Genomic DNA, 576,716 nt, shown 5'->3' on the forward strand with positions numbered 1-576,716 from the left:
GCCAAGCTCCTGCAGTATCATGAGGTTAAATGTTTATGCCTCAGGGGAAGAAGAAAATTATGACTAAAGAAGTATTGAATCCATTAGGAATGGTCATTAGGAATAGCTTTTCTGTGCAGTATATTATTTGATAATCTTTAAGTCATATATTACATGGGGGTAAGAAAAGCTGTAGTCCACTGGATAACAATAATTCCCAGCTTTTGTGTGGTAGTCTGTTGTTTCTAACCCTCCATAGGTCACCGGGAAGCCAAATTTGTGTCTCTTGCCTGTTTTGAGCTATGGGCAATACAGCTGGGGGAACAAATGAAAAAAATTATACGTTTTATACATATAAAAAAGTGTACTTTTTCTTTAAACATCACCCTCTCATCATTTGATCAAATCTTTTAGCTTTTCTCAATTTCGCTCATTTTTTATTTTGGTTTCCTCCATGATTTGTTTTATTCCCCGCTTTTTTTTTTTTTTTCTTTCCTCATGCTTTTTGCTGCCTATCCCCCCTAGCGTATTGGTAGGGGTTTACCTTGTAGAAGGGCCCTAATTAACGGGTGAATCTTGTCTGAACAGAATAAAGGGAAACACATTACATGTTTTTCCCCGTAATTAATTCATTAATTGCCTGCTGGAGTTCTTCAAGACATGTAAGTTGTGGTTGCAGAAGGGGGTCAGTGAGGAGTGAGCAGGCAAGAGGATTAAGAAATACGTGAAATACACGTGTCACTGCTCTGCAGAGTAGAGCGTATGCTTGTTCTAGGTACTCCCTCTGTCTCTGTTTTACTCTGTTTAGATAGGGGCGTGTCTGTTAATACACTGCAATCGCACCTCTCTGACAAAGCCAGATCTATCACCAGACGTTTAACTATTACGTTGTATAGAAAAGGAACTGGAAATGAGTAAACCAAACTTTTCTTATGCTGCTTCTTTCCGTTGATACCGGCATTGCCATCAATGTTTCCCAGCCTTTTTGCATAGCATTTGATATATGGTATTCTTTATATGAAAACTCTGATAGGGTTGGAATTATTTTAATGCTATCAGATGTGCGAGCACATACATACTTTTCTGGGAGTAAAATATAGGATAAGGAGGCTGTTCTGTAAAAATGTCACGAGTTTAACGTCATGCTGATGGAGTGCTCGGTTATTATCACAGCTTTAAGTAATGGAGTCGTTTCATAGGTGCTAAACCGCCGTAAGGAAAGCGTTCTCCCCTCCGAAGCCGCTTCACAGCGCTGGGCGAGCAAACTTCAGGCGCTCAGTCCCGTTTGGTATCGGTGGAGTTAAGGGAGTTAAGCTTACCGCCAGTTAGCCGCTCGCACCAGGAATGCAATTGGTGTTTACCTATATAAGGAAAACCTGTTAGACTTAAACGAGCTCAGCAGGGCTGCGGGCCGCCTGACGGAGGAGCGAGCCCGCACCGGGGCGGTCTGTCCGTCCGTCCGTCGGCAGCGCGCGGAGGCTGGACAGAGCGCAGCCCCCCCCCCCCCCAACCCCGCGACTCCCCGCCGCCACAGGCAGCGCCGCGCCCGCACGGGAAGGACCGTGCCTCCTCCGCCTCCTCTTCTTCAACTTGAGGAGAAAAACTGTCAAAGGGGGGGAAAAATGGAGAAGCAGGTATGTGAGGCGGCTCCTCGCGGGTGGCGGTGTTAGAGCGGGGAAGAGGCTCGGAGCGGGACTTGGTGTTAACAACTGCGGTTCCCTCCTAACAAGGCTTGCGTGTTTTACGAGGGCGGCAGGGCAAAAAAAACCTTGTCGTGCCGCTTGTGTGCGGCAGCATCTGCGTGAACAATTACTCTTAACTTCTCTGACGTTCCACGTGCTTCTAATTCGGATGCGCCTTCTATTTTATGGGAGAGGTTCTCAAACTTTTCTTAGCCCTGATGGAACACAGGGGTGAGCTGAGCCTGGAAATAAGGCTGAGATGCTTTGGTTAGCTGGCTGAAGCTCTGCAAACCCACAATGCCACGATCCTAACCTATCTGGGAAAAGAAGTCCTTATTGTTGGTTTTTTTTTTACCTTAAAATGCACACTTTGTAAAAGGTGTACTCCTTTAGCTTTCCCAGGGTTATGGGGTACTTTGTTTTGATGTGTATGAATGCAGCTCAGTCAGCGTAGCTGGAATGTATTTGCTGGAATACAGGGAGTTCCTCTGGTAATACAGATTTTTTTCAGTGAGTTAAAAAAAACAAGCTGCAGGTACTGTTCTAGGCAACGTAAGCAAAACTTGTTCTTCTACAATAGGGATTACCCCAGTTCAAAACAAGTATATGTGTTTCTTAGGAAGTAGCTGCATATTCTGATAACCTTTACAACAGGCTCTGGGTAAAACCCTCAGAGAGAGAGATTTTTCCTTGAAGACTTTGGTCATAATGAAAAATAAAGTTGGAAACTTAATTCGAACAGCTTTCTAGTTGGAAGAATACTGCTGTACAGACCTTTGGGACAGTTACTGTTCAGTATTAGCGTGACAATTGTGGAAGTTCATTCAAGTTTTATGCAGTTATGGTGTAAAAGATAGGAATGGAAAAGTACTTTTGGCTGGTTTCTCTGAGTACCTTCTAAGAAAAAAATGCAGTGCAGAGAAATAGTCAGAAATGGGTGAAGTTCATTTTCAGAATGCCTTTGCTTTTCTGATCTTATCAACTGATAGTCATATGACTGCTTTTTACTCATTTTCATAGTTAATTACATTTATGTGTGCTCATGCGTGTGAATGCACTAGTTACGGGAGTTGTGGCTACATCTTTCCTAGGAGTCAAAGTGGGAAAGTAGACTACATTCCTGTGTCGAAGTGTTTAGAAGCTTACAATGAAAATGATTATTATTTGAAAACCCCCTTCCTTCTAAATACTTCTAATTTCTATGAATGAATATCTGCTTGAAATTTGTAATATGACATTACCTGGTTAAAATTAATTCGGAATAAGGAACTGTCAGAATTAAAATGCACTTGTGTTGATACAGATTCTCATTCACTTCTATGTAAGACACTTCTAAACTCCTGACTTTGAATGTTTAGTGAGGGATTAATGGGAATGACACAGAATAGCTGTAGGAGTCTCAATAGAGAATTTTATAGGAGGACCAACATTGCAAAGAAAGTAGATAGCAAGTTCCCAAACACTGCTTCAGTGTTGAAGCTAACGGGTTCCTTGTCATGAAACATCTTTAGTCTTGGTGGAAGTCACCACAGCAAAGAAAGTAGGACTGGTGGACCAGAACCATATGTTTCACTTGTCTTGCTTCTCATCCTGGTGGTTTTGCAGATAACCTTTATTACTGTGACTTGAGTAGGAGCACAGAAGAAAGACTTTTAGCAGCAGTGTTGGTAATCAAAGTGTGAATTTAAAGGGCAGAAGACTCCAGGGAAACATGCTTTTAAATCACCTTTTTTTGAGTCTGTCTTGTACATTCCATTGCCCCCATCAGTTTAGTATCTAGCTATGCCGTGCTCATTAATGGTCTTTTTGATTTCCCAGTCCGAAGCAAGGTAGAAACCTGGTTCGAAGCCTGCACGGTATATTCTGTGTTGACATGAGGATGCGAGCAGCCATCTGCGTGGCCAGGCTAGTGCAGGGCTGGTCCTGGCTGCAGCCTGCCCCTGGGTGAGCTCTGTGGCTGTGACTCTTCCAGGGAGACGGGGGGCTGTGTGAGGTCTCATCCCTTTCAGCCACAGTATGTGCCTTGCACCCTCCTCTGCCACCCACAGCACCTGTAATGGTGTGGCTGCAGAGAGTGCAGCGTCGCGGTGGGACCTGCCTCTGCCCTGGGTTTTTATTACCTCAGCTTCGTGCTGTGTCTGTGGTGTTGCATGAGTTTCCATTAGCCTGGATGCACAAAAAGCTAATTCTTTTCTGACCAGGATATGTGGCTGGCAGATAAGGAAATTTTAAAGGAAATTTTATCCTTGTTTTCAGTGAGAAAATAATTGCAAACTGGACAAAGCAATTTAAAGTACGGGGTAGACCTTGTGTATTATCTGAAATCCCAAGAAAATCCAGTAGCTATGGCTGAGTTATACAGTGACCCGTCTCCTTCCTGAGCTCCTGCAAAGCAGCCTCCTACCCTACGCGCTGGTCTCCAGCCCGTGTTAATAGGTGACGTCTCTCATTCACCGATTAAAAAAGAGCTAGTATTCATTGTGACTCTGTTTAAAGATTAATTTTTCATTCATTCAAGAATTCTTTCATCAATTTCACTAACAAACAGAGCTGTGTTCAGGGTGCAGTAACGGTGTTGTGTTGGATTGTATATTTTGGAAATGAGTGTGCTGAACCCAGGCAAAGGCACTGAGCGCAGCAAGCCTGTGCATACGCCTGTGGTACCATCTTTAGTTGTGTAACTGAGACAAGACTGAAGTGAAACAGAAATACTTGAATTTGACGGTCTGGAGTTTAATGCTTGTCTGAATTTAATTTTTGGTTTGTTTGTCAGAGATGAGAAGCACCAAATTATTTACAAGTATGACAAAAGCTTTGATTGCTTGAACCAAAACTATCTTTTGCCTTGCTGTTGCATTACTAATGGGTTAAATTCATGACAACTGTTGCTCGTTTGTCACTTTTAAAACAGAGAGGGCTTGATGCAGTTAGCATATAGTATCATAAAATTTTTGTTTAGAAATGAAAGAACATACGAAATGTCTTCCGTGCTTTTCCCATTTAGTAACCCGTTCATCCTACAGACAAAGCTTTTTGTATGTTTGCTTGACTTACAGCCATCGCCTCATACTTGCTTTAATTTTCTGATTTGCATATAATTTGAAGCTGAGTGCTCTTACACACTGTCAAGAGGCAGTTGGGCACATCATGGTGTTTTTTCTGATATCTCTTCACTTGTTCTGGGAAAAAAAAAAAGAAAAAGGCTGGGCTTTCAAAGGTGTAACTGGAGAGCTTGAAATAATAAAAGAACATGCTGTATTAGTTGCGTGCTCCCTTTAGGGTTTTGTTAAAGGCTTTACCATTCCATTATGCTATCATTTTGTAGTGTAAGCATTTTATATGGCATGTGTGATTTCATTGCCCTTAAGTGACCTTGGTAAATTCCTTATTTCCCCTGAAGCACATGCCTAATTGAAAATTGCCATCTGCAGTTGCAGAGCTCTAAGCAAGAATTCTAAGAATAATGCAAGAGGGCGATGGATGTCCAGAGAGTGGGGCAAGAGCACTACACTGTATTGCATGAAGTTAAAGCTTTGAGTTGAAGACAAATGGTAAGGAATTACAGGAAAGGCATCTTAATCTGTCTGCCCAGTTCATCTGCCTAATGCTGCTATCCAGAGATCATGTGATCCCCCGAAAGTGTGTGTTGCTTGATTATTTTTTTTTATTTTAAATTTTCTTTTTTTTAACTTATGTGTCCTCCTTGCTCCACCCTTGGGTAAATATATCTGGAGTTTAAAGTTAAAAATATCATTCCAAATCTGAGCCGTGCTTTCTAGTCCAGCTGCTGTCCTCATTCCACAGTGCCTCGCTTGGCTCCGCTCTGCGCCGCTGGGTTTGAGGATATAGTTATGAGGAGCGCGGTCTGCAGCCACAACCTAAAAATGAGACCTTGTGTTTCTCGCTAGAAGTATCTAGCCTGGCATTGCCTTACAGCTCCTGTAAGCGTATGCACTTAAGACCCATGCGAATGAAGGAGGCAAAAAGCTGGACAGTGTGAAGCTGAGGAGTAGTTTAGGAAGGCCCTTTCTCAGATCAGAGGGCATTCAACTGTGTCCTGGATTAGAAAATAAAGTCTACTACATCTGTATATTTATTCATGAATGTGTAAGGTAATTGTTTAGGACAGGAAAAAAGGCAAGTATTTTAATTAAAAAGGGTTGAGAAACGCAAAGCGTGAAAAGTCGGTGATGAAGATGTGAAACTGCAGTTTTATCATATCCTCTTGTACTTTATCCAGTCTGAAAAGTTCAGAAAACTACTGGGCTGAAAATTAAGCCCCCAAAACTCTCTAGTTTGGTGTTATCTTGCAAGTAATTTTATTTATGAAAGCTTATTAGAATTTTTCTGTTTCTGTGTTAATTACAAGTTATATTTCAAAACTATTTATCAGAGTTTTGGAATACACACCATGTTGAGAGTCATACAGGAAGGTATTGAAAATATGCAACATGTGTTAGGATCTCAGTTTACCAGCTGCTTAGGATATATTTCCCTGCTGGTTCGGTGGTTTTTTCTTTCTTTCATTAAAAGTATTAATATTAAATCTAGTTTTTGATGGTGTAGCAAGCAATTAAGGGAATGCATAAATGCTTTTTGGCAAAATTTTTGTAGTTCCGTATTTTAATTTTTTTTCATGTTAAACGTACTATATGTTTGGCAAGATATTTAAGAACCTGCTTGAGGATGGAAGTCTGTACGTAAACAGCTGCATGTTTCCCAATGTATCTATATCTGGGATTGTAACACATGTTCCATTTCATATGTGCTTAAATTCTCTGCTGACTTTCTTTAATTAAAAAGTTACTATTCTCCTGTGATTGTGTGCACAGAGGCTGAAACAACTGGTATTTTCCTTTAGGTAAATCAGTTACACTTATAGGATTTTCCTTGAACAAATTGACATCTTCCTTTTACAGGTTTTTGTAAAACTCCTTTGAGGGGTGGCTGTTAAGTTGCACTTCTTATTTTTCCTTTGATAGGTTCACTTAATGGTCATTTTGATATTAGTCCTCTGGATGTCAGGTTTAGGGAGATGGCATTAAAAAAAAAGTTACTTTTGTTAGATTTCATTAGGCTAAGTTTGGCTTCATTTAGGATTTGGTGACGTTCAGTGGTATGAACGAAATGACGTTTTTGACACCTCGTGCATAGTTCCAGTCATGCCGACAGGCTGAGAGCACTCTTGTTGGTAACGCACTGGACTACAGAGTGCTCAGGGTATTGGCTTGGAAGTGCCCCAGCTTGTCTGCCATGCTGCTCCAGTGATGCATGTGCTCCCGCTGCTGAATTTCTAATGCTTCTGTTTTGTAGCTGCCTAGCCTGGAAAATTCCATATAAAACCTCAGATCAGGCCTCCTGAGGTGGAATTTTGGGAACACGTTTAGTTTCACTACGTACCAAACAAGGGTAGTGTTCCTGCTATGTTAATTCTGCAAAATAAGCAGTAGTCTTACTACTGCTCATACCTTTGTTTCCTTCACAAGAAATTCCACCCCATCTTAGCTGAGGAGTTTTGGTGTTAGCAGTTAATTATGAATTCTTACCTGAAGTATGGCATCGTGCCCCAGGGTGGTTTGGGATACCCCATCGGCTGTGGGTTCAAAGTTACGCAGCTGTGCTTAACACTCCAGTCGGCAATTCTGGCTATGTTGCGTTTTGCCTTTGATACGGTGCCATAGCAGCACCATTAGCACAGTGCTTAGACTGCAAACATCTGTTTGCTTTTATTGCACATGTGTTGCTTAAGATGTTCTGCTTTTACATCATGTAAATCACCGGACTCAACCGGCATGTATGATTCGTTTACCAAATAAACCTTAAATTGTGTCAGTAAAATGTATGGCCTAAGACATGACGTGTATGACACATACAGAAGAGAAAACTGACAAATTCCTGTCTGGAGTCACCAATATGTCATATTTTAGTGGGCTTTTTAACTGCTTGAAGGGGCTCATATAGATGTCAGTACAGAAGAAAAGATTGCAATGAAACTGGCGTGCATCCGTATGTCAGACAAGGATGATGGGAACAGAGGAGTGCACTTGATGTTAGAAAACAAAATGATGAAATCTCTATATCCTTCATTCTAGAATCTCACCGTATTCATGGCATGAACTGGAAGAAACACTTATGAGGAAAAAAAAAAAGATACATTTGGATATCACGGTATATAGCCCACAGTGCTCTCCTGAATGGGAAAGTTACCTGGATTTTGAAATAAGTTTAGATGTTGATCTGATTAACAGCAATACCCTGTAGGTGCACTGATGTTTCGGAGACCTAACATCTTGGTTCTAATGTCTACCATTTCACATTGCTGGAATGCACAACAGGATTGTTTTGGTTTAAAGTAATGAAAATAAACTCAGTGAAATGACTTACAGTTGTTAGCTTGCATTTTAATTTTGGAGGTTAACCTAATGTGCCTTGAAGGTTTTAGTTCGTATGTTTCTGTTCCATGAAGACTTCAATTTGAACATTTTGTCTATGTCACATGAGAACTAACGAAACAACACATGAGGAGAAAATGGAAGATTACAGTCAAGCAGAACCATCAGCTGAACAGGCCCTTACTCACCCACAAACACTTTAAAGTTTTGGGGTATGAAGAATTGCTGTAATACAATAAAAGTTAAAATACAAAGCTCTCTCTAGAAAGGGCTTACCGACTCCATCAATTAAACTTTTCATGAAGTTTTGTATCATCTGCCAAGTTTCCAGTACATCACCCAGGCTGGGTGAGTAGAACTAAATTTGAAAGTAGTTTGACTAGCTGGCAAGCTGGCCTGAAATCAGGAAGATATAAGTGAACCAAAAGAAGCACGAGTCCCTACAGTCAGGGAGGAAAATATAATTTATCTATGGAAAATGGGGAATAATTCAGCCAGCAGGAGAATCTGTGGGCTACTGCAAATTAGAAAACGAACGCGAGTCACCGATGTGACAAAATGTTAAAATGCGAAAGTCGTTCTGGGACTCATTACTGAAGGTATTGTACGCGAGAGGATGAGAGGTAATTACTTTGCCCTGTTCCACCGTGATAAGCCCCCAGCCTGAATTCTTCATTCGGTTTTATACATGATACTTTAAGAAATATACAAACAAACTGGAGAAAGACTAATGGAAAGCAAACAAGAAAACATGAAATAGATTGCAGGACCTGAGTTTATTGAAAACCTGGATTCCCAGAGTGTCCTGTACAAGGACTTTTATGAACTAATATTCTGTCCAGCTGCTGCCTTCACCCAGAGGACCAAGGAGAAGCTGAGCTCTCCCTGCTGCCTTCATAGGAGAGCAAAAGGCGAAGCTGGAAGCGTGTGCCTGGGAACCAGCTGGAGCTGGGGATGGCTGCTACAGCTGGGCAACTCACTGGTTTCGCTGTCAAAGTGCTACTTGCCCAAACTCAGCTTGGTGAATTACTGTCTAGAAAAGAGAATAAACTGTGCTGTAATACACAGACGTGGTTATAAACATGACAGCAATTAATTGTTCTTCATATCCGCTGAGGGTGGAACAAAAGGCAATTTGTAGCATTTGTTAGATTTTAGTAAGAATTTTACAATTACAATGGTATTTAGGCACTGGAGTGGGCTACCCAAAGAAACTGTCAGATCTGCCTTCAGAGGTTTTTCACAAACTGAGCAAATACCTGTTTTGCGTGATCTGGGTACAGTTGATCCTCCCTGGCAGCAGGGAAATGACCCCAAATAGACCCTCTCAGACCTACATTTCTGTGATTGCTTTGTGAGACTTTGGCTGTGTCCCTAGCATGGAATCTGGAAACGTTTCCCAATTTGAGAGCCCATGTCCCAGTGCCGTAGCAGTGCCAAAGTTGGGCCTGCATCTGCCCTTTATCTCCACCTTATGCCCCCAGCTCCCATACTAGGTGCTGGTAGATCATCTGGGTGAGACTCTCTGGTGCCTCACAGGTGGCCTGTATCTGTGGAGAAGAACAGGCTCAGCCTCAGACTGGTAAGATGTCTACAGTGTACAAGAGAGTGGAGCATTCTGCTGCCCTCTTCACTCATTCTCATACTAAAGACTCACTGCTTGGAAATTTGGGAACTTTGGCTACTTTTCTTTTAGCTTCTACCTGGTTAAGAGTCTCAAGAGTTATAGCCAAGTCTCCCATTTTAACGTTAGCATTTAGTAACAACAAATACAGATTTGACGTGAATGAACACAAAACCTAATAAAATCATGGCGAAAATAAGTGGGAAAAGTTACACGTGTGAAACTATTGCCATTAATTCTACAAAATGCGTACCTTTTCCTCTAATTGTATAGATTATGTGACGTAGTAATAAAAATCAGGGAAACATCTCTGTAGATATAAAGCAAGCAAGAATGTAACTACTGCAAATAAATGTGGGGAAGTTAAAACCCCATTGTGTTAATGCAGGAGAGGAGATTGTTCTCCCAAGCGCTGTTTCTAAGTAGAAGATAGATTGGAGAGTCACACGATAAGGCTCTCCTTGGAGACCAAAGTGTAGTGTTTGCTTTGTTGTGTAAAATGTGTTATTGATGTGCTATGGGCAACAAATTAGTAAACTCCCACGGTTACGTAGCAGTGCTGAGTCATTGATTGCTGTTGATCAATGCTGTACAGCATAGCGCTGTATCCATTAAGCTCACTATGAGAATACAAGGCATAGCATTCGATCCATTAGGTCCCAAATTAAAGCCAATGGTCCAAGAGAAGGAGAATGTAAATATAGAAAAAGAACAGTGGGGAAATGGAAGTGTGATTAACTTCTTCTGCTTGATACTTCCCATAACCTCATTCTCATGAGTCAGCATTTCTGAGGTCAGTTATTTCGTGAGATTGGGTAAACTGAATTGCCAAATGATGGGTGACTTAATTGTTAGTGCCTAGGTCATAAAACGGCAAACACTGAACTGCTGACCTTCCTAAAATTAGTTCATATTATCAATTTTAAAAGACGGGTGGATATTTGTATTAGCAGAAAACCTTTTGCTGTCACAAGCATCCGCTTGAACCTGTCCATCTATTCACTTGTGTGTGAGTAGGTTGCTTTGCTCTATCTAATAGGGAGGGTGCAAAGGGGTTGCAGCGGGGATATTTGTTAGCAGAACAAGCTGCTTTCTGTCATGCTGTTCAAAGTTCTCTCTCAATGGCAGGGCCTGAATATGCTTCCCTCCTTACCAGTCAGAGGGCTGTTCCTCCAAGCTGCTTTTCAGCCTAAGTGGTGAGACAGCCACTGTGAATTTCACAGCTTTCTGGCTAAGGCCATGTGGTTGATGACTGGGGACTCCATCTTGCTAGAGGGATCTCATAACACATTCTGCTCATTCCTGTTGGAAAGCTATTGTCTTCCAGAGTGGTCTCTGACTTAATCCAGTCCTTATTCTGAGCACACAAGAAGGGAACGTTGTCTCAGGCAACCAATGTGTGACTGTTGGAAAATACTTGTTTTATGATTGCAATCATTACTGTGACTTTCTATTACTGTCTTTTGGGACAGAAGCATATTACATTCTATATTCATAAGCAACATCACTATCTGACTCTCATTTCTGAGGTTTAGAAGTTCTGCATCTAAAAATATTTTGCAAAAATTAAATTGAACCAGGCTACTAAAATATTCAGTAATTGTAGGCAACTGTATAGCCATGTGTCTACTCAAAAACAGCTTTTAACATTTTGCCTAGAGGCAAAACCTCTTTAAAATGCTTGGACAAGCTAAAGCTAAAACTTCTTTGAAAGATTAGCAAGGTTCAATAATTCTCCTAGATCAGGACCATGTCAGTGTTTTTTCATGGTTTTATATTCTGAAGGTAGATGTCAAAGTAAAAATCTAAGGAAACATGTGACAAGAATCTCTTGTCCAGTAACGTGCAAATATGGTACAACTATTAAATAAAAGGCAACCTGTTATTTCTAAAGAGCTGGGGCTCAGTATTTTTTTCCCCCACTGAAGTCATTAAACACTAGATTGAGAAAGATGTGTGTGTTATAAATTAGGTTTTGCTCAACTTCTAGGTGTGTGAAGTGTGATCTTAAGCTTTGACTGCTGTGCCTTTCATAATCAGTACCTTAGAACAAGACCTACAGTACAGGGGGTGATGGGCTGCTCTCTTCTGGACTTCGGGGGGCGCTTTCTTTAGTGCTGGTGGATAGTGTCATCTGTCTGGGAATTTATTCCAAATGCAATTACTAATAACTGTTCTCCCAAGAGCTGAGCAGAGCTTACTGTATTTTAAGCATAACTAGAGATGCTTTTGTTTTGGTCTACCTTTTATAAGACTAGCCCAGGAAACGCAAGGTGCATCCTGGTGATCTTTCCCTGACTAAGGGGTCTCTAGTCGGTGTTCAGTATCTCCCAGAAAGGCAGTGCTGTAGCCACAAGGTGGCATATCTGTGTGAACATAAACTTTTTATTCCCTCCCGTAGCGTCTGTGCCACTGGGAGAAAGATGGTGCAAGAATCCAGACTTTGTGGTCATCTGGTGAAAGCTGTCACCAAAGGAAGGAGATACCCTGGCTTGTGGGACTTACTAATGTAGTTCTTCATATGTTTTACGTTATGCAGATGTTGACCAAAAAAAAAAATCCTAAAGCACTGGATCAAGGACTTTTTCCTCCCGCAAATGCCTGGGAGATGAGACAGAGGGTGAGAACTAAGACTAAATCAAAATAGGCTTTTGATAGCCTTAAAAACTCCATGTGAAGTTAGGCACCTCTGTAGGCTCCTGGCACTTGGCATTCATTTGGGCCTCCTGAATTACGAATAGGTGGAGACAGCAGCTAGGTACTGAGATGTTTGTACAAGCACTGAATCAAATTTATGGTTACCTCGCACTTTTAAAAAACAAAGTTTAATCCAAATTAATCAGTCTTTTACCGTAATAGTTTGGTATGGCCAGGCTCTGAAGAAGTCAGTTTTATCATTTACAGCTGATTCCTCGGTCTCATGTTCAAGCCGGTCTGTTCTTTTGTATAGGGTGAACTGGGTTGTATCTGTTGAACGCGGTGCTAGGAAGGTGGTGGTGTTACGCTTTCCCACCCAGGAGAGACTGTTCTCAAGGCTTTTTCTTTGGTGCCCATGAAATCATGTGGTGTAATTCCCTTGGAGTATTCTTTGTGGTGATACATCAGGCGTGGCTATGGCTTCCTTTCTCTGAATGATCAGCATTTTCAAAGCAGTGATATTATTCTGCCTGCAGTTCTATGGACGAAATGGATAATTTATGAACTATTGGAAGCAGAGAGCCCTGCGTTCATGGGACCACAAGGTTTCAAGGCTCTGAACACATGAATTAATAAGTTAGTCCATGGGAAGTGAAATGGTCCTCATTTTTAAAAGTTGCAAGTACACAATGAAATGTCTCTACACGTTATCAAAAATCACCAACAGTAACAAATACATTTAAGAGCTGGGTGCAGGTTTTTTTATTGTTTCCTTTGTTCACTTTTTAATACCTGTGACTGCTTTCTTGTGCTCTCAGATAGGCAGAAGTTGCTTGTTCATGTGCTGTTTCCACTGTAGGCTGTGTTTGAGCATTTATGCCTGAAGCATGACCTCTCTCTTCTCAATTGCACTGATTTAGTTTCTTTTATGTTTTTGTGAAACTGTAGGGAGAAAGAGGCTTTTAAGATACTGCAAAAAGAGAAAGGGTCTTGACTTTTTATGTCATGCCTTGTTAAGAAGCCCACACTTGGTTTTGGACAAAGGATTCCAGACAGTTGGCCTCTCTCCAAAGTGACTTATGGCTTTACTTTTAAAGGAAGACATCCCAGGTGCAGGAGACTTAAATGACAGGGGATTTAATGTTAAGGATGTCATTTTTTTCTAAATCATGTTTCCTTTTCCCCCCCCCTTACATAAGATTGGTATAGTTCCAATCAAATAAACAGTTGCAATCATAAATACACTTTCCTTCTGACTCTTCAGGTAACAAATACTGTTGTGCTGAACCCCACTGTTCATGCGTCTTGCAGAACGCAAGATCATTCATTCTTCTGTCTTCCCACAAAAAAAAGACAAAACATCTCTTTCTGGTTCAAGAGATATTCTTCACCATATATGTTGCTCTGAAATTGAGTTGCAAGCTAATAAACTGAAACAATAGAATCAAGACTTCCTTTTTCAGTATGGTGTGGCTTTTGCAGTGCAGTGTTTATCTGCCTCACATTCAAAATGGTGGCTATAAGGAATACAGCTGCCTGAAAAAATTTCAAAGGCACAAAGAGGAGAAATGGTTTACAGCGTTTCATCCCAGCATGTGTAACAAAGGATGTTGAATGAGTATTACAGAAGCACTCAAACTGCACTGATCAACATACAGAAATTAATATATGGTGTGTGACAATTTTTGGGGGAGATCTGCATCCAATTATAAATTCCTCTTTGGTTTATGAGTAACATTCATGTGGAAGAGTCTTCCAAGGGAAGTGGTGAAGCACTGTGTACTAAACTGTTGGCAAATGAACTGTACAAAGTGTTTGAAGGCTCTTCAGAAAGCAGATCTGAGAAGAGCGGCAGTGTGGACGTGATGACATAGTGGACTTCCTGTGTCTCAGTTCTGACTTGCATTTTGACAGTTGTGCAAGCCAGAAAGTGCTGTCTCAGAAGCATCAGGATGTGCCAAATTTACAGGATTCAGAGCAGAACAACCTCCTCAGTCCCCGTTATTAGAGAATTTTCTGTTTGAGCAGGTTTTTTATTTGTAAATAAGTACGCACTGAAGGTTCAAGAGAAGTGTGTGCCAGTTTAAATAAGGATGTAGCCTCTGTACAAAGCACAAGAAGTAACAAATTCTGAAACAGCAAATATCCCACCAGTTAGATCACCAGTCTGGGTTCTGAGGAAGAGAGACCCATGTCTATCGCCTTTTTTCTGTTTCACGGGCTGACATTAGAAGCCGCTGTGGACTTCGTAGCTCATGTGTAAAGAACACCTCAGCCACTTACTCAGAAATGCAAATAGCCACGTTTCACGTTTGCTGAAGCTGCCTTTAAGATGTGCAGCATACCTCTGCATGTGGTACAGGCAAATCTTGGCTAATACCTATGAGCATGGCACTCAGTGTGGTATTCTGAAAGTAGCTTAATTATACTTAAGTAGCAAAGGAAAATGAGTTATTTAGATATTTCTGGTTGATGTTTTATTTATGAATTTTTTCATTAATTGTTTTTGATGGAAATAAGTTGGTCAAAACACACTTTTCTTGCAGGACTGATTAATTTTGACTACACTTCCATTATAAAAAGGCTCTTCAGTCTTAAGAGTTGCCAGTAAAATGGGGGATGTGGAGGAGAAATGTAGAAGCTAGCTTCAAAAGTGCAGATACAGGCTCTCGCAGAGTCACGTCAGGTTGTTGACAGAATGGGATCTTAACCCTGAATCTGTCGTGTCTTGGATGGGTGACCCAGATCCTGGCTGCTTTGGGCTGCTCCCAGTAGCTCCTAGTGTACCGTTTTGTACAATAACAGTTTTATTTCTTTTTTCAGAATGGCTCGGAGCACACGCCTTGGGTGAGTGTTGTAGGCATTTTATGATAGTCTGAAATGACTGTCTTCCTTTCTGTTGTGTTTACTGTTTCAGACTACCATAAACTCGTTTAGGTGTAGAATGAAGCATTGAAGCATTTCTAAAATGAAAACTTTTTTTTTGCCTAGTTCTAACTTTGCCTATATAAAGTAATTTATTTCCATAGTATTTCTTTCTGTGCTTGCTTCCTTTGTAGTAACTTTTAAAAAACCTAGTCTGTTGGGATTACCGCATGATGAAGCAGGCAAGTATGGTCCTATAAGGAAAATGGTTCTGCTTCTGCAGTGACTGCTCTATAAGGGAAGTTGAAGGGACCTTGTTTTATGTCAGACCGGTGCAGCTGGCAGCTTCTTAAACAACGCTGTCTGTTCTTGGAAACAGGTTCAAATGGCTTTTAGTGTGGGGGCATTTAACCATGTGAGTTACCAGCTTCATAGAATCATAGAATGTGTTGGGCTGGAAGGGACCTTTAAAGGTCATCTAGTCCAACCCCCAATGGTTCACTCCTGTGATGCACCATTCAAATGCCACTGGGTTAATAACAGGGCAACGAAGCCTCCTGCGAGGCCTCTCTTCTGAAGAGGATGGATATCCTGATTCAGCCACAGCTTCGTCAGCCTGTCTGCTTGTCCAGGTGCCTGAGCATTTGTCCCCACTGCTGCAGATGTCCTTCTTGCTCAGCCTTTGATACCCCTTTCCCAGAAACACGATCACTCTTTGCTGAAAGCCTGTTTGTTTTGCAGCCCATTAGAAACAAGGATCCTTGAATCTAACAGCTTTACCTAGTGTTTTTCAACTGCTTGCAGGTATGGTCGCACTGAGAAAAATAGTATGTCGCTCCCTGGAGTAAGCATGCCTGTACTGGCTACATAAACTACCTGTGGTGAATTCATCTCACTGGCTAGCTCTACAGCATTAAATGACATAAGATTTAATTAAATGGTGCAAATAAATTACACATCTCACACACAAAGTTTCAACACTTAAACAATTAAAAAGGGTTAATGAAAGCATAGCAGATTTGCGTAGAGTTTGAAAAAGAACTGAACCATCATTCCCATGGGAAACGGGACAAATGGAAGTAGAAGGAATCATATTTATTGTAGATATTACTTGCTATGTTAGGTCATGTGGACCAGAACAGGGATCTAAGGCCCTGAACCTGCAAACACTTACACACTTGCTTAACTTTACTACATACTGTAGTCCATGTAAGTTAGTAGGTCTGCTCAGGGCAATAAAACTAAACATGTAAGAAAATATTCTTGGGACTGAAGCTTCATATTTGATTCTCAGTGCATCAGAAAACCAGTGAAGGGTTTTGTAGAATGGCTTAATAGACCATACTGGTAGCTAGATGATTTTTTCAGCTGAATTTTGAACAGATGGCAAGGAGCCTATACCTTGTAAACTGAAAATGTCAGTAATACCTCCCTGTAAGTGTAGCAGTGAGTGAAGTATCTCTGTAAGGATGCAGAAAGAGTGGAGTATGAAATATTTTACAGATGCTACCTTTTCCTTTTGCTCTTCCCACAGTTCTTCTGAGATTGGCCCCAAAATATTTTGACAATGTTAAAAGCTATTCCCCTCCCTTTACCTATCACAGTTTGCTAACCAGCATTTTCATGCAAGATTTGAAGTGGAATGTTGTAAAGTTATATGCTTTTAGTCTGTAAAACTCTGGACTCTCTCCAGCAGACCGTTTTTACACGGCCTGGATCCTTTTCAGACAAACAGGATCTGTACTAGGGTGCAAAATTTCAGACAACTGATGCATTCTTTAGAATAACTACAGTTTGGCTCGCTGCCTCTTATAGGAGTCTGTTAAGACTCCCCCACTGCCCCCTAGGAATATTTGTGGAGACAGGAATTGTGAGTGCCAACAAAGTAACAAATTTAAAGGTAACCTTTCTTTCCTCTGGCACTCCGAGAATTTGTCTGTAACTTATTAGCCATCTAAGCAAGATGGGAAGGTCACTTAACACTTCGGATCAACATGTCTGTAATCTCAGGGAATAAATATTTTATGATTTATAAAAGGCAAATATGTCACAAGAGGTTGTTGGTTTGTTTTTTTTCTTTTTCCTCTTTAGTGATAGACTAACTTCCCCAATCCATGATGTTATTCTCAGCAGAAATTTGTTCCTTGATGTGCTGAAAAGTATTTCAATTCAAGCCTCCCCCAGAAATGCTGCTGTGGGTAGCAACTCCTGTGAACCCATGTGGGGAAAACCCTACTCCATCTCCTTGCAAGGATTTATTAGTTGGATTATATCCCTGCTCCTTCGCACTTCTGGCCTGTATTTTTAAGCCCATAACTTCCGGATCTTCAGTATTCTCTGTCCCTTTTGCCTGATAGGATAATCTCTAACTCCCTTGTATGAAGTATCTGTTCCTCACCATAACTGTGGTGGTAGCAGCTGAAATGTTTAATCTATCTCCACTGTTGGATTCAGCTAGGAAATGCTTCATCAAAGGAGAAAAGTATCAGTCCTGGCAGTAGGATGGGCAAAAGAGTGCTCTGTGTGTGTGTTCTCCAAGGTAAGTGATCAGGTCTGACGTAGCTGTTGGTTAGAAGGGGAAAGGTTTGTAGGGAAGGGTCTTCTACAGGAGAAGAGAACGATAAGTGACAACCACTTTTCCCTTGACCAGTTAGTAAGGAAACATGGCTCCAGATTATCTCATATTAACACATTTTTTTAGACTTTAGATGAGAAATTTGCCAGCAGCCCTACAATTATAGCTGCTTCTCTATGAAGCAGCAGTTTGGCTTACTCTCCTTAATCCTTCTTGCTAGACAGCAATCCCAGAGATGCTAGCAGACACTGAGTAAATGTCCTCTATGTGTCAGCTATGTTGAATATGAGTAACTATGGCTAGAAAGTCTGTCACATTTAAGCTCAAGCCAATCTTTAATTCCAAACTTGCCTCACAAGTGAATTGTGTGAACACATGCAGATTTTTGTCCTGACGTTGGCAGGGAAAAGATTGGAGTCTTTAGTGCTGTTAGTGCTACAAGTGCGCTGCCTACTACTACTGTGAATGGGCTGTGGCTGTTACAAAGTCATAAAATTACATCCCAAATGTGCAGGCATATGTCTTACCAAGTCTTTTCACAACTAAGAAAAGTTGTGTCAGACTAAGCCCTCTTTGAGTTCTTTGTGATGTGCGCCATGGCTCTAGAAAGACACGTGAGCTCAGGTTGCCTTTAAAACCTTCGGGGAATGGTGTAGCCAAGCCGAACTTTTGTAAAGTCGGTTAGATGCCTTGGTCCCTCTGAATTCACAGAGAAAGCTACAGTTCACTGCCAAAAAACCTAAAAAACATAACAGCCCAGCTGCCTGCCAGTGTTTGTTATGCCTTAGGAGACATTCTTCTTTGTTCCTTTCCTTCTGAATATAACCTGGGTTTGATCACAGTAATTATACCTTTGCACTGGGCCTGGCTGGGATAGAGTAAGATTTTTTCATAGCAGCTCATGTGGTGCCGTGTTTTAGAATTTTGGCTGAAATCGAAGTGATAACACACCAATATTCTAGCTTTTGCTGAGTAGTGTTTGTACAGCATCAAGGTCTTCTCTGTTTCTCCCTCTGCCACCCCAGTGAATAGATTGAGGGTGGGGGGACATAACTGGGCAGTTGACCTGACCTAACCAAAGAGACATTCCATACCAATTAATGCCATGTTGAGCAATAAAAGGAAAAAGGAGGGGCCTTTAGGGAATTAGCCATATTTTGCTCTGAAGCTGGCTGGGCATTGATCTACTCATGGGAGGTGGTGAGTGATTGCATTCACATTATTTGTTTTGTTTTCTTTCCTTTTCTTCCACTTATCATTCACTTACTAAACAATTATTTAATTTTGTTTGTTTTATCTTGACCCTCAAGTTTTCTTGTTTCTTATTCTTTCTTTCTTCTTCCCCCATCACGCTGAGAGTAGTGAGAGAGGAGTGACTGACCAGCTGTGTGGTGCTTATCGTCCTACTGGACTTAACCCGCAACAACCAGGCTTTGCGGGATTGAGCTGCGCATCCTCAGAAGATTCTGTGTGATTGTTTTAGTGCATCCAAGTCTTCCCTGATTTACACTCTTTAAAGAAAAAAAAAAGTGAGCAAACGTGAATTTGCAGGTTTGTGTATGCAACGGTGAAAGAGAGGGAAACCAGCTGCTGAAGTAGAGCCCAACTGAACGATCTTTTAGTATTAGCAGTTGTTTTCCATTCCTAAGCATTTTGATGACTGTCGCAAACAAAGGGAAAAACACCTGTAGAGGCTTATTTTAAAGTGATTTAGGCAGTTGGACCAGATGACCATTGTAGGTCCCTTCTGACTGATATAGTCTCTTCTATTTATTGAACTAACTTTGGACTCCTTAAAGTCCAAAGCTGGCTTACGCACTACTGACTCCCTTCCTCCCTTTCACGGAATCACGGAATCTTCAGAGTTGGAAGGGACCTCTAGAGATCATCTAGTCCAACTCCCCTGCTAGAGCAGGATTACCTAGAGCACATCCCTCAGGGCTGCATCCAGGCAGGTCTTGAAAATCTCCAGAGAAGGGGACTCCACAACCTCCCTGGGCAGCCTGTTCCAGTGCTCTGTCACCCTCACCGTAAAGAAGTTTTTCCATGTATTTGAACGGAACTTCCTATGTTCCAGCTTGTGCCCGTTGCCCCTTGTCCTGTCGCTGGGAACCATTGAAAAGAGCCTGGCTCCGTCCTCCTTAAACCCACCCTTTAGATACTTGTAAACATTAATCAGGTCCCCCCTCAGCCTTCTCTTCTCCAGGCTAAAGAGTCCCAGCTCTTTCAGCCTTTCCTCATAAGGGAGATGCTCCAGTCCCATAATCATCTTGGTTGCCCTACGCTGGACTCGCTCCAGTAGTTCCCTGTCCCTCTTGAACTGGGGAGCCCAAAACTGGACACAGTACTCCAGTTGTGGCCTCACCAGTGCAGAGTAGAGGGGGAGAATGACCTTCCTCGACCTACTGGCCACAGTCTTCCCTATGCAGCCCAGGATGCCATTGGCCTTCTTGGCGACAAGGGCACACTGCTGGTTCATGGATAATTTGCTGTCTACCAGGACCCCCAGGTCCTTCTCCTCAGAGCTGCTTGCCAGCATGTCCGCCCCTAACATATACTGGTGTTTGGCATTCTTCCTTCCCAGGTGCAGGACCCTACACTTTCTAATTGTTATCTATTATTTTTGAAAAGTAGATAGATATTGGTTCTATCTATATTGTTTAAGCGAGATCAATCAACTTAAGAGGGCTAAATGTAACAGCTTTTATGGATGAGAACTAGGTAAGCAGATTGAGGAGGAATATTTGTTGCTGAGTAGGCATATTTGGGTTTAGCCTTTTTGCAGTGGAACCATAAGAAAGACAACAAGGAGAGAGAGTCCGAAAGCATTTTCTTTGGAGTTGCAATATTAGTTGTCTTGTGAGCACTCTTTCTGAGCACTGTCAAGTCAATGACAGTCAAAGCCTGAAAACCAAACTTGACAATTCTTTTCATGGTTTATAGAGTTGTAGAGGAAAAATATGCTTTGAATTATGTTTGAATAAGATCTTAGAATAGTTAAATGGGGGTGTGACTTGGCCCTCAGTTCCACTGAGTATAAAGAGAAGCTGTGCATGTGCAATGAAATACAGAATTTGACTCTACAGATTCTACTTAATGAAGGAAACAAATGAAATTTTCTGCTTTTTTTTGTGGTCTTTTCCAAGGTCTGTATAATTATCATTACAGGAAGGGCTTTAAATTTCTATAGGCTGTGAAGATGACTGTCAAAAACTAAAATGGGACTGAATCAATATGAAAATCCTTTATTAATCAATTTGACGAGTTTGTTTGTTAACTTTGTTATTGAAGTAACCCCTCCAAACTGTAGAAAGTGCTGGTTTTAATTTAAATATTAAGAAGAGAAACATAATAAGTGGTAAAAAGGAATTTCTGTCAAAAAGTAAAAATCCGTATCTCTTTTTTTTATAATTTTTTTTCTTTCCTGAGAATTAGCCACCATATTAAGCAAGCAAAATGTAGGAACGTTTCTTGCAGTGTTTCGGCAGGAAATATGTAGCTTTGGCTGCATAAAATGACAGTGCTCAGGAAGGTAAATGTATTGAATTACTCCATTAATAGAAAGGAGACGGCGGTACAGTAGTTTTCCCCCAGGCACTGTTTCACAGGTGCTGTAATCATGGTGGGCTACAATGATAGTACTGTAAATGCAAAAATAACAATTTGCAATTAGATGCGTTTTTGTGTGAAATGTGATAAATCAAAGGGTGGAATTTGTCAGGTATCAATTCCGTAACGGCGAGAATGTTTATCTAAAATACAAAAACCTCACAGCTGAAATCACTATTTCCTCTTGTTTTCACTCAGTTCACAAGAGAAATATTAAAACACAGTTCCTAGAAAGAAGCTTTTTTGGTTTCTTTTTGCATTCATTAGAAAGCATTTTTTATGTAGGCATATTTTTGGCAATATCCATACATTTATCTGGATGCTTTCTAAAAACTAGCAACTTGTCATGGGGGAGGGTGCACTATATTGGTGCTGCCTGTCACTTACCCCCTGATTTGGGAGGGGTGGAGTTGACAGATAATTAAGGGAGCTCTTGCAAAGTATTCTGCACACCCATCACTCTTGGTCAGTGAGAAGTGTTTTCTTCCTCTAAGAGAGGATGCTGGATTTAACTGCAGCGTACTAGCTAGGTGTCACTGAATTTCCTTTGATAATGCTAAGGAATGTGTTGTTGAAAAACATGTAACTGAGAAACTGTAACTCTGCAGTGATTAAAAAAGTTATATTGGAAATCACAGCTTTCCTGGGAATCGCACTTTCTTTCTTAATTTAAATATTGCAGTTCTTGGGTTGTTTGCTGTAGAGAGAGGTGGTGTTTTCAAATATCGAAGTAAAATTACTGAGTGATGCTTGTACAGAAATGTGGTGTGAAAGACCTGCTCCAGCTTCCCTAGGGAAGCAAGGTCCTGGCCTTAAGGAGCTGCCCTGGAAGCATCGCCGAAGCGGAAGGGGAGAGCTGCAGCCATGCTGTGACGAGGCAGCTTCTTCTGTCACACGGCTTTGCGAGACCCTTCCTGTGCCCACGTTGATGGTACTGGCAATGACATGACCCCTCTGCTCTGGGGCTGAAGCGTACCCGTCCTCTCTTTGGGTGGATATAGGCTCAAAGTCTGAATGGTGCAAGCACTGAGCCTGTTGGAGCCTATCTGCTTAGCACCTTTTCTGGGCTGACTGAAATCTTTCAAGGTGTAACTCCTCCCCAGCTTTCTGTGCAGTATTTATCCAGTGGGATGTCAGCTGGACATGACCACTGGGGTGACAAGAGAGTCCATAAGTACAGACAATGCACGCTGATTAGTAACAGGAATATTTTTTGTTTTGCAGCACTAGCGCTCTTTAGAGATTGCCACATTTTTGTCACGTATGTGCTAAAAAGATCGCCTTTTTTTTCCTCTTTTTGTTTCTCTTTGTTTTAGCTTGGTTCCCACTGAAAAGTGAACGATTAGACTGCTGTGGAAATTCTCCCTGTCAAAACACCAGACAGGGCCTCTTTCATTTTCTTTTTCTCTTTGTGGAAGTGTGTGAGTCATCCACCTACACAGCACTAATTTTTCTTATCCTGGTGAGGACTCTGTGGATTCAGGCTTGAAGTATAGGGTACGTTCAAAGCTTGGGGTTATGTCTTCTCTTCCTCGTGGCCCACCCAGGGAGCCTGGGCCATGGAGGACAAGATGATGCAGCTCCCCAAAGGCTGCACGATGCCAGGAGTGGGGAAGCAGAGTTCGAGTCCAGGTCTAACTAAATACAGTGCTCCTGGGTTATTTGCCCCAAGGATCTGTGAGGTGTGGGACCAACCCCATGGTCCGTCTCGTAGGCGAGTTCAGAGAAGTGAGATCCCAGGGACAAGCAGTTCGCTTCCCAGAGACCTGGCTGTAGGAGTGGTTGACCTCAAGCCAAGGTTTACTCCTCTGTGTGTTCCCGTTGCCTGAAAGTGGTTTGGTTTACTGGAAAGCAATAAAAAATGCTAGTGCTTGAACATAAAGTGTAGGTGAAGCAGCATGGTTAATGTGTGAAGTGTTAACCAGAGTCAGGCAACAAATGGCCGTGGTGGGTGCAGGAGTCTCCTGCCAGCCCCTGCGATGGAAATAAGTTTCCATTCAGTGTGGCTCTGAGTGACAGCCAGGACACAGAAAGAAAACAAACAGTAACTATTATCTTCCTGCTGAAGCAGCTCCAAAGTGAATATAAACACTGATTGTTTAGAGACCATCAATTAAGCTAAGAAGTATTTAGAGCAGGTGCAGGAGAGATAATGAATGAAAAGAGGACTTTATAGTCTTGTATGTTTGAAACAGTTTGGCTTTTTGATGTTGCGTTTACTGGGAAAAGTACTGAATTGATAGTTGGAACCTGTGATTCATTTATGAACAGTTTTTAGTTTAATAAACACACTTGCAAACATCAAGAGGGAAGGTCTAAATGATGGGAACTTTAATGCTGGAGGATGTTTTATTTATGACTGCAGTAATATTGAAGGAACATTTGAACTTGTGGATAGAAGTTTATGGACTTCCTTGTTAACCTCTGATTTATTAAAGTGTAGTTATGCAACCTCTCATATACTTAACTCCCTAGTGGTGTCTAGAGGCATTGCTAAGAATGGGGCTTTCTCACGTTAGTCACTTTGTATGGATGTGCTTCCTGGGAACCTGAGAAGCCATTTCAGACAAAAGGTAAGGGAAAAGGAAACATTCATTATCTTCGCTTTACAGAGGAGAATCTGAGAAATAGAGGAGCAAGGGACAGAGATTTTACAAAGAGGCATGCTGCTTCTACGGAAAGGAAATTTAATTGGCTTTTTATAAAAGAATTCTGCAGATGAAACAGGAAGCTGAACCCTCATCTCCCAGTAGTAATTGAGGATAAATGTGGATCAATGTAGCTTTTTCATCTCTAATGTTGGCAAGGTCTTATCTGTCCCTTCCTAAAATAGGTAACAGTATCAATTTATCTTTTTGTTTGTTTTTAACAACTCTTGTTAAAGAAGAACCCTTGTTCTTCCAAGATTTAACTGTTAGTACTCTGCACTTTCATGCTCTCCACGCTTTGTTCTCTCACTGAAATTTGAAGCAGCTTATAATTGGTTTCTTAGCTTCTTTGGTTTTCTGTTCTGGAAAGGCAGCTTTACTATTCAGGGCTAAAGGTGTCGGAAAGAAACACTTTGGGTGTTAATCAGAAGCACAGCCCTGGTTTACTGAACAGCCTAGGGAAAACTGCTTGATCCTTTTGGCCAGCTTAGTCATTAAACTGGTAAATAGAAACATGTCTTCCCTGACTGCTAGACCCTCCACCCAAGCCGACCATCCCCTTGGTAAATATATTACCCTGTTAAAACAAGCTACTGCTACCAGAGGTGAAGTGACCCTATAAGCAAGGAGTTTGTGAGATACTGTGGCATGCCGAGAGCACACCTGCCTTATAGGAGGACAATACTGAATTCAGCGAGTGCTCTGCACCCCTGGGCCCATGCAAGGCAGAGGAGTGATGGTGCCTCCGAGGCAGCGTGTGGCACTGGGGTGCGAGGGCACTGCCCTGCAAGGTAACGCCGATGCTTCCGCACCTCCTCCCTGTCCCATACAACTCTGCTTGATGGCTGGGCCGTACAGCGGAGAGGTCTGGCAAAGATGTTGCGTGGTGCATCCTATTTCATACATCTCTTGTCTTGTGAAAGCTCACTCCGATAAGTCCAGCTGATCTGCCCGGAGGGACTAGAACATGGCATCATTCCCTATGGGAGAGAGAGGTGGAGGTGAGACAGGGAGGCTAATGCTATGAAGCTTGAGGTCACCGCATTTTTTATTTCTCATCCCTCCATTGACGGTCTCCCAACAAGATACTGTCTAATCCGAATTATTGAGAAGGAGGACTTTCTGATACTGGGAAGGATTTCAAAGAAATCAACTGCTAATACCAGCAATGAGGCAAATGTTCCCAGTGACTTCATCCCACGTCTCAGTGGGAAGAAAATAAATCCTTCGTAGAGGCAGCGAGGTTACCTGAGAGCCCCTGTGTTAACCAAGTGGGAAGGATAATGTGAGGATGAGTCTTTGTGTAAACAGAAGCTGAAGCCTCATGGGCTGGTTAAATTACTTAAACATCACCTTATCTGTAACACAAACAGGCATGCCTGAAGACACATGGGAACATACAGTTTTTTGCCATGGTTGAACACGTGCCTTTATTAATGTAAAAAAGACAGAGTGCTATTTCAGTCAAGCATAATATATTTTGCTGTTAAATTCACAGTTACGCTGAACATGTATTTGTACATTTGGTTTTAGTTTATCTCAAACTGCCTTGCCATTTGTTTTTAGTTGATCTCAAACTGTCTTTCCATTTTTAGGCCTTAAATATTTACAAAATCTATAGAGTTCCCCTTTTTTCTTTTTTTTTAACCAACCAAATGATTCAGTGATGCTTATCTAGTATATTTTTATAAAAACCATAAAATATTTTGCATAAAAATAACTCCACACTCTCTCTCAGCTAAATCCTGCTAATGAAGAACCCTGTAAAAAAAAAAAAAAAAAAAAAAAAAACCAAACCACACAAAACCAAAAAAAACCAACCAAACAAAACAACACCCCCCCCCAGTTTTTCCATAGGAAGCAAAAAAGGAAGAAACAAACAGGAGTCAAACGTTTAGGTTTGTACTTTCAGTGTATTATAAACAAGAGATGTGAAACCACACAAGCAAGATGATGTTTTATGTATACTGGTAGTTGCTTTGAGTTTGCTTTTGGATGTAAATATGAAATTAATTAGCCCTTGAATAAAATGTAGTGCATAAATACCCTATCATTGCACACCAAGGTTCCCTTTGAAATAAAAAGGGATTTCTTCTTAGAATTTCTAGAAGGAGATGCCAGCCTAGTTGTGGATTACAAATTAGTCATATATGCTAATATAACTATATATATCTTGCCATATGAATTTACAAAATACTCTGCTAACTGCCACGAAGCTATTATTCACTTTTAAAATTCAAGCATTAATTCTTTTGCTTTCCAAAGTGCCAAATTATTTTTCCCCATGCAGATCTACTTTAAGTCCTCAAACACTAAAACAATTAGCGAATTAAAGCTAAGATTAAAATTGTCTCAAAATTAGTTTCCTGGCATGATTTTAATTAAATTATAGAGGAATTTTTAATGAATCTTCCATTGAGAAAAGTTTATGGCTCATGCTTTTTTGTATGTCTGTCATATAACAGTTCAGCATTCTTTTAATTTACATAATTAACTTAGATTTGTATTGCCTTCTCAAGATATTTTTCTAAGCCTTGAGGATTTTGGAATACAAATACCATTTTAATTTGTTTAATCTCTTAAAAATGTAGGCATTCTTTCTTTTTTCTCTTCTCCTCCCTCCCCTTTTATTTTTTAACCAACCATGGTTTAAAAATAACTGTGTAACTGTGATGTTCCCCACCCCAGCCCTCCTCCAAAAATATGACATTATCTGGTTCAGACTTGAAAAGCCATCGTGTAAGGGCTTTTCATTATCATTTCATCCCCATAACTTATATTTATAGAAGGGAAAACAGTTTTTTCCTGATGTAGCGTTATGGTGGGTGGTATTACGGGTATTACAGGAGCCTGTGAGATCCCTGAGTGGAGGCAGCCCATGGTGGGTGCCATGTGTTACCACTGCCTTGCAGGAGGGCTGATTTTGGGGTGGGGGAAGCAACCATGAAGCTTAACGTCCTTCCTCTACCTTTCTGTAGGTCAGGGCACATGTTCTTTTTGGACTGAGTCTGGTGGTGGTGCGCTTTCAGCTGGTACCCAGCCATCATGCACCCTGGAAGAGAAGAATGACACTTTTGTCACCTTGTTGGTTTTTTTGCGTGTGTGGTTTGGTTTTTTTTTCCCAGTAATCCATGCAGCCTGATTATTTCCAAAATGCCTAAACTTAGAGGATAGACTCTTCTTGGCAGGAATTGCCTTCTATTTGTTGAAAAACTTCTGGTGTGCTTGTGGCTCGACATAGATACTATACGGACTTCTCGTTTTCTCACTGTTTGGATGCTTAAATTACACAAGGTGGTTCCTCCGTTAGATGGCACTGCTTGTTTCAGTGGTGCCGTTGGTCACTCCTGCTGTGTTAAATTGTAAATAATTAACTTTTAGGAGGTGTACTTGCTATAAAAAGCAGTCTCTCTATGTGGGCGTTAGTTCTTTGTTCTTAACAAACTGAGGAAAACTGTCCTGCTTTCTTTTTTTTGTTTTGTTTTGTTCTTTCTCCTTGTTTGAATAGCAGTACTGGAAATGCAGAGCGGTAGAAAGTCTGTTCAGGTGAGAACAAAATCTGTATACAGCGCGCTCTGCTCACTCTGAAATCAAAAGGTGTTTTACCTTCATATAGGTGATTTTATTTGGGTCCCTGTGACTTGAGACACCAAACATCTGGACAAAGTTATTCATTATTAATGGCCGTGTGACAGAAGAAAAACCCCTTCTTTCCTTAACTTTGGAAGCACGAGAAATTATAGAACTGGCTGTGGCTCCCAGACCTATGAAAGAGGTGTGGATAAATACCTGCTTTCTTTGTGTCTGAGCAGGAACCAAGCTATTACACTGACGCAGCTGCTATTCGATTCATCTGCGGGGTTAAAAGAGAGAGATCAAGGGAAATGGTCTTTCTTTAGCTTGGACAGAAATTCACCTCTGAATAAGGGGCCAGCAGGAGGCCAGGGCAGGTCCCTGCTAATGGGGAGGGTCCCTGGGTGCTGGGCCATGAATGGGACAGTCCAGGCATGATATCGGCCTGGCAAACCAGCACTGTCTTGCCTGTTCCCAGGCATGATTTGGGCACCAGGATGAGACAGTGATAACCCCTGTAATAAGGGGTTTTGCCTGTGGCCACCCTGTTTTGAAGGGGAGGAGAATTTAACAGCGTGAATGTGAGTTATTCCATGCCTCTTGGCCTCAGTGCCGGAGAACAGTCCCAGGCTCGTTTAATTGACTCATATAATTGTAGGCACTGTGTCCCAACAAAACGTTAAGCAAACAGAGGAATTTATCCTTTCTGGATTTTTCAGCCCTCGCGAGGCAATGAATAGCAGCGGCGTACCTGGTGAATATTTTACTATACAGGTTTTTGAAAGTACCACTGCTTTTGGCCGCACGTACAGCGCTTGTCTTATAAGAAGCTGCAAAAGCTACCTTAATGAAGAAAAATAAAAGCAAGTGGGATTGGAGCTCCATGTTGTGTTTAACTGAGAAGACCTGCAGGCTGGACAAGGGTGAGGGAAATGCGGGTCACTACCTGGCTGCATTATTGACTCTCTGGGTGACTTTGAGCCAACTATTTCATCTCCAGTTTTCAGAAGTGAGTAATGAGTCTTCCTGCTAGCTGGACGCACTTCTTCATGTGTCATAATTCAGGCCCTAAAATGGTGGCTTTCCATGTACTTGAAGCTGTATGTTTTTCAGATTTGAATCTATAACATGGGACAGACGATAATGGCACTTTCCCCCATCCTTTTTCTGTCTGATTTAACGTACAGTAAGTTTCTTGTAAGCAGAACTGCTTCTTACTCTGTGTACCTGGAAGACAGTAATGATCCAAAATATCATTTTGCAGTCACTCTTGCATCACATTTTGGCTAACAGAATATACTTCTGATCCTTAAAATAGTAGTCATGTTATTTATATGAACTATATCATATATTTATATAACCTATGCATATAAAACAACATACAAATAACTTTAAAAAGTTTAAATCTGTAAAACAGACTTCATAGGGAAAGAAAAAAACAAACGAATGTTTTAATAATACTTTTTACACAACAATAAACTGTTAACAGCTCAGCTTTTATAAAGGTTTAGAAAGGAATTCAAGCAGGTGTGGTAAATTATAGGTTGAAAGAAAAAAACCCTATAAAAATACAGACTCCTTATTGTTTAATTTCTACTGAATTTCTAAAACTTGAGTTAAGGCTCAATTTACATTTTCATTACAAGCAATTTCTCCAGATCTTATTAAATAACTTCAGGCTGTAAGTTAGCGAGTAAGCTATATGCAGATACGATTTTAATTTTGTAAATCTGCTTTAAATTACAAACTTCAAGCTGGTAAAATTCTTAGTAAAACAACGACAGTGATAACCTTTTAAACAGCTTGAGGATTAAAATTTTTGTTAGGCTTTTCATTAGTAAAAGGGATTTTTTGAGAATTTTGACTAGAAGGCCGGTGTGGCTGTGCACTGTTGTTACCTGTAGCGACTGCCAGACATCACGCGCGTGTGAGAACCCTGTGCGGTACCCAGAGCCTAAGAGGCAGATGGGTGGCGGTAAGCTCCTCAGTAGCTTGGAAATGCTAGCTCGTTACTTGCAACACTAAACGCCTAGTTTGGTGAAGCTTCAAAATAGTGCATCTATTTTAGTTTTCCCTAGTGCGATGCTTATTATTTTTGCAAGTGTTTAAAATCGTAATGACTTGTTGTATTGGCTTGCTTAGGTGGAAAGGTAGGTCAGCCAGAGAACTGGTCTACTCTTCTGTAGCTCTTGGTGATAAAACTGCATTGCCTGTTACGGGCCTGGATGCAATGCGGTTGGTCTAATTAAAACGATCTTTGCAAATACAGTTTCTCACACTCCCATATTTGGAGCCTGATCTTACATTACTAGTCTACCCTGTCTTAAGTTAAATTCATTGAAAATACTAACTACGCGAAGAATAGAAAATGGAACATTTTGAGAGCAGTGGTTCCTTAACAGCAGCAAAACGCGTTCCGTGCTCTCTTTTCCATATGATGTTTCTCTGCTCATGGAAAAACGAAATCTGAGAGATTCTCATGCTAGACCTCACCTATAAGATAGCAGTTACAGTGCTTAGTTACATTTAATTGGAAAACATAGTATTTGTGGAACATCATCACAGTTTTCTCAAGTTAATTTAATGTAGATTTGCTGGCTTCATTATCATGCTAAGCGTTCTTCCTAAATAACACTTATTTTGCCCAGGGAAGTTGTGGATGCCCCATCCCTGGAAGTGTTCAAGGCCAGGCTGGATGGGGCTTTGAGCAACCTGGTCTGGTGGGAGGTGTCCCTGCCCATGGCCTGGGGGTTGGAACGAGATGATCTTTAAGGTCTGAAATTAAGAGTGATGTAGCTGGACATATCTCTATAGTTAAGAAGAAGTGTGGGCTGTTCTGACACCTTATGGTGTATAAACATAAAATACTAAAAGTTTTTCCTGAAATAATTTAAATCATGCTGTTTATGGCTTAGTTGCTTGGGGGAGAGATATCTATCTTTCTTCAAAAAGCCAAATGTCATGTCACTTTTATTTACCAAGAATACAGGGCAAACACTAAATTTGTGCTCTTGAGCAGTGTGTGTCTACAGGACGTCTTTCACTGGTAGATTCCTATGGGGAAGTCCCATGTCCACATCTAACACTTTCTGCAAACACAAATAAGATCTACGCAAGCATGTAAAAAACAGCAAGTTTTTTTCCCCCTCTTCCCTGCTTTCAGTAGGGGACTGTTTTCTCCAAGACTGTGGGTTGAAAAAGAGCATAATCAGAGGGGAGATCTGTGGAACTCTAAATCCCTTGTTTTCCATCACAGCGCTATGGCTGCTGTTTGGGGATCTCTTGCTGGAGTGCCCTGTAAGCCTAACTGGAGAAGTAGCTTATTGCTGGGGGAAGGGACAGTGGTCTGGCTCTGCATGTTCAAGCCAGTGAGGCTGCCACAGGATTTGCACAGCCTACCCTCAGCTTAAGGACATTAGAGATGGTACATTACAGGTTAGAGGCAGGTAAATGCTAACGGAATGATCTGAAGGAAACCATGAGAGGATATTCAAGAGGATTTAGGTTTTTTAAATTTTTTTTTTTAAATCATCTCAATATAACATCTATTTATCATAAAACACTTACTTTTGACAGGTCTGAAAATATTATTATTTTAAGAGGGTGACTAGACTTACTGTTGGCTTGGGGTGTCATTTCCTTTTTATTATTGCAAAGATATTTCTCTGCCTTTCTTTATTAAAGTAGCTTAATTGAGAACCCATATAGCACCCTTGAGACAAGCAGAGGGGCTGATGGCAGCTGCATATTAGAGTCAAAATCATCCTGTTATCAAAAATAAATCATGGTCTTTCTCATTCACAGGGTTTCTTTCCAGTGTTTTCTCTTATTTATTATGACTTTTCTTTTGTATGAAGACTTGACAACTGATAATGAAAATCATTTATAGTTCAGATTGCCTGGAGAACGAGAGGGAGACAAAGCTGGCTGCATTTTAGGAATTCAGTGTTTGGGGAGGTATCATGATCAAATGCCTGTATCAAATGCATACTGCACAAAAAGGTGATTTCTTTCTTTTAGAGGAAAGAAACAGGAAACTTTTAAGGACCTTTTATTGCAGGTTATGTGTAACGTGCAAAAGGCAGTGCCAGCTCAGTACAGCTTTTGTATAAAATAACTCTTCACTACTCATGTGATCAGTAGAAATACTGAAACATTCATAAAAAGTCAAATGTCACCAGGAAGCTCAACTTCTGCCTTTCAAAGCAGGACGAACTGATCTTACAAAAAATATTCTCTTTCAATGAAGTCTCTTAAGTGGCAGTGTTGTGGTGTGAGGTGTGAAAATGACTCTTGAAGATAATTTATTGCCAAAATGAAGTGGGAGGTTTTTTCCTGCTCAAACTGTTCGCTACAAGTAGTATTATGAGTCTCATTTCTACTGTACTAGGCAATGCTTAGTTTTGTAAATGAAAATAAAAATGGGCCAACATCAAGACCAGCATGATAAATGTGGAAAATTTATTTTCTGTCTGTGTAAGGACTGCAAATAATAATTACAGTTATTAGGCCAAATATTGCTGTTCTCTGTGCCGTACAACAGAGAGGAAAGCTGCTCAAGAGGACAAAACAGTAGGTGGGAGGAGAGGTCCATGGGGTCAGTGTGTCTCTGTAGTTGGCATTACCCAACAGCAGTCTTACCTTCAACTACTCGTTTCTCAGTGGAAGAGTATTCTGTCCTAACTGCATGGAGTTACCCTCCTGAAGAGTCTATACACTTCTGGGGGATGTATGTGGGTATACCTGCTGTCCATCCACCAGTCATCACATGTAGAGCAGCTCTGAGATGCTGCAGAGAAGAGGGGAGGCTGAGCAGTGCTACGTGGAAGGATGTTTGCACTCTGGATGACATGGGATTCGGGGAGCTGGAATCAGTTTCCTCGCACAGGCTTCTGGTGTCTGTGCTCCCTCTCGCTCCTTCATGTGGCTGCTGCCTTCCTCCTCTCTTCTTACTGGATCGGGATGAAACAGAACGGGATTCTGCTTTATTTCTCCTCCATCTGCCCCGCCACACCCCCTCGTTAGATGTGGGACTTCCCACTAGCATCACTTTATCCCACCCTGCAGTTGTTTTCAAGGGGTGGAGAAAATGTGTCAGTTGCTGAGATACTGGTTGCGGAGAAGTGGGGAGCCTTCTGTGTCCCTCAGTGAGACAGCCACTTTCTGGAATGTATGTCCTCTCACATGGGAGTCCTTGAAAGGGTTTGATTATCCCCGCTTCAAGCAGGAGGTTGGCCCAGATGACCTTCCTGCCTAAATCCATCTGTGGTCTGTAATTCCATGGTGGCTGTCGGGAGGAAAAGAGGCGGGGGTGGGCGGGGTGGGGGGAAAACCCACCTAAAAACCCCACCAAACCCACGAAACAACAAGATAAAGATACATGAAAGATAAGGACACATAATTTGCAGCTGTTAAATATTAGTATGATGAGGCAGGATTATTGTCGCAGTACTTTCCTGGGGAATGAAAACATAGCAGTCCTGGGTGAAGGCTGTGGTGGGAAGCATTCCCAGCATGTCACACAATACTCCTGAGACATTGATGATTTGACTATTCTCACAACTTCAGCCACACCGCGTTGCTTAATTAAATAATGTAAACAGACACATGCCATATCTGTACTCGCCATTTGGGAAGGCTTTTTCAAAGCGGGTGGTGCTTGAAGCGGGAGTTTTGTCAGTGCGAATTCTAAACATGAACTGGGAAAAAGGTTACATTTTTGAAACATCTGTAATCATTTGTGTGTCACATAAGTTAATTAGCTGTGTATGGATTTTAAGCAGTTGACTCCTTTTCTGTTACGTTGAGACATATTGCGTGTTTTGCATTCTTGAAACCTTTACAGTTTTTCTAAAGTTTGTAGAAACAAAACCTGAAAGCCACCTAAATGATGTGCACGATTCAATAACATAGCTATTAGCATAGCTAATATCTGCCTGCTTTTTTTGCCTCTTTTTTTTTTTTTACGTATGTCTGTGGTGAAAAGAGAAAGAAGAGTATCAATATAGGTTAAGACCTAACTGTACGGCTTTTAGGTAATGTTAGAAAAACGCAGAAGAAAAGTAGTGGAAAAGCATCCTTCGTTTTCTCTGCATGGGAAACAAAGCTGTGCATAGAAGGTGATAAAATATGTAGTCCAGCCAAAAAAGGTAAAGCATCTATTCTTACTACAAAATATAAAGTGGCTCTACAACTTGAGGTCAAAGTAAGCAAAATAATGACCTTGTGGTACTAAACCAAGAGTGTGTACAAAAGGGGTTTTCCATGCCTAAACTCAAATTAATTTAGAAATAATTTGCATCAAAATTACAAACTTTTGGTAAATGAGAACAGTATCTGTGCAGGTAAGTAAAGACTTTTTTTTTCTTTTAATCCTTTCTGTTGGTTTATGGTCACTAGTAATAAACAATTTTTTTTTTTTTTTGCTTTCCAGGGGTTAAAATACTTTCTTATTCCTCACTCCAGTTCCTTTCTCCTGCTGGTTTTCTTTTTTTTCTGCCTATAATCCTGTGCTGGCTTCAGTGAAAGATGATGTCTTCAGCTGTGCCACTTCAATTTTCTTAAATCCTTCTTTCCCTTGAGCAGCAAGGTGATTGATTCCTTCTCTTTAAATCTAAACCTCCCAGCTTTCCTTGTCTCAATTTAAGTATATCTACAGTCATTTTAAATAGAATAAAATGTGTCCTACCTTAACTCAGTGTGGCTCTCCCTCCTGGATCTCTTCTTCTATTTGTGTTTTAATTGGTAGTAATCTGAAACTAAACAGTCACTTATGTATAGTGGGGTATGGGATCATATGCACATGGGCTTATGGAGTCTGGGAACTTGATTGTATTCAACACCGAACTCTAAGATACCGAGAGGGAAAAAATAACCTGGACAGCTATGTACCTCATACGAAGTCAAGAAGCAAAGCCCTTCATTGTAGGTTTTCCAGTTCCTATCAAAGTAGATTGACAACACTAATAAACGTATTCCTGTTTAGTGGCTCACGTGCATTATGTAGTTATGAGCATTTTGCACCGTTGTTGTTGCCCCTGGCAAGCTCTCCAGAAGGCCAAGGGTGTTCTGGAAATGAGAAGGCAATGAGCCGAGGCGCTCATCCTCAGCTGGGTCTAAGGCATGGTAGCTGCAAGGTATTAGGGGGCCTGTGCTGCCGCTCATCAGACCAGGCGCCTTGAAAGGAAAATTAAATTCACTATACTGGGTCTCTGGCCTCTTTGCTGGGAGCTTCCAGGTAGGCTCTTGAACTCATTTTTAGAACAAATTAGAAAAAAGCACCTTTTTTTTTTTTTTTTTGAAGTGTCGAACATCAGTTAGTTTCGCAGGCATTCTCAGGGAATGGCAAACTGATTCAATAGCTCTTCACTGCATGAGTCTGAGCTAACTTTTGGTTAGGCCCGTGTTTGGGGGCCTCCCATCAGTTTCTGTTCTGTATGATATCAGCTTCTGACACTCGGAATAGGAGTGTATTTGTCAATTATGTTTTTTTATTGTGATCTTTCTTGAACCTTTTCAGTTATTTTGTTGGGGTTTTGTTAATGAACTTTTCAATGCATTATATGTAAGGGTGATGATTAGCTGAAATCCTAATATGCTCGAAGTCCCGTCTGCTGGTGAATAGCTGAAATTATGAGCAGCTGAGCTAGGTCGTCTTGCTGCCTGGTAATTGATCCGGAATATCATATCTGTCACTGAATGTTTGTATTCTCTGTAGAGGCTGATGACTTCGTGTCTGGTAATAGGACAAAACCAACCATCCAAAACATTTCAAACTATCAGCTAGAATTAGTGATTAGCCTCTGCAAGAACACAGCAATAAATCTGCTCTATTCCTCTTTGGTCTTTGTGACAGCTAGTGGCAGAGAGACCCTAAATGTAATTATTATGACTAGTGTGTGCCCATGCCTTTCCTCCCTGCTATTTGTTCATTAAAGATTAGTGCTTTCTCTCACTGAGATTGGTTAAATGCTGCTGCTTTCAGTATCTTACTGTTTGTCTTTCTCATGCTAGTACTTAAAAACTTTTACACTCTGTTCCAGTTATTAGCTCCCCTTAGAGTGTATTCTCAGATAATCCTTGGAATGCCTCCCTGAATCAATATTACTTTCAGTTTCAATATTGAAGTTAGAGATTAGGAAACCAAAATGTAGGAGTAAGCAGTGTCTGAGTTTGCTCTGGAGTTTCAAATAAATGGCCATCAGCAAGAACTGGAAATCATTTCTCAGTTCTCCGTCCTGTCTGGTGCTTATTCTCGGATGTTGTAGCTCATAGATCTCTGCAAGAACGTAGGCGTCAAAGCATTAACATTTACTTGCTGGCTTTTCATTACTGGTCATATTTCTTAATTTTCACTCATATTTGACTCAAATGATGAGTCACCAGTAAAATCAGTGGCCTGTGCCACCCCCTCTGCACTGGAGGCTGAGCTGCTGCTCACATGCTGCTCGTTGGTCCTGCACGTGCGTGAGGATCATCTTCTGCTGAAGTGTGGGTTTTACCTCTTGTGCCCTGTGTGGAACGTGCCTCTGGGGTGCCTGGGCTGAGAGAGGTCAGCCCTTTGTGTCTTTATGCCCGTAGCTGTAAAATGTGAAGGCCAATGGAAATGCCTTCCTTTGGGAAATACCCCGAGAGCTGTGGAGGAAACATTGGGAAGTCCATAGTGAGGCTTTCACGGGCCTGACTGAGCGCTGCTTCAGGGCCTCCTGGGGCTTCTCTTTCCACCAGTGGGATTTACTGGGGTTTTATAGATTCTGTTCTTGGGAGCAAGGAGAGTGATAAAGCTATGGGTTTTCTTGTGCTTTAAATGACGTAATTGTTATCATTAACTCACGTAGGATGGATGAAACACATTGTTAACGTTTTTCTAAAGCATGAAGCCCTACCAAATACATACATATCTCCATGAGCACTTCTTGCTGAAAGCAACAATTTTGGAAAAGAAAATACTTATCAAATGTTTTATAAAATATTAATGAAATTTATTAATTGCCTATTTTTATAATTGGTCTTTCAAAAATGACATGACACTGAGGTAAGTGAGAGAATTTTTTCTGGAGTTTAGACTGATTACAGAGATTAGATGCATTGGTAGAAAACAACTCTTAGCTCTCAGAGGTCGAAATTAATCATGTCTGTTGGTCTGTAGTATATCTCCTAGGCAAAATGAAGGGGCAAATGATAACACATTGAAAATAGATTTTATTTGTTTCAGTTTTTAAGCTGTTTAGCAACTGATGTAAGAATTCCAGGACAGAAAAGTTGTATTTATACTATATTAATAATGGAACTTTGTTTGTTATGAAGAACTATTATATAAACTGATGGAAAGACAGAAAAATGTTTTCATTCTATGGTATAGGAATACAAGCCAAATCTTTTGGTAGGAAGCCTGCAGCTCAATAGCATCCTGTGCAGATTCTATTAGTTTTCTCAGATGTCTGGATTATTGCATTAGAAGTATTCTTTGGTGTCAAATTGTGCAAAATAAAAAGTCAAGGCCACAAGTCAAAGAACCTCTATCAAATTGAGTTTCCAGAGCCAGAAACTTTGAGCAACTTCTACTTTTTCATTGGAACAGGTGTTGGCCCCCAGCTTCCTTGCAAAGCCTTACGCTTGCAATCCATCACAAGAGAGTTCAAAGTGGCTTCAGTTTTAGGGATTTGTAACCTGCTCAGGAAAGGTTTTACCTGCTTATTTGGAATATAGATCTTTACTGCAAAGAATGCATGTTATGTGTGTAATGTGGTTGTGTATAATGTGCTCAATTCTCAAAGGTGTGTTTTTGCTTGGGCTACACTACTTAAGCAGTCCCTTACAATCTCAACCTCTATAGGAAGGTTAAGAAAATCCGGCTCCTCTCCTTCACCCAAAAAAAACCCAAACGAACCCCAAACCTTAGGCCAGGCGCTTGCTTCTGTTGGAACAAACATGCAGTTTTCTCATAATTTAGATGATTACTGAAACGCAAAATAACAGATGCTTTCTATAGTATATCTCTTTAGCGCTATGGAAAACATTATCAGAAGACAGATAACCTGGGGGTAGTTCCTCACAATAGTGAAATGTAATTTATGGAGCTTATTTAATGCATGGCGATGATCTGCCCTTTTCAGAAGCGGTAACCGTTTTGTGACAGAAATAGAAGCTTTAGTCATAGGCTCTTGTTTCAGTACCTGTAGTTACAGTGGGCTTATTCTTATGTATATCTAAGAATATACTTTTAAATATATTTACGTTTAGTACCCTCGGAAGAGAGATGGACCTTTTAAAAGCAAATGGAGGTTTTGGAATGACTACAGTGAAGTCAGAACTACGATTATTGCTCTTACAAAGATCATTTTTGGAGGACTATAATTCATAATGATTTTACTCACAGATAAAACCAGTTCTGTTTAAAGTGCACAGACGCATAAACACACATGCACATGCTGATTTTGTTGGTTATATACAAGTATTTGTAGGTTTAATGAAGAACTTCTATTGACTTATTAAATCACTTAAAGACTTTATGGACATAAGGCAGATGTGGATTTTAGCAGCATCTTATTATCATAATGCAGTTTAATATTCTGATTGAATATTCTTAAAATGAAATACATGGTTCATTGCCTTTTTCATTATGAGTTTGGTGTTAGACCGGAGAAGGTGTCTGCCTTTGCATCTCTTTTCTATCTTGATTGTGGATGCTGATCTGAATTACAGGCATATGTTTTATAATGGCGTTTATTTGTTTGTTTTCTGAAAATTTAGTTAGGCTTTTTGGGCGAGCAAAAAAGATATTAGAATTGAACAGGTTGAAAATTGCTTTTTCTATTTCTGAACTTTCAAAGGAAATTTTGCAATTAAATTAATGCCTTCAGGAATTCATGGAGGGGAAAAAAATCTCATCTAATTTGTGTGACTACACAGAATTTTTCTTTAGTTCACATCTAGAACTCCCATTCTTTTTATCAGTAATTAAACACACGCACTAAGAGAAGAATGTCACAATGTTTTGTTTCTTTGAGAATTTTGGCATGAGAATAGAGTGCACATTCATGACAGCTGGATATGCGACTGACCACAATAGTTGCAAAGGAACAATTACACTTTATTAGTTCAATAATTTTGCTAAGAAGCAAATATCCATTGTAGCTCCACGGATGAATAACATATACCAGATTCACGGCTTCAGGGGAGCATCATGATTCACATCAGCTAACGTCCAGGAACAAGAGCTTCACTCTCCTTCTGGCCACTCTATTCTGGAAAACCACACTGGCATGGGGTAGAGCACTGCTGGGGAAAGACTGTCTGCAAAGGCAGTGTGGAAGACAGCTTTAAAGCTACCTTTCTAGTGTGACGTTGCAAGGGAAAACAGTGGAAGTAGCATGTTTAGTTCTTATTCTGTAAGCAACCTACCTGTTTTTGCTGGAGTTAAGTTGCATAAATTTGTAAATAAATAAATTTAAGTAACAGCATGTACATCTGTGTACTGGATTTGGGTAACCCTATGTGTTACCTGATCCAGATTTGATAGGACAAGGGATAATAGTTTTAAAGTAAAAGAGGGTAGATTTAGACAAGATATAAGAAGGAATTTTTTTACACTGAGGGTGGTGAAACACTGGAGTGGGTTGCCCAGAGAGGTGGTAGCTGCCCCATCCTTGGAAACATTCAAGGTCAGGTTGGATGAGGCTCTGAGCAACCTGATCTAGTTGAAGAAGTCCCTGCTTATTGCAGGGGTGGTGGACCAGATGACCTTTAAAGGTCCTTTCCAACCTAAACTATTCTATGATTATGAAAGTACGAGTGCAATGAATTTTAGCGAATTGTAGCCACGTACAACTTCGTGACTGATTTCAGCTAGTCATGTAGTGGCCTTTCGTAGCCAGAGGATAGAGAAATACTTTCAGAGGATGCTGAATCTAGTTACAAACGCTGTAGGAAGAACAAAGAGAGGAGGGAAAGAGAAGGAATACTTAAGGAAAAATGTATTTGAAACATTTTAGAGCAAAGGAGCTGCAGGAGCAGTGCCACCTATTCTCCTTGTAATATTCTGGAGATACCTGTAGTAGTTTGGTGAAACTTCTAAGTGCAATGAGTAGAATAAATACGGGAAACAGAGTTCTAAATGGAAGTTTATTTTTTACAATTTCTTGGGTTTTGCAATCTGAATCTGGTAAATGTTGAAATAGCTTGCCTTTTTGATGCTTCCAACATTAAGTGTTGCCTTGTGTTCAGGGTGAAGCCCAAAGCTGGCCTCTTCTAACAAGGACCCTGCCAGTTAAAAGCTTGTTGTAGACAAGAGTGGTATTCTGTCATCCAAACATCACATACAACCCTTTTAGTTCTGGAATTATCAAGCTGGTTTTCTTCCACATGCTTCAGTGTCATGGAAGTTTATATCGCTGATCATAAGATAAGGATTAATAACAGAAAATTAGTAACAGAGATGTGACTTACATAAGCAAACTCATCATTTGGTAACGTAAAAGCATATGGAGAACTAATAAATGCGAGGGATTTTAGTCCTCAGGCCTTTTTTTTTTTTTTTATTTAGGCATTTGTACGTTTTAACTTACAATGAGGGGCCTCCTCTACTATTATTATGGTGTTTTACCCTCAGTAAGTGACAGACGTTATTGGTACGTAGAGATACATTACACGTTCGCTCACTGGAAAGCCTTCGTTGCATGCCATTAGATAACAGCATGTGCTCAGTAGCTGTCGTCTCTTAGCAACTAACTCTGTCTCTTTCTTTTGAATTCTCCTTTTGTGACCCAGAGGCAGGTCTTAGACATAAACCTCAGCCCACTTTTCTGCTCCAAGACAGTGAAAACTGAAATGTGTTGGGGTCTTACACAAAGTCCACATAGTGCAAGAACATGTCCTTCTGAATCTATTGCATGTATTGAAAATGGAGATAACTTTGAATTTCTTAATTTAATAATAAATATATTATTCAAATACTGCCAGCTTATACTATTGTTGGTAGTGACATGCCAATATATTTTAATATGAAATTTGGCTTTAAGAAAATACATAATTAAAATCTGCAGATTTGGCAGTATTACGCTTATGTAGAAAATGTGTAACCCCTTTCACTGATGTAGATTTTAATGTATACGCTTTGCGGGGGGTGGTTTGTTGGTTTTGGGGTTTTTTTTGTCACATATCTGTATTTGAAACAAGGATGGACAAAGAGGAGCATTCCTTCTAGGCAGGAGATTAGGGGCTATGCTTTCAAAACAATTAGAGGTTTAAATTCGGATTCTTGTGTGTATGTTCCGAAAGCTATCATTGGATGTTTTTCTTATTGGAGATTTTGCTTGCTTTTCAGAGGCAATGCATACTGGAAAACCCTTTCATTCCTAAGGAAAACCGCAGGATCAAGAAATATTTTATTAAACAAAATCTTATATTCATTCAATTAAGGAACATAAAAGAGTTACTCTGGTGTGGTGGTGAATTGGTGTAATGAATCATGGACCTTCTAAATTCCAGATACATTTTTATGTCTAGACGAGTTTGCTGTGAGGAACATGTGATTATAACAGAATATGTCAGAATGCACCAAAAAGATTTTTCATAATAAGCTCTTTTTTCTTTTTTTTCTCTCCCCCCGCCCCGCCCCCCCCCCCCCCCCCCCCCCCCCCGGCTAGAAAACAAGGAATCAAGGCATGTATAGTGTTTAGAAATCTTTCTGAAGTGATGATTCCGGTCGACTCTTCTATGTTAAGCTGATTAACTGTTTCTGACCTTTCAAAGTATGTCGTATATAATCCTAGAAGACCACCAGAGTTGAAACTATTCTGTTAGTTTTGACATTCCCATCAGGCTTTCTGTCTGCATCACAAGTGATCCTAATTCACTTGTTTTTAGTTAATTTAACAGGTCATTGTTAACATCATTACTAATAGCAAACTGCTACAACTTACACATGTTTTGATAAGTGGGGTCTTCAAGACATGGCAATACCAGTTAATTAGAATAGAAGGAAAGTGCTTATTTCTTTTGCACATGAACTGGGTATCATCTTAATATTTCGGGAGTAAAGGGGAAAGCAAGCATGTTTATTCAGGAACAAACTTATTTCTGGCTCGCTGAAACCAAGCAAGAACGGAGATGGAAACTGTCCTGACACTGTCATGCACATCATTGCGTTTAGAAAGTTTCTCTTTCTGGTAGGTATTTGTCAAGTAGATTTTGAGTGAATCATGACTCCTCTAATTAGAGTTGCTGCTACTTTATCTAACATATTATGACCAATGTTTTTTTTCCTGTATGTGTAACCAGTTTTATTGTCGAATGAGAAATAAGAGCTCGTCTGCTGAGCTCTTTCCCTTCCTTAGAGGCAAAAAGTTGAGAAGATATAGATTCTTGCCCAGTGAATGCAACGTAGCTCAAATGTGAGCTTTTTAAGAGAGAGATCCGAAGACCATCCCTGAAAAGTCTGTCAGGTGAAGCACGGCTTAAGGAGTCATTTGAGTGAATAAATGTTTCATGGCTGAGGGAGACTGACATTCATAAACAATATAGAAAGATAAGAGGGTGGGATTATATGTGGATCAAGTGGAAGCAAATTTCAACATGGAAGAGGAAATACAGCACAGCATTTTTGGAGAGAAGCTTGTGCATAGATCTCTTCCTATGTCTATTCATCAACCAAGGAAGCATGCAAATGCTAGACTGGTCTGAAGTCTTACAGTGCAGTATCTGATCAGTGAAAATGATCCTCTCCTGCTTTGAATTTCTCATTTTGGTTTAAAACTTACAAACTATACACGAAGAATAATTTGGCTTTAAAACAAGAACAGAGCAAATCTTCAGGAAGAACAAACTTACAGTTTGGAACTATACTTGAAATAAATATCTATATGAGTCAGTCTTAAAGTGTCTTTATACAAGGCACTGAGTCAAAGGCACATCCCATAAGATATTCATCCATTCCTTGTTAGACCAAAGCATTTGAAGAAGTTTTGTGTGACTGTAGCCTCTTTCTGTCACTGCAATGATCAGGCCCCGAGGCTGTACTTTAAGGTCTGACTTGTGGTTCTCAACCCCCAGTCGTGTAGGCCAAGGAAGCACATAGCAGCTCACTCCATCCCTTTGTGCCTGGCTTGCTTTCCACTAGAAATATCTAAATGTGCAGGGAAGAGAACCAGTGTCTTTAATCCTACGAGCTACAGACAAAACCACATACCACTTTTCTGTTTATCAGAAGTAATTTACACCAATGCCAAGAGATGGATCCTGTGCCTGAACCACGGTGCCTGTAGGAACTTGGTGGAAATAGGGATCCTGCCACAAGTGTGGTGACGGGGCTGGTGTGGAAAGCACCTGGGAGGGGAATTGGAGGCAGTGGGTGCTGACATATCTACCTACAGCGATTAAACCAATTGCGCTGACCTTGGTTCTCTCTGTCCTGGGAAGAGAAAGAGCAAGCATCTTGTGTTGCAGCTGCTTCATTTGAAAAGTTTGGTAACAAAACTTTTGTGGAGAATGCTTTCAGACAGTAGGAAAAAAAAAAAAAAGCAAGCTGGTGGTTTCAAAACTATGCGATTCCATTCTTTGAACTGCAAGAAAATGATCCTTCTAAATCATTCATGGGATGGATAATAATAGGGGTTTACTTTATTATGTGCTAGGCCATGTCTTTTCCCTGCCATGAGGTAGAGTGAGCTCTAGCTTATTCTGTTCTCCTTTCCTTTCCCAAGCTTGCTTTTGCTGCAATATGATTGCTTTCTAGTCTCTTGCGTCTTAATGTCTTCATATGTCTGATGCTTAATTATGTTACTACCTATTATATAGGTATATGTTATATGCCTATTAAAATTATATAGGTATATACCTACTATAATGTTACCCTATAATATTTTTCTTTTTAAAAGGAGAAAATGAGGAAATTGGGGTAATGGTAGAGCGATTAAGAAGGCGGACAAACTTGAACGGTAGCCTAGGCCCAGAGAGTGTGCTGTCATTTGGTATTTAAAGAAAAGAATGACTCTGAAGTTGCTTTCTTGAGGTAGTAAAGAAAATGCCAGTGCAGCAATTTCTCTAATCGCAAGGATCGACATTTACATTGAGATTGAGCCTGCCTGTTTGTTAATTAGCATGGTGGAGTCACATTGCACTCAGCCCTGCATCTCAGCAGGCCCCGACTGCAAGATTTACATTTCACAGAGAGAAACAGTCTTGATAATGAAATGATGCTTTGCAGAGATATGTGCAGAGAAGCACAGCTGGATTATGTAAATGTGATTTATCCAAAGCTGTAGCATGTGGGTCCTGTTACTCAGACGCTGATCTATAACTCACTGATGGCTCTTGTGATTTCACATATACGTGCTCAGTGATTGGTATTAACTTTTAAGATCATTTATTTTTATGTATGCCATAAAAGGCTTACATCAAAATTAATATGTATCCCCTACACCTCCCCTGACAGCGTTTTGTGATGTTTATCATCTCCAGCTTTGTCATCAGTCATGGTGACATTTTCAAAAGAGGAAGATTCCTATTGAATGCATCCCACTTAGCACCAAAATTAAGTGAGAGATGCTGAGGAACCGAAATGTAACATGCAGTACCTGTTTGCTCCATTACAGTGTCAGTGTTCTCCTTTCTGCTGGGAGAATTTCTTGTGGCTTTCTCGTTATCTGGAAAAAAGCATGAGGGTGGGAAGAGGAGTTTTGCAGAACGCTTTATTTGGTGTACCACTGCTGTAGCAGGAGTTTCTGAGCAGGCTGAGAAGCACCAGAGAGCCCTCGCCTTTGTTGGGATTTGCTCCTGACTCATTTGACCCGTGTTGCATTCCTTGTGCTTCAGTTACCCGTGAAAATGAGGACTCCGGGCTTTGTGCTTGCCAAAGCCAGGGCAAGGGCTTGGCCTTCCGTAGTTTTTCCTCTTTCTCCCCTTTCATTCTTGTGAGGATCAGAGCAGGTTTTTAGCCTGGTTTCCTCATTAGACATTGTGTGCCTGATCGTGCTCTTTGCCATTTTCCCTGCAGTAGCTTCAAAACCCGACGGCCTGCTTCAGCCAGGCTTGGCAGGACGGTGCAGCCCCCTGAGGGGATTCATTTCGATGGGGTTTGTGAGGAGAGTGCCCTGGGCGGAGCGGAGGGACCCGAACCTCTGCCCCGGCAAAGGACAGAGAGGCTGCTGCCGGCGCCTGCCCCTGCAGCTCCCGATGGGCTCCGGGCCGGGGATCCCTTCCCTGCCTGGGGCGGCAGCGGGGGGATCTGCGGGGCTGGGATGGGGTTAATGTGTGCACCTCGCTGTGTGGAGGGGCAAGGAGGGGACAAACCAAAATCCCTGAGAAATCATCTTCAGCGACCAGCTTTTTAATTGCTGGCAATACACAATGTTCTTCCAAGAAAACCCTGCCTGCTCTTACCCTGAAAATTAACGTATTAGGGCAAATAACGTTTCTGCTCCATTAAAGTGATCTGTAAGCAAGAAACAAAAGAATAAAGCTCCCGATTTTCAGCTCGTCACTTCAGGGAATTTCCTGATTGAATCGCTAAGTTCAAACAGAGAGAAAAACATGCTGACAGCATGTTGCTCTTTTATTCTGCTTTGTGCAAGTAAGAAGATTTGAGTATCTAAAATCCCCATTGTATTTTAGGAATGCAAGATAGGGTCAGGAATTGCAGAAAACAGAAGTTACCATTGTTGGTTGTTGACCTGGGAGCCTGTTCTGCTGATTTTTGAACAAGTGGGCAGGCACTGACAAGTCATTGAAAGGAGAAATTTGCAAATGGTTTGAAAACTGTGGCCAGAGGTAGAGAAAGCGGAGAGCTAATGAGGCTTGTAAATATGTGAAGAACTCCAGAATGTAAATACATATTTAACTGATACATGTATGTGTATTTCTGGTTGAAAAACTATAGTCCGTATGGAGTAATTTTAAAGAAAATGGTTTATAAACAGTATAAGATCTGGTCTCTACCTTGTTTAAAAAGTATAATAAAGCAGGATGGGATTTCAGCTTCTTCCAAACATCCAAAATGTAAAAATCTTCAGGTTTTAATATTCACCTCCCATAGGAAAAAATGCATTTCAGAGTGGCAGTTGTGAGCATAACAGGGCTATAGAAATATATTAAAAAAGACTCAGACCAGCTCCAAATCTCATAAATCTGACTTCACAACTGGTGAGAGGAAGGATAGGCATAGGTTTGGTAGTATCTGTGCTGTTCTTAGAGGGGTAGAGGCCCCAGACGTCCTCAGGGCATCTAAGTAGTTACAGGCTGATTCTCTGGGGAATCCCTGTTTGTGTAGTTCGAAAAGTACTTCTAAGTAGAAAAATTAAGTGTTTCTCATTTTTCTTTGAACTTGAAACATCTTTCAGTTTGAAATTCTTTCCTTTGAGAAAAACCTCAACTCGGTAAGTAGTTCAGTGGTTGGCTCCTCAAATAAAAATGCCAACAGGGCTAAACTGCAATGATGTTTTGGTGGATTGAAGGGCTGGACTCACAAGGGAAGGCTTATGCTACTGTAAATTCCACTTTAGTCTCAAAGAAAATTGCTTATACTGCTTATTGACTACAGGATAACAGAAAGACATTCTGCTTTGCCTTCTTTCTCCTTACATCTGAGTATTGAACAGCTTTTGCAGTTCAGCCTCTTTGGTTTCTGGGAGATTATGAAAGTGCTGCTGGGCCAAGGACTTCTTGCTATGTTTTTCGTGTACTTTTACGGAGGATCAGCTGCACTTATGCATAACTATTCACAGGTTTTCTCGTTCTTCCCTACTTGCTTTCCTCCTGGAAGAGCAAGGTAACTGAAAAATTAGATGTAAATGTCTATCCTTGCCCAACAGCAAAGGTCTCCACTTGAAAGTCTGTACCTTTTTCTTTGAATGGAGCAATGCAGAATTCAACCAAACTGCTTTTCATTTGCTGCTCCTGATGCTGTTGTTCTCCCCATGCTACTGAAAGGCTGATATTTCACAGATGGTGCCAATGACAGCAACTGTCACCTCTCTCTCCTTCAGTACATTTGTCCGCTGTTTTCCTGTATTTAATTTTCTGGTTTTACTTCTTGCTAGCAGCTTATATAGCTGACAGTAGTAGATACCAACTGATAAGTATACATTAATATGTAAAGATTAATGAAATTTGAAGTTATTAATGAATTATTCATTGATAATTTCCGTCATTCCATCAGTGGATGCTTGGAGGTTGCTACAGCACAGTGTGGTGCTGAAAATTAAGCTTGGTATTTTTCTCTTACACAGATATGTTTATCTTGAGGCTTTTGCTTTGTCAATGCACAAAAGCACACGTGAATACTGTAATAGTATCTGCAGGGTATCAGTTGGGCAGATCCTCGGGTGTTTTCATTGCTGTATCTCCATTGAAATGATGCCCCCACCGCGCCTTGTGTTTGCACAAGGTATAGACTGTGACACTGGACTAAAGCAAATTGTCTAATGCCACACTGACAGTCTGTGGTTAGAGGGAGGAACTGATCCAAAACATATGCTGTTACTATTGAACTATAATTTTTCTGGTTTCTTACTAATCTTATTATGTATATGCTTTCAAAATAATGCAACGTTATGAATAATCTAAAAAGAAACGAATCTGAAACATACACTTAATTGGCCTTGGCACTACTTAAAGAAAGCCATTAGTGTGCATATCACAGGCTCCATCCAGCTGCCACCAAATTTTCTATTAAGACTTCCATTACTTCATTATGACCTGGAGCAGGCTTCAGGACTAAAAGTGTATCCCGTCCATTTGAAGTAGCATTGCAGTTTAACTAAAGCAGCTAGATGTACAGCTTTTAAACAATGGAAGAAAGAAAATAAAGCAAAATAATTACAAGAGACAATTCTTTAACTAGTTCTCCACTGGTGTTTAATTTACAATGAGGAAACAAAGCTATTGGCTCAGGATATCAGTAAATAACATGTAAAGCCTCAGGAGAGGCACAGATGTTTAAAAAGAAAAAAAAAAAATCAATCTTCTTTCCATTTTATGTTTGTATTTCCAGCAGAGCAAAACCAAAAATATTAAATAACGTGTGTAGGATCTTCCACAAGAAAGAATTCAGATGAGCAAAAGTGCATGAAATTTTAGAGATTTTTAACATCTATGACAGTTTGTTCTGTGCTTTGGAATAGAAAGCAATACTAAACAAGAAACATCTAGTTGACACACATGTTCCTCAAGTCACTAGGATTTCAGCTAAGCTGAAGCCTGGAATCCAGATGTCAAAACTTGACAGATAAGATGTCTTACAACCCTGTCTGGTTTTGCCCAGTTCCTAGTCTTATTTTTGATTCCAGGAAAATGAATGATAAAACTCTTGTTCCTGTCACTGAGAGACAGCTGGGCCCTGCTACGAAGTTGTCATCTGAAATTCTACCAGGAATATATGGGCAACACTTCTTGTCATGAAAGAATTTAGGATAAATTGAAATGTAATGATTTTTCTTTGCATCTACCTTACGAAAAACCAAAAGTGTCCATACAACTGATTTGTAGAAGTTGCTCAAAACCGTGATGCTTCTATTTGGCATGGCTGGTGTGCTGAAACATTGAGTATTGTGTTGCTCTGTGATTACAGCTGGGAAGCCATCAGGCACCTCAAACCATATTTCTACATTGTTGGGTTTTTTTAGAAGATAGTAAAAAGTATATAGAAAGAAAAAAAAAAAAAAACAAAACAAAACCCAAAACCAAAACTGTTAGGCAGTGATGTTACTTGCTTTTACATTGCTATAGTGACCAGGTGGTAAAGTATAAGACCACCTTGCATGACTGGCCAAACTACTTCTGCGTGTTGTCTGCTTTAAACTGCTTAGCCCCATGTTCTTGCTGTAGATTTGCAAGAGCTGAAATCCAGCTTTCTGCAGGCAGCCTTAATGATCTCAGAAATGTTGCTAAAATGAATTTGCTTCTATTCTTTATGCATGCTTTGTTGTGAATATTTTCTCCAAATATTCTTAAGAACCGTTTATTAACTGACAGCATAAAGAAAACATTTCTGGAGAACGATCCAGGGAGTTAGAGAGGAAAAGCTCCTCTTCAAACTGTGTTTAAACTTGAAATAGTGAGCATTAAGTGGCCATAGATCTTCTACTAGCTCTGGGAGCTACAGTTGGTTTCATTCTGAAAAGGAAGTACTCAGGCTGGAAATGGTTTTCAGAACTGTAGGCATCCAACATACTGCCTGAACAACAGCCAAGAGCAAAGTTGTCGGTCACAGTAATACAATAATAGCATTTGAATTCATTAGTATCAGTTATCAGCTCACTGCTAATAATCAGAAGAGATCGGCAGAAATGGTTTAGTGATTAGGTTTGGGAATTGCATACAGTTGCACCGTCTTGTTGTTCTTCCTCAGTATTTTTGAACAAAAAGTAAAATTTGAGGAATCCTTTGTTCCGTGCACGGTATCACGTGGCTTCCATTTTTCAGATAAAATGTGCACAGACACTATAATGCTCATAAATCAGGATCAGTTCTGTCAGACGTATATCCCCCCTTGCTTGATTTAAAGGGAAATGATGATCTGACAGTGAACTCGCCTTTTTCATGTTTCAGTAAGCTTGGCTCTTTGAAGCATAAGAGACATAGGCTTTGACCAACGTGATGCTTTGGTCACTCATGGCTGTTTCAGAGGCACGTATCTTCATTCGAGACTTTTACAGAGAATAAAATACTTTCCTTTCTTTTCGCCTAACTCTTTCCTTGAGAATTTTATGGGGTTATTATAATTCTTGCTTTAATTAGATCATCTCAGAGCAGTGCACATTCTGAATAATAACAGTCCATGTGACAGAAGACATCACTGGAAATTTTGGCATTACAGCAGCTTTTTTCTTCTCATTAAGCATGGCATTGTATCTGCAGATATTTATGCCTTTTTTTGAAGGAAAATCAACCGCTTTACGTACTTTTTACTTTTGATTGTTTTCTCCTGGCCAAAGGAATCTTTCCCAGCAGGCATCTCTTTAACCCACCACAAAAGATGTTCATTCTACCTAATTTTCAAAGTCTAATAAACTATAACATCACAGACCCTTCCTGTTTATCTTCAGACGAGGGGTGTTTCGCTCATAGCTGTGTACTGGCCTTACAATGAAGCTGAACAACTCATTCAAACACAGTCCTGAAAATCAAGGATTACTTGTGCATATTTCATTTTAGTACAGGCAGGGCTGACATTTTCGCTGCAATTGTTTGATCTCTAAAATGGAGAATATTTATTAATTAATTTTACTGAAACCCAAGCTCATAAATGCTGTTGAATGCGTTCCTTTGCAGAATCTTTTTTCCAAAGCGGTTACAAAAGCAGCTTTGGTTCTTGAATAAGATATTCAACTGTATCTTGAATAAGATACAGTACTTACCCCTGTAATCCTAAACTTATTGTCCTGACAGCTGGGGAGCTGGAGAGGAGCAGCATTCTCTTTCTTTGTCTTTCTCTCTTTGGCAGCTCTTACTGGTGCATGGTGGAAACACTGAAAAGAATACATCTTCCAAATGAGACTCTCAGCTCAGCCAAAAATAAGAGAGAAAGGAAATTCAGTAGATTAAAGGAAGAGACTATTTATCATAACTGCAAATGATTCCATTAGAATTTTTGCAAAGTTTAGTTTTTTAAAGGCTCAAGAAATGAAAGTTAATAACTTCCAGCACTGCTTTGAAAATTAGAAAGATTTCTAAGACTAAGTGAATAAGAGGTCATCTAGCAGATGAGTGAAAGCTTTAGAAGATTTACTTCCACACTGGGGGCCTGACATCACATTTGGCACTAAGCATTTTATATTTTCTCCACAAGATGCAGATTCATGCAAGCGTGTGCTAACTCATTTAGTACTTAAAAAAATTTAGAACAAATTTCGTTTGTAGTTAGCTTTGACTCTCCAGGAGTTCAGGTCTCACCTCATACCTGTTGGCAGCTGAGGCTTTTTTGAAGAGAGAGGTATTTTCAGTGGTAAATGCCTACTGGTGAACCTATAACTTGCGAAAATGTATTAGTTTAACAAAAGTTTTAATTTGGAAAAAGCAAGGCTGAAACAGGATTCCTGGTCATAAACCAGAGCGCCGTCTTTCCCACAGTAGCTAGTCTCACACCTGGGTTGTGGCGGATAGTCTGGAGTCATTGCTATGTCTGATTTACACAGATGTGTAAAATCGGATTACATCCAACCTTAGAGATGATGAGAGATGAACAATTTTACTTACAATTTCAAGTACCTACTGTGCTTGCTAGCTTTTTCTCCATGTGTCTCTGTGCATAGTTACACACTCCTTATACCTGTGTTTTTGGGGTACCTGCTAAATGTATAGGGGCTTGTGGCACAAAGCCAGCAAGTTCAGATGCCATGCATTAGGTGACAGTAACATGAAAAGCCATGACTGCCAGGAAATAAACTATTTTAACTGACTATCCACAATGGCATTTGAAGTACCAAAGAATTTAGATTAACATAACCCATTTTTAATTTTTTTTTTTATAATTTGTTTCTGCATTTACAACTTCAGAAAGGCATTTTTGAGAGAGGCAAGGAGTCTGTGGCAGTTCTGGGAATAAATTCCGATTTCCTGGCTGCAAATCATGTCGCTTGACCACAAAACTTTTTCCTTCTCAGAAAATCCAATTTTGTTCTGGCGTGTACCCTTGATTATTGCTTTTTTTTTTTTCTTTTAAAGAATCTGCAGATTTTGGTTTGGTTTGCATGGTGTCACATGACATTTCAGAGTAATGTCTCAGATGAACAATGTTTGAATATTAAGAGACATTATTTTAACTTTCTTCAGTTTTGGGGGTGGTTTTGTTTTGGTTTTTTTTTTTAGCAATGACTACAGTTTTATTTCACTGTTGTCTATCCAGGATGTGTCTGATCCCATGACTGCTGTTTCATTTTAATAGTCATAAGTATGTGCATTTTTAAAAGGTGTGGAGGTATTTAAGTATGATAAGAGGTCCTTCAGATACCAGCTACCATTTAGATTTTTAATGAATCCTTGCTGTGTAAGCAATGAAAGCTGTGGAAGAGAGCTCAATAGGCCAAGTAGACTTTCATTTTTAATTGAGTTGGTTTTTTATGTTCTTTCCTTTTTTTTTTTTTTAGAGGAACTACTTTTGGGCTATTAGAGTTATCTTATTAAAGGTATTGTCTTCCACCTCTCTCAGTGAAATAATAGAAGGAAAGTGCTTCAATACTGTCATCTTTCTAGATACGAACAGGTGGTTTTCTGTTGAAGTTCTTAAAGTCCTGAACTACGTGAAATATTTTTAGTAACTACGTGAAATATTTTTAGTACATAAATACTATCAAAATCTTCAGATGCATTTTTAGAGTCTGGTCTCACTGTATAGTTCATCTGTGGAAGGATAATTAGGCAGTTAGCGGAGTTGATAGCGTCTTCCTTTGCAGTTAAGCATTTAAGTACTCAGGGCGGGGTTTAAGAAATATGCAGGTGTCCCTTAGTTCTTCATTTCAGCACTGTTTTCAGCTCTTGCCTCTTCTTTTTCTGGGGTGCCTTGCTCCATAAATACCTGGAATTTGCTATAAAATTGGAGCAATAATAACGGTGCTTTGCTGTTCTGCAATGTTTTGTCGTCTTAGTGCCTACCGAATGCTGTTCTGACAAGTACAGCAGTGAACACAGTGTCAGCAAACTAGGGAATATTATAGGTAGGATCCCAATCAAGACTGCCAAATATCTACTTTGAATTTCATGATCAGAGATATGGTCCTGCTTTTTCTGAGCTGCTATTATGTAAAACATATTTTTCCTCTCATTTCTAGAAGGTCATTTACGTTCGTATGCCAAAAGCTTGCCTTGAAACCTGAACTTTAAAGGACTGCAGTCTTTCATACGTGAGCGCGTTTGAGTGCCTGGCTGCATTTGTGAACGGGGTGGAGATACAGATGCTTAACACTTGTAATGCAGCCACTAAATAGTATATTTGAAATTACGTGTTACAAAAATTTAGTAGAGACTCACTGTTGTCCCAGCTCCCAGGAAGTAAATGAAATATCACTAGTGTGTTGGGCTAGAGGGAGATAATTGACACTTTGTACTAATAAAGGCATCTTAATCCCTTAATCTGCTTAGAAAAATTACACTTCTCTTCATTTTTCATCTCTTGTTTATCTTATTTTTCAACTGTAATGTTACCATGTGGGGCAGGAACTCTGCAAAAGATTCAGCAAAATGGTGCTTCTGTTTTCACTGGAACTTTTAGACATGAGTTCAGCATATTTTTAAGTCATTAGTATTGAGTATATAATCACAGCTTTTTCTGCGGTATGCTTACTGCTTAAGGCAGGTATTCTGTAGTAATTAAGAGAGTGGGAGGGCCTGCAGACTTCATACCCAGGGCAGAGTAGCATGCACGTACTTCTAGCCTCATATTCTCGGGAGAACAATAAATTGGTTAATTGTTTTCTGTGATGTATGTCCGACCTCTAAATTCACATGAAAATGCTGTCTGAAGTAAGGAGTTGTATGCAAACCATCAGATGTAATTTGTTACCATGGTCAAATAAATGTGATAGAAATAATTCTTCTTAGATTATACATGGTGGATGTGAGATGTGGAAAATACACTAAATGTGCTTGTGAAGAAATTACTTCCATAATTGATTTGAACTACACCTTTCACCCATTATAAGCAAATTTGTCAGAGAGATAATTCTGTATCGCCAGATCTCCAGCATATCTCTGGCACATCCTCCTAACTCTCACTTTTTTTTTTGGTTGTTTTTCTCTTTATCTAGCAAAAGGAAGGACAAAGAAGCAGAAAAGCAAAATATGTTTCGGATAAGGTATAGATGCAAAGTATAGGGCCCATGATGAGGATTGGAGAAGAATGTAAATTGTGCAGGACAGGAGTTCAATAGAGGCTCTGTGCCTGCTTGTCTTGTTTATGTTTTATTTAACTTCTGTTTATTTTAACAAAAGCTGCTGTCATGATAGCATCACGTTGTTTTATTACACACACACACACACAAGGATCAAATGAGGGCTGATATGACTCTGTTAGCAATTTTTAATTCTTTGGTTTTTGTCATACTTCATATTTTAGCTGAGCGTAGGGGAGAAACTCTGAGAAGATAAGCTCACATAAAGGAGCTGGAAGAAGCCTCCCTGATTGAAACATCCCGTTTCTGCTTTTTCAGTGCCATGTACAGGAAAGCCTCTTCAGAAAGCTTTCTAGCATAACACTTGCAGACAAAAAGCTACTGCGTCTTAGCTTCAGTCTTCGTTAAACTCCTTTAGATAGACTTGGATTATTCAAACAGGAAACTATTATTTCATAATTATAAAGCCTTTCCTCATTCAGCGGAAAGGTTTTGTGGTTATTGTTAAATTAGTTTATTAATTCCTATTCGTAGACATTAATTTTCCACCTTTAAATGAAAACAGACCAGCCTAGTTCAATCATACAAAATCCTGCCTACACTTAAAAATATCTGTTCTGGAAGTCACTTTGGGTCCAGACCTGCAGTAACGTGTCCTGCTCACACACCCCCCAGTTTACAAATGGGTTTCTACCCCTGCTCTGATTATACTGGTTTTTTTAAAAAAAAAAAAAAAAAAAAAAAAAAAAATTGGGGTCGCTGTGTGGTCTTTTGCTGTGGCAGAAGGGGTGGCTGTGGAGAGGCTGTTGTAATAATCCCTGTGGAGCTCACTATCAGCACACCAAGCTCCTGCTGCTTGGGGGAATTTGCCCAGTTATCTGGGAGCTGCAGCACTGAAGACTGCTGTAGGGCCAGCGTTACGTTTTGGTGGTGTTGAAATTACTCTGCATTTTTCTTTTTTCAAATTGCATATAACCCTAGTAGTCAAACTACTAGTTTATTCTTTTCAGAGGCTTTAAACTTAATCTGTTCGTAGGATCCATAGGGCAGTTCAGGTTGGAAGGAACTTTTGAAGATAATCTAGACCAACCCCTTGCTTAGTTATAAGCTACTGACCTACAGGAAAAGGCAGTTCTTTAAGGTGGTTTTTTTTTTTATTATTTTAAAGTACATATTTTTGTTGGATCCTAACTGATGATATAAAGCACTTTATTTGAGGAAGCTTACAAAACCCCTCCAGCTAACATAACTTTTCCCATGTCTATAAAAATTCAATTTATGTGTGTGTGTGTGATTTAGCAAAGCTGACAATTACAAAGATTTGTTATATGTTTATTTTTTAAGTTTCATCCACTTCTTGATGTTTTGTTCAAGCTGGAATCTTTTGTGTCTGATAACACCATCAGGGAAAAAATAATAAAATATGACTTTGAAAATATTGTTCTGTTAAATGATGATGTGAAAACACTTATCCTAACCATTAACTTCAGTAATGTGGTGGGACGTACATAAATTATACTTAAAGTAATGGATTTTAGAAGGCAAGGTGACTGCAGGGTAGAAATACATTTCTTTTCAGGTTGAATGTGGAAGTCTTTTTTTTTTTTTTTTTTTTTTTTTTTTAGAAAATGTGTTTTCTTTTACATGTAATGATTTTCCACTGAATTGTGCTGCTAGTGAAACGAGTTAAGTAATGCTCCTCCTAAAAATAGCTTTACAGTAGAAACACGTATTTGTATTTTCAGAAAGGTGTGACAGTGTCCTTTGTCTTATTTTTTGTCATGTACCACTATCTCAGTAGGACAGTTGGAGGTTCTGCTGTGTCTTCCTGTATCTGAATATTTATCTCTAAAGACAGCGAAGCACAGATCGTTACACAGCTATGTTAATTACAGTGTGATTAATTCATCTGTCTGTTAATTGGGTGTGTGATGTGCCATGTTCCCTGATAGTCTCATAATTCCGTTAGTGCCAGATGTCTGTCCTGGAGTCTGGAATAACTCTCTTTACTGGTGCTTAAAGTATCTGGTGCATCCACAACCACATTTCATGCGCTACATGCACTACTAAGTGCAGTGATTGAATCCAGCTGTTTGCGTTCTGTGTCTTGCTATTATTTGCCAGCCACTCACCATGAGAGTTGGGCAGGAAACAATTTTCCCATCCCATTAAAATTTTCAGGGATAAAAAAAAAAAAAAAGGAGGAGTATTTTAAGGCTGTTCCCCAGAAGGGGAAAAAACCCACAAGATTCACCCCCAAAATAGCTTGTCCTTATAACAGTCACTTCAGATGAGGAGATTCAGATTCAAAACTCCAAGCTGGATATCTTAATTAAAAGTTTCTTTTTGAATAAATCTTTTGAAATGATGATTTCCTGATGAAAAGCATTTAATGTCCCAAATTCCTGACTCTTTCTATGCATCGGAGCCACTATTTGAACACAGATGATCTGTCCTAGTTGCAAAGGGTAATTATTTATTTTTTCCATTTGAGAGGCTGACAAGGCTGTGGGAAAAGTGGACGTTGCACACTGATTTCCCTCTCACCACTCCACATCAACCATGCTTCGCGCAGTATCATTTAATATATCTGCTGAGAGTATGGACAGAATTTACTGCCTCTTTTTCCGTTGTAGTCACTGTCAGAGACACAAAACCAATAGGAGTCGTAGGTACATGCCTGTTCTCATAGTGCTTTTTTGCAAAAGGGGAGGATGTACCTCTTTCTGTTACCCACTTAAATGTCAATTTTGGCTTTAACTTGAGTGCTTCATTTTATTAGTCATAGTATTATACTGCATTATATGCTATTATATTTCTATTATATTGTACTAGAAAAGTACATTATTTTAGGCACTGTACCAGCATAGTAGATGACTCTCTCGCAGCCTAAAACTGAGGATTTAAGTATTTACAGTCCTACTGTATTTAACCCAAATCCCTGCTGCAGTGTATAACTTAAAAGGTCTACTCACTGGAAATTTTGACCTGACACATACTCTATGGCTGTGGAGGTGCTAGCTTTTAAGAGAGAATGGGAAAGGGGAACAAAGGGAAAAGTAGTCTACTTTCTTGTTTGTTTTGTTTTCTCACCAAAGCTGGGTATGTGTTAGGGGCTGAAGGCTGAGAAGCTCTAGAGCTAATTGGTGTATGTACTCGTACAGCAGGTAACTGCGAGCCCGGCAGATTTTCACAGCGCAGATCAACAACTGGTTGAACACTAGGACCGCTGCAACCAACTATCTAATGCTGCTTTGGGATGTCCGTGTGTGCAGGAGCAGCTTTGGTGAATGCAGCCTATGCCTACTTTGGCACAGAATGTGATGCTGTCCCCACTGAATGCAAAACTAAGGCTTCCAGATGTTTTTCCCATAGCTGAGATTTTACCTGTTGGCTCTCAGGCATGTGCTTAGAGTGTGTGTCTGTTCACTCCTCCTAGACTTTTCTTTGTAGGACTACAAAGGGTGCCTGATGTTTGTCAAGAAGCTGCCAGTACAGGGCTGGTCTAGGTGAAGAAATGTACTGGCACATCTGGCTCTTGGGCGTCTGGCACATTGCAAAGGATTGGGCAATACTGGTTTACTCTGCCAGCGCAGCTCTTGGGTGTTCAACGCATCACCTTTCTCTCTCTTACTGGAGACAGTATGATTTATTGAATGGGATTTGAGTGTCTTATTAAATTGTAAGCGAATCCTTTAAAAATTAAATTCTGTATAGGCAAAATGACTAGATAATTTCTACATACTATAAATCTCTTTTCTGATTTATGGTTATTTCTGTTTGTTTTTTGAAAAGAGCAGTAAAAGGAACACAGCAATGAACAGCTTTTTTTGATACTTTCCTTGACTAGTGGTGTATAAATAACTTCTGAAAGATACTATTAACTTCCCTGGTGGGACAATAAAAATGCTAAATAATTCTAAAGGCTGCAAACAGCTCTACCCACCAATTTATTTCTTATAATACCAATAATAGGGCCTGGTAGCTTCATGATTATTTTTTTCAAGTAATTCAAAAACAACAACAAAAATACCAAGGTATAAGTGTGAGCTATAGACGTGCAGGGTAACCTTTTCTCATATATATCTTTTATTTATAGACTGAAAGGCTTTTTTATGGTACTCCTCCACAGCATAGCTGGGTATCTCATAAAGTTTAATGGCTTTTTCCTAACAACGCTTATCTTTTGAGGGAACAATATCTCCATTATAAGGACAGGTAAGGAAAGAACAGTGAGCTCAGGGTTACCCAAGGTCTACAGTGGAAGCACACAATGGCAATAGAGGTGGAGTGCGAACTTCAAAATGGTGTATTAATACCTAGTCTCTCTCTCTATGATATCCTTTCCTCTGCCACACGCTGCTTATTTATAAGGAGCATCATGACATATTGTGAGATTCAGTGTTTGTGTTAATGGCAAGGTGCCTACAACTGTTTCTCTTCTTCCGATGCTCTTTGAGAATGTGTTCATCAGTACCCCAAAATGTCGCCTGCGAGCCATTCTTTTTGTCACAGTCGCTATTCACAGAACAGAAACGTGCAGGAAAAAAAGGGTTCGCCTGTATGAAAGCATCCCCGGGATGGAAAGTGACCTCCAGCTGTCAGACGCGTCGGGCTGTGGTTCGCTGCGTGATCCAGCATAAGCAGGGCTGACTTCCAGCCCCTGAGCACAAAGCGTGGTGTTGTGGGGTCACCCTCCGGCTCCCCTGCTCCCAGGCCACCGGGCTGACCTCCTCCCCCAGGGAGCGTGACCCCTGCCAGCTTGGCCCAAATGGGCTCTGCGGACTCCCAGTCGGAGTGGGGAGGCTCAGAGCACGGGCTTTCGGCAACAGAAATGGTAATGCGAGAAAACATTTGTCTTCGGAGGCACCGCTACCGCCAAAGAGCATATTCAGCTCCATTCTTATTTAAATAGGGTGCATATTCAAGACTTTGCTGGTTTTAAAAGCTCTGTGAGATCTCTGAGGAGAGAAAAATAGAAGCATGCTGTCAAGCTTCTCTGGCAATTAAAAAAAAAAAATAAAGGGACGCTTATTCTGCTGTGATTTAGAGTATGCAATTTCAGCTATGTGTATGCACGTACATATATATGTGTGAATATATACGTGTGCATAATAAGTCCACATGTGCGGAGAAAAAAACACATGTCACTGCACTGTAGTTCATCATCAGCAAAAAAGTGGGATGTCTGAATTATTTGATAAAGGTAATCTGTGGAATTAGAAAGTTTCTTGTGTGATTAATCTAGGTTCACTCAAGTAACCTTGTTGAATTCAGTGGAGCTATTTGTATGAAGGAGAGGTGCTGCATCTTGTCCTTGAGTTAGTCCCACCAAGTGGTTACTGTGTGGGTTGAAACGACACACAACTGAAAACCAACACATTTTGCATATTTTATATATATCTTGCTTCAAGCACTTCCAATATTGTTTCCGTTACCTCATCATGTGGAAGAAAGAGAAGTCAATTAGCTGCATTATAGAAAATTGGACTTTTCCAGGCTACAATACTTCAAAAGTTGTTACTTCTGTTATGGTATGCATGATGCTTATGGTTCCAACTGAATTTCACTCGGAGGGGATTTACAGTCTGAGGAGTAGATTAGCTTGCCCTCAACATCCTTGAATAACAGCGGGAAGAAGGACCAAAAGGCCTTGAAATCTGGTACAGTTTACTTCTGGACATGAAGGCTTCTATTCAGCCAGTTACTTCTCGGAGTTGTTGTGACCCTGGCCTGTGTAATAGCTCTGTGTAACTTTTCCCATCTCTTCTTCAACCTTCATTCACACGCACACACAGGAGAATCTCTTTGTTTGTCAAGATGAAAAAAAGAAGCACCTTAGAAGAGAGGTAAGGAAAATGGTCAAAGAGATGAGGAAGAGGTTTATAAGTGAATATTTTTGTATCGGGGACTAGTGCAATTGGCTAGACTTATGTATTTATCTTATTCTTTATTTTAATAAAATAGTAGCTTACACGGCGCCTTGAAGAAGAATGCATTTTTAAATAATTTAACAGAGCAATGGCAGAGTAAATGGATGGAGACGGTATGCAAAACTGTTTTACATGCTACATGTGAAATATGAGGTGCCTTGGCTGCTGATGGCGATTACTTTTTAAAGCCCATTCCTCTCAAGGATTTTGTGATTTATTTTTTATGTTCTTTAAGGCTCCACTCTTGTTGTGACGATTCCCATAACATATTTGCTTATGTGTAAATAAATGTACCTAAAGCTATGAAATCATGAGGGCTTCTTAGGTGTTTCAGTTTCTCTTTTTTTGTTTCTTACTCATAGAACCACAGGATAGCTGAGGTTGGAAGGGACCTGTGGAGGTCATCTGGTCCAACCCCCCCCCCCCCCCATGCTCAAGCAGGGCAACCTAGAGACAGTTGCCCAGGACTGTGTTCAGCCAGCTTTTGAATATCTCTAAAGATGGAGGCTCCACAGCCCCTCTGGGCAACCTGGACCAGTGCCCAGGCACCCTCACAGTGAAAAAGTGTTTCCTTATGTTCCACAGGGAACCTCCTGTGTTTCAGTTCGTTGGCTGTTGCCTCTGGTCCTGGTACTGGGCACCACTGAGAAGAGCCTGGCTCCATCCTTTTTGCACCCTCCCTTTGGGTATTTATATGTATTAACCAGATTCCCCTGAGCCTTCTCTTCTCCAGGCTGAACAGCCCCAGCTCTCTCAGCCTTTCCCCGTAGGAGAGATGCTCCTGTCTCTTAATCATCTTCCTTGCCCTTCGCTGAACTCTGTCTCTCTTGAACTGGGGAGCTCAGAACCGGACCCGCTGTTCCAGCTGTGGCCTCACCAGTAGCGACTAGAGGTGGAACGCTCATTCTGTTGTAACTGGGGCTTGTTCAAGTTTGCCTGAAAACTTGCAGTGGTCCTGACTGGAGGGTCTGCCCCGATGTCCCAACTGGTTTTATAGTGCTCTGCCACCATTCTCAAACAGGCCAATTTTTGAGACAGTGGTGGGCTGAGATAATGACAACTGATTAAAAGCCAGTTGAAATTACATGCACATTAGGTGCTTTTAGTAAGCTTTCTCTTCACATGCCAGCCTGGGGCCAGGTCCAGTACCAGCTGACCAGAAAACGTGCTGGTGACCCAGGGAAGACGAGGACTGGCCCTTAAGCCACCCAGTCACCGTTCGACGTGGTTGGCATGGAAGTCAGTACGTGTCATCCTGTTGGCTTCAGGGGGAGTTGGAACAGACCCTTAATGCCCTCAGAAAACCTAACGATTGTTGGCATGTCAAAACTCAAATCAAATATGAAGTTTTGTTGCAGATGAATATTTATATGAAAATTAAAGCTGTCCTTTTTGTTTTTCATAAAAGCTGTGATTGTTTAAACTATCTGTGAAAAGCTGGTATGTAGGACAAACAGGCTTTCTTACCGCATCATCAGGGTTGACTTTTATATCCCCCTTTTCACTAATCTAAGATGCCTCGGAGAACTGCATATACATCGGGCTACATTTTATTGTAGAGCTTAATTGCTGCAAAGGATGATCTATCTGCTAGAATTTTTGTTCCCATTAATAAACTCTCTTGGTAGTTATATAAACATTTACTGTAGTCCATTAATGAAAAGTATGCTGGTGCAGGTGTTGAGTGTACCACAATAAAATTTTAGCAGTCAAGAGGTTGTTTATTGTACCCAGTCACATATTCTCTTGTACTCCCAGGTATTGAGACTGAAATGGAACAAATGAAAAACCAAGATAAGAGCCTCTTAAAATAGGAAATAAGTTAAAGGAAAACATTTTTAGCCACTGTGCCTTTTTTCAGTTGCGAAACAATACATGATTAATTTAGAGGAAATAATATTATTTCTCTAAGCAGACTCTCCATGATTTTTTTTTTTTTTTTTTTACATAATAAATACTGTTGCTGTAAAAACAATGGAAACCAAGAACTCTTGACAACTCATTTTAGGTCTGGTAGGCTCGAATGTAAACTGAGCTGCCCAGAGAGAGTTGGTGAAAGAGTTTACTTGCTGTAATTGTAATAAAGGAAATTTAAAAACCACAATCTGTTTCAAGTCAAAAACGAACAACTGAATATTGTCTTAAACATTTTTTTTCCCCTATTCTTGGCATGCCTGTGCTCTTTAGGCAAGTGGCATTATGGGACTCCGGATACACATGCTATTTCTTTTAGATAAGTAAGACTGTGTTGTTTCTGAACCCTTCAGTTCATTAATTCAAAGCTTGTAGTTTCAGAGTCTTCGCTTTACAGTGTAAGAAAATAAAACATAAAAGCTAGGAATAAGTCATAAGTAGGGATCAAATCATATAATCTATTTGTTTCTGATGTTACACTTGATTTGGCAAACTTTACGTGGCTAATGGGTTCAATGCGATGTTAAATGCATTTGGATATTTTAGACAGTGTATCTTCATTATTTTTCTCTATCTAATATTTATTCCAGAAAGGTGCCCCTTCTCTGACCGGCATGCCATTTTAGCTATTACAATATTACAAAAGCGTAACAAAACATTTTTAAAAGAATGTCTGGAGGGAGGTGTGGACATTTGTGGCTGGCATTAAGCTTTCATTTGAAAACTGAGAATAACACTATTGTTGTTATTATATGATATTTTCATTATAATGTCATTTTTTATGCAAGCAAAATACGGATTTATGGCCCAGCTTCTAGATGTCTTGCATATGTAATAGCGAGTTTTTTATAGTTTTCTTTCTTAAGGCGGCGTGCTGGCTGGTACATCTACCCAGTGACTTTATGTCTGAAGGATCCACGTTCATGATGGTGCTCCCAGTTTTACACGGTTTAGCCATAGGGGGGAGCCTCTCCTCTTTCAAAGTTAAACGGGAAGATGCAGTCCTGAGCCTTTGGAGGTATCTTCCTACCGGTTTGCACTTGGAAGTGTAAATACGTATTGGTTTGTTGTTTTTTTTCCTATGAGCCTGATCCACTGCAGTTTCACAGGCAGGTATACTTACTTGGGAGTCAAACCTGCTAGTTCCAGAAAGTGTTATGCAGAAATTACCAAACTCATCTCCCAGTGGATTGTAAGAGTGTGATCATACTCAAACAGGAACGGGATTCAGTCTTTGTTAGAAAATATCTGGGCTGTACAAATATCTGCCAGCATGACTACAGGTGCCGCAGGAAACGAGTGCTTGTTTAGCTGATGCTGCCTACGTTGTACTCTCGCCTTTTCCATGGCATCTCTGTCTTCATTACAGACAATCGTTATTGGACAGGTAAACGTTTTGGTGGTTGTCCTTTTACTACTACCAGGTTAGCTTCGGCCTTAGCAACAAGTTTACACAGTTCAAAGAAAAAATTGTGGTTTAGTGGAGTTGATTAAGTGGAAGGAAACCTGTGTGTGAGTATATTTAAATACGGTTGTGACTACATTGATTACATTAAGTTGGATCAATAAGCTGATATAAGAGAGGAAAATTAATCTGTTGAATTAAAAACTATGAAATAAATGTAGACGGGAAACATATCATTAGAAAGGAAAAAATAGAGAATGGCTAGAGAAGCTTGAGCAAAAGAATGACTTAAAATGACTGATTATTAAAGCTTAATACTGAAATTAAATTAAATTTTAGGTAATTTCATTTTTTTAATCTATATAGAGGAGATCTAAAAGAAGCTACCCTTAAAGTTTTTGTGGTCAGAAATTATTTCCCAGATTACTTGTGCTTGGTGATTGAGCTTGGGTTTCCCCTTCGTGGTGAGCAGAGGTTTCTCCCATGCTTTGACCATCAGGCCTGCCCTCCCCTTCCTCATTTTACCAGTCTGAGCTGGGGCACTGGAGCTGAAGTGGCCTCAATGAGAGATAGTGATTGTTGCCAAGATGACATAGAGCGACCCAGTGCTTTTGGTTCCTGGAGTGAGAGCTCACAGTAGACTCAAACAGGAAAGTGGGGTCTCACTTAGACTGACCTGTTTCTCCAGCCTTGTGAAGTTGGTTTCCAAGTTTCTCCCCTCATTACTCCAGTTCTGGGCCATATTATTGCTTTCTGAATCCTCTGCCCACTCAATGTATACTCTGAAATCTGTCCTGGATAGCAACAGGTTTATCTTACGTTATTCTGAACAAATAAAAAGAATCCCACATTTTCTCACAGCTAGAGCAGTGCATGGTATTAACTCAGGCGTTTATCACACCTAATATTCTACTACTTTCCTTGCGTATGTTATTGGATCATGTCCAGATAAAGTCATATGTTATTTTTTCTTGTCATGTGAATGTGATGATAACTCCTAGGAGGAATCTTTAATGAGGGGGTAAATCTGCAACAGTGCTTATGTTACAGCTCAGTACTACAATTTCTTGTTCATATAAGTAGATTTCTTGTACGGAGTCTGATTAACTGTAAGATATTGATGATGCCTCTGTTTTCAGTAGTTTGCAGGGCGGTTTCCCGTAAGCTACTTATACCGTATGTTAGTATGCCACTTCATTCCTTGCTTCTCCTCCCTCTTCCTAAATACACCCACGTTAACTATATTAATTTTTCGTTGTTTTTGAAAAATGCGCAATAATACCACTCTGTAAATCATTGTGTATATGTTTTCACTGTAGTAATGTCCAAAAGTTGGAATTCCAACTGTGCTGCAAACCTCTAAACTGCAGGGAAAATATATGTGTCTCCTCCAAAGAACTTAACAGCCTGAAGCTTCAAGTCTAGGAATTTTTTATACAGATGTTTGTCTTTAAATACTGAAGGGGTTACAAAAATCTTGATGGTTGGGCTTTCAAAGGCTTTTCAGGCTTCTCAATGCCCAAGTCTGTGCGCCTGCTCCTATCAGTCTGTTTGTAGCACAATTATGATGACAATATCAATTAAAAAAAATTCAGGGAATTTTGTAGCATGGGTGTCTCCTAATCCCAGGCTGTTTGCTCATCCCCAGGCTGGTGCACAGGGCTCCAGCTGGATTATGGGTGTTTTTCCTGGCTGCCCAGGAGCAGTACCTCACTGTCCAAAATGACAGTGTAGGCTCATTTCTGGCCAGTCCTTCTCTGACCAGCATGCCATGTATGCCAAAGCCTCTGAAAAGGTACTTAGAATGTTTCTGCCCAATTCATAAAGAGCAAGATGCGTCTTGCTCCATACAGCTTATGGATCGAGGCGGGCTGAAGAGCTAACCTTTTACAAGCCACAGGCTGTTCTTTCCATTTGCTGTTTTAATTTTAGTCTTCTATCAAACTTTAGGAAGACTTGACACATTTGCTGAAGTTCTCAGGCTAGATGCACCAGCATCAGCTGACATGCTTTGAAGCTCCGAGCCAGATATCCTCAGATTCACACACACACTCCTAATGTAAACCCAGCTGCACTGCTGAATCCTTGCTTTCATCCAACTCAGACACAAAAGCAAAGAGAGAGTGGGTTTAGACTGAGCCCGTGGAGACCAAGCCTAAAGGATATGGTATCAGAAACCCCTGTCAAAGTGAAACATGGACTTGAGTAACATTCTTGCTGGAGTGACTCTCTCTATTAATATGAATTTCTTATTTCTTTTCCTTTTACCTGACTATCTTTTTCCACTGTGTTCTTCCCTCATTACTACTACTCACCCTTCCTTTCCACACCAGGTCCCACCTCTTCCAGTTTGCAGAATTGCCACTACGTTGCTTACTCAGAAGACACATCCTGTGACACACCTAAAGAATAGCCCCGAAATTCAACATAAGTATGTTATAGGCTGGCTGAGCATAGACCATTCAACAGCCTTATCTTTGAATAGTAAACTTCTGAAATAAATTGACTGTGTGAAAGAGGTGGTTAAAAGGTGTGCTTTCTAGGGCACCTACTGACTATTTATGGAATTTAAGCTTCTTGATCAAATGCTCAAAAGTCAGATGATGTGTGGACGCCCAAGATGCGCATTTCCTTCTGTTTATAAAGATATACTGCCTCCTTTTTCTACACTGCCTTTAAGAATTACTGGGAGTTTCTTTCTAAGAGAGGGTAAGCAAACAAAATCAAAGAACTGCAGTGGATTGCACTAATCAGTCACACCAGCAATTCTCAAAGAGATTAGCAACCTTTAAAGTTTAGTTTTGTTGGAGCCTTTTCCAGTGCAATTGCCTGCACCACTCTGCTTGCAGAAAAGATTACTTGAAATGCACTTACGATTCCTATTAAAAATGCAGGGCTATTATCCGAATGACCTTACCTTATGCTTTTTGTTAATCCAAGAAACACAGAAAGGAGAAAAGACTATGCAGAAAAGGTGTTTTTGACAGATGATACAGATAAAAGAGGACATAATTGTGAGCAAATAGAGGAAAAACTATGTAGCAAAGTGTGTAAACCTGCTGATATTTCCTAAATCTCAGACTTCCTTCAGGCATTTGTCATGAGTTAGTCTGACAGTTACGTTTTGCTACAAGAATGAGAAAAATGAGCTCTTCCAATTTTTTAGTGCCTGTTGCTTTCAGTAATATGGCCTATTGTGATATATTTTTTCCCCTATGCAAACTCATTTTAACAGGCTTCCAAGTACAGGGGTGGCTACGCTTTTCAAGCTTCACGCTTCCTTTTGACGAGGAGAGCTCTTCTGGTTTGTCTGCATCGTAGTTACCTACACACTGGATGGTATGAAAGTTGTTATTTAGAGGTTAGTTTTTCATATAAGGTCTGTGAAGAGGTCTTATTCTTTCGAAAACATTTAATGTACTTACCTGTTTACAATGGGAATGCTCTCTGAGTGTTAGAGAGAGACAAAGAAACGATGACAGCAGTTCAGAAGCTGTAATTGGGCTATAAATGGTTCACAAGTACATCTCTTAGAACTCCTTTTTAAGGGGTGAAATTCACACCACTGACTTTCACCGTGCTAGAGTCCCCACCTAAACCCCTGAGTGGGGTCACCTGAAGCAAGTGTGTAGTTTTAAGGTGGTTCTCAGAAAGGAAAATAAGAAAAAAAATTGGAGTTGAATTGATGAAACAAGATAGCTACAGATATTCCTGTGTATAAATCCCTTGGATTTTGCTTTTTTTGGGTATAAATCAATTTCTGGCTGCTTTTTGATTGTCTTTCGGTATTATCATGAGTTGGGTACCACCTCACAGATATTCTACAGAAAGAAAAACATTCATAAATATGAAAGCACATAAATACCATCATCTGAAACAAAGTCAGTCTCTTTGGAAAGAATGAATTGGATTCGCATATATTTATGATAAATTTTTGCTACTGGAGAGACTTCGTGTATATTTTTAGACAGAATTATGAGTATCGAATCCCAAACTAGAAACAATAACAACATAATCTGTGTGAAAACAAATACAAAATATATCAGAACTTGATCTCAAACATAGAGTAGACTAGACCTTGTTTTCATAAATCATCTTTCACCGCTCGAGGGTCACTGGAGATGGGGAGCAGTAGCGTGGAACAGCAGAGACTCGGGTTCCGGCCTGAGACATCCGTGAGCCAGGTCATTTGGCCTCAGTATCCACCCGTAAAATCAGAGATTTGACACCCTCCAGTATGATCATAATGAACCCATCTGATTAGATGAACAAGCAGAAGCAAAGACATAAAGATATTAGCAACCTGTGCTCCTCTCGAAGGAAATTAGAGGCTGACTTCACATGTTAATGAGCTCAAGCCTACGGAGGCAGAGCCTCACATTTCAGCGAGTTCATTCACCATCTTTCTTTTTTCAACTTTTTCATGGAAAGGCAATTTCTTCACAGACACTTCTGTGAAATCTGGCAACCTTAAATTAAATATGTTAATCTTATAAAAAGATTTCTGAACTCATTTTAGCAGAGAATCTGCATTCAAATACTGAATTTGCAGACACCAATTTTAATATAGATGAATCCTCTGATATTTTATGACAATTTTTAGGTAATAAATAAAGGACTTCACACTGCAATTGTTTGCCTCAGGTTACTGCAGGGAGGCCTTTGCCCAGTAAAAAATTGTCCAAGATTTCCGGTTAAGTAATTAAATTAACATAGTGAAGAGACAGTTCGCAAAATTCACAGTCCAAGTGTTCTTTGGTCATAAATGAAACAAACAGAATTCCTTTTTTCCTTCTTTCCTTCCTTCCTTCCTTTGTTCTCTGCTGATGTTGCCATTTTCTTAAACTAAAATACGATTTGGAGTAAACCATTGGGATTAGTTAGTCCCCTGGGAGCCTCTTCCGTGTCCCCTTACACCCTACCCCAACAGAAGTGGAAAGAGATTCCCCCAACTTCCCAATTTTGAGGTAGGAAAAAGGTGTTCCGGGCATTTATTGCACACGTTTGGTTCATTTTCACTGTTAAAATGGCTCTGTATGGTGGAAGATCCTCCTCTGCTCCTGTCTCCTCCTTCAGCTAGGCAATAATGGGGAGACAGAGCCGTGAAGTCACAGCCCATATTGTGAAAAAAGATCTCATCCATCAAACTGTCACCTCAGTTTTCTGTCCAGGGTCACAGAGGAACAAAGTCAGCTTGTGTCAGGTTGAAATAGCATTGGTAAGTGTTAGTGTGTGTGAAGCTGGTGGTTTGAAGTCTATTTATTTTGTTTGAAAGGCTCAAACAGCATGCTGCCGAGCAGAGGAACAAGCAGGAGGGAGTCTCCTTATAAATTATTACTGGAAGGCTCACAGCCATCATTTAAGATGTGAAATTATGCCATCTGCTTTTCTAAGTCTTTGATTTACTTTGCGACAGCTGTCTGTTTCTGAGTTCCTGCATCTCACAGAGAGGTAAAACTTGTGTTAAAAAATAATATGACAACAGCATTGCTTTAACAAGGATTTGATGCTTTCTTGAATACCAGAGAATATTCAGGGGATGTTATCTCAATAGCTATGGCAGGCTTTCAAGACAAATGATATGAAAAAAATGCTGTCTCTTTTTACATGAACTGGGAATATTCACGTAAAGTAATGTAAGTAAAGACAGAAATCTTTTTTGTTATGAAAAATCTAATTGTTCTGATTTTAGCTCTCAAAAGCATTCCAGGGACGCACCAGTGTTTTCTTTTTATATTGCTTTTAATCTGATGATTCCTGAAGTTATTAATTTATTGTCTGTGGGGGCCTTCTTTATACTTTTTATTATTGATTTTCTGGGGGACCATCTTTGTTGTTATTTTGCTGTTTGAAATATTTAAGGTTTATTTACATGTTCTTTGTTAAAAAGAAAAATCTGAGGCCCAACGACGGTTTTAGGAAGTCACGTAGTTAATTTTAAAAGAACAACGACCAAAAAAAAAAAAAAGGCTAGGTACTTCAGTGCGGGCTGATGCGACATGCACGTGGGGAACTCTTGCAAGTACCCAGGGGTGTGCTCATCTCAGAAACGAGCAGCTCAGAGGGTGATGAATGGAAATGTGCACTTTTCTGTACCTCTTCCTGATGTGCCGGCTGTGTTTGGGGTGCCTGGCGAGCTTGTTTGGATACCCTCCCAGAGGACGGCTGTGTGGCGGGGAGCAGGCGGGGGGGAGCTGAGTGGCAGCAGCATCTCTTCCCCCACCCCCCGGGAGAATCGCTTCTGCTGAAGTCATTTGGTGTGTGCTGCTTTTTCCTGTGCGAGGATTAGGGAGTAGGAGAATGGCTTTGTGAAGGAGGCTCGGAGAGAGGGAGCTGAAGAGAGGCTGAACAGAGGGGCCGAAAGACTTTAGCCTTTCATAGTTCTTTCAGTCAATTCATTCTGTGAGACCAATTGCATGCGATACGGCAGCTGGGGGTTTTGTTTTCCTTTCAGCTATATACTGTAGGAGAAGCTGGTAAGGTTATTTTTTTTTTTTTTCCTCCTTGTTCTACTGTTCCATGATGCTATTGTAATTGCTTTATCGAAGTGACTGTTTGGTGAAGAAGGGAAGTTGGTTAATGATGCTGAGGGTCCCCTGCATTGTCTCTGCTTTGTGCAGCTGCACAGTTTGGGGAGAGGCACTGTTTACAGTAGAGGGGCTGGTTTCCGTTGAACAACTTTGCTGTTATTTTTCCAAAGTTGTTTCAGGCTTTCTTTTGGTGAAGCTAGGAAAATAAGCAAATAAACGGACTTGGCTGTTTGGAAATGGGTAAATTTATAGAGGCTGCAATTTGTTGAAAAAGCTGCTCTGCCGAAATCCCAGTTTCAGATGTTCTGCCTTTGATGTTATCAGATTTGTCACTCTGCTGGATCAACTCCAAAACTGGGTTTTACGTGAGAACCTTCTCTCACAAATCTTTTCTTCGCATTTCCAGCAGGGACAAGATAGGTCACTTGAACTGATAGCCAAAGAAAACAAAATAAAATGTATCTGTGGAAAGTAGAAATATTTGGGGAAAGGGAAAATCCTAGGGGAACTCCGGAATTAAAAAATAAATGAAAGAGAATTAATTCTTGGCACTAATTTTTAGCAGAATGCGCCTGATCAGTGTAATAGGAAGCATGTGGTTAGGCACAGAATATAAATACGCTTTCACAAGATTCAAGATGCACAGGTGCACATCCTGTCTAACTGCACCCTTCCGAAGAGGGAGTTATCAGATTTATCCCCTTTGAGAGCAGGGAGAAGAAAAAAAAAAGAAAAGGAAAAGAAACCCAGAAGATCCTGGCTATCCTGTCCCTTTCCCCTCTTCTTGTTATTTTTAGAATAGTGACTTGTGTTTGTCAGAGTCTTTTATTTCCTTTCATATTATCGTGGGAAACTTTAGCTTGAATTGGTTGGACATACGTGAGCGCAGCTTGGGGCATACCATGTCTATTCCACAGGCAGGCTATGAAAATCCTGCCTGTGACTCAGACGAATTGTAAAGACCATAATTACCAACAAAAGTTTCTTTTGTGGCCATTCAAAAATCCCAAACAAGGTAAGGGGGAATGATTGACAACAGTTACGCTACTGATTGACAGAGAACCAAAAACTTGGTCCATGACTTAGTATGTTAGTTTTTCAAGAAGTGTTTGACCGTTTTCACTGTTATTCTGTTCTTTCTGGTGGACTATTCCCAACTCCCCTATTGAGGCTAGAATGTCTATCTAAAATGTGTCTTTGTAATTACTGCCTGTAGTCTGTACGTCTCTTTACAATGATATGCTTATTTGTTGATGCTGAAACAAAATTGAGAGATGCATTGCAATCAGACCTCCATGAAAGAATGTGTATCTTTTATATGCCTCACATGCTTAACTATTGATTTCAGCTACAGATTTCACTCTTACGAAGTAATGAAGTGCCACATCCAAATCCTGCAAACTTATACTCACAGTTCTAGCTTTTGATAATGGAAGGCCTGAGGATATCAATGTGGTTACTCATGTGAGTAAAGATTTAGAGACTCATTTCCCATTCATGAATGGAATGGTTTAGGAAGTGCACAGTTACTATGGTTCTCTTTTGGCTTAAAAGCAAAAATCTCCATTAAAACAACCACTAATGACATTTCTTAGAGGGGCCCAAGGACAGACAAATTCATTGATTTAATATAAGAATGTGGTAGACTCTTGACAGCGGTATTTCAAGAACAATGATAAAAATGTTCTCTCTCTTCAGCTTATTAACAGTTTTAAAAACACAGGAAACATAATTCATCTCTCTGTGCTGCACCGCAAGATATGGCCATGACCCTTGAAATACCACCACAGCTATGAATTACTCCTCCCTTTGAGAATAAAAGTTAATTTAGTGTGCTCTTTATCACACACTCCCCTCTTCTCCAGAACTGTCAATTCTGGCAAATGACAACAAACTGATATTTCAGGTTAGGCTTCTCCTGGTTTTCTGTTGACAAAGGTAGTATCTCCAGCTTGCAGTGTTTATTACTTTCACATCCTTGGTTTCATTACAAGCAAACAGGACAGGATGTGTTCCCTGGTTATTGATACACCAGTTAAGGCTCCTTAGTTCTGTAATGGAGAAATTACTTTGGTTCAGTGTTTCTAAACTGTTCAACAGCATCCTTTAGTTTACAGAGAGATATATTTGCTGCTACTTCTTTCCTAGTTTTCATGAATTAAATATTTCCAAGTGTGATTCTTAAAGAAAAAATGGGCATCTAACTTAAAAGAACTCCCAACTGATATTATATCTATGCATGTGGATGGTAAAGGGACTACACTAAAGTTATTGTGCAAGAGAACCCTAAAATTAACTGCCTGAAACAGAAAAGTGACTATCCTATCTTTCTTATAAAGGAGAAACACATATACTTTTATATGGCCATTACTGTTTGAAAAAGGACCTCTAATTGTAAATGAAAGATCAGCACCAACATCACATTTACGCATGAAGAAGTAAATCTTGCCTATAAATGTCTGTTATTAAGTTCAAGCAGAACAAAACTAATTCCAAAGGTGGAGAGAAACACATATAAATAAACTTAACATCCATTTACTCATAAAATTAGAGCAATCTAAACATATTCCAGCAGTCATTAGCTACCAGCTATTTATCACAACTAGAAGCTTTAGGCAGATTAAAACTGTAATATTGCCTCTTGAAACACATACACAATTCTGTAAAAGAAATTGTGAGGTTGGAGCCAACATACTGGTGCTGTGCTACAATTTGGTGCATTTTTTGCGAGCTTTTCACATCTCATAGTCCAGATGTCACATAAAGACCTTTTAGAAAAAAAAAAAAAATAGTAGTGTGTTTTCTATACTATATACATACATAGTTATATATGCATGTATAAGCATTAGTGACAATTTATTAAAACGCAGTTGGTGCACTGCAAATTGTTTTCAAGCTGGTTTTGTTAGTATTCTCTTCCTTATACTCTTGCTGGCATCACTGTAAGAGTTGTTGTTTGAACAACATGTAAAGATACATGTTGGGGTCTGGAGACCGAGTCATATGAGGAGAGGCTGAGGGAGCTGGGCATGTTTAGCTTGGAGGAGAGGAGGCTGAGGGGAGACCTCATTGCCCTCTACAACTACCTGAAAGGCGGTTGGAGAGAGGTGGGTGTTGACCTCTTCTCCCAGGTGAATAATGACAGGACCAGAGGAAATGGTCTGAAGTTGTGGCAGGGGAGGTTTAGATTAGATATTAGGAAGAATTACTTTACTGAAAGAGTGGTCAGGCACTGGAACAGCCTGCCCAGGGAGGTGGTTGAGTCACCATCCCTAGAGGTGTTTAAGAAATGCCTAGATGTGGCACTTGAGGGCATGCTCTGAAGGGCAGAGATAGTAGGTTGTTTGGTTGGATTCGATGACCTCAAAGGTCCTTTCCAACCATGAAGATTCTATGATTCTATGATACACGCTAACATCATGCATCTTCTATGTTAACTAAACACTTTTTATGTTCATCATCGCACACAGGATTCACAAAGCCTATGCTAAGAGCTCATGGCTACCCATCTTCCTAGAAATAACTACCTGAAGCAAATGTCACCGTAAGTCATGCTAAACACAGTGTGAAAGAGTTGTGTTTTCTTCTTTTCTTCCAGTTAAGGATAAGAAAAGTAGATCTGCGCTCTCAGAGGAAGCTGCGATTTTACAAAGAGTAAGCAGCAGGAGGTCCAGTCTGTTGGAACAGGATAGGAATTAGAGAATATAGTTCCTACTTGACACAAAGCAGGAGATTTTGAATGTTGCTTCAAAATCATCTTCATTTATTTATTTTTTTTTAAATTGCTGTGAAAGTAGTTAGATGTTAGCGCTGTCATTTTTACTCATGAAGTAACAGAATACAGAACAGGCTGAGTATTTTTGTCATATATATTTAAATGATACTTCTAGTTTCTAAATACATCTATGCAATTTTCAAAACCTTTTGATGAAATTCTGCAGGATTGCTGATGCATCTTTATTGTGCACACCCTCCAGCACCTTAGAAGCGCAGCATGTTCCATAGCTTGGGATTTGCTTGGTTTTTAAATCCAGTGTAAACAGAGATAAATTTAACTGCTGAGTAGGAGATCATCTGCAGGACCATTGGAGCACAAGAACGGTGGTAGATTCTAATGATAGATGGCTGAGGTTTGCAAAGTTCACAAGCATCCCACTATCTTCCCAGAATGTGTTTCAATGATGTATGTCCATACCCCTTCATCTTTGAAAAGCTGTAACATTTTCAAGCATGTTGTCCCCTCTGGTTGGGTGTTGTAGGTATCTTTCATCTTAAAAATCTTAGTCTTTTAGAAAAGCAGTATCCATTTCCATGATAAACTTCCAGGGTTTAAGAGATTGACTTGTGGTTCATTATAAGTTAAAATTCAGCCCACATGGTGTGGCAGACTGGGCGGGATACTGTCTGTCAAGGTCTCATAGTCGATGCAGAATGAAATTATTGAGACGTGTGGTCTTATCCAATTAAAACTCTGACTGAAATGTTAATGTTTTTTTGGCTGACACTTTGGGAAAGACCACCAGTGATTTCCTAAGGGGAAAGAACTATTAGCTTCCAAACGTACCTGCGTCTGTCCAAGCTCAGTACATTATTAGCTGACATCTATGTAGATTTGTAAGGGCTTTTGAAGTTTTCTGGATTACGTGCAGACAGAAAGAGATGGATTATTTTTACTTTCATGAACCAGAGTATCATACTTCAGTGCTAAATAAAGGAAGCTAAGGGTCAACCTGTCAGTCAAAACTCATCTACATTGGAAAAATGTGTGAAGGTTTTTTTTTTTCTTCACTGGTCCTTCTTATCCAGTACGACCAGCTGTAGAAGTGGTGTAAACTGAGACTTTGGCACTCCATGGGCTTTCAGCTTATTCTCAGGTGGCAAATGAAGGAACAATGAATTTTGACTGCACCTCTCCCAGAGCAGTTCCAGTAGGCGCGTTGGTGGGGACGGAGCTTATGTTAGGACATGGATCACAGTTTTAATTTCTGTTTTTCTCTGTTGAGTTTAACTGGATCAGATTTCAGCAACTACTGATTGTGCTTTGTGACCTATTTTCTTCGAGGTTTTGGAAGAGATGAACGTACCCTGTTGATACTAGCATAGCATCCTACAAAGAGACATCGCTTGTCTTTTAGAAGTTCTGTCAATGACTTTTTTGCTTCTTGCAGGTTCAAGGCCATATTATAGACTTTGTGCTGGGTGCTATTCCCTTTAATAAGACTATTTCTGTAGTCCACTCCTTTCCACTCCAGTCTAAGTTAATAAATTGCCTGGAAAGATGGTTTTGAAACGTCAATAGATGTTGAGAGAACGATATAGTGAAAGCTGGGGAGCCACCCACGTTGGGTGGGATTCAGTTTCAGATAGACTCTAAAACTTGGGCTTCTATGTGCAAATGTCCACGCGTGATTCGGCTCAAATGACAGTTGACACCTATGGTTCAATTCAGTTGCCCACACACAGGCATTTGATGCCATTACTGATGCATTAAGGTACCTTAAACATCCACATGGGACTGAGAATGACACAGGACATGTGGACACATTGTCTTTCTGGAGAAGTGGCTCTGCCAGGGCATCTGCAATGATGCTAGGCAACTACTTATGGGCCCCTGAAGAGGGAGGCCATCTTAGCTGGCCAGCTCAACAGCTCTTCAGGTTCCACTGCTCACATTGACTGGCTGCAGTGACACCTTGCACAGTTAGCCTGTCTGCAGACTCCTACCCACAATTTGAATAACTGCTGATTTGTTTACATCTTTTTATTATGTTACTAATCTTGAAGAAAAAGAGACGAGTTATTTATGGACCAAAATTAAAGTGTTCCTGTCATTATGGTAATAGGGGGAAGAAGGAAAGCAGGAAGGAAAGGGAAAAGTGTGTTTATTCTATCTTCTGAAGGCATCTACTTTGAATGCTGAAGTTTGGACACTGGGTTGCTTTCTAATCAAGAGAAAGCACGATAGACCATATCTGAATTATTCTAATTCTGGATAAATCCCTCGCCAAGGGGAGGCAAAGTCTCCTTGGGCTGATTCAGGTGGCCTTGGTAAGATGCTGAGCTGGTCACATCTAGGACCAGTCAATAGGAACATCAGGCACACTCATTATAGCTTAGGTCATCTGTGAATATGACATACTTTCCTAAGGTTATTCTAAGCTCTGTTAATATGTGTTCAGACTAAAAGAGATTGTACCCAACAACTCTTTTCAAGACATCTATTATCCTGTTCTATCTATCTAATTTGGCATAACTGCTATCTTACATGATTTGAACTGACTTATAAATGAACCTGCCTCTCTCCTTCAACTGCATAGCACTATTGCCTCACAAAAAATAATCTGAGGGAAGAAACGCTTTCCTTTTGTTATGTACCGCTTAACGTTAAGTTCTTTTGCTGAGATATCTTTAAACTTCCATGTCGTTTATGCGTATCTGTAGTGTGTGTCTAATGCATTCGTGTGTATTTTGAAAAACTATACATATGCACTCCACCTCACAATTCTTTCATGCGTGCCGGAACATAATTTCCCCAGCTGAACAATCTAAATTACAAGTCCAGTTATTGTCTGTTTTGAGGCCCATAATTAGAGCTCAGATGGTAGGGCAATTGCAGAAGACAGTTTACCAATTTACATGTTAATCAAACATAATCTGATGGACCATGATTAAGGTTAGGCTCAGTCAACATCTTAATTAGCCAGAAGCACATCATAAGGCATTGGTGCCAGTCTTCCCACCCCTGAGATTTTTTTCCAAGCAAGTACAGGTTCCTCGGTAGCTGTTTTCCGTAGCATTGTTAAAGCTAAGACCTTAGTAATTGCTCTAATGAGAGAAGTTAAAAACTGTTTAGGCTTGTGTAGAACACCTGAGGTAGCATAGCATCTTCATTAGAGGGGCAGAGCCCAGCCAATTTGTAACCTGTATCAGGTATGATATTAAATAACAGATTTGTGCCAAAATCACATTGAGCACAGAATATGTTTTTTAAGAAGTGTGGATGGCTTTATCTGATTGATTAGTTCCACATGTCCACAGCCCCAGGAATCTCTCCACAGGAGCCCACATGGAATCAGGATAAGCACAATTTAAGTATGCCTTTGTAGTTGAGTAACCTGCTGAGCAGGACTTCATCTCTCCTAACAATGTGTCTCCTGATATTTTGTTTAAAGGCTTGCTGGTCTGCAGATAATTTATTTTATAAGTAAAAATCAACTTTCTCCATACAGATATGTTTTAAAATTCCTTAAATGCTATCAAATATTGTTTTCAAAAGCTAGCCTGTCTGAGGACCAATTCCCAGTGAGACTAGGAGATGTTTAGAATTTTTGTCTATTTGATTCCTTGCTGTACATCTTTCACTGCTGCACGCAGTGATATTTAGATGGAAATATTCCCTGTGTATTTGTTTTTATTTTTAAAAGGAAAATCCTGTTATGAAACGTTTGATTGTAGTTGGAAGAAGTTCTTTTATTGATGAAACCTGAAACTCTACTTCTCTGGCATTGTATGTTCCCGCTATCACAAGAATGCAGAATAAAAGTGCAATTAACATGTACACCATGTGCCATTTCTGTCCTTGCTGTCGCGATAGCTGGTGTAAGAGCTGCTGGTGGTGACAAGGAGAAAAACGTCTGTTGTGTCTTTTGGACTTGACTGCTGAGCAGAACAGGGAGCAATTTATGACCTTATATTTTCTATTATCTTCGAGCATAACATTGTGATTTTCTGCTTGGTTTCTGAGGAGAGGTAGGAACTGTGTTTGGGGCCAGGAGCAGTTGCTGCACGAGTGTCAGATGCTACCCTGGCCTTCCACCCAGGGGACTAGTATCACAGCCTCTCATATAGGAAGTCTCCCCTCATTACAGAAATAAAGATTCCCTGAGATCAAAACCACTTACAAATTACAGATATCTCTTGCCAAAACAGAGAAAATTTATTAGTGGAAAAGACCCAGGAAGCTTCCTTGGTCTATTTGCCTGCCAATGCCTTGTTATTTCTTACATCCTCTCAAGGGCTTCATTATGTTCAATCCATCCTTGTAGACTTTTGTGGCAGTCTGGTCTCTTATTTAGAGGATTATTTTCTTGGTATTAAATGTTCACTTAACTTCATGCTTCTGTTTGTAGTGCAAATCATCTTGCTCCCTTCAACTCAGGTCACTCAACAAAGGAAGTACTCTGTACATAATTATAAAAACATTTTTATTATATTTCTGAATATACTGTAAGTTTCAGATGAATGGTAAGAATTTGTGTTGAATCTGTTTGTGAAAAGCTAACCTTTAAGGTTATTTAAACCCTAATGTTTACCATCATAAAATGAGAATTTCATGCCTTGAAATACGGAATTTGGAAATTGCCTTGACACACAGTACTTGAAATATCTTAGGCTAAAAATGAGTAATTTTAATCTTCATGGAGCCAAATATTAAAAAAAAAAAATTCAGTGGCTATCTGCAGTTGCATTAATGTGGATGCCAACTATATTTCTTAACCTAAGTACAAAGAAAGTGATGGCTTCCATCTTTTTTAGCCTAAACACATACTGACAGAGCTGCCGCTGAAGTTACTGCAGTCTACAGATGTCATGTGCTAACTGAAAATGGCTGTTTGGATGAGTAACATGACTACATCTAGGAAAACGCAGGTTTTTAATGGCTGAAAAACATAACAGAAAGCAGCTTATAAATGACACTTGTAAACATTGATTCTTGAGGTGGTTTTGGTATTTGAAGTTTGGATATTTTATTTTTATTTTAGCTATGGATAATAGCTCTGGGAACTCTGTTCTCTCTAAATCCAGAAGGAACCTTTTCCAAGAGCAGGTTGTAATTTCAGCCTTACCTACTCTGGAACATCAGTGGAGGTAACTGTGCCTGGTCTCTGTTCCGTCTTTTGGTAGATTTGTACTATTAGTATGTTTTGTATTATTCCTCATTAGCTTTCCTTGTGATATCCATCCTGGATAACTAAGGAAAATGAGGATTTATCATTTTATGCTAACCTCCATGAATCAAAATGCTAGATAGTTTCATAGTTATTCCTAAAGAATAAGTCTTTTCATCCATGCCTTCTGGAGCTTTGTGTCTTTCTCCATTATAGCAGAAGCTCATGTATTTGGATTTAACCCTCAACTGCAACATTTAAAATGCAAGTGAGATAAATCTCTCCTTTAATGATGTAAATTTGGTATCATTATAACATTAAAGTCTGAAGACCTGTCTTGACATTTAAAGAACATAAAATACCACCCCTACACAAATAGAGTGCAAAAGTTTTTGAAGAGAAACATCCAAAAGATTTAATCACTGCTTGAAATAACAGTTAACAGCAAAAAATGTTTACTAGTGTATAACCTGTTTTTCTCTGTAAAGATCTAATTGCACTGCCTATTTTTAACAGTTCTAGAACATTATTTTTCTAAGGTGTTTTTTTGAGTTCTTAGATCAAATACTGAATTCAAGTGAATGCAATCAAGAAGCAAAGCAAAATATTAAAATATGGTGAAGTGGCAGAGTTTTCTTAAGATGCTTAGTTTGCAAGTCTTAAGAGTGAACAACTGTTTTCTACAGTACTACGATTTTCTGTTTAAGTGCTTACAATGTAAAAACCTAAAAATATCTAGTGTCACACACAGAATTCATGGTGTTGATGTATCCCTATAATCAGTCATCCTCCCAGAAGTATTCAAGTAATAAGACTATAATTAACTTGCATTTACACAGGGTCTGTCAGTATAAGGAAATCTGTACAAAGCGCTCCCATTTTACAGAAAGGAAAAGAAAGACCAAGGTTCAGTGTTTTGATCATGATTCTGGTATTTCTGAGCCAAGAAGGTCTCTAGTGTTTGTGACCAGAGCACTGGGCATCTTTCACAAATGATCCTCTCTCCCCGATGTGAAGATGTTCTCCTGGAATCAGTCCCAGAGAGACATATTGGAGGAGCAGGTGGGGATTTGTTGAAAAGACGACACGGCTATTTGAACACTATTGTAGTCATTAACAATGCAAGCCATTAAGCTGAACATACACAGAAAGTAAATATTTATATGACTGGTGATATGGCTGGAAAACGTGGAAAATGGGACAAAAATGCCTGTGTTTTAATTTTGTTTTAGTTAGGTGTCAGAGTCTTTGTGTTATGCTATTTCTGTGCTGTCATTTCTCTATAGAGCTGTAGGCTTGGGAAATGCTAGATAAAATTGAGAAAGGTAAAAGTAAAAAAAAAAATAAAAATATCTGTTGAGAAAAAGCAGGCCAAGAAAAAAAACCAGCTGTAGTCAATACTGTTCAGTGTGAAAAACGTGATGTTAATTCTATTTTTTTTTCTGTAGAAGATCATTATAGGGCTTTATGGTCTTTCCAGATCAGTACAAAAGACATTCTATATCTTGATGTGTCTCTATGAATTTGAAAGATGTGACCTCCGTAGGGGATACTACTGTTGGTTTTACATCATTAATGTTTCCCTTCATTTATTTCTGCAGAATACCTGCACTGCCTTTTAAAGTAGGAATTGCCTGGGGTGACAAATTGAATCCTGAATCTTTGCACCTGACGCCATGCGAGACTATAAATTAGTTATGGGCTAGGAAGATAGAGTCCTAAATGTTTCTATTTCTCATAGAAAAAATGACCCTTGGGGTCACTAACCAAAGAATGAAAAACCTGGACTTGTTAACAAGAAAGCAATTAATTATTTACACACATGTGGGTATTTGCCATTAGCATCTTTAGAATTAGAAGTCCTTGTTCTGCTAGATTTACTTCTGCCCTTGAGACTCTAGTTGTTAAAAATGGGGCTCAGTCTGGAAATATGTACAATGGAAACTATGAGCTAAAGCAGGGCTATGTGTGTCCCCATTGCTTTTGGTCTTTCAAAGGCACCAAAGATTAAGCTATCTTATTTCAAAGCTATGATATTGTAGAATCACCAGTAGTAACTGTACCATCACCCACCTGGAGGTTTATTATTCCAGCACATTCATGGCTGGATTGAAGCAAATAAATTATTGAGTACTGTGGGTGATTTCATTTATTTATTTATGTATGTATGTATGTCATTGTTAGAGCAAACAGTAGAGAAAAATCTTGCATCCTAATATGACTCCCATGGGGAAATCTTAATGCCATTCAGCCAGGTGGAGCTTCTATGTGTTTTTTTTTTCCATTCGCTGCCATCCGTCCATCCATCATAATGCCCTGAGCACTTTTCATCCATGAAAACTCCTTGCTATAGCAATATGTAGGCTTTGTAAATAAAGTCTGGCACCCCTAAGGGGAACGATATAGACTTCTAGGAATTCTCATATATTTAATCTGGTTTAAGGCCTGAAAAGTATATTTCTGTAATAAAATATTTTAAGACCTTTTTGTCCTGGGAAATTTCTTTTCCATGGCAGGTGACCTTTACAGGTCCTCTCTGGCTATGTAAGTGCTACGGATATGAATATTTAGGGGTTTCAAATGGATACAGTATGATGCAGGTATTTTTTACAGATTACTCCAAGGCTAAAGCACTCTTCCCCCTCCCGCAATATTTGAGCGGTTTGAAAGCATCAAGGCCACATTATCCCTGCAGATACATGCACAAAACTCCCAATGGCTACAGCCAAACCTGCACGTGTGCATCCAAGGGCAGTACTTTGGCTCTGAAAGTTAACTAGGATATAAGAGAATAGAACTGCGGTCTGTATAGCCCCTTTCACACTTGTTATGGCTCAAATCATATTAGAAGGAAATAAATTAGATACTACTAGCACAGGGATCATGTGGGAAGGTTGAAAAGACATTAGGTGCTTAGTAGAAGATCACACAGTGTTTGGAAAAGCCGAGCTTCGTTTATTAAGAAAAGTAATAGTGTCCAGAAATAATAATTTTTTTTTTCCTTCTTCCCCCTCCTTCTGACTCTTACACCCACAAAAGATGCCACTGAATTTTTAACGTTAGATTTTTTTAACCCACTATCTTAAAACTATTGACTTTTTCTTTTCCCTTGGCCTTTTCTTCTGAGCGTCCAGCAAGACCTGGGTGTTAGGTCTGAAAAACAAAATGCCTTCTCAAGCTCAGCCAGACAGTGTCAAATGCTTTAGTCTGGTCGCGCTGACTCCATGTGCATAGCTGTGTAGTACAATAAGTGCAGCTGTTTGGAGAAGACACTCCTAAGCAGCTAAGCAAGGTAGGCAGAGTTTTCCAGTAGCTTCTTTAGGGCAACCTGTGCTGCTAGGGCAGAGACATCTGGGCTGGCTCTGTCTCTGCTCAGTCAGGACACGGGGATATGCAGTGCAACACAGCACCTGAGCTGACAAATCACGTGGGAGCTTAAATTCAGGAGCCAATATTGTCTCATTTAGCATGAGCAAAGCACAGGCTAGGGGGTGCTTCCAAGGTATTGGACTGCTCCCATGTAGCTTCTTGCCGTGACCTGGGTGAATCTTCACTGTGCTACCCTAATTCAAGTCTCTGGCAGCTTAGATAGCAAGCTACGTGTATCAAGCTTCACAGTGCAAGGAAGACCTGCCATACAGACCCCAGTCATATGGGAAATGCTGAGCCAGCAGATTCCTCTACAAAGCTCATTGCAAGCTTTGGGCTAGCTGCGATGATGCAAGAGTTGATGAGCCACCCAAGCCCAAATACTGTTAAATTTTGAAAGGGAAAGAGTGAGTCAGTCCCAGATACAATGTGTTTAGCCTGGTGTTCCCAACACCACCAACGGAACGATTTTTAGAATTTGCAGCTCCTCATTATCTGTTTCTGCTGCAACGGGAGAGTCGTATGTGCCTGTAATTTCCCCTCTAAATCCCTCTGTGAGCATGCGCTCTTGCGGCGACTGCATAGCTCTCACTGCTTGGAACAGTTTGAATCCATTTTACTAACATCAGGGTTGGATTTATCTGATGATACTCCCTTAATTGTTTAATTTGTTAAAGCATTTAATAGAGCATTTCTGGAAAGATGTGCTCAGTATTTTCACCATAAAAATGAGCAGCAACATGTGTATCTGTCTGCTACTGCGTTTGAAGTGGTAGGATTTGGTCTTGGGCAGTGCCAGGAACTTGCTGCTTTTGTAGTTTGGGTGGAATAATTTGGATGCGATCACAGATTTTCTTGCTGACTATTCTCTGCCTTACAGTAAGCAGGATTATGAGAGGTGCCCTTAAGAAATGACTGTAATAATGGGATATTATATACCTACCAGCATCCATACGCACATGCATGTGCTACATTTACACTTTTTATATCCGATTTTTTAGCAGCTCTACAGTAACTTCTTAGTTGAAATATACCCCCCTTTGTTTATATATATACACATAGATCTGTTAAAATAGCCTTCTTGCTATTCCCTTTTTTTATGCGGAGGTGAGGGCTTTTAGTGACTGGGGCCCATTTTGCCTCCTTAACTCAGACGAAGCTCCCTATTATAGAATCACAGAATTAATATAGATCCTGTTAATCTGTAGCTTTGCATTTTGGTGTTGCACTGGAAGCCGAAGAAGAAAAAATAATATGAAGAAGTATGATAAGAAGACTAAAGCTTCTAAACTATAGTGTTTAGCTAGAGTTAAGGGAACATTTCCCTTCCTTTTCAGATCATGCCAGCAAAGTCACAGGCAAAAGTCATCTCAAAGGACAAAGTGGAGCCAGGGTCAGGGTGCTCATCCCCAGGGAAGCGCTGGGAGAAAGGGAAAAGCTGGAAAGGAGAGCCAAGGCAAGACCTCTGGGAAAAGGGTCTTGTGGCTGCTCCAGCTGCTGAGGGAAGGAAGGGACATGAAGGGCTGAGATGCAGGAGCCTGCCAACAAGGAGCAGCCTCCCCCCGGGGTGCAGTCACCCCTCTCTGCCTCCTGTGGGACACCCACCGCCACCCACCGCCTCTTGGCAAAGCAGGCAGCAAGGTCGCTGCTGCTTTCCTGCCCCCAGCAGCCGGCTGCTTCCCTTACCTGCACCTGGAGCTGGCTGGTGTGGCTGGAACACCTCTCTTATGAAGAAAGGCTGAGGCACTTGGGTCTTTTCAGTCTGGAAAAAAGATGACTGAGAAGGGGATCTTATCAATGCTTATAAATTCTTAAAGGGTGGGTCTCAGGAGGATGGGGCCAGGCTCTTTTCAGTGGTGCCCAGTGACAGGACAAGAGGTAACGGGCACAAACATGACCATAGGAAGTTCCATCTCAACATGAGGAGGAACTTCTTTACTTTGAGGGTGGCAGAGCACTGGCACAGGCTGCCCAGAGAGGTGGTGGAGTCTCCAACTCTGGAGACATTCCAAACCCGCCTGGACGCGTTCCTGTGCAACCTGCTCTGGGTGACCCTGCTCTGGCAAGGGGGGTTGGACTGGATGATCTCCAGAGGTCCCTGCCAACCCCTACCATTCTGTGATTCTGTATGGCCTGTGCAATACTGGTGAAAGAGGGAAAAACAGAAACCCCAGAGCTGTACACACGTGTACAGAAGCATTTGCCAGTGCCTGGCTGCAAGGGAAGTCAGGACGGCAAGTAATGAATGTCTTAATGAAAGTGCTGGTAATGTTGCCTGTACAATTAACCTTTTTTTTTTTTAAAGTTAATGTATAGGAAATCCACGTGGTAAGTGCCTTATTGATACCTGCCCTTCCAAACAGCAAACAGGTGTGGGAAATGGGATAGTATGTGGGTTGTCTTCAGAAACAAAGATTTCTGTAGTCGCTTTCACTTCAAGAGATTGCAAAGCCTGAGCTAAAGCTGATGAATGACATAGAATCAGAAGGCTGTTTAAAGCAACAGGTATTTAACCTGAAAGTCAGTGTGTTTTACACAACCTCCTCCGCATCTGCTCTGCAGAGGAAGGGAGCTTGCAGCAGCCCTTCTTGCTGTAGCAGGACACGTTTTCCCCTCCAGGAGCTCCCTGCCTAGGCTGCCGTGAGCACGAGGGGAGGTCTTTTCTTACCTGCAGAGGATGGTCAGCTTTCAAAAAGCATTAACCTCCTACCAGGCTCCACCTCTTTCACAATCATAATATTTTAGCTTAGAAATCATAACATGTTAAAGACAATTCTGCATTCCTTTTCTCTAGCCTCTGGCTTTGAAATCGTGGGGTTATATTCAGGTCAGACTGTCAGCTCTCTCTCTGCAACAGTCTAAAGGCTAAATCCCTTTTAAAAAAGAAAATAAATCTTCAGTTCTCACATAATGACTTGATATCTGGAGCTGAGGCTTCACAGAAAAGATCAAATAGCCTGAGCCTTGTGACAGAACTGTAAGAAAAGGCAACTCCTCATTATCCCATAGAGTAAGGCCTCGGTTATGGCATTAAAATGGACCAAAAGGACCCCTTTGGTCTTTGAATGGTCCCAGAGACAGATGACCGAGGATACAGTCCCTGTGACAGGAGCTGGTACAGCTTCCACGCTGCGTGTGTTGGTGATTGTCACTTGTGTTCCGGAGTCTTATGTTGCTGTAGCTGCTTACTCAAGCGTTATAAGGGCTTAAATTGGATGGTTGTGGCATGCAAAGTGGTAACGAGATGTGGGATACTGTGGAAAAGTTAACAACTCATGGGCACAGATGGGGGCCAAAAGTGGTTATGAGCAGCTGCCTGACATTAAACCCCTAGAACCTTTGAGAAGAACAGAGGTGAAGGGACTATGCAGACAGCAGCTCATTCTCCTTTAACGATCTTTCCTTAAAAAGGGAGCGGGATCCTTGTCCCATTCGGACCCAACCATGAGCTCGTCTCAGCCTGCACACCCTTCTGCAACAGCTGCAGCTGTCTTCCAGCAGCCTCTGTGCCTGTGCTAACGGGATAAAAGCATTTCCATGTGCTCTTTTCATTCAGAGAGCGTACATCCCTTCCCACAGCCTCCAGCGTATCCTCATTCCCTTGAAATGGATTCAAATATTAAAGCCTGTTAAGTTTAATTATTGCTAAAAGTCTGGGAGGAAACAAAATCTTATGGCTACTTTAAGCTGTTTCAAAACAGGTATATATAAATCACAAACGTGCGATCACTGAGGGGAAATTCAGAAGCCAGAATAAAGCAGTAATATGCACCAAAGAGAGCGATCATAAAACTTACACGGTCTGCGTGGTTACATGACCGTGTGTGTAGGGTTTTGCAGTTCCTGACCTGGTGAATATTGTTCCTTAGTGAGGGCCCCTCACGGTCAGGAACTCCACAGGACAAACTCATCGCCACGAGGTGTGACGTGGTGACATGCCAGAGGTACCACCTGCCTTTCCAGGCTTTCATAAACAAGCCCATGAACAGGTAGATTGCTGCTGGGATAACTTTGTGCTTTATCCTGAAAATTGCTAAATCCCCGTAATTTCAAATAAAGTCAAGGGGGAGAGCTTGTCTTCAGCTCTTTTACCAACCACGTGCAAAACAAAATTCTATTTGGAGAGATTTTTTTTGCTTGTGAGGGTGTAGAATGAGACACACATGTGAAAATTTTCCCCATTTTATATATATATACATATATATATGTATATATATGTATGTTATACCCCTGCTATATCCCTCTGCTATGCTTCTCCCAACACAGGGATTTCTGATTTTGGGGAAACATTGCATTATGCATGGATCAGACAGTGAACATCTACTCTTTGATTTGAATGGAGCTTTGTGTATATAAATATATACACATATATATACACACACATTTAACAAGAGTGCATCTACTCTTCCCCTCTCTGCCTCCTTTTTCTAATACAAATACAAAATACAATTTTCTAAGACAAATACTGTTGCTTTCATTAAGTTATGCTGTAGCAAAACCAGCACCGTAGCAAAAAGTAAATCATTCAGGCTACCTTGAGGGGCTGTGCAAAGAAAAGAGTACTTGTGGGTAGCTGCTCTTATGGAGGGGCTGAAGAAAGAAGTATATTTCCTTCTTCTGTCGTGGGGCTGACTTCAAATCAAAGTTCACAGGAAATCTCAGTTTACAATTTAGCATCGTTCTTTCTTCTCCCATTAGAGTATCCATGATGACATCTGGCAGCTGCAGTAGCAGGCAAGCTCTGCTATACTTTTTTTTTTTTAAACGTTTTTGTATGTTTGTTGAGAAGTAACCACCCCATCAAAATAGAAACAGTGGCTTACTTTCAGTTTTGCACATGTGCTATATGCTTCGTAACATTGTCATTTTTATTAATGAACTATTTCAGTTTTCTTCTGATGCATAATCACATTACTTTTTTATGTTTAAAGCCTCATGTTTCTGCTGGAAAGGCCTCCTGTCTTTCTGTTTCTAAAGACCTTTTTTTTTTTTTATCTTTAACTTCATGCCACACAGGAAAAAAAGAAAAAAAGCCATTACTAACAGATCGGGGAGGTACTATAAAACGTTTCTTGGAAGGGGATGTAAAAATGCATATATCATGTTTTGTGGAGGATGCTGCACCTAATATTGTGGTTGGAAGAGCTGAATTACTTCTTTTTCACATAGAGATGGGACTGTTCAGTAATGCCTGTTGACAATGTGCGTTGATGAGGCTTGTCCTCTAGGCTGAGCTCTAGCAAATGCTGATAAATTCCAGACTCTAATCAAACATCTTCCAGAAACATTAACGTTTGCTAAATAAACATCTCTTCCTCTTTTCTGTTGCATTTAATGGATGTTTTTAACATTGTTTGCCAGTCTTTCTACAAAGCATAACAGATGGCCATTGCTTCTAATGAAATAATTATATTACCTAAGCATTTCCTTGGCAAAGAAAAAGTTCGGGCTTGATTTTTCACTCTCTTACCTTTTGATCTCTCTGAATTGTCTTGCATCTGTCACTGGTATTTTCTATTATGACCCTGATGACAGAGATAAGAAGAAAATTTTTGGTTGAAAAATCTATTGCCTGTTTTAAATGAAAGAACAGCTCCTTCTCTTGGTATTGCTTTTTAGTTTGGTCACCCTCTCTGTTCATAAACTGTAAAAGGGAAAGCTCAATCCAAAAGTCTATGAAGAAGAGCAGAGCTGTTAAGACCCAACTACGGGAGTGATGTGGTAGATCCATACTGCTCTCAGAGACAGATCTTGGGAGCGCTCAGAAACACCCTCTTCTCCTTGATCTACCCATAACCTATTAACACAATTGCTTAAAGGATTTTGTGTTGATACCCTCTGGGGGTATCTTCTTTGTGTGTTTTTAGAACCATAGAATTGCCTAGGTTGGAAGGGACCTTTCAGATCATCTAGTCCAACCATCAACCTAACACTGACAAAACTCATCACTAAACCACATCTCTAAGCACTATGTCTACCCATCTTTTAAATACCTCCAGGGATTGTGACTCAACCACTTCCCTGGGCAGCCTGTTCCAGTGCTTAATAACCCTTCCAGTGTAAAAATTTTTCCTAATACGAAGTCTAAACCTCCCCTGGCACAACTTGAGGCTGTTTCCTCTTGTCTTATCGCCTGTCACTTGGAAGAAGAGACCGACCCCCACGTCACTACAGCCTCCTTTCAGGTAGTTGTAGAGTTGGTGACATCATTAAGTTGGTGACGCGCTAAGCCAGTTGGCTGAGTATTATTGAGGTACTAAACTGGCAGATACGCTTATGCACGCAAGGAGCCACATGCGGTGGAAACTGGCCTCTTAAAAATAGGTTGGGTTCAAGCTCCCAGGTCCAGCATTTGTACAGAAAGATGCAGCCTTGAGAACTGCCCGCTGGCGAGGTTAGTCTGCTCTCTGAAGCACAGGTTTGTCCCGCTGAGAACCTGAGTGCCCTGTCAAAACGGCCGCGCTGGGAGCGCTCAGGAGCGCACTGGCAAGAGGTGGTCTTTGTGCAGCAGGCTCCCGCCTGCGCCTGTGAATGGCAGAGTCAGAACAGAGACTCCTCAGATTCAGCATACACTTGATTCCTAAACATTTCAAGAAACTATTTGGCCTTTGACACTGATGACATACCATAGATTGGTAATAATAGCACGCCTGAACTTTTGTTAGAAAAATAAGCACATGCCTCAGTAATTCCCACACTCCTAAGTTAAATCACCACAATATCGTATTAATGCCAGGGCTGATGAAATACAGAGAAATGGTAAAACCTCAGCTGAATAAAACTTGTTCTCCTTTGAGGGGTCTTTTTTATGAGACTGAAAATAAGAACAATAAGATGTCAGCTAGTCATTTGTCAGCATTGCTGCTCTTGGACACAGCTGAGAGTGACAGGATGCTCTTGCTGTCCCACCCTCTTCACAAGCGTCGAGATCTTGCACAAAGCTGCTGATGTTTTGCTGAATTATTATGGCAAATGCAGTTTCATTAACTACCCTTAAAAATAGAGGAAGCATGAGTAAGAGGAAGAATTCACTGAGTTAAGATAGAGGAATTCCTGGAAGGAAATACTATGAATAGACGAGCTTAGAAAGGAAGCTCAGTCTGAAGGTTATGTTGTATTGCTTTTGTTTGGTGTTTCTATGATGAACAAAATCTATCTCCAGAGGCATTCAAGCTTGGATGTTAATTCTAGGTCTGCATATTTTCTGAGCACAGAGGTAAGGACTCAGCCTGTTCACACCCACAAATAGTATGAAACTGATTATTCACAAAGGGGGAAATAGTGGGATTTATGCCAAAATTCCCCTAGTATTTACTATTCACGCATCTAGGAAGAAATGACTAACAGAAATCCGTGAGTGCAGAGAGGGATAAAAGTTCATCTGATTATGAGGAGATGTGTGTTTTGTGTGAATCTTGGAGGACGTAGTAATTAACAGAATAACATTGTTTCCACAGAGCCATTCTATAAAAGACAGCTGCCCTGGTATTGAACTAATTTCTCACCTGCCTGGACATGACATTCTAAACCGCATTGCTTGTCTGATACAAAAGTTCAGTGTTTGGGTTTGCCGGATACCCCTTCTGAAGGCAAGCAAAGAGTATGTGTTAAATCAGGAAAAGACAGAAGGAATATGAAAATGAACAAGATGGATTGAGATCCACATACTTTAAGTGGAATGGCTTGAGTTATCCTGAGGTTTACGTGCTGGTGTTTTTACCCCCTTTACGCTGACTATCAGGATATCCTGTTGCTATAGGCTAATGTGGAATGCACTCTGCTTTAACGGTCAGAGTTCAGTGGTTTTGTCGTATTTTCACAAGCAGAAAGCTGGTCCTTAACAAAAATTTTTTTGTCCCAAGGGCCCAGGCATATCCTGGGAAAAAAATGTATCACAAATTTCAAGTATGCAAACTCCCGTGGGCTTTTAAGACTGTAACTTCAGAAAAATTACAGCATGGAGACTGCATGGTGGCAGTTGTGCTGGGGCATAAAGTGGAATATAGTGTACTCCTGGTACACACCAATAGCGTACTTCCTTTACAATCATTCAAAGAAAGAAAAATAGTTGCCATTTTGAACCTATGCCGTCTTCTTTTTTGCATGTAGAAATCAGCTTTATGCATTAGAAAGGTTTAGAAGCAGAGTTCGTGTCACACCTCAGGAACAAGAGGAAGGTATCTTACAATGTTATAGATGGCATTATCAGCAAGAATCAATAGAACTGCCTGCTTTATACGTTTGTAAACATTTATTTTAGCGTTGCTAAATTTGGACCTGAAGCCCAGCTGAGAAGCAACTGAAACTGCGAACTTGAGCTTTTCCCTGCAAATAGAATGGGGGCTTTTTTTTTTTTGCAGTTCCTACAAAGAAACCGGGGTCCCGGCTGCCTCGAAGGGAGCCCGCCGAGCGTTCCCGTTTCTTTCCGAGCCGCTGGGCATCGCGGCTGGCAAGTTGTCCTTAGTTACCGGGCCGGGAGGGAGGGGAGCGGGGCGACCGCGGCGGCGGCCGGCAGGGGCTGCTGTGGGCTCGGCCACGGGGGCGACTGGGCCGGCTGGTCCCTCCGCTCCAGGCTCCCCTGCCAGCCTCTGCTCTCCGGTTGGTTCTGTCTGCTGTCAATTAAATGGAATTGATTACATCGATAAATAACCCTTGAAAAGTCAATCCCAAACTAACTCGTGGCTACTGCAGACTTCCCGCCCCCCCCCCTTAGTTGTATATGAGGGAAGTTTGCTCCTGAAAAGTGTCTTTCTGATCCTCTGATGGCTTTTTCAGTTTTTGTGTACTCATGAGTTTGTTTCTCTTTTTTAACAAAGATGTGTATATTTGCATGGAAAACTTACAGTTCTGTCTTTTCCCACTTCTCTGTCTCATCATTTATCACCCCATCCGCTTTTTCATCCTCATTCCTCCAGCCATCACTTACTCTCCAAGTGCCGTAAGTACCTAAATACTGAGAGCAGCGACAGAATCATTTTGATAGATGATAGCTGTCTTGGTATACAGAGGGATAGCTCTAGGTTTGGGAAGAGATTTCCTTAAAATTGCTAAGCCTTCATGCGACTGACTTCACCATCACCTTCAAACTTTGCAAGTCAGGTTGGTGTGTGCTGAGGAACAAGGAGGCAACAAAAAACAGTCTTACATTTCAGAAAGGAACCCAAATGCAGAGTGCGTACGGATGGGTTATTTTGTGGATAACAAACGTGGCGACTGTAGAACAAACATGACAATTTTACCTCTGCTAACTACGGCACAAAAATGCTTCTTGCTGAATGCTTATTATTGTATTTGCAGATCGACTTCATATGTACCACATGTGCTTATTGTTGTTGGGTTGTGATTTCAAGCTTTTATGAAGTGATAAGCCACATATTAATAGTTTTAACAGAAGGTGCTCTAGTTGTTAACATGGTAACACCTTGCAAGAACAATATGTTATGTCCATTTTTGGTTCTAGAAATATGCAACATTCTACACTTCAAAATACATAAAGTAAGGGCCTAGTTAGTACTTAGATCTGCTTAATGTATTATCTTCCACAAATTCCTACCCTGTTGCTCAGTGCTGCTATAAAAATTTGCTGCCTCGGACTGCAAAATATTAATTCATTTCCCAGGAATCTCTTTGGGTACAAGCTGTAAAAGCGGATCTGGAAGTTGCAAGCACATTTGCTCTTGCTTAGTCTTACTCAAAACTGAACTGATTATTAAGACTAGTGTAGTAACAGGTGTTCAAATATATCCAAGTAAGTTATTACCCTAGCTTGGAGGAATCTTTTTTTTTTTTTTCCTGATCACAGTCAGGTAATCAGTGGCATATGGACGAAATCCTAGTCACATTCACCTCAGTAAAAATTGTGCCGTTACTGCTGTAAATGGGTTTTATAGGAGCAGGATTCCACCCTATGTCTGCAGCTGATGTCAATGAAAATTTTCAAAATAAAGTACCAGGTACATAATGCTCACAGTGCTTTATTGAGCTTTATTTTTTGCTTACATTCTGGATATCTTAAGGTAAAATTAAAAGAAGTTGGAGTGTTAAAACTTTCCTTTAGTTGCATCACAAAGGGGACAGACAAGGATAAAAATACCAAATTTGATGTCTTTACAGTAACTCCTTTCAACCTGCCCTTCTGAGTAGGCAGTGCATGAAAGCATTTGCCCATGAGTAATATCTTATTAAACTGTCATGACTTGATGTGACACATTTTTCTCCCAATTTGCATAGCTGATAATAGACTTCCTAAATAGCACCTTGAGGTCCACTGGCAGAAAAGTAACTGAAAGAAATGTTGGATCAAATGTTGGTGATGGGACAATCTCAGGGCCGTGTCTGAATGTGAGACAAATTGTTCAGGCCATTAAAAGCTATATGGTCTATTGCCATGCGGATGTTGAGTTCTTTGTGTAGTGTGGGCTTGTTGCCTCGTAAACATGTTTCCATGACTCATTAAATCCTCTGAAATAAAAGCTCTCACAATTCTAGTACAGTGGAGCAGTCATTTTTCGTTTTAATGATAAACAGGCTCGATAATGAGCTACCTAACTTGTCCCCTTTTCTGAAGGAGGAGAATGGTTAGTGACCTCTCCTTTCTCTGAAGAGTACCAAAATCCACTTTATTTGAAAGATGAAGGAGAGAAAAGTCCTTGACAAAATAAAAGGGATGTATAAGCAAATGCCAGCTGGGGTGACTAATGTTTTACCTAACAAGCCAGAATATATTTTTTGTGAACCTATTTAGTATTCAGCTTAAGAGAATACAGTAACCATGGCAACTCCTTATCACCTGTTTGAGACACTGAAACATCTTAATGAAACGTGCACCAAGTGCCCTGATAATGTTTGTAAAACGCTGATGATATTATCTCTTGGAGACAACTACACTGAAAGATAAATGTGTAAAAATGCTTGCGATTCACAACTCCTCTGTCTGCTATCTGCTTTCTCCTTGCCATTCTACTTTGCTTACGTATATCAGTTTTATTTATTAAAAGCAAAAGATTTAACAGGTAGAAGGAGTCACTAGAGGGAGCGGGGTGGTGGACATGCATCACTCTTCACCCACAGCATGTCCATAATAACCACCCTCAGCGAGGTGTTCTGAAGGCTTGAGTGGTTTGTGGTGGCCAAAGAGAGGCAACCTAAAGGGAACGGTTTCCCCACAGGGTTGAACATGGGAACTCACAGGGAGGCACCCAAAATAACGAGGTAAGTGCAGATCCCTCTCTTGAAGCAGTTATTAATTTACAAAGACAGCGGTGCCATTTACTTTATTTGCAGGCTTCTGAATCACATAAAGCTGTAACAATAATGACCTTTCTGGCTGTAGTGACAGCTTCTGCCATTTTAGACTTTGCATTTCAGGTGGTCTCCCTTCTTTTTCAACCTCCAAGCTGCAAGTGGTCAGAGCTTTATGCTTCTGAAGTCTAAAACGTGGGTATGGCAAGTGAATTTTTCGTGCAGTGATTTTCTGCAGAATTTTTCCACAGCCCTAAAGCTAAGGACACTGGGACGGCTTGCAGAGCTCCCCTGCTGAAGTGTCGTCACCTTTTTCCCAAAGGACTCTTGTGCTTTGTCCTTTTTTTGTGGTGGACTTTATTTTCCCAGTCTATAAACTACTTAGAAAGGCTGGTGCTCATCAGTTATCCAAAGATCCCAGTGAATTCAGAGTTCCTTTGATAAATGATATATGGAAACAATGTTTGAATCCTGAATTAATTCTTTCCTTTTGAATTATCAGTATTCTTTCTCTCTCACTTCAGTCTGAAGTGCGGTATACTGTTTATATACGCCTTCTACTCCTGAGTGCACATGTAGAAGGCATGTAGAGGAAAAATCAACGGTAACTGAGTGATTTGGTAATCGAGCAACGTGGCTGCACAATCTAGCCCATTCCTCTGTACGCGCTGAGGCATCTTCATGTCTGTTTTTGGTCTGCAGCAGCATGGAGTACCAAGCCTTTCGCTCTTAATTGCAGGTGGTAGATGGGAAACTGAGAGCACTGAAAGCATGGGTGGCTGGAGCTGACAGGGTTATCAGGACATCACTCCCCATTCACATAAAGGACCTTCTTGGTGCCCAAGAGGTGTGAAAAAGGACTCTATGACATGGGAATCAGGGCCTTCACGTATCATTGCAGTTTCATAGTGTGTTACAGCAAAATACAAGCTAAGGAAGGTGTTGGAACAAGAGGGAGAAGAGAGTATGAGCATATGTGACAACGTGTGGCCCTGGGGATCAAAAGCTACATGAAATAGCTCAGAAGGCAGGCATTAACCTTCACTGGTGGGGTAATGTGCAGTAGCAGCTACTTCTGTACTGTTTTTTCCTGCTGTTTGTGCAAAATAATGATGTCAGAGAATGTATTGCGGGCAAGGGTAAGAATGGTTGGGTCTCCCTGTAAAAAAAACCCTGTACTCATGAATATCTGCGATACCCGTGAATTTCAGCATTGAAGTGACGAATGCAAACTAATAATGAACTGGAAGTGAGATGCAAAAATGGAAGCGTAGCGATGAGCGTTTTATTTCCGTGCTGGCCTTCACATTCCACAAGTCTTACCCAAATCAACTTTTCTGAGTTACTGGATCTTCATGAAAAAGTTTAACACCAACTATGAAAATATAATTTTCATGGACCAGTCTGTTTTTTTATTTTAGTATTTTTTATAAGCGTCCCTTATAAATGAGAATCGAAGGATTGGATTATAAAACCAGTTTGCCTGGAACCCGGAGAAGCACATTATCTTTGCAGTCAATGTCTTTTATTGCCAGTGCCATTTAACAAAAAGGGGGGCCTGAAGAGAGGACACATCTGGAAATGTGAGCTAAATAAAGTAAAAATTCTTTTGGAAACTGGTAAACCTACACTATATATGTCTGTAATTAAAAGGAACGAGGTACAGTGGCTCATAAAAGTACCATCTGAAAACAGTTTAAAGGTTAAAAAAGGGCTACTTGGCACCGATAGAAGGGTGAGACCTGACCAGACCAGTCCTCCCAGGGCAGTCCTCCCAATGGGCCAATTTGTAAGCGTAGTGTTTCAAACCCCTCCTTAGCTGCTGTACATATAAATAATTTTAAGCAGTGCTCCTGGTGAGGAAAAGCATTAATGCGATAGGGAAGACTCTCTGAAACTGTCTCTTATTTTACTGCTGTGACTAATGCTTTGTGGTATCTGCCCACATCCTTGAATTACTTAATTTAAAATTCTCTGGTAAGAAGGTTCTTTTGATTTCCTTCTAAATTCTTTGCCTGTTTTTCTCATTTGAAATTAGAAGAACATGATGTTTTTGATTTTTTTTTATTTCCCACATAAATATATTACATGTTCAGTACCAAGGGCCTTGCTGAAGCAGTGGGAAGGGACAGTAATTTGATATTTCATAGGTAATCTGACCTTGACAGTAACCCCAGTGAACTCCAGAAGTTTATGAGTCAAATCATGAGTCACATATGTTAGCAAATTCTCAGTTGTATAACGAGGTTTTCCTGGGCAGAGTCTAAGGACTTCAGGTTTGGGTTTAGGCTTTTTGTTGTCATTCCCCAGCCCACCCCCCGCAGACCTCATCTCACCACAAACATTGCAATCCGTTGGTACCCTGGCAAGGGAAATATTTATCTCGGAAAAGGAATATTGTGCTAGGGAAGACCGCCTTTTAACGGAAAAAGTCCAAGAATATACATTTATTTTTACTTGAAGAATTTGAATATATTTCTCTCACACATTCAAGTGCACACACACAATTTTCTAGAAATAATTTTAGTAGTCTGCTTGCGTTGTCTGTTTAATACTGTCTTTCCCACTCTGGCTTCTAATGTTTAGCCCAGAAACTTGTCACATCTACAAAGATTAGTCTTTTGGTGTCTTTTGTTCCCGCTTATGGAAGAGCTTATGTGCTGCCCTGATTACTATAATGTGTAAAAGATGTTTTAGTTTTCACAGATTTACTCTCTCCTTTATTATCCTCAGGAAAATAAAGGCAGCTTCAATACGTAGCTTGAGAATTCAGACAGGGGAGATGAAATGCCTCGCCCATGGACGCACAAGCAGTTTACAGGTCACAGTTTGTATTCCTATTGTTTAAGATGCAATCCTGAGTCACATCACTTCACAAGGTTTCCACGTGACCCTGTGGCTGTAGAGCCGACAGACAGGTGACTTTCACATCTCCTGTCCCAAGAAGTTGCCTCTCTCACAGAAGCCCTTTTTCCATGTGGCAGGCAGCTGGCACGGGTAGCTGGGGCACTGGAGAGAGGAGATAAATGAGAATTCCCTGTGGGAATATTCTTGGGGAGGTTCAACTGCAAAAAGTAATTTTCTCATGAAATTAGGTTTCATGAGAAAATGCAGATTGTTGACAGATTTTTCTGCCTAGAGAAACGAAACAAAAGATTTTAGTCTGGCGTGAACTTTTAGACAACTTCGGCTCTGTTGATCTGAGCTGAAACATCTGATTTCAAGTCAGTGAAATATTGGTTGGTTGTACCTCCAGTGGCAGTTTGCTTTATGGGATTTGTAAAGAGATGAGCTCCTTTTTTAGCTCAGCGTGACCCAAGCTCTGTAGTGTCATTCCAGGGAAGCACAGCAGAACTTTGAAATATCAAATGTTTTCTGAGAACAAGAAATGTGGAGAAGAAGAAATGATGCAGAAATACTTCAGCTTTTCATCTTAGTGCCTTGCCTCAGCGGGGGGGTTGAAAAGATATTAAAATGCCAGCATTTCTTGTCTCTCGGAAAGTTTTGCAACACAGAGGAGAGATCTCTGTAATTCCTTCTGGACATGGCATAGTCCTGACAGCGCTTAGAGTTTCTCACGCCTGGTGCAGACATCTGCGTGGCATAGGATACGTCTAAACTGCTGCATGCAGGTTTAAGAAAACCGCTCTTTTAGAACAGAATGTCTTAACTGTGAGAATGTTACACGTTTTGCGGTAAACCTGTGGTTAGGGGGTTTCATTTGTAAAGGAAGGATTTGCGTGGTTTGGTGGTCTCAGCTAACAGGCAGATAATGGGAGTTTCAGTAGGTACCTGCGTGCTTCAGGTGACAATTTATCAGCTTAGGTTTTAACTTGTTTCAGTGAAATTGTGGCCAGATGACTCTTCATCAGATCTGTGTGATCATATATTTGGATATAACTCCTGGAATAGCAGAACAGTATTGGTTTTGACAGCTACTATTTGGTGTTTGGCTATAAAAGGCATATATCATACAACTTTTGCTACTTGCCTGAATCTTTATTTGCTTACCTTGAGTCATTACATGACTATGTTATTACATGACCACGTCATTACTATGCTATGAGGACAGGCTGAGAGAGTTGGGGTTGTTCTGCCTGGAGAAGAGAAGGCTCCAGGGAGACCTTATAGTGGCCTTCCAGTACCTAAAGGGGGCCTACAGGAAGGATGGGGAGGGACTCTTTATCAGGGAGTGGAGTGATAGGATGAGGGGTAACGGTTTCAAACTGAAGGAGGGTAGATTTAGATTGGATATCAGGAAGAAATTCTTTATTGTGATGGTAGTGAGGCACTGGAAGAGGTTGCCCAGGGAAGTTGTGGATGCCCCATCCCTGGAAGTGTTCAAGGCCAGGCTGGATGGGGCTTTGAGCAGCCTGGTCTGGTGGGAGGTGTCCCTGCCCATGCAGGGGGGTTGGAACTAGGTGATCTTTAAGGTCCCTTCCAACCCGAACCATTCTGTGATTCTATGACTGATTTTTGCAATCAGTCACTAAATAAGCAGCTGGTACAGAATGCAACGAAAGAAAGTTACTCTTTTTTTCTATGCTAATAGGGGTTACAGAGGCGATTCTTGTCTTCTTACTTTATCATTCTTGTTTTCATGGAGGCTTCTTAAGACTGGAATATTAAAAAGCTGGTGTCATTTAACTATTATCTATTACTTTTAAGAGTAATAAGGTATTATCACTGAAGTATCAAACAATTGTAGAACCCTAGGAAATAAAATGGAGAAACAACGCTATACTAATAATTATTTCCATTTAATTCTGCATGCACTACAGAACAGATGTTTTAGAAACTATGAACCCTTATAGTATCCTTCTTTGTCAGTCTTTTTAACTTACCCTACTTCCATATAATTTTGGAATAGACTATCAGAGTCTTCTTACCACTAATTTATTACACATGAATGTGCACCAACTTGTTCAGCCTAGCAGATCAAGTATCTGCCTCATAGCAGATGTGGTAAAATGAAATCCAGCAGATATTGTTCTTTTGATTAAAATACCTTAATCAAAAAGTCTAGTCACTGTTGTCATTAAGGCAAGTGCAGATGGATCATTTTTTACCACCTTTCTGTCTGAACTGTGGATTACTCAGATAGCGTAAGTGATGGAGGAAGAAGTTGTCCTGAAGACATCTTCACTATCTCTTGCCTGCGGCTGGTGCAGGCCCAAGTGAGATGAGAGCAGTTTGAGAGATAACTAAGCGAGGGTGAATGGTCATCTAAGGACCACTCCACCAAGAGGACTGCAGGATCTCTGTTCTTTCTCATCTCTGTCCGTTTCAGTGATACCCTGCCAGAAGGCTGAGTCATCTTGCTTGAAAGGCAATGAATTTCCCAAAGGTCTGCCTTAAGGATGCTTTTATGTGCTGTGGCTTTCAGTGTGCATTTGGAAATTTAAGGATGTCTGACATTGCTGGTCTTATTTTTAAACTTCTGTTGGAAAACGCGTGTGTGTTTAAATACCCATGAGTCAGAAACTCTGCCGGGGTAATTAGTTTATCTTCATTGCATTCACTGCAGCGATGTTGATAAAAGCAGTTGAGTACTGCTTTGTGAGATCCAGCTCTGCACATTCTTATATCTACAAATATTAACTATATATTTTAAAGTCATTGTGTGACACTCACAGCTTGAGAACGGTTTTTCATACTAACGCTATTTCAGATTTTTTTCATTTTTTTATACTGTCTTCTCAGAAATTTGTCTTCATCTTACAACCTCGTATTTTGTACCAGTTCTTCTGGCAGTTATTTTTACATTCCCGTGTTGCCTTGAGTTATATACTCTAGTGTTATCTGGCGTTATTAAATAGTATTTTGTATTCTGGACATCCTGCTCTTCCTGCAGGTGCCAATTTGAAACTGCCAAGGGAAGAACTATAAAAACCATTAGAAATTAATTTCAACACCAGTAGTTTGAGTGGGAATATTACCTTTTCCTCGCAAAGTGCAACAGTTTACCTGCTTGTTTAATTTTAAAAAAGCATGTCTTCATTTTTATCAGTTGCCCATATTGCAAATTAAAAGCAATCTATTTGTGATTGACTTCATACCTGAAGATGTTGATTTTCAAGCCAGGTTTGAAAAGCTAGGTTGTTTCTTTCTAACCTGTGTGCTGGGTTGTATTTTTCCCTGCTGCAACTCTTTCACTCCTACCATATAATCAGATCCTGGGGTCTGGTCTGTCTCTATTTGGGACAACTCTGTAAGGAGATGGAGTGGTTCTTCTGTCTTTAGCGTATATCAAATTCTCTGGGCCCAGAAGGATTTCCACAGCAGCTGGAATTCAGCTAATGAAAGAAAGTCCTTTTGTCCACTTCCCGTTCTGCGTTCTCCCTGCAGCCGGTGCAGACCGAGCTTGGTCTGGACTACATAAAATGGTACTACACCAAAAAACCTCCAGTGACCGAGTAATTCTACATTAGGTTCAAATGTTCCTATGTTTCGCAATTAGGTTCAAAAATGTTCCTATGTTTCGCAATTTATTGGAAAGAATGAAGCTAATTGAGGAAGGTTTAATTAACAAATCAGAATGAGCAAAAGTTTCAGATGTTGAAACAGTGCAAAATTTTTGGTATCAAGATTGTTGTCCTTGCCTTCTCACAATTTAAAACCTACAAACTCGTCCACTGCATTGATGAGCACTGAACTGAGCCTCATCCCACTAAACTCAGCTGAACTTTTCCAGAACGAGAGTTGACGTGCTGACAAAGAACACACAGTCATTTACTATGTTTTAGTAAAAATACATTATATTTGTACATAATGTACACTTTTTACCTGGTATTACACGATGGTGGGTTTTGATGCATGTTTATAGGAACTACCAAAGCTTTTTGGCTATTTAAGTCGGCTCAGGACACATGCTAAAATTACCTCTTTATCTTAAGTAGCAATAGGAGGCAGGATTGCGAGTTAGCACCCGAGACACTGAGCTCTCACAAGTACCTGGTAGCTACTTTTGCCAGGTCAGGAGCAGAACAGCATGGACCACACTGAAATTCTTGCTGGGTCAGTCTGCTGGTAACGGAAGCCCAGCTAAAGTTATCCCCCCTTACCTCTGCTTTAGTGAATGGGGCAACACGGTGCTTGAGACATGAGGCTGGGTGGAGGGCTTGCGTGTCTGCCCTTTTTGCCTGAGAGGTGCTTGATGTGTGATAAGGAGTGTGGCAGACACCTGCAATGAGCAGCAAGGTCAGAGCTACTTTTGTACTTCTATGTCTGCTGGAGTCACTCAGAACTCCCAGGGCAGGTTAAACTGAGGTTTGATAAGGGGGATCTGACCATTACTGCTGATAACCAGAGTTCACAGAATGTAAAACTGCCAATGGTTTGGTGTACTTGTGGCCGTTTGTCTTTTAACTTGAATTAATCTCTTAAGAATCCTCTAAAACTATCGGCCTCCCAGCCATGACTTTTGTGTCGCTTGCACAGATCTCTGTGCCCACCGATGCCTGAACTCACACCTGGCACCACCTCCTCTGGCTGCCCTTCCCTCTGTGGGTCCCCACTGGGCAGACTACAAAAGGTGTCCTCCTTCAGGGGCAGAAGCTTCTTTCACTTCCCCAAAGCTCGTATGACTTTCTCATGCATGCATACACATGTGGGTTATAGATATGAAAAAGGATGTTCAGAGGAAGGTGTGAAAAACAGCGCCTGCCTTTTCTCGCATCCCAAGTGGCAATTCCTCTTCCTCACATCTAGCTGCACCATTGTGTCTTCGGACGCTGACTGCCCTCAAAACCAATTCAGATGTGGACCCTCTCTCTTCCTCTCATGCCACTCAAAAGATCTTGAGAAGTTAAGTGCAGAACCTAGTTTTCGGAATCTACCGCTGTACTGCTGCCGTGCGGGTTGATCACAAAGCGTGTTCCTCAAAGGTGGAAAGTGAATGGCAGAATTAGAACGGGGGCTGCCTATGACACTTGGTTATTTCAATTAAAAAAATAGTCTGCACCCTCTCCCCCCGAACGTGTGTCACTGCCAATTTTTTTTATTTTAATGATTTTATCTTTCTCATCCTATAGAACTAGCTCATTTTTTGATGACACATTCTGCAGAGTTTTCAGAAAAATGCAATTCCCATCCCATCCTGTAAGCAGTGCATGTTGTATGTGAAAAGGAGTGCAACTGTTTTATCTTTATAATGTTGGAGTTCTTCCTGAGTCTTTTGTTATGTTTCCACGTGAAACTGTGAAACAGTCCTCAGAATCCCCATCTTAAAGTCCTGAAACAAAATACCAGGTTTTGGGGTGAATCCTTTATAATCCTTATTAATTTTGTAAGTTTTGCACCTTTTGCTAAGTCACTTTCACCAGGGAAGTTTATCCCTAAGGCTGTAATTACCTCAGAAAAGAATTTTTATGCTTCCTTTGAATGCACCCTGGGGAGGATTCTCCTAGTTTTAACCACAGTAAAAGGTCTTTGCATACCACATACTCATTTCAAGTGACACGTGGCCACCAAGCTATGTTTGGGGAGCAGAGGACAAGCATTCCTGTTAAGTGCTCTTAACGTACCCGGCTCTGTGCATTGCAGCTGCTTGGGGCCGTTGGGCAAGTGTGCAGGACTAGACCGTCACTGGAGGATCGCTAAGCTGTCTCCACGTGGGCTAGTGTAAATGGCTGGTCTTGCCCTTACGCAAAGTGCCGTGTTGATCCCTGGAGACAGCTGGTTTCTGTGGAACGTTAAAGCGTATAACTGGATCCTTCCACCTGAGGACATGGACCAGGCAAGAGCACAGTTGGCCCTGGATGAGGTGCAATCGCGCTTTAAATCACATTTTCCCTCCATCCATGCCTTGCTTCTGAGCTGGTCAGTGCTAATACTGTGCAAACTACTTTCTTGGTTGCACTTACGAGAAAAATCATTGTTGTCTTTAAATGGGAAAGCAAATGAATAAATACTTCAGACTTTTTCTTTCTTTACCTGTGACATACCCGGTGCTGGAGCTTATCATAAGTTAAAAGGAAATATATTTTAGGAAGCCTTTAATTAAAATCCTGGCAGCACATCATTGTAACATTCTTTTTCTGCAGCTCAATTAAGTAAGATTTCTTGTACTGATAGGAATTTTTCGGGATAGTGACTACTTTTTGCCTTGGTAGATAAAGCTCTTGCAGAAGCGAATCCACGATACTGGGGCTTTTCTTCAGATTTGCCTGATTGTCCCCTGAGATCAAAAGACAGATTTCCATTTAGAGTGGAACAGAGAGACTGACAGGCTTCTGAACTGATACTAAGTTAGATTCAAAGAATTTGGAGAAGAGTGGGTGGTATGAATGTGCAGGTTTGTATTTCTCTGGGGTTTTTTTGTTGTGTTTTCTTTTTCTTTTTTTTTTTACCCAAGAAAGGTGTAACTCAAGCAGCAATGGCACTTCAGATTCGGAGGAGTTTTTTTGCCTTTTGTTTGTTTATTTTAATGAAAGCCACCAAGGCGCAGCAGATAGAAGCTGATCTCATTGTTAAAATCTAAAAAAAAAAAAAAAATAAAACATCTACTATTATTATTTTCTTTGAAGTTGCATTTGGGGTCCAGTGTTATCTTGCATGAGGAACTAAGCTTCAGGAATGAGGAAACCGCCCTCCCTAAAGAAGGGAAAGCAGATAGCACACAAAAGCTAAGGCTAATTAAGCATTTGCCACTGAGACAAATAAAGCTTTGCAGCAAAACATTTCCGAAGCCTATGGATGCACAGGCATCCTTCTGTTCCTTCCGGCAGACAGGCATTTGCTCTTGATGTAGATGGCAGACTGTATTTTACTACTTCCTCCTCATGTCATTATGTAATTTACTTTTTAATCTGACATGAGGAAATTGGTGCTTCTGGAGCGCATGTGGCTCCGACTACTAGGGAATATTGCCACTTTACCGGGCGGCTGTTAAGTGTTTCTGCGTCACTCAGATGTTTTGGTAGTTTCGCTGGACATTTACATTTTCTCGCTGAAGTCCTGGGAGCCGGTCAAGCTCCAAGCAGACCCAGAGCAGTGAGACGAGAATGGGAATAATCTCTTACACCGCAAATTGACTTCCCTCTTTGTAGCCCTAGACACTGTTTCCAGCTGCTTTCAGTCTTTTAAATCCTTGAAAGCTTTCCTAATCCTCGTGTAGGCAGCCTTTATGTGCTCTACCTCCCTCCCCTTCCTCCTGATTGGCGAGGCTATTTCATGGCCCAATTCAGCCAACTACTACATCCCTGGGCTGCGGTTTGAAATAAGAGCCAGGCGGACAGTTGCCTCCCCGCTCCCGACTTTTAATAGGCTGGGGAAGGAAGGTTGGGAAACTTGACATTGTCTTAAGAATGAGTCCCCCCAGCAAAGGATAAAAAGGGGGGAAGAAAAAAAAAAAAAAATAGGGAGGAGGAAGAGGGAGGGGGTGGTGGTGGGGACTTGCTTACATAGAATCGTTTAGGTTGGAAAAGACCTTGGAGATCCTCAAGTCCAACCGTTAACCCAGCGCTGCCAAGTCCACCAAATTACGGTGGGAAACTTGATGGATTTCTGCCCGGCCGACAGAAGCGCGGTGTGAGCAGCCCCTTGCCGGCTGGATGGATGATGGGAATCTCACCATGAGGCAGGTAAGGAGACGCTGCCTGTTGGGGCCGGTGAGGCGAGGAGAGCCCCGACAGCCCCCGTCCGGGGGCTGTCGGGGCTCTCCTCGCCTCACCGGCCCCGGGTGGTATCGGTACCAACCCCTACGGAGCTGCATCTGCCTTCCCCCCCCCTTCCCCCTTCTTGTTTCTTAACCTTGTCAAAAGTAAGTTTCCAGGGTGAAGAAAAAAAAAAAAAAAGGGTAAAAAAAAATTAACTGATTTGAAGGTTTTTGCTTAATCCTCCCGGTAGGCAGTGATGCCATGCAGGTCATTGTGCGTTTCGGGGTTGTACGGGGCATGAAAGCGGGTTGCGAAGGATGTAAATCAATTCCAGTTTGCCATGGTTTAAGTGCATTGTGTAGGCTGTCTCGCAGCCCTGTTTGTGACATGCGAGAGGGAAAGAACTTGCTGTGTTATAAGCCTAAATATGCCAATAATTCAGCCCAGGGATAATTTATTAAACAGCTCTGCATGAGTTCCTTGCCTGCCAGTGCTTTAATCTTCTGATTGTTTTAAAATGTAGTAGTTTCAAGCTGTCTTACAGCTTCACAAAAGTACTTTAAGATGGGTTTTCTAGGGATTTTTTTTTTTTCTAAGATTATTCAAATGAGGAAGGCTTTTTTTTAAGACTTCTATTCACCTGAGGAGACAAAAGGAGCTTTTATTCTCGTTCTCGCAGTTAAAAGGCACAGTGGCAAAATGTTTTTGATTCTCGCTGTTCATAGTTTTACAACAACAATGTGCAGTTAGAAGAGCCTTGTGGGAGCAAGGAAAACTGGCTGGGCTGTATCTTAAGACTGAATCAGAGATCTGTCCCAGTTTAAAAAGCCTTGCTAGTCCACTTCCGAAACTTGCACTTAATATGTTATTTTCTAGGTAGGCAATGGGTAAATACGAGGAAATGAGAGAAGTTTTCTAGGTTCTTTTCTGTGTGGACGTTATTCATTCAGCTCTCAGTGGGACTTTTATAGTTCACGTCCAGGGAATGCATGTGTGAGGATTTTGCACCTGTAGTGCAAATGGAGCATTTGTTTTCCGCTCGGTTTCTGGAACCAGGGTGGGAAATCTCAGCCCCCTTACACCAGTTTTCTATAAGTTACAGGAGGTGGGGAAGGGTGAAGAAAGAGAGGCTACAGGTGATGGGGGGAGGAAAGGTGTTTCTTTCTCCCACTAGCCCAAAAAATTACCTTTATAGCTCTTTAAAAGAGAGAGGGGAATTCTTGTCCTTGGGAAGCAAAATGAAGGGCATTTCATATACTGCGTAGCTGAAGTTGGTCAGTTGGATGCACGTAGTCATCAGAAATCATTATCACCACAAGAGGGTACTTTGGCACAGGGGGTTGCCAACGAGGAACTGAGAAAGCGGCAGAAGCGGCCGTTCCAGCCTGGCAACACCAGAGAGTAAATCACGCTCTGTGAAACACGCACTTTCCCCTCCTGAAATATTTCTACCTGAAGCCTGGGCGATGAAGGTTCAGAGGCGGTGGGTTAAAAGAGCAGGGTAAGTCAGAGTGGGTGGCGGGGGTGGGAGTGTGTGCGTGCGTGTGTGTTAACGCACACACGAACCCTCCCTCCTCTTCCTCTTTTGGAGGGGGAGGGAGGGAGACATTCCAGCCTAAGAAGAGGTGCAGGCACAGGCGGGCTCGTTCTTGCAGAGCCCGGCCCTTCCCCGTAGGTGTCTTCTTCCTTCCCCCCCTCCCTCCTCTCCCCGCCGGAGCCATGCGGGGCTGGGGGGACGCGCGTTCCCGAGGCGGGACGGACCCGCGCCCCCCCCCCCACCTCCTGTGTCGTTCCCCCCCCGGCCCCGCCGTGCCTCCCCCCGGGGGGGCGAGTGGGGAGCGGCCGCTGAAGCGCTGCCAGAGTTTGTTTAAACACCTGCCCACGAGTGCGGTTCCTCCCCCCCGCCCGCCAAGTGAAGGATTCAGGAGTATTTCTCCGGGTTTGGGTGGTTTGTTGGGTGCGAATATTTTCAGTTTGCCGGGGGTGTGGGGGGGGTGTTAGTCTGTGCGCGCTGCTAGGGCCTGAGGGACAAAATCCTGGGAGCTGGAGGTCAAGGGGGGTGAACAGAGCCACGGGGAGCAGCGACCCCCCCACCCCCTGCAGCAGACCTCTCGTTTTAGTGGGAACTGAAGGTCGTGATGAGCTACGAACTAACCGTACAAAATGTTTAGGAAATCCATTCCAGCAGCCACTTAGGAGCAGGAAAGGCATGTACAGCTGGAGCCCTCGCTCCCGCTTCTGGTTTGAAATTGTTATGGGAAAGAGGAATATGAAGGAGGTGATTTTTTTGTTGGCTCTTTTATGGCCCTGCTGTTCAGAGTAACAGAGAGCTTTTTTTACCTGCTCTTCCGCCTCCAGATCCTCTCTCCCTACCTCTCCTGGTGCTTTCCCTGCCCTTCCCTGGTGCTCCCTTCCCCATCCTTACACCAGCTGGCTGTAAGGCAGTAGGGGAGTGGGTTAACTCCTTCCTCTTCTCAGGCTCTGGGAGCGAGTGCTCTCCCACTTTGAGAGGCTCTTGGTGGGAGCTATCGCTTAATTTGGGGGCGCGGAGTTAAACCACCAAGCAGACAGCGTGTTGCGGGTGTTGGAATGAAACCGTGTATTATGCCGATGACTCTTCTGGCCCAAAGGCAGCCCACAGGTACTGAGCAACAGCATGCAGCAAGACAAATGCGCTAATTTCCCCAACAAAAGTGCAGGAACTGCTGTAGAAATGTAATATGCAGCCTGTCGAGTTGATGAGATCCGACCTGCTTTACCACTGTGCCAGGCTGATAGTCTCCAGCAGGTAACAGGGGCTGGTGTAAATGTTGTGTTGAGATTTGTAAATGAGACGGTATGAAGAAGCAGTGAGTTTTAGGTGGTAATTGTGAAAACCTCAGCAAGAGGTGTCTCTTTGCTGTCTGATAGAATGACCTCACATACAAGCTCCAGTAGCCAAAATGGGACAATGTCTATCTTATTGCTTTGCATGTGACGTCTGTGAAAGTGCACTGGTCACCATGTACCTGTAAAAGTTTAAGCATCCACAGGAAATACACCCATTTGGGTGTGCTAGCGTGCTATAAGACTAGTGTTAGGAAGCAGAAATGCAATTTTTTTTAAAGGTATCTAACATGGTTGAAGGCACAAAACCCAACTAACCTGACAAAAAAGCGCCTTTGCAGGTAACATTTTCTGCTTTGCAGACTACTCGGCTCAGTTTATTACTTTAAAAGAAATTCCTAAGTAAGGAATCTTGCAAGTGATGCAAACTCCTGAGAAGATGCTCAGCCTTCATGTAGTTGAGCAGTGGTTTCATGTGGCTGGACACAGTTACCTGGCTGGATTCCCCGAATTTGCTGCAGAACTGGAGAGGGCACTGTGGGCTCTGTTTTAAGTTGGCTAAGCATACTTCACAGGAAATCAAATGTTTGACGAATTTTAATACTTTTGCCTACAACATATCCCTGAAGTGCAGCTCGTGGGAGTATCATTGACAACAAATGCAACTCCTTATTTTGGTGTCTTTCTGTTGAAGTCCCATTGACTTTGATCGAGGCAGACTTGAGCCCTTTGTCACATTAAGAGGTTCAACAAAACGACTGTTAACTGACAGGCCACCTAAAAATGAAAAACTGTGTTTCCAAGGCACATAAAGCCATTACAATTACTTGTCATGACTGCAGTCATACAGCTTTTAGCGTGCATATAATTCACCAAGTGAATAAATGCTGCATACAATTTCAGTGCAAAACACATGCAAAATTCAAAATCATGCCCTTTCCTTGCAGCTGTTTAAGTTCTTAGCATGTGTTTCTTATTTCCTATTTTCTTTTGCATACCTTTTAAAATTCTTAATGTGTTCCTCAGTCGAAAAGCTGTATTCTTATCCTGTAGCGCTGTAATCCTTAGCCGCGCTTTAGGAAATTCTCTTTTAAAGTTCATCTTGGGACGTTTTGTTGTTTGTTTGGTCTGTAAGGGAAGAATGAGCATCTCGGAGAATGCTGCTTTTATTTTTTTGTGTACCGCTCAGAATAAAGAAAACAAGTGTACGGGGTCCGCAGGCTGGGAGTGTATCAGTTAATTAGCGGCTGGACATTGCTCGGTAGGAAGCCTGGCGAGGTTTTTCTGTGCGTGTGTGTATGTGTGTTGTCTGCTCCCTTTGATCACTTGTGTGGTAAATAGACATGCAGGGTAGCTATAGCAACATGTGCTGTAGGTTGGTGGGAACAGAGGGGACGGGATCCCCGGACAAAGGGTAGTTTGTTAGAATGGTTGGTTCTGATTAGAAAAAGGTGGCACCAATCAGGGCATTTAAAAACATCAGTTTTGCAAAACGCAAATGGATGTTATCGGTTTCAAAGTGACGTTTGTTTCTGGAGCTCCGAAAGAGCAGATCATAGGGAAGATTGGGAAGGACGGGGGAGAGATAATAAAAAGCAGAAGGAAAACTCTGTAACACTTTTGAATGTTAAAATGTTCATGCTGGGTGTGTTTTTTATGCTGTTGCTGCACCGTCTATGTACTTTGCAAGAAAGCATTTGTAGGAACCAAATTACCACAGATGATGCTACAGGTAGCAGTGTTTTTAAAATACGGCTTTAGAGATGCAGTGGTGATAAGCTGATGTTGTGTAGTACATCTGATCCATTACCTTTCTCCAATTTCTAAAAGTCCTGCACACAATTCACTATCAAAAGATACTGTACCTATTTCAGCATCCTACCTGTAGAGGTCAGACTTGAAGTTCTCAAAATCTTCACTTGATAGAATTTCAACCTAAAGCTAAAGCTATAAAAATACAAAACCAGGCATAGCCACTTTCCTCATAAACTTTATGTGGAATACTCTTAAAATGATGTTGGTTCGTCAGTGCCGGGCTATTAGGTAACGCAGCATTCTGCGTCGAGGGCAGCCTGAAACGCATCGAAACTCAGCCTCGTCTCGCATCTCGAACAGAGCCCAACCTAAAGCTTTTATTAGCCTCTGAATTATTTAGATGTGTATCTCCCTCTCTCTGATCCCCACCAGGCCTCCTGCCTTTGATGAGATCCGGCTCCGGCTCTCTCCCTCCCGCGGGCCCGGCACTGGCTGCCGGCTTCCCACCGCTGCCCAGTCCCAGGGCTTCCCCGCTGGGGAGGGAACGGGGAAGCCGGCAGGCAGCCGCACGGAGGGCTTCAGCAGCTTCTGAGCTCCGCAAAAAGTTGTCAGACCTCAGAGTCCCTCCCGCAGAGTAGCGCCAGAGGTAAGGGGTCTGCCGGAGCCTGGGGTCGAGGAGAACGAACTGCCGGGAACGAGGAGCTGGCGGTGGTAAATGCTGAGGGGATGTGCTGGAGCTCAGGAAATGCTTCAGCATTTGGAGAAACTATTTGGTTTGGCCGTGGGTGAAGACTGAGCTGAGAGAAAGGAGCAGACCCGTATTCGCATACGACGGTGTGAATAGCCTTTTGAATGCGCGCTGGTGTTTGTTTGAACTGAATTTCAGACTTCTTAGGGAGCTCCATTCTTTAGCCCGTTCGAAGTCTTTTATTACCGTCGTGCAGCTTAGAGCTTGTAATGCTTTAGCAAGCTGTAAGGAATTACTGTATATCCCCGAGATCCCCGGCTTGCAGTGCAGAATCCACCCTGTCTGAAAGCTGGGAAAGGCGCTAAAGGGTAGGAAGCTGATTTTGATCTCTTTTCTAAACAATAAAAATAGCTTTTAATTCTTTAAAATTCTTTCCGATTTGCTGTCGTGTCATGGTTGTTTATCATTATTATTTATATCTTCCCAAGGGGATGTGGGAGGACAAAAACGCTGGCAAACAGGCGATGTTTGTTTGGCCCTGAAGTACGATAAAACTTTTTTGATTGCATAAGTGTTGAGATAGCTGGGTGCAAGAGCAATTTGAAGATAGTGAGACAAATAAAAGAGAGGCCAGGCTTTTACTCCTGGCTTAGTGGGACAGTAAACGAGGAGGTCCACGGGGCTGATAGGATTTTTCATTGTAGTGTGATAGACTGTAATGAAAATATTTACGGAGGGGGTATTTCATTGCCCCAGAAAGGAGCTGGTGACACGCTCTGACAGTTGCTCCACATTTCAGGGCAGGGGGGCCGACATATTTCTCATGCCTCTGGTGGTGCCGACAAGCTCCCATCAGGCTGCAGCCCGGCCGCCTTGTGCTGCCCCTGCACCTGTGGGCCCTCGGCAGCACCCGCCGCCTGCCTTCGGCACCCCTGCATCCCGACCAGGTGCCCGTGACTAATGGCATTAACTTGGCTCTTCGGGTCTGCAGGTATTTAATTACTGAACAGCTGCAGCAGGAGCTCTGAGAGACCCTCCCCCCCCACCAGAGCCGTAGGTATGATCCTAATCCATCGGCCAGCCGATGCGCTACTTAAGACTCAGGTGAAGAGGGAGCTTGCTTTGCTGAGACCCTCCCCCTGACCATGTCTGGGATCTCCATCTCTGTTTTCTTATTAGAAAATGTATTCTGAGCATTAGCTGAGGCTGGTGCTTTCTTCCAAAAAAATACTGGGAAATCAGTATTTTATGGCCAAATGGCTCTCAAAAAAATTCTCTTCTTTTTTTCTGTAGTTGTCCATATGGAAACATGATCCCTCTTTTTTTTGTTGTTGGGGGTTTTTTTTGGTTGGCTGGTTTTGTTTATTTTTTTTTTCTTCCTGAGAGGTAATTGGAGACGTAAAAAAGAAGAAAACACAAAGAAAAGAGAAACACCACACGTTTACATATATATCAACACACACACATAGATATGTTTAGAATTGGAGTTGCCAAATCCAGCCACTCTGTCATAAGAACAGCCAGGATCCCAGTTTCAAGGTACTCTTCATCACCAAGCAAGCTTCAAAAGCGTTGGAAGGGGCTTTATCATTGGAACACACTGGGTTTCCCCCTCTAAGATTATGGCCTTATTGCAAAATCTACGTATTCTAGCGGCAGATGTAAACTCTATTGACGTCTTCTGCTTTGTGGAGCACCAAGGTCTGCCTCTGTCTCCTGCCTCAGCTTTTCTCCTCCTTCCCTGGGAAGCTGGGGCCTCAAGTTCTCAGCCTGGTCTCTGGTCCCACCTCAGCTCTGGAGGCAGGGACACAGACAGGTACGGCTCTCACTTCTCATGTTTCTGCTCTTGTGGGAGTCAGGAGAGGCTGTAGGTGGAAACCTACAGAACTCTGTTTATAGTCTCACTGAAAAATACGCGTACTGTAAATCTGACATGCAGAGGAACAGCAAGAGTAGGGGAAGGGAAGGCTGCCCTAAGCAAGGGAAGGGACTGTCCCTTTCAGAGCACCACGTGTGGACAAAGCGCTTCGGAGGGACACGTGATGGCCAAGCACCGAGCAGATTTGTCCACATGATGCTCAGGAGAGTGTATATGCCAGGGTTCTGCCTTGTGTCGAGTACCATCAAAATTAGTGTGCACTTTGCTTGCTGGCAGATGTTAGCTGTGCGGACCTGGTTTTTGACAAATAATAGGCAACTTACGAAGCTTAGATTTTGATCTGTATGCAAAGTTACATTATTCCACCAGCCTTAGTAGCACCTATTGAAAAAAGTGACCATAAAGAGTTAATGACTTCATTTCTAACTGGATAACCTCAGAAGTACAGTTTAGGCAGAGATTTCAAACTGGGAGTTAAGCAGTTCAAAAGTGCACTATATTGTTTTGGTCTAATTAACACAACATGGTGATAAGACATTAAAGCAGAGTGACAACACTATACATTGATAACAGGGGACACTAATGCCTGCAGACACGGTCTACATTGTAAAAATCTGAAAAAAAAGACTTATTATGTTAGATAGGTCAATGTGATTTGACCTAGTTTTGCTTTGCTGCTTGGAAATTATGTCAGTATTCATTATGTCATCTCCTTGGATGAGCAATTTAAGATCCTTTTTGCATCGCAGTGTTGTCCTAATATTTTATATATTTATGTACTCTGTAAAAGGATCCTTCAGGCTAATTCTAGAGATCTACGAAAAACTGATACAAAACAAAACCTTCTGAAACTGGCTTCACTTTTACATACATCCTCTGTGCAACAAAAAGGAGTGAATTTAGCCATAGCAAAATTGTGGCTACAAATTCTGAAAATTACCTTGTCCCTTTTGCATATAAAGCTCATTAAAGTTCATGAATAAAGAATGACTGTGCTAATTCATATAGCCATGTACACCTTTCCTGTGCAGGTTTTTCATTGCTATAAAATAGCATTTTTAACTTGACCTGGATGCTTATGTAAAACAGAGTGGATTAAAGGAATCATGCCGTGTTCCTTCCTTGTGAAATGTAGGATGTCATATGAAGTCATCAGTATTTCTCTTGGAAAAACTGAGATTGGTTTTTTAGCCTTCAGCAAAATCGCCAGGACTTCCCTTCATATCTATGTTTACGTTGTATTTTTTCCTCTCCTACCATCTGGACTTGTAAGGCAAGACTTTTAGTTTGCCTGGACTCAAATGGTGGTACATCAGAGAACAACTAGAGGATTAAATCCTACTGTTCTTTGCTCTAATGGAAAAATAATCTGTTGCTGTTACAGCCCATTACAGTGTTTTGTTAATTGCTAGCAAAGGAAAGCTCTGCCTCTTCCTTAGCTTTACCTATCCACCCACGGCTATGTCCCTTACTGGTGTGTAACCAATGTAGGGTATTGCAAGGTTGCACCTTTTGCTTCTTAGCCTTGCTTGATCCAAAACGGGCAGCTCTGAAGCCTGATTTTGCTTCTGCTGAAGTCAGTGGTATTGGGGAGGTGGGATGGAATCCTCCTTCAAAATACTGTGTTACTGTAGTTATTTGAGAAGTATGTGTGTGAGTAAATTCGCACCCTTGTGACAGTTGCTGACCAGATCGGTTGATACTGTGAGAACAAAACCAGGCTTTCTTTCCTGAATGGTTTTCCAAGTTTTATTTTCATTCATATTGTCTTGAATAATAAGAAATTTGGGTTTGAGTTTCAGCATGAGCTTACTCCTTGCAGCGTTGAAATATTTTAATGAGGTAAAAGCTGTACAGGTTCCTCACCATTTCTTCACAAATACATCTAGTCTTCAAGAGGTCGCACTTACTCAGATTTTTCAGCTGAAGTAAAATTTAAAATTGTAATGTCTGTACTTCAGAGGCAAATGCTCTTACCTCCCTTGATAACCAGCTTAATTGGAACAAAAGCCCGATAAGAATGAGCGTTCAGAGGTGTCTCTTCTGTGCTATAACACTTGCTCTTGATCCCTAATTAAGCCTTGTTACTGAAGGTTAAAAAATCCTCCCATAATATAACTCTCCTTGAATGTCTTGACTGCAAACGAAACTGTCATGGGAGAAGTCTGATATTACCTCCCATGCTCCTCCTCCCTTTAAAGAGAACTAAAGTGAAAACTTATGAAAGATTATGCTTATGAAAGATTAGTGATGACTGGAAATAAATATCACATATCCCCGGAGCAGTAGAAGCCTCTACTGGCTTGAGGGAGATGAGGGAGAAGGGACTGACAACACTCTTGATATAGCTAGCAAGACTGCAGGGATAGAGATTCACAGAAAGTTCTGATTGGAGATTATCTGGTCCAACCTTCTCTTCAACACAGGTTGCTACAGCAATTTATTCAAACAATCTTCAGCATTTCCAGCACGTGAGAGTCCACCACTTCCCTGGGCAGCCTCTTCCAATCTCCAGCTGCTCTCACAGGGAAGAATTTTTTTTCTTATATCCAGACAGAATTTCCCTCGAAGCAGCTCGTGCCCACTGCCTCTTGTCCCGTCAGCGGGCATCCTTGTGAAGAGAATAGCTCCATTTCCTCTACAACTAACTTTTTAGATATTCAAGAACTGTGATTAGATCCCCCTTGAGCCTTCTCTTCTCCAGGCTGAGCAAACCTGGTCCCTCCAGCCTCTCTTCATTTGTCAAGTTCCCCAACCCCCTAATAATCCTGGTGGCCCCCACTTCCTAACTTCTGCAACTGAGGGGACCAAAACTGTCACAGGCCTAATAGGTTCGAAGTAGATTGAAATAGCCGTATTCCTTGGTTTACTGACTGCACTCTTGCTGGTGCAGCCCAGGAGACTGCTGGCCACCTTCCTTGCCAGGGCACACCACTGGTTCCCATTTAGCTCGCTGTCTGCTGGCACTCCAGCACTCCCAGGGCCCTTTCAGCAGAGCTGCTCCTCAGCCCATCAGTCCCCAGCTTGTGCTGCTGCTTGGGATTACTTCTTTCCAGGTGCAGGACATTACATTTGTCTTTGTTAAAGCTTGTATTATGGCTGTGTTGAGAAAGTTACTTTACAGCCTCCAAGAGAGGCTTCCTGGCCAACAAAAAAAAAAAAAAAAAAGCCAAACCAAAAAAAAAACCCCAAACCTTTCCCCCTTTAGCTTGATTTTATTGCGTGATTGCCCACAAAAGGCTTTAGTTGTTTCTCAAGCATCATCTGTCTTTCTGGACCAGAAATCCTGGGGTATTAGATCATGGATCTTGTCTAATTTCTCTATTTCCATGATTTTTTCTATTGTCTGTTTCTATGAATTTATACCTTAAATATTGTAGAGGAGTTAGCTTTAGGAAGACAGATTGTATCGTTGTGGTCTAGAAAATCTGGAAACTGTTACCAGAGAAAAGAGCTTTGTGGAGAAATGTACTTTATTTCCCTGTTTGTCTTGAGCTGATGAAGTAGGTATGCCCCGAGAGAGACTAATAATCAATGGTGCTGATTTTTTCCCTAAGGTTCCATTCAGTTTTCAGACTAATTCCAGTATATTCTCGCTCCTGCAACCCTGTCCCTGCTCTAGGATTTCTCTTACTGCATCCTCATTTCCCTGCCCCCAGTTTTTTGGCTTCTGTCTTTAATGCCCTGCATCTTCCCTGAACATCTGGACAACACTAGACCTCACAGAATTGTAAACCTGGAGGGGGAAGAGAGGGGTCTTGAAGAAAGAGGGGAAACACCATCTCAACCCCTCTCCTTTTTGAATGTGCTTTTAACCTCATCAGGGAGGTAGGCTTTGCAACCTGGAACTCCTGTCCTGGTCAGTGTGGAATTGGAAACTTTCCTTGAAAATCCCAAGCTTGAAAATATTGTTGAGGCTTTGCAAACATCTTTTGACCGATGTCTCTGCCATTGGTTGGTGCTACGCCAGGGAAAGATGACGTAGGTTTGCCTTTCTGAGGTACTTGAGAAGATGTAAAAGAAGGGGAAAAGAAAGGCAAAGAAAGGGGCAGCTCTGGCTGCTTGTGTGCTGTTCCTATGTGGCAACAGGGAAAGCAGCTCTCTATTTTTCTTGACAGCAGTACATTTTAAAATACTAGGGTGCATTCCTGAGACTAGACTAGGTTACTCAGAAAATAAAGTACAGACGAGAGGGACAAAGAGAGGCCCAGAGGGAAAACAACTATGTGGGAGAGGAGACCAGAAGGAGCCTGCAGAGAAGGAAAAGACTACCAGGCTGTCTTCTTAGAATTGCACTACGAAAGCCGAGGAAGGAGCCTTTATACAGAAACTGTGAACGAAGCTTGTTTGAAAGCCTTGAGGATGAAAATAGGACTTTTGGTGCTACAGGATCAGAAGTTGCCTTGGTAAGCACAGATGCCAGAAAGAGGAATAGTTCATAAACCTTAAGAGCTTGGAGGCAAAGAGAAGAAAGGTAGCAGACAGAAGGGTAGGGAGGGTAAAGAAGTCCTCCAAAGGCATACAAAAGGGTTAAACACTCACAACAGCCATTGTAGCATCCCATTCTTTCTCCATTAAACTGTCTGACCTATCTCTCCTGAAAGGACGTCCCTGATGGTACCTGTCCTTTACAGGCTCCTTTCCTTTGCAGTGCAAAGGTATAATGGGATGATCAGTGGAGCTTTGTTTTATAAATTCTCTGGACAGCCAGCAAGCTTTTCTTTCTAATGGGTCCCTAAAAGACACTTAAATATTCTGGGGTGTTGGGCTTTTAAAAGCAGCTAGAATTTAAGGCTTAGTTTTCTGATCAAACTTCAAGATTTTTGGCAATTCCAATCTCGAGGTCATTACATAGCGTGTAAATAAACATGTTCTGCCAAGTGCCGAAACCTTGCGTGTGAGGGCTGGAAGTATAAATAATCAGTTAAAAACTCAAATGTACCAATAACTTTATGCATCTTCATTTCTAAAATTTGTAAGCCAGACTTATGGGGTAGCACAGATGTAAAAAAATCTGGGAATTTTTTTTGCCGTAAGGTGCTGTTAAAAATGGCTTCATCCCAATTATAAGACCCTTACTGCTGATGATCTTGTAGCTCTTCTACTGTGTGAAGAAAGACTCGCCCTGCGAAAGTGACAGTGTGGCTTTTAGTAGATAGAAAAAACAAATCTATGTTGCTTTAGTTTGCAAATGCATGAAAATTCTTACTCCCCAAAACTAAACTTTTCCCACATGATTTCACGATTGTAGTTTTATAGGAAAAGCTAGCTTTTATGATAAGGACGTTTGATGTTTTGATACGTCTTCTCGGTAAAAAGTACCGTGAAAGATATGACACCAGTTAGAAGCTTATATGATGTGGACGGATATTGTACAATGCTGTACTTTGGGCCAGGCATAAGTCCAGCCTTTAGAGTTGAAAGGTGACTGACTTTTTCCCAGCTTTGGACTGCTTCACTTGAAAGTGCTGTGCAAAGACTTATCCATTAGAGATTTAAAGAATACACGTTAACGTTCTTTGCTGTGCAGATATACGCTAAGTGATATGAGGGTGGCATATGCACTGTAGCAAATCAAGCAAGCTTGGGGATTTAGTAATATTTACAATAGACTTTTGTTTACTTACTCCGTTCTCTTTCTTGTGTAGGGTGAAAAGGTTACGCATGTCTTCAGGTGATAATGGACAAATTATTTAATTAATAAGGGTGGGTTTGCTCCAAATCAGAAGGTCAAGAATCTTTGCCTAGTGTGTGAGAAAGAATGATACTCAGAGTGATTAACACCCAGAGGAAATTTCTCAGAGTTTATTTTGGCTGGTCTATAGTTGATAACTCCCTTGGCTAATGGCATGCCTGGCTCCACGTCAATCACCATTTGCAGAGCTTAACTCTGAATAGCAGTTATTGGTCACATATGTTGGCCTTTCAACTCTTGTTTCAGAAACAGGATGCAAAATGGCACATGGGTAAACTGTAGCAATTTGGGTGTTTTGCTCCTATTTTGTTGTTGTTGAAAGACCTAGATTTTTTTTAAAAGGAAGTATAGGAGGGTTTTGCTGAAAGTCTGCTTATATCAAATAAGAAAGTCTCCATGCCACACTACTTTATTTTGCAGGCAGGAGAAGTTTGAGAGGTGAAGAGGTTAGGAGAATGGGAATAACCAAACAAATGCCCATGGCTGTTGCCACTTGTGCCCTAGGCTGACAAGCTGTATAAGGTGGCTTGAATGATATTGAAGATTGTGTATGATTAAAAATGATGACCTAACATCATACCTTTGGTTGTTGATGATACAGGCTGTTGGCTTGACTTGTCTCCACAGAGTTGGAGGAGAGGGTGCTTTTTGTGTTGGTAGTGTCAGTTGAGTGTTGGCTGATGTGAGAGGTGTCCCTGCCCATGGCAAAGGGGTTGGAACCAGATGATATTTAAGGTCCCTTCTGACCTGAACCATTCTGTGACTCTACATGTGGTACAGGGCAGCTACGACTTTCTGGTGTACTGCTGCTAAGAGAGTTGCAAGAACAGCAAATCCACAGCAGCTAGCTGAAATGAATCAGGAAGGGGAACTGGACAATGACATACCAGAGCCTTTGGAAAATTTTGTCATGCCTTGGTCTTATCTGGAAAAAGGAGATTATAAGAATGACTGAAAGACTTTTTGAAGTTTACTTGCAGTTTTACTTACAAAGAGCAGTAAGAGTAGGCGATATTGATGATTTAAGAAGGCCTAGGAGACAGCTTCATACCGTAGGGTTGAAGTACATACTGTGTCTTTGTGGAATATGCTTCTCTTAAAATAGTACCCTCTTCCCCAGCAAACCAATCAGCCCATGAAAACTGTTTCATTTTCAGAGGCCAGAACCCCAAAATAAGTCTAAGTCCTTCTGTTCTGAGATGTATCTGGACTGAACAATTATTTTCTTCAACTTGACTATATTAAAAGCACTAAATATGCTATTCTACATACTATATGTAAAACAAAAATATTCGTATTTAATAAATGGCAAAATTAATCGAAATAATTCTTTTTGACTTATTCCTTAAAACATTTCATTCAAGTTGACATACTCCTGTAAAATGTGTATATTTTGATGAAACTGAACTTCTCAACAGGGAACTGTTCTATCCAAAAAAATTTGATCTATTCCTGTGATATCTGAAGGAGACTGAAATACTCATTGGAATTAAAATATCTGGTAAAGGAGGAGGTGAAGAATTCACATGAACTTTTGAAAACATAATTTCATTGTGAAATTTTGCGTCGGACCAGATGATATAAAAGAGACTTTATGAAATTTAAAATATGAAATATTTTAATTTTATTAAAAAGAGGAATATTTGTATTTCATTGTTGATGATCAAGTCTCCAGTAGTTAAAAGTGCTTAATCTGATCAGTTCTCCTGACTCCAGTAACAACAAAATTGGTGGGTTTTATAATCACAGGATTACTATTATATTTTAACTATTCTGGAAGAGGAAAAGTCATGATATGGTAGATAAACATCCTTAGCCTAGACTATAGCGAGGATCTTGCTAGCTACCTTAAGATAAACATTGCAGGTACCTTGTTTTTTTTTTTATACCCAAGCTTTTATAACAAGATAACCAACATGTTTATTTTTTTAGTTCTTCCTCCCTTGCCACACCTCAGTGCAGATAGATAGGCACATACCTTTTGCAGCAGTGAAGAAAAAAGACTTTAAAGGTTGCATGAGGCATCAACAGCGGGCTGTGTTCAGATATCATTCAGCGATTGTCCTGAAGCAGAAGCTGATGCAAAATTAAGCAGTGATATGTAGATAAGAACAAGGGGCTGTTTCCAATCTCTAGTATAGTTGCTTGAATATAATTCCAGCCATGATGTTCCAGTAGTTCAGAAGGGACTGAAAGAAAGAACATCCATTCTCCAAACCCTGATTATATAAGTAATGAAGTTAGTCATGGTATCTCATAAAATATTTAAGGAAGATGGTATAAAAGATCAAAAGCCATAAAAGCCTTTAGAATGACTCAGAATGAGGCAGATGAATTGCTGGTGTCCTCACACTAGCAGGAAATTCTTTGGGGAAAATTGCAAATGATACTAGGAATTGGACTATGCCCATACTAAGAAGGGCTGTTCCACAAAATATACTCTAAATCCCCAAGTCTGACCTGGGGAATTTCTGTCCAGACTTTAGGTGCATTATTGGTTTAACTTTGAGTGTGTAAGATGTGTTGACCATATTTTCCAAATATTCAGAACATGTCATGCCAGTGAATGAAATAATTCACAGATGTTTTACTATGCCAAAATTTGGCTGTGGTTTAAAGCATCATGTTAAAGGTTTGGTACATGGTTGATATTTTTAATATTTTTCAGGTTTATCTTTATCTTTTAAATGCAAATGTGCTGAGACAGGAAGCCAGGGCGGGAAGCTCTGTTACAATTTCATGTTTCCATGTGTTCATGCTGTAACTGAGGAGTTACTTATTCATCTCGTTTGGGCGGTCACTCCAAACTTTCCCAAGCTAAAGACGTAGGTATAGGAATGTAGTAGGTCACCAGTTCTACTTCCATGTCAGCCACTAAACATCCCATATCCACCTCAGGGGGAGGACGCAGATTAAATCACTTCATGCTGCTCGTTCTCTACTACTTGTCTATACTTCCCTTCAAGTGCCCAGAAGGTCAGGGCGGCTTTCCTGCAACTGAGTGGAAAGCATCATGGAGAGGTTCAGCTGCGGCTGGAGCAACCACAGGAGTTGCCACAAGGAATCTTAGTAACCAACACAGGAGCTTCAGTGTGAAAACTGGTGTGAGAAAACAATAGAGTGAAGACTGTAAATACCTGAGTGAGCACAAGTTTATCTACCTTAATTAATTGGATTTTAGACATCTGGTTTATATAACATTTAGACATCGTATTTATATAAGAAGGGAGGAGATATATAAAAGAGGACCTGCAGAATCAGGCCTTTTCCAACAAAACCTTGCTTAACTAATCTTTATTATCTGCGCTCCCTATCTTCAAACCAAGTATGGGTTGACATACAAAGCTGCAGCCTCCTGGTGTTATGTGGGATGCTTACTTCAATTTAAGGGAGAAAAGTGGTGGTAAGGCTTTAAATAGACTGAGGTTAAAAAAAAAATTTAAACATGGGTTTGATCTAGGCAAAACAATACAGAATAATAGAAATAATATTGAGCATTGCTGCTGTCTGAGAAGTCAGGCTTAGTGAAGGAGTGCTGTGTTAATGTTTTAGCAAGGTCTAATACAGCATCAAGGAACAAGGTCGGCGAAAGGCATCTCCAGTAGATTTGGGATTTCTAAGAAAACAATAAAAAAATCATGCTAGCCTTAAATCCAACAGTATTCTTAGTTTGCAGTGTTCTCCCCTCATCCTTATTAAAAAAGATTAAAATGGAAGTGTGTCTATAAGACAAATATTATATACATTTACCTGTCTATGCTGCCTACAAAAGTTAGTTTTTAAAACTAACTTCAACAGGAAATCCACATGTTGTATTCTGTAGGTTTAAAAGAATACATTTTATAAGCATTTTTTTATAATTAAACATTTGCAAGTAATTCAGTGACCCATTTGGTATGCTTGAAGGAAGGGATGCCATCCAGAGGGACCTGGACAGGCTTGCGTGGGCCCATGTGAACCTCATGAAGTTCAACAAGGCCAAGTGCAAGGTCAGGGCAATCCCAAGGACAAACACAGGCTGGGGGATGAATGGATTGAGCACCCCTGCCAAGAAGAACTTGGGGGTGTTGGTGGATGAAAAGCTGGACACGAGCCATCAATGTGCGCTTGCAGCCCAGAAAGGCAACCATATCCTGGGCTGCGTCAAAAGAAACGTGGCCAGCAGGTCAAGGGAGGTGATTCTGCCCCTCTGCTCTGGTGAGACGCTACCTGGAGTACTGCAGAGTGGTACTACAGTCACCTAGCATCCAGGGATGACTGGTTCAGCACAATTCATGCCACAGTTTATTTTATGTGTTACTCTATGATATTTAGTCACAGTGAACCGAGCAAGGGCACAAACTGACAACTTGATTTCAAAAATGTTGACTTCAGAAACATTTCTCCCATCCAGAATGGTAATATGGCTGACAGCTGTATCGAACCCTGCGGGTCTCCTAACGGGAATCTCAGCCTGTGACACAAACGTTACCTATTTCATACCATGCATTTTTATCTTCATAAACCAGGACTCCACTCATAAGTATTCCTGTTCTTTCAGCGTCTTCCTTTCCCACTCATTCCCATTCCCATGACTTCACCTTTCCCCGTATGCTCTATTTCTGGAACTCCATGTTCCCTACTTCCCAAACTTGCTTATGCCTGAATCCTCAGTCAGATTTTCCTGAAGGTGCCGAGCTTTTGGCATACTCGGTGTGTGTGTCCACATTAACAAGTCATGCTGGACCCGTTAACAGCAGATCTGTAGAGTGAAATGATCCAAGCAGGGAACACAGTACCCAGACTATGCACATTTTACTCCCGTAGTGTACTCCTCCTAGATCAGGGTCTGAGGACTGGATATTCATTAGTGACTGAAGGTCATTATTAAGTGCTCGTCTAGAGCTCATCATTGGGGTTATTTCATCCGGGAGGATGAAACTTCATGTGCTCCAGCAGCAGTCAGCGATGTGAACCAAAGCTTGATTAATGGAGAGGATTGGGAGGTTGCTTAAAAATGTTCTCATGACCTGAACTAAAGCTGTAATGGGAAGACATACAGTAAGCCCAGGGCTTCTGCTTTGCAAAGGCACAGATATCCTTGAATTAGCATATGCATTTGAACCGCTCATTTCCCTAATACTGCTTTCCAAACCAGGCTCATCCTGAGTGAGGATGTTAACAATGCAGACACAGCTAATGAGCAAGCCGCACTCAAACTGCTCATAAAGCACAATGGTGTGACTATCCCTCAAGTAAGGAGGTTAAGTTATACATGAGTGAGCTTATCTATTCTGAGCACAGTAAAAATGGTGAAGGGCACGTTTAGTAGGAGGAAGATGGTTTTGGGTCAGTCTGAGAGAGAGGAGTACTAATGCTAAGCAGTGTTACAGTGCTAATCCTTTTAACTTCCTCTCTGGGCTTTGTTGCCAGACCCCTATTGGGGCCTGATTATTCAGACTTCGCTCTGTCTTCCCAGGCATCCGTTTCAAGCAGAGCTGCCTCTTTCCATAGTTAAGAGGGAGCCAAACTGCAAAAGGCAGCTAGCGTTTCTTCAAGGTGGCAGACGGCTTTTTACTGTTAAAACATTGTAATTCAACCAAACGAATGGAATATCTGCTGACCAAGCATATGAATGTGTTTAGGAAGCTATACTGCTCAGAAGTATGGGAGTATTGTATCTGTGTTGCATTATTTCTTATCTCTGCAAACTATGGAAGGATCTCTTCTATAGAAAAGCTCAGGAGTACATAAAGGCACCGTTGTTTCTTGGAGTCAGTGAAGCTATGAAACGCATGAACTTTACCCCTTGCCTCTACAAAAGGTCTGCCAGTTCTATGAATTTTAAATCCATGGGAAATTTTTGTTGCCCTCGGCTGTTGAGTTTCAATGGCTAAAACTCTTTCTGAAGTTATGCTTGAATGCTATTTTCTTTATAGCCTCCAAAATGACACCTTGTGTTTTTCCTGCATTCATAACACTGAGAAAAAGACGAACAAGTGTTCCCTGTTCAGACAACCGTCATATATAATCTGGCCTGTTTGGCTGTTTGAATGTAGTGATTTAATGCCAATAATACCAAGAAATACTAAAATGCATTTAGTGGTTTCGTGTTTTAAAATCTGGGAATAAAAAGGCTGGTGTTATGATCCATGAAGGAATAGCACGTATAAACTGGGGCTAGGGCACAAGAAAACTGGAACTGTTTCCTGTGTAATGAGTCATGCATGGCAAAGACTGGAAGGAATGGCTGGCAGCAAAGAGCTATCTGCAGCGATGTAGTCATTTTATGTTCCATTAAGGTCTTGTTATTTTAGTATTTAAACAAAATTACGCTGCAGGAAAATATGAAGCCTGTTGCACAAATCTGGTAAGGAAGAAAATCAAGCTTCAAAGTGTTGGGCTATCATTTAGAAGAATTACATCCACCAAATTCTGAGTTTTAGCTGAGTATTTTGGAGATGAAAGGGGGGAAACTTTGATTCAGGAAGGAAATAGTGGCATACTGAGCACTGGAAATGTCAAGACACAAGTGGGCAGATGGAAACAGCACTTTTTTGGCTATGTGACTGCAACTTCATTTTTGCTTATTCAAGATGATGGGCAGAGTCACTAGTAATGTATTAAATGGGTCTGTTTTTTAAAGACTGCTGAACGCTTACTCGTCCAAAAAAATTGGACAAAAGCTGGACATATGGAGAAGGCTCTGGGGAGACCTTATAGAGGCCTTCCAGTATCTGAAGGGGGCCTACAAGAAAGCTGGGGAGGAACTTTTTACAAGGGCATGTAGTGATAGGGTGAGGGGTAATGGCTTCAAACTGGAAGAGGGTAGATTTAGACTTGCGTGCATGTGAGGGTAGTAATAACAAGGGTGCCGCTGGCGTATGGTGCTTCCCTTGTTGTGGGCTGTGATGGGAAGAGGTGAATATCAGATCCATCCTCCCTGATGGCACTCTGCTAACCATTTCACAAACCAGTTGTGCTGGAAAAGTCAGCCTGTTCCAGATGCCGTGTACCATCACACAGTTCCTTTCTGCTCCCCAAGCAGCTGAGAAAGGCAGATGGGGAGCTGAAGGGAGGCTTGGTAATAGCAACCATAAAAAGACACCTTTCCCCCCTATATCTAAACTATATCTTTTTAATATATTAGTTTCCAATATAAACATCTGCTTCTGAAATACGTGTTGAAAGCAAGACTTTGGCCCTGATTCTTTAATATATGAAATAACAGAATAAAAACATATATGCGAGACTGCTTTAAAAAGATTATATTTTTTTATATGTTTAGTCTTAAGAACAAGCGCTACTCAATGTACTTGAGATCTTTTCCAAACAAGCAATCCATCATGAGAACTGGTATACTTCATCTCGTACAATAGGGTGATATTTATCTTCAGACAAGACAGAACAAATCTTCTTTCTAAGCCCTTGTGGCCCTTTGAGTACTGGTCTGACTCAAAGTAAAGAAAGATATTTATCAGAGAATCTCGAGTGGATGGTGAAGTATTATGCTTTGAATGGTTTATATTCTTCTGTCTCTCCTATGTATTCTTTTAAACTCTATTTTGCTATGCATCTGAGATATGACGGTAGGATATCCATGTTCCCAATGCAACATGAAGGTATGTGACATAGGGTCTTTTGTTTGACTATTTTTTTTTTGGAGGGGTGTTACACAAATGCTGCTGAAAAATTAACATCCCTCACTGATTGAGGGCTCAGATTTCGTATGTCTGATTTTCACTGCTGAGACCGTTAGTGGTGGCACACACATGAATAATTCTGTTCATAATATTGTCATAAGCTTTTTCTCCTGTTACTTGGGTATAAAACATGAATAATATAATTTACTTTATTAGCTTCTAGGAGTGAAAATCATTCTAGGCATTGTGGTCAGTCACTTGAATTGGAAGTGTTTCGCTGTATAGTTGAGTCGTTTCAAGGATCTCTCATGCAGCAAGTGTTTTGGATTTTTGTTGCTTTTTCCTTGTATGCGCATAATATATTGAGTTTTCCACGCAAATGAAAGAGGTAACATCTAAAGAAAGGCTGTTAATACCTTGCAGTTGTTTACATGGTTCATAATTATAAACCATCTTGACCACATCTTGATTGCATACAAAGGCTGCAGCCCACCTTCCATCTAAAGACAGTTCTGAAGCTCGGTTTGACTCGATAATAAAGCACTGAGGAAGACAAGGACCATGCCTCACAGGATCACGTTTTAGTACTTTGGTTTCCAGGAAATGCTAATTCTTACAACTTCATAATCCCAAGTGCAAATGTAATGCAGAGCCACAGATCTTAACGGTTTTTATTTGAGTAGCAGCACTTCAACATTTCAAAATAATTTACAATAAAATAAGTGTTAAAGGGAGCAGAGTTTCTCTGCTAAACGCACTCTATGCTCTGTGCATGTGATAAAATCCTGGCGTGAATGCACAGCAAAATGAAGTATTAAATTTCTTTTCTTCCTAAGAGTTCAAAACGTTTTGCTCCTGTGGGATTTAATGTAAATGATGCTGGATGTTTAGTCTACAGTACTCTCTTCACCTTTGAAAAGCCCAGGTTGTAATCTGATTTCGGTGACAATTGAAAGAGCTCAGTGGTCTCAGTGTAGTTCCTTGTTTATGAAACCACCGTCACACACTTAACGCAGTGCTGAGTATGGCAGTAACGAACCCATTTTGAGGCACGCTGGCACAACTGCAGTAAAAGAGGCATGGAGTGTAAACTTGGCTTAAAAAAAAGAAATCCAACAAATTCCTTTCTGTTAAACAGGACAAACACTTACGGAAATTTTACAAAGTTGAACCCTGCCCACTGGATTGGATGCTTTTATTCTCAAAGTTGATAGACTATTCTGCATTACAAATGGCAGAGTTTTGATACTGCTGGAAAAGAAAGCCTCAGTAGGAAGAACTGCATTATGGTAAAAGTGATCTGCACCGGTTTATTAAAGGTATCAGTATAGCAGAATCTGTCCAGATGGTATATTGTTAGGTGGCCATCAAGTCAGAAACTATGCTGGGTTAAGAAGGTGCTGTCTCTGATCAACATCTTCCATCATCTGTTTACCTCCGCCCCATCCTGAACTTGTGATATACACGATAGGGTAGTGTGAAACTCTGCAATAATAAATGAATTAATTAAAATAAGTTGATATTGGAATAAATTAAAATGTGGCCTTAAGTAATAAAGGCAGCAAAAAAATAATTTCTTTATGAAAAGGATGTTTCTCATCCTGCATTATTAAATTCTGAAAAGAAAGCTCAATTGTAGTTTTTGGAAAACACCGTGACAGTTAATTCCATTTCTGTAACCAAGTATGGATTAAAAGCTGTGCATTGCAACCATCAGTAAAGGTTTTTGCGAGATATAGAGTAGACATAGGAGAAGAAAGAGGTTTAGAGTTTAGCACTTCAGGGGGCTAATGTGTGTTAAAGCTACTTCTCGAGTAGACTATAGCTTAATCCCTGTGCTGCCAGTGAAGATAGTGATTAAAAATCACCCATCCAGGGAATTGCTTCTGCGTGTTGATGTGCCGAGTTGTGAGGATGGAGTTAAGGGGGTGGAGAAGAGGAGGGTTTATGTATGTATGGCTGATGTTTGAGCAGCTGAATTTCAAAAAGAGGGAGGGGAAGAGAGGGAAAAACTTGGCTGGCCCCAGGAGAGACAAAAGAGAGAGAACAAAACTTCCTTCAGTAAACTCAGCCAGTCACATAATCATAGTTTCCGAGTTCCTCACAAGCGAACTGCCCTACTATCACTACTCTAAAGAGAAAACAAAATTGTAAAATCAAAAGTCAGCACTGGGGGAGAGGGGGAAGGTAGCTTGTAAATGAGGCAGGGTTTATGCTGAAATAATAACCTTAGCAGTGATAGCAAGGCTCCTGGTGAACCACTTCGTGGACTTTTTAATCTGTCTTCTCAGATGCAGAGTGTCTGCTGTTTTTAAAGTAGGTTCTTTGTGTCAAAGGAGCTTAGCATTGGTGACAGAATAACATACTCTTTAATGTGAATATGGAGGAAAAAATACCTTCCCCCATCTCCCCTGCTGGTAGTTCTCATATGTAGATAATATCTCTATATTGCTTGCTTGTTTATTTTGTAGACTTTTTTTTGTATCCAATTACTACCAAATGACTTTAAAAAATCAACGTGGAGAAAATATACTTGTTTTCTGGTTAACTAAAACAAATGAAGATTTACTGAGGATAGCATTAAATCTTTCAGCGCTAAACATTTAAGTAAGTGATGGCTGTGCTGCTGCCTTTGGAATTCACGCATGGCTGCTAAAATATTTCATATCTCAGACTTTCTTGCACATATCATCCATATCATCCATGCTAATGGGAGGAAAATGTGTTGGTTTCTGATCTTTTCCAGGGAATACCTCATTGAGGGACTGGTACGCTCAGCTCCTTGAGCAGAGTGGACAACGTATTGTTGATGGTTTTAGTCCGATAGATTTACTTCAGATTAGCTGAAACACATGGAGTCCTTAAGGACCATACATCTTTAATAGAACAAAGCAGCATGCCATAAATTACTTTCCTCTGTCCTTTAGATTCATTTCCTTTGAAAGAAGGGAGAAAAATTAATATCTTGTCAAGTAGAAGGCCTAAGTTGGCAACAAAGATCATTCGGAATAGGATATATAGTTAAATTCAGGAATACAGATAAGAAAAATGAATCCTATCAGTTCTTTTTCCCACAAATTCACTTTTTTTTTTCTTTCTTCCTTTTTTATTTTTTGTTATTTTTCATTTGGTATTACTGCCTGAGAAATGGGCTGCACAACAGCTGCAGGGTGTTCTACACATTTAGGACTGCAGAAGTTGTTTTACACAGGGTCTTTCTCAGAATAACGCTTCAGAATCTGCTCTTGCCCCTGCTTTAGGATCTCTTTTTTCACTGCTAAATTATAGACACCTCAAGGTGAGCTAGAAGCTCTGCCAGGCTCTGCTGCTGCCACCTCGTCTTTTGTATCTTGCTTATATCTTTTGGACAGGAGACCTGTCATGCTTCTTGGCAGGGATTTAAACTAGTCCTTATTTTCTAGAGGTATCCATAGTTTAGGGAAGGAAAGCACTCCAGAAAATATCATAAAAGTAGTAGTTTTACAAATAAGGTGTCCATACCTGGCCCTTTCACATACAAAATGTTGCTGACGAAGTTGAAAAACAAGCCCAAAAATAGAAGTGGCTTCTATGAGGGGGTTTTCAAGGCTTGGTTCTTATGAGCTGGAAATGAGAGCTGCCATGAGTTTTAATTAGTATTTTAGATACTGTTCAAAATTGGGCTGCAGTGAGCTACTGAAAATGGACTTAATTGCTTGCCCCGGCTTGTGTGAGTATTTTTATGTCATTAAGATGGAATTTCCCCTCACCACCCCATCCTGGAAGTCTTCCAAGTGCATTTGCAAGATTAGTAGGAAGGGGAAATGTGACGTGGAACAAGCTCTGACCATTTCTGCTTAGCTTAAGTAGGTCCGGCCTTTGTGAAAGTATTGAAGGAATGCTGGGTTATCCATTCCTGATGGCAATCCAGGAACCTAAGAAAGGTTTGAAGGAAGTGGTAAAGGAAGTCAACTATCTGTAGATTGCAATTATACTCTCCCCTCTCTCCCAGAGAGGACTGGTTCAGCTTTCTGAATGTCAGGAATCCAGAATGGCCTGGCTGTACTGGCTTTCTCTGAGTTAACAGTGGAAGAGATGGTTACCTACAAAGGGACACTCACGCTATCTGTTTTGGTCATCTATCTCCAGAGGAAGATTTATTCCATCCTGGGTGCCTGCTTCACTCCTTTTTCTAAACAGAACCTAAACAGCTGTCTAAAATTTTGTCTAGGTTTTCAACAGATAAAATTAAAGTTTTACTCTCAGTCATGTCTAGAGGAACTTACCTATCCGTCCTTTGGCACGGCAAGCCTAACTTAAGCAATATATATGTCCTGCTCTGCTCCCTTGCCCCATTTGCCCTTTCTTAGACCTGTTTCTTGATGATATAACCAGCCCCATGCTATCCAGCTCATCCTGTCAACTGAAGTTGTCTCTTCCTAACCGAAGATGGGAAAAGAAGCTGCAAGAAATCTAATCGTGGAGTGAGTTGATGAAAGCATGGATTCATATTCCCGCTGTGACTCCATGGCAGATTACGGTCCTGCCACTGTTGTGGGTGTGCGTGTCTATGCTGATGAGGGACTTGGAAGAAATAGAAAACACTCCAAAACAGAGTAGTGGCAGAGCCTTTAACACATCAGTCCCAAAAGGTATACCAAATATATTTACTTTAACTTCCAGTAGTAGCAAAAATGTTCTTTCTGCCAGACTGTAACTACTTAGTTTCTCCAGCACATCAAGTAATAACAATACCGCTTAATCGTTACTTGTAGCTGGAAAGGAGATGACGAGTGTTCATGAGTAGGGGATTTTCCCAGCTAGGACAAATGCAAGCAGAAGACAATATTAGGTTGATGCAGCAGAAAACAAAGGTGGTGAGAAAATGTGACATTTACATCCTTACACGCACTGCAAGAGTCTGTGGTTTTAGGACTGATACAGCAAGTCTCCTGTGAGGGGCAAGTTAGCTGCCAGCCAGACTGGTTTCCCAGAAAAGAAGTTCCTGTAGGCTAGCTGCTGTTTAATAAACGCCCTGTGCCCATCTTTCAAGCTCTTGAGCAGATTCTTTTTTTGTTGTTGTTTTGTTATGCGAAAAAATGGAATTATTATCTCTTTGTTACATAAAAATCATCACGATCTTGAATTTGCCACCGATTGCCAGAGTTAGTGCAGAATATTCCAAAGGTCTGTGGTGCCTCTTTTTTTTTTTCCAAGCCGTGCTTGGATGTCGAATGCTGCTGAACCTGTTTGGTTGCTTTGTGAAATATGGAGGGACACAAACTACCACCTGGAGCAGCTACCTAGAGCAGCCGCAACTGTGTCTGACTAGTTCACAAAGACACATTTATTCTGGTTGGCATTAATTACGTGGAGAAGGTGGGAAAGAAAAAGGGAAGGGAAGAAAAGAGAAGTTATTGCATTCCTGAGCTGATAATATATACGGACTGACAAGTGGAGAGGAAAATTGCAGAGCATAGCAGCTGTCTCTAGTGGCAACTGAAAACTGAGCTGGGTCAACAAACGTGGCTAAAGAATAACCCAATCTAGTCTATTATTTGCAGCCCAGTAACTTTATTTTTTTCAAGGGACTTCTGCTTTTCTATTTGACCTAAAAAGAGATAAGTAGAATAAATTAGTGATAGCTGTGGCAAATAAATGTTGCCTGGAATGGAAAATTTAATTTGAAATTAATTTTAAAATGCTTTGCAGCTTCACTGTGCAAGGCACTACTAGGCATCACAGCCACTTTTTTTGTGAAATTGTAGCTCAGCACGTCCAAAGCTTAAAATTAACAGTGGATCTCATTGTCATGGGATGTTATGAAGGCCCAAAGTATAAAAGGGCTCTCGGAGGAAAAACTGATGAGAGGTGGGCACACGGATGTCTGTCCAGCTGCCTGTTGCCAGCAGTAGAGTGGGTATTCCTGGGAGAGGTTTAGTCAATAGCTGGTTGGTTCCTCAGTTTTCTCTTAACTCACACTTCTTCTCTGGGACATAGCCTGCCCACAGCAATGGTGAAGAGGGACATTTGGTTAATTCATAGCTGTTTCCTATGAAAAAATGAGTCTGCATTAAAAATCTGAGGTTCAAATAAATTAAAATATCTGCAATATGTATTATTCTCAGCTGGTTAACTGGTGTTCTCTGTGGCATGTTAGTATCAGTCTTGTATGATCTTTAGCTTTTGAAACATGTAATTAAGTGTTTGATGGCTTCTTCATTGACAAAAACTTTAAGCTTAACACCCTTCGCAGTTAGAGGACTTTGTCATTCCTTTCAGGCTGGAAAATGTCATGCTCTAGATCTGGAAGTTTCATAACAATTCCTCCCCAAGGATATTGTTACTGTTTAAATATCCAGCTGATTTTTTTCTTGAGTCACTACTGGAGTCTTTGTTTTTAGGATTACCTGCTAGACTTTGTTGTTATGTAAGCTTTTTCCTTCTCACTTGCTTCAGAATACATGCACCGTTTCCCAGTGTTGTTGAGCTGGGAGGCATGCTTTTAGTTGTAATTTATTTTGTAATTTAGGATAGGTTACAGTAGCAGGAGATTCTTTTGAAGAAAAGCAGAAAGTAAGCAGTGTTGTATTTCTTTCCTTGTCTCTTGGTCGACATTACTTTTTGGGGAAATTTCCTTTATGCAGGCTACAGTGATAGTGATACTGAGAACTGCAGGGGCTCTGGAGAGCCTACAACGTTAGCGACAGGGCTCTTCTTTCAGGCTGATGGGAGATAATACTTACATGAGTCCTTAATCTGAAATTTGGCAATGAGCTATGTTTTTTCTGTCTAGATGCAGGTGCACCACCCTGGCGAAGACGCTGACAAGAGAATAAAGCGTAAAGAGGACAAGAGGAAAGTTGCCAGATAATCAGAGATTTAATAATAAATAGAAAAAAAATAGTTGCTCCGTTACCCAAGATTGGTGCTCATTTAATGTCTTCTAAATCATGAGTACTTAAAGAGGGAGAATGATTGATGGGATTAATTAGAGCTATATGTTTAACAAGTGCTCCTAGCTATAATGGCCTCATTAATTAAAACTTGAACTTTGTAAGAAAGCTCTTTGCAATCCATATTGGTTTATGAATTCTTTCTCTTTGTTGTTTTTGAGTGGAGGAAAAATCAGATGAACTGGTCAGTAGTGCATATGACAAATAATATGTAATGCATTACAGTAATTTATATTTCTTTGGAGAATCAGAAAAACACAAATCAACACATAAATCAAGCATAATCAGTAAGACCAGCCTTTGTGGAGATGTTTTCTGTAGCAGTCTCTGGAGGTCTATGTTTAAATTCATCTTATGTGAGGTTACATGAACCAGTCTTTGAACTAGCTGTAGACTAAGTATATCATTTTTATGTTTTAAGCAATTTGCTTTCCATTGAGAATGTTGAATATCCAAAATCCTCTTCTTTTACACACTTGCATTTGTAAGTAGTTATATCTCTTAACTTGATAAACTCTTAGGAAAATAACATAAGGGTGTATGTTTCCATACGCATCAAGGGTCTTGATCCTGCAGTCTTTTGCAAATGTAAAATGCACTTCAGTCATTCGACAGGCCTTATTGCTGTTAAGTACGGATTTGTGTTCCCTGATGCTTTGCTTTGTTTTGCATGAGTTAATGTTCTTTATTAAAAGGCGCAGCTTTCTTTTACTAATACATTTCAAGGCTACTCATTTCAATTTGCTAATGGTCCTCATTCATTTTAAAATATACTGCTACAGTGAATATAGGAATATCCCTGGAAGACGACAGATACACCCTCAGGACTAAAGATCATTTCATTAGCATACACTTGCTTTGGCTCTAATCCTCTAAGTATTTGTCTATATACTTAACTTTATTTAGCATTCCCAGGAAATTCATGTATCTGATGCTGTCGCTTGGTGTCTGCAGTGCAGTCGCCACTACTCTTTGCAGTACGAAGACACCCCCTTTAAAGAAAGCTGTTGAACTGTGGCTTTAGTTGGAAACTGAAGTTGGAACTGAAGTTTCAGCTGCAATTTATATGTATACATGCACATTTCATTAATATGCAAATAATAGATTCCATAATGCAGTCCTAAGTTTGTAATTAAAGTAATAGCTCAGTAACAGCACACAGTTTAGAGAGAGCTACGTACTTTCCAAATATTGTGTAGGTGCTTGGGAATACGTGAACTTCTATAAGACAAAGCATAGCCTGTAGGAAGTATGCATGGCAAAGAGAAATGTAACTGGACTTGTCTGTGGACATACAGTGTCTGAGTCACTAAAGATAACATACTATGTCTTAATACCAAGTTTAATGAAGGTGTTTCGTATCTGTCAGTCATGATCGCTTTTCTGCAATTTTCCAGGAATTTTGAGTTAAATGTAATTTTTAAAAGATGCCTTGACCTAATTCTGTATTCTTTATGTGACTCAAAACTTGCATCATTTTCAGCAAGGATGTTGGCTTAAAAGCAAAGAATAACGACGACTTGGTGCTTACGAAGACACTTGGACATGGAAATACTAGTTGTTCCTTGTCGATCACAAAGCCTGCGCTTGCAGAGCTCTTTGGGAAACTTATCTTTTGATTTTTAGTGCTGAAGCATCACTGTTGCCTTCAGCAAAACTGAGAGCTGAGTATGAGGCTAAAGTATACTGTTAATTACCGGAAGTGTAGATTCTTGATACTACTCATGAATACCAGATAATCTTCCTGTGAGACTAAGGCTTATATTTCAATGCTTAAGAATATACATTTAAATTGGTTCTCTAATACCGTTCCTTGTGGCCACTGTATAAAAAAAATGAACAGATTCAGGCAGTGTTTCTCAAGTTTGTTAATGTGATATTCACATCCCAGACTTCTGAATCAGAAGAGCATGTAGAGGTAAAGCGTAATTGAACATCCTCTTCATAAAGCACCTCCACCAAAGAAACTAATCTGCCTGTTAATGCTAAATTTTATTTTGTTTTTAAATATTAAACACTGGGGAATTTAGATATAGCCAGCAGCCTCAAAATCAAGACTGATCTCTAAACTTTCCAAAGTTTTGGGGCTTCCTAGGTTTGAGATCTCATTGTCCTCTGCACTGTTTAGGATTAATTGCTTTTTCAAATACTGTAGCAGAGACATTGAGTTCAGAAGGCTTCTTTAGAAGCTTCAGGCTCTGTGTTTAGTAAATTTCAGATAGGGTTTGTTTTGCCATTGTACTGCTAAAAAGCAGCTTACAACAAAGCAAAAGAGAACAATTTTCTTCTCTTTTCAGTATGAAACCTTTTCTGTGTGATGAGTTTGAACTCCTCACACTCCTTAGGCTATGCTGCAGGAGAGGACATAAAAAGGAACAGGTTCCTGTGGATTTAGCTGGGGTGGTTTGTGTCTTTTTTTTCCCCCATTTTTAAGCATACACTTGCACACTGATAGTTTTCAAATCTTATTTTAGTAATTTGGTCAAATTGATGTTTTCATACTCCTGCCCTGATCATTCCCTCAGTGTCCTTCAAGGGGACAGATTAGAATTCAGTGCTGTATCATTAATCTAGCAATTGAGAACACAGTAATTAATCTTCTCTCTCTCTATCCAAAACCCAAAATGCAGCACTGAGTAAATGATTTCATTGATTGCAGGGAATTGTTAAAAGCAAGTCCTGTGTAGCAGTGAAATGGGATGGGAGTAGCTTTTATTTTTCCCTCTCCCCGCCTCATCTACCCCCCAAGATTTCAAGTAGCTGCTGTACATTGTAAGCAAGGGGATTTTTTTGTCTGTGGCTTACTTTGAAGTCTAGAAAGATAATATTTTGTCTGAATTGTCTGAATAAGGGAAATGGGTTATTTGATGGTGCAATTCATAATCTATTCATCTGACATGAATCACGTACTACACATTGCTCCTCCAGCAAAGCGCAAAGAGTTTCAGAATCACATGCTGCTGTTGGAATTATGGTTTGCCTGTCTTCAGAGAGCCTTAATGATGGGTCATTTGTAGTACGGCTTATTGGGCCAAATTCAAATGATATTTAAATACCATTGTGAAATGCAGATGAAGCATTAGAAGGGAAAATGGCAGACCTGCATACAGTCACCCATCGTTGTCTTAAGACTTCTATCAATGAGACAACAGAGGGATTTTGTAGCTCAAAGAGCAATTTAACAACCATTTGAGAACTGTTACTCAGCATTCCTATGAAACAGTTTCATATTTAGAAGCTGTTCATATTGTATCACATGAGTTGCTCTTGCTGACATGATATTTCCTAATTTTTCCCAATAACTGGACTGACTTTTACTTCCTTCCATGTCCTTGATGTGCAAAGAGAATTACAAGGTGCAGACACTGACTAAAAGGCAGGAGCATCTATACTTTCTCCACTTCTTTTACTTGCGGTAGGCAGAGGAGGTGACTAATCAGTAATGGACTGAAGGTATTTGCCCGGAGCAGGAGAGCCCTCCATCTCTGACGTGCTGTTCAGAACAGTGATGAGGCTCCTCAAACTTTAGCCCTGTTCAGCCAGAGAGAGAGTCGCAAACGTCTTTTGGCTGAGCCCCTCTGTGCTGACTGACAATAGGGCAAGAGAAGAAAGAATGGAGGGGGACTGTTTTTACCCAGTCCACTATTGTTATTTTTCTCCATCAAAATTCTATGATTAGCTGTATAGAAGAAGTAATTTAAATGAGCGTTCTTGCCTGAGAGAAAGTTACAAACCGCAGACATATTAGCATATTTGTTCTAATTGTTAATATTACAGCTCCACTGTGATCTCATTATACTACACTATGGCATCTACTTTCCATAGACAGTGGGCTGATTGTCTGAAGTATCAATTGCCTGGTGCCTGGCAGCAGCACCTGTCAATCTAAAATTATAGGTCTGCTGTCCGTCAAAATAAGATAAAATAAAATTCCACAAGTAGCGAGCTTTAAAAAAAATACTGTATTTCTGGTCTGCACATGGAGTGAGTGGCATAGAGAATTCTCTTTTGTTGGTGGATGGCAAAGCAGTAAAAATTAGGTTTTGGAAACTGCATATTAGGATTTCCAAACCAAAACCTAGAAATCTTACTTTCTGCCTTTCTTAAAAAACTCCTGGACCAATTTTCAAGTCCAACTGTTTTTACCACGATATTTATGCCTGACTTATTAGCGAGACAACTAAATGCAACAAAAAGCTGTACTGGATGCTTGTGGGTCAGTGAATTCCAGTAGTGACACTGGACTACGTTTTTCTGCCCCATCTAAGTTGCTTCTCCCAGTCCATCCTGGTGTTATCTTTTCCTAGGACTTCGAATGTTTTGTGGAAATAGGATTTCTTGTAACCGAATTGGGCACCTGCTTGTTTCTGTCCTATTGTTGATCTGCTCCAGCTCCTAAGGAGCTCTGTTTCTTGATTGCAAGGAGCATTGTAACCAGAATAATACCGGGTTACTATACAGCACAGCTACGAGGTGAGCAGAATACAAAGCATGCTATTTAGCACTCCCTTAAACAACAGGATCACACTGGTCAAACTCTTCCCACGGAGAGCTGACCCTGAATTCTGTGAAGACAGAAGGCTGCGCAGCAAATAGGTGCATTCTGGAGATTCTGTCATCAGAAATACACAATTTAGAACTCACACGTGATGAAATAATTCTACAGTGGTTTTTATAGATGGGTATTTGTTACGTATCTGAGCCTTAAGCTATCTTAAATTTAGATACGGTAACTCACCTCTCTAGTAGTATATTAGTTCAGAGTCTTAGAGTGAATTTCTTCACAACCCAATTGAGCTAGGGACCTTGCCAGTTCAAATCTAGTGAATCTTTTGGGCATAGCTTAACAAATTACTGTCACCAGCTATCTCCCTCTTTCCCCTGCTGTAACTTACTGCAACCATATACACCTTGAGCAATCATTTTTTAGTTTGTACCTTGCAAAGAAACTCATGAGCTGTGGTTCAGCACGTAACCTGCTGATTCTGTGGTGAAGGTGGTAACCTTCAGCAGAAAGGGGCCATTGGTGGCAGACACATCTTGTGTTTTCTGAGGAAGATTCACCAAAGCTCTTAGTGGCTACCATAAGTATGCAAATGCACAGCTGTGCTGGCTCTGAGCTTTGACGATGGTATCTTGTTAAACTGTGATAATTTGATCATATTCAGCTGGATATCTCAGTCCTTCTGCTACATGAGAATATAACTCCATATCCAAAGACTTGTCTAGTGAGGCTTTTATGAATTTCAATAGATATTGCAGAGGATGGCTAGAAGTCATCTATTTTATACTTGAGATGTGACTTCAGAAGGTGGATGAAGAGAGATTAGTATGGTAGAGGAAGGGGATATTTGTCAGATGCATTCTTTATTTTAAGCTAAGATTGTTGAATGATAACTGGAACAAGCTAGCATAGCCGGTGGCACAAGCAGAAGTTTTTGAGGCTATGGGTTTGAACCCATAATTATTTACTTGCACACATGTGCCTGTGCATGCTGGTGTATGTGCAATGAAAAGTACACTGAAGCCTTCACAGACATATCATCGTATAGACACAATCAGATAAGTTTTGAAAGCTTCTTCCAGTGTTGGCTATTAAAACATATGCAATGTTACCTTCAACCTGAAGAAGCACACATGCAGAAATCAAGGCAGATGTCTCAGTAGAATTAAGATTATTGGAATTGTTTTGCATCACTTTTAAATATAAAATTTTAAAATATAAAATATAAAATTTTAAGATAATATAAAATTACAAGATTTAAAGATAAAAAAATTATTTATTTACTGAAACTCTGTTTCAGACTGTGGCTAGTTGTCTGCAAGCAAAGGGCGTGAAAAACTCAGGCTAACTATAATATGGACAAACAGAGCAGCAAGGCAACACCTGCTGATAATACTGGTCTTCAGACTGGTTGATCCCATCTGGGATGATTGGGATGATCTGGGATGACTGGTTGATCATCATCTGGTTGAGCGTGAGCCCGCGTGGCTGGAGGGACAGTCCAAAGAAGCTGCGTGATGCTGTTCAGTGAAAGATCAAGGACAGGATATGAGCTGAGGAATCTAAAATCTTTCCGACAAGGGCTTGTGCTGTGGCCCCTGCTGGGCTTATAAATTGGCTTGACTATAGATTATCCATGGGCATTTAATATCACGGAAAAGAGTTCCAGTAATCATAATCCTTCCGCACATCTGTCTTGCTTTCTGCGTTCTCATTTCGCCAGTTACAACGTGTCATTCCACACACATGCTAACAGACATTGCCAGCAGAAACCTTTAAAAACCTTATGAAGAGTGTGCATTTGTTGAGGGCTTTGGTCTATTGTTTCAAAGAAATGAAACGAATAGGAAATTAAATAATCACAACAGTTGTTTATTGTTTCAATGAGATCAAAGTGCAGGCTGGTCCATGGAAGAAAGACCAAAGACAGTATGGATTTGCAACCTTATGTTCAAATGTCTGAGGTATGTTTTGTTTCACTTTGCTGTGTTACCACTGTATGAAAGAGGGCATTGCAACATGAAAAAGGGAGAACACAAGGAAGCAATTCTTTCCTGCTGTTTTGACTTTGCATGAATTTTTAACACCTTTGTTGGAGACCAAATGTCTGGTGTGACTTCAGTCAGGATTCCTCCTGGGCACTTTGCTCAAGCATTTGTAGTTTTCTGTTGCGGTTTACTGCTTACACCCAAAATTAGCTTAAAAAAAAAAATGATAAAAAATAATTAAGGAACTGCTGTCATCTTGTGTTTCACCTGCTGAATTTCAGAAAGTGGGATTTCCATGGTGTTTATAGGAAGAAAAGTCTTTCCCTCAGGTACTGTGCTCTTTCAGGCGGTCCCCACTTTTGGCAAACTCTTGCTGGTCTTTGTGCTGTGAAGTTTTTGAGTAATATTTGGAGAAAACAGTAAAAACAAGTGAACTGCTTGTTTATCACCAGTCTGTTGTGCAGAGTTCTGCCTTTCCGGAGAACAGGAATTGCAATTTCTGAAAAGTTCATTTTGTGGCTGACAGGTTTGGTCAGTCCGGGTCAGCCTCCTGGTATGGGCCTGGGCGCTGCCGGCCGGTCATCACTCAGTGCTGGGTTAATTGCCCCCAGGGCCAAGCAGCACCGTCCCACTGCTGGGATGCTCCGCCAGAGGTTCCGTTTCTCCCTGCCTTCTCACCCCACCGGGGCTGGCCCTTGGGAGGGAGAGGAGGTATTTCGCTGTGGGCGCAGCACGAAGGGCTGGCTTTGGGAGCACGGGATCCTGGCGGAGGCAGTTAGGTGGAGCGGGTTTTTCCTGCAATTGTAGGGGAGATTTTCCTGTTGTGTTTCGGCCGTGACTTGTCTCGCGGTCGCAGACGCAGTCAGCGCTGCCACAGGATTACTTGGGACGGTGGTGGCTGCTACCGCCTGTCCCGGCTGGGCTGCCGGTGCTTTCCGAGAGGGTCAGCGCGATCCCTGTCTCCGCAGCAATGTTTCAGCCAGAAGATGTAGGGCGGGATCCAGCGGTGGGTATGCGGCCGGCTGACTTCTCGGGAGCTGGAGCCCACGCGTATGTGTAGGCTCGCCATTGGAAGTAGTTTAGGAAGTATTTTATAATGCGTTTAGCAGTCGTAAGGGAGGAGTCGAGGTTTGTTCTGTTGCTGTGATGAATTATCTTTTTGGTACTGAAAACTCAGGAAAAAAGGGAACTTTTTTAGCAAAGAGTATTTTTTGTCTTTTGTTTTCAAACAAGGGCTTATTGTTGTCTTGTTAATTGTCGTAAAGCTAGTAAGAGAGAGAAAGGGAGCATTAGCATCTTCATGCTGTTAACGACATCTGGAACGTTATAATTCTGTTTTAAAAATAACAGATGAAGGCTAAGAAATATGTTTATATGAGAAAAATGAAAAAAATATGGTCATTCCCTAAAGCCTGCTCCACTCCTTGTGCAAAGTCTTTCAAATCCTGTTTATTTATGGGTAACTGATGAAGTTACATAACCTAAAGTGAAAACGTGTTTAAGTATGATGGCCGAGAGACGATGTTTTTTCAAAGGATATACTTTTTGTCACCAGTATGCTCAGAGTGATGGTCTGGTCACTACAGTTATTTTATATGCAAGTTCTTATGCACAAAAGCCCACAAAACGCGCCATACATTTAGGAGGATGAAAAGCGCGTATAGTCCACAGGTACAGAATTTCTAATGTGATTCTCCCAGTACAATATTTCAAGCCAAGCAATTGTCTGAGAAGAAGATAAACTGACATTTAGTCAAGTTTTAAAGTAGATAGCTAAGAAGTTCCTGGAAAAAAAACAACCTGGAGGCTGGAGATTGTGCAGATGCATGCCAGTAATTCTTTCACGGGTGCTACTCTCTTTATTACAGTAATGGTGACCTGCTTGCTAGCTGACAGGAAATGTACAATTTATTCTAGTTTTTTGAGATAAACTGTAAGACTTTATATGTTGTTGATGAGAAACATCTCACAGGGATGTAATTAAGCTATTGTTTTCTCTTTCCATGCTATCTTAAAAGCTACTAAGCTATTTTGTGAGTGACATTGAGAACCTTTTACTTGAGAGGCCTATCTGGGGTATTGATACAGAAGAGTATCAGAAGCGATTGCTCATTTTAGTTGTTTTTTCCTACTCCCTTTTGGCATGTTCTGAAGGCTATCTGCAGGACAATTAATTTGAGGATGTCAAGTAATCCAGTAAGTAGTCCAACCAAGATAGTAAGTAGTCCAACCACCTATAGCTGATGGATCCTTTTCATGCGTGGCTGTGTGTGTGCATACGTGTGCGTGTGTTTGGCACAACACTTAGCCATAGCTGGGTAGTCAAAAAGCATTTTCCATTTGTTTCATGCGGCTATTCAGCAAGGCCTTTCTCAAGATCAGGATCTACTCGAGCACAGGAGCAGAGCTGTACAAACAAACCACCACCCACATCTCGGGGCTGGAGGGAACTGGGACTCTAAGCAACGAAAACACTGTATAGTGACAGCTCAAAAAGACCATGCTTTCGTTTGACAGAGTGAGCTTAAATTTAATGCTGGAGCTTCTGGCTGGTGTACAGTTTTCTGGCTGATGTCAAGTGAAGCACAGGTAAACTGGATAAATTTTTCTTATCACTTCAGTAGCTGAATTAGAAATGGGTGTTACCTGGTTTCCTAACTTACTTCAGCTCCCAGAGCATCTCTCTGGTCATCAGTAGGGTTTAAAAAGACTAGTACTATTTACCACTTCAGTTTCTAAGCTGCAAATTACATTGCTGATACAATGCAGCCTTTTGCAGTTCTTCATTTCTTAGCTTGGAGCAATGAAGTTTTGCCACAGCGTGGTTACGGAAACCTGTGAGGCAAGATTATGTGGCTGTGGTTAATGACTGGTTTGTCTCAGGTCTTTAAAAGTCTTTAAAGACTAACATTCTTTAAGGATGTAAATGCATAAAAGAAAATATTTGAGATCACCAGGGTTTATTGTGGTATGTTTCTGTTAAGTAACACTTTCTCCAGAAATAAAATACATGTGGGTGTGCCTCTGGCAAGCACTAAAGCATTACTGGTTCTTTGCAACAAACACTAGCTGACATGACTTAGAAAGTCCTCAAGAGAGGTTAAGTGGAAACGTGCCACCTTCTTAGGATTTAGCTTTATTAGCAAGGAATAAGGACGAAGGCTTTGCATCTCATTGTGAATGCGGGGTGGTGCCTCACTGAACAGGCTGGGTTGCGATGCCAAAACTTGAGTGTCTTAGGGGCAGAACAGCCGGCTCTTGTTAACTACATCCCACTCTGTTCTTCTTTCTCTTCTCAGTTGATTTTGCTGTTTTCATTTTGCATCCTCTTGGGTCGGGGTCAGAATTTTTACTTGTGCACTGTTTTACTCATGCACTAACCACTTTGGGTTATTCAGGTTAATATTGCCATTTGCCTAATGCTAAGCAACCTGAGGAGAGGACTAGTAAAGTAGTAACTACACTCCTTGGTAGTGCGAGTGGGAGAAACTTAACCCTTTGAAGCCTGTTAGAGAGCTGCAGTGGGACGGCAGGAAGGACAAGGGTCTTGCAACTGCTTCATGATCTGCACTATAGAAAGGCAAGCTACTATTTTGTCAAAAAACCATGAATAAAATACAGAAGTTGATTTTAGGTTTGTCATGTCAAGCAGGCCAGTCTTATGATTTAGTGCAGACCCCATTGCGTTTGGTTCTTGGGAACTATCCGCGCGCCCTTCACGTGCAGCAGGGACCAGAACCATCCGAATCCAGAAAAAGTCCTGCTCAGTAGTGTCAGCTGGGAACAGGTCGCTTGGGGATCATTCTCCTGCAACTCAATTCAGTTTTCTGTGTATCCTCTTGGATCTTTAAGTACAGAGAATGATAGAAATGAGGCACATTGGAAGAGAATTATTGGAAGCAAATTTGGCTGAACAAGTGGTTGTTGAGCTCATAGAAATAACAAAGAATACATGTAGATTCTCTATTTTCTTTTTTTAAAGCTCAAGAACACTGGGAATAGTTACTTCTTAGTTGATGTAGTCTTAATTTCTTACATTCTGAAGTTACATTTATACCTGGAATGAAATAAGCACATCTAGAAAGTGTAAGCACTTAATCCTAAAGCTAATCCAGAATAGTTTATGAGATGCCTTTAGAGATGCCTGTTTCTTTCTATTGACTACCAAGGGACCCTACAGAGACCAGTTTAGATGAATGCCACCCTCTGTGCAGCAAGAGAGAGGAACTGCTAGTTCTGCCAGTGATTTGCTGCAAGATGTTTGCAGATTCCTGTTATGGTCTAGAGGGCCAAAGAATGATCCTAAAATCATTCTGCTAATGGAGAACAGGAACCTAGTACCCCAAGGTGGGGTGGCAGAAGCATGCTCGTGAGGGCCACCAGTAGGGCAACCAGTAGGATGGGAGACGTCTTGGAGCAGGCCTTGGGGTCTGGTGAGGGCCCACGTGAGGGTTCTGCTCCCCAAATGGAGGAGCAGCCCTGCTGGTTCCCGTTTTGTCATTCCCGGGGCCAGGAAGCCTGAGCTGGGTGCTTCCTGCACCAGTGACAGAGGTTTGTGTCAGAGATCTAAAACAGATTACCTTCAGAGCACAGATAGAATTCGTTCCTTATCCTCCACCCTGCCATGGTTCACAGCTAATTTCCCCTTCTAATTACCTGATTACGATCTTGATTTTTAAATACGACGTTGATCTTACAGAGTTCAGTGTACTGAGAGTACAGCAGCCATAAATTAGAAGGAGCTCCTCAATGTCGGACAGTGGGGTTTTTTGCCATCACCTGAATTTCTTTGTAGTCTTTGAAAATGTGCAGAATATAACTGAGAATGTGTGTTTGTTCTTTTAAAAAAAATCAAAACCCCTTTATAAGCTTTTTTAACAATCACATAGAGAGCAGGACAGTGAGAGGCTAGCATTGTGTGCCTTGTAATGCAATAGGTATAGCTTTATAAACACAAGGAGCTTTAGTTTGTCAAAAGTGCATCTTGTAGGTAGTTTAAATTCAGAGTCCTGTATGGCGTGTGAGGTCACACCTTCATACCTGCTGTAGTTCGTGGGACATTTCTTGCTGCTATTTTAAAGTCTCTTTGATATGAAAGCAGACCTTGGGGTTCTTCCTTGAGAACATACAATGCCATTATCTAGGTGGAAGCAATGACTATGAATTTACATAGTATTTAAGACGCCCTTTACTTAGCTGCAGGGAAAGAATTCATGGCACAACTTTCTGGAAAGAGAATGCACCCTAAGATCTCCCATGAAAACTTGCAGTAGCTTAAGGGCCCGGTGTTTCCAAGCTGCACTAAATTACGTATCAGTGTGTGTGAACACATATGACCAGAAGGAATGTGCTGAACTATTTCTGGCTATTTCTGGCGCTATATCATCTACGCTAAAGGTCAGGGAGTACCATGTCACCAAAGGCATTACACAAGTGAAATTCCCAGCTGGGGAGAGGTGAGAGATTTCTAGCTCTGCTATGCAACCAAACCCCTATGAAAACTGATGGTATTTAGTATTTACTGTTTGGGTAAAATTATTTTACCTTCTTTTTTTTTTTTTTAGAGTAGCATCTGTCGTCTATGAAGCTCTTAGCTTGAAAGGAGAGAGAAAAAATTGGGGGGTGAGGGGTGGTAATATAGCAATATGTCCCCTTTGGCAAGCTTTCACAGATATTTGGGGCTGCTCTAGTCGTAATTTCCCATGCTGCTGGTATCCAGGCCGAGATGTGAACCCGCTTCCTCAATATTTGTTGTTGTGTAGCCGTGATATACTCCTAAATAAATTTCTCAAATGAAGAGTGTGAATTTAATTGGAGAAGAGGTTTTTGGAACAGACATTCAGCCATAAATTTGTTAGGAGGTCGCTGCTGATGTCAGTAGACCTGTGCTGATTCACATGTGCTAAAGATTAAACAATCCTTTCCTTTCATTCCCCTGAAGCATTTAGGGGAAATATTAAATCTTGTATCTAAAGAATGTAAAGCTATGAGAGTTGCAAGAATATAGAAAATAAAGGTCAAAAAGCATTCCAAATGTGTACTAGTATATGTTTATGCACATGTGTAATACTGTATCTAATACTATAGATAGTATTAAAGCAACCATTTATTGATTGCTTTGGGATTTACAGGACATGATTTTTTTTCCTTGACTGTTAGCTTTTTAGGGTCAGTTATTGTTTTAGCTCCCATGAGAACGAGTATGTGATGTTGTGTCAAAGACCTTAATTCTATGAGATGTTCTAGTCTCACTGAATAACATACAGGATTTGGCTTTTTGAAAATAAATTCTCCTACTAGTATACCTTTCAACCAGAGAGTGATGCTGTCTAGGATTTATATCACTACAAACAGCATAGCAGATGTGCTGTTGCTGTATTAATATCCTCTAAATGTTGCAAACAACTATTTCAACATCATGGAAACACTGCATGTAACTTCTAGACAAGGCAGATAATCATTCTTGTGTCGGTGGAAATGTCTGAATAGGATGAACTAGTCATTTTATTTTATGCTGAGTATTTGTTTTTGCATATCAGGAGCTGTTGAACAGCACTGTCCTTTGAATATTTATTAATTTGCACTGCTTGGATAAAAAACAGTGGAAAAACAAGAATTTACTTGCTTCAGGGTGTGTGCATGTTGCTTTCTTTAGCATTGTAGAAGTTTTCATTAAATATTTCTAAAGAAAAAAATTTGAGTTTTGATTATTAGTTCCTTTTATGCTACACAAATTACAATACTTAAACGAATATAGACTCATAGAATCATAGAATGGTTCGGGTTAGAAGGGAACTTGCTAGCATCATGAGTACTCATAGACTTCAGTGTTTGTGCTGCAGAAGGTAAAAGCTGTAATGGACGTGGGACAAACTGGGCTATGAAACAGTCCATTGGTTTAATCACATTTGAAATGCTTATTGAATGTGATGTGAAACAATCCCATTCACTTGTTGTAAGGAAAAGTTGTTCCCAAGACAATTTTGTGTACATCCTAGAACAGAATAGGAAAAAGCAAAAAGAATATGATTTTCTTCTTCTTTTTTTTTTTTTCCAAAGCTAACAGAAGAAATGACAAGTGTTTTTTTTATGACTTATAGCAGGTTTTATGACAAGAAAGTAAATTTAAAATTTTCCTTTTATAATGCATTTAACAGAAAAATACTGCTACTTTGAAAACCACAGCTGTGTATTATGATAGTAGGTTGCTTAAGTACTTGCTATAGTTTATTATACTGGAATTTTTGATACATTCATTTTTAAGTGTAGTTTTGTATTTCAGGCATTTTACTTCAGACATTATGTTAACATAATTATCGATACTATTGATCATCTAGTTAGCACCAATGGAAAACAGATAAATGTGAAGACCATGTCAGGTCACCAGTCACCTCTCTGTTGGGTATTACTAGTTAGACTGAAATGTCCTATCCAGATCCAACTTTAAAGAATGCTGTTAACCTTATTGAAGTATTTTATTACTGTAGTATCGCCCAGTTCTATGGTATTACTGCTGGATGTTTGTCTTTTTCCCAAGGAGGTTAGCAGGTTAATTGTTTTGGATATTAATTGCAATTTTCTGATTGTTGTTTGGGTACAGAAAGAGTGCTAGCCTGTGTACAGGAGCCATACAGGGCCATTTGCCATGAGAACAGAGCCACGTAGCAATGTGGGGTTTGCAATACCTTTCATAGAATCATAGCATGATTTAAGTTGTAAGCGACCTTAAAGATCACCTAGTTCCAACCCCCCTGCCATGGGCAGGGACACCTCCCACTACGACAGGTTGCTCAAAGCCCCATCCAGCCTGGCCTTGAACACTTCCAGGGATGGGGCATCCACAACTCCTCTGGGCAACCTGTTCCAGTGCCTCACCACCCTCACAGTAAAGAATTTCTTCCTAATATCTAAACTAAATCTACCCTCTCTGATTTTAAAACTGTTACCCCTCATACAATTGCTACACTTCCTGATAAAGAGTCCCTCCCCATCTTTCCTTTAGGTACTGGAAGGCTGCCATAAGGTCTCCCTGGAGCCCTCTCTTCTCCAGGCTGAACAGCCCCAACTCTCTCAGCCTGTCCTCATACCACAGGTGCTCCAGCCCTCTGATTACCTTCATGGCCTCCTCTGGACCTGTTCAAGCAGGTCCATGTTCTTCTTGTGCTGAGGACTCCAGAGCTGGACACAGTACTCCAGGTGGGGTCTCAGAGCAGAGTAGAGGGGCAGAATCATCTCCCTCGACCTGCTGGCCACGCTTCTTTTGATGCAGCCCGGGATACGGCTGGCTTTCTGGGCTGCAGGCATACTTCGCTGGCTTATGTTGAGCTTCTCATCAACCAGCACCCCCAAGTCCCTCTCCTCAGGTCTGCTCTCAAGCCATTCTCTGCCCAACCTGTATTTCTGCCTGGGATTGCCCTGACCCACATGCAGGACCTTGCGCTTGGCTTTGCTGAACTTCATGAGGTTTGCACAGGCCCACCTCTCAAGCCTGTCCAGGTTCCTCTGGATGGCATCCCTTCCCTCCAGCATGTTGACCGCGCCACACAGCTTTGTGTCGTCGGCAAACTTGCTGACGGTGCACTCAATCCCACTGTCCATGTGGTCAACAAAGATGTTAAACGGCACCGGTCCCAGTACTGATGCCTGAGGAACACCACTCATCACTGATCTCCATTTGAACATCGAGCCGTTGACTGCAACTATTTGTGTCCATCCAGCCAATTCCTTATCCACCGAGTGGTGAGAATAAGATCCAGCATGGCACTTCTCCCATTGGCTCCTCTATTACTTTCTAATCTCATGTGATTTCTTCAGAATATAGAAGTGCATTGCTTCCTGTGAGAAAGTGCTTACAGTTCTGGTTTGTGGAAGTCTCCCTTCAACAACGCTTTCTGTTATTTTTATCCTGCTGCTTCTATATACTGCTTTCTGTACTTAGAGCATAGGGATCATCCCTAACACTGTCATTCCCAGCAAAGAAAAAATCAAGAGTCAGCCTTCAGTCATCCCTGGGCTGATTCCGGGGCCACCAAATCACCAGATAGTAATGTTTCAGAGAGTGATGAACTGCATATTTTATGTCCTCCTCAGGAAATGTATTTTTGGGCTCTGATTACTAGGGTCTCATTGAAATCAGTGGTAACAGTCTTCTCGACTTTGGTAATATCTCTGATCTGTAATTTTTCAAGTATAAAACAAACGGGAGGTATAATACAGCATTTTTGCAGCATATAGCATTCATCAATAATGAAACAGCTTGACAGATTTTTTTTACCTATTCAGCTCTACTGGTACTTAACATACTGAAATTTATCTAGTTCAGTTTTAGTTTTAATTTCTCTCATGTCTCTCTACATCTGTGCAACTGAAGGCAGTAATACTACCTGCAAAATATGTCATGCTTAAAACAAGAGGTACAAAGATGCTAATTCCACTAGGGTTAGTAGAAGTCTTGCCATGAACAGCATTGAGATCAGGATTTCATTTACTGCATTGCTTACCACATATTGCATAACTAATCGTTAAGTGCTGGGGAGATGCCAGTTCCAAAGTTCTTTGAGTATATTTTTGATTTTTAAATAACACTTGCCTTTTGACAATCACTTTTACTTTGATATCTGTTCTTAAAACTACCTCTTGTGGGTAGAAAAATAATGCTTCTCATTTCAATGACATTTTGGTAATAGTATAATTTTCTGCCAGTAATTCCATATTTTTGCAAATATGAAATTAGGTACTTGAAATTCCTTCTTTCCTTCCTGTGTCTGGAGGCTGTCTATGTGGCTTTCCCTTTATGGGCCATGTTGAATATGGAATACAACCGTGTGCGCATATAAACCATGCGTATTGACTTTCTGCCTAATCTTCCAGTTTACTGTAGCTATGGACTCTCTACCACTCTCAAAAAAAAAAAAATAAAATTACTGAATTTGAAACCTTAAGTTAAGGGCCAGCGACTTTGAAAGATTTTGTAGCTGGATCAGCAGCACACTCTGTATTCAGGCACCAACCTAAAAGTAGAAGCAGAATTGCAGTTGATTAAAGACTAATCACTGGATTGCCCAGAAAATGCAGCCCCTCTTCAGTGCCTCTTAAAGGATTTATTATTCAGTTCCAGATGCAGTATGTTTTGACTTATTTAGCAACTGCAAAAGGAAACAGGGAAATGTCATTTTTTGGTTTCTATCAGTGTGCTCAACTTTGATTACCTTGGAAGATAGGCTCTTATTCCAAGATGTTTACAATCTAAGATCAGATTTTGGCACCCTTGCTCATACTGAATAGCATTAGTCAGGGCTGAGCTGCTGCTCATTCAGGTCAGATAGATCAGAATTAGTCATCAGTTGAGATGGTGCTATTCAAACATCTTTCCATGAGGCAGCAATGCCAATGTTTTTCTGCTGCTTTTATCTGTTTATCTGTACCTCTCTTTTATACAAGCACCATAAAAAAGCCTTTGGTTAAAAAAAGCGCTTTAAGCAGGAAAGTGAATGAATGAATGAATGAATGAAACTGTTTGGCATGCAAAGGAGCAGGAGGGATTTTGTGCAGAAAGGATAGCATGGAAGAAAGTCCCACATTCCAAACACGGTCCGAAGAAACAAACACTAAAGGTTGGCAGGTTTTCACTGGACTGCCAGTAGATGAGCAATGATTACTTTGCCTTTTAAAAACGTTGTCTCCTGCCAAAGCCAAATCCCCGTGTCCCATTTCCAGTGCAGCATTCAGCCTGCAGGATAAGTGGATGATGAGGTACACACTTGCGGTGTGGAAGGGATTCAAACAATGTGAATGAGATTTTGATCTTCTGGGACTTCTGTGATACAAAGAGTGAAGAGGAGGAAAGACAAACTGGTCTCCGTTTGTAGAAGGGGCTTTCATCTTTTCTGTGCCGTGTGGCTACGGCTGAGGAGAGACGAGGGGAGTTGTCTTCCTGCTTATATCAAATTGCCAGGCCTTTAATTTTGACCAGATGCACCATGCAATTATGGCAGCTGATGGATAGTTATAAAAGAATTAGTCTCTGGCAAACTGAACTTTATTTCAAGTAAGATCAGCATCACAGAAGATACAAGAAAGCAAATTTTGTGATGGGATCGGTGCATTTTTTAAATGCTCGGATTTCTTGGCAGAATGAAAGGACGCATTAGTGCAAAGAGGCAAAGTATCCTAATTTCTAAGCATACCTCCAGAACAGACGCCTTGCTGCTCTTCCCACAGAGCAAGCAGGACTAAATACCGACGGGCAGTCTGAACCTTGCCTCTCTTTGCTGAACTTTCCTTTCTGCTGCGGTTCATATTGGGGTTATAGGTAGCATTCCTGTCACTGCCATTGCGCTCCCCGCGCTAATTGTCATGAAGTACAGAAGGTTCAAGCACGCTTGGTTCCCAAGGCTGCTAATGAGCCCTGAGCTCCCCTCACCCTTAATGAACTAAGGTTTGTTTGTGGGGGATTCTTGTCCGTCCCTCCTTTTCCCTGGTCAGGGGAGGAGGCGAGAGTTCACACAACCGAACAATGACTTTACAGTGTAAAGACGATGCAGCTGTGCCATCTGAAGCCGTCCTCAGTTATGAGCAACAAAGCTTAAATAGATTGTACTGTGAAGAGGTACAGCGCTGTGAGTGTGAAGCATAGCTTTTGCTTCTGCTTCACTGACCCGTCTGCTCGCGGCGGCGACGGGCCCTTGACGGGAGCTTAGGCAGGGAGAGCTGCGGAGGGCGACTCTTTCAAAACCGCTCTCTGCAACACCGAGCGCAGGAAAGGAAGCAAAATGAAGTTTCAGTTGATCTCTGACGGGGGGTGTACTGCTGCGTTCTCCAGAAAATCCCATGCCTTCCATTTAGAAGTCACTGGTTCCTAATCCACTTCAGGTGATTAATAAGGCCGCTAAAGCAAGCGGTAGTTCCTAAGATTTAGCAATAGAGAGTACTCACCAAAAGTGCAAGCACACACACAAACCCCTAAGCAAATCACACATTTCACTATCTCGCTCTCTAGAGGTGCTTCTTGGACTATAGGTTAGGATCATCAGAAATTTGGGCTAAACTACTATTTATCATGTACTTCATCCATCTTTCTTTAGGCATTTCAGTTATGACAGTGTGTGATCCTCCGGCTATATTAATCTTTCTGCAGATACGTATGCGATGTGTGTTTGTGCGTATGTGTAGAGGTACATAAGCACAAAAATACAGGTGCGGTGCATATAAATACAGCTACACATGTTCTTGAAATACATAGGAGGAGTATATTAGTATATGATATATTTATGATATGTATACATTATCTGTAAAAAAATCACATGCTTTCCTAGAAACATTATTCCCTGTATATATTCAGATATATATTTACACAGGTAAACGTGGATGTAGTCTAAATGCTGTACTATTGTTATAATAGGAAATGAAAATGTCAATCTGCAAAAATAACTGTTAATTGCAATAGCAGTGAGAGATTTAACATTATCACTCATAATACTCTGGACTAATCCTTACACAATGCTATACAAAGGTGAAGTGTTTTTTTTTAAAAAAAGTTTTACTAGTAGATTTGTGAAGCCAAAAGCAGCATCTGCAGAATAAATCTAATTTTGCTGTAATAGGCTGTTTGAAGGTCATCATTTTGGTTTTTAAATAATGCACAGAAACATCTGCTGTTTTCCTTGATCGCATGAGAGAAAAAAGGACAGAGAAAGAAATTAAGAAGGAGCTTTTGTTTTGCATTCTTAAGTGAACAGAGGCAAGAAAAAAAATAAAGCAGTCCAGGTTTAAATACCTTGATGTGTAGGCTCAAAACTTTAGATTGCTCTCCCTCCTGGCGTGGTGGGCTGATAGCCCTGGGAGCAGTGGCGAAAGTTGACAACCCCCCACGGCTGACCCCTCATGTTTTCTCTCGCCTAATCGAATTTTACGTGTGTTTCCAGATAGCTGATCAGCTTCCCTGGATTTCGCTGACGCCACAGGAAAGCTTTGCCTGAAGATGGAAACACTGGAGTCGGAACTGACCTGCCCTATCTGTCTGGAGCTGTTTGAAGACCCGCTGCTGCTGCCTTGCGCTCACAGCCTCTGCTTCAACTGCGCGCACCGCATCCTGGTCTCCCACTGCGCCACCAACGAGCCGGTGGAGTCAATCACCGCCTTCCAGTGCCCGACCTGCCGCTATGTCATCACCCTCAGCCAGCGCGGTCTAGACGGGCTCAAGCGCAACGTCACCCTGCAGAACATCATCGACAGGTTTCAGAAAGCCTCGGTCAGCGGGCCCAATTCCCCCAGCGAGACCCGCCGGGAGCGGGCGTTTGATAGCAACAGCATGTCGTCCTGCGAGAAGGTCCTCTGCCAGTTCTGTGACCAGGACCCTGCCCAGGAGGCAGTGAAGACCTGCGTTACCTGCGAGGTGTCCTACTGCGAGGAGTGCCTGAAAGCCACTCACCCCAACAAGAAGCCGTTCACCGGCCACCGGCTCATCGAGCCCATCCCGGACTCTCACATCAGGGGATTAATGTGCTTGGAGCACGAGGACGAGAAAGTTAACATGTACTGCGTGACCGACGACCAGTTAATCTGTGCCTTGTGTAAGCTGGTCGGGCGGCACCGTGACCATCAGGTGGCAGCTTTAAGTGAGCGCTACGACAAGCTAAAGGTTAGTGCTACCTATTGGCCTTTCTAGTCAAGCAGCGTGTAGTTGGGAAGGAAAGTGTCCTTGGGTTGCATGCTAAATTCCTCATTTGGGCAGGGGTTGGGAAAGGTAGGTGCACGTTCTCTAATCGGATGAGATACACATACAGATCTATACGTGCATTTGCTCATCACCATTGCAAATGTCTTGGATTTCGCTTAAGGAAAGATTCTTCGGTTGTGCGTTGCTGTCTCTATAGCTATTATAAGGAATATGCAGCATATACTACTGTTTCTGTGAATTTTCTTATCTACCTACAGCTTTATTTGTGGCAGCTGGCAAGGTTTAGCGCTGACAGCACATACACGGGCGCCGACTGAAATGTCAGGCATTCTTTGCGTACGCTCTGCTGTTGATTATTTTTCATCTGGTTGCTTTCATTGTGAAAAGCCCTTTGCATCACCGCTAACAGGCGATGCATTTATCCCTGCTGGCTTCAGGGATGCCAGCTGCCCGCCCAGCCAGGGAAACCGAATGCCAGCTCTGCTCTTCCCGTGCCGCCTCCCACCCGGGCTTGCAGGCGGTGCAGTCCTGGAAACAAAACCGAAATTGTTTCTGAGCTTCTTGTGGCATTCCCACGGTTCAGCAAACTCCCGGTGCATCCCCTTGCCAGGTAGATGGTGGCTGCAGCAGCCCTCTGGCCCCACTCAGGACACCCTGGGTGGGGTGGCAGTGGGCAGCCAGGTCGCAGGACGCTCTGGTGGAGGCACAGCTCCCGCTGAACGGTGAGGCCACCACGAGTGGCCTCCCACCCACCTGGCTGTACGTTCCTCTCACGCCGATGTGGGTGCTGCTGCAGAGCAAAGGCAGGAGTTAAGCACCCCATGCTTTCCTCCACCCACCCCCTCCAGAGGGTCTGCCTGTGCCTGTGGCGTGGCTTTGGGGGGGATTATTTTGAAGGTGGACCGCAATCGAGAAATCGCAAGTGTGGAGGGCAAAGACGATCTGCCAGCCTTCCCACGTGGAATTTCAGAGGTGGAAAAAGAAACTGAATTAATAGGCTTAACTAACGGAGGTGGTTTTTTCTTAAATGCCTTCAGACAAAGATAAGTGGCTGCGCGTGTCTGGGATGACTTTATGTGAGCGCATGTAAAATCTGCACACACACGCTATGTGGATTTTGTGCCTCTGTGCACATGCAAACATGCAGATCATATTCTGTGATTGTATAAACATAACGAAACATGCTTCTTCCCCTGCACCTGACAGCTTCCTTTCATCTTTTGAAGACTTTTGTATTTACTAAGGAGGAGTTGTTATTTTTGCTTTCTGAACTGGTTTGTTATTTTAAAAGGTAGAAGTTTGGCCGTTGATAAAATGGGACATGGACTATAAATGTGAATAGAAGGTGCATGGACTTACAGTGCTTTTCAGTAATCCAGCAGGTTTATATCCTTAACAGGTGCTACTATTTAGTAAGCTAACAGTGTATTGTTTATCAACTTTATAAGAGTAGGAATGCAGTACTTAACATGAAATACCTTCAACATCAAATACTTGATCAGTATATTTTTGAGGATGTAAAAAAAATAGTAAACATTTCTTAGTGTTGATGTACACATATACGGCAGGTCTTGAAAGAAGACCTTACAGGGCACGTCTCTTCTCCTGACGTCTTTGATTTAAGATTGCAGATAGTTACGAATAAAAATATTTTTACACAATCTATGACTTTTCTATGCAAAGATGCCTAAGCAAACTCTGAATGGGTATCTCAGACAGACAAGTAACGTTCACTTTAGGTGTTAGCCAGTTTAGCTAACTTGGCAGAAGCTTAATAGAGTACTTTCCGCCAGCCTCCTTGAAGAGTAATTCAAGTACTAATTTAGTGGTTAGCATAGGCCTCGGTCAAATAACTTTCCTATCATTGTTTATAATATCTGTACAAATTTTTTTTTTGAGGTGTGGGTTTTCTTTGTATCTAAAGTATCTAAAAGTAGCTTATACCGACAATTATTAGTCTACGTGAAATCCAGTTACTATCTTCTTTGTCATGAGGCACGCTATTTCACTTTGCTAATGCAAATGGCATTAGCATGCCAATTATGCCAGCGTTTATGCCATGTTTATACTCTGAGCCCAGGAACAGTAGACTAGGTGGGTTCCATTCGGATCCAGCGTCCGCTCTCTGTTCTCAAGAAGGTAATCTGAAAACTGTGTTTTTCCTTTCCTCATTGCCTCTTCCATCTCAGAAATTTGTGCTGGTTTATGTATCAAATTCCAAGAATGAGATTTTCAGTTCAGTAGATTGGCACTTATCCCTCAGGAGTAAAGGAACAATACCTGTTCACACCACTGTTTGGTAGCTGACGGGCAAGAATTTTGGGTCCATTTTCACGTTCCGGCCTCCTCCTTGGTGTTACGACCTCTTGAGTCACTGGCTGTGCTGTTAACGTAAATGTTAGGTACGACCTTGGAGATGGTCTTCGTTAACTTACAGATAATGCGCACGCGCCATTGGCAAATTCAACATTCAAGTGGCTCAGAAAACCCCCACATAAAAAACAGGTTGTGGCTTGCTGTATTGCTGCTGTGAGTTTTTAAAATCTCTGGGGTTTGATAGATAGGCTACCCAAATCTTTGAAAAAAAAATCTGAAAGAATGAGCGCGCAGTAGCCAATAGTATAGTGGATTCATTCAAAAATGAGTGGTTAATTGTATCTTTAAAAAAGAAAAGCAAAACCGCTTCAAGTGACAACTTCTTTCTTGTGATTTTTCTTTTCAAATCCACACATTGTTGATGCTAACAACAGCAACTGGTGTTGCTCTGGGTGTCAAGCTATGCTAATTACTTGCATTCTCTTCCAGCGGTGTTACTAATTATTTAAACAATATCTCACCCTTCATTAAGCATAGGACAAAAGATGCCATTACAATCTAGCTCCTTTTGTGGCAAAAATGCAACCCCTTAATTAGGAGTTCGGTACTCTTGTCCAACAGAGGCGTCTATGCTGAAGTGTATTTAACAGTCAATGTAATAGCAATTGTGGACATCTGAAAATGAGAAAGTGTTTTCCTTTGGCAGCTATGGCTCCAGCCCTGAGAGGTGCTTTTCTTTCTCAACATGTACTGGGGTGGAGGGGGTTGAGGGCACTTTTCTTCTTCCAGGAGGGATCCTTTCTTGCTTAGTTACGTGACCGCGTGATGTACCTTCACGCTTAAATTTGTTTTAGTGTTCATGGATGTGGTGTTGAGTTTTTCTTTTTTTAAGTAGATCATAGACAGTTGCATATTAAAAATGGAAAAATCATAAACCACGACCGAAACAGAGACCAGGAAATATCCTGGTGATATGCTGAATTTATGAGGTGGTGGTTAAAACTGTAGATTAAATTAGAAATAATTTTTAGCTACATAAACAGCTATGTAAAAGCTTATGCTTAGCCCACCATCTTACCTCAAAGAAAATATTTATGGCTAATTACTTTTTATATTGATTCTTTGCTTTTTGTCTTGTTGCAATGGAAAGGAAAAGATGATTGAAAAGTACGTTCTTTTTTTTTAGAGAAAATTACCATTGTTCTATAGATGCATTTATACTCAAGAAAGTGGTAAGAAAAATGAAAAGAGAAGATTAATTTTGAATAAGAGAGAATATTTTCAGGAACAGTTACAAGGTGCGGATGGAGAGCTATAGGTCATTTAATATTGTCGAAGAGCCATGAAAAGGTGTAACAAAAGAGGAAGATAAATGGTAAACCATATTTTTTAATGGTGTAAAGCCAGCACAACTCCCCTGAAACCAATGTTTTTACTCACTTTCATACTTACTGACAATCTGGCCACTGATGCATATATTCTTGCCGAAAAATAATTTTGGCACAATTTTTGTACCACTTAGCTAAGGAAGATCTTTTGTTGAATCAAACTGCTGTAGGTTAGCTGTGGTTCTCCATGTTTTTGTTTGAATCTTATTAGTGCTGACGTGTATTGGGCATGTTCGCGAAGGCAGGGCAGCCCTCTGAATGGCACTCAGCAATTCCAGGAACAAAAGGGAGCTTCTTGTTTGTGTGGTTTTCACCTAGTTTTAGTGGCAGAATCCATACACGTCTGTCTTTCCTACACTGTTGATCCAGGATGCAAGGATTCAGTTTTCTATGGTATGTCAATTCCGTTACAATTATTTTTTTGGTGGGAAGCAACCATAAACTCTTTCCACATAGGGAGAATTGCTCTTAATTCTTATAAGCCTACTTTGACGTTCTAAAGGTAGGAGACTGTCAACTCCACAGCTTCTACAAATAGAGTGCAAAGATATGTCTGTTTCCCTGCTATGTATATTATGAATTAAAAAACTTTTCATATTTAAACGTCTTTGCAGAGATACTGGCAATATATGTGTTGAATCATTCCAACTCTGTTTATTTGGCATTATTTTGTAGTTGCAGCTTGATCATTAATTGGTATGTTGTGATACCATAAGAACCCAGCATTTACAAATCTTTACTCATACAAACAGTGGGGCTGACAATCTGGGAACATTGTGCTTTATATGTGCGTATATTATGCACATGTGTGTAAATATGTGTCTATATAGATTTTATTCATTTTATGCCTGTATTTATAGTACTTGTGTTAGTATATAAAGGCAATACTACCTATGTTTGTGTGTATGTTTGTGTAGACTTGTCTAGCAGAGAAATACATGTAATTGCTAGTAATGTCTAAGTTCATGAATATCTAGAATCTTGAATTTGAATAAATACACATATGACTATATTTTAAGTAAGTATATACAATATCATATATATGTTTAGGTCAACAAAAATATATTTGATCACACATATATATAGATAAACTACACGTTAATTGTTTTACTTGGTATCCATTTTTAATATTCCATGCATATATCTTCTTATAATAGCTGAATATTTTCACATCTGAATTTATACTTTCCCTGTGTACTCTTAACTTTGCTAACTTCCTATTTAATGGAAGCTATTTAACTAAAAAAAAATCCAACTGATATGTAAAGACATAGTATGTCAGTGTTATTAAACAGTTAGATAAGTGGCACTTTCCCTTACATTGTATCTAATAAATTCAGAGTGCAGAAAGTTACTTTCTCTAGTGCCATGTATGCAGGTTTAACATACAGTTAAAACACCATATCCCTAACAACATGTGGAACTTGTGGACTCTCATTATTATTAGATTATTATTAGATTAGATGTAGCTTGATATTATTATTAGATTAGATACTGCTGCACAGATATTTCAGTGTATTCATTTTTTACAAAATTAAAATGATGAATGGTCACATCTGTTAGTACGGATTATTATCTGATATTACTTAACCTGGAAATAGATGCAAAAAAAAACCCTGACTGTGCTTCCGTAGTTCTAAAGATCCAAAAATATTAAGTAGTTGCCTGGGAGAGGATCAATGTAGGAATGAACTATTTTACTACAAAGGTTTTCCAGCTACACTTATTTTATTACATTAATATATAAATATTAAGGTAGACTTTAGAACATTCTCTCTTTAGTCTAGTGTTATCTCACATGGCTCTGTTTCTTCCATCTGGTATTTATTTGGTGGAGTTTAGAAGGATAATAGAAAATGTCAATACAGTAATAACAACATTAGTTCTTTTTTGGGGAGGTTGTTTGGGGGGAATGTTGGTAAATTTTAGACTATGTTATCATAGTTTGGAATTCCCTGTGTTTATGACTGTAGGTAATGAGCTATGACTTTACAATAGTTACGAGTACTATGAGATTGTTTTTATTTTATCTACCTACGATCCTTTAAATAATATAAGCTCGAGTTTTTTAAAACGTACTTTCACAAATTTAACAGTCGGTGAATCTTTCAAAAATGTTCTCATACTAATTATTTCCTTCAATTTTCAGTGGAAATGATGGTGTTGAAGGCATAATCTATTCAGGAAGAACAAGAGAATTAAATAAAATTGTAAATACTACAGCATTATTATCTTTGTTCCCGTGACTCTGGTTTCCAGGGAAGCCAGACTAGGCATTAAGTTAAATGTATTTTCATACTTTTCCATGGATCTGGTCCAAACTGTTCAGATAACAGACTTTAAGTCCATGTTCTAGCTCTGAATTTGATTATTGTAATAACCTCCTGACTGACCCTTCGTTGCTTATGCTGTTTTAGACAGTATGATGCTTGAAAGTTGATGGTGGAATATAATGCACGACAGATACTTCCTCAGAATGAGAATTTGCATTTAAATAATAAATAATAGAGCAATAAAAAATAAAGTAATAAAAATGGAAATGAAGCAAATCAACGACGTTAAGGGAAAATTGACGAGGTTAAGGGCAAATAACGAACAGTTTTAGAACATTGGGCAGAGGCTGACACTTTGTTTAGGAAATGTAGTGTCTGCCTACCGGAGTAACAAAGACAGGGTTGGTAACAGGAAAAGTTACGAACTAGTGACCTTTCAAAGGTAGAACATTTACGAGTTTTAGCATAACAGTTTGTTTTCTTCTGACTGATAAATAGAAACAGTAAGCTAATTCTTGTAGTGTTTGACCGGGGAATGATAAAGCTGGTTGGGAAAGCATGGCTAAAAGCACTTAACCACAGATGGTAGGCTAAAACTCACACTATTCAGTGGCATTGAGAGAGGTGTGTGGAAGGGTATGAAGATGCATGTCTGTATGTTAGGTGTGTTATTCTGAACTTATTTTAAGATATAACCTTATTTTAATGCAAATATTTTACACAAATAATGCAACAACAAATACATTTTCAAACAAAGGTGAAGGTGGTTAATAGTATGCTTTAAATAGGAAAAAACCCCATCTCAAAACCTGGATGTAAGTATCTCCCAAATAAGCACTGCAGAACACTCAATATTCAGATTTCTCTCAAGCTTTAATATAATATGTTAAATTAATCCATGAAGAGAAATCCAGATTCCTTTAACTCTACCCTGTAATGACAGACAATCATAGGAGCATGATTAAAACATTTTAGTTCTTCATCTTCTGTTGAACAGTTTTCATGGCCTATTATATTTTTTTTCGTATTGTCTGATTTTAAAACACAAATCCAACAACGATCTCAGTACAGTACTTTCCATTTCAGGCTTTATGAGGTGTACATCTATTACGATTTTCTTTGGCCTTCTTTTTTCATCAAAATGTACACTTCCTAGCAAAATGATAATACTTGCATGTATCCTCAGCACTGTGAACCTATACATAGGGGTTCATACCAATCAGAAATGGTGCCTAATCTGGAACACCTGATTAATCCACGGAGAGGATTATTCCAGAAGGTCACGGTCTGGAAAGCCGTGTTGGGTTGCTAAAGCACACTTTGGACTCCAAGCCTGATATGGGTGATAAGGCAGTGTGTTCCCTCTTTCTCCCACCTGTATTTTTACCTCTCCCCCAAACCAGCCACCCACCAGCCATCCAGCCCCCTATCTCCCTTGGCATCCCTTGACCTTCCATGCAGGAAGCCTTTTCTTTTGCTGGGAAGGATGCTGTTGCCCTTGAGCGTGAGCACCCACACAAGTGATGTGGGGTGAGGAGATTCCTGCCCTTCACAGCTTTCACCTCTCATTTATAATGCACTCACACAAATCAGACAGAGCCTGCTCTGTTTTCTAGTTATCTAAAGTCAGTCAAAAATTAAGGAGGAGCAAAGAAAATGGAAAATTAGATGATTTTATCATGGTGTGACTATACTGAGTTATTCCTAGCCCTTCTCTAAATGCTTACTTAAGCAATTCTTACTCTTTTGAAGTATAAATGCTTAATTGAAAGTGCATTGTCTTCATCAGTAAAATTCTTAGAACATGTTGGGTAGCTAGTAAGTAAGTGATATATCACTGACTTTCTTGATGATGTACCTTGACAGTGCCATCAGGATTTCTTTTTTACGATAGCCTTTTGTTTTTTAAGTTTTGTAGTCTGGAGTGGAATTATCACTTGTTTTACAAATTTCTCCTTTGTGTGGGATGTTGGCCCTATGCAATATCCCAATTTACGACTGTGGAAGGGGAGCACCTGCAGGGTTGTTTTAATGCCTTGGACAAATGCGCTCAAGGGACTGTAGCTCTGCGCTGCCTCTGTACCTTACAGATCCCCTACGTTAGAGCTTACTGACTCGCTTTCAGCTGTCCCTAGTTGCCAAGATGTGAGACTTTGTGAAACTGCAAAATTTAGAATATTCTGTGCCGCCCGCTAGCATCTGTGTCTTTGCACATCCACCTTGTTGTCTCTGACAGAGCTCTGTGAGATTCTGAGTGCTGAAAACTGGAAAGGGAAGAAAAAGGCACAAGCAATGAGTCCATAGTCAGGATTATAGTTTTGTAGAAATATTTTCCCATACATCTCAATTACAACTCTATTGCACTTCCAGAATTTTTGGGCTATTTTTGTGTTTGTGTTGAATACATGCTCAAAGTTGCATCAGTTTGACTTTGAAAGCAACAGGGTTTAGTGGTTTGGCTTTTTTTTTTTCCATGCTCACAACATTTGCATTTTTTGAGAAATGTAAATTTCCTGCCAAAATTAAATCTCAGTCTTCTCTTTTGAAACTTTGCAATTTTAGCTTCCTTACAGCATGTTGGCCATAATAACATAAAATAGCAGTATGATCCTATAATTATATTTTACAGTATGAGAGGGATCAAATTCAGCACAGATGAGAAATATAATTAGAGTGCCCATGGCTAGCTTTTTCCTTCATGATTTGTCTGTTCAATTAGTTGTGATATTGAGAACGATCTCCTAAATTATGACAGTCCCGTCATCTATAGCTTTTTAGTGGCCCACAGAACGCTGGCTGCAAAAACCAAATGCTGAAAATTTGAAAAGGCAAGGATGTTTGGGTGGAGTAATATACAATTTCATATCTGTACGGAAGTTAAGGCTTTTTTAAGGAAAAAAAATTTAAAAAGGCAATCTCTGTGGGCATTTGTGACTTTGGAATACACAGTATTCCACTGTACTCTCATCTCTGCCAACCGCATCTGTAAAGTATAGAAATGATTGTACTTAATTTTACTGTGGTAATTCCCAAAGGCTCAATTCAAAAAAAGTCCTGTAATTTAAGATCTTGTACAAGTACATGAGATTTAATCCCAGCTTCAACAACTATTCATTCAACTATGCTTAGAACAAAATACGAAAGCGAGCGTGACAGGTACATAGAAATTTTATATGGTCATGGTAAGATACAGGCGAGCTCTTGGCATCATGTAATGGGTAAGATTAAATAAGAAAAAAGTTTTAAATTAATATTGGCTAGTTATACTAGTCAGTGGAGGCAATACTATTTGATTTCTTGTAATTGTTCTGGTTTGAAATACAATAGCCTCATTCCCCCTTGTCACTACGCTGAAAGGCCTGGATTCTTGTGCCCTTCATCTGGGGGAAGAGGTCCCAGTGCAACTCCTGGCTCTGTATGTCCTGTCTTATGGGCCAGTCTAATAACAAATCAATTCTGACGTCCAAACTGATGTTAGTACACTGTTATAACAGTGCCAGTATTCTCTATTGACTGAAAATTCACACTCCCTAAATTTAAAAAAAAAGAACTGAAATACGAGAAATTCCAAAATCTGAGAGAATCTCTATCTCATATCTTTTGAGCTAGACGTTCTTGTCTCTCTTGTAACGGTTTCAGCTTTTATTTCTTAATTAAATTATGGTTTTGATGTCACATTCCTTTTCCAAAGGATATTCTAAATAAAATGAAAATAAAAAACCTGGTACAATGAGAAGAGATCTTTCATGTAACATATGCAACAGCTCATATAAATTACAATAAATGGTAATAAAATGTATAGTCTTTTCTTAAAAAGCTAAAAAGTACAAAGGGGCCTTTTCGATGCCGTTACTTCCTAGTGCCATGCCGTACAAACAGTTTCTTACAGCATTGCTTACTGTAGGCTCACCAGTTGTGGGTGATAAATCATTGTTAATACCAGGAGAGATGAGGAATCTGTCCTGTTAGCAGTCTGTTGTTAGGCTGAGTGAAGAGATGGGAGCAAGAGGGGGACGTAGTTCTTGGGTGCCAGGACAGGAGCGTTAATACACATCTTGTTCAGGGGGTATGCCCAAAATCACAAGGTGCCCAGGCATTTTTTTTCTGTATTGTTTCCTGTACTTCCACCTGTAATTCACATACATTTTGAAATATATACTTTAAAGGTATTCAGCTTCTCTTTTTGCCTCAGAAGATAAACACTAACCTGTTCAGCTACAAATAAGCTGGAATATCTCTGATGGCAGATAGTACTGGAAGATTTCTTAGCACGCTTGGAGTATCAGAGCTGGAGGAACCAATGGCTAATTTGAAGCTGACGAAAAAAAATAATAAAAGTGCTTCCCTGATCAAAATAATCCAGCTTTTCTCTTTTCTGTAAAAGTATCCATATATATGCAAACAAAACATAAGACTTGCCAAACCCTCCTGTTTACCCCATGCAGTCTATATTGAGATTTCATGCTATCTGTGAACAACAGTGTCAATTCAAACTTGTTAAGGTGTTTGAATATCAGAGAAATTTTCCATATGAAAGTCTAGCTAACAGGTAAAATTAGTTAAAGGTGAAAAAGAAAAGACATCATCTTTCATTAACTACTGGAGAAACGAAAACATCCTGTGACAAAGTAAAAGAGAAGAACCCCTGTTGCTGTACTGGTTATACGGATTAATGTTCTCGTGGTAAGCACCCAGTGCTTTAAGACCGGCTGGCAGTTGCTGTAGGTTCCTGCATTCCCCACTGAAACTCATCTCTGCGCTTCTGGAGACATGCTGGCTATTTTGAAATGTAAGGCTATATGCCTGAGTTTTGTTATTTGCTATGATACAGTCAAACTTTAAAAGAGATTAAAGACAGGCAGCTGTTCACGACATATGTGTCTCGTGGTAGAAGCATTAAGCAGACTCGTTAGGCTATAGCTAATGACAGTGTGTACAAACTTTATTTCCAGATTAAGCCAGCAGCATATGGGGAATATAACTCATTCAAACTGAATTTGAGCAATATCTGTCGTAATAAGTTACTAAAGAGAAGAAAATATATTGATCAGTGTATGGATGATGGTTCATCTGAGTAGGCATTTAAAATGTTTTATTTATGGACCAAAAACTCTAAACACATACATGCAAGAAATCCCTTCAAAAGAGTAATTGAAGGAACTCTTAAAGTATTTCACTGACATCATCGGTTTTTTAAAAGAATTAAAATTTGTCAGTCCAAAAATAATGTTTTCAATGCCTTTCACAAAATACCAAACCTGACTATATTCTGTAAACTATAAAAGGAGAAAAATATATGAGCAGATATGCACAAGTTTGGTAGAGGTGAATGCTTGAAAGAGAAAGTCCCTGTGTTTTTCCAGTAGTTACGGACCTCCTGATCATTGTATCCTATGGTTCTGGTTTCCCCTGTGTAGATGGATGCTGGGGGCTGCTGGGGCAGTGGGTCACTCCCGGATGGCCCTACCAGCGCTGGGGCTCTCCCATTGCACAGGGTGTTCTTCAGCTTGGCGGGAGCGAGCCGCATTTCCTTCTCTGTGAGTACGGGCTTGCTGTTGGAAGGCTAGCACTGAGGGTTAATATTCCTCAGTACATTGAAACCTCTGCCATGGGAGGGAGCTGCTGCATTGAGGCCCTTTTTCATCTGAAAGGGTGATAGTGGCTCTTTACCGAAAGGACCCACTCAAGATGCCTGGTGAGGTTATGCAAACTTCAGGTGAATTTATATGATGATGCAATCTTTTCCTTCGTATACTTAAGTAAGGGCAGGTGCTGTTCTCTCCCCTGCATTTGGTTACAACCTTCAACTTAAAAAATATGATGCAGCTTGGCGCGGGGGGGGAAAGGGCATTTTATTAGATGCACAATAACGTTTTCACCCTCTCTTGAGTATTTTGTATGACCACTCTTGAGGAAAAAGTGACCTTTCCATTCAGATCCACCAATCAGAGCAGCAACCATGAAGCCTTTTTGTGTTTTTTTTTTTACGTTGTCTTTCTCTCTGCTCAATTAGCTTTCTTTTTAGTCTTGGCAGACACGTGCTACAGCTCTCCTGAAATTCTGATGCACTGAAATTCTTATGCAGGCAGCATGCCACGAGTTACCGTAGTTCTTTTTGGGTAAGAATATTATCAGAGGAGCCTTTTTTTAGCCCCTTAATTTACTTGATTTCTTCCAGCTTTGTCTGTATTCATACAAATTGAAAACCTTTGTCTGAACATACAATGAATTACTCTAAGTAATATTCCCTCTTTAGATTAATAATTTTCTTGTAACGTCTTTTGTTAAAAGAGGCTGGGCAAAGAGAGTGATAAGCTAATAAAACATTATTCTGAACACCTGAAAAACATTTAAATGAAGTCTGAATTTTGAGCAGTTTTAAATGGGTTCTTGCTCTGCCTAAATCAGTTTGCACGTTCTCACTTGAAAGCAATGTAATTTTTCTGTCAAATAAATCACTGCTACTCTTTAGGAAAAATCAATCAAACAAACAAACAAATAAAACCTGTTTGGATTCTGCTCTAAAATCTCATAATGCTTAATTTCAGCACTGTTAAGATCAGTGAAGGCTTTAGATTTTAATACATACAATATCAAAATAATTTTGAATAAATTAGTATGCTGTTTTAGTCTAATTGTTGCCTCTATCATATGCAGAGTTGAGTATTTGCAGTACAGGGGTACAAGCAAATTGCTGGATTACGGGTAAATGATTGTCACATGTTAAAAATTCAGATGTGAGAGGGCTTATTTTGTAATGACTCTGCTTATAGTTAGCAATGAAACTGTCACTCCAAGGAAGACAACAACAGAAAAGTAAAGGAGAGGATGCTTGTTCTTCACATTTTTTTTTCTGACATATTCTAAGCATGGTAGGAACCCCAGTTCACCCTGAAGTTCAAGACCGCAGCGCCTCATTGAATGACTCCTGCCTGCAGAACGGGCTCTGAATCTGCTGTCACGTGTTTTCCTTGGAGGAACTCGTTTCCTTCCTGAAGAGGTCTGCAAGGTCAGGCAAATATCCGATCTTGGAAGCTGCCTGTCTCCGGGTTGCTCTCTCTGAGTCATTATTTCTGCAGAAAAATTCATAGGGAAAGTCTGTCAGAAACCCTGGAGTGTAGCTGAGCACTTCAGTAATGAGAAGGCATTTCAAATTGGGCATGCCCGGTAGAAGAGAAGCGTTTTGGAGCTTTGGGGTTGTGTACTCTTATATAGTATATACATAATTTCAGTATTCTTGTTTAAGAGTCAGAAATCTTGGAAGTGGTTTGCAGTGCTGTGAAGCAGTAAGAGCTCAGTAGTGTGGGGTAAAGGGCCTCCTGTCCAGTCTTAAAAATTTGGCCTTATTACTACTTTTGCTTTATATTATGTTTACAGTATAGACCAAATTCTGGCCTCAGGCACACCAGCAGAATCCCATATTGCTTCAGCAAATATTATTAGACTTTTGGATTATTCTTACTTACTAATTCTTTATTTATTAGGTATTTATTATTGACAAGTTGGGGTCCTCTTTATTTATACTGGTATCACTGAAGGTACATTATGGGATCACTGAACTGATTTAACAAGCCCGCTGATGCCAAAAGAATAATTTGGCCTGTTACATTGTTCTCCCTCTCTTTTCTACACACTACTGTTGTCCCACTGAAGCAGCTCTGGCACTTGTGGACCCTGTGGTGAGCTGATTCCCTGCCTTTTCTGCTGGCAGCGAGCAGCCCTGGCAACGCAGGCATGAGTGAGGCGGGACCAGTGAATCTGCTCCATTTTCCCCCTCTTAGGCACCCATCCACCTTCACTGACAGCACAGGTGTACTCTAGGAAGACTGCTGTGGTAGATGCTGATAGTAGATGCACAGATCAACTGCCTAAAATACAATTTTCCAACCATCAAATCAATGCAATGGCTGGTTTCTGTGGGCCCACCGTTTGCCCCCTCCTGTAGTGGTGCATCCCTACCTTCTCCTCAGCGTCTGTGCCATGCCTGTCCCATCCCACCCTGAGCTATGCCAGCTCTCAAGGTCAGTAAAAAACCAACTCTGCATAGTGAATAATTTTCTGGATGTGTAGCAAGTTGAAATGGCTCAGACTTACTCTGGTTCTGGCACAAAGGAAAGACGAAGATCTTTCAGAGTAGGACAGGGAGGAAGGTAATTGAAATGACTTTAAAACCTAAGCAAGGAGGAGCAACTCCACCTATAGCCCTTAACTGTGTCTAAAAAAGGGATAGAGCAACTTCTCTACGTCCAGCTCTGTTAGGGGTTGTTCTCTTTATCAGCACAGACCGCTGTTAAGATGTACAGATGTGACTCTTGACATTGAGTCAAGCTTTCAGAATTTGAGGAAAGCTGAAAAAAGAAAGCTTTCTTTTTCCTTGTGTTGTTAAGTGGCAAGAAAAGTATTTTTGCCAATAAAAGCAACTGCATTGATAAACAAAGCAAAATAAACTACAGAGATACTAAAGTGGTGCTATAACTGTGCCTGTACAAAGCCTTTTTTCAGTACAAATATTCCCTGCAGAAGTTACACCCTTCACATGATGTTAATGCTCTGGCAAAAGCTTCAAATGTAGCCTCTAATGTGAAGCTGCGGCTTTTGTTGGGAACAGTGGCAGGAGAACAAATTTGATCTTTGGAGATTTTTTTCTCCTTGCTATGAATTTTGCCCAATGATTAGGCTTCATGTCACCCCCTAGTATGTGCTTAGAACTTACTGTAAGTCCTCCAGACAGTTCCAAAAAACTGAACAAATATTTCACAAATCTGGCTTAAAGTTTGAGCTTGGAAGCAGTCACAGGAGTCATTTGTTTTAGATTTCCTTGAGAACCCTTTCTAAATTTCTAGTAGGGACATAATCTTCTCTGCTTTGGGAAAAAGTTCATCCATGAAAAATAATAGACAAAACTGAGGATTTGTTATTTATGTATTTATTTTGATTTATACACATGACTTTTGAGATAGTCCTGGAATAGTCTTTAAAATATAGTGGAATGGATCTGTGTGGTAATTTCCTTTTAACCACAAACCAGCAGGACTTCAATAACTGAGCTGCAACAGGTGTAGATGTATCTGATTTTTAAGAACTCCTGTCAGAGCCTTCCCACTTTCTCACAGACTGCAGGATCAAATGGGCTTAGGAGTCATACTGACTAAAACGAGGCTATTCTAAACTAAATAAAGAGCAAATTCCAAAACACATCAGAGCTAATTTGCCATTGTTTTCACCATAAACCATAATGAATCCTCATCAAATGAATGCAGCTGCTATGGTGCTGTATCCAAAATAATGTAATTAAATTGCTGCTTGGGGAATTTTAGAATATAAATTTGGCAGAGACTCATTACTGGCAATTCGACAGCAAAGCATTTATAATCTTATTCAGAGAGGTGATCCTGTGTTCTGTCATTCTAAGAACAGAGAGAGGAGAAACAGAACCAGGATGACAAATGGCCAGACCGAAATCTGAAACAAGAAACCACAAGAATTTAAGGCTAATCCAAGCCATGCTGGAAAGCCTATTGGGAAGGCAAGGGGAGGACAGGAGGGGAAGCCTTAGATGAGTTACATTAGAAAAATTCTCCACCATGCTGTACGGTGACAAGGTCAATGAGGAAAGAGGGTCCACCAAAGGAAGCTTGTAGGAGCCACAGCTTTGCCGCTATCAGGGTAAGAAGAGTCGCAACCCCAAAGCAGGCAAGAGCTGACCCAGCTTCCCTGCTGCTCCCCTACAAAAACATTCCCCCCTCTGCTGTCAGCAAGTGTGTAGATGCTTGATCACAACTTAAACGATCTCCATCTGTGGGAAAGCAGTGATGTTGGGCAGCTTGGCCTTTTGCGTGATGAATTCCCTTGGAGCTGTCAGGACCCAGGCTGGCACATGGAGATACAACACACGGCTCAAACATCTGTAAAAACTTCCGTGATGGATGTGTGCTGAACACACCAACATTGTCTTTGCTTGGGCTGTTCAAGATCAAGCAAGCAGTCATTAAAGTGCCAAGAGTTATGATGATGAAGTGACTACTACAATCATTTTCTCGGTTACAAAACTGTAAAACTAAACACAGTGTCATCCTCTCTCATCAGAAAGCAGGTTTTACTTCTAATTTGTGTTAAAAGTGACCCCAAATTAAATTTAATTTCAGGAGAAAGGAATTTGCATTGGGGACAAATCTGAGCCTTTGAATGTTTGTGTTTAATAAGCCTTAGCATGCCTATTATTATTAACCATATATGAAATATTGTGGCTTATAGTATACTGTAGTTTAACAGCTATGTTTCGGTTCCTTTATATGCTAAGCAAAGCTCCTGGGATTGTGTTTCCAATATAAATATTCAGTATTATGGCTTCAGAATTGGATATCCATGAATATTTAACATTACATGTTCCCAAAAAAGTTACCTAACACTTCAGCTCAGGGACAGCTGATCAGATGAAGCTAACAAAGTCCTTCACATTATCTTCAAATAAAGTCCTTCACATTATCTTCTTTTTTTATTATTATTTTTTTTTATTCCTTAGTGCATAGCAGTTACTGGCAAAGTTGCAGAAGCAGCAACTGGCAGCAGTGCCAGCAGAACTAATTGAAAAGGGGTGGGGTGGGGGAGGAAAATTTCAGGCATTTGATGAAAAGCAAAAAAAATCATTTGCTAAAGAAAGGAAAGTGTAGAGATCAAACGTTGAGATTAGAGGCTACTATGTTCAATGGTAAAGCTCACAGAACATCTTTGATGTGGAAAGAACATTTAAAAAATACTATGAGCAAAGAGTTCAGAGGTAGGTGGGAATCTCTATTACGTACGTGTATATATACACGTCTACTTAGAGCTAAGCTTTATTTTGAGATTTGATATTTTTTCTACCCTAAGGTTTAAAACAAGAACACAAAATGAGCCTGCTGCATCCTTCTGTTGCTCAGCATTGGTCAGTAAACATTCTTTTGGGTGGAGATAAAAAATAGTTATTAGAGCTAACATTTGGCCTCAAGGTAAATGTTCCAGCAACATAAATCTACTCTAGCAACTGACTGATGTCTCCTGAATTTGAACTGCCAGAAGGGGAAGTGAAAAGAGAAATAGGCAGGGTGGGATTTGTAGATCAGTCACGGATTTCATGTAATTCATTTGTTTACGTAGCTTTTCAAACCCAAAGCTGTCTGAGATTTAGAAAAACAAATATTCGTGTCTTTTCAGAGGTTTGCCAAATGACAGAGTGTTGGCAATCTCAGCAAGAGGCTGAAATCATTTGTTGCCATGTTGTTTCAGCTCACAATAAGCTTTACAGTTATCCTGGATTTCATACATAATACCTTCAGCATTGCTGAAGGCAATCAGGTGCCTCTATCCTGTGCCATAACACAAAAAAATGTAGCAGTTGCTCAACCACTCCACTGTGATTTTTTAAGCATTACTGGATGATGGCTTTGGTTTTGGCCTGTCTGGTCAGGTTAATTGGCTGCTGTAAAGTTCTGCGAAGTCACTGAGAAAATGCTGTCATAATCTGGAGTTTATTGGAAGGATCAGGCTGGCCTTATCCTGCAATTTAATCAATAGAGTTGGGTAACATTTTTAGTGACCGCAAATTCATCACAAGTGGGGTTTTGATCCTGAAGCTGTTTCCACTTTTGAGTAGAATTGCAGAATCGGTTTGAGGTGAGGAAAAAAATAGCCTTGAGATAAATTCTAGTCATGCTGCCCCTCTTTTACCCGCTGATGGGGATTATGGAATTAGATTTTTATCTCAGCATGAAAGTCTTGAAAGCTGCACCTCCCTCTGCAAAATCACAGTGTCTCCAAGGAGAAAATTCGAGGGAATTTGGAGTGGGCTCTTTTTCTCTCTTCACTGCACTTTGTGTCTTTCAGTTCTGAGGGTAGAAAGCAATTCTTCCTCTGACCCTTTCCTCGGAAACCGTAGTAGCGTAGTTTGTCCCTCGTAGCATGCACGGTGTCTCTTGTGCCCAGCCAGCCAGAGGTGCTGGGCTCTGCCATCCCCAGGGTCCACAGCTTGCCCTCCCACCTGCTTTGACCCACGGGGTCCCCTGCAGCGCATGGCATCGAGACTCACGCTGCTGCTGAAACAGCTTTAACAGCAGAGATGTTGTTGGCCACATTTGCCTTCCTGCTTAGTTTTTCCTAAAGGAAAGAGAAGTTCAGTCTCTCTTTAAAAAAGTGGGAACTCCAGGTCAAGTTCGTTCTTTTCCCAGTCCAGGGTGGGGACAGGGCCAAAGAGACACAGCCACTTTTTTGCTTCCAGTATCTCAGTTTGGCTGCTGACCCAGAAAATCAAGTACAGTCAGAGCCCTAGGTAGTGCAGAATAAGGTAATATTCAGTATGACAGTGGTTATGGCTGGCCTGTGTGGAGCTAAGACACCTGCAGAGGCTGCTTTCTATGTGCTGCCTTATTTACTCCGCTATACTCCTCTACGTTCTCCAAAGGAATCCTGTTTTCTGAGCCAGTTTGTTTAAAATAGAGATGCAGTACATTAAGAGAATACCAACTTCTTTTTTTTTTTTTTTCCTTTGGCACAATAGTTCTACAGACTGATCTTAGATGAAGTTCAACTAATTTATATACTAACAATAGTGAGCTGATATTTCCTCTGATACTGAGACTTGGCAGAGAGGACCAGCAGGAAGTGTTTCAATCCAATATGTAAGAGAACAGCAAAAGGAAAAAAAGAGACTTCCTCTTTATTATGTGAGGAGAATAATATATTAGAAATAATTTCCACCCATTAAAATGCCCTTTTGTTTTTACAGCCTGGTTTGGGATATGTGGTCAGTCCAGTTTTCATCATTGTAATATCTTTGCAACATCCCATCTGTGCTTCCTCATATCTATAGCTTGCCTTTGCATGTCTTGCATCTGATGCCAGCTGCTTACTTTCAATGATCATTAACCAGGACACTCATTACTAATGAGTAGTGGTGAAAGTTTGGGTTATTCTGGCCCAGCTGTTGCAGCTGGATTTTTGTGGTCCTCAAATCCAGTCATTTCTGGATACCTTCATCTTTAATCAACTGACCCGCTGTAATTTAGTGATGGCACTGGTGGGCCAAGTTCTCTGAACACGGATATTTAGAGCGGCTTTCTGTAGTTCTGCAAATCCCAAGGTCAAATCCCAGGCTGAAAAGCCTCCCACAGCGTTCGAAGAAAAAACTTTGTGCCATCAGCTTTTTCAGCGTTTGCATGAGTTATCACTCTGATTACCAAATGGTATGGTTTTGCATTACGAATGAATAATAACTGGAGGAGAAAGAAGGAAAGATTTTATGCTGTTCTTTTTTGTACACCACCAGCAACACAGCAGTGTGTCATTCGTTTGTGTAAGGGAGGTTTTCTTTACTGAAGCACGTGGCTTCGGTGGCCCATTTTGTCCTACCGGTGTTAGGAAACTGTCTATTAGCGACTCGTCCCTGCAAGGGCTATTTCAGCCTCAGAGCACGGAGTGGCTGGTGTTGTTTGTGAACCACACAGTGCAGAAGAGCTGAATTGCTCCAAGTCTTCTCCGTTGGAGGTATGCCACGAAGCCTGATGTGTGTCTGTTTCGGAAACCCCGGGGCAGTGCGCAGTTTAACAGCAGAAGGGACGAGGAGAGACGCTGCCAAGTCCTGTGGAACCCAACACCAGGTTTCCCAACGTGGCAGAGGAGGAGGGTGAGATTTCTGATGCCAAGGTTTTCAAAACAATCAAGGAATGGCAGTAAGTTCTGTGATGCCTTGGGAAAGGGCTGATTTCCAGACACTGATTTTTGATATCTTTAGGACATAGTCAAGCGATAAATGCCAGAAGAGTGCTGCTCTCTTCTGCACTTTCACATTGGTTGCAGCTAAAATCCAGAAACCTGGAGGCTTGTTTAACAGCCTATGAAGTGTGGTCCCGGGAATTAAAATTATCCAAATAATAAGCAATATGGAAAAAGTTGTGTTTCTGATTTGTTCAAATTTTTGGTTAATTTCTCGTCATTAAAACTAACTGCCTGTCATAATGAACCTCTCCTTCTGAGAAGCACTGGAGTTTAATTTCTGCAAGGACTCTCATCCAAAATGTTACTTTCTATTGCTTAGTTCTGTTTCAATCACAGAATAAAGTTAGAGCGGGCAATTTATTTTTTTTTTGCAATGGTTATTGTGTGTGAGCCAAGGGTCCATTCCCAATGAGGGAATATCTGTTTTAAGAAGTTAACGTGTTTTGCAAAATACAGATACTGATACTCTAGCAGACAGCTGATGGCAGCAAAAAGCATTTATTAATTTCTGGAAAATAATGCCTTACTAGTTTAAGTGGAATTTCTTAATAATGAACAAGTTATGGTATTAGTTTTTACCCAGCTTTTCAGCTGAGTTTAGCTTGTATGCTAACAACACAGCTTTTCTGTGTCAACTCTGCATCAGATCGGAAGGATGTTTTCTATTAGCCTTGTCCATTCTGCTCAAGTGGACTTCATGGGAGAGATGGGCTCAGGAAACCTACTGTGGTTCCCTGATTCTGGCTAACTGAGTTTCAGCAGCATTCGTTATTATGATATATTTTTCACATTCTTATCCCTGGCAGGTTTGTAATAAAAAGCTTCCATACACCCGGCTTTTCTCGGGTGAGTGGATTTGCACAATCTTCAGGATTGTGCAAATTTTAAAGGCTGTGAAAGAGTGCCCAGAATTTCCAGATGGTAACTAATGGATCACACGCTTCTAATCTGGATGCTCTTCATCTGTAATCCTAAATGTCTTTAGGATTTCCAGCGATCACCACCCAGGCATGCAGACACTGCTTTTTACCCATGCACAGAAATTCTGATTCTGTCAGGACATCCCAGCCTTCCTGAACATGCACTACATTATATATTCACTTTCAACCTCATAATAAGCCTGATGTAGGTCCCTGGGAAGGGTCACACGCTGCCCAGATGTCCTTTGTAGCCCCAGAAATTCTATATGCCCTTAATACCTCAGATTTATTGAATATACAGCAAATGTTCACAGCCTTTCGATGAGGAAATCTTGCCCAGCAATAACAGTCGTCATCTATGTAACCCAAGCTCCTGCCTCCCTGGATGATCCGTATGATGGTAGACATAGGTGGAAACAAAACCACCACCAGCTTTCTAACTACAAAGAGGTTTTTGCATAGTGAAAATGGTCCAGTTTAATTTTGCTGACCCGCTTAACACTGTGTGTTGACGCTTCACTAGAAAAACTGGCCCTGTTGGGGAAATACCTCTAGCGGGTATTTAAAGTTTCCATAAGTGGTCTGCAAGCATATTGGCTATATTGGTCTTGAGGGTAAAAGAATGACTCTGCAGTGCAAGGAAATCTGCCACCAGGATATTATGCATTTGATCTTTATTTCATTCTTTATTCCTCTATTTCATTGTTCGTTATTTTCTTTATTTCATTCAGTTCATTTCACTCATGAACTAGTAGCCCACAAAGTTATGGTAAAAATAGTTGGAAAATATGTCCTGTCTTTCTGTTCTTAATTCCAATTCACACAACACTATTTCAATAGAAGTTTGAATGTATGGAATGGCTTGTTACTATATTTACTTCTTTTATTTCTGGTTACAGAGTCATAAGAGACACAAAATAAGTTTGTGCATACTCTAAAGAGCAAAAATTGATGTCTCTTGAAGACTCTGTTTTTCCTTCTGAGACAGTATTCTTTCCCCCTGAATTAAGATAATGCTACTCAAGTACTTTGAATTTTAAAGTATATAATTACATATCTTTTGAGTATCCTAATGGATTTTTTGCTTTCAAACTGCATGTGAAAAGAGGATAATTGCTATGTCTCTGAAATTCATGGTTCTAATACATTTTAAGATATTTCTGAGGCAGTTATGTGGTCAGCCTGTTATTATTGACTTCTTATTCTGGAGAACATCAGGGTTCATGGTTTCATTGTAGTTGCTGATTTCTCTGAACATTATAACTTGCTATTTGACTGAAGTGAAGGGCTGCTTATTTTGATGACGTATATATGAATTGGCAAAAATTCTGGTTTTAATGTAATTTAATAATTACAAGTATTTCAAGACAGATATATTTTACTCAGTTAATTTGTAAAAAATTGTAGAAGAGAGGAGAGGAAAGAATTAAAATGAGCATAGAAAATATGTAAGAAAAGAAAAGGTAAATAGAAACTGTGTAAAGGCCCCAGTCCTGTACGTGGAAATCTTGCTGTTGATTTAAATGGGAGAAGGGACTTGCTCTGGAGAAGAATGACTGCTTACAAGATATGGGACTGTCATTATGTAAAGTGATTTTGTGTATTTGCTATATTTTTTTCACATCACGGAAAACACCCAAGAGCTAGAGACCCCCAGGCTAGCATTTAATGTCTAAAACAAGTTTAGTAAACCTCTTATTTTTATTGGCAAACTGTAGTCTGTTGATGCTCTCATTCTGCTGTCAAAAAAAGGGTCTTTAGTGAGGTAAAACATGAGCTTTTTATGTCTGGGGACTTGGCAGAGGATGAACACTGGAGTCTCAGTTCGGCATCTGATGTACAATAGGTGATTTCACAAAGCACCTTTGCAATTTGGCAGCTTTGTTTGCAAGAGACCTCAGGATTAAATGAGCCTATAGTGAATTACTTCACGTTACCCCATAGAAACCTGCCTCTGTAGGTCAAATCTGAAGTTAATTCACTAAAAGGACTGCAGTTTCAACTTTCTGTGCTTTTCTGGGCCTCAGATTACAGCAGGGGACGTCTAGCTCAACTCGGTACCTACTTCAGCCTTTAGGTATTGGTGTGAAATGTATATACAGCTCTGAAATACACTGAACTCCTCAGTGTATATAGATGTGACACTCAATGGCAGACTTTTAGAATTTTTTTAACCTAAAAAAAAATTTTCTAGGATCACCAAATTAAATCTTACTGTAAATACTGTGGATTATATTTAGGGAATTAGAACTAATATTACCCTATTTCTTTCTACTCTGTGACTCCTTGTAAAGTACCATCCAGTTTTTATCATCCATTTTTAGGGGTGCGTTTCAGTTTCTGTACCCTACTGTTTTGCAGTTGGTATTAACATCGCAGGCGTGATTCAGGGCCCGTTGCTGTCAGTGAAAAGGCCCTGGATGACTTTGGAGGCTGCTGCACAAGTACTACAGGGAATTGATGGCTATACCCGTAAAAAATTTACTGGGATTAATTTGAGTGTTTTGTCTGCATCTTGAATAGTAAACCATCAAGTGAGGTCCATGGAGTCAAACGGTGTATAAACCATTTAAAAGCACTGCAGCAAAATCCATATGCTTTGACTGAGCACGTAATCAAGCAATTAAATGCCCAAGTACCATGAACTTCGCATTGTGAGTTACGTCTCTGACTGCTATTTATTGATTAACTTCTCTACAAGCCCTAATAATGTCATTGTGTAGTATTTTTCTCACATATCTTTTGTCTCATTTCATGCAAAATACATCTGGAAACCTTTAAAATACTAGGTTTTTCTAAATACATTTTTTTATGTTTGGTTTGGAGGAAAAAATATTTGTACACACTCAGATTATTCTTTGTTCTATTTGCTCTTGGCTGTTTGATTTAAATTTTACAAGGCAGAGATCGTGTCTTCTCTGCTTTTGTAAAGATCCATGGGTAATTTTACCATATATAGGTGACAGAGGGCCTAATTCTAAGATTAGCTCTTAATAGTTGAGGTTCTACAGGAGGCCATGAAACATTATGTATTATTAAATCCAGGTGTATAATTGCCTGCAGGATCAGGGTCTCCTATGAGAATTTTTTAGTTCGGGTATGTTTGATGCAAATGTTGCATCTAACTTTTAGTGCAGCTCTACTTTATTAAATTATCCTTGTAGTCTGACTGAGGTATAAGGAGGTCAGTTGACTTTCACAAGGTTCGGTGAGGTTCCTCAACTCAATTCATCAGCAGCCAGATTGAGTGACCTCCTTATTTAACACTCATATCTTTCTCAAATTATAGAAGACCTCTGCTTTGAGAGTCTTAGAAATGGGTGTTTACCAGCACCATTTGTTTGATAGGTTCATAATTATTTCATATACCATTTTATACTGCACTTGTACAATGTGGAAGCCTTCAGGACTATAGTTAACTCAAGATATCATGAAAAAAAGGCTACGTTTTCAAATAAAGTCAACTTTTCTAAATACATTAATTTGATAAATTGTGTCATTTATCTGTTGGCCTAGGCTGGAAGCTGTTTATTCTGCCCTTATGGTTAACCTGCCCCTTCAGCGTGCTTAGGTCCCATGAGGTGGGATAACTGCAATGGGACCTCTACCTGGAAGAGGTCACAGCAGCCCAGTGCATCTTACTTGCAAATAAAAATTATCCTGCGCTTTGTGGTACCATTCGGAATGGAACTTTTAAAGACTCCACATGTTATCTCAATGCATAAGCTTTTAAGAAGGGAGAGGCATGAGCAGTAAAAAGCAATATAGTGTATCAGCCCCATGTAACAGAAGTGTACAGTACATAGCAATCCGTTGCAATCTGCAGTTGTACTACTTGCAAGAGTAAGGGTCACTCATATGAGGGGTTATGGGATAAAGTCTAGAGCTGCCGTTTCAAAACACTAAGCAGAATTGTTAAATAACAGTATTTGCCAGGAATGCCTCCAACCAGCATTTCTTACCACAGTACAAGAAAGAACAAATTGAAAGCATCCCTTTCTCTTTGGCATATTTTCCACTACATGACAAAGCTACATAGACATGTTAGAAAAAAAGAACGTACTCTTTTAAATGTAGGGCTGCATAAAGCAGGACAGATTCACTTGAAAACGGTAAGTAAATAACAAATAGAAGAGTCTGTTTGTTTTATCCTCTAAATTTCTTGGTATACTAAGTTTAAATAAAAAAAAGATTGAGTCTTAAACATTGTCTGTGCAGCCAGATCCATTTAAAGCATTGCAGCTAGCGTTACTGTGTCTTCTAAATCGTCGTTGCAAAGTAAGAGTGTCGCAAGTCCCAAATGTATAACCAACCTGAAAATCAGAGTCGCAGACTTTTACTACTAGCTGTGACTTTATTTATTCCTGTGAGTCACCATCAAAGGTTGTAGTAGAGATCACAGATTGGATGGTGGATTGCACCTGAATTACTCTTGAAGACTTTTGGAGACTGGAAATCATTTTGGACACTATGACAGGTATAGCTATGTTCTCTTGATTTTTGTCTGGACATTTTTAATCTGGATTCTTTATCTAAACTTTTGAGTTAATGTACTAGCGGAACTTAGTCAGGACGGGAGAAATGCTTTGTTGGAACTTCAAAGAAAACCACAGCATGAAGTGAAAGCAACGTGACGCTGCAGAATACCACAAATGTTCTTTCATCGCTTCTGTTGTGCTCTCTCCTCTTGAAGCTCTTCATCCCACACTTTCTGTGAGTGTACCCTTGATTTACAGTGAGAACAGAGAACATTGTGTTCATCTCACTCACAGTCGTTGCCAAGCGTTGAGGTGGAACCCATGTTTTTTCCTTGTGTCAATAGTCAGGTACTAGTATTGTGCTTATATTATAACTGGTAAACAGTGCTGCCTCAGGTGACTGAAAAAAATTAGTCTCAGTTTCTCCAGATATGAATTACCTATTTTGTTCCAAATGTTTCAATGTTTATTTCAAACAAGGAAGCTGAACAAATGTTTTAGTTTTAATTGTGTTAGATAGAAGTATCTTAAAAGTCTGACAAAGCATTATGTCCTAGTGGAACAAATAGAGCAACCTGAAACTTCACAAATAATGAATGCTGCAGTGTAACTTCCAATAGAAAATCTCAGTATAGGGCACAGGCAGGTCAGACCAGGTTTATCTTTGATCAAGAGCCAAAAGCATCAGGAAAATAACGATAGTGATTTTGTATTCTTTTATTTTTGCAGACAACATGAGATAAGCATTGGAAAGAGTTATTGTTTATATTAACAGGGGAATTCATTATTAAATTACTTTTCTGTGTTTAAAACAAAGTTAAGACTGAATGAAATAAAATTGTATACTCTCCTCCCATCCTCACTCTTAATATTTAATAAATTATCTTATCTTCTATCATCTGCTGTCTAATATTTTATTTCATTTCTCAGTCTGCAAGAAAAAAACTTTAAATGAAATATAGTCTAATGTCTGGGCACAAAGCCACTTTCAATGCTGTAATTCACTTCAACAGTTTTTGATCATTTCAGAAACAGTAACTGAATCTCCTGTCACATATACACATTATTAGGTCACAAAGATTCAGTTTCCATTCCAGTGTAAACTTTCAAATAGAGACACTTGTGCTTTGGCTTTTTTTCTTAATTAGGGCATTCCAATCTGTGTTGCACAGACAAGTGTCCAAAGGTGAACACTACCTTTCTTTACACAACTATTGCAGAGATTTATAGATATTAGGATGATAGGATTGTGTATGGGGTTGTGAGCAGGGACAACTGGGAATTTGGAAATGAACTTTCTATTGCTGTTTTTTGTAAATGCTGGTATATATAATTATTATTTTTTCTCTGGGAAAGATCCGTTTTTAATAAAATTTCTGTGGAGAGAGCCAGAAATTGGTTGAGGGAAAAAAAAAGGAGAACCATCTCAGAATAACCTTTATATTCTTCAGTGATGATTAGAGAGAACTCCCTGTTGGAAGTTCAAACCTGTTTCTACAAGTGAACATATATGTAAGGGGGGACTTTGTGAAAGAGGATGATAGGAACTGCATGCTCCAGTCACAGGTAGGCTGCTAATCGACATTTAAGGCAACTTGTTCAAATCAATAATATGGGATACCAAAGTTCAAGTATATTTTTGATATAATATATATTTATATTTAACTATTTATAAACATTGAAATCACAGCAGTAATACGAACCTCACACACAAGTATATTCATACACAATGAGAAGATTCTCTACAATTCAGGAAAGAGAATACAGCTCCTTATATACCCAACTGTGTTGAAAGAATCATCTTGGGGCCAAAGGAAATGTAGAAGCTAAAACCCAAGTTTTTGCTTATCTCCTGAAGTCCCTGACCAGTGCCTTCAGTTAATACAGTTCTCTTTCTGTCACCATTCTTGCAAAGCTCTCCAGTCTTCATTAATTTTTTGCTAGAATACATTCAGCCAGCTGTAATTTTCCTCATACACATTCCCCTCCCTGTGCTCCCACACTTCCTTTTGTTTTTTAATGTGGGCTTCCTTTCTCAAAAGCTGCAACTGCCTCCTTGTCCCCATCTGTCTACTGTTCTCTTTAAAACTCTCCCTCAGAGAATATGCATCTAAGAAATTCATTTTTAAGATTTTTGACACTCTGACCTTTGATGACATTTGTGGGGCTTGACATCTTTCTCAGACAGTCATATTTTAGCATCCCGTACACTCAGGCAGTACTTCTCATCCCCTTGCTTGGTTTTACCTTATTGCAGTTGAGATCAGTCAGGAGCAAGCTCAGAAAGGGAAGCAGCTGGGGAGAAACAAACACAGCATGAAACAAAAATAAAAATTGCTGGGGTCTGGAGAAAATCAGCCAATCGCATGGGCTGAATAATGTAAATTCGCAGAAGTTATTTAATTTTTTCAAGAGATTTTTGACCACTGACAAATACATGCATATATGTGTGTCTGTGTAAATACACACATACGCAGGTATATATTTTTATATATGTGTATGTGTATATGTACGCATTGTCTAAAACAGTGTTTTCAGACAGGCTGAAGTATCTTACATCTTCAGCGTTTTATTTTCTGATACAGCTGCTCACATGCTCATGTACTTGCTTGTCCATATTCTGATCATTCCCCATGTAGGCTCCTACTCTTGCCTCCTCATGAATGTTGATTCCAGCCTTGCTTTACTCCTCCTCATTGTCCTGGGTACCACTGCCAAACTTTTATGTCCCAGCCATTGCTTCAGCTGTGTTACTTTGCCATCCCTTTAGTATCCTGCTGTTTTGATGTCCCTTGAATTGCTGTTTCCCAGGGTTCCTGCAGGCTGGTACTTTTCCTGCATCTCTTGTGTCTTCCCTGTTCTTATTGTCTCAGTGCTACCAGTTTCCAAATACACATCCATTTCTGACATTCAGTCCCCTTAGCTAGAATAGAGCTTGGTGATCCAAGGCAAGGTCCCTTCAGGCTCCAAGACAGACTTCCAAAGCAGTGAAGTTCGTATTTTTGCTTCTTCAGAATATTTGTCATGCGTCAAGGAATTAAAAAATAATGTTAATAAAAGGAGATATAAATTTTTCTGTTTTTTTTTTAATGCTAGGATTTTTGCTTTACATCTATATAGCACCTAGCACAGCAGAGTTCTGATGTGTGACAGGACTCTGCAACAGGAGACAGAAAGAGAAGTACAGTATGTCTCTTGAGCTGCTTATTTGTTTCTTTATTGTGAGTATTTCACAACTACTGACTAATTAATTTTCCATCTTGGATCCACTATATAACAATATAGTAAGTATTAAAAAATGCAGGGAAAAAATTTTAAATGTTAGCTTTATGATTTTTTTTTTATTTACAAACATTTGGGATACTTCTCTAACCATAAATGATTGTTTTTAAAGCACAATCTATAATATTTACATATAAATAACATAATGAGTTTAATTTTTACCAACTATCACTCATCAGTAATCAATGGGTTAAGTATAATTACCATTATTTAAGTTTTAGCCTAAATTTTCTCACATTTAAACAAGGCAGTATTTGAGTAAGTGTCCCTGGAGGGAATGTTTCAGTGCTCAGCTCTGCCTTTAATTATTACAAATTTCCTTTAACTTCACAATTATTCACTACTGACATTTTATTTGCAGATAAATGTCTCATGCGCTAAAGAAGGAAAGGGTTTCTAGCAGACTCAAAATTCAGTGTTTTGTCCTTTCTTCTATGTTGGTAATTAGTATATTAACTGATTTTCTGAATATTGATTTATTTTGTGTGCTTTTTTTTTTTTAAATGATTTGAAGGCTCACATCAGTCTTTGCGTATTGTAGAAGTGGAATAGTTCAGATGGATTCCTAGTGCTGGCTAACTGTCTGCATAATTACAAAGGGGCTTAAGGGTGAGCACGTAGTTATGCAGCCTGATGAATTCCAGCCTAAATCCTCTGAACCATTCCAGGAGGTGAGAAAAAGGCTCTCTTCCCACTCAGCAGATGTAGAAATGGGGCACTATTATTGCAAATGGCAAAGTCTACCTACCTAGGTATGATGGATTAGCTGAGTGCTTGGCGTTATTCTTTGGAAGGAATTAGCTAAAGAACAGCTCTTTAGGATAGATCAGTTCTTGGGAACCTTCTTAAAACGTGCTTAGAGGAAATGTGCCAGTCTGTAGATCTAGCTGCATTATTTTGATAATTTAGATCTTTCTCATTAACTTAGACACTTTTCCCAAATTTGACAGGCACAGAAGTATTGTAAACGTGAATGTGAAAGTCTGATAATACATCAAATGTGCTAAAAATGCAAAGCTGTATTCACAGTAATACTTGACTATAATTCTTTCAAGGCTGTGGACTATGATTTTCCTCATGCTGTTACAGCTGGTGATTGCAATATTGCAGTATAGTATAGCAAGTAATAATGTATAGTATGCAGTATCATATGTGTTTTAGTATACTACATAATGACATATAGTGGTACCCTGCAGTACTGCTGGTGATACAACCGCTATTACTGTAGCACTTTCCAGATGAGGTTGATACTATACTTTCTGCTTTGAGAGTGGTGGATGCTCAAGAATTTGCTCAAGAATTTACCCATTAATTTATTCTTTGCTTTTGCTTCTCCTGTGGCCAGAGGTTAGCTCCTTTCCTGGAGTGCATAACCCAGCTCCAGTCCAGATGGGAGACTCTGGAAAGGTGGCAAGTGCATTACTATAAAGTAGGTTGTATGGGCAGCAGGACTAACAAAGCTACAATCAAAGTGGTTTGTGTCTCAACAGCTGCTCCATATAAGCTCAGTTTGTTCCCATGCTCTGTGGATTCACTTTTCCTTTCTTGCAATACTTTCTTGAAATGTCACAGGCATCCTCAGTGCTTCATCCCTCCCTTATGCTGCAGCAGTGCAGCACAGCAAATGCTGCCAGGGTAGGTGCACGCTTCAGCAGGCCCTGTGAGTCAGCTCGGCGCACACCACAGTCTGCCTCCTCAGCAGGATCATCAGCTGAGTCCTCACTCCGCTACCCAGCAGTCAGTTTTAATGAAATTTGTAGGACTCTAACATATCCAAGACTTCTGTCTCTGTTTTTTTTTTAAGCTAGCAATTCAGTCGTAAACTAATGTAGATGTGGCAGATAGAACAGGCAGTCAGGTCAAAGTTAGAGACAACGATTAATTTAAATGAAACCCCGTTGGAAACAAAACCATTTCTATCCTCAATATGTTCTCTCCCTCTGGAATGCTAAAAAGCTACTTTTACACCCCCTGCTCTTCCCTCCTTCCCCAGCACAACTCTAAAGTTAGTTGGATGAAGTCTTTGCAGGGACTGGCTATCGTATTTTTCTCAATTTATGAGTGATCCTCGTGCTTCTAGACATACGTGTTCTGAGGATATTCACCATTCTACAGTTGTAATTTGTTCATCCAGAAAGATAAACAAACTATAATAGCATGCAAATAGAATATTTCTGACTAGCTGACCCTTTGCTCATAGAGCTAGCAGTAAGATGCTTCTTTGTGTGGCAAAGCACATACATGCTACGATGGGGGATGTAAATCAACTATGTTGAGCCTATGCAAGATTTGCAAAAGTTATTCAGGAGTTAGAGTGCCTGAAGTACAATGCTTCATCGGGGCCTAATTTTTCTAGTGTTTTTAAAATCCATGTCTTGTAAATGTGTCCTTCAAATCTGAGGCATCTGGAAAAACTAATTAGTAACATTTCTAAGTAAAGTAGCTTAATTTTCGGAGAGGCTGTAAGACTTTCAATGGCCGTAAGCCTAAAGAGAATAGTGTAGGCTCTAGAAACTGAGGAAAATGTCACTTAAAGAAGTTTCATGAGCAGTTTCAGCTGATCTGAGACCTCATCGATAGGATAGGTTCTGCTTCACCACTTGCTTTGAGATAATTTGTTATACATTGCCTCGTTTGAGCTGTCTGTTACAGTCATGTTCCTTTGGGAAGGATTTGTTTTTACCGAGAGTAATATTTCGATGCTCTTGACTATATGCTCTGACATGCTGCAGTGCTGATGAAAGGGTGGGAGCAGGAATGCCTCTTTCAACAATGTCACATTCTTAAGCTATTTTAATAACTTTTGAAATTAAGTCACTAGCTGCCAAAAAAAAAAAATATGGTAAATAAAATGAAGAATCCCTGTCTGACTATCTGGGGAAAGGAGCTTAAACAGAGTCCTCCCTCTACTCAGAGAAATAGTGTAGGGTTTCATACGAGGGACTCTTTTCTGGAGTTTCAGAACCAGTCTCCGAGTCACATAGCACATGCTGACTTTTCTATCTAATTCCTCTCTTTAAAATTGCATCTACTGTAAACAAAAGATGCAAGGATGCCATAAACTCTGTCTGTGTCAATTCATTTCTTTCTCACCAAGGAACTAACCCCACCCTGGAGTCCAGAACTTGCTGAGAATTCAGAAGCTGTGGCAGTATCACTCTGTAATGCCATGATAGGCCAGGTAAGGAAACCTGCAGTCATAATTAAGTTTCCTGAACACAAGCATATAGACATCCAGTAATGAGTACATTTTCAGTGGTCATGTGAAATAAATGATGTTTGAGAAATGACGGCATTGTTTATTGTATGTTAAAGTCTTTTGGCCATGTATGTAAATTTAAAATAGATCTTAGGAGGGAAGTAAGACACATTCATAGCACAGATCGTCATGCCAGTTCAAAATAAGCAAATAGAACATCATTAAATTATCAGGTTTAATAAGTAAGTAACATTGATTTGCAGCTGGAGTTGGCTGGCTGTTTTGCAAATTGAATAATGTTTGACCAAGGAGACATGATCACACACCTCAGCTTATGTTTTTCTGATGGCTGGTACCAGTTATACAGCTATTCTACCCCTTCCCTTTCTCTTTTATCATCACATGTAGTATCAGATGCTGACTTTGTAATTTTCTTTAGTAAATTCCTTCCCCCTCTTAACATCACACCACCAGTGAAAAGTGGTGATCGATATAATTGTATTTTATGGTGTCTGAAGGGACTTGGTGAGTCAGGATTACTTTTTAGCGAACCCACGAGGTGCTGGCTGTGATGTGAAGGCCACCTGGCGATTTCGGACCCTTCAGCACCTTGTTCTCCCCGCTCGGTCACAGCTCACCACCTCCTCCATTTTTCTGTTACAAGTCTCTGGGGGGGCCGCGTTGCAAACTGGATCTCTTATACTGGTTTAAAGTGCATTCCCATTCCCTCCTCCTTTCTTTCAGAGGTTTATTTTTAACCCAGGCCTGGCTCACCACGCAGCCGTGCAGAGTGGTGCCGGGAGGGGTAGGGCAGCAGGGAGGGCGGGCCTTGAGCTTCCTCAACTGGCCTTGTCCTCACAGCTGGTAAGTGACAATATCAAGTTAAAGACTGCGGTATTCTTCATGTTCAGTATTCTTGTGACACCTGTATCTAACCAGTCCCAGGCTGAGGATTAATTTGTACAGCCTGCCAGAATATTTGTAGTGGCTGCTCCCCCGCCCCAACCCCACAAAACCCAGCAAGTGGCAGCGTCAGGGAGGGCAGCTGTGGGAGGCCTCTGGGTACTGCCCTGAGGCCCGTTTTTGCATTGCCTCATTACATTAGAGTTAGGCCAGTATTACTTTTTTTCCGTTATAGATGAAGGAACTGAAATACTCAGTGATGTGAGGTGGCAAAGGCCAGAGAATAAACATCACTCCTGGGAAGAGAAGTCAAGACAAAATGTATGTGAAAACTTGTTCTGTAGTTTGTTGCCTACCAGCCTGTGCTCAAAATAATGTGCCTCTCATAACGGATTTATTTTTTCTTTGCCAGATGTTATCAGTCATGAATGTTTTTTCCTTAGACAAATGCTGAAGAAAGTAACATAGTAAACCTGTTATATTTAAAAGCATGCTGCTGTGCACTAGAGCCGTATGGCATTTCCAGAAACTCTTAAAGAAATGGTAAATCTTCCACACAAGGGAAGGGATTTTTTTTCACAAGGGAATTGGGGTTTGCTGGGATATCTCTGTGTGGGTCGTCAGACATATGAATTTTATTTTCAAAGCAGTTTTTCTTCCAGACAGTGACTTACTCCTTGAACAAATAGCAGTATCTGGCAGTGTAAGAGAAATGACTAGTGCTGAATAAAAGCATTGGGGAAGAACATTTCACCTTTGGCATACGGCAAGTGTTGGATGAATGCTAAAATACATTTAAACCAGATAGCAGAATCAGGCTGTGCCTTTTCTAAGTGGCCTTAACTTGCCTCTGGATGTAAGGAATGCAGACGGGTTTGGTTATCACAGTATTAGCACCTAGAAACGTGTGGTTTTTTCCATTGTGCAATATTTTCACCAGATTTTACCTCTGTATAATATATAGGGAAATAAGCTTTGGCTATAGAAACATGGATGACTGAAGAGAATGGGTCTTTATCTGATATTTTCAAAATCTGCATTTAGGAGTCTAGATCTGAAATTAATACGTATCATATGAACAACTTTTTTTCAGATCTGTATTCTAGATGCCTGCTTCTCTAGGCATTTATGAATATCTCACAAAAAAACGTATTTGCAATTGCAACTGTCATACCTTTGAAAAACGTAAATCAACACATTGAGCCTGCCATAACACCAGCTGCTTCTTTGTTTCATTGCAATCCAAACCAGGGGCCCAGAACTGAATATAAAGACAGATTGGAAATCTGTGCAGTTCAGTGCTGTCCATACTGAAGGCGCCATCCCTGGTGTAGGAAGCGGCAGGGAGAGCTGGCCTGGCATCCTTCACTGAAGTATAACTGGTAATTAAGATGGAATTGAAACTTGGCGAACCCCACACATTCATAATTAACATTTTAGCATGCTTTTGAAGCACTTTGATGTCCAAGATTTTCACTTCGTTTTTGGTGTGAGACAAAGTGTTTCCAGGTGGCTCGACAAAAGTTTTGAATGCCGCTGGTTGTAGGACCACACGACACACAAGGGTGTGAGGGCAGGGTGGCTCAGTCAGGGCAGTGCGGACAGCAGGGCTAACCTGGAGACAAGTCCCTGCAATGTAGCATATGGCTTGGTCTCAGGGCAAAGCAAGGTCTCTCACACTGTGACCCTAGGTTCCAGAGGGAGCTGCTCCCAAGAGATCATAGAATCATAGAATTGTTAGGGTTGGAAGGGACCTTAAAGACCATCTAGTTCCAACCCCCCTGCCGTGGGCAGGGACACCTCCCACTACACCAGGCTGCTCAAAGCCCCATCCAGCCTGGCCTTGAACACTTCCAGGGATGGGGCATCCAGCACCTCTCTGGGCAACCTGTTCCAGTGTCTCACTACCTTCAGGGTGAAGAACTTCTTCCTAACATCCAATCTGGATCGACCCATCTCTAGTTTTAATCCATTCCCTCTAGTCCTATCATTACCCGGCATCCTAAAAAGCTTTCTTGTAGGCCCCCTTAAGATACTAGTAGGCCACTATAAGGTCTCCTCGGAGCCTTCTTTTCTCCAGACTGAACAACCCCAGCTCTCTCAGTCTGTCCTCATAGGAGAGGTGCTCCAGCCCTCTGACCATCCTCATGGCCCTTCTCTGGACATATTCCAGCACGTCCATATCTCTCTTGTAGTGGGGGCTCTAGAATTGGACGCAGTACTCCAGGTGGGGTCTCACGAGAGTGGAGTAGAGGGGGAGAATCACCTCCCTCGACCTGCTGGCCACGCTTCTCCTGATGCAGCCCAGGATACAACTGGCTGTCTGGGCTGCTGGTGCACACTGACGGCTCATAATGAGCCTCTAGTCCACCAGCACCCCCAAGTCCTTTTCTTCAGGGCTGCTCTCAAGCCAGTCACTGCCCAGCCTATATTGGTGCTTGGGATTGCCCCTTTTTTTAATTTTTCTATCAAGCAGTGCCCAACTCTGGGTTGGAACCAGTGCAGCGTTAACCTGCTCCTCTGGAGTAACAAGCTGTAAAGCCACTATCCCACATGCTGGTAGCATAAACTGTTTGTATGGAAACCAGCTATTGTCACAGCTCAGGCTCTTTGGCTTTTATATTAACCTTTCTGAGAGCCCACGGAGGCTTAGAACAATTTACACCAGCTCTCCATTTCACAACAGTGACACATGGATATAAAGAGAAACCTGAAGGGTAATTATTTCCACCATCACCACGTTAGCTGCTCCCCTTTAATGGCAGAACAAGGCTAGTGACACAGACATGGAGGCTAACCTCAGCAACTGCCTCCATCAGGTACATCACAACTAAGCCAGCAAAACTCAGTGTGAGACCACATTTTTAAGAGTGATTTCACCCACTTATTCTTTCATGCTCATTCTTGCATATTCACGTTCTCACTAGCACCAAGACACATGTGTCTAGGTGGTCCGGTGAGGATTGCCTGTAGTGACGCAGAGGACAAGTCCTTATCATGCCTCTGTGATTCACCCTGGGTGGTGAAGACACCATATGATATTTACAGCCTTTATACTCTCTCTTAATACAGGCAGCTCTGGGTCTGCTTGAGTCGCATCCCACTGTTGTTGCTCCACATCTGCGTTGTGTTCTTACCTGAGGTATGGCCTTGCTGCCACCAGCACTTATTCCTTCTGCTATTACATTCTTCTCTACTCTCTGCTTGCTGTTCCCAGCCTCCTGAATTGCAGCACATACACCACTCTTGCCATGATGATTTCCACACCGAACCATCTGTCTTCCAAAGTTCTCTTGCAAGCACTGATCAGTCCCTGGAGACACACAAGTATTTAATTCCTGTTTGAAATACAGTGCAAACAAAAGGCTGATTTGGCCAGTAGTTTATTCCCAAGTTGTCCCTGGCAAGGAAGGTCACTTTACGTAGACTAAATAAATTGTATTACAAACAGCCTACTGGTCACTGGCTGGAAATCTGTGGCTACATGCACCAGTTCCCAACACCTGTCTTTACAAGTAAGCATTACTCTTTCCACCACCACCTAAATCTTTTCCTCAGAGGCAATCCCCAGAAGTTTGGAAGCAGGGTCATGGCAAAATAAACCAAAAAAAAAGAATGATGGAAAGATGAAGATGGAATACCTTTAAGTAGGGGAAGCTTCCTACTTGGCTACCGCCTAGCCCACGTTAAACCTGTTCGATGTGTATCCACTGAGTAGCACACTAAAAAATGCCTCCTGTAGTTTTCTGATCTGTTTTCCCATTCTTAGGACAAAGTTATGCCACTGCTTTGCTAAATCCTACACTTCAGATCTGTCATTATATTTGTACTATAAATGTATACTTGACTGTCCTATGCTGACTGGCCTGAAAAATTAGTGCTCTTAATTTTTTTAATGTAAGCTTTTAAATGGCTCATGTAGAACCCTAGGCTTGTATGTCAGCTTAAATAGCATAGCCTCAAAAATATTATATCTGTGGGAGTTTTGTCATGATAAATATAATACGGTACCTTATCTGTTTTTCGAAGTAAATATCAGCAGCACAGTTAGCAGGGACATATTCTCAGCTGACATAAAGCAGAGTCACAATTTACATCAACCAAGGATCTGCTCCTTAAAAGCATATGCTTAAAATTCTAAGTACTTTCCAAATCAACAAATTTCTGTAGGCCAAAACTGTCACACATTTTGTGAAAAAACACATTTTGTGAAATAATTGTAATCTGGGAAATGAAACCACTTTAATTTCTTCTTTGATTGGCAATGTCAAAAAAGAAAGAAAGAACTACAAACTCCACAGAGTCTTCTATTTGTAGAACTTATTAATAAGAACACTAAACACTCAACCTAACTAAAGCTGATGACAAGTTGCATGGTATTATACATTATACTTGGTAGAAGGAAATGATATTGTCCTCTAGCTCCCTGCTAACTTGCAGAGAGTAAAGAGCTGATCCTTACATTGAAATACCCATAACAAAAATGGAAACCAATCATATTAACATTGCGGTCTTCTGTTAATTAAAAGCTGGATTAGGAGAACAAGTGCTTTGTTTCAGTTTCCTTTTCAAAGAAAGATGGGGTGAAATCCTATGTAAATCAAATCAATGGCAAAATTCATAGAAACAGAAATCACAGGTTGGTAATTTAGAAGAGTAAAGGATCCTTTGATATTTCCCTTTTTCAGTGTCTACAAAAGAGCAGCATTTCTTAGAGACAGCCATTGGACTGTTTATGGTTTTTACTTCTTAATTTTTGCATATAAGCAGAATTCCCAAGGTTGCAAAAAAGAATTGTGAGGAACAATTAAAAACAGAATGTTGCCTCTATTGGTCTCATTTATGTGATTCTGTTATACTATATGATTGCATTTCTGCTGGCAGATGGAAATATTTTGCTAAATGGGAAAGTATAGCTGATATCATAGGGATCATTTGAGAATTATAAGAATGTTATCTGGAGCTGACTTTTCTCTCTGTCAATATAAGCCCACACAATGGCTTACAAAATTATTCGCCTTGAGGCCTCTCCCTCTGAGGGAGACTAATTTCTAATTCCCACCTTTTTTCCATAGACTCAGTCTTCCCCTTTCCTGACACCCAATCTCAGTCTCTTTGCGCGCTCAGATCCTTTTCCAGTTGTATATGATCAGCATCCATGTCTCAAGAGTACTGTTTCCCTGTCTGCTCTACATCTGTATTTATTCTGAACCTTTTCCTTTGGTTCCCAGACTACTTGGATCTCCATGGATGCTCATCTATTTTCGGTAAGCTCCTCCTCCCACAGACCACTGTTCTGCTCAGGGCTCTGCCCTCCCTGGTCTCTTGCCCCAGTGGCTCTGCCCTGCAAGGCTTTTTTTCCCCCAGTCCCAGCTATTTCCCCACCACAGTAATTCCCACATGCAAACTGTCATCTAACTCATGCTGACCTCCTCTGCTCCTTCTTCTGCACTGCTGCTTCTTCCCCGCACCTTATCTTTCAATCGTCTCTGCCCCTTGTTCATTCCTGAGTTTATAATTTCCAGTATCTACCCCACAATTTTACCCTCTCACTTCCAGGCTCTCTTGCTTGGCTGTAGTTCCAGAGGGGCTTCCAGCTCGCCCAACTTCCAGACTCAGAATCCTTTTCCAAAGTCACTCTGCTTTTCCAGTTGTCCATCCCCATTACTTCCCAGCGCCTGCCTCCAGTCTAGCCTCACCAGGAGCAATTTTATCCATTGCTAGTCGACCAGATCCCATGTCTTCGTCAAACTCCTTTCTCTGTCTCTAATCAAACTAAGGCACACACTTCATTTCAATTTTCAATTGAACTTTTATGCATTAACCAGTGGGTCCTCATGGGAGGGGAACTGAGGGCACAAGAGAAACATTCTCCTTTTAAATCAGGAACACGACCCTGCCTTGGGTCATCAGGTGGGAGAAGTCATTACAACGATATTATAATTTGGTTTTAGTAGTGCTGAGCTGTACCATGATGCTATGTATAATGTCTGGTCAGCTGTGAGTCTGGAGCTCAGCTAATGTTGACAATCTTCACAGCTTTTAGTTCCAAAACTTCACAGCTTTTAGTTCCAAAACTGTGATGCACAGGTTTTTTTTCCAGGTCTTGCCTGAATTTGGAAAGACTAGCAGCAAAAGGCAAAAAGGCATATACCTCACACAGAAACCTCTCCTGCCAAATTTAAGTCCAGCTTTCAAAGCACTGAAGCAACAGAGCAAGACTTTTTATCATTGACGGCAGCACATTTCCCCTAGCCTGCTTAGTGAAATTAGCTGGTGGTTTTGGCTGACATTTTCATAAAAATAAAAATTGAATAAAATCAGGCCAAGGAACACTTTAACTGGAAAATTTAATCTGGAATTACTAAAGTTTGACATTGCTGTATGTGAAATCAGTATGTAATAATGAGAAATGTCAAATGTGCATAATCATAGGTGAAACTACAATCCCTGATGATATGTGTAACAGCTTTTGAGAGTCTAAAATATGTTCTAAATAGTTGAGGATAAATTATGAACTGAGCTACATCTCTGGAAATCATGTGATTCTTACATCCAACTAATGGCTGAATTTAGCCCTTTGTGTATAGCAAAACTACTTTTTCGAATTGCTGCAGGCAGGCGTTATAAATTCTCAGCTTTCTAAGGCCAGACATGACCACTGTAATTGCAGAATCTGACCTCAAGTGCAAGAGAGACTGCAACATTTTGCATACTGATTCTGTTATTTCACCTAAAACTCACAGTTGAACAAGAAGGTAGCGTTAGTGTATCTAAATCCAGCTATCAATCTGCATGTATTCGGGGAGGGGGAGCTGTTGCCTGGGTTGTATTCGAGGGAAGAGGTTGAGCCTAATGGCCGTAATGACACAACTGTATCTTAATGGGAACACACCACTAGCAAAACATTCCAATTAACAGGGGATGTACTGAGCTGAAATAAATGGTTTTAAGTGATGATCAGCCTGGTGTGAAATTATAAACTCCATTGTTAGTATGAAAATGACTAATTACAGCTCTGATGCAGAATAGCACTCAAATTTTTAAATCTGTGGGGCTAAACTGAAAATGCTTTCAGCCTTTTGCAAGACCTCCAGGGAAAAATGAAGAGCATGCAATTTTTAGCTTGCATTTTTATTTAATTGGTGCATTATTTCAGTGCAAAGTATTATATAGTATTTCTTTCCTCTTTCTCCAGTCTTTTTTTAAACTGAGTTTCCACAGGATGTCCTAATTAGGAGACCCGAACTGTATACCCTCAAAAGAATTCAGGATTTCACTTCAGCTAAGTGGCACTTTTGACTGTGGAAAAAAAGCACAGTTTAATGGGACAGAGAAAAACAGGGCAGCCAGGTTATTCAGGGAGAACTGAGAAATAGGCACAGGTTTTATGTAGGGATTTGTAATTCATTTAGGTGGTGCTCTTTTCTTTACACTTTTCTAACACTGTGTAGTACTAAATTGTCTTAATTTAATTTGTACTTCTATGTAAAGCAATCCACTCACATTTTAAGGCTTTTTTTTTCCTTTTGCCCTACAGCTTTCATATTGAACAAGCAAATGTTAAAAGCAGTTAAAAGCAGGCTTGAATCTGTTCTCTCCATTGATGGGTTTTAAAATTAAAGCTCTTTGAAACTTTCATGTCTGTCAGTGCAGCCCAGGAGCATTAAATCACAACTGTTTGGTGCCACATGCTGACAGACCAAGTCTTGAAAAAAGGATGGCAATTTTTCCACCCTTGCTTAGAGTGCCCAACCAATGCTGAATGGAGGAAAATAAATCAGAGTTTTCTTTTTAGTGGAGTGTATGAAATAGTAAAGGCTAAAGATGGCTTGGAGTTCCTGTTCTGTTTTATTTATCATCTCTCGCAATTGCCCTGAAAACTGAAAACATCCCTTAATAATTTACAGTCTCTTTCTTTGTGACAGATTCCAGGTAAAGTAGAAAAGGTGTGATGTTTCTGTAATTGTACACTACCCAGAAAGTATATTATTCACTAAAACTTTGTATCCTGCAGAAGATAAGAATTCAAAGAACAGATTCAATGAAGTTAATAGGACAAGCTATGAAGGCGTATTATTTGCTTATGGTTTAAAATGTACTTTTAATAGTGTAATCGAATATACAAAAAAAGTTGGCACCTATGTATTATAATGATGGGCATATTAAGCATATCTCATAAAGATCAGAAGTTTATAAAAAATCCTAAAAGCTGATTTTCCTGAAATCTGTCCCTTAAATATCAAAAACAAAATCTTAAATTCATAGATGCTTATTAGTTCCTTGTAATTTTATTAAAAAAACACATTATCTTACTTCATATTTGGATATTCTAGGTCTCGAAGTTCTGGTGAGAGATAAAATAGCGTATAAGAAAGCTTCTAAATAAATATACTTCATTAAATTCGTTATACAAAAATTCTTTAACTCAGCTGTCTATCTTAAAAGATCTTCATATTTTCACAATTTTAGTAAAATTTATGATTTATGGAGATAAGCATCTTAATAACAGAATTACAGAATAATTTTGTTTGGAAGAGACCTCTGGGGGTTATTTAGTCCAGCCCTCTGCACGATGAGGGCAGGTTGCTTAGGGACTAACTGTTTTGGTTATCTTTGACGATGGAACCCCACAGCCTCTTTGGGCAACCTCTTCCAGCATTTGAACACCTTCAAGGTGACAACAGCCACCGTTGCTTTGAGAGCACATGGTCAGCTTGTTGTCTACCAGGATCTGTGGGGCCTTTTCTGCTGTCATCAGGGTGAACAGCTGTTTTACCAAGTATAGCGTTTCCTTAAAGAAAATCACCAAGTTGTGCTATTAAATGCACTGCTTTTATGGTGATTTCCTTTTCTTTCATTAGCAGTTGATTTCAGTGCTAGTTGTTCTACCATAAGTCTTAAAAGCATTTTTGATGTACAAATTTCATTTGTACCTAAGACATGTTTGAAGGTACCTGTAGAGAACTCTGCAAAATGAAACAAACCAGACTTGTATTTACTTTGAAAAGTACCCAGCAGCTAATGTCATACACTGGAGACAGAACGCAGCACATGTTTGGTAATGGGAATGTACAGCCTTAAAGGTCTGGACAAACCCAGCAGGAACTACTGAAATCTCCTTTTTTCAGACATGCCCTTTCAAAATGACATTCAGCAGCAAGATAATAATTTTTCATAACATGTTTCTGAGGTACTAGTTTTAGAAGACTGAACTGGGAATGTTTATCCAGTAAGTTTTCAATTCGATCACATGTCAATGGACAGTGGGAGGGCAATGTACCTCCGTTAGTCAAACCTAGGCATCTTTGAGTCATTGCTTTTGTTGTCATCGTTAATCATCTATATGTTGTTTGAGCAATAGTTTGATATCAAATATATCGATACTACTCTGACAACACAGTAGTAATTAATCAATATCTTGATTAAAAGCACCCAGATTACTTGTCTGCACAAGCATGTGTTACCAGCACATGGTATCTGTGACAGGAGGGACCTTCTTAGCTTTACTGGCTTCTGATGAATCTCATTGAAAGCCCACTGGCTCAGTAGAAAAACTAGTATAGCCTTCAGTGGGGTTTGGATTAAAGGCATTTGATCTTAGGGAAATTGAATAATCTGTAAAATAAGGATCATAATGTTTCTCTCTTGCAAAAGTAATTGAAATTCATAGAGGGAAAGTACAAAGTATGAACAATTACTGCTTAATCTCTATTAAGAAAACTGGTTTTATCAATTTTTATTTAATTACTTAAATGAGTAATTTAAGGTGTTTTAAGGCCTCGTGTATTTGATGTTTCATTTGCTTCTTTCAGTTGAAACAAGTTGGTTACTATGGAAACAAAGACCTTTCAAGATCTGAGTTGCTATTAGCTTTGGGAACAAACACATTATTATGAAAACAAAAAACCCTGAGATATTGAACTATAAAGTAGAATACGATTCTTACTGATTAACAAATCCTGGGTAAAAGCTAGTTTTATACTGTAAGTGTGTGGAATAGGAACTACTCTGGCAGAAACAAGTGGAAAAAAAATGAAAGTTAATGGAGCTGTCATTTCAATATTCAATAATATTATCTAGAATATGCAATTTCCCAGATGTAATTCCCATATCCTGCATGAACAGTTACAACAAAGTGAAAGGCTTACTGACGCCAACGTGCTTTTCCTGTCACAGTGTAACTGCAAAATGTATACACTTCTAGAAACAGCAGAGCAATTGGGAAAATAGAGCTACTCTTGACATCAGTTATGTGGGCAATATATGGCATAGTCCTCTTGGCACCCCCTCAGCTATTTGCACAATTATTTTCTTGGCCATCTCACACACTTGCGTGTTTATGCACGGGGCAAACAGATGTGCGTGCAGAAAGGAGGAAAGGAAGCCCCTCAGTCTGGGAGAGCCTGATGACCTGAGGTTTGACAAGTGTTGCCAGGCTTTGCTTTCCAATCTCCTGGAGATCTGGGGAAAAGTGGACCAGGCCAGTAGGAATTAGAGAGATGTCAGTTCTCCTCTCCCATGCATAGCTCATTTTTGGCTGTTAGTGACCCTATAGCGTTCTAAATCAGGAAAGAGTCACATAATTGAAATGAGCTCAAACTGGGCAAATTAGGTCAAAATACAGGCATGGAGCCCAGTGAGCTACAGTAACAGCCCAAGCTAACCCGTAGGGTGATTTCACTGTAGTATTTGCTAAAACACACCCTTATGCATGTGCACACATGCACATGCACACAGAGCCACACTGAAAATAATGATTCAATTATAGATACAGCTCTTTAACTAATCAATATACTTAATAAATCATCAATCATAGAACACCCCAGTTTGGAAGGGACATCAAAAGATGATCTCTTTCAACCTTTCATGGGAAAGAGAGCCCAGATAATGTTATCTAGACTATCTGTCCACTTGCATCTTGAAAACATCCAGTGATGAGGACTCTACCATGTCCCTGGGGAGGTTGTTATAGTGAATTGTAAAAAATTTCCTACATCAATATAAAACCTCTTCACGTGCAACTTGTACCCATTGCCCCTTGTCTTCTCCATGTGGAGCCTTATGAAGAGAGAGCCTCCGTCCTCTTTGTACCTGCCTTTTAAGCACAGGAACATGGTGATGACGTCCTCCTGGGCCTTCTCTTCACCAGGGAGAAAAGGTCTAACTCCTTCAGTCAAGCCTAACTCTTTTAGTCAAGGGAAAGAATAAAGGAAATTAAAGAGCTATATTTACATGAGATGTTTTAAATACTGATGAGTGTATGAAATCAGGCTCAGTCCTCAATCAGTGTTGTGTCACCTCAAAATGCTATTGTTAATCATGCACAGAAATACTGGAGGAGATTCGGTGTTCTCCCCCTACACCTTTGGCACATTGCATAACTTTTTCCATGTTACAGAACACGTGTGAGTGCCTATGTAAATGCACGCTTGTGTATGTTTTATACGCCTAAAGAGAAGGTGTTTCTCACAAAGTCGGTAGGCCTGGCTCTCAGAAGCAATGGATGTAGAAAATACAAGCCTAAAGTAGTGCACTGGGTGAATTAAGTCCATGTCTTTTCTCTGAAGAAAACTTTGTCTAAGATGAAAATCAAAATTAGTTAATTAAAGGCCCCAAATAAGTACTTCCATGGGCTTTACAGCCTTTATATCTTCCCAAAGTGCCATGAAAATCGTATACTTATATAATCAGCATTGGCTCATGTTTTCACTGGAAAAGTTTACCAGCCTTGATAGTAGGGAGAACTTCAAAGGCTGTGATAAATCATATGAATAATTTGCCCAGAGGAAGTCTGTATAAATCGGTCACATTATCTAAATGTGTCAATGAAATCTTAAGAACTCCCTCTCTCTTTCTCCAGGAATAATTGGATTCGCACGTCTCTCTAAATTGCTAGCCTTTTCCCCAAAATGTAGGCACATATATTTTTTATTGCCTGAATGCCTGATTGCCTGAATCATGAATCATGATAAATGGTTACAGGAAAGTAGCCAAAGTTATATGGGAGGGTTCAGGCAGGCTAATTCTGCATTTTCCTACTGTGTGCCCATCTGATGTGAAGATGATCAGCAGGCCATGAAAGACTAGCTCAGTTCTGCATCCCTAATTTAGATTTGCTGGACGGGATAAGATGAAAGGGTCTAAGATTCTTTGTAAATCATTCAAAGGTAAGTTAGAAGGCTTCATTGCTCACACATGAGTTCCTCTAGAGGACTATCATTTCTGCATTTGGCATTATGGAAGAAGAAGTAGTAACAGGAAGATGGCACTTAAAAATGGTCTTAATTTTTCTAAAGTTTCTACAGTTTTAAAGAAGGGTTGGGTTATACCTATCACTTGCTGGTCTTCTAGAAAAGGGACTATGGATTCATATGTTTTATTCTCTGTTATTCATGAGTATTTTGTTCTTAATTGGGCATTTATGAAATTCTAGGATGTACATGTACTTTAAAATTGCTTTGGTTTTCTATGCATTAAATGCTCTCTTTTCTGATGCCAGATTTACCAAATTTACTAATGCAAATTTGGGTGTTAGATGGTAAGGTCAAAGGCAAAGCATCTTGTCCTTATTTTATTAGTAAAATGTTCAAAATCTCTTCATATTAGAACGTGCGGATCTTTTAATTGTTTGAGTTCTTTTATGAAGAGCATACATAGATCTTTCCTCAGTGTTCTGCCTTTCAACTGAGAATCTGAAATATCAAGAAAACAGGGAAAGTTCCAACTCAGAAGCTGCAGTACAAAATAATGCATTAGAAATTGAAACAGTGATAGATAAGTCTGCGCTTGTGCAGTGCAAGTTTGAAACTTTACAGGTGCACATATTTGGACTTCTATTTGCACTTTTTTTCTGACATCCTTTGATTTCATATGTTGTGATCTATCATCTTGCCAAACCAGAGCAGAATATTTATTTTTTAATGGTATGTTTTAAATGTCTTGAGAGACTGGTGTTCTGTGGTGCTTCTGGGAACATCTTGTTACAGTCCGCTGATTCTTATCGACAGAAGTTTTACACCAGATGTGCTTTCAAGCTGTGTGTAAACTGAAGCAAAAAATGGAAAATGATGTTTGGAATATAATGATGGGACCTCAAGTATTGACAAAGTAGAACTGGCTTGAGTTACGTTTATGGTTTGGCATGCTACAAGTGATTTATTATCATAGGAACATATTAAAAATAAGCTACAAAAGTACTTGCAAACATGCTTTTTTGAGCTAAAATTCACTACTTTGAAGTATCTCATGCAATTCTTCATAATAGTATGAACAATTCATTAGTTCATTCTAATTGATTAGTTCATATTAGTAAAATGAAACACATCTGTGATTATCTGCAATGCTGAAATAAGTGAAATAAGTAAGTCTGCTGTGGCCTCCACATGGGACATTTGCTTTTGGCTTGTTGGCTTTTTTTGACCATTCCATATACATTGTCAAGGGCTGTTAAATAATAATCTGTCCTTGAATTATTGGCCTCTCAAATGGTAGTTGGATTAACGTTGACTTGATTATTGCATTTTAATCTGTGTGAATGTGCACTCCAGTAGGGACTGGAAAATAATATCTTCGCAGCGGAAGGAAAGCAATTGTTTCTTTGGGTGCTCTCCTGGCTGTAGCGTGTGTCTCTCACCCCCTGTGCATTTTCTTGAGCATCCAAGTTACTTTCAGACCTTCTATGCAGAAACTCTTGGCACTGTGCACTGCCGGCAAAGCAAGAGCCAGCAACTGGGTTCAACTCAGGTTCATGAAATCTAGCAGGAGGTGAGAGGCGCGTTGTAGCAGCAGCTGGGCAGGTCACAGCATGACCAAAGAAAAAGGGGCAAAATACCTACGTGTTTTGGAGGTAAGAGTGGCGAGGGAAATCAGGATGTCTGGGAATGGAGTTGGATCCACTGCTGAGGTAAGGGGAGGAAAAGCTTTTAGTGTTGTACATTAAATAAGAGAGGATGGTACTTCTGCCTTCTGAGTATTTGCTTGTTATGCTTTTCTTTCATTTATTGATTGCAAATACAAGACAAAAATGAAGTGCTATTTTTGTTGTGATTATTTTTCCAGTGCATCAGTATTTAAATTACGCTCAGACCTGAACCTGGTTTTCCAACCAAAGGCTCCTGTTTTTTTGCTGTTGTTTTGGTTTGTTTTTTGTCTTTTTGGGGTTTTGTTGGTTTGCGGTTTTTTTGTTGGTTGGTGAATTTTAAATCTGTAGTTGATCTCTGGGTGGGCTGTCTGACACCCCAGAGGGCTGTGCTGCCATCCAGCGTGACCTAGACAGGCTGGAGAGCTGGGCAGAGAAGAACCTAATGAGGTTCAACAAGGACAAGTGTAGGGTCCTGCACCTGGGGAGCAAGAATGTCAGGCACCAATAGAGGTTAGGGGTGGACCTGCTGGAAAGCACCTCTGAAGAAAAGGATCTGGGGGTCTTGGTAGGCAGTAAACTATCCATGAGCAAGCAATGTGCCCTTGTCGCCAAGGAGGCCAACGGAATTCTGAGCTGCATAGGGAAGAGTGTGGCCAGCGGGTCAAGGGAGGTCATCCTCGCCCTCTACTCTGCGCTGGTGAGGCCACAACAAGAATACTGTGTCCCGTTCTGGGCTCCCCAGTTCAAGAGAGACAGGGAACTACTGGAGAGAGTCCAGCATAGGGCAACAAAGATGATTGAGGGACTGGAGCATCTCCCTTATGAGGAAAGGCTGAGGGAGCTGGGACTCTTTAGCCTGGAGAAGAGAAGGCTGAGGGGAGACCTTATTAATGTTTACAAGTATCTAAAGGGTGGGTCTAAGGAGGATGGAGACAGACTCTTTTCAGTGGTTCCTAGTAACAGGATGAGGGGTAACGGGCACAAGCTGGAACACAGGAAGTTCCGATCAAATATGAGAAAAAACTTCTTTACGGTGAGGGTGACAGAGCACTGGAACAGGCTGCCCAGGGAGGTTGTGGAGTCCCCTTCTCTGGAGACTTTCAAGACCCGCCTGGATGCAGTCCTGAGTAATGTGCTCTAGGCAATCCTGCTTTAGCAGGGGAGTTGGACTAGATGATCTCCAGAGGTCCCTTCCAACTCTGAAAATTACGTGGTTCCGTGATTCCATGAAGTATTGGCAATAAGAGTTAGGCAGATCAGAACAGAAACTTCACCTGAGTATGACAGACATATGAAACAAAATCCGATTCCAAATCATGATCTGTACCTTGCAATTTATACTCACTGTTTAGTTTAAACTCAGCTCAGCACCATCACATTATTTTAGTAAGTCCCTACGAATTAGTACTAAGATTATTTAACGTTATTATCTGGTTTTATCCATAGCAACTTGTAAAGTCAAAGATTTAAATATAATAACAACTCTGTAGCTGAGATCTGAGTCAAGGATTATTATTTTCCTAACCCCTAAATTCAAGATCTGGTGCTTGGTCAAAAGCTTTGTACAGAAAGATACTCACAAATTATATTATCAGTCCAGGTTGACAAATATTTTAGATGAAAGTTTAAGCCTTCTTTACAAAAAAGTACTTAAGCCTGTGTCTAAACTTTATGAGTAACTCAAGTTCACCGTACCAAACTTCTTTGAGGCATTTACTCAATATAGTAGAGGGTTTTAGTTTACTGAATAGGAAATAGAGCAAATGAAGAGAAGAAAACACAGCAAGATTTACACTTCTGTCTAGACCAAGCTCTAACTGCAGGCAGCAAGGCAATGACCATGTGCCAGAATGAGCACTAAACGGGACAGATGCCAACTTTTTTATTGCGAGTAACCTCTTGCAGCTGGAGCCTATTCGCTGGAAGGAAAAGACAAAGACACCAATGACTTCAGTGGTGCAAAACCAGAGCACTCCAGAGTGGAAGAATTAGCTCATGGTGTACTTCTTGGCAAAATCCTGGAGGGTTTATAAACACAAAAAGATACCATAAAATGTAATTATAAGTGGTGCTTTGCTTAGTATGATTTACCCTAAGTCAGAATTGGGTCTTTCTGGTTGAGTGGTTGGTTGACACTTGCCTCATGCACCATGCCATCGGACAGTGGCATTTGTGTTTCCAAAAGAGGCGCCATGCTCTGGCTTTACTTGGGCTTACCGATGGTGCCTATGTGGCTCCTAAAATACTGGCAGAGCAACAGCTGGGAATACACAATGTTCACCGATGCACCTGTTTCCTCCCTATAAAGGAACTGCATCGAAAGGCACTCCCATTTCTTGAATAAATTCCTGCTGATGGTCTGTTTAGCCCAACTGCTAGATGCTGCACCAGTAACAGACAAAACCAGTGTGTGCCCTGGGCATCCCAGTCCTTTCAGCCATGCCAGGAGAGGGGCTTCCAGCTTCATTCTCTGGATGTACGATTAATATCCTCAGAGGGCAATCTATAGAGGTCCTTCAAAGTGCTGTTTGCCATACTGAGAAACATAAATGCAGGTGGGTGCAGCTGCCTCAAATGGCAGCTTTGTTACAGGCCAGCAGAAAGAGCTGAATCAGGTCCGTGACAACTCCACCGGTCTACTACCTAATACAGACCAAATCACCATGTTGACCTTCTCTACTCCTCGCCTAGCTGGCCGTCCCTTCTAACCTGCCAGTTTTGCATAATGCTGCATTGCTTTTTATACATACCTGGTTAGATAAGATGGAATTTTTCAACCGCAAAATGCAGTAATATGTACTGACTGATTAAAACCAGATTTTTTTCCATAATACAACCTCTTAAATAAAATACAAACTTTCAGAAATATTTAGGCAGACATCTGTAGAAGCCAGGACTTTAATAACACTGCATAAATTGTAGTTCTTTAGATGAGCGTTTTGCTTTCTCTTCATATAAATGTCTGTCATTAGTTACGTGCAAAACTCAGAACTTCACTTTTTGGAATGAATACTTCCCAGATCTTGCTCGCGCAAGATTAGATTAAGCATCTCATGAGCAAGAGCTTTTCTTGAACTCCTGGTTTCATGTATGTTCCATGTCCTGGGAGGCTGGAAGGGGAGGCAGCCAGGATGCTGCAGGACAGCTGTGCAACAGTTCAAGTTCTCTTTAACCCCCTTCATTGCACTGGATTAGCCCATGGGGAAAAGAATGAGCTTACTAACCCTCTAGCTCTCCACCATAAGTCTTTAATGATATGCTGTAAATGCAGGGTGTCTGGTATTTGTTGTACTCTATTAACACTTCAGCTTCCAGCTTGACTACTGCATTGAAGCCCCCCAAAAAATCAAATATACTGGGGCCTTAAATATATCTATAGTTTTTCAAACCTTTGTTAACTCACATATCAGTCCAAGACTGATTTGGGGTAATAATTCAGTCAAATGCTTAATCTAGTCTTTCTTGATCTTTGATTCCTGATTATTATTCTGGTCCGTCTTTGGTTAATGGCTCATTATAAATAGGGCTGAATCAAACCCCCAGATCCCAGCCAAGCCAACATTTGGATATCTTTTAATAGTTTAACTGAAATGGGAATCTCTAAAAAAATTGCTTGTCCTATATAGTCAGTTTTGTCACTGTCTAAACTGGGACAAAGATTTTACGTGGTCAGAATCTGAAATGCCTGGATTTCCTTTAATTTTCATAATTTCCCATTTTAAGTAAGGTCTAATAAAAAATTAATGACATTCCTATGAAATATGGAAATAGTCCCAACTTAGTTGACATCATATAAGTCATAATGGCTTCAAATGCAGCTATTTTTAATGCACTTTCAATAAAAATAGTCATGGACAATTAATTAACAGCTCAGCATCTCATGGGTCTTTCCTTGTGATATACTGTAATCACTTGAGGTAAAAATCTTAGTCCCCAGGAGTGTATCAACAACGTAGCTGTTATTTCTTTTCACATAGAAATGTGGAGTGTAGTTGTCAAGCTCTGCACATTTGAGACTTGAGGTCAATCCATTCCTATTAACCGCAAATGTTACCATTCCCTGGCTGGAGAAATACAGGGTCGAGCATGTGTATCCTACGGAAGAGTAGTCATCTGTTTCAGGACAAGTACATATAATAAAAATTAGCTTAAGTTTTTCCATGTGCACCTGGCATGTCCATTTAAATAAAGAACACCAAAGGAAACGTTAAACTCGCATACACCCAAAACCTGGATCAAAACCATGCTTGATATTCTGGCAGTTCTTCTGGAATTGATTGGCAACTTTTTTAATAGGTTAGACACAAGTCCTGGAGGCAACAGGCCTAGTTCATAGGGGATGTCACCACGATGGGGTGGAAGCGTAACTGGAGCACATGCAAGCGTAACTTCTTCGAGTCAAAGGAAAAACAGTTGCAGTGAAGATGTGGTTGCATGGACTTTGTTAGCAACAGGGTGTATGTATTTATGATCCCTAGCCAGCCTGCAGGTACTAAAGACTGATCTGCGTGTCAACACCACTCCAGTTGCCCCCCTAGCTGGAGTAAGTTAGGATACGATCACACTTCTGCTTTGTGGCGGTTTTTTTCCTCATCTCTGTTTTACAGCAGTGTAACTGTGTGGCTTTTGGTTACATGCTTTAAACAACCAAATATGAAAATATATAACCTCTGTTTCAGTTTGACCATTTGTAAAGAGATGATGGGAGAGTGACTGTGGTTCTCATGAAACCTGCATGATTACTTAAACTAATTTCTACTATACAGGGCTCTGATAAGCCCAGAAGGCTCTCCAAAGTAGTTTTCTTTAAACTGGGAGGTAGCCTCAAAATATGCCTTACCCTGGTCAGCTGTACACCAGGAGCAAAGGAGATGCAAACTGCTGTCAGTGTTTGCTACCTAAAGGCTTTGATCGTGATGAATTTGATGTAAACGGTGAGCAAGGCTGTTGTGACAAAATACTGTCTCACTGTGCGTGAGTCTTAGCATGTGCTGCAGCTTCAGTGGATCGGTTCTCAAAGCCTTCCAGTAAACAAAGAGTGGAAAATACAAATGTGTACTTACATTTAGTAATGGCAGGAAAAAGTATATTTTTAATAAGAAAAAGACAGTGGCTTTACTTCACATGGAATTTAAAATCTCATTATAGCTGACAGCTATATGTTTTATCTTGTGGCCGTTTGAATAGACTTTTTTTTATGGAGCAGAAAAATGCCACCGAGAAGAAGATCTCGGGGACATTGCTGTTTTCTCCGCTGTGACGTAAGGCAGGAGCACACAACTCAGCATTTTTCTTCTTTAGAAGCTTACATTAATTTATTTTGACAGCATTTCCAACCCATATAGTAGCTTAGGACTATCTGTTTGTGCTACCTTCCTATTTTAGACAAGTGATGCTTTTGCGTGAGACTGTTAATTTGGCAAAGGGCATGGGTTCACATTTGGTTTTCATAGACTGATAGATTTAAAGGCCAGAAGAGACCATTATGATCATCTAGTCTGACCTCCCACTTCAATCAGGGCACCAGCCTCACGCAATCGTTACTGCAACAAGACCATGAGTTCAGTGTGAGCTAGACAGCAGCTTAAAGAAGGCATCCAGTCCTGAGTTGCCTTCCTCTAATTTTTAGCATTAATTTTTCCAGCCTCAGACTCCAGTCCCTGGATCATATCATTTTATAGGCATGCAGAGTCAAAATGAAACATCATCCTCAACTGTCCTTTTCAATTACATGTCTGTGATTTCATCTACTTGGATTTATCCCAAGACCATAGGAATATTTATGTTGCATAGTTGTCAGACCATGCTAAATGGACAGTAAGCATTCTTTTCACTTTATACTGGATGTTGTAAAAACAGTTGCAAAGCACGCCTGGAATGTCAAGATCTTGGTCTGGGTCTGCATTGGTAAGTCAGGAAGCATTCAGCCTGGCTTTTGGTTTTTGAGAGCAGTTTGCATCCACTGAGTTAACATGCGTGAAGACTGTCCGTAGAGCAAACGCGCAACAACTATTGCCCTTATTTTAAAAACCAACCCCTGCATTTCTAAGATCAGTTTTTAATAGACAGATAACAACAAAAATTGGCAAGTGACAAAAAAAGGTAAGGACAGGCGGGTACAAATGTTTAAGAAATGATGTTTTACATAGGACATTTCCAAAAATACATCTGTAATTTGCTTCACCTAAGAGCACGGCAGTAGAAGATTAGGTGGGAGGAAGGAAGATACTTTGAATAAGCTTATTCTGCCGCTCATTTTTGCATATATTCATCATAATGTGAGAGTACGATTTTTCCAGACTTAAAACCTGGCTACAATTCACTGTGCCAGGAATTCTGGTCTACAGCACTGAATCAATTTTTCAAGATGACCAGAGCTACAAATCTGGCATTGAAGTTTCACACAACCTGGAAACTTTTAGGTGTGAATGTGAAATGAGTTTGCAACACTTTGGAAAGTCTGTGAGCAAATTTCTGCTTCTGAAATTTAAACATCTTTTAGGCCCATTCCAGCTTCCCCTATACAGAGTAAAGAAAGAGTGCAGGGCTTGAACTCTGCTTCTGGTACACGCTGTCATGTGGTAGCCAAAGGGGTCCATATGGGAATCAAATAGGGGAAAGAACTAGAGGAAGATACTGCCAAAACAAAATCCAGGTAAACATACCGCAAGAATTGATCAAATTTTGATGACCTTTAAAACTTTCAGGTCAGGCCAGTTTTAAGAGCTGCCATTCAGTATTTGCCCTTGTGAAACTGAAAAGATTGACATTAATTTCATAAAGCAGCTGCCAGGTTCTTGGTATTTAGTAAAGCATTAATATAAACTGATGCTCTTCAACAAAAGTTTAACAAAATTCTGATACTTCTCAACTTAAAAAGACCCCAACCTCTTGCATACCAAAGTGCAAGGAAATGGAATTCCAGGCTTTCCAGTTTGAAAATGACACAGTTTAACAAGCTAGAGCACAGCAATGCATTAACTGTAATTTTTGTAAGGCAACTCACTTGTTCAGTATTTATCCTTTATTTTCACAATTGAGAAATGCAAAGGACATCAAGAGAGATGTGTGAGACCATAATAATGTATATGGGTTTATGGTTGTATTCACTGGATAGAGAACTTAGTCTAAAATTCTGTTCTCTATCCAGGATTTGAAAATATCCTGGATACAATAATCTGCATATAATCTATGGGTAAATAAATTTCTGTTTCAGAGAAAAATACTTACTCTCCATATGTTAATGGCCTTAGTTCAAGAGACTTTCAGGCTATTGAAAATCACCGCAGTATTCCATAACAGCTTTGAGAACATTTTTTCTTCATAGTAAGTGTAGGTCCTGACTGTTAGCGTTTATTGTGTCCAATAATACATATGAAATTAGGCAATCCCAATCAAGAATATACATTTTTGATTTTAAATCTTTTGCTATAAAATATTAGAGCATGTACAAAATGAATATATGAGCAATAAGAACGTGTATAAATATCATTTCAAGAGTATTTGCACATTTTTATCCCCTTAACAAACTGGTTTTTAAAGACAAAGGTTATCTGATACTGTAACTATATATGGTATTTTGACTGCATGTGAGCCTCAGCTCTACAAAGGGACATCTAACAGCACAGCAAACACGCCTTTGCAATTAAATGATCATTCACAGTACAGCTTATGGAAATATAAGCTACAGCTCAAACCGTTCAGTAAAGAATGCCCGTTCTTGTTACTCTTTGTTTTAATGGGCTATAAAATAAATGCAGTGTAGAAGGTATTTTTTCAGCCAGAGCTTGTGATACGCGATATGCATAGCTGTACTGGGAAGAAAATGCCAAAATTATGTACTTCAGACACCCATCACGCTTCTCAGAAGGGTTACATACGTAAAGCCATCAAAGTCCTGTGCTATCTTAAATGGAACAGGACCGACTGCTCCTTTGGTGTTGACAGCATCAGCCCTGGTAAATGGCAAAGGGTGTACAGTTCAGCAGTGAAATGCTGCCAGCTTCATTCGTTTGGAGCCATATGCAAGAAGGGGTAAGGAGACTGCACGGCTGCAGAAAGGGAGGGAAAAGAACAAAGTGTTTTAAAACACCATGAAATAGGCAGGGAGGAACAGGGCCAGAAAACACACAGGCACACACACACAGATTAAATGCACGCGCGGAGGTGGTAAGGGTGGAGGGGGAGAAAAGGGATGAGAGAAGTCAGGTGGGTTAATGGTAGCTGAAGGGAATTAAGCAACGGAATAGATACATCGGGGAGAGAAGCAGTAGGGTGAAGAAAAGAAGCCCATTAATAAAAGATGAGGAGGGGTGAAATTAATGAGAGCTCTGCAGAGACACTACAGCCCTTGTGAGGAGAGCGGCACAGGGCCTAGATCTGGTATTCTTGTTCAGTACTTCCCAGATACTGGGGGCTGCTCGGAGGACAAAGTACAATTAAAAAGCAGGGACTGTCAGCCCCTCGGGAACACTAAGCAAGGGACCAGTGTCCCACACTCACGTAGATGAATAACTATGAGGAACTGCCTGTCACACCAACTGTCCCCAGGATTTTTAAAATGAAATTTATGCCCCTGAAGTTACTGAAATAAATGAGTGTTTACAGTCAGGACTCTTTTTAATGGCTTGCTTCTTTTTTTTTTAATTCTTCTTTTTTATGTACTGAAGTTATATTTACAGGGTGCTTTTATCTCTGTGGAAACTTTGCATTTCATGCAAGACCAGGACTTTTTCATGCCCATATGCTTCCAGAAAATGGAATTTCCTGTAAAACAGCAGCTATCACAGGATGTATAGTAAAAATCGAGGCGCTGGTAGTTGCAGGTTCCAGAGTGCACCACAGAGTCCTGATCCTGAGGCAGCCAGACCAGGGAGCGGGTCACAGCCATCACAGACCTCCTCCTCCTCATGCCCTTGGATTTCCTTTGTGGGGGTACGGATGGGAGAAGGGAGGCTGAAACATCTGTTTCTAGAACCTCAATCTCACATGTAATAGTACAGCGGCCAGGATGCGGCCTCAGATCTGGAAGCTGGGAAGCACTCCCAGCTTCCAGTTGCAGATATTTATTGCAGCCATAGTCAGTTGATAGACACAAGCCACAAGTTCTCCCTTAAGAACAATTAGTGAAGGCACAGTCTGTGAGTAGACATTTTATTCTTATGCATAGAAAGGATGTTTTTCCTTAGAATTGTTTATTAAAAAATATAACTCTACTGAACTAGGCATTTAAATCCATTAGATCAATCTCCTCTGTGCTGTGAATCCCAAAAAAGTGCTGGCCCATCTACTGGGTCCATACAAACACAGTCCCAAAGCGGCACATGCTCAGAGACCTCAGTTAGCAGCAGGCTTTTAAATTCAGATGTTAGACTGAGAGCAGGAAATAAGGAGTCAAAAAGTGTTCTCAGCCAAAATAAACCACTTTTTTTTGGTGAAACATTTTTTACCTTCCCTGCTGTTCTCCTTACTCCTTTTTAGTAGGTCCTTAGAAACTCTATTTTCTAGAACTTGCTCTTACGTTGAACTTTTCTGCTCTCTTGTCTTGCCATGCTTGATGCATAGACAAAACATCCAATGGAGCATAACAAAATGAAAGTCTTATGTTTATACCTGTGTAATTATAAAACTCAGATCCTGAAAATATATCCATTCTTCAACTGTTCACCTAAATGTTAAATTCTTCAAAATGCTAATGTGTTGTGTTATTTCTTTTTGACAGCAAAATTTGGAGAGTAACCTCACCAACCTTATTAAGAGGAATACTGAACTGGAAACTCTTTTGGCGAAACTCATTCAGACCTGTCAACATGTAGAAGTGAGTACTGACCTCCGTTTGAAATACTTTAAACTTAATTACATTCACTTTTGGCATTCAGGAACAAAAGTTTAAACAAAAAAAAAAAAAAACACAGAACTAAACTAAAATAGTGGTAAGCTGATTTGGAGCTTTTTCACTGATAAATGGTATTCTCAATACAGATGACCTCCTTTACATTCCTTCCTACCCCCTTTTTAATTATTGTATGTTTGTATGGCCCCCACTACAGCTATCCTCGAGCACATCACTCACTATCTGTAACATGTTTATCTTTTTGGGTCCTTTGCGAGGTAGAGTAATATTTACAGGTGGAAAACTAAGGCAAAGAAATAGTAATGCCCAGATCCAAAGTGATATTTAAGTTTCTTTCGGCCACTGATTATTTTTTTTTAATCAGAATTAAGTATCTAAATACCTATGCGGACTCAAAAGTCATACATGAAATATATTTATCTTCAGAAGAAGAAAGATGCTTGCAGGCCTTTGAGTTGCCTCAGTTATGTATTCCACTTTGAGTATCACAGAAAATCTTTAGCAGAAAATCTTTAGCAGGGAGGGACCTGAATCCATATTTCCCACAAAGCTGGGGAATTTTTTCGATGGCCCTGTGGGGACTGCTGCTCTACATGCAAATTAAAATAACCGCAGACTAATTCAGCCATGGGAGCTGACACAGGAGGAGATCAGAGTCCAAAGCAGACTCTTTTTTAGCAATCACTGTGAAATAAAAGCTTCCATATTGTAGAAAACTTGCAGAAGACAACATGAGTTTATGCTCTCTGCCAGTAAGTATTATACAAACATCCCCATGGCATCAAAGCTTCATCAACGAGCTTTGCTCGTTGTCAGTCTCAGCCACGAGTCCCAGATGACACACCAGATACAAAACATTTTCACCCCTCCTCCGAGTAAATTGTGGCTGAGAAACACTGGAAGTCTAGAAAGGCTCAATATTGTGAGGCGCATGTGCTTGTTGACAGATATACTGGATTCACTGAGATACGGAAAGCTCATATTTGCAGTGCTATCAGTTTTCATAAGTTCTAAGTTCAATTTAAGATAGCATGGGAAAGTTAATGGGCTAGGAATCAGAGGAGCTGGCACAAGGTAAATACTGCTGATTTAGAGTGAAACAAGCTTCACACCTCAATCACAGAGAAAAGGTATTGTCAGTTGAACAGCTAATTACTAGTCAGACTAGCAGGGAAAGTTTATTTTCCCGGTGAAAAATGGTTGAGTTTTCATTGGCATTACAGTGTCTGTTGACAGGCTTCTGCACAGGACCGTTTCACTTCTGACTGCATTGGGGTTCCTGCAGCAGCCTCATTTATTCAGAGAAGGGCACACTGTATGTTCCAAGCAGACAGGCAGCATTAAATAACAATAGTGTTGCACAGAAAAGGTATTCTGATATGAGTATGGTTGTCTGTATATGTGAAAGGAAGCCAGGTTTCTTCATCAGTGCTACCTAGGGAGTAGCCCTGGGAAATTTGAGTGACGAAGGGAGTCTTAACCCAGAGCTTCTGAAACATGGGTATCATTTAAGAGAAAGCTCGCTGTGGCATACACTGCCATAACGCATCTACCTGCTTGCTCTGCAGAAAGGCACTCTCTTTTTAGAGAAGCCTCTTTTTCTTCCTTATAAAGTCCCACGGAAGTTCTCCATAGGACTTCTTTTCTGTCTTTTTCAGATGAAAGTTCAGTCACCTAATTAAGCCCAAGAGCAACTTTTCTTATGAACAGATTCAAAGTCACATGTTGAAAATTTGGCATCTGCTCAAGTATCTTTTTGACTGTGGCAATGACACATGCTGCAGAAAAAAAGGAAAAAAAAATATAATCCACCAAAAAAAATCCCAAAGCAAATAAAACCAAACCAAACCTAAAAAACCCAGGACTGTTCTTCCAAAGAGATCATCTCATCCATTTTTCTGTCCGCATCACCTCTGTGGAGCCTCACTGACTTCATGGGGCTCAACAAAACTGTGAAAGTTTATCCACAGTACCAGACTTGAGGTGAACAGCTTGAGTTCTTTGTATAGGCAGCAATAACGTCAGGCAGAACAACTGTAGCATCAGCTGGAACAACTGTAGTAGGTAATGAGAGACAGAGACAAGGCATGTTTGCTTCCTCTGTGGATAAAACTCAGAGCAAAACCCATGAAGCAGATCGGCCCAGGACAACATAAGGCCTCTTCTTCATTAGTGGCCTATGTCCAAGATGGGTGAGATCTGGAAAATTTAAAATCGCTCCTCCATCTCCTCTGCAATTATATTACCAACTCTAAGGTTTAGTATTACAAAAAATCCAACTTGTTCAACTGGTAACAGATGCGCTACTGTCCCCGGAGTCCTGTTTTAGAAAATTTCTCTGTAGGCATAAAGCAATATCAGCAAAGTTGTTAATGGATTCCTACCACGTTTTATTCATCAAATTAGTCTAATTAGCATTTAAATTAGCTAAATATTAAGAAATGAGCTTCAGTCAAAACCCTGGACCTAGGCCGTGCTGGAAATCAGGCAAGGGGGGACATGGAAGTAAACTTTAAAGCTATCTCTTTTTCTCAGAGCTCTGTGAAAACTTCAGATATGATGTGAATACCTCCAACATTACGAGAAGCTGAGGCTTAGATAGATTTTTTAAAAGTCAGTATACTCTCTTTCTTTGTGCTTCTTTGTGACAGTAATTCATCCCAAACCAGGAACCCAAATTAATCATACAGTATATTGGTTGCAACATTAATGTTATCAATTTTAAATTACAAAATATTAGGAAAAGACGAAATTTCAATGACTGTATTAGTGTTGCCATATGAACTCACTCAAAGGTTAAAACCGAACAGGTAGTTAGTTTTATAGGAAATGTTTTCTATCTCATTATTTGATAATGTCCTGGTTTGAGGTAAAACAGAACCAATTTTCTGATTTGTAATTTTACTTTTTAGCTGGGCCTCTTCTAACTGACGACAGATACAATATATTACAGATAATTATGTAAAATATATTGTACACAATTTGTAAACATGTAAAAACATAGGTAGTACACTTTAAAAACTGCTGTTACATACTTTGATTTTCCTTACTTAATTTTAATTCATTTTAATAATGTTATTTTAATGTCAGTTTTGATTTTGAGGGGTGTAAAACCAGTTGAAAAAAAAAAAGAAGCTTTGGGTTTCATGCATAATTCAAACTTTGAAAAACAAGAAAGGAAAGGAAATTATTATTCTTTATGTTAAAGTTACCACGTTTTTATTAAGGGGTATATAAACTTTAAAAAAAAGTTATGCTATTTAGCATTTATTTGTAGAAATAAACACTAAAATTTTTTAAAGCCTTTGTCATGTCATAAACGAAAAAATTCAGTATTACATGAAAAATGAAAAAGGAATGTCTTTTTTTGGCTTTTGATATGGAGCTGATGTTTCCGAAAATGCACAACGAACAGGCTCTGTGTCTTTTGAATAAGTGAATCCTCACCAGCCAAACCAAATTTTGTCACAGAGACACTGTTTCTCATCAACCAAACAAGCTGTTAATGACTTCCCAGCAACTGGCTTCACTGCAGATTAATTATCTATGCATACATCCTTTCCATCAGGCAACTGTAACTTCATCGATAGCAAAGACCAAATCCCAGTCTCTCCGTGTTTTAAAACTAATGTTTATTCCCTTCTGAAAGAGCGTTCTTTCCACTTTTTGCTCACATGAGCAGGCAAGGACTGGTCGGGGATGTTCGCTATCTGGAAGCTGGACGCCTTCCAGCCACTGGGGAGGGGAGGTCTGGGGCTGCCTTTCATCACAGCAACGGAGGCATAAATCTTGCCTATTTTTAGATGGAGTTTATCAATTTATGACAAGATTTATGCTGATGGTCGACCTGATCTTGGGAGACTCGAGAAGTCCACTTCCAGTCTTGCATTCCCGTGGGCAGTTCTGGGCATATTGGCGAATAGTTTGTGAATAAATCAAGCCACACTTGTACTCTTTACTGCTTTAAGTAGAGCAGAGATATTATTAAGCATTTCATAACAACAACAACAACAACAACAATAATAATAATAATAATACCTGAATGTCTGATTTCGTTCCTAATATGGAAGTATAGTCTGTGCTAATACTTAGTTTATAGTAATGCTTAATTTTAAAAATCCCATTTTCTCAAAGGGAACCACACCCTGAAAAGTGAATGCTTGAGATTATAACATTCCTTTCTGTCCCAAATCTTTCTGTTTCATTAAGAGCACCCTGGCACACTGGTCTTACTCATCTTTCAGATACATCCCCAAGATGTTTTTTTGATTTATACTCATTTTTCCATCTTTCTGCTCTCCCTTCTTCTGTAATCCCATCTGTCACTTCTTGGTTTTGCAGAAATGCCAAAGGCTGTTAATCAGGAAAGTTTTGTTTTCCTTCCTTGGAGACAATGGAGCCTTTGGCCAGGCTGCTTTCTGCAGAGCACCCCCTCGCTCGAGGCAGCTCGCTGGGTTGGCCCTGGTGATCCAGCTCCGCTCCTCACTCTGTTTAGGGAGGGAAGGCGGCTGTGGCTGTAAATCCCCAGGGACAGCAGACTTGGCTGCACCAAACGATAAACTGGTTCATAGGATAAAATACAGTTTTTTCCACAAATTGCGAAAATAGAATAGAAATGGCTGCTAATCTGAAATATCTTTATTTGCAATCCTAGCTCACAGCATTCACGCATCTCATAGTATCCGTACAAAACTTGTTTAAAAGCATTAAAAACCATCCTGGAGAATTTTATCTTTAAATTCTGTGGACATCCACCCAATGAGAGAGCCCTCTAGGATGTGGCTAAATCAATGTGTGGCTCTTAAAAGTCCATAAAAACATCCGTGCATGTCAGGAAAGCAGCTACTTAGTTCTGGAGCTATTATAAGGGTAAGATGTTTGAGGGAAAAAGACGTAATGCAATTATTTATGCTTTGGCATAAATTAACAGACTAGGTACAAGCCCTCTACCTCAGCTGAGGGAGGAGAGCTGGATCCAGTCCCAATGGGTGAATCAAGGCTGCAGTAATTCGCTTGTAACAAATGCGCTATGCAAAAAAATAGCTGAAAATTTCTGTAGGAGGCTGGGACAAATCTTCCAAAAACACTATTGCAAAATTGGGATTGACAGGCCTAGGATATGGCAACATAGGTTAATCACTGGGTGACAGCATCCCTGTGGCCATACCAACCCACTGCCAGGTCTGCCTGTTTCCCACCGTTTGCTGGAGGGACATCATCACGGTGGTGCCCTGGGATGGCCTTTGGCACCTGCCCTGCCTTCCCCCTGCCCTCTGCACACCCACCACGTGCAAGGTGATGGGGGCCGCATCCTGCTCTGTGGGCCTGTGCCTTTTCCAGCTGTCCGTAGCTCCGGATTTACCCACTTGTCAGTTGAATCAGGGAAGGATTTAATGCTGTAAGCACTTAGATTCTCCCCTTGGTTTTAGGGTCACAGGTTTCTCTGGCTGACAAAGTGCTATGTCACAGCATATTTGCTTCTTTGTCATAGTTTCCAAGGCACGTTGCTTCTATGAATGTGTGAGGCTTCTGCAAACATCTTTTGGATCATGACATTAATTGACACAAGGCACAACTTTGAGCATGAGCCTCTTTTGTCAGTTACTTTTTTCTAAGCAATTCGTGTTTTGTTTCTGGACTTTTTTCTCATCTCTTCTAGGAAATATATGATTAAACGTCTGCTGTATAGTCAATGTGATGAAGCTTCTCTCATCTGTTAGGCAGAAACAATCTGAACTCAGCTGGAGGAAAAATTGGAGCAATTATCTAGGGGGGAGGGGAAAGGAAATAGGTTTTGCTTGTAGACAGCTTTATAACATCTGTATCTCAGTCTTTCTGTTTGTTTTGTTTTGTTTTCAATTCACCAAACGTCATAGGAAGCAAATTTTGGACACCACTGCAAAATCATTTTTGGTTGTATAAAGAAGGGAAGGCATTTTCCTCCGACTGTGTAACCCTCAAGCTGCTGCATCCTTTGCTTTCTGTTTGTAATGGAAATGCTCAGTTTCTAGCTCACTTCTAAAGATCTGCTGCAGGCTAAATCTCAGCATAAAGTTCCCAGTCAAAATTTGGTTTTGTGTGTTTCAAATGGTGGGTTTTTTTATAGCCATGTTATATAATCACCTGGAAAAAAAAGACAGTATATTGAAAGACCTTTTATTTCCCCAGCACGGATACTGAACACTCACACATAACAGACATATTTTAAATCACTGTAACAACAGTAGTGCAAAAGTGATGAAGAGAAGACAGCAGCACCTGGAAAATCCTGCTGTTACCTCTTTTTGTGTGCCCGATCAAAATAAGTGAGCCAAATGGAAAAATTATAAATAATGAAAATTCAAATATCTGGTAAGACTTCAGCTACAAGAGAGCTTCTTCAGATTTTGCAACAAAACGTCTCCGTTAGTTTTTATCTAAGATACATGTAGCATTTCTGTTACTTGAGGGACAGCAAAATCAAAACCTGGCTGTCAGAGTGATTCCCTGAGGACAGTCTAACAATAAAGCGGCTTTGTCTGTGACAATAAAAAACAGTGGGTACTCTGTTTTCCCTGAGTTTCATGGTACTTGCTCCTTCCTGAGATTTTGGGACCATTTCAGTCAAAGCCCAAGTAAACCGAGAAGTTCTCGTTAGGAAAATTTAAATGGAAATCCTGTATGTAAATCCTGGTGTCTGAACTACAGCAAATGGCCTTCGTGATCATACAGAGCTGACCCCTAGTAGTTTTGAATTAGGAATCTACTTTGATGGTTTTTTTGTGGGCAGATAACTTGGAAAGTAGCTCCACTGAAAGCCGCTTTTTCCTCTGCTCCAGTATCTTCTGGTTTTGCTAGATACTTGTTTAGCAGCTAAATTTGTTTGCTATTTAAGTGCTAGAAGTAACTGACATTTTTTGGTTTGTGAAATAGAGAGGAAAACGTGACTTGAAGGAAATCCAGAGTTATTACTTTCAATAAGAGACTAATTAGCAAACTTCATGATGTGTATAAAACCCTAAGAAAGTTTACAGCATTAGTCTCCTAAGACAGTTTCTAATGAAAGAGGATACAAGAGGACTTTCTCTATTAGCATTGTTCAGATGAAATTTATGGCATGATCTACTTTTGATTTCTAATTACTTTAGTTCTACATTTAATTCCACTTTCATATAAGTTGATTTAATTCATTAAAAGTCTCAGGTAGGCTTTAGTCAGTGTTGTAATTTTACATAGTATTAGAGAAAAGAGAAACTTCAGAAATAAAAACTAACAAAACATGCGGCATGGCATATGGCAATATGGAGTATACATTCAAGGATGTCCTAAGTTGCATGCCTAAGAAGCCCTAGCCTAATAGACAAATATTATTTGCCTAAAAAATGATTTGTTTTCACAAATGTCTAATTGGTCCTATATAAAATATTGGTCCTGTATTAAATGTATAATTGGTCCTGTATATGTACAGGATTGCAGCAGTTATGCATACATTTTATGTATAGATTAGGCACATGCTGGAATATGTTAATGCACCTACAACTGTTTTATAACTTCTGGAAATTGGACTCATCATTATGATAGAGGATTATATATAAACTAACAGCAGTGCTTGCCATTGCCTGTTAAGGCAGCTAGTTCCCACTGGCTCCATCTCTCCCTGTCTCGCATCCATACACATGTATGTGTTTACAGTCTTGTTAGACTGATATTCCTGCAAAAAATTTGGCCTTAAACTAAAAAAATTAGGTTTTTTAGTTCACTGTTAATCACGGGTTAACTAATGCAGCAGGTAATACTTTGTGCCTGCCATCAGAGAAAGTAACTTGTCAGTCAAAATGTTGTAACCTTTTGGAACCTTCTGTCTTTGAGACATTTACCTTTATGGGAACAAAATACTCCTGAGTTTCTCCTTTTCCTGCCTAACATAAATAGCTGAATATTAATTAAAGCAGCAAGGAGACATTGGTCCTCTAGTATGTTAAACACCAGGCTAAAGACCCTGGATCCTGGATGAGAGTTATAAGTGCTGGACCGTTGGTGCTGATGAGGGCACTTGCTTCATCTTCATCAAAGGACGGGCAGTCTTTTGAACTTCAGTGATTATTTACTCGTTTTTGTTTTTCTACCCTAAATGAAACACACAGAGTGGAATATTTTGCTCAACTTGAAACAAAGGCTTAATGTCAGCAGGAAAAAAACAAAATAAAAATAATAAATAAGTAAATATAGTTCAATTCAAAAATTATTTGCATTATTTAGGTTCAAAGAAAGGACTAACATAAAGGATAAAAATGACTGAAAATAAAAGATTCATATGACCTTTTTACTGCATCTTAAAAAAACACATCCCTCTTAAGGTTTAGTTTCGCAAACAGCTTAATCTGATTTTAAGCCTCCTCGCTGCCAAAAGTCTTCCCACCTCTGCTTCTGCCCTTCCCGGTGTGTTTCTTTACTTGCTTCCCATGTGTTCGTGCAACACGCGCATCAGCCATGTGAGCTCAGCCCAGCCATTTCCCGAGGTGGCCACACTGCTTCTGCGGATGGAAGGAAAATGGGGAATACCTTTTTTCTTTTTGGCAGTATGATCCTAGAGCTGTTTAACCCAGTTGTGAAACTGTGGTTCGTCTCTCCATAAATGTCTTTTCTCCAGTCTGCTTTCCTATCCCGAGAAATGTCAGCTATCGTTCCAACATGATGCTGCATTTGTGTTTCATAAAAACAATACTTGGTTCATTGAAGCAAGCCTGGTTGATGGGCTTTACAGCTGGCAGCATAAGCATCTCTGGAGTAGATTTTTATGGGAACTTTCCAGATCATCCAAGTTTAAAATTTTTTATGTCTTTAATAGAGCTCCTTTAATAGCAATTTGTTTGTTTTTCATGAAACTTCTGGGTTTGTTTTGTGATTAGATTGTAAATGTCACCGGAGGACTGCTAGGTATCTTGCTGGTTAGTTTCTCAACAATGAGCTTCAAAGCACAGTGGGATAAAAAACTTTAAAACAATATTTTAATAAGTAACATGAGTATTTCAAATGTCTAAAAAGGTTTACTTTTAGTCCAGATTGGGGCAGATAGTCTTATCAGCCTGACCCAAAGTGGTTTAGCTGTCCTGGCCCAATCGATTCTTCATTCACAAAATTCCTAGGTAGCCAGAGTAAGTTGCTGTAATTTTGCACTGACCTTTGTTTAACCTGCTCTGAGACTGCCTCTAAACACAGCTCTCCTGGTTAGAGATAGATGTGGAATGCAAACAAAAACAAAGCCTCTGGCACACTTGAAATGGGAGATGACCATTCCTTTTTCTCTTGCACCAATTCGGAATAAAGGAGTTGTAGGTGATCTGTTCAGATGGCAAGCTGATTAATCTCACCTTTTTCCAAAGGCACGATTTGTCATAATAGATAAAATCAGTTTTATGCTTAGGTTAGATAAAGTCTGAAAAAGCTTTATTCCAAGAGTCGCTTTTGCTCCACAGAAGACTAAATTGAATAGCCCATAATATAAAACAGGGATATGAAATGAAACAAGTTTGAGTCGGTGACCCTCATTCAGCCTAGCCATCCGTAAAAAGAAAGGGAAGAAATGTTTTCATAAGTGTGCAATAATAATTATCCTTTGTATTTCCATTAAATATGGATGATAGTAGAATTTGTCTACAATGTATCATGACTCTATGAAGAAAAGTTATTCACTTTACAACATGGAGTAATTAAAAAATAAATAGGCCTCTCTCTTTAGATCAGCATAATCCTTTAATTCATCTAGAGACTCTAATCCAAGAAAATGTGTCCCACATAACAATGAAGGAAATTTTCCAAGACTAAACAGGTACTGGCCGTTATATGCCATCATTTTAGATGTTTTTTTCCTCAGTTTCTGGATTTGGTGTAAGAAGGAATTCAGATTCAAAGTCTAGAGTGAAATATGTGGCGATGATGTTGTCAAGTGGAATCATTGCAATTTGGTTTTCTGTCGGTTTTCTTTGTTTGTGAGTATATACTAATCTTATAACCATCAACTCGAACCCATAAAGAAAAGGTGATACCTCTTTACCTGTGTGGCCACAACTGCAGAGAATTTATTTTTTGAGGCATTGAGACTGTTTTTAAATAGTAAAGCTGAAACTCAAATTCATACCTCACTTTCCAAACACCAGACTCTTTCCACAACCTACTTTCTTCCATTTTGCATAACCAGTGGAGGACTAGCGAATAGAAAGTACTCTCGTTTTGATAAATTTATCTCAGACCGTGTAGTCTTAAAAAAGCAGGGCACATCTAATTTAGGGTGTCTTATTTTGCTTGTCATTTAGAGATTATTTGCTGAAAAGTCACGTGTGCATTTCCACTAGTGAACGAATCTGCCTCACCCATAAGGAATGTCAGAGGGAGAGTTTTGCTCCTGCAAGGAAAATTCTGCTGAGACACTAAAAAATCCTTTCATTCCAGTATACTAGTTGGGGAAGTTTTCGTGGGTATGGATCTAGCCCTTCTGACCCTCTGTTTGCCTTTGAATTAACCAGAGAAGCTCCCCTGTAACCTTGAACCTCTAGCCCTGTTGCAGTTGTGTGATTTCCCAAACATCTGCTGGGGACTTTGAAACCACCACATTCATTTTCTTATGACCTAAGCTGCAATTTAGCTCAGGTCTCTGAAGATGAAAGCCAAGGAAGCCTCTGCAGAGAGCAGAACACTTTCCAAAGCAGTTCTCAGCTTGTGGAACTGGGAACAGCTGGCCGGCTCTCCCCTTTGGGTCGGGAGGGCTTGTTGTTTCCAGCTCCCTGTCAGACATCTGAGGAACCCCCATTTTTCTTTTTTTTTTCTACACCCACTCCCTGAGGCAAAGGCCAGCGGTCCCTACCCATCTGTCTGGAAAACCTGGAAAGAACCCTGAAATATTTTTTTTTTTCATTAAACTGTCTGAGGTCTTTGGATATTACAGAAATAGAAATAAATTCCCCACAAAAGCAGTAGGACTAGAATCAGTTCTTGCTTGCTTGTTTGTAGTAGAAAATGCCATAATTTTTCCTAAATTGTAACAAGGCCTTGTAGTCAGTTTTAGAACAGTTTTGTGGCATGGAAGAGAAGCTAATAAAAATGATTCCAACGAAACACAAAGCTTTAGATTCGAAGTAGTTCTGGAGATGGATTTTTAAGGAACTTGTTGATGCCAAAACTAAGTTTATTGATGACAGTGAAATTTTCTACATAAAAGTGTCTCCAAGTCTAGCATAAACTCTCAGGCAATAGATATCTCAGATTAAGGAGTCAACATTCATCTGGGATAGAGGAAGCCCAGACTTAAGTCTGCTCTCTGCACGATTGAGAAACTCCCACAACCAAAGTGAGCGACCCAGTCTCCAGACTTTTCTAATGCAGCTCTCAGTCTCTTTTAATGAACTCCTTGGAAAGAGGGCTTGTTTTTAATGTGGAAAAATGTAGAACGTAAAACCTCAACTATTTTCACCAGACAGAACTCGCATTCCTTGGCCAGCCCCAGCTGGAAGTTATTGTCAAGGTTGCTGTTCATCAAAGGACTCGAGCAGAAGGCAGAGCCTTATTCTGGTATTTCTGGAGCACCTGTACAGCGGAGCCCTGCTCCATGCCTGTGGCTCTTTGGTCTGACATATGACTCCTCAGAAACATACAAGTAAATAATATTCAATGCTAATCTCACAAATAGTCCCTTTAGGGCCACAGCTAATATGGTGCACTTAAAGTTAGGCATGTGCTCAATTACAAAGTTATTACTGAATCAGAGGCCTTGTAGGCTGAAAATTTGATTAAGGAGTATTTCAACTTGACAAAAGCCCCCAGATTAAATGGCGGTTTTTTCATACAAAGCTCAGACATATCAAATAATTTTGGAATATTCTTTTCACTTTTAGTAAGCTTGTGCAAACTATAACATTGGAAATGTCTTCAAATGAAGTTTATAAAAGAGTATACTTTTCAGATTTCAAAGAAAAACAGAAGTCTGCAGTCAGTGTGTAAGAAATCCAAAGTTTTTTTCCAATCATTTTGTATTTCTTGGTCTGGAGTTTTTTAAGTTAAGATTTAATTATTACTTTGTTATTCAAACCAACCACAGCATTAAATGAAACAATGTTGACTTAACCTTCCTGTAACTCTGTGTTTCGTGACAGTTACCCCAAAGATTAATTAGATCTGCTCAACAAAATGTATTTGTGATGTAAGTGGTGATAGAAGTAACACTTCGAGTGGAAGCTACTCAAATATTCTGTGAAGTGTTACCATAATTAAGTGCCAAAGTCAGCTCTGGTGTGAGCAGACCTCAGTGTCGGCACAGGAGGAGTTGCGCCCATGTGCAGTGGATGCTGTCATTGCTCCTGACTGAGCCCATTTGGGATTCCCCGCTCTTTGTGGAATTTCAATCCAGTAGTGAAACTGGAGTCGGAACAGGGAAAACTTGTGCACTGGACTGCTGATTGAAAACAGCTCTGCAGAGTTTCACGCCAAAGTACGGTGCATGATGGGAGGGTGTGATGCAGCTGGGATGGTGCAATGATGAGAAGAGGGGAAATAGGAGGGACGGTGATGATTGACTAGTTCTTCTGGGCTCCCTGAGCAGCCAGTGGAGAGACAATGGCACTGTCAGAGGCTTTGGGTGAACTGCTCCGTGGTCTGTCTCTCCTCTTGGACAAGGGGTAATGTTTTTAAACTGAAAGAGGGTAGATTTAGATTAGATATTAGGAAGAAATTCTTTACTGTGAGGGTGGTGAGACACTGGAAGAGTTGTGGATGCCCCATCCCGGGAGGTGTTCAAGGCCAGGCTGGATGGGGCTTTGAGCAGCCGGGTCTAGTGGGAGGTGTCCCTGCCCATGGCAGGGGGATGGGAACTAGATGGTCTTTAAGGTCCCTTCCAACCCAAACCATTCTGTGATTCTGTGATTCATGGACCATGGTGGGAAGCCAGGCAGAGTGAACATCTAACATAAGGAGACAAATAAGCACCTAAAACTGCACGGTAGAAGTAGTTTCTACATTTTCACCTACTGCGTGCAGATCTCCCCAACACTTTCGGTAACATCTGACTGCTTCCAGAAACAAATATATTTTCTCTTTATAATCCTGATATCTTAATTAATAATTAGGCCTGTAAAATATGCAACCAAACTTTAATTTTATGAAAGTTTGAGAAGGATAATCCAAAACTTTAATGAAAGCAGGCCTTTGTAAACTAGTCCCCTCTTTGCCCGGAGGACACAATGTATTTCACATAAGAAGGTTATTTGTAAAATTGGCCCTGGTCCAAATTTAGATACATAAGCATTTGCTTAATCGTAATGAGCTCCGTAATGTGCTTACAGGTAAATGCGTGTTTAAACACATTGTTGGAATTAAAAAAAGAAGGCTGAGGGAGATCAAGGGGCTCATTGGACTGAAAAATAACCAAGGGGAGAAACATAGTTACTTGTCACCTGGAACTGTTCCCTGTTGTTCACCGCTAGCCCTTGCTAGCCCAATGGAAAAGGTGACGTGGCTCTAGAAGTAATTGGCCGGGGCTGAAGGCTGCTTTACTGTCTTAGCAAAGTGCAAATGGAAACATAGCTCTGAAATCACTCCTTTAAATTTTTCCTTATTTTAGATATGATTGAAACTTTTTGCCTTTTTCTCTGACTCTTTACACATACGTGTAAGCTATACATATACTACTGCTGGTGGGGAAGCACATTTTTCTTGTCATACAGAATGTTGACTTTTCAATGAAAAAATCAGTCTCTCCCAGAAACAAAACATTTTCAGCTGACAACCAAAACTTTTTTCAGTTTTCTTATTTTTTTAACAAAAGTCAACATTTTCCATAGAAAGCTAATATCCTTTGTGAGGATTTTTGCATTAAAAACAGTTTCACTGTTTATACTCATCACGGTTTAACCCCAGCCAGCAACTAGGACCATGCAGCCACTTGCTCACTCCCCTCTCCCCCCTCACCCCCGGTAGGGTAGGGAAAACAGGGAGAGAAGGAGGGGAGGAAAAAACTTGTGGGTTGAGATAAAGACAGTTTAATAGAACAGTAACGGAATTTAATAATAATAATAATAACAACAACAACGATAAAAGAATATACAAAATAAAGTGATACAACGCAAGTTGCGCTCACCACCTGATGATCGTTTGCCCAGCCCATCCCAAGCAGTGATTGCAGATTCTTGTCCCCTGGCCAATCCCCGCTTATATACTCAGGATGACGTCTGTGGTATGGAATATTCCTTTATCCAGCTTCTCCCATCTATGCTCCCTCTTAGCTTCTATGGGAAGCTGAAAAAGTCCTTGACTAATATAAACATTATTTAGCAACAACTAAAACAGTATGTATTATCAGTATTCTCATAGTAAATACAAAACACAGCAACTACTAGGAAGAAAAATTCACTCTATCCCAGCTGAACCCAGGACAGTACTGTGGAAAACCACATGAGCACAGCTATTATTTTCTATCTGATTCACTGCTGAGGCAAAGTGGTAATAATAAAGACAGTCAATGCACATGACCTGGTAATGTTGTTTGTATCTTTGGTAATTTGAATCTCTCAGGAACCACTATATGGACAATGAAAATTAACAATACTTTCAAGTGTTAAATTCAGCAAATCAAACATTAGGAATCACTATGAAAGTAATCAAGATGAAGTAGACAACATATCATGCCACTGCATGATTTCATAGTTCGTTTGCACCTTGACTACTTAGTACAGTTCATATCAAAAAGGAGATGATAGATGTGGCAAAGTTTCGGAGAAGAAAAACAAGAGTGATTGGAGGTGTGGTACAAGGGAAAACCGAGTCACTAAAGACCCTTCAATGCAGAAAAGAATTCTGCTAGAGGACAAAACAGTGATCTGTAAAAGCACAGGTAGGTATCAGTAGTTCACTGTCCTTTCCAGTAAAAGGACTTGGGATCATTAAATGCAGCTGGAAGGAGACAGGTTCAAATCCCTCTAAAGGAGGCAGTTGTTCACTTGACTGTGAGTTAAGCTGTGGAGCTCATTGCTGAGGGTGGTGGGGATACTTAAAGTTTGCAGGGGTTGAAGGAAAGACTAAATAAATGCACAGAAGATAACTCTTCTGAGGATTAGTAATGATGTAGAAATTGCGTCTGGTTCAAGAAGACTCTGAGCTGCAAATGGTTCGAGGATGAGAAAATATTCTTGGGAATCATTATACATGTTGGGATTTCTTCCCGAGATGCTTTTCTAGAAGCTGCTGGCAACTAGCAGTAGTGAGAGACAGAGACAGGATACTGTGCTGGATGGGCTGTCCGATCCAGTACTTGTGCTCTTACACGCGTTAGTATTCACTGCAGTCCTATACACAGCCTGAAACTGTGATGTGTTAAGACCCTTCACTTCTCACTGATGTCCATTATACATGACAACACCCAGCACTCACAGGACCGGGCTTTTCTCACTTGAGTTAGAGAAACCTGATGAGTATCTATTTGCAAGTCCTACCTCCTACAAACAAGACATTCAGACTTGTTTCAGTATTTCACAAAATCCAAAACAGAGAAAGGAAAGTAACACGTGGATTATACACAGAAAGGAGCAAAAAATGCCAAACCCAACATTTCAGAAACTACAATTTTTAAATTAGAAAAAGGAAAAGGAAAATGTCAAAAAAGGTTTTGCTAATCGTAGTGGTTTGCTTTGTAGGTAAATGCATCCCGCCAAGAAACCAAGCTGATGGAAGAATGTGACCAGCTCATTGAAATAATCCAGCAAAGACGACAAATAATTGGAACCAAAATCAAGGAAGGAAAGGTAAAAGCTTTGCTTCTTTAGATCACAAGTAGGTCAACACTGCTTCCTCATGCTTATGGCTTTTTGACCTCAGGTCAAATTTGTAAAAGTCCTTATGTAGTCCTGGGCTACTGCTACTTTCATTTAAAGAGGAATGAAATATATCAAGATTGGTATGCTGGACTTCAGCAGACTATTTGGCATTTCTGTTACTACAAGTGATTATGATTTTTAAGGATAAACACAGAAATTATGTCACGATTAGTAAATGATAATAAAATGATGACTAATTAATTCTTTTACTGTGTTATATGTCTGAAAGTGTTTCCCCCAAAGTTTTTACTTTCACAAAGTGTCACAACATTTGGTATCATGGCTGTTAATCAACTACATGAATATTTTAGTCTAGATACGTTAATTATTTATTAAAATACTATCACATAAAGAACTTGTTTCAGCCATTGTCATTCTTGAGGAAAGGAAGTCTAACTTATTTACAAAAAAAATAATTCAAAGACATGCACGAAATTAAATGAAAAGTGCATTTCTAATTATTGAGGTACAATAGTTATTAGTGACAAACATGTTGAGCAGGAAAATTCTCTGATATTCAAGTTTGAACACATTTTGCTAGCTACCTGTTAACTCAGAAACACATTAGAGTTGAATTACCGTTCTTATTTTCTAGGTACATGGTGTTTACTCTTTAACTGCTAAACTAACTAAGTGAAATATAAACTCTTCTTGTGTGGGAAAAGCTCAGGGAAGGAATGAAGTCAAGAGCAGGTTAAATGGTTCATGCGGCTGTCAAGATATTCCAATTAACTTGAAATAAAAAGCCTGTAGGCAAGGGCTGACTTAAACATGTTTGAAACCACAGGTCCTGTACGTTGTGTGACAGAACCTGAATTTCCTCATACTGTTAACAAAATATAATTCCCTTCAAAATGGAAAAGATGGCCTTCTGCATTGTTGTTTCAACTCTGCTTCTTTATGCAGTGAGACCAGCTGTGCTTCCAATGAAGGAGAAAACTTTCCATTCATTTGGATTTCAATATATCTGAAATTCAACTCAGCAACTTCATAGCTTGTGCCCTAATTGCTGAGACTGGGAACGTTATCTTGATTATAAATTTGGATATTTCTGCCAGTCCACTCGTTTTGCATGTAACTGGGTCTTAATGCCTTTCTAAACTCCAGAATTATTTCATTTCCTTCCTATTTCTTACTCCTGTTCAAACTATGATCCTGATGTGATAACAATGGGAAGGACTCCCAGACCTTTCAGGAACTGAAAGTTTTGTTAGCCAACATTGTCTTTAAATGGAGGATTGACTGTGCCCCTCCCTAACCTTTCGGCTAAAGATTACAGTCGCATTACTGTGTTTATCTCCAGCACATATGTTTGCAGGAATAATAATCAGCTCTCCAGCACTACTGTGCTTTTGTCCAGTTAAAAATATCCAACAAGAAAACACCCTGTTTGACTAAAAGCACAAAATGAAAAGGGCAGGCATGTATTGTTACTCAAACTGAACAGTCTTTTTCTGTGAAGTTTTATTTTCAGATTATTTTTAATGAAACACCTCAGTAATAGGAAAAGAGTAGTTAATCTATAAGATGCCTTTAACACAGATCTCATCATTCAGGGAAGCGGTTATCTAAATAACCCTTAGTTATCAGGTAAGCAGAAAGTACCAGGAAATGAGGTTTCTTCTGTTGGAAAATAGGCCAGCTGTGCTTGTTTTGGCTGGCCCCTGTTGTTTTCCATGTGGAAAATATTGAGGCGGAAAGGTTGTGCCTGTCCCCTTATTAAAAATTTACGTGGCTAGTGGAAGGGGCTCACCATCAAGCTAGTGTGAAAAAAGCTCTTGTCAGTGAGGCCATTCATCTTTACTCCCTCTTTGCATTCCTGCTTTGCCTGGGAAGTGCAAATGCAATCATGATTTGTGACCTTAGAGATGTGACTGCTTTCTTATGTTTCCACTCAAGGTGGTGAGGTTGAGAAAACTGGCTCAGCAGATTGCGAACTGCAAACAGTGCATTGAGCGCTCAACATCCCTCATCTCTCAGGCTGAACAGTCGCTGAAGGAGAACGATCATGCTCGCTTCCTGCAAACTGCTAAAAATATCACTGAAAGGTAAAGAAGACATTTCTCTCAAAAAATAGAGAAACCTCAGTTTAAGGCAGACGTGTTCTCAGAGTTGCCATATTGTTTTGTCCCACCACAAATGTGGAGGGGGGTGAATCGACACATTCCCCCAAAACACTACTTTGTCCTGTACCAGAGTGGGAAGGAGCTTACTGTAACACTAAACGAACGCAGCCCTTTGAAAAGAGGAGCAGTCGCAAAAGGATGCAAAATAAGAGTTAGAACAGTAATAGCATGCACAAATGAAGGAGGTAACATGGGTGCCAAGCAGATGTCTGGTGATAAACACACTAAAAAAACAGATTTCTGGAGGCTGAATTTCCTACTTCATGAAAAATTCTGAGATTGAGAAAGAAATCAGGCAGCGAGTACATTCCTTATAAGAAATTTGTAATTATCTTAATGGAGTCACATGCCTCAAAAAATAGCTATTAGCAAGATAACAAAATGTGTAACTTGGGCAGCCTGCAGCATGCATCTCTGAGGTAGCTTACTTGAAGAGTTGGAGATTCAAGAGCCTGGGTCTCTGGAAGTTATGGCAGCTGCTGTGTTGGGTCCCTGGGTGCAAGGAATTTCTGCTGCTTTAAGATCCTAGCTCCTTTTCAGTGTGCCAGACATATGAAGGACCCAAAGACAAGGGAGCAGCTCTTTCTAGGAAACTGCGCTGACAGAAAATTTGATCTGGTTTTCAGTGCAGCACTGTGAATGCTGAAACATTACCACTGAATTTCAGCAGTATTTTCTGATGAAAAAAAAATGTTCCGTTGGAATTATCAGCTGTTTAGCCATCAGTCAGAGAAATGAAAAAAAAGGAGAATGTATCTGGTCAATGAAGAAGAAAACTATTAAAAAGTATGCTTATTTATTCAGCTGTTTTTTTATCTCTGGGTTCCCATTATATCTTCACATTGTCCAGCCAATTTTCACCAAATCCAAAGTATGAAATTCCCCCCTTTAATTTATTTATTTTTTTTAAAGTCTGTCACTTACTCTGTACTGCTGTATGCAGATTTTTTGAATATCAGGCTTCCCCAAAGCTATTTAATCAAATTATAAATAAGCCAGCAACACTGGGTTGCTCGTTACAGGTTCAGAGAATTGACAATCTGTTGAGAAAGGCAACGCAAGGCAATGGATTATGTTTGATCTGTCAGACTCAGACCCTGGTTTGTATTCTGTCATCAAGCTACGTTGTGGCACTTTTTTTTCCCAGCTGAAACTGATAGTAAAACTACCACATGAGTATCATGAGCAAGAAGCTGAAGGTGAGAGTCTGGCCTTCTTTCAGTATTTGGTGGAACAGGCAGTAGGGCAGAAACCTGTGGGGACACAGAGCTTTTTAACTGACTACCAGAGAATATTCAGAGAAGCTCCATTTTCACCTTGTAAACATGAACAATTGCATCATAAACACAGTCACAGGAGAGACACTCGGAGAGCAGAAATGTGACCAGCTGACATATGTGCCCAATCAAATCTAATTCTTGGCTATCACAGACTGCCATCTGTAATGAGATAGCTGTGAACGCCCTGAGAATCAGAGAATCATTTCAAGCAGTGAATAAACCCGAGGGGAAAAAAACCACCAAGTGCTTGCAGACAAATTGCAAGTGGAAAAAGAGACTAAATCTGATTAATAAATTATTCCCCACAAGTAACTCTTTTAGTTCTCACGTGGTGAGCGATATTTCGTTTTCTTCTAGGCCGCTCATGTAACAGTCTCACCAGGGCCCAGAGCTCCAGCAGCTAAAACAGTCTCCTGAAATTATGGTCATTGCGTTTCTTCATGCGCATATTTCAAAGTAATTGCAGTATGATATTCTCTGTTGTAAGCACAACAGGTAACTATGTATAGCAAAGCCATTACACACACTACAATGATTTAGATCGTGCATTATTTACAGTGGGTGAAATGCATTTATCGTAGAAAAGCCCTTTCCAACCAAGTACAGTGTCAGATAGAGCAGGCAGAAGCACAAGAGGAAATTCAGTCCTCTGAACCTACTACGGTGACATGGTGTTTGCGACTGCGAACTGTTGAGCTCACTGAAAACTGACTTCAGTGCACATACAGTGCATCCTTTGCATAGCCCCAAACAAAGTCCAAAAGGGTCTGGTGATACGGTCTTCTTCACAATAAATATGTGCTTAATGGAGGTATTCAAAGAAGCTCTTAATCTTGGATACCTGCTTGCTGGTTTCTTAGCAAAGCCATTGTTGATTTTGTAGAGGTGTTTGCCCTAACACAGGCCCTACAAGAAATGCACGTCTTTTTTTTCCTACCATATATAAAACAGCATAGTGTAACTGCAGATGAACCACTGCGGGGGTGGGAGGGGTGGGGGAGAAAAAAAAAAAAAGAAGTGAAAGACCTCAGGGAATTTTTCCCTCTAAGTACATGGGCCAAAAGGTACTTCAATTATCCTCTCTAAAGAAAACCCATCTGTACTAGGATCTACTTTAAACTAAATTCTACAACCACAGTTGGAAGAGAAACAGTGCTGAAAACTATAACATGAATTATTGACTAACCAACCTTCTCAGCTCAGTTTTTGAAAACTGTGCTGAAGACAGTGAGATGTGCGGCTCAGTTTTTGACTTTCCTAACTGCATTTTCCGAAAATAGTACGCAAGAAATATATGAAAACATAGTTTTTAGTAAGCATTTGGCCTGGAGCCATTTGAGTGATGTCTACAGAGCAATACTCTAATTTGGGAAACTGTCAATTGAAGCAATCAAAATATTTTGATCTGACACGTGTCATGAAAGGCAGATAACTGACATACTTAGTGCACATGGTTGTGTCTTTGCCTCCAAACTCAATTAACAAATGAGGTTTAATAACCTCTTTGCTTAAACAGACCAAACTTTCTGTAAACACATCCAGTATCCATCTCTCCAGTAACATGCATTTTGAGATATCAAGCTGAAGGATCTGAAAGATATATCCTGATGGCAGTTTTCTTGTGAAAGCTCATCTCTCTATATTGGTACGCCTGGGCAGAAAAAAAGTGGATGTAGCTCCTGAAAAGAGGTAGGCGGGGAAACTTTTCAGTTTTGGAGGAAATGTAAATATGCGCACATGCTTTGCAGGGAAAAGCCTTTCAAAATAAACTGTGCTGACATTTGTTTGTTTTTTCTCCCCCCTGTGCTTTTTGAAGTTAACAGCAGCATGCCGTGCTGAACAGCTGAGGAGGTGTGGGGATCTGCACCAAGCCCTTGGGACAGCAGTGCCAAGGAATGCCTGGAGCAAGAAACTGCTTGGGAAAACAAGGGTTGGGAGAGATGCAGCATCTGTCAGCATTGCTTAAAACACAGATAAATATGGTGCTATTGCTACTTTGGTTCAGTGGGTGACTAGAAAGAACAATTCAAAGTATATTGTCGCTTAACCAGTATGATGTTAAAAACTTATCTTACACTGCGTGTTAGGCAAATGCTAATAAGAGATTTTTACTGGAGACTTTACTCACAAAAATAAAAGTGACAGAAGAAGCTCTTAAACCATATAAATAAAACACATGTAAAAGTTTTTGTCAAGCTTTTTGAGAAGTGATAACAATCATAATGATCAGATCCTACCTTGATGTGAAAGTTATTGTGTCTTGTGTGCTTAAAGACTTTTTCTTTTTGTTATAGGGTTTCCATGGCAACTGCATCATCCCAGGTTCTAATTCCTGAAATTAATCTCAATGATACTTTCGATACTTTCGCACTTGATTTTACCAGGGAGAAGAAATTGTTGGAATGCCTTGATTACCTTACAGGTAATTTTTTTCTCAAGGTGCTACTATTATATGCTCTTCATAAAATAGTAGTGATAGGATTTTCTTCATTACTCTCTGTGGTCAAATAACTTTGGCTGACTGCCAGGTGCCCACCAAGCTGCTTTCTCACTCCACCCCCTCAGCAAGACAGAGGGAGAAAATAAGATGAAAAGCTCATGGGTTAAGATTAAGGACAGGAAGTTCACTCAACAATTACTGCTACAGGTAAAACACACTTAACTTGGGGTAGATTACTGTAATTTCTTGCCAATTAATGGTAAGAGTAGGATACTGAGAAATAAAAACAAAACTAAAAACACTTTCCCCCATCCCATTCTCTTCTTGGGCTCAACTTCACTCCCAGCTCTTCTACCTCCTCCCCCTGAGTGGCACAGGGGGACAGGGAAGGGGGGTTGCAGTTAGTTCATCACACGTCGTCTCTGCTGCTCCTTCCTCCTCACACTCTTCCCTGGCTCTGGCATGGGCTTCCTCCCACGAGATGCAGTTCTTCACGAATTTCTCCAACATGGGTCCTTCCCACAGGCTGCAGTTCACCAAGAACTGCTCCAGCACAGGTCCTTTCCATGGGGTACAGACCTTCAGGAATATATGGACCATTGTGGGTCCCCCATGGGCCATGGTTCCTGTCAGAAAACTTGCTCCTGCACGGGCTCCTGCCCGCAGGCTGCAGCTTCCTTCAGGGCACATCCACCTGCTCCAGTGTGGGTCTTCCACACACTGCAGTGCAGATATCTGCCCCACTGTAGTTCTCCACAGGCTGCAGGGGGACAACCTGCGTCACCATGGTCTTCTCCACAGGCTGCAGGGGAATCTCTGCTCCAGTGCCTGGAGAACCTCCTGCCCCTCCTTCTTCACTGACCTTGGTGTCTGCAGGGCTGTTTCTCTCACATGTTCTCACTCCTTTCTCTCCCAGCTGCTGCACAGCCTTTTTTACCCTTTCTTAAATACGTTATCACAGAGGCACTACCAGCATCAGTGATGGGCTCAGCTTTGGGCAGTAGCAGGTCTGTCTTAGAACTGGCTGTGTCCGACACGTGGTCAGCTCCTGGTCTTTTCTCACAGAAGTCACCCCTGCAGACCAACTACCAAAACCTTGCCACATAAACCCTACACACTCTCCCTCTTAATCCTATTTAGGATTACCCCCAGCAGCCCCAGAATGCCCCAGGAAGCATTAGGTGCTACAGAGCACAACTGAGATGCATTTCCTACCTCCTCTCCTCGTATTCCTCCCCACCAGGGTGTGGGCAAGTGGGAGTGAGAAACGGTTAAATGCCATTGCAGCAGAGTGAAATGAAAGAACAGCTGGAGCTCCATCTGGAGCCGCCAGAGGAGGGAAAGCAGGGACCAGATCCCATTTCCTGGGGGACGGATGCTCCACGTGTTACCCTCTCCCTTGGGGCTGCCTCCTTGCTGCGGCAGAATTGCAGCCTGGCAGATTTCCCATGAGCAACCAGAAGCTGTTCAAGCAATCAACATCAAGGGCTCAGCACCGTGTATTTCCCCCCATCGTGGAACTGGAGGACCTGGCTGTGTCTGGGACTAGAGAGCACGCAGTGTGCTCTGTGCCGGGGCGTGGGATGGGTTCTCTGCAGAGCAGAGCCGAGCCCCAGCTCGCCTAACAGAGCTTTGGCCTGAAGAAGCCCGCAGGATTAGACTCTTACTGAAGGCCTGAGTAATGTGCGATCTCAGAGTATATAATGACTCACAAAGAGAAACAAATTACTGTAATTTAGGGTGTTTTGATTTCAATGCCAGAATTAGAACAATTCATTCCAGTTCAATTGAAAACAGAAGAGACACTGGGTAAGTTTTCATTTTGCAGAGTCTTTAAGCATCTGCTGTTAACAGCAAGAATTTGCAATGAAAGGTACAAAACACTATCAGAAAAGCACTTGAAAACACTTTCTAGACCCATTCTCTTAGCCTGGTTTACAGGAGATATACCCATGTTATTTCAGAAGAATGTGAGAGCACAGAGTCTCCTCATTGCCAACCATTGGATCTTTTCCATGCAGAGGGCTGGCTTATGGCTTTTCTTCAGAGGAAAGGCTGAGATAGTTGGGGTTGTTCAGCCTGAAGAAGAAAAGGTTCTGGGGAGACCTTGTTGTGGCCTTTCAATGCTTAAAGGGGGCTTGTAAGAAAGATGGGGACAGACTTTTTAGCAGGGCCTGTTGTGATAGGGCAAGGAGTAATGGTTTTAAACTGAAAGAGTGAGATTCAGATTAGATATAAGGAAGACATTTTTTACAGTGAAGGTGGTGAAACACTGGCCCAGGTTGCCCAGAGAGGTGGCAGATGCCCCATCCCTGGAAACATTCCAGGTCAGGTTGGATGGGGCTCTGAGCAACCTCATCTAGTTGAAAATGTCCCTGGTCATTGCGGGGGGCTTGGACTAGATGACCTTTAAAGGTCCCTTCGAATCCAAAATGTTCTATAATTCTATGAATAAGTGAACAGATTAATACTGGAAAGAGCAAGGCTGTCTGCATGCATAGGACAGCATCACCATTGCCTTATAGAGCTGTGGGGCTCTTGCCATATCTGAAAGAAAGCTTTTATGTACAAGAAATTTCTGTATCACCGTGTGACTGGGGAATATAGTGTTCAAAACATACTTGAGTAAATAATGCATAATAATAATGTGGTGAGCTGGTTTTTCCTGATTACCATTTTTATCCTTGACCTTGATGCCCAGTGAAGAACAGTTTTAGCTGGCTCTGTCTGTGTACTAGTTTTCTTCACATTAATACATAGCATATGGCTGCAACGGCAAAATCCAAAACACATGTCCAAATTGTCTGAGCATAAAATACAACCTATGCAGACAGTTAAAATACGTTTATGTAAATATATGTAATATATATGTGTATATGTATAGTCCCAAGAGACAAATGCACTTGATTATTCTCTATTGTTGTTCAGAAACTCTAAAGGAAGATTTACTTTATTTTACCCCTTTCAGATTGATGAATGGAATCTTCATAGATCTTAAACTGAAAACTTTGTGACAGAGTGAATTGGGCTTTACTTTTATCATGTTTCGCAGTTAAGTAAAACGAAGACCATTTGTAAGTCCTAGTTGTGCGCCTGTGTTGTGAATCAAGTGAAGAATCCTCTATTATATCAATTGTCAGTATTGCTTCAGAACAAAATGTCAAAGCCTGAATTCCAGCTTCATTCTGTCTGCTGTCAGTTGCCTTTGAAGCAATTGGCTTTGGTTGTCTTCTGGAGATTTTCTTCTCTTTTGGTTCTTCCCAGTGTGCTATTTGTCAGATCTTCATTCTCCATCTCCCCAGCCCCAGTTTTCTATGTGGCACATCGAAGTTTGCATCTTTCTTTCTTCCTAGCCTATTTCTTTCCCAAATATAAATTTAACTAGTGTGCTTATCATTTACACACCTGTCTGTCCAAAGCTTCTGCTATCCAAATGAAAATCTGGTATCTCTCTGAAAGTTGCCAGCCAGACATTGAGATGTCAAGCTCAGCATGGTAAAACAATACCCTTAATCTTCTTCTGACTGTTCTATCCTCTGTATATATAGCCTTGACATCATTTGAAAGCTTTCTTATCTTGCCAGTTGCTCAAGCTCTTCATCTGGAACTCATCTTTTTCTAAACATGTATTTAGATAGATCCAGGCAATGCATAAGGCTTGCAAACTCTCTGCACAATATTACTAACATAAGGACTTTTTTTTTTATCCATTGTGAATCAAAAATACTTGTTCTGTGTCTTAATACTCTGAAATCAATTGCAGGAACATCTATTCTTTGACGTTGCAATTTGCCCTGCTTCAGAAATCCCATCTGAAACAATGATACATTTTCTTCATCCATCACTTTAGCTATGACTGTACCAAGAAATATGCATTGCCTGGCATATATACCAGCATTTTTTTCACACAGAAGCAACTTCATTCTGGAAACCCTTCACTACTTGTCTTTCCTCTTAACTCTTTCAGTATTAAAAGATCAAAACCCACCTCCAGCCAGCTCAGTCTCATGCTTTGGAAGTAACAACTGAGAGAAGTTTAGAGCAGCTTCCTTAACTCCTTCATGTTTATACCAGCAGTATCAATATTTCTAGCACCATTAAGTCAAGGGGGTGGCTTAGATCTTTGATTTTCACTCATATCAAAATCAGAAAGGAACGCTTCTGTCAGGGAGGTGGAGACCAAGCGAAAAAAGAAAGTTGAGGTGGTTTTAGTCAATCTCTGTGACCTTAACCTGAAAGGATTTAGAAATAGTCTCAATAGTCACCTAGGAGCCACTGCATTCATGCTGGGATTCACCAATGAGAGATGGCAGTTTCCCTAAACTGCCTTTCAGGTGTATGGGCCATGCAAGCGCTTTCACAGATGACATTGAACAGAAGATGGGTTAGACTAACTCCGTTGAAAGGGAGTAGGTATACTCACAAGGTTAGTTACTTCTGGGAGCAAATTTAAGAAACTGCTTTTCTAATATTAGTTATTGCCTTTCAGGCACTTCAGATGTGGTTCCTGACTATTTAAGTGGGCACGCTCAATTTTGAATTGAAGTCATACAAATGAACTAAAACAGCCTTCAACGATTTTCACTCTTGTCAAAGAGTGTTGATTCTTGAATGCAGGTAGATGAAAGTCAATGTGACTGAAGCAGTTACCACTCCCAGATGTTTGTGCTGATCCTCTATTGCGATTGCCACCCCATGACCAAGGAGAGCTATAGATGTTAGGAAGCAATTCCTTAAACCGCTGCGGCTTTCATTGTGCCTTGCTAAGTCTGCTGGCACTGATTCCAGGTTCCCTCACTGCTCAAGGCGGTAAATTTGGGATTTTCAATAGCTGCCTCAAATTTTTTTCAGCTCTCCCTGACATTGGGTAGCACTTTACTGGGAGGCTGGCAATAGCTGATGGCATTAACAGCATCAGCTTTAACATCACTTAACAAACAATCATTAACAAACATCACTCTTGGTACTGTTGCGAGTCAGTGCTCCTTCCTCACCCTGGAATTGACAGGAAGGGCTCATGGGCAATCGCTGCTTCTCCCTGGGAAACAGGACCAAAGGGTGGACACGAGGCTTTATGTCTTCCACTGCTGTGCTTGAGATATGCGGGGCCTCCTCTTCCCAAGCAGCTGTGGAGCACACCAGAGTCAAGACCACATCGGGGAAGGTGCATGCTGCAGCCCTGAGATCGCTCTGGAGTCTCTGTTGAGCTTTCCCTGTGGCATCTGAGCTCTGTAGCAGTACTATAAATTTGATAAGCAAATCACACACTATGAAATGTAATAATGAAGATAAATTATTAAGGTCAATCTCTTTAATTGCATTATGGACTTACACTCTTCAGAGGAGTATGTGCTTTGGAATGATGAATTTGTCAGTCAGATTTCTACATTATTTTGAAAGTTGTAGCAAACCATTTGCATGCAGACTTCCCTGTCCGTCTACAGAAGCGGGTAAATTTTGTTTTACTCTGAGTGGTTTATGAAATGAAGAGCTGAGTTTCATGCAGTATACTGCAGGTGGGTGTGGGTTAATCATAAGAGCAAGGGAAAAGATGTCCTGCTTCGGTCAAATCTCTTTTTTCTGTCATTCTCATTACATGAAGGTCTGTAAATCTCCAGCCATAAGGCCAGCCAGGTGTGCTTATGAAGAGAGAACTTATGCTGTCATTTTCAAAGGAGTTGAAGACACTTAGGTGCTATTGAAATGCAGTTTACGGTTCATTAAACCTTCAGTAATTGTTATTTTCCATAAATTAATATTTATTATCTATGTTGTAGTAATAACAGGTGCATTTCTCAAGTAAAACGTTCTGCTCCATTAGGTGCAGGAGATGACTGAAGAAGAATATAGTTGAGTATTAGCACACAAAAAACGTGGATCCACTTGTATATTTGTGATTGATATACTTTTTCAATTTTTTTTTTGTTTTACCTTGAAGGACAGGCAAAATATGAAAATGAAGCCTCAGCTAGAAAAAAAAAATAGATAACTGCAGCTGATTGTTCTGCTGAATACATTTTTGAAACAGAGATGATAGGACCAGTGCAGTACTGCACAGCTTTCAGCATGGTTAGCTGGCCTCAGTTAGTACACAGCCTCTAAACTGCAGCATTCATCTTTCCAAAAGATTGTGGGGGGTGTTTCTTCTCCTTTTGTTTATATTCCCCTTCTGGATGACTGTTCTTATTGTAGATCATTTCTCTCTCTCTCTCTTTATTAATACCCATTTGTCCCAAGGGTTCCTCTGCCGAGAAAAAAAAAAAAGTCATTGGTAGTCTTCCGTGTTACAATATTTAGAGCATTACAAATCATGGTCATATCATGAAAGACATTTGAACGTTTCCATATGCCTGTTGGTTGAAAGAGGCTGCTTAGAAATGCATCTGCACTTTAATCTGTGGGAACATGTATCAGTAAACCAGGGACATGAGCTATAAAAACTCAGAAAGTAAAATAGATGTTTCATAAAAATAAGTTGTTGCAAAAGTAAAGGTGAAATTCCTTCAGAGGGACCTTTTTTTGAGGCCATTAGTTGTGGCTAACAGAAGTTACAGAGCTGAAAGCAAAAATACCATTCAGAGTTGCTTTCCTTTTCCTTTAATTTAAGCATATTGTGGTTGTTTCAGCTTGAGTACCCTCCTTCTTCACTCTGTGACAGCTGGAAGGAACACTGTTAAACACAAGGAATATTTTTTTTTTTCTTTTTTGCATGATGGTGGCATGTAGGGAAGATGATTAGGAATGAGGCTCCCACCGAGACAAGCATGCAGGAAGGACCACAAGTCTTTCAAAAAAAGACTCATTTGTTTCTTATTTAGGTGCCTGTTTTTGTAGAGAATGCAAACAAGGAAAATTTAGATCTAAGAATTTTGCTTCAAGTTCCACTTAAATAAACCCATGTGTTAATAGGGGTAAAGAATGTATAGCTTGCTACACAGAGATAAAAAAACCCAACAACCAGAGGGACAACTTTTTATTAAAGTGTTTCGGTTGTTTTCTAGAATTCTTTAATTGGCAATGACATTGAATTTTAGGTTGTAATAGTCATACAGTCATTAAGCTATGATAAGAACTCTATGTAAGGCTGAAAAAAAGTGAGTTGTATTGCCAACAGAAACTATATGCATCTATATTAGAAAGGATAGCTAGGAAATAAATAAAAATGAACTTGGAGAGATTGAGCATGAAAAAATGAACATGTGGAGGCTTGACCAAAATTATATTTTTTTTAAAACCGCTTAGCCAATCTCTGGTAAAACAGGTTAGGCAAATGGTGCTTTCAAGTCAACAGTGAAGAGTGTTGACTCTCCCTATTGATATATGCTTCAGTGAAACTTTGATCATTTCAGTGTGATGGTCAGAAACTAACATAGAAAAAATAGTATGTCAATTGTCCCCATTAATCACAGTGTAATGTGACCACCAACATATTGCTTGTGCTAGGGCATCTGAAACTAAAGCTACTTTAATACAAATTATTTTCAAAATCTGGAGTTCCTAGGTGATTATATTGAAAGGAAGAATTCCTTTGCAACAATTTATTGATAATCTAAGTTACTACTGGAATTAGTGAAAAGTTGTTGAAAAGCCTGTTGGACAGTAAAGCTGCAAACTCATACATCAGATGCATCCCCTAATCTTAGGTGAAAAGGGAAATATTTTACTGGTTGTGTCAATAAGCCTCCTCTGTTGTATCTCATAGCTCCCAACCCACCCACCATTCGAGAAGAACTCTGTACAGCTTCTTATGATACCATTACTGTCCACTGGACATCGGATGATGAGTTCAGTGTGGTCTCTTACGAGCTGCAGTACACCATCTTCACCGGACAAGCTAATGTTGTTAGTAAGTATAAACCTTCTCTCTTCTAGTTCTGTTTCCTTATGGTTTCTTCGTAAAGCAAGTACTTTTAAATATAAATGACTCATAAGTCAAGAAAAAAAAGAAAAAAATATTTTCTATGAAGATTTAAAGCCAAAATTTTAAATCCAGGCCAGTACCGATTTCAAGGGGTTTTAAAATTAAGAATTCATTTTGTTAAAATTTCTTCTGTGTTTTGTGGGAGTGCCATGTACTGAGAGTTTTCAAAGACTGAAACCAGCACATATTCGCAAAGGCACAAGTACTGCCCATGTTAACAGGACATCATAAAATCATAGAACCATAGAAAAGTTTGAGTTGGAAGGAACCTTTAGAGGTCATCTCGTCCAAACCCCCTGCAATGAGCAAGGACATCTTCAACTAGATGAGGTTGCTCAGAGCCCCGTCCAACCTGACCCGGAATATTTCCAGGGATGGGGCAACTGCCACCTCTCCGGGCGACCTGGGCCTATGTTTCACCACCTTCACTGTAAAAAATGTCTTCCTTATATCTAATCTGAATCTACCCTCTTTTAGTTTAAAACTATTACCCCTTGTCCTAGTGCAACAAAAAATCTGTCCCCATCTTTCTTACAAGCTCCCTTTAAGTATTGAAAGGCCACAATAAGGCTTCCCCGGAACCTCAACTCTCTCAGCCTGTCCTCACAGGAGAGGTGCTCCAGCCCTCTAATCATTTTTGTGGCCCTTCTCTGGACCACTTCCAACAGGTCCATGTCTTTCCTGTGCTGAGGGCTCTAGTGCTGGATGCAGTACTCCAACTGGGGTCTCACCAGAGCAGAGTAGAGGGGCAGAATCACCTCCCTTGACCTGCTGGCCACACTTCTTTTGATGCTTTCTGGGCTGCGAGTGCACATTTCCAGCTCATGTTGAGCTTCTCATCAACCAACATCCCCAAGTCCTTCTCAGCAGGGTTGCTTTCAATCCCCCAGCCCGTATTGTTACTGGGGGTTGCCCCAACCTGGGGACAGGATCTTGCACTTGGCCTTGTTGAACCTCATGAGGTTCACATGGGCCCACTTCTTGACTTGTCTCTTTCATCTTAGGTCCCTTGTTGCAGATGTAGCCACAGGCACGAAGACCTCATTCCTATTGTCTGGGCTAGTCAGGCACTTGGGACCCTCTCTTGAACCGGTCACTTAGTTACCCTTGACAACTGGACCTTTTTCAGAAATACAGATTAAGTCCTTCCCTCTGATATTTACCATCTTCAAGGCTACAAAGCATAGGTCTCAGCTAGTACACCAAAGGCTAGGGCAGCAAACATAAGTGGAAAAACAATTAATATGGTAACTTTGTTCAATTTATAATGACATTAATTATGATTACTTTATATTTTGTACTGTAGCCCATTTTTTATTAAATACACTCTCTGTTTTGAATCTGTGACTTTCCTGAATGAACAAGCTTACTAATTATTCCTCAGAGTGTTTTATTGTTAAATAGCTATTCCTCAAAAAAAACGATATTGTCTAACCTTTGGCCAGGAAGTCAACACTTCTGGGTTCAGTGCATAGTGAGCATTGACTATGAATTTGGAGAAGTCATTTAACTTCTTCCTGTTGTTCCCTGTATGTTTAACGGGAATACCACTAGCTGACATGTACCTGCTTTGCAAAACTGTCTGAAATCAGCCAATTCAATCAAAAGGTGGAGTTTTTTCAGTCAACAGGCATTTAAATTTGGAACTCATTGCCACAGAAGGTTGTTGATTAAAAGTCTGTTTGAGTTCAAGATATGACTGTATAGATTGTGCAAGAAAAATCCACTGAGAACAATGCAGTGCAGAGACTTCCTTCTGGCTCAGGAAGTCCCCGAGCTGTAAGCTGTTGGAGCCTGGGAGAGCATGGTGAGAAATGATCACTGTATATTTTCCCTGTTCCTTAACACCTTCCTAGGCTCTTGCTTTTGTCCACCATCAGATACCCTGGGCACGCACTGAGCTAGATAGGCTTAGCTCTGACCCAGTGATTTTGTTCTTAGAAAATTTGTTTAGATGCTTGGATGAAAGTCAGCGCTGTGGACATGCTTACATACTTTATATCAGTGAAAAAATGGTATGGTCTATGCCGTCTCCATACGGAGCCAAACGCTTGCACTGACTCCTCTGTTGGTGTGAGCACCTCATTTTCTCCATCACTAAACTGGAGTTAGTTCTTCAAACCATCTGAAAGGATATCTGAGGCTTCGTGCACTGGCATTTTAAAACCATTTTTAGTAGCATACTGTGAATATATCATGGTATTCAGGATTGACTGAAAAATCAGGTGGATTATTGAAAATCTGATGAGTGTTTCGCTAAAACCTCCATTTAGTATTTCACTAAACAGACTAATTTTGGACAACACACTGTAAAATTTAAGATTGCTGGGAAGAGCAAGTAACCTTCAACACATGCTCCTACATCTGAGCAAGCTGGATACCAAGAAGGTCTAATAGTAATTTGGAACAAATTGGAACACAGTAGATAAGGAAGGAAAAGCTTCCCTGATTATTCACTGCTAAGCAGGCAGGTCTTAAAGGTAACACAGTTCGTTGCTTGTTTTCTAACCCATTTTTATCTGTGGCTTTGTGCTAGAGGGCTTTATGCAAGTCAGTTATTGTAACTACTTGTCAACACAGCAGCAGAAAGGTGTGCCATTTCCACACCTTTGTCATGTGGGGTTTTACTCTTTGCTTACTAATGAATAAATAACAAGGTATTTCATTTTTAGGCTGTATTACAGGTTTCCCATGTGAAGGCGAAAGCTTTGATCTGCAAAACATGTATCAATTAATCTACTTCCAGAGACGCAATATGATAATTTTTGGGTCTAGCATGAAGTGCTCAGTGTGCAGTCTGAACTTTTCATTTTGCCACTTTGAAAAAATGGTGTCATTAAAAGTTTGAAGAGAAAACAAATCAACGCTGTAAGAAACTTTGTTTGCAAAGTGCTCTGAAGACGTTAAATGACAGTAGGAAGAAATGAAAGAATTGGCTCTCTTTTTTTTATTTTTTTGAATGCAATAGGTCTTATACAAATATCCTGGCTGTTAGTTTCAATTTAATTGAAAGCTATAATGTTAACCCAAATTGAATACATGCATATATAAGTATATGCGGAATGGTTTTCTAAATGTTGTAAAGCTTTTTTCTAACCTCATTATTTAATGTAGACTTCAACACCTCCAATGGAGATGTTCCTGCCAAGTCTAACTGCTGCAGATCTGCCCAGGTTTCTAACACGTGGGGCTGTCCCAGTACTTTTCAATTTTCACTGGTACAGGAAATTTGCCCACTAACATCCTGATTTGACTCAGAACACTGCTTGGACATCTCTTCACTTTGTTGGATTATATTCTTTGTCCTGCAAAAGGGTCTGATATCACAACTTTTATAGATGACTTTCCAAAATTGTCCCTAGAATATCAGAACGTACCTTACCAGCGTGGCGTAACACAGAAAGCTATTTTCACTGTAAGTAGCATTAGCAGGCGCTGCACTGCAGCCTTCATGATGAGCTGAAGCTAGGTCATCCTTTTTTTTTTTTTCAAATCCTGTTTTAATGGAATAGATTTTGGTTTAGCACAAATTTCTTTCTATTTATGGAATTTGCATGCTGTTGCACATAATTATTTTGAAAACTTATTTCTCTGTCATATCCCAAAAAGTTTCCATCGGTATTGCATTCTGCCTGTAGTGGATAATGTAAAGAGGTTCACACATCGTCTTCAGTTCTGCGTTTTTGTAGCTATGAATTACTCAGAAAGGAGTAGCTAGAGTACTGCATTAAACCAACAAGCTATTTTCCCCTGAGACAATAGGAATCACTTTGCATACATACCCACCTACCGTGCTAATGGAGGTTGTTATTTTGGAATCCGTTTCTTAAAACCACAGAGCCAGACTGACTGCACTTTCTGCTCTTCAGTACATTTCCCCCACCAGAGGCATACATCATTCAGAGATTGCTAAGAATTCAGTAACAAAACCAAGCAATGCTATGTTTTTCTAGGGTATTTTCTATCCAACATAATCATCTATATTCTTTTTTATTAACTGAAAAATTGGAGAGTTAACATTTGATGGAAAAGGTCCAAATAGAGTATTTCATTTTGAATCCTATTTCATACAGGAAAGATTATTTCCAAATGTGGCCAAACGCCTTGGCTATTAATGCTTGGCAGCCCTGTTCTGTGCATAAGAGCAATACAGAACTTTAAATTAAGCAGGCTTTTACTAAAGCAGTTGTTCTCAGAGTTACACCATTCGCACATTTGCATTTCTGAGAGGCAGCTAATCACCTGCAATCTGAATGTTGTAAAGGCTTTTAAAATGACTTTGTCACTAGCTAGCTAACATGCATTATAATTTCATTATCCCATTTCAATACATTTTCAAGTGTTTATTGAGTATGCATTTTTTTAACATCATGGAATTGCTTTAGTGTGCTTCAGAAAGGTTAAAATTTAAACACCCAGCTTTTTACTAGGTGCAATACAAGATGTCTCCATGAAAAACACATCTCTCTCTTCCAGACAAAAAGCAGTAAATAATACTATCTTTCCTGGTAAATGGAATTTAGGTTAGTTAGTTTCATTGGCTAAATATTAAAATTTACTGTATTAAGGATACGGTGTGCTGTCAGAACCTTCTCAGTGATACACGGTTACTCTTCCTATAAGATAGGGTAAATTTTTGTTGAAGGATCTAAGACAATTTGGAGCCCAAGCTTCCATGAAAAACACTGTTTATGATTCACCAATTAATTTTTGAATGTTCTAGCTTTTGTCTGTTTCTGGAAGTTTTAATTTATTGCAATCTTCAGATACCTACTGAGGATTATATTGAGTATGTTTTAATGGCACAAAAGCAAGTTTGGGATAAAACCAAGAAAATTTGAAGAGTATAAAAACAGTGTATTTCTTAAAAAAATGTGATGTGTTTTGCAGAAACTCTGCATATATTATTTTCTTTCACATGGGAATGCAGGGTGGGGGTGGAGAGCTGTTACCTTCACCTACTGTATTTGTTCTACCAATTTGAATTGGTAATAATTTATTTAAATAAAGCACTTAAAAATAATTAAAATGCTTAAGAGATTAAATAACCTTCCCATGACTTTTGTGCTCCTCTTCCAGTTTTCAAGAAGATGTAATTTATTAAAATCTACCAGTGTAAATTTTAGGAGGATTTACACCTTGGGATTTTTCCCATCTGTTTTTTAAAGTGCATCAACAGCCAACACCAGGGAAATAGCTTTACAAATTATTACCTCCAGACTCTGAGAAACTTGTTTTGAAAACTCACACATCCTGTACGGACATCACTGTGCTTGCTGCACCGTTCCAGGATGTAATTTAAATTCTCTACATTTTTGTAGGCTACAGTTTTAAAATACATTGTTTTACCACCTGCATAACCCTGTAAAAAGCCCTGGGTTTTTGAAACAAGAAACCTGAATGTAGCCTGGATTAGGAGTGGGTACAATAGAAAACCCTTAGCTCCTGCTGCTGCTCCAGTGAGGAGAAGGTGTATGCTTTCCCACTTAACCTGCTGCCACCGGCAGGGAGCTGAGGGGGCAAACGCTACTCTCGGATGCCCACATTCCCATGTTGCCTGCTCATTTCCCTGAGCTTTCTTAATCATCTTCTTTTGTATTCAGAGAAGAAAGGCTGTCCTGACAGGGCATAAGTGGAGACACATCCTTTTGATGTAGTGAGAAAATATTCTTTCATACCTAAATGCTTAACTTGACTGCCACTCATTATTATTTCTCATTCTGAAGGATTTTGGACTTGTAGATTGACAGCATCAAAACTTCATTTCCAAGATTTCTAGTATCAAAGTTCAGTTTAAAGCCTGTTATCAAGTAGCTCACAGTGAGGAGGCACATGGACACATCACTGAGCTCCTGGGTGTGGAGCCAAGAGCCGAGCTTGTTGGGATAGGAAGATTTGTTAAGCAAAGTAACCGAGTCAGTCATTGCACATCCAGAATTTAGTGTACACCAGTAGTCTGGGGTGCCTAAGACTGGAAGGACAAAGAAAGAAACCCAAGGCGCCTTGTGCCATCAAAGAAGATAGAGCCTTCCCCTATAACACAAGTCAGGTCAAATGAGGGGTTCACAACTCTCTCTATTGACTGCACAGATATTTTAGGATAGGTAAAGCCCTAACTCAGGAACTGTGTTCTTTGTTCAAGGTCATGTGGGACGAATGTACACCTGCCTGTGAGCGTTTTGCCATTAACCCCAGAAGCGGAAGCCAAGATGTAGCAATACCTAAAATTATTGTGGCTCTGCCTTATATACACAGAAATCTAAATTGACCAGTAACTAGATTATTTAATAATATAATAATTTACCCTGTGTGAGTATTTACAGACTAATGAGTATCGCGTGTGTATAAATCCAGGAGAAGATAGACTGGAGAGGAGACTCATAGCAACACAACTGTACCTTCACAGTCCTTCATATACCTATTTGATCCAAGTTGTATACTTCGTTAAGGAGCCTCTGGAGGGTAACATAAAAAGTGTAATGCAAGCCTTAAAACTGTGCCCTTCAGAGAGTTGTAGTGACTAATACAAATCTAATTTTGAGATGCTTTAGCAATAATCTGGGCATTTCTGTGTCTGCTTAAAGTTTTGTTTATATATGGCCTGTGTATACCATACACCTTTTCTTTCAAAGTGTGGTTGTGGAAGGAGAAGACGCTTCCAGGACTATTGTCTGGATTCATCCCAATTACTATCATATGTTATTTGATACCCCACCAGGGGCATCTGAGTTAAGGATACCTTGGTCATCCTGGACTCCCTCTAAATCCAGTGCTTCACTTTTTTATTTTAAATTAACACTTATTTTGCAATAGCACCTATGAGTCAGGTAAGTGATGGTCTCAATGAAAAATCAATGTGGTAGTTCAGCTACGGAACAATTGTGCCTTTAATACCCGTGGCAAATTTTTATTGAGAAAAGATGAGGATTCCTCTGAGCAGTCAGTGCTCAGGAGGTTTCATTCCTTCATTTTATGCCAGGAAACTGCTGCTTTTATTTCCTTTCTTCCTCTCAGGAAACCCATTCACACCCAGCCTAAAAAAATAAATACCATTCAGTAGGTATGGCTCAGTGAAACAAGATGCGGACTGATGTTGCTATAAGCAGTTTACTACAGGTGCTAGGCGTAACTGGGGGTTTCATGGGGCATATCACTGGATTCCTTTTTTCAGGAGGTAGATAGATGGTTGCTCTATATGATCTAGTTTATCAATAGTCTTGAGAAAAACAGTGCTGCAGGGTTGTTTATCTTTGCTGCTTTTATCCACGTATAGCAAACTGTTTGAATCCCTCGTAGCTGATGTTTAGGGAGGCCACGCATGGTCAGGATGCTCACTGGTTGGAGCATAAGGAACATACTAGGATTCTTTTTCCCCACTTTACACCAGGAAACTGCAACAAAGAAATGTTCTCATTCTGGTAAATCATGGTCCAAAGGCCACAACCCACTGTGAGTTCAGCCAGAGGCTTGGACTTCCAGACTTCAAATCAGGGCAGCGGGGCGGGGGGTTTATCTCACCTCATTTCAGATACCTGAAGGTAGAGGTCTCACCTGCGCTAGTCACCTAGGCTCCCTCTGCGGCCAAGAAAACAGAGGCACTTGTGGTAGGATGTTCACACCTGGAGAGGTGATAGAAACTACTCACTGATATCTGCCTCTCCTCAGAGTCCAGAAAAATATGTTAGGCATTGCAGCTCTTCATTAGATGATGAGGTGATATGAGTCCCACCTGAAACTGTGCCTCAGTTACCCATTTGCACGGTAGAATGAATAGGTGCCTGCCTCTCAAGGATGCCATGTAATGTAAGAAAGCTTTGAGACAAAAGCTACGCAATTCTTAGATTAAAATTTGGGGTATGAGTTCTGTTTCTAATGATCTTTTGTTATGAGAAGCACATCCCAAATGAGGAAAGAAACTCCCAGTATGGTTATGCATTGTCCATGAGTCTGTAAACCTGTAGCACAGCTCTTTTTCTTTCAAGTTTTGTGTCCAGTAGCCTTTTAATTTTTACTTTACATAAAGGTTTTGTATTGCCTAATATGTAGAGCTGAAATTGTTCCTGACTTCTAAAAGATTCTCTTCACTTACTGATTTGCTGGTAAAACATGAGTTAAAATCTGAAAGCTATTTTTTAATAACACGATAGGTTTCATAACTTGTTGTAGGCCCAGTAAAGGCAGAGACCAAAAAGTCTGTCAGGTTCCTAATTTGGTCAAGCATTTTTCTTTTAAGTTTTCCAGTCTTACATATGCACACACATTCATACACTTCCATCTGCATATATCTTTTTCTAGCTTTATAGCTATATAAAAGGTTGGGAATATATATACACTCCATGAATGTTAAATGTGTTATTTATGTAAATATTTATAATAAGGGAGCTGTCAGACTGGGGATCCATTAGACCAGGAGCTGTTCAAAATGTACAGTAAGTAATATGGGTGATTGACTGCTATTACAGTTATATTACAGTAGGAGAAATTTATGTAGATGAATAAGTTCTTAATGGAGTATTTTCCTGTTTTGCAGATGATATTGCTCTTTCCTTATTTTACTTACTTCCTACATATTCCTTCCTTCTGTGGTAGGCATCAAACTTATGCAAAAGAGTCTGTAACTGGAAAATTATCCGGCACTCCCCTGGCTGACATCTAACCATGAAGACATAAATCAAAAAGTTGCATCCATTAAATTTACTGGCTTAGATTACATCCTGGCAAAGTCTAGAGCATAAGAGCCAAAGCTTAGTCTAGAGCCCACATCCTACCGTGTTTGGATTCCCATGATTTGCTTCAGGTCCTAAGGAATGCATACCTGGGGACTGTCAGCAAAGGTGGTGCCTCCCCAGCCCTCCTAGTATTACTGTTTATGTTAGTTTTCTGAGGCTTAAACTGAGTTCATTAATCCAAACAGTAGATTGATGGGATCTCCGTAATCCTCTATTTCTTAAACAATAAAGAATTCCTTGTGCTGGGATATGAAACATCTCAGACTGCTCATGCCTCCACTGAGTCATTTCTTAAATGTCCACTTTTTATGGTTGACTTCACGTAGCAAGAACTTAGAACGTACCTTGACTGAGGGCTGATGAAATGAGTTGGTGGCATTAAGTAGCGACTCAGTAAATGTAACAGCCCTTTAAGAGGTACAGAAGCAAAATTGGTATGGCTCGTTGCGTGCTCGGGGGGTGCTTTAAATGTTCCTTTGTTACAAAGGGTTTAGTATGTTATGACTAATGCGCTCTGTTTGAAATTGCAGGTTTATGCAACTCAGCCGACAGCTGGATGATTGTTCCCAACATCAAACAAAACCACTACACAGTGCACGGGTTACAGAGTGGCACTAAGTACATCTTCATTGTTAAGGCCATTAATCAGGCGGGCAGCAGAAGCAGCGAGCCCGGCAAGCTCAAGACAAACAGTAAGTAACGTGAAATCCGGCACGCATACATTCTTCTCTTTTTTTGCCTTCCTTTTCAAGTTTGATCTTTGGAAGATAACAAGAGTGCAGAGCAGTTTAACTTGTTTAAAGTGCTTCCTACAATGAAAACCACTTATTTAACTCAATTCAAGATTGCCAGAGTCTTCAGTAGTGCAGAAATTACTTTTTTTTGAGAGAGATGCATCTGTAGTGTGGTCACTGGAAATATCATTTAGGAGCAGAGCCATCACATGTGAAATGATTGAAAATACTCTTTTGTGGTTTCGTTTTAATGTCCTCTCTATTCTTTTTCCTCTACAAAGCAAAAAACTTTTCCCATGTTTGCAATAAAACATTTTATTTTGGTATAATGCTCATAAGATAATTGCTAGTTTAATTTTATCCTCCAAAATGATCTCTTTCTTAGGACACTGGTAAACTTTCTTAAACTCCATCCGCCTCAATTTTTTATGGAGTTCAACAAGGTGGTAGAGTACTCAGAGATCCCACTTCAAAAAAAAATGGTTACACAAATTATTAGCAGATGTAGTATAGCAACGTTAAGACTGGTTTTCGGCCCTTTTCTTCTTGTGTCCCAGCCAATCCCTCAGTCATGTAGTCATCATGGGCAGCTATGAGCACTGGAAAGGGAACAGTGGGATTTGTGCACCCTCTGAAACCTGCTTATTGTAGAGGAGGGTGCTCGAAGAGGGGTGATGCTGAATGTTGCAAGAAGGAGGCCGCAGGGAATGGCGCGTACATGTTTCGCGTTTTCCCCTTTCTGCTCTTAACCTGGCTTGCATTTCTGCGTAAAAGCTGCTCATACAAACCCCACATCTGCCACCAAGAATCTGCTTATTGTTAAACGTGGTAACCTACAAGCAAATGTGTAACCAGAGGAGCTGTTTGGAAATGGCAGTCTTTTATCCTTTTGTCTCTTTGTGACCCATTGTGGCACAAAAGCAATCTCTCGGGTGACTCTGAGAACTGATGTGACCAGTTACACTTCAGTACAGAGAAAGACATCCTTCAGATACTGCTTCAGCAACACAAAAGCTACTAACCAGCTAGAGAGACGGGCCATAGGTATTTTACTGCTACCGAGCGGTAAGAAAAACTAGTTAAAATGTGCCTCATGTACTTTCCAATGTGTTCATTTTATACTTCGTCATAATACATAACGAAATACACGTTCCAAAATTAGACGGTAAGTCTAAAGCTAAAAGTACTCCTTACCTCGTCCCTGACCCATCTCTAATAATGTTAATTGAGAATTAGTATTGCCTCAATCATCTCCCATTTTAAATATGGGAGGTGATTTTTTAAATATGCATTTTCAGATTGCCTAGAGATCTGAACCAACACATATTGACTGTCACTGTTCAGATGAACTTGATTTCTTCTTATCCCCCACATTAATGCTTTCAGTTTTACTGCATGAGATGCGCTTAACTGTTCATAAACTCTGAACAGTTTACACCTTATGTGAAGTACACGTGTCCGTGACCGACACAGATCTCATGAGCGCACTCATTTCTGTTTCCCGTGCATGTCATCAAATCTTCTGGTTACGTTTTTTTTTCCCTTGATATGAAAGACAATCAGAAGGGAAAAGGGCTTTGCTGGACCACTCATGGAGTCATGCTTTCCTAGTTGTCTTCTGGTGAAGGTAAATGATCATTCTGCTTTTTGTCACAGTGCACAAGCCTGTCAGAATTGTGGCGAGTTTTATATATCTACAGGTTTCGGTTTACCAAAAAGCTTCCTGTTATTGTCTACAAACCTTGTGCTACAGCCGAGGATACGTGCCAAGAGCAATAGCCCCAGTAATGTTTTTACACCATATTATTTGGACCAAGTTACAGTTCACTTCCTTATTTTTAATGCACAGTATCCAGCACCACATGGGCATCCTTCCAGAGCAATCCTGAATTGTTGACTGTGCTTGTTATAAATAAAGCTGTGAGAGAACGAACAGACAAGGCTAGTGCTGCGTCTTATTTTCAAAATAATTTTGTGGGATTTTAAATCATGCTTTTTTGTAGTAAAGATGAAGATGTTATTATGGAGCTTTATCCCTAGAGAATTAATAGAACGTAACTTATTCAAAATCTAATATGCTGTGAAAAAAGCAACCCTCAGACCTTTATTAGCATGTATATTGGTTTCAATTACATGCAAGAATTAGAGTATTCAGGTTACCTCTAGGTCAGAGATAATGGGCATGATGATTATGCAGGGCTCTTTTCAGGGATTATCTACACGGGGAAGTTAGCGCACAATGAGACTGACAGTAAACTGACAATGCAAACTAGCTATCGCAGGGAGAAGAATAGGTTAGTCTATCTCAAGGAGGCTTCAGAGGAGGAGATTAATATGGTTTTGTAATCTTGTGGGCTTCTTAGAGGCATGCTAATCCACTGTCCTTTTCAAAATCAAAGCCAAACCATTCTTCTGCCATCTTTGTCTCTGCCTCTCTAGGTCAGCCATTTAAACTGGACCCCAAATCTGCACATAGAAAACTGAAAGTGTCGCATGATAACCTGACAGTGGAACGTGATGAAACATCCTCCAAGAAGAGTCACACACCAGAGCGATTCACCAGCCAAGGGAGCTACGGAGTAGCTGGCAATGTGTTCATTGACAGCGGGCGGCATTACTGGGAAGTGGTTATAAGCGGGAGTACGTGGTATGTATATGAAAATACATGTGAAAAGAATCACTAGCTCACACCAACGGTCTGTGCAGGTCCCAGCATGGTTTTTCTATCAGAGACCAGTAGCAGAGGCATGGGGAACGGTACGAGAGCAGGACAAACATATACTTTCACATTGTTTGTCATAATATATTCTCAATATCCAGCACTTTCGGACTCTGGACCTAAGTCTGCCAGATAGAGCATCTTTATATTTAGTAGCCTTCACAGGATTTTTACTCCATGGCTGGGGATGGTTGTTATTTGAACCCACATACAGTACATTGTAAGATTTTAGTGAATTGGAGAATTTGGAAAGTTTCACCTTGTTTATTATACAATGGGGCAAATTCTGTAAGTGTAATCATTTCTTTACCAAACGTGAAAGATCTTAACATCTTTCAGTAAGAAAAAAACAAAAAACCAACACAATATGAGGACAATTTGATGATCCAGTTTCACAGGGGTGGAAGTCAGATTAGCTTCTGGGGAGGGGCCATGGAGCAGCAGAGCCCAGGTCTGTGCCCCAGGGTATGGAGCAAGGGGCAGGAAATGGAGGATTGCATTCCTCCGCTCCTGAATGATCCTCTGTGTCATACAGGGGTGGATTTCAGGGGCCTGTTATTCAGTAGAAGAGATGTCATCCTTTGGGATTCAAAGGCAACAATCACGATGGAAAGTTAATGGAGTGGAAAAATCAGTGAGGTCTTCAGGTATGCCCACTGTCTCAAACAAGAAAAATGCTGTTTGCCTGTGCCAACTCTGAGGAGTGGAAATAGAGTAATTTATGGCATATTAATCTCTGTTGGTTGAAAGTCCAACAAATCCTGCAGTGTCTCTAGAACGTGAGGAACTTTTACATTTCTGTTATATATGAGAAATCAGGTATTTGCCTTCGGTGTCCATTAATGAGAACATTTTCACAATCCTTTTACCCTGCACATCTTACCATAAATTATGGTTTGCAGAGCAAATGTCTTCACCTACAATTGCTTCACTTGGCCCAAAACCCAGTCTCAAAAACACTTATTTGAATTTAAAAACCACACCAACATCTGGCAAAACATATTTGGGAATGGCAAAAATGGGGGGTTTTAATGTGTCCTTTGACGTTTACTCTTGCATTCCTTCTTTTGGGCCATATATTAAAGGAGCAAGGAGAGATCAGATTAGCTGACAGATAGCAATCTGTGTTAAAATCAATGAATTCCTCTGTATTCATCTGTTTGGAAGTGGAAATTTGAGGCCCACTGGTTTAAACTCTGAGTTGCCGAGTATTCAACAATTTTCCTTTTGAATACCGGAGGTGAGTACTCAAAAGAATTACCATTAACAGCCAAACTGTAAAAAAGGTGAGGAACAATAAAGTTTTCCTGACCTCTCAGACCCGAAAAAAGAGAGATGGGGAAAAACATTGATTAAGCCTGTGCAGATATTGTGGTGAAACATCACTTAATTAGAACTTAACCAGCAGAAGTAAGAGGCTAGGGCATTCCAGTGAGTCCTCTGGGCTAACATTGGACTTCACCAAGGGACCAACGTGGCAGGAAGCATTTGTTTCCTTGAGTTGTTTTTTGTTTTGCAGGTATGCCATTGGCATTTCTTACAAATCAGCACCGAAGCACGAGTGGATCGGGAAGAATTCTGCCTCCTGGGTGCTTTGCCGCTGCAATAACACGTGGGTGGTGCGGCACAACAGCAAAGAAATCCCCATCGAACCCGCGCCTCACCTCCGGCGGGTGGGGATTTTGCTGGACTATGACAACGGTTCCCTTGCTTTTTATGATGCTTTGAACTCCCTACACCTTTACACCTTTGACATTACATTTGGGCAGCCGGTGTGCCCCACATTCACTGTGTGGAATAAGTGTTTGACCATTATAACTGGCTTACCTATCCCTGACCACCTAGACTCCTCCGAGCAGCTTGCGTGACTGCTAAAAGCCAAAAGGTAGGACGACGCATCTACCCAGGGCAGCCAGCCCACAGGAGCTTGCCCGGAGCTGGTGGACCATGTGGCATCCCGGCTGTCACTGCCAAATCCGGCCAGAACTGAAAAGGGGAGAACATCTCTTTTCTGTGTACTTTGTATGGAAGGACAAGAAGTGGCTTTAATAATTTCTTAGAACTTTCTTTTGCAGTTGGTTTTGTTTGGTTGGTTTTGTATTTAGTCTCTTACAGGAAGATTTATAAATTATTTATAAAAAAAACAAAACAAAACAAAACAAAGAGAGAGAAGGGAAAGCATGGTTTGGACACCTGGAAAAGGACTTATTTGTTTTGCACATTGATGGTCCTATTAACTAAATTTTCATCAGCCCTTTACATCATTTTATTTTACAGAGGATAAAAGCAGGAAATTGGAAGGATGAAAACTGTGCGGTGGACAAGTCAGTGTACAGCAGGTTTTATTCATGCCAATATTAGCACTCTCATTACCAGTCTTGTTGAGTGCAAGATCTCCTAATTTCTACTTTCCACATGGGAGTGTGCAGACCAAAAAGAACAAAAATAAACAAGCGAGGAAGTGGAGCTAGCCAACAGAGCAAAAGAAGAAATTTTAATTTACCTCTGTTCACAGAGCAGTGCTCTCTCTGTTCATAAAAAACATGTGGAATATCTCCTAGAAATGTGAGTGGAAAAATCATCTAGCGATTTATTTTATTGATGGCAACGTTCCCATCTACCAGTGCTTCGTCGTTAAGAAACATTGTAGAATCACTGAGGATGTGAAAGACTGATACCATCTCTGAAAATCAGCAGCACTGGAGAAGAGCAGCCAATCCAAGGTCTGACTGTAAACTAATTTGATAAAGCACGGCATCATTTAAGGATTGATTGTAATAGAAGATGTCACGGTTCTGATGGTAGACATGTGAATGCTTATTGCTGATTTTGCAAGGTTCAACATAGCAAGCCCAGCCAACAACTCGGAAGTGAGACATGCGCCACTTTACCATGCCTTTTAAATTAAATACAAATGTTTCATTGTCATACACTATGTAGTCTCTATCACAAAGCAAGGAAATCTGTTTTACACGTACTGTACGGGGAAACACTGCAGCCGGGGTTTGCTCATAGTTATCATTGTCCTGGGTTGTTTGGGAAAGCACAGCTCTCGTTGTGAATGAGGAGTAAATAACAAGTGTTCAGTAGGAATCTGCACAGGCAGGCCCTATATTCATCCTGGTGTTGGTGGATGATCTTCAGTGAAGGCAATAGGGTTTGTACCTACTTTATCTCAAAGTTGAATCAGGTGCATTTTTTTCTCTTTTCCTTCTACAGAATAGAAGCCCTTTGTAATTACTACAAAGCTTATGTATAAATGATCATTTTGGGAGATGCTTGAGGCATAGGACAACTTTAAAGGAATGGTTTTCCTACAGTGTTTTGTTGTTACTATGCAAGGAGTGAAAATCTGCCTGCATAGAAAAAGGATGAATGGAATATCAGCTTTAAGAAAAGATTTGCTCAGTAATTTATAACCATGCTTTAGGTGTCTTTTCAAAAGGATGCCTTAATGCACTTTGTTCACTAACGGGTGCCAAATGGAAGATGGTCCCGAGCTCAGCTTCAGATTTTTTAAATACTGATTCTCCAGGTACAAAGCCGTACTACAGTTTGCCTTATGATGATGTAGAAAACTTATGAGCAAGATGAGGAATACATTCATGCCTATTTGGGTTTTTCCTTTTTTTAATAGGAAATAAACACCTATCCATGTTCCTTTGATTTCTCTTTACATGTCATGCTAACTGCTGAATTAAACGGAGAAAAGTCTGGCAGTAAATTGCTGGTATTATGGGTTTTTCAGCTGGGGCGGCATCCTATCGTTCACGGGTAGGAGCCACTGATCTTTCCAGAGTTGATATAAATAAGAGAAAATGTGTACATATAGTGAACTGCAGTGTTTATCATAGTGTCTTTAATAATCAAGAAATGTATGCCCTCAAAAATGAAAATGTAAATTTCCCAAACATTACATTTTATAATTAGAGCACAACGTTACCAACACAATCTGATATACATTGCTCAGATGATCTGGCCTGGGATGTTTGGGAGGTAGCTGAGATGGCATGAAAATTATTATAATGAGTTGACAGGACATGACTGATGCAAAGCAATGATAAAAAGACACAGGAGGAAAGAAGTTTTAGTGTAGGATTATTGCCGAGTTTCTGCCTAAAAGGAAAGGGTGTATTACCAAAGTACGTGTAGCAAGGCTGTGTATCTTCTCTTTTGCCAGAAATATTAGCTCTAGAAGCTGATTTCAGTAGTGGACAAACTGAAAACACTGTTCAGTGTTTGGCTATACAAAGTTGGCAGAGATTGAGCTGGATGGAAGTGATACCATAAATTTGGAAAGATCCCAAATGATCTCACATATTTTCATTGTAAAGATAGACCGTGAGCCTAAAGACAGATCATTGTTTTAGCCAATGGGAAAATAATGGTCTGTTATCTACAGGCCTTGCTGTATCATTTTTATTTTAACACAGAATACTTCATTTGGAGCTAAACCACATTTCTCCAGTGGACTATTAATTCAGTCAGTAGTCTTTGTGCATATATGTTTGTGTATATATGTACACATATGTATGGGTACACACACACCAGTATATGCACAAACATAGTGTGTAATTTATGTATATGCACACATACATATATATACACACAAACTGACAGTAATTAGTCAGGTGTTCCTTTTTTCCTTGTTTCTTGAACAATTTCATATTCTGTATGACTATGAGGAAACAAGTTTGCTATGAATGGTATTCTTCTGGACATTTTTTAACAAACAAAATCTGTTTATTTTACAATACTTGATTCAATGCCTGATTAATCAATAAAAACATCCATTCAAAAATGTAGCTTCTGTGGTCTGTGGCATTTTGCATGGTCCATAGTAATCAATTTAAACCTGTGGGAACGGTAATCCTCATGTAAAAATAAACCATGGTACTTTATTGTAGTGTGCAGTCTTAGATGAGGGGGTTTCCCTGACTTTTGAAAATTTTGTGACTAGGAGTGAGGTAGCATTGTATAACAAAGGCAGATTTTTGAGGAATAGTCTGCTGAGATGCAAGCAATGAATGTAGTAGATCAAGCATGTGTTGGTATGATTGTTTCAAAGGTGCATTTAGAATCCAAGCTGGGATTCAGCAGAGTTAGAGCAAACTATAGCACAGTCTCTTTAGAAGACAGTAGCATCAGCTCAGAGTAGTCAAAGCCTGAGGTAGTGAGTCGGTGGGGTATTTTTTTCTCTTTGAGGCCAGATAAGATTTGCCATGTGTTAGGCTCTCATGTGTTAATGCACGTCTAATGGGGAAAAAATCATTCAGGAATGGGCTGAATGTCATAAATCATTTAGCAGACCCTCTCCAGCCCACAGCGGTTTCCCATTGTTGACTTTCAGAGAGCACCAAAGTTGCTGCGTTTTCTGCCATGAATTTATTCTTTGTCTGTTTTGAGCATCCCATTTCTCAATTGCTCAGCGAAGAGACCCCCACTGAGCAGCGGGTCCCAAGGGTAGGAAGCATAAAAATCCTTCAGGTGTGGGTACACTGTGAAAAGCTGGAAATCTGCAAGTACAGGTGAAAACACATGCACGTTCTTCATTATATTAGCACTAGTAGGTCACTAAACAGCGGTGTGCATCATCTGTTTTAATCACGCATCTTAGTTGCAAAGACTATATTCTTTCCATGTTAGAAAACGCAACAGGACACTATTGACAGCACAAACTAAAGCGTCAGCTCTTTAACCAGTTCATTTTGAGATGGCCAGCATTTATAGCACCATGCAGAACTATTGGCTGTGGGAGATTTCATTAAATTATTATTTGACATCGAATGCAGTATAAGTATTTCCTTCTTAATTATTCGGATAAAGCAGATGTCTAGGAGTTCCCAGATTCTGCTTTTAGTTGCAGCAGCACAAATTCCAGATAAGCCAAAACAAAGTGAGAACTGCTAGTGGCTCTTATCTGTGTCACCAAAATGGAGGCTATTCGTTTTAATTGGAAACGCTGGCTTTATTTCTGGTTTAGGAGTGAAAAAACGTTGAAACCACACAGAAAGTACACACTGAGCCACTTAGTAACTGGCCAGGGCACACTTGGCCTGGAAGGTCATCAGCGGGGCAGCTTTGGGAAGTTGGTGATAAACAAAAAATGTGCACAGATTGCTTGTGTAGTGATGTACTGGCAATTCTCTTGTAACACCATCTCTAATGTGTTTTCACATACTGATCTTTCCAGTAGTGGAAGTGTGTATTCAGATATAGGAATATAGAATGTAGTATTTTCTTGCGTTATTTGGTTGGTTGCCCATTTAGAAATGAGCATGTTCGGCATAGTGTTCTGAACTTCGGCCTTAATCTTTGTCTTCTCCACATGGAGAAAAGCCCTGGTCACTCCCAAGTGCTGATGGTGGATGTTCTAGATTATGCTGAGCTATTCGTTTTTGTTGTGCTTTCTGAAGTGGAAAAAACTCTCTCTTTACCTTTTAACCTTTGATTTAGCAGTTGATTTTCATACCAAAAAAATTAAGAGACTAAAGAGCAATGAAGTTAACAATGCTTCAGTGTGGGTGAGACTCTTAGTTTGGACCAGGAGGCTTAAGGCATCTGCGTGCATAAATCTCTGTGCCAGGATGGACTGATTTGTCATTCATGTGAGAGGTGAACAGTACAGGTGCAAGTATTTTCTTGTGAGTTAAGCTTTTGCATTAACTCCACTGTTGGAGTGGAATATGCTGTTTCTTTAATATATATTCTTAATTGGTTTTCTGATTCAAGTGCAGACCATGTTGCAGACTGCAAGATAATCTTTCATCGTGTTCCTTATTTTGGCAAGCCCTACAGTGTTACGTGCCTCTGAACCCATTAACTGCAACTGTAATGTTTGCAACATCACCTCCAATGTGTGGAATGATGTTAAGCTATTGACAAAGTATTTAACTTTCCCAGGTGGGATTCATCTTGCTTTGAGTAAGGAACACTAACACAAATGGTGATACCTGTTCACGATGAGAGGCTCATATATTTTATGAAGATGATATAGGAAATGTACGGGCTTGAATACCATCAGCATTGAGACAGTTCTGGTTTAGAAGCATGACAATGTATTAGGCAGGCATGAAGTCTACTTTTTTTAGTCTTATTCTCCTACAGTGTGATCAACAGTGTCACTATTACTGCTGCCTGAGAGAGGGACGGAGGTAGCAGAAGAGGGAGTTCTGGAGCAGTGCTGAGGGAGATCATTCGGAGTGGCAGGACAGATGGAAACCTGCCCTGGCGCTGGTGCCCTGGCACTGGTGCCACAGCTCTGCAAAGCAAGTCAGCACCTCTTCTTCCTTTTGTTACAGCTCAGCCCCAATCCACATTCCCAAATGACAGGAAAAAAATACTGCAATTATATGTTTGAAATCCTAACCTGAATAAAGGCAGCAGGGCAGGGATGACAGCCCCGGGCCTTGATTCTCCTTTATTTACCCAGATTTTTACATCTGTTGACTTCAAAGGCGATAGTTCTGATTTACATAGAGGTAGGTACAAGCCCATGAATCTTCAGTTTCCGAAGGGTCAAACCCGAGTGAAGCAGGAGCCCCTGTGCGAACAGCTCAGCATTCCTATTAAATCATGTCTTTGGAGAAAGCACATTAGCTGCTAGAAAAACTGCAGTTTCTCATGAACTGTTTCCCAAGGCCAACACAGGTGTGTTTTAAAATGTATGGTTCTTTTAAAATGTATGGTTCAATAACATTCTTCTTGGGTGAATTGTTCAGGCAATGCTTTGCTGTTTCCTCCAAGCAGGGTGGGAACAATTCTCTTAGCAGGTGCTGTGTTGCTTTTATAAAAATCATGAGAACGGCAGATACATAAGTTATGATATAATGCTGCAACATAAGACTATTGTTCTTGGACTTCCATTTAGAAATGGATAATAACTAAAGAAGTTTAGAAGTCTACTCCTCTAACTGGTTTTCCTTATTTATATAATTATTTGAATGTATGAAGATGTTCCATCTCAAGGAATGTCACCACATTTCTTTTTAATACACACAGATGCATAGTAATTTGGAGTATTCCTGAAAATCCATGAATTGATAGAACAGCTTCTAATCGAGCCTTTGAAAGACAGCAAATGGAGGCTTTGTATTTTGCATAACGTTAATCATTGAGAAGGGGGAAAAAGCTATAGCTGTTTAGATCACTGAAACATTTAAAGAATGACAGCCAATTGCCACACAAGAGGATGGGAAAGTTTTCATTTTTATTTTATATGGAGAAGAAACTATTCCACTTGAAAATATTTCTCTGTTATCCTTCCATTTCTTCACCTTTCTTTTCTGCTTTCAGGCTCATTTTCAGATTTTAAATATTAGAGTAGCAAGAAGTGTGTGTTTTAAAAAGTTGGATTTATTTTTTACTCCCTGAAAATTATCTTTTTCAGGAGGCTCACAGATAATGAAATGAGTAGTCAAAATACTATTGCAATATGGCAGCTTGAAAGTTGATAATATTTTTGAAGTAGAAGTTGAAGAAGGAATGCAGATAAGCCTGTCACTCTTCTACAATTACTGAATTATTTGGTTTCATTATTCTGGGCTTAATAGTATTCCTCTCTAATTAAAACAATGTTATGAGGCCTGATTAAGGAGCACAAGCAGAGGAATAGTTGATTATTTTAGGATAACCCTGGAACAAGTTACCTTTAATAGCAAAATATATATATATATATTCAACCTCATTAAAGTCAGGTCATCTAGTTTGTTTTTTTTTCATTTTTAAATACCGTGTGTCCTCTCTAGCAGTAGTTCCCAGCCTAGACGTATGTGTCTCTTTCGGGAAGCATAGGGTCTAAGTCCTTATGGAACTGGGAAAAAGTCCTCCCTATGGCAGGTGTGAAGGCAGTGCTAAGCACAGCGAGAACACTGGCAAGGGGCAATTTGATCTGTATTTCTGTCATCTTGTCTGTGCTAGTAGTGATGGCCAAACTGAGTATGAAATAGGTTCACCCAGATATATGTGTGTGTGTGAGATGAGGTGGAAGGTCCCTCTGGTGAATCATGACTGGTGATTACAACCAGTGGTAGACCCAGCCCAGAACTAGAAATTAGCAAATGAAGATTTGTTCCTTATACAAACAGTAAAATATCCTTTTAATTTCTTCAAGTTACAGGTTACATCCATATGCTCATTGAATATCCGTTGAAGTTGAAAATGTTTCGGCTTTTTTTCTGACTGTTAGGTGTTTTGTCAAACTACCTTGGAAAAGAACATTGCCAATATAGTGTCAGTAGCTTATGGCAGAGGGTAGAGGTGAGGAACAACAGGACCAAGAGAACAAATACACGTGCAGATCGAGTTCAGAACAGCATAATACTGCTCACAAACATAGTTTCCATTAATCCTAATTGAAATTATTCATGTAGGTGAAGAGAGAGAAACTCAACTGAATTCAGTCTTGGCATGTGCATGAATAATGGTCAGTACAAAGTAGCACAGGGGCTGAAACAATTGAAAAACAAGACTCTATTCTGTAAAATTAATAGTTGGTGTTGTTTCTCTCGTTACAGTTGGGTCATAGCATTCCTGCATTGCATATATTTAGACAAACAGGAAGTATTATTAAGAAAGTGCCCCTAGTTGTACTGTAAATTCTTACAAATACAAGACCAATTCAGGAAATTGGGATAAATCTTTGAATGATATGTACAAAAAGAACAACAGAAAAAAAAAAGTTATTTATTCACAATCAATAATTCAAGCAACTGTACCCAAACCATCCTTTCTTATTAGAATCCTGATACTGCCTTCCTGCATCCCTCCATGGAGAGGATGAAACAGGAACGCTTTGTCTTTCTGTTCTTATGAAGTCAGTGCTCCATATTAGTGTTGCTGGGAAATCTCTCAGGATGAATAAATTTAGTAGGAGCAAGTACAGAGTTCTCACCACTCTTGGAGCCTGAATAAGCCATTAGCCAGTTTCAAGGCTGAATTACCATCAAGTTATGAATGCTTTCATGTATTTTTAACTGTGCAAGAAGAAACAAAACAAAAAAGTGACTAATTTTTTGTAGATGTGGGAATAGACGTCATTTTTTCCAGCTACAAAGCTGCAATTTGGTACAGGGACAGGAAAATATTTTTATGGATTTGGTATAAAGCACCTGCACTTGTGCTGGTTCTTATGCACACAGAAGTACTATAACCCTAGGTCCTGACAACCTTTTATCTGTCTGTGGAATTCAAAAGCTCTGGAAATCATGCTGACTGGTGGGTGTGAGGGTACAACTTTCCCTAAAAGTGCTCCCATTGGCCCAATTTTTCCTGCTTCCCCAAAAGGAAAAGGAAAAGCAAGCCAGTTCTTAAATGTCTTCAGCTCTAATGCTTCCCTGAGCTTTCTTATGGTAGGAACAGTGAGGCCACAGGTTGGCCATTGTCTCCACATCTTGTGTGGCAACAGAATGATGTTATGAAGCTTTAAGCCGGCTCCTCTGGCTAAGGAAGCTGACACCACAGAAAGAGAGCTTAAACTATCTCCACTAGCAAGAATCAGACTTCCAGTATCTTCCCCAGCTTCCGCTATAGAAAGAAAATGCAAGGGAAATCTGCTGCAGGGCAGGGTGTGAAGTTGACACATCTTCTACAGGCATGCCCAAAAGGCTCAAGGAGAAAATTTTAAGCAGCATTCATCCTCATAGGAAGGTCTGGGTAAGAAGGCTGTGATGTATTTTTCCATGTTTCCATGAAGGCATGCAAAGCCACCTCCTTATGCTCTATGTTTGGTAGTGCTTGTAGGCAAGTAGTTTTTTTCAAGAACATAAAAACATAGTTCCATGTTTTCCTCCCCACTCTCTTAGAAGCTTGACATGTGGGAAGAAAAAAATTGTCAAATTCCACTGCATGAAGGCCCATACCACTGGTCTTCATGGTCAAAACAACAAAAATACAAAACGAGGAAACCAAACCTGCATGTGCAAAATTGTTATTTGTTACAACTGTTTCATCTCTGACCTATTTTTAATCAGATATTCTAATAGTAACAGAAACAAAGTGGATGGTTTATCACGACAGGAACTCTGACAATGAAAGATAGAAGTTGAAGACAGAAATAAAATAACTGGGGAATAGACCTGGGAAGGTAAAACCAGAAAGGGTTGCTACCATGGTGCATTGAGTCTGGTAGAAGCTCATCTGGAAGACTGCAAAAGTTCTGGTCCACCATTGTCAAGAAAGATGATATTCAGTAACACAGGATCAGAGAAAGGATCTTCATAAGGGAAAGCCAAGGGGGAGCCCTAAGTTAGAAGGGGAGATGCGTATGTGGCGAATTTGATGGCTGAAGGAAGAAAAGGTTGTTGTATCTGTAAACATATGATTAGGGACAGCACCAGGAAAGGAGAATAACAGTTTTAAATAAAAGTCAATATTGGTATGAGAATAAATGCAGTCAACCAGTTTATGGACAGTTAAGTCAATAGAAATTGAGAAGGTCACTTCACAGGACAGCAGGAGGAAGAAAGGAACCTTGCTGTTTCTAAGACAAATCTTTGTGGGTGAGATTGATCTCCCTTCAATCCAAATGCCCAAATATTTGTCGACTAGGCCTAAGCATATTTTGTAGGCATCGTCTAAAATGAATGGGAAGCAAATAGCATCTCCAGGGGTTTATTCATCCCAGTTATCCTAGAAAACTGACTTGGAACAGGAAGAATCTCACTCCATGACTGATCTTTCAGCATTGGTTATGTGAGGAGTCACAGGCAGCTAAGATGTACAGATCAAGTGACTATTGCTCTATATATTTATCAAATGGGATATTGACATTTTTATAGTGGTGATTATAGAATAAATCCATAGAGTAAATACAGAAATTTACAGACAGCGTCTGACTTAAAATCCTTGCTGTGATGAAGTAAGCAGGCAATTTTTCATTGGCCTCAGTGAAGCCCAGATTTCACCGCTTAAATATGGACAAGGTGAAACACTGTAAATCAAAGTCATATTAAATGTAGATATTTCCCCTAACCAGAGACTGTTCTAGCCACTGAGCCCTTGTTTTTTCAAAGCAAGTAATTTATAATAATGCTTCAGGAAAATGGCTATCCAGGCAAAGTCAATGAATGAAAATGCGTGTGTTTGAACATTACAGCAAACCATCTTGGAGATTATTTGTGCGTGTAGGCATTCTATTGCATTGATCACGTGTACGTGCGCACAAGTAATTTAGCCTGCAAACTGAGTAGGTTATCCAATGCTGCAAAATGCTATCTCTTAAGAGTTGGCACTGTTCTGTCATTATTCTTAAAGTTTGTTTTAATAGATGTCACAATCATATCTCCCCTGGCGCTTCCTGAATTCAACATGTAACTATAAGATTGTGTCAAAGGTAGAATAGCTAGATACCAGTTGACATGGCTGCATCATTCATTCCTCACAATAGTAAGCCTATATAGGTATGATAGACTGAGTACAAGTATTACACTCACAGTGCCAGACAGGTTTTGGAATCAAGAGCTCATCAACATAATTAACTTCTAATGGAAAAGTAGCCAACAATTAGAAGTTAAAAGGAATGTATAAAAGATAGCTGAGAAGGGCTGGCTCTTTAACATGTAAGTTGGATGCTGAGGTCAAAAGTACTTATTTTACTGTGTAATTTATTTGCATCTTCTGCAAAGGAAATAGGGCTGGTTCTCTGAAGGATAACTCAGAGTCTTTTTGATATTCATGGCAGATTGTTTTGGATGGCTAACGTCCAGAAAATCTTAATGGGGAGAGAAAAATACTCTGTGGATGGATGTAAATATCCCTTTTTCTAGGGTTTTATCTTAGACTCACCTCTCTACACTGTATAGGTTACTTTCAGAGGTTTCCTTTTATCTATTTCTAAACAGCATGAGTATTTATCTAATGATACTGTGGTGAGGTATGATTCATCCTTCGGGTTAAGAGAGTGCGTAGTTGAAAAAACCCTTCACATGCAAAGTATTGTTAACTGCTTGTTCTTTGTAAAAGGGAAGGAAATGACTCAGGATGGAGAAATGTTACAGTGAAGACTGTTGATGCTCTTCAGGCTGATAGAAAAATAATGGCTCAAATAAAAGGTGAGAGTTTCTGCAGGAAGCACTTTCTGATGGGAAAAGGATTAGCGCTCCAGGAAGGATAAGTAAGGAAAACTGACAGAAAATCACCCAAACTAGGCAAATATTTTGGAAAAGGCTTGGCAAAGAGGGATTTAATGGGGTTCAAGTCACAGCGAAAAGTGGAGTATGGACAGGACTGAGGTAGTCTGGTGTACTTTGGAGGGACCAGCCTGAGGATTTCTATTTGCAGACACTATGGGAATAGCTTGTGAAACTGCACTGGCCCACCCTGGTTAGGGCTCTTGGAGTCAGAGACAGCACCAGAAAATAAAGGAACTGAAATAAAACCAAAGCAAGAAAAATAAATTCAAAATATCCAACAGCAGGAAACAACACAGCATGAAAAATTTGTGAAAGGACAGTCTTTCTCCTTACCTTTGTGATTTGTAACCTCAATGATTATTGAAATGGAAACAGCTTTTAAACCGTAACTTATTTTCACTGGTTGTGGTAAATTGCTTCACGACTTTTGTTGATTTTCACTATTTGAACCAAATGTTCCTTCGTTTCTGCTGCCTAAAACTCAGTCAGCCTACAATCCTGATTCATGTGCAAGCAAGGCCTTACCTCCTTATTTCTTAATCCTTCCAATAGCATGGTGGGAATGCGGAGCCACTAGTTGACCCTACCAAGGTTTTTGGTAAATAATATAACTTGGTGGGTACTGTGTCCCTGTGAGGCCTCTAGGTTTGGGAGCTCGGTGGTTTGATATGACAGAAGTAGGGCTGATTTGTCTTTTACACAGAAGCAGGTGCTGGTTAAGTGATTAAAAGCAATGATGGATGTTTTTGTGCTGAGATGCTGGAATGGAATGTGTCTGAAGGGTGGTGAGGACGTTTGATGCTGGATGATGAGGAAGTTTTGCCAAGGCATTGGTGAGGTCTCACTATCAAGGATGTTAATGAAATGTAACTATAGTCACTGTAATCCAAATGGATTTTGACAAAATTTTTGTAAGGTTGTTGTGCTCCGAGTGATGTTAAAATATGGAATTTATGTAAATGTAAATGAACTTATGTTTAGTTATTGGAATAAGATACTGAAGATGTATTGTGGGATATATATAAATGAATGTGTAATCTAGATGATTTGGGTTATAAAAGATGGTGCTTTGGCCATCTGTTGGTGATTTTCTTTTACCAGGGTAAGGAAATTGTGGACATGAAAAGAAATAACAATTTATTAGCAAGTTTTGGATTGTATGAATGTGTCTTGATTTTTGTAATAAAGAATGTTAACTCTACCTCTTAATTTCTGCTAAAGTAAACCTGTGACTTTCAGTAACGGTTTTAGTTTGGGCAAAATCGAGTTTAACAAAAGTAAAAGTGGTAGTTAAACCTTATCTAATCTCAATTTAAAATAATGGCCAACAGACTACCAATTTGTTCATGAATCACTGCCTCACTGAGGAATTCCCATTGAAGAGAAATCACAGGTCACACGCAGCTGGAGGCACCTTTCCAGAAATTTCTCCCAACGATAGCCTTGAGGAAAACAGTGAAAGCTGTGGGGAGAAAAAACATCAGGTCAACACATGGGTGGATTTGCCTGACTTTTTATGACCAAGGACAGTAGCCTTCATGGCACGGGGAAGGGAAGGGCTCCCAGGCTCACACCCTCACGTTAGGTCAATTTGTCTCCCTGAAACCAAGCCACTCTTCCCTATTCATGGGAGCTTTCTCCTCCCCGTATTTTCATAGAAACTGAAATGGTTCTGGAGCAAGATTATTTTGTGGTGTAGAACTATTGAAGTCAAAGGTAATAACAGCAAAGCTAAATTTGAGAGGTGCACAGGCAAGGGAGAGAACAAAGAGGGGTTTTACTGGGATTAATGAGCTGTGGGCAAGATGAGTAAAATGAATTTCAGAGGACTTTTTGCTTTCTCTCTGAATCAACATAGTTGTGGGATTATCTCTGAGTCACAAATTCCAGACAGTAGTATTAAAAAAATGTTTAATTTCACTTTTGGCTGAAAGACAGTTTTCCACCACATTCCCACAGCCTTGCCTCAGAGATGTCCTATCTAAACTTACTCAGAACTGCTCATCGAGCTCGTGCTTAGAAGAATCACATCTTTTATTACCGAATAATCAGTCACCTTTTATTACTGAAAAATTAAAAGAATATGAAATACGTGAGCCAAGCACAATGCAAGATTTATAAACTCCACACTTTTCTCCCAGCAGAGACATGACATGATACACAGTTAATAATTCCTTGGATTACCACGCTTTATAATCATTTTAGTCAAGGGAAACTCTTGGTGAATTCAGTTTGCCTGCAACCATCACAGGCCTGTGCTGGTGTCCCATCAGCTCTCCCAGGCAGGGCTGGGCCAGGCCCAAGTGTTGAGAATGCCGAATAGAGCATCCTTGCCCTTCTCAGAGTGTCTCTTGAACGCCATTATGGTGTTGTGGCATATCAAACAAGTAAAGAGGTTTAACTGGAGCACACATGGGCCTACCGAATGAGCTTAACTGAAGCTAATTCTGACACCAAGAGCCATAAACATCCAAATACAGCAGTTAGGCAATGTTTCGCCTGCTGTGCTTGAAGACTGACAGCACATCCCCTATGGGTTTTTTTCTTTTGTTTTAAGTTTAAAGTCCCTAGATGAGTCAGTCTTTCCCCACAAATCATGTTTTTTCAAGATTTGTCATCATTTATATTGCTTCCTTGTGGATTCTTTTCCGCTGATCTACATTGCTTTTACAACAAAGGCAGTGCCCAAAACTGGATACAAAATTCAGCGCAAGTCTTTAGCAGCTGTTTGGAGCAGAAGGATAAACACAATCACCTTTCAAGTTTTCAGACCCCAATATAGCGCTTGCCTTTCTCATGACACCATGGCAATGTTGAATAACATACCCGTCACAGTCACTGCAGTCCCCGTGGACTCTTCAGGAGAGCTTCCTCCAGTCTGTCTTCACCTTGTCAGGGCCATGTCTCTTTTTAATCCCACCTTGTCAGGATCATGTTTGTTTTCAGTCCTGTGCTGCAATGAATTTACAGTCTGGCTTTGTGTCAGCTGCAAATGTAATAAATGTGTCCTCTGTTCCACCTCTTTGGGGTGTCTGGGAGCTCACCAAGAAGGGTTCAGCCTGGGACAGACCCTCCCTTCCTCTGATGGGAATACCCAGCAGTGCCACTATTGTGACAATGAACTCAATGACAGCTGCTTTCTGAGCAGAGTTTTTCTAACGACTCTTATACCTACTTGAGGTAGTTTCAGTCTGATAACATTTCCCTTGTTTGTTTCTAAGATTCTCACAGCAGACAGTGCCAGAAGCTTCAGTGAGTACTATGTGACAAGTACTGCCTCTTGTCTCTTCCCAGGTCTGGTTACCCTACTGTAGAAGGAAATAAGATTTGTCAGATATATTTGTTCTTGGCAAACGCATGTTAGCTTCTACTCATTTTTGAAGTTATTTTCTAGGTGCTTACCAATTTATTTTACATAAGCAGGCACGTAAAGAGCTGACAATGATGACTGTTATTCTAACAAAAATTTACCTGATTCTTTTTCCAAAAACTAAATGCTTTCTCCATCTTTATATGCAGTATAAAACAAACAAAAAAATATCATTTCAGAGTAGATGAAAGAGGAAACATATTTTATGAGACATTTGGTTCGAACCTAAGACACCTAAATGCCAACATGTAAGTCAGTAGTGCCTAAGCATAGGCATCTAGTGCCATTCGAGAAACCCCAGGGCACGGGAGAGATCTATGGGGGCTAGTAGATGTGCCACAGGATCTATAGGAGATATGGCTTCTCCAGAGCAGCAGGCAAGGTACTCTAGACGCATAAAATGTCCCATAGTTAACAACTGGGTCATTCTTGGTTGACCTAAATAAATTGACCTTAATTTTGTCATTTTAATTTCTAATGCTCATTCAGTTTTATGTTACTGATGAACTTTGATCCCCTGCTTTGGTAGGCCCTCTTGGGCATATCATGTTGAGGCTCAGGCTAAAAGGAAAAAAAAAACCACCTTTTTTTTTATTTCCTGCCCTTTTAGAATACAGTTATTTTTATGTATAATGGGAAGGAGGAGTAGAATCTTTTCCCTTTGCTATATCCTCCTTCTAGCAGACTTATCAGTAGCTCTATTTAACTGCCTTTGCTCCAGTAATTACAGTGAGTCAGAAGCCATTCCCAGCACTGCTACTTGCATTTGAATTACTGGTGTTCTCTCAAGTTTTGAAAAAAAAGTCAGGAAGCGAAGAAAGGCGATTCACATACTGGTCTGAGTTTAGAAAAGTCCTTAGTGGATACAATAAATCACTAGTCTAATCTAGGAAGAAAAGAGAACATATGAAAAATAAATCTCATACCATTGGGAATCAGGACAGCACTGTGATGCAAATAGGGAATTCTAAGATGCAAATCTTAGAATCAGAAAAGAATATGCATAAGGAAAAGAGTCAGTTTAAGTTATTTTTACTTGCACAGAATAAGCTAACAGACACCCTTTATCACACCCAAAGAAGTATACAGCAGAAGGCACAAATTCCTCCATCTATGTTATGTGATTTATTCATTTAAGGCCAGATCTCTCTGCTCCCAGGAGGACACTTACTGCAATGGCTGGAGTGCCCAGAGGTTTGGTGCTGCCTCCATGCTGCTCTCCGCCGCACAGGTTGCAGAGGGGTAGATGGATTTGCATCCACTGGCGGGACCAGGTGCTCTGACTGAGAAAAGCAATGGGCCCTTTCTGCACCCCTAATGGCAGCCACACTTCTGCTCAGGATGAAGCTGCCAGATCCCTGCCTGTCCGTCCGTCCGTCCCGTCTGCTTACAGCCTGGAGACCCCAGGGAGACACCCATCTTCTGCAGCAGTACCACTGCCGGGGCATCAACCCCAGGCTCCTGCTGACCTCCGTGCACTCTGATGGCCCTCACAGTACGGGCCTTGTCTCCCACGTGCCATACACTTGTGGGGATCAAAATTAGTGATGGCGGCATGTTGCCCTCAGCATTAGCAGGAAGACCATCTGTACGGCAAGGACCCATTACGCGCAAAATTTTGTTCCTTTAGATATGGCTACTTTGTAATGCCCAGTTTTTAAACTGGCCACGTAAAAGCCTATTGTGGTCTGGAAGCTGTAGAGCTGTGTTAACGTTGGACTCTCCCAAGTTAACATATAATGTTAGGAGACAAAATGGAAGAAGTGAACAGGTTTGCTGCAACATAACTCCCGTGCCAGCAGAGCCACATACTTTCCAGCTGAGGCAGGCTTACAAATGGTGTTCCCAGAGTGTGGGTCTTGTCTATCCATGTGTGCATCCATGCTTCGACCAACTGACATCTCATCCATTCACATCAGTGAAATACAAGCTAAGTCTTCATAAAATAGATTTGAAACAAAAACATTTTTTAAGTGTCCTGGCAACAAGACTTAACAACTTTTTTCCAAATAAGCGTCTTTTTAAAAAGCCACACATTTGTAGCCTCACATTTTTTCCAGAGTTATATCAGTGAATTTAATCTAACTTCCAATCTGTTTTGGAGATTTCTTCTTTGCCTTTAAAAAAAAAAAAAAAGAACAGAAAAAGTTAAAGATCAATTTTAATTTAATATTAAAAATTGCAAAAGCATGCAAATGTTGTGGTTGCTGATCAATGAACACCTATGACATGGCAAGCAACCTTAAATGTGTTCCAATTATTAAGAATCTCGTTAGTTTCACTGTGAATGTGTTTAAATTAGAGAAGGCTTCTCTTCTTTTTTTCAGGGTCTGCAGGCCAGGTGCTGCCCGCCTTTCTGAGGGTAGCACTCAGTACCCTGTGAAGTAACAGGTAACAAGCCTCAGCTTCGGCTTCCAGGGGAAGAGTCAGAGTGGGGTGGGTTACGTCCAGCAGGAGGAGGACGTGCTGCAAGACCTTGGTGAAGGTCTTAAACCATTTGAGGCATAGTTTTGCCCCAGTCTACTAGTAAATCAGGGCACAGATTCAGTAAATAAATGTGCATATATTCACAGTATATATTACCTACTTTTAACATTTTGCCTAAATAAACAAAAGTTTTCTGCAGATAGGTGTCTAGACTGCTGGATTGTTAATTTTAAGTCCAGAGAGGAAGACTGGCTCCTTCTCTGTTTTCAGCGGAGGGCAGCCTTGGAGGCCAGCCCCTGGGCTGGGGGATCACCCCTTGCACACCCTGTGAGCGTGGCAACGAGCGGGAGCAGGACCGAGCCCTTCGGTGGACACCAGGTACTGCCTGTGAGCATGCCAGCGCAACCTGCAGGCTGGCTCGGGGGACAGGGGTGGGGGGAGCTGCCAGCCAGGGGCAGGCAGGGCATGCCATGGGGCGCCGGCTATGGAGCCGGCTCCCTTAGAGCGTTATCAGCATGGCTGTAACAGTGAACCTATCAACTGGGCATCTTTCACCCTGTGCAAAGACTTGAAGGACTATACACAGTCTGTGAGTACACAGGGTGTATTTATTGGCTAATAAGTACTAATATGCTGACCACTCACTGGGGAGGCTCTGCTGGCTCTGTAGCCATCAGTCAGGCAGGGAAGTGCCATCCCTCATTGCGTGGCTGAACCTTTGTCTTGCTGAGCTGCCGTCATCTGCCTCTACTTCCCACCACCACCCGGTTTTACAGCCTCCACATCAATATTTCTCTCTGGAGTCCTGGACTAACCATTACAGACTCACTCCCGTCTTTGTTTTCACTTTTCTTTGTTTGCGTGGCTTTAGCTTAGGAGTGGGCTCAGGGACCCCCCCCGGCAGCACTTCCCCAGGAGCAGCGCTGAGCCAGGCTCACGGCGGTGCCTCTCGGAGCCAGCCACGGTCTTATAGCGCCCTTGGCATTAACACCTAATTTCATTCAGTGGTTTACACCAGTACTTTCCACTGTGAGTGTGTCTCCTAAGTGTGTACTCAAAGATTTCAGTGGATGGAGAGTTTTTATATTGAAATTGTTCCAGTGATTAATGTAACAGGATTATGGTATTAAAAAAAATAAACCTTATCTTAATTTCACTTTTAATTAATCTGGTTTCAGCTGCACATAAAAAGACACAATACAAGATTAAAACAAATCAAAAATCCCTTTTTGAGAAATAGGTGTACCTGAAAAAACGCAGGTGGAAAATTTCTTAGAAGAATAATTTTTTTAGAACTTGGCATTATATATATGATTGTTGGGGAAAAAAAAAGAAGCTTTGGTGGAAAAATTATCCTTTCCCCCTACTGTTTAAATCATCAGATAATTCAATAAACAGACGAGCACCTCTCTCTGCTTGTCGTATTCTCGGCTTTAATCTCAGCTATAAAAAGCCAGTCCATTGTTAAGACTTAAAAACTTCTACTGTGAAAGAGAAATATAATAACCTTTGCTGTAATACGCCAGGTGTCGTTCCCTAACAAGCACTGTTGATAGAGTGATGTTTAATCTTTGATGGTAATATCTAGGATGTATTGAATTGCAATAAAAACACTTTCCAGACACAGTATCTTCCAGGATTATAAAATCTATGGACAAACCATACGATTCTGTACAATGGCATTAAATACTGACTAGTAGTGCCAGGGAAATTTGGGTAATACAGTAAGTTTGATCTCTTACGTGGGAAAGTAAGAGATCAGAGTGTTCTAATAGCTTTATTAAGCGGCAAGATTTTTTCCTGCCTATCAGGTCAGCAATAAATTCTTACGTTACTACTGTTATAAAACTCAGCAACAGAAACCTGAAGCTGTGTTATATGACTCTCTCCTAGGAGGGGTCAGTGATTCACTTCTCTCAGAGCTGCACAATAATGGTAGGTAGCACCAGATTTACACAAAAAATCAGCAACAATTGTAACCCAAACTCTGTACTACACAATTGCAATTTAATGTACCACTATTGAAAAATCCAGGTGATTATCGTGATCAAAGTGGATTCTCACTGAAGGCAGAATTTGGGAGGCAAAAAAATGTTATTAAAACACACTGAGAATTCTGCATGGGCTGAAAATGAAAAGGAAGAGAAGATGAGAGGCAGAAGGCAGAGAGATTTGCACACATTTTATGACATTCTTCATCAGGCATCTAACTTGTTCATTTTAAAAATCCCGTCTCTATCTAGCATCATTTTTAATCCTGCAACATAGGTCATGGCCTTAAATACGCGTGGTTCAGTTTTGTGCCCTGAAAACAGCAGGAAAGTCACCACCCTTCTCAACGTGAACCCCCTAAGTAACAATACCTCATCAAAAAATAGTCTCATGGCTTTTAGGACCTTGCCTGGGATATCTTTGCACTTCTGTAGGACCCATTTCATTGTAATCACTGAAAAGTAAAATCTGTGCTTCAAACCACCCATGGTCAGAAACTAGAACCCAGGAGAAAGTCGAGATGGAAGGTTAACGTGGCTCCAACAGGTTAGCACAAGACAGGAGTCTGCCTCTGTGTGTGAGAGCTTGAAGCCCACCTCATTTCCAACTGCAGGCAATAGCAAAGTATGTGACAGAATTCAGGGGAAGATATTAAGAATGTTGGAGCCAGGGAAGTTTTAAAATGAAGTGGGATTAATCTTGCCTACAAATGAAATGCTAATCATTTGGCCTAACTAGCATTTACCTTCCTGCTGTAGCCAAGGGAGAAGGACAAACACCTCTAAAGAGTGATTATTGCACCCTCTACTGAATACGCAGGGTGGGATGAATCACCTTTAACAAATGGCTGTAAATCTCCACAGAATACAGGAGCCTAGATGGTTAGCTAAACTCACGACTTTATTTTGAGTCAGCTTAAAGTAGATGAGATTAATTTTACTGCTGGTGATTAGAATAAGGCGTTTTTCACTGCTAGCATCAATGTCAAATGCATACATTTCTATCCAATCTTGTAACTAGAGGAAAACATGGAAATGGAGTATGGTATTTCAGCTAGTTCACTCTTTTCTTGCAGGTAGCATTATTTAAATCTGGTGTGGATAGTCTGAGTCTGTGGCTTTGCCTATGGCTGGTGATTCCTCCTTGACAGAAAAGCAATCTTATGACGTAGCTGGCTATGGCAGAGCATCGTCAGCCTTCCATGGACCTAACATCACGTAACACCCCATCACAATCCCAAATATTATCTTTATGTTTTGAAAAGACAAAAAAAAGAACATTTGGGCTAGAAAGACTGTTGCCTACCGTGAGTCACTGACTTTTATTAAGGAGGAGTAATTAAAACCGTGGTAATGCCAATTACTCCAGGTGTGGAGACTCTGTAACTCATGCTCTGCGGTTCTGGAGCTGCAGAGAGCCAAACAATAGGAGCTTTAGGATGTCATTGGTATTCATTTTCCTAAGTAATACTAAAGTACCTTGAGGACTAGTTCAGCCCAGTTACGAAGTATGGTGGCAGGTGTTGATACAGGGCATCCTGACCTAAGAAGTTAGTTTATGGTAGTATTGGTTATATCAGCCTTAATTAACTAATAACGAACAGGACGCTGTGTTGTTTGAAGTCCCTATTCTCTGGACCTTAACCAGAGGGAACATACGGGATTCATTGTATATAGGATGAGTTATTTGACAACCTGGCGAGATAACTATCCAGCTGGCCAACTTGGCACAAGACTTAGTTTTAGGGTGTCCTGAAGCGAACTGCCTTCATTATAATACTAAAAAGCGCACCCACAGGTAAAGAGGATCCGTGCCCAGGTGAAGACCCTTCCTTCACGCAAGCGCAGTGATTGAAGAGAATGACGCAGCAGATATTATAATTATAATGAAATTACTAACCAATCATTGTAACTGGGAGTCTACTACCTTGTGACTTCTGTGCATAAATATAACAAAGAAACTGGCATGGGGTGTGCTTGACTCGTGGAAAATTAACCTAGCACCCAGGCCTGAAAAAACACAGTATCTCTCCTGAGTGTGTGAGATTAGTTAATTGCACGTCGGTCACGAATCCGCTTTTTGGCCAACAATGTCACATGCTTTTCATTCTCTGCCTCTCGGCAATTTTCCCAGGCTGGAGATAGGGAAATGGGTGATGTGGCTTTTCTAACTTACTTATTCTTTTTGAAACTATGGCTGTTTTCAGGGAGCTTGACAAGCTAGCTTCTTTGAAGAAGGTGTTGATAATTTCCATTAGCAGCAGACAGTAGTTTTTCCACTGGCTTTCACCAGTCAGGGAGACTACAAATCTGCTTTGTAGGAGGCAGCGCACATAATCCTTGGGACTTCTAGAATTTCATTGTATTTGATGGAGTTTCATTATGCTGGGGTAGTGAGGTGGTTAATACCAACCAGACCAACTGAAAGTTTTCTGCCCCTGTGAGCTCCTGTCGCATTTAGTTTATTTCTTCTGCAAAGTAAGATGAGAGTTCTTTGCAACGGGCTGGTCTCAGGCTTAATTCAGAGGCGCTCGGTCATTGAATGTCAGCTGTGACTTGCATTTACTGACTGCTGATCACACTAAACTTAACTTAAGCAGAAATGAAAATGCAAATATAGGTACAGGCAGACAAAGACAGGTAGGTAGGTAGATAGATGACAGACAGATACACAAACACACCTTTACACAAAGGTGTCATACATACAGCTTCCTGCAGTCCACAGTTCCTCAGCTTCTATATGATATATCCCTACTCACTGCACTGTTTGCCAAAATTCAGCTTTTCTGAAGGGGAAAAATTATTTAGCTGGCTCCTTAACTAAGCAACTGGACACTGAATGTACAAAGAAAGGCATTGGTGTTCCCAGTAAAAGGTCATGTTTGGGAAAGGAAGCAGCCCCAAGGAACTTTGATCTCTCTGTTTTGTGGTGGGTTCTACAAGGAGGTAATACCAAGTGGCAAGGCCCGTGTGGCCCTACCTGGGGTCTCGCAGTTGGCATGTGAGGTTAAAGAGCTGGAGAGAGGCTGAAGAGTTGGGATGGGAATCTGTGTTTCCCAGGGCCACACAAAACTGACTGCGAGACTGGGAAGGAGGAAAACCTTTCCAGCAGCCTCTGGGTAAACCTGTGCCTGTTCCTCTGGGTGCCTTGGACCAGGAGTGTTAACCCTGAAACAGAAAAGGGATGGTCTCTGCTCAGCTTCCCTGGGCATCCTGCAGAAAGCGGCATAAAACAAATTCAGGCTCAGCATGAACCACCAGAGTCTGGATCAACCGTTTTTATATGTATACTTAAAACCAAACCCACACCAATTAGGCTGGCACAGTTGTTGGGAAATCAGCACAAATGACACGACTGTTAAAGAACACACTGGGATTTTGCCACATGCAAATGCTTGTCTTTGTGTGATTTAAGGAGACAATTATCCTTCTAGACAATTTTAGCTGACTATCATTTATCTTTATTACTGTATCAGCTGTAATTACAGAGAACATTATTGACATCATGAGGAATTAAAACTACCCATTTAGCTCCAAAGCTTTGTTAAGATTTCCTTGATCTTTTACACCTTTTTGCTGTTTTGAAAGGACATTCTCAACAAGTTCGAGACCTTGATTGAAACGACCGTGAAACAACCAGGCATTCTTCCAGTGAGATACCTAGAGGGCACAAAGAAGTAAGAAATCCACCTTGTGCTCAGGACCAACAGGCATTTCTCTCCACAGGGTATCAAATCTAAATCTAGCTACTGTCAGCAATGGCTACCCTTCATTTTTAGCCCATGGCTCCTTGAAGCTCTGGTTGGGATTTCTAATAACTATGTTGTAAATCTGTCATCATTCTCCCTTCTAATTCTGAGTTACTTTTCATCTGACAACATGCCTAAGAGTATATCATGGACCTTTTTTCAGTACCAGGTGAAAGGCAGATGGGAATAATTCTTTTTGTTAGTTCCCAGCCTACTCACATCTCTCTTCCTCCTCAAAACATGTCCCCAGAGACACCCCTGCTCCCCACAGACATTTTTTCTTCATCTTTCTGCTGTCTTTTTTCCTCATAATCTCATAGGACTCCCTTTTCCATGAAGTCCTGAAGTCCTCACTTCTTTTTTTCTTCCCCAAGTGGTCTTTTAGTACTGTTCTTACTGTGGTGCTCTGTGTGCTGGAGCTTCCCACATGCAACCAGTGTCTCAGCATCATGCAGAGACCACGGGCGCAGAGCTGGGCAGGCATCAGCTTTCAATTTGTTTCTGGATCATCCCTTCCACAGTAGGCGGTGAGGTGGCGTCACAGAGGGGCTTCAAAATCATGGTCAAAAAGGTATAGAGGTTGCATCAGGGCCAAAGAGGATCCAGATAAAAATCAGAACTTTAGCAGATTCCTAGTTTAAAGCAGGTTGATACAATGGGAAGAAGGGGAGAAAGGAAAAAAAAAAAACTAACACTTGTAACATAGGAGAAGAAAATAAACAGAGCTGAGAAGGGAGCATAACTGAAAACACTATAAAAGAGGTGAAATCACAAATAAATAGCAAATGTGGACAGAAAGGAAGGAAAACCATGCTCTCTGCCTCCCTCTCCTTGGTACCACAGTAAGCATTCAGGGCTCCAAGTACCTGTGTTTTTTAGAAAGCCTTTACACATGCAAGTGCTGGGAAGCAGACGCTTTGACTGTTTCTGCATTCCTTCTGGTAATTGTCAAAGACTGTAATAGCACACTGCCTGGTGAACTCAGCTGAAATATTAAAAGCCCCTTCCTGCAGACAAGTCATTCATTGCTGACCCAAAAATGGATACTTTCTTAGCTGGTGGAAAAATCCCTGCCAAGTGAGACTGGATTGCTTGATATTCTGTAAAAAATTGCATGAGATAATTTTTTTTTCTCACTTCTGTATGGGGTATTAACTGGAAACTCTCACTGACTGAACAAGAATGGTGTCATGAAAACATTTAATATGCAAAAATGTACCTTTCAATATCACTCTCAATTTTAGCAAAAAAAAAGTCTGCTGCATTAGTGCATCAAAGAAGTGTACTTCGTCTGAAAACCACGGGTAATTTGTAGGTATCTGATGTTGTCTAACCCTTCATTATAGCTAACACATATTTTTATTTATCATCGGACAGAGACAACAAACAAGGCTTGAGCTGCATTGTCTTAGGCAGTGTACAGACTCAGGAGAAGAAATGAGCTAATAAAAGGTCTAATGAAATATGTGTGTGTGTGTGTGTGTGTGTGTAAGTGTTTGCATTAGTTACGAGCACATCAGTCTTTCCTTTTGTCTGAGATTTCTGCATGGGTGCTTCCATACATGCCTAAAAAAAAAAATCACATGTACATCAGCACACACAGGTATGATAAGGACAAAATTAATGTCATATGGCATAAGGCTATATTAAAAACATTTTCTGAATGATCACATTTCTAAAAAATTAGCATCTTTTGATTTAAATGGGCATACCACAGAGTAGTGGAGTTCGAAAGGGGCCTCTGGAGATCTTCTCATCCAACCATTGTGCTCAGAGCAGGGTCAGCTGAAGCAGGTTGCCCAGGACTGTTTCCAGTCAAGTTTTGAATCTCTCCACAGGGAAAGCCTCCACAGCCTCTCTGGGCAAACTGTGCCAGTGTCCAATCACCCTCAGAGGAAGAAAGTTTTTTCTTATGTTTAAAAGGAATCCCCCATGTTTCAGCTTGTGCCCATTGCCTCTTGTCCTGTCACTGGGCACCACCAAGCAGAGTCTCGCTCCTTCTTCTTTAATCCCCCCACCAGGTATTTCTATACATGAACAAAATCCCTCTGAGCTTTCCCATCTCCAGGCTGAATAGTCCCAGCTCTCTCAACATCTCCTTGTATGGGAGATGCTCGTTTGTGGCTTTTCATTGGACTCACTCTGGTATCCCCATGTCTCTCTTGTGATGAAGAGCCCAGAACTGGACCCATCACTCCAAAGGTGTTTCACCAGGGCTGAGTATAAATGAAGGATCACCTCCCTTCACCTGGGGGTGACACTTTGCCTAAAGCAGGCCAGGATGCTGTTTGCCGCCTTTGCCACAACGACTGATGGTCAGCTTGATGTCCACTCAACCACCCAGGCCCTGTTCTACCAAGCTGCTTCCCAGCCACTTGGCCACGAAGTACCTGGTATTATTTCTCCCCAGGAATAACAAATGCAGGACTTTGCATTTGTCTTTGCTGAATTTCATACAGTAACTCTGCCCATTTCTCCAGCCTCTGAAGGTCACCATGGATGGCAGCACACCCACCTAGGGAATCAACCACTTGTCCCCATTTGGTAACATCTGTGAACTTGCTCAGACTGCACTTTGTCCCAACATGCAGGCCATTAATGAGGGTACTAAACAGTATTGGCAATTGTACTGATCCCCTGTGACCAGCCTCCACCTGGACTTTGTGCCATTGGTCACAACCGTCTGAGTCTGGCAATTCAGACAGTTTTTAATTTTTTGCTGTCCTCTTGGCACTTCCTTATCTGCATACATATGATCTGGGCCTCCTTGACCCCAGTTTTTTTATTAAGCCTCTCTTGTGCATGTCACCCTGCATCTTTTGCTTACCAACCCAGTATACCATTTCCTCTCTTGACTGTGGCTTATCATTTCTGTCCCTCATTGTTCCTACTTTAAAGGTCTTCTCCCCATCCTGTTGGCAAAAATGCTGTTGCTCTGTTTGGTCAGCTGGATCCTAGCTCTTCTAGACAGGCCCCATCAACATAAGATGCACAACCAGGCACTGAGCTGCAGTATCCGTCCACTCCTCCTGAAGCCCTAGCCCCTCATTGACAGAATCGAGGAGAAAACCATGTGCATGTGGACCCCCAAGCCTTTCATCCTTGCCATGAGAGCCATGTAGCCATGACCAACACTTTCCAGGTCTCCCCTGGACTTATTGCTAGTGTCAACATGGAAGAATAGCATGGTACCAAGGGGCAGACATGTACAGTTGTTGCTCCAAGCCCCCTGGCAAGCAGTAACCCCCACCCCAAAAGGAGGTCAGGTTGGCAGATGGGCACCTCTTGGCTGCCTCTGCTAGCTGCACGTCTTCTTCATAGTTTGTTCAGTCTCGATTCAGGTCATCTGACAAACCCCGCTCATTAAAAATTCCCAAGTCTTTATAGCATGCCATCACATGTTTTATGCATGCTTACAGAGAAATGGACTTAAGCAAACCTGTTGAAGTATTGCTTATAGTCTTGTCCTTGCTATTATGTCTCTACATAATGTATAAAGAACAGGTTAATAATGTAGTTACATTGAAGATACTTTTGCATATAAATAAACGATAAAATAAATGCAGACACATGCATGCTCATGTGTGCCTGTGCATGTGAGGAAACATCCAATATGTCAGGCATTCAGTACAGGGCCCATGGTGATGCGACAGGTGTGGGAACAATGCTTGAAAGCCCAGAGGCCAAATTTGCCAAGAGCATTAAGGAGCTTGAAGAGCTCTAGACCCTGTATGGGGACACATTAGGCTTTCAGACCAGGGTTTGCCACCACCTGCACTGTCATGCCAAAGCTAGACCAGAATTTCATGCCTGGCTGTCCTAGCACCAGTGTCTGTATTTGCTTAGGGAGCTACCTCTGTAGCAGGTGTTCTGTGAAAGTGGGGTTTAGTGCCTGAAATAATTTCCTTCATTTGGACGACTAGAATAGTGATTATGTGACTTATACAGCAAAGAGAAGGCTCTGGTGTCCTCTGGTCTTCTGCTGTCCTTTGGTGGAGCAGCTGGCCAACTTGGCACACCAGAAAAGCACCCTGTCCACTGGATCCTGGAAAGCAGAGGAGCCCTCACAACCTTTCTTATTGAGGTTGGGTTGGCATGCAGCTAGGAAAGCCAAATTGTGGGACTACCTTGTAGTTTTAGAATTAAAAAAAAAAAAAAAAAAAAAAAGAAAATAAGCCAAGGTAATTTCACAAAATCACAGAATGGTAGGGCTTGGAAGGGACCTCTGGAGATCATCTAGTCCAACCCCCCAGCCAGAGCAGGGTCACCTAGAGCAGGCTGGACAGGAACACGTCCAGGAGGGTTTGGAATGTCTCCAGAGATGGAGACTCCACCACCTCTCTGGGCAGCCTGTGCCAGTGCTCTGCCACCCTCAAAGTAAAGAAGAAGTTCCTCCTCATGTTTAGGTGGAACTTCCTATGTTCAGGTTTGTGCCCATTACCTCTTGTTCTGTTGCTGGGCACCACCGAAAAGATCGTGGCCCCATCCTCCTGACACCCCCCCTTTTAATATTTATAAGCATTGATAAAATCCCCCCTCAGTCATCTTTTTTCCAGACTGAAAAGACACAAATCCCTCAGCCTTTCTCCATAAGAGAGGTGTTCCAATCCCTTAATCATCTTTGTAGCCCTTTGCTGTACCCTCTTCAGCAGTTCCCTGTCCTTCTTGAACCGGGAATTTCCACACACAAAAGAATTGAAAATAAATATTTTTCTAACCAAAATATTTCAATGTGTTAAATAACTCCCAGTGCAATGAGAGCTATGACTTTCAGACAGAGCAAGGCTTAAAGACTGTGAGAAAAAAATGTAACTAGAGGTGACTCGCTCTGCCAACAAGGCCACTAGGCTCTTGTGAGTGGGACTAGGCTAGAAGTTCACCAGGAGGAATAGTAGCTTGGTTTTTTGTTATCTGCTATTATGGTGTACAAGTAGTGTAATGATGAGCCAATAAATGTTATCAGTCCAGTCATCACTGAAATATTTCTGAAAACATTCTAGGAATTTCAGGTTACATTAAAACTCTGTGAACTAGTGATTTGTATTTTTTTTTAAGACTTTTCCTGGAAGTCTCCTTACTGCTTTACACATGTAAGAAAAACATCTCACGTGTTTTCTGACTTGTTTTTTGGGGGAAAAAATTAGCAAGAGAACAAAGGAAACAGACGCACAGACACGCCAATGTGGTAAAAAAAATCTTACCTATGAAGTTTATCCTTGCAAAATATATACAGTAAGTCAAACACAGAATTGGCAATTGTCTGTCATGTTTTCCAAAACGGGATGGGTGTTAATTACTGAATAGTATACCCAAGGACTCTTTGTGCTGAATTATTTTTTCTGCTTTGGGATTCTGAAATTTCCAGAGATGCCTGTATCCTCTCAGAGAGACTGAAATTGTGTTTCTGAAGCAAATTTCTTGCAGCACTTTTGGATCCTTAAAAGTCATTGACAGGAAATAATATCTCTGAGAGATATCACTGAACTAAGTTGAAGTCCAGTCGAATTAGTCATTTCCTTGTCTGTAAATGACTGTTCCCTGTACACCTTGTTTTAAATTGTATAGCTCAGCCTAGCTTTCAAATGACCTCAGAGCCTTTAAAAAACCTTAGTGACAGAGGTGAACAGTGCGGTAATAGAAATACGTCTCAACCAAAGAAAAAGTTTATTGACCTTCTGAATATTCAGGAATGCAATATAATAATGCGTGGCTTAAATTATGTGAATCTTTACATATAATTAAACCTACTTTAAGTATCCCTATTGGAAGTCTATCTCAGAGTTCAAACCAGAACTAGTATGTCGATATATTTGTTCTCTGCCAGTAACATAATATATGCTTTTGTCAGGTAAGGGGACCAACAGCTAGGGAATTAATTTTTAGAATGGGGGAAGATTATTTATCCATGCTGCGATGGGCCTAATTTAAGAGTTTGAACTGTCAGGGAAGGAAACCATGTTTAAAATTCTCATTTTTATTATTTCAGTGAGTCATTCTGGATTCACACCAGACTCCAGTTTTTCACATTCTAAGCCTGACATAAAGCTCCTATTATGACTGGAACAAAGCCTTTAGCATCTCTGATAGTTCATTAAAACTTGTACTTGTTTTTATGGTCTTTCCTTCCACACATCCTTTAGCATACGTTGTCTCAAACTGAACATTTGTTTAGCGCGTAACCAGGTGGATTTGTGTTTTTAGGCCAGTTGTTTTGGGAAAACCATGATCTTGAGTGACATTCTGCAGATTTTCTTCAGGTTTGCTCAGCTGAGCAGCTGCCTTTGGCATTGCTTCAACAGAGTTGTCCAAGAAGATCCATAGGTTGGGAAGAGATTTGGGCCTTGCATTATAACCACCTTTTCAATGCCACATGCTGATCAAGCTTTTCGCAATCATAAGCTCTGTGAGTGTCAGTGAACCTCGGGGCTCTGTCCTGAGCCTTTCAGATCTTTCATTAAATTTAAATCTCCTTGAAGCATTGATTGTGTCATATGGCTTTCATTATCATAAGCACACTGATGATATTCAGATTCGTGGTTCACGTTAACCTTTCCTACTGAGGTCAGTAACAGTATCTGTGAGCGTCTAACAGCTGTCTCCCTGTGGATGTCTCATAATTTTTTGACATTAAACACAGACAGTAGGAGGCTCTGTTAATTGGGTCTGACAGTTTGTATTCTTCTTTTGGTTTGCATTTCACGGAAACCTCTCAGTACCTTTAGCTGGGAACTTGGGTCTTATTCCTGACAATAACTTGTCATTTACTGTTCTTATTTTTTTCTCCAACAAAAACCATGTCATTACTTAACATCTCATAAATTTGCTTCTACTTAACCATTGCATCAATAAGGACATCTGTCTGTATGCTTGTGGTTTTGTGTTTAGACTTTGCCTTTATTCAAAAACATATTTATTTGTCACGTCAATATATGCATGCTCTTCTGCTTGTAGCATCTCTCCTTGTATTGGTGGCATCTCTCCTTATACTGGTTCTGCCAAGGCCAGTAGGCAGCGTGCGCTTAGTGACAATGTCTATGAGCTTGGGCTTGGTGCCCCTGTAATGTGCAGAGCATTTGTCTTCTGGGCTGGAGCATGTTTGGCCAGCTTGAAATACAGGCAAAGGAGCCAGTCAGAGACAAACCTTTTTGTAATTTAACTAAATTGTCTCCGCGGGCATGAAAGAGGAGTGTATGATCTGCTCCCTGCTTCTCAGTAGGGGCTTTTGCTCTCAAGCAGGGTATTAAATAAAACAGTACAGTCCTTCTCCGATGGTCCTTGAAGTGATTAGAGGAATATTGTTGTGTCCGACTGGCAGCTCCTCTTCTGACTGGCAGCAATGGAGCAAGCAAGAATTTTCTGTTCAAACAGATTAGTAGAGGGAATATGTATGTGGTTTTCCCGTATCAAAGGTTAAAAAAAAAGTATTAAGCTTTTTATTTGGTGGCTATTGAGAAGTGACAGAGATGTTTTTCATTTCAAATAGGTGCCGGCTCGCCTGCCAGAGTTAAAATGTTGTCCTCATCTGGGCAAAGACCAGCTGGTACTTTTTTTAAATTTTAAAACCAGGAGGAACAGAAATATAACCTTCAGCCTGTAATGAAAAAAAAATCAACAAATCACAAAGGCTTCAAAGGCTTGAAGGTCTGGAGATGGCGTGTATCACTGTGTATAATTGGGTACCCAAGAATAATGGTGAATATCAGGTAAACGGTATGTGAATTTTTTGGTATTGCATGACTTGGGTGTCCTTTAAAATGGTGAGACTTGGGAAGGACATAGGAAGGAAATTTTCCTGATGGTAATGGACATAGTAAGTTCTTTACAGTGAATATTGTGCCTCTCTGTGCCTACTCAGCTCTCTAAGAAGAGAGAGCTCAGCTCTCAACTCAGCATTGTCCCTCTCCAAGCAGTTTCCCAGCAGGGAATAAAGGAGAACATAAAGCCTGGATATGTCCTAAGAGCAGTGCGCTTACGCAGGCACAAACACTAGTCCAGAGCTGAGGAGGTCACAGAGCAGCGTCTGGGGAAATATCTCAGAAACACACGACAAAAACGACTGCTTGAACTATTCTCCAAAAGATTAGCTTGTGTCAGATTTGAGTGCATCAGGAGTGCCCCCGCGTACTGTCAAGCGCTCTGCTGCCTGCTGGCATCAGTGGCTTCCATACGGGTGACCTGCTGCCTCTCCAGAGCGTGGAGAGAGGGTGGTACCCAGCAGCGTGACCCTCTGGGGGACAGGCAGTGAGAAATACCCCCAGGAAGGTTGGGTTGGGCAGCTCAGCTCCTTCCTGCGGACAACTCTGCGTGCTCAGGTCTGCTGCCAGGCACCTTCACCTGAAGCTTAAGGCAGGTCATCGCTATCTCAAATAAACTCAGGGGTAATGGCAGCCCTAGGGGTTTTCACCTTCACATACACCCACTTTCCTGGCAATCCGGGAACAAGGTTTCTCTGCTTGATTTGAAATTGGGATCTGAACCTCAGTGTGTCACTGGAGTGCCCCAGCTCCTACGTTATTCAGAGGCAAATGTCGCCCATTACAGCTACGCATTTGTTATAAGCAGTCATTATCCCATGAAGCAGCCTGGTAAAAGCGTCTTGCCCACCAGGCAGTGATAACTCTTGCTTTTTATGCCTTCCTCTGATCAGTGAACAGAAAATAATTCTGACATTTAAAATGAGGAAAAGGCATAAAAAAATAAGTATTCTACTTTATTGCACTAAGAAGTGCTTCACTTTTGATAGATTTATACCTATGGAACTGGGAATCGAAAGGAGCTAAGGCAGGACTCCCTGTGCAGCAAAATACTCTGTGGATAAGGATGGAAGAAAAAAATTTGGGAAAAAACCATGATGTGTATGTCTCTTATATTGTAATATGGTGTTCTTTAGTCAGAAACAAGTTTGCTTTCTCCACCACAAGGATGGCAAATGGCACCAGGAATCTTCACCTCAAAAAGACTGTTTCAACATGACCTGCAAACGGAACGAAAATAATTTCAAGCTGAAAGAATGGAATCAAGCATATTTTTAACAGTATTATGCTGCAGGGAAAAATATGTTTTAACAAGCCCAATACTTTCTTGGGGAGCAGGAGTAAGATCTGGGAGAATTGTGTGGGAACTTTGATTGATGATTAGTTGAAGGAACAGGTAATGATTACAGGTTTATTTTCTAATTTCATACTGTTTCTTAAAGCATTACTAACTGCAACCTGGAGAAAAATAGAAGAACAGAGAAAAACTTCCAACACGGGCTGTGAAATTCGTAACACAGAAAAAACTTTCTCTGACCTCATGCAGGTAGAGGGATGGCAGATCATTTGCAGACATTTTCAATGGCTGGTATAGTTAATTTTTTTCCTACTTTTTAGACCAAATTTCCCTTGCCTCTCAGAAATCTCAAAAGAATTTATGTATGTTTGGCAAGTAGAAAGATCATACCAAGACATAATTAAAACAGTCACAGTGAATAAGTCTATGAATACAGATTTTGAGGTTAAAAAATACAAACAGCTCTTCCTATTTATTTGCTTGTCTTCTGCATACTTCACTGGCGAAGGTGTTACTAGCACCTCAGTGCTGCACACATCTACCAGCACACGTTGAGAAGGACTTTCCCTGCTTAGACTCTGTTTACAAACAATTTCTAGGGCAGTTTCCTTTCTCAGAATTTTTAAGTCGGCTTCACTGAACTCATATAAATAATTTTTGCATTTCTTCCTTTCTAAGGTCATTCCCTGTTGGGAATACCTATTAAGACCAGAAGCAGACAGTTTCTGGGGACTGTCTGGAAACACTGGATCTCCAAACTCTCCCTGGGACAGAGTGTTTTGAAGATGCTTTTTGAGAAAGTTCTTAAAACACTGTTGTTAAATTGCCTAATCCCAGTCCCATTTCTCATTATGGCAATAAAACTTTTAAGAAGATAAGAAAACCACCAATGTGTAAGTGAAAGAGTATAAAAGTACAGACCCAAATACGCTGTTCCAGTCTTCTGTGAAAGAGTTGTCTCTGTCAAATATGAGCTTATCTATCCTTTACTTTCCATATTAACTATGGATAGCTACCCTATCTGGTCCAAACAGCTAATGGTGATAGAGAAAGCAAAAACTCGTATGCTGTATGACGGGTCTCAATGCTCAGTACTAATAAACATGGTTCTTTCAGGGTTGTAAAGCCCATACCAGCACAAGATCCCTGCAATGGACTACCGAAGATAGAAGAGTGCTCTTCATTGCATTTTTACTATCTTCATTGTATGGCAATGCATCACTGGCAGATGTATAAACTTGAGCATCACAATAAACTTAGAAAGCAAACAAAAATGCATTCTGGTCATTTGAATATTGATGTAATCTCAAACATCATTGCCACCATTCCTACTACAACAACATTTTGCTAAAAAAGAGCAATGTATGGCCCAGACTGTGGTTCATATATCAAGCTTTTCACATTTCCTTGCTTCTGATAATATTTTCCTTAGACTTTTTTTTCCTCCAGCAAAGTTTTATAGAGTAACTCTTGCCACTTTACTAAAGCTAAATTCCACTTAACTAAAGCTGAATTAGAAAAAGAAATCTGAAGTATATGGTCTAAAATGTTACACATATAAAAATGTCAAGTTAGAAAAATAATAAACTAACCCCAAAGAGATTTTATTTCAATAAAAATAGGCACATAAGAGCATTTAAATTCAAGTTAAACCAGAGGTAGTTAGGGCTAGTTAGGCCATTCTCATAAGACTGACAAATCTCACACATGGGAACTATAAATTTGCTAAAGAAATAAAGGACTAACTGAGACCTAATTGGTTTTATTTGACTTGACCATATAAATGAGAACTACGTTTTCCCCATCTTGACTACTATAATTTTTGTTTTTAAAGTTGTTACCCAAAGCTACCTTTCTTTGCTCATGTAAAATATCTTGGGTTGGACATATTCCTTTAGCATCTTTGGTCTAGGCAGCGGCAGATCCTAAAAACACCCAGAATTCCAAAATAATATAACATGCAACTGAAAGAGGAAAAAAAAAAAAAAAAAGCGGCATGTTTTCTGTGGATTCCAGGACCATTCAGAAAATCTTTGTATCGGAACCACAGATGATGTGGAGCCAATATCACTAAAGACCTAAAGCATGTACAAGTTGTGTAAGGTGTGTCCATATGTTCGACACTTAGCTTTCAGACCATGATCTGAAATGTAGTGTGAGGACCTAGAATCTCTTCTCAGTGCATGGGTCAAGCACGATACTCCAGAATAGCTTTCCAGTAGAAACCCATTCACTGAGTGAAGAGGTGCTTTGACTTGTCACTAAGAAAACTGAATATTCTCCTCCAATCTAACTGAAACAGGGATTTTGTTTACACCGTTGAGCAGCAGAGCCATGCAGTAGAGGACTGGCAGAGGGCATTCCTCAGCCAGCACAGAGCCCTGGCCCTGCAAAGCACCTGGGCAGGAGCAGGAGTGTTTCCCCCACTGCATGTGAATTAGACACACTCACATCTACATAGATTTAGTTTACTGTGTACAGACACTTATGATGCCCAGGTATTCAACCAAAATAGTTCAACCCTTTTTGAACTCTGCACTGCCTGGTCTGATGTATGTGTTTCAATGTGTTAGAATATGTTCAATTAACCTTTGCAAACACCAGTCTTTGGCCATGTTCACAAACACCTTGGAGATGCAATGTCATCTTGACACCGCTTAGACTCTCCTTAAGGACACTATATCCCATCCGAAACATAGAAACTATCAAATATGGTTGTAGCCTTTCTTTTTTTTTTAGTTATACTAATTCCTGTTCACGATACCTGTTGTACCTCTGCTTTCCAGCTTCTTTTAACCAATGGCTTGTGATTAGCAAGCTCTGGGGGTTTAAGGGGACCTCTTTGTTTGTTTGTTTTTTCCTGATAATTTCCAGATGTTTCCTATGGCGATTCATTCTGTGATGCAGGAATTCCATCTGTTCCTTCCTATACATTGGTTCTGCTTTATTTTGCATCTGCGTCGCATTGTGGTTCAGAGGGTTTGAATTAGTACCTCTTATTTGCTGTACCGCCTATTTATCATAATCTCTGCATTTGCAGATTGTCTCTTCCACTTGTCTGAGTTAATTATTGCAATAAACAATAAATAATTCATAAAAATGCATTAGCACTTTTCTGTACACTTCTGTGTACCTCTAAACTCATATTTGAAACTCCTTGCGAAAAGCTATTCCTGACCTTAACAGACTTCCAAAGATAATGGGCACTTGAAGGGTGATAAACACACGTAGGGTTGCATTAATATGTAGCTGTGACAAACATAGAGTCTTGGAAAGAATATAAGCCTCCATTTGTTTATTGCAAACTAATACAGACAAGTTAGTACTTACTGCTAGGAAGCCAGTAGTTCTCTGAAAATTGTGAGTAGCACTCGGAAATACTAGGTCATTAGCAGGACATTTTATTTATCTTCAGTAAATAGCTGTGTCTACAGGCAAGACCTCTGCTTGGCTTTGACCCAGGAAATTTTTAAAATATCTCAAAGCAGAAGAGAAGTTCAACTCCGATGGTCAGCCAGCAGTTGTTGCAAGATGTGGTAAAAATGATGCCTTGATAAAGTTTATTAATCATAAGAAGCACCAGCTGGGAAGAGTTCCTTAGTAATGGATCACTCTGTATGAAACTGAATATGTGAGAGGACTTTTGCCTCTGTGAATTCTCCTGTTTAGAAGAAATGCATCCCCACTGACAGCCAACAGCTTTTTAGCTGAAAAAGCTGTAGGAAACCCTTACAGAGCTTACCAAAATCCAGAGTTAACGGGAATATTTTTTGCCTATCTCAATGCATCTGTCTTTAAACACATAATAATTACCTTTTAATCTTTGCAATTGTTATAAAATTATTTATGTTACAGTTTTCTCATGTTAAATATGTCTTTAGGGTGGCTGGCTAAACCTGAGGAAATTTGTTCTCCAAAGGAGGGTTTCTAAACAGGTTATCAGTCCATTCTTGTCATGTCTAGAACCCCACAAAAGACTGGGCAGCAACAAGCTCTGAGATGCAGGTGGTCAGTTTGGTTATGCAAGGTAGCAGTCTAGAGAAAGCCTTTCTGACAAGTGAAACATGTCTGATATGCAAGGAACACGCCAATATCATGGAAATATTCTTGAAATTGTAAAATCAGCTTTTGAAGTTCCCACATAAATCCTTGGAGTTATAAAGAATGTAAAACTTACCTTTTAAAATTAATTTGGCTGTCTAAACTCAGTCAGAACTATGGTGAGTAAAGGATGAGCAAGCACTGACTGAAATTGCATGTTTAAGGATCTGAGGTGGTTGACCTCACAAGCATTCAAACCTTTAGAATGGGTAATTGCCTTTTACAAATTCTAATGCATTTATTTCATGCAATGCCTTTGTTGTCATCAAGCAAGACACCAGCTTTGGTATATTAAGCTTTTACATACAGGCTAATAGATTTCATAATACAAATTGTGAATCGTATTGGTGGCTGGAGGAAATCTTGCCTCGTGCTCTAGCACAAGTCTTTGTGCTGCTGTTAGGAACTCAAAAAAAAGCCCCAATCAAACGCTAAAAACTTGCCAGAAATTATATTAAACCGATTGGTTCCCCAATAGAGATCACAGTCTACCCGTTCAAGAAACCGTGCAGGTGAACTCAGGAAAAGAGAGTAATGCAACCAATACTGCTGCCAGAGACTTCATGTTGTGGAACCACAGGTCCTGCATGCTCCTGAGGGCAGAATATCTAATTGATGTACCCTGCGTCATTATATTCCTTATTGAAAGCTTTAAGTCTTCTCCTCATACTTTCTTCGACGTTGTCGCTGCTTTAGGAAATAATATTCAAGAATTATGCTCTTAGATTTTGTGTGTTACCAGTTATCCGATTCATCAAATCAGATGCAATTCTTCATTGACCTAGTATTCCATAAGTGCCCGTGCTCCAATATTGACATTTTAATGTATCTGTGAAGTGCATGGTTGCAGAATGATGTAAGGCATTTTACATTTGTATTTTTTAAAACTTCAGGTTTTTACCATCTCCCCACTGAATATTGATCTCATGTACAAAAGGTCATCTAGAAGTTTATCTCTCTTCTGTGCAGCCTATCGGTACTAAATATATTTTCCTTTATTACAGGGATTTCCCAAATGCATTCTGTTTTGCATACTGCTAACACAGTAAAGACCAAACTTTCAGATTGTATATATAAATGTGATTCATATGGACTATGTTAAAATAACTTGGTCTTACTAGCACACTAGCGGTATAGTTATCCAGAATCCAGTCTGCTTTCAATAATATTTAATTTACGTTTAAAACAGCTTAGTGAGTTACAATCATCTCTGACTCTGTATGATCTCTGCTTTGGACACTAATAAATGGCTGAGTCATGTGCAGGAAAAAAACCCACCAAAATGATCAAAAAAAGAAACTGGTGGATGTGCTGCTTGTCCAGAAACATCAAGTGTAAATCCCTGAATATTCACATAAGTTTTGAGAAGCTTGCTTACATATCCAGCTTCATCATTATGTCTTGTTTTCTCTCACCCTTATAAGGCATAAAGCCTCCTTTATTCCTTCTAACCCTTTGCTGTGGAGAGATTTCATCAACGGAAACCCAATACGGCCATTCCTGTCAATTTACAACAGAAATCCTTTTCTTCCTTCCTCCCTCTGTTTGTTAGTTGTTTTTTTTTTCGTGTAGACTGTTTAGAAAGGCTACTGAGATCAGACTGCTCCTTGTATCAGTAGGCATTGCTTTCCCAGAGTGACAGGCTCATTTCCTCCTTTTCTCCTCGTAGCCCTGCACCCTGCTAGCTTTGTCGTGGGAACTGGGGAGCTCGCCATTGGCATCCTGAAAAGGTTTACCTAGGTCTTCATTGGTATGCGTCGGCAAGGGAAAAACAGGGATAGAACCGAAATGCGCAGGGTATGGAGGTGGGGCTTTACGGCTTCAAGCGCTGGAAATCAGGGACCCAAATGTAGTGTTTGGGGCTCTAACACAGTTATGGATATTTCGCTAAATGTAAGGAATTACATAATAGCAACGTTTTCCAAAGTATGGGGTTAAAACCAATTTAGAGGATATTTTTATAAGAGCAATTAAATCACCCTTTTCTGGGGGAAAATCTGGGGTGGTACACAGCAGTCTGACAAAGTGGCACGCTGTGGCTTTTCCTCCCAGCATGGCACAATGTAGTTTGGGTTCTGTTCCCACGTCAGAACATCAGACTGGGAGTTTGAGACAGAACAGCACAGGGAACCTCTCCTAGCGGGGAGGGGATATGGCTGAGTACAAGGGCACCGCTGCTGGCTTTGTCCACATCGGGCTGTTGGATGCCTGTTAGAGGTTATCAGGTCCTTGCTCAGCTGTGAAAGGCGCTGCAGAGAGGAATACCAATACTGTAACTGAGCTGAAAGGCTTCTCCCCAGCTTCTCCCCAGGGTGAGATATTCGGCTTCCATGACTCCTCCCCTGGAGGACGATCGCGGAGGGGGTTTGCCCCATCCTTCTGGAACAGCCTGCAAGGGCCCTTTCTCTCATTACTAGGTGATCACTGCGGGAGAGCAAATGATAATGAAGTTTTTATTTCAGCTGCTGTCTCACCCCAGTGAAGTCCTGTGTCATACCTGAATGGGTCAAAAAGAGATTTGGGGTCTGAAGTTTTAGCTGAATCATGAATCCGCTCTGAATCAAAATTAGGTTTTCTCCTTTTGCTAAAAGCTAAAGCTAAGACGCCTATTTTCACTCGGATCCTACTACTAACTTCCTTTACATCGTATTCCCACAAGCTCATATTTTAGCAAATCACAATCTTATTCTCATATTGATTATGCCCTTGGCACGAAACTCTGTTTCATTGTCACAGTAAATCGTAGCGCTGACCTTATTAAAGAGCACTGAAAGCCCTTACCCTATGCACTGATGTCATGCCCCTTTCTGATAAAGAACGTTAAAAATGTATGTAACTGATATCAACCATGTGTGCTTCTTACCTAGTATGACCATAGCCCAGTTAATCACTCGAAGAACTGCTGTTTTGACAACATTTTTAGTCAAACAGTGTGCGATCTTCCTGACAGCAAAATACGTCACAACTGAGTCAGGATGGGTCTGGACTAGTACTGAAATACAGATGACATTCAGTATTTTTATGGTAAAATCCATAGAAACCTAATCTGGAGTTCAGAGGAAAATTAATTTAGCACAGCAGTTTAAATTAATTTAGTACAGCAATATATGCTGATTTTTTAATTCGCTTTCTGGCACATAGAAACTGTATATTTTAGGTAAGTAAAGACACATTACTCTGTCTAAACTGCTTAAATACCAGAGAGCTGCAATAAATTTTTAAAAATCTGGATCTTAGGGAGAGAGGCAGAGACAGTATTTTCTGCAGCAAGCGGCTTTTTCCTTTGATTTTTTTTCTGTGTGGGGAAAAAAAAAAAAAAGATGACCCTTTCACTTTTCCGTTATGGTTCTTACTTCTAAGGGAGGCATGTAATCAAAGTCTGCTCCAGTAGCAGTCATAAAAGTAGCTTGGGTGCCTTTGTTTAAAAAAGACAAAAAAGAAATAGCAACATCCTCCACAACAATTTTCAGAAGGTGGCAAAACAGTTCCCGTCCTCAAATTGCTTTAAATGGTAGAACCATCCTTGCTTTAAAAATAGATTATTATAGTTTGGCAACAGCAAAAAACAGAGGTAGGATTCTGCCTCTGGACCTCTGAGTGGCTTCTGGAGTGAGACCTGCTCATGCAGGAGAATTTACATTTCCCTGCAGAGGTTTTCTCAAAATGACAGTAAGAGACTATAGAGGAACATGACTGGCAGATTTAATTTCCAAGTAACCTGCATAAGAATGTAAAGGCGAAAGGATTTGGTACTGAAATGTGGTTCTGTTATAATTTTCTAGAAGTTCAGTGCATTGCTAATACAAGCCCACCAAGTATTTCACTTAAAACAGGTGGGCTATAAAAGCAGAACAACCTGGCATGTTATTACAGAGAACTCCTTTTAAGTTCAGTGAATTGAAGTCTCTTTGGACCTACATTTGTCCTCATTAAAAATTAAAGATTTTTCCTTTGAACTCAGTAGATCTTATACAAGCCAATACAAACAGAAGAGGCTGATGTGCTGAAATAATAATACACAATATAGATGGCATTTTTCCCATCTGCCCTTTGTTGTTTTTCTGGAAGCTTTTCATATAGACTCCCTCTCCAGTCGGCACAGAGTGGGTGATGTTTTTCTGCAGAAAGGTCCATTCCATGCTGAAGTAAACATCTAAGACCAGGGATTCTGGAAGGGTCTCTCTCTGCTAACTATGGAGGCAGTTGAGGTAAGCAGCTCAAACACAGGACTGAGCCAGAAATTCAGTTCCAGGTTCAGACGCTTGTGTTCCTGTTACAATCAATGAAAACTGACAGCTCCGTTCAGTTGCCCTGACTTAGCACCTCGTGCCTTTTAAGACGCCCTAGGCAAGATATTTTGTCTGCCTGCCGGCTGCCTGTCCATCGTAACGTGGGTCTCCTATAAGGCCCGACCCATAGTTGCCATACCTGAGTAGATTTTCCTGACACCTCGAGTCCTCTGAAAGGGCCTATTCTTAGGCCACCCTTATTTAGGCAACTGAATTGAACCTCTCGTAACCACAGCAAGCAAAAGGTGAGAGTCAGTTACCTGCACTTTGGCAGCTAGTGCCAAGCGAGATGCCCTCGGGCACCCGAGGCATTCTTGGCTCAGCGCTGGCAGATCCGAGCTGTGACTTTCTGTAGCAGCAGCTGCAGCCGTGTAGAATATTTGAAAATGTCTAAACAGGGAAAGCATTTACCATCCTGAAAGGCCTCTTCAGGCAACGGAACCTTCCCCCTCCCCTGCTCCTAAAGAGCTATTCAGATGATGACAAGTAGCTCCAGATACTGAGTTCAACTCGCTGCAACACCTCACTTGGATCCAGAGGGTAGAGTAGACACCTAAATACAGGTGTTTGAATATCGGGCTCGATCTGTAAATTCATTAATTTTAGACAGGATGAAGCCCATTGCAGTTGCTTTATGCAGATGAAGTTATATATAAACCTTTGCTGATCTGGCAGTGATTGCCATGATTAGAATTTGCAAAGTATACATGTTTCCACTGACAATTATAAAAAGAATACTTCACAAAATATGCACATTATTTAACACCACTTTACTCTCTAGCCCTGTGATAGTTACCGTTTGTCAGCATTTCCCTTTACCTTTTATGAATCCAACCATTCTCAGTGAGTTTTACAGCATTAGGGTAATTTCTTTTCAAATTAAATTACATGCTGCTTTGCTTGTCATTGGCCTAAATACATTTTTAACCAAACACTGTAAATCAGGGAAAACATTTTAACCTCAGGCAGGTTAGTTCTAGACACATTTTTGGCATAAAGCAGTTTAGGCTAGAAACAGAAATTTGGCATCACAGTTTTAGTTCTTCCTGAAGTCTGGATTAGGTTGAACAATCCTTTTAGGAGTTGTGATCAAGACTGAGCCACAACTTCCTTCTTCCACTGAGGTTTAAACTATTTGGAAGATAGATTCTTTTTTTTTCAAAAGGCAAAGATGTTAGTTTGAAAGTCTAAAAATTAAAACTGTTATCATTTATCAGAAACAATTATGGCAACCTGAGAGCCTTTTTTCATTTCATTGACTAATTTCTGGTTCCCCTTTTACTTCCTTACTTGATGGTGCCTTAGATGTATATACACCTGCCTGTATGACACATATTAATTGTTTTTTGCCAGGTTAGCTGTCCTATAAAAAATATTATTATAAATGCTAGAATGGGAAAATGAGAAAATTAAGTTGTGTGAGCTGCTTATAGGTACAGAGAAAAGGTACCACTAGGATGGTACCTACCATCTAGGTAGGTACCTAGGTGGTACTTACCATCTAGGATGTAAGTACTAGTCACATACGTCAGCCATGATAATGATTTTGCTTCTAGGGTTATAGAAACAAGTATCTCGGATCTCTGGCTCTTGGATGAGTTGGGTTAGAATCCTTACTGTTTCCCTCATTAGGATGTATAGCAGATGTGACACGTTAACTTAATTGTTGCAGCAGAAGCACAGAAAGTTGCCATGGGGAAGTCTGTTGTCTTTTTGTCATTCTCATATGTAAAAAAAAGAAGGTAATGTTCTGACTGGACCGAAATAATTACGTCCGAAAATTGTACCCTAAATGCCACTTTTTTTTTCTTTCCTTTTTAATTCTTACTGTGTGGCTTAGGGCAAGCGACCAGCATTATAGAAGTTCACATGAGACTAATGTGACTAATAAAATAAAACTGATCCAAGAAAGGACTCAATACCCACAGCTATATAACGCTGTGCCTTTGGTTAGGTAGCCAACAAGCATTCCCAAGGGGTCCTGAGACACTTTCTGTTTCTGCAGTTGATTGAACAGTGGACGGGAAGAAAAGTCTCGGTGCTTACTGAAGTTCTAAAGGAAGTCCATAACGAGAATTCCTGATCTCCTTGGAAAGGATGTGACTGCAAGTGCTGGCAAGTGTCTCCCTGTGTGTGGTTTCCAGTGGTTGGGGTCAAGGCTCCCCACCACCAGATGCTCTCCCTCTGTCCTGCCTCTTCCGAGCCCTGCTCCTCCCGGCATTCCCCTCAGCCGTCCTCCGCACCCAGATCGCTGCCGGGAACTGCTTGGCAACTTGCATTTTAGAGGCACCAGATTGCTGCAGAACAGATAACTCTTTGTGAACTGAACTTTTTTTGTCCTGAAAGAATGACACTTTCAGCAGTAAAAATACACTTCCAAGCTGCGCAGGCAGTCACATTCCCTAAATGGGATGAATGGTGGCTGGCCCATTTGCCTAAGCGTTGCTTTGATTCACCGCTGGTTGGAAGGGACAGGAACTTCACAGAAGAACAATGCTGCCTGCTGAGTAGTTTTGCAGCTGAGCCTAACCTCTTCCCCAGTATATGTATTTATTGTCTGTGATATGCAACTGTATCACCTCTCACTGAAGATCTTAAATGGTTTTTAAAGGAGAGTCCAGTAATATCAGCTAGTAATGCATGCAAGACTGAGACACATAATTTTTCAATTACCACATGCCGTATTCTTGTATGTGTCATTTTTGTCTTCTAGAAAGCTGTTTTCATAATATGCAAGGAAAACTATCCAGCCAAAATCACTGCAGTATTGTAGAAATTGCGCTCTGCAGCTAGCAAATCTCATCAGAATGACACCTTTTCTATCAAAATTGAAATTGCCCTGAAAAGTCCATAGCAAGCATTACCTCTTATATCCTAGGCTACCTTAATATAACTATAATTTTTCTTCTGACTCCTGGGGAATTTTCATAAGCACTAGAAAACTCTTGGCTGAATCCTATTTTCCTTATTCCGAGATTTAGTCTGGGTCTTACTGAAATTACCAGGAATGTTTGCATGAGTAAGACAGGAAACATTTTATGCTATCCCCACAAACTATGCGATAGGGAAATTTGTCAGCCAGTCTTTCCAGGAATGATTGCATTGATTTATCTTCAGCGTGGTATGTCTCAACAAGATTTCTTCGAACACTTCATTCTTAAAGCTATTTCCCTTTAAGATACTTCTGCCATCTGCAGCTTTTATAGCTTGAAGCGCTAGAAGGTTGCTCCTCAGATAGTCGTTACTTCACAAACAGTCGTGGGTTTGACAGTCGTGGGCTATGCACTGCAAAATCCCAAATCTCTGCATCAGAGACTGGAATTCTTTTAGAGAACAATTCTTCTGACTTTCTCCAAAGCTGTCTTGCTTTGTTTTGCTTAGTTTCTTGTTATACTTTCTGGAGCCAAAAAGGGGCTCTTTGTCCCTTCCCATCAGCTCCCTACATGTTATGCTTGTGAGTGCGTTCTCTCCTGTGCCTGTCCTCCCAAAAACTTCTCTGCCATGGCAGTTGGCTATGTTACAAATGGAGGATAAAGAACAGCAATATCCCTTGGGACCCTTGACTCTGGGGTAAATCCTGCATGGCGGTGACAGTCGCTGCTTGTCCAGGAGAGTTGCAGCGGGACAGATAAGAAAGGCATGTGGGCTGTGGGGAGAGTCTCCCTGGGAGGCAGGCACCTCTGCAGAAGTGGGGCTCTAAGCAGCAGGAGGGAAGCGCCTGGGATATGTCCCAGGCAGACCAACCAGAAAACACAGAGATATCCTAATTCCACAGCAAATTCGACCTTTTTTTTCCATTACAAACCTTATAGCTTGAAACGGTTCCTGTTTAAATCTAGAGCCTCCCGCAGTAAGACCACAGTGGCATTCGTCCTGAGCTGTGAAGGGAGAACTTTTGAAAGCTCAGGCTTGGCAGCTTTGTCTGGAAAAGCTTTGCTGCTGCCATAATGCCCTGGGAGAATGACGGAGAAAATGTAGGCTGCTAAAAATTAAAAGGATGAATAACGTAAACAAGCTGATTAAATTCTGTAACCTCTTCAACTTTGTGGCTCTAGGGTGGCTTATGTCCCGTTAAAATGAATGGATTCTGCAAGCTGAGAGGAGGAAATTAGAGTTGGCTAACAGAAAAAAAACAAGCAGTGTGCAGTAAAACAAGGCACAAACAGCTAAAGAGAAATTGCTATTTTATTTTATCCATCTGCTCTACCGTTGTGGTGGTCTGCCTTATTGTTTCATGGGGTAGAATATAACTGCCTACAGACAAGGCTTTACAGAATGCAGGTAATGTCTTCTACCTAGTTATCCAATCCTGTTTAAAGCAGGTTTGAAGGATACCATGCCCAGAGCACTTTCCAGGGTAATTGCGTCCATCCGAATCTAAAACACATTAAGATATTTTAATTAAGACAAAATTCCTGTTCTGTCCTATTTCAAAATACCTGAGATGCAAAGTGTCTTTAAATTGAGAAAAGTATGAGGGATAAAACTTCTTGCCAGCTATTCCTTTGTAACACAGACTTATTTTCATGAAGATTAATGGGTATGACTCCATATAAAAAGGTAGGAGAGAAAAAGTAAATACAAACTATTAAACATTCCACAGGCTGTCATTTTTACACGGGTGAACTTAGAAGAGGCACATGATGTTTCGTGTCTCTGTCTTTGCCAAAAGTTTTGTCAGGCTGGGGAAGCTTTAACTTCCCTGGGGCATCCCAAAGTACCTACATGATGGCAATGCCGTGAAGTACATGCCTACTTCCTCTGCAGCTGGACACACAGATGCAGCTGGAGAGCTCTTTGGTGTTACCCCTAACACGCTTGAGAAGCTCTGTCTAGGCTTCCACTGTAACAAAAGCACATGGGCACAGGTTCCCTTGGGATCCTTGCAGTTCAGAGGTGCTCTCCACTGCAAGAGGACACATGAGCCAGTGAGGGTGCAGGCGGGTAGCTGCTGTCTCAGGTAAGAGGTGCACGTGATGGGATGTCATACTCTCAGCGTGCCAAAATGGGATATGTGTATCCATGGCAGTGCAATAAGACAGAGGAAACTTCCCTTTTTCTCATGGAAGTGTGGGCAAAATCATCACCGAAAGACATCTGTGCAAGTCTTGAGTCAGTAACGTCATTAGCAGAGGAAGAGGTCAGGCAGAGTAGACATGTACCTACAGTTTTACACCTACCTAGTGAACACACTTCTAGAGAGACACACCCATGAAGAAGAAGTGCACACTTTGCTGTGAAAAAGGATGGTGAAGCTACCGCTCTGGAGGTCTTGGGTCAGAGAGGAATATGATGCAATGAACTGAAATGTCTCATGAAATTATCAATCCTGTTTATTCTCTCTCATATCATGAATACAGCTAGCGTCCCACAGGAGGAATTCTGGCCAGGCAGGTGATCTTCAGATGTAAAATAACTCTGGCATTAGATAGCTGAAGTCAGAAATTTAAGGGATGAGCATTACAAATGGGAGGCTGAGAGGGACTGAAATACTCCAGTAAGAATCAAAGCAGTAGAGGGGCTTCAATGAGTTCAGTCCCCTGTCATTTCTGGCAGTCACATCATGTAACCCCATAGGTTTGTAATTGATCAAGCCCTATTTTACAGCTAATTAGATTTTTTTTTCCTTAATGCCTCCAAGTAGAAAGCTATTCCAGATCTTCACTGCAATCATGTCTAGGAGTCTTCTAATTATCAGCATAAGCTTCTTTACGGCCAGGTTATATTAGTTCCTTAACCTAAATAACACTTTCTACACCATGGGATTTTCTTTGTTAATATATTTATAAAGACCAACCATAGCCCCTTTCAGACATTAACGGGAACCAAGTTGCTTGCTTTCTTATTTTTAACATATGCTATCCTTAACAAGTGGGAGTGGGGGAGGGAGAGATGGGAATCTGGAGACAAAATCTGCATTAAACTTTGTATGAGTCAGAGAGTTAAACCTCTGCTCATCACTTAGAAAACAAGCACCTCTGGGATCCTCCCTTTCTAAACTTTTAGAAGAGTTAAATAGTCCAGACAAAACTTTCATCTCCAGTTGACTGAACTGCATTAGATGCCTTAATATTGCCTCTGATATAAATTAAAAATGAGCCAGCCAATGTTACCCTCATTATAAGCTCATGGGAATGAGCTTTCATATGTGTACTGTACTTTCTCTCATTGATTTCTTTTCTCATTCTAGTTTATTTGATCTTCATTTACTTGTAATAATAGAGAGAAGAGAAACCTGAACTGGTTTTCCTATTCAGTGCTTAAAGTGTTTGCACAATTACAAGCACATAAGAGACAGTATCAAATTGTTAATGTGTGCTTTTATAACTTCTTTGAAAACTAACATAAGTGGCACTGTTTAGACAGTTTATGTAGACACTACCTTTGATATAACAAAATACAGTGAATGGAAGCTGAAACGAAAGAAAATCAAATTAGAAGTACAGTACAAAATTGCAATAGCCAGAACAGGTGAACTTTGGAACAGGTTTTTTAGAATAATGGGTGTTTCTTCAACAGCAGCAATTTTAAAATCAAGACTGCATACTTTTCTAAAATGTATGCATTATCTTAGAGAAGAGATTAACTCAGTGAAGTATTTGCGTTACACTATGTATTCATAACAATCCTGTCTGTCAATAAGAACAGTTTGCTAAAAATTATTAGATGTATTGTAGGATTATTCAAACTGCTCTGGGCTAGAGCTGTAGAAAATGAGGTAACTCCACTGCAGAGAGGTGAAGCTGGTAGCTACCTACTCTAATAAGTTGGAGTGGCAACAAAAAAAGCTTCTACATAAATATGAAATAGTTATGCTTCCTTTCAATGATTGTTTCCTGTTAAGATCAGCAATTTCTCTGGAATAATGAATACAGTAGTTAAAGTACTAACTGTTATGGGGGACTAGGGGATGGGAACCAGTAAGACTTGCAAGACTAGCTCCCATTTGTACTTAAAGAAGCAATTCCTGGCATTGAGAATGCTTGTGCAACCTCTCCATGGGTGTCAAAGATGCTTGGAGAAGCTGATTGGAAGCTTTCTGCTACACAATTTTTGGACAAAATGACAATAATATGACAAGTTTATATTGAGTACAAACACACCCCAGTACATCAGATCTGCCCTTTCATGTTCAGCATGAACAAAGTATTGCCATATTGTAGGCAAGATTCATTCCAAGGAAGTACATGGTGATACTAAGCAGATGCTGCCCTTCAGTCAGCAAAACATGCAGTTGTAGAAATGATGTTTGGAGGAAGCCTCTGGAATAATCAAGCTAAAAAAGCTGAGCTACTGCCAGTCACTAGCCCTGGCATTGTATTGAGTTGTCTTGAAATCCTCTGGAGAGGGAGATCCCACAGTGTCCCCAGGCATCTGTTCCAGCACTGCACTGCCCTCCTATATTTTCCATGCGTCCTGCCTTCCAGAGTTTCCTAACATCCAAACTGAACTCTGTGGGCATTGGCCTCTGCTTTACCTTAAACTGAGAGAGCTTGTGTCTGTCATATTTGCAGCGACCTTTCTTTAGCAGGATTGCCCCTTTGGCAAGTTTTGACTTGGTTTGCTCTTAATTTACATCATATAACTTTCTCTACATCTTTATTGCCTCACACTTATTAGCTATGTTTCTTGACACCTTTGTATTCCAAATCCTATGGCCATTTTAGTATTCTCTGGTGAGGAAAACATCGCATTTCCCCTTACCTTATGTTATTTCTATGATGTAATTCTCAGTTCTGCTTGAAGATTATAAGAGACCGGCTCAAAGTTCACCGAAATCTTATGGGAAAGGTCTCAAACCCCCTGATTTGATTTCAGCTTCAGGTGAGCAATTCTGACCTTCTTGAATGTATTGACCATTCCAGAAGTAAAAGCACAATAAGACTGCACAGCAGTAAGGTTCCCCACCTATAGCATGAGGCTTAGCAACATAAACTAGTGGAAGTGGACTAGCCCTTTTGTCCAAGGAGGTATGAATCCAGGCCTTTCCTCTTTCTCAAACAAGTATAGAACAGGCTAAAGGGGGGCAAAATATGAGGAATTTTCTTTTTTACATAATGGTAATGGAACTTTTGACAATAAGTAGTAACTAGTTTCATCATTCTCCTCTGCAAGATGGGGAGAGACGAGCATAAGACAAAATTTTTACTAAGTGCTGCCCCATGTACAAGGTACATTCTTTTGAAGTATCAATGCTCTTTCAGAGCATCTGCTCTTCAAAGGAAAAAATGACAACTGGTTTGAATAGGAAACCTTAAGCCCTAAGCATAATAGATAAAGAATGTGAATGTCTTTTGATGTAAGCAGAACTCTTTGATGTATTTATAAAATCTAGCAATTCATCTTGTATTTTCAGCCAGTTAATATATAGATTAAAATAATTAGTTATAACTAACACGTTTTACAATGTTTTAAAGCTGTTCTCCTGGATCTTCCCTTTTCTTCCTTCACTGCTGACATGTCTGTTACTTTTGGAAGCCATGTCACTGCTTTCTATAGTCAAAGGCAGATGTGCTAATACAGAAATGCTTAATGATTCAAATAAAGCTTCCTTAATACAAATGGAAATCAAAAGCAGAGTGTGTGTTGGATGAGGGGAACCAGGCCTTTGCTATGCGGCTGGTTTCATTTATAAAGTTGACAGTTCCCTTGCTTAGCAGAGCAAGAGCCAAACTGTACTTTCATTTCATGACACAATAGTATAATCCACACTAGCTCCACTGAGGTCGGTGAATTTATTCTCAGTTTATCTCTTGGGGAGCAGTATTTGGCCTTTACTAGAATAGGATTTCATTTGCCACCTTATAAGATAAACGTGTTGGAGACATTTAAGAAAAAGCTAAGCTGAAGTATTCATTCTGTAGAGGTACCAGCGTTATTAAAATCATCTTATTCCTTTTCAAATGACTCTCTTCTCTGAAGAAAAAAGACCCTTTCTCTGGGTATTGGGAATTTTGTCTGACCAGCACTCTCGATGGCTCCTGTCCTGAAATCTGAGAATAATGCCTTCCCTGAAGCCCACCTTTAATAGCTCCAGACTTGTCTGGTGCTTCCATTTCATAGAAAAGTTATTGCCCTCAGAAAATATCAAGAGCTCTTTTGGCTTTTTGGCCACTCATGACTTTATTTTTCACAATAAAATCAGTTGTTTTCAAATCAGCAGAGTGTAATTGGATGTGCTAAGGGAGCGCTCACCTCTCCTCTGCTATAATGAATGTGTCCCAGGGCTATGGTATCTATCTGCCCTTTCAAACTGCCTGCTTAATTTCCCCTGCAGCAGCCCAGCACCTGCTGCTCATTTCACCATGGGGACTCATCGTGAATTATTCTAATAATATTCATGCATCTGTCCTGCACACTTTCTGATGTGAACATCTCTATTACTTTCCTTCAATCAACCTACCTTTGTTTCTGTGACCTTTCTTTTATGAATAGCTAGGGACTTCGTGCTATGTGAAGCTTTATCGTACGAGTGCCACCTGGTCTTCAGAGTTGTCCACATACCTGAATGGCAGATACGATATAGCAAACACCAAAAATATGACAGAAAGCCTCCTGGTCTTTATTTCATGTATCTTACACTTTCAGAGAAGGTTTTCCTTGTAAAATCATGTGGTTTAGGGAAAAATGTCAACAAAATGCTGTTTCTGCTTCGTAACTCTTCTGTCGTACTGTCCTTTCATCACTTCTTTTCTTGCAGGTCTGTGCGAATGCTCCAGCTGAATTATTGTCCATCATTACTGCATTTACTAAGCAATGCTTCTGCTCTTTTCTTCATTTATTGTTTTGTTACAATTCCACATGTAATGGCACCATGGCTCTTTTCCAGTGGTGTACTGGACAACATGGAGGCAGCATTCAGCCTGGGATTAAGACATGTGAACTGAGGTGTCTATGTTTGAGCTACTGGAGAAAATCAGTTGCTAAACTCAGCCTGAAGGTAGGTGCCTCATGTCAACTGAGACATGCCAAGACATCCAGCATATCCTTAAAGGACTGGCAGGCGTGACACAGAAGTCATGGGAGATCTTATGGAGAAGTAGGTCCAAGCAGAAGGCCCGATAGCATCTAAAATAATGTTTAAACGTCTATCAGCAGGCAACTGCAAGCCTGATGCTAATGCTATCTTTTTTTAGATGAATCCTGCCTTATGTTACACGAGGGGTCAATAAAGGATGCTTTATTCAGGCAAGAACTACATTGTCGGTGGATGGGCTTTTGCCTGAACAAGACCAGTTGGGTTGGGTTTCTAAGCATGTATGTGATTATTTTTAATGCACAACGTACTTGAAATATTCGTTTTTGTTTAGAATATCCTCTATTAAAACCACTTTTGTTATTTTTTTCCTTAAAAAAAACAGGTGAAAGCTTCCAAATTTGAAGGTTTCTTTTCCGTTCTCATTCAGTAACTTTCAGTTTTTGCTTCCTAAGTCTAGCACATAGGTTTTTCATTATTTCCCATTGAATTGCTCCCAGATACACAATGGGCCCTATTTGCACTCTTGTTGAATAGATGCCATGAGCAATGGATTTTGCTCAGCACCTTGTTGCATTAGGCCTCATCTTCACACATCTTCTGTGGAAATTCAGCAACATTATGGGCCAAATTTGTGCTGTGATCAGAGAATCAGCACAACTCATAACTGGTGTGAGAAGGGCAGTTTCTAAGATTTGGGTAGTGTGTGATGATCCAGCTGATGCTTTTCAGACCTGACTGGGACCATGTTTTTATTGCAGTTGGCCTCTTGCCTTTAATCCACATTAGTGAAGGGGTTGCTGTTCACTGATTCTGGAGAGTGATCTAAAAAGAGTCTTCCAAACTGGCATCTATCTCACCTTATTAAGAAGCTCTCTTCCAGTTTGCACCACTGCAGTAGCGAGTAATGGTAAATGAGAAGCAGAAGCTGGAACAGCCTCGTTCAAACTGTTCAGATCCCCCGACCTCTATCTCTATCCCCTCATAAAGAGTAGGACTGTTGGGTGTTGTCATAGGAACTCCTGATTTGGAGCCTCTGCTTGGCTTCATAGCACTTGGGGCTGAGCAGCTACACTGATGGATAAGGTCCTAATACTTCAGATTGTCTCTGAGAGAGTTTTGTTTACTTTCGACCTTACAAAGATGAATTATTCATAACCTTTGGCTTCTGATTTCTACCAGGAATCCTTCTCTCTCCTGGATTAAAAAACCCAAACAATAAAATCCCAGAGGCTTGGTTTTAATAAAGGTGACTTATCTTCTCTTGGATTTTCTTTATGAATGTGACTCTCCTGGTTTTACAAACTCCTCCTCAAATCTCCTGCTGATGCCCCATGCACATACATCAGGTGGATGAGTAGAAGAAGACAGGAAGAAAGACTACAGTGCTTTACCGAAGCTGCATTACATTTCATCTCCTCCAGATACATAATGCCTTGAAAGAATGAGTAATGCAGCAAATTAAAAGGAAAAGCTAGTCGGTGGAATTGAGTGAATCAATGAGAAATGGACAAATACCAACACAAAGAAAAGGACTCAAAAGAGAGTAAGACAAGGAATCAAGAGAAGACAGTTCAGTGAAGCCCACCTTAAACCTTTAAACATAATCTTTTCCCTCTTTTTAAAAAAAATAGAAAGCTAGAAAGGAAAATGCTGGAGGACTCCTGTAAGAAGTTAAGAAAGAAAGTAATCAAACAACAGGAAACATGAAAGTTCAAATGAGGAGTAAGGGCTTGGAAAAGACTTCCTGGGTCACTGAGTCTGATTCTCTGCCATTTCAGACAATCTTTCTGGTAAACTGAACAACCACCCTCAAACCAGTTGAGCTTTTTGTCCCTTCACTCCAAAAGGGAGGCCACTGCAGCATTGCTGATTTCCTGCCTAAACTTGTCCAGATTAGTTCAAACCAATGAATTCTTTTGTCAGCATTATTAATCGACTTCAGTATCCTCTTATATTCACCCCATATGGGTTACTAATTCAAAGCAAACTTTTTAGAAACATGAAGTTTTAGAATTCTCCTTTATGAATACATTATGATGATCATCAAATTTAAGTACTAAGCATTATGTTGCATGTAATACTTGCACCAAAGTTTATTACAACATTATAATAAGATTTTAGAAGAAAGCTTAACAAAAATCTTGATGAAGAAATCACCCCATAACCCACTGAAGTAAGAGATACAGGTTAACAATATATATTTCTGGAATTTGAAGAGCATGGATGACGCAGGCTAAGGTGGGTGATAAAGTTTTCCGTGTTCATATTAGCTTAAATTTCCCTTGCGGCCTTGGAGCGTCACTTTGCCGGGCTCTGCTGTGCTGTCCCCATACGCACTAAAATGGGGATAGCAGCATGTCACAGAGCCACCATGAGGGTAAAGGGTTTCAGATCCTGTGATAATGATACTCATATTTTAGATAGACTGGCAACAGGTGTTTATCGTGAAAGCGTTGCACCCTTAATTCTTATATGGGACAGACATATGTTTCATATACAGTACATAAGGTGTGTGTCATATTTCATATACCAACATTGAAGACTGCAGTACATTAAAACTTCTTTTATATAATGAGTTGGTCTATGATCTCATATAAAATCAATCTGTGAAACATTTGCAATGACTATGCAGTATATACTCCCCAGCAAAGAGCACGTAGCACCTTATTCCCATCGTGGCACATAAACATATTAATAAACAGAAAATTCTAGGCGTGGCAGCCTAGAACTACTTTAATACTGGTTGTAAAAGCCTGAGCAGTTAAATAACCCTAAATATGTATATAATTCACAAATTAGAAGGGGTTACTTGCTCACTCCTGAAAAATGCATTTAGCCAAACAAAAATGTGAATGGAAAAGGGGAAAACATTTAATTTCTCTTCATTAAGGTAACGTAAAGGAATTTAATTATGGCAATTAATCATAGAAAATGTTAAATAAAAATGAGGTAATACAGGGCCAAACTTTTTTCTGTTCATACAAAGTAACACCAGACTTGGCCAGAGTTTCACAGATTACATCAATTTAAGTGGACGTTAAGGTGTAACTCATCTCACCTAGCTTTTGGCGTTTACACCTTTCATGGTCAACAGAGAGAAACTGATCTTCTGGGCGTGACTCACAGCATTTCAGATGCCAGCTTTGAGTGGAAAGTGTCCTGGCCTAGTGCTGACCGCTGACCGTAACGTGAGGTTAGACAGAGATAGGTGTACGCTGTGGTATGGTGCCAGCATTTAGAGCAGGATTCAGCTGCCTGAACACAGGCATGCAGTGTTATATCTCCTGCTATTCCAGGAAGACACGGGTTTCCCAGTGGTCCCATGTCATGTCTGCTGTTGCCGTGCACGTATCTTGGATAAACTATGTCATCTGACGCAGAACTGTGTGCCTGTATTTAGGCAACCAAATGGCCTTCAAATGTCCGTGGCATCACCATCCACGGGGCATGAAAAATGCAAACAAAAAGCACAGGAGAAAGTTAGGGGGGGAGGGAAGGATAAGGGTGAAAATGAACTTGAAAAACTTCAAAAGTACCATATGCACTAAGCATTTTCAAAAGGATTTCCTGTATACTTAAAAGCCACAGTGATTTAACATGTCCTGCATCTGGAAGTCCAAATCTATATGCTGATTAACTTGGACTACGGTTCGAGCTCTTTAAATGAAAAAGCAGGTGTTTATCAGAAAAGAAGGAATGTTCTTAAAGCCTAGTTGTAAACTTTGACTACTCACAGAAAGAATAAACAATTCTTAATGTTTTACAGAAAAAGAAAGGTAAAGCAAGAATATTTTAAACTGAAACACATGGCAATATCACTCTTTGCCTAGAGGAGTAATTATTACAGAAAACAAACTGTTACAACTGCATTTTCCTACACTGGATATGATGCAGTGACATTTGAAATTGTCTTTGTATGGGAAAAAAATCTCTTTGTGCATGTAGATCTGTATACCGTGAACTTGATTTTTGGAGAGGTTTATTTTTTCAGGGAGAAGGAAGCTGCTTATCGAGCTGCATAATGAAAACCCTAGCACATGCACTTTGTGAAAAAAGATAAAGGCTATCTTTGTATCACTTTCTTATTAGAGATTAAGGTAAATGGCAGATGAAGCAGAGAATTCAAAGGATTTTTCTTATCAAAGCCTTTCAATTCTTGCTTCTCCATTTAGCCACATGGGCATTAAAAACACTGATCTTCTGTGGTAATGAAGCCTTTCCCAGTGGCTTTGCACAGCTTACCTTCAGGCACTTGAACAACCTTCAGAAGTCACCTAACTCTCTCCAGTGATTAAACAAGAACATATGCTTCAACGTAAACCACTTCGAATCGTGTATAAACTAGACACATAAAACCATCTTCCCACAAGTGGCCTGAACCATTATATACTTTCTTTCCATCTTGACCTACCCTGGGTTCATGGTCACCATGGTCTTGTCCTTCATTCATTTATTCAGTCTCTTTGTGGTCATATTTGATTCTGGTTTCTACAAGATCCTGTGTCAATAAATTTCATCTTCCTTATTAATATTGTGAGAAGTAACTGTTTTGCTCTTTTTTAACCTTGGTAAAATGGAGGTGTGTTAAAACTGGACTACGGCCCTCCTCACGTAATGTTAACTCTGTCCATTACAGTGCTTTTTTACCCTTACAGATAGGTATCCCATTTGAGAAGGTATCCACATGAATTGTCTTCCAGACTTAAAAATGAAATGGCAGATTTTTTCTGTTGCTGCTTAAAATGAGCAGTTAAACACACAGTGTTTTTTTTCTAAAATCTCCAAGATTTGTACAATAATGGAGCCTCACAAGGCTGAAGTAACCTATTTTTGACTGTCTATAGCCAAGCTGCATGAAACGTAAGCCCGCTGAGTTGCAGACAGTCTTCTTATTACAAGGGTATACAGTGCCTACCACAAGGGAGACATAACTCCTGGCTCTTCCTCTGTGGCTTTTTTATTCTCCCTGAGCAAATATGTTCTTGTCAGCGCTGCATCTATGGTTTGGCTGGGTGTAATAGGATGGCTTCTGTATTCTTTCATTGGTTGGCCATTTGTGTTGGGATTAGCATTTGTCTAGTTATCCGAGACACAGTGTCAACATCTGGAAAACTTTAGTACATTGGGGACATTGAGTTTGTACTTTTTCCTGTGCTTGTAACATTGCCTATATCCCTTAATGTGAACTATTTTTGTTGCATTTTTAACATGAATTTATTGAATGTGCTGGTAGTTTGATAATGAGTCTATTTTATCATTTTAGATATCCATATGCACAATATTATTTTAAAGAACATGCTTTCCAAGAGTTTATTTCACCTACTGTTTCAATTATGGCTATGAAATAATCTCAAAATAGATAGCTAATAAACATTGTGGGTGTTTGGCAGGAAGTGTTTTGTTACTGACTACAAGAATCAGGAAAGCTGCAATACTTTACTCAAAAAACATGTTCCGACCTAAGACGCCTACTTGACAGAATGCATTTTCTGGATAGACTCTGATGCATCTCATGAGCATTTTCTATGAAAGTGCTAAGTGGATTTTTATATCACTGAGTATTTTATGCCATGTGAATCTTTCCCTCTTCCATTCTTACTGTTTTGTTGTCCACACCATTGTTTTTTTTAGTTTTTTACAGGTTGATTTAATAATTTATGCACAAACGCTGTTTAATTTTTAAAATGGGAAGTGGTCCCAGTTTCTTAGCTCTTTTTAGGCAAATTTAAATATTAAGTACTTAGATACCTTTAGCATACCTGATCCTTCGAGCTTAAAGCATTAGAAAAATCTGTTGGCAAACTTTATGTTTATATAATATATTGCATTGTATATCACATATATCACCTACCATCTCTATTCTATAGTTGTCTTACCTATCAAACTGGGGACAGTAATCCCTACCAATCTCATAGGGATAAGGTCACTTATGTAATATGTTGTACAGGTCTCTAATTATATAAAATATAATGTGTGATTGTCAGTCATTGCTATTAAAGCCCCATTGTTTCGAAGCAGATCACTTTTCAGATCATATCTTTTCAAAATGCAAGTTCATTGACACTAAAAACGTGTTTCTCTATCGCTGAACTTAACTGCAGATGGAACTGAATTATTATTAGAGAGAGCTAAAATGTCTTAAACTATGAGGAACTTTGCTTTTTAACGTGAAAAGTGAATTTAACTAATGACCTGACATAGAAAAAAAAGCAGACCGCAAAAATTTTGGTGCATTACTTTTGTTCAAATTATTTTTATCCTCATGTTTTCATCAGCCTTCAGAGAAGTGTGCCTAAATCTTTCAAAAGAGGCTCTGTACACTCAGTGTAAACACTGTCACCATACACTAAAATCAAATCCTTTTTCTTTAAGAAAAAGATATCTTTTTTTAAATCAAGCAGCTCAATAATGAAGAATACAAGAGTCCATAAACCCTTTTTTTCACTGTTTTTTTTCCAGTTCATTCTAGCTCCAGGCCTCAAATAACAGCGTTTTTTTAGTCATTCGCAACTGTCTATGATTCATAACACTTGTTTTTAATCAAGAGAAATTCTGCTTTGATTAAGAGTTTTGAATGCAATGTGAGTGTAGGCATGAAGCACTCCCACAGTTCCTCAGGAAGCTGTCCCACCACGCTGGCTGGCTGGAGGGATCTCTCTCACCATCACACACACTGAGGTGTGGCCATCACAGGGAAGGAACTTGCTCATGACCTGCCGGATGGAAATCTCTCTGTATCTCCCTCCATCCAAAGAAACCAAAGCAAAACAAGCTTTTGGACACGCTGCTTACAAAAAAAAGGCAAGGCAAGGCAAGGCAAGGCAAGGCAAGGCAAGGCAAGGAAAGGAAAGGAAAGGAAAGGAAAGGAAAGGAAAGGAAAGGAAAGGAAAGGAAAGGAAAGGAAAGGAAAGGAAAGGAAAGGAAAGGAAAGGAAAGGAAAGGAAAGGAAAGGAAAGGAAAGGAAAGGCAAGGAAAGGCAAGGAAAGGCAAGGAAAGGCAAGGAAAGGCAAGGAAAGGCAAGGAAAGGAAAGGAAAGGAAAGGAAAGGAAAGGAAAGGAAAGGAAAGGAGAGGAGCCTTCCACAAGGCTCTACCCAGATAATAAGCTCAGAGAGTCTTTACAAACACTCCTTCCTTTTCTAATGGCGTCACCTGCCTGGCAGTAAGGAGCCTCAACATCATTGCCTTCTCAGACCTGTACAGCTTTGGGCCTTTCCAGGTTGTGGGGCATGTCAATCTCAATTCCTACACAAGAGGCAGCAGGCTATGGTTTATGGTGGGTTTTAGGACATGTTGTGAAAGGAAGAGGACAAAATACCTCTCCCTACAGTTTCATGGAAAAAAATGTTTTCTCTGCTGAATGATAGTAGGTGACAAAATAGGAGGAAGCCCAAATACCCTAGAGAAGTGGAATTCTAAAATAGATTTTGAAATCTGATTTTATACCAGGGCTACAATAAAAGAGAATATCTTGGTCCAAGGGAATAGATGCCAATCTCAGGTGAAAAGGGAACACATGGCTGCAGCTCAGAGTGAGCATCTAATTACCCTTTTACAAATAGGTCACAATTTAGGAGGCCAGGTAATACTGAGTAATGCTGAGTAATACTGAGTCTCTCTCGTCTGCTGAAAGCATGTCTGCAGGTAACGAATTAGCAAGTGTGGACGCAGAATAGTTGAGGAATACCTTTGCGTGATATGTGAGAACCCATCTGCCCGAGTAGGCACGGTGGGTTTGCGTTGGGCAGGGGTGCCCGCAGCTCATCAGGACAGGCCATCTGCATGTTAGTTGTTAGGCAGTCCCACGAAGTGGAAGTGGAGCAAATTATAAGCAAAGCTGCTTTGGAGGGCTCTCTTTCTGAGCCCTTACGGCTGGTTGGAAGCTGCTTGAAATACGAAGTCTGCAATAAAGAAGAGCGTCCCTTTGTCAGAAAGTGGAGAAAAGAATTAAATCCAGATAGGTATAAATGTATATACTTGTAAGGAAACGGATCAAGTAGTTACTATATTCCCACAGTAATCAGATAAAGGCATGTACCATAAAAAAGGGAAGAAATAAGGGAGGTGAAGAGGAACTGATCGGGAGGGAAAACAACGGTGAGAGAGAAAAATGTAAGGCAACAAGCATCATGTATGCATTGACTAACACTGTTTAAAGTCAGACTAGTATTTTTTTAGTCAAGCATGCATATGAGTTACTTTAGTGCTGCTGTTAGATTTTTCTCCCAAATGCTGATCATCTTCGTATTGCCTGAAGCTGAACAGAGCCACAGAGTGTACTGGGCTAAATAGGGAGCCAGGCTTTTGGTACTTAAAATCCCTGCCTTTCCTTGTAAGCAGGTTAGTATCACTTTTCTGATTTTTTTCTAAATAAAGAAAAGGAGAACATTTCACTCCTTGAGCGTAAGCACCTAAAGCATAATGCATGACTTCATCAGGCATTCAACTAGTTAATAGTTAACTATTTTAAGAAATCATTACTAAGAGCTGTCTGTCTTAGCTGAATGAGCAGCTACCTTTGGTGGCTTAAAACCTGCCTGGAAAGTCTGCAGGGTGTATATGTGTGTAAGAGGGACAGGAAGAGGTAAAGGAGAAGTACTCAGGGAAAAATATCCTGAATAAATATCCAACACCCATGGTCAGGCCAAAGAGCTGATATAAAAATAAATATTGCAAATATTTCCTAATGTAAAATGTTTAGTTTGTGTTGTGATCTAAAAAGTTTAAATTCTTTTTATAGCTGAGACTGCAATCCAGGTAATTGCATTGCCTTCAAAATCACTAGCACCACGAAGCAGAACTAGATTTCAGTGAGACACATGGTACAATTTAACTTTGTGCGCTTAAAAATGCAAAAAAAGAAGACAAAAAAACTCCAACCCTTGCCTAAACCCAGGCAAACTACTTTTAATATTTTGCACTAATTTTTTCCTAACAAAGACACTGAAAGGCAATTAGATTGCATGCCAATACAAATCAACACAGACTGTTTTTATGCATTCCCTCCACTCCTAATCTTACTCTAAAAAATCAGAGTGAACTATCTAAGGCTTCAGGAACATTAAATCCCCAGGACATTGGTGATTCCAAGAAGAGAATAAGAATTGATCATAAAAATCAATGCCAATAGTCTGGTTTTCCTCTATTAACTACTAGCAGCAGAGTGTTGATGAGCATCCTCTCCTTCCCTTATTTCTGCATCCACCCACATAATAGTTCGGAATCAAATAGCGAAACTGATGTTAAGATTATAAACTGCTTTCTGCTGTCTTTCTCCTTTTCCTGTATCCTAAGTGATCTTAGTCTTACACTGGACTCTGAGAGAAAATTATTATTTCATTATTATTTCTGATAAATAATGATTAACTTTAATTCTTATTACCACTGCAATCTCCCATAGTGTTAGTAAAACTGATGCTGACAGCATCTCAGCTGTCTTGCTCTGGCCCTGGAAGTCACTAATGGGGTCACCGTGGGACTCTTGCTTCTCTCTCTTTGTCAAAGAGAGCGTCTAGGAGCTGCAGGGCTGAGATTTTGGTGCTGTCAGTAAGGAGCTTGTCGCAAGCACCCCCCGGCTCCCACAGCTTTTTGAGCACACCCTGACAAATCCACATGTATTTTCTGCCAACGTCAGCTGTGCCATAAGTCCCGTTGGTTAAAAGACAGGCTGTTGCAGGGTTTCGCTGAAGAAAAGTAATAACTAGGCATGAGTTGCCTCACTGATTTTTCTGGCTCACCACTAGTTTAAAACAGACAAGTATATTTTGCATGCTCTTTGCTCTCACCATCCTGCTTTCTTTTTTGTCTCTTTATGGCAGTGTCTCTTATTTACACCTGAGTGATGGATTTACTGAATGAAGGAGGAAAAGGGACACAAGAGGGACGTGCTGTTGCCATGTGACTTGGCAGCCACTCACAGTCCCTTGTCCCAGCAACAGTGCAACAATACTCTCCACTTCCACGCTCATCTTGCTGACAGCAGTCACCGGTGCTTTGCAGACTTTCCTTCCCAAAGCAGTTTGGCTCAGTCTCCAACAGCAGAGAACTCATGCTTCTGGGCCATGTCACTACCTCAGTCTTGAGATGGCTGGACAAAGGTCCTATGCAAAGCCGAGACACTTTATAGAGAAGACGTCACTCCGCTTTCCCATCCCCAGTGATTAGGGTATTTGTTCCTCTCTTTTTTGTTTCCTTGCTAAATTTTGAGAGGGAGAACGTGTGTGTGATGGGGAGATTGTTTCACACTGTCTGAAGGAAGCAAATTTCAGTACCTCAGGTTTGGAAGAAAGGGAAGGAAGAAGGAGATTTTATAAAACATAAAGCAAAGTGCCTTTAGTCACCCTTTGCCTTCCATCCCTTCCATGCTTCATCCCCCCACAACACGGTCCCGTTGACTCCAGGTGCAGGGAACCAACTATTATTAGATGCTGCAGAGCACTGCCTGGGTCCTCCGTGCCTTTCTTTAGTTTCCTATCATCTTTACTGGTTGCAGAAACACAACTCTGCTTCTTTCCTGGCTGCTTGTACAGAATTTCCCAGGCTGTTACGCTCAGGAGTGACTTCTACCTTCCTGTCCTGCTTTCTGTAATCAAGGTTGAGTTTGGTTGCTCCAACTCGCCCCATATATCATTAACAAATGGAGCTGCAGAATTTCTAATGTGACACTTCATTGAGCCTTCATAAATATTCAGTCTGAAATATTCGAGGATATTATTTCTCTGGTGGGGGAGCTGCCTGTGTAATAGTTGTATGAGAAATTGCATGGTCACTGCATCCATCGGAGTTCTTTAGTATTTTTCTTTACAGTTTGCAAAAATAATGTAAAACCTGATACAGTATCTAAGAAAGTTTCTTTTAAAGACAACTGCAAAAAGTACTGGTGTCTAAATATGGTCCAGCTTATTTAAAAATTGAAAACAATCCCACGGTTGCCGCTTTTTTTCCTTTTCCCCTCTTTTTTTTTAGGTTGCCTATGTACAAAACATAAAGGTAACCCAATCCGCACAGTATTTAAATATTAATGTCAGCCCTTGAAAATAAGATAATGAGTCTCAAAAACCTAAGGCAAACACTTCTGTTCACTGAATTAAAATAAAGAAAAAAAGAACTCAGCAATTATAGGTCATGTGCAATTACCCAGAAGGTCAGACAAAAAGCTATTGAGGGAAACTTGTAGGCAGTGTGGGTTGTTGGGGAAGGAATCTCACTTACTGGAGCCCTGCAGTACAACTGTGTGAGGTTGTTTGTGATAACCTTGGAGTGTTTGATAAGAAACGTAAGATGCTTTTGCTCTGAGCTACTTCTCCAGCTCTCCACCAGTTTACCATGGAACGAGTCCCCTTGCATGAAAGCTTTCACAATTTTGCTATATATTGCAGCCTCTCAGAGGTCCCCTGCAGCCTATCTGTTTGTTCTCTTGGGAATTTGAAAGCTAAATAGCACAGAAGCCTCTGTCCCCTTTCTATGTATTCTTCCCTGATGCTCTCTGAAACAGCTTTCCTGACCAGCTAAAGGATTAAAGCTGAAGAAAACCAGAGATGACCAGCTTTGTCCCTGATGCTAACCAGAGGAACCCTCCAATCAGTGGCACTTATCATCAGCCAAGAAACATGAACTTCCAATATCCAATATGTGCTGGGTTCTTACATATTGAGGGCTCAGAATTAGACTTCAGAAACGTCAGGCATTTTCTACTAGTTTCAGTGGAGTTAATCCAACCTTATTCTATGAGTTAATGGACTCAAGACTTCAGCATACTCCCTTGAAAATGACCTCTTTTGGCTGGTGTGATACCTCATGAGATGGGATACCAAGCCATGGAAGACATGAGAGGGGATGGTAAATCAGGGCTGTATGCACGTGGGATCTGTAGGCCATGCCATAATGCTTACAAATGGTTGCCAAACAGAGCTATGTGAGGACAGAACTTCCCTTTTCATGGGGAAAAAAAGACCTTTCAATTAAATTTAACAGAAAAAACAAACAATCTTTAATTCAGAACAGCACCTATAAGAACCTGAACAATTTTCACTCTGATTTTTCTTCTTTATCAGACTTAATTTCCATGATTCTTCAATTTCTTACTTCTTAGTAGAAAAATAATCCCTTGCTGTGATGTGCTTTGAAGAAAGATGACCTTGACCAATTGAGGAGTAGAGGAACATGAAGTGTTCAAATGCAGTTCTCAGGGGGCACTGCTGCTACCTTAGATTTTTTACATTCTTCAGTACCAGATACACTGGTTTTGATATGAACTTTTAGCAGAAACAATCAATCAATATTCTGTTCTTAAAAATATACAGAATTAAAATGTTGTTCATCTTTATTTCTTGTGGAATAATAGCTTTTTAAGGAAACTTCCACCTCCTATTGTAACATTTTCTTTTCATCTCACTCTCCTACAAATTGTTCCTTCAAATTGTCAGAATTACACGTCCAAGACATAGCTGCATAATTCCTACATGATCCTTTGAGAGTAATAAGAGTGGAGTGCTCTGGGCAGTTGTTCGCCCTGAGGAAGTGAGTGCTAGGTGGAATGAAGCAGAAGTGTCTATTTCTGGTGGCTCTCGTGGGAAAATAAAGTGAGTGCAAAGTTGACAAGACACCTGAGTGCGTCTGATTTGTCAAGAGACTCTGCTGCCATCAGGTAGCTTCCCCCATCAGTCAGTCTTGCCTGCTCTTACAGGGTTGCCATCTCATTAATTTTAATAGGGTTGCTTGCTTGGCTGTGAGGGTCAACACTGATTAGAATTGTTTCAGACTGTTGCCGATAAACTGGAGCCCAGCTGTAATCCTAATGAGAGGTCAAGAAAGGTCATGAATCAGATCCTACTAGTTTTGGACAATTGGGCCAACAGTTGTCAGAAGAAGCGGGAGTGCAACTAATAAGCTGTTACAAGTGACCCAGTAAACAAGTTAAAAGGAGGCAGCAGAAACACCATGTCCTATATATAAAGATCATAGTCAGAAGTATTAGTTATGAGGCCTGAAGTACCAGTACTGGCCTTTAGATTAGGAGGCATTTTTCCACAAGAAACCTCTTTCCTTCTTTCTCTCTTTTTATGTTATGAGCTGTAGCACTAGACAATTACACCTCAGGTAAATATCCCAGGCTCGCTTTGCAGTCAATAGAGAGAAAGATGTTCTTCTAAGTGCAATTCATCATTTTGTAAAATCTCAAATAAGCCTGATGAATCACACCCTAGAGGTTTTCTCTGTTGACTGCAAATGAAGCTTAAGACGATTCAATAAGCTCAGGTGCAGATATCTTCATTGTGACTATCGGGTCAGGAGAGACGAATCTCACTGAAAAGTACTCTACTTGTGAAGATGCTCTGCTTTTGTTAATGGAAAGGCACAGACTCAAGGTATGTGTTCTTGTATTAAAGACATTAATTTTTAGCCAAACCTGATGGTCTGTATAAACATCGCATGAGGAAACATGTAAATGCAGGCGCTAATGTGGTTCCCCAGTCACAGGCCTCTGCTGGAAATAGGCCAAGTTGTTGGAGGAAAAAACCAGTACTTCTGAACATCAACTTTTCACACAAGCTCCATAGAAAAGAGCTGCTCGAATCCGGAGAGACCTGCAGTGACAAGTCTATAAGGTTTGTTTCGGTCTACATACTTGCCTGACCAAAAGCAAAGGCGGCATAGAAAAAATAGAGGACAAAAATGTCTTTCATCGATATTACTACCTAAATGGCTCTTTTTAAGAACCCTGCGTCTTCAGGCTGAACCTTAGCAAGCTGAGTTCTACATGGGTAACCAATAAATCAAAATGTGAATAAGACTTTCTTTTAACAAGAAATTGTTAATTCTTAGCAGAATCACAAAATCAGTGCAAAAAGTAAACTATGTATCACTTCCTTTTTTTAAGCCTAGGAGAGGCAGAAGTGATAGATGAACTTCCAAAGGGCACAAGGTACAGTTTTGCTTGGATGTTTTTCATTATGTTAATTTTTTCTTCTTTGGCTGGAGAGTCTTGTTGTGCTATCTTCATGGGACAAAACCTTTCTGTAAGATTTCCTGACATTAGCTGTCTCTGAATTTCCTGTGAGATGATTGGTTTTTTTCTTGTGGAGTTTTGGTATTACCGCCTCTGATCTCAGTCCACTCCTAACTATTGAAATCAACTGAGCTGAGCGAGAAAATTTTGAGCTTTAAAAAAAATTACATTTTGAGGCTTCTTACTGAATGTGAATATTTCATTCCTGAAACAGCGTCTCAGCTTCTTCAGGTGGCTGAACAGGTTGCCAGACCTCTGTGGTCTCTGCTGAGATGTTTTTGTAGTGACTGTGCTCAGCTCCCCCTGGCTCCGCCTGGTGCAGGCAGTGTTATGTGTGAACAGAGTTGTGAAGATAAAGGTGACTAGTGACAGCTCAAAACAGTTTAGTTACGTGCAGGCTCCTTATAACTGAAGCAAAGCTGTTAGCAAAGAGATATAAGACAAGGGTGATAACCAAACATCTGACTACTGGACTACCTTTGCAGAAAATGGAGATGAGGTCAAGTATTGAAATGAGCCAGGAGACTACTGAGCAGAAGAGCTTTATGATAACTGGTAATATAGTTCATACCGCTAGTGCTGGCCAGAAACTGAAGGGCTCTTTCATAGAAAATTTTGTTTTTTCCTAGACTTCCTGCAAAGTAAACAATCCCAGACCAATTAGTCATAGTAATACCATATGTGCAAAGAGGGTGCATGGTCTGAACAATGCAACTTTTGATGGCTGACCAGTTAGAAGTCCAGACTGAACTACCTCAGAATCCATACGTTGTATTTTTTTTTTAAATACTCATCAAATCCAAAGTCTTTCAGACGAAAGATGTTGACCTCAACATACTGCATTTTCAAATTATTTTTTTTTTAATTGGAATGATCCCAAATAGTTCAGCCTAAAGAATTTTTCTTAGCTCCAGACAGCAGCTGAAAGCTACTGTTGAAAAATCTCCATGAGGGATGTAGCTGGGCATTTAAGGATGACACATGCTTACTCTATATTCCATTGATGAACTATCCAAATCTGTCTTTCTATCCCAAAGCTGTCCTACATGTATTAAATATCTATTTTTGGAAGTGAAGAACTGTCCCTGGAAGTCTTTATCTCTCAAGTTAGATGAGATGAATTAAAATCTAAAATACCACATAGTAATAGTTAGCAAACTCAGACGGTACATTCAATCTAATTAAACCTAGCAACGTGCAATAATTTACCTACTCCTGACTTCACCCTTCTTATTTCAGTCACATTGTTCTCTGCCTTTCAGTAGACACAAAGCGCCACGGAGAGGTTTGGGCCAAGAAGCAATTTTGGGGACATAAATTGATAAAATTCACAAGTAAAGACATTTTGACTCTGATATGAAGAACAAGAGAAAGCAATCAAAGACAGGAGAGTGGGGGAAATGGTAAAGTTACCTTGCAGAAACATCATAAAAGCATAGTAGCTATGCTTACATTCCTTCAGGTTGTCAGTGTCTGATGTTCATCTGGGGAAAGTGATATTTAACATGATGATTTGCAAGACAGCCGCAAAAATGAGTTTCTATAGCAATGCTCTAAACTGTGGCCATACTGGAGGTACCAGGGAGCAGGATGAGGTACATCTGAATGGGAAAAATCTCCCATATATGCAGGTTCTCAAGTTTTGCTGTGATAGCTCACGTCAATTCCATACATCTGGGTTGTTTGTCCACATTTTTGCCCATTGCAAAAGAAGAAATAATTCAGAAATAAATCCCCATTCCCTAACACCAGTAGCCCAAACTGACCTTGGCAGCTTAGACTTTCTCAGCTCATCTTCCACATCCTTTCTTTTGACAGGACGAGGGGTAACAGGCACAAGCTAGAACACAGGATGTTCCGAACAAATATGAGAAAAAACTTCTTTACGGTGAGGGGGACAGAGCACTGGAACAGGCTGCCCAGGGAGGTTATGGAGTCCCCTTCTCTGGAGACTTTCAAGACCCTCCTGGATGCAGTCCTGAGTGATGTGCTCTAGGCAATCCTGCTTTAGCAGGGGAGTTGGACTAGATCATCTCTAGAGGTCCATTGCAACTGAAAATTCTGTGGTTCTGTGATCTAGGTTGTTTGGGTTTTTTTGTTTTTTGTTGTTCTGATTTGTTTTGGTTTGGTTTTTTTTGGCGGGGGGGTGGTGGTGGTGTGTTCCTTTTTTAATATGATACCAAAAAAGAACATCCTAGACTTCCCTGCATGGTTTTGTGAAACATTTGCTGGCACTGAAAACACTTTATGGATTCCAGCCACGATTGCAATATCTTTGATCTGGAACTGAGATGACTCCAATAAACACATTCTCTGGGCATGATGCACTGGATTTCTTTTTCACCTGGTCTGTTTCATTTAAATGCTTTCCTCTCTGTACATTGCTTTTAACTCTTTAATATTACTATTTTAAATGTTATGCTCTAACCAGTCCATATTGATTTTTCGCTGCTTCTCAATACAGTCATATAAAGCAAGAAATAGTGTAGAAAAATTATTGGGAAGACATGAATGAAACTGGTTTGAGAAGATGAGAAGAAAAAGTAGCTTAAATCTCCTGAGACTCAGGATTTGCTTCCAATAGTTTCAGGGGAGGCACAGCAGCAAAACTGCATTCTAAATGTCAGAATAAATATTCCACGGTCAGAGACCGTATCCAATGTATGCAACACTGACCTATCAGTTACACCAGCTATTTGTCTATTGCATTTGGATTATGAGTTTTAAAATGAGACGGTAATCACAAATTAAGGTTATCAAGCAACAATTCAGGAACAAAACAAACCTGTAGGAGAACAGGTAGACTGTTGAAAAGAAAAATTGCATAAACAATTCAGGAGCACAACAGCCACTGATTTATTTCTTCTTCCCGTGGTCCATTTTCACTTCAACAATGGAAGATTTCTTTCTAAGGGCTTCCAAAAAAAGGGCGACGTGTTTGCATATATAATCAATTATCAAGGCTAAAATAAGACATTGTGAAAAATGTTGAAGGAAGGAAGACTTGTTTCCAGTAAATTGATTCTGTACTCCTAAATGAGGTAGGCATATTTTAAAACTCCGGTTACTTTCTAAACCCTGCACATTTTGCAGATGTCAGTGAATTTTTTCCACATTACATTAGGAATTCAGTCAATGGGACACTCAGATGTGATTTATCTGACCAGATGTAGATGTCTACATCTGAGTTGGTCATCTGACTGTATTACCTAGCAAGGACTTAACAAGTGAAATTCATCTGGAAACAGGTACCTCCCTTCATAAGGTATGTTTCTATCCATGCCATGAGAGCCAAATCCTAGGAGTTCCTCTTTTCTCTGACTGAGAAAAGAGGTATGGGTGAGGAACCCAGGTATAAATGTTTTTATGGTAGACATCTCAAGTCAAGTAGGATGAATCCCAGTTTGAGAGTCAGTTCCAGACAACACATCCATGTTACCCATATCATACTGTAAAGACATTGTCAATCTTCATCTTTCATCCCTATCTTCAATCATTCTAAAGCAATGGTGGTGATGCTGTGACAGAGAGCATACCCCTCATTCAAACAGAACACACACAGTTTTGCAGGATGGAGGGTAAAAGCAATGTTTTCGTCCAAATAGAAAAGTCTTCTTCACCCTCACTTGAGTTGTCCTGCCTACTGTCCCACAGGGACAAGGGCAAGAAAAAGCAATACATTATAGTTACCTACTATCAGACCTGCCGTCTGAAGCTATGGTCCTTATTTTCTCCCTTTCTGACAAGGTAGTGGTATTATACCCATGCAACTGCACATTTGACCAAACAGTTCAAATAAAACAGGCTACCCTTTTCGTCGGGTTTTGCTTGTCTTTTATATTAAAGATATGTTAGTATCAAATAAATCCTAGTAGAGAAGGGATTTTTTTTGCATTCCGGGACATTATTACTATCCCATTTCCCCCCTGGTTAAAAGCTGTTCAGTTGCACTCATTGGCATATCTGCATCCTTTCTGTTAGTATTCCCAAAGGTTCTGCCTTTTAAGCCTTTTCCCTCTTTTACTGCATTTGACAGCACTGTCTCCATTTCAGCCTCAGTGCATTAGTGAGGTTTTCTTGCGCAATCCAGTGAATTTCTGTCTGGTTTTGGGATATTTCCTGGGTAAAACATATGACTACTTGTCATTCAGGCTGTGCTGCAAATGGGAAGCCTTATTATACCTGACAGCTGTGGAAGAGCGCGGCAGGGAGGAGGGAAGAGCTGCCTAGTATCCCAGGCTGGCTAGGGATGGAGGAAGGGAGCCAGGGGCAAGTTGTGCACTCATGGCCACAGGCCGCTCCAGCTTGCTCCGGAGTTGTGGTGTTCCCATCACACAGAGCTTCTGTGCCTACTGCCCCAGTGCCCTTTGACTTCATGTGTCGGAATGCATTGGACTCGGAATCCCTTTTGAATAAGGGAGGGAGAAGTGGGAAGTACTCTGGGCTGTTTTCAAAAAGGCACCCTTCTTTCAAACTCAGTCAGCCCCAGATTTCTAAGATCATGATTCACTTGCTATGTCTTTGTTAAAGGGTAACCATTTTGTCCTTTTTCAAAGTAGGAATTAAATAATGCAAGTATAAATTCTTAATGTTCCAGTGCAGTAAAGTGGCTATAAATACAATGTTGTTCCAAACAACAGCTCAAATTCTTTTCATGAAATACTTTCTTTTCCACCTTCTGCACTAACTCATAGGAATTAAGCTCATACCTCTGAAAAATATGCTTACTGATCTATGTATTTGTGGGAAAAGATAGGTCCTTGAAGTAGTATCTTTAGAATGCACAGTGAAGCAATTGAGACAGCTGCTGTTGCTCTTACATATCTCCTCTGGAATACGTTTACTTCTTCATGCACGATTGCTTTTATATGCACTGCTTGTTGGCTTGATTTTGTTTTAATTAATTTATTCCCTGTTCAGAAAACATGTAGACATTACCACCTGGCTGTGTCTTAATTTAAATATGTAGAATAGAATAACATTGAACAGAACAGAATAGAATAGAACAGAACGAACTTGTCAACGTAATTCATATAGGACATTCTAGCATTAATTTTTAAAGTGCACTTCAGTGATACGCTTTTCTCCGCAATCATAACGGCTAAAATATTATTTTCTCATTTTTTAAAAAAAGTCTTGCATATTGGGTGATTTCAAGATGTTTATAAGTAGTGTGAATTATTGTGAGAGCTGTCAGATTCTGAAAGTTGGCAATGCTCTTTAAAGTAACAAGATTTGACTAAATTTTTGCAAATTATTAGAAATAAGACTCCCTCATCCCTCTGTTTATTTGGAACAGGAAGAAGCAAAAAACCCAGGTTTTTATTTTTAATGGTTTATACTGAACTTGTCTAAAAATGTTTAGATAAAGATATTTGTTTGGGAGCAGTAGTCCCAAATCCTTTGCCTGGGTAACAGAGAGTTTTTGCAAACACTGAAGAAATAAGGTGTTGGCCTTCTTTCGAATGCTGTCTGCAAACTGGAGTCTTTGCTCGGCTGATTTTGTCTGATCAGACTTTATCTGTCTGGTCCCCCTTTGCATTCACCGGGTAGGAATAATCACCTCCAGGCACATCCTATCATGTCAGCTGAAATGCCCTCTCTGGGTGCCTACGTGTCTTCACAGAGGGTGCCTTGATGAGTACTGAGAATAGATAGACAGCTTTTACGGAGGAAAAAAAATTAGATGAGATGGATCCCTCCTGATTGATTATGAGGGGAAAGAGCCCTGCCCCCATCCTGAGCCAGTGAAACCTGCTACAATAATTCATCCAGGCTTTAAACAGTCAAAGTGCTGGCGATCCTGCATTCCTCGGTACATGATGCGGAGAGCTTCAAAGGGAGCTTGTTCTTCACTCAGACTTCAGCAAAAATACCAGGTCAAAGGTTGAGGGTGTGTAAACTAATAATCCCCAGATGACAGGAGAGGAGCCCTTACCAAAATTCTTTCTACCTTTTTTTTTTTTCATTTCTTTACTTCATGGGGACTATGTCAAAAAATGGTCGAAGGAAGAGAATTTTTAACACAAGCAGCAATGCTGCAAATATGTTGGGTAAGGAGGGAAACAATACATACACATTTTCACACAAGCATTTTAAAAACGGAATATGCGTGAGTCTAGAAGAGCCTTATGGTTCAACTCACTGAAGACTGTATTTGCATTTGCAGCAATGTTAATTTTTTGTGTTTTCTAGCCATCCTCTTTTACTTGTCTTGGAGCCACCTGAATTGTGCAACAAAGAGGAAAACCAGGAATTCAGCTGATACCCCCACCATTTTTGGTAAATAAGTTATTAAAAAAATACAGAAGAGAAAGCAGATCCTGGATGCAAATTTCAGTACCTCGTCTGTACAGGTCTGCTTTACTAATGCAAGGCTTAGAAGTTTCACATGGGAGACTGTCGGCAGGGAATGTGAGTGGAAGGTTTGCAACAACCTGAGGTACTGAAGCAGTCTTTAGGAGAGCAATTTCCAGCCAGAGGCATCTGTTGTCTCTCAGTCAGCAATCCCAACCTGTGCAAGATCAGAAGTTTATCTCCAGGAAGCTTTCTTCAGCTCAAGCTCCCACAGCTCAAGTACCCCCATCTCTGAAGAACGTGAGACAGAGCAGCTCACTCTTTCACCCATGGTCCCTCACTACTTGGTCTGTGAAGGAATTTCTTTAGTGGGGTTTCTATATGGATACATAGATAATGAAGACATTTACAGCTACGCTACCAAAAGGAAAGCGGCCAGGGAGCAAACTGTGTGAATGGTAATGTTTTCCCAATGCACTGCCACACTTCTCAACACATGTAAGGTGTCACATAAAAGAGTAGAAGAAGACAGTAGCCACTTCAGCAACTACTGGTGTTGGGGAGGTGTGAAATTTCTTAACTGTGGGACACAGGCTAAAAGACTGGACTACACTTAGGCCTGACAGCAAATGTTGAAAAAACATTGACTTTTCTACACAGTTGGTCTCTGACTCTGACTGTCATTTTCTTGGATCATTTTAGGCTTTGTCCAAGAGAGAAATGGACTGTTGGTCAGATCTGATATGAAAGCCACTGTGCACAAGGGACTCACCAAATCAGCTTGTTAGGCTTTCTTGCAGTTAGAAATATGGATGAAAAATTGACATAACTGTACCCGTTTAAAAGCTAGATGCCCATTCTGAGCTGGTTATTCACACTCTACTTATGACTACAGAGGTGAAGGAAGAAAAAAAAAGAATTTTTTAGCAGCTTCTTTCATGCCATCTGGGAATTATTAATTTGCAAGCCTTCATACTTTGAATTTGTGCTAAAGTCTTAGTGGGAAATAGCTGCTTTGAAGCTCTTCTCAACCTCATGTGCTACGACAACCACATCTCTATAACTCAGCCTGTCTGAGGCCCAGATGAATTACTGTAGCAGGTTTCACCATCTTAGGACAGGTTATTTATGCCCATACTGCTTACTCCAAGTGGGAACCGTCTTCACTTGCCTAATAGATGGGCTGGTTTAACCTTTCAGGCTCTGCTTAAAAAAAAAAAGCGACGGAAGCCTTTAGAGGGCAATTCAGCCACCTCCCTTGGACACCTGTTTTAGGAGTTGCTGAATTGCCCTCTTGCGTTGCAGCTACCCCTCTCTCCCTCTTGCATTGAGCACAGGAAGCTCCCAAGGAGCTGGCCCAGAAGAGCTACCTTTTCCAAGGACTCTGATAAACTAAGAGGAAATGGCAAAAAGAGGTGTGGAAGAGGAAGGCAAGAAGAGTGGGCATAAAGCTAAAGAGTTAACAGGGCTATGGCATGCAGTGCGTCACAGGTGCAAAACTAAACTGTGCATCCATTCATTTAGTCACATACAACTGCTTCCTAAACAGCACTGCTGTTTTTTCTGCTGCGGGCTTTGTTCTGTCCTTCATCCAAAGAAAAATGCTTCATTTTTTTCAGAGAAATAGCTTTGTCTGCAAAATTTTTTGTCTTTGTGAGCAATGAATAGAAGAAGTTGAAGGTAAAGCCACAGAATGGTGGCCCCTGTCCACATATTCTACCTCCATCATAGCCAGTGTGGTTTTCCTTAAGAATAGCAAATTTGTCATATAGCAAATACAAGACATGCTCCGTATGGCTTATCATAACTAAAAATACATGACAGAGAAAAGAAAGAAAATGCTTAGTGTTACAAAATCAACAGACCTCATGCTCAGAAAAATGTAAGCAATTTATTTCTAGTCTAACTGGTAACATTCTGCGTGATCGTAAGAAAGCAGGGGAGTTTAATTGTTGGGAAAAAAACAATCAATCTTTTACTGGAATCCCCAGGATCAAGGCAAAACATGGCATTGAGCCCAGCTTTAATAACCTTCAATGACTTATGAACCTTAATTTTCTTCAGTAGAAAGGTATTTTTTCTTCAAGTACATTTTTTTTTTTCTTTTGGACAGATATTAGACTACTGTACAGCACACAATACACACAAGCTGCCTTCGATTCATTTCTTTATAAAGTATGTGGTGTCCAGTTCTGGATTAGAAAGAAGAAAAATTTTTGGAACAACTGTATATCCCTGAATATACCTTTTAAAATGTTTTTAAGGCTTTTCTAACCCTTCTATGGTAAAATAGATGAATTAATTAAAAAGTAATTTAAATTGGTATAACTGGCTTCTACAGAAATAATGAAATTCCCAGCTCTCAAGATGTAGAACTTCATTGCCCTTTAATATAAGCATACCCAATACTTGATAGATCTGTGATCTTTAATTATTTTTTCCAGCGTATCTGTCCCAAATTTCCCCTGTATATTTTTTCTCCCACTGGCTTATCTGCAAGGAAAATCCCAGCTGCTGTTAAATCCAAGTACAACTGAAAAAACCAGACCTTTGAATTTTCCCACAACGCTTTGGCTTCTGCATTTCCTAGATGATGGATGAAGATTGGTTTGAGTCCAGGAGTTTTCCTGTCCACTATGCCATGAAAAGGTGGGGGTGAAACAAAACAGGAGAAATCTCAGCTGGGTTTTGTTGGTTTTGACCTACGTTTCCTTTTTGTACTCCCATTGTATATACAAAAGTTTTGCCATTAAATTCCATTCTGTCATGCAGCCAGTGAACCATATTGAAGTCAGCTGAAACTGAAATATCTCTAGGAATATATGCGAAGTTTAAATCTGTCTTTCAAGCATCTATAGACAGAACCAGTTCTATTAAGAGAACCTAATACACCCTTTACCACATATATGATGCTGGGAAAGGTTAGAAAGAGCCCAGGGAAGAAATGTTGGCCTTGCCATTAGCTCTCCCTTCCATCATTCCTAGACTCATCCTATACAGATTCACTCTCAGGCAGTTAACTAATAGGAATTTTTGTCAGAAAACAGAGCTGCATCCAGCTCTGGGGCCCCTAGCACAAGCAAGCCATGGACTTGTTAAGAGCAGGTACAGAGGAGGGCCATGAAAATAGTCAGAGGGCTGGAACACCTCTCCTGCAAAGAAAGGCTGAGACAGTTAGTGTTCTGTAGCCTGGAGAAGGCTCTGGGGACACCTTGATATGGCCTTTCAGTACTTAAAGAGGGTTTATAAGAAAGAGGAAAAGAGAGTTTTTACCAGGGCCTGTAGCGACAGGACAGGGGGAAATGGTTTTAAACTAAAACAGGGTAGATTCAGATTAGATATAAGGAAGACCTTTTTTTATGATAAGGATGGTGAGACACTGGAACAGGTTGCCCAGGGAAGTTGTGGATGCCCCATCCCTGGAAGTGTTCAAGGCCAGGCTGGATGGGGCTTTGAGCAGCCTGCTTTAGTGGGAGGTGTCCCTGCCCATGGCAGAGGGGTTGGAACTAGATGGTCTTTAAGGTCCCTTCCAACCCAAACCATTCTGTGATTCTATGGAAACATCCTTTGCTTTTTTACATTTGTGTCAGTATCCTGGTTCCATTTTATTTCCATTTTATTAACCTTCCTTTTTCCCCTTTTTCTTCTTCCCACCTTGCCCAAAGAAAAACACTTTGGGCTACCAGACAATGGAAATTTTAGAAAATGTGATTCTCCAACTCATTTTTGGATGGAAAACAAACCAAAACCTCAGAAATGGTCTGAAGATTAGGAAAGACTTTCCTTCTCAATTCTGCTCCTAACAGTTATATTTGACATATTGGTAAAATCTTGATCCAATAACACCTGTACAAAAAATTTCAACTGATTTAAGTGGGAGCCGCTTTTACATTTTATCTTAAATCTGCCGATTATCCAAAAATATGATTCTCTATTGCCACAAGATAAGAGAGACTAATCATTAGTATTGATCTAGATATCTCTATTTTATCTGGAGGTCCACCAGAAGGAAAAATCTCTTCTCTGTTAGATATGTAATAGCCAGCATGCTACAGCCATGGATATTTCTTCTGAACTACAGAACAAACCCAGTGTCCTTGATGCTGCTAAACTGCAGAGCTACGTGGCTTTGTATGCAGCTGAATCAATTTTGTTATACATTTAACAGACCTTGTTACATCTCTAAAGTCAAAGAAGGTATGAATATCAGTGCCAGTGCTTAAAAGTACTATTGCTGATACTCTACCTAACAGTGCCAAGCATACTATTAATTATACAGGTGCCTCAAGTGACTTGCAGTTACATTAAGTGATCAGAGCAAAAACTTGCTGAATTTCAATCATTTGGAAATGGCTGGTTGCTGCCTTGCTGTTTTGGTTGGACTCTAGCATCAAATCAAAAGGTACATGAGTGGATGTTTGAAGATTCCCAATGAGCAAAAATTGTAATATGCCAAAGGGGGTGTGAATGACTCACAGCTATTTTAGGATAGAACTTAACTGTGACAAACTTAAACCCCTTATGATGGATGAATAACTCCATTTATTTTCAGTACTACGTCCTGCTATAAAAAGTTGCAGAAATTATTTCATATCTCTTTTGCTGGATGAAAGGCCCACACAAGAAGGGTAATTATAAACTTCAAGGAAACAAAAGGCAGCACAAAGTAAGGGAAAAATGTTTTCCAATCATAGTCTTTTTAGGAATGACTTAAAACCACTCATTTCACCTGATACTACGCTCGTAAAGTCCAAAAACACTGGCTTCTTGTATTGATGTGTATTCTATTGTAGTAAACCACTGCTAGCTCCACATAAAATGACCACAGTTCACATGTCAAATGATCACAGCCTCTGTGATGATACATTTTCAAATCAAATCTTTGGAAGCTAAGTTTTACCACTGCTCATTACTTACTGCCTTTAAATTCAACTGGAAAAATGACATCATGCTCTCACATAGGCAATTATCAATGTTTGCTCTGGTGACCTTTGACTTGGAAGAGAACTGAATGATACGTTTGTTTGCATGCAAAATATCCTAATATTTGCACAGGTTATATATATTTGCACAGGGCTGTGTTTATACGGGTTTCTGTCTGAAGTGGCTAGCTAAAATAAAACTCCCTTCCTAAAGCTATACGATCACACCAACGTGAAAAGGTGCTGGGTGGACTATGTCAGGCAAAGCACTTCATAGGCTTTTCGGACCCAAGATGGTTTTGGGGGGCTCAGTTGCCTCAGAACAGGGTGGGTCTTGGACTCAGTGACACTTCTTTGTGCAGATGCGCCCTCAGGGCTGCACAGAGAGCTGGTTTGGAGGCATCTCAGCTCTGTGTGATGTGCTGGGCTGTGCTTGCTGGGCTTTGTGTCTGCAGGCAGATGGCTAGGCTAGAGGAGAAGGGACACAGGCTGGTGTGCGCTCCCGCACCTCGCTCCCAGCTGGAGCTGGGCTGCGGCCAGTTTAGGGCCAGCCTTTACCTTTTTTTTTTTCACTAGAGGATGAAATTATCTGTAATGGCTCACAGGTTTAGCCTGGATTCTGTGAACACTTAAATGTTTGGGAACGGTCGGGGCCGTGGCCACGGTGGTGGAGCAGGCAGGAGGGATGCCCAAGCCCCATTCCATCCTCCCAGCCCGGTGGGTGCTGAGCTGGTGCTGGGTGAAGACAAGAGCAGAGAGATGTTCTGGGGAGGTGAGTCCAGGGGGCAGCGTACCGGTCCGGTAACCAGCCATGGGGAGCTCTCCTCCTTTCCCTCCACCCCAGCGGTGCTCCTCAGGAACAGACACGCCTCATCTTGAACTCGTTAAAATTGTCCTCGGCTCTTATGGCTCTTTTTTTCTTTTCTTTTTATTTTTTTTCTTTGCACAAACAAACTGTATTTACCCTCCCTCCATCTACAAAACAAGGGTGATATCCAGCGATCTGGTAACCCCTCAAGATATTTATTTTAATACACTGGCCTTTCACTTCTGAAGATTAGAGAGTCCTCTGGGGGCCAAGAAAACCTTAACAGTGAAATTCAAAGGGATGTGGAAATGTTTTGGTTTGGATTCATTAAATACCTTACATGTGTGAAGGAATTCTTTACTATTTTCTCTACTAAGGCAAATACAGCATGCTGCATTCTGGAATGGGGATTGATCCGAGATGTTTCTCCTGTTGAAACCATCCGGCTGAGCCGCAGGATGACGGGTGACCTGTCTGCTCCAAGACCCAATACCTGGCAGGGAGCGCTCTGCGCTGCGTGGGGCAGGGAAAATTCGGGCGACGTTAGCAATTATCAGGCTCCATGGGCAACTCTAACCTGCTCCATGGGCAACTGTGCAAACACCCCTCCTGGCCCCACAAATGCAGGGGGGCAGCACCGGCTCCAGGGCAGCTGTGGGTCCCACGGGGGGTGTTTCTGCCCTGAGACCCCCTGCAGCCAGGGTGCAAGGGTGCAGGCTCCGGGGGCAAGGCAGGGGGCACTCCTCAGAAATGCTGGGACTGTTTCACTGTTAGAAATTGCTGCCCTCAGCTATAACCATCCCTCCTCAGCTACAAAGGCTTCGGCTAACGCCTTTGGCAGGAGCAGGTGCTTAATTAATCAAATGAGAGTGGCTGCTGGCCCCTGCATAGAGCAGGGATACCCAGACCAGGGATGAAGAAATCCAAGGGATTCACACACTTTTTGAAGTAGTTCATGAAGAAACGTAAGTACATCCATAAAATCCCTGGCAGATTCTCTTCTTTGGTGATGAAATTAAGATGCCTTTTGTCCCCTGTTAAAGCTTTATATTGTTTCTGTCACTTAGAGGAGCTGCTGAGATGTTTCTTTTTAAAATGTGATACTAAGAAATCAGAGTCAAAGGCATCTTGGTGGCTTTTCTGTCTGGCTGCTAAATTGCTGTCTTAGAAAGCACGCAGCTCTATTTTTAGGGAGGAAACGGTTTTATGGATTAAAATTCAAAGGATAAGGTAAACAATTGCGCATAACTCTTCACCGCAAAAGATGATTTTTCCCTCCAGTGCAGGTTAGTGCTTTCACAAAAGGCTGATGAAAGAGGCCTCGCTGCTTTTCTTCCTGTATAGGCTACACAGGGTCTCAGGAGAACTAATGAAATATGGAAGAGCAGCACGAGTGTGTATGGAGGAGAGAGGGGAGGGGGAGGTAAAGCCAGCAAAATTAGCTTCTGATCATCGACTATCCCAGCTGGAATTAGATTATGTCACTTGTGAATATTTCATAGTTACCAGCTGAAAGACATCTAGTCAAGCAATTAAAGCCAATCAGGGGAAGATCTGAGTGTTTTTCTTCTCAGACAGCTAAAATAAGCCACAAGTCGTATTAATATTTTAGGGGGAAAAAAACAAGAAAAACAATTTACTTCTTTCTACTGGCAACAGGAAGGAAATGCAGGTACAACATCGTCAGTGAGCGTGCATTGCTGAGCGGTAATTGCAGAGAATAAGCTGGTCAGCGAAACACCTCAGGGACTCCTGTGGGAGGCAATATGGCCAGGAAGGTTGGGCATGCATTTGTGGTGCCCTGGTCCACGCAGAAGGCATCAGGGAAAGTCATAGAATCATAGAATGGTTCGGGTCGGAAGGGACCTTAAAGATCATCTAGTTCCAACCCCCCTGCCGTGGACAGGGACACCTCCCGCTAGACCAGGCTGCTCAAAGCCCCATCCAGCCTGGCCTTGAACACTTCCAGGGATGGGGCATCCACAACCTCCCTGGGCAACCTGTTCCAGCGCCTCACCACCTCACCTCTTCTTCCTACCCGACCAAAGCACGTTGGAGGATGTTTGGCTAGCTTGGAAGGCCTTCCCTTGAACCCCATGTCCAAGCTAAACTCCCACTGATAACTCCTTTAAGGTGATAGTCCAAAGGAGGCAGCAGAGGCAGAGCTTCATGCTGCTACCCAGCCCATTTATTTTTTTTCTTTTTCCCACCTTTTTCTTCTGATGCGATGCTAGGGTCATAGAGCAGATTTCAGTAGAGAGCAAAAACAAAGTTCTTGTTTCCTGAGCACCAGCGCATCAGGAGAAATTAAACCTAATGCTCATTTTCTAGAATAGCATTAACTTCTATGAAGAAATGAATCGTTCAGCTGGCCTCTTAATCTAGACGACAGTTTTATTACAATTAAAATATCACCTCTAGGAGGCCCTTTGTTTGCATTTGACAGATTTTATTGTGTTTATATAGGCTAATGAAGCAGAATGAAATTATGCAGGTTGTATTAAATTTAAATGACTGATTTATTGTATTTAAAACCCAAAATTTATCATGCGTGTTCTTTAATGCCATACAAACTACATCAGTTCACTGCTGGTTTATATTCTACTTCAGTGATTTGCCCAATCAAATAAGGTTTTGTGAGTGCACTAAAATAAAGTGAATTAATGTCCAAATAGTTAAAACAGGAAAGACTGTCTTTAAGTGTTTTAGAAGGGTAAAAATATTATGATGTTAGGTCTAGCCTGTACTTCTGGTCAGTGGCTCTAATTTCATGGGTTGGTATCCGTGGTTTCACTGAAGGGCTTTAAATTGGGCCTTTTTCAACTGAGCTCAACTTTCCACCTGCTCATTTTTCTTGTTGAGCTTTCTTGTTACTTATTTTTATTGATCTAGCAAAGTCTGTTATTCCCCATTGCACATGCAGCTCAGATGGTCCCTACTGCATACAGTATCTGATAGAAAGGAGCAGCGAGTACTCAGGTTTCCGTGTAAGTACTGAGCCGATCACCATAAATCTGAATACAACCTGACTCTCGTTAATCTTAATGTTTTCTGATGATGGAATTCCTCTACCTTACTTTAGATTTCTGTCCCGTAGACGCTTACAGCTCATCTAGTTACTGCATAGTTTCTTCCTTCATTAACAGAGAGAATTAGATACCTGGTGAGATTCACTGGATATGTATTTTAGATGCTGACTTTAGGATGAGATGGTTTGTGCTGTAATGCCTGTATTTCTTTCCATATAGAGGAAGCCAAAGGTGATTAGTGATTTGTTCAGAAGTACAAGACAGCTACAGTGCAGAAATCTGAAATTTTGCTGAAAACTTGACTTTCAGGGAATAAATTAATTTCATATATCCAGTTTGAATCTGATAAGCAATTTTGGCCAGAGGAACGGAGGAAGGAGAATTTCAGAAGATCATTTTTCTTTTTTAACAGCAGTGGTGGGTGAACTCATGACATCACTGATTCCTTTGTAGTATTACTATATCTTCAGCTTGGCTTTCCACTTTGGCTATTAGCTCATAGACATATATTGTTTCGTACGTAATACTATGGGGAAAGAAAGACGTTGGGGCTGATTTTCTGCTCAGTTATTAAAATGGTATGACCAAATGAACAACTTAAAAGATTTCCGTGATTAAATGTATTGTGTAACAATACAGATGTTTGTGGGTATGAGTAAGCTGGACCTAGGAGTCAGCATTAGGTTCTAGGCCTTTATGCGGGATAGTGAGTCTCGCTGCCCTCATCCTTCAGCTCCCACCTGTTTTTACATAGTGTAGTGTACATAGTGTATGGATTTGTCTTGCCTGTGGGTGGCATCCACCAGTTTCATGAGCAGAAAGCTTCACGTAATCTCCAGGACTCAACTTTGCCGATACCAGCTTCTGTTCAGCGTAAGCAAAGATTTAGTAACTTGCATTTCTTTGTGGTGCCTATCTGAACTGTAGAAAAGTTGATCTAAGCAGGAAATAAGGTGGAAATAGTCTCCTGGCAGATCTTTCCTAACTTTCTTGCTAACTCCTCGTTGAGCCATGAAAAACACATAGGCTCACAGACTTGTTAAGTACCTACAATGTACAGGGATTTGGCAACTGCCACGCATCAGAGTTGGGAACCCCAGCAAACAGGATCTTCTTTAAAATATAGAGAGTCTGATTCTGAAATACTTTTTACATTTTCTAGGAGGAGCAGCTGTGTCTAGTTGTAGAAGTTCAGCGTGAAGTTTCCTCTGTGTGACTCACTTGAGGAAGTAACACTTCTCTCCCAATGAATTTCCAGTGAGGAAAGTTAACACACCATGTTAGAACACACACGACCCAATACTGAAAAATGCAGCTGCTTTAATATACCATAGTCATCCCCGCTAAAATCAAGGGATCAGGTTATGGCCCGTCCTACAGCAAAGGGCCAAGCCCAAAGTTCCGTATGTCGTCCCTTTCAAAGTTTCTAGCCTGAGGATAGATTTGCGTCTCGAAGAGAGTTCCAGGGTCTTGCCCACAGACTGCATGAAGAGCCCAGAAGCCCTGGCAATCCTGGAAATTTCATTAGTGAAGAGTATGAGTTGCTGTAGGAGCCTCTCTTATATTTAAAAAAAAAAGGACTAATATGCCTTTGAGTGGGGGAACGATATACTTCCTCCCTGGAGCAGCATCACCTACTCCTTGCTGTCTGACTTGTCTGGCTTCTGTCCTTTTCGCTCCATGTAAATCACAGTGATGCAATGAGCCTTATAAGCAAAGTTGTTCCCATGTGCCAATGATGTGCTTTCCTGCTTGGCGTTGTTGAATAATGCCTAGGTAAACTGTTGTATTTTTTCGACAGATCATTTGTTATAAAACAGATATCAGTTTGCAATGTAGAAAAAGGTGAAGAATTTGTGACAAAAAAAGGAAAAGGTTCTTTCTGCGAGCTTGTATAAAGAATATCTTTCAAGGAAGGGTCTTGGCTCTGTGTATGGATCAGCTGTAAGTTGGAAACGATATCCTTGAAAATTATGAAGCTGTTCAGAGTAAGAGATATATAGAAGTCTGCAGAGACATTTGATGCTGTAGACATTGCATTGTCACACTTATCTGGGAATAATCTGCTTGATAGGATTTTGGTGGTTTCTTTGTGATAATTGAATAACTTCCTGGTTTCTTAGAGTAGCAAAATTAGACATGTAAATGCGTGATTGTGTGCTGCTTTCCCACTCATTTTTGTGGTGTGAGTGACTCTTTGCTTTTTCCTCTGCAAAGTTTTGGGGGAAAATTGGACAAGACAGCCTCACTGAGGGCCTGAGGACCACAGAGGACTGTCTTTACTACAAAATAACTGGGCAAAGACCTAAAAAGTTTTAAATTTTTATTGACAGCTCATGCTGTTAGAGATTCCCTACTTTCATTTTAATGCTCTCATTTTCATTTTTCATTAAGTCATTTAAATTAGGAAAGGAAGATATTCCATTCTGCAGTTTAAGGGCAGAAATCTGTATGTTAGTGTATTTAATCGGACCTGTTACAACCTTCGAGACTGTGCAGACCAGACTGTATGTGGTAAGGCTATATGGAGCAGAAGTGAATATGCCAAAAAAGCAGTCACCCCCTACAGTTGCCAGAAAAGGTGTTAATATTTTTCTCCGTTCTAGTAGAAGCTCATTGGGATATGCAAAACTCATTCGTTAAGCACCGCTGCAGAGTGACAGATGCTGACATATATAATTTGACAGCTGCAAATACCAGGTACTAGAAAGTGTCATTTCCCATAAGTATTAAATAATGGGTCATTATTCCCTGACAGATTAAAAACCAAGTACTATGAATAAATGAATCAGTAATCTTGCGTACTTTAAAAGAAAAATACAGCATTCTTTTTCTTACTCCAGAAATAAAGGTGCTTTCCTTTGTTCTCCTCTCACCTGCGTGCATCACCGTCAATTGCCAACCCACTGGCGAGGTGAAGCAGAGGAGGGAGTCGCTCACACCTTCTACTTAAGGCATTCAAGACCTTTATGTTTCCAGATGAGGGATGCTGGCTCCCTAGGTAGCTGGTGCAGAAATGGCATGTGCATACAGCGGATAGTTCAGAGGAGAGGCTTATAGCCAGGACACTGGCCACAGTGACCTTCCTCAGACAGACAGCTAAGAGCAGGGGACCCCTGAGGTTTTGGAAGGAGCACTGTTAGAGATGTTTGTCTTGCTCAGGGCAGGGGGAAATCTGCTAGCTGGTTGAAAGTGAGGTACAGGAGGGCAGCAGAGATGGATCACACACAGCAGAGCTCTTGCTGGGGCTACACTTGCTGGGCTGTCTGGCTGGAGGGGATGCGTCTCGCTGGGGGCTGGACAGATGCTCTGCCGAATGTGGCCTGAGTCCTAAAACAAACCACCAGGCACCATTCCCATTATGAACACACTTAATGCGTTTAACAGGGAACTGCAGGCCAGTCAGTCTCACCTCCGTGCCTGGTAAGATTATGGAGCAGATCCTCCTGGAGGCACTGCTGAGGCAGAAGAATAACGAAGAGGTGATTGGGTACAACACGGCTTCACCAAGGGCAAATCCTGCCAGACAAACCTGGTGCCTTCTACAAGAAGGTCACAACATTTATAGACGGGGGGGAGCAACTGATGTCATTTACCTGGCCCTGAGCAAAGCCTCTGACACTGCCCCACATGACATCCTGGTCTCCAAGCTGATAAAATATGGGTTTGATGGACTGACAATTCAGTGGATAAAGAACTGTCTTGATGGCTGCACCCAAAGAGTGGCTGTCAATGGGTCCATGTCCAACTGGAGTCCCTCAAGGATCAGTACTGGGACCGGTCTTGTTTAACATCTTCGTCAGCAACATGGACAGTGGCATAGAGAGCACCCTCAGCAAGTTTGACGACAACACCAAGCTGTGTGTGGTGGCTGACATGCTGGAGGGAAGGGATGCCATCCAGAGGGACCTTGACAGGCTGGAGAGGTGGGCCCATGCCAGCCTCATGAAGTTCAACAAGACCAAGTGCAAGGTCCTCCATCTGGGTTGGGGCAATCCCAAGCACCGATATAGGCTGGGCAGTGAATGGCTTGAGAGCAGCCCTGAAGAAAAGGACTTGGGGGTGCTGGTGGACGAGAGGCTCAACATGAGCCGTCAGTGTGCACCAGCAGCCCAGAAAGCCAACCACATCCTGGGCTGCATCAGGAGAAGCGTGGCCAGCAGGTCGAGGGAGGTGATTCTCCTGGAGTACCGTGTCCAATTCTGGAGCCCCCACTACAAGAGAGATATGGACTTGCTGGAACGTATCCAGACAAGGGCCATGAGGATGATCAGAGAGCTGGAGCACCTCTCCTATGAGGACAGGCTGAGAGAGTTGGGATTGTTCAGTCTGGAGAAAAGAAGGCTCTGAGGAGACCTTATAGTGGCCTACCAGTATCTTCAGGGGGCCTACAAGAAAGCTGGTGAGGGACTTTTTAGGATGTCGCGTAATGGTAGGACTAGAAGGAATGGATTAAAACTAGAGATGGGTCAATTCAGACTGGACGTGAGGAAGAAGTTCTTCACCATGAGGGTGGTGAGACACTGGAACAGGTTGCCCAGAGAGGTGGTGGAAGCCCCATTCCTGGAAGATTTTAAGGCCAGGCTGGACAGGGCTCTGAGCAACCTGATCTAGTGGGAAATGTCCCTGCCCATGGGAGGGGGGCTGGAACGAGATGATCTTTAAGGTCCCTTCCAACCCTAACAATTCTACGATTCTATAATTCTAAATCCGTTTCCAGTGCCTGTCTGTGCTTAGCAGCCTTGCACCTACAAGTGCGACTATCCTGTACCCTGCGATGAGCAGCTAAAACATGGATATAATGTTCTTTTCTCCCTCCTACCTGATTATCAAACCCATCCTCACAATAATGTTATATTGCACTAGGTGTTGTTGAGACTGAAGGCTGTTCTCCAGCTGAGGTGGTGGATATTGTCCAGTCATGATAACTCCGTCGTTGTCCTGGAAAGGAGCATGGCAGAAGCTATGGCAGTGGTTTTCAGTCACTGGAGAAGTCCCCTGAAGAGAGGCTATCTCTTGACATCTAGTTAAGTAGGGTCTGATAATCCTTCCCAGCAGCTCTGCAAAAGCCAAGCAGCTCTTTGCTGCTTGAGAAAAGTACTCTTCGGTGTCTTTTGGGACCATGTTTTCTTTTGTGTATTAGGTACTTGCAAAAAGAAGCATTATTTATGCATTTATTTCAGCTTCTTTAAATCCACATGCCTCAGATGTAACACAAGATAGGGCCATTACAACTGACAAGTCTGAGCTTTTGTATAATGGAGACCCCACAGAATTTCTCTCTAGTTCCTACTTTAGGGACTTGCTCTTTTTTTTTCATATATGCACAATTGCTCACATAAAAGACAAATAGAATAATGCCTTCATCCACTACTTACTGAACCTGTGTTGGCAAAATTTTTAATAAAATACTTAAAGCTTTTCAATGCATTTTAAAATGTAACTCACATTATAGTGCCAGAGCTGTATAGACATTTAGATGCTTTGGCAAATCAAGTCATGTTTAAGATCTGTTCTTTGTGTTGATTTTTAGTAAATTGTGCTTGCTACTACTGTCTTTGTGTGTAGCAGTTTAATTAGAGGCATGATAAAAAAAGCAACTAGGAAACAACCATTGAAGTTAATGGGCGGATTTCCTATAATCTTTGGGGTTCAAGACTTTTTTTTGCATGTCTTCTACATCTAGCACAGTAGCTTTCTGGTCTGTGACTGGGGTCCTAGGAACTGTAATCACATAAATAATAATCAGATGGAAGTTAAAAACAGCATGACTGTACTGAACAAATAAGCATAATTACGAATGTGTCTGTATCAGTGGGAGCAAACGAAGGTGAACGTACTTCAAATGTTCAGATTTTAATACCTCATTACTCAGCAATCATAAATATGTGGTTAAGGGACGGATTAAAGACAGCTCTTCCCCTTCCCTCAATCCACTCGCTGCTTCTCCTGTATTTAACAATTGATGGTGGTTCACAGATCTGCAGACTTTCTTGAGGTTTCCCCTCTGTTTTATTCCTAGAAGATTTGAACTTCAGGAGGACAGTCACTGGCCTGAACAGATTAAGGGGAACATTTCTGGGTGCCTCAAGCCAGTCTTTGTGAGCTCAGCCTCATGTTATCCATGGCATAAGATGCCGGTCTTCCAACACTAGTTCTGTTTGAAGACAGCTACTTGAGCCGTTGGTTGGCAGTGGGGCATATTCGCAGCTTCAAGAACATACTTTTGAAGTCTTTGAAGACAAGAAGCATTGGAACAAGTCTGCATCTAAGAGATTACAGACAAAGCTGTGTAGCCAGCGTTGCAGAGATGAAATGAATGCTCTCTCCAGTCTCTTAAGCTCCACATTAATCAAGTCAAATATTAAAGAGCTGTTAAGTATTGTTATCAATGATTACTTAGGCAAGGCCCAAACTTATATACATTTATAACATATGTGGGATACGTGTATTTACAGCAACATTGGTTAACTTTCAGACAATATAGGTAACTTTTTTTAATGCCTGTATCATAAACAGTAGAGTTAATGCATTTTTACCCCTTCAAGGGCCAAGATTTAAAAAGGGCAGAAAAAAATCAAACCCAAAAGTAAGGTTAAAAGCTTTTATTGAGGGACCTGGGATGTATGCCTACATGTTATCACTTTCTTCTTGTAGTTTTAGGTGTTGGTAACTGAAATTTCCCTTTGGTACAGCAGATGGCTACAGTAACAATACGTCTGTCTCCTTAGCATTTGTTGGCAGTCTAGTTTGCTTTTGTGTGTATAAAGTAGAAAGGAGTTTTAAAGGCGGTAGCTCAGGATGTCCGGTGCATGGAGCACTAGTAAAGTGGTTGAGACACCGCTGGCAGCAGGAGTCTGCAAAGAAACCATCATATCAGAACGAAAACAGCTGTCTGCCAGCACCATAAACTTTAGGAAATGTTGTGGGTGATTAGTTGCTGCTCCTAATGTGTGAAAGTTGGCCTGTCTGCATACAGGCAAAATAAACTCCCTTTTACTTCTTGCCACTCATACATAGAAGTCACAGGACATTATGGGATTGATTATAAGCTATAAAAGCCAGGAAGTTCAGTTTTAGAGTGAAAACCATGGCAATGACTGTCTCTTTCTATTTGGATGTCATCGAGTGAAAAGCTAAGGTGAAACGAAAAGGAAAAGGAAACAAACCTCAAACGGAGAATGGGACAAAACTCTAATGGGAAAAGCAACTCAGTCAGGAAGGAACACTCGAGCATATAATATAAGGCACCTGGCTTCTCTGAAACTGTTGGGTTTTTTAAGTAAACCTTAGTGGTCCTGGAACAATAGCAAAGGAACGGTCCAGCAAACACATATTCTGCTGAGTGCCACATAGTATTTGCCTCAAAGAAAGACATCCTTCCCTTTTGCACCATCCCACTAACTGGAATATTCTGGATAAACTCCACTTCAGTGAAAGCAAAAAAGAATCCGGGCTGATTGCAGAGAAAAGAATATAGAAGGGGTTTTTTGTTATGAAACTATTCGGTTACATTTGTCTGGAATAGTGTTTCGCAGGTTATTTCAAGTCGGAATCAACTGTGACTGTAAATCTGGGAATTTAGCATGCATTAAAATTATCCTTGTTCTGTGCTGCAAGGCAGTTTGAATGTTTTCTTTCTGTGAGGGATTTCTCTCGCTGAATTGATTATGAAATAGATGTGAAAACCAAGGGCAGAAGGTGGGGCTACTTTTTTTTTTTCTTTTGTATACTTCTGAGCCTTCTGCTTTAAGCCATCATAACAAAGATAAATATTTATATAGCACCTGCCAGTCTATGGCTTAAGAGCACTTAACACACTTCAATATATACTATTGCACGAAAACAGAAAAAATAAAGTTCTAGGTTGAAAGGTAATTTCTTGTTGATAGCAGTGCTGGAAAACAGAAAGTAAACAGGGTTTAGAGCAAAGTAAACCAGAACTATTCAAACTAGGAATTGACTAGAAGGGCAAGGCTAATACTTCCACTGCTGCAAAATTTGCCAGCGGGAATTTCAAAGCCTGATTTTTCTTATCTTTCATAAACAGGCTGGAAATCTTATGCCCCACAGAGTAAATGGATGGTTTAGTACTTACTCTAACAAAGACCAAGATTTTATTCCCCCAATTTAGTAAGGTACAGCCTTGGAAGAAATGGGAAGATCTAAGTGCCTGCAAGGGGTTAAGAGGGGCTGTAGAAATGACTAATGCTCTTGCCTAAGCAATAAAACTAAATTCTTGGGTGGGGGGAGACTGCAATATTTTTGACTGCTTTTTCCTCACAAAAATGTCACAAAAAGATTTTCTTTTCATTCAGCATGATCCGCTTCATTGTATTTGCAAGAAAAGTAAAGGAAATGAAGACTTTTACTCTCGGAAATGCCAGTTTTGCTTTTTAATGCTAGTCAGCAGCCCAGTGATTTAGGAGTCATCCTCAGGAGAATACCATGACCAGCAGATGATATCAGAGGGAACTTTAATTCCTTCAGTTCTTACTGGTCAACATTGACTAAAGAATTAGCGATTTGCTAGAGAAAGCTAGGGACCAGCAGAATCACAGGCCTTAGGTAAAAGTCCTAGAGGTTGTTCCAGAAAGTCACTCTCGCTCTGTGAAATGCATATTCAGTATTTGTGGAAAGTAGGACACCTCCGAGAGGAAGGCATGAAAGAGCTGTGCGTCCAAATGCCCTGTCTCACAGGACAGATTTATTTCATAAACATAAGCAAACTGCTAACTTTTGCATGTGTAACCTTAATTACAGCAGAATTTAACATTTTTTTTTTCTTTTAAGCCAGTTAGGAGATTTTTCTGCTTACTGGGGAGACTATTTTAAGAATCAATTTAAATATCCTAAATGATTTCATATATATAGTACACATATGCTAAATTTAACCTTTGAAGAAGTTCTTAGCTCTTTCGTTTCCAAAATGAAATCAACTGAACAAAAATTGCCCTGGATTAGAGGCATACTCTCTATTTCACTCTTGGCTGAGAGAGAGCTCAGTCCAGGGCTGTGAAGGTACCTGTTTTGTAATATACAGCTTTGGTCCCTAACAACTTCAAATGAGGCTTCCCAAAATCTCCATCACCTCTGTCACATCCCTCAGGGTCAGTAGGAACCAATGTAGTCTCTGCCAGAAGCGTTGATCCAAACATGGTGGGCTACAGGGCGATACAAGCTGTGAGCCTGCAGGCTGACTAGCCCAAGCGATAAGTTGTGTTGCCTCCTGTTCTGGATCCGTATCTTTCAGAGCCAGTTAGAGATCTTTAAATAAGTGTGCTGTACTTTGCCACGACCCCCTAAGCTTTTGGAGACAGCCTGCATCCAGCACATGGGAGAACTTGGTCTGTCTCAGCCAACCCAGCCACCCAGCACCCACCTCCTTCCTTTTGGGGCTCACAAATCCGATCTCTCCCCAGCCTGAGCTGGTGCTCTGGCATTGCTGAATGTCTCAACCTACTCACTTGCAGGTACCCGACCCAAAGACAAAGTGAGGCACCAGCAGAGCAGAGGACTGTAAGGCCCTCCTCAGCCTGGATCTGTCAGCAGCCACAGCCTCATGTCTCAAAGGGCTGCCCTGACCTTCAGGCTAGGAAAGAGCAGGGAGAAAAGCAGCCTTCGCCTTTTTCTGTGGAAGCTGGGCCACGGAAATGCCTGATGCTGGGCCACAGTATGCAAAGGGAAACTCTCTAGCCCAATTGCGGTGGTGTTTGCTTCAGAGGTGGGAGACTTCAGTTCCACCCTTGTTCCCAAGCCTGATGATAAATGGTACATTTAAGAAAAGTAAGTAAGACACATAAGCAGAGTTGGGAGAAGGGGTGGGACTGCAGAGCTTCTTTCTCCTACTAACTGCGCTAATATTTCTCTTCTCCCTCCTGAGTTTCCCATGTTAATTTTGCTTGGGGGAGTGGTGGGATGGAAGGGTGTCAGCCTCCTGAAAAGAAGTGGGGGGGTTGGAAAGCCCTGAGCCCTCATTTTCTGCTTCCTGCTCAATGCTCTAAGCGCATGGGAAGTGTGTGCCACAGCACCAGAAGCATTTCCACAAGTTCTCAGATATTTTTCACAAGAAAAAAACGGAGCAAGTGCTCTGAGACTTTGCTCAGGCATGTGATCCAGAGGGACAGGAGACTCTTGTGATCTCTGGCACAGAGAAGAGGTGAGATTTTAAGGTCTTCTGTGGTGTTTTTCAGTAGCTGACATCAGCTTTTGCCTGCTCTATGTGCTGGCTACAGTGAAACCCAGTCCTTAGCACTTAATTCTCATTATACTTTTAAAAGAGTATTTAAGCACCTAACTCGGGGTTGTGAATTGCACAGAAGCCTAAAGGTTACATATGGTAATGCTGCCCTCCAAGGGCCCTACGCTGTTTTCTAGATCTAACCGAATGCTTTACAGGGATGGCCTTTTACTCCATTCTCTACTAGTGTTTATGTATGTTTTAGAATTGCCATTGCAAAATAAGAGATTTCCGTGCTCTAAGGGCCTCTCTGCATTCCCTACACAGACTTTGCTATGCCAGGGGAAATGCTTATGCAAATAGGGATGACAGTAAAGAAAGTGGAGAAGAAAAATATCAGGACAGAAGAACAAAACTGCGTTTCTTCTAGCTCCATCAGCTTGGCTATATTTTCTCCCTGACAGCAACTTTGAAATGGCAAAGGAATTCCTTCTTCCAACTCTTCCTGTGACCTAAATGCATAATTAATGAAAATGTATTGGTTACATGAAAGCCTCACAGAAATCACCAGGAAAGCAGTGCAGATTATTTTTTCCTCCTTTTGCCACTATGTTTTTACAGATGTGATACGTGGTTTAAGAAGCCAAAGCAGACAGTTGTGCTTTAGCCCTGCCAAACAGTCCAAACAAAGAAAAAGGTTTCTTTCTTTCTTTCCACTTCCTTTCCCTTCCCTGTCCCTCCAGAGTATCAGTATATCAAGCTAAAAAAAAAAAAAAAAAAAAAAAACGCCACAAATAATTATTAGCTTTTAATTGGCATATCTAAGAAAATTCATGACAAAAAACTACACGTTTAGAGCAAACAATTAAACAGCTTTGTTTCCTACAAGAGCCAGAAGCCAGCGGACAGCAGGGACACCCCAGTGGCCTTTGTCAGCCTGTGCGTGGCTTGTGGGACCAGCGCCGCGGCCATGCCGAGGGTTTGAATGCCACCTAGTGGCCGCCCTCACCTGGAGCCATTCCATTAAATCCCTGCTCAGTATCCTGACACCGATTAATAAATATTGTGACTGAATGTAGAGCCGGTGGATGACACAATACGCCGAGCAGCGGGTGGCGGGAGCACTTGCCTGGGCGTCTTGTGGGGGGACCAAAGACACCGTCTGCTGGGTCAGAGGGTTCTCCTCATGCTGGTTCTCCTCGGGCATCCAGGGATGCTGGCCTCTCTCAAATATCCTCTAGTACTTGAATACCCTTGTAACTGATAAGATTTTTCTCTTTGATGCTCACAGAAAATCTAAATGTGAAGACGATTGTGGGGCGCTTTTGATGCTGCAGGAAGGATAAGAGGATAGATGGTGGCTAGCTGTTGTTATAAACTGCCAGCCCATCGTGCCCAGTGCAGATGGAGCTGTGGTAGGTGTAACGGTGGAGTGGGTTTCCCATTAATCTGGGAAAGGCAGACTGTGTGCATCTGTAAGAAAATAAGCTAACTGTGATTCCTGGTACAGCCGTGTAGTGCAATGCAGTTACTCCAAGAGTACTTCTCCCGTGACAAGCTGTGAGCTTACAAGGAAGGAGCAGTGGGAAGGAAATGGCCAGCCAGATCTTCTGAGGGCCAGCTAAAAGGTCAGTCCCAACAGGGAGGATCCTCAGCCAAGTATCGCAGCTCTCCACCTTTTCCTCTGGGCATTTCTGTTCCCAGAGCCCTAAAGCAACCTGGACAACGGAGATGGGAGGAGGTGGTGGCGGCGGTGGCCTCTGGCTGTGCTGGGGAGGAGGTGTCCATGCTGCTGCTCTAACTGCTGTTTGCATGTCACTCTAGGTAGAGAAGAGTACCTGGTGTTTCCATGCTTGGTGTGGTTCAAGGGAAGGGAGTGGTACAGGTCAGGCTTTGCTGAGGGAAAGGGGGTGGGGGGTGGTGTCTATTTGTGCCAGGAACCAAGAGAACATAAAAATATTGCCGGGAGAGCATACAGGATGAAGACAGTACTCTGGTAGGGGTGGAAAGGGTCAACTGTTTGTTTCTTGTCCCTCATCTTGTGTCAATAGTGTGTTGCAATTCTCCATTTAAGAAAGAGTAAACTTCCATAAGAGGGTGGGAAGAGAGGGCTCACTCTTTTGTAGAGCCACATTGTGTGATCCACAGAAGAGCAGATCCCGTACTTGTCTGTGAGGGGGTGGCCACCAGGCAGCTGCGTGTGGTCCAACATGTCCCTTTGCGCTAGCAAAACATTTTAGTCTCGCCCCTCGGTCCCTCCACGTCTATCACAGCTGTGGAGGTTTTTGCACTGGGGAGGATGTCAGTGTTAAGAGGATGATGTGAAGGGCTCATGTATACTATAGAAAGTCTAGTATAACTCTGGGTACCTACAACAGAAACTGCAGAAACTGGTCTTCTCGGCGGGGTGCTGCTTGTTAGAAACATGGAGGATGGATGTACATTAAACCTTGCCTCTCCACAGGTCTTATTCTGGACTGAATGTCCATCTGGATTTCACAACGTCGGGGTTTGGCGCTTACACCAGCCACTTCTCACAGTTCCCTTGTTTCCCTGCACACACAGATTTTCCTCTCGAACACAAACATCTCGATGGTTTTGACACGGGGAGACAGGAGCTTGGGGTTCAGTTCTTGCCTCTCTACAAATGTAAGCACTGCTAAGGCGGCTGTTTTCTTCCCTGGCCTAATGAATATGCTCATGGAGAATGAAACAGCTTCAGTAAGAGAGGCAAAATACTTCATAGCCTCATGAATGGGGCATTCTCCTGGGAAAAAGGGATATTGGCAAAGCAATAACTCTCCCTCTCCCCCCACATTGTTGAAGCTTGAACACCGAGAAGCCAAAATCATAACATGGGGTCAGAAGAACAGCAAATGAGAAGGAGTCTATTACTGTGGTCTGTATGTACCAGGCCGTCAGACCAGCAAGCTGGCTTCTGGTCCTGGTCCCTCAACAGCTTGTCTTTTGCAATTCACCAGCACTGAATGTTTATTCAGTGGAAATAATGCTAAGAACTAGACTATTGCTTAGTTAATGACTTTGTCCCTGGCAAATTTGCATTCTGCACAGTGGTCCCACTTCAACAGAAAGAACAGATGTGTTGATTTGTTTGGGGTTTGGGGTTTTTTTGGGTTATTACGGAAAAGCTGCAGCGGGGAGGCAGGGTGGGCTGTGACTGGAGGCTGAACGAGGAGAAAGGCAGAAGTGTTCGGAGCAGAGCAGGGAAGTGAGAAAAGGAGGAGGGAGATGGGGGGAATGAGTTAGTTACCTGCCCTACCTGGTTATCGTTACACAGAGGGAAAACTGTTACTCTTGGAGCGGTGCCTGTGTATCTGGAAGGAGGCAGTCTGGCACGGCGAGGTTTGCTAAACAGGAGTTGCTGTAGCTGTTGAAAGGGCAGGGATTTCTATTGCCCAAACCTGGCTTGGCAGAGAGAAAGGGAATGGTTTCATGTATGTTCCCTCAGGCTTGGAAAGGAGAGGTGCAGCGGAGATCATGACTTATTCCTTGTGCTCCTGTGACTAGTGCTTTGTGGTAGCATTGCTTAAAGGTTGAGACGTGGCCAAAGCATAACTCAGATTCAATGTTGAATATCCGTGACCTGGAAAAGCTTCAGCCAGACTGTGTTTATACTTCTGTGCTACCGCTAATTATGGTACCACTTGCATTAGTTAATTGAATAAATGAATAAATAATATGACAAAACAGGTGCTTAAATGTAGGATAGAGGTGAATAAGCCAAATGATGATTGATCTCAAGCAGTGGCTGCATAGATGAAGATTAAATATTCTGGGAAATGACAAATGGATGTTAGATATTCTGCTCTTTGGCTTTGTTTTTGTTGGGGTTTTTTTTTCAACCATTTGAATATTCTGTGCCAATGAAATACCTTAAGGAATCTGAAACCGTGAACCAACTGTTTAGCAGTCTGGAAAACAAGGTTTTCAAGAGTGAGGAATTTTACAGAGGCAAACTCAGACTTTGTCCATTCTGTTCTTGTGACTCCACTTTCATGAAGCCAAGTACTGTGCTCAGGCTATAGCAATGCATTAAAACACAATGGACACCGCCCCCCAGCCCCCCACCCCAGTATGGTAATTATGAGAGTATAAATAAGAGCGCAAGTTCCCTATAAAAATCAAGATACACAGTCTGCGTCTCAACATCACTCAGAATAGACAGCTGAGACATCTTTAAGGAGAAGTTTACAAATGTTTGTAGGGCAATGCTCCTTTTGGTTTCCCAGAGAGCCACCCAGAGCAGCAGTTAGCAAAGAGGATGCTGCACTGGTATAAGGAAGTGAGCTGTGCTCACACCAGGAGGTCAGGTGCCACTCAACACTTAGAAGAGCCTGTATTATGGGAATTAGGACATTTACCTAATGTCATAACTGGACCCCAGCCCTGCCAGATCCCCAGAGCCTCTAACCATGAGGCTACTGTGAAAAATGTCAGGGGTGGTGATGGCACCTCTCATGCTTTGTTTTTTTCTGGAACTCAGTGCTCACTGAGGGGCCATTCTGGGGGCTTTGGCAGAGTTTGTGTCCTTCTCCCTCATCTCTGAATCGCAGCAGAGCTCTTTTCACAGCCTCTTTTCACAGGTTTGGAGACTTCAAGAGTCTGTCCCCTCTAATTCATTCAGAGATTTTGGTGCCTAATGGTTAACTTACCTGATAGTTCAGTGAGGAAAATTTTTCTCTAGGCAAAAGACAACTTTGGTAATGATCTAAACATAAATACATTTTTAGAAATCGTAAGGCTTCATAGTATGTAAATGCCACCTGTTACCTGGTGGCAATTTTTATAAGTAGAGAACTACAGTTATGTTTGTCTGTAGTCGTCTCACTTTAATTATTTAGAATGGTCCTTTCTCATGGCACAACTATTGCAGCCACTCATTTCTACTGCATTCTTCAAAGGAGAAACCCTCAGCTAATGTTTGACCCACCAGCCCTGCAGCACTCCACATCCAATTGCGTGCAGCACAGTCACAGTCCAGTTCTCACTAGCAACTGTTGAAAGAGCGAGCTTACTTCAAAGGGGGGAAAAGTTGTCTTTCAGAATACATTAGCAAAGAAAAATGATAACATTGGTTGGACTCAATAGAAACACATATGATTTTAGCTTAATTTTAGGTATTGCTCCTTCCTAGTGGTGCAGCTAGCCGGTGAGCACTTCACAGGCGATGGTCCTCCCGGGAGTTAGATGCCTCCGTGGACATAAATTTGAGACAACAAAGCAACTCTCCTGAGCTAAAAGGGTCAGCTGTCTAGTTTCCTAAGCAATCTGCGCATTATTTCTGTGCCCTTTACTGAATCTTTGTGGATTAAGAAAGGCTGGTTAATCTGTAGAGTATGTGCTCTCTGTGATGACGGCTGGCCCATGCAGACATCGCTCCAAATGCTGTGCAAGCCAGGAACAGACCGTGGGGGCTTTGCAAATCCCCACAAAGATCCGTGCACTGATTGTTCAGGCTGTAGAATCATTTCTCAAATGAAACACAGCTGAAGAAGTGCCAAATACCGACTCTCCCCAATCTGGCTGTTATATATGGTAGTGTCTTCCTAACCAGTTAACTGCTGTGGCTGGGGAAAGCACTGTATCTGTAGGAACACTCAGATTGTTTTGACCCCGACTATACGAGATAATGCTGAGGATAGCAAGGGTTGAAGTCATTAACTGTGCTCAAACTGTGCTTGTAATGTGCTCAAACTGAGCTTATTAATTATGCTCAGAATGCAAGAAAGATTAAAGGAGGGATGCAGAGTTGACCAAATGCTGCAGCTACAGGTCAGCAATTCCTGTCTCATTCTGCCTAAGAGCCCATAACTGCTTCAGGGTGCAGTTCTCACAGTCGTGTCCCAGCTCCTTGTTGCCTTCACCGTGAGGTCACTACTTACTGGTTGAGATAGTGAACACCTATAGATTGATCTGTGCAAATGCAGCAGCTATTTTTCTGAAAAGTCCATCTTTTTGGTATTGCATTAAGATAGCAAGCCAAAAACCAATCAAAAAACTCAGTGCAGCGTACTAGGGCCAGTAACACCGTGTTTGCCGTGTCCTCCAGCAAGGAGCAATACAAAATCCCGTGTGCCGTGAAAGGGGCCCATCCACCACAGGTGCCTATAAGACTGTGCTTCGTGAGCATCCGGGCCACCACTGTGGAATTTGGAATTAAGATCGCGTTTGGAGTAGAGGAGAAGGACAACACAGGGAAATAATGTTGCTTGTAGGAAGGGGATGTTGCCTGGGGAGGAAGGGCCTCCTAAGGGAGCGAAAAGGCACATGGGTGGCAATAGGATAGTTGATTTAGACAAAATGATCACTTAGGCCAGGATACATGGTGCATAGCAGAAACAGGCAGCTGAGAGGCATCCATTCAACATTTTCTCTTCCATTTCCCAGCTGTGCCATCCCACGTGGTGACGGGTAGGTCTAAGGCTCAGTCCCTCATGACCAACTACAGACTACAGGGAACCATTACTACTTACTTAACTTGCTGCACGCCTCACGTCTCCTGGTGTTTCAGTGCGTGCACTGGGCCATGTTAAGGCCACAGCAATCCATGGAAGAAGCTAGAGGCCCTAGAACTCCAGCACCAGCTTCTGAAATTTAATCTAAGGTATTGCTGATGTATCAACTTGTTCTCTGGAGCAAGTCTTGAAATCTGTAATGCTTCTTTTTGGATAAACCACTGATTAAAACCTCATTTGCACAAAGCTGTAGTGCCTTTCTACTTGCTTGGTTAGTATGTTAATCAGGATGAAGCCCATATTCTTTGCTACTACTTAAAAGTTAGCCTCTGACAGAGATTTAAGGGATGTTTCACCCAATTAAATGGGCATGATCGAACCTGCTGTTTTCGGTCATTGAGCTTAAGCTCTGAAGTAAAAAGTGCAAGTGAAAAAATATATACAAAAACTGAAATCATAAGGGCTTTGCAACATCTAGCTTTAAAGAAGTTTCATGGTTATTGTAAACAGAACAACCTGGTAGGAGAATTCTTTTTTCTTCTCTTTTAGATTTCTTTAATAAAGGATTTATGATGCTGAAATAAAAAACATTTCTCTTTGAAAATAAAACAGACAACAGTCAAGGCTGATGCCCTGAAGTCCACTGCGTGAACTTCACTAACTCCCTACTTAATATTAGCTAGCCGATAACTGAATTAGATATCCTAAATCATTCATCAGGCTTGAGTTATCCCTGTAGGTGGGAAAAGGAAACATCAAAATCATACAGAGATATTAAATGAAATACTTTTCCAATTAATAAGATGTTCAAGAAATGTTTCCAGTACTGTAAGTCAGTTTTATTTAAAAAATAGAGTTCAAACATCATTTTTTATAAGGTGCAACATATGTACTGTTTTCTACATTTAAAAAAAAAAAAAACCAAACACCAAAACAATATTCATAATTATAGTGTCATTCCAACACAGAATCAGTGGGTCTCCTGTAATTCTTAAACATTCTTTTTCTGCATCCTCAAAGCATAAAAATTAATAATTAGTATCACTGTGACAGCCAAAGGGTCTGGCTAATGTCATCCATGTTCTGTACTTTAGTAATAAACTGTCTGGTACAGATTGCTTCAAGTACACATCAGAAGCTGAATGTAACTGAACACTTCATGCAAAACAAAGGTACAATACTGAACTTGCATCATCCGAAGACTTTTGTTCTTTTGTTTAGTTTGACATCATCGAAGTCCAACGGCTTGAACATGAGGATTTAACAGAGGTTGCATAAAGTGAGCACTATATACTAAATTACTTATGTAACTCCCAGATTGATCAGGCTACGTGACTATCTTGAGCTCTAAAAATTCAAATAAATACTTAAGGCTGAGATCTATGCCTCTTGGAGTCTGTTCAGAAACTTCTGAAACATATTTGGGAATACAGATGGAAAACAGTGACTGATAATGGGCTTGTTACGGGGAAATACATTAAATCATTACATCAGAACTACATTTTTTGAGAAAAGCATGTTACTAATTTATATTAAGAGTGTTCCCCATTCAGCCGCTCAAGCTAAAAGAGCAACAAAGACTGTAGCATGGAGGAAGTTCAACAGAAAGACTTACAGACAACTACTGTCTCTGGAAGTGTCTGAAGTGCTAAGTTTTCTAATTAGCAAAGCCTGTCCAGTTTCAAAACCTGTCTTGTCATTCTAGCATCACCTCAGCCTTGATAATGCCAAGCAACTGGAGGTAGCTATGGCTATACCATTTCTGGAGAGCTAGATATCAGTCCCTGCTCTAAGGGGGTTTAATGTATTTTGAACGGACACTGGAACAAGAGGAAGCAGTCTAACCACTCACGTACAGTTACACATCCAAAGCTTTTTTCCTTGACCCCTTAGATATTTAAACCATTCCATCTGAAGACGAACGCGTTTGATTGATAGAAAAAAGCAGGACCCCCATTTACCTGCCTTCTGCTGAGGAGTACTCTCAGGGTCAAACTGCACCCACAATAAGTGTCTAAATCTCAGTGCCTTCTGTTGTTGTTTCTTACAAACATGCTGGTTTTATGGATCCTGTTCTTAAGTCCTGAGGGCTTCTCATATGCAGTCTGATAAGACGAGGTGACAAGATGTCACAGGGCTGACTGTTGGTTTTGGTGGATCAGGCCTCTGGGTATTAACGGGAATTAGCCACCAAAGTTTATGCCTATGCATAGCCACAAACTGAGTTTAAGCTGATAACCCAGGACAATACCCAAGTGAGTTTGTATTCATGGCTAGTTTAACCTTAGTTAGGTGACTCTTTGTCTTTTTTGCAGGAATAACAATTTTTTCAGTGTTGATATACTATCCTGGGTCCTGTTAGCAAACATTGCCTTCAGTACTATCAATGCTCCTCAGCATGGGCTATGTACTAATGCAGCATGGACTGAAAATTCGTTGGCTAACAGAGAAGGCTGTAGATCTCTCGTTTTCCCTGACACACACGAAGCCTTCAGTTTGATTTCAAATAGCGGATAAATTAACTTTTAAATTTATTTCTCTCGGTTTATGAGCGAAAGCAGTATTTTAATGTCCAAGTGGGGAGAATACGCACACTTGCTTCCTATGTGAACATAAAGGAAGATGGAGAAAGTGTTCATCAAACATGTATGTATTCACATTAACAGCTATAAAAGTGAAAAGTAGAACACAGTCCTTCAGTTTTATTTTCAGAACAAGATTCCCTCAAAAGTCAGCCCATTGATCTTAGTCTAAATCCCCTAGATTCTAGTTTTGGGTAGGAACTGACATTGGTACCAAGCCCCTTTTGGATTTAGTTGTGTGAATGCACTGATTTTACTATGGCATCTGTGTTCAAATGAGGGAATCCAATGTTTATGAGCTTGGTTGTTGACTTGGCTGTTTTTTTATGAGTTTGGCTGATGATAGCTTCACAGAAAAATAGAAGAAACAACAATATTATGTTGTGTTTCCTATTTTCAGAGGGAAAGAGTTGCTCCGTTCTATAGTTTACATAGTTTTGACAATATCCCTTTAATAATACATTGTTCTGCAGATGTTCAGTTAACAAAAAGTATACACTGAAATATTTATGGGCTTTGGCCAGAGCTACATATATTTATGTCAGTCTGTTGCAAACACTATTGTTAAATGGAGTACTTAGCAGATTAGAATTATCCCTTTACTTCCGTTTCTTTTGCTTAAACAATTTGGACCATACTTTGTGTGAACGCAGTGGGACACATGCCAGAAGGAAGCAGGGTCACCGGAGATAAGAGGAGGAATTTGTGACATGTAACTTTGGGCATCTAACTTAGGGCGTACCTGGCTAGTTGTCTCAGCTCAGGGACACAGTGATCATGCACGTTGCCTACACGTTGGATCAACAGTCTAGTTTTTGTCTGGAGCAACAGGCTCTTCTGGCATGAAAGGACTCCCATCATCTCTGCCCAGGAAAACCATCTGGACACAATGGCCTTGAGCTTCCGGCTTCTGTATGAGTTTGAACAAAAATACCAGAGGTCTTAGATGCCCAAATGAAGGGTCCAGACTCTAAGAGGGTCTTGAAGAGGATTCAGGGCATCTAAATTAGGATGCAACCTCTCTCCAATCTCTAAGCTTTTACTTATAAAACAAACACTGGGCAGTGTGGATCACGTGTTACCAAGAGTAGAATTTGGTCTTCTGTAGTATTGACTAAAGTGCTAGTATATTAACACAGACAACATTGAGTCTGTGCACCTTACATAGGATCACAACAAGGGTTTAGGAAAATTTAGCATTTTTACCTGAGTGACTTGGAGGTCCCTACCGGGGGCTGTTAAATCTTGTGTTCTTGCTGCAAGCAGATCTATAATTACAGCTTTGCTGTTGTTGTTTGCATTCTCAGTCCCTTTGGCCTTATCCAAGGGGCCTATTGGCTATCCATAGATTCCACAGTCCTGTGACTGGCAGATGCATAAAGAGTAGATCTGCTAAGAATAAACATTTGTGGCTGATAAATAAACTTCAACAATCTCTTGGCAGGTGCAGACAAATGCCAAGAAATAGCAATGATCAAAAGGAACTACATGGAGAATCAGGAATCAATGCAGAACTTCATTAGATCATGAAAAATGACGACGTACACAAGGGGAGACAGGTGAGGGTTTCAGTCTCTTGTCCCTAACATCGATGAGAGCTGGATACCAGTCTCCCTTTAGTGCCTTTGAAAATTCCTCCATGAGCTTCTATGTTTTTTTCCTGTTGTCACAACAAACCACATAATACTAAATATTACAGTACCTGTATGCAAAATTGCATAGAGAAATAATAGGTCCTTACAAATAAGTCACATTTCAACATTAATAAAGGGAAGCTGATTGACAGAAATGCTAAACTGTGTAAAATTCAAAGGACTAAAGCAGGGAGCAGAAGTGAGTTGAAGTGTGTTCTTGCTCATTTAACTCCAGTCCTGGTTCACTTAACTTTTACAAAAATAAAGGAAGATGACAACATTTTTCATTTTAAAATATGACAGTATTTTCCCTCACAAAAATGTTATGATTCAGTAGCAAATAAATAGCCATGATTCCAGTAATGAAAAAAACTGAAGTTGTTCAGACACACTCTCTATTTTGGATCACAAATCTTTATATCTGTTAACAGCTTATATATAAAAGTGCCTGCTAGTGTTCACACCTGCATCATGAGTTACTGCGAACATTGACGCATCCCACTGGTGCTCCTGGCTCTTTGTCTTTAAGCACCACATCACTTACACCCACCGATTCTCCAATTGAGCTGTTGGCAATCTCATTAAGGAAACACAGCTTGATGTCCGCAGCTGCTCAGAGCTTCTAAACTGCCTTCCTCATTAAATAAGTGCCACCCTGCATTCAATCCCTCTGTCAGAGGCATATTGGGCCATTCCTCATACACACCACATTTTCCCTTTAAACAAAATGAAACACTGAACGTAGCCTTTGTGTTAATCTAGAAGGGATTCCTTTGGGGTTACTTTCCTCTTCCTTTACCAGTCTAGTTAAACATGATAGATTCAGGGTCCTGGTTTGCCATTTGAGCCATATGTCTTAATACATCCTTTTTAGTTATGATACCCAGCAGCCTCCTAGAGGAGAAAAGGAAAGGAAAGGTCAACAATCATCTCATAGATCATGCAGTTTTTTCCCCTGTTCAGCTGCAGGGACATTTTGTGAGTGCTTCCATATAACACTGTCCATCCCGTCCATTCCTCAGTTATTATCTTTCATAAAAAGCATTCTCATGTCATGTATTTTTACTACTGCAGACACGTTCATTAAGTTAAAACCTTGGGTTGTTATCTCTTTTTGTTGGGAACATGACTGAGGGAGGAGCTACAACGACTGACGCTTTGTACGACAAAGTAACGAGTTTCCTTAGTCTCAGGCTGCAGAGAACAAACAGCACAAAACCAAGGCACCAGCGCCCTGAGTTAGCACATGGCATTTAGTAATACGGGAACTAAGCTAAAGCACAGACTTTCCGAAACTCTCACTGTTGGACAGCATAATTCCTTCAAATTTAAGTGATAATTTCTCATTTATATGATCCTAAATGAATTCTATCTGTCAGGAAAGATGAGGCCTATGGGATGTCTGGCCCCAGGAGTCAAAAATTTCCTAACTCTCAGTATTCCATGGCTTTTATATCCAGTCCTTGAAGGCCACGAGACATTGAATTTTGAAACTATCTCACTGTTATATTTTTTTCCACCTTTCTTTTCATGTAAGTGCAGGAATTCAAGATCAAAATTTCCAAATCCAGGCACCTAAAATCAGGACCTAAATCTATGTCCTGATAATGGTTCTTATTTTCTTAATGCTGAGTACACTGCATCAATAGTAACAGCTGATACACAATATCTTTGAATAACAAAAACGCTTTTTGCAGAAGACTAAATTTTAATCTTCTGCATTTGAAAGTGATTTTGCTATCCCATTGTAAAGTTTCTTCTTACCACTAGATCCTGAGATAAGCAATGATCTCAAAATAGCTCAAATCCCGTTGGAATTACAGGATGTTATTTCACAAAAATGCACACAATGCAGCTTTTTACTCTTCTAATTTCATGTTTGCCCGCAATTCTTCAGCTTTTTTTCTTTTTTCTTGTGGACTTTTGGTTTATATGCCTTTCCATGTTCCGTTAAAGAAAGCTGAACAGATTAATTTTCCTCCCCTGCACCTTTATCACCATCTTCACAAGCATCTAATCTAGCTGGATGTCTAGAAACAGGCATGTTCTCTGCAAACAATACTACTTGCCAGACCTGTTGAAAACTGAACTACAGTGGGAGTCAGAACAGTTCATTTTGTATTTATCTTTACCTTATCTAAATGACGATACACTAAGGATTTGGGAGAACAGAGTGAAACAAGACACTTGGCAAGGGCCATTTCATTTCTGAGTCTGATTCTTTTGCTGCCCTGGAGAGACACTGGGCACACTTGCCCTATTCTTCCATTCACAAAATAGACAAATCAAAATATTCTCTTGACTGTCTCAGAGGTGCTGATTAATTAGTTGCTGTCTATACTTGGCTTTAGACAGGAAAAAGCAGTGTTTTTGTTAATGCTGAAGAAAAATCTCCTGAGGTTCTCTACGCATGCTTGGCTCAGCATCTACTCACCCACTGCGAGTGACAAGACACTGCCGGAGTCCGAGTTTCCGGAAAATATCTACCACGGTCTCCATTGGCGTGTGGTCAGTGACCGTGAAAGGGCTCAGGTTGAGAATACGCCGCAGCTTCAGTGGATGGGGGCTGTTGGGTGGCAGTTCTGGGGGGTCTTCAGTGAAATACACAATGGAGTTGCTCACCACCCCATCCTGCCGCTGTCTTGCATTCTCTGTACAACAGAAAGATCAAGGTAGACACTGAGTTAGGTTTGATAAAAAAAAAAAAATAAATAAAAAAAAAAAATATCTTTCTTTGGAAAGCAAAGGCAGTAGTAGCTTTTTATCTTTAACGTAACTGAGGTTCCGGAAGTTGGGTTTACAAAGCAAACTTGAATTTCCTTGAGACATTGCTCCCTTGAAGAAAATGTAAGCAATAAAGCAATATTTTTACAAACACATACTTCTGCTTGGTTGGGACGCTTTTCTGAATAAACGTGCAGCTCATTGCAGTCACAAACATCACTAATCCAACTTCCGTCGAATTCAAATGATTATATGTCATTTCCTCCATTGTGAGAATCACAACAGAAACTTCTATTATATGCCTGAAGAAGTGGTGTCAACAGCCTGTGTACAGCCCCAGCTGGCTTGGAGCAGTATGTTTGTTCCCAGACTTCTCGCTGGAGTGGGGGAAATCTGGGCATGCTGAATGGATTTATGAACACAAAGCTAGGAAAAGACAAACTCACATCCCAGGAATGTGGGGGTGGCGAGGGTGTTGTTCTAGACCAACACACCCCACTGGTGTGCAGGGTGAATTTTGTGGTTTTGCACTTAATGCCTTAAATAGAGTTTGCATATCCATATTTTAAAAGGGCAGAAAAAAATAGCATCCTACTTAAAGGAAAACACTTTTTTTTCAACGGTGCATATTTGACCACTTTCAAAAGTTCAAAAGCTATAATTCATACTTTGTTCCAACTATGAAGTGAACTTCACACTACATCTGGACTTTACATGATCAGTACAAGCCTTTTACTTTAAAGTATGCTCCAACAGGAATTCTTAGCACTGAAGTGGTTTATTTTCTTGATATTGTTTACCTCATTTCTACTCAACATTACAGGACGCAACCAATATACGAGATGGATTTCCAAATGATAGACAGCTTTCTCCCCAGAATAAGCATATCATGTTTGGCTCTGAGGGTTTAACTCCTCCTTTTTTTTTTTGTATAAATTCCTGGAAATGGCTGGAATTATTATCTTTGATTAATATAGGTTGCTTCTGTTCTTGAGAGGTACAGAAAATCAGACATACTCAAAGTGTATGTATATATTCTTGGAGCTCATTGCCATCAATCAAAATGCAGAAACCTGCTCCTGTGACTTGTAATGTGTAGACAGTAATGGTTTCCAACATGTTCTAGCTGCATTTTTTTCCCCTTTAATGATCATTGTCTTGTAATATTTTTGGAACTGGAGCAGCGCTGGCTCAAACCTAGTATCAGTATATGATTTTCAACCTTTTCACCCCACACATTACAAGCCCTATTGCAATTTATAGGAATGATGCTAACTTTGTCTCATCTTGTTTTGACTCATACGTCTAATTTCAAGTGTGAACATGACTGTATAGCTCTTTGATATATGATCTGTGGTAAGAGGTAAAATTTATCAAGGTGAAGGTAACTCCCACCCTTTGATAAAAACTCTTGACAGCTAGGTATTTCCTTCCCAAAACTGCACCCAAAGCTACAGGCCCAAGCATTTCAGTTACCACATCGCTGTTCCCAAGGCAGTGATGACCCTGGACAACAGCGATTAGCCAAAGCCATGATTTCACTCTTCGAAGTCAAACATCTCTCTAGAGAAATTTGAATGATGTAGTACTATTGAGCAAATTCAGGGGCATCAGAAAAACGGTGGACTTTGTATGCAATCTCACTGGATGGGGGAGTTAGAGTAAAGGTAAAACAGAGGAACAGATCATTTTTGCAGTCAGTGGGTAAGAAAAGCAGATAAAACTTAACAGAAAGAGCAAAGCAAATGGATGATGATGACTGGCTTTACAGATTAATCTACGCAGAAGGCTCTTGTCATACCTAGGGAGTGAATTAGTTCTCCCAAATGTGAAAAGGCCTTTCATATTCAGGAGTTCACAGTTCACAGCCTGTATTAACTATGTCGCTCTCTCAACTCCACACTGAGAAACGTACATTATACAGGCCACCTGGCTTGTGTCCAAGACTCTGCCTTTTGTACAACGCCTCTGAGGCTGGCCAAATTTAAGAAGAGCTTTACAGGGTCAGATACCCCACTCCGTAAAACTATAAGGTAGGTGCCATCTAAATGTAAACACCTATTGCCAGAGGGTGACTGTCCACTGGACCTGTGTGCCTGCTCAAAAAAGACCAGTGGAAGGACACAGTCCTCCTGAAGGTGCTTCTGAGTGATCTGAAGGGTAATTGCCATTTGCCTTACAGGGACTGGATGCATTTCTAGAATGTGCTTAGTGCTCCACTTAGTAAGAAAGAAGTCACGTAGGCATAAATCATGAGGCAGAGAGCTGTGTGTAAACAGGTATTTGATGTGGGATTCAACAGCTATTGCCTTCATCCAAGAAGTCAGTTGTATGAGGGAATCCGAGTACTTTCCCAGAGTATTCCCTGGGCCACCACACTGCTGATACACAATTTATTGGGCCAGAGAGAGAAGCTGAAGCTTCTTGGCTGAAGTGTAGTGCAACCTGTTGTCATACAGAGGCATAAAAACTAATTCAAACTAAGGCAGCATTCTGCAGGGCGCAATCCAGTGAAAAAAGAGATACTGGTGTGGCCCTGACTCTGCTTTTCAGAAGACCTCATTCCCTGGCTATAGTGCTGCGTGGATGGGGCTTACACTGGTCCAAGGCGTAACTCTCCAGTATCTCTAGATGCCGTCAGGCTGAGCAGGAGATAAGAACCTGAACAGGAGAATAGAAGGTGCTTCACCACATGTGATATTTACCTCTTGGCAAGTGATTTTATAGTTTGAGGAGGCTGAGCGCATGGCTCCATGAACACAACTGTGAAGGCAAGCTGAGGTGAAGGTTTGCAACACATTAGCTACTCTGTGGTGATGATGAGCAGTGACTACTTTTGCGATAAATGCAAAGCAAATTTGGCCGTCAGTAAGAGAGGATTAGCTATTAAAAAGTTGCTAGCATAGTACAAAACCAGTGTTTTGCCCTGCCTTTTACTGGAACTGTGTACTGTGTCTTTTGGAAAAGTGAAACCAAATCCATATTTTAAGTCACAAAGACACAAGCCGTACTGGAAAGATTAACTGTTTATCACAGAGTAAGCACAGAATGACATCAGGAGCTGTCATACTCAGCCCAAGAGGAAGAGGGTCACCAAAGGTCCCTGACAGATGAGGATTTTAGGAAAACTTATCTATGCAGAGGAATTCTTTATTTTAAATCTCAATTCTGCCTCAGATCCTATGAAAGGTTCTCTAATTAGAGCTTATCAGGAAACAGTACCTTTTCCTCTGGAAAGTGCGGACGTCAAAAAAACAGGTTTCAAAGAGGAAAGCATTTTGATCTAAAATGTCCACTGAGTTTATTTCAAACTGATTTCTTTGTTGTCAGTGCATAGCTGGACATTTTCACACATGTCCTAGCAAGCCCATTCAGCCACGTTGCCATTTATGACCCGAATCAAAAGACTCAGTCCCTCAACATTCTCTGACTCGCTTCAGGCAGCATCGGGTCTTTCTGCTTTTAAAGTGAGGGCTCTGCATCTTCACTCCATGCAATTTTCCCACTGACATACCTCCCTGCAAAGGTGATGTAAAAGGCTATAAAGTTAGGATGGCAGCAAGTGTTACAGCCACGACATGGCACAGACAGTGTAAAAGCCAGACACAGGGTAGGCTAAATACATCTAATTAAGGTTTTTTACTTCTCACGGGGGAATGCAGAAGACATTTGAAACTCATTAGCAAAAGCAGGATAAAATACAAACTATTTTATAAATGGTATCGGCTCTTGGCATTTACGCATTTGGTGAAACTTCGGACACATATTTACTTTCCTAGCTTGGGCATACAAGGCATCTTTTGTTACCACCAAAGGAAGATTAACCCTGTGAGAAAATCAGTTGTTTGAAAGGGGTATTGCAGCTAGCAGCCTTGGACTTCACCTTGGTGTCTTTAAAATCCTCTTATACTGACATTGCTATACAGAGGATTATAACTTCATGGAGACTTCTTTTTGCTTCTTTTTGAAGGACAGATGAAGGAGCAATCAGTGATAGTAGGCTTTTAATGAAAAAGTTAGATTCCCACACCCCTTGGAAGTTAAATTACAATTGCACAATTAGAAGAGCTGTAGAACTGGCAGTAAGGCCTGTTCTGCTTTCCTGTGTTTTGAGAAATTAGTGATATAAGTAAATACGAAATTAATTCAGTGCATAAACTATTTTCTCTGACTGAAATGACAACTTACACCACAAAAGGGAAAAAAAGAGAAAATAATTTCTTGCTGAAGAGAACTCCACACTACATTTTAAGGGGAGAAAACTGGGCTCTGTCATTTCTTTTCTTCTTCTGCATGTAGTATTGATGCAGCGTTGATGGCTTTCTGCTATGAGTTGAGATGAGGGGACTCAAGTAACAGCTGAGTGTCTTTAAATCAATGAATATAAATTTTAGGTCAAATCACTTAGATGGGGTCTTTCTACATCCAGGAGACAAAAATAAATATGCATTAAAAAATGTGTGCTTTAAAGAGCACTCTAATTTCAAATTGTGTTTTAGCTTTATGAGAAGTAGGCAGGAAAGTGGCCCTCTAAAATAGCCCTGATTTTCCATCTATGGATTTTCTTTTCTGAAGAATATGGGGGGTTCCATCCGAGACAACAGCTTTTTAAAGGTGCCCGAAGCAGAGGGATGAAACAGGCCCACTCAGAGAGGAGAAATTCCATGTCAAGGAGATTTGGATATGCCAGACATTCCACTCCCCTGTAAAGTACGAGGCAATCATGCCCAGCCAGCAGCCTGCCTGCCCAGCTGGCCCTCAACACCACGGGACTGCCAGAATTGGGAGGAGACCATGGGGTTGATTTGCCAGGCTCACAGACCTCCACAGCTCTGGGTGCCCTGGCTACGGGGAAGGTGGGAACACTTCCTTTCTTCCAACATACCTGCTTTTTCAATCCCCACCCAGCCATCAGGCCAGACAGGAAAGGACCTCATGGGTCAAAACCTGCAATGACCTGGATTGAGCTCTCAGGCAACCAGCCAGCTATCCACCAGGTCTTAGCAAAACTCAGCCATCTTTACCAAACAACATCCTCCACTGAAAAGCTTTCCACCTCTAGTGCAAAAGGTTTGCATGTGAGAAAAAGATGAAAGTGCAACAGAAAGAAGCCCAGGGACTTGCGCTTCATCACAGGGTGACAAAGATTCACAACTGCCCCAGCTGCTACCAGGAGCCCATTGGATACTAGAGGAAGCTCAGCACTGCCGTGGCTTTTCATCTGTTTCTGACAAAACTTTTGGCCATATGAATCAGGTTTACCTCTGTTGTCTCTAGCAGAATCGTTTTGGACTGTTGTGAGTGATGACAAAATTAAGCCCACAAAAATCAAGCCCACAGAATTCTACTTCCAGCTATGAGCCCTAGCAACTACTAAAAGCCAGACTTTGGGAAAAAGTTAGATTTCATTCTTATTTATCCATTCTTTAAGGTGAATAACACTGGTAACATCCTACCCTATCAAAATCAAACAAATGTACACCAATACTCTCTACTCACTTATTGCCAGAATCAGCTCTCGTCTCTGTGCAAATCCAATAAGTCTCTCTGAGTCTTTTGAAACCACTACTGGGAAGCCATTGTAGTCAGTCTCCTTGATTAGTGTCTCAACATCCTCCACCGTCATGCTGTCCTGCGTCAGAACAGAGAGAGGAGCTTCACCACGCCTTGGTCTCATGACGTCTGTTGCCAGGGTTCGGTGGGTAAATTCATCCTTCACATCCAGAAATGGGTAGCCGTTCAGATGAATATGAGCTTCATAGATCCCTTCTTTCCCAAAGGCGTCTGCCACCCACTTGCTTGTGACAGCTGCAGCCATAAGAGGTACGATGTACTCCAGGCCTCCAGTTAGCTCAAACATAATCACCACCAGAGAGACCGTCATTCGGGTAACACCACCTGCCAACAAGGAAAGCAGTCAAGTTTCCTTCAGTGCTCTTTAAGTGTATGTATTAAGCAATTCGTTTACATTTTTGTACGTTACACTCGAAAAGGCATGAGATTATTCAGTCTGAGTACTTTGCCCTTATACTTCATGAAGTAGTTTGGGGCTTATTTCACTAAAGGAAGAGTTTTCATCTGCTGCAATTTTCATCAAAAAGATTGAGTGAACTTGCCCAAGTCAAAGATGCTAACACTGAAAAGCAAATAACAAATGCTAAAAGACAGCTATCGAACCAGAAAGCATGCCATCAAAAATCAGCTCTACTGGATATTTGAGAAACTAAAACTGAGTCCTGGCATTAGCCCTATAAAATGACTCCAAGAATCAACTAAGTACTGTGGCTGGGGCAGGTTGGAGCATTAGGAGCTGGCTGTCACATGGGTTTACCTGCCACATCCAAACTGAAGAGAAAGCTAAGCATTATCTTTGGGCACACCATGGTTACAAAATCCTATATAAGGACAGTTTGAGGCCACTGCAAGAGCTACGTTACAACTTAAACCCTAGCTTTTGAGATCAGTATAACAGACAGTTTGAACTGTATACCACTTGGTTTGAGGCCATCTAGGCATGCAGCTGCAGACAGAATTATAGCTGTATTTTTCAATCTAGTCTTTCTGCATTAATTTCATATGCAAGCTCTTCTCTCCTTCAGTTTACATTAAAGGATAAAAATAATCATATAACTGCAGACAAGTGTGTACGTATCACTGAATTATTAGGTAACATTTCTTTGCCTCCGTTCAAAAGGTAAATGTAATAAATCTGCTATTTTTAGGCCTCAAAATACATCACCATTTTAGATGAGAGAAATCAGCAAACAGGTCATTAAAAGATACTTTTAATCTAGCAGTATACAGGAATATTAAATTGTTGATTATTTAACACGATGATCCAGATATGACTTTTGTCTGAGGAACGCCTTGAACTTTTGAGTCTGAAAAGCTGAGAGCAGATACCAGAGTAAGAATCGTTCAATACTTACTCCACATCTCTTACTCTAAGCAAGACAGGTCTTGGGCTTAAGAATGAGCAGTGACCATTCTGCTGTATGTCTCACCATACTATTAAAATCACTGCACCTTGATTTGAACCTTATAAAAGAGGAAGTGACTGCTGACTAGCAGATCAACTGGAGTATCAGAGCAAAAATTTTGTGTATAATTTCTTTTATGAACATTAAGATCATTCATGGTCAAGAGGAAGTGCTTTACTCTTTTTTGGCAGTAAGGTTCATTCCAGTTATTTTAATGTGTCTACACCGTGGTAGGTGTTCACATCCAAAGGGGTGATATCCAGATTGCTTTTATAGTCTCTGGAGAAAAACAGGCACCTCTGAGGCCAAATTAATCTGTTCATTTGCCTGGTTTTAGAAGTCTGTTGCCAGATGAGACTGATCTTTCCAGTATCTCAATTTTCTGTTTTGACTGTGAAGGGTATCAACACAGCTAGCTCAGATGTTGATGTCTACATTACATACATTAAATTTAGACAAGCAAATCCCACCCTTCCTTTCTCTATAACTGATAGCACAAATGATCCTACTTTTCTAGCAAGAGACTTCAAAACGGAAACTTTTACAGCTCTTCCCTGAGTACTTTCATTTAAAATCTTTCATTTAAAATCTAACTAATTACATCAATCATGTGTTATACCTCTCCACTATTATTTCATCATCTAATGACGGTATCAGCAACAATAACAAAAGGAGGTAAACCATTCAATTATAGAAGGGTAAATATATGATAAGGCAAAAAATGTGTTCAGATAGCATGCTTGTAAGATTCCTATTGTATCTATGACTAGAATTTTGATATGTGAGGTATTATTCAATGATCTTGTTTTAATAGTTAACAGATCATTCCTGTTATATCCAATAAATCCTACTGATTGAATATAACCACATATTGGCCTACGGTCAAAACGAAAATCAAAAGACAGCCCCATCAAGCAGTGTGACACAGCCAAAATAAGACCCAGAAATTGTACCTTTGCGTAGCTTAAAATTTGGCCAGAGCTGGGAAGATTGTTCCCTGCACTGAGAGAGAGCACAGTCTAAACAAGGAAGTAGCTTTAGACCAGCTACAGTGGATTTCGTTACATCAAAAGGGGGGGGAAAAAATCAAGCAAAAAACACTCCTTCTTGGAAACCTGTAGCCTAACTTTAATTTTTTCTTCCCTTTTATGTGCTTTTTTGGTGGATTACAAGGAGTAGGCATTGGTGACTGCAAGCCTCTTTTGTTGACTACCTGGCAGATCACTGGAGAGACCATTTGAGGCAGCTGCCCATGCTTTAGCCCATCATGTCTCTTAAGTCCAGAAAAGCCAGCGTATCACCTAACACAAACACAAAGCCCTCTTAAACAATTTGCAGATCCCCACACATCAGTGTTATCCATGCACAAAGCAATGGTCAGCAGATACTGTACCCAAGCAAGCTGCCGCTCCCACCATAGCATAAAGTCCTGGTGTGACGCAGTCTGCCCCGGGCCTGCACCAGTTCCTGAAGATGATCCAGTCATGATGGTGATATGCCAGCTGCTCTACTCCAATCCCAACCATCCTACCGGCCATGGCTCCAACAGCCATGCTGGGAATGAAGAGGCCTGAAGGGATCTTGAATAAAATATAGACACATGAGCACCTTGACAAAAATGGCTAGTAGTGAACTTATTGATCAAACAATTTATTATTAGTAGTAAGAGAATCCAATTTCCTTATTAAACACTAGCTCAGAAGACCATAGCCTTATGTCAGCCTACATTGATATTCCGCATGGTCTGAGATCGGTTTCTGCAATGACTGAGTTTGTGTGGCTACATGTGTATTAATAGCTTTATAAAATGTTAACACATTATTTTTAAGTAATTTTGGATCCTACATGCTGCATCACAGTGAATTTGATAGGTAAATGGTGTTTCTGAATAACAGCCTGCTTTTAAAGTCAAGATGCTCCTGGTTTTGCCTTTATTGCTTTCTCAGCAGGATGTCAGAAGCTGCTGATGGTTCTGTCATGGGCAGGAGAATAAGCTCAACTGAAAATAACATCTTGATTTCACCCTCTATCACATGGAGTACTTTATAGTTTTATTACTACTCTTTCAGGATAAATCAGACCAGATTTTAAACTAAATGTCAAATACGGAATAAAAATTCAGAGAAAGGAGGCTGACCACTCAGAGGCAGCTATTTCTTCATCTCAGTTTGCTGTATATTTTCCAGGAAGCTTTATGAATCATTACCTTGTTGTCTGCTATACAGTGAAGTCACAAATCATTTTTTAAAAAGTATTGAAATGAGAAACAAACAAACAAAAAAAAAGAGACAAAGTTAAAATTCACTTTGCCTTGGCTAAGTCTATTTCCTCTTAAATATCAAGTGCATCTGCAAGTTGGAGACGAATTTCCTGGTGGAGAAGACAACTCAGATCTGTGGCAAGGCCTTGCATGGAGTTTTTGTTGGGTCTAGAGAGGAAAGGCTCTCATATCTTTTTAATTCTGAAAATACACCTTGAGCTTCCTAGACAACTAGAGTAACAACCTCAGCATGGCCCAGAGGCCTTAGGGCTGATAACAGCAGGCACTATCTCCCCAACTATATAGTCTTAATTTTGCTGATACAGTTGTATTGATTTGGTGAGTAAAGCTATTTTGTCTGTTCTTTTACAGAATAGTTGAAACTGTCAATTGCTTCTAGCAAATTTTAAATATATAGAATAAATAAACACATATCAAATAAAGAACCCAACTCAGAAGTTTTTAAACACACGATCAATCATAACAACTGACTGTCAGCCATAAAACAGTTTCTGCAGCAATGGACATCTCATTTCAAGTCCTCCTCCAGAAATATTACACCAGCAACATCCAAGTGCTCTTAAATTCCCACTTGTCGTCCCTGCTCAGGAAATCATCAGGACTCAGTGCTGAGCAGGACTCGGGTCCTGAGTGACCTTCTGCCATTCAGTAGTTCTTGTCATCAGACGGAGAAAATACGAAAGAGAAGCAAAACTCCAACAACTTCCTATTATATTTTGGGTAAAAGGCCTTCTAAAAAATGGATCCTCAGTTTAAGTGCAGTATTTAAGAGAAAGAGGAGTTGCTTTAGCTTTGAGTGTGGTATAAAATATAAAGTATAACTCAGAAAAACTTCCCATCGTCTGCTGCAATCAGATCCAGAACTAAATGCTCAGATAATGGGAGCTGTAGACAGACAGATATGTGTTTTATATGGGCTCTAGCAATCAGATATATAAAACTCACCACAAACAGCTTTGTATGTGTTGAAAGCTTGGATAAATTGTTCTTGGGCCTTTCATCACCCATTTATGGGGAGGAGGAGTGGAAGGAAAAAGCTGCAAATGCAGAGTAATCAAATCATACATCCGTCAGTCCTCCCACTCGTTCCCTCTTTTTTCCAAGCTACAGGGCTTAAAAAAACATCAAAAATAGAACTTTTCTGCTTCTTTTATATTTTTGTGAGGTTTTAAATATGTAAATCAGTAAATTGAAAGCTATTGCTTCCCTGAGCATAGCTACCTTGAGACACATTAAGACATTTATCCAACAAGACAAACAACAACGTAAATAGTCCATATCCCTGAGAGAGCTGAAAGACAGCTGCAGTGGGAATCATCTTAGAATCACAGAATCATAGAATTGTTGAGGTTGGAAGGGACCTTTAAGATCATCGAGTCCAACCTTTAGCCTACCCTGACAAGAGCCACTTCTAAACCATGTCCCTAAGTGCCCCATCTACCCTTTTTTTAAACACCTCCAGGGATGGTGAATCCACCACCTCCCTGGGCAGCCTATTCCAATGTTTAATAACCCTTTCAGTGAAAAAATGTCTCCTAATATCTAATCTAAACCTCCCCTGACGTAACTTGAACCCGTTTCCCCTTGTCCTATCACTTGTCACCAGGGAGAAGGGGTCAGCCCCCATCTCTCTACAACCTCCTTTCAGGTAGTTGTAGAGGGTGATAAGGTCTCCCCTCAGCCTCCTCTTCTCCAGGCTAAACAACCCCAGCTCCCTCAGTCGTTCTTCATAAGGTTTGCCCTCCAGACCCCTCACCAGCTTTGTAGCCCTTCTCTGGACACGCTCCAACACCTCAATGTCCCTCTTGTAGCGAGGGGCCCAAAACTGAACGCAGTACTCGAGGTGGGGCCTCACCAGTGCCGAGTACAGGGGGATGATCACTTCCCTAGTCCGGCTCACCACACTATTCCTGATACAGGCTAGGATGCTGTTGGCCTTCTTGGCCACCTGGGCACACTGCTGGCTCATATTCAGCTAGCAGTCGACCAACACCCCGAGGTCTTTTTCTGCCAGGCAGCTTTCCAGCCACTCTTCCCCAATCCTGTAGCACTGCATGGGGTTGTTGTGTCCCAAGTGCAGGACCCGGCATTTGGCCTTGTTGAACCTCATACCATTGGTCTCAGCCCATCGGTCCAGCCTGTCCAGATCCCTCTGCAGAGCCAACCTACCCTCAAGCAGATCATAGATCTTGAATTTGCTTATTGGCAACAGTGGATTTAAATTTCTACGCAGACTTCTTTTTTCACTTAATAAAACCACAGATGACCAGAAGGTGGAAAAGCAAGGCTTATCCCTCTGCTGCGGTGGGGTATCTCAGAGCAAGGTGCCGGTGAGCAGGTGAGCCAGCAGGCATCTCAACCACACCAATGTGGCCGGGTATAGGACGGAGGCACACAAGCCCTGCCAGGTAGACCACACCTGCTGATGGCAACCCATCTGTGCCTTGTGCTCACGACAGCTTCTGCGCCCGTCCCCGATTTACCTTCATGCCAAAAGTGAATATCGTGATGACAATTTTAAACACCAAAGCCAAAGCAAGCTGCCACATGGCGGTGTAGACTCCAGGGCCGGCAGGTCTGTCGGGAATGTCATCCACCGGCCGGGTCATGTTCGGGTCATTGATATAGTCGCAGAGCTGCGAGGACTCCAGGGCACCACAGTCATTGAAGAGCTCAGATATCAGCTCGCTGGTGCTCCTCCGGGTGTAGGGGTTGGGGTAGGCGATGATGGCAGTGATAGCCGTTATCACTATGACCTCCAGGACTGGGTATTTCCCAAGTCTGGTGGTTTTCCGCCTCCTGCACCAGGCAATGTTGCATCGGATAAAGAGGGTCCCCCAGAGGCCACCGAAGACACCAAGGAGGATGAAGGGGAAGAGCTCAGCCATGTACCAGGGGGTGTGGTACTCCACATAGAACAGGACCAGCCGGCTGTTTCCAAAAGGATTGATGGACCTCAGTGTGAAAGCAGCCACCAGAGCAGCAAAAAAGGACCTCCAGAGGGTTTTTAGAGGAAAGTAGTAGCTGACCTAAAAGCAAGCAGAGACCATAAACACTTCACTGAGTGTGACAGAGGGTGCTGTCTTTAATTACTCACTGGAGCACTGAGCACAGTAAGCCATCGCTGTGTGTTTCATCTGTGACTCTACATCTGACTTGACTGGCAATACACGTCCTTACCACAGCCAGAACGTGTTCACAGAGATATCAGAAAAAGCATTTTCAGATTTCAGATAGGGAGCAGTGACCAGTGAAAAATCTGTACATCTAAATCCAAAGCTGCTGGCTAGAGATGGTAGGACGGGTGCTCAGCAGCTTGGCTCGTGCAGCAGGAAGCTGAAAGCTGGAGACAGCTCAGCACACTGATACATTTCCAGATTAAATAATTTGATTTGTTTCCAGAAAGCCAATGCTCTCCTTTTACTCAAATTACGCTAAAATACCTGGCTATTTCTTATTACTAGGAATCAAAGATTATTTTTGCTTTAGAAGAAAAACAAGCATATAAATATTTGAAAAATAAAGAGGAATATTAGAAAAAGGCATGAAGCGAAAGTATATTTATTGAAGCAAGTGAACTGACAGGTCTCACCTCTTCCAGACTAAAAAGCACACCTCCAATTGGAGCCCCAAAGGCAACAGAAACTCCTGCAGCGGCTGCAGCCGAGAGCACCTACAAAGAAAATATTTAGGTACGAGGCATGAGTCCTTTGAAACACCAAATATCTGGACAAGGAAAATTAGAGATTATTTGAGCCAAACTCACCTCTCTCCTCTTTCCTTCATTCTTGCTGTACTTTGAGAAAAGGCTGCTGAAGAAGTTTCCGCAGCAACAGGCCACGTGGACCAACGGCCCCTCTTTCCCAAGGCTGAGGCCTGAAGATACCACCAGAACCAAGGTGACTGTTTTGATTAAAAGTGTCCACTTGCCCAGGTAGCCCCTAATAATGAACCCACTCAAGATGGTTTTTATCTGGAAAGCAGGAAGAACATGTTGAAGAGCTGAAGAAACCTCTTCTACTCTGAACTTGCAAATGGAGTTAAAACCCCAGTGGAGTTTAAAAAAACAAAAAACCCCCAAAAAATAAAAAACCTGCAGACTCCTTAAAAAAGAGTCAGTGGAGAAAAAGGAATTGTAGGTAGGGTAAGTTTCCCACAGCAATATCAGAGCAAGGGTTAAGCAGACCACACTTTTACTGTTGTTACGGGTGGTCCCCTGCATCAGTAAGGAGTCTTACAGAGATCAATAGAAATACGAAACTTTTATGTATCTCCTTGGCTTACAGGATCAGCGTTAAACTTGACCCAACTCTAACAAAGCAGAAAAAAAGGCAAGTAAACAACCACAGACTTTTCCCAGTTAAAACAAGAAAAAAAATAATGTTCTAAATATTTGGAATGCCCATGCCATAAAAGCATGCAAGTATTATGAAGTGAGAAAGTCCAAGAGACCTTATTTTTACACATTTCCTCTTACTTTTGCCTGTGAGTGGCTAGAAGAGAGCACAATGCACATGCATGACACAGAGGCTGCAGGGTGGGATTTGGGTTTGGACTCTGGCCCTGGAAACAGGCTGGAGCTGAGCATCACCTCACATGAGAGATTTATCACTTGGAAACTAGATTTACAGTTCACTATGAACACTTTTTAAAAACAGTTACAGATATATCAAATATGTAACACACACACGTGACTACTTTGAAACATGGAAATTATTAAAATATTTCCAATTATTTGTGGTGAGGTTTTTTTCCCGATCAGCTATGAAACCTTTGCATGCTTCTCCTACAGATGAAGAAAAAAAGTATGCCAAGATTTCTAAAATTTGGGCTGTTGATTCTGTCTGCCAGATTCCTAAGTAATAATCCCAGTGGTTCTATAGCACTTTTAACAAAAGCCTGCCCCGATTTCAAAAATTTTGAGTAGCTATGCTGCTTGAATTATGGGGTTCCTCATTTTAACAGCTTAAATATGGATTGAGGCTCAATATGTAAAATATTGACAACCAAGTAAGAGATTTTGGCTGCCATAATGCCGTCATGCCAGCATGGCATTGTGTACAAGGACACAGTCCGCAGAAGATGGACAGCCAGACACTTTTCAGGCATCCCAAATGATGCGCAACTTGCGTCTTCAGTAGCTTGGGAAACCTGAGCTTTATAGCCCTCCCTCTTTATTTTATTTTGGTTTTACTTAAAGCCTAGTCTAGAAAATTACTGATTTTGTAACTGGCCCAAGTAATTTCATCCAAGGAGAATTTTCTACAATTTTCTAGTGAATACGTGTCTCAGACACAAAACGTTGTAGTGAATAAAGTGATGACTGGGAGCCATTGATTTTTAATTCAAGCTCTGGCAATGGAGCAGCATGTACATTAACCTGTCACAGTGGCCTTTGAATATGAAAAATTTAGATGGACACCATAAAGGCACGTTAGACAAATGAATGAAGACAGATGAGATGGAAAGACAATCTTCTTTTTCCTATGCTATCTCATAGTACAGTTCTGAAATGGGAAAAGATGGCAAATTATCTTTTCTTTGTTTTGTTTGGTATTTGGATATTCATACACAAAGAGAAACTCACCTCTGGGATTCCAGAGCCACAGGCATAGGGAGCAAACACTCTGACCAGGGATACTGCCAGGAAAGCAAAACATAGAGCCCACGTAACGTATAGAAAATAGTTTAGAATGTAAGCACTTGCACCCTAGAAAAATAACAGTAACAAACATTGTTAGACAAAGGCAGGTTGTTAAATCTCACACTTCTACTAGGGATCATGGTGGCATGGAACCTGGTCTTTTCATTTACATGCTAGCTGCTTTTCCTCAGGAAGGACAAATAAGTTTATATACTCCAACAATTTTATTACTGATGGAAAGAAGCAGCATACTAATATATACCTAACCCAGTCCATACAGTCTGTTTGCAAGGGACCCAAACACCATGAACATCTTTCAATCACTAAAAAATTAAGCCAACCACAAAAAGTTTGAAAACGTCAAAGAAATCTGTCAGAAGGGAAAAAGTAGTTGGTGATAAAAATGCACCTAATGACGGAATCTGCTGTTTCATCCCATGGCGGGTGACAGGGGATGAGACCCTGATACATCTTTTTCAGAAGGCTGGTATCCAAAAGTCGGCTGTCCATGCAGATACTGATCTTTGCAAATTACATCCCTGTGTATATCAGTAGTCAGCTCAGTTCAGTCAAACGGGAAGGGTAAAACCATTAAATAAATCCTTTCCTTCTATATGATGCTATCTATGAAAGGGTTGAAAATAATTTGAAAACAGAATAGCTTGGCAGATCCCACTCAGACACATCTCCGTCATTTTGCCCGGATATTTAGAAGTATTCCAGTCAATAATAAAACCTAACTTCAAAGTGAATAGCTTCACTTTACTGACCGAATGGAAATGTAAATGACCATCAGTGATGGTTGACTGTGCAGTGCCATAGTGAAAACACAGTCAGTGGTGACCTTCAGCTTTCTACCTGTCTCCAATGGTCAAGTCAAAACTGCTGTTAAAATCTGCCTTAGAATACCCCTCCCTCTTCACAAGCATATTTTTTTTTTGGTGAATTTCAAAAGCCCTACCTACACAGACAAAACAGAAGCTAGTCAGAGGCATCAAATTGATACGAGGACCTTAAGCTTTCAAACAGTCTCCTCCAGGAACATGACACTGCAGAATAAAAAACAAGATGAACCTCAGCGCATGAATTGGTATGAATCCTTCACCTCTAAGTGAACTCTTCCTACCGGATGCAATCCCAGTTGCTCAAGAACATCAGGGCCCCTGTCTTTGCTCTGCAGGACAGCAGCCTGGATATCAACATTGTGACAAATCAAGTAGGAAAACAGGCATTAATCAGTTGTATCGCGTCTTCAGTTAACAGAGCAGGCCAGGCCCAGTTCCCAGCCATAAAAATCCTAGAGCTGAGAAGCCTCCCTGTTTGCAAGCCTGCCAGGAATCAACCTTTAACCTCATGAAGGCTTGCTAGCATCATTTTCCAGGTCCCTGCCCAATTGAAAAGACAGTAAGGGAACCACTGACATTATCCTTAGGGATATATTTGGAAGAAGGGCAATTTTTTAAGGTTCTCTTGTGCTTGCTGAAGTTAGCAGGTGGCTTTACTGATAACAGCAGAAGAGCAATACGATGCCATCCCCCAGTGCCCTGAGACTAAGCAGTCATGGATCCCACACTTACAGTGATTGACATCTGACTGTAGTAACCATGGATCTTTGTTGCTACAGCTGAAGACAGTCTCATTTCCTCATGAATGTCTTCTCCTAGTGCTTTCAATTACAAACAGCTATGGTAATATTTACTCTTCCTCTAGAGAAAACTCTGGATATGTTGCCCCAGGGCAAAATTCTCCTGTCAGTGTGAACCTGGAGTAACTCCAAAGACGACCAACACCACTACAGCAATTTGGCCCTACAATGTTGAGCAAAAGCTACAGTTTTCCTCCTAAATTCACTGGAGTCAAATTAATTTTGTTTCTTTTTACTTCCTCTTCTTTCACATCTCAGAAGTCACATGAAAACTATGTCAGCTCGTTACTGCAATCACACGTACACCTACAGCACTGTGGCAGGATCCCACAAGAGTCTATACGGCCAGTTCAGTCTTATCCCTTGGGACAACTCTCATTGTTACATTCTCCAGATACCTGGAATTCTGCAAGTCAAGTTGCAGGAGTTTCTCATGATTGGTAATAACAAAACCTTTGGGAAGTGAAGTAGCAGTAACTCAGTATAACAAATAGCTCATTTTTCATTCTTTACATGCCATTACTAAGGCCCTGAATCAGTAAAAGTCTTAAGCAAGTATACTGAAATCAGACCAAAAATGCTCATCAGCAGAGATGATTCTGCTAAGACCTTTTCCACTAGTGGCTCATAGGACTCATCCTGGCAGCAACAGCAATGAAGAGTGCAGGGGAACTGAGCAAAACTTTGTGTTTTAGTTTGCAACACCTAGCAGTATTTCATATCTGATGTCAGTCCAATTTAGGTACAAATGGAGCACAATTGAAAACAACCCTCACAAACTCAGAATACTGAAATAAAACACATCCCTCAGGATGCCATCCAGAGCTGACCAACACGTGCTTTCTCCAGAGGTGGAGAGCTCTACTCTGACTTGACTTGGGATCTCACAGCTTGCAGACTCCCTGTGGTGAACGTTACAAATTGGGAAGTGGATTGCAGGTATAGAGGGGCTTCCTTGTTTTGCAGGTCTCAGCTTCATGACAGGAGATCCAGAAGCCCTGGGAAGCGAATCCCGTCTATTGCTGGATCCAATGTCACAAGCCATGGAAGACATGGGGCCCTTTCTTCTGGTTTGGATAGATGTGAGGCACCAGAAACAGGGTCCTCAGCTCCACTGAAGTTGAGGTTAGGACCAAGCTGGATCTGCAGAATAGGGAAGCTCCAGGGCACCACATACTGGCTAGAGATCTAGCTGAAGCGGGTGGCATCTGATGTGCTTTAACACACCCCCACCTCCAGCGATTTTGAGGTTTTGAAACTGTCTTGCATCAAAAAACTCTTCGCTTGCTCTTCAGGACCAGAGGGATGAAGGTTGTCATTGGCCTACAGAACAACGATTAGGGAAGAAAACATGGCCTGGTGTGTTTCACGTGCTATTATATTATTTCCATTATAATCTATATCAAGATTCTGCTTTGGCCTCATTTTATAGGAGGACTAGAGTGAAAGCAATTTTCAAGAAATGCCATAGGAAATGTCACAATTCTCAGTGAGAACATATGCACAGGGTTTATCATAGCCATAAATTGACAAAACCACAAGGAAGAATTGATCTAAATCCTAGTCCTCAAAATGTCAAATTTCATTGGCTATGATGAGAAAGAGTCAGAGTCGTGCATAAAAAAGAAGACACGTCTGACCAGAGAACCTTTAGGGAAACTGCTCCAAGTACTTTTTGTCTAAAATGTGCTCCAAATTAGTCCTTCTGCGCACTGTGCATTTTATAGGGCTGTTACCCAAATATCAGGCACAAACTGAAAAACACACCAAACACACACCAAAAAAAAAAAAAAAAGGCAAAATTATCTTGAAATGCGGTCAAATTCACTGTATTTCGATCCCTCCTAGAGTCCTCTACAGCTACAGGAATCATGCCAAACTTGCCCATATAGTAAGTCTTTTGCTACAAAATAGAATTTTTACTTTCCATATTCACATTTTTGTTGGGCTTTGCCTGGGATTTCAGTGTAACAGTAATAGACAGCTATATTATTAATATTTACGGCATCCATTGGTCCGTGGCAGCCAAAAACCCACAGATCTTAGGGGCCCATTTGTTTTGAGAGAAAGCCCAAAACTAAGCCAAGATTAACCTTTTTTTCCACTGTGACAGTACACCAGGGGGTGAGAAGCCCCATTTGAATACAAAGTGAGTAAAGTTTCACAGTGCTCACCTGGCTGATACCATTCTTATAGGCCACAGAATACAACAGCCATGCCTGCTGGTCTCGAGTAGCAGGTGAAAGCAATAAATTTTCTCAAGGATATGCTCCAGTTATATATTCCAGCCTTTCAGGAGTAACAGCATGTCAAACACATGCACAGAATTTCCAAATCCCATAACAATTGTAACATTCTCCTCTTTTTTCCCTTCCCACATTTTTTTGTTCTCTTAAATTACAGCATCATCCCAAGTCCTGCAACTTTATACCAGGGTAGTATTTCTTCACTGTTACAAGGACGCCACCACCCAAACCATCTGCTGATGAAGACCAGTGAAGACCAGAACCTCTGGCAAAGGGGAGCTTGGCACTGTGAGCTGGCAACTCCACAGAGAGGTTTCTGCCTGGGATCAAATGGTGGGAATGTGCAGGAACAGTGAGCACCCCGCTACATTCACTACAGTTAATTAGAACTGTGGAAAATTGGGCTATACATATTCACAGACACTCTCATCTAGTACTTCTAGTACTACTCGTACTGTAAACCTAAAGTGAAAGGAACATGAATGAAACTTGTACGGCAGTGAAAGTGCCCTCAAACACTTTCTGCAGGACCAGACCACCTCCACACTGGGGGAAGATCCAAGGCACTCTCTCCAAGTCACCCACTTTTTCATTGCCTGGCTGGACACGATTTATCCCTTGGAAGTATGTAATTTCTTCTCCTATTATTGACCAAACTGCATTATGGATATTTTTTAAGAAGTCCCATTACATACTTCAGTATCCCATAAACCAGTTCTCTTCAAAGCTACATTCATCCCACCTCCATGTCATAGTCAATTTTTGTCATATGCAAGTCACCTGCAGAAATGAGGGATTTCTTTCAAAATAGTAATTCTGACCAAATATTCAAGCTGCAAAGGGACCAATATTTTTCAGTACATTGAATAGCTTAGGTTGAAAATAAAATATCCTTTTCATATTTTTTATAAAATCATCATCTGTTAAAATGAGTCTAGAAAGACTTCTTTTGAAGTCTTCAAAATGAAACTTTCACCTGCTTTGCTCGGAAACAACATTCTTTGTATTTAAAATTTCTACAATTAAAAAAAAAAACAAAACAAAACAGGATAGGGAAAAATGTTCTTAAAATATAAGTTTCATGTCCATCCAGATCAGCTTTTTCCTTTCCTGTTCTATGCCCCTACAAATTTTTTATTTTGGCCATCTCCCAGGGAGCCTATTATTTCCCCAGCTTTCGGTGCTAGCTAAATATTTTGCTATCTGGTAAAGAAACTGATTGCAAGGGTATAACATATAGTTCTTACGCAGCTCCCACTACTACTCACAGCATTTGAGTACATAAAAAACATCTGCAATCACAGAAATTTCCTTTTAAAAGTATTTGTCAGGGATCATCTTTATTGTCCCGTAAAATAGTGTTTAAAAGAAAAAAAATTGGAGAGCAGCTCAGGTCCCCTGGTGATTATGTTATGAGCGTTATGAAACACTTTGGGTTTAATATTGATAAAAAGTGAGAGCAATCTCGCAGTTTTCCAATTTCCGTCACACATGACAGTGAAACAATGGGATCTCTCCCAAGTTAAGCAGATATTGCTTGTGGTAATGTCTTTTTTTTGGGGGGGGGTTTTTTTTTTTTTTTTGCAATGCTTTCAGTTCATTACTTTCTCTTTCAGAGAAACTCTCTGGAGGGAACATCAGCAAGTATGAAAAAAGGGCATTCCCTGGCCTACTGCGACCCCAACCTAATCAGGTCTCCCGTACCTCAGACTGGCTTACAAGAAGTTCAGACCATTTCTGCCACAGGGGACATTTGTCCCTGTCATCGAATGTAGTTTCATTAGACGTCCAGCAGCACTGCTCGTGGCTGTACCAGAAGGCAGACAGGCAGACACCCTCTTTCAGGTCCGTCATCCAATCCACAGCTAAATCTATCACTCCGGCTAATGTGCCTGGAAAAAGAAATGCAGAAAAAGAAACCGTGGCATTAAAAAATATCAAGTTGCAAGGAAAATGGATCTAATTATAACAGCAGCAAAACCCCGTGATTTGGGGAAGCAGCTGCAATGTAAGAACAAATACACCGAACAACTGGGGGTAAGAGCGAGTTTGCAAACAGCCGCACCAACATGTTGTCTGACCTTCAATGTTCTCTCGGAAAGCTTTAATTTTAAATATTATTATCTCCATACTGACTAATGCCAGATAGGGAAGGCGTAACTAAGGTAGGGCCTGCTCCTGCAGTCTGCCCCAGGCAGGGGCACCGTTTGAGCGAGATCAGCAGGACTTCATGCGTGGTCTCTATATACGCACTAAGCTGCGGGTGTCAAACCACGCTGTGTATTCCAGGGGTAGGGGGGGAGGAGGATACGTCGCTCCCTACAACTACCCAAAAGAAGGTTGTAGCGATGTGGGGGTCGGTCTCTTCTCCCAGGTGACAAACAATAGCTCAAGAGGAAATGGGCTCAAGTTGAGCCAGGGGAGGCTTGGGATGGATATTAGGAAAAATTTCTTCACTGAAAGGGTTGTCAAACGTTGGAACAGGCTGCCCAGGGAAGTGGTGGAATCGCCATCCCTGGAGGTATTTAAAAGACGGGTAGACGTGGGGCTGAGGGACATGGTTTAGTGGTGGTTTCTGCAGTCTTAAGTTGACGGTTGGACTTGATGATCTTAAAGGTCCCTTCCACCCTAGACTATTCTGGTTGTGTTTTCCTATGGATTTACTGGTCCCAGCACCTTTTAGAAGGATGTTTTCAGTACAGAAACAGTACAGATGCCAAATTCTGATTTAGGAACTTAACAGACTCGTGTCTCGATGTATACGTTCATTAGCAATAAAATTATCCCTCAAATCCTCTCTGCACCAAACTCGCCTTTATTTCAGTTTTTCCCCGGTAATTACGCAGAGCTACAGCGACACTCGGTGGCCACCGCACACAGACACGGGTAAACCTACTGCGGCCAGATCCCGGGGGAAAAAAGAAAAAAAAACAAACAAAAAACCTGCTTTCCTGGGGCGTTTGACCATCAGCGATTAAAACCTGCCCCAGCACCAGCTCCCCAGGAGCACACCAGCGGCAGCAGCGGGGAGGCCGGGAGCAGCCGCAGCACAGACCTGCCTGCCGTCCCTAGGCGTGCAGCTTCTGGAAAGCATTAAACCACCAACTCAGAAAATTTATTTAGTGTTTCCCAAACCCTAAATACAATGGAAAGTAGAAGTCAGCAGCACTTTTACCGATAATCATTAATACAATGACGGGAAACTGTTAATCATTTTGAACAGAATTTATCCGCGTAGGCTAAAACACTGGGGGGAAAAATGTGTTTTGGAAAACACAAAACGGTTTGGTTTTATGTTTCCAAAACTTATAGCTTTTTGGCTCCTGCTAAGGATGCAATTACAAGAAGCAGGGGTGGGGGCTGCTCCTCTCACCCCCGAGCAGCTGGGGTACATAGGTGGGTTCAAGAGGCAGTTTATTTGACATGGAACTAAAGTTTTCTGGTTTTCAGTTCTGTGAAAGAGTAAAAAAAAAAAAAAATTCAAATAATTCAGGCATGCGTAACCTGGTTTTTATTCCATAGAACAGAAAAAGAAAACCACTAGTGTTCACAGACCCTGCCACATAAGTATGTATCTTCAGGCTCCCTTAAGAAGGACACTTGTCCCCACACTGACAAGCGGTGTGACTGGGATAGCAGTGAAGAATTTTTGCTATACAGGAATAACGTGAAGAACTATACAGATATACTAGACAAGATCACAAAAAAAAGCCTGCAGAAGGGAGTAATGACATCTGTACTAATTATTTTCTTTTCTGAAGACCTTGCCTGTCTCTTGCTTACTTTTTCCCATTTTCCCAAATTTCTATGGAAAACAACGAACCATATTCTTAGATGATGACAAATCCCTGCGTTGCTAGTAACGTCAGCATGCGTAGCTTACTGAGTTTTGCAGTAAACTCTAAATTCTCCTCCAATTTTCTGAAAGTTTCGGGAAATTGTACAAAGAATCCTCATCCCTTGGACGTGAGCACCAAATGCTGTGCCTCTTGCATCTCTGGATGGACCTTTATCGTTCTCTGTAGTCACCCCAGTCTTCTAAGTTCACATCATACTTAACCAGGCAATTGAGTATTAATGCTACCTACCAGAAGGTGCAAAGGCAGGCAGGCTTTGAATGTTCTTCTCTGATAAAGTTAATAAACAGAGTGAGGAACAAACGTTCAGTTCTCCAATGTAAGAAGCTCACATACACCCCAGTACCTCTAGGAAAATGTGTTTAACTACGCAGGTGACGTAATCCCTTTTGCCAAATGCTTTGGGATCCACACAAGAAGGAAAATGCTACATGTATGTTACTACACATGCTTTACACAGAAGTAAATCATGAGAGGGGAAGGTCATCACTTGCAGGATAACAGTGCAATAGTTAGTGCTTCACAAGACAAGTGAGCAGGGATGGAAGTTTACCAAGTTCTGAATCTTTGCAACTTTAAGTGAAATTAATGGAAGTTGCAGACTGTGCAGCATCTCGGAAGTCAAGCCTTTAGTTTCTTGTGCTTACCATGGCTTTCTAGACTGTAATAGAGCATAAGTTTATCTCCCTACTTCTGCCATCAAAGGAACTGAACTTCCTCCTCCTTCTATTGTAACTTCCTGCCCAGAATGAAAAATAATGAAGCACTCCAAAGCCAGGAGACGCTGAACTTCATTTTAGATATTAGCCTTTTAACTCTCTCCTTTTCCTTTGCTTGATGATGCCCAGTACTCATTTGTTACAATGCCCTAATGAGAATGCTGAAAATTTGCTTTAAAAATAGTTTTCCTGATGTACCTGTGCCAAAAAACAGCATCACCCAAGTGTCACGGCACTGAATTACGAAGGATACTTTTGCACATCCAGCTGCAGTACCAGAGCATTTTAGCATTAGTATGGTAGTACTTTTTGTCGTATAGCTTTAGAAAACAGACTCTTTAGTGACCTATAAATAGCATATGCCTTCAGTTGGCTAATAGTAATGGTTAGGTTGAAAGATGGCCACTGGTCTGCAGGCAGGATGGGCACAGTAATAACTCAGATTCCTTAAAAACGAGTGCCTAAAAATTCAGCACCTGCACCTAAAATTTTTAAGCTCATTTCCCTGTACATTGCTTTGTATTTCTCCATAAAGCGTGCAAACTTTCTGACTGAGACAGGCCCAGGTGGTGCTCAGCACCTTTTTCTGGAGCACCATGTGCGCAGTTTTCGTCTGATCACACCAAACAGCACTTGTGAGTGTTACTGCTCCTTCCCCCTTCCCAAAATAAGCAGGATCTGGGTCCCAAGACCTCATTTCCAGAAACCCCTTAGTGCCTTTCCAGCCACTTGACAGTGTATATACATCATCTTCTCTCTCCATGTAGCACCTGAGTGTTGGAGGCCCTGTGGGTACATGGCTCTGGAAGAGCCTGGGAGATAGCTGTGTCAGACTGTGGCGGCAGTGAGGGGCTCTGCTCAGGCTAATTTACATGTGAAACTTTGGTCTGATGCCAAATGGCTGCTGTTACATTCTTGATATACTTTGGGGTTACTCAAAACGTAGAGCTCTAACTCTCAAGCTGGCCCTGCTGTGAGCAGGAAGCCAGAGCAGACCTCCTCCAGAGGCCCCTTTCCCACCTACGCTTTTCTGTGGCTAATGAAAGAAGGATGCAGGTTCAGTGACACTCCAAAAATGACATGAGTCATACTGCCACATGGGATGGTCCTCTCCTTCCTCCCTCCCTCCCTTCATCAACTCCTTCCTGTCAGCAATATTTTGATTACTTGCGGCTCTGTGGTGACCAACCCTGCTGAGCCCACTGATCAACTGAGAATTAGTCTGGCCAAAACCCATTTTTTCCACCAAGTCAGTTCCCAGATTCACCCCCCCACACCCCATGCAGCTGCACACGCACAAGGCAAGGGGGCCCGATGGCAGGCACACTGGAGGGCAAGGATTGCTTCTTTTGGCCACATCAGCATGTGTTGGCTGTGGAGGTGCAGCCTTTGAAGTGTTGCAAAACCTGGACGATTCAGTTGACCAAATTGGTGTGATTTAGGTTTCTAGATGAGCTAAGCTGGGTAAATCATCCAAGTGCCTTTGGAAATCCTGCGATCTCCTTCCCCAGGAGTCCCACCTTGCTGCCCTCCATCCCCAGCAAGGGGGCAGCAGGGGCAGGGTGCTCCCCCAAACCCTCACGCCTTAGGTACTGCTGCTGCTGCTTTCCCCTTCCTCTCCCACTCCTTGTCACCCCCTCTCTTTGCCTGACGCAGCTGCCCGAGAGCTCACCCAGCATCCTTGCAGCTGGGCCAGGCTGCTCCCCTTAGAGCAGTGGTAGCTTCTGCCTGTTCAGCAGGAGAAGAGAGACCACAGAGAAGCCGGGCCAGTTCACACAACCCCATGGGATCACAGAGGTGTTCTTGTGCTGGGCTGGCTTCTCTGAGCAGGAAGTATTTCAAGTAGAGAGGGAAACGACATGAAGTGCCTCTTGACTGCACCAGCAACCTCGCCTCCTCCCTCCCCAAACCTGGTTAAGAAACCCCATCCGTTCATCAATAATCCCCCCCATTCATCAAAGGGGTGTTGACCTCTCGCTGAGGCCAAGATAGTGACTCTCCATCTTTGCTGTCTCAGAAACACTGAAGGCACAGAGAACATGTGTCATTTCAACATCAGGCAGAAAGAGTCTATAGGGCTCAGCCCAGATCACGAGCACACAGGTAATGTTCTCTAGCTGATTCACAAGTCCTTGTCCCGGTTCAAACCCAGACTAATTTGATGTAACTCTGAGATAAAACATGTTCCTCTGCACCCTTGTTATTGAAAAGGCTGCAAAAGCTAACACGTCTCGGCTGCAGCTTACCCTTGTCCTCCATTCCCAAGCTGGACGTACCAGCATTAGAGCTTATCAGACGTCAGCAACTCTGGCTTTTGACAGCCTTGAGGATTTCAGCGTGAGGTTTCATTGCAAACTGGAACTGAAACAAACCTTCTGGGATATTTTTACTAAAATGGGAGTGTGTAAGTGTATACCACACTCTCTGTATTAGTGACGGGATTACTGACAGGCTTGTGGGAGGTCACTAGAGCCCTCAAGGGCTTGCTCTAACTTTATTTGGAAGCAGAATTCTCCACCCCAGATGAGGCCAACCCTAGCCTTCAGGCAGGGTTCGGCAGCCCTGGTAGCACACAGTCTATCAGACTCTCTTCCCATCTCGCCCTCCCACCAAAGCTTCTGTGGAAACAAGTGTATCCCTACAAAACAACATAATTTGCCAAAAATGTCACTTCAGCCATGTTTTCTCAAGAACTTTCCCAGTACTTCTGAGGCTCCTGAACAACTGTAATAAACATATTAACTTGACAGTTGGTAAGCAGGAAATCCACACCACTTGGAAATTGTGAAACTTCACATCATGCTTTTACCAAGCAGCACGATACAAGAGCGCCCTGACATCACTGAAAAAGCATAAAAAATGGCATCTGTTTCAACTTGGTAAGAGAAGTACAGCTTTCCAAGTTGGAAGATGTGCTAAACCGAGCAGAAGACAGGAGCAATTTGGGAAATTAATGAATTTGCCATCTGAGTTTGAGCAGGCTGTTAAATATGTAATGTCTGTCTGGCCTGGAAGCTGATCTGAAACCAAGTCTGAAACTGTATTTTCCCTTCATGCATATATAAAGAAGATAACCCAGTGGATATACCAATTTACAAAGCTCCCCTTTGAGTGTCCACAACCACAGTTCTCCCCACATCATAATATCTATCTACTTTCAGAATTAAAGTAAGTGAAGACAGAAAAAAAATCCTACCAATAAAATTGACTTCTGTGAATCAAATATTCAGAAAGTCAAAGTAGCTCATCGAGTGTAAAGCGCTCAGATGTGTATTTCCAAAAGCAATAGAAAAATCCCTCTACTGGTGAACATTTTTTCTAGGTCAGCACTCAGCAGGCAACTTTGCAAGTGGGTATTTTTATTAAGGGTTATAACTGCATGGATGCATAGTTGGCTTTTTAGCTTGAAACATCAGTGGAGAGACAATGAAGTAAAAAGAGGAGCCGATGGCACTGCAGCAAACTTGGGTGAGATGGTTTCAGGCATAACTGTAATGCTAACACACACGTACCTGCCAGTAGTCCTATGAGAAGCATTACAACCCATCCTGACCAGGCGTCCAGCAAACTCTTGATGAACTCCCATATGGATTCCTTACTTTTGCTAGTAATCTGAAATGAAACATACATATAGACATTCAGGCTGACCCAGTTTTAGCGTATAACATTTAAAACAAAAAATATTTAACCTCCTAGAAGGTGTATACAGTTTCTCTACTCTCCACTCCCCCCAGTCACAATAATTTTTTAGGGATGCTCTGATGACTGAGTTGCCGGAAGCCCTTTCATATTTACAAACTCAAGACATATCACATCCATATTTTTAGAAGTCCTCCTCAAGTCATACAACAAGGTAGGAAGCCATAACTCTGGAAAACCGCTTGTTTTTCTCACCACCAGGATGGCTGTAACCCAGGGACTGCGATGCATCAAAGCTGGAGACCTTTACCTTTCTGTGGCGGTCAGTGTCGCGTGATTTCTCCCGCAGCCAGTCGATGGTGTGGAAATCTTCGTAAGTTCCAACATCAGGGAAGGGCTCATCCAGAAAATCCATCAGGTTGCCAGAACCATTCATGTCTCCTGCATTGACCATATTAGGGTCTGTATGTACAGGAGAAACAAGTATGTCAGTGCATTCATCTAGCTTTGCCAGACATTTCAGAATCAAGTTTTCCAAAATACCTCCACAAACCACGAAGTCAAGAGAGCACGAGTCAGCAGTCCTGGTGGGCACTTACTGAAATCTATGCATTGTCACTAGAAAAAGTATTTTGCTGAAGACTATTTCAACAGCTTAGCAAACCCTAAAAAACACATACCAAAAAAAACCCCAGCGTCCAAGTGCAGAAATACCAGCTTTCCTCAAAACAGAGCCCTAAAACCCAGGATGGTTCTGGGCTACCTCTGCAACGATACATCATGATCACATTCCAGAAGTGGTGCCCTGCCTACAGGGACATCATCGATTAGGCAAGGTCACCAGCTCAGAAAACAACTGATAATACACTAGAATTTACCATTCATCATGAACTGCAGGTTTTAGATGGCGCCATTACTCATAACACAGCAGCATTGTCTTGGTTTGCATGCTCAAAGTGATGTACTTTAGGAAGGCAGAATGTACTTTTAAAAAGGTAAAATATATTTTAGAAGCTCCCTGCACTGATCCACCACTCAGAAGGCAAAGCTTGAGTTCATGGTATGTCTGTGATCCAGTTTGGTTCTCAAGGGCTAGGAGCAGAACTATTCTTGGAAGAACCTAGGTGGTTACCTTCTGTCCCATATACAAGCTTTCCAAATTTTCTTTTAAGAAAGCAGAGGGAGAAACAGCCACCACATGTCCTGCTAGAGCACAAGAGGGAATATAAAGACACCTATCCCCAAACTATAACCGGTACTTATCAGAGGCATTTGATAGTTAAAAAGGACATCAAAGTAGGCTGTGAAATAACACATATTCTGGAGTGTGGTACACAGGCTGAATGGACATTTTCAGCCCAGAAGTTTTTGGGGACACGCTCTCTGGGTTCACAGACTACAGATATGAAAGCAGAGAAACATCCATGCCCATTGCTCTGAAGCCCTGGAAACTATTCCTTGTTCATGCAATCCACACAAACAAAGTGGGAAGAAGTTAACTCAGAACCACTGTACCTCTCTTTCCCAGAGAGCTCAGCAGTATCTGACTAGGTGCAAAAACGACTATCACCTCCTTTGAAGGTCAGGTCCCAAAGGAGTCATTAATATGGCAAGCTCCAGAAATGGCTGAGATCATTCCTGATGAGAGGAGCCTTTAGTAGCAGGAGAATCTATTAAATGAAGTAGTTTGGCACACAGAGTTGGATTCATCCAACTTAACTTCAGCCATCCAAAAGTTTGGTGTCTGGACTATAAGAACCACCTAGGCTGCCTCTGGAGAAAGATGTATGCAGGGATGTGTGGCAGGAGAGTGCCTGCTCCTTTAAAGGTATCTGGTAACCTTCTTCAATGCAACAAGGGATAATAAGCAAAGGAGGAAGCCTGAACAAGAACATACAGGGACACAAACCTGATGCAAACGATAAGGGAGGCTGTGATGGGAACCAAACCTGGTCAGTGACACTCACATGGGAGTGTGAGAATGTCTATTCCAGAGAGGCTGTTTGACCGGGGACCTTGTCAGTTGGGAAACCATGGGAAAAAGAGGGGAAAGAGGAAACAAAATACACAGACACACACACCTGACAAAGCAAACATGGAGACTTTGACATGCAACAAACCTCACCGCTCACGCTAATTGAAGAGCTATTAATTGTGCGCGTGCCTCCGGAATACATGCTCAGCTTTGCTGCTGGTTGAACCTGCACATAGGAAAGTGGCAGCCGTGTCCACAGCCTGGGCAGAGACCTGGGTCTGCACGCTGGGCTCTGGCAGATGGGCAGGAGGGTCCTGGGCCGGGGCGGCTGTAGGAGGCAGCCATGTGCTTCTACATCACTTAAAGTGTTGCTCTAAAGAGTGATTAATCCCATCCATCCTAAAATAGGTGCCTGGGAAACGGGGTCTTCCAGGAAGTACCTAGGGTTTGTCATCTGAAATGGCAAACCTGAAAAAAAATAAAGCCAGCTAACAGGGATTACAAGAAAGAAACCTACATGAAAACACATAAGAAAAAAAGGGGACAGATAGAGACTTTAGGGATTTTATAGAACTGACCCTCCAGAGCCTATAGCTCCTTGACAGACACAAGGTAACTTTTGCAGGTCACTGATGGGGCTAGCACGGTACTAACGACTGCTGCCCACTTTCCTCCGTCAAGCACAGAAAGAGGGATTTAATGAGTACAGAATTTGGATCTTTGAATCTGTGAAGAAATTTCCCAATTCTGTAACAGGAACAGGCGAAAATATAGCAGATGAGCTTTTAGTCAGCTGTCCATACGCCCTTGGCCCCCTTTATTTACTGCCTTTTTTTCCCCTCTCTCTCCATTTTCAACTGTTTTACTTGAATCCTCTCCATTTAATTTTTTTCCCCTGGTGGTGTCTTTATGGATGTTACAAGCGTGAATATTCAGCTTTGTCAGTGTCCTCTCTTCACACTCCACTGGTAGGACTTTTTGGATGACACGGACAATGTGCTCAGCACAAGCAGCTGAGAAAAGCATTATCTTAGAGGCAGCCAGCAGGTCACCAATATAATTCTATAGAAGCACTTTTAAGCGAGGAAATCAAGTAATCTCCAAGCACCACGGCATGTTTATCTGAAAGAGAATCAAGCAAGGGAGTCACAGCCCGGGGAAGGAAACCAAACGCAGAGCAGGTGTCCCACACGGCACTGCTGAGCACAAATAATCTGCCATAGGATTGAAGTGATTTAAAAAGCAGCAGTTAAGAGGAGTGGCAATTGAGAATAGGCACACTTAGCCAAACAGATGAGAGCATGCTCCTACATTTGCTAAGGGAACGAGAGTCTGAAGGTGGGATGCTGTGGCTGACACCAGGGAGCTGAATTTGCAAATGGACCTTGAGTTCAGCGTCTTGTAAACCACGACCGAGCCTGGAACGGGAAGCCGAAATGAGGTGAAAGGATTGGACTGTGCTATTATTTTGTAACGCTGTGATATTCTGAAGATCGTTTACTTCAACCTATTCTTCCCATACAGCATAGAAGGACCTGTGAAGAACATGCAGCTCAGGCTGCTTGCCTGCACGAGGCAGCTCCCCTTGCTACAAAGATTTGCAGTCAACAGCTTCATGTCCAAGCGGCAAGCAGTGATGAGAAGTGTTCCTCAGGGGTCGGTACTGCGACCGGGGCCATTTAACATCTTTGTTGACCACATGGACAGTGGGATTGAGTGCACCCTCAGCAAGTTTTCTGATGTCACCAAGCTGTGTGGTGCGGTCAACACACTGGAGGGAAGGGATGCCATCCAGAGGAACCTGGACAGGCTTGAGAGGTGGGCCCGTGCGAACTTCATGAAGTTCAACGAGGTCAGATGCAAGGTCCTGCACCATGGGTTGGGGCAATCCCAGGCACATATACAGGCTGAGGAGAGACTGGATTGAGAACAGCCCTGAGGAGAAGGACTTGGGAGTGTCAGTTGATGAGAAGCTCAACATGAGCTGGCAATGGGTGCTTGCAGCCCAGAAAGCCAACTGTGTCCTGGGCTGCATCAAAAGAGGCGTGGCCAGCAGGTCGAGGGAGGTGATTCTGTCCCTCTACTCTGCTCTCGTGAGACCCCGCCTGGAGTATTGTGCTCAGCTCTGGGGGTCCCAACATAAGAAGGACATGGACCTGTTGGATTGGGTCCAATGGAAGGCCATGAAGATGATCAGGGGACCGGAGCACCTCTCCTGTGAAGACAGGCTGAGAGAGTCAGGGATGTTCAGCCTGGAGAAGAGAAGGCTCCGGGGAAACCTTATTGCAGCCTTCCAGTACCTAAAGGGGGCTTACAGGAGAGATGGAGAGAGATTCTTTATCAGGGAGTGTAGTGATAGGATAAGCGATAATGTTTTCAAACTGAAAGAGGGTAGATTTAGATTAGATACTAGGAAGAAATTCTGTACTCTGAGGGTGGTGAGGCACTGGAACAGGTTGCCCAGGGAAGTTGTGAATGCCCCATCCCTGGAAGTGTTCAAGGCCAGGCTGGATGGGGCTTTGAGCAGCCTGGTCTAATGGGAGGTGTCCCTGCCCATGGCAGGGGGGTTGGAACTAGGTGATCTTTAAGGTCCCTTCCAACTCTAACCATTCTAAGATTCTATGATATAAAGAAACTCCTGGGAACTCTTATTCTGAAAGCATTGGCAAGTGTTCCTTAATACTACAAGAAGACTACCCAACAGGCTAGTTATATCACATGAAAAATAGCTTTTAAAATATGTTGTCAATGCCCAGCACATGACAATATTGTGATGGATAATACCAGGCCAGACCACAACTATGTAGGATAATTACAATCTCAGCCTGAATCTACCTCAAAAATACGTGCTACACAACACGTCCAGGAAGAGAAAAATGTGCTAGAGACCACAGGGCCATGGAAGACTGAGAAAACAAACAAACTTTGAACTCTATGTAGCGTACCAATACCTGGAAATTGCAGCTAGCTGGATGATTACCAGCCTTAAAAGTTCACTTCAGGTACTATGCTTTTGAAAGCACAGAAGTGATATCAGATTATGCAAAACCCAATTTTAGTAAATAAAATCTGGCTACAGCACTTACGAACTGAATACTGCAGAATTCTCATCTTATATCCTAGCACTAAGCACAATAAGTATCATTTTATTTCTCTTTATTTTGCATTAACTTATCTCACCTTACTTCAGCATCTGAAATAATCTCCAAAGTTTATTTCAGGATGAGCTAACTTGCCCTTGCAGAGATGCTTCTAGTTCTGCCAGCAGAACTGGATCCTTACACAAATAACTCAGTTATAGATATTTAAATTTAATACATATAGGTTAAGCACAAATTAATCTTATCCAAACATGAATTGTAGCCAGGTGCACTGCAGCAATCAACTCTGACGATGGCAAAAGTATGAGTATTCATGGTGTGAGTTGTCTCATTGACCATGAGCAATCTGCACTAGGCTCTGGATGCTAAAATCTAGACTCCTTCGGTAGATGATGAGGGGAAATAAACTCTATTCAGATGCAATTTATCTGATGCATTTTAGACATTTACATTAGAATGAGACAGATTGTTTCCCGGAAGTGCTAATTGCTGTTTACTGATTACAAAGACCTGTCAGAGATAGACATCCACATCTCATCAAATCAGTCCGACACTACCAAGTCAAAAAAAACCCCATTGCAATACCAGTACATGCAGATTCAGTAACAAACGCCACTCCTAACACCTGAGCATCTTAGAGATTTAGATACTCTGACAGAGCTTACATACACTTAAAGGTGTTGAATCTTGCTGAGTAACTGTTTGACGTATGTATTTAGTCCTTTTGTTGTTCTATGTCTTGGACAGCCTTGCTGTCCCTTCCACTGTTTTTCCAGATGCTGATGCAACATAATTTGCATTAGGGCAAATGTTTCCTGCTTAGTCCCCTATTCTTTTCCTAATAATTTCTGGCATTCCACCAGCTTTTCCTTAGGGCAGACATCCAACATTTTCACTGGGCTGCAATGACTCCGGGCTATCCTCCATGAGAGGCAGTGGCGGTTTGGAGTCCATCATTTTGTGGTCTCTTAGGGTCATTTTCTCTATTGCTTTGCCTTTATCGACTTTGAATTACATCTGCCATTTTAGTTCCTGCAATTCAGTAGAGAGCCTTCTTCAGCTCTTCACAGGGAGCTCTCATTTTTACTAACTAGCTTAGTATATCTACAACTGAACATATTTGTCAACACTCTGCTTTGATAATTGTAAACAGGTTCTTGCTAAAAATTGAGTGAGGAAACAGAGAAATCTGACTGAACTATCTATCTCCTGAACGGAGAGGGTCCTGGTTAGCAGATTTCCCTGGATTTAGACACGTCAGGCTACTCTGGGGCCCTGTATATGGAGAAAGGTCCAGGCAGGAATCAATTCACACTAAACCGGCAATTGCGTCCCTTGATAGAGGCTCTCCTGGCTGCCACGTCACCCTAGACGTCTCCCAGAAACCGTGGGCCAGGTCAACCCTGATGCTCAGCCCCTGATCTCCCAGCTAGCCCTGCTTGGCTCACAGTATTCTGAAGCCAGAAAGAGAGAGACGTTGCCCTACAAACATTGGAGGTGTTGCATGAGAACAGCAAAAGGTAAGGATCAAAAGCAGGAGTCCGAAGATTAGCCTGTGAGGCCTGCAGGAAGCCAGATAATTTTTAAGTAATCACTGAAGCCTCCTATGGAAAGAAAGCAAAGAAGGTATCAGTGCAAACAACCCACAGAAGCCAGGGTGCAAACACAGTGAGCTGCCCGATAGGCAGGGACATGCCAACGAGCACAGCAGGTATCCCATGGACTGCAGGTCACTTCCGTTATATTTACCCACTTTTTGTGTGGGTTTTTTTTTTTCAAGAACCAAAAAGTAGTATTATCATCATATTTAAGGTCAAGTTTTTAATGCAGGTCTCAGAGCGAGTAAACTCATCATGTGATTCGGACCGGCTCTGTGGCAGATACACTGCAGCTTGCAGCTAAGTTTTGTAGAAGAGTGATAAATTACATTTACAATGGAAATGCCGACAACCTCTCAGCTTCATAGCACTGTTACAGCATGTGCAAACGTAAAAGCCACAGCTCAAAGAGCCCTATCGGTGAACTGACATTCTAGGTATTATGTTGACTGACTGATCGGATCTGAAACGTATTTGACATGGCAAGCGCAGACCAAAACATCCCACGGTTCAAAGAAGCTGGAAAGTATACTGATGGGAAACAACGAGCTGAACAGTCATCAAAGGAAAAGTCTTGGCCCTGGCCTATTGCTACTAGACATGCTAGTTCCATGCTACGTTCTCCTCATCCTGTTTTCTGTTTTAATTGGACACACTGCGCTGAGGCAGGCAGTACGTTTTTTAATGCAATTCCAACAAGTTTCAAGTTACTTTCAACAGATCACAGTTGCTGAATTACTTCAGCGCTTCAAATGTTTCTAGCAGATGAACACTCACCTACACACTTTCATCTTTATGCCGTTTTCCTTGAAGAGAGTAGTGGGGTGTTGCCATGTGAAACATAACAGTATGCAGGCAGCAAAACGTACCGCTCTTCAGTGACTCCTCTGCTATAGCATAAGGGAGAAATGAACTTGGCAAGAGGCTGGGGTAAGAAAGCAGAAGCCTAAAGGCCCGTTGCAAGTTCCTCAATTCACATTTGTTTGGAGTGACTTTTCCAGGGCATCGAAAGCATCGTCCATTCCATCTCTTCCAAATGCGGTGTGAGTTAACCAACACCCAAAAGCAGAATACAGTGTGTCTCAGGGCTTTTCTACGCTTTGGTACCGTACACACAATGAAAAAACAGGGGAGATCGTACTCCAGACACAAAGCTTTTGAAATGATTCCATGGTCATTTCACTCATGACCCCATGATGCATGCTACTGATCTGCGTGGTTGGCCAGATTAGCTGTGCTCATATGACACGACTTGACAGCAGGCACTGCACAAACTAAGGAGTACGGAGGCTGTGAAAACCCTGGGACTTACTTTCCATAGTACCCAGTAATGGAACAATGCAAACTTTCTGCTTTGCTGTCTGGAAATCATCACAAGACTCCTTCGTGCTGACAGATGATTTGCCACTTTCTATGGCCTTAATATTTGTATTGACCATTCCTAGTATCCTATTCTCAAACGAGCCAAGCACAGTGCCCCAGCCTCATGGCCATTAACCGTTCGACATGATCTGTCGACCAAAGGTACCTTGTCTTACGAGCGGGTGCTCTGCCAGCGTCCATCCACCCCCCATGCCAAAGGATTCAGACCTAGTCGCAGAGATGGACTTGGAGCACTCTCTACCCAGGCCTTGAACGCAGGTAATGAGGAGGTCGCTGCCGGCCGCTGAGTGAGCTGAAGAAGACAGTGTTCAGCAAGAGCCATAAGAAGATAAGGCTAAGGGAGAAAGTTCCCAGAGCTGAGCACGGTTACACCACAGGTCCTCAGTACCACTTCGTGGGAGAAAATGGGCCTGATAGCTCAGGAAGTCAGCAAGTAAGATTATTAACGAGGTCACCTTGAAAGAGATTTATGAAAAGTACAGAGAGATGATTAGGGGTATACAGTTTTGAGAAGGGGTCAGAGAACGAGGTCTGTTTATCCTGGAGCCAAGAAGACCAAGGTGGGGGAATGTAATCCCTCTTCTGCCACTTGTCACATAGGAGAAGATGATCTGGAAACGGGGATGCGATATCGCACCCTACAGGATACAGGCTGCGGGTAATCGGTTATGAAACATTCTTCTAAACAAGAAGTAAGGTGCTGCTGGGCGATGGTTTCACAAGGAAGGTGTCTTCAGCAAAAGCAAGCAGGCTGAATCACCCGTGAGTTGAATGGGCAGTTTTCTGCGGGTTGAAAAATATCCATGGGCAATTTAAGACTATTCACCTCAGAAGCCTCAGACTGAACAAGCCGATTGATGTATTGATCTTCTGTCTTAACAATGGTGTTCAAAAAAAAAAAAAGTTAAAATGGCTTTTGATCACAGCAAGGTTCAGACTCTTGGAAAAATAAGCAAAAGCCAAACCCAGTTACAGGCTTTTTTTGGAAACACAATATGCGGAGAATAGTTAAATTGGGAAAATACAGAGGGAAGGCAGGATATTAAAATTGGCAAATGCTTTTATTCCTATTCAAGGACTAATTGTGCAGCCCCCCATATACAAGGAAATAGCACTGCAAACAGTCTCCTGCTGCACAAGTGCAGGCTGCAGTATCGGAAACGTTACTGGAAAGCATTGCAGCGTTTTACTGTATGGCCCCCCCACCACATATTAGGGAGTTTCCTGCTATGACAGTGTGGGCAAGCTAAATACAGCCACATCTTTGATGTGCAGCTTTACCCCGAGTAACCTCTGTGGAAAAAATGATGAAGCCACAGTAGAGCTCCAAAAACACAGGGCACCAGATCACAGGGGAGAGGGCCTGGGAGAGAAGGGGAAAGGCAGGAGGGAACATTTGGGATAAATGGCGGAAAATTGAGGCACAAAAGGCTCCTCCAGACCAAACCGCAGTCTCCGACTGCCCCTCCTCAACCACCACACGTGCTCACGGGGTGAGATAACACCAGAGGAGAAACCAGGGCTGGCCAGGAGCGCAGCCCACGGGAGGTACTGAGGGACATGGGGCCACCAGCTCACCCCGGGAGCTGATAAGAAACTGCCAGGGCTTCCTGACCCTTCGGCAACAGCCTGACTCCTTCTTCACCTTTTCTTCTCCTGGGCAGCCCCCGAGTCACCACGCTTCTGTTGCCCCGAGAGGCAAACCCACCAAGGAAGCACATGTCGCCCCGGCGCCCCACTCCCCGCTCCTCCCCGGGATGACCCTCCCTTTAGAAACCAATCCCTTTAGGTATGAAATATCGTGTGTCTGGTCTCTGTTCGAGTTTTCTTGGAAAGTCTGAGCAAAGTTAGTTCAGCTGCTGAGTTATGTCAGCAAGGGAAGAGGGGAAAAAAAAATCCCAGCTCTTTCCCCATGAGCTCCAAGTGGAATTTTTGTGCTCACATAACTCAAAATCAGATCTGTATAAAAAAAAAATGCTAAACTCGCTTCTCTCTTTCCAGTGAGTCTTAAAGGTCCCTCCAATAAATTTAGTTAGCATAGATGTTGGGGCTGTGGAAGAAGCAGGAGGGAAGCATTGCTGGCTCTGGAACATCCATCTGCATTTTTCAAACTAAGCTGAAACATCTCTATTAAAGGATGCCCCTCTGCTACCAGCCCATCACAGCTTGAGCAGATGAGTCCTGTGGGCTCGCGTCAACCCTGCATGCCTTTGCTTCTTGAAGGAAACAATATTCAATTAGATAAAATTCAGAAACCCTTCAGCATGTGGGGTAAGAAACTAAACTTCAGAAGATAGGACTGACTGGAGATCCGGCTACCAGTGTAGCAGCATGGATAGTTTCTATTCTTGATTTCCTTCTAGTTCCCTTCCTCACAAAAAAGAGGGGGAATTTTCCTCTTGGAACAGCTGTTTTACTGCTCCAGATCTTGAAGCCAGGGCTGAAGGGTCGTGGCTGCTGTAAGTTTTCCCTCTCCGTGCCACACAGGGCCGAGCTTTCCAGCACCAGGTTTGGGTTTCCAGTGCTGCTCTTTGTCTCCTCACTCAGAAAATGATAGGATTAAGGTGGTAGCGGGGAAGGAATGGTTCTTGGACTGCAAAAAAAGGCAAATACATTCAGAGAGAACAGAGCTGCACTGTCAGAAGGGAAATGCCCTGGTATATAGTTACTCCTAAAAAGCTCTTCCCTTAAATAGGGCGTTTAATAGCATTAAATACACCCCTTGCCGACAACCTTTTTAAGCCTTCACTTGAAATAAAGCTGATAAACCTGCAGTAGAAGAGCCATTAATCTGTTCTACCATGTCAGTTCTCATGTTTTGAGTGGAGGCAGTGAGTCATTTTCACGCAGATGGAGGGCAATGTTTTTCTGTTGGCAGGGCACTGGTTTTTACTGCTGCGGTTGATGCCGATGGGCTGCGCGCTCCCAGAGGAGATACTTCATACCGCTGAGAGGAACCTCCCCCACCTGCAAGACGTGGAAACCTGTTCCTTGGGGTGATGTTTGAGAGCGACACGTTAAACGTGTTTTAGGAATAGCTGCCTACCATAACCCTGCCAGAGTTTCTTTTTCGGCATTGATGTGTGATTTTTTTGGTTCTGCTGGACCAGAGATGAAGAAATCTGAGAATACATGACACCTGGTGTGTATGTATGGACACATACACACACGCGTGAATTAGACTCCTACTCTATAACCTGATTCCATTTGACTAAATGGAAAAAATCAACGCACACATCCCCCTCTTGGGTACCCTGCAAGCTGCAGCCTGATGGCAAAAGCAAACTGGAAAAGGACTGGTACCTATGGGCATTACGCCGATGTTTGAGGGCTGTGGACCACGCCGAGCTAAGAGCAGGTCAGACCTGAGAAAGCCCACACGACACGACACTGACCACCACCACCACCACCAGCGAGATGGCCCTGAACTGTGGGGGGGGTGGGATCCTGCCCTCTCCCCCTGCACAAGCGTTGGGCTGCAGTCATGATCCCACTCGCTTTCCCCTCCAGCCCAACAAACAACAGCCTCACGATGCAGCAGCTCACAGATTTGGGGAGGTTGTGGCACTCCAGAGAGCCCATTCCCTCCAGGCAGATGGGAAGGACCCAGCCCCAGGGCAAGCGCTCCCCTCCATCGTCCCCTTCTCCTCCTCCAGTCCTAGGTTAAAAGCCAGCAGCCGCTACCTTTGAAAAGGTACTACCTTTACAAGGCAGACCCCGACGTGCACGGGGGCTGAGCACCCTGCAGCCACGTGTTGGGGCCAGGGCACGGCACCCTGATGCCACCGGGCAGAGAGCCCTCCAGCTGGGGATGCTTCCAGGGTCACCCTTCTATACCGTACAACTGCTAAAGGACTTAAGTCCTTAATTTCTGAGTTGTTCCAGCATGCCTTTAAAGCTGGCACTTTGCCTTTCGTTGCACTAAAGGTGCCTGATGTAAACCAGGAGACCGTGAGACCCACCGCCCCACACGTATCGGGCATTTAAATACGACGTGGGGTTATGGGGGAACCCTTTAAGCCTGTAAAACCTGCGTGCGGCAGCCCCGCTGTGTGCTTGGCGTGGGCAAAGAGCCAAGCCTCGGGGCACGTGGCGAGGAAGAGCCCGGCTCGGCTCAGGCCCAGCGCTGGAGGGAACCGGCCCAGCCTTGGTTTCCGAGGGAGTTGGGAGAATAAACCCAGCACGGGCGCTGCCGGGGCACAGCCCTCCCTGACGCCTCACACAGCAACGGGTTTGTATTTATTTCTATTGCTTTTGAGGCCCAGTCTTGGGAAAAAAACCCACAGGTTCTGTTGGAGGGGGGGGAGGAAAAAAGAAAAAAAAAAAAAGAAATTGATTTTTCTATTTTTCTTTTTGGTTTTAAAGAACCATTGCCCTTTCTTACTTCATTTTAGTTATTCATTATATACCTCCCCCACTTTATTTTCTATTCCTGACACTACTGCGTACCGCACCACTAGAAACCAGAATTCATCTTTCACTAGCACACACAGCCTACTTCCAAAATCCTAGATCCAAAATCTCCCCCGAGAGCGTATGGGCGAGCATGCAGAGCCCCTGCGCCTGCCAAATTTTCAGATTTTTCCAATGGTGGGAAAAATTTATTTGAACAAAGAACGGGATTTTCAAGAATAAGGAAACTTCCTGCAGACTAGGATTGAAAAATCACCTGATTCTCTGCCTGATGAAGCTGCGGCTGAGTCATCCTCCATTCTCTGGCAAAGGCACAGAATGATTTGTCAGAATTCTTAAAATAGTAAAAAAAAAAAAAAAAAACCACACCAAACATTTTTCTGACTAGTATAAGCTCAAAAATTAATTTAGTTTATTGCATTCTAATATTTGTATTAATTTAAAAAAATATTTTTAAAACCCTAAAATATATTTAAGAAGCAATACAGAAAAAAAAACCACCACAGAAGAGTCACCATTTTTTCCTCCACAAATATATTTCTTCATATATTTGTATAGAGTGCATAATTAAACACCCACACCAGGAAAAGAAAACAGACTCTGGACTTTACTTAGATAAATACCAACAGTCCAAAATGCAGTTCAGTGTGGATTTTTCAGCCTTTTGGTGATTGGCATTTTGTGCAAGAAGTAAAAATCTGCTTGTCATCTCGTCTGTGCCTTCTGGAAAAGAATTTTTCATGCGTATATTGGACGCCAAGCAAAACCCACCTTACGCTACAGCAAATTATGCAGGAAACCTGCCGGACCAGGTACTTTTGGACCACGTCAGCAAAAATTAACAATAAAGGAAAAGCCTCTTTCCCCAGATACAAATACCAACCCCCTAAGCAAGTTAATCCTCATTCCTTTATAAACTTAGACACATCTACCTGTATAACAACTTCCTTTAGGCATCCAGAAAAAAAAAAAGGCAAAAAAAAAAAAAGCAGGGGATGCGAGCGAAACAGTATTGCTGCTCTCTCTCTGCACGACTGGACGATGGTGGCTGCTCACGTAAATACAGAATTCAGCAGACACCCGAAGGAGCTGTAGCAAAACGCAGGGACAAAAGGGCCTTCTTCAGCTGAAAAGCTCCATCTGGCAGCCTTTCTACCGGGGATGTCAGCCGGCGGATCAGCGCGGAGCCGGCAGGCAGCCTCTGCACCTGCAAACCCTCTGGCTTGCAGGGAAACCCTGCCGCTTTCTTTTCCAGCGGACGCTCTGCCCGGCGGAGCTGGTGGGGCTGGAGGACGGCAGCACGAGAGCAACTGGCAAAAATCAATTTTTCTGAAGAATTACGTGGCTTACCTGCAACGCAACATCATTTAGCCCAGTCCCAAGGATTTTAATAGCATCCTCTCTTGGGTGGTATGGCTGCAAAAGCAAGTGATGTCATGGGGAGGAAGCGGTAACAATCATGTGACTGCATCCTCCATCTATAGGATATCTGATAGGAGACGGACCAGTCTGTAATCCCACAGGATTAAACTGCAAGCTGCTTTACCCTGCCCTACCTAGTCGGTCACCATTAGAACATACGCTGCTTTCCTCCCTCCCTGCCCCCCCAACCTGAGCTAATTATTTTTAAAAGGGTTTGTGGATGTATTTTTTTTTTTTGCAACAGCGATAACGATGCCATTTTTCACGAGGAAAAAGCATAGTAAGTATGCTGCCTGCAAACCAAGAAGTATTCCTCTTGACTCTGCAGCAACGCCCCAGTGTCTTACTTTCTCTCATCTCTATGAAGTGCGTAATCACAGCAGCTTGGAAATGAGACAAACCACAATTTCACCATCCCTTGCATTTTTCCTTCTCCTGGTGCTCCATTTCAAGCTTATCCAGACTGACTTCCCTCCATCTTCTGTGTCACGTTCCAGCTTTGCAAGCTCACCTCACAGGTTACACCCCTGTTACCTTCCCTTCTTCATTCTCCCCATCCATCCCTCCCTCCATCCCTCCCTCCACTTGCAGCCTTACGCCTTTTCAATGCGACTGTCACTGTTTGAAAGATCCTCTCCTATATGCCAGCCTACCTTTCCTTTTCAAAACTTCTGCTTAAGTTTTCCCATCAAATATTTAAAAACAAGAACATCCTAAAAGATTTATTTAGAAAAAAAAAACAAACCCACACCAAAACCCCCAAACCCAAGAAACCAAACAATTACCCTGACTTTCACACTCTGGTTAACTGAGTATTACGTCTCAGAAATATATTATGGGGGGGGATTTTGGTTTTATTTTTTTGGAAGGTTTTTTTTTTTTCCTTAGAATTTTATTGTACTCTACAACGTATTTTGAGTTCTACAACAAAATAATAATTTCAAAAGTTCCGATTGTGGAAATTTTGTATGAGCCACCAGGATTAATTCCACAAGGCAGAGGCTGTAACTGTTCTTTGTGAAGATCGTGTACATGTTTGTACACGTGCAATGCGTTTTGTTTCAGGACATTCACCTTACCACTCATTTTCCCGTATTTGAATATTGTGCAGACGGGTTTTACCCTTGAGGGTATCCAGGGCTGTGCTCTGCATTACCAAGCAGATGCAACAGCTAGGTAGAGGCAGATCTTGCACAATCACCCATGAAAAAATCCACAGGTGACTGAAGGCGCACGCATGACTTCCACTCACTTGAAATGAGTTGAGGAACTCCGTTCTGGAAGACCTTTTTGTCCCAGTGTGTTTGAGCGGGTATTTATGGATGAGCCGAGCAGGCAGCCCAGCCCAGCAAAGCAACCCAGTTCATGCAGGGTGTACAAAACCTTTTTTCAGAATGGCTGCTCGACTCCTCCAGATGTTGTCTGTAAGCTGAAGACAAAGTCCCTGTACTCCTTATTTCCCATATGGACTCCCCATACAGAAGTCACAGATTTGGGACTTTCTCATAAAATTTGAACACTTAGCTTGCTTCACCTGAAGTTCCCCCCCCCCCGCCACCTTTCTGGATGAAGCAGCGTGCCTTCAGAAAAGGGATCTGACTACGCCCTTCCCACACAGCACTGCAGACGGCAGCTCTCCACCGCTCGTAGATGAGCAACAGCCCCAGGCCTGCTATAACCATGTCAACGAAGTGTCGAAAAGTGATAGAAGCACCAACTTCCCGCCAGCGTCTGCCCTTTGCGCCCATTAAAATCAGTATTAATAGGCCAATTGAATTCTGTGGAGGAAGTTAAACAAACACTGAGCACTTAATTTCTTTTCTTGGTAGTGTTTTCTGCAATTTTCCTTAATCAGTTTATGAAAGGGAAATATGGAAAACGGCAAACGGCATTTAGTTGGTCAGACACAAACATCTGTACCTGGGAACATCTGTGCCCCAAGACACACTCTGTAACACAAGCACAATGTCCTAGACACAGAATGGTAATTTTGTGCACCAACCAAACGAGCACAAGGGTCTCAATCTCCCATTTTTTCCTGGACAGATTTTTCTAAATTCAGCTCCCAATTTCCTCTTTCCTATCACAACAGCTGAGCTCATCGAGTCTCTGCTGAATGTGTATTTTTAGTTGGATGGTCTAACTGCAAACAAACTAAAGGGACAGAATACCTAATCGTCATTAGAAAATGTGATTCTATAACCTAGATCTGTATGTACAAATTTAAGAGATTGTTAGAAATCATAAGCAGCCAAAAACAGCTCCTAAGAAGCTTTTAACTCCAAGAACACTGAGATTTTCCAAAGTGCTCGTAAATCACTTAACTGACGTTTACAGATTCCAAAATCAAATCAGCTTTCCAAAAACAAATCAGCTTTATTCTTTGGTGTTTTTTTCCAGTGACATTCAGTCAACTGAGTGGTCTCAGGAAAAAGAAAATACACTTCACATGATGTTTTGGAAAAGACTGTTCTTGCTTTTGCTAGCTTGCAGTTTCTCAAGTCTCCCTGTAAATACATTTTTCCTCCTCTCAAAAATAAATCACTCTACAGTTAAAAAGGAGACAATATGCAAAACAAGCTGTAAAGTGCCCTCTTCCCTAAAAATTCAAACTTCAGTTTTACCTCCACTGAAAACAAAATACATAGTCCATCCAATTCCTAAAAAAAAAATTAAAAAAAACCCCAAACCCAGAAAACAAAACCCCACTCTTTTTATACAGCACTTACCTTTAAGTCTTGCAAAATGCTTAGAAGAACTGCAAGAAATATATAGAAGACTTCATTTTTATAACAGAAAACCCATACTGACATACCCATTATGGCTTTTGTTGTTGATCCTGATGGTAGTGAGACAGAGATGGCTGGTATTCCAAATGACTATTTCTAGCAGACTGTTTAAAAATAACCTAAACTCTGTCGTACCCTTAACACCTTGCAAATACTGGACAGAAACAGGAGTCATATGTCAGTACTATGATTTTGTCTGCGCTCCTGCAGCTCAGGGTTGCAGAGAGAAACTGAGAAATGGCCTTTCTGCAATTATGCAAGTTTAACATTTCCTTTCTGAAAGCAGCAGTAAAGTTCAGCTGAAAAAGTTAAGCTGTATTTGAGTGACTTCCACCCTGTCATTAGTCATAAGATATTATAGACCTAATAAAGTCAACTTACTTCCAATACAAATCTACAAAATACAAACTTCTGTTAGAAAAAAAAGGCAGTTCAACGTGTTGTAAGTGGAGCTACGCATGAATTCTGGGAATATTCAACTATGAGCCTCTGATACAGCTGTCAGCTTATCGTGAGCAGTACGCACGTGGGAGAACATACCTGCCATTCCTTACACTCTGCAGCCCTTTCAGCTCTTCAGTGTAACCTCTCTAGCATCTCCGATCTCACACATTTCCTCTCTTTTATTTGAGAATTCATTACATTCACCTAAATGACAGTGTTATTCAAAATACAAAATTTCTTTATGAAAGCATCATGAACGTGGCAAATATAAACCATTCAAAAAAATGTCTTACGCTGTGACATATTACAAAACTCTATTTCTGTTTATGGCAAAGTATTTTATTTTGTAGAAGAAATACTTTCAAATAATACAAAAATGACACAATCATACAGAACCGTGACAAAAACAAGAGAGATGAATACTGAATATGATAACTCATTACCACATCACGACAGAACTCATTACAGCAGTCAGAGTCACAGACCCACAAGAAACACCGACAGCGGTCACTATTTAAAAACACCAACTGAAGCCCCTGACAGAGAGGCCACCAGACATTGCCCCTTTTTATACAGTCACAGAACAATTTAGGGTGGAAGGGAGGTCCCTATCCCAACTCCTGCTCAAGGCAGGCCTAATGTGACTAGGATACTCCGGATTACGTCCAGTCAAGTCCTCAACACCTCCATGGACAAAGAGCTCCACCCCTCTGGGCAACTCTTCCAGTATCTGACCACCCTCATGGGAACACGGTGTTGTCTGTTCTTAGAATACAACAAGTACTTCTGGTGTCACTGCATGGTAATTTTCGATACCTGCTACTATGCAAGGGCCTCCATTGAAAATGAGACGTGATATTCTGACGAACTGGTCTTTTCAAGTAATGAGCACTGAAAAGCTTGCTGTCCCTAGGCTTTTACCCAAAGACTAAAAATTTCTTACACGATATGGGTTTTAACTGCATAGTTCCTATGTCTAGTTGCGCCCAAGGAACCCAACAGACACCCACCGAAGCTTACTGGCAAAAACAGATTTCAGGACGGTTAGCACGATAAATGCTAAATATACTTTAATTTCACATATATTGCTATACGATCGAATCACTTGATGCCTGTAATGATTATAGGCCATACCAGGAAACAGGGAATTCGACTTTAAAATTAAATGTCTGTGTTAGTCATCCTCATTGATTACTGTTTTAGGTTTATAATCTTTTTCCCCCACTATTTTTTGCCTCAGCTTGGAAAAGTAAAAGCAATTCAGTTTCAATTTCAGGTTTTCCTGATTTTTGTCAAGGTAACAGAGTATAAGCTCTTGAAACTCACAAAGAACACTTGGTTACTTTCAAAATATTTGAAAATATTCTGATTGGTTCTGGTAAGTCCATTTAGCTTTTGGCTGTCGTTCTGATTTCCTGATGTATAAAAATCTGGAGCCAATTTGACCTTTACTTCAATTAAGAGACAGCATGATCTTCCTCCTAGGCGATTCCAGCAATTTGCACCTCTTGTGTTGGGCACCTCTCTTTGTAGGTAATGTATAATTAGAAAAAATATGAGAAACTCTATTATAGTAGCTTAGTAAAGAAGTATTTTTACATACTTGCAGGATGCAAGGACACAAAACTGGCATTCTCGGGAATTTAGGGTGACAGTCTCATTAAAACAAACGGTCACAAAGAAGATTATTTCTTACCGGATTTTAGCTGGTCCAATTAGCAATCAAGTGAGCTGTACCTTCCAGAATTATACACCTTCCTCCTGGAAAGTGTCACTGCTCAACAGAACTTGCATGCATTAACCTCAAAGCATACCCTTTAGAATGAACATGTGCTTAAGCTCCCTTAATGCAGCTGCTTTCCGAAATCAGGACATACGTACTTTCCTGAATCAGACCAGAATCTTTAAAACTGCAGAAATTACTGTAGTATTCCCTTAGCGGTCTCTCCCCACAGCTGGCTCACATTGCTTTTTTAACTCCCTTTTCATTAAACAGCAAAACAAAGACCTGTCACCCTTTTCCTTCCTCCGTTTAAACTGAGAATCTAGTTAAGAATATAAAGATACTTTCGACACAACTGAAATGAAAACAATCTATTAGTGCACAGTAAGAACATGCAAATGAATTCTGCAATGTTTAACATCACTTCTAATCAGTGTTAAACACATTGCAGGTGATAATATTTTGCTATAACACAGACAGTGCTAAGGGATACAATGTACATAATAAGCTACAGATAATAAAGCTGAAAAAAGTGACAATTTTAGAACACAGTATTTTCATTTCAGGTATCAGAAACAAAACCAGCTCAATGGTTCCATTCTACTGTATGACAAATACTGAAGAACAAAATTTCAGTCTTAAAATACATCTTAAAGTAGGTATTTTCCTTCAAGGAAAAAAGGCACTATAAATAAATTACACTACAGTGAATTTGCCTGAACTCACTTTGTTTCTGTCTTCCAGCCTTTAAGTCAAATAAAACAGCATAAAAACTGTACACGCTCTTAACAGGATAGTCGATCTTTTATAAAATAAGTTGTCTTCAGAGATGTCAGTTTCACAACAAGGAAAAACCAAGCCTTGTTGCAGTCGCTATTATAAAATATATATATGTATATATATTTATATATATGTTTTTGTTTACTTTTACTTTTTTTACTTTTTTTATTTTTTACAAAACGTGTATATTAGCTTTTGCACAATTTTTTTTTTAAAGAAACTTGGCTAATCTAATAACTTCATTAAAATAAAAGCGATAAATACTTCATGTTTACAATGCAACATGTCATACATCATCAGCTGGCAGAGGAGGTATGTTAATCCTTGGTCTTGTAAAAAAAGCTATCTTCTCTCTGTGATCAAAACAAGATAAAAAGGAAGTCAATCAAATATATGCCTATATTTGTTTTCCCCAAGAACATGGTTTCTTTACTCTGGTTAGTGGTTAGTTCTTTGTTACTTACATACTGAACCAATGGTTTATTTGAGTACAAGAAACTTACAAAAACTATTAAACCTCACTGTAGACTTTTGGCAACATTCCGTTGAACACAATTACTATTTTTGAAAATTTACAACTCATTGAACATCAGTCATAGCTGACCATGAGAAGGTTTCACAAGGACAAGCCCCGCATAGGCCCCTCTGTAATGCAAAGCTCACCCTTGTACATTTATTGCCTATAACAAAAGGAAAAAATAAAAAGATGGCATTCAGAGTCATCTTTTTGCTTCGTTCTTGAGCAAACAGTACATGCTGTAAAGAAAGTATCATGAGAAATGGATGTGTGCATATAAAGGGCAAGAATTTAAACAAGGAAGACAACTCTTGCTCAATTTCTCCATCTCATTTCATTCAATTCCCTGTATCTTTTTATATCTCAGTAGACAAAGCATAAAAATCCCTCTCTCACTACCAGAAACGTAAGATGTAAACACATCCCTAAAATTTCCTTTCCTCCCCACCTCTGTGAGAAAGACCTTTCCAATATAATTCAAGCAAAAAAATTACATTAAAGGACAGAGAGCTTTTCTATTTCATTTAAGTATTCCCTGCAAAAGAGTTCTAACAATCTAACTGCTGGATGAAACAGTATAACGTAACATTGTAGCTGAATTGTCCTCCACTGCTGCACTAAGGTTTTCTTACTCTTAACGTTACTCTCTCAATAAAAATTACAAAAATTTTAATGGTGAAGTAATAAAGTGTTCCTGTGAAATGCACTTTTTTTTTTTATCAATGCCACTTGAACACAAAATAAACTGTCAGAAAAAAAAAAATAAAGCTAAGAGAGGACATGCGAACCCGTGTGAACACAGACGAAATAGGAAAAAAAAAGCCCAAAGAAACGGCTTCTTGAGAGAGAGAGCTGGAATATTATTGAGTAACTTTTTGTCAGAGAGTGCTACTAGTAATACACATGTATTACATTAAACAAGCTGCCAAGGAGATCAAGGGAACAACAAAAATTTCTATAGGTACATTAACGGTAAGAAGACGACTAGGGAGGGTGTGGGCCCCCTCAGAAAGGAAACAGGGGAGCTGGTGAGAAGTGGTATGGAGAAGGCCGAGGTTTTCAACGACTTCTTCTCCTCAGTCTTCACTGGCAAGGGCTCCAGCCACACTCCCGGAGTCACAGAAGACAGGGGTTGGAAAGAACTGCCCATCATAAGTGAAGATCAGGTTTGTGACCATCTGATGAACCTGAAAGCGAACAAGTCCATGGGACCCGATGGGATACACCCAGGGGTACTGAAGGAACTGGCGGATGACGTTGCTAAACCGCTCTCTATTATATTCCAAAAGTCATGGCAGTCTGGTGAAGTTCCCACTGACTGGAAAAGGGGAAACGTAATCCCCATTTTCAAAAAGGGAAAGAAGGAGGAACCAGGGAATTACAGGCCAGTCAGTCTCACCTCCGTGCCTATAGTAAGATTATGAAGCAGATACTCCTGGAGGCACTGCTGAGGCAGAAGAATAACGAAGAGGTGATTGGGTACAATCAACACGGCTTCACCAAGGGCAAATCCTGCCAGACAAACCTGGTGGCCTTCTATGAGAAGGTCACAACATCAATAGACAAAGGGCGGGCAAATGACATCATTTACCTGGCCCTGTGCAAAGCCTTCGACACTGCCCCGCATGGCATCCTGGTCTCCAAGCTGATAAAATATGGGTTTGATGGACTGACAATTCAGTGGATAAAGAACTGGCTTGACGGCCGCACCCAAAGAGTGGCTGTCAATGGGTCCATGTACAAGTGGAGACCCTCAAGGATCAGTACTGGGACCGGTCTTGTTTAACATCTTCATCAGCAACATGGACAGTGGCATAGAGAGCACCCTCAGCAAGTTTGACGACAACACCAAGCTGTGTGGGGCGGCTGACATGCTGGAGGGATGGGATGCCATCCAGAGGGACCTTGACAGGCTGGAGAGGTGGGCCCATGCCAGCCTCATGAAGTTCAACAAGACCAAGTGCAAGGTCCTCCATCTGGGTCGGGGCAATCCCAAGCACCGATATAGGCTGGGCAGTGAATGGCTTGAGAGCAGCCCTGAAGAAAAGGACTTGGGGGTGCTGGTGGACGAGAGGCTCAACATGAGCCATCAGTGTGCACCAGCAGCCCAGAAAGCCAACCACATCCTGGGCTGCATCAGGAGAAGCGTGGCCAGTAGGTCAAGGGAGGTGATTCTCCCCCTCTACTCCACTCTTATGAGACCCCACCTGCAGTACCGTGTCCAATTCTGGAGCCCCCACTACAAGAGAGATATGGACTTGCTGGAATGTGTCCAGACAAGGGCCACGAGGATGATCAGAGGGCTGGAGCATCTCTCCTATGAGGACAGACTGAGAGAGCTGGGGTTGTTCAGTCTGGAGAAAAGAAGGCTCCGAGGAGACCTTATAGTGGCCTACCTTAAGGGGGCCTACAAGAAAGCTGGTGAGGGACTTCTTAGGATGTCAGGTAATGGTAGGACTAGAGGGAATGGATTAAAACTAGAGATAGGACGATTCAGACTGGACGTGAGGAAGAAGTTCTTCACCATGAGGGTGGTAAGACACTGGAACAGGTTGCCCAGAGAGGTGGTGGAAGCCCCATCCCTGGAAGTTTTTAAGGCCAGGCTGGATGGGGCTCTGAGCAACCTCATCTAGTGGGAAACGTCCCTGCCCATGGGAGGGGGGCTGGAACGAGATGATCTTTAAGGTCCCTTCCAACCCTAACAATTCTACGATTCTATGATTCTATTTATGCCCACAGGCTTGCACTGAAAAACTGACAAATCATTGGAACTTAATAGTGACTAGACTAAGATGAATCATGTAAGCTAAGATTGCACTTGAAGACTTTTTTTTTTTTTAAAATTTCATGTGTTTTGGAATTGTAAAACTGCAATTTTACCTTTGCTTTGGCTCTTTGCACTACAAATAATTCAAAGGAAACTCTTGTGTCCAAATCAATATAGTTAAATAATAATCAGTTTAAAATTACTGACTACATAGAAGCCACACAGAATTGAAGCTAAATGCTTCAGAGAGCTTTAATCTCTCTAATGCACTGTTGCTATGCTATGCTACTGCAGTACACGTTACCACTTACCTAAAAGTCTGCACCTGAATAGGCTCCTTCTGATTTTGCCCACGCAACTGGTATATTTCTTTTGATGCTTTCTTTAGCATCTTTTCAGCTGCTTGCTCTTGATGATGTTCAAATTTGGTCTGTCTGGTCTGAAAACAAGAATATAATGCTTGAAATGGTCACGTGAATAAATAAAACACAAGTTAAAATAATGGATTTTTTTTTCCACTCATCACAGTAAAGAAAGCACACAGTACATTGTCTGAAACAGCTGATCATCTAAGAACTACAAATTCCAAAGACTGACAGTATTATATTGTATTAAATTCATGAAATTTACTGCACACAGATCTGTCAAACAAGACCTTAAAATAAATTTAGGCTCACTCTTCATCTCAGATAATCCAATGGCAATTTTGTTTGTTGTGCAGTTTTTCCCACTTTTTGCCTATAATTTCTTTCTCTAAGAAAAGGAAAAAAAAAAATCATACGCTTAGGGGACATTCCAAATACTCATAAAAAATGAAATATCAAATCAGCAAAATTTCTTTCAAAGATCAAAAATAAGGAAACCATTAAAGTTAAAATAATAAATATCTAAAAAAAAATGCAAATGAAAACACAAAAAAACCCCAAACCGAAAATTGCCACTGACAAATAGTGCCATTGTCCAGTAATTGTCTTCAAATAAATACAAAGTTTGGTAACAGTCAATGCAATCATTTTTATTGTGCTAACTTCAAGAACATAGAAACAACATTCGTTGTTTGAAGTTCTGTAAAAACAGCTCTTTATAACATCTTGTGGCAATCAAGAAATTTTGAAACCGTAAGTTTCTGAACATGTTGAGCCCTCATCTCATATTACCATACCTGCCTCTCTGCTTCCTTCAACAAGTTCCGGAATCGCTCATCCCGAAGGACCCAGTGGGGTAGATCTGTCTGCCCTCTGAGTTGGGCATCTTCCAGGCGCTGTCTCAACTCTCTTAAAACACATATCTCCTCATTCAGCTGTCTCTGTCTAGTTCTGGATGCCTGGAGATCCAGCTCCAGGTCTAAGGACGTCCTTGCCATAAGCTCAGCCAAAGATGATCTGCAGGACTGCTGAGTTATTAGGATTCAAATAAAATGCAAAACGTATTACTCTCAACATGGTATACTGGCCTATTTTAGCTATATAGAAGCATACATTTTCTATACTTACTTCATACACAAAGTTTTTCTTGACACAAAGTTTTGGAGAGATTATTTATAACCCACAGTGAAAAAGCTAACTGGCTGTAGGGGTTTTCCACACCATACTAAACCTCTTAATTAATGCTTTCTACTGCCTCATTTTGGCTTATAAATATTTAACTAATTTAAGTTTATGGACCAAACTTTTATCTTAGGATGATAATAAAAGTGATGCAGTGTGAAAAACTCATAACTGAGTCATGACATCAGGAAATACTCTACTGAGTAAGATTCCCCTTAAAGGGCTTTATTCAGTATTGGGTTTAAGATGCATTCTGAATCAAAATGGGAGGCATGGCTGTCTACTTGCCTACACCAGCACTAAATTAACTTCTGCTGACTGCGCTAAGCCATATGCCATTTATACACAAGGCATTACCACCTTACCTGCCCTTCTTTGCCTACTTCTTCTGCAGAGTGCAGGGTGGCACGAGGGAGAAAGGAAAGCTTAACCTATTAATTTCTGAACACCTGGGCCTCAAATACTACAGTCTGCCAGGCTGCGCAGGAGGGGAGCTCAATGTTTTACTGTCACATTCACACACATTTCTCTAGGCCTGCACCCTGCATCATAAACTAGATTTTAAAAACAAAGTCTACATCTAAATCATTATGAATTCAGTCCCCATTAAACTAATTCTTGTCTGCCACGCTTTTTTTTTTCCTCCTCAATAATTCTTCACAACTATGTTTCACTTCTCTATGTCTACCTTTTTGCTTAAAAAACCCAAACCACACCCAAAACATGCACGCACACCACCAACCCCCACACACATTACAGAAGCCTCATACGTCTCCTAGAAACATCAGAACGTACCAGTAGTCATCTACAGCTTAGGTATAAAAGTACCAGCATTCTACCACCTTAGTGAAAAGTAACAATCAGTTTCCTAGGCATACCTGCTTATACCGTAGAGTACGCCTCTCCAACGTATTCCGGATGAAAGGGGACTTCCTTGGCAGGGTTGAACTGTCGCTGTCACTGCGATACAGCTGATTAGAAAAGATAATGAAAACACAGATTGCTTACAAGGTCATCTACATTAAGAAATCTGGAAATTTTTTCTGCTTTTGAAATTTATTTTTAGAAGTAGATGGAAATTGTCTTGTTTTAAGCAACTGTTTTTTTCAGCTTTAGTCATTTATAAATATTTATATATAATAGTGCTCATCCTGTATAGTTACAATAATTCAAGAAAACTTCAAAATCATCAATGTTTTACTGGTAAGCTTCATCAAGCATTCTACTAAAAATCAAATAAAATGTAACCTCAAAAAGGGGGAAAGGGGAGCTAAAGGCAATCATATTTCTTCCTAAAGCATTTGCTGTCACGGGCACAAACAATACAGCCTCCCACTTTTTTCCCCCACTCTGACTTTAAGTAAGTGCAGATTAAGTGTGGGTGTTTAACAATCTTTTCCTTTTTGCACTATCTTTGTTTTGGTGCATGAGTGTGTTTTACTCACATTCCCTATATCACAAACAGATATAGAATCCAGAAATCAAACTAAAGAATTTGCAGCGGTCCACAGATGCACTGCGTGCAATGTAAGTAAGAGAGCAAAAACCAGAAAATCCTTAGCTTCGGAAAAAGCACAGAAGTTAAAAATCATTCCTGCATTTTCAAACTCAAGCTCTCAAAAGCTTATGAAAGAGCACAATTAAAGCTACGTGCATTCCAACAATATTGCAAAATCAATACCCATGTACTGATGCGCAAAACTATGAGCCAACCGCTTGTAAGACTTTTGCTGTTGAACACAGCAACCACCTAACATGAGCTTGAAAACTGTTGTGCCAGTCCTCAATTACTTGCACCGGTGCAGCCAGGAATCCCAGGTCTCACTGTAACAGGCATCCTATGACTGACATTCATGGCAGCCACCAGAGTCATCAAGAATCATTTTGTGATTCCCAAACTTTTAGGGTCCTGAAAATTAAACATGGCTTTTAAGGTGTTTATACACCTCATTAAACAGCATTGTACCTCTGTAAAATCAATCACCTTGGTTGCCTAACATCTAAGGTTGCCAGGGAAAAGAGCTCAATATCTAATTTGTCATAGATTTGTAAATTTTAAATGAAATAAATTTGGGTTTAAAGTATTAAAAAAGGACCAGGGGACTTCTTCCCCACTGCAATATTAAAAATCAATGAAAGATTATTCATTAGTATTAAAAAGTAGTATTTGTTTCTTATAAATTTAATAAAGTCTTAAGAAGAAATTATTAAAAAATGTACAAAATACTTGTGTGGAGCACCACCCCCTCCCCTTTATTTTTAAGGCTTACTCACTCTGCAAACATATTGACTTCGTGCTCCAGGCGAGAAGGTCTGGGAACGAACAATGGTGCTACTGCGAACAAAAGCAGAACCCCGTGGCCTGCGGCTAGTTCTCTCTTTTGGAAGAATAGCAACTTCTTCAGGAAACAGATCCTCAGTGTTAGTTTCCTTATCCACCTAAAATTTCAATAAAGGATTTTTTTTTTTTTTTAAGTTTTTCCTTATTTTCTCTTTCTCACCAAAAACAATCAGATATTTCAACAATACCAAAAGTAAACAATTTGCCCTGCTAGCTAGGTTCAAGTTTTAATGAGCACTGAGAACAGAAGATGAATCGCCTCCCTTTGTGAAAAAGTTTTAAATCTAGGTCATTCGAAATTATATTACCTTTCAGAAGCCTTTGCTGGAACAGTAACAATTATGAGATGCAGTTATAAGGTGAATCATAGCTGCAGAGCACAAAGACTGCATTCAGCATTGGCAATTGGGCATTAACCAAGCTACCACCTGATCTCCAGCCTCAACAGCAGAAAACTGAGTCACCTTTCAATAAGCAAGGTGACTCTGAAGCAAGCAACCACCTTAAAACCAGAGGAAGTCAAATGAAGAGAAGAAACTCAACAAAAGGGAACTGAAAGACTGTTAAAAATTATACACAAACACTGAAATATCCAGAAATACAGAAAACAGATGCTACTCTAGCAAAGCTTCTGAACTTTAAGAGAACTCACTCCTCAATAGGAGGTATGATCTTCCCTAAAGGCACACAAACGGCTTATGTTCCTCTACTTCAATGGAAGCGTGCTGATTTTCAGGTTGTTCAGGATTATTTTCAATGTCTCATATCTTGAATACAAAAGATTTTAAATATCAGTTTCAGCACAATTGTTCTGAAAATTTCAGCTATATTTATTGTATCACTGAAACAGCAACGCCAGTCTTAAAACATTAAGCTTCTTTCTTTACAATTCCTTCAAAAATTCTTATTTCTAAGAGCACTGGAATTTGATCATGATCATCTCTGTTACAATTTCAGGTCAACACAGACATTGACACGAGTGCATATTTACATATTAGATAAAGGCCACAGTAAAAACAGCTTCCCTCTTGATGTAAGAAAAACTAATTCTGTCCAGAAATAACTAGCACGCAACCAAAACACCCAGCCCTAAAGAGGGTATTTTTAACAACTCAAAAGGCAGGCTGCTGTCACAAAGGCAGTGCTCACAAAGGGTTGTTAATGGCATTTCTGATTCTTTTCTCTCCTGACCCATTCAGACTCAAACTCAAGGAGCACCAGTAGCACACTGTGTGCGCACCAGGCAGCATGGCAGTTTCTTCTCTCATTACCTTTAGTGGTGGAGGCTGCATTTTTCCAGAACTGTACTGGCCTGCTTGAGCTGCAAACACATGTCCAGCTAACGAATCCCTGCAAAATGGCTCTGGATAAGGAGGACTAGTCTGGGTACAATTACTGCATCCACTGTCAACAGATTCTGCTTGCCAACTCCTAAAGGCAGAACATCACAAAAATTTTGTAGGTATTAAAAAAACCTCATGCAATTATGCGTCACATTTATATATTTCATTATTCAGGTCAGCATGTCATTTTAGATTACTATTTCTCCAATAAAAAACCCAGAATTTTGAAAGGGAGAACATATCCCACTTGCATTTCTGCAGATGCACAGACAAACAAATACATTTCACACACAAAAAAAAAAAGTAATAAAAAAATCACCTTCCCTAATTTTCTTAAAGCATATGTTCTAGTATTTATAACTATACTAAGAAAACAGTAACAAAACCTGATGCGTTACGGTCTAGACAAGTGGTCTGTGGGGTGGGTGGGGAACTGGCTGACAGGCCCCACCCAGAGGGTGGTGGTAAATAGCTCCTTTTCAAACTGGCAACCTGTCACAAGTGGGGTCCATAAGGGATCGATCCTAGGCCCAACGCTGTTTAATATCTTCATAAGTGATCTGGATGATGGGATCAAGTGTACCCTGACGAAGTTTGCAGATGACACCAAACTGACTGGGGAAATGGACACTTCAGAAGGGAGACCCACCCTGCAGGAAGACCTGGATAGGCTGGAAGAGTGGGCTTACAAGAACCTTATGAAGTCCAACAAGGATAAGCATATGGTCTTGCCCCTGGGAAAACGTAATCCAGGAGTGCAGCACAGGCTGGGATCTACCCAGCTGGGGAGCAGCTCTGTGGAAAGGGACCTGAGGGTCCTGGTAGACAACAAGCTCAATATGAGCCAACAGTGTGCTGCTGCGGCAAAGACAGCCAACAGGATGCTGGGTTGCATCAACAAGGGCATCACCAGCAGAGACAAAGAAGTCATTATCCCACTCTACTCAATGCTTGTCAGGCCACACCTGGAATGCTGTGTTCAGTTTTGGTCCCCGCTATACACAAAAGATGTGGACAGGCTGGAGAGGGTCCAGAGAAGGGCCACCAAGGTGATCAAAGGACTGTGAAGCCTATCATATGAGGAAAGGCTGAGAGAACTGGGCTTGTCCAGCCTTGAGAAAAGAAGGCTTAGGGGAGACCTTATCACCATGTTCCAGTATTTAAAGGGTGGCTACAAAGAAGATGGAGACTCCCTTTTTACAAGGAGTCACATGAAAAAGACAAGGAGTGATGGGTACAAGTTAATTCTGAGGAGATTCCAACTGGATGCAGGAGGAAAATTTTTCACAATGCGAAGAACCAGCCATTGGAATAATCTCCCCAGGGAAGTGGTGTATACCCCAACATTGGACAATTTTAAGATTTGGCTGGACAGGGTGCTGGCCCATCTTGTCTAGACCATGCTTTTTCCAAGAGAGGTTGGACCAGATGATCCAGAGGTCCCTTCCAACCTGATATTCTATGATTCTGTGAAGAGGAAAAAATGCAACTCATGTAACAAACTAGGAGTATTATTAATGATGAAATAACACTGTAACAAACCTTGAGATAGTAAGAGCTGCACGCATGCAGCATGCATGTTCACTCCATAAGCACTGCAATGCGTATCTTTATTTGATAATTCCCATGTCAACACAAAATTATTATTTTTTTTAGTACAGTGCTGTTACAAACCCATTAGTCATCTCCTTAGCAAACTTTCTATTTGATATAATGTTTTTTGCCACTCCCTACATTCCAAGTCCTCTAAACTTAACCAGCTATTCAAATAAGGTTTTTTCCTGTTTGCACATCATCACATAATAGCAAAATTTTATATTTTTAACACTAACAGGGAGCAGACCCCAGAATAAGGACCTGCCGTTTCTCCAGCTGTATTTCAGACCATACCAGTGGTGTAAATATCATTCAGCTGTTTGACGAGGTATTTAAACTACTATTTGTACCTTTCTGATATGGCTTCTGCTTGATCTTCCTTTCTTTCCATCTCCAGGATTTCCTCCTCTGTGTACTCCAGTTTCACTCTCTCTTCTGCCAATTCTCTCTCAACTGCTTCCAGCTGGGCGGTGGTCCTAGCTAACAGGGCCGTCACTGCATCCTGAAAGGTAAACTAGACTTCAAATAAAACCATTTGAACAAGCCACTGTATTTAATGTATATTATTCAGAGAAAATAAAATAAAAATATAGCCATTGCATGTTCCTTTAAAAAAAAACAAACCAAACCAAACCATCTGCCCTGAATATTAATATGACCAAAAAGTACGTCGTGTTCCATGAAGGCAACTTCTCACAGAAACCGGTCAGACTTTATCTCACCATGGAGCATCACCCAGCAAGTTAGGTCAGAAAAGACCTCTGAAGGTCACCTAGTTCGATGTCCCGCTCAAAGCAGGGACAGCTTCATAGCCACATCAGGCTGCTCAGGGCCCAGACAAGGGCTTAAAAATCTTCAAGGATAGAAATCGTACAACCTTTCTCGACAGCCTCTTGCAGTGTGGTGGCAGAAATTCGTAATGAGTTTTAATTAGTTGGACTAGGAAGTATGCACACAAACATACGCACAGTACTATTTCAAGTACCTGTCCAGATATGATCTAGCTTTTAATTATTCTTTTAAATTCCAGTTCTTGCCACAAGAGCTAAATTAAGGTATCACCTTCCGTGCACTTTGAAAACAAACTGCACCTCAGATAAGATCACAACCAACCACCCAGCAGGTCAAATAAAATAAACAAATCACTTTTTCAGAGACATACTGTTTTAACTGTAGTTACATTTCCAGAAGACCGGGGAACACTTTCTTCACACTGGTTTTTGTTCTTTGCTCTCTGGGGGTCAGAACCAGTGAAGATCTGAACAGAGTACCAGTGAAGCTGCATCTCACCAGAACTCTCTGCATCAGTCAGGTTTATCTGAGCAATGCCCTGTAAACAAAAAAAAAGCACTGACCACAATAAGATAAATATACACAGCAGGACAGATATATTCTCATTTGAAGAGTATTTTACTTATAAGTAAAAGCCCAACTTTATCAAATACTAATAGTGCCTCTTAGAAAGAGATGGTTTTGTTCTTTTGTGTTACGATGTCTAAGATACTGAATTTCTAGCCTCTTGCTTACTACCAGAAAGGATCAGAGTAGATACTCTATTTTCTTAAGTTGAAAAATAAAATTTCTATGACTGATGTAGATATGATTGTTACAGTTGACAGCTCTTAATATTTTTATTTAAAAATTCTATCAATTACATATCTTATTTTTATTACTTTAATCTGTTTTCTTTTGAAAGAACTATATTCTGAGATACCTTTCCATTCTCTGGTCCTCAGAGGCATCTTCCGAATCTGCCTATTTATATCCTAAGTTAGTCAAACGAGTCATTAAGCCATTTTTCCACTTTCCAAGCCATCCTCGCATCTCCCAGATTCAGGTGTAAACAGGTTTAATGAAGGCTTCTCACTAAAAGTATTCCCCACTTTTAAGTAGCCCTACTCCATCAGCCAGTGTTTGTGTAAGAAATTTGAGTGGTGTTGACTAAATGAAAAAGAGCTGTGAGCAAATCCATGCTGTTTGTTTTGTGTTGTTTTTATTTTATTTTATTTTTAAATCAGTTCACTAGCTAGACCTAGCTATGATTTTATATTAACTATCCTTTAATTACTGCTTTTGTCTTTATCTGTCTATCTCTACAACCTGTTCGTTCCATGCTAATCAACCACATACTAAGAATGTTTTCAGTTATATCACTGGAAAAATCATATAAAGTGTTTTAATCTCTCGCAAAACAAACAGCTGCATGCAATGATTCTAACTGTAAAGGCAGTAGGAAATGTATACAGAAACTGCATTCAACTTTAAGCAGGTAAAGAAACAGTTAATTAGAAAATAATAATTTTTAAAAATCATGTATTGTTTTTCCAAGACGAATGTTCCCCCAGGCTCTGTTTAAACAGGTGTATAAAGGACAACGGAGAAAAGTTTTTGAGCCTAACAAAAGAATGTCACATTAGGATACAACATGTTACTGAGAACGTCATTTCATGTCAGTATATTGGATGCTATAGAAATGCCTTTTCTTTTACATATAGAACAGAGATGTCTTCTAATTACCTACTTAGTTCTGACACAGTATAAGAGAGAAACGTGTCAAATACTCACACTTCTGCATCAGATTTGGAAAACATTTAACATGTGCTGGGTTTGGTTTTAGGGGTAGAGGGGAAAGCTGTTTTCCTGCCACCAATATTGGAAAAAACATATGTGGACTCTTAAGATGCCTGACACTGCCCTACACACCACATGTATTAAGCTGCTAAGGAGCCATGCCAAAGAAGCTGTTACTACGAAGTGAATGATTAATTGGGTAGAAAAATCACCATCAAACCCAATTAATAATTATCAGTACTGAAAGGACTAATTAATATTTCACCTCCACCTCAAGATTTGGAGCTTGCTCAAAAGGATGAAGAAACCAAGATGGGTCTGCTAGCGGCCTGTCCCATGCCTGCTCTGACACATTTGTTAACAACTTTCATGGTGGAATAAAAGTAAAAGTTCTTATGAATTTCTCCGTGATGTTAAACAAAGGGATTACAAAATTTATGAGAAAAGGATGAGAATTTAAAATGATGTTAAAAAAACACTGGATGGATGTTCTGAAATAAAAACCAAGAAACACAAAAAGATAAATGTTACACTTGAAAAGAAGAATTCAACTAAATTAAGACACGGGGAATAACTGGTTGGTCAGGGCTGTAAAAGATCAGAAACTGGGAGTGAAACAACAATGCCATGTGACTGCGAGAAAGGCAATCACATTTCTTTGATGTTTTAACATGAGCAACATATGCTAATCATGGAAAATAACTCCTTTATCTCAACATTGATGAGGCCACCAGGGAAGAAATAAGCCAACTTAAGGAAGTACAGTTTCAGAAAGCTGAAGGAAAACAGAAAGAGAACTTTAAGCAAGACAGGGCATACGAGTAAAAAGTTGAGGAACGGAAAGACCATCCCACAAGTTTAATAGATTTACTTCTCTATGTGAGTGATGTTTAGAACTATTTTCCAGAATTTTTTCTTTTTTTTTCCCCATTACCTGTTATGTAAAATATTTGTATAACTTAGGATAGACTCCAGCCTGCCTTGTGCATTTAGGAAAGCCTTAAACTGGCATAATCTAATTGAAAAGAAGGCAGTCATCAAGAACTTCAGAACTATATGGATGACTAAACAGATGGAAAGAGCCCTGCAAACTCAGCGGAAGAGACTTTTGAAAGAAAATTACAGAGGCCATCACAGTGGTTTCAAAGAGAGGTAGCAAATGATTTCGCAGTTTGAGGAAATGCTTGTTTTCAATTTACAGCAAAAGAGGGCAATGATCATAATCTTTAAATACATACTTCAACGCACCTACCTTAAGAAACTGGGGCACTGCTTCTCTCTTTTTGAGCAACATTTCTAATTTACCCTCAAGTATGTTATGAACTACCGTAAACAAAGATTTTTCTGACAAAACTACACTAAGAGTATGAAAGAAAAAATTCCCACCAACATAACCTGAAGACCTATCATTTTTTGCTAATTCAGTAATAGCAGTTAAAATAAAAGCGCCCTAAACTTAGGTGCACTTCTGTCAATATAAAGACGGTTTACACTGAAATAGCTATTCAGCTTCCTATACAGGCTATAACAAGATAAAACATTTTACACCAATATATCCAGACCATTCTTGGGATGGTTTCTCTTTTGTTATGCTGTAGTTCAAAAATGACAAAACTTCCTACTGTAGACATGATCTTTGGTCCACTTCCATCAACATTAAGACCACTCTTTATAGAAGACATTACCCTAAAACATAGTTTTAAAGGTGGACTAACAAACATGCACTCTTGACCACGTTTGCTCAAATAAACACCTCTTATCCATAGTCCAGCACAACAGTGAGATGCCTGTACCTCTTAACTACTTTGATAGGCTTAAAAAAAAAAAATTTCACTAACCCATTCAAGCCCCTCACTGAAATGCCACTGACTTCAAAATAACCAGGACATCAGCCCCAAGGCAGATTTATTTAAGCATATTTACATTTGACAATAGCTAAATGAAGCTAACATTTAACACATCTAAAGTTAACATAGTTAACACATGTAAGCTATTTAAACAACAGCTACATTTATTTGTTTGCACCTGCATCAGCTATCTCAATCAGTTTAAAGTAAAAGATGTAACAGAAACCTGCCTGGACCACTATTATTCTGCAACAAAGTTAAAACTGATATAATCAACAGTCTTCTTCAACAGCTGTTAAATAGCAATAAGGGGTTTGTATTTGTTATCATTTTATTAGGAAACTATTTTACGGATACTGGTTGATCGTGCACACGTTACAGTGCCACGCAGAAACAGAAGTCTCGAGGACACCATAGTCTAAAAGCTTCAGATGAAGCCTTTGGGGAAAAGTTTTAAGTTTTACACAATGCTTTACCTCTTGCACCAAAATTTAGCAACGGCAGATTTTTCAACTTTTCCCAAAGCAGGCATTTGTTAGAAACACATGAAATAAATACAAAAATTAACTCCTTATCTACCAAATCCCATAGCAATGAATGTAAACCTCATATCAATTTTCACCATGCCTCTGCAACGTAATAGTAAACAACAGTACAGATAACATTACTTTCAACATTGCTTAAAACGCTCCAATTCTCAACCTCTGCTAACTTGGCTAATTATTTCCAAGACTTTGCATAACCTAAAATGCCCATATTTCAACTTCTTAAAAAAAAAAAATCACACCTTTTTTATTACCAGAATTATACTTACGTATGTGAACAAACACACATGAACACATAACTCTATCAGCACCTCTTATGGAAAAACAGTCTTCAGTTTCTCTTTTTAATCTTAAAAATTACTCTTCAAGTAACTTTAGTTTCCCATGCCACAGGGCTTTTAAGAAAAAGGACGACTTACCAATAGTTCTTCTTGTTGCTGATGGTCAACTGAACAGATATACAGCTGCAGTGATTTTAATTTCAAAACACTTGAATGCACGGGGATTCGGAAAACTTCATTAAATATTAACGGAGTTTGGAATTCCAAAGCTCTAGAGCAGTAAGTGGTTGGTGTGCCTGACTCAAGTGGTGGCAAATAAACTCTCACATGACTGGGAACAGCAAAATAGACAAATAGCACAATTCAGACAAAGAAAGCTATTTTGCATTTCTCAAAATCAAGCTAAGCAAAAACATCAGCGTAACTTCTACACTAAGAATCTGCTCTGGAATCTCCTCGTTACAGAAATTTACTTCTTAACTCAGAAGAACTGCAAAGGTGATTTGGAAACACTAACTTTTTCTAACTAAAACGAAACTTTTTTTTAACTTGGTGCTTAAGCAGAGGCACCAAGTGGCACTTGAGATGCCCTGAGGTATCCAAAGCATCTACATGTGGCTAGAAAATATGACATAGGATCTATGGGAGAGCTACAGCCTTCCTGAGCAGCAGCAGCTGGAGGCCAGGTGCTATGCTATGATATTTCAAATGGAAACACATGCCTATGTTTAGTCGACTGAATTGCCCTGTAAGTGTCACTCATCCATTTCTTGCTTCCACCCACTAAGCATACCTCCCCCCGCCATGAAGAAACTCGGCCCAAAAGGATGGCAGAAAAGTCTATGATGAGTGTATCCATCTGCCATCTTAAAAAACAAACTTAAATATGTGGTACCATCTCATTTGAGACTCCAAGCCAAAAATCAAAATCCACAACCATTTTAATCTGACAGAAGGCAGCAGATCTACTTAGAGAAGTGTTTCTGTGTTCTCCCTCTCCTGACTGCTTGCCCAGCCCCTGCAATATCCTATTTTTTGCTATACCTTCCCTTGTGCCAGCAAACAGCTTCATGCAACTGTGCTGTGAACCAGATTAGAAAACCTAACTGGGTTAAAAAACTAACCTAGCACAAAAAGACTCAAGGATTCAAAAAGAAAGATCCAGCTCAGAGGCTCTCTTAAGTTGGCTACACAGCTGCATGAACTCTTATGCCACCAGAAAGGGGTTACTTCCTTTTCTAATCACAAGGCAACGTGGTTGAATCCTACTCAATACTCAATTTTTTCCCCCTATGGCACGCCCTTGCACTCAGATTGAAAACAAAGCAAAAGACCAACACTGATACACTGACCTATATAAAGAATTTCCACTAGAGGTTTGTAGAGTTACCAAGATCAAGTATTCTCAACAAAGATCAACTCATTCAGTGAGATGTATGTCAATTTAACAACTCCCACAGAATGACTTATTTTACAATACAACAATGTTATCACACCTCCGTTTTCCAGTTTTCAAACAACCTCTCCCAGAGACAAAGAGCAACAATTTGCATGAGTCAAATTTCTTTAAAATATGTTAAGATACATATCACTAGATAAGACTGTGTTTTATGGTAACACTGCCATTATTTAAGAAACATTAATTAGAACAAACTCAACAATCTTCTGTATAATGCAATATGGAATTTGAGTAAGTAGCACAGGCTGCCAGAGGTTAAAAAATTTAATTGTTTGTACTGATTCCCAGCTTTGTTAAAATTCTCTTCAGAAGGTGTTTCACAGATATTCAAGGAGAGCTATAATGGCCGCAAAAGTCTGCAGATGTCCCAGTTGTGGGTTTTTTGCTGTTTGTGTGTTGTTCTGGGCTTGTTTTGTTTTGGTTTTGGGTGGTTTTTTTGTTTGGTTAGTTTGGGGGCTTTTTTTTATTATTATTATTTTTTTAAAGATAAAGGGCAAGGTATCTCTCTTTCTTACTGATCAATATAGATGTGGCCATAGGAATTTGAGAAAATTACACTAAGCTTATTCTGGGATAGATCACAGATAAGCTGTAGAGGAATTGTAAAGGAAATAATATTTCTGGAATACTGCAAATAATGTAGACAGCTTTTTGGCCAGAAGTCATGGGGTGATGGAAGCATTACTTTGATGTTTTTGAACAAACTTTCCCGTACCTAATAAACGTAAGAACATAGGTCATTACAGGCTACACTAGTTACCTGACCATTATGACAGAGATGCTATACAGAGGGCACTTTGTGTCCACAAAATTAACCCTTTCTTCTTGTAAGCTAAGACATACAGTCTTCTCCAAAAATGGCTTAATTCTGCATGAAAGCAAATAAATTTATGGTATTTATGATTGTGTCACAAAACAAGCAATGATCAGAATTTGGGTGCAATTTAAGCTTACATTTTGCAGTTTTCTTTAACAACTAGAGTAGTAAAGTTCTTCAGCTGCAGTACATGGACTAACAGACATTCACTTCCACTGTCATGCCTGGAAAATAAATTTCTTGTATTAGTCACCAAGCATCAATACTTTGCTTGAGAGATAAGAGATAAAAGACTTAAAGAATGTGAAAGAACCTTTTGCTGTGAAACGAATCTCTTACACTAATCAGTTTTAAGCAAAAGCCATTACAAATCTCACACTGATAACAGAACTTTATTAGTAACATTATCTACAGTAACAAAAGTATCATAACTACGAGAGTTAAACGTTATTCAATTTGAAATGAATAACATTCCTTACTCTTGAACAGGTTTTATAAAATACATTCCTTGGTTTAAACAGTTACACCATACGTGTGTATGCGCGTGTGCACATGTGTACATATCTGTTACATTAGAAAAGTCAGTCTGCATTATTTTCATGGGTTAATGTTAATGAAAATCAACTAAAAAAAACCCTACTCGTTTGTATCAGCATGAATTTTTAAATGGAACTAACAAACTTGGTTGAGATTTGAGAACGCCCAGGCTTGTGAATTTCCAAGGGGTAGAGATGATTCTGGAGGGTTGTCTGAAATACAACCATCCTGCCTTGCACTGCTATCATCTGCCTTTCCACGCTACTCCCGCTACTAACAATAGCATGCCCTAAGCACAGGATTTCAAAGCTGTATTTGGGAACTGTATTTGTGGCTCTTCTCGTGTCACCTTCCTAAGGTAGTCCTTCTTTATATGGCATAAAAAGATCTCACTCACGGAGACATACCCTATATCCATACTCACACTACTGGTCAAAACAATGAAAATAAATGCTACTGAAAGAAGTAATGAAGGCTCTTCTATCAGCCAGCATTGAAAGGACACTGAATGAACCGTGGTTAAGGCACAAAGTAGCATGTGACTGACTAATCCATACATTCAGTAAACTTTGGATCTCAGTTCAGAAACTTCTGCAGTTAAGTTTATTAAAAAGTTAAAAACCCAAACCAAGAAAACTAGTGAGCAATTTCTGCTGAGTTGACACAAAGAAAGATGAGTAACACTACTCACAGAAATCCAACATGTATTTGTGGTTCTTCATTACTGGCAACATCACCATAAACAGGCTCTTCCAGATCTTCATTCCTGCAGGAACAGAAAGTACTGTAAACTACATACTGACCTAAGCTGTTAAAACATAATGAAACAAACGGTTGTTTTGCTATTTGTGGATATAAGCAATTGTTTGGTAATGCAGGAGGGACTGGTACTATAGAAGGAATTGAGAAATGTATTTAAAAAGACAAAATTGTAGTAATTCACAATTTTAAAAATCGATGTTTTAGAATACCTCTTTCAAAATATTTAGTTTATTTTAATATTTATTCTGCCTCCTATTTCTCTTTAGCATCCTCACAACTTTATCTTCTTCCCAGTTACTGTTTATTGTGTTAAAACAATTGTATAAGGTAACCACAGCTTTACCCATACTTCAATCACTTGGCCAACCTACACATTTTTAGATTTTTAGTAGTTCATCTATTTCTTCCTTGCAGTTATACTTTTATCACCTGCAACTCAGAATTGTAAGTCACACTCTGTATAATTTTATATTGTTATAGATGGCTGAAATAAGATTACTGATTTATGATTAACAAGCTGAGGAAACTATCAAGGGAGAAGTATATGGTGCTAAAATGTTAGACAATAAAGCAAAAGGGACTTGACACTCGTGAAGATGACAGTGGAACTACATGTAAAAAGCTTCTTTTCTCTAAAACAAGCAACCGAATATTCTTATGGTACTAAGAATTAGCAATTTTGAAAGCGTATTCAGAAATTTACAACTAATTCTTTTGGACCGTGTGGTAGAACAGGAATAGTTCCAGCTTATTATGCATTTATACACCTGACCTTTTGCTTAAAGCTTCAAACACGCCACTGTCACTAGCCAGTGAATGATCTGAGAGACATGCTGAAACTCGCCTGGCTCTCCTCTCCGATCTTCTACCACTGTCTCCTCGTAGAGTTACAGCTGTCATGGAGAAAAAAGTGAAGGCAACATTAGCACAAGGCAACCTCTTTAAATCAAACAAGAAACATTCATTGTATCAAAACTAGTGGCAAAACAGTTGGCACAAACACAGTTCATTGCTTTTTTCATCTAACTTTAAGTTAAAAAACCTAGAATACAATCAACCGGAAATTTTCTGCGGGAGAATTACGGAAGGAAGTTTGTGGCTAATTTCTGACAAGACTAAGTATAAACCAATTGCACTGTTATTAAATGCTCTTCTGGTGGAATAAACCCTCCTGGAGGAAGACTTACGTTAATTCAACATATGTACACATGATATCCTAAACTTTTAAGATTTACCTACTGAATATACAATAGGCTGAAAACAAACACAGAGACTAATTCTTTTCAGAAGTTATCTGATAACACAATGTGAGGTTTTGTTCTCATTTGTTTCCTAATACAAAGTCTCAAAGCATACTGTTTATACCATCACATAATAGCAGCTTTTATTTACAGTCTGAGAAGCATTATCAAAAAGAACCAGAGCTTTCCAACTCACTCAGACCACTGTTTTTCCAAATTCTTGGTGAATTACTTTGAAAACTGACTGGGGGAGGAAGAAGCAATATTCAACCACCTCTTCCACCCTTTCCTGAATCACCAGCAACACCATAAATAGCGACTCAGCAATCATTTTCATGTTGTATCAACAAAAATGATGTTACACATAAGGTTTTGCACAGGCAAGTAGGTATAGCAGCTACCAGTCCTTTAAAGTACGTGCACAAGAGGCAATGCTCAAGAATTGCATAGGTAAGGTTTTGATACTTCAGTGACAGCCTGTAACTTGAGGTTGTTATCTTTTGCATCCTAGAGAGAACCATTAAACAGACTTGTGGAAGTGTGCAGTGAAGAACTTTTTGCAACTTTCCCCCCATTTCCTTAAGGCTCAATGACTGTCCTCAAAGCAGAAAAGCGACGGCAAAGAGGTGCCACTTCAGAGGTAGGAAAAGCATCTTATTTGCTTCTACCCATGCTCAGAAACTTCACAGAAAACATGTAAGTACTCCCAGTTTCAGCAGACAGCGTTTGGAGTGACAGCAGCACAGAGCACATCACACAGGAGGCAAGCACCAGCTGACACGTACTGCTTACTACCCCTGACTAAGGATGAAACACGCCTCACTCAAAGTAAGCAACAACTCGTTAAGTATCTCTGTTACACGTTATCTTCAGGCATCAAAAACAAAAGGCTGGTATCCAAACAGTAAGTTTCCTTCAGCAGGGCACCAGCCAACAGCCTGAGCTCCACCTGCAGAGCCCAGCTGAGGTACACGCAACTGAGCCACCCCTCTGCATGGGACCCATCTCACCTCCTACACAAGCACCACCAGAACAGGACATCAGGATTTGAAACTCGATTAAACATCCCCCAAATTAACACAATCGCACCACTGCTGTCAGCGGAGGCATCTGCCCAAGCTTAGCTTTAACCCGCTGGCAGACTGGATGCACTGAGCACAGCAGTACTGTGCCAGCCCGAGGAACGTTCCTTTTATCAGGGCACCAACAGCACAAGATCCCAAGAGACCCTCCAAAAAACCCCAGGGTCCTGTTTGAAGCTAGAATTCCCTGGTTCTGTCCCAGAACGTACCAAAAACCAAAACAGATGTCCCATAAAAAGAGCCAGTGCTCTGTCCCTTGGAATCCACAAGTAGCCCTATGGACTTCCCCTCCAAATTCAATGAAGGATTTAGACATCTTCAGCTACACAGCAAATTTATCTGCTGACCAGGGACATCGCAATCTCCATTGTCTCTGTACCTGGAGAAAGTACTACCCTTTCCCCCCCCCTACAGATGACAGCATCCCACCTTTACTGTCCAGTATACATCATGTTGCAGTATAACTCATTTCATCCTCACCGCAAATGAGAGACAAGTTCTAGGTAGCTCAGAGAAAGCAAAGAAACTGTTTCTGAACCATGGTCTCTTCCACACCACTTGTACAAAGCAGTGGGTTTGTTTTGTTTTATTTTGTTTTTAAGACCTTTTAATTTAGTGAGTCCACCTCCATGAGTCCTGTCACTGAGTATTTATGAAGAATCAAAACTAGCAGTCTGTAGGGACATTTTTTCAGTATCAAAATTTCCCAATAATTTTACACCACGGGAAAAAGGATAAACTTCAAAGAAGTGTGTAATTTTTATACAGAAATGCTCCTAGAATGTCAGTACTAATTTTAACAAGTTAAACTAGAATTACTTCTTTTTGTAAATAGGCCTTTGGCTCACCCTTCTACGTCAACACTTTGTATAGATGTAGGAGACGAAAGACCTCATGGGCTCTCTCTTTTGGAGGTTCATGTTCCCAATTTGTCTGGAAGGAAAAATCGGTCTGAAGCACCAATATATAACGTGATGAAAAACTGACATGTTACAACAATGTTGTAACTTGACAATGATTTGCCTGCTGCCTGCGGGCCATGGAAGCATCCGATAACATCTGGACAATCCCAGAGAACTTGGGAGAGATGCAAACACCAAAACATGCCCTTGACTAGAGGAAAACAAAAACAGTCAGCAGGAAAAATCGGTCAAGAATAAAGAAACATCAGATTTTGGTTTAAACAGAACTAGGTTCAGCACAGGTTACAGACCTTCCAATGCTGGAAGCTAAAGAATTGTTTAAAAATATAAAGTTTCAGACAGACAATTACCTTTCATTTTCTTAATTAAATAACAGAATCAGTGAACAGTATATATGAATCTCCACAACTACTGGGTACCAAAGCTTGACAAACATAAGACAGCCCTAATTAAAAGAATATTCTCAGCTGTCATTAGTTGAAAAAGTGAACTTCAAAGGAAATTCTGGTGTCCAAGACGTCATTAGCTAAAAAAATACGTAAATAAATCTAAAGCATGTTTCACAAATTTAGGAGACTACACATATCGCACATCAGATCAAAATGCACTGATAAGAGTCAAACACTCTCACAAAAACTAAGTCAGAGACACAAACAGACCTTACCTACCATGATGCTGTCAGGCATTACTATGATATAATAAAGCTGAAGCTTGCAGAACATTTTTCCAGGAATTTAACTACAGCCATATTGTTTAGTTGACATAGCAAAGATTAAGTATGCCATAATGATTAAACAGATACAGCACAATATCAAACAAAACCAAATGTAGCAAAATCTCCTGTTTCTTCACATGCAACTCAAAAAAAAAAAAAAAAAAACCACCAACAACCCCAAACCAACGAACACTTCACACAGAAAAACACACAGGGAATTACAGGCAAAAAAACCAGCACAATACATAATTTCAGGTTCACTTACAGGGAATTTTTCTGTTGTGCCGCATGAGAAACAAGACAAAATGAAAAGCACACAATGATAAATCATCTTTTAGATCTATGACAATATTTTGCCAACAACAGACTACTTAGGCATTAAAGGAAACTTAGCACTTGAAAGATTATTTTAGGATAGAGAGGAAGAGATAATGAAGATATTAAAGCCCAATATTTTATTAACATGTTTCATCCCACTCTCAGCTTTATAAATAGGACGGATTTAACCTCTCAGGCATATTCCCTCCGTTCACGGACACTAACGTATTTTGCATTATGCCCCTGTAACAGATACAGAACGGTAAAACAGCAGATCAGCTATTGAACATCGAAACTGCAGTTCCTGAAAAACCCCTTGAACTTGCTCAGGTGCTGCTTCAGTCCAAAGTATGCACAGCTTATTCAGCATTAACCCTCCCGGCCCCCCAAATTTGCAAAAATTACCTGATATTTTGTCTAGCGAAGGAATAGGCAAAAGATTTGTGCGAGTTGATACTTGCTGGTTTTCCAGTGTCACATTATACTACCAGACCATTGGGTGGCAGCAGCAAAACACACTGCATCATACCTTAGTGAAAACCAAACACCCCCCCCCAACATCTGGGGGTTCCCAAAATGTGATACATGAGCTTGATGCTCCATCAAATTCTTCAAGAAGAGTGTACAAAACCAAAATAATTTTGAAACTTCCAACAGTTACTTGCAAACAACTGCATTATAATTGCAAACCCAACAGCTAGCGGGTGTGGAGCTCAAAATACATGACTCCAGCCAAAATTCGGAAAGGTTAAACAAGTTTTTCTTAAGCAATTGTTTTCAAATTCACATATTAAAAAAAAAAAAAAAATCTCAAAAAAAAGACATCCTGGCTACCTTTTAACCATACATTCTGCCTCAAAAAGACACATAAAGCACTCTGTTGTACACAGAGGAAAGTTGTAACCCCTGGACCAGGAGCTCGAGCTGGGCACTGCAGCAGTGACAGCAGGTAGCACAGGCAAGTTCTGCCAGAGGTTTTCAGAGAAATGTGAGATGTGTAGGAACATGACAGAGAATGGAGAAAAGGAAAAACCAAAGCCGGAATTTGACCCTCATCCTATTGCTCCCTAGGCCCTCAGACCAGGCCTTCACTTCTAGGAAATACACACGAGCTATAAATGAACTACTAACATAGTTTCACTTACCACAATGGATGAAGACATGCTGTGGTCTGATCTGAGGTTTAGAGAAAGCCTCAGGAAGCCTCTTCACGGCACGAATTTAAGTACAAGCTTACATGCTGGTCTGGAATTCTGTTTATTTTGGTCTGAATGCTGCAATATGGGCACTAGAAATATTTACATCTAGTAAATGTAAATTCTGCAGCAGTATCTCCTGGCAATGCTAGCTGCATTAAGGAAAGTACGTGAGTCTAGACTCAAATGCTGTTTGAACAATAACAGGCTTTTCAGCATACTAGTGACGTTTTATTTTTAAAAATAAAAAGTTGAAAGCTTTTCCTTACATACTGTCAATGTTCCCTCCCGTTATCACCTGACAAATAAGCTTTTGGTAGGATATTATGATACACTCTCTGGTTATATTTCAAATTACTCCTGATGTTCTAAGTCCTGGAATGAAACATTCTACAGAATTGCTAACATAGAATTTTGGATATAGAAATGGGACAGGAATTACAATCTTTAATATTAAAAATATCCTCTAAAAGCCTTTCTCTATTGGCATGGTTTTATTAGCAACATGAGTAAGCCAATAGATAAAAAAATCATCGTGAAGGAATATTGTTTTTCATTTTAACAGCAGTTCTTAATCTGATTAAAACAGGAAAAGAAATTTCTCACATGCCTGTATGCTCAGGTTTCTTAATTTGTTTGTGGTGTTTTTTTAAAAAGGTTTCTGTTCCTCTTTTCGTCTCTCAAATTCATGTTTCTCATCTGTAGTGCCTCAGAAGCTTCCACCAATGAAAGCTAAACCAAGTCCATCAACTTCGCAGTCAAGAAAACTCCACAGTACGTGTGCCATGGTAACCGCACACGTCGCTCCCCTACGATCACCGAGCATAGGTTCTCCGAGACAGCCACTCAAGTGGATGCTTAACTTTTCACACACGCCCAACAAAACACGCTCCTTGGCCGACAAAGCACTCTACTCATGAGCACAGGGCACCACGCACTCAACACCACCATGACACTGTGGTTTCTGCTCCATTGCAGAACTTAGACATGGGAACCTGGTCCAAGGCGTGTACGAATTCAGCACGGAGCAGACAGCCTTCAATTCAAGCGTTGCTGGCAGCATCACCTCGTGCCTGGTTTTGTGTTTGTCTGTTGGGGTTTTTTTTTCCTCCTATCTCCCCTGGGCTTGTGTGGCTTTAAATTACCAGAATGATGGCAACATGGACGCTACCAGGGGCCTCAGACTTAACTAAACCACACGTGCTTTTACTAATTTCCCATCCAAGACCAAAATATTTATTCCTTGATGCACTACACTTCAAAGAAAGTCCATATTCCATTCCCTTTCCTCCACCCAATTCACCACTATTTTGAGATTTATTTACAAGGATTTCTCTACTCTTGCACCTCTTTGCCCTAAATCTAAAGTTTTGGGGATTTCTGTTTGTTTCATTGATTCTTTTAACAGCTAACACCTACCATGTAATTTTTAACTGATGGAAGTAAAAGAAGCCAAACTGAGGAATAATCTCTACTGTGCTAGTATGCTTAGGTCGGTGTGACATTTTCTATGATAACGTAACAAGATAATAATGTCCAGAAACTCACCTCCACCAGTTTGGACAGCAGTAAGTTGTGGTCCCACTTCTCGCAGCCCTTCATTGTCTACAGGGTAAGCAGACGTCTGAGATGAGCTCGTTCCTTGCGTATCATCGTCACCCAATGCTGTGGTCTGAGCCCTGAGCATTTCCAGGGCTCCTATGCTCGCCATCTCCTCAAAACCTTCCGACATCTGAGCCAAGGGAGAATCTCGAGATGCGGAGAGAAATGGGGTGTCCAGAGGCGAGCTTGGAGGGGACAACGATGACAAGGAGGACCGTGATGACAGGGATGCCAGGGACTGCGGGGTATCCAGAGACCTCCGCTGCTTATTGAAATTTGAGTGTCCAATGGGATCGGCATATGGCACATCCTTTGTGAGAGACTCGAAGGGAATTATGTCAAAGCGTAAATGCTGCCCGTAGTCTGTAATGCTGTCTGATTTGTCGTACTGTGGAAGGCCATAGATGTCCGTAAAGCTGACCGAGCTGAGGGAGCCTCTGCTGGAGGCCAAGGATCCTCGACTGGAGGCCAGGGATCCCCTGCTGCTGCCAGAGGACATTGTGAGGGTGCTAGCCGACAGACTATGGCAGGCAAAGAAAAAGAAAACAAAAAAGGCCTTTTCAACTATAATCAGAAACACCAGTGCAGGCATAAAAATGTCAATCCAGATTACACAAGCAATTTTCTATATATTCAGTACAGTGACACACAGAGATGATTTGACATTTTAAGGTCTAGCTTGTGTCTCTTGCCCTGGCCTCAAGCACAACCATGACTGGAACAGTGCAAGTGACAACCAAATCAACATCACGTGCCTGAAGACAAAGGGTCCAACAGGACAAGACTACTCTTTCCTCCAATATGTAAGCCGCCATAATTTGGCGGAAAAGAAGCCAGGGCAGGATCTGGATCAGTGGACTCAATGTAAAGCCAGGAAGGGTACATTACGATGATCCAGCTTAAATTTACATTAATGATGGGTCATAAACATATCAGGGAGAAGAAGTGAAAAGGGATTTGGAAAGTCCTAACAAACTGCTGGGTAAGCCTCACCCTCACAGTTTTGTTCAGTGCAAAATGAAAAACACTTTAGAAAAAATCCTATTCCAGTTCCTCTTACCACTCTCAGACAGTTAGGGAGACAAGAACATAAGTGACGGAGAGAGATGAAGTGAGACACAGCAGGAACTGAGCTTTTGATGTTGACATGGTGTTGAGCTGAGGAATCCCCAAGAGCTGCATCAAAAAAGGCAGCTGCGAGTGTGAATATGCAAAACATTCTGGGCTTCTGTGTGGGTCTTAGCACATTCTCACATTTAAAATGGCAAAATTTTGTCATCTCACCAGGGATCAAAAAACCCTCCTTTGGAGAAGGTATCACAACACTAAACCTCACAGAACTTAAAATGATGTTATCTTCATACTAGTAAAAGATTACAACAGGTTTTAAGTAAGTATCTTCTTTTCAGAACACAACATAAAATAAACATAAAATTCCCACATACACATAATAATCTAGCCCATATAGCCATCACTAATACTATTCATAAAACTCCATCCAAATTATCACTTTCCATACACCCAAATTGTATAAATTTGGTAAAAAATTAATTTACTTGGCACACATACATAAAAGTATTAAAAGGTAAACTTTACAGATTATTAATACTCTTCTCTGCTGCAGTGAAACTTCAAAACCTGCTGGTTTTACATAACTCACCTTTTTAACTGGGAGTGTAAATAAGAGGTTAAACGCGTAGCTTCTTCTAGTTGCATAAGCAAACAATTTCTCTTTTCCTGTAACAGTATCCTATAATTAAACAGATACATATTACTATTTTTCTTCATTACAGTAGTGCTCAAGAAGTGCTATGAGCTTTCCAAGTACAGAAAAATATCATTGCATTGCAGTTTGGAATATAAAAAGAAGTTTCATTGTTTAATGAAAAGTTTTAATTTACACAGCAAGGGAAATTCCAGTAAGAAAACAAGAACCAAGACTCCATCAAAATTCCCAGACAAGAAAACTAACTGAGGCACAACGTAAGAATCATGACATTGAAAATACATTACAGCAATTAGTGAAGCCATAAAAAGTGCTAGGTAAAAACATCAGACTCTACATGATGTTTTTTCCCTTGCATCAACCTGACTGTGCTAGTAAAATACAGAGAACTACTACGACTTTTGTTGACTTGGCAGGAAAAAAATATTCCAAATAGCTCTATTATCCCAGCTAATTAGCGTCAAATTTCAAAGACAGAAAGAAAATTTTTGGAGAACTTCTGTTAAGCAGTAAACATAAAACTGAACTTTAAGCTCTAATTCTAGGTGGTTCAAATACATTTATATATCATTATATTTAAGCAGGTGATACAGGATTTTGAATACTAAAGTATGACAAAAATCTCTCACTGCAACTTACTTTTTGCCCATTCTAACAACAAGCAGCTGAACTGCCACAACACAAATGTTATGTACCTATAATGCTGTCAGCCTCAAACACCTATATCATATCTTAAATTCTGTATTTTGAGATTATTAAAACTTTGAAGAACAGACTTTATCTATTGTTATCACATTTCTTCTTTTCCCGAATCCAGAATTGTAAGCATTTGCGGTATTTTGTATCACTGAACTTCAAAATAAAATCAAGGTCGTAATCTGTTTTCTGCTATACATTTGTATGTCCAGGAAAGTTACTGTTCCAGCCCCGCACTGAGAAATTAGCTGGAAATTGGGATTCTGACAGACAATTCAGAGAAAGCAGATCAAACTTATTTAGGGCTTCAGACCTTCCTCAACTGCAAAGACAGCTGTTAGAATTCAACATGTTAATGGGCAGGATAAAAAAAAAAAAAATTATCAACAAAAAAGGAGTCCTTCTGGATAATACAAAATGTCAGCATTAGTTTCAATAAACTTTGGATGGTTAAGATATGAAAAAAAAATGTCTTTGTTAGCAGTAAAAACATAAATCTCTCAACTTCTTTGGCCTCCAACTTCATCAATTCATATGTTGGCAAGGGGCTGTAGCACTACGCTCCAGCAACCCCACCGCCCTCTGGGGAGGCTCCCTTCATTGCAACCACCTGGCAGAAGCTGCACACCCAAGTGTGTGCAACACTGAAGCTGTTCTCCTGCTTCTGTAGGTCTCAAACCACGTTAACCAAGTGGTGCAAGGAAGGCTGCAGCTCAGCTATGTAAACTCACATGATAAAGGCACTGCATGCAGGAGGCAAAAGAAAAAGACAAATGGATGCAAGAAACTTAACTGATTCAAAAGCTTCCAGAGGAAAGAAGGGGTATCCACACCATCTACTTCAAAAATCAAACTTAGGAACCTACACTCCACAGTAATCAATCCTGTAAGGTAGGTACCTACACTAAAGGGCAAGAAATGCCTCCAACTAAGGCTGCCAGCCAATCCTAAAACAATAGCAACCAAAAGACACCCAACAAAAAAAAAACCCACCTCTGTCATACAGATTTTAAGTTAGTTCTGATCTGCGCATAACTCGGTGCCTTTAAAACTCACTAACACAACAGAACTGGTTATTATTTAAAGAGGAAGCTTCCTTGTAGTTCATGATTAAGAGAAAGTGGAAATAGAAAAGCAGATCTAGGAATGGTTTGGGTTATTCCTGAGCCTAAAACAAACAAACAAATAAATCAGAGCTACTAATAGTTAATTTTTCCTCCAATTTGTTACACAAAAATAGAGTGGTCTTCAATATTATTCTAACTTCTACTCAACTTTTTGCTAGCATTTGAAATATCAAGTATCACACTGGAACGCTGGTTTCCACAGCATGAACTACATGGAAAAATAGCCTGGTCTTCTTGCCAACATAGTATGCACTACCTAACACCAGAGCCCAAAAACAACAAATAAAACTTACTACACTGCAGTGTAAAGTGAACTCCCTTTTCTGTCAGTTTAAGCTGGAAAGCCAATGTAACGATATTGCAAAAAATTGCAAAATATCTAACACTGAACTGTAGGTTGGCTGTGAATTTTCTATTTATTGCCTGAATTTACTGTCTGAAGTAAGCCTTTTCAAAGGAACTGAAGTCCTCAAGATTTGTATATGGAAGGCACTTCCAAATATTTTAAAAGTGTCTTAATTATGTAAATATTAACCTTCACACAGATCACATTAAAGCTGGTTCATATAGTTTTCCTCAAGTGTCAAACCTGGCTGTTTACCACAATTTAAGGGAAGCGAGTCTGGGAAACAAGTGCTTTCTCACTTTGACTGGAAGGAGTCTATGGTAACAAAAAGAGGTTAAGAGGTTTTGTCCATTTCTTCAGCTACAGGAAAAACTGGGCAACTTTGAAATAAACACAGTGTTTCCATTAATATGTTTTAGGGGTTGTTTATTTTTACATATAACTTGATATTTGATTTACGTTTTCAAGAATAACTCCATTTACTACGTTCTCTGAATGTCAGAGTTGGGATGTGCTCCCACTGCTGAGATTGCAAATTAAGAGGAAAAATTGTATACAAAAGGCAGTAAAAACTTAATCATTTAACTTCCCTGTTATAATGCAGAAACCAAATACAGGAAAATATATTTGTTCTGATGCTTTTGGAGATTAATATTTTTCCACTGCAAAATTAAAGAAAAATCTTTCACTATCCAGGTGTTATTCAGGTCTCTATCATGAGACAATATCACTCAGACTTTTTCCAAGCATCTTCTGTGACTCTATTCTGATCTCTTATTCCTATTCAAACTTTTTAGATGAATGAAAGGAGAACTACCAAATTACTCCGTAACATTTTTTTTTGTTTCTTAAACACAGTGAAATTCCATACTCTGACTTTTGAAACTACCTATATGGATCTTACAGTAGATAAGAAAATTATTTAAGTTCCCAAACCTTTCAGTGGCCCCATGAGCAGACGTTGCTCTAGCCCGTTGAATTTCATCCTCCAAGCGTCTTTTTTCTTCCTCCAAACGTGCAATGTCTTCTGGGGATCGCCTCTGCTGACTGATGAGCTGCAACTCCTGAAGAAGCGCCTCCTTCTCTTTGATGAGCTGAAGACGGTCCCTGTCCGCTTCAGCCATTCCTGGCCAAGATTCGTTGTCTAGCAAGGCCAGCTGCTGTTGTATATTCGAAACTCTTTAAAAGAGGACAAATGTATTTCAAAACTCAGAAGACACAAACATGAAGATAATTGAGAGGAAAAATACCAAAAGGTGCAGCCTGTTGACTTCTGTGACTTTTTTCTTCTAAATTTTGAAACAAGAAAAGTTAGAGGAGTTTGGAAGGATGATTTGTTTCTGGAGTGGGTTTTTTTGTGTATTTTTAAAACACCAAAGAACTGTAAGTGCTCCTAAGCATGTAGCTGTGTAAGAACTGTAGGGCATTCATCTATCACACAAACAGTATCTGTCTTCACAGCTTTCTCATTTTGTAATAAATCAATTCATATTTTAGAGCTCTTGAGTTTGCTGTCTGTACAGCGGATAAAATTGAACGTCCTTTCATTCCTCATTCTTCCGCTATCAGATCTTAACTTGGGATTTCAAAAGCGCAGTGAGAAGCTGAAGGCGATGAAGAGGGGATGCTTATCTAGTGACAATAGGTCTGTATATTCATGTCCCACCTCAGTAGACAAATAGATCAAGGGGCTGAAAATATTAGGCAGTCCTGACCAACAACAAAATTTTAAGAATAAATAAGCTGTCAGTAAAACAAAAATATAGGTCTGGATAAAAGACTTCCTGGTTACAAAATACAGGTGGCTTTAGATGGATCCATCATCAATTAAATAAGCTAATTTGATTTTTTTTGTGGTAGGCTTTATAGCCAAAAGTAGTTTCCTATATCAATATGCTGAACCACTACACAAAACAACAGCTTTAAAATGTCAACTGTGGAATTATTCTTAAGAAAGTGTTCTGCTAAAAACAAATTTTGAACTCTTATAAATATACAAAGAACCCTAAAGCTAGAAATTTCACAAATGTTTCTTTTGGCAAAATCAAAAGGTATATAACCATAACAGGGAGAACACTCTTTTACTGCTAGGTATTTATTTATACTAGGTATTTATATTGCCTTACAATGGACAATTTAGACAACTTTAGAACACTAGAGTTAAAATGAAAAGTAAAAAAAAAAATCTAGCTTTCTCATTTTTGAACATTTGAAACTACAGTACTGTACAAAAGTTATGCAGTTGTACACTTCAATTTCATCTTCACTTTGAAATGGTAGCATTCAAAGTTCAGCGCACCATAAAAGACTACCACCCTTAAAATAAATAAATAAAAGCACATTTAAAGCCAGCCATAAAAGTGGGATATGCACTGATTCATTTGGTAAGTTAGTTTAAGTAATCCTTTTTTCTAAAATATTTGGTAAGAAAGAAAAGATAACAAAGAAAGCAAGGTAAAAGCACATAACAAACAAACAAACAGAAGATCCACGGTGTGATAATATGTGTTTACGAATAAAAGAGAAAGCACAGACTTGACAAAGGCAAGGTTTTCCCCATCTAAAATCAAAACCGCATGCAATGTTTATTTCATACTGACATCTGGAAAGTATTTGGCCATCTTATTATCAGGGGAAGGGAAATAAAATATCAATATAAGTCATTTTGCAATGACTGCATTCATATACGGATAGGAATTTTACTGTGAGTTTTGTCAAAAACATTTTTTCCCCCTTAGATTTCATTTACAGCAAGTAAAGACCTTGTGTATTATGTTACATTTTAGTCTAAAGCAGAATATTTTATCAAGCCCTTCAATACCATTTCCTCCTCCTTGCATTAACAACCAACTTCCTGCCAATAGCTACTGAAAGCGCCATTGTGAATCGATACGTATAGTCTACATATTTCATGCCTCAGCTATTGTGCATGAATTCCAGATGCAGCTTCCTGAAGAACACCTCGCCCCATCGACCAAACATCAGGGCCAGGAAGAGCGAGCAGATTTAGGATCCCTCCTCTCCCCTACCCTGCATTGTTAAAGATTCAGTAAACACTCCTGAAGGCGTATACAGCATGATTCTAAAAGGTTCAGTGCCAAATGAAACAAATGGGTGCTCAAGGTCCTCTCAACAGCATTACAGAGTTCAGGTACAAATGGGTTATCACAGCTTGGCAAGCTTGGCATCAGATCCGTGAATCAGATGAGCCCTGGCAAGGTATTTGAGTGAGCACGTTCATGGATGAGACATGTCTGATGAAATCTCTGTTTTGTTTTATAAGACGGCCAAAGGACTGACTCTCTCCTTCATTTTAACACTCATAATTGTTTTGATAGCTATTTTTCTAATGCAGGGTGAGCTGGGTAAGAAGCTGATCACAGGAGCAAATAAATGCTACTGCAGGCAACAAGGAAGAGAGAAGTACCAGCAGGCAAGACAGGAAGGTGGGATCCCACCTTTCAGCCCCAGTTAACCACTGAATCAGCTCGGCTGTAGAGTAAAACACCACCCCCAAACAAGAGGTTTTAATTTAGACTCTTGAGCTTGCTGAGAGCACGTAATTCCCTTTGTATATGACATTCCAGTTTAAAGTTTGTTTTTTCCCCTCAATTTTTATCATGACAATGCTTTGAAAGTAGGAAAATATCCTACAGTAACTTAATTATACTGTTATTAAAGGGAAAAGTACTGCTGTGGATAAGGTTTGTATCACTGAAGCGTTCCAAAATCTGATTAGGTATTTACTTTGATTCCCTTGACACTCTTAGCATTTCAGTTAGCTCTTCTTATCTCTGTTTCCCCTTTAAGCAAAGAAAAACCACTCACAAAGCACTACATGATGCAGGAATCTGTTGGGAGGGGAACTTCAGCATCAGTAAGCCAGTTTTCTGCAACCTGCATTTCTTGAACCAAAGTTTTCGGGGAATTTTGTTGCTTGCTTTCCACTGAGTTCTCCCTCTGTATGGCAAGTTGTTTCAAAAAGCTGCCAGTGATAAACTTTTTAAAATTTATCTCCTTGGCTAGAAAACATCCCTAAGGTTTCTATGGTCTCTCTCACTCAAACCTAAGAAAAATATCTGAGAAAAATATCTGAGGAGTCATATTCAGTTCTGCTAAAAACATAATAAAAAAATCATTTTAAACATGGTCCATAATTGCAATTTGTCTTCTCCCAGCGCTAGCTCTTCTTCCCAAACACAAAAAAGGCATAAATAAGCAATTTCACTGTGCCAGATTTTATACCTGTTCTCACTGCTTTATGTTACAAAAAAGTGTCTGTTTTGCGTTTTCAGAATCAGTGCATATGTTCACCTACCTTAAACACCTGTTTAAACAGATTAATGACATGACATAGATTGCAATTTAAAGGGGGGGGACACAGATTTAGGATCCTTTATGAAGCCTCTCTTTTTCAAACACATTTTTCCTTCCTAGTGGGTATTTTTTTAAGATACTACTACTCGGGTGTAGCCACTGCAAAAGAGTACTTTTATCTTGTAAAAGAGTACTTTTATCTGACCCACTGCCAGATACTGAGGTCACTACTGATATAGCAATTTAGCATATACCTGGGGAAAAAACAGTTAATTTTGAGCCATCAACATTCCAGGCATTTTGCCCATTCCCATCCTTGCATAACAAGTGCTGAGGAGCTTGCATTCCATGCTCGAGTAGGTGGTATCAAATGACTGGTTTCCTAGGTAGGCAGACCAACTTGCTGCTTATTTCAGTATTTAAAAATTTCGAATGGAGATGAACATAACAGCTCCTGTTAAGCAGAAAAGCAGGAGGGGCACAGACGGAATAGACAAAGGTTTAGCCTGGTGATTTAAGTAAACGCTGATTAGAAATGGCAAATTTGCCCTGAATTAGCCATGCTAATGTAGCTAGAATGATGCCTAGCCCAAGATAACGTATGCATAGCATGAGGGTGGCGATCAGTACAGCCAGTAGTTTACTACACAAACTACATCATGGGGACAAAAAGCATATATTTTCAGAGTGAAATTGTTATATATCTACACAGACCTCCCTAGACAAAATAGGGCAATTCTTCTGTCCTTGGAAATATCTGGGGAACCTAAAATATTTTGTTAGCTTCTAGAACCTCATTTTCAAGACTGCTATGTGAACCCAGCACTAATGAAATTATACTGCTGAGCTCGAGAATATTTCAATTTAGAAGAGGTTATTGATTAAAATATAGCATGAGAAACAAGACTAAAGTAAAAATCACTTTTTGTGATATTAAAGAGTCCGATTTACAATTACAATTAACCCCATGTTTAGACTATGACTGAACATTATGAACAAGGCAGATGTCTTGGAAAGGGAAATACTTTGAAGGAATACAAAGATCCTAACCCATGCTCATAAAAGGGACAAATTGTGGGTATCCTATAGCTGGTACTTCCTAACCTACAAACTCTGGTCTTTCTAGCTTAAACAAGTTCTTTGAACTTACTTTGTTTGAATTTTCCAAGGAAAAAAACAAACCAAACAATACCCCCCTACATATAAATGCCTAGACTTTTGGGTGACATATCACACTGCTCCAAAGCTGAGGCCTTTGCTACCTGTGGTATGGGAAGACTGGTGGGGATAAAATAAAGAAAAAAAAAAATCCACAGTTATGATATGGAGAAGAACAGTGGCTAAGATCACACAAATGTGCCAAGATGATCAACATAAATCAGCCCATCTTACTTTTTTCCTTAGGCTTAGAATGGGCTTATAATTGGACTCAGTTCTCTGCCACTTCAGGTAACAGAGAACTTCCCCTACATGCAATACCCACCCAGAGGTGTCTGTGGGACTGAAGACACATAATGAAGAGGGTAAGAACTTGGTAATTTCTGGTATTTATGGGCCTTCTTGACAGTGGATTATGATTTCTATCCAAAGAGGGGAAGGCTAGAGAAAGGGGAAGAAAGAAATGGAAAGAACAAGCAGCTGGGGAACTCAGCCAAATGCTCACAAAATTTCTCCACTGTGTCTACTTTGGCTGTTCCTGCAAGTATGTGCCACTGTGGCTTTGGCGGACAACACGAGTATGCTCTGTAGAATATCCAGCCTTCCTGGCAGCCCGATTCAATAACAAGGAGGTCCTAAATTGGTTGAAGTCACTAATGAAATCTTTAGAGTCTATAGCATTTTGCAGATAAAATTAGGTATTCGCTTTTAGGAAAATTGCAAAGACTGCTAAAAATCAACGGAGGAGAGGAATCAGTATTTTCCCCAATTCACAGGTAAACTGGTATAATAAAAACTTGTTCAAGAGCACAGCTCAGCTCCCTTTATAACTCAAAGAAAAAGTTTTATGTTTAAAAATTGACACTGGGAGATTTAGGTTGAGCTGACAGTTGTGTGATATCAGACAAATTAATTAATCCCTAAATCGGATTTTCAGATTAGTTTAGCAGAATAAAGCATACAAGTCCACTGAATTTCACTAGAAATTAGGCAACTACACCTTGAAACCTGCCTACACCAGATGAATTTTAACAGGAAAATACTTAACTATGTTACTGTATCAGTACTGGAATCTTGCTATCAATATCCAACCAAAATGTATTTTTGGCAGTACAAGCACAAATTGCACTGACACGCTAGTGCTAGTGCTTTTAAAAGCCCAAGTGAAAATTAGTTTTGGTAATGAGAAAACAAGTTTGCAAGAAAGTTACTATTCAGCAACTATACTGAAAATAAAGAAGTAGCATGCTTACAAGGAATGTGGAAGTATTAAGCATAGCTGAGGAGGAGGCTTTTTCAAGGCTAAAATAAATCTATTGACAGCCACTGTATATTTAAACAATTGAACATCTTTGAATTCAGATTTACAGAAGGCATAAACAAAGTACTGCTTTTGTACCCAAATTAGATAAGCTGGTTGAAGATCTTTGGATGTGTTAGTCCATTAAAGTCAGCTACCATGATAATTTAAAAAATTAAACAAATTACAGTTAAAAATGTTGGTGTTTCTCATTGGAGGTATCATTTTTCATCTATTGATTAAATACGTTTCACAGGATATGAGGCACTGCAGCAGCGATGTTCCATGATTATTTGCTAATATACTTCATGTAGTCATTATACTGAACTGTACAACTTAAAGAGCTATCAAAGAAAAACAATTTGCTTTTGATTTCTCTTTCTCTGAAACAGTCTATTGAGAAAACTGCTCGAGGGGTACACTTTCCAGTGTGCAAATGCTTTCATGAGAGGTGGTCTCACTGAAATAGCAACTGAAACTGAAAACGGTATTTATCCAGGCAGCTTGGGGCTGTCTGTTCAAAAAGACCGTCCTCCCTCCCCTCCTGCTTCTCTGGAGGGCCACACTGACAGATCTGAGAGAAGAAATTTCATGGAAATAAGGTATAGTTTATTTAAAAATAATGGGGGGGAAGAGTAAAGAGCAGAAAAAAAGTGATTGAGCCTCTCTTCAGCATGATTGGCGAGTTAAAAAGTAGAATTTCCACGCCTCCTCCCAGAGCCTGGATCAGGCACAGGAGAGAGGACCGCTTCCCCAGCCTGCTGAAGATGTCAGAACCCACCCAGGGGAAAAATTAAATTGCAAATCATTCAACTTCCTTCCAGTGAGAAACTGAAGTGGAAAAAAAAAAAAAAAAAGCTATGTGAATGTCTTAATTTATGCAAAGGCCAAACCACTCAGCAGTTAAGAGACATTTTTGAAGGAGGAATTAAAATCAAATTATCTTTTATGAGGGAGGAGAGATATTTTGGGAGTATAAGCCAACTTTTCTACTATCACTGGGTTTCATCTCCTGAATTCCGCAAGACAGTTCATTCAGAAATCCCAACAGTGCATTTCTTTGCTAAGACACCATATACAGAGAACATTTTTTAAAAAAAAAAAAAACAAACTTCTTCACTACATACGGCAAATATCGTATCTAGAGCTGTATGATCTTCTGGCTGGATTCATAAGAGTGACTAAAATGCAACATGCTGCCCTTCAGTTTGTGAGGCTTTTTTCCTGCTTCCCTTTAAGGCAAAAGACATATTTTCCTTCTGCGATGTACTTTAAAAGTCTCCCATTAAAACTTGGAAATAAGACAGTTTGTCTGTTGTACTTATTTGCTACATGTTTCCACACCCCGTTTGACAAGAAAGTAGTCATAATATCCTGCTTTACAGTTGTGACATACTGTAGCATTTTAATTTTCTACTTTGAGGATTTTAATCCATGGCAGCACATTCCCTCACCCACACTGTGCAGTAACAGTAGATATTTCACCAAACACAAAGATATTTAGTAGAGACAAAAGCCCTACAGAAATGCCAGCAAGCTAAGGGGAAGGAATGCATGATAAATGAAGAATGCAACCACAGAGATAACTGGTAGGGGCAATGAGCTTTGTGCAGTTCCACTCAAAAGCTGAAAGCTGATTACTTCCGTACAACATACTGGGCAGAATAAGGCTACTATTTTAAAGCAACTAACATGCTTTTGCTAAATAACGAACCATTGTCAGAGCTGCTATCCCAGGACAGCAAACTACCCTTACTGCAATTACTGTTCTCTAGTTGGAAGGTTAGTTACCCGGATTTTCTACACATAATTAACATCAAACCCCAGCTCACATCTGATGTTCAGAAATACTGCATTCCATGCATAAGCAAATGTTCGACATTTCCAGCTGAGAAATACTTCTGTTACTTTAAAAAAAAAAAAATCACACCAAAAAAACCCTCCCCGCGTCTGTCTTTCCCCTACAGTAACACACAAGCAGAGAATTGTTTTGAAAAACACATAGAAAAGGTACGTCAGAAACACGAACTAAAATCATTTAATATAATCTCCGCAGCACCAGTGGCTCTGCTGAACTAAACCATATAAAATTAAATTCTACCCTCCTCCTTTCAGCAACTGTCATGAATCTCTAAATCCCTGGGCTAGTAAATGCTAAGAATTAAGCCTGAGACCAAACAGGACACTGACGGAATTTTGTTTTGCCCTTTCTTTGCCCAATTATTTAATCTATATTAGGTAGTAGTTGCTGGTATTCACATGCAGTGTTTTATAATGCAGACTTTCATTCCAGTTACAAATCCTGAAGATTTAGCTGTGTATCTCTAACACGCTTGCACCAATTTAATTTTTTTTTTTGGAAGCCTGTATTGCGTCCAAATGTGGGTAAATTTTCCAAGAACAACAAAATGGCAAATTACCTATAAAGCTTCCAATCCCTGCCAAGACATATGACAGCATTCCAGTTTCCCCCAAAGAAAGAGTCACCATAATATGGAAAAAATGAGGCAAAAGTATTGAATTTTTTTTTAACCCTTGCTCTCACTGATGTAAAAAACTGGCAAAACTAAGTTGAAGAGAAAAAAGAAAAATCCTAATTTAAAAAAAAAAAATTAAAGCTAAGGGTTTTCTAAGTTACCTATACATGTTTTAATTGTCAGACAATTTTAATAAGAGAATGCTCTATCAGCACAAATTAAAATAATAAGTGTATAAAATTACTGTGTTAAAGTCATCACCTATACTACACTATTGCTCTGAATATGTGGCAAAGAGTTTGAAAACAATGAGGTTAAATGAGGACCCACTAAATAATACCAGTAGATAGCATTTTTAAAACAGTAGTAAGTAAGAATAGATTACTTTTATAAAGCCACAAAAGAAATTTCTTCACAAAAGAAATACTTACAATCAGCAATAATTAGATTGGAGGACTTAGTGAAGAATTAATCTATTTCACGTAATTATTTTTTTTTTTCCTTTCCATTTTTATCAGATTTTTTTTTCCCCAATCTCAACATTTATATTTCTGTACCCTTTTGTTCAGCTCTGAACATCTTCATTTATCTCACAGGGAGTTCTGCGTTTTCTTCACACCGAGTTCATGACTTCAGTACAGTGAACTTAGAACACAGGTATGCAAAGCTCCGAACGTACTGACAGACCAGGCTGATAAGTGTAAATTTAAAGACTGTTTATATTGAGGTTTGAGGAAGTGGGGCGGGGGGGAGAATGTAAAACAGTTCAATTAAACTACTGCAATTTTGTGTTCATACAAGTGTAGAACAGGGCTGACATTTAGCTTTATCTCTGCAAACAAACAGAATAATCTTATGATAAAGTCTTATGTTTACCTAAGCTTTTATTAACTGTGAACTACTCAATAGTAAGCAAATTAGTCTTCCTAAAGACATTTCATCTAGGAGGCTGGTTCCAGTTTTACTTTAAAAACTTTAATCACAAGAGTAAAAACAAAACCCAACAAATTTGTCTTTAATTACCTTTTCTTGGCCTCTTCATATTGCCAGTTCAGTCTTACTTTGTCTACAAGTCTTGTTTTGTCATCAAACCCAAACTTTTGCAGAGTTGAAGAGCCAGGAGGGCGGGGGGGGGCAGGGAAAGAAGGAGAAATGAGATGTTAAAAACACTCTCAGAATAAAGAAAGGGATAAATTAGTCTCACTTACTGGACTTACTAAAAAACCTCAATGCTTTAAGTAATAACATAGTAAAAATCAATTTTACGCTTTAGAAATACAAAACCGGTTAATTGCTAAAAATACAAAAGATAGATGAGCCCTTTCAATAAATTATGATCCTGGAAATCAAGGGTTAGCGAACAGAATCATTGATCCATTCATCAAATCTTTTCAACTTTATCCAAGCCTAAAACACAAAGAGTAATTTTAATTGAAATATTTTACTATTTGATACTGCTATTTCATGGATAGTTTAATTAGAAGTAATTCAGATTACATTCCCAGTACTGTGATGTGTTACCCAGCGCTTAGATCATTAGTATGTTTTAAGCACTATTACAAAAACATCACCCAATCCTTGAACTAGTCATAGTTCATTTATGCTACAACTCCTACTGTATACACTCCAGTTTCTACAGCAACTTCTCTCCATCTTAGGGCAACAGCAGTTCCCCTCCTTCAGAAGTCTGCACACGGACTAATAGTTAGACCTTAAGCCCCTATTTAAGTGCATTGCCGCGCCTCTGGATTTCTCCCTTAACTGCTGCTTTTGCTCTCTTCATCATCACATGTCTAACTCCACCTCTTTTTCACTCACATTCCACTACTAATAGTTCAGGAAAACAATTAACATAATTACGTATTTTATTTTTCTAACAAAAAAAAAATCTATAACCGATAAACACAATTTTCAGACTATACTTGGCCTGTCTTGGATGGCACTCAATGTGTATTGTGAATGGGAAAATGTTGCTATTTTCCCTTTAGTAATTCATTTTGGAATTCAATAATCACATCCCCCGCCAGTCCAAAAAAATGACATACAAAGGCACCATCTACCTAACACACTCAAAGACAGCCCGGTGTTAGCTAAGGTTTTTTTAGGTGCTTTAGGAGTCTATCTTCTTAAAAACATAAATTTCCTCTTCTGTAGAGGCCCTTTGGAGACATCCAACTTGGCAACTAGTCATCAGCAGAAGATAATAATAGAGGACAAATGGGATGATACAAGCCTACAATTAAAAAGTTGTATAGCTCAATAAAAATTTCTAACCAAATGTGGAATAACACCCAAACTATAGTACTATCAAACTACAAATAGGTTGTCTTCTTGCATGGTTGTCAATCTCATCGACAGAAGCAAATGTTTTATTGCTCAAGAACAGCTAGGCTGCTTATACAGTGTAAGCCAAACTTTTATTATTTGGAATACACAATTTCATTCACACAGAACTACTTCCAAAGAATATGTTCCTCTCAAATACCACATTTAAAGGCACATTTGAGCATAAAGGTATGACAGACTAGAGCAGAAGTTTTGTGAGTTTTTAAGAAACATACTTTGGGACTCTTAACAAATACTTCCCTTGTCTCAGACAGGAGAAACGAACAGAGGTCTACCCTACATCTTTGGTATGCATGAAGGATGATGACAAGCACGATAAAAACAAGACTTTTATTTTTTTAAATTAAAACAAAACAAAACAAAACATCTATCACTACTACCAAAGCCCTAACACACAATCGGTCTCTACTGTAACTCAGGCTGGCCAAAGCATTTTCTTCCTTCCTGCATCACTACAATTATCAGTAAGTCAGAGCTGGTGACAAGAAGAGAAGAGGTCCATGGACACCTCAGCAAGAGCTGTTACTCAGAGAGGAACCTGCGGTCACCAAAGTGATGATGTGAGAAGTGCTCTGCCGGGCTGGCTAAGTCCATGAGCTGATTTTACCTGTCACTGACCTGAGAACTAGCAGAACCACAAAGCTCACCACTCATGAGCACTGTTCACATACTCTGGAAACAATAAGCAAACGCAACTCCCTTGCTACCAATATTGCTTTGGATTTTTTGTTCTGCTATAGCCAGCACCTCTTAAATTAAAATAGAAAATAACGATGCATCACTGTAGTACAAAACCAGCTTATTTTCTACAGTAAACGTCTCACGTAGGAACACATACCTCTCCAGTGATGTCAGTCTGAGAACAAGCATCGCAGTGTTGTTGAGGTAAACAGGAGTCACTGAGTGAACTAGAATTGTGCTGGAGATCCTGCAAGGAATCTGTAATACAACAGCTATTCCTGAATCCATCTGTTAACTTGGCCAAGCTCTACAGGAGAAGAGATTAAAAAAAAAATAAGAAAAAAACAATTTTAAAATTATTTCATTAATACAAAAAAAAAACTATTCAAAAATATGACAGGTAGCTTGCCTATAAAGAGCTGTTTACACGAAGTAAAATGCATCATTGTGTTACTAACACACAGAAGCTTTGCTTTGAACTAAACCTCTTCTTTTAAAAGATGTATCTAACAGTAAACAGATTTTTTTTGTCCCAATTATTTGTTTTAGATCTATGAATGTTTTAACTTTTGTACAGCTTACAGTCAACTTTCAGATTAGCTGAGAGGGAAGACAAATGTGACTCACCTGCCCTTTTGCCATCTTCTGCGCAGGTTACATTCCTTAGCCACTACTGCTATCACATCCAACTTGATGAATACCTTGTATTGACTGTATTATTATGATAGCTGATTTCGTCCTTGTGCTCCCTTACTGAAGGTTCACAGAGTTAGAGATATTTAACACTTTGGGTTAAGTAAGGGACATCTCTGAGATGTCTAGACAATGCCACAAACTGTGAGGATAAAGCTGAGACCTCAAGCAGTCTGCAAAGGGAAAATGAAGGCGTCCACATTCAGAGCCCAGGAAGCATCCACGGGAATTGCAGTAGGATTGAAACCAGCCAGAAAAAGCAGCTTTTTCTGGTGGCCTCCATTTCCAACATATATAGTCTGTCCCTTCATTCTCATTATATGTTGGTCCCTCCTTCATGCCTGCCTCCACTATGAAGATGAAGAAGAGGGAGAACACACAGCCTGGTGCAGGGCAAAGGAACAGGCAGGATCCCTAGACACAAGAGTGTGGAGCCTCTGCTCCTCCCTGCTACCCCTCGAACACACACTTCGTCTTCTTCCTACAGGTAAAAGGCAGGGAGAGAAGTAGGTACCTGCTATGTCCTTCTTAGTACAAAGGACAAACAAAATAGTTTCCTCTTAGTCCTGATAAAGCAAAATTCAATTTCAAGTTACATTGCTGAGAAGTCCCTAGCTATTCCCTAGCTTTATTCTCCAAGACTTGCTGCAAAATGAACTGCTCCACAACAAGGCAAAAAATAAAACCAGGGTCTCTTCCACTTTATGAAAATTGAGAATTGCAGAGTCCCATCCAACACTCTTCTTCAAAACTCACTGGAAATCATCCCTTCTGCTGTATTGAGGATCAAGATGGATCCCTAATGGGTTTATGACATGGATATAAGAACTTCAAATCATGGCTACACAAACATCAAACTTGCGCTCTTCCCAATAAAGCTGAGATGGTGACATGAACAAAAACTGAGGAAACAGAAAGTCTGAGGTTTCTCTCAAAAAAGCTGTGTCACGCCTGGCACTTTCGGCTAACATATATTATGTTAAGGCATATGTAACACCAAAGGTCCTGATTTCAGAACTTCAATCTAAACTTCTTCCCATATTTCAGCTACTTCACACGCTCCTGCTGTGCTTCTGACAACCTCCAGCATCTCCAATTAAGTAATGAAGGGATGCTTGGCTGCTGGCCAGGCTTCCTAACTGGGCACAGCTGCCGAACCCTGGATACTACTCAAAAATTATATAGCATTTGGCAGGTGGCAATCACCAAGTAGCATCACCTTAACTTACATCTACATGCATAGATGACTACGCTCTAGGATAAACATATATGCTTTGTGTCCTAGTTGGATGAGTGAAAGCACAGCCTCCAGCAATCCTAACATGGAAATTTACAACCTGAGTTAGCATACTTTTAGATAGAAACAATTTACATAAACTGCTAGGAGTAATATCGGACTCCTTAGCTATATGAAGGAGTCCATCCTTCATCTGGGGTTTGTGGATTGTTTATGGCAATCCCACAGAAACTGCCAGATCAGCCTATCGTAGGGATGTGAGGGTTCTACGCACACCAGCCCAGACTTACCCAAAAAGAGAGAAATGAGCACTGTCATTTCATCGCTGATCTGTTGCTACCAGATTTGGGAGCTCTCTGCCACATTCAATTTCAGTGCAGTTCCTATCTAACCTATTTAGTCTATTTAGCTGGTAAAGAAAAGACAGGAAAAGAAAAAAAAACAACACACAGCACAAAACCTCAACTGCTTTCTAGAGATAAAGGACAACATTTTAAAAGCATATGCACATACTGGAATAGAAGCAAAAATATGAAAGGGAATGGGAGGAGAGAGATACATGCTGCTTTCAGGAATCTAACCACGCACCTTGATTACTCCATCTTTTACAAAATGTTCACCCACTTTTTTTGAGCAGTGACACTGTATATTTGGCTTTATTTGTAACCACAGCACCCAGTTTAAATCTGACCGCCCTCTTCTTCCCTTGTCAGCCTTCTCTCCCACACAACTCAATCCAATTATCATATTTCTATGACAGCCACAATTTTCCAAGTACCTACACATGACTGCGTCACTTCTACTATGTTTAGTTCTGTTGCTTACACTGGCCAGATTTAAATTAAGAAATAGTAAGAAACTGTCTATTTCCCTTCTCTGAAATAAATCCTCATCTGTTTACAGAATACTTCAAACTCGTCTATAAACAGCTTTCAAAACAAAACGTTTTTACATAAGAAAGCTTGTCTTACCAACAATAGCTTTAAAACATAGCATTTTTGAGGACAAAACAATTTCATAATTGATAGGAAATAGAAAACAAATTCTGAACTCATTAGGAAGATACTTAAAATAGACTTGCACTTGTTTGACAAAGCTAGATAAATCCATAACAATAATCTTCAACTAATTATAAAAAGGCAAAGCACAGAAAAGTTTGGTGACAACAAAAATAACTTAAGGTTTTTGGGGAAAATTTTAAAAAAAGTATGCAGCAGAAAGCTGGATATTTTTGCTGAACACAGTAAGTTGGCAGTTACACACAATTTTTACAACTGTAGATCATGTAAATTATGGCATTACATTTACTTATTACAATTGCAACAAAACACACAGAACTGTTTCGCACGCTAGGCCTGTGTGGAACAAATATTTTCCAGATTCTCCTGGACTACATCTCTATTATTGGATGCTATCACAACAGATTGTCATTAATTATAAAAATGATACCTCCTAGACTGTTATTTCCTGTACATCACAGACCCGTGAAGAAGGATGGCAACACTTTTCATTTTCACTTTTGTCTTGTGCAACCTCTACATTCTGGTGCTGCCAGCATTGCCCAATCCTTGCTGCTAAGCTTGATCCTAGACTTCTAACTCTCTCAACGCTGCGTTTAAAGAAACTGCAAGTACATTTAAAGTTGGTTTAGCAGATTAGATTTTCAAGGCATCTCAATGTTTTCAGCTGGATTTAGTGCCACTGAGGACTGAAAATATAAGGGGGGGGGGAAATCTAGTGGAGGAATAAAAACAAGGCCAATAGTTAAGCTGCTCCAAGATCTCACACACAACTCTTTAAATTACAAGTTAGTTTCCTAAAATGTGCGTCACTGCACCCATGAAGAACTGCCTTTCTAATCATTTGTTGCTAGCCAGGCATGTGGAAGACTGAGAATCACTTTAAAACTTGGCCAACACGAAATATCAAATACATTAAAACTTGCCAAGGCAGAAACTTTTCATAGTGACTTAAGTGTTGTGTCTACTTGAACAAGGATTTGTGGTCCATCAGCTGACCTTTGGCTAATGCTTTGGAGCCTGAATAATTGTGTAACTATGGAAATTCATTATATGTAGATTGCACGCTACCCATATCATTTAACAATTCAAACAAACAAACAAACCACACAACAAAACAGCAAAATGCTACTGCAGAGAAAACTGGAAGAAAATCTCTGAATGACAATACTAATTTAGTACGGTCATGAAAATTTAGGTAACAAAGATGCCTTTTTCCATATAGCAGTTTGAAGAAAATTGTCCTTGTCATCCCCCTATATCTGTAGCATTTTTGGGCAAGTCTATACCAATGTCCCTGTGATGGCAGAGGCTCATGGCTCTTTGATCAAGCTCTCATCACATTAACAATGCAGACACAGCAACTGAGAGCTCGGAGCAGGATGAAGAATCCATTCAAAAGTTAGATGACTACTCAGGCATCTATCTCCCCTTGATCCTCATGCTCATTATTCATAAAATAATTTAAAGCTTGCATGATGGTTTCTGTATACATTGTATCTAATCGTACTCTTTGAGGGTTTTGTGGGAACATTTGAAATTAACACATGTCTTGATATGGGTACTTAAAAGGAGAGTTTGCTTCAAAAAAAAGAACTGCCAAGCTGCAGCATAGTGACATAAAGATCCAGTTTTGTGAAATGCTTATAAAAGGAAAACCACGGTAGACAAACTGATGAACATTTTAGCACATGAATTCTCAGTCCTACTTCATTATTGGTGATACAAAGAGACATTAAACAATACCATAAAACTTAAAGATTTTTTTTTTATAAATGCAGCCTAATTACTCCATAGTAGTTTTTGATACAGTCAGCAGCAATGGAAAGCTATATTCAATAAAGATGATCTAAATATAAGGACAGTACATTATCTAAGACAAAAATATGAACTGTGTACGAAAACTCGTGTTCACAGTATAGACAATGACTACTTACCTGTTTTGAGCTGCCTGCTATTGGCAATTATCAAACAGAAAAATCAGTTTAGGCCACTCCACTTCCTTATTTAAACTTGGTAGCCCCAATGCAATCACAAACAAGAAAACAGAGGTAAGTTACTACTTTTTAGCAGCTATTGGTTCAGTAGCATATTTTTACCTGCATAAGGTCCTGCCTTTCTTTTTCACCTGTGCATATAGCTTTCTTTATGGTTCGAAGCTCACTCATTATAGCTTGTGCTTCATCCAGTCTATAATTTGTATGAGCACTTGACATCTTACGATCAATCCTGTTGAAAAGATTAAGACAAATTCAGGAATTTTCACATAAATATAAAGTGCATAGATGTTTTATAACCTCTTGTTTATTCATGTACTGCTTAATTTCCAGGAATAAAATTATACTCTACTTGGAATTAACACAGCACTCAGTGCCAAGTACACTCTAAAGACAAAGCAATGCAACTATCTACCCAGGTTTTGCAGAACCAACAAATTTCCTCGTTTTAATGTCCTAATTCAGATCTTACCTACAGCAATGTCTGTGGGCTATTTCACATAACAAAGGTAAAGTTAACCTAAAACTAACCTACAAGGCAATAACTCAAAAGATAAAGATATTAGCAGTCTAGCTGTCACATTTTCCATGCAGCACCACACATTGTAACATCTCTTCCAGGACTTCTATCTGATCTTGCTTTAGAAGTTTCTAACAATTTTTAATCCCTAAAAATTTTTAATCCCTAAAATTGTATTGCAAATGGTTTTCTGACATTATGGGCATCTTTGAGTATCTTTTCTAGAAGACATCATCATCCCACATTACAGAACATCACATGGGACCATCCAAGAAGATTTCAAATGCAAACTCAGCAAGAAGCAAGAGCGCTACTCACTACATCAGTGAAGTACTACTAATGTTTCCAACTTGACATTAAAAAAAAAATAAAAAAATCTCATCTTAAGTGGGACATCCACTGTCTGAGATTTCAACTTTTTTCTTCCAACAGTGCATAACAGTAAAGGACAACAGATCAGGACACTGCAGCCTAGTCCAGAATGTCATCTTGTTAATTTGCTTTGATTTATAGATAAAGAACAAGACCAGACTTGTAACAAATGGCTATGGGATTTTAACAGGCTACCCACTGCAATTAGTGAAAACTGCGCTAAATTCCTGTTAAAATATGAAAACCTCAATTTTCCTGTTAATCTAGCGTAGAAAGTGTGTATATAGAAAAAAAGTGGTATGTGTAATGTTCTCTAAGCCAACACTAAGAATGAACATTTCCAGGAAAAGGTGTCTCTGGTTAATGGTATTAAAGATAAAACATACGTCGGTCGTTACACAGGACATCAGTTTATAAAAAGATGTAGTAGGAGAGAGTATGCTACACATATATGGCAAGAATACTCAAACTCTATTTAAAATATTTAGAATAACTAAGAGTTTCAAAGTAGGTATTATATTAAGCTAAGAGTGTCAACAACACTCACTCAACATGTTCTGCCGGTTAAACAAAATCAGTGAAATTCCACTTGCAGCAGATGACTTGTTTTAAAATTAAAATATTAAATTGAAAAATCAAAAGTCTTGAATGAAAATCCTGTGGTTTTATTGTGCAGCTCACAGTATTTAGGAAAAAAAATGCAGGTTGGGTTTCTACAGTTTTGGTTTGTTTTTCTGACAGTTCCTGCTTTTAGAGACAACACAAAATAATTCTGAACCTCAAGCTTTCTGCTTAAGCATAATTTTCCCCATGTTGTGTAAGAAAAATGTATACGCCTTTATGATTTTTGGTTCAAGAACAAAAAAGGGCTTAAATGTCATGTGCATTAAAGCTGGTTTTTTTGTTTGATTAGTTTTGTTTTCCTTTTAAGATGCTTACTTGAGTCTTCACTAATTTTTAGTTAAAATCCTGAAAAGATTAAATAAAACCATGGTAAAACAACTAATCCAGTTCACTGAAAGTTACACGAAAAAGGTAAAATGTGGTTTTATCTGAAGGTTACCTTAATGTTAAGAACATAGATTCCACCCAAACATTAGACCTGAAAATGCCTCCTACACAACTGCTTATTATACTGTTTGCCAGGTCCAAGGTGGCATTTCAGGAAAAGGAAATTATTTAATTTCAACCAGATTTTTGTCCAGTTACCCACATATTCATGTTCCTGGACGTCACTTTGGAGCCCAACTTATGAATTGATACTTGTTTAAGGAAAGAATCAGAAAAGTTCCTACTGCCAGAAATATTTGAGCTTAAATCAGTATTGCTGTCAACCCAAACTGACTTAAGTATCTTACAAAATTACCTGTTATTTATTGTCCGTTAATTTTTTTTTCCTCCTTTCACAAAGCTCTAGTTTTGAAAGCCACAAACTTAACAGGAATCTTCCATTTTATTAATGGAAAATAGCATGATACAAATACAGATTAGACCTTTGCATGAATCTAAATAACATTCAACTAGTACATAAAACTATGAATAAAGTATGTATTTTCTGAGGAAGAGGTTTCTAGGATACACAGATTATTAATACACTTGCAATAGTTTCAGACCTATAGGGCAGTTTCCATGTTCCTCTTTTTTCCTTCATGTGCTTTCAAAGACGCAAGACTCCCCCCATCCTCACCAAAGCACATGTCTGTAGTTGAGTTAAAATCTAATTTTAAAGCTCTTGTCAGGTCTCATATCCTCTAAACTAGTCTGTAGCTACAAATTGTTTAGTCAGTCCCAATTCCCCGTCTCTCACAAATTCTATCAGCGTTCCCTCCGCTCTTGCGGCCAACTGGCTGAGTTTTCATTTCCTTTGTTGCTAAACGCCTTCTTCCTCCAAAATTCCTGCCTGTGCTCTGAAGGGTCACTGAAAACACAGGAGAGGAGGAACTGCTCCTCGCCCTCATTCCCTGCTGCCTGCCGCGTCAGAGGAAGGGATTCATTCCAGGAAAGGCTCATCTTTAACCCTGCAACTCTGGACTGCAACAGGATCAGCCGCACCTCGGGGCAGAGGCACCTGTGGAGGCTGAGGAGCACCATTGTGCAGGGTGGGATCTTTGCAGGCTTGAAACCGTCAGCTCTAGAAAGTCTCCAGTGGGCAAGGGCAGACTGTGATGTCCAAAGGCTTATCACGACACTGGCAAATTTGGATGAAACCGTAGAAAATACACCCCCTAACAAAAAGCCGCAGCACTACAAAGTTCTAAATTCTGTGTTGGAGTTGTAGAGCTATTAAAAAAAGATTTCAATCCTCTCTTCCCCCACAAAACCCCACTTTTCTCTAGTTGTTTTGTAGGTTTGTTTTGCTGTTTTTTTTAATTCTCCTCAAAGACGGCTAAGCCATTTTACTAAAATTGAAAAGAAGAGAAAACAAAACACAGTCCAAGGCAGACACTGTACGTGGAAAATGTCAATGCAATAGATTTGCATTTAACAAAGGCATCTGAATCAGACACCAACATAAAATGATGGAAATACTGAGTAACCTCACCACCCTCACAAAATTTGTCTCTTCTCTGAGAGCTATACCCAGCAGAAGTTGCAGAGGGAATCGCACGACAGCAGGTTCCGATACCTGCTCATAATGCCATTCTGGTCAGACTTTCAAAGCAAACATTCAGCCAGATGTAAAGCCCAATGTGTGACAGCTCCTAATATTGTTCTTGGCTTGTACTTGAAATAAAGAGAAGAACATGGCTTTAAAACATCTGAACAGGATGCATGCCTTTCTAGTTTGGCAGTAACTTGAAGATTTGACCTAGCACAAGAAGGAAAAAAATTATGCAGACCAAAAATTTAGAAAAGGAAACAAAAAGGGGAAATGTCTGCAATGTAAAAAACTTTGTTGTTTTTGTTTTTGTTTTTTTTTTTAAAAAAAAAAGGGAAGGGGGAAAAAAGGGAAGGGGGAAAAAAGGGAAGGGGGAAAAAAGGGAAGGGGGAAAAAAGGGAAGGGGGAAAAAAGGGAAGGGGGAAAAAAGGGAAGGGGGAAAAAAGGGAAGGGGGAAAAAAGGGAAGGGGGAAAAAAGGGAAGGGGGAAAAAAGGGAAGGGGGAAAAAAGGGAAGGGGGAAAAAAGGGAAGGGGGAAAAAAGGGAAGGGGGAAAAAAGGGAAGGGGGAAAAAAGGGAAGGGGGAAAAAAGGGAAGGGGGAAAAAAGGGAAGGGGGAAAAAAGGGAAGGGGGAAAAAAGGGAAGGGGGAAAAAAGGGAAGGGGGAAAAAAGGGAAGGGGGAAAAAAGGGAAGGGGGAAAAAAGGGAAGGGGGAAAAAAGGGAAGGGGGAAAAAAGGGAAGGGGGAAAAAGGGAAGGGGGAAAAAAGGGAAGGGGGAAAAAAGGGAAGGGGGAAAAAAGGGAAGGGGGAAAAAAGGGAAGGGGGAAAAAAGGGAAGGGGGAAAAAAGGGAAGGGGGAAAAAAGGGAAGGGGGAAAAAAGGGAAGGGGGAAAAAAGGGAAGGGGGAAAAAAGGGAAGGGGGAAAAAAGGGAAGGGGGGGAGGTCCCAGACTTTTTATTTTAAAGAAGGACCGATGAGTTTCCTTTCACACAGTACACTTACTTTGTAGATGTGGAAAAAGTAAAATACTTCACCTTTGGTACTCAACTTGAATGACTCTTTTCTCCCAACAAAAGGAGTAGGGGAGAGATCACTCAGGGACAACCTAGAGCACAGTCAGGCTTTTAGCCATTATTTGTCTGCTGACTACACGAGGAGGCTAGAGAAACTTCTCTCTTCAGTTGTTAGACAGTGCAAGTACACTCCAAATCTGTTCACTTCATACCAGAAGCAAATACTCAAAAGAAAGCACATGTCTTACCAGAAAGGCAATTAAAAAATACCTAAAAGAAAACAAAACCCACAAGCCTCTGGTTCACAAGTGAAGAAGTCACTGCAGAAAGCAGAGCTCAGCAAGGCACAAACACTGACAAATTCACTGCAATCCTGGATAACACACAGGCAAAACATTCTCCCCAGCTTCAGCAAGCGACAACAAATGCCACACAGTGTGCCAATGGGACAGAGCAACTGTAGACACAGCAGCAACGAGCAGCACTGAAGTACTGAGTTGTCATGCTTGAACTTTTAAACTAGATGATTAGAGCGACCACTGACTAATCAGATATGCTTTAAAATCTTCTCTTGAATGTCCCCCTATATCCCCATCATAGAGTATGGGCAACTTCACTTGGGCTAAAATCCAAAACTAACATTTGCATTCTTAATCATTGACAGACTTTACTTTTCAAAAAGTTGCACTACTTTGCTGGACTATCGCAAATGAATTATATTAATTAAAACAATCTTGAGTTTCAAATACTTTCATCATCCTAGTCAAGTGGTCAGTCCTTTTATAAAACAATTGAACCTATACCCTTAAAATAATCCAATAATCAGGAGAAGGAAAACAAATAAAGTAAAAGGCAAAGCAATTCTTACTTACTTAAAGAAAATACAATTAAGAATCTTAAGACAAAATTGCTTTACTTCTGTTACTGCTTACGGATCTAAGCCACCATCCTAAAACATTGACTACACTTGAAATATTACTGTTTCAATATACTGAGTGCTTTATTTTACTAATTTCCAGTTAATACCATACATTAACAACTCTCCTAAATACCTGTAAATGCTTTGAGTAGTCAATAAAAATATATTAATGCCTGAAAATGATTACATTATATCTGCTAATGAATGATTAGCTGAACAAGTTTTCTTCTCTGAAGCTTTTAAAATGCATTATAAAACAAAAGAACCTTGTAAGCTTAAAAAAAAACCCTAATAACCAGTATGAAGGGCATGGTCTACTCCCTCTTCTTTAAAAGTAACATCTGAGTAGTTCCCTTTGTATCATTTTGTTACTGTAATACCAATCAAAATCAAAGCTGGAAAATAAGTAACCTAATAGGATCCCTGGGATCTGGGATCCCTGGAACTTTGCCAGGATTCCTGAAGCAAAAATATGCACCCATGCTTTGTAGCACCAATGCAATAAATCCAAAGCTTCAAGATATTTCCACCGATACTGTACTTATGCTGCAAAACACATTAGACATGTGTTCCAATGTTTTCAGGAAGTGCCTGCGTTGAGCAGTTCGTTCACATGCATGCTGGAAAAACGGCTGAGATTTCTAAATGCATGGCCACATGTCCAAGGCAAATCCAAGAGCTGTTCAACATATGGTCTAGCCTCTGGCCTTGTTGCGCAGATCTGGAAGTCTCGACAACCTGTGTTTACCTGCCATCTTTTCCATGGCCTGGCAACCTCTCTCCCTATCCCACTGGGCTTCCTGCTTATGTGCTACATGTGTAGATGACTAAGTAGAGCACAGATGGAAGTCACTCAGTTCCCATCTGATGGCCTGCAGGAATAATCACAGAATCACAGAATAGTGTGGGTTGGAAGGCTGGATCACCTAGTTCCAACCCCCCTGCCATGGGCAGGGACACCTCCCACTAGACCAGGCTGCTCAAAGCCCCATCCAGCCTGGCCTTGAACACTTCCAGGGATCAGGCATCCACAACTTCTCTGGGCAACCTGTTCCAGTGCCTCACCACCCTCACAGGAAAGAATTTCTTCCCAATATCTAATCTAAATTTCCCCTCTTTCAGTTTAAAACCATTACCCCTCATCCTATCGCTCCATTCCCTGATAAAGAGCCCCTCCCCATGCCTCCTGTAGGCCCCCTTTAGGTACTGGAAGGCTGCTATAAGGTCTCCCCGGAACCTTCTTTTCTCCAGGCTGAAAAACCTCAACTGAGTAGCAGGCAGAGGGCTACCACAGCAGTCCACAACCTTTACCACCACTAAGCGTAATGGAAACGGAGCATGGGCTCCCTAATAGCCTTGGGAGCAGCAGCAAATTGCTCCGAGCTACCTTTCCTCCCAGGGAGGAGACAAGAAATCACATTTACATGCACTGATTCTGCACACACACAACAAAATCCAAGGTCTCACAGATGATCAGATGTATTGCACATGCATAAATAAGCTATACTGTGCAGAAAGAGACGGTCCGACCATCAGGTAAAAGCAGAAGCAGTGTTGTGGTGTACAGGCTCCCCCCCAGAAGAAGTATTCTGCCCAGCCAGAAAGCCTTGGTACTCTTCACAGGAAAACTACTCCATTGCATGGTGCTTCTGGCTGTGCCCCAGATGGTAGGTATCTCCAGAAAATGTTTGAAAAGTATTTTTAAAATCTAATTCCACCTCAACAACATTTTCAGGAGAAATTAAAGAACAAGACCTATAAAACTGTTTTTGCATGTGGGTCTATGAAATCATCATTCCAATCAATTCCATCAAACCCTTCTTCCATCATTTCACACTGTTCTCATTCCAGATCACCGTCATAGCAGAAACTCTGAGGCAAAGCAATTAAGAGGTTTCAACCTTTTTTTTTGGCAACAGTTTTCTAAGAAATCCATTCCAACGAGAATAAAGAAAAAAAAAAGTACCCTCCCACAAACTCTTAACTTACTCTTGCAGAGTTTCCACTCCTTTTTCCTTATATTGCAGCTCCTGCTTCATCTGTGCCAATTCTCGTTTTAGCCTAGAAAGCTGAATATAACAAAATAAAGTAGTAATGTGTAACAGAATCTTTCACAATAAAAACAAATTTTTTTTAAATACGAAATCTTAAGTTATTTAAAAAAAGCAGAAGTGATAATCTAAGTTCTCTTCTTTTTTTGCTTTAAAATTTGTGTTAAAATAACAGAAGACTTTCTGAAATATAAGACCCAATCAAATAGCAGGCACAACATTCAGCTTTCAACGTATTTAGGTTCCTCATCTATTCTATTGGTTTTCTATCTCCAATAGTTTATGCTAACAGCTCGCAAGTTTCAGTCCACGTGATTTTTCTTCTCCCCTTGTAGAAAATAAGCAGCTCTCAACTGTCTTCAGCTCTTTAGTCAACTTAAAAAAAGACTGAACATTCAAGGCTATTAATTTTTCAATCTGGGACAAAATCACTGGCAGAAGAAGTGGCCTCTCACCCAGAAACGTCAGCCTGATTTTCTAGTTATTTTTATATTGTCCTGCCCTCTCAATCCCCCCACCAATTATCTTTATCCAACTAACGAGCATAAATCAAAAAGTGACAAAGCAGCAATGTCTCCAAAATCGTATTTTTGTGGTTTTATGAAAACAGCTACCTGAGTAGGTTGGGCAGTACATAGAAGAGCACTGTCAGCACCAAGAATGATCCGCAAAGAAATAGCTTCTTGCCCTCCAAAGCTGACAGATAACTGAGGGCAATGGGGGGAGAAGGATGCAAAGGACTACAGACGAGTCGGGGGAATGGAGGTGTTTCAGCATGGAGTGGTGAGACATAAGACCGGACTGAGAGCCCGAAGAGGGGCAGGGATGGAAGAAAAAAGCTCTCTCTTTTCAAGCTATCAAACTTAGTACCTTTTCTAAAATCTACCCAGAGCACTCTTGATTTTCACATGTACACCAATACATGACAAAACTAAAAGCAGAGTAAAAAAAAAAAAATCCTACATATCCAGGCATAGATTAATTTTGTCAGCACTAGTTCAGGAGCAAGGGGCTTCAAAGCAGTTCCAGGGATGCAAACCAGGACTGTCAGAGTCCCACCATCCTGCGTGGCCCTTCCTTCCCAACGTGTTCTTGCCCTTCCCTCAAAACTCATCGCACCAGCTCCCAAAAATCTCCTACACCAACACTTTCAACACTCACCAAAAGTCAAATGAAAAAAATGCATCACTAATATCATGTACACACACTTTATAGTGCGTATTTTATTCTGTTACCTGAAACAGCTCAATGCCTATGCACACATTCGGTTGATCAGGTTATCCTATGCACTTAGGAGATCATTATGTTTTAAAGTGCAGAAACAGAAAGAAATAGTCTCTAAGTGAAAACTTGGTTTATTTTCTTTAAATATTTTTTAAATAAATAAGGCTTATTTTCTTGTTTAGAATATGCTAACACTTAGAGTATGTAAAACAAGCAAACACTAGTCAGCATGTAGTAAACTTATACAGATAGAATAAATGCCTTTGAAGGGTGGTGAACGGGATTTATTTTCAGAGGCACTCATGTGAAAAGCAGTCACTACAACAAAAATGGAACACTATCCTGCAAAGATAAGTATTTTTTATTTATTTTGTGAGCAGAGTGCCTGGCATGCTAAATCCCACTTTACTCATTAATAAAAAGAAACATACAATTTAGAAATAGGCTCTAGAGCTTAATATTATAAACTGCTTTTTATACTTCTTTATGACTGCTGTATCAATTTGCTTGAAACCAACATGCAGACTGCAACTCTGCTAAAGCAGCGTGGGAGAAATTCAAGAAGTCAACTATTCTTCCTTCAGCAAAGACAGTACCAAAAGCATGATTTTAGTTTAAAAATAAATATAAAAATGGAACATTTTTATTACAGAACTGCCTATCACTGTCAGAATGTTTGAACTCTCCTCCCCTCATAAGACCTAAAAAATTCTATTTCGCCAACATGTCTACTGAATTGTGAACAAATTTCCATATAAATGGCTAAATCTAGAGTTCAATAGCATTCATGGAACCCCACTGAAAATGGATAAATGGGAAAATATGAAGACAGTGGTTTTGAACTGCACTTAAATCAAGAAAGAATTTGGCTGCAGCGTATTTACTACTTGTGACAGTTCGCACAGAGAATGCAACTTCTGAAAAGCCTGGCTGAGTTTGCCTCTGACATCCATGACAAAAATATTTACGCTTTTAACATGGAAAAAGCATTACTTTGATAATCACTGAAACGCAGTAAACATAGATTTATTTTTAATAGAACAATAGGTCAGAGTAGAAGAGTAAATTTTACTACTATATTTCCAAAAATGCATGCAACGTCAAGTGTAAATTCTAAGGTGAAAGAAAAACACACAGTCCCCCTTCACTTCCCCATGCTTAATTCATATTTTTACAGAATGAAAAAAAGATTACTCACTCTGTCACGACGGCTGGCTATTTCTGCTTTAATCTGATATGGATCATACTTGGTATTGGTTGAAAATCCAGAGAATGCTAAACACATGGAAAACAGCATTTTACATTAATATTTTTTTCTTTTTTAATACACTAGTTAAGATGTGGTACTATTTAATAGACCACTGCATTCACTCTTTGTGTTATATGCCATTAGGTTTTAAAATGAACCTCTGTGCTAAAGTACAACTAAAGAATTACCTTTGGCCTGTCTGAAATATTTTCGTGTCCTGAACAACACCAAGAATTATATATAGCAGCATTGTGTATTGCCTAAACGCAACTAGCTTCCATGACAGGATGGTGACATCTACTGATGCAAGCAATTTGTGTAACATTAACAATTGGTAATTGCTTCTTAGGTATGTTAAATTAACAGTGTGAGAGGGACTAAAGTAAAAAAACCTATTGTCAAAACAAAATTCAATCAACTACAGAGAAAAGTTGCCTCCTAAAGCAACAGTGAAGGGAACCGACATACAGATCAACTTCTGGCAAGTGAGCTCTTAAAAAAGCATATCTAGAGCCAGGCAATGATTTCAAGCTGTGGCATTACAAGCTAAAGCCCAGGCAGATGAAGTAAAGGTCCTAGAGGATAGGCTGGGCAAGACCAACCATGATTTATTGAGTGAGCCATTCACAGCAGCAATGGCCCACTGAAAAATTCCTGGTATGCGAGCGGATGGTGTTGTGCTGTTAGACCTGCCATCCTTTTGTAGAGCTGAAGGCTGCTGCTTTGAAACCCATATCTGTGTCTGCATTGCACTGAGCCTTTCGACTCTCGAAAGAATACTGCAACGCCAAGGTCATGTCAAGCGTGCAGAAACTTGCCAAAATGAGTAGTCATGCCTGGACTAATTCTCTAAATCCAGGATTTTCTATGGATTTTTTTTTTTTTTTTTTTTAAAACTGTGCTGATCACAACTGAGTCACAAAACTGCTGCATGGGCACCTCCCTGCCAACCCACAACTGCTGAGCTCACACCACCTCCCAACTCATAAGCACACGACACTGAGTCAATGGCAGCACCCACAAGCAGAGAGGAGGAAAACAGTTTTTGAAGTTTTAGGTCTTTTAACACAACAGATTGAAAGGAGTGGTGGTGGAGGCAGGAATATTCACAACGTAAGCACCGAACTTTGGCCAGCTAATTGCACTTGCATCAGGAGCCTAAGATTTCTGTACAATAAATGGAGAAGCAAGCATCCCAGAGTGGAACAGAGGAGTCGAATTATGAAAAACAAGTGGAGAAGCCTTGGGGAACCTTGAGTTGACAGCATGATTAATCCCCCAAAGGGATTTTAATTCTTTTTTTTTTTTTTAATACATCATCTGACTAATCAGCCCATCCTGTTTTCTCAAAAAAGATGCATATGACCTTAAACCAATATAAAATATATTAACACATCCGTAGAAAATTAAATATTTTTTCACCTCAAGACAAGTGAGAAGTTTTATTTAAAAGATTTGATATTATCAATTCCACAGATATACCTGAAAAAACCAAAACTATCAGAAGACTCAGTAACATAAAAGTCAATTGACATAGCATTTGCATTCACACTACAGATAACCTCCAATTCGATCATTTTCAGTCATACTTTGTTGCTGTTTCAAGCAATTTGCTTTTCCAAGAGCTTTAGAAATATGAAAAACAGGTTATATTTTTCTAGTATATTATCATCTTGAACAGAAGCTTCTTTACGTATGTTCACCTGAAATAATTCAACAAAATACCTCACAGAACTATTGCAAATTTTCTGACAAAATACTGATGACACTATCTTTTACCCTATTCCAAGCCTTTAAACAGTAAACACTCTTTAAACAATAATTTCCTTTTTAAAGTTTCTTTCTTAAGAAAAAAAAATTCATCTTTCTTAATTTTTAAGAAACTTGAACATAACAGGGCGAAATAAGACAAGTCACAACTGTTCGATTACGTCACAAACTAAATCACAGAACACATATATTTAAAACTAAATAAAAAGATGAGATAACCCCAGTTCAACAGTAAAAGGATACTTGGTCAAGACCATCTGGGACACCTCAACCCTACAAAACATCTTTTATTCAGAATTTTGGCATACGTATTAATTACCTTGGATTAATAAATACTACTGGATCAGTAGCTAAACGCTTCTATACAGATGTCTGTTTTAAACCCCCCCTCCACGGTCAAGTTTCTTGAACGTTTTCAGAAAGGGCTTATCAGAGCTTCCCATATTTATCACGTGCTTGGCATTTACCAGCCAATCCTGCAGTTAAACAATGGCTGTATACACGGCATCCACTGAAAAGCCACCAGCGCAGTGAAACTCCACTACATTTCCACGTGGCTGGTGGGTATATCCATTTGATATACTTCTTTGAACTAGACTGTTTTGACCTTTTCCTGCTGCATCAACCAAGAGTCATGACAGCAGTGCAACTTCAGATTTCAGAAAAAGTCTATCATCTACTCCAAGCTAGTAGAGACACCTGGAGAATCAAAATGGCAGGAAATCAAGGCTCTACAACGTGCACCACCAGCATTAGGATCAGAGGCTGGCATTCAAGAATGAGGTGCACTAATGAAACTCCACATCCTACTTTGTGGTCAGAGATACTCTTGACCACAACACCTTGTCCCTAACTCTTTATAAAGTTGACAAACCAACCACGGATCTGCAGAAGGCTTCCCCTAATCTGATGGTTCCCCCCATGTTGAGGGTCAAATAATCTACACATTTAAGAGTGCAAGTAGATGGCTGGCCCAGCAACATTCAGTTTTGTCTTTGTTGCCTTGCACAAAGCATCACTACGGCTAGCTCTAAGATGGCTAGAGATGCTAGCTGGGATGTATCCCTGTCTAATGTCAAAAAGGCGTATTCTAATAGACCTAACAGGAAATGGAAGTCCCTGAATAGCAGAGTCAAAGCAGAGCGCATCACTTCTGTAGTCAGGATTTTCATTCAAAAGAGAACTGGGTGATGGAAACACTTCACACTATTTCTTACACCACATGTTGAGAGGCAGGTGGGCAAATCAAGAAAAGACTAGGAAACTCACAGCTGGCATAAGAACGGCTGTCATCCTCACACATTTTGTGCAGTTGTTGATATTCTTCTTGGGCTAGTTCAAAACGCTGCTGCTTTATTTGATAAATCTCTTTCTTGGCATTGAGTGCCTCCTGGGCAACTACTAAATATTCCTTTAGCATCCGTTCCTGCTCCCTTCTCCATTGCTCCCTTGGGTCCTCAATTTGTGTGAGCTCTAAGGAGAAAAGCGTGAAAAAAATAATTCGTAAGACACTTTATCTCACAAAGTACAAATTATTTTGTTAAGATCTGTTCTCAACTAGCACACCTAACACACTGTAGTGTACAGTGCTCAAAATCACTCCAGCTTGGACAAGAAGAAGGAAGCATACAGAGTGGAAGAATAGGAAAAGCCTTTTCAAATATAAAAGGCATTTAAATTTGATTCTTTTCTTTACAAACTAGAGCAAACCCAGAGAAAACAGTGTTTTGGCTCTAACCTTCCCTTGGAGCCAACTTGAAAAGTCTGAGAACTACCTAAAAGCTCAGAACCACGTAGGCGAGTGACAGATATTGCAATGTTTAACCCATAACTCTATAAATGGTTGGAATAACCTTAAGATACTACATACAACTTCACAAGTATAACATCCTGAAAGGTCAGTGACTACACCTGTGTAATTAAGAAGACTAAGGTCACACAACAGAAAAGTTATCATTTTAATCTCAAATCCATAAGAGAATTTAAATTGCTTCTTTTTTTGCCTTAAGAAACAGCACTCTCATGCTTCCCCTTTCCAGGTTTTAGAACAGTTCATATTCTAACACAAATCCAAAATAGGTTTCCAGCACAAAATCTTTCCCGTATATACTGATTCGCAAAGTTATGACCGTAGCACAATCTCTTTGCAGTTTCAAAGACACTTTAAGGAGGACACATGCATTAAAATCCTAGAAAATTATTGGTTCATTTGTCTTCTTTTTGTGGTAATGCTCAAGCTAGTGAATATGTTTTACATGAGGATGTCCACGTAAAGTCTTGTGTGAATGTTAATTTCTGGTGACTGAGGCTTTACTGGTAAGAAGTTACTGCAGATGCAACGTCAGCGTTCAAAGCAGTGGCAGAACCTGCAGCAGAGCCAGGAGGTAAGCACCTAGTCATTTTTTCCAAACTTTGTTTCTCACAAGAGATGAAAGCCAGTGATGGTTTGTATTGATCTTGTGTACATAATTCAGTATATTGGTGCCAGCGATGAAACAAGAAACTCTAAAAGACTGAGCCCAGCATATTAAGAACTCTCACGGTGTCAAGGTCATGCTAGCAGCTCTACTATTTGAGAGCCATCTGAAGAGTATATAAACAAAAACATGATGCTCATCTATGAACAGTACTTCCAACAGATCTGTATATTAGGTTCCTAATAACCTTCTCTCTCAACAGCTGTAAGTTTTCTCTCCCCGCAACTCCTCACATTGCAACAATATAAAGATCATGCCTATAGTTCTGCAATCTCCCCCCACATCCCAGGGTCCTTGGATTCCCAGCAGCACCTTCTGGCTCCAATGCCTCCAAACTGCCTCTGCAACCCAGGACAGGATGTCCTGTGGGCTTGTTCCAGTCTCCATAAATCCTGCTCTGCATGCAGGGCAAGCAGAAGAAAACAGAATTCACATCGCAGCCCATCCTTTATCGAGGGCACGATAATTTGCAGTGCCACCTCATCTGTCTTTAAGTATTCCTGAAATCTGTGCAAATTTAATATTCCTAAAACTGCTAATCCTCTATGGAAACTATGCAGAAATTAATAAATATTTAAGAGACAGAAAAACTGGGTCCCAGTAAGTGTCTCTTTTTGAATAGGAAATTAATAATTCTAATCTCAATAAACAGCCAGGGCTAAAATGTTACACTGCATCACACATGAAGCTTCTGAGGTCCTATACTACAGAACACTGCATCTCTTCTTAAATTATCTCAGAAGCCTTCTCAAAAGTTAGCAGCATTCTTCTGAGGCAGAAAACTTCTTCAGTACAGTAGTGACGTCCTTTTCTGTTTTACAAAGTACAAAGGCTTCACTTTGCCCTGGATTTCTACACAAGTTTGCCATGTAAGAACAAAACTAGAGCTACATTGTATGATAAAACTCACTTCCTTCATTTCTTTATAACCAATTAAAAAAAAAAAAAAAAAAACAAAAAAACAAAAAAACACAAAACTACAGTAATATAAGAACAGCCCCAGACAAATGCAGAGAATATATTATTCCCTCACTGGGGAATGCCCAACTGGTTAAAGGAGACTTCAAAGGCTCCCAAGACTCTGAGGAGGAGGGAAAGGAATTCTGTGGCTGGCAGCCGCCAAGGTTTTTAAGCAATGGTTGGACAAAAGCCAAGAGCAGCTTAGTAAGGGTGTCAACAAAGTACTGAATTTACAGAACAAGATGGAGATCAGGGTTGGAAGCACCATTGAGATTTACAGAAGATTCCTCTGTTCCTGGGGTTTTTCAATATAAATGGAAAGTTATTGCCTAGAAATCTTTTTTATTACTTTCTGGGTAAACAAACATAGCGAGAGGCTTGGAAAAATCAGACGTATTACTGTTTTCTTTTAAAAGATGCAAGGACAAAAAGCTTGAGACAGTGCACAAAGCACGAGAGGTCCCTGGTAAGCATAACTTCAGAAAGACTGCCTTTGAATTACCCCTTGCATTTTCTCACAGTGTTTCTTGAAACCGAAGCACTTCTGTTTTGTCAATTAACACAGAACTCCAATGCTGTACAAAGCATTTAACCCAGCCAGCCACAAAGGCCAGTCTGAATGTTTTCACATGGAGGTTGCCTTTCCGAGTATTTTTGACATAGTTCGGAATATAATGTAAGGGACTCATTTCAGAAAAATATTTCTTCGTTTCCTACGCCACCTCTGCCACTTGCCTGACAACATCTCATGATGCACATGATTGTCAACTCATTAGCTCTCACTTCTACAAAAGAGGTTAATGCAGTCTTGATTGGTACCTTTGTTGTCCACAGTTTAAAATTGGACCGAGTATCGTACTAATTTTTGAATAATGATTATCCAGCAATAATATCAACTCTGTCTTCCCTCTGAATATAAATCTTGCTTGTATATGCAAGCACTGTATTAGCCTGAGGGTGACAAACCCATTTTGCTGTGACGGTTGAATTACCATTGAGGATAATATCTGTGGGCTGCAAGTAATTAGTTATCATGAAAGAGACAAATTTTGCAACCTTGTTCATTGCAGAATGATTCCTTTCACTCAGTTCAGCACTGGCCCTATGAAGTTTCTATCTCTCTGTTCATATATTACCTTTATTTAATTCCTAATATGATTAGCTTTACTTTCCCAGACTCATTTATATTAATCTTCTCTTTCTGTGCCTTCCCATTGAGCATTTGGGAATTCAGTTTCTCTCTGCAAAAGACTCTTCTACAGTTTTTGCTCTCAATTGCAGAGAAAAAAATGCAAGCCAGATATGACGTGCCTACAATGATTAATATCCTTTCTGTAAGTGCAAACTTGATGTCTGCGGTAAAGGAGCTAATAACAAAGTCTGAAAAGCAAAAGGGAGTGATTTTTTTTCTCCATATGACGGGGATTGTTATTCCTATCAAAGATGCCTATCGGTAGGATGCTTTAGCAGCTTTTTGAGTCAAAACACTGCAATGGGAGTTCATGCTCCACCCATTATCTACAGGGACTCCTAAAGCCTTTGACAAAATTCAAGGAAAAAAAAGACGAGTTGCCAGTATCCTTGTTTGTATTTTTTTTTTAATATGTGCATTCATGCACATGTACATATGTTGGTGCAAGTGCACTCCATTACTGTACTCTGATGTAAACCTCACTGTTTATTAAACTTCAACATTAACTAAAGTTACCATGACAGTTTAACCAGCAATCATTAAGCTACTGCTTCTTTTAAACAGAGTTATTGTAAGAATTACCTAACAGTCTGTATTTATTGCCTCTCAATTGTCTCAGCTATCTATCCTGGTGATCAGGGCATTAACAGCTCTTTAAAGTTTATTATTTAATTTGTGATCTTTGTTAATTTCACAACAAACAAGTGCCTATGTGGGTCAAACATCATCACGGGAACATTTGTTATTCTGGGTTTTTTTTGGGTTTTGGTTTTTTTTATTTTCTTTTTTTTTTTTTTTTTTAAATAAGTAATTGTGAAACCACAGTACACAAGTAATTCCAATGATGGCAGGAAGCCAAAAAACTATTTCTACACTTTTATTTTTTAATTGACTAGATTTCAAGTAGATAGTATTGAGTTTGTTTTTGGAGATTATGCTATTTACCCATTGCTGCGATAGCCCATATAACTACTTTCTTCTTTTTCTCCCTCCCCGCCAACTGCCAATTCCCACAACATTGGAAGCATTCACTCATTGATGATAAGAAGCTTAATGATAGCAGCACAACAGTAACAGCAGCAGTAGTACAAAGCTGTAAAGATAAGACATTTTTTTAAAAAGCAGAACTGGCAAAAGTGCCAGACAGGGGCGATACAAAGCTCAGCAATAGCCCAAAAGGGAAAACGCTGGAAATTTCTCTTTCAGTTTCCAAAAGGGACATCTGTTGTCTTTTTGATAGCACTTTGTACTGTATGAAAGTATAAGACATACATTACTTAAGAGAGGATGAGATTATTGTATTTCATAGTGCTCCAGAGTAAAAATCAGCACTTTTCTCTCAGAATGCATTTTGTTTTTCAAAATAATAGTGAACTATGGATAACTGGAAAAATAGGAAATAAAAGAGTATAGCATGAAAATCTTCGTAATTGACACGACAAATAAAACCAACAAAATTACCAATACTCCACAGTATGACAAAGAAAAACAAAATAGTTTTATACACTAAAACTAAATCATAGGCTGTAAAATTCTTTACAAATGAAGAAGGATTTTGCCCCTCTTTGAATTATGAGAAAACAGTTACTGAAAGAAATTACTTGCATGCATTTTCTCACTGTAGCATGAGGTGTATAAATGGTATCGGAAACAAAGTTATTGCCATCAGTTAACATCAGCTTGCTAGGAGTCCTCAAAATAATCATACATCTACTCACGATTTATGTGGTCCATATAATAAACTCCTATCTGTTGATCGTAAACAGTTTCCCATCCTAAAGGAAGCTCATCACCGACACAGTCAGCAAATGTCAATGGCTTTGTAATCCTGTAAAAAGAAAAATAATACAAATAAATACAAAAGGTGCAGCGTTTACAGTGCAATGAATGTTATTACATGTTTTGAAGATACCTCCCATCATTTAATCATGAACTAGTTATGCTGCTTAGGAATGCGCTAATAATTACAAACATACAGTTTCAAAATAAAATTTCATTTAAATATGCTGACAGATACTCCCCAAGCAGGTACGACAAGCTTCTCCCTTCAAGTTTCTATGTTTAACAGTTTAATTACAATGGCATGCAGTCCTACCAGTTTTTCTCCATTATTGCAAAGAACACAAATGTGAAGCTGGAGTTCACCACTGCTAAAAATTACTAGAAGCTTTATAGGCTTTAACTTCCTCAAGGTGTCAAAGGAGTGTAATTTTTTTGTCCTTAAAAAGATGAAATACAATTCAAGAAAGCACTATATAATAGATTTTTCCTCTTTTCCATTATACATGTCCAACTATTAACGATATTCTCTTGGTCCAGACCCATTCAAATTACTTCCTCTCCCTCAAGAAGGAGACAAACAAATGTCTCTCAAGAATTCTGAAGCCATTAGAGCATAAATAGTAACTAATAAGTAACAGCATTACTATCTAGCAGCTTAAAATATCACACCCTTTGCTAGGCAAACTCTTGATAGACTGGTGGGTAATAGAAAACCAAAACAGCAATTTCAGTATCGTAAGAAATGTTGAAAATACTTGGTTACAAATTCTACGGAAAGACTTTAAACCGACACTGCTCTAGAACATCAAGGTATATATAAAAACCTAGGAAGAACAAAGATGCAAATAAAAAAATCCTTAACGTTCAGTTCAATCAAATCTATTTCCCAAATCATCACTTTTATCGTTACTTCACCCTTAAGATAATGTTTTCCTCTAAAAGCTGCCATAAAATTCCTTTACAGAAAAGCAATTAATATAGTAATTTCAATTATACATGAGATATAGGTCCAACACCTTCAACGTTTATTTGTTGAGGCATTTCTAATACCCAGAATGATGACAGCTTTGCGAAGATTAAATACGTGTATTAATTTAGGGACTGACTTAGGTTCAGCATAATCTATGGCATAATACTGTTTGGCATAAAATGGAAATTCCGTTCGTATGTTATAATACCCCATTAAGGTTTCCTGACACCAGATTTGGGCTACACTTACAAATACACTGCAAAATAGAGAGATCATTGGGACTGGTAATTGCACTTCATCTGATAATGCCTGTAATAAGCCAATAACTTTGTCTGAACTAAAACGTGTCTGTCTTCGAACCAGAAGTCCTTCCCCACCCCAAAACAAAGCTGACCAGAAGAATCCAATGGTAACAACTTCAAATGACGGAAATACTACTACAGCCACATTCTAGCTGTTCCAATGGCCCAGTAAGCGCAGCACTCAACCACTAACAAAAAGCACAAAACCCCACACACAGCAAACAGAAAGACTGCATTTACCTGCCTTCTAAAACTACTTTAGTATTCTTGACATTGAACTGTCGTAGAATTAAAAAAAAAAAAAAGAAATTCCTCACCTGCTTAAATGTATGTTTTGAATAGCTCTGTACAACAGTACAAAGATCAAGTCATTTAGGTAAAATAATAAAGAGCTTCATCATATGTTATGGATTCTCAAACATGTATAAACAGTTTAATAAGATGAAGATGTACATAAACTTGTGCACCACTAGTTAAAGTAAAAAGTTTCCATTACTGACAAATACATACATGAAATACATCATATAATCACGCAAATCCAAAGCTGCTGTATTCAAGAAAGAAAGTGTTACTATGGACTGGCATATGCATTCTTTCAGTAATTCATCTAGCAGTCAGGCAGACCAAATATTGCCAAAATACTGCTGATCTCCCTGGAATTCAGTCAAATATTAAAAATATAACGTACAGCATTTTTTCGTGAACTCTCATGGTTTTGTTCTAAAGACATCATGTTTACAATTTCCCAAAGTAGTCTAGACATCGGCTCCTAAATTACCACACTATAGACAAGATTTTCTTTGGAATGAGTTATGAGACATGCTCGCCTGTTATACAAACACACCCTCACCCTTTATTCGTAAGTAAAGCTAGCACATGATACTTCAACCTTTCACACTCCAAGAACTTTAATTCAATGCTCTCCGTGATCCCACCAGGGCTCAGACTTCCAGGACAAGGACAACGCTCGCTTTCTGGAAGAGGGAGACTGAAGAAAGCCAATGCACCTGGTCTAACCGGTCTTCATTCCAATGTCATAAAGCATGCATCAACAGTTTAATTAATGGTTTTGAAGGAAACCTTGTAAGAAAAAGAACACATAAAAAGCTGTCTTCCAGATATTCAGACCATTATTAACTTGATGTCGCTCATTTTAAACTACATTCAAAGTTGCTCCAAATTGGATTCCCTTCAGACAAAGCGTTAACGTCACATTGATTCTTGATTCAGTCACCTTTATATCTATGTAGCATGAACCTCCTTCATTTAATTCACCTAGGTCAAAACATGCAAAGCTTAAAGTAAGAATTGGAAGTTTGTCCCTGTGTTTTGCACTGAGTTAACTAAGTCAACTGAAAAAATACATTTCTGGTTTAACCAGCACAACTCTGGGGACAAGATTATTTTTTTTCCGGTTAAGGAAACTAAAGGTTTCCAGAATAATAAAGACAAAACGGAACAGATGCAGATATGGATATTGGAGGTCAGCCACAAATTACAGCAGTTGACTGCTGAAATTAAGTATCTTCTGGAAATGGTGCTTTACCCTCTGTTTTTTTTTAATTAGCTTAAGCACTGTAAAATAGGACAGGTCTTTTCTGCTTCTATATAAAGCATTGTACAAGTTACGAGTACATCTGTTAAAACATTTCAAAGTATTAAAATAAAGACAAAAAACTTTTTGAAGCATTACAAAGACAGAATAAAAATGCTGCCCTGGGCTGCCCTGAACTATGCTATTCACAGTAGTAAAGAGTTACAAAGACACTTCATCTGTCACCAGTGACCAGCTCCTGTCCCCCCCACGACAACAGGTAGACACTAATAAGAAGGTTCTGAACTTCCAGCTGAAGGCAGAATTCCTCTGGGACCAGTTTACACCATTAACTGGTTGCGGCCACAGGATCCACAGCCCAGGTACAAGTGACAGCCTTCCACAGGGGCCAATTTTGCATATATCAAAGAGCCAACCATAACTTCGGATTAACTGATTTGCTGATTCTTCATTATCTCAAAACATTTATCCTTTCCAAAAATAATGATGCTCTTCAGTCATTAGGCACCCAGACTTTTGTGACACTGAAACCCTTCAAAAGCAAATACAGAAACACATAAGAAAGCTTCAACACCCGAAATCCTGCACACCAAGCTGAGAGAAAAATCTTTGAGCATTATCACACACCTGTCACCTCTAACTCTGCCCAAATTAAATGTTTTTGTTAAGAAGAAATGGATGTCTAGTATTTGCACACAGTAAACCAGACATATCTGAAAAGCCAAGTTCTATTAATATTTTCTCTGCATCAATTATAAAGCTAAACAGGCAGAATATCAAAATCAAACTACAAAATAAAACCAAACAGTTGAATAAAACTGTTTCTAAGAGGTATTTTTCCTTCTCCTTGTCTATATATTTAATATCTTTAGCCACTACGCATACACAGAAGGATTCCAGAATACATTACTATAACTTTCTGAATAGGCAGCAGCAACAGATATTTCTTGAATGCATCAGTTCATGGTGGGAGTGGGTGGGAAGGAAAGAAGACAATGCAAATTAAAAAAAAAGAAAAGCAAGAGGCAATGGCCAAACACCATTTTAGACAAATTACTGCAAAACTGCTCTCAGCTTTAGTACACTTTGGTAACAGAATCTAATTCTAATCCCCAAAGAACCCACAAAAAACTCAACCTTTAGGTAATAAAGGAACATTCCTGGGTTCTAAGAAAATGCACACTTCAACTCTCCCAAAACACAGTTTGACCAATACCGTGGGGCAGGAATTTCATTGTCATGGATTTTCAAAAACAGAACCAGATCACTAAAAAAACAAGGCATCAGAAAATATTAGATAAGATCCTCAGTCTTCCTATGGCCCTGATGCCACATCAGAGGGCCCTGGCTGCTTGAAATCCCTAGGTCTAATTGAGCAAAACTTCCCCTGGGAGGAACTAAATTAAGACAAACAGAGTCTGTTTTTTCAAGATCTTGAACAGGAAATCGAAAAGGTGTTTCCGAAGTAGAAACACCCCTGTAAACTAGCTGCCATCTCTCAGACAACGTCTAGATGCCTAAATTACATCCAGGGTCACCTTATCTTCGAAAGTGGGCCTGGATTAAGAGGAAAGCACTAACCACAAGGGCTCATTATGAAAAAGAAACACCAATTTCTAAAGAAAAGTCACCATTTGTAAGGGAGACAGGGGGAAGGATGCAAACTGCCCAAAGTGCTTATGGTTTTGCTCCTGATTTTGGCTTGGTCCAACAGCAGAGGCAGAAAATGTCTAATAAAATTCGGTGCTCCTCAACAGACAACTAGGAGAAACATTCTCTTAAATCTGCAGCCCGGGCCTGGGCAGCAGTGCACTCCGAGCCTGCAGGACCTTCTCTGTGAAGGGTCTGTGGCCACTCAGCTGTGCCACGACCCACCAGCAGCCCCAACCCACCCAGCTCCTCCAAGCAGGCTGCCCTGAAGAAAGCATCCCCTCCTCAGCGGCCACAGCCTCCCAACCCCACCAAGCAGGGCAGGAACAGGTCCCACGCACACTGCCCAGCTGCTGGAGCAAGGAGCTTCCTACACGGTTCAGGAACAGCCCCACACCCTCCACCAACTTCCCCTTCCAGACCATTAATATTCACTAATAATTATAATTCACCAGTTGGGACCGTTTTGTTGATCTCGAGTGATTTGGTTTGATTTTCTTTGTTTGTTTTGGTGGTTTTTTTTCCCCTCCCTGACTTTTGCTCTGGTGTTGTTTGCTCTGCTGTGACCAGTGGCTCCCCGCACCCCGTGGCAGCACACACCAGCCAGGCACGCGCTGTTTGCAGCAAAGGCCACCACGAAGTCCAGACCCGCCGTTAGAGCACTCTGGAGTACACCATGGTTTTCCTCACTGGCCAGCCTCTATTATGGATTCAGCTCTTCTCAAGTAGCCAAGTCATAAAAAAAGGTTGGATTTTGAAATGAAGTTTGGCAAACTACATACTGACTGCTTAGTCAAAAGCACAACAAATTCGCCAAACTATACATACATTTTCAAGATAAAATTCCTGTATAACTTTTTTCTTAATCCATTGATCTGTCTTCATTTTACAGCATAGTTTAACCTCGACTTCTGAATAAAGTAACGTTACTGAACATCTACGTAATCCTTCATTAAAATAAATCCACAATACAGATGGCCGGACAGAAACTTGCACAAATGAGATTCTGTGCTCAGAACAAAGACTTAAAGAAGGTAACTCGTATTCAGAGTCATCGCTGGGATACGTTTCCCTTAGAAATAATGTGCTACCCTACAGCAAGGAAATAACAGCACCAGCTCTTCTAAAGGTCATTTCAAATTCAGTGTTTTGAAGACCACACTGTATTTTGCAGTAATTTTCATTCTTTTTTTAAAACAACTCCAAATAAGCACAGGAAAGAGCACTAACAGCATCAAATCAATGTATTTGCTTCAATTAATTTTACAGTAACATAGGCCAACACACCATACATCAATGTGCAAAACGGAATGCACCGGATGGCATTAGGCAACTACAGCAATGAATCAACATCTTTAAGCATGGAGAAAAATGTGTGTTCATTATCGAGCAATTTTTAGTGGGTTTTTTGTTTGGTTTTGGTTGGTTGGTTGGTTTTTTTAGTGGAAACAAGTGTTAACTGCCTTTAACACTTGGTATCGCAAACCTGGACTACCTATGCTAAAGCAGCTGACAAGCACATCACTCCCACAAATATTTATTTGTTGATCAGCACCTCCTGAGCCATGGTTTGCCACTGTTTACAGCATGTCAAACAAGCTGGTGGCAGTTTCTTTTAAGCCCACTCTGTAAACTACTGTGCTTAAGGAGCTGGTTAAAAAGCAGCTCTAACATCTGTGCAACAGGGCAGCACAGACAGTAACTTCATCAGACACCTTATTCTCAGTCCATAATTGACCTTTGCGTTACAGCTACCTGAGCTTACGTGGGTCAAGAAAAGTGAGTGGCATCAGCTGTCTACCTCTCTTGTGACCTCGTGCTGAAGAAAAGCATTCAGGAAAGATGGAAATAATGTTATAAAAACTCAGCAGATAGCGCGTTTCAGATCATCACATCCTGTGTTGTGCTCTGCATTGAATCAATTGACTCCAAACCAAAAAGAATTCACTTTTTCATGCTAGGCAGTCCCTTTACATTTTTTTTAAAATCTCACTAACGCTTTTCTGACGGGCAGGGTATTATAACGTATTAGATGAAAACTGTTCATCATACGCAACATATTTACTGCTACATGTCATGCTAATAGGGCTGATGGCCATGAAAAGCCTGAACAAGTAGATTTTGTGATGCAAAATGTACGTGAAGCTACATGTATGAGATAACTTGTATGATCTGTAGACTTAGAAGAAGCAACAGAAGTTCCCATTGCCTGCAAACACCTACAAGAAATGTCCCTGAGGCCACCCTCTAACCTTTCACTATTCTAGAAACAATAAACATTTACTAACAAGCAATAACAGAGAAATAATATAATTTTGTTTTTATCCTTTATCATACTCCCAAAAACCAGAACAGCTAAGAAATATTGGCTTAGTATGTTGAAACATGAAATAAAATGCTATGTCCAATTGCAGCTCTCACTTAACTTGTCTGGCTGCTCAGGAACTGCTGAAACAGTTCCACATAAGCAGCCAAGTCTTCCAAGCAGCTATCCATTTCTTAACAGCAGCTATGATCCATATCCAAATTTGGAACACAAATATTATGGGAAATTCTTGCTGAAAATATACCCACATTTCATCAAGATGACCAAAATTCCTCCTTCAAAAATCATAGCCAGGTTAAAAGTCAGTGCTTAAGACAACTGCTTTTGTTTCTACTAATTATTCTTTTTCTACAGAGGGTAAACAATAAAAAAATGGGGGCAGAGGGTTAAGTAAGTCTGTCCATGAGCGCTTTAAAATATGTTTTGTTTGCGTATGCACAGATAGCCAGAAGTTACAGGCAAGCGTACAAAGCCACCAGCCAGAACCTAAGATTAGCATCAGGGCAGAGGCAATCGCCGGAGGGGTTGGCTGAAGGCAGGCAGTCTGGGCAGCAGGTGACTTGACATCTAGACCAGAAAACGGACAAAATTACATATAACGGCTGGGAAGAAGCCATAAGAGGACAGCAGCAATATGCAGCAGTTAAGACAGTTAAGGGGAAAAGATTACGAGACTACAGTCTTATTAAACTGATGTCAAATTGGACCTTCCTGTTGCATATGTTCTTAGCTAGAACCAGTAACACACAAGATATTTACGACTCTTCTTTTGCCAATCCTAATAAAGCTGCCTTTGTTACTCAAAATCTCTAAATATTTACAAGATTTACAAGGACTTGCATATTGTGAGAGAAGTAAAAAAAAAAAAAAAAAAAACCAAAAAAAACCCCAAACAGATAAAAATCAAAAGCCTAAACCAAAAGATAAGGAAAATTTAATGGGGAACTTCAGAATCTGAGAAGCAAGCTGAATTCTTCCACCTGTGTAAGAACACAACTCCACACCTGTCCAGACACAGCACATCTTTAGAGCAGGCAAGTAAAGCAGTATTGTAGTTTTCTCAGTTCTGAATAATTTATAACTTTTCCATGGATTTCTGTGAATAACAGGGTTTTCCAACTACATGCTATTGGTAATTAAGGTCCTAGTTAGTAAAGGCCAGCCCTGCAGTTACCTGTTTATTTCTTCCATCCTGCAAACCACAACTCTGCAAACTTCTGCTGGAGAACAGCAAGTCACCCAGCTGTCAGATTTCTACACCCTCAGTACACATTAAAGCCTATTTCTGTGTTCAGTTCCATCCAGCAAACCGCTTGGCAGTTGTATCCTTAGTTTTGTAATGACTCTTCTGGTCTGAGAACTCAAATTTCTGACTTGCTTACTTGGCCATAATCCTGCCCACCAGTTAACTAAGCCGTTGTAGAAGACTCACTGGGAGAGGTGATGAGTTGCTACACCCTTACACAGAGGACAGTATACGCGCTTGTGTGTAAGCGTATGCATACACACACAAAATTGTTCTCTTCTGACTGCTGGTCACAACTTCTGTATGCAACTACCAGATGAGGAGGAAACACCTGGACTTTCCTAATGGAAGTCATCTGAGAAAGGGTGAAATGGTGCATCTGCGAGACCTTACCCACAAGTTCATACTAATAAGCCCTTTGGACATGAACAAGAATAACGGGAGGAGATTAAAGCAGGAAGAAAATGAGGCAGACAGGAAAAGGGAGGTCCGCAGCAGACAAGGAGGAACAAAAATGGGACATAAAACTCCCAAATTCAAGTTCATGAAGTTCTACATGTTAGAAGAAAAGGAGGCATCAAAAGAAGCTTTACATCTCAATAACAAGTAAGTAAAACGGTCTTAAATGCTGAAAGACAATATCATGCAGTGAAGTGCTTCCTGCAGACTCTTGCAAGATCACTTCAATTTTGTATCAAAAAAGATTAGCACATCCTCACTATTACATTGCCTCTTTCATTTCTAGTTTATTAAGGTATCTTGGCTATCTCTGGCGTAGTAAAAAAGCAACAGGGCAAAGCTCCCATCTACTGTATTCTCTCACTAACCTTATATACCCTATATCCAGAAAGATTATGCCAGCACTTGCTGACTAGCTTGCTACCCTGAAGTCTGACCTTGCTAGACCAAACTTTTCTTCAAAATTTTGAAGTCTATATGATTATCCCAAACATTATGGCAGAGATTTTTCTAAAGCCTTCTAACAGCCATTGGTAATTCAAGTTTCTGTACATCTGTAATAGTTAGCTCTGCACTGCCAAAGGCCTCCCCCCCACCTTAAATTTATCATTCTTCTTTACCAACTAGACAGATTGGAAATAACTAAATATATATATGTCTATGTATGTGTACGTACATATATACACACACGCAATTAATGGTATTTGGACAAATCAATAAAAGTGTCAAATGACAGAGGCTTAACTTACATTCTTCAATAAAGAAAGTATTATAAAACACTTGTGAACGCTTTAAATCACTTTAGACAAGTCTCAGTCAGCAAAACCGAGAATCTTATGTTAACTAGTAATCTTTGGGCTGACTAGAAGGCAAGAAGTCGAAGACGCATGGAGGTTAACACCAGAATATTGAGATATATACGCAACTACATTCTGTGATCTACAACTGCTCATTAACTGAAGAAAACCCTTCTCATACGCTGAGAAGGCCCATCATGCTAGAAAACATGCCAATGAACACAACGCTAAAGGGATTTTATACTTCTGTAGTGTGGGAGAAACAATGTTTTAGAATAGGCTATAGCCAAACTATACTTAACTATTAGTGTTCCCCTAGAGGTGAACTGAAGTTTCATGAGATTAGAAACAGACATCTGTCATGTCTATGTGCACAAACAAGCTCAGTGCTACTACCAGTGAAAATTTAAGTAATTTTATGTTTTACAATATTTTAAGACCCAATCCTCCAAAAACTTACTATACTTGGAGTATATTCAATTAAATTTTACTGAAATTCATTTCATGAAACTATTTCCACCAATAAGTATTATACTAATAAAAGAGAAAACACATTAGAAGTTACCAGAAACCATTTCTAAAGAAATGTAGCAGAAAGTGACAAACAATGGGAGGAAAAAGTAAATGCAACTGGACTGAGTATAAAACAATGGTTGGAAAAATATATATTCAAGAGACCATTCTTTTCAAGTCTCGGAACAAAGTGATGTGTAGATAAGTGCCAAAAGAATATGCATACCATGACTTCACATACATCCTATTAAAAACAAATTGTGAGGTAAAACAGTAAACAAATGCCTCACACCCAAAGGAGTCTACATTGCTAGCTAATATTAGAAATTCAAGAAAAGAGTTTCTCCTTTAACCTTTCAGAACAGCCTTGCTCCTCCTTCTCTTCCAGCCTGCTTGAAAACAGTGTTATACTTGTCCCGTATTTTTCCTAAAAATATCACATACGGCATTTCTCAAACATGTTCAATTATCACATTCCTCAAAGTTTTATGGACTCTTCTACCATTTCTGCGTAACATCTTCTAACGTGCTACTGTGCTGTCACACACTGACGTTGCCTGTACAGCAGAGAAATTGTGCCTTGTAGAAGGCCGCAGCCCGGGCCCCAAGCTCCACTCAGTGGAGTGGGTGCCCATGGGCACAGCGGGGAAAACTGCGACGAGAGACAGAGAGCCCTGCCCAAACCATGCCACGCATCTGCAAGGCAGGCTTTCCAGATTGCTTCGCTTCTGAAGTTTCTGAACTACATTACTAAAGCAATACTTTACATGGGAGCGAAAGAGTGCAACTAATGTGATACACACACATGATCCAAGGGCACCGTTTCAATCACTTGCCTGAAGAGTTACTAAGCTCAACTTAGCTCTAAGCAACTGAAGTGGAAATATGCTGACAGGATCTTTGATGCTTTTGGTTTCAGACTCCGTTTCTTGCAAGCAGTGATCTATAGCAGTCACCTCATTATTTAAGGTTTTTCCGCTCTTCCAGGAGTTAGAGACCCTTAGTCAAGCACATATGGGCGCATGTTTCAGCTGCCTAGAAGTGACGATGGACAAGTCATTAGTGAATACTGTATACATTAGCATACACATACAGACATCCTCAATTTACCTACTTATTTAAAAGCTTCAGTAAACCATATTTTACATGGTATTACAAAAACAGTCAATGGTTACCTTTAAGGTATTAAAGGTGGTCTAAAAATAAACCTATTAAAGAAAACTGCTTAAAATGTGTCTTTTTTTTTCTTCCCAAACATATCAGGATATCTAACAAAACAAAACTGTATCTCCCTAAAACCTTTGCTTCTTTTATACCACTGGAGCAACAACCCCCTTGCTAAGTAAAATAATTTCTTTAGAGCACAGTAACTACCTAAGGAAAAAAGCAATAGTTCTGCAACAATTTGCAGCCTTGCTACGTTTTCTTCTCCACAGCTCACTCTTTGTCTTTCCTTTAAAGTTACAGATACAGCTGTCAAATTATTTACACTTTATGATAATCTAGTTTATATTATTTCTAAACTTTTGATTCTCAACATTCTCAACCTATCAGTCACAAATACAAATTCAGGTAAGCTACAAATATATAATGCTAATGCAGGTGTTGGGGAGAAGATTCTCTAAAATACGTACTTAAAATCTTACAACTGCTTCTACACTCCAGGTCGATCCCCTTGTCAGCCAGTAATTCTCAAGCTTTTAGGAAAACTTAGCCTCTGTTTTCCCAACATTTAATTATCCCAGTATTATTACTATTCCCCAAATACACTTGCCTCCTACAGTCCTCCTTAATGCTGACCTTGCAAACTAATAGCGTATTCCCCAATCAGTATTAGTAATTCAGTAACATATCCTAAAGAAAAAGATAGTTTTACAGATTTATGTTCATCTGAATTTTTTAAGAGGTTGAAGTTATGAAGTTTGATGCTATTACTTCTATGGTTCCCAGTAGCAGTGCAATATATTATATTAAAGCTTCAAGCTAGACCAATAAAGTACTTCCAAGTAAGCAGTATGAGGAATTACTCATAATTTAGTTGTTATGCTTCTGCTAAAATACAGGGGGAAAAAAAATATTTTGTGAAAAATTCAGCCAGATGATGTTGTTTTTAGGAATAGTAATAGTGCAGTAAGAAAAAAAAACAACAACAAAAAAACCCCAACAACAAAAACTTAAGACAACCTGCTCAAACACAATATAAAAAAAAAAAAAACAAACTTAGAACTACTAGAAAAATTTATTTTCAGTATAAGAAACTAAATCAAAGAGTAAAACAGCACAAGAAATGTTTCGGGTTTTGTTTTTTTTTTTACAGCGTAAAATTTCAGATCTACCAAAAAGTGGGAAAGTAAAAATCAATCAACAGATGATAAAGCACAGTTATAGAAGACACACCATGTCGTCAAACCTACACTGATCTTAATTTAAACACCCACAAGTAACAAGCAGCTCTTCACTGAAACAGCAGTGGGGAAAGCAGATTAAATCTATAAAGTAACATACTAAAGAGACTTCAACAGTAGATGGCCTCCTCTTCTTCCACCCCACCTCCCATGACCGAGAAGGTTAAAAATAGAGGCTTCCGTTTCCTTAGATTATTTCACTTTAAACTTTTCTAGAGCACTGAAATTAGCTACTTTGCCAGCTTCCTACATTTGTGTTAGAAAAGAAGGAGTGTTAAAAACACGCTTCCATTTACAGCAACTCAGGAAACCGACTTCTGTGGTTTGTATTATTATTATCATTTGCAAATGACAAGTCCCTCTAGAAGCTGAAGGTGTCCCTTCCAAAGTTTCCTTTTGGATGTCACTCAGACAAAGGCCCCTTGTACCACACAGACAAATATTTTGGGGGTAATCTTATATATTTGCATATTTTTCGATATTTATGCATTCCTTTGCAGTTAGTAAATGTAGATATATATTTTCAGTGCACCAAGTTCAATTCCCTGTATCGAAGAGCGGCTCCCGTACTAGGAAGGAGAGCTTAAGAGCTGCTGAAAGCCAGCTTCAGCTCCCTCCCTCCCAGCCCCAAGCCCTCAAGGAAGCCAGAGCCGCAGGAAGCCTCTAACTTCCACCATGGCAGCACAGAGTGGCCCCAGCTGACCAGCTCCATATTTTAAGGTCAGAAGGAACCACTGTCATCATCCAATTGATCTCCTGCATAATCCAGGCCACAAAACTTTAGCTGGTAATTCTTGCATCTAGCCCAACATCTCGCGGTTGACCTAGAGCATATTTTCCACAGTGGTAAAAGCAGTGTTTGTTTATATTGAAAAAGATGTACATCGCAGAGTAAGTATCTAAACTGTTTATCTGGAAGTATTGCATATCAACAAACAAAAAGTAGCAGGTATCCAAATACTGCTCCAGTATAGAGTTGTATCATCTACACATTACTATAATGCAGTGCCACCCATTCATTAAGAAGTCTGGTATGCTTTGTTAGGCATTGCCTCGTTAGGCAATTTTTTGATTGCTTCTAATTTTGTTAGACTGGCTGAAGTTCTCCCTCCTGAGGGTGTGCCTCATGAGAAGTTTCAATTAAAACAGCTCAGCCATTTTAAAGAATAAAGCAGAGGAAAAAAAATGCTGTCCCTCCCCACTCCCATACTAGAATTTCTACACCAGTCTCCCAAATAACCTCAGCGCTACTAACACCAGGGCCTGAATTTTTTAGGTCTCCTACTATCCCCATGGAAAAACATTCAAGTTTGGTCAAGGCACAGGGGAGTGGAAGAGGGGGAATATCGTTGCACGTGCTCAACATAACTCTGTGAAGTATGGAAGCCCCGTTCTTTGCAGATTTAATTTCCACTGAACATGCACCAGCTTCTCAGGACCTCTCCTGACTACACACCCACCCAACCTCAGTGTGCCAGGACAACGCAAGGCTCGCTCCAGCTGCGGAAAAACACCGCCAGTCCAACTCCGCTCCTTGTATTCCAGGAACAGAGACTAGGAAGCCAGTTTGTCCATCCAGTCTCAATGCAACCCCTGTTAGCAACTGAACACCATGGAGGAAAAGAAGGAAGCAGGCACACCGTGATACGGAAGGATGAGGAGCATGGGAATCAGGTGCTGGAAGAAGAGCAGGCGGTAATCAGAAATTAATAAATGGTGCAGGGAGACACAGACAGGAGACGCACAGGGAGAAGGACCTGCAGTCTCCTAAGGGTATACTAAGCCTTGCTCTTGGGCGAGGGGAGACACCAAAATACCCCACCCAAACAAAACCAGAATGCAACGACATAAATAAAGACAATTTCACAATAACGACAATGCAGACCTTAAATCTGGCATTTCAGAATATGTCTACGTTTGGCTATGCAACTTTTAATAGACGTGAAAAACCTTACACATGCATCACAAAAGCATCCCAGTTAGGAAGAGTACATTTAGGCACCAGGACCCATATCTTAAAGAGCCTTCTAAAGTTCGGAGAAAGAACAAAGCCTATTTTAAAAGTCTGATTCTTTTCTGAGAAAGTCAAGTATACACCAAATGAAAAACCAAAATCTCAAAAGCACCTTTGAATATCCACTGCTACGCAATGGATGTTGCCCCCAGGAACAGCAACTCCCAATACGAACACTTCCTTCATTGCTCAGGAAAGGTTAAGACCTAACAACATGGGAACTTGACATGGATAACATGTTTGAAAGCCATCTAATTAATCCATTTATCTGCTAAGATTGGCTAAAATAAAAAAAAAAAAAAAAAAACATCAGACACTGGGAGCTACTCAGAAAATAATTAGATATTCATGAAGGAAATGAACTACTAACACATGAGTAATGATTGATTGACCAAGCAACTATTAAAAGAAAGGTGTGCAAAGACAGAGAGCTACTGTGTTTTGAGACATATCCTGAACAGTATGCTCGCTAAAAAGTATTTTTTCATAGTAACTGCAACTTCTTTTCTCAAGTAAGATCAAGTCTATCTTTAATGCAGAGAGCACTTCCACGCAACAACAGAAAAGCCACAAAGACATCAGAAATACAGATTAAACGAACTGCAGGAGAAGTGAAGGAAAGAGGCCTGTCTGGTACAGAGTAACAAACAGGTTGGACAGATGCATTCAGAAGAGAAGTGAGGGTTTAGGTCTGACATATCTAAGCTCTTCTAAAAGCTTAAAATCTAAGCTCTTCTCAGTGCCAGCAGAAGTGACATAATGTTTTCTTTACTTAATACAGAAAATTACCTGCCTACAGAAATTACATGAAGCCTTATCAGACTAACTGTTCCGTGCATTTCACAGCCCTTTGTGTTACTAGCAGAGGAAGCATGTAATATTTTCATTTCTCTCACTCCAATTTACCTACTGTCTTCAAAATTATTTATGGACGATACCTAACCATCAAAGAGACCCTTGGGTCTTTGAAGTGAGGATGGTAGGTAGAACTGTGTCCTGGACTTAGAAGCTGATCAGCAAAATTTGACTCAGGTGGCAAACTTTTCCCCAACACCACCAGCTATTTCCAATTACTGAAAGATCTACTGATTCAATCTCCAAGTGGCTTGAAAGAAGAAAAAAAATCCACAGTTTTCAGAAGTGTTGTAAGCCTGCTTGCTTAGTTGGGTTGATGAGCAACGCTTCAGGAGATCCAGTAAAAGGAGGGCAAGAAGCAGACTGAACCATGACTACTATTCCAGACAGCAGATGCCTAACGTGTGCCTAACTTTGTGACTAAAGTCTGTTTAAGAGACCAGGACTTCAAAAACTCACCACCTCAAAAGCTCCTCAAAGGCTATTAGGAAACAGGTTCGAACTGAAAGGGAAACGATGGCGCACGGGAAGGCAGGCGAGCGTACAAAGTATGACAGGAAATTCCCAGAAAAATGTGGTAATGACTCTTATGCACTTACTCTGCTCCACACATTTTCATGTTGTATCGTTTTCTAAAAAACTTTTACTATTACCCATTTAGCAAGGAGACAGCCTCTCGTAACACAGCTGTGGAAAAAAACATGAGTACTCCCTCTTTCCTCCCCCATCTTGTACTTATGCCACAATTGAACAACTAATATGAAGAAGAGATTTTTCTCACTGTTTCCTAGATCACTGCTGCTGCCAGGAAAGCCTGTCTTCTGCCATCACCCTTTGTCTAGCTTCCTTTTGCAGGTCTTACTTCCCCGTAAGTGAACTCAGATATTTACATACATTGCCACTTTCAGCGTTAAATCCACAGGATTCTTACTCACAAGATTTGGATTTTCTGATTTCTTACTGCTGCAGCATGACAACAGATTACTGGAGATGGAAGCTGTCAGAACAACAAGGGTCTTCATTCCATCCCCTCACTGCTCATCATCATAGTTGAAAGTCTGATCCTAGATTTTTAATGTCCTCAGGAAGTTAACTTTCTTGACAATTTTGCCCTCAACTTCTAATTAAAGAACAAAGAAGATATCACTGGTTAAATAAATTGTTATCATATTGTATTAAATCTATTCCTCCTCCCTCCAATTTAAGAAGGTATTTTTAATCACTATTCAGCAGCACTGCTTTTCAGCCTATCTGATCATCTTCAATCTCTTTTCTGAACAGCCTGTTGATGTAGGGAGCCTCACTGCACGCCCAGTTAAACCCTGTTGGCTGTGCTACATTTTAATGGAAGCCTAGGTTTTACAGATATGACTGGTCTAGACCCTCTCCTTCCCTCTGGCCATACAATGAGCAATGCACCTTACTCACAATGAGTTAATGCTTCTAATTCCTGTAAAAGGCAGTTTTATGGAGACAATTTTCCCTAATTCCTCTCAACAAAGAAGCAGAATCACAGAATCACAGAAACTTCAGAGTTGGAAGGGACCTCTAGAGATCATCTAGTCCATCTCCCCTGCTAGAGCAGGATTGCCTAGAGCACATTACTCAGGACTGCATCCAGGCGAGTCTTAAAAATCTCCAGAGAAGGGGAAATGAAGCAGTAATGAATACATTAATTTAAGACATCAGTCAAGTCTCAAGTGGGAAGCTGATTTGGGAAAGAACACTGGTCTCCCCCTCTCATCCGTCCCCCCCCATAAAAAAAAAAAAAAAAAACACATCTGAAAAACAAACTCTAAACTCTCTAAAACACAGAGTAACATGCAAGGCAGCATATCAACTATCCAAGACATCTCTAAACCACACTGCTTTCTGAGGTGGCACTACAGCAATGCTAAGGGTGGACATGCATGGACACAAGCACATTTCCACTGATTGAATGATCTGTACCTTCTCAAAATTCTAGCAAACACATAAAAGAGGCACTATTCAGCGTTTACTTCTTCCCAGAAAATGAATACTGACAGAAGCAAAGGATGGGATGGCATCATTGTTGCCATAATATAAATCCAGAATACTTAAAGGGATAACACAATTTATTGACAAGTGAGACAAATTTCACAATATAATATTTCATGCAATCCAAGAACAGTATAAAAGTAAACAAAAATGTTTAAAGAGCTCTTGTATATGGACTCTAACCGCTTTTAAAAGGAAAACAAATTATACAAATGGCATTTTCAATAGCAGCTTGTCTAACACATGGTTTAATTTGTAAGATATTTCAAGCATAGACAAGTTGTTCTAGCAACTTTTAACATCCAAACTTCAATGTCGAGAAGAAAAAAAAAAAATCATTGCCTTCAGAGATCCAAGATTTTTATTTCTTGCTTCCTTCAGAAGTAGCCATGAAAATGAACTCACCTTTCCCTCAATAAACAGCTCATTTTGTACAATTAAGCCCAGTACATTCTTCCATTGTTTTGAACCTACACCACTTTGATCTCCAATTTCCAAAAGAGGAAAACTACAAAAGCATTCTCAAACACACCTTCCAGATCAGACATGTGCTTCCTCATACACACAAAGACAGCAGAAATTACTCTGTTCCCTTTACATAGCTTTAATGACAAGGTTTTATACATATACATTTTGACTGTACAAAATACATAGCTATCCCGATAAAAATACTCCTTTCTTAGTATTGTCCCCATCTTTCTTTCCTGGAAGCACACCAATGCCTTCTCACAGCGCTGGGAGCCACCCCAGCCCTCCAGAGCTGAGGGCAGCCAGTTCCTATGCCAGGATGGCCAGCCCCAACGGTGCCTGGGCCAGCACCACCACGCTGCCTCATGGCACACGTTCCTCCAGCTCCTTCCAGTGCTCCTGTCTCAGGAGCTGGCACAGGAGCAACACATGCCGACAGCTTCATGATGCGATGTCGCAGATGAGAAACTGGAGGGTTACTGGACACTCGATTATAAATACAGTTTTTCCTACCACACACTGTCAATAGTCACACACATCTTATAATTTCTGATGATCTTATGACTACTGCTTTCCCCAAACAAAACCACTACAAGCTAAGCTGCCAACCATTCTGTGCTGTGATGGACACCTATTATTTGCCCCAATAAACCAAATACAAAGAAAACTTTTAACTGAAGCTACATAGCTAAAAGACGCAGCTTAACACATGAGAGAAAGTATGCTTGGAGAAAATGAGAAACATCTACATCTATCATATGGTGCTTGGCAAGCACAATTGTAAGATGAAGATCAATAAGCCACAGTAATTTTTAATGTTCGTTAAAAAACATCATACCTACTGCCTTTGATACCAAGGTAGGAAGGGGGGAGGAAAGAGGTAGAGACACCACACCATTCCACCCTCAAATCAAGCTTGCTTACTGCTTCATTTCTTCCTAGTGTCATCAGCAAAACTTTGTATCAAATATCTAGGCAAAGTAACACAAGATTTAGGAACTGAGGTCTTCTGCCTTTGGAAGGCTGTAACTGAAAGTGTCAAAGTATCACCAATTTTAGGAAGTACTTTACAAAGGAAAAGCATGAACGTTAGCAGACAAAGCCCAGAAGAGAAACAAATCTTTTTAGCAGACAAAGCCAAGAGGAGAATTAAATCTTTATGTTACTCATTTTATTTGTGTTCATACAATCACATTATTAATTTATAATCAGAGCACCACCATAAAGTTAAGAAATACCATAATTAGTACCCACCTGAACACCAGACACAAGGAGTTTAAAAATAACAGTACACAAAAAAACATGGCAGAGCAGAGAACTGAACCCCAATGTCCCAAATCCCAAACCAGTACTGCTGAACTATACTCTTTCTTGCTTTGGAGAGGCATGATTAAAATAGGCGGACAACATTTTAGGACTGGTATTGCACAACAACTAGAAGAGGAGGTCAGAAAAGGCATTGCAGTAATACAGCTGGGAGATAGGATTTTGGAAGACTAGGAAGAAAAACTTAAAGGCGCTTTTCTGTTTCTATCAAGTATTTGAAAAGAGTAATTTAATTGTCTACTTTGAAGATTCAACTTATCCTCCCTGATAGCTGTTGTGATTGATGGATATTAGAAATCCTCCTAAAGTCATGGCTTTATTTCAAAGATCTTTGCTTAAGCTAACTTTATTATATACAAATTGCTATACTACTGCAATCAACAGGTAAGAAAGTTATGAATCCATTTGACTAACACTGGTGATACATCCTATCATAATACACATCTTATGTATGCTTTATAAATATAACCCTACAAGAAACAACTAGTGACTACAGCTTGCACAAAAAGAACATTGACTGATCTCTGTAGAGAAAGTAGAATTACAGTAAAGGTCCTGTAAATTCATACAGTCAATTAATTACTCCACACAAACACTTCTAGAGTTTGTCTACACAGGATGTTTCCAGCAGACCCAAAGCAGCTCTGCCCTGGCTTCCCACGCATACAGCTACCAGCTACTTTGGTGTGGCACGGAGCTCCATCTAATATAACCTAGCCTACGCAGGGCTTGTTAGCTCAGGTTCGGCGATGAATTAACCACAGCCACCTGGCTCCCGACCAGCTCAAAGCACGAGCCGAATTTGCAACATAGCATTTAGACACAACTGAGAGAGTCTCATAATGAAATTGCTTACTCACCTTATTCACCTCACTTACTTCATCTAGTGGAATAAACTACTCACCCATATTGCTACATGAAAAGCATTCACATGGAAGATTGAGAGCCCTGTTTATTCACACCCAAGCTTACTGAACTCCAGCTTTTCCAGGTAGGATAATACGTGCTTAATGAAGGTCAAAACCAAAGTGAACAGTCTTTGCTGACAGCAAAGCCGACGGCACCCATGACCCTTGGCAGCATTTCACACAATACACCTCCGATCTTTATGAACAAAAAAATGACTGCTAACAGCTCCAGGAGGTACATTAACAGCAGGCATCTCACTGAAAAACCTTCTGCAGGACTCTGGATCTCTACCCAAGCAGGAAACCAAACCTAAAAACCAGTCAGCATACCTCAGGCAATGCAACCTCACAGCTACACCGGATACTTAAATCTGTCTAATGCTTTGTTTCATTTGGGGGGGAATAGTGCATCCATTGCACACACACCACAGAACGACTGTAGTACAAGCCTGTACCATAAGATCTGGAACGTTAATCTCAAAATCTATTTCTATTACTTGCTGGGTAAAAACATCACTTGGTTTTCAGATATCGGCTCCTTTTTTCAACGAACTGGCTACTAGAAGCTAGCAGACAACAGGGCATGAAAAAAAAATCAAGGGCTTGTAGTCCCATCCACTATAAAAATATGGATATGTGATTTTTATTAATAACAATATTAATTAATACACCTAGGTCTATTTGGTTTGTATTCCATTGATGAGTCTCAGATTTTAGGGAAACCCCCTAGAATAATTCAAACACCTATGAAAGTTCATGAAAGTAGGAGGCCTTGTAGAAAACAAAAAGCCCATGTTTACACCTAATCAGGTATCAGATAATCTGTCTGGGAGCGAGCGGATGCAAATACCCCAAATGCAAGGCAAAAAGTGTCCAGCAGAAGTTTCACCTTCCCAGACAGCAAAGTCAATCAGCCGTAAGACACAAACCCACAGGAAACCAGACTTCATTAGTTCCGGTGCTCACGGAAATACCTGATTTTTATAAATTGTAACATTTTCCACATAACATCTACTGCGAGCTTCTTTAGCACATCAAGCTCGGTACTCTGCAAGGCATCTCCCTGCCCTACCCTAGACATTCACGTGCAAGCTACCCAAATATTTTCCCTTCCAAATGTTATTTTCTTTAAAAATACATTAAATATTTCCTTTAAAAATCCACAGCTAGTCCTATTTATGTGACTATTTGCTGGGTGGAATGAAGTTAGATGCTAAGCTGGAAATACCATAACAGCTGAGTATTTTAACTGGCAACACCCTTGTAATGACATGCCTGTGTGTCATATCAGCTATAGACTCCACAACCTTACAAGTCTGACATCTCCCAGCTTGAAAAGTTAATTTGGCAGGTTTATCAGAATTTCACATGTACATTTTCACTGACATTCTTGCATTACAAATACTGAAGAGCATGGTATAAAGTGTCTATTCACAAGTTTCATGCTTGTCAGTAACGAACTCAATAGCCAACTCGGGCAGGCCAATACGCTATCCCTCCAGAACTGGATGTGCCACACCATAATACAATTTATGTTACAGTAATTTTTCTGTAAAATAAAAACCCAAATTGGAGGTCATGTATTGTTTTTAAACACTGAAATTTTATCTCTTTACAGATAAAAATCAATAGCCTTATTACCTGTACTGTTCCATTAATACAGGTGTGCACTATTTACATAGATTAGCAGTGTTATACAAGGAACTTGTCCAAAATAAACATAACTTGTATTATAAGGATGCTGCAATTCCTTGTGCATCTAACACTGCTGGGCTTGAGAAACTTTTTTCCCCGAATCTGAAAGCAAACATATGGCAATACCTAAGAAGACTATGCTACTTTTTTCCTTAACACAGGCACCAGATGTACTGAGAAAAGACAGGTTTATTCCCAATTTGAGTATTTCCTGACAGTTTGTGGCTGTGTTTTATACCTTGAACTTTGCTGAGATTTAGGGGTTTATCTTGTTGCATTTTATAAATGTAACAACAGGAGGGTCGGGGGTGGAGAACTGAGGTAACGCTGGATTCAGTAATCCAGTAGATATCAGAGTCTTGATTAAAAATATTTCTCCTGATTAAAAGTGACCCACCCATGAGAATCAAAGAGATAGAAATTTGGAGACGTGCCAGTTTATACAATAACTGTGTTTATTTGTCTTAATAAATATTTAAGAAACATGACTTGTGGTATTTGATATAACTGAGCCCATGGTTAAAAGGCCTCTCTCCATGACATAAGCAAATACAGTCTATCCTCTTTATTTGTCCAACTTCTCTTCGACATTCAAGGCTAATCTAGTTTTAGGTCAGGAAAACGACTGTGGTCTATCATTTTAAACAAACCATTGTAGTAAAACGTGAACAGGAAATTCCTAACTACACTGTTCAAAGAACAATGATTAGAAAAACAACTAGCTAGCTCACAAAGTACAAGGAGCCTAAGAACTATCACAGGACAGTCTGACTGAACAATAAAAATAAAAATCAAACACACATATCTAGTTACTTTGCTCATTTTTTTCTTTCCCCCTGCTGTCCTCGACTCCTAACCCCATCCTCCCCACTGGGGCCAGGGGTCCTTCAGACCTTGCCGAGGGAGAAGCCTTTGGATCCAAAGAGGGAAGAGAGCAATATATACAGCTCTGATACCTTGGAAATATCCGGCCTGCGGGAGTTAGCGCAGGCATGCCATTCATTCCACAACATATAAATGCCCTCTTTAGAGCCTCATCTAAGCAGCAGTTTCATTTGGATTTTGAGGCACAGGTCTGCCTTGTTTTTCAATAAGCTGCAAGCTATTTTTACCATGAAAAAAAAAAAGAAAACAGCCAACATTTTAAAAGCGTGCCTGCTAGCACACACAGCGTATATAAAATGGGTAAAATGTGGACTAGGGGAAAATCTCCTGTATTAGCATTCTATTCATAGCACAGATTTACCTCTCCTAAAAAAAACAAAAAACCCCCACCCTTAAATCACAACATCCCTTGCTCCCCCCAACTCATGTATTTTAAATTCTACCAGGTATAGTATCTTAAAACGTTCAGAAATTCTTTAACAAAAGTGCTCTGACAACTATTTGGAATTTATTCTCGTAACAGTCTGGACACTCGACCATCTTCACTAATGGGGAAAAAAACCACGATGTATTCCTAATTTGAGACAGAAATCACAGTAAAGGGGAACTATCTGAATTTTAATGTAACATACTAACATTACATTAAGAGCCTATTAATCTTTATAAGATCTCAGGAAAACATTTTTTTCTTCACAGGAGGCATGTCCTAAAAATATCTGGATACAGGTACTAGTATTAAAATCTTCATCCACTTTGAAAAATAAACTTCAAAGCACATATATAAAAGGCCATAGACAGAAAAATAAAAAATACGATCTCTTGCATTTTAAAGAACACCATTCACAGACTGGAGCACAGGGAGAAAACTTCCACAGCCAGGACACTCTCCACAGTTTTGAAGTGTTCCTAATGGAACCGGAGTTTTCGATATAGGGTAATTTGTTTTGTAAAGAGGACAGAAAAGCCTTTTATAGATGTTCTACAGATTCTAACTGTAAAGAAAAGAAACTTACGGTTGTGATTAAGGTAAAAAATAAACATGATTTCCTTTATTAACTGACTTCAGAAATAAAACAAATATCTGAAGAACAGTGAGGGCAAACAGTCCAAAAACACCAGATGTTCATGTACCGTACATAATTACACAAAGGAGATATTCCAGAAATTTATTACAGTAAGTTTTAACAATAGAATGATGCAGTTGTATAGTAAAACAAGAACAACAAAACTTTTTAAAAATTCTGAACCCCTTACATGTAAGGCATTAGAAGAAAAAACATTATCAATATCCTCTTTCAAATACTATTTCCAAAAGAATCGGGTAATGGCCAAAAAAGCTGCGTACAAGTCAGAAACCAGTGTTAGAGAGAAAGTCCTTAACCCAAGGATCCAAACTGAGCCCTGGTCAATAGTAACGACAGCATACTATTGCCTTCGAGTTGTTTGGCAGATATTGTGAAACAGAACGAAGGACACGGCTCATTCCCAGCAGGCAGATGTCCAGAGAACAAGATCAGCTACATCACCCTGTTACAGAACAGAAGCCCTAAACAGGCACGGACAGATATACAAGATTACTCCCAGAAGTAATACACCTAACACGATATTACAGCATGCTCTGGTACAAGAGAGTTCCCTCTATACCTGCAACAAGGTACTCTGTATTTCAGTGAAAGGAAGGAGTTTACAAAAATGGACTATTTTCTGTAACCTGGAAATCCATCAGATTTCCAGAATATTGTGACAATTTTATGAACATTTAAAATAAATATATGCATATATATCTCTTCATCCATATGAACCATATAGTGTTTTGCCTTTTATTAAGTCATAGAAAGACATCCTATGACTTGGCTTAGCATGAAAACAGGTTTATATGAAATGTTCAAGCTTTTTAGATGCTTTTCTGGGAAAACTTTAAGACTTTTTTTTTTTCCTAAGGTTATAGCATACTCCTAGAAGAGAAAAAGTTGGGACATCAAAATTCGTGCAAGAATTCCCACAAGCTGCTTCTGAAAATGCACTAAAAATGAAGGTAACTGATAATTCCCTAAGACGGCCCTGAACCCCTAAGAACAGATTCAGTACAAAGAATTAGGGGGTCTGAGTGCCATTCACAGTCAGTGACAGGAAACACTACTGTGCTTTTTCTTGTTTTTTTGGGGGTTGTTTTTTGTGTTTTTTTAAATAAAATAACCAAAACAAAACCAACAACAGAACTGATCATGGCTCAGCAATTCTTCCACAGATCATTTCCCGCAAACATTTCTCAACTCCAAGTTTCCAAATTGTAAAGTCTGAATAATGTTTACCAACAGAAGCACTGAGGCTATAGCTGTAAAAAATCTTGTAGATAGTAAGCTGCCTGAAATTTCAGATGATTGAATGACATTGCACAAAACATTCATATACTCCTTCCTACATATTTGTGTTTGTATACTTGCCCATGGACTGAAAGGGCTTTTTGCTCTGAAAGCCTTCTGTCACGTTTAACTGAAGAAATTTGTAACACTTCTCCAAAACTTCATATAGGCGCGTACAGAAAACTACTAAAAAAGACAACCAGGAATTTGCAAAGCAGCTTATTTTACAGTAAGAAAATATTTCCTGTAACTGAAGATATAGTACCTTCATCCTACCATCAATCAGTCAGAATCCAAGAGTCAGCCCGATCATAAATATCTTGACATTTTACTCCAAAACTAGGCTAAAGGTAAAGACTTTTTTTAAAAGCAAAAATTATGGGTTTATTTCACTATGTCTTCGGAAAAAAAAAATGTAGCTATACCCTATTCAAAAAACAACAAAACCAACCCATACAAAACAAAAAGACCACCAACTTACCACTTTAACACTGCCTAAGACAATTAACTGCAGGGGTCAGCAGTTAATTTTTTCCCTCAACATCAGCATCTTCCTGAATAGATGGCACTTAGCTAACATGCTTCAAGAACAGTAATCAGGTTCCACACTGCAGATCAATTCAAAGGGACTTAGCTGAAACTAGCCGTTCATTAAGATCAAAGAAAAAGCCTCTTAAATTCAGTGCATTACATAGTGTTGTAAGAAATCAAGAAGCCGTTTAGCTGAATCAGTACACAAGACTCTCAAAGAGCAGAGAACTACTAAATACAAGTAACACAATAGGAAGGATCAGGCCAAGCCCCAGGATCTCTTATTCCATCTCTGTACATGCTTCTCTTGACTAAGGCAAAAGGCTTAAGAAATCTGTTATTTCTTGGACTCATAATATGTATGTTGTGGCTACTTCTGATTAATATAGGTGACTGGAGAGTTGCTTCTTTCTGAAGTCCTGGCTATAAACAAGTACATTAAAATACTGGACTATCTGTGCATTAAAATGCAGTTTCCAAAGCTTGAGAACTGAGCAAAATCAAGAAGTCTTCACAACAGTTCTTTCTCTTGATCACATGAGATTTGCTCTTAAAGTTCCCCTAGAGCCAATACAAATTTATGGCTAACCAGTCCAGATGCAAAATAAAGCTGATCCAAAAATAGCTGACCATTTTTAATTGAAACGCTTTTGCTTTCCTTTTGAGAAAAATTATATTTTTAAAACCTCTGAAATTTGGAGATTTAATCAAAAGTATGTCTTTTGCCATACAAACGCGATAGAAGCAACCAAAAAAAAAAAAATCAAACTGCAATTAAGAAGTAGGCTACAATGGATTATCAAAGTACTTCTAAAAGAAGAATTCACTGTCTGAAGCATTATCAAATGAAGAAACTGGAAGCTCCCACATGTCAGTGTATTTAGGGAAGGGCTGTGTTTGATTACCCAGAGAAATCTTGACACGCGAGAAATTAGACCATCATTTCAAAGGACAGCTTTTTTTAACCATCTGTTCTGCAAGCTGGTACTAGTAAACATTTTTCTAAACAAATAATTCTATAACTTAATTGGCCCAACTGAGCAGCTACATTAAACACAGAAATAGAATTGAAATGCCTGTGCAGAGTCTTGAGCACATGGTGCCTATTTATCAAAAATCTCAGTACACCCATAATCACAAAAGCACCGCTAAGTTTTTCCTTGAATAAACTATGAGCTGGCAGAAAAGCAAAGACAAGGCAACTCAAACCAACACAAAGTAGCGTACAGGTTTTTTTAAATATCATCACTCAGTACACTGCATACAGTTGGAAATGTGCATATGAATATGCAATATGAATATACATGTTCTTTAATTGAATTTTCACAAATTATCTACTGCATTTCCAGTCTTTACATGCATTTCCAATGATTTATTATTATTATATAAAGGAGAGGCCAATTACGCTTTCTCTAGCTCATAACCTGATGATTATCATTAATTTGTGTTAGTCATCAATTATAGTGTTAGAGACTATTTAGTTACTACTAAAATTGATCTATGATCCAACAGTCATGATGGTCATGAAATCAATTTTTCCTGGGTTTTGTGGTTAACTTATTCTGAAGTTTTAGGTTCAGCGATTTTTAACTATGTGCCCTATCAGCTCTTTCATACTGTGAGTCTTAGTCTTATCCAAAACATGTAATCTGGGGCAAGCAGAAGACACACAAGTGTTTAAACAGTAAGTTCCGAACACATGCAATACTTCCTCCATCTACTAGTTATCCCTACATTGCCAAAAAAAAAAAAACCACAATGGTAGTTTACTTTTTATTCTGAAATTCCCTTTTAAGCATGCATGGAATTGCTGTTGAAGTCAAGTAACTTTGGACTGTATCCTACTTTGAGAAGTGTGTCACAATTTGTTTATGCTATAGAATTAGATAATTATGCAGTACTTCAGCTGCCTTCCCAAACATGGATAAGCCCCTCTTTCTAATAATATGTTGTGTATTAAGGTTTTTCAAAAGTCTTATTTTTAGCTGCTTAAACTGTAATCCAAGATTAAATAAATCAATTTTGAAATATTATGCATTTTCAGCTTTGATACCGAACTTTGCATTTTACCATCAAGAATCCTAATCACTGTGTGTGTGAAAGAGCTTCAGCCTAAGTACAATATAAATCAAAATAGTTTCAACAAGATTCTCCATAGATATTTCATCTGGAAAATAACTCTTTCAGAAAGCTATGAAAGATAGTCTTTGATTCTCCGTCGCTTGTTCAAGGGTGTTGATATCACTGTACTTTATTTTTGTCCCACTGCCAATTAAATATACTGAAATAGAAAAGCCTTTGAACACAAAAATAAAAAGAACTAGCTGCTTCAGTTTTTCATATGTACTAATTCAGCCCTTGACGGCAATCGCTCCTTCAGTCAGAAGGGCTAACAGTACAGCACAGAATCGCCTCCATCCTGCAAACCGCAGGGAGACCACCAAGCTCATCACTGGATGCAAGAGTCTTTCCAGTCTAACAAACACCCACAAAAAGACAGGCAGAGAAACAAACCGAGAAACACTCCAGCCTATTTGATCATGTAACATATATCTAGAGCAAGCCTCACTAGGAGGCTAGCTGTACTAAATGGCTGACTCAAATGATTCCATAGGCCATTAAAAGTGACAGATCATGTCTCGCCATGCTTTTAGCACACCCTAATTATACTAAGTTCAAATTAATTTTCCTATCTGGAACAGAATCAAGAAACAATCAAGACCCTTGTAGCATGGCAGAACAAAGCCTACACCCCCGTGCCATTAATGACTAGTTAGGAAGTGAGGGATTTGTCTCCATGAAATAGGCTTGGGATTGGTAGCAAGGCAAAAATATAACATCGAAGTCCCTGCTCGTCTCCATAAGGAGACAAAAATTTTGTTCTTCTAACTCAAACATTACAATCTCCTCCTCTACGACCTGGCAATTTCAACCTTGACCCACTCAGGTACCTTAAAAAATTCCCCAGTCACACTATCACAATCTTTTGACGGTTTATAGCTCCAAACACTGGTGACAAAGCCACATTCCAAGTCTCCCCAATAGCTGCCCTGTGGTTTTTGTTATTACCTCGACATGCCTTTCCACACTCCACCCTTCCCCAGTTACACCCTACACTTCTACATCCAACTGAGATCCTCCTTGGAGGTGCTCCACTGTCAAGATCCTCCCCACATCTAGCTCATCTTATACCCAGTTCCCTCTCACACACGCCTCCGAGGTACCGCACTGCCTGTATCCTCCCCAGACACCAGTCTAGTCCCAGATGGAACTCTCTCATGTACCAACTTTGCTCCCTGCCAGCGATGGCAGCGCTCACCAGCGCCCACCAGCGACGGCAGCGCCACCTGCTCGATGGCAGCACAGGTTTGACTTCGCCAAACCTGTCATGAGTGTTTCCACACTGCTGATGATACCCCAAATTCAGTCCCCAAACGGGTTCTGCTGCTTGTAGCCCTCTCACTTCCTAATAGCCACTTCAATGCTGCTGCTCAACTGAAAAACTCTGACACCTCTTCAACTGACTTCTGTTGGCTTTTATACATCCATTTTACGTTTGAGAAGTGAATCCTTCCTTCTAAATGTAGCTTGAAGCTTGTTTAGAGATACGTTGTTTATATGTTATGTTTATGTGTTTATACCATGGGGGTATTTTAAAAATCAGTAGTCAAGACTGCCATTCACAAAGAGGATTTACTCAAAGAAGGTTTTAAACTGACTCATCACTTTTGCTTAAGCCAATTCCTTATTGAATTAAACTTAGTCGACATAGGCCACTTAAATACTCATCTGCCCTGAAGGTTAAGTCAGCTTAGGGAACTAAACCGGCTGAAAACTACCCTCCCCAAAGAGCGATAAATGAAATACTGCATAGGGGTTTTTCTTGTTGATTTGTCTTACCGTTAAAGTCAGACAAGCACCGGTACCTGTGCAAGAGAAGGGTGAGACCACGCGGCTGGCGGGGAGGACACTGCTGCTTTTGGCAGCAGCTCACCAGTAGCTGAAAGGTGCTGCGTTGCGAAACCCTGCTGAGCCTGCACGCTGCTCTGCCAGGGCAGGCAGAGAGGTAGGAAAAGTAGCTAGAGCGTGTTTTCTTTAGCTAGCTTCTTTCAACCAGAAACAAGTCGAAGATTACTTAAAAGCTGCAATATTGGCTGGCTTTGCTGGTGAATGTGAACGGTCACATCTGCAGCAGATAAGATATTCAGGAAGTTCTATTTTTAACTGTAGGCAGCAGGAGTATTAATTTTAGTTTGTTTCACCAAAATATCAACTAAATATTTCTGTTTGGCCTCACATACAACTTTACAAAGCTCTACCTTCTGGTAAACAACACAAAATTGTAAACCAACATGACATTTAACAGGCACCTCTATGAAGCTTGTTAACAGGACTTTGCTATAGCAAAGTTTCTAATTTTTTTTTTATTGCCTACAAGTCATTTGTTCTTATGTTTGCACAGTGCTGTCACTATATTTACATTCACTAAAAACATCAAGTTGTTATCGCTCAAACTAAACTTATCACTAGAATCCAAGCCTAAATAGGATTTTTTTCACCAGATAACAGAACTTAAAATCCAGCCCTTGTCTTGTGACATTTCAAATTTTGCATTCTCACATGTGCAGATTATAGATCCTGAAAAGCAGACACTTCCCCCCTACACCTTTTAGAAGATACATTAATGCAAATACCCAATTTTCTTTTAACAGTGCTTGGTGCCGTTTAATGACAATAAATACAACCATTATGCCTATACTGACTCAGACATACGTCGATTTATACATACAAGAAATAGGAAAGTACCTTCTCTGACAGTTTCAAGCACTGACAATATCCAACAGATCACAGTTTCTAAGTACAAGATCCAACTCATATGTGAGGCAGTCAATCGCTTCTCACAGAACCCTTCAAGAAAAAGCTCTCATAACATCTGCCAACACACTGAAGTCACAAGTGCTAATTTAGTCCTTTCTAGCATGCACACAAATACAATAAGGCAGGTGTCTGCATTCCTTATCTAACTGCTGAAAATACTTCCATTTAGATGTAAAAACTACACATGCACACAAAAAATCTTCACCTTTAACAAAACATTAAGAAGCTTAACAGCGTTTTTTGTTAATGAGGTTACCGTGGCTCAATAGCTGTTTTGATGCTTTAGCACCCGTGCATTAGTTATATGCTACCTAAGCCAGATTTTCAAAGTGTACGTATTTTAACCAGTAAAAACCAATTAAATAAACGATAACTCACCACTATCGTACTATAAGGAAAACCTTTCTCCTTTAGGAAAAAACAGTGGATGCCTCCCACCTCTACTTTCTGAGGCACTGAAAAACTACTAAAAAAATTTATAATCCTCAATGACTGGAGATGTAGCACTCATTTTTAACAACACTGAGTTACAAGAAAACATGAGTCCTCACTTCATACAAGCATTTCTTTTTTCCAAGCAACATAAATCCGACAATAAATTAAAAATACACAAATCATAGAGCTGAGATCAACGGGGGAAAGGCAATAATTTATTTACCATGAATCAGCTGATTAACATTTACTTGTTATCAGAATCTATCAATCAAATAAAAGAGTCAACTTGAAAAGCATACCTAATACCAATTAATATTAATTCTAAGATGCTTGCGCCTACGTTCATTTTTAATCATAAACATTTTCATGGAAGTCACTCACAATATAAAATGAAATACCTGCCTGTTTGAAGATCTGCCGGCCAGCATGAAAAAAAAAATATGAACGTTATCTCCCTCCTGAAAGGCAGGGAAGTAGATTTATCACAGCATATGTGAAACTTTGAAAAACAAATGTCAGCTACAGCATGCCTTTAAAAATATTACTGAATTATTCTGAACAAGAACTAAGTAGAAGTATGTGCAGATTGACCAGGGAGGCTTAGGGCACCGCAGCCCTTTCTCAGCACCATGTGCTGCAGCATGTATTCCCAGTCACATGCCAGGAGAGCAGTCGCACAGCTGCGTAGCTTTCCCCATCCACACTGTGGCTGCATCCAGGCTTGACATTTGCACAGAAAATTCAAAACATCTGGATCTCAAGTCCTACTTTATATGCAATGTTTTTAATATAAATTCTATCAAGTCTGCTGTATTTACTGCTAACTTGAGGTAATCAAATGATGCAACTGCAGTGACCCACATGCCTGAAGTGACAAGGATAAATCGGATTTCTTCCTTGCCGTGTTAAGAGAGACAATCGGATAGAGAAACTTTCTACTTCCCAATGAAAGGATGGCTGCTCTGCCAATCCTTATGAAATATATATAGCTATATATATTATATATAGGTCAAATGATATATCATGCAATAGAGGCAGTAAAAATAGATGGTCATAGACAATAGGACTTCAAGTGATAGCTGACTTAAATCAGGCCAAAAAAATTGAATTAGGTGATTTCATCTAGAGAGCTAAAGGAGTAGAAAAATTACTCTGACATTTAATATCTCTTACTTTTACAATCATATCGTATTTCTGGTTTCAACTTCTGACTATCAGATATTATTATAAATCTACTAAACAAAAGAGCTCTGAAGTCTCTGGTATCATCTTTTTTTATGACCAGTACTCAAACCACTTCTTAAACACCTCTTCAGCTGAATAAATTCAGCTCTTTTGCTCTCATGGGAGAGCATATTTTCCAGATCCGTACTCCATTTTTTTTTCCTTTACTACCATCTCCATCTCTTGTGAACTTGGCACTGACAGCCTAGAGAGACAATTTATAAAATCACAACAAAATTAGTATTTCAGCAGTTCTGCTCCCCCTTAAACATTTTCAAAGCATCACTTCTGAACCCTTCAGGTTACATTTAAAAACTTTAGAGGCGATTTTCATCCACTTCACAGCTCTCTGATCTGGCCACAGAGTTGCTCCTCTCCATGTATCAAACAAGGCAAGAAAATATATCAAACATCACTTAAAATGCTCTCTTAATACAAAACAAGATGTAATTAAGCAACTTAAGTCTGGAATTTTCTAGCTTTGAATATTCGACATGAATAGTCTCTTGATTTAAGCTTCTTACTCACGATCTCCTATTCCTTTATAAAATCAAAGCGGGGAAAGAGAAATCACATCGTGCAGCATCACACCGGCACATGAGTTTGAACACCTCGCTTTGCCACTTGCCATAACTAAGGAAACAGTATTAACGGACTGTCTTTGTCCTATCCCACAGAGAGAAGGGGCAAATTGAGTAATACAGACATTTACTAAAAGCAAATAAATTATCAGAATGACAAGTCCTGAAATTGTCCAGAAAAAAAAAAACCAAACAAACTAGCACTTCTGGACTTTTTTGCCCAGTACTCACTTGACCATTTCTACTCTGCACCCCTAATAACAGATACCTGCCTAGCGACTTTCCGAAGCTGACTCCTTGTTTCAAGCCCATGAGCCTTTCCTGCTTATTTCCAACCTCTACAATTCTGAATTTTCATCAGTCTCCTTGTCCAGCACATCTTGCACTTCCTGGCCCTTGTCCTCCCATTTCACGCATAGTTCTCGTATTTCACTTTCCAACTATCTTCCCTTCTTCACCTAGACTTTGCATGCTGCCTTGCATGCGTATTTTCTGACTGAAGATTCCTCACCTCAACTCAGAGCTCCTTCTTTTCCCTCGGGGTTCCCTGCACAGCCAAGAAAAGAGCTGACACCCTCACAACCTGAACCCTCACCAGACCGGTTTCTTCTTACCTGTTTTTCCCTGCCATACTGGTTTTCAGTCCAGTTCCCCTACTTTTTTCTTCCCAGGCTTCAGGTGCCATCCTTCTTCCCCTACCCCCAACTCCTGATTGCTTTGCTTTCCACAACCTACTGAAATTTTCCCTCCTCTGTCAAATTTAAAGGCCAACCCCACTTGTTCCTATACTCCTTGTTCCAACCCACCTCCTCTACAAGGCCAGGGTTTTTCTCCTGTGCTCAAATTAAGCAGCTTTTAGGTCTCAGAATTAAGATGCTGATTAGGACAGAAAAACTCCCTGATCTCAATTAACATACCAGCAGTCCAGCTTGCAGGAACTTTCTGCACATGCAGCTGCTAAAATCTAAGTTTTTACCCAGCCCATATGGATTTTTCAATGCCTCCCAAACTGGGCGAAATAGATGATTTCTCCACACAAAAACACACTATACCTTACAAGTCTAAAATCCTCATTCCAAAACAAGATTATTCAAATCTTCAAACAAGCAAGACAACTCATATTATGAAGCTGAAGGAAACACTCCCTCTCCCCTAGCGTTGTTCTAAAAAAACAACATTGTATTTTAGCCGAAGTTTCCACATACAACAAACCCAACAAGACTCACCAGCTTGGAAAGCTTTTGCCAAACTCCAACAATTTTAGATAATCTCTAATCATGTGAAAACAGTCTTGCAGCAAACAACAGACACTTGGTGTCATGAGAATCACCAATATCAACCACAAACATAGTCGGTCTTTTATAAGACCATTTAAATCCCTGGTTATTGACCAGAATCTCGATATAGCAAGCACTGTGCAAACACAAGATAAAAAGGCAGTTTGCTGCCTTGAAGAATTTACAATCTATTAAGATAAAAGACTACTACCATGAGATGAAAAAAATGTGCTGAATGGCTCCATTCTGAGATCTACAGAATCTGCTAGACAACCATCCACAATGTATTCATTACACAGGGTCCACGCAGATCAACACAGTATGTTCCCCAACCTAACTACTAATTTGATACCAAAGATAAGATGCTTCTCAATCTGCTCATTTTATCACCCCTATTAGTATCCCTCTTTTTTCTTCATTTATTCAACTTTTTTTTTACCATAGAAAATTATACGGTATCCGCTTCTGAGTCCTTTATCCCCTCTCCACCTGTATTATTTTGACTCACCTCCTTTGCCCTTGTCACCTTTCCCAAACTCCAAAATCTTTTATAAAGCACATTTCTCCTTCCTCAACTTCTCCAATTAGGCTTTCCTTCTCTCCCTAGCTTCGATGGCAAAACCATGGCGGGGTGGGGGCCAGGGGGAGACGTTCAGTTGTTTTTTTTTTTTTAATCAAGTAACTGCTTCAAATTAAATTCACTAACTAAACTATACAAAAGGCTGAGAAATCTCAGGGGGAATACTGAAAAGAAAAACAAACTACTAACTGCTAGCTAGAGGGAAAGAGGAGCCTTTGGGGATGCTTATGGGACTACTGCCCATAGGAAAGCTTGGAGGTGCTGATCTCAGAGCCCTGATCGAGTGGCAGCATGGCCTGAGGTCCCATAGCTTTGTCCAGTCCCTCCTGGATACAAACGAAACCACTCCACGAATACACAAATGGGGGGCTGATCTCTGCCACTTTATGCCAAACTCAAAATGCTGGGGTATGTATGATACAAGTAGGTTATTCTGCCCTCCCCTTTTCGACTTCTTTTTGCAAAAATACAGCTTTCGTACCATTTCCCTGTTGCTCTGACCTTTTCTTTCCCAAACTTTGGCAGAACACAACTAACCTGATCCTTTCCTACTTTGCTGCTGCCTACAGGAATCTGAATAGCTGCAATGAAAACCAAAAAGACCGGTCACTTTCCAGTATGCAGAACACAGAAATCTCACCAAAGTTACAACAGTATTCTACTCTCAGATTACCTCTGCAATCATAAAACTATCTGCTGCTACTTAAATTCTGTAGAAACTACTGATACACGCTCATGAAAAGATCACATCTTTTCTATCTGCCCCAATGTGTCTCAATCTCTGCTCTACATCCTGTTCTTACCCAATGTGGAAAATAAATCTAAGTTTAAACATTGGTGTGAAATATTCAGACAAATTTTCAAGCATTGTGGGGTATTTCAATTATTTCTTCAAAACATGAAGTCGTAATTTTAGAAATACTATTTAAGTTGAATGGTAACTGAATTTAAACACTGTAGTAAATGGCTACATCTTTTTCATTATTGTCCGTATGCAAGATAATCCAGAAGACGAAACCGCACACCCTCTGAAATTTAACGGAAAGGATCACATGCAGAGAAGCCACAGACATGTTGTTGTACCTTTAAAACAGCATATTGCAAGTAAGCTAACATTAAAATGCATATACATGTTGTGGAAAAACGTGCTATCTAAAGCACACTATCAAATATTCCACGTTGTAGAAAAGCATGCTATCTAAAGCATACTAACAAATATTCAGTACCTCAGCAAAAAAAAAATATATATATATATATATATGTGTGTGTGTGCATGCCTAAGTACATCTGTATAACAAGACAGAAGATCTTGATCTGGTAGGTAAATACTTAGGCTATTTAAACAGTTATGTATCATTGTGCAAGCCAGGCAGGAATCGCTCAAATTACTACAGTCTTTAACCCAGACTGTGCTTAAATGTTTCTGTGGCCTGCTTAACATTCCAGGCATACTTCTGGCAAGGTAGCTCTGGCTGAGGTTCAAACTGTCCTTGTCCAACTTTCACTTACTATAAAAACATTGTTTAATACAGAAAAGTATACAGGGAGACATATGTTTCTTATTTCGCCAACACCTAGAATACTGACACTTGTGTTCACTAACTCCGCGTGGAAATTTTTAGGGGAATGCTTTTCCAGCAAGGTTGTGTTCACCGGGCAGACAGTCCACGCTTCCACCAGTTTTAAGCTATGACGCTTAAATAGTGCTCATAAGGCAGTACCACCGAAATACGTAAATCCTGCCCGTATTTATTCACCCTAAATAAAATGAAAAGGCCTAACCCAACCTTACCAATGCACCGGCAGGCCTGGGAGACGAGAAAAACGCTATCCCGAAACAACGCAGCAGCAGCAGCCGGGTAATTTGTAGCAGACCGCGTATTTGTCAAATTAACTGCAGGAATTTACCGGTTTGCTTACCTCCACGCAGCGTTATCTTTTATGAGGAGGTAATCTACCAAATTACTTCAGCATGCCTCCAGCCTGCTGCTGCCAATTAGTTCAGCCCGGCTAATAAATCAGGATGGCCAAGCCATTTTACAGCGGGGCTTCGCCCAGGATTTGGGGGGGTACGAACAGAGGCAGCATGGTCCCGTCCGCCCCGTCGTCCCCCCTCACGCAGAGGCAACACTTGGTCCGAGCACCCACCACGGGCAAAAAGAGCCTTAATTCCCAGAGTTGGCTTGTTTGTTTTTTGTTTTTTTTTTTTTTTATCTAATTTAACATTTACAAACTCATCAGCCGCCGGGGTAGGGGTTCGGCCACTCAGGTGTCCCCTCCACACACATCGGCCGAGAAGGGCCGGTGTGACAGCGCCTCCCCCCCACCACCACCCCCGCCATACCCCGGCCCGCCTTCCCGCCTCCGGGCGAAGCCAGGCGAGGCGGAGGGCCCCGCCGCCCACACCCTCCCCGCGGCCACGGCCGGGGGAAGGAAAATGTCGCCGACGGGCCCGGCCCGGCCGCCGAGGGGGAGAGGGCGAGGGGAGAGGGGGCCGGGGAGGCCTCGGAGAGGCTCCGGCCCCCTCTCCCCTCGCCCTCTCCCCCTCGGCGGCCGGGGCGAACCGTGCTCGGGGCCTCCTTCCCCCGGGATCTTCCCGGTCCGCCGGCGGCTACCGCCCCTTACCTGTCCCGGGGGTCGATCCACGAGGTCTGCCGGGTGTTGTGGTCGATGTAAAAGACTCGCCCGTCGAAGTCCCTGGCTTCCTCCCAGCCGGCGGGCAGGGGCAGCTCCGAGCTCTCCCTGCCCCGCTGCCCGCCCGCCGCCGGCCCGCCGCCCTGTCCCACCGCCACTTGCTGCTGCCGCCGCCGCCGCCCGCCGCTCAACCACGGCATGGCCGCTCCGCCGCCGGGCCGCCGCCGCCGCCCAGCTCCGGCCGAAACCCGCTCCCCGCCTGCCGCCGGGGCAGCTCCCGTTCCGCCCGGGCCGCGGCCGCCCGCCGCCGCCTCCTCTTCCTCCTCCTCCTCCTCCTCCAGCACTAACAGGCGGCCCCGCAGGCAGCGGGACTCGGGCGGCTCCGGCTGCGCCGCGCCGGGCTCATCCTCCCCCGCTCCAGCCCCGCTCCGCGCCGGGACCAGCCCCGCCGCGCTTCCTAACCCCGCCCGGGACCTGCCCCGTGCCGCCGCGGCTCCCAGCCCCCGAGCTCGGCCCGCCGGCCCGAGCGCCCCCGCCCCGCCGCTCAGCAGCGCCCCGCCGTCGCCTCCCCCGGCTCCCGCCCGGCGCCTGCCCTGGCCATCTCCCCTCCCTCTGCCAGGGCCCGGGCCCGGCCCCCGCCTCCGCCCCGCCCGCCTGTTCCCACGCCGCGGAGGGCCGGGCCGGGCCGGGGGAAGGGGCCGGAGCGGGAGGGTCCCGGCGAGGCCTGCGGGGAAGGAGGAGGAGGGAAGCGGCGAGGCCCGGCCGGGCGGCCGCACCCCGCGCCGCGGAAGCCGGGCCCAAACCCAGACGCATCGGCTACGGAGAGAGGGCGGTAGCCCTCCGGCCGGGGCCCGGGCTCGGGGGAAGGTGGCTGCGGCTTCGCCGAGGCACGGCCTGTCCCGCCCCAGGGCCTGTGCTCCGCCACGGCCCGTAAGGGAGGGCGAAGGGGAAGGGGAGCCATGGCCGGCCCTGGCCCACCCAAAACGCCTCGGGAGTGGCCGAGCAATCGGGGATGTGGGGAAGGGGCAGAGGTCGGCTGCAGAGACAGGAAGGGTGATGGAGGAAAGGTGTTGAAGACCACGTGAGTCACAGCGGTTGTGCTGTATCAATGCTTTGGGTAACGGATGGCAGAAAATTATACACCCGACTCGCTTGACATCCCAACCTGGTCCCAGAAAGCAGCTGTGTCTGATTTGACCTGAGCCGGCTGGAGACCGCAATGCAGATTTCCAGCTGCCACCTAGAATTAAATTCCCCAAAACTTAGAGGTAAAGTTGGCCTGTGGTACTCCGTGCCTATCTAGGATGCTGCCTTCAGCTAAACCTTTGAAAATCTGTAAATAAAGAGTTAAGGTAATGCAGGCTAAGCTCTAAAAACTAGGAAAGGAGTTAAAAATATATTCTGAAACAACTTTAACTCAGCCCCCTGAAATTGGCAGTACCCTGCCAGGGATTATATTGCAATTCCAATTATGTTCCAGTTGCATTCCCTCTTTTAAGTTACAACTTTATGAACATTAATTGCTGCAGTGTGGTTATAAATGTAGGAAATTAGAGGACTTGCTCCTGACTCCTTAGGCCTTTCTCTCTCTTATTCCCACCACCCTCACCAAACCATTCACTGTCAATGAACAGTGCATGAGAGAGGCGGTAGAGAGGACAGGACAGATCAGGTGTTTTACCTGTGTTTCATAGGTTATTTCAATAGGAGTAGACTGGAGTCTCCTTACCAGGGCCGTTGTCAGCAGCGAGGTGTGACAGGAGAGTAAAATGTGGGGTTAATGATGAAAGCAAAGACGTGTACAAAGCTCTGAGGGCAGTGGTGAAGTAGATTAAGAATGTGCTAAAGGTGTACAGTTTAGCAAATGCGAGGTTGTCGATTTGACCTTCAAAAGCACAACAGCTTATGTTTGGATCAGCTCATCTCAACAGAGGTTTTGTTTCAGCAAAGGCTGGGTGTTCAGCTGTCTCATGTGGTCCCCAGAGTTCAGCAGTATTTCCAGGAGCAAGGTGCTGCTTGTGTGTTACAATGTTTTTGAGGCGTATTTCAAAGCGGGCAGAGTTAAGGCACAGTAGAAACTCAGTATTTTTCAGCAGTTGCAGTTTCTCTTATTTTAAGTATTGTCTCCCAGGTTTTCAGAGTTTTTATTTAGCAGAGGAGAGGTAGGCATTCTCAAATGACTGAGGTCTATGTTAACAAAGTTTTGGGACATTGAATTTTCTTGTTTAAAAAAACCCAAACTGTCCTCTGTGCACCACAGCTCAACTCTCCCTTCATTGCTTTTAATGTCCTTGCAGCAATTACCTTAGCACAATGCCTGCACAGCACAGCACCGCACCATGCCAAGACACTGGACTAGTTCATAATACCTGGAAGCAGTAGAGCCAGGTTGCTATAATAATCCACCAAGACTAATTAGCCCTGCTGAGGATACGTGCAGCATCGCCCTCCAACATGGGCTGGTTCTTCCTCATCAGTCCCTGAAGTCCCAAGAGAGGGTTGAGCTTCAGTGAAGAACCCGTAGATGGAGGCTGCAGAAACTGTGGGACTGACCGTGGAGACAGCAAAAAGATTTCAAATGGGGGTGGGGAGCTCAACACAGCAGTGGGCAAGAGGGGAAATGACAGGATTGAGTGTGGAACATTTCGTTCAGCTAGCTCGTAGCCCTTCGACTAAATTCTTGTCTTTAGTTTGGCAAATTGCTCCTGGTTAGAGCCAGAAAAGGACTTGGCTGAGCTGTCGTTTCTCAGGCAGAAATATGATGCACATGTTCCATGTAAAACATGAGCTGTATGTCCAGTGGGGCCTGGATCTCATGGATTCATTATAAGTGCAGTTGAGGATGCATATGCTGCCATGTAAAGGACAGGTCCAAGATTTTCAGGTGCACTGTAGCTGCTTCTGCAACTGATAGGTTACCTCTCCCTAAATCTTAAACAAACGTGAAAAAAAAATCCTTAGATTCTGCCTGGGCAAAGTTTCAGGGCTACAGACGAGAACGTGTCCTAAAAACTTCAGATTTAAAATTATCCTAGACTCCAGATTTAACTTTTAGGCTCTCTGTGTTTAGAAAAGTCATTAGCTTCAGTTAGGAGCTGAAGCTTCTTAACTGCTCATGAATAAAGGTGTTGAAAAACCTGATTCCAAGAATCCAGCCAACTGTGCAGAGAGCTGCCTACAGTAAGCAGTAGGAAATGATAGGGCTAGCAGTTGCCTCACGAGAATAGAAACTCCCTCTGTCTACAGCATGCTCATGCCAAGATGCCAGGCAGGAACTCTCAATTATTTTTCAGGCCAGAATGGTACCCTTCCTCGGATGTTACCTCACCCTTCTGCCTGTTCCTCTGGAGGAAATGAACAAAGCATTCAGGCGCCAAGGATTATTCTTGAGTAACATGAAAAGGCAAGAAGAGAAGAACCTGAAAAAGTCACTGCAGTTTTCCTGCCAAAGCACTAATTTGCAATGTGTTCTGCGCCATCCTTACCCTACAATGAAACCCTCCTGAGCCTGCGTTGCTGATCAGTCCCTTTTCTTTTCCTTCCTCTTCACTGTCTGTCATGCTTCATTAGGGGAAAGGGAGGGAGAACCTGGTGCAACACAGCATCTCTCTGTTTTGGGTTGCAGAAAGAAACCCCTCTGCCAAACAAAGACAAACTGCATAGGATGGAACAGATAATAATCCAGAAGATTTTGACTTAGAAAAGACCAAAGTCTGCCACAAGAAACTAAATGCTCATGGTACATATTTTAATCAATGTGCACAAATGCCAATGTATCATATTTCATATAAAGGTATAACTTTGTAAATTTACATCAGTCCACTCTCTCACTTATATCTTCTCCATGCATACACAATACACGTCTTGATTCTCATGTATTTCACACACCTTCATTCCGCACCTGCTTTCCTTTTCTTCCATCTTTTTCCACCCACAAGCATTGCTCACAGTTCACTCATTCCTCAGGCACACCTATTCCCATTAACTCAAAATTACACAAGCAGCTTTTCTTTGTGTACCTTCCCTTGCCATCTTCAGTGTTTATAATCACAGTTTCTACCTACACATCTTCTCTGTTATACGTGCCCTTATACCCACGTCCATAATTGATATCACAACATTTTCCACAGAAAACATAGATAATATTTCCCACTGTAGGTTGTAGACAACAAGTTCCAACTTTCCTACTGTTCACAGGAAAAGACCTTAATTCTGCATAAAAATCAAAACCTAATTTTGGCACTACACATCTTTCTCACAATTGCTGGGAAATGGCAGCCAGTCAGAACTGTTATCTCATTCTGTATAATCATCTTCATCTTCTAGTTGTGGGCACTTATTTGCAATTTATTTCCCATTTCCCATATCTTCCAATGTGTGTAGAACCTTTATACTGTCTTCACACCTAACTGAAAATTGTCACTTCTCTGTGATCATAGCTGTCTTCTGGAGTGGCAGAGTGAAGGCTCCTTCGTCATCGTTGTCCTTCTGATGGCCAGCTACCACACTCAACCTGTGAGCTGGGGCTTGCTGCTTTTCCCACATCGAACAGAATAAAAGGCTCATAAGAGACTGGGACATGTTAGCTCTGTCCCTCCAGGTCTCTTCTGTTCAGCACACACACACACACACATATGTAAAAATAGCAATATAAATGCAAAGACAAAATAGATATCAAGATAGATGTGCATACATATATACATGTACACATTCCTCCAAACCAAATAAATCCACACACTGCGTATGACAACCTATTAGCTGCTTGAATTGCTTCACTGCTGAGAAATCTGTCTTGGCGGAAGGCTCCACTTGGGCTGCTGTACAAAGATTTGAGCATCCTCCAGCAGGGTGGAAACCATGCTGGCTGCTCTGCTTTTGCAGCCGCAGGCTGGTGTGGTGTCTGAAGTTCTTTTGCAGGGTCACTGGGCAAGGGAGAGATCTCTGGGATCTTGGATTTAAATGTGAAACAAGGTGGGACATTGGCCCTTCCGTAAAGGTAGTAATCAAGATGGCATGGAAGGGGAACTGGGCGAGCACCAGTCCCTGTGGATTACATAGGGATTCATGGATGGCACAATAGGCAACATGGAGAGATATGGTATGGAGTAGGAAGTGTGATCAATGGTCACCTTCTTCAGAGGAAGCGAAGAGTAGCAAACCCTCAACCCTTGCTTGCTGTCAGCAGCCAAGAGCAGGGCTCTGGAATAGAAGGTCTGTCAATGATCGTTCTCTGGCTCAGCTACAGGTGTGAAGGGTGCTGAGACGTGAAGCAGAAAGGTAAAATCACTGAGATTTCAGGATGGGAGACAGAGGAGGGAGCTGTGTCTGTGTACACGTGAAGGAAGCAAGTCTTCCCCTCTACACACTGAGCACATCTGATAAGATACTATTCTTGAGGCAGGGTTATTTCCACATAGAAAATAGACTGAAAATCCCAAATCAGTGAGAAAAAAAAAAAACAACGGAGGATAAGTCTGAACTTAACATGAAGTGTAACTGAAAGATTTCACAAACAAGAGTGCTTTAGCAGGAGGCATTTCTGCAGGGGAAGATTTATTCATTTTGCAGCAACAAGTCCATCTGGGAAAAGGAGAAGTAATCCTACAAGCCTTTTGTAGTTACTGATTTCCCCCCGCCCTCCCCCCCCCACCCCAACTCGGCTTTTCTTCATAGTAATTCCAGTTAAATGGACCATGGAAGGTCTGTAGTCACAATCTTTGGGTCAGTAGTCCACATCCAGCCAAGGAAACAATAACAAGCTATTGTTTAGTGCTTCACTTCCTGGTAGGGAAATAGCATAAAGAGTTGCATTGCCATAGGGCATAGTATGCATAGATGACACGTGAGGTAGATGACAAAGAGGACAGTACGTCTGGGCGCATGAAGAGAATAATGCCTTACAGTATTTTTAGTTCAAGTGTTAAGGGTGGGGTTAACCCTTGAATGAATGTGAATCGAGTGCATACTCACTGCAATGAAATGTATACACAGCTATTTGTTCTCATATCATTGTGCCCATAAAACACTGAAATATGTATATAACGTGCATGTATAATGCACATTTGAAATTCCATGGCATGCCAAAATTCTTCATTATGACATATGCTCCTCTAAGCTTCACAGCTTAATGAGACTATATTAGCTGCAAACAGAAAAGTTATGAAATATACAGAAGTTAGATGTTAAATAACTGTAGCAATAGATTTAAATACAGATCAGTTCCTCTGAGTGTGCAGGCCTGCTTACATCTAGCTTGGCTATCCCTTTCTAATCCTCCATTTCACGGCACCTACTCATTTATCTCTAAAAGGCCAGGGATAAAGGGAATGTGAATTTCTCTTTATCATTCCTAATACAGCATTTCACTCCACTTATTTATTAGCTGTCAGTAGTATTTGCTTTGAACAGTGTAAGTGCTCGTACACACGAAATCCCATTGACCATGTTTCCCTGGACAAATCCCATTCTTCATGCTATACCCCAGCTTGCCAACCCTCTAAATGCCCAGATTTGGCATTTTATCTATCAAAACATTTAGGATGTTTGTAATTATGAAAAATTTTTTAATTTTTTTCCCATGGAGACACAAGAATTTTTTTCATTTCTTCCCGTGGTACATTCTGTCCCAGTCAACTTTCAAGTCTGAAGCTCATCATGAAGTGCTGTGCATAAATTGCACAACATTTAAAATTTTAGATTTTTTTAAATTCTCTGTAGGGATCTGATGAGTCATCAAGCTATTTCAGTCAATATCAAACCCTTGCTCTAACGTCCCACCGAAGGGCTTGAGAGGGTAGGGGGTAGTTACTCCACAGTCGCCACTCTTTCATCTCTGTCTTCACTGCTGAGTACTCACCCACTTATTCTATTTGCAAACTTAAGCCTATTTCACTTAAGTGCTTTCCCAGACAACTATAAATAGGCTCTTGGAAGTGGTAATTAAGTCAGGACCACATTCACTCACAGGAATTTAACAGCTTCTCCTGGCAGAATACAATTGTTTTTTCCTTCTCCATCCAGGTCTTTGCAATTGGCCGCAGTGGACCTGGAACCCTTTAGTGGTTCAAACCATTTGCAGTGTGATTGTATACTGGCACGTTATTATTCCTTCTGCCTCATTATTCCTGCTGCTATTAATTTTTATTAAAAAAATAATGTTGAGAAACAGATTCCGTCTGAGCTCAGACTTGTCACGTGCCTGAAATAAAACGGGATGGTGGAAGACGGGGTGGAACTGACCTAGAGGACCCAAAGGCTGGAGGATGAGATGGTGGGTGCTAGGGAGAACCTGTGGAGATGTGAGCAGAGGAAATTGTGAACTCCAGTGTACAAAAATATTTCAGCTGACTGAGATTATAATTTAAGGCTCATTGTATTGTATTTACCCCATATTGTACTAACTTCAGTGACTGCAGTGACAATTTTGTGTTACCTGTGTCATCGTAACAAGTTGCTGTAAGGCAACTTCTCTAAAAAAGAAAATTGTTGAAGTTAGCTTGATTTTTTTCCAGATGTTAGTTAGCTTAAACTTGGAGGAAAAAGGTTATCTTCCAGAGTTTCATTTCACTTTAAAGTAAGGAAGAGTTATTTGTCATGTTAGATTTTACAAAGAAACCTCTCATGCTTTTATACAGCATGCTGTTATACAGGCGGTGACCACATCCCACTGCATTTCAGCCCCAACAGGGCATGGGGTTTTGCCTCCTGGCATCAGAGCGAGTGCTCTTGCTGTGCCAGCCCACGGCCAGAGGTCCCCTCCCTGCTGGTGGCGCTGCCTACCTCTTGGACAGGGGGCCTGGTGGAAGGCCCGAAGGTAAATGTATTCACTCTCCTGCACAAAGCTTTTAAAAAACAGAAATAGAGAACTTTATAGATGAATTACCATATATAGGCTTTCTGCAGGATTCCCCAGCACATTCGTGCAGTGGCTCCCAATTACTTCAACAACACTGTAGTGCTTGTTCTCACATTGACATCACCGGAGAGATATTTATTCCAACACAAGATGTTTGCTGTGCAGAATATGCCCGATTTTGTTTTACAAAAGCACATTATTACAGTTAATTTTTCATTTTCATCCAAAGATGTATTGTCTGTGGTATTACATATTCTTAGGGAAAGAAACAACACAAAACAACCCCCTGCAATCCCTATTTTTTTCCATCTAAAGAAACATGCCAGTTCGCATGCGTTCCAGTAAGTATACATTCCAGTTCAGTAATATGAGAATAACACTGGCAATGCACGTTGTGATTCGGATACTGGAAACATGCTATAAAACCTCTGTAACATGAGAATGATTCTATCAGGTCAAAGCAAAGACCATCCAGCCCAGTACTGTGTTTCTAACGGTGGCCACTTCCAGCTGCCCAGAGGAGTATAAGGACAAATCAGACATATAGTGACATTTTTCAAGAACCACCTTCCAATCTCCAGCGAATTCCATCTCAGGATGTTCTGGCCCAGAGCTGCTACCCTTGTATTCAACAGCTCCCAAGGGACCTTCTTTATTGAATTCACCCAATTAGTTCAGCATCCACAACATGTATGGCAAAGATCTTTATCTGTACGCTCTGAGAAGTATTACCTTTTGTTTTGAACCTGCATGCTATTCCCAGTTGATGCCTCCTATCTGTTGTGCTTGAGGAAACTGATTATTCTCTGTTTTCTCCATGAAGATGCATCATATGCCCCCTCTATCCTTGTTGTGATGTGTTTTTTGAGATCTTCCCAGCCTTGTGGAGGAAGAAATCTCTTCTTTATTTCACTCAACTTGGACTGAAGTGATCATTGCCCCTTACTCACCGTGATGACTGACTAACAAATTAGAAAACAAGGTTGGATAATAGCCCCCATTAGTCTGTCTTTTCTGAAATGAAGGTAAAAATACAACTCAATGGTTTATTTTGGCCTTCAGTGCATGTTTCATGTGCAGTGCATGTGCATGAAAGTGCTGAATCTCAGAACTCCCAAAGGCTATACCAGTTCAGAAAAATAGAATTCCATACAGAATTCTCCAGTATACCCAGATCAAAAAAATGCAGCCATAGTACTATTATATTAATGTTATAGGAGTATTACATTCATAACCAGAATAGTTCCTCTTACATAAACAGTCATTGACATTTGTTCAGGGATTTTTTCTTTTTTGTTGGTGTGGGTTTTGTTTGTTGTGGTGGGGTTTTTTTTAATTTATTCTGGGCAGCACTGCCAACCCAGCTGGATGGATTCTGTTCTTTTAAGCCAACAACATCCTCAGAAATCAAGTCAATATTTACAGGGGTGTAACAGATCACTGCTAGATGCAGGATATATGCAAAGAATTTCTGATTTCTTTAATTTCTAATGTTCAAAACAGTAAAACAAAAATAAAAATTCCTTTGACGATCGTCCTTTGTAATTTTTTCCCTCTGTCATCCCACAGTGAACATTGTCTCAGCAAAACTACCTAGGCAAATTACCTAGGCAGAAGACTTTTATGTGCTCGGAGAGCTTTTAAAGTTCAGATATCCTCAAATTCTTGTTAAGTTTACACTAACATTTACATTTAAACTGTCCCCCAGAGATTATTTTTTAAATAGAGCCAGATTAATGTTCTCAGTGGATCACATATAATGTTAAGGAAAGTTTAAATGATCATTTTGGCTGCTTAGAATTTTTTCCAGTGTTTAAAAACCTGTAATTGGCTTTTAAAATTTAATTCTAAGATCTCTCAGCCCTTTAAAATCAAACTTGTAAAACCAAGGCTCTTTTCCTTTATTCTACTTTACTATAGGAAAATCTACGAGTTTCTGTAATGCCTAGTATTGTAAAAAACATATTGCTATACTTGGTATAGCAATAATACAGCCTAAGGAAAAGCATCTGCTGAGCTCACTATATTGCATTAAGATCAGTATCCAGCAGTGAGGTTCTGTCGCTAAACAGAGCAATCCAGCACAAAGTTAAAAATCTAGTTTTTATTCCTTACTTGATGCAATGCCTCATCTGCACGGAAAAATCCTTATGTCAAGGTCAGTACTCTCAGAACAATTTGATGCTGGGGAGATCTGTGCTGAGTTACTCCTTGTGTCATGGCAATATAACGCTGAAAATTTGGTCTGTCTCCAAGCAGAGAGAGCTTCTCTTCAGTGCCCATCTGGAAAAGTGAATGTATTTTCTTCTCTATTGACTACTGGCAATGTGGGCATCTAGTTTGAAAGCTCTGGATTTTTACGTCCAAGTTACACTCTTTGAATTGCCTGAAGCAGATGATGAATATACTACCCTTTAGTAATATCTGTTATAAAAGGCTGCTCATTATCACAAAGAATGAAGAATTTTGTGGCAAAGGGAGGGCTGCAACCCAGTTCTCTGGGCCGGAGGCAGCTGATTTAATCACCAGACTTTCTCTTTGTGCAGGGTCTTGCCTCATTCACTAAACACTTCCAGCTTTTGGGACGCAAAAGTGAAAAACACAAAGTTCTGTCAAAACCAAAGCTGAAAGGCTTAAAACGACACCGAGGATGCAGCTGAAGAGACCTTCCTGGATGACCAGCATAGCACCAACCAGCACCGCTGACAGACTGTGCGGGTCAAAGGGCCACCAGTGTTTCCTTCATGAGTGCTGACACTGAGATTGCCAGGGGGGAAATTTCCGTGGGGGAAAGTGGAGGCAATGCAGCTTTTTCCTTTTAGCAGTTACCAGTATGCCACAGACATCCAGTGGAAAGATGGAAAGGGGGTGGCCATGCCCAGCTTCCAGGCCCGGCTGTCCTAAAAAGGTGAGCTGTCTACTAAGTTATTCCTTGGTTTGTAGGTCTCAGACACCACTTCTGCCAATCACTGACGTGACTGTGGGAAAACAAATCTGCAGGCCATTAAATGTTTCATGGAATTGAATCAACACAAAAAACAAACCAAACCAAACCAAAAAAACCCCAAATCAAACAGAATGTGCAGTGTGCCTTAAGTCTGGTGAGACATAATTTTAATCTATGCCTGGGTTGAAGATTATGGATTATACTGATCTAATTTCATTATCAGATCTGATAGAACAATAGGGAGGTCACACAGGAAAAAGAAAAAAAAAAGTTAAGAAAAAAAAGAAAGAAAAAAGAGAGCATTACTTTACAATGCTATTCAGAATGTGATAATTGTGTGCATGAAAGCTGTGGTAGTCCATTGGATCTCCCCGTTACCATCCAGCTGGCATACCTTATTAGTATGCGCTTTTCTATAACCACTAGCTCTGCTGAAGTTTGGGTCAGCATATTTAGGATATCCTATATTCTGCTGTGAGAATAAAGGAAAGTCTAGAAAATGAGCACTGGCCATTTCAGGTGGCATTCTCTTTCCCCATTGTGAGATTCGTGGCTGTGGTTTCTTTGTTTGCTGTGGCTGTCAACATTACGATGAAGTTTTAGGACTGCACTGTACTAAATATGTGCCCTGAAGCATATGTCAGTGGTATGTTTTAGTGAAATAGTAGAATTTTGCTTTTTGATGGAAAAACTTATAAATGACATTTTCCTTTCCACAGAGGTTATTCCAATGCATTATTTTTTTTCTACAAGACAGACTGTATGTGGATGAGGTTGATAGCAGCTAATTTTCCTAATATCATTACCCTTTGGGAGTATCATTTTACTAGAAGTAAAATGACATATAATCCTCCCCCCCCAACACCACCATTATTTATTACTACTCTATTAATAGATCCTGCAACTTGGTTTTACTAACAAAAGATATGACTGCATATTTGGTAGTAACTCTCTTGATATCAAGGCAAAAAGCCACAAGATTAGAATCATATTTTCTCAAAAACACTTTCTAACAATAGATAGAATTCACACCAAAGAACATCTTGCTAAGAATAGATGGAATTATTGTGTAAAAATGCTTTGTGCACAATGGAAAAAATTCCAATAATTTTGGCTGGGACGCTATGACAATTTGTGACAAAAAGAAAACGATGCTGCTCAAGCACAGAAAAATGTTTTAGCTCTGCTAGGGTGCTGCTTGATTGCTCAGCCCCAACTGAGCGTTTCACACTCTTTTGGAAGAACTTAACCTTTTGAAAAATTTGCCACTTTTAGGTAGTTGTCTATCTCCTGCATTAAAAATGAGTGGTGACTACCGTATGTGAATGAAAATTGAGATTACTTTTTTTCTGGATTGTTGTTTTTTTGAATGTGTATCATCACAACTTGCCTTGAAGAGGCAGACTGTTCCAGTAATATCTTCAAAGCTACCCCACTAATCCTCAAAACACAATTTGATGATATCTGCACGCAGTGTGACTGCAATTAGACTACCAGTGCGCTATGACTGTGTATTACACTAATACTCTATCACACTTTCCTTACACGTCTGCTTCACTTTTCAAGCTCCTTCATCACAACAAGATCCTACCGTTCTTAAACACTAGTCCTTAATTAGCATAATTAGCAACAGCAGCTTCTTTGTTCTCATTTTTAGCATCCCCCTTACACCTGGGAGAAAAAAAGTCTGGTGTCTTTAGTTTAGAGCTATGTTGTGGTTTTCAAGGGCCGTATAAATCACATCATCCCATTTTAATTACCATGAGAAAGGACAGTCTGTTGTTAGCGTATAGTCAACATACATGAAACATGCATCTTTCACATCATGTGAACATGTGGCTTGAACAAATCACTCCTCCAACACAGCTGTTATATCCTAACCAGAGCAAATAGGCTCACCTCCAGTTCCAGTGATGCTACACTGAACAAAGTACCAGTGAGCAAGAGCCCGCTACCTGCACCATGCAGAAAGGCGCTGCTCCCGCTGCTACCTGCCCCCCCTTTCCCTTTGCCTTGTGCCCCCACGAGAGAGGTGGGGAACTGAAAGCCAGGCAGCTCCATCGGGGTTGTGGGAGTGGGACATGAGCTGCAGGTCACTGACCCAGCAAGCGAATCTGTCTCAGTGGGTATTTGGTGGGTTGAAAAGCCGGGAGGCCTGATTTTGATTTAGGAAGCCTTTTCTCTGCCAGAGGAGCTATGAGTAAGTGTCTCTGTGCACCCCGTTTGGAGAAATTTACAACCTACTGTAGAAAAAAGCGTACCTTTTATTAATAGGTTCTCATTGAGATGTATTTTATTTAAATGCTTTCTTAATTTAATTTTGGACTTGTCTACCCATAAATTTGAAATGATCTAAGGAAATCTGTTCCTGGCAGTTCAAACAAAATGTGTAGGTTTGAGTGCAGACAGGGCTACGGCATCAGAAGTCCTGCTACATTATACAGCTGATAGGAAGGTTAAGTTTAAAGGTCTCTGGAGGGCACACCTTCAGGAGATAGCTTAATTCTCTTTTTCCACAAATCACTGTGGGTTTTTTCCATGCAAATTTCTTGGTCTTCAGTATCTTCTCTCATCCTGTGTGAAAAGCACTCCTGCGTTTCAAAATCTTTTTGAAGAGTCATGTCTGGAAGCCAAATTTCCCTCCGTTAGTTTGCGCCTTCAACCTTCACTTCCTGTATTAGCCACAAAATGCAGAACTGCCTCTTTAAAAAGAAAAAAAATGTTAGTGAGCATAGCTTGCAGTGATTTTTATGTTCTTTCACATTTTCCTGCCACACTTCCTTTATTTTTGTCTGTCATTAGGCTAATTGTAATTTCATCTGGCTCAGGCATCTGTCATTTTGTTTGTCTTTTCTGTAGGATACATACCAATGGCACTGCATAAGTAACAGTACAAGTGTGTTTATGTTAATAACAACAAGCATACAAGGAATTGTTCTATGTCAGGTGCTATCTTACAGTGTCCCATTAAAAGAACAGATTACCAGTGAACACTGAACACCTGTTTTTTACATTCTTTAGTAAATGACTAATGTTTATATACAAAGAGAAGGTGACCTCAATTGCAAGCTGTGGCAGCTGGCAATCACATTGCCAAATCCTTGCAAATGTTAGCCAGTTAGCAAAAACAACAGTTTTCTTTTTGTGACTTCCAACCCTCAGCTTTATTTGTTCGCAACTGACTCAAATATTACCTATACATATAGATATGTATGTATAGGTTCGCCGGCCAAAAAGCTTCCTGCAACCGGCTGCTGGCACCGAGCGTGCCCCACTCGATCGATAGCTAAGGTGGCACGATCACAGATTTATCTCAACAGAAGACTGCACGGGTTATGGAAGAAAGAGGGGAAAGATCCCATAAAAGCCTGGCAAAGCCGTGCAGGGTCTCTAGAGGAGGAGCAAACCCGATTTCCTGCCTGGCTGGGATGGAGGGCAGGCGGAAAGGAGGAGGAAAGGAGATACTTCCATTGTTTACAACAGAATAGAAATTCCAGCTCACAGAGACGGAGAGGCAGAGGCCTGAAAAGACGTAATGACATTCCTCCCGCCTCACGTGTTCACCTCCAACTGGTCTTTGAGAAACATTTCCATAAATACCTTCCGTGAAAAGTATTCCTAATCTTCCCATGAAACATGCGCAGAACATGAGCATCTTAACAACACACATTTCTAGAGGGAAGAATATTTAGTAGACATGAAAATCAAGGCAGCACACTACATCATTATATTCAACAGACACCTCTAGTTTGGAGGGAAACAGATTTTCCATATTCCTACCTAAGTGATGCCAGAGGCAGAGATAGTGGTATGATTGACAAACCACAGCCTCCAGTTTGCCTGCTCATGGTACTGCAGATTAAAAGCCAGCACAGTAACCATGAGAGAAACCAGCTATTTTTTCAAAGGAAATAACTTGTATTAAAAGGAAACATTCAGAAGTCTTTATGAAAGCTAAATAGCCAAACAGATTCTTACGGCAGCACTGAAGCAAAACCCAATACATTAATCGTTATCATTATATACATGCCAAGTAAAAGTAAACCAATTTAATTACTAATATTGATTGCAGTTTTTATTTCCTGGTTGTAAGTAAACAAAATATTTTGAATGCATTTGTAATACTGTTCACAGTCCTACAAATTGTTCAGTAGGAACTTTACTCATTCATATCCACAAAGGTGGTTACTCACATGGCATATGTATTTCGCAACCGATATTCGAAAATCATGAACAAAGAATAGAAGTTCTACCTATTTCATGGCTTTGTCTGTTGTTTTAATTCAGTATTTTATACTACATGTTTTGTCACCTTTCATATCATTGTATTTACTGAAAGCTGCCTATCTATTCATCTAAGATATTTTGCCAAAATTAATGTTACTTTAAGTTCTTTCTTTCCATCTCAATCTATTTTGGAACCCAGACCAAGCCTGAAAATTTTCAGGCTGAAAAAACATTTATGCCACTAGGCAGTGCACAAGACACACCCACGTATGCACAAACACTCCCTCTTGGTGCACAGTATTGCAATTTCTTTCCAGCTTTGTAGATCTTTATTAGAAAGTAGATTTATGGGTAACACTTATCCAAATGAGAGCTGTCATGACAGCATCTGAGTTAAATTAGGTGTAGCAACATTCATTTTTTGGGCAGTATTAGTCTTGCATAGCTAGTTTTTGCCTTCTCTCTTCTGTCTTGTATTACCTAGCAATGTTACCTGCTAAGGAGTTTCCCTTTTCCACCCCAATTGAATTTTCAGTTCTTCATTTAGAATTTTCAGGTTTTCATTTTCATTTGAAGACCTGTACAGCTTCAGTTTTTCACTTAGCTGGAATGGGAGAGAACTTAAAGATTTAGGTGTCCAATACTGACTTCCAGTCAAAGAAAAAGAAAAGCTTCTGGTCAGAAGCAGTTAGACACCAATCACATTTAAATCTTTTGAAAAATCCCAGCCCAAACAGTGTGTAAGTACAGTGCATTATGCAGCTAGCTTCCTTAAGCCAACGTGGAATGACACCAGCTCAAGTAGCACACATTTAAATGGTAAAGCAAAGAGCAATTCATTAGCTGTCTGTGATAGTTCTAAGATTTCTGTACCGTTATATTATCTTAGTTCTGTAATATCTAATTATATGAAACCTTCTGGATATTTATCCTACAGTTTAAAGTGGATGTCATACTCTGCTACCCACGTACCTTAATGATAGGTTTAAAAGTAGAGACAATATTAAAAATCAGGTGTTTCCTACCTATTCAAGGCTCTTTCTAGTTGTGTCTTTGAGAGAACCACAAGTTATTTTTAAATAAGAAGCTTCTTTTTTTTTTTTTCTTTCCATAAATTCTCCAAAGGAAGGAAGTCTTTACCAGAAGGCTCCTCAGGTTGGTTTCCTTTTACTGGCATAAGAAATGTTGTTTGATGGTTTGCCTTGAAACTGAATCCAAACAGCTCATCACTGCCTGTCCAGGCCCTCCTTCAGATTGACTTCATCGTCCAGATTAAAATGTGAACAACCTGAAACATTCGTAAGAGTTCGGCATGTGATACACAGTGTGTTTCTCAGGATACGTTTTTTGTAATGTCTGTTTTCCTGAACTGTCAGAGATGTGGCAGCGCTGTGGAGGGGAGATTACCAAACAATGTCAAGCACCAGGAAGATTAAAGAGAGAAAGAAGAAAAACCTCTCCAGCAGTAGGAAACTGAGGTCTTCAGACCTTCAGATCTTTGTCTTTCTGCCTTAAAAACTGAAAAAGAAAAAAGTTCTGCACAATGATCCTAATTATTTTTGCCACCGTATTTATGCCTAATTTAGGCGTAAATTATTTATGCCAATTTAGGCATAAAAAACCCCTGAGTTGCTGTAAAACAAACATATCCTTTGTAGCTACATCAATAAATTATCATGCACGGACTGTCTCAGCCCAGGCTGCAGTAGACAGTGGTCTACCATGTTGCCATACTCAACGGCAGTTTCCAGGAGAACTAAAACAGCATTATGGTACGGTGCTGTTCCTGTACTAGACGCATGGCTTTAAGCTTCATTCTCAGTGTAACAAAGTAGAACCTTGGAAACACGATATGTAAATTTAATTCTGTCCAGTGATATACACATAGCAGTACCTCCTCTTGTAATGTGAGAAAGTACATTTTTCAAGCCATACCAAAGTAGCATCACGGAATGTGGGAACAGAGCAAGCACCCTAGGAGGGCTCCAGCTCAGCACAACATGCCGATATTGCATGGTTCAACAAGCTCCATGGTCTCAGTCCTGTATGGCAGGAGTCAGATGAAACTCCGAAATTGATTTTCTAGAAGTGCTAGAACTTCAAAGTTAGTAGAATAGAACAAAATGTATTGAAATTTCAGAAAAAAAATACATTAAGGGCATCTTTATTCCCCTTCCTGCAAATTCTAAATTTGACCTCAAGAAACACTTTGTGAACATCAGCAGAAAAAATGTCCCTGTGTTCATAGGGAAAAAGCCAACAAAATGGCTCATTTGTTAAGCTATGTATTATTTTGGGGAAAAAATTTTACTGAATGAACACAACTAATATATATACCTTGCACCACATGCTGCAAAAATTCAAGGAAATTACATAAGGAATTAGAAAAAAAAAAAAGAAAAAAGAAAGTATTAGTTAAATGACTGGAATTACGAGAAAAATGGCTAGAGGGATGTAGAGGGTTTATCACATCCGTCCTGCATCAAAACCAGTTCTCCAGCACCTTGGCCACACGTGTCCTGAGAAACACTTATGAAAGTTGCTCTTGGACACCACCATTGATGCATGCTTATGCGCTGCCTCAGCTTCTCTTCTCCATGGGTGTGCTGTGGGGGTTTACAATAAATCACCTGAAAAAAACTCCTCTGTCTCAACGAGTGGACTGGTTTGCAGATGATGGAGAGAGGCAGCCTTCTGAGGAGAACAGTTTGGGGCAGGGCTTCCAGTCGAGCTATCTCTACAAGAGAGCTTTGACTCGACTCTCTCACTCACCCCTCACTACAAGACAGACGGGTCCAGAGAAGGGCAACGAAGCTGGTGAGGGGTCTGGAGAACAAGTCTCGTGAGGAGCGGCTGAGGGAGCTGGGGTTGTTTAGCTGGAGAAAAGGAGGCTGAGGGGAGACCTTCTCGCTCTCTACAACTACCTGAAAGGAGGCTGTAGAGAGGTGGGGGTCGGTCTCTTCTCCCAGGTAACAGGCGATAGGACAAGAGGAAACGGCCTCAAGTTGCACCAGGGAAGGTTTAGACTGGATATTAGGAAAAATGTCTTAATAGAAAAGGTTGTCAAGCACTGGAACAGGCTGCCCCGGGAAGTGGTTGCGTCGCCATCCCTGGAGGTATTTAAAAGACGTGTAGGTGTGGTGCTGAGGGACATGGTTTAGCGGTGGCCTTGGCAGTGCTGGGTTGATGGTTGGCCTCGATGATCTTAAAGGTCCCTTCCAACCCAGACGATTCTATGATTGTGGGAATGCACCAGCTCTGCCTCTCCTCGCCCCGGGGCGGCCCGGGCAGCTGCAGCCGCCTGGCAACGTCCCTGTCCCCACATGGGGGTCACTCTCCCGTGGCCACCGCTCGCCGCCGCCCCGCTCGCCGACGGCCTCCCCCGGGCAGCTAGCGACCCCCCGCTCCCCCGGCCCCGCCGCCTCAGCCGGCACCGCCCCCTGCCGGCCGCCGGCAGCGCCGCACTGAGGGCTCCGCGCCCCGTGGGGTGCCGGGCCTCGGTTCTCCTGCAGGCTTCTGGCAGGTTCCAGAAACTTTTCTGGTGGGGATAAGGAGGGAGGGGGCAAGAAGCCGTGTGCCCCCGCCGGAGAGCTCTGCGGCGCTGGAGTGACAAGGCCGCCTTCACGTCTGGCAGCGCCGGACGGGAGGAGCCCTGGGTTGAAGCCCACGGTTCTGAAGAGCCTGAGAGCCCCTGGCATGTACGCTGCGTCCTTTCCACAGGCCTTTCTCTCAGACCTCTATTTTTCCTGGATCAATTATTAATTGGACCAATCCTAATTATTAACCATATATATGGTTTGAAGCTGTTTGAAGGAAAGCTTCGCTTTCTCAGCTGCAGACCCTTCATCAGGCCACCCTAGGGTGCCCCATGTAGTCCTCCTGTCTGTCTTTCACAAGCCATGTTATCGGCTCGCTGCCCCCACCACCGCTGCTTGTATAAAGCCTTGCATGTAATGGCGACCTTTAATTCTGTTGCTGCTGGTATGCCTGCTTCGGCTCTGGCTCATGGTGCAGGCTGATCCATACCTTTTTGTGACCCTGAGCCTGGTTATTGTTCCAAACAGAAGTGCCACAGGAAAGGAACTGTGGGTTTTACTGCCACCCTCAGCTCCCAGACATCCCAAATGAACTGACCCTCCTGGGAGTCCTTTTACCTGAGGAGGAAGGCCCAGATTATGACTTTTTGGGAAACCTTTGTCATCACAACTCGTTTCCCCGCCAGACTATGTTGAGACCACGTTACCCTGGGGACGTGGGATAACTGGGAGTAGGTGCAAAACTTCCAGATGCAAAAGTGCACGGCTGAGACCACTGGCCATCAGCTGCAGTCATGGTCAGTGGACAAGATGGGAGCTCTGAAGCTCAGTTATACCCTGAGGAGAACTGCAAACCCCACCATGTCTATAAGCATGCCCAGTCGGTGCAGGCAAAGCTGTGATTTCAAAAAGTCAAGCTTCAAACACTCTGCGTTCAGATAACAGAGTGGGAGACATTTATGAGATCATGACGCTTTTGCTTTACACGGCTTTCCCGCGCAAGGATGAATCCTTTTAAAAGGCACAATGTGAGGTCAGGCCAACGTGTGGCTTTGATAGGGGATAATACCCTGAAGGAGGCAGTAGGAGACACAGCACTCACTAGAGGACACCCAAAGCTGGTTTCTCTTCCCAATTATACAGGTGCAACACCTGTGTTACAAGTGACAGAATCTGCTTACCCACACTGTAGCTATATTTAAGTGTGTAATGTAAAGAACTTTAATGAAAGCAACAGATAAGAGGCCAAAGCTTTTTACAGCCTCAAAACAACATAACATATGAGGTGCCATTCCATCTTGTCAAGCACAGATATCCTTCACTTTGTTACTTCCCTTCCAGAGATATTATGAAACTTAAGTTTTAAAGATGCAGTTTGAAACTGGCTAGCCAAACTAAAGATTTTCTCCATGAATTGCTGAATGATCCATGATAGCACTTACATATGTACAATTTTGCCATGGAAGATATCCAACAGCAGGGTGAGAGAGGTTGTTCTCAGGTTTTTGTTGCAAAAGTTCTTTTAGAAATACAAGATATTTCACACAGACAATCCCAGAGCAACTATCGGTAAGAAATGCTTTCTTTGAGCACCATGTGTCAATTGGTAACCCAGAGCTACAAGGAGGACAGGTTTGTTCTGAGTCAATAGAAAGAATTTACTTTTTTTGTTGTTTGCAAGAGCCTAAATTTAGACTATTTCTTTTTTATTGGTAGGATATACCCTATAAAAAAAATTCTGCCAAAGATCATTAAGATCGCACTTAAGAATGGCAGTAAAAGTGAAATCAATAGAAACAGCATCCCCAGCTTCCTAAGGAGGAACCCTCCTCCTGGACTGGAAGAGAATTTGTATTCATGAGAAAAAGAAATGCCCTGATTTTTAACTACTATTTGAACTCAAGATTACTGTCATGAAAACAGCATTGCTGGGAATGATGTTTAGGATTCCTCTCGCTAGACAAAATGCAATATATTTTTGAAACACTTTGTTGGAGATATTCTGCAAAGCAAAGAGGCCCAAACATGTCGCTGCTATCTCCATGGCAGCAGCTGGCATAGGGCAGTCTTGGTTGGCACCAATTTCCGCGGAGGCAGGAGGATTATAATGCAAATGACAAAATCTTTTAGAAGAGTTCTTTCAAATAATGTGGGCCTTTCCAGAGTCTGAATCATAAAATGGCCACAGATGAGCTGAAAGCAGTGTTGTCTGCATACCACAGTTTCCATCCTATAAGAAGCATTAATGCTATACACAAGACCCACCCTAACATACAGAAAGCAATTCCAGTTAGGTAACATAAAAAATGATGGTCAAGAATTTTTTAACCTGAAGGTGATCAGCTGTTGTCATGTTTTTGTTGGGTGTCATATAGGCCGTGCAGAAAACTAAACTTTCACTGAAAAACCCAGTGCATGTGATGACTATGAATTTACAGAAGGAAAGGCCTGAGTTCTGAGGTGGTCCAAAGTCTAAGTTGTGCTTTTTGTGTCCTGCAAAGCTTTACTGATGCCTGAAGTTCGGTATTGACCAAGAGCCCAAGATTTTCCAAGCCAGGTAGGTAACTCCTGCTAAAGCCCCATTAGACTCATAAGAAACATGACCCATCCACACCTCTGGAATACGCTAAAACCCAGCAGCTGCAGACAGAGCACATTTGAGTCTCATCAAGTGGATCCAGCCCCTCATAACATGCAGTGACAGCTACTTTAAAAAATGCCCGCAAGGACATTAATCACCATTTTCTATCGTAAAAGCACATTTCTTTTAAAAGTGGGTGACCTGGGTTCAAGGCCCTCCTTATCTTGAGCAGCAAGACAGGTTTTGTGGTTAGCACTGCTGAGCCCCCAGCTGTGCAGCCAAGCTTTACTGTATGATGGAAGTCTTGCTTTTTTTTTTTTTTTTTTGCCATTGGGTGACCCAGTTTCAGGAGAAGGAACAGAGGAATAGGGTGTCCCCAGAGTTTCCAGACTTTTAACTCTCTGTGGTATTTTGTGTGTTTCTCTTCAAATCTCATCAAAGATACTGAATTTTATTCTCATTCACAGTGATGGGAACAAAGCTGTAGAAACTGAGGTTTCTGGGCTTCTAAAATTCACGTTAGAGCATGTTAACATGTGAGCATCCAAACTTTTATCTGAAATTGGCACCAACTCATTCCTCATCCCAGCCCAGGTCTCCAGCAGGTAAGCCAAAGGAGTCATTTCAGGACCTTGTAGCAATGATGAATTACTGCCTGATTTCACTCTAGTGGGATGCATCTATAAAAAATCCTCAAATTACTGACCTAAGATTTTCATTTAGATATTTAACCAGAAAATTATATACTGATGTATTTAATCAACATTGAAATTATTAAAGGAGGTATATTTCCATTAAGGGAATGCGTCAAGGAGCCATGGATGGCCATTGCAAGTCAACAGCACTACAAGTTGCATCTGTGGTCTAAAACACTTGACCAAATTATTTTAAAAGGAAGCCTTTTAACAATTTTGGTTAAATCCATAAGAAGGAAGCTTTATTTCATGCCTTTCATGAGAGTAGAGTTTCTCCGTCAAAGTTCAGCTCCTTTTAGGTTTTACAATTTCCTCTGCAAGATTCCCCAGGCTTGAATCAGTTTTTTCTCTCAATAATAACTTCCCAGCCTTTCAGTCTGAAGAAGTACAATTTCGCCCATCAGAAATACCTATAATAAAAAAGAAGAAAATTAATCCATGCAAAATAAGAAAAGAATTATTTGACAAGTGATCAGGAAAGGGGATTCAAATAACTGGCACTGACATCACAAATTACATGTGTTTTTTTTCATAATCCCATTGCCCGGTGATTACTCCGAGAAGGCTGAACTAAGGTTAGTAGAGTTTTTCAGCATATTTAGTCTTCATGTATGTTTATTACAGGACAAGACCCAGTTTCTCAACTGTTGTTAATTGGGTTCATTTTATGATGTCAGCTGATAATCTTTTTCCCAGAAATGATTTGGCAAAAAGGCAGCCTGTCCTAAACCCAAGCTGGTATCTGTAGCTACTTGCTTACATCTCACTCTTAATGGTATTAAATCACTGATCCTTAGTTCAGCAGTCCAGGTGTTGTCTGAGCAATGCAAACAATTTTCTGAGTACTTCACAGACAAGAATGTCTGTCCCCACAGTTGTGCGTCTAGCCATTGCACAGTGATTAGATCACTTACCACAGGGGCTGGGTAACAGCATTTTTGTGGTTCCTAATCCAGACTTTGGTCACCGACACCAATCTGCCAAAGTGGACTGATCTAAAAACTTTTGTTAATTGTAAAAGCTTGAAAGCAGAAGCTACTCTTATCAAGTCTACCCACTCTGCTGTAAACCGTTTCTGCTTTAAAAGACAAAGAGCTCTTTTTCTTTGGGACACTCTGCTTTTTTTGTTTACTCACCGGCACGGAATTCATCAGAGAGAGCATTTGTAAAAGGCTGTTTTAACGTGGAGTTCCTCTGCTGGCTTTCCAGTAACTGAACACTATTTCTAAGATTTTGTGTAAACAATGGATTAAACTGGCTTTGGGGTTAAATCTTCCTCTTGCAGCACAATTCATCAGACTGCAGTGAATGGACAAAGAAAACTATTAGTTCAGAGAAACTAATATGGATATACCCTCTCAGGATGAAGATGTTGGTCATCCATTTACAAACCCTTGTAACTCCAAAAGTTATTTCCTGAGAAAGCCTTAGGTAGATGAATACTAGTAAGAGGAAAGGATCTTCCCAGGCTCGTGTATGCTGTGAAATATATTTTATATGTATTACATAAATCTGCAATCATTCGCATTCTCCACTGCCAGATGTACCAACTCTAAGCTCTCCGTATTTGCACGCAAGACCCTCAGTCAGCCATGAAATCACAGGCCAGCTAAGTTATCTCTCTGTACCTTATTCTTTTTGTCTTCCTTCTGAATCTGAATCCCTAAAGTAAAAGTGTCTATTCTCATTTTCTGAGTAGAAGACCATTTCAGGCTGAATTCTGCACAGGCAAAACTGTGTTTTCTGAACCTCCAATCAGATTTTATCCTCTACTCTTCCCTGTCTTTTTGTCAAATCGCCTTTCTCTCACTTTCCATTTCTTCTCTCTTCTTCGTTTGTATTTTCCTGCCTCTGTCACGGTTTTGTCCTCAGTGACTCACTCAACTTTCTTCTCCTTTATCCCTCACAACTTTTTTTTTAACAGTTCTTCTGTTCAGTGTTGTTCTTCTCCTGTTCTTCCCATGGTTTGTCATTCATTGCTCATATGCTTGTGTGTTCTTTTGTCTCACTCTTGATCTCCAGTTTGTATGGTTGTTTAGACGAGAAAAAATCTTTTAGATCTCTTAAGGTGTTGGAGTGGCCATTACAATAAGCGTGGTTTTAATTTAGGTCATTTAAAAAGAATTGGAGTTCCTTGTCAGATTTTCTAGAAATAATATGATTTGCAAATAGAATAATGGTGTAATTTAGGTTGTATGGACTTCTGATAGTTTTCTTCAAACTATCTAGTTTTTCTTTATCTTAAATCAAGAAGTTTTGACAGCATGTCCTTAGGCAGTTACATTGCGTATCAGAACTTAGCCTTTTTAGACTGAAATTAAAGAGCAATCCTGCAAGATGCTGAATACTTTTCTAAATACCCCTTGATTTCCATGATCAGACTCCTGTAAGACTCACTTTTCAGGCTAAAAGCCTGAATTAATCTTTTCACACTCAGGTTCATTTTGGTTATACCTACTCCGGAGTACCGCAAATACAAAGTTTCACTAACGAAACAGATTTTCTAAAGCACTGCGAGGTCACTGAGAAGCAAGCAATGCTCTTGTCAGAAGCAAATTTTTCTGACCAATAATAACAATCTTCATATGACTGCTGTTTAAATGTTCATGTCAAAGCTTGTGAAATTTGTGGACAAAACCCCTCTCGGGAGTATACCATCAATGCTTTCTTCCACTGGGTTGATGACCACCCTTCCAAAAGAGAGAGCAACACCTGACAGCAACTTTGGAGGCCTGTGCTGAGCATGGCAGCTAGAAGGACCCTGGTGGCACTGAAGATTGCCACCAACTTCAGTGACTGTCTGCATTGGCTTTGAACATCACCAGGACCATTTGGGAATTCTGGACTACTAGCAAACCAAGCAACGTTTCCTATGTACAGCTGCAAAATGTAAGTCTCAGAATTCCTGAGTTATCACTGGAAATGAAGCTATTTATAGAGAGATGTCCTGGCGGATACAAACATTTCTGAGAAATAGCAGCAAGAAGATAAGGAATTAACGCTCTTGCAACTAATCCTGTTGATAGGTTCATGGGATATGCTTTCACAGTCTGCATCCATGGAAAGATAGGATGAACTGGCATATGCTCAGTGCCTTCCTGCCAGAAGGGTATTATACCCATTAGTTTGAAACCCTTACATTAAAAAGTACAGTCACTTCAAAAATCTCATTTTTTTCCTACCATGGGTTATAATATTTAAAGCTACACTTAACCATATTAAGCATCGTGTCTGTCCACCTGCATAATGCAGGTGTGAACTACCACAGGTCAGTTCTAAAATGATGCTATTAAAAAAAGCATCCTTTAGGTGCCTTCTGGTAGAGGCCACTGATACAGCATTTGATTACAGCAGGCAAAATTCAATTAAATAAACACTGAATTTACATGCTTCTGAAAAACAAACAAAACAAAGTCCACATATAGAATCATAGGGTTGGAAGGGACCTCTGGAGATCATCTAGTCCAACCCCCCAGCCAGAGCAGGGTCACTAGAGCAGGTTGCACAGGAACGCGTCCAGGCGGGTTTGGAATGTCTCCAGAGTTGGAGACTCCACCACCTCTCTGGGCAGCCTGTGCCAGTGCTCTGCCACCCTCAAAGTAAAGAAGCTCCTCCTCATGTTTAGGTGGAACTTCCTATGCTCATGTTTGTGCCCATTACCTCTTGTCCTGTCCCCAGGCACCACTGAAAAGAGCCTGGCCTCGTCCTCCTGACACCCACCCTCTAAGTATTTAGAAGTGTTGATAAGATCCCCCCTCAGCCGTCTTTCTTCCAGACTGAAGAGACCCAAATCCCTCAGCCTTTCTTCATAGGAGAGGTGTTCCAGTCCTCTCATCATCTTGGTAGCTCACTGCTGCACCCACTCCAGCAGTTCCAGAAATTCCTTGTCCTTCTTGAACCAGGGAGCCCAGAACTGGACACAGTACTCCAGGTGCAGCCTCACCAAGGCAGAGTAGAGGGGGAAGATGACCTCCCTCGACCTGCTGGCCACACTCTTCTTGATGCACCCCAGGATGCCATTGGCCTTCTTGGCCACAAGGGCACATTGCTGGCTCATGGTCATCCCGTTGTCCACCAGGACTCCCAGGTCTCTTTCCACAGAGCTGCTCTCCAGCAGGTCAGCCCCCAGCCTGTACTGGTGCATGGGGTTATTCCTCCCCAGGTGCAGCACCCTACACTTGCCCTTGTTGAATTTCATAAGGTTCCTCTCTGCCCAACTCTCCAGCCTGTCCAGGTCTCTCTGTGTGGCGGCACAGCCTTCCGGTGTGTCACCCACCCCCCCAGCTTTGTGTCATCAGCAAACTTGCTGAGGGTGCTCTCTATCCCCTCATCCAGGTCATTGATGAATATATTGAAGAGGACTGGATCCAGTACTGACCCCTGGGGAACTTGTTGCTTGTCACTGACCTCCAACTAGACTCTGTTCCCCTAATCACGACCCTCTGAGCTCTGTCTTTCAACCAGTTATCTATCCACCTTACTGTCCATTCATCAAGCCCACTCTTCCTAAGCTTCCCTATGAGGATGCTGTGGGAGACCATGTCAAACGCCTTGCTTAAGTCAAGGCAGACCACATCTACCGCCCTCCCCTCATCTATCCATCCAGTCATGCCATCATAGAAGGCTATCAGATTAGTCAGACATGATTTCCCCTTGGTGAATCCATGTTGAGTACTTCTGATAGCTTTCTTTTCCTCCATATGCCTTGAGATGACGCCCAGAATGAGCTGTTCCATCATCTTTCCAGGGATGGAGGTGAGGCTGAGCGGCCTGTAGTTCCCTGGCTCCTCCTTCTTGCCTTTTTTGAAGACTGGAGTGATGTTGGCTTTCCTCCAGTCCTCAGGCACCTCGCAGAAGGTCACTTCAGAAATCACACTCATCAGCAACACTGACATGAACCCAGCTACCTGACCACAACATACCAGTGTTTCAGAGATTCAGAGTTAGTTAATAAGAAATAATTCTTTGGGTGAAAATCATTTGTCACATCGTTTATTTCTGTTCCCCTGAATTCAAATTGTGCAAATTCTGAATGTCACTGAAGAGTCATGGCTGAACCCAGAGAGCTCCTTAGGCAGATGAAGTCACTGGGTTGCTATGTTTATCCTGTAGCCCGGCCTCACATTTCTCACAGGCATCCGCAGCCTGTATTATCAGAAGGAGCCTTGGCATCCAGCACAATAGCATGTTTATGTTAAAGAGAAAGGGTCCCACTCATGAGCAGCAGGACAAGGGCTGTAATCCTGGTCAGAACAGCAGCACCGGCTTCCTGCGCCCCAGGCTGGCGTGGGGAGAAGGGGAAATGAGACACCGTGGCTGCACGCTGCAGAACAGAAATTGCAGCTCACGGGGATTAACATGCATACACCAGCGAATGTTTTCAACATCCCCCCAGCTAGGGAAAAGCTGATAGATGGATTCTTAGCACAACCCTTATAAATATTTCTTAGAGCAAAGCTTGTAGATTTTTCCCAGGGTTCCCGGGATCACAGCAGCCAGTGAAAACATCTGAGCAAAACAAGGTGTCCAGCAGATAACATCTTCCTTGAGTCCGACTCAGTGACAGAACTTTATTCAAAAGTCCCTGGAGACCCTGCAGCAACTGCTTGAGTTTTCCACTTCCCACCCAAGCAGTGCTGGAGGAGATGACGGAGGTGTTGTTTGTTGGTATGCCATGCTCAGCACTGCTCGGGAGGTGACGCCCAGCATCCAGCCCAGCGTACCTGACGTCGACCAGCTGAAGGTGCTGCCAAACAGGGCATGGTCCAGACACCTCTGTGAACTGCCACAGCCATGCCATAGGCAAACGTGGCCCAGAATAGATGCATTGGGGTGAGGGGGGAAAGTACAATATGTTATTTTACTGCCTGGCCTGAGCAGCACGGCGGGGTTCAGCACATGCGGCTGCTGTCTGAGCTTGGTCAGTCGGGTCCCCATTGTCCTCAGTGCTGCAAAAGGACGCGGTTCCCACCTGAGTCACTGCCATCAAGGAGGACTTTGCTGAAGCCAAAGCAGTCAGATGGACCCTGATGGACCATGATGGACACCCTCCCTGGTCTTTTGCATTGTTGCCTTCTGTATCATCTACCTCTTCTTTTCTCCTCTTTTCTTCAGTTCATTTTTGCTTGTCTTTTAAACACGTGATTCCTGCTTTCTTGTTCATCTTATTTTCCGTATTTGACCCATCACATGTTAGTTAGGCCCTCTGTGTGTTGTAATTTTTATTAAATATTTACTATCATGATGTCAAACGGTGATAATATTTTGTATTTTTATAGCATCCTGGAACCTGCCTCTTTTTCCTTTTCACTCCCTCTCTTCTATTCCTTCTTTTCCCTTGCTGTCTCTCTTTCTCCCCCCTTTGCTTTGCACGACACCATTCCTCTTTGGCCTCTGCTCTGTTAGTAACAGCAGGGCACTGTCACACACACAAGGGACTTCTGCATCCCTCAGTATGGCTTTGGAGCACAAACAATACCCAGTGGTTCAGCAGATCTATTTCAGTGCCTTCTGCGGCTCCCATCATGCTAATCTTTAATATCCTTATCACCATAACTTTTTGTAAGTTGCTACTGTCTTTATTTTAGAAATGGGAAACTCTTGTACAGAAAGACTGCACAGATTTTACACATATTTGTAATAGTAAAGCTCAGATGTGGGGTGCACTGAAATCAATTATTCTGAAAGTCGCACATGGACAGTTTAAGCTTTTCAGAAGGACTCTGAAAGTCCAGTAAGCGGATGACCACATCTTTACATGGACAAATCACTAGAAATTTGGTTTTAAGCAATTTCAAATTCACCCCAAGATCTGGTCCTTTTTTTTGGCCATGGCTAGCCACTGGATATTACCTAGTTCTTTTAGAGATAGATGAAACATGTCCATACTAGCCAGTTTTATTGCCATACCTTGAAACTGCTATTCATCAATAGCACTGATATTTCCAATCTCTTCCCCAAGCTGCGAATGCTTCATTTCCAGTTCCATAGCCTTCAGGGGTTTTTAAGCACTTCTGTTGTATAAGCCGTTTTTTCCCCTCAGTTTCCGTCAGCCGGCAGCTGCGCTATACCTTTGTAGTGGGTGCAGTGCCTCTGGTTTTCAATTTCTCATGTGCTTTCTCTCCTACTTGCAATGTCTTTCCCGAGGCCATGTGGGGCTGGCTGGGTGGGCAGGAACAAATTGTTCTCGTCAGCTGATCGCCGGTATCTGCTAATACTTTGGCAATGTAAATTCAAAGTGAGATCTAATTTTTCACATGTACCAATTTATTCCATATTGGGCTGGCATATTCAGCTGCTGAAAATCAGCCTGCACCTGCAGTAATCTTGGACAGTCAGAACGTATATGCTTCTTCAAAATCTCACACGCACAGATATCTCAAGAGAAAGGAGGTGGCGTGTCTTTCTGTGAGTTGGATCGTAACAGTGCATGTTGTACCCCATTCCCAATTACGAGCCAGTATTTATTGGTTTTATAATTGTGAGATGAGATTCACTTACATTTTCTTGATTGGCATATAGTTGTTCTTGACACAATAATTGAAAGCAAATACGCTCCAAACCACCATCCTAATTATTGAACAATCTCACCTCTCTCAAGCAAGGGAAATAGAGTAAATTATTTGAGTAGTGGAAAGGGAATATATTCGTTGAAAAATATGTTTTTATGAGCCAGTACTGGATCTGACAATACAGATGTTGGCAAGAATGAAAGAAATCCCAGTTCAGTTTTTGAAAAAGGTATATTTTCACAGAGAACATGTCTCTTCTGGGAACCTTTAATTTAATGTACGTTGGTTTCCTATTTTAAGAAAACAGTTTGCTATTAAACATTATGCCAGCCAGACTTACATTTTTAAGCAAAAACTCTTTGTCTTGAAGTATTTTAATGGCCTAAAGAGCAGGAAATTGCCTGTGACATTTCAGTTTTTTGATTCTAAGGGAAAAATGGTCCACAGTCTAAAAAAAGGTCTCTCCTGAAAAACACCCTCCCTCTCATCATTGTAACATACCACAGGCCATGTGACAACAAAGGCATTTCTTTCTGAGACTAGCATTGTTTTTAATCAGCTAAAGAACTCACAATTGGCAATTAAGGCTGTCTTCATGTAAAACTGCTGACTTGAAGAAAAATTTTGTTTACTGACTTAACCCGACTAATTTGATGACCTACTCTGCAGTACGTCTCTAGTTCCTCGCTCTTCCTTTACCTGAAAGCAAATGGTGGTGGTCAGAATTGCATGTTCACCTGGGGAGAAAAATCTCGGTAGACTTTGTGCTAAATCTTGGTAGACTTTCTAGCTCCATCCACTATCTGAGCATCCATCTTTGAGAGGCATATTGAACATATATTCATGCATGTTTTGATCTGCAACCATGAATGGACAGGTGAGGTAGATGGTATGCATAAATAAGGTTAACAAACCGCATTGTGTGGTAGATTAATGCCAAGGAGTATGTTATGGAGGTCAAAGACGGGTGCCTTATCATTATGCCTCGATACCCAGCAGAACTCGAAGGGAGGCTCGGTGTTCAGATCACTCCCCCAGCAGTGAATTCAGACATGTGAGTGAATCACAAGGTACTTGTTTATTGTCAACTGAGAGAAAATAAAGCAAGACTGGTTTATGTGTAGACTGAGGCCAGCGTGGAGACATTCCTAGACAGGGTGGAGCCCACAAGGCGCGTGGTGCTGTCACTGGGGAGGCAGCAGGTCCCAGTCTGCACTGAAGCTGGAGTCGGAGCTGCGCGATAGGATCTTTTCAGTGGTGAAACTTGTTAAGGGGTTCTTGTCCCTTATCTCTCTACCTCAAGGCCCCGACCACTCACTCCTGTCTTTGCGCTGCCGCTCGCTGCCTGTCCTCAGTTGTGGTACTAGAAACGATTATGGGGCTAGGCTGTAGCAGAGCTCCCTAAAGAAATCTGAGTTAAAAATAGCCTTCAAAAGAAGTTTTGCATTTTTCCAGTTTTAAATCAAAATCATTTCAGCTGCCTGATTTTGCCAACAACCATAAAAATAGCTGTACAAGCACAACCGAAATGGTAACAAACTGACCAACTGTAAGGTAATTTAGCTTCTCAAGTATATGCACAGAGAAACTATGCCTCTTCGCTGCGAAGTGAAAACACAGGAGCTTTACTTTTCTCCAACACCAAAATCTTAATCAACACAAACATTCACTAAAATTCAATGAATCGCACAGCCTTTAGGGATTAAGATTAGACAGGCTTGATCCCATTGAGATCAAGGGAAGTTTTGCCTCTCTCTTGTTTTGAGTTTAGATTTTTTTTCCCTCCTAATTTTCTTCCGGGAAGGACTGGGAGTTTTAATATATCCCGGTATTTGACCATAGACTGTATTTTATCATAAATCAGCATATAATCTGGACCATGTAACTATTGATAGACTCCTGTATTAGAGACCTAGGAGGTACAGGGGGAAAGGACACCAAGAACTCCATCTAGATCACCCCTCTCTCCTGAGATAGGCTCACTCCTACCTATGGTGTTCACAACATTGTTTGTCTAAGCTTATTTTTAACAATGTAATTTTAAAATCCCATGCATCTCCTTAGGTAATCTATTCCAGCATTTAGCTGGGAAATTTACTCCCCATCTAGCCCACATCTGACACACCACCAGTGTTTCCGAGCCACACATCAGGACAGATGAAGAGAATCCCTGGTGGAAACAGCTGTGGCAACAGCGCAGAAACTTGGCGTGTGTCTGATGTTGTTTGTTGTTTTTTCTTTTAGCCAAGAAGAATAAACGTAAACCAAACCCAACCATTTAGTGAATATAGCTAACAAATACAATTGGGATTGTCATTCCTGTGCCTACATGAACTCAAAAAAAGTCAAAGAATCAGGCATTTTCTGTTAAAGTTCAAATTCCTTGCCAGGGAATATCGGTAGTTTATTAGTGTGGGAAATGCTGGCATAAACACATGGATAGATCTTTTTTTTTCCTTTCAACTACAATAAGATAAAATCTAATACTGTTGTAGGCCCTGTGGGAAGAGATAGCAGTTCTATTGACTTGCACATTTAAAAATGAAACCTACTGATATTGTAAAGGATGTGTAGTAGAAATCAAACTAGAAACAATATAAACAAGCGATTAAATCACTTGCCTTCATTGAAACACCACTTGAAAGTGCTTTAGAGCCTTGTAAACAGTCAAAAGATAAACCTTGCAACCGATTAAAAAATTGCCCAAGATGAGATAGGCTGCTGGTTCAGAAGAGCCTGGAAGACGAGAGGGGAAATGCTGTAGAGATTCTGTCTAGACAGTTGGTACGGCAAAGTTGAGACCATATGGAAGATGTGGAGGAAAAATGGGACTGCTAGGACAAGTGGAGGTAGTAACAGCTACAAGCAATAAGACTTGGTTTGCTGGCATTTTACCTTTTTTTGTAATGTACGAGAATCATTACATTTTTGTTACCTTTTCTTTTCTTCTTTCTCTGAATCCAGGAGTATTTTAGAAAATGGAGGACAATTAAAAGAGTAAAAACTGAATTACTTAGATTCCTGAAGCATTTCTTTAAGAGTGTATTAACTTTTTGAGGAACCTGTTTTCAAGAGATCATCAGTTTGTCAACACTGTTTACTCATTCCTTCCAACCACTTTTTTTTTTTTTTTTAATTGCCCTTATTGCAGGTTTGGGACATTTTTGGGTTTTTTTGTTTTGTTTTTAATGACATGCCTCTTAAGACAGATTCATTTCACCTAACTTCATCTAGCTTAGGTGAAGTTTAGTTGTGTATGCCAGAGTTAGCAACTGTAGTTACTACAGCCATTATAGTGGGTTTAGAGAAACAGAATTTTAGGGAGCATGTCATCTCCCAGCCTTTTTAGGTATCTATTTTGGAAAAAGACTGTCTTGGTCTCTATATTGACTATAAACGGAGCCTGAAGTGACCGGTTTAGATATAGATGTCTACATCAGATGAATCATAACCTGAAAGTTGTACTGAATATTCCTAGTTACTGAGAGCACTGACTTTGACAGCAATTTCGTAATAACTTGTATAAGTTGTTTCCGTCTTTTGCAATACCTTTGGATTCGGTGAAGTGACTGATGAAGAAGCAAACCCTTGCAGACTTTTTGGCTCTGCCTAAGTGAGGAACTAAGAGCGCACCTTGCCCATAGGCAAACATGTTGCAACATAAAATGCAAATAGCTTGAAAGAAAAATAGAAGCATTAAAGACTCAGCTCTTTATGTGCCCTAGAGGAAGAGGAGAAACTGGCAAGACCTTTGTAAGACAATTCAGGGAAAACTCATTTGACACAACCATGATGACACTCACATTATTGGTATTAAAAGTCTTGACTTGTCACAAAACATACTTTGCTACAAATGTAATTAAATAATGGACAAAATAGTTTAGTACCGACAACAAAACAAGTTCACATTTAACACGTGTCATTTCACATTTTTCTAACAGAACACTTAATTCAATGTCAGCTCTTTGAGCATGGTAAATATCTTACACAAAAAATAAATTAATCAATAACATATGTATATACAAAATAGGATGACTGGTAAAACTTAATCACAGTTGCTGCTCAACAGCAGTTATCTCAAAGATGAACCTCTGGTTATATGTGACAATTAAGATGGTAATTCAGCTGGTTCATATAACAAAATAGTGTGGCTACTGTAGACTAAAGCTAAATTCTGCAGTTCCTTGACTATAAAATCACTTGCGCTACTGTCCTTACATCTTAACTATGCTCTTGTTCTGGAACAGCATGGGGGGATTCATCCTGTCAGAATTTTGTGATAGTGTTTGCAGTCACCGGCAATCTGTACGAGAGAGAAAAAGTCCCACTTAGCAGCAGGAGGATGACAGCTACAATCCCGATAGGAATGGCAGCACCAGCTTCCTGCGCCGCTGGGCTGGAGGGCATGTAGGAAGAAGGAGGAAAAGCGATGCTCTGGTTGTGCGTTACAGAATAGAAATTCCAGCTCACAGGAATTAGGACACACAGACCAGCGAATACATAGAAGAAGCCACCCACCAGGAAGAAACGGGTGATGAGAGTTTTGTGAGTGATTCCCATACAAATGTTTCTCAGAGCAAATATTGTGGCAGTCAGTCCCAGCAAGCCCATGAACATGGCGATCAACAGGAGGCCCTGAGCAGCATAAATTTCGTGGGGGATGGAGGAGTCATAGCCACTGAATTTATGGCAGAACTGTTCTTTATAGCCAGGCGAGACGTGAAGGTAACTGATGAAACAGACTTTCCAAATCCCCACCCAGGCAATGCCAGAGGAGATGATGGTGGTGTTGTCCACGTGCCACACTCTCCATTCCACAATTCCCATCGAGACGGTGCACAGGATCCAGCCTACCGTCCCCAGGGCAAAGGCGGCTAGCTGGAGGTGTGAGGTGCTGACCAGGGAGCTCATCCTCTGGAGGTCTCCTGCTCTGTCGCAAACACGGTTGCCATGTGAAGAGAGAGAGGCACTGGAAAGAAAGACAGCATAAAATTACAAAGGTGATTATTATTTGGGTGAATAGGTGAACCTGCTAGTGGAAAAGAAAAAGCAGGAGAGAATATGTGTACGGAGGGAGGATGGTAATCATCTTTCCCCAGTTGTAAGGAATTGTTGAAGTTTAATGTCCACAGACAAATAACATCTAGGCTTTAATTCTGTATGTTTTGTGGTATCACAAGGAGTAGAAAGGGTCTCTGATTAGCTCCCCTTACAATCTCTATTTTACATTCCCAAAAGGAAAATTCACATCTTTTTCTAAGTTATTTTCTTCCTTCGTAATTAATCATTATGTTCACGCGTTACATGTAACCAGGAGCCCTAGGGTTACTGGCTAGTAGAAACTAAATCTGACAAAAATCCTCGGGATCCTGGCTGTTACAAGAAATCCTCCGAAGCAGCCGCAGAAGCCACGCTCCTCTCCCCTGGCAGCTCTGTTTTCGGTGCAGCAGCCCAACCTGAACAGAATTCTGCTTTTGCGCTGCCCTTACTGAGAGCTGCTGGGACCAGCATTAGAGAAGAAAACCCCATAGTCCAGAGGTGTGAGCCAATCCAGGCCACAGAGTCTAATAAAGACCACCAAACTTTGACCATTTTAAGATTATTTGACCACAAATGCGTTAGCAGAAACACTAGAATTATTCAGAAATATAACGCTCTGTGTAGGGGCTGGAGCCTGGATGTGGTGCCATTGCTTTCCCAGCCCCAAACTTTAACCAAGGTTTCTTTAGTGTTTTACCTTCGCAAATCACACTTGTTCATAACCTGCCCAACTTCCCCAGTTCAAATCATCCTAATGGTGTGGTGGAAACGATTTTGGTCATTTAGTCTAGCAAAAGATTTTAGATTTGCTTGCTGACTGTATGTTCTGAGTGTAAATTAGGGTTTTATTCTAATTTAAAAAAATAAACATCTCTTAATTTCCCACGTCTTTCATACAACTTTCTGAACAATTACAGGAATTATCTGTGATCAGAGGAGATGTGTCCTTGAATTTATTATGTACCTCTTTAGAGATAGATCTTTACATTTTATGAATTATTTAAAATAACCTTTTCTTCTGCTTCCATTGCATTCAAGACTGAAGAAATACTGTACCAAGCTCACTCTAATAAGAAGATAGATCTGCAACTATGTTTTTTTACTAAAGCAATAACTTTTCTATTTACTTATCTTAACCCAACAGATTTAGTGATACAACCTAGTTGCAAAAATCAATCCATAGAAATCTTAAATACAAAATATCTTCATAACAATATGGCCTTAAGCAAACACTTACTTCAGTCCCGAAGCTGATGCCAGTGATAAGATGATGGAACAGAGTGGTGTTTGACACCAGCCAAACACAGCAACATCTGCAATTTTATCATTTTGGCTTCCTAGTTCATCTGTGTGTCTCTGGTAGGACTGATTTCCTGTGGGACATATTAATCTCCATTATTGCAAATGTACATTTAATCCTTTCTCACATGGAGGAAATTGCTCCGGAATAACCTCCTGTGTTTTTATCTACTTAAAACAAAACCAATTTATAAATGCTATCTCAATCTGCTACATTATTTACAAAGTGATCATAACCCCCCCTATGTAATTAACAGTTGTTACCAGCCATGCGGTACAGTAGCCCCACAGGCATTATGAATGGTTTTCTTTCTGTCCCAGTTCCACATCAAAATAACGTCATTTCTGTACGTGTCTAGTGAAAGTAAGATGCTGGACAGAAAAGAGCGCTATCAAAGGAGTCCTGCGCTGACTCCCTTCTGCTTTTGTTTCAATCGTTCGAAAACACAGAGGCCAAACCTGAACCATGGAATCACAGAGTGGTTTAGGTTGGAAGGGACCTTAAAGACCATCTCATTCCAACCCCCTGCCATGGGCAGGGACACCTCCCACTAGACCAGGCTGCTCAAAGCCCCATCCAGCCTGGCCTTGAACACCTAAAATACCATTTTGTGTAAAGCCCGTATTTCTGTAACACTTTTCATATACATCATAAACATTCATTTAAACAACTGACCGATACCAAGGTCGTACAAGATAGGCAAGCAGGCCGATCCCTGTCATTGAGAGCTGCTCAGAGTATGCTATCAATGTGTCTTCACGGATTGAATTTACCCACCTGTCTGCTCACAGAATTAAATGAGATTGTAGCTGTGATTACTGAGCCCTCCATCAAACCTTCATGTGCTAAGCGACCTAGAATGGTGTCCAGAAGTGAATTATAAAACTAAAAAATAGGAAAAGTTCCTTTTTTTTTTTTTTTTCCCATGAGATTCGCCAAAAACCCCACAGAACGAGCGAACACACAGGATGAAATAATTCAACAAAAACTCTGAAAACACTGGAGAATAACCAGCTAACGAAGATGGGCTTTAGATGAGGTCCCGAATGTCTAGACACAAAAAATTGCTTATGTAGGAAATGATTCATTTTGGCTCATTTCTCCACACCCTGCCCACTGGAGCTCATTTGGTCTAACCTGATGGTACTGGCTGACTTAGAGAAAAACCAAGGTGAAAAAGAAGTGCTTTTGAGAGTGATGATGAAATTAAATTATGGCTATCGTACTTGTCGTGTTTCGGAAAACCAGATAGAGGCTCATACTTGTGACCTCTTGGCCTTAAGGTTCAGCAAGAAAGTAAGGAAAAAAATATCAAGGTGTCGTAGTTACAGGAAGTTGCTTGCCACGTGAAAACATGTCAAAACTAAAACAATGAACTAGTTCCTGGTTCCAGTCTCCAGCATCGTGAATATTAATAAACACACTATAAGTTTTGCTGGTATCATAAAAATGAGAATGGGTACGTCTCACTTGCCAGAAGCATTGCTTTTAAGGGAAGATTTTGCCTAAGAACAACATATTTAGTCTCGTGTTTCTGACATAAACCCAAAGCCTGAGCGCTGATGCGGGTCGCGGCACCCGTGGCACCTCGGGGTGCCGTGAGACGGGGACATCCCACCCAGGTGGTGCCGTCAGGGTCTTGCTGTGTGCCTGCCGGCAGGCAAAGAACAGCAGGGAAACACGGTTTCGCCCAAATGTAGCAAGATACATTTATTTTTCCAGGACTCCTGTGGCAAGCGTTTCCAAAAAAAAAAAAAAAAAAAAGAAAGAAATAAGAAGACATTTCGCTTGCAGATGCCAAGTAAAACCGGGAGTGAGCTGCAGAGGGCGTCTCCCTCCAGGATTTCACCCATCCCAGCGCGTCACTTGCTGAGGGACCTCAGGGAAGGAGGGAGAGAGGGAGGGAAGGAAGGGAGGAAGTGAAGAAAGGAAGGAAAAGAAGGAAAGGAGGAAACTTGGTAGCAAGAGGAGGGCCAGGGCCCTGCGCCAGGCTGGGGCTCCCAGCAGCACCCGCCGCAGCCGGGTTCCGTGAGCAGCGTGTGGGCTGGGGTGTCCCCCCACAAGTTCCCATCCTTGGAAGGCGGTGCAGGAGCTGAACTCGGCTCTGACACCAGCACTGTCCTTCCTGGAGGTTGCAAAGACAGAGGCATCCCCTTCGGAAAGGAAGAATGTGAACCATCACTAACTTGCCATTCGCATAAAAGTAAAGACTTTTTTTTTTTTTTTTTTTTTAAATAAAACCTTTTGGTCCCTGTGCAGATGCCCTTTCCAGCCTTCTGAAAGAAAAATGTGAAAGTTCAGTCATTGCATGTTTAGAGCTATGTTCGATAAAATATGGTTTAAAGCCCAGATCATATAGCAGTCTGTGCTAACACGGACAGAATTGGCATAATGTATTGGCTGGTGTCATGCTTTAGTAATTATTATAAATATTTTGAATTAATTTAATTAGTATAGTAAGATTACCTATATGGTCTGAATAATACAATGACGTAACACAATCACTCTATGAAATTTCCTACGGCAAATGAACTCATATTCAGCCAGCTACAGAGGTTTTCTGAATAATTAGTCGGTGTTATTGGCATGCGGTTCTTGATTTGGAAGCTCACTCAGAGCTGCGGATCTCAGCATTCAAAGTCTGCATGCCAGCTATTTCCTGGGACGGAGCTAGCCTACAAAGGCAATCTTGCCAGGAGGACCAAACTAGGTCTACGTGGTGTGTCTGCCAGTGGATGAAGAGCATGACTGAAAACTCTTCCCACCCAAAGAAGCAAAAGTGTGTCAAGAGGAGGCCACGGTTCCATCTCTCAGTTTCCCATGATTTCATCAATATTTTCATTTAGAATCGATTCAGTCCAATCCAAAAAACATTCCAGCAGCTTCTGGGGACAGTCTTTGGAAAGTCTAGAAAAAGGAGAGCTGCTTCTACAGGCTTCTCACCTGGTAGTCCCTTGCTATTATTTTGCTATCATTTTCTCTCTTAATACATCTTTAATTTCCTTCATTTGGAAGGGCTGTCCTTCATGGAAGTATTTTTAACTAAATACCCTACTTGAGTAAAAGCGAAATGTAAAGTTGCTAGCATTCAATGGAAATTTGCACAGAGAAGACAGAAGCTAACAGTAAAAGGCGACACATGCTAGTGAATTCATCCAAATACAGAAACTTGAAGGATCTTTTCCTCTTTATTGCTTATTTCTATTTAAATCAAGCATCGCACAGTGAGTAATTTATGAAAAGTGTGTTGAGCCATTGCCCATACACTTCAGGGACAGAATGAGTCCAGACTTTCCCCCTCTTAGTTACAAGAAACAGATGAGGGTGCCCGGGAGCTGTGTTGACTTTCCTACAGCTGCAAGCTTGCTTCTAGGAGAAAAAATGGAAGCAAGCTGCTCTCTCACTGCCAAGTGGTTTCAGAGTCTTTTTGGGGTCATCTGTGTATCATGCTTACCTTCAAAAAGAATAAAATGGAACGGTGCAGTTGAAGAGGTAAAGGTTGCACCTCCTGATGTTCTCAGCAGCAGGAGCAAACAGAAGTGGAGCTCTGCTTGAAATTTTGTTGTTGCTTCTTTTACTTGCAGTAATGCTAGTGACAAAAGGCTCAGGCTATGATATCAGTTCTCAGAGCAGAGAAACCTAAATGGCCTAATCAAATGCATTTCACTTCTGGAATTAATACTGTGTCCGCTGAAAAGCTGTTTTAATTACATGCAGTGGTCTATATAGCTCAGCTGGGTTTCAGATCTGCTTTCTAAAACTCAACCTGCCTTAAGCTCCTGAAACAAAGATTTTAGAAAATCTCCAGGTGAATGCATGAAAAAAACCTAGCATACTTGGTTAATTAGTGTGTGTAAATATTAATTAGCATGTGGGCTTTTCAGGTCACTGGGTCTCAGACTCCCTCATGGGGTGAGGGCCTGTCCCAGGGGGTGATGTCCAACTTGTAGGGTGGCATAGGAGAGCGCACCCAACCATGCAATCCCCGGCAAGATTTGTCTTTAAATGCATCGTTTCATATGATGGGCTGAGGGCCAGGTGACACTAGCTTTCAGCGAGTTTGCGTGGAGGGAGTTTGCCATTTGGTAGAGGTTCTTTAGAGGTTGGTACATGCTAGCTAATACATTCCCCAGCAGCAGCCGCCCCTCTGCTGTATCTCTCCTGCTCTGGGACCTGAAGCGCCAGGCAGAGCTGGATGGGCCAGTCATCAACACCTGCCACAAAAGATCTCAGATACAGAAAGAGGCTGCAGGGAAGTGTGAGACGGAGCTGGGGCTCGTCATGTGAATTCGTGAAAGTCTTACACAAATTGCATGATCCTTGACATGATACTCAAAGGCTGTACTAATGCTTTAGATCCTTGAGTTTGGATGTATCTAGGAGAGAACTTCAGAAATGTTTTCTTCCTTCTGTCATCACTGTTTCAGCACAGCTCTGGTTGAAGAGTGGCTTTATCTCTAAGGTTATCTTCTTGCTGGAGTCCCTGACACAAGAGTTGCCGGCAGTGACTGCTAAATCACTCTATTCCTAGCTTTTTCAGAAGACATTTAAACAACCGCTCAGTGTGGCAATTCTTTTGCTCCTATTTTCCTGTATACAAAGTTAGCTGCGTTTATGACCCCTTCCTTGAATACAGTCTCCCGGACATTCAGAAAGTCTTGAGGCCTGAAGTCTCAAACACCGATGTCTCATGTTTAGGTTTCAGCTGTCACTAACATACTCATTTTCAATTAGAAAAGACAAACTAGCAGGGCATAGAGTCTTAAAAGTCAGTATAGAGTATCTCCAGATTTAACACAGCTTATGTACCCCCTTCCAAATGCCAACATCCAGTGTTATAAACTCTGCCGCTTTCACTTTCTCAGTGTGTTTCAAAACAAGTAAACCAAAGCAGTCTTCACTTCTGTTCCACCCAGTAAGAATACATTTGAAATTTAGCTGCGTAAAAGTTCTTTGCCTATTTCAGGAAGAGATTTTGTTTGATTTGCTTTGATGGTAGGATGAAGAGAAACTGATAATTTCTATATATTCCTCACTGTTTTTTCAGGCCCTAATTTACTTCTCTGGGGTTGAGCCCCGCTTAAGCTCTTGCTAAAGGAGGAAATGTTGCAGGCTTGTAGGGAGTGAGATGACAGTAGGCTTGACTCAGGACCCAGAAGACCCCATATTATCAGAGTTTCTACAGATTGTTTTGCCTCCGCCTTGAAGGGACCTCCATTTAGAGCCTAAGTAGAACAGTTTAGGGACATGCCAGGAACGACAGCCCCTGAAAAAACAGGAGGCTACACTGGCTATGTTGGGATGGGAAGCTCTCAGGAAGCTTCAGAACGCAGAGGGAAGCCCAAAAGCTTGCCTACTCTGGGTGTCTGGCACAGAGGAAAGAGTGCTGAGAGGTCAGGAGTGTGACTAAGGCGACCGCATCCAGGTCCCAGAGAGATCCCACACAACTGGGAAGATGAGGACACTCAATACAGGCTTGAGGCATGGGAAGATGTCACCCAGACGGAGTCACCTTTCCAGCCAAGAGAATGGGAGCTAATACTGCCTGGTGCCTGCAGGAGAAAAGAAGAACGTCTGAAGCACCCAGAGTTTCATCCTGGACGTGTCGCATAGGCACGCTGTCTGGAGGAACGAGCGTTGCTTGTGCCGACAGTGCGTGAGGAACTGCCTACAGGAGAGGGAATGGGAGAGCACACGACCTGCACACAGCAACCTGACGGCCAGGTTTTCCTTCATAGACATGGGGTGAGTGGTTGAAAGGAGAGCTTTCCAAAAGGGTAGGAGACACTACTTGTTTCTTTGTAAGTGATAGCGCAGCTAAAATAAAGTACACTAAAAATTGTAAACAATAGAAGAGCAAAGTATGACTCTCCCTGTCTGCAGCCCGTCTGCCTGTTGAAACTCTGCTGCAGCTTGTAACCACCTTGAAGAGAAAGCTCATGATAAACTCTTCCTATATAAAACACGCACAGAGTTATTTTTCCCGGCCTGTGTAAGCAGGAATTCATTTATTTCCATTTATTTCACGTTTTAAGCAAATATTTTTCCTTTAGATATTGCCAGGCACCGCATGCATTTTGAAATTAACGTTCAAATCCTGCTTTTGTAAAGTTTTATAGCCTAGATGCAGCTTTATTGGTCTATACTGGACATGGCTTACTAACCAAATCCTTTATTCAATCTGTCTTGCGGCAGAAAACGAGTTTAAAAAAAAACCCCAAGAGCATAGTAATTAAGAAGGTCTCTTCTTAGCAATATCCCTATGATTTAATGCTTGAAAACTTAATTCTTCAATTCCCAGTTGGGAAAACATTCTTTATAGGAAACAAATAAATATTTAAATCTCTCTCCATCTGTTCTCTATCAGCACTTCATAAAATAAGTCGCATAAAAAAACAGAAAGAGACTTACTTCTGTGAGTCTGAGAGTTGCCTAAGGCTTTGAAGCGGTGTCAGCTGGATGAAGCAAGTTCCAGAAGGGAGGTGGAAAAAAATGCCCGTGCAAATTGTCCGACTTGTTACGCTACCAAATAGGTACCTCACGGTTCCTTGTCACTCTCCCACTAAGTCAACAAAGACGTAGGAAGTCAGTTAATCATTAACATGTTATAAAAATATGAAAGCTTTACCGTATGCCATTTTTTCTAACTGCTCTAAAGCACTTACTGAAGTATACAGATAACTTCCGCGGAAAATGCAGTTTTCTCTAAGACACCCTTTCAGAAAATCTGCCTTTGCAATGACATGATTTTCCAGCCTGAGACCACCACGATGTCCCAGCCTGACAGCCTGAAGGACACAGAATTCTCATCTGAAAGAGAATGAAGTGATTTCACAACCCTTTCTTCTTTGTTAGAATTTTCCTCCTGTATTTACGCGACCCAAGTTAGTGCAGCTCTGCAGCGGGAAGAAACACAGGGGAGGAGGAGGAGATTTTCCAAGGGGTAAACTTAAGCTGAACTGGTCTCTTGTTGGACTGTGGTTGGCAGCACCCGTACTTTAGTACCAATAGTACCATGCTTGCTATCTCGGATGTTTAAAAAAAATATCCCAACACATTTTTTTAATTGTTATGTTTGCCTTGCCCGTGAATGTAAATAATAGTTCTTAAAAATGGTGAAAGACAACTTCACTCCATTCTGGTTTCTCCACTTTGAAACCGCAAATAAACTGTGCTCATCTCCAAATGATGCCCTGGCTCCTACAGTGGGAGGACATTTCCAGGGCTGGTATTGAAAAACAAGGAACTTTATTTCACAGAAGTATCCTGAAATGGGACGACCTCATTGAACAATTCTTCTCACCTGTAACACACACCATGGCTGGTCACTGCCACAACTAAAGACGGCTGCAAAATGGCATTAATCCTTACTCTTCGATTTTCTGCATCACCTTTAATCCAGATCCCCTCCTCTCTTGCTGTACCTTCCAGCTGACGCTGATTCACCGGTTTCACGTGCAGGTACCACAGCCTGGCTGTGCCAACACAGTCCTCTCTCCTCCTGCAGCTCGCCAGGCTGGGATCTCCCCTCTGGCTGGTCACAGCCAGATGGTGTTAGCTTGTTGTACAGGCAAACTCAGCTACTCAGGCTTTGCTGTTGCGTGCCAAAAAGCCTAACACATACAGACCCTGGCGGGCTTGTTGTCATGTGTGAGACTTGAGTACGGCCTTTTGACACGGTGGTGGGTCTGCTGATTCAGAGGGACAGCATCCTTGGGCAGTAGGCAGCTGGCAGACAGATTCGTTTGCTTGGATTTAATAACTGCGTGAGACAAAATTTGCAGGCAAACCTATTGCTGATTTTACATATGAAGCTGCTGTACGCAGCCTATTTGACTAACCATGGGACAGGAGTAGCAAGCCTTACGCTACTCCCAGAACAACACTTCTTTGCCTCCCAAATTCTGTATCACAGAATCATAGAATCACAGAATGGTTTGGGTTGGAAGGGACCTTAAAGATCACCTAGTTCCAACCCCCCTGCCATGGGCAGGGACACCTCCCACTAGACCAGGCTGCTCAAAGCCCCATCCAGCCTGGCCTTGAACACTTCCAGGGATGGCGCATCCACAGCCTCCCTGGGCAACCTGTTCCAGTTCCTCACCACCCTCAGAGTACAGAATTTCTTCCTAATATCCAATCTAAATCTCCCTTCTTTCAGTTTGAAACCATTACCCCTTGTCCTATCATAACACTCCCTGCTAAAGAGCCCCTCCCCAGCTTTCCTGTAGGCCCCCTTTAGGTACTGGAAGGCCGCTATAAGGTCTCCCTGGAGCCTTCTCATCTCCAGGCTGAACAACCCCAACTCTCTCAGCCTGTCCTCATAGGAGAGGTGCTCCAGCCCTCTGATCATCTACATGGCCCTCCCTATCTCTGACCTATTTCTTCTCAGTCGCAAAATACCACCTTGGGACTTTTAAAGATTAAATTGTACAGAAAGAATAATCATTTTGATATATTTGTCAACTGCCATCAGTGCAGTGAAGTTTAATTCAGTTGGAAATCTACAGTCTTAGTCTGTGATAATATAACCAGCAGCATAAGCACCATTGCATTAGTGAGAAATAACGATTGTCACAAAGTGGAATAGAAGCACATCAGAAGCAAACGACAGTATTGTTTTTTTCTCCTCAGTATATGATTATGACTTCTGTACATGTGTTACTCCTTTTTAGTGTATTAGTGGCAAATTATTAGGAAGCAGATGGAAATTAAATAAAGTTTCTGACTGCCGTATTTAAAGAAACACATTTTACACGTCAGACTTTATTGTTCTTTGAATGCCAACGGTTAATACTTTTTTGGGCAGAAAACATTTGGTTTCTTCCTCCTGTGGCCTTGACCCAAAGGGCATTGAAATCTGTGGGAATAGTTCTGCTGACTTCAAAGACCTTCAGATCAAGCCCGGTCCCTTCTGTGGTTTACAATTTCATTGTTAAATACCACAGAACAGGAAATATTTGTTTCAAGTTATTTTTCCTTTCATTTGCCATGTTGAAAAAACCAGCCTGAAATTAAGATGCTGTTGCAAGAGACGTCGAACGAGTGGTACCAAATAGGCAGCAGACAGAGCCCTGCAAACAGCTCGGAGGCTCAGGTACAAGAACTGTCTGGCTTTTTGTTTCGAGACAAAGGTTACTTCTCCCAGGAAACACAGCAGCCTCCCCGCACGCAGCAACTGGGGATTAGAGTTGTTGCGTCGTCACTCTTTGTCACCAGCTGTCCTCAGCAGATCATCAGACCAACACCTCTCCAAATCCAACACTGAATCGAAGCGCGGGCCTCGAAAACCACAGCTCAAGTCTGAGACAAATATTTGCATAAACACCTTTCCTAACTGCATGCCTTTATGGCCAAACTAAGTTGTCCTTTGAAACCTGGGGAATTCAGACACGAGACAAGCAACTTCACCAAACGTAGACAAAGTGCTTCACAGCCCAGCGTCAGTAGACACTCTGCCCGTGCCTCTTCAAACACGGATCACAAACACATTATCAACAGTATGTGAAATGACACTAAAAAGCAGGACGTTTAAAAGATGAAGATGCATTTTTAGAGAGCGTGCAAGCACCTCATGGCAATCGTTGGCCACCCGTTGAGGCTAATCCCATGAACAGAACACCGGGCACCTGCATACATAAACTCTGCAGCTGTTACCACAATAAACACCCAAAAGCAAGATGGGCTTTTGAAAGGGTTAAACCCCCTCGCATTTCACCACACATGCCTTAGGAAGGGGGTAGCAATCTTCCAGGAAAGGGGACTGGGAGCCCTCCGAGCAGGTAGGCTCTGTGTTCCTCTGCAGATGGAGGTGGTTAGTGGTGGTGGGATGGACGGGCCACAGCAGGATCCCCTCCGTGTTCCTAAACACGACTCTGGGGCAGGGCGCTCCTGTCATAGCATGGCAAAGGGCTCGGTTGTTAAACAGCCTGACTTTCAGGGTGGTTGTCACTCTCTTTGTCCTGCCAAGCCTGGCTAAGGCTGGAAGCGTGCAGCAGTCAGACTGCCCCAGGCTTGCCTCGAAAGCAGACTCCACGAGGAGACGCTAGACATTATCAGACACTTAACACGTTCCCAAACTACGGTCACCCTGTTCGTAGCTGCCAGTGGGTGCTGCTTGCTTTTCTGGTGATGCCATCATCTGGGAGGGTTCTCTGTCTCCAGGACACTAGGATGTCCTTGTAGTTTAGCAAAGGAACGATTAAAATCTTCCCTTGTATGTACATAAGCAGGACAACTGGAGCAACTTCTTGGTGATCGTTTTGTTGTGCTACTGCCTTTATGTCATTGCATTTTGCTGGCTTTGATTTCTATTTTGTGAAGTCCCAAATAAGTGTCCAAAATGCTCAGCACCTGCCATTCTCTGTGTTAGTTCTGTTTATGCTTTTTCTGTCTAGTGAGAGTGAGATTTAAAAACATGTTTTGGTCTCACGCTCCAGCAGACTGCCCATACCCCTGTCTGGACTTGCTTCCTTCCAAACAGTCTTGCACAGCACTAATATCCCTCTCAGTGGTCAGATACTTCTTTAGTGCTTCCTCTATTCAAACCATGTCAGAGATCTTTCATCTACCATTGACAAGCAGCACCAGTGGTGTCCCCAGACTCCGTGCTGACACGCTAGCAACTCTTTTCCTCCTTAACCTTTCCTGGATTGCCCCTATAACTGAGCGAGAAGACTCGCAGAAACTTCCTATGAAGAAGTCGACCCTTTTACTACCAGTCAATTAAAAACAAGGGGGAAATTCAAGCACACAAAACACAGCTGCCCAGATTATCTCCGGCAGGGGTTGTTTAGATGTCTTCTTCAGAGACCAGCAACCACAGATCCTTTGGAACGGGCTCAGTATTAGTTTTTGATGCAAAATTGAGATGACAATTACAGGCTCAATAATTTCAAGAGGGATGATTTCACTGTGATCGTGACTCAACGAGGGGCTGATTTAAAACAAACAAAATTTGTCTTTGGCTCAGCAAGAAATCAATGTTTTTTCCTGGAGCTGCAGAACACAGAAGCTCGCCTGCACAAAATGAAGGGCTGCTAAAATTAGATGCACTCTTGTGGTTTGGGTAGTCTTCTGGTTATTCCCAGATACCCAAAAGTAGGTCATTCAAAGCTTAACAAAGACATTTCCCTCAGACTTGTTGACATTTTAGAGCTAGTGGAAAAGACCACCTGATGGGAGGATGTTATCAACATGTCACACTCGGGTTTCTCGCCTCCTCGGCAGCGTTTTTGCACTGTGAGCGTGCCGCAGTGTTACAGCTCCACGCTTTTTCACCTCATTGGAGCTGCCTGAGCAGCTTGTTCTTATCAACCGTTAGAATAAATTTTCTATAAATTTCCGTTAAAGGGAATGAAAGCAAGAGATCGATAGAAACCTTCAGCTGGTAACGTATCATGGGGGTTTTAAAGCTTCACAAAGCAACTTCCTGCACAAATGACGGGGCACTAGTAAAGCACCACTTCAGGAGAAATATGTGAATCACTGGTTGCTCATTAGTTAATCATGGTCATGACCTCAGCTACGAGAAGATCTTCAGGTTCTTTACCGACACCCTAAAAGTTTTTCTGTGCCTTTACCCCCCTTCCTGGTTATCGCCATAGCTGTACAATGACTGATTTTACAACCAATCAATGCCCTTTGAAGACTGACGCAGTAGGAAATAGATACAAAATGTCCTGGCAAGATAGAGCACAAGTAAAATAGGATTCCACAGAAAGCAAAATGATTTTATTTTTTTTTTTTTTAATGAATGACCTGATCACCACAAGCCGGAAGCCTTGGTGGGGAGCAGAAGGATGCAGTTCCATAAAGAGCTCCGGACAGGGCAAATTCCTGAAACACATGAAGGGCAGCTGCTTTTCAAAAGCATTTTATCGCAGCAACTTTGCCTCAAAGGTAAGACGGCTCTACTTTTTATCCTCGTGCTAGTCTCTCATTTACCTGGGCGCTGGGGGAAAGAGGTGTCAACCTGCCCCTGCTTCCCCTCAGAGCACGACCCAGCCAGCTCACAAATTACAAGGCAAAGGAGACGAAAGGTCATCGATCCTCCAACGACGACATGTGCTCCCTCAAAAAGGGTGGGCAACCAGCTGGAAGGAGCCGATGAAGTGAGATGAGCTTTATGTTGGCCCAGGGAAATGTTTTTATGGACAGCTGTGCGTCAGCACAGGAGCACGGGTAGGAGACTCGCCCCCATACAACGCCTTCTGTCAGAAAACATGAGGGAAAACAAAAGCAAACGTAAGCAGCTAACCGAACTAGCATACGGAGAAGAGTTTGTGGCAATTCCTGTAGGTGCGTGTGCGGAGAGGGTCTGTGATGGAAGAAGAAAGATCGTCTGACTGAGACGTGCTGCCTGGAGCACTCAAGCCCCACGTGCCAGCCCAGGGCGTGCAAACTCCCACCCGCTTTCCTGACCCGTCACTCTACAAAAGCCACATGTTACAGTTACCTCTGCTCTTTTAAGACCCCAGTTATAAAACCGTTGGCAATATAAATATTTACCGAAGCAGTCACACCTCGGTGTGTGACTATGTAATGTAAGAACTTCAAACACAAAAGGTGGATTTATGGTGACCATGAAATTTTCATTCCCAGTTTCCTGACTTCCAGACTTAACACCCGACCTTCACACCGCGCACTTTCCCCGCCGTTCAGGACAACAGCACTGTACTCCTGACACACTTGGACGTTTGCACCTCATCTTTATTTTCATGCGTCTGTCTTGTGCTCGCAGGTTCTTAATAGGAACTTTCTTCGCTAGATGAGTCTCATTTTGTATGCGACGCTGGGTAATGCATGCATAGCAATTTTTAAATCTCAGTTTTGATAGTCTCTCTGATAATTTAGATGAGCCCCTTTTCGTGTTGTCCAGTTTTTCAGCATCTTTGCATTGGACATGGATAGTAGAACTAGACACAATGTTTTAGGAAGTCTTCAGTAATATTGCATAGCAAGATACTACTTCCCCGCGTTCCCCTTCTCTTCCAAGGCACTGTTTCAGCCTTTTCCCTAGAGCGCAGAGTTCGTATGAGCTGTTCACTCAGTGACCCCATGCAGTTTTGGGGGGTCATTGCTTTCTGGTCTATATTCCACAACCCCGTCCATGTGATCTGCATCGCTTGCTCTTTGATTATTTGCTTTGCATGTCACTGTATGACATGGCAACTTGTTTGAACACACCCAGACTACCAGTCTTGCTCTATACAACTTTCCTTTTCACTGTTTGCCATGTACGTGGCAAGTGACAACCAGTACCACTGTGCCTCTTTTGTAATCATCTCTTATTTGTTTGGTGGAACTGCCCATCGTGTACAAAAAAGCTGGTCTAAATAACTCCACCTTTGCAAAACCAGCGTGACAACAGAGTTTAGCTCACCCACTTCTTTTTTTCCCCCATTGCAGTAAAAATAGGAGGAAAAGCTGTTTACTTCTCAAACTATAAATATATGCAAACACACAGAGAGTATTTGGAGAAGAGAGTAAGTGAACAGAGTTTTGTAAGAATCCCTAGATCTCAATCGCCAGAGATGTATCTTCTGTATTCAAATCAAAATGATTCAGTGTGTGCAGACGTTTGGCACATGGACCTGCAATCAACACTGTGTCCCACAACACCTGGGCTTTCAGAATTTAATGCTTTTAGGCACCTACGGCATGGATTAACACCACTTTTAATGTCAATGCCTAAATTAGGAGCTTTATCTTCCTAGGGAAAGAGAAGGAAGTTGGGAAGGGAGAGGTATCTGGGTTGAAGGAAACTCTTTCAGTAACCTTATCTCAGCTTGCCTATAATGGGAATCAAGGCCAATTAGCTCGTGTGCCAGGTACGCAAGCCCAGCTACGTACCTACATGGTAATCCAGCTCTAGCAGTCCGTACACACTGAAGAGGAAGAGTTGGGCTTCAATACTGCTGTTAGTATCAGTGTCTACACCCAGGCACCTCAGACTAGGAAAAAACAACAACAGGAGAGAGGTGCATCTGCAGCTGTATCCTCAGCAGCCTTTGGCACTTCGCTTACTGCTGCCATTAGCCAGCACTTCCAGCTTGGATTCAGAGCCTGATGTTCTACCTGAGCATCTGGAGGGTAGGCAGGGCAGAGCAGCAGATTCCGGTCACCCCTCTCCCTGGCCTGTTTCTGGTTTTTAATTCACTGATCGCCTACCACAAACTATGTAAGCAGTCCCAGGAACGGAAACCCAAGGTCCTCCACTCCCTATGGATACCCAAGTGCCTGGCATTCTTTGCTTCCGGCTTTCTGAACCGTGCTTTCCTGGCAGCACATGACGGCCCAGCTGAAGCAGTAGTTAGATATTTGCTCTGCCCTCAACCATTTTGGTCGGTAAAGCAAAGCTCTTAAGAGGTGGCAATTGTGAAAGAAAACCCCAGAGAAGAAGCCAAGTCGGTCGCTGGGTCAATGTGCGGTGTGTGCTGTACAAGATGGAAAACACCCTCATCTCACAGCCCAGGTGACCGAAGCCCCTCGGCATGCCTAGCTAGCTGGGCTGTTTAGAGAATTTAGGATGACTAGAGCGAAAGGATGACTTCTTCCTCAATGCCAAGTGCTCGTCGGTGCCAGAGCCGTGCTGGTGTCTCCTGAGGCAAGAAAGGGGCATTTACTGCATGCATTTAACAGCACGATGGGTGGCTCCTCACACGGAAAGACCTGAGAATCTGATGTTCTGAGTTTAAGTTTCAAAGATGCTTTAAGGTTGGGTTTTTTTTATACACTACAGTAATTAAAAATGCCTGCCCTAGCATATGGAGGCAGTATGTTTTCGCTGTACCATGTACAGAGAAAGAGAAAAGCAGGAAACTCACAGCCCTGATGCGCTTCACTGCTGGTTTAGTTTTTCTTCCTTCAGGGCACTGATCCTTCCAGGTTTTCTCAGTTTTCACTTCCTTGAGGCCTGTAGCACCCCATTACTAATAAAAAAGAACTTGACGTGCTCCACCCCTTTCAGGTCACTTGGTGACCACTTCGATCACCACAGCCTGATTTCCCTTTTTGTCTTTGGAGGAACCGTACCTGCGTGTGAAGCCGCTGAAGCTGCAACTCTTGGGAGTGGCTATGAATGGTACTCACAAGACTCATGCTTTTCTGTTTAGATACTGGGATAAATAATTTTATCTTCCATAGCTTATTATTTAGTCTGCAATTACTCATTGTATTTATATTTCTCCGAGGCTGTTAGAAAAGACACAAGCCTAATTTATCAGTAACAAACACTTTAGGAAGGCAACCGGGAAGTGAAACAGATGTTGAAACTAAATGCTTGGAACAATCTTCATCAGGAGGATTTTGTTAATTCCTCTCAGGCTTTTGCGCTTTACAAAATAACATTTTGGTAAAACTCTTGTAACTACACATCCATTACCCGGTTTACAGAATACGCTCTCCAGCAGGCAGCCAGCAAGTGACGCTATCGCAAGGAATAGCGGCAAACTAACAACTCTTGGTAATGCACCTCAGGCCACGGCTTTTGCAGAGCTAATATTGGCTGCTCCTACAGAAGTTGCTTGGAATGAATAAGTTTTAGTTAACATAGTCGCAACTTAGTATGGGCTTAAGAAAAGCCTTTCTTTCACTAACTCCATAAAAATACATAAACGCAGATCTAGGATTCTTGAATATGCTCACCTGTGACTTGTAGCATTCATTCAGATACCATTTTGCTGGAGATTTATGTTACTGAAATTAAGTACGATTATTCTTCTGTATCTTTCAACACCTTTTAAATCTTCAGCTCCACTGTCACAAATCTATTCGCTTTAATTAAACTGTCTCCCATGTCAAGACAGGCAATCACAAATAGCAAATAAAAAAATATTTCAATAGAAGTGGGTACGTGGTGGGAATCTGATTCTTCTCTAGTGGTACTGTTGTATTTTAGCTTAACAACTTGCTCCTAGTGAGCAGGAGATGCACAGAATTCCCCGTCCTGCTTCATCCCAGCAAGATGCCAGAAACCCTCGTGTTAGCGATGCAGATATTCTCCGTCTCCCACCCATGGCAGCAGCCAGCACCGGGCAAGGTTTTCAAACGAAGCAGGAAGCAACAGGTAATGGCAGTGAGTGGGTAAGTTTCTTGTTAACCTTACCGGTTTGTTGCATCCAGAAGAATTAATGGAAACGAGAATTAGATTTGTAGCCATAGACTCCACTCATACTGACATGCTTGGCAGTAGCAGAAGGCACAGCCTAGTCACAAGGCCATCTCCCCCTGCCAAATTTAGGAGACTCCCTCCAAGACAGAGATATCAAAGCACCTAAAAATGAAGGAGTTGTGAGAATTTTTAACATAGGAGGAAAAAAACCGCAAAAAACAAAACCCCAAACAAAACCATTTTAGTAGCCTTGGTCTCAGGAAAGGTTCAGCTGCTTTGACCGAAATAAAACTCTTAGCCTAAGATAAACAACAGCCGTCTAAAGTATCTGCCCACACGGCTACAACTGAGGAAAAAGGTCCTAGGCACGGCTCATCTTGAAAAGATTATACGTGCTCTGCTGGTAGGCAGGCTGTTGTAGTCTGGGAGAGAAATTGCCTTCTGCTGTTCGAACCACATTGTTCAGATTTTCTCCTGAGGTGCATTAAATTACAATTAAGTGAACCTACTTCAAACGGAACAACTTTATTCATCGAAACGTTATCAAAGCAGTAGGTAGGGAGAACGAAACCCAGGATTTCGGAGGTGAGCTGCTAAACCACATGGGTAACCCATTGTACAATTTGTGGGTCATTATAATTAGTTAAGTTACAGACTGGAACTGCGTTAAGTGAATGCGATGCCCAATTTACCACCGCTGACAATTGACAATATATAGTCCAACACTTTTAAGAAGCAATTATTAATTTTTATAGCACCTACTCTGTGGGCAGGTTCCGCCCAAGTATGTAGAAAAAACAATTTATATTTAAAAAAACCCACACAACTGCGAAGCCCTTAATTAGGACGAATCTGTGAACTTCTGCAATGAATGAGTGGACACCATTAAAATAGGAGTTACTATTCTACTGCGCACCCATTGTAACGCCTTGCTAGCTGCTGGACTGCCGACAGATTACATCAGCTGTAAAAACTGAGACAATTAAGTACACCAGATTAATCTACAGAGCTTGATTTGGAAGGAACACTGTGGAACGCTGACTCCTTTGAAACCTGAGGGTCTCAAATACCCCAAAACAGAAAATAAAGAGCAGTTTTTTCCAACTCAAACATAACACAAAAACTAGACCGTTATTGCCTGAGAGCTGCCATCCTGAATTACACCAAGTGCCCAGGAAAGTAGGCACAAAGAGGTGGTTGCATGGACATGCGAAGGGAGAGAAAAAGGGGGCAAAAAGCATTGTTAGAAGTTTGGAAAAATCCTACAAATACCCAAGTATTTTTCCTTCCCTAACTTCCTTTTCCCAGATAGTTTCTACAAGAAAAACCTTCACAATTAATTTCCAGGATGACTTATCAAGCCATGAAACATTATCTGTGGTCACCCCTACAACAAAGTTGTGCGCACTTGACAGTGTTTCCGAATCAGGCAGACAATTCTGCTGTTAATTTGAGACCCCTCATCAAACGGAAAACAAACAGTTTCTGTGCAAGTCTGTGAAAGATGGAGAGTTCAGAGTGATCTGTTCTTGCAAAACGTCTGGACAACCACTGACTTTAGATATCTCCATATTAAATATCATTCTAAACATGGGATGAAGCCAAAACAGGGTAGTTGCCCAAGTAGAAAAATCTTAACTCCTCCCCTGGTATATACTCCCTAGGTCGCGAGAGACAGATTTATTTTATCCACCTGATAACACGTCTTTCTTTCTGCCCTCTCATACTCGCGCACTTAAAATACTGAATAGACGTGAACACATTTCTGGTACTTACACTGGGAACTTGAGAACGATCAGTTAAGCGAACACCTTAAATGATCTGTGAAAAGAGAGCAGCTCCTTCAGACCAGCAGAAAATGGGCCCGGCCTTTAAAAGCTACAGGTCCTGTTGATCAGCACCACAAGATGGCTAACGCTGCACAGCAAAACAGGAAGCTTTGACAGTTAAAACTGCACAACAAAATCTAACTCTACATTGAAATATACAGTTTATTTTCTCAAAGTCAAGCAATACCATTTGTCAGTAGATAAGTGTTAAGTGTCAGGCAGGAAAACTGTACATTTTCACTCTGGGCTGCGGGATCCTAACAGTCGGAGAAACGTAGTGGAAATCTTTCACTATACAAAGAGATCTAGAATTGAGAACAACGTAAGGTGAAGAAACAGCCATCCCCAGGATGCCGAAGGCAAAACATTAGCACCAGATTTTTTTCCAAAAAGCAACAGTATAGCTATTTACAGATTTACATATAACATTAGGAGGCAACCAACTTCAGGTTCCCAGGGTGAGAGATTTTCAGCACAGCTTTAAAAAAAAGAAAAGGAGAGAATGGTGTCTACGCACTGCTCTGTGAAAAGGATAATATATATATAGCATTCACAATATTGCTACCTTTTATCAGGAAGATCTAAATCAAAGTACTGTATACAAACACATTGTAATTATATTATTATTCACATTTCACATACACATTTCAGAGTAACCACAATATGTAAAATTTTTTAAAATGCCACAGATAAAACAATGCACACTTTTCTCCAAGCTAAAAGACAAGCATAATTTATTTGGGAATTGTTTAGTTTTGGGTTTGTTATGGTTAAGGGATAAGTTTAAGGACAAAGGGGTCACTTGTCCTAGGAACATAGCAGCAAATAACTGTGAGATGCCAGAGACTATATTTCTGAACTAGGAGGAAGAAACTAAGATCAGCTGTAGGTCTTGTAAAGTGGTAGCTCCACTTGACCTCAACTGATACATATCAAACATGATTTCATTAAAGATTTGGTCCAGGTATACAAAGTAGTGCACTATAAGGAGGGCAAGAGTCCTTTTAACATTTGCACCTGCCTGTAAAGGAACTGGTTCCAGAAGAGTTTTGCTCCGCTCCCCAGTTCCCCAACTCGCAAGGAATTTGCTGATCAGCGCCTCTCCGGTTCTCTCCTCACAAAAGAGAGGATTCAGGTAAGAAGGACAGAAAACCTTTTTGTGAATGCTGCCACTGCGGGAATAGTGGGAAGAAATATTTTCTCTCTCTTTTCAACATCTAACTACTTGTATTTTCAACCTGCTTAGCTACAGACCAGCATCCGCATCCGCCTCAAAAATGGTTGGGCAACCTGTTTGTCTACTAAGAGATACATGTTTTCCGTACTACAATGTAAATGGCATATACACAAAGTCATCCGAGACTTTCCTTTGCCTGCAAAACTTTCTCTTAACGTAGAACTTGACATTTAGACACTACAGAATTTCTCTGTAGGTAACTGCGCAAGTCAGCATAACATATTACTGCGCTAAAACATGAGTTAGCGCCTCTTTTTAGAGCTACTGTAAATCATCGGTTGTAAGTCAATGGCAGTATTACTAGCACACCACCAGTAACCTGATACTGTGAACTAGCATCCTCTCATTTATCATTGTGCAATGGAAAAAACAAACAAACAAAACCCACTTATGTTCACAGTTACAAAGCGGAGTTGCTCCGAGTAATGCACAGTATTTACATGGCAGAAGTTGTTTATATTGCATTTGGTAGTCTGAGAAAGAGGAAAGAACGAACAGCGTTATGTAGGTCAACTTCAGTATAACTTAACTGTCTATATAGAACCATCACAATGTTGAACAATCAGAAGAAATACAGAAGCAGTGTCCTTAGCCTACATTTATTTTCATCGCATGTAACGGTTTTGAGGGAGGAAGAATAAAAACATGCATAAAAAGCACAAGAAAGAGCAAACGAGCTTTCTAAATAATTTAGATGAGAAATGTTTTGAACAAAGTCAGGACAGTACTTCCAGCCTGTTTCTTAAATCAAGTACAATTTGGTAAAGAAAATTACTTGCATTGCAGTAAGAGGGTATACAACTATGTCTTGTAAAATAATTTAAAAAAAAAAATCTTCAGCAAGGTAGCCATTAGGTGATTTGCAAGCTGGTTTAAGAAGTGTTTAACTGAGACCGATTGTAAAGTTATTTTCTGCAAGGGGAAAGTGCCATCCTATATACAATATTACAAAAAAGTGTCTGATGCCACAGGATCAGAGTGACACTACATTTCAGCAATCTGAATATATTAGCTATAAGATGCACGCTTCCCCTACTTAATGCGTTTAAAAAAAAAATAATAAAAAGCCACTAAATTTAGAGCTTCTAAATTTGTGTGCATTCATAAATTGCTGTTGGCTTTCCCAGCAGTCTGTACAGCATCTGAACATAAAGGAAGTATACAACCTATTCTAAAAAACACTGTTGTTTGCATGCACAACTGCCACAGACTTTCAACTTACTGAGCAGAAGGGTTAAGAGTCTATCTGTTTCTGTGGAGTTTTCTGTAAGTTAAGCAATAAGAAACAGCTGTGGAGTCCAGCAATATAAATGTGTTCTAAAAAATTAAATATGTCATCCCAAAAAAAAAAAAAATGAAAGAGACCATTATTGCTGTTGTGAGAGCTATTTTTCTCTTGTGCACTTGTTTGTCTACTGGACACTCAGACAAGCCAAGATACTCATTTGTATACTTGGAAACTCCCCCATCTCTTCCTTCTTTCCCATTTTTCACATCCTTGGTCAAACTCAATTCTCTTATTTGAGCCGTTCGGGTTGGAGGCTATCAGTCAGACACTTCAGTTGCTCTTCCCCCAGCTTGATCTTGTCCTCAAGCTCTCGCTGCTCAATGATGAGGGCCGACTTCATTTTTACAAAGTGCTCATAGTCTGCTAAGTTCTCCTCACTCAAGTAGTTCGCCAAAATGTCAAAGACAATGCGCTCTCGACGATCCAGGTTTTCCTTCAGTTCCTTGGCATCTTCGTGTTGCTGGGTCAGCAGCTTCTGCTTCTCCACCAATGTCCGCTTAGGAGAAAAGAAAAACAGTTAAAAAATCATTGGGTTCACTAGGTTGGGACAACAGCTTCTGTGTTTAAGTCTCAAGTCTGTTTTATCTGCAAAGACAAAGACCTTCCTGAATACTTAGAGAGGTGGAATAAGATTGCTCCTTAAAGTCTATTCTAATAAAATGCATTAACAAACAGGAGAAAAAAATAGTGGTGAATCAATGAAAGACACACCATGAATTTCTATTGGCCTCAACAGCAAGAACTTCAAAGACTACTTTACTATTTAATAGTTCAAAATAGTTATATAAAAATACAGTTGCCTTTCAGAAACATCCAAGTTTTCCAAATTAAGACTTCACTCAGCAACGTCTTATATCTTCAATACACAGCACCAAACTTCCACACTGAAACAGCTGTTGTTAAAGAACCTACAGACAGACTAATTAATGGAGCAATTTGTTCTTACACAGCTCCTGACACTGCGGTATTTCACAGTTGTGCTGCAATCCGCACGGCTTCTCCAAGAGATGTGAAGTCGTGCAGTCTTAAGATATGAGCGAGAGCTGGGGCAAGACAAAAGGAGGGAAGAAAAAGTGAAAAGAAAAAAGCATCATCATCCCCAAAAGCCTGCAAACTTTCCGCTTCGTGCCCTCACAAGAGACAAAATAGGAAAAAGGGAGGCTGAATGGAGAAACACATGAAGAAAGAGGACAGGAGCTATATCCCATTCACACACATGTACGAGCGTGCGGGGTGAGGTACATCTCGCCCAACTTCACCTGTCTACACAGCAGACGGCCACACCTGAATCACTCAGCTATGCTCCTTTAGCAATATATTGAAAGAAACTTATTTCAGATGTCTGCCTAGAAGTGATTGCCTTTTTCCAGAGACAGAGTATGGCTGCCCTACTCTGACGTCAACAATTCCTCTACAGAGTTCTGAACTTAATTAAAAAGTGCCCCTAAGAGGTACCGCTCCATAACTTTTAGCTTTGCCTCGGAGATGAATTTTCTTTGAGAACTTATGTCTTCAAATAAACCACAGTCTGTTCAAGTAAATGTGTCCATTTTTTTTTCATTTGGACTTTATGTCAAATCACACGTTGTAATAAGCCTAAAGGATTTACAGAAAAGTGTTTCGTAGACTACAAAATGGAGTCTTTTCAAGACGTAAGTATGAGACAAAGGGGGATACAGACCATCAAGCTTTAACACACCTATCTGTCAGCTTCGCACACGTAACCTCTGCTGCCTCTTTTTCTATAGACAGTACAAAGCTCAGAGGGTGAAAAGCTTTCAGACTTGCGCTCGCGATGTACTTAAAATATACAGCCTAGATTAACTCAGGATTCAAGGCAGCTATGGAAGACAAGTCACAGAAATCACACATTATTAGCAAAACCCCAGTTCAGTCTTCCTTTGAGCGTCTGCCAGGGAAATAATCCCACGGCAAGTTGCAAGCAGAGCTATCTGCTGCGAAAAGATGGGAGTGCTGTTCTCCTCAATTCACCAGGGGAACGAGCGGCCGAGCCCAAACTCGGGGGCGTGCCTACACCGCTCCCCAGGGCAGCCTTGCAGCTTGCGTACACTGCGCAGCAGCAAGCAGCAGAAGAATTAGACAGAATTTGATGAACACAAGAGGGCACATATCAGCCAGCTGGTAGCTCCGTCGTAGATGAAATAGCTGTTTTTCAAGCCATTCGCTATCATTTGTCAACAGACACAAGAACAATTCATTGTTTAGTCCTTCATAACAATTCCTGAGATTTAAGTTGTATGGTTTCTTCTTGCCAAGCCCATGGCATGACTAAGATGAACACGAGTAACCTGACAGTTTAAAGAAAGTAAACACTACTTTCATTATGAACTTTGCACGACATGTTAGTAGTACCTCTGCTCCTGTGGAGGTTTAGGGAATGCCTCAGAAGTGGGATGCAGAAAGGCAGAAGGCAAGTAAGATACCTCTTGAATTTGCTTTTACCTCTGTCAAAGATGACTGACACCAGAAAGCCTGTTTTGAAGGGTAAAGTGAAACACACTGTAGGCTCAAGACACCATTCTTGAGGATGTTCTTTGAGCAATGGCTCACCATTCCTAAAGGCATAAATGACATCAGATGGTTTCATCTGATCGACTTCAACCAACCAAAGCCACGCAGAGTGCAGAAGGGTTTTTTTTACAGTCAGCACTGCTCTGAAGCTCCAGCCAAACACAGGCCATCTGAAGCTCCTCTCATGGAACGATCTTTAGCTCTTTCTCCAGAATTGTTCACTGTTTTGAATGACAGCCATATGAAGAGAGACTGCCTCCGTGTATTTGACTTACGAGCATCTGGTTCCTAAACTACTATCCCTGGTACTTGTCTCTAGTCTTGCAGTAACAGGTCACACATGTGGCCCGCTGGTTCAGTGCTTTAGGGTTCTCAACACACCCTGGTTTTGATTGATAAGTAAGGAGAAGACACTGGTCTCACTTTGTGGAAGGAAGGGGGCTGGTACCTATTTCATATGAAGCCCTTTCAGAAGCTAAAGTTAAAATACCTGACAGTGTTCCTCGTGGCAAAAGAGACCTATGACAGAGCATCTAATAGTCAGAATATTAATTCAGCAGGGATTATTTGCCCACCAACAGACTGTTTATTTAAAAAGTCTGCTGAGCTGTTGGTGGTTCCTAGAAAGTGCAAAGCTATCACAGTAATGTTTATTAGGCAACACCAGCTTCAAAAAAATTAAAAAAAGGACAACTAAAAAAGCCACATGAGCCAGTCTAAATTCAAAGATAAACACATGTAACCCTACATGCATTGTATTTCTCGTCGAAGTACCTGGGGACTTGATCCATCTGAAAAGCATTTCTGACCAACACTTTTACATATATTTCTAATGCTACTATTGCAAGACTTTGGTGTCAGTGCACGAGAAGATGAATGGGAATTAGAATATGTTAGAGGTTTGGATTTCTGTCAGTCTAAATTTGACAGCAGAGCACACAGACAATTTCTGAGTGCCCTCACGACACGACCTACTCACCTTCTTCCTCTTCCACACCTAGCCAATATGCTATTTTTATCACAGCTCTCATGCGGTGTTTCCTATATGCTCATATCATCTGGTAGCTCTTTCCCCAGCTCCCACTCCCATCCTTGAGCCCATTAGGCAACTGCAACCACATTTAGAAAAAAGAAGTCTAAAGGAGGATTAAATTTCTTTAAATTTGAGAAGCTTTGATCTGCCCTCTAATAAGCTGTCAAATACCTTCCCTTTGCCTCAGTAGAAAAGGGGTCTGGACAGCCATTAAACAAATATGTTTGGCAGCAGGTAGGGCCAAACAGCAAAAATACAGCTTAAATCTAGTCCCAGCACTTACTGGTTCTTATTGGTGAAACAACGGAGCACGCTGAAGAAACACAACATGAATCCACAGCCTGTGGTAAAAATTCTGTTGCAACACTTCGGTGGACTGCTGGCATTTCAGCCCCCAACAAGCCAAAAATCCCACTTCACGTTCATTTCACTGTAGAAGCTAAACTCACTTGACACACCCACCCGCCACCTTCTCTAATTTTATTTGTTTCAGCCTTTAAGTTTCACACACATCTACGTCTCTCCTTCGGTGCATATCTGTATCGCTAGATATCTGCTTCCCAGCTGAGGCCTGATGGGATTTGGAGCTAAACAAAGTGCTGCCAGCAGAGCTGGGCTCCAACAGGTAAAAGCACCTCAAACACTCCTGAAATTTTTACATCTGCTGGGATTGCTCCACATCACTCCTGGGCTATTCTGGTTGGGTAAAACATGCCTTCTATTAAAAAAAGTCTTTTGGCCATGCCTCCCTCACACCCCTGCCCTGGTGGTGTTGTGGTTTTTGTTTTTTTTTCGTTTGTTTGGTTTTTGTTTTGTTTTTTAAAGACTTCTCCTTCTGTCATGTCTTTTTCCTTGTCTTGTTCTGTCATCTCCTGCTCCTTGCCAGGCATTGCGGAGGAAGCTGTAGTAGCTGTACATTTTCTTTGTAACAACCTTATAGATTTTTATCAAGATCCTCACTGAGTATAAAGAAGCCTGTAAGCTTTCTGCATTACAGCACAAAGCGACACTCCTTTTCACCATCTTAAATTGTTAGAATATTTTTGTTTGCCTTCTTTTTACACTCATCTTTAAGTTCCCCTCTTTCTTTAAACTTTTGCTAAGAAGTCTGTTTTCCATTATGTTGCACCCCAAACCACCACTTTTTCCTCACCAAGCCACTTGTAGTTTTAGTAGTCTAAACAAAAGCAAGGCAAAGAGAAATCTAAAGAAAATGGCCTTATGAGATTTATCGCTTTGCTTGTCTTGAGCTCTGCTATTTGGGATAAAGAAAAACCAAGCAAAACCCCCCACACCAGGATCACTGAGTGCAGTAACATTACTATTGGCCTGTCTCACCCGTTCTTCTGGAGAGGTATTTTCATCCAAGTTATTAAGGGCATTTTCCACCCGGGCCAGACGACCTGATAGCGACAGCAGGAGGTTGACCACTTTGTCAAGGTCGCCGATAAACATTTTGAATTTGTCGAACTCATTCGATTTGCAGACTTCTTTCACAATGGCCTCTACCTCCTCTCCCAGTATATTGTTTGCTTGGATGTCTTCCAGAAGTGTCTCCCGTGCTTCCCTCAGCACCTGCAGCTTCCTACTAATGCTGTCAATAAGTTCTTGCTGTGAAAAATAAAGAGGATGAGAATTTATTAGCACTACTGCATTACTTTCCCTCACTTCTGAAAGTCATGTCAGAAATCTAGCATTTTAATACATTGAAACTCCTGGGTTGCTTTGACAATGAGTGCATTACAAATAAACACATGCCTAAGTATATGTCTAAGGTCTATACCTCTGGATTCAAAAGTTAAGGATGTAGGTCTACAATGCTCAGCTTGAGACCTGTGTTAAAGCAATTTACCTCTGTGGCAAAAGATGAAGAACTCCCCCTGCCCCCAGTAAGCATTCCTGCTTCTTCTTTGAACAGCTTCAAAGCCTGCTATGGAGCAGCATAAAGTACAGCGCATCCTTTTCTCTCTAAATACCAGGTCCACAATACCTTTCTGAAGAGCTACACTTAGAAAGATAAACAGTACCAGGAAAACAATCCTGTATTTTCCACATGACGCAGTTAAAACTAGGGCACTGTCTAGCTTTTTCCTGCTTTCTGCATAATATTAGCATCCCTCCAATAGCAGCCCTTCCACTCTCAGAAAAATCTTAGCGTTAACACTGCCTTACAACATTTCTGTAGGGAAATCATAATCCCTGTGGCACAGAACAGGGAAAAAAAATCTACTTCTGTATCGTACAAAGCAGCCCTGTGTGAAGCTGTGCAAAGTGGCTCTGCCAAAGGACGAAACAAGCATCTTTGGTTGTCTCTGTCCTATGCCAGGCGAATATACCACCTCATCTGCAGTTCGTTGGGGTTTCTCTAGTATAATCCCCCACTGCCTGGGATGCACATGCCCTGGCTTAGAAAACGCACATCAGGTGCATCACCAGCAGAGCGAGACGGAGAACTGAGATCTCATCCCTCGGTGACCTGTGTTCCACCCGTGCTGCCCGGCAACCTCCCTGTGTTTGGGCAAGAGGACTCATTTTCTTACATGTCCATTAGCTTTCGCTTGCACGCAAGGGGTGGAAGTCAGTTCAGACAGTCGTCTACCATAACATGAGATGAATCACACCCTAAAAATGCCTCATTAATTTAAATGAAGATGCCTATTTAGTATTCAGTTAATTTCAGGTAAGAAAAATTTCCAAAGCGTTCTCTCCAATTGCACCTCTTAGTGCAATTTCTAAATGAAAATTACATCCTTTAAATAGTCGTTATTTCACAGTACCCTTTCAATTTTTTTTGAAAAAAATTTACTCACGACATTCTTTAGGAACTCTGCTTTCTAAATGCAAATCTGATTACAAGCCTTCATGATTACTGAGAAACATACTGATAGCAGCTACTGCTCTCAGACACCACGGAACAGTCATCGCCAATTCATTTTGGGAACAAAAAAACCCCAACAACAACAAAAATAGTCTGCCATTTAAATAGAAAGCAACCACACTCTGAAAATTTAACAGCCTTTTTGAAGGTAGAAATTCAACACATGGATTATCCAGGCCAGTTTTCTCCTTTTTGATTTAATATACTCAGGCCAGGTTAATCTGGATTTGGGTTATCTGTTAGTCTGGGTGCCCAAAAGATTAAGGTAGTAAGCAGTTCTACAGATGCCTGCTTTACTGACTGATTAATCTGCAGGATTTGATTTTTTTCCCCCCTTCGCTCAATGCAAATGCAGTTTGATTTGGATTATGTAGGTCACAGTGCTACGCTCTCATTTCCCTCAGATGACATGCACAACGCTGCTGTTTTACCATGCGAAATACAACAGGATACTGTTGTGCTCTATGTCACTATCTTGAGTTTTTCACTTCTGCAGCTGTGCTACGACCATACATGCGCTCCATGTTACCAGTCCAGTCTGACAATCCAGATCAGCGCTCTCAAAGTTTCTTTCTTATTAAAAAAAAAAAAGGGGGGGGTGGGCAAAAAAAAGGCAAAAAACCCCACAAGCCATGCCATTTTTCTCAGTACCATCCTATTTAGATGCCCCCAAGCAGCTGAAGTTAGCCTCTAAAGGACCGCTTTTGCAGGTGAGAAGGCCGTAAGTACTCACCCCTCTTTAAGACTGTCATACGTATTCAGAATTGGATTATGATCACTGATTGCTTCCTACCCAGATGAAGCAGCCTTTGGATGCTGCAGCTGTAAGCTCACTACTTCTGCTAACCAGCAGAAAACCTGTATTACATTCAGTATCTACTGAGCCAGAAGAGCTCCAATCTGCATCTTGAAACTGGCAGATAAATAATTCATAGCTGCAAATTCTGTACCAGTAAACAAGAAAACAATAAAACCTGATCTTTTGCCAGTAATTCTTGCTGATCTGACTAGCAACACAGAAAGTGGCTCAGCAGAGTGCTGCTCAGGTGGTTCACTGCTTGGCATGCTTTATGTAAATTACCCTGCTCTCAGCCCACCGCTCCATTTCACTTGAAGTTCAGGCCTAAAAGCAGAAGAAACTTGGCATTCTTCGATTATTATTACACTCTTCAGGAGTTGCTGAAACTTTCCTAAAGGCAAAGGGGACACTTCCTACTCAGCCGCACATGGATTTTCCTTACTACAAAAGCCACTCTTGGTGTTTTCAACATCTGTTCAATATTTTATAATTGTGGTAAACCTACATTAAATTCAGACACACACATTCTATTCCTGCTAGCTGGGAATACGGGGATTGTCCCAAATTAAAAAAATAAAAAATTAGTGATTCTATATGAAATTCCTATACTTATTTCAAAAGATAAAAAAAAAAGTACCACACATTTCTGGTTTGCAGAGCAGAGAATGACAAATATTACAATCATTCCACAGTGGACTGCAATTAAGGTATCTCATAACAGAACTGACCCATTTCTAGGAATCAAGGAACAGGTTCCAGGCATATGCCTCTTCTAAAATAACTGAAGTCGTAAAGTATGCTATTAAAGTGTTCAGGTCCTTAACGATCCCATGTTAAACTGCTGCCAAATACGTGAAGCCAGACTGTTTTATAAAGATGCCTTGACCCACTTACTACGAGTTTTATAGGGTTTCTGACAAGATCCAAGATGAAAGCCCACTGAACTGAGTGCTCGCATCCTAACGCACGTGGAGGAGCAGGGAGAGAAGTAAGCAGGAATGCGTGCAAGGCTACGATAACACGTACATTCAGAGAAGATGACGGGGGAGCTCTGCTAAAAGCTCTTCATGAAATACTTCCTATCTCAGATGATTAGCAGTGTATACTGGAGCTGGGGGGATGGAGGAAGGAGTATGTAAAAGGTGAACATGATTTTCCTGTTAGCAGACACCAACACAAATAAATGGCACTTTTGCTTATAAAAATTTTAGTATTTAGTTTCCTGGGCAAACAAGAAAGGCTTAATTTTATCATACCCACCCATACATACATTCTATAATTAATGAGAAGGAAAGTAATTCTAGCAAAAACGTTGAACGTGACTGTCATGTGTGGCACCAGATAAAACCAAATTATTCCAAATGCAGTAAAATCCTTAATTTGCTTAAGTAGTACAGCGGTTGTATTCAGTGCCTGTCTGGTGAGAGTGTGAGGGCAGCTCTGCCGCTGCAGTCACACCGTATTGCACTGTGCCATGCAGTGGGGGCAGAGGGAGGGAGGGGAAAAAAACCCAACAGAGTGGTAGCAGAAAACACTACAGCCCCCCTCAAACGCAGCGGCATCCACTCCCGCACTGAACCAGAGGTAGGAATCTTTCACTTGTAGCGACTAAATATATTCCTAATATTTAATTAAAAGACATTTCTTTGGGACTGGATTACCAAACGCGCCCTGGCAGTCAATTATTAAGCAGAGAGTTGACTTTAACAGCAAAGATTTGCACACCACTGTGTTCCTGGCTTAGGTAAACAGAGTTAAACTACATCACTTTAATTGATCAAACAGGCCATTTCCTCCAGCTTATCCGTACTGAGAGCTATGACTAAAATAGTTTGTGCCAAATCACTAATGAGATGAGTGTGATGATTTCAACACAGGACAACACTTTCTCAAACCACAGAAATACTATTATATCATCATTTTAATACCTACAGGATTATGTTGACTTTAGATCAGAAATAAAACACCAAAGAATAAGGATGAAGAGTGGATAAGACTGCCTCCTTTCTGACGAGTAACTTCCACTGAACCCACCGAGCTGATTAGCTATCTCCCACCATTACTGTTATTAATCTGGGAGGTAGGAGAAACAGAGGGCAAAGTGGTTTGTTGTTTAAAAAAAAGAAAAAAAAGAAAAAAAAGAAAAAAAAAGAAAAAAAAAAAGGATGGGTGTGTGTGTTCCTCCTCTCTCATGACAAACCCAAATCCTGGACCTAAATTCCAAAAAATATGAAGCAACTAAAACCACCACCCCGTTACAGTGGGATACATAAGCACTGTTTCTTTGTATATAGCAAGTGAGAGAAAGAACCTCAAATGGAAAACAACATTTGAAAATAACCTCCCCAAAAGGTTTATCAAGCTGCAAAAAGCACCTAATATGAAGTTCCTAAATTCACAGTTGGACACTTAATGACCACCCCACCCTTAAAAAAAGCAGGCTGGTTTACCAAGTGACCCTGTACATCTAGAAGGCCTTTTATTTAGGGGTGTTCACCTAGCAAATTCACAGTTAATGAAATGCATGCAAATGAGAGCCTCCCATTATACTTTTAGAAACATTTTTTACCTTCTTTTCTGACAAGTCATGATCTAGCTCGTCTTCAGAATCATCCTCGCTCTGCTGCTGTTGCTGCTGCTCCTGCATGTCCTTCATTTTAATCAGCAGCTCCGCCTTTGGTGCAGATGTGCTGTAGTAAGTAGAATTGGTTGTCAGGGAGATGGCAGACGGCGCGCTCTGCTCCTCTTTCCTGGTAAAAAATCAAAACTTTTATTAACTGCCTTGACACCCTAATCGCTGAAAAGAAAAGGCAACCTTTTAGAGCCATCATTTCAGCATGCAAGCAGGGGGTTCAACAGACAGCCATTACCTATGGAAATAGGATAAACAAATACTGGTTGTGAAGAAAATTTGTGTGAATTCAGCACATGCCCACCAAGAGCTAAAACTGAAGTAGTACAGAAGACCTTTCACCATTACAATGAGTGAAATGGACCTAAGATATCTCAGCTGGAAACAAAATGTAAAGCCTCATTTTACTAAGTAGTGCAAAGACCTTAGTGTCAGAGAGAGTACCTTTCAGGGCACCAAATGTGGGATACTACAACCTAAGTACTTATCTTTTTGATTATGGAATGACATATGAACTTCTCGAGAAGGCTACAACTTCATTTGGTAACTCGTATCAAGACAACAAGAGACCCACAGAACATCAACATGGATGGTATTTAAATCTTTTCTTACTTTGTTCTCATTCACTTTCAGGAAATGCCTCATGCCCACTTCAAGTTGTCTTTGTAAATTTTCATCACAGAAAAAAGGCTAAAATATTGTTCCTTCTCCATCCAGTTACTAGACCGGATGGATTTTGGTAAAATATCTAATCACTATGAAATGGGAGAAGCTAATTATTCCTTAAGTTCTCACACAGTTTTCAACCACGCCTCAGGAAACTTTTCATATAGTACAACACTGTACTTTTTCTGTCATTAATGGTATCATTAGCAGTATTATGCTTGACTGCTACTCTAACAAAGTCTTAGAAAAGCCCCAGACCTCAACAGTAGGAAGATCCTCACCTTCAGCCCCCTAGGAAAACTGACACACTTTGGGCAGCAGCTTACAAGGAACCACTGGCCTACAGAAAGTAATACTCACTTCTCCTCTGAAATTTTTGGAGAAGGAACTTTTGGCAGGAGCTTCCTGCGCTGCTGAGCTTCTTCTAGGAGGTGTTCATCTTTAGGGAATATTCCAACCATCAGATCCATTGTTGTTTTTATTTTCACATTAGGATCTAGTATGTCTGCTAGAGATTTATCTCTTCCCACAATCTCTCTGGCTAGTTCCTCTGACTTCCAGTCTTCAAAGGTCTTCTCTTTGGCCTTTACGTAGCTGACCGCTGGCGTGGCAGCACTGCTGTCCTTCAAGTTGCTCACAGGTTCTTCATCTGGTTGAGGGTCAGCTGGTTTGGTTCTGGCTTCTGGCTCTGGCTCTACACCTTGCCTGGTGTAAGCACAGAATCGTGAATAGGATTGCTCAGAAGTGCTGAGTGTTTTAATTTGGTCCTTTTCCAAACCACTGGGTAAAGCAGGAGGCTCCATAGTACTGACGAGGCTTTGCCGGCTCTCCTTCTCTGCACTGCTCTCGGAATGAACTATCTTGATGGGAACCATTTTCACCGTGGTATTGTTGTCTATAACCCTTTCGATTCTGGAAAAAAAAGGAAAATTCATCTTTAGAAATGGAAGAATGTTACATCTCAACTTTTACCTGCAATCAGAGGGGAAGCCCAAATATGAAAAAAGGCAGATAAGAGATCTAGGTAATGGAATATTCCTTGCGCTCTACCTCAAACCCTAAATTTACGTTTTCTTTTCTGTTCATGCATTTTAAGTAGTATCAGTTCATTTGTAAGTAATCCTAAAATCAGCCTTGCACTATGCTCAAGGGACAGGACCTCAGTTTGCTTCCATGAACGTGCGGGCCCAGTCTCAGCAGCCAGGCCCCAGATTTGAGATAGCACTGCTGAGCTGCCTTTTACCCCTTTGCTGCCACACACGCGAAGGAAGATGTGCCTCGAGCTCAACCTCATTGCTTCACACAGATCCAATGGTGGCCTCAGCTTTTGGCCTGACAGGCAGCTTAGCTGCCTGGGGAGTTCGTGACGCCCTCACATCAATTCCCAGCTCTTCCAAGGGAAGAGGCAACCGACCAGATGGAAGCATCCTGCAGGCTACGTCTTTGCTGAGCTACAAGAATAAGAAATAATCACACGTGGAAAACTTGGAAATCATTCAAAACTTAGTTACATGATTTTAAAAAAAAAATAATAAAAAAAATCTGTATTTGTAAAATTTCACACGAGATACAGAAGTTTAATAAACAGATCCTACCATGGTGTCCTAGTTTTCTGCTTAAAGAAGAAAAAACAGCCAGTGAAGAAGATAACACACAATTCTGGATACTCCCTTTCAAGGGAAGCTTATAGCAAAAATTCTGTACTGCATAGCACAAAGGGCCACCTTGGCCATTCAGTAAGGCAAGCTATTTAAAAAGGAGGCTATCTTAGATTTTTGAATCGGACAATAACATGTTAAATAACATTGCTGAAACATCTGTACTGTATGTAAATCATATAAGAAACTGAAGTCTAGTTTGGTGGTTTTGAGTTTGCAGAAAGTTTAAAATTATTGTCATGATGTGGGTTTGGAAGCTCTACAGCAAGTAAAGGAACATTGCCTACTAGCTAAAATATCTGGTTTCATCTGGCTGGGTTGCTTGCTGCCTTTCAGATAAGTGACCAAGACACACTTCAGCTCTTTTCCTCTAAGTGTGGGTGTGTCACTTTCCTTAAAAATAAAGTTATACTTTATTATGCTGTACTTTTTCTTTTGTAGAGAATAGCAAAATCTGACTTCCTATTTTTGAGAAGTGGTACCTTATATTTAAATGTATATTTGCTTCTGAATGAACGCGCAGCCTCCCAATAGGTATTTACTTTCCTCAAGTGCTTTGCGGACATGCTTTGACATACTCATCCAACTTTTGGGGCAGGTTTGCCAGACCATACTGAACCCCTCCCACCCTCCCATTTGGTTGGGGTGTTTTCAGTCATTTTGAAGAGCTCGTTCCTGTGTCTGCCACTCAGCCCCAGCTCCCTGCCTGCAGATGTGGGCTCTCCTCCTGGCTGCAGCGGAGCTGGGCAAAGGCCTGCCACTGCGCCCGACTCTTTTGTTTGTTTTTAAATAAAACCCACATCTTTTGGACTCCGCAGACTATGAAGAGGAACACATTTTTGCATTTGGGGGAAATACAAGATGTGTGTATAAGTGTGTGTGGGGCAGCTGAAGCTAAGACGTGAGCTAACTGCAGTTTTTTTACCTAAAATGCCCAGCATCTGTTTTGGGACTCTCGAGTACATTCCTCTTAGCCTAGTAAAAGATTTTCCAGATACTTAAGGCATCAAATCAACACATTTCAGTCAGAGGAAAGACAGTTCAACACCAGGTGCTTCAGAGATTCCTATTCCACAATCACTATCCTCCTGATTTCTGAAGGTTTTCCACTTGTGGAACTGCAGCATGAAATTTTCATTTGCAGCAATTCTGCTTGTGGCCATTACAAAGCTTTACTCCAACCACAGGCACGGTCACTCCATGACCTGAGTGTATGTTTAGTGGGAATTTATTGATGCACATCTACTGATGCATTCTTTTCACCTTTATTATTGCTAAACAGTCATCCTTGGAAATAGCTGGGCTCTGCACACCACCAGTATTTCCCCACACTACATTGTTCTACCTAAAGCACTGCAGGAAACCCTACATACTCACTTTATGTTCTGTTGATAAACAAGACACCTTTCTTAAAGAAGAGTAAACAGCTACATGCTGATATCATCAAACATTAGCTGCCCACAGCATACAAACTAGCATGTCCAAAGTCTCATACGCAAGGAGCCAACAGAAATAATAAGCCAAATCTAACTAATGGCATATTAAGATAAATCTACTTGACATATTTTACTCATATGAAATAAATACCATATAGTAAATACCATACAGAAGGTTCAGAGGTATGGCCTGCATGTCATTCCTTTTGTGCCATACCTGTTTTATTGAGTAATGTAATTATTAACTGAGGACAATACATTGTGCACAAACAAGAGCCATCGGGGCTTAAGAATTTTAAATGTTAACTAAAGATTTGCAGGCTCAGTGTATTATCACTCAGATATGGGCATATAATTATGCACACCTCAGTGCTCATTTCAACATTAAAGCTTAGTAAAAAGGAAGGACAAATACAATTAGCTTTCTATGCATCCTTAGGATGTATTAATAAAGCAACATTAAGGACATCAAAGCAATACATTAAGGAAGTCATTACTGTAATCTACCTTTGCACATAGATGCTAGGGTTCACGTGACATGTTGCACTTTTCATAATAAACTGTTTTATTACTTCGTGTTAAAAAACACTGCAGGATGAAATATTATTTTTTTCCTCACATTACAAGAGGAAAAACATCAAGGCATGTTTAGGGGAAAAAAGTGATTCATGTTTTCTATGTCATAAGGCACATCGGAAAACAGCGTGATTGAATCTATTCAATCATTTACATTACAGTAGAGAAAAGCTATTCCAACTACTTTTGCTCAGAGAAGCAACCTCTGCATTCATTCAACTCAGAGGTTTTGTTTTCATTCCTTAACCATGAATTATAGTGCTGAAGGATTTATGAAAACTACGATTCCTGCACTTCCTGGAAGAGTTTGTTATCTTGTGGGAGAGGAACCTTTTAGGATGTTAGCAGCATATGACAGACACAGCAACCAATTAATTTCAGTCAGTTTCTCTAACTCTGAGTTTATCTAGCCTGGGAAAGGACTGATGTTCTCCTGCTGAATCTTCAGCCCATCTCAACACAAATAGTGCTGCAGACCCCTCCACAGACTACCTGGAGTGCCAACTTTCATTGTAAAAGCAACATGAAAACAGTCATGATTTGGCAGCGTACCTTACTGTGCACTTTCAGATGTTCTCACAAAGGATACAGCTCCCCTTTCCACATCTGCTTTTTCCCTACGCTGATTCATATACAGACTCGGGTGGGGGAAACGATGACAGGGAATCTTCTGATTTCACCCAGACTTACAGTGGAAAAAATCCATTTGAATCCATCCCTTTCATTTTCTACTAACTAGCAGCATCAGTCAACTAAAAGAAACCACAGACTAGTTGAAGGACTTTAATGGCACCAATTGGAATTTCACACAAGTCTTAAGTCTTTTTAGGACATACCGCGATGGCTCATGCTTAATGAAACCAAAGGATGTACTTTTAGTAAAGAAAATGAACAGCCAACCATTAGCAAGGTGTAACTGGGCAAAAAGTGTTAATAAAATAGTAAAGGAGTTCCATCTAGTACCTGGCTGGGTTCTCATCCTGTACGGACACAGGAGGTTTATCAGTGAGCTTCTGTGGTGCAAACTGAGGAGAAGGGGACCTTGATGTCTCCATGCCAGGTTTCTGAAGATACCGATACTTGGAAGATAATACAGACTCAGACGTAAGGTGCGTTTTTTCTTCTAAGTGCTGACAAACATTCTCCGTGGATGATGCTTGCTGGAGCTGCTGTGGATTAGCACTCTTCAGTTTTCCATTGAAAGCTGCGGGACTCTGACAGAGAGAGGAGTGACTGGCAAATACTTCGGCAGAGCTAGGGGACAAGGACGGAAAGGGACGGCTGGGTGCTACCAGCAGAGATTCAGAAGAGGTGCCGAGTGATGGCGCAGAATTATCCGGACGCCTGTGTTTATCTCTTTTAGGTGGTGGCGGCCTCTGAGGAGCAGGTCCACGCTTCTTGTTCAGCAGCACCGGCTCTATCCTGTGGTTTTCCTCTCCTTTGCCCCGGGACAGACAGGAGTGGTTCTCATTCAAGGTCTGTGGCTCAGAGCAGGGGAGATGGGGCAGGCTGCGATCCTTGCTCTTCTCATTCACGTTTTCCTGAGAGTATCGGTAATCACTAGGCAATGTCCCCGACCTCCCCCGGCTCTCGTGAGGCAGAACCGTAGGCTCTCGTGCATGCAAAGGTCTGACAGATGCCTTCCACTTCTGGCCTAAATTCTGGTCCAGCTGATCCCTCTTCTCCCGTGAGTTTTCCCTCAGGGCTCCTGTGTCAGCTTGCCTAGAGAGAAGAACACGTCATTAGTGCGCTGCTGATTTATTTCCTTCGGCTCAACGGCACCGATCCAGGACGCTTGAGCACCGAGATCACACCCAACATGTAACACCAACTCCTCCAGTCTACAGTAACTGTACAGCACGAAAACATCCTCTCACATACAGGCACACACGGGGTACCTAATCTAACGTGATGAGTCAAGGCATAATGTCAGGCTAAATTAGGGTTTGGAGCGCCACAGGATGCGACACAACCTCCGGGTAACCCGAGGCGCTGCAGTGTGCATGTAAATGCAGAGCACACCTCTCCCGCGCCGATCTGTGTGGCACAGCCAAACATGCAAACGCTGGTAGAAAACAAAACTGTCTTGAGAAGAGGAATCCTAATACTAGAATTTAATTCTCTTCTTTTTTTCAGAGTCAGTAATGAAACATGGAAAACAAGGTTCCTTCTCTATGTGCAAACTTAAGACTTCACTGTCATTTTAAATGTGAATCGAATACCGTGAACTTTATTTATGAATCTGGAGGTTGGATTTTTGCATAACTGGTGAAAAATGAAATGAGTGCAAACAAAACGTTTGCTGAAGCTAAAAAGCTGGGAAAGGGAAAATTAGTATCTCCTGAAAAAGAGGCAGAAAAGGAAATTTAGAAAGGATAGCATCTTCCAGTCCGCCTTATTTTAAACTTGAACTTCTTTTGCCCTGTCAGCACAAATAACGAACAATGGCCAAAAAGGCCTTATCTTAGACAGAAATATTTTTGCGTTTATTCCAATTTTACACTCTCTCTTTCTCTAGCCAGGAAATAGGATTTTGCAGCTCCAGGCTTGTGCTTTGCCACAAGACCTGTACTTCATTTGTGCTCACCAGATAAAGACGAACTGGGAAAGAAAAAGAAGGCAGGGAGGGGGGGAAAAGTACCTCTGGAGCCCGAAGAGGAGACGGGTTTGCTCTCTCCTTAAAGGAGGCTGAAGAGACACTGTGAGCTTAGAAAAGAAGCTGCAACAGAGAAGTAAAAGGCTTCAGAGATCTGCTAATATCACTTGTGCTACTGACAGTGCTGGTCTCTGTATTTTGGAATAGTAACTCTGTAGACATGCACTGCCCAAGCTTTCTTTTGAAGGGACTGTGAAAGAGGCATCTTTCCCAGCCTATTTGTAAAGTAAGGTTAACTTGAATTTTCAACATAAACAGGTTACTAGTCTTACTGTTCCAGTTTTGAGAGCAAGTCTACAGGCGGTTAACGTCAGCATGTATGAAAATGAAGAAGTTTGAGACATAAGCACATAAAATAAGTAAAGTCCATTATGAATTCAAGAAGAAAAAAAATTTGGAGCAATTACACACTATATTACTACTTTCATTAAACAAATCTTTAAAATGAAGTATTGTGGGAAGACAGATTAAATGTGCATTCTACTTTCACATCTGTAGGATCAAATTAGATTCAAAATTATTATTTTTCAGTCCTTGGATCTGTGAAGTTTTAGCACTGATGGAAAAAATTCTAAAAAAATCTGGACATTGTCATCAAACTGCCTGATGTACGGGATTTTTAATAATTGTACTTCACATGGATTTTTACAAGTCAGGAATTAAATACCATTGTACTTCCAAGAGAGACGGCTTATTCACAATTTAATTCCTGAACGGTCACATATATAATCTTTCTGATGTGAAGTGTTAAATTTTAAAATTCAGTTTTAGTGGGTAAATTTTCAATTTAACATGAATGAGGAGCCAAATGTTATTTCGACTCTGATCTTTTCATATTGGTCTTAACTGAGAGCAGTTGGTTCAGACAACTTCAAGTCGTCTGACAAATTCAGAGTCAATTCTGTTTTACAAAACAGGCTTCATTGACTCCTATTTTAACACTAGAAGATGGACAGTTTTGTTAAGTAAAATGATGTAAGGCCAGAAAGACCAACGCTATTCAGATTTGGTTACATGGCATCTCTGGAGTCAGCTGGTTTTCCCTAATGAGTTCAATGTAAGCAGAACTGGGCCTGTAAATAGTTCCACTCATTTTAATGGAAATATTTACCAAATGAAGACTGCAGGCTGTAAGTATGAAATGCTGTGTTTAAATCAGCATTTTTCATTGTCTAGATAACCTCTGTAGAACATAGTTTTCTCCTAGTTAACCTGTGCCAAAACATTCTTCAGGCCTCTCTATTCACCTTCACACACATAAGCCATAGCATAAGACAGTATAACAGCTGCATTACGG

At 40.8% G+C, this 576,716-nt stretch overlaps 5 protein-coding genes across 19 annotated transcripts in view; 1 reads left to right on the forward strand and 4 right to left on the reverse strand.

Annotated features, from left to right (window-relative positions):
- Positions 1-1,476: 1,476 nt before the first annotated feature.
- MID1 (midline 1) lies at positions 1,477-253,723 on the forward strand. Of its 7 annotated transcripts, none has more exons than XM_074606681.1 (10): positions 1,477-1,613; positions 150,098-150,813; positions 206,946-207,041; positions 222,734-222,841; positions 224,813-224,961; positions 228,614-228,741; positions 236,462-236,605; positions 245,940-246,101; positions 248,583-248,790; positions 250,382-253,722. In XM_074606681.1, exons 2-10 carry the CDS (start codon positions 150,154-150,156, stop codon positions 250,728-250,730), a joined length of 2,004 nt encoding a protein of 667 aa, XP_074462782.1. In that variant the 5' UTR covers positions 1,477-1,613; positions 150,098-150,153; the 3' UTR covers positions 250,731-253,722. The 7 variants fall into 7 exon arrangements, with proteins under 7 accessions (XP_074462782.1, XP_074462753.1, XP_074462772.1 ...); XM_074606652.1 differs by lacking the exon at positions 1,477-1,613 and adding an exon at positions 68,822-69,132; XM_074606671.1 differs by lacking the exon at positions 1,477-1,613 and adding an exon at positions 102,664-103,267.
- A 93,764-nt stretch (positions 253,724-347,487) lies between these two features.
- CLCN4 (chloride voltage-gated channel 4) lies at positions 347,488-397,457 on the reverse strand. Of its 2 annotated transcripts, none has more exons than XM_074606703.1 (12): positions 397,326-397,457; positions 380,929-381,080; positions 380,492-380,591; positions 374,108-374,295; positions 368,456-368,578; positions 366,635-366,841; positions 366,461-366,541; positions 365,352-365,897; positions 361,981-362,167; positions 359,107-359,505; positions 353,318-353,534; positions 347,488-351,777 (listed from the first exon to the last, which is right to left on the reverse strand). In XM_074606703.1, exons 1-12 carry the CDS (start codon positions 397,327-397,329, stop codon positions 351,687-351,689), a joined length of 2,295 nt encoding a protein of 764 aa, XP_074462804.1. In that variant the 5' UTR covers positions 397,330-397,457; the 3' UTR covers positions 347,488-351,686. The 2 variants fall into 2 exon arrangements, with proteins under 2 accessions (XP_074462804.1, XP_074462815.1); XM_074606714.1 differs by lacking the exon at positions 397,326-397,457 and adding an exon at positions 394,439-394,517.
- A 2,925-nt stretch (positions 397,458-400,382) lies between these two features.
- On the reverse strand, positions 400,383-502,850 carry WWC3 (WWC family member 3). 7 transcript variants are annotated; one of them, XM_074606728.1, is made up of 23 exons: positions 502,385-502,850; positions 465,434-465,543; positions 460,356-460,559; positions 457,266-457,342; positions 454,782-454,861; positions 447,476-447,605; positions 442,585-442,734; positions 440,424-440,497; positions 431,085-431,327; positions 427,914-428,003; positions 426,200-426,774; positions 419,949-420,069; positions 419,106-419,180; positions 418,015-418,101; positions 415,740-415,932; positions 411,520-411,687; positions 410,708-410,859; positions 408,690-408,849; positions 407,352-407,516; positions 405,956-406,048; positions 404,693-404,923; positions 403,842-403,969; positions 400,383-400,599 (listed from the first exon to the last, which is right to left on the reverse strand). In XM_074606728.1, exons 1-23 carry the CDS (start codon positions 502,591-502,593, stop codon positions 400,533-400,535), a joined length of 3,582 nt encoding a protein of 1,193 aa, XP_074462829.1. In that variant the 5' UTR covers positions 502,594-502,850; the 3' UTR covers positions 400,383-400,532. The 7 variants fall into 7 exon arrangements, with proteins under 7 accessions (XP_074462829.1, XP_074462885.1, XP_074462876.1 ...); XM_074606784.1 differs by having other exon boundaries at positions 404,693-404,920; positions 420,021-420,069; positions 502,385-502,849; XM_074606775.1 differs by having other exon boundaries at positions 420,021-420,069; positions 502,385-502,849.
- Positions 502,851-536,011: 33,161 nt separating this feature from the next.
- CLDN34 (claudin 34) lies at positions 536,012-544,630 on the reverse strand. Its single transcript, XM_074572891.1, has 3 exons — positions 544,497-544,630; positions 538,023-538,158; positions 536,012-536,714 (listed from the first exon to the last, which is right to left on the reverse strand). Exon 3 carries the CDS (start codon positions 536,654-536,656, stop codon positions 536,012-536,014), a length of 645 nt encoding a protein of 214 aa, XP_074428992.1. The 5' UTR covers positions 536,657-536,714; positions 538,023-538,158; positions 544,497-544,630.
- An 11,546-nt stretch (positions 544,631-556,176) lies between these two features.
- The window catches only part of SHROOM2 (shroom family member 2), a 121,906-nt gene continuing 101,366 nt past the window's right edge, over positions 556,177-576,716 (reverse strand). For both annotated transcript variants that reach the window (XM_074606797.1, XM_074606807.1), the window contains 5 exons: positions 573,727-574,485; positions 569,454-570,005; positions 568,365-568,545; positions 563,457-563,729; positions 556,177-559,049 (listed from right to left, as the gene is read on the reverse strand). In XM_074606797.1, the coding sequence (XP_074462898.1) occupies positions 558,783-559,049; positions 563,457-563,729; positions 568,365-568,545; positions 569,454-570,005; positions 573,727-574,485 (2,032 nt within the window). In that variant the 3' untranslated portion in view covers positions 556,177-558,782. The remainder of the gene's footprint in view (positions 559,050-563,456; positions 563,730-568,364; positions 568,546-569,453; positions 570,006-573,726; positions 574,486-576,716) is intronic.

The sequence above is a fragment of the Larus michahellis genome, chromosome 1 (assembly GCF_964199755.1).
Source record: "Larus michahellis chromosome 1, bLarMic1.1, whole genome shotgun sequence".
In the NCBI taxonomy this organism is placed as follows: domain Eukaryota; kingdom Metazoa; phylum Chordata; class Aves; order Charadriiformes; family Laridae; genus Larus; species Larus michahellis.

Bases quoted from the DNA above. Each gene is read 5' to 3' on its own strand.
- CLCN4 (XM_074606703.1), bottom strand. The intron at 365,898-366,460 runs GTGAGACCTGTC...GCTTGCTTTTAG, and splicing joins TGCTTTTTAGTCTGGAAGAG to GTCAGCTACTACTTTCCTCT. The intron at 362,168-365,351 runs GTAAATCGGGGA...ATTTTATTCAAG, and splicing joins TATTCACTTTTGGCATGAAG to ATCCCTTCAGGCCTCTTCAT.
- WWC3 (XM_074606737.1), bottom strand. From the start codon at position 502,593: ATGCCGTGGTTGAGCGGCGGGCGGCGGCGGCGGCAGCAGCAAGTGGCG. The intron at 415,933-418,014 runs GTAAGCTTAAAT...TGCTGTTCCCAG, and splicing joins GTTAAAGAAAACTGCAAAAT to TCATGTGAGAGTTTATTTGC. The intron at 407,517-408,689 runs GTAATGAGAGAA...TTGAAATTTTAG, and splicing joins TGCAGCCTCCACCACTAAAG to GTGGATAAGGAAACTAACAC.
- MID1 (XM_074606681.1), top strand. From the start codon at position 150,154: ATGGAAACACTGGAGTCGGAACTGACCTGCCCTATCTGTCTGGAGCTG. The intron at 228,742-236,461 runs GTAATTTTTTTC...TGTATCTCATAG, and splicing joins ATGCCTTGATTACCTTACAG to CTCCCAACCCACCCACCATT. The intron at 236,606-245,939 runs GTAAGTATAAAC...TTGAAATTGCAG, and splicing joins CGGACAAGCTAATGTTGTTA to GTTTATGCAACTCAGCCGAC.
- CLDN34 (XM_074572891.1), bottom strand. From the start codon at position 536,656: ATGAGCTCCCTGGTCAGCACCTCACACCTCCAGCTAGCCGCCTTTGCC.